This window comes from Bufo bufo, chromosome 1 (genome assembly GCF_905171765.1).
Source record: "Bufo bufo chromosome 1, aBufBuf1.1, whole genome shotgun sequence".
Lineage (NCBI taxonomy): Eukaryota > Metazoa > Chordata > Amphibia > Anura > Bufonidae > Bufo > Bufo bufo.
The window spans coordinates 445,609,084-446,111,833 of record NC_053389.1 but is presented as its reverse complement, the minus strand read 5'-3'; the positions used below and the strand labels follow the sequence as shown (position 1 = coordinate 446,111,833).

Below are 502,750 nucleotides of genomic sequence, written 5' to 3'. Positions count from 1 at the left end.
GCATACGGACGTCTGAATGAAGCCTTACAGGGGCGTGATCAATGACTGTGGTGATCACCCCATATAGACTCCCTGATCACCCCCCTGTCATTGATTACCCCCCTGTCATTGATTACCCCCCCTGTAAAGCTCTATTCAGACGTCCGCATGATTTTTACGGATCCACTGATAGATGGATCGTATCCGCAAAACGCATACGGACGTCTGAATGAAGCCTTACACGGGCGTGATCAATGACTGTGGTTATCACCCCATATAGACTCCCTGATCACCCCCCTGTCATTGATCACCCCCCCTGTCATTGATCACCCCACTGTCATTGATCACTCCCCCTGTCATTGATCACCCCTCTGTAAGGCTCCATTCAGACATTTTTTTGGCCCAAGTTAGCGGAATTTTTTTATTTTTTTCTTACAAAGTCTCATATTCCACTAACTTGTGTCAAAAAATAAAATCTCACATGAACTCACCATACCCCTCACGGAAACCAAATGCGTAAAATCTTTTAGACATTTATATTCCAGACTTCTTCTCACGCTTTAGGGCCCCTAGAATGCCAGGGCAGTATAAATACCCCACATGTGACCCCATTTCGGAAAGAAGACACCCCCAGGTATTCCGTGAGGGGCATATTGAGTCCATGAAAGATTGAAATTTTTGTCCCAAGTTAGCGGAACGGGAGACTTTGTGAGAAAAAAATTGAAAATATCAATTTCCGCTAACTTGTGCCAAAAAAAAAAAATTTCTATGAACTCGCCATGCCCCTCATTGAATACCTTGGGGTGTCTTCTTTCCAAAATGGGGTCACATGTGGGGTATTTATACTGCCCTGGCATTCTAGGGGCCCCAAAGCGTGAGAAGAAGTCTGGTATCCAAATGTCTAAAAATGCCCTCCTAAAAGGAATTTGGGCCCCTTTGCGCATCTAGGCTGCAAAAAAGTGTCACACATCTGGTATCGCCGTACTCAGGAGAAGGTGGGGAATGTGTTTTGGGGTGTCATTTTACATATACCCATGCTGGGTGAGAGAAATATCTTGGTCAAATGCCAACTTTGTATAAAAAAATGGGAAAAGTTGTCTTTTGCCAAGATATTTCTCTCACCCAGCAAGGGTATATGTAAAATGACACCCCAAAACACATTCCCCAACTTCTCCTGAATACGGCGATACCACATGTGTGACACTTTTTTGCAGCCTAGGTGGGCAAAGGGGCCCACATTCCAAAGAGCACCTTTAGGATTTCACAGGTCATTTACCTACTTACCACACATTAGGGCCCCTGGAAAATGCCAGGGCAGTATAACTACCCCACAAGTGACCCCATTTTGGAAAGAAGACACCCCAAGGTATTCCGTGAGGGGCATGGCGAGTTCCTAGAATTTTTTATTTTTTGTCACAAGTTAGTGGAAAATGCTGATTTTTTTTTTTTTTTTTTCATACAAAGTCTCATATTCCACTAACTTGTGACAAAAAATAAAAACTTCCATGAACTCACTATGCCCATCAGCGAATACCTTGGGGTCTCTTCTTTCCAAAATGGGGTCACTTGTGGGGTAGTTATACTGCCCTGGCATTCTAGGGGCCCAAATGTGTGGTAAGGAGTTTGAAATCAAATTCTGTAAAAAATGACCTGTGAAATCCGAAAGGTGCTCTTTGGAATATGGGCCCCTTTGCCCACCTAGGCTGCAAAAAAGTGTCACACATCTGGTATTGCCGTACTCAGGAGAAGGTGGGGAATCTGTTTTGGGGTGTCATTTTACATATACCCATGCTGGGTGAGAGAAATATCTTGGCAAAAGACAACTTTTCCCATTTTTTTATACAAAGTTGGCATTTGACCAAGATATTTATCTCACCCAGCATGGGTATATGTAAAAAGACACCCCAAAACACATTCCTCACCTTCTCCTGAGTACGGAGATACCAGATGTGTGACACTTTTTTGCAGCCTAGGTGGGCAAAGGGGCCCATATTCCAAAGAGCACCTTTCGGATTTCACAGGTCATTTTTTACAGAATTTGATTTCAAACTCCTTACCACACATTTGGGCCCCTAAAATGCCAGGGCAGTATAACTACCCCACAAGTGACCCCATTTTGGAAAGAAGAGACCCCCAAGGTATTTCGTGATGGGCATAGTGAGTTCATAGAAGTTTTTATTTTTTGTCACAAGTTAGTGGAATATGAGACTTTGTAAGAAAAAAAAAAAAAAAAAAAAATCATCATTTTCCGCTAACTTGTGACAAAAAATAAAAATTTCTATGAACTCACTATGCCCATCAGCGAATACCTTAGGGTGTGTACTTTCCGAAATGGGGTCATTTGTGGGGTGTTTGTACTGTCTGGGCATTGTAGAACCTCAGGAAACATGACAGGTGCTCAGAAAGTCAGAGCTGCTTCAAAAAGCGGAAATTCACATTTTTGTACCATAGTTTGTAAACGCTATAACTTTTACCCAAACCATTTTTTTTTTACCCAAACATTTTTTTTTTATCAAAGACATGTAGAACTATAAATTTAGAGCAAAATTTCTATATGGATCTCGTTTTTTTTTGCAAAATTTTACAACTGAAAGTGAAAAATGTCATTGTTTTGCAAAAAAATCGTTAAATTTCGATTAATAACAAAAAAAGTAAAAATGTCAGCAGCAATGAAATACCACCAAATGAAAGCTCTATTAGTGAGAAGAAAAGGAGGTAAAATTCATTTGGGTGGTAAGTTGCATGACCGAGCAATAAACGGTGAAAGTAGTGTAGGTCAGAAGTGTAAAAAGTGGCCTGGTCTTTCAGGGTGTTTAAGCACTGGGGGCTGAGGTGGTTAAAATCAATGGGTGCAGTTTGTAGAAAATGTGAATAGCACACGTCTGTGATAAAAGGAAATGTGAACGAGGCCTATGAGTACCAGCACATGGGTGTAAGTTTACTAGCGGGAAATCTACACCGATTTCTTCTGCACCAAAAATTGCATGTTACTTGCGGTTTTTGTTGCGGATTCAATGCGATTCTGCCGCACTTCTCGCCCTTGCATTGCAAACGGCATTCAAAATCCACACAGCAGAAGGCTTATTTTTTTGAGAGACAAGTTGTACTTTCTAATGGCATTTACGATTGCATACAATATAGTGGGAAGCGGAGAAAAAATGTAACATTTCTGCCATAATTTTTTTTTTTTACAGTGTTCACTATGAGGTAAAATTAAGCTGTTACCTTCATTCTCCAGCTCGGTACAATTACAACAATACCACACTTGTATCGTTTGTCTTGGAGGGAAAAAAAACGCCCCTCTGGGCACCTTGGAGCTTCATTAGCATATCCGAAAAAGAGCTTTTTTTAAAATCAAAATGACAAAACGAAATAAAGTAAGACCACTGCAGGAAAGAGGGTACTTTATTGAACATGGCAAAGTTGAAAGAAAGCAGGTGACAGATTCCCTTTAATTACTTCTCTACTGTAAGAATAAAGGCCAATGCATGCAGTGCGTCGCGTTACCGCAAAACGAACACGTTAAGTGACCGTGAAGAAGCATGCTTTTCATATGCTTCACTATATGGCACGCAACGCACAGTTAAGGAGCGGCAATACTTATACTTTCCATTGTGTTGTGTTCCGCTGTTACAGGGAACGCAACGCCCATGGTTAACCTAGCCTCTCACTGATAACTGATTAAGTAAATATGTTTTTTGCAGGACTAGAGACACTTGTATAAGTGAAGGGAGTGGATAGTCAATAGTTCAAGACTGTAAACCATTTGAAAGACTGCTGTCATTCAGCTAAGGCTATAAAAACTTGTAAACTCAGATTGTTAGCTTAAACTTTAAACATGACTATGGGATTCTACTAGGGAAATCATGTTTTACAATAAATGCCCCTTCCTGGATCCTCCCACTGCCCTATCATCAGCAGAAGATCCGCACACAAAGCAGAGGGCAGCAGCTTCCTAGCCAGTGGTTCTGTGGTAATGACATGTATGTTGCCTTTCTTTCCTTCAAGGAATGTATAAAATACATTCGCATATTAAATACAGAGGAGTCGGAGCATTTATCTACCGACTCCACAGCCCTGCTAAAATGTTCTTCAATTATATAAATGGTAAAAAGTTTAAACCTGAAAGTGTTAACCCTTTACAGAGTGATGAGGGGGGAGTTGCAGAGAGCGACGAGCAGAAAGCAAAGCTATTAAATATTAATTTTTATGGGGAGGGAGTTTTTTTTTTTTGCTTTATATGTTTTGTACTAAAGGCAAATGAAAACAATCTGATTTAAAGAAAAACTCCCTGTTAAAAGTGGCCTGTCTCACCCAGGAAGAAGTGCAGCGGTGTCTTAAAAAGATTGAAATAGACAAATTGTCAGGACCGAATGGCATACACCCCCGTATCCTAAGAGAATTAAAAAGGACCTTTCATCAGTTTAGCCCTAGTCTAATTATGGTCTTACCTTTATAGGGCGGCCCCCACTGATCGCACTTTTTTTTCCCCTCTCTTCTCCCTGGCTTTGAGCGGATCCAATCGGAGCACACCGCTTATAGCCAGGGAGAATGAGCTCTGATTGGATGCGCTCACAGCCAGGGAGAAGAAAACCGCTCCATCTCCGCCTAGTATAACCGAGTCGGCTCATTATAATATAAGGCGCTGAAATCAACAGCGGACGGACGGGGTCTTTGGAAAAAAAATATATAAAGTGCCATGGCATCAGTGGGGGCCGCCCTATAAGGTAAGACCATAATTAGACTAGGGCTAAACTGATGAAAGGTCCTAATTAAGTAATGTCATAGACCAGGGGTGCCCAACCTGCGGCCCTCCAGCTGTTTCATCACTACAACTCCCAGCATGCCCAGCCAGCCTAAAGCTATCAGTCTACAGTAGGGCATGATGGGAGTTGTAGTTTTTCAACCGGAGGGCCGCAGGTTGAGCATCCCTGTCATAGACAGACCCTTATTTCTGACCTTTTATGTGACACTGTACCACATAAAAGGTTAGTATATGAAATGAGAATGCTCGGACTGGGAGAAAACGTCTGTAAGTGGGTAAGTAACTGGCTCAGTGATAGAAAACAGAGGGTGGTTATTAACGGTACACACTCAGATTGGGTCACTGTCACTAGTGGGGTACCTCAGGGGTCAGTATTGGGCCCTATTCTCTTCAATATATTTATTAATGATCTTGTAGAAGGCTTGCATAGTAAAATAACAATTTTCGCAGATGACACTAAACTGTGTAAAGTAATTACCACTGAAGAGGACAGTATACTACTACAGAGCGATCTGGATAGATTGGAGGCTTGGGCAGCTAAGTGGCAGATGAGGTTTAACACTGACAAATGTAAAGTTATGCACATGGGAAGGAATAATGCAAGTCACCCGTACATACTAAATGGTAAAACACTCGGCTACACTAACATGGAAAAGGATCTAGGAATTTTAATAAACAGCAAACTAAGCTGCAAAAACCAGTGTCAGGCAGCAGCTGCCAAGGCCAATAAGATAATGGGCTGCATCAAAAGGGGCATAGATGCCCGTGATGAGAACATAGTTCTACCACTCATGGAGTACTGTGTACAGTTCTGGGCTCCTGTGAACAAGGCAGACATAGCAGAGCTGGGAAGGGTACAGAGGAGGGCAACTAAAGTAATAACTGGAATGGGGCAACTGCAGTAAGATTATAGAAAGAGTGTCCATATGTTACTATGTTAAATTTAACGTAATTTATACAACTGAGAATATACTGTAAAAAATCCAAAATGAGATTTACTATTGCTCTTTACAAAAAAATATTAAAATCTATTAAAGGGTTTCTACCACCTCATTTGGACCTAATTAGCTGTCAGACACTAGCGATCTGCTAGTGTCTGCTCTACCTAACCATGCTATTCTAAGACCTTTGTGTGCAGCCGTTACACTAAAAAAACAACTTTTATTGCTATGCAAATGAGCCTCTAGGTGCTATGGGGGCGTCTTTTCAGCACCTAGAGGCTCCGTCTACTCACCCTGTATTCCGCCCCGCTCGTCCGTCAAGCCCGCCCATCTCTAGATTGCCAGGCTCCATCTCATCCATCGGCCTTATTCTCGCGCCTTATTCTCGTGCCTGCGCCAGGACTCCTTTAGGGGACATTTACTAATGCTTGTATTGCCACTATTGTGGTGTAAAAAAAGTTGCAAAATATGGTGCACCATAATATGAAACTTGTCGCGATTTTTTCAAAGTGGCAAAAAAAGGGGGTGGGGCTTTGTGCTACCCGCCGGATTTACTATAACTTTTGCATCAACTTCTCTATAGGGGAAAAATGCCATGAAGAAAATGCTTGTGGTAAGATTCTGCGGGTCATTTACTTACAGGGCTACTCCAGTTTTGGCTTAAAAAAAAGTCACAACACACTGTTTTGCAACTTTTTAACCCCTTAAGGACACAGCCTTTTTACACCTTAGGACCAGGCCATTTTTTGAAAATCTGACCAGAGTCCCTTTAAGTGCTGATAACTTTAAAACGCTTTGATTTATCCAGGCCGTTCTGAGATTGTTTTTTCGTCACATATTGTACTTCATGACACTGGTAAAATGAAGTCAAAAAAATTATTTTTTTTGCACCAAAAAATACCTAATTTAACAAAAAATTTGGAAAAATTTGCAAATTTCAAAGTTTCAGTTTCTCTACTTCTGTAATACATAGTAATACCCCCAAAAATTGTGATGACTTTACATTCCCCATATGTCTACTTCATGTTAGAATTGATTTGGGAATGATATTTTATTTTTTGGGGATGTTATAAGGCTTAGAAGTTTAGAAGCAAATCTTGAAATTTTTCAGAAATTTACAAAAACTCAATTTTTAGGGACCAGTTCAGGTCTCAAGTCACTTTGCGAGGCTTACATTATAGAAACCACCCAAAAATGACCCCATCTAAGAAACTACACCCCTCAAGGTATTCAAAACTGATTTTGCATACGTTGTTAACCCTTTAGGTGTTGCACAAGAGTTATTGGCAAATGGGGAGGAAATTTGAGAATTTCCTTTTATTGTCTAATTTTTCATTTTAACCCATTTTTTCCACTAACAAATCAAGGGTTAACAGCCAAACAAGACTGTATCTTTATTGCCCCGACTCTGCCGTTTACAGAAACACCCAATATGTGGCCGTAAACTACTGTACGGCCACACAGCGGGGCGTAGAGTGAAAGGTGCGCCGTATGGTTTTTGGAGGGCTGATTTTTATGGACTGGTTTATTTACACCATGTCCCATTTGAAGCCCCCCTGATGCACCCCTAGAGGAGAAACTCCCTAAAAGTGACCCCATCTAAGAAACTACACCCCTCAAGCTATTCAAAACCGATTTTACATACATTGTTAACCCTTTAGGTGTTGCACAGGAGTTATTGGCAAATGGCGATGAAATTTGAGAATTTCATTTTTTTGCCTAATTTTCCATTTTAACCCATTTTTTCCACTAACAAAGCAAGGGTTAACAGCCAAACAAGACTGTATCTTTATTGCCCTGACTCTGCTGTTTACAGAAACACCCCATATGTGGCCGTAAACTACTGTACGGGCACACAGTAGGGCGTAGAGTGAAAGGTGCGCCGTTTGGTTTTTGGAGGGCTGATTTTGCTGGACTGTTTTTTTGGCACCATGTCCCATTTGAAGCCCCCCTGATGCACCCCTGGAGTAGAAACTCCATAAAAGTGACCCCATCTAAGAAACTACACCCCTCAAGGTATTCAAAACTGATTTTACAAACTTTGTTAACCCTTTAGGTGTTGCACAAGATTTAATGGAAAATAGAGATACAATTTCAAAATTTCACTTTTTTGGCAGATTTTCCATTTTAATATTTTTTTTCCAGTTACAAAGCAAGGGTTAACAGCCAAACAAAACTCATTATTTATGGCCCTGATTCTGTAGTTTACAGAAACACCCCATATGTGGTCGTAAACTGCTGTACGGGCACACGGCAGGGCGCAGAAGGAAAGGAACGCCATACGGTTTTTGGAAGGCAGATTTTGCTGGACAGTTTTTTTTTACACCATGTCCCATTTGAAGCCCCCCTGATGCACCCCTAGAGTAGAAACTCCAAAAAAGTGACCCCATTTTAGAAACTACGGGATAGGGTGGCAGTTTTGTTGGTACTAGTTTAGGGTACATATGATTTTTGGTTGCTCTATATTACACTTTTTGTGCGGCAAGGTAACAAGAAATAGATTTTTTGGCACGTTTTTATTTTTTGTTATTGACAACATTCATCTGACAGGTTAGATCATGTGGTAATTTTATAGAGCAGGTTGTCACGGACGCGGCGATACCTAATATGTATACTATTTTTTTTATTTATGTAAGTTTTACACAATGATTTCATTTTTAAAACAAAAAAAATGTTTTAGTGTCTCCATAGTCTAAGAGCCATAGTTTTTTCAGTTTGTGGGCGATTATCTTAAGTAGGGTCTCATTTTTTGCGGGATGAAATGACGGTTTGATTGGCATCTATTGGGGTGCATATGACTTTTTGATTGCTTGCTATTACACTTTTTGTGACGTAAGATGACAAAAAAATGGCTTTTTTTACACCGTTTTTATTTTAATTTTTTTACGGTGGTCATCTGAGGGGTTAGATCATGTGATATTTTTATAGAGCCGGTCGATACGGACGCGGCGATACCTAATATGTATACTTTTTTTTTTATTTATGTAAGTTTTACACAATGATTTCATTTTTGAAACAAAAAAAATCATGTTTTAGTGTTTCCATAGTCTAAGAGCCATAGTTTTTTCAGTTTTTGGGCGATTATCTTGGGTAGGGTATGATTTTTGCGGGATGAGATGACGGTTTGATTGGTACTATTTTGGCGTACATGCGACTTTTTTGATCACTTTTATTACCTTTTTTGGGAAGTAAGGTGGGCAAAATTTCAATTTCATCATAGTTTTTTATTTTTTATTTTTATGGCGTTCACCGTTCGGGTAAAGTAACATAACCGTTTTATAGATCAGGTCGTTACGGACGCGGCGATACCAAACATGTGTAGGGAATTTTATTTTTTTCATTTTTAATCAGTGATAAATGTGTTTTTTGATTTTTACTTTTTTTTCACTTTTTTTCACTTTTTTTTTGACCCAGACCCACTTGGTTCTTGAAGATCCAGTGGGTCTGATGTCTGTATAATACAGTACAGTACAATATATATTGTTCTGTACTGTATTTTACTTACACTGAACAGATCTATGCTTTTAGCACAGATCTGTTCAGCACCATGGACAGCAGGACGCCTGAGCAGGCGTCCTGTTGCCATGGGAACCTTCCCCGTCTGCTCAGAACTGCGCAGACGGGGAAGGGTAAGCACAGGGCTGAGGGGGGCTCTCTGGGGGCTCTCTCCCTCTCCCATCGGGGGGCTGCAAAGGCACAGCAGCCCCCCGATGGGAGAGGGAGGGAGCTCCCTGCGCTGTTAACCTTTTCCATACAGCGGTCCGTACGGACCGCTGTATGGAAAGGGTTAACGGCTGACATCGCATCGCAGATGTCAGCCGTTTATACCAGGGTGCCAGCAATGTGCTGGCACCCTGGTATACCCACTAGAAACCAACGATTATACAAGGGGAGGCGGGCGGGGGATCGCTATCCCGCCTGCCGCACCGCCCGCCTCCCGCACCGCCCGCAACCCTCCCCCTGCACCTCCCACCGGGCTAAAATCACTCGGGGGGTGCAGGGGGAGGGATACAGATCTATTTTAGGAATACTAAAGTTTCTGATCCCCGCGGTCAGGGACCGCAGGGATCAGAAACTGCAGAAATCGCAGCAAACCGCAGGTCTGAATTGACCTGCGGTTTGCCGCGATCGCCGACATGGGGGGGTCACGGGACCCCCCCGCGCATTTAGCCTAGGTGCCTGCTCGATGATTTGAGCAGGCAGAGGGTTCCGATCACTGCCGGCCGGGCGGCAGTGATCGGAACAACACATGACGTACCGGTACGTCATGTGTCCTTGAGTACCAGGACATCATGACGTACCGGTACGTCATGTGTCCTTAAGGCCTATTGCACACGACCGTATGGCTTTTTCAGTGTTTTGCGATCCGTTTTAAACGGATCCGTTGTTCCGTTTTTTGTTTCCGTTTTGTTTCCGTTTCTGTTCCGTTTTTCCGTTCCGTTTTCCCGTATGGCAAATACAGTATACAGTTATTTCATAGAAAAAATTGGGCTGGGCATAACATTTTCAATAGATGGATCCGCAAAAAACGGAACGGATACGGAAGACATACGGATGCACTTCCGTATGCATTCCGTTTTTTTGCGGACCCATAGACTTTAATGGAGCCACGGAACGTGATTTGCGGCCAAATATAGGACATGTTCTATGTTAAAACGGAACGGAAAAACGGAAACGGAATGCATACGGAGTACATTCCGGTTTTTTTGCGGACCCATTGAAATCAATGGCTCCGTATACGGACCGTATACGGACCGCAAAAAACGGCCAGTAAACGGGAAAAAAAAACGGCCGTGTGAAAGAGGCCTAAGAGGTTAAACGCCCATGGTACAATATTTTGTCACACAGGTGTTTTTGTGCCATGTGGATTCCAAATATGCTTAACTGATTCACAGGATCCATTTTTTTTTTTTTTACAGGATCAGCCAATCAGATTCCACCTTTTATTTTTCAGAGCTTCTTTGGAAAATGAAAAGTGGAATCTGGTTGCTATGGGCAACTAAGCTATTTTCCTTTACACCAGTTGGATAAATCTCCTCCTCTTTCTTTGCATAAATGCCACATTTTTAGCTGTGTTTGTGAGCTTTTTTGTGTTTTTTTTTTTTTTTTGCAATGAAAAACACCAAAACCAATTTTACTTTCGTTTTCTTCTGTTGTGTTTTATAACTGTCCTTTCCTGTCATTTTTTGTGTGTACATTTTTTTTTTTAAGGCATGTTCCCATAGTCTTCTCTAACCACATGAATTTCATGGGTTTTTAATGCCTTTTTTTCCATGTCTAGTGTTGTTTTTTCTGTAGGACAGTATGTGCCACAATGTGATTTCACTTTCTCTGGAGAACTGCATAAGAACAAAAAATCATTGGTTAAAGAAAAAAACTTTAACCCTTTCCCGACATATGACGTAATAGTACGTCATGGCTAGAGATGAGCGAATTTAATATTTTGAAATTCGTTTGCGATTCGTTTACTGGTAAAAGCAGAACTGCATTATGGATTCCGTTACCAATTCTATGATGGATCCGTTATGCAGCCCATAGACTTCTATTATGACGGAATGAATAATGCAATGCCTCTAAAGGCATTCCGTCATAGAATTGCGTTATGGTCCGTGGTAACGGAATTCATAACACAATTCTGCTTTTACCAGTAAACAAATCGCAAACGAATTTCACTTATCTCTATTCATGGCAGCAAGTGACTTGCCGCATTTTGACGTACTATTACATCATGGTGATCGGGCGGGCGCCCCATCACTGCAGGGGCCCGGCAGTTCCTAATAGCTGAGCCCCTGCTGTATCCGCCGGCATCGCTGTAAAAGCCGATGCCGGCGGATTAACCCCTTCTATGCCGCGGTCAGCATAGAAGGTGCATGCAGCGGATGAGGGAGCCCAAAAGGTCCCCGCGCTGCTATGGCAGGGACCCGATGGGTGACAAGGCAGCCCGATGCCATGCACAGGCTGCCTAATGCCTTGCACGGCATCGGGACCTGCCTTCTACGGGTGCTGAGGAGATCCAGGCTGGGTCTCCTAGGGCGCAACCTGTTGGTACTTTCACACTTGTGTTAAACTTTTCCTGTATTGCGTTCTGTTCTAGGGGCTCAATACCGGAAAAGAACTGATCAGTTTTATCCTAATGCATTCTGAATGGAGAGCAATCCGTTCAGTTTGCATCAGGATGTCTTCAGTTAAGTCACTGTATAGTTTTTAGACGGAGAAAATACCGCAGCATGCTGCAGTATTTTCTCCGTCCAAAATTTCGGAACACATACCGGATCCGGCATTATTTTCCATTGAAATGCTTTAATGCCGGATCCGACCCCAAGTGTTTCGGAAAAATGGATCCGGTTTTGCGGTCTGCGGTCTTAAAAATGTGACAAAAATAAATACCGGATCCGTTTTCCAGATGACAACCGGAGAGACGGATCCGGTATTGCAATGCATTTTTTAGATGGATTCGGCAGGCAGTTCCGGCGACGGAACTGCCTGCCGGAATCCAACAACGCAAGTGTGAAAGTACCCATAGTATATTACTCTGTGTAATACACTAACAGGCAATGCATTACAATACAGATGTATTATAATGCATTGCAGACGGGATCAAATCTTCAAAAGTTGAACTCCCAGAGTGGGACAGAAATAAAGTTTAAAAAAAAAAGTGTTTTTAATAAAAAATAAATAAAGTTTCAAGTAAAAAAACTGATTTTATAATAAAAAAAGGGAAAAAACACACATGTTAGGTATCACCACGTCCGTAACGACCAGCTCTATAAATATATTACATGATCCACCCCGTCCAATAAACACCATAAAAAATGTTAAAAAATTAAAAAAAAAAAACATTTTTGTCACCTTACATCACAAAAAGTGAAACACCAAGAGATCAAAAAGGCATATGCCCCCCAAAATAGTACCAATCAAACCATCACCTCATCCTGCAAAAAATGAAACCCTACTTAAGACAATCGGTCAAAAAAAAATAAAAAAAGCTATGGCTCTTAGACCATGGAGACACTAAGGTTGGTTTCACACGGGCGTTGCGGGAAAAGGTGCGGGTGCGTTGTGGGAACATGTGCAATTTTTCCGCGCGTGTGAAAAACACTGTAATGCGTTTTGCACTCGCGTGAGAAAAATCGCGCATGTTTGGTACCCAAACCCGAACTTCTTCACAGAAGTTCAGGCTTGGGATCGGTGTTATGTAGATTGTATTACTTTCCCTTATAACATGGTTGTAAAATGCATAGTAAAATAGGGCTGGAGGGGTTAAAAAATAAAAAAATTAACTCACCTTAATCCACTTGCTCGCGCAGCCCGGCATCTCTTCTGTCTTTAACTGTGAGCAATAGGACCTTTGATGACGTCACTGCGTTCATCACATGGTCCATCACCATGGTGATGGATCATGTGATGAGCGTAGTGACGTCATCAAAGGTCCTATTGCTCACAGCACAGATGAAGACAGAAGAGATGCCGGGCTGCGCGAGCAAGTGGATTAAGGTGAGTTAAATTTTTTTTTTTTTAACCCCTCCAGCGCTGTTTTACTTAGCATTCTGTATTCAGAATGCTATTATTTTCCATTATAACCATGTTATAAGGGGAAATAATAATGATCGGGTCTCCATCCCGATCGTCTCCTAGCAAACGTGCATGAAAATCGCACCGCATCCGCATTTGCTTGCGATTTTCACGCAGCCCCATTCACTTCTATGGGGCCTGCGTTGCGTGAAAAACGCAGAATATAGAACATGCTGCGATTTTCACGCAACGCACAAGTGATGCGTGAAAATCACCGCTCATGTGCACAGCCCCATAGAAATGAATGGGTCAGGATTCAGTGCGGGTGCAATGCGTTCAACTCACGCATCGCATCCGCGCGGAATACTCGTCCGTGTGAAAGGGGCCTAAGGGTACTTCCGTCAAAAGGGCTCAATGCCGGAAAATAACTGATCAGGCATATCCCCATGCATTCTGAATGGAGAGTAATCCATTCAGGATGCATAAGGATGTCTTCAGTTCAGTCATTTTGACTGATCAGGCAAAAGATAAAACCGCAGCATGCTACGGTTTTATCTCCGGCGAAAAAACTGAAGACTTGCCTGAATGCCGGATCATGTTATAAGGGAAAATATTAAAATCTACACAACACCTGGTGATGCGTGAAAATCACCGCTCATGTGCACAGCCCCATAGAAATGAACGGGTCTGGATTCAGTGCGGGTGCAATGCGTTCACCTCATGCATTGCACCCGTCCGGAAATCTCGCCCGTGTGAAAGGGGTGGAAAAAAAAAATCAAATTTACAAAATGATGCCCACATAAAGTAGACATATGGCAGGGGTGGCCAACCTGTGGCTCTTGAGCCGCATGCGGCTCTTTGCTTCTTCAAGTGCGGCTCTAGCTGTGGAGCCGGGAAGCAGTCAGGCGGCTCACTCTCCGCCTCATGTTCAGATCTCTTTTCCTGATCGGGCACCAGATCCAGCTCACTCTCCACTATGTCCTGATGCACACGTGGAAACACGCACTATGACCTGACGTTGTGCTCATTGGGTCACAGTGGAGAGCATGTCAGACCTGCACAGTAGCAGGAGCCCAGTGCCTGACTAGGAGATTGAAGAGATTTTTTTAAATTATAGAACTGAGCTTGGGGGTCTGTTCTAAGCATGGGAGGTCCTTATCTGGGCAATGGGGGTCTGATCTGAGCATGGGGAGTCCTGATCTGAGCAATGGGGGTCTGATCTGAGCATGGGGGGGTCAGATCTGAGCAGGGGGGGGGGGGGGGGAGATCTGACACTGGGAGTCTGATTTGTGTTGTCTGATCCGAGCATTGGGGGTCTGATGAGGTTTGGGGATCTTATTTTAGGTCAGATGAGGATTGGGGATCTGATTTAGGAGTCTAATCTGAGGTCTGATGAAAAATATATTTTTTGTTTTGTTCTCTGCTAATGAAAAATAAGAAAAAAATATTTTTATCAGACCTCAGATCAGATGAAAAATATTTTTTTCTCTTATTTGTCTTTGTTAAAACCTAGGTGCATCTTGTAGGGCAAAAAATACGGTGTGTGTAAATGTATAGCTTGTGGCTCCTGGTAGTAATACGTTTTTATTTTTATTTTGATGAGGTATCACTTTCTATTTTAAAAGCAGAGAAATTGAAGTTTTTGGGGTAAATTTGGGATTTTTTTCATAAATAAAGGTAAAATATATTGACTCAAATTTATAACTGTCATGAAGTACAATGTGTCATGAGAAAACAATCTCAGAATGGCTTGGATAAGTAAGTGTTCCAAAGTTATTACCACATAAAGTGACATGTCAGATTTGCAAAAAATGGCCTGGGCAGGAAGGTGAAAACTGGAAGGGGGTTAAAAACAACACACCCTGAAGCAGGGCCGTCTTTGCCGCAGGGCAAAAGGGGCAGCTGCCCCGGGCCAAGTTGCTCCTGGGTGCCCAAGGGAGCTCCGTTTCCCGACTCCCAGGGTGTGAAGGCTACCAACGAACCACTCTGCAACTCCCAATGTATTCAGAATACCGCAATAGTTCTCTTTTTAAAGCACATCATTAACTCACTGTCTCTTCTGCATCCCTTTTGTGGCTTCTAAGGGGCGTCGCTAGGTTAAAACATTCGGGGCCTGGGCCCCTGATGTTTTGTCCCAGGCCCCGAATGTCATGCCTGCCTGCTAGATACAACTGTATTGCCGTACACAGAACGGCAATACAATTGAATCTAATACACTGGGAAGAGGTGAAGGACCTGTGGTGACATCACAGGTCATGTGATCAGCAAAACAGGCTGTGATAGGATGACCTGGATGATGTCACCATCATGTGACCAGTGCAGGATTGGACGAGTGAAGAAGGAGAAGGAGCCTAATGCTGATGTCTGTACATGAGGAGAGGTAAGTTAAGGGAGAGGCAGAGCAATGCTGGGGGTTGTAGTTATTAAACTAAGATGTATGTTAGGGCTGAAGGGAGGGATGTTATTGACATGGAACTGTGTGCTTGAGGGGGCTGGGGGAGGGAGTGATGTTATTTACATGGGACTGTATGTTGAAAGTGGATGGTGGGGGGAATGATGTTTATGTACATGGGACTTAATGTTTAGGCCACGTTCACACTTGCGTTTGGGGATCCGCTTGTGAGATCCATTTCAGGGCTCTCACAAGCAGCCCCAAATGCATCAGTTTAACCCCAATGCATTCTGAATGGATGCGGATCCATTCAGAATACATTCGTTCGGCTCCATACGGCCCCCCGTTCCCTTTTGGAGGCGGACCCCAAAATGCTGCAAGCAGCGTTTTTGTGTCCGCATGGCCTTGCGGAGCCAAACGGATCCGTCCTGACTTACAATGTAAGTAAATGGGGACGGATCCCTTTGCATTGACACAAAATGGTGCAATTGTAAACGGATCCGTCCCCCATTGACTTTCAATGTAAGTCAGGACGGATCCGTATTGGGACTTAGAAATTCAAATCTAAGGGTACTTTCACACTTGCTGCAGGACGGATCCGACATGCTGTTCACCATGTCGGATCCGTCCTGCGGCTATTTCGCCGTGCCCCCGGGCCGCCGCTCTGTCCCCATTGACTATAATGGGGACGGGGGAGGAGCTACGGCGCAGCACGGCGGTGCACGGCGAAAGCAGCCGGACTAAAATTACTGCATGTCAGGTTTTTTAGTCCGGCGGCTTTCTCCGTGCACCGCCGTGCTGCGCCGGAGCTCCGCCCCCGTCCCCATTATAGTCAATGGGGACGGAGCAACGGCCCGGGGGCACGGCGAAATAGCCGCAGGACGGATCCGACATGGTGAACAGCATGTCGGACCCGTCCTGCCGCAAGTGTGAAACTAGCCTAATACAAACGAATCGGTCCTGAACGGATGCATTCGTTTGTATTATCAGTGCGGATCCGTCCTGTACAAGTACAGGACAGATCCGCACGAACGCAAGTGTGAAAGTAGCCTTAGGGGGTGATGTTTACATGGGATTGTGGGTTGGAGGCGGCTGGGGAGGAGGTGATGTTATTTACATGGGACTGTATGGTGGAGGGAGGATTATAACTGCAGGGGGCACTGCAGATACAGGGGACATTATAGGTGGTCTTATTACTACTGGGGGCTCTATAGGAGGGTCTTATAGATCCGCCTTATTTCTACTAAGTGCACTATGGGAGCCTTATTACTACTGAGGGGTCTGTAGGGAGCTTTATTACCACTGGGGGAACAATAGGGGGCCTTATTTCTACTGGGGACTCTGTGAGGGTATTATTAATATGGGAGGGCTCTTCTAATAATGGGGGCATTGTTGAGCAGCATTATCACGGTTGGGGCAGTGTTACTAATGAGGGCATTCTAGAAGGGAATTACTATTGGTGGGACTATGAGGAGCACTATTACTATGGGGGGCAGTAATGTTTCTTCAGGATAGTATTGGGGGGGGGCAGGGACGTAACTAAAGGCTCATGGGCCCGGGTGCAAGAGTTCAGCTTGGGCCCCCCTTCCCTCAGTGCTTTGTGTGTCTTATGTGGCACAAGGGTTTTTGGGCCCCTTCATGCTCCTGGGCCCGGTAGCGACTGCTACCTCTGCACCCCCTATAGCTACACCCCTGGGGGGGGGACATCAAGCAGCAGGATAACACTGTGGGGACACCAGTTGGGGGATAATGATAGAATGTGAGGAAGCTAAGATGTCTGTGTGTCACACTCTGCAGAGACGAGGCGGCTGAGAGAAGTTGTCCAGACCGAGTGGAGAAGATGATGAGAGAGAAGATCTACAGAGATGATGATGACAGAGACGAGACGTCACCTGGAGGCCCTGGACGTGACAGGTAAGTGCTGCTGTATAGCAAGTACATCAAAGTGCGGGGGGATGGGGGGGGGGGGGATCCAGGGGGCCCAAGTAAATTCTTGCCCAGGGTCCAATCAATATTAAAGACTGCCCTGCCCTGAAGTAGAAATGAATAGAGGTTTACTGGGAGAAAACACCAGGCAGCGGAGGTAAAAGGTTCTAAATCTCCTCCGATGCCCTGACTGCCCGCTATCTCGCTACATAGATTTCTACAGGAATCTGCCCCTAGCGGCAATACCAGGCTAAACACAGCAGGGGGCGCTAGAGCGCTACAGTCTCTGCCTACTCCGCCTCGCTGTATCGCCAGGCAGGGGGCGGAGCTGCTGTTGCTGGGCTCACAAAAAAATCGAGATCAAGCAGGATCTTGTCCGGGTAGTGTAATCCGCCGGATACGTCAGTCTTCTCGGCCAGGGAACCGGAGGGGCGTCTGACACGGCTCTTCCGCCCGTACAGCAGGACTGTTGCTTTAGTCGGGAGGCGGAGGACTACACGTATTTCGCCCCTACCTGTGTGAGAATTAGCCCCGGGCTCGGGAGCCATGTTGCGTGCGGAGCCCGGTGATGTCCTGGGGTCATGACTTGACAACGACTGCACCCGTAGCGGACACCGCGGAGAGCCAGGAGGAGGAGCAGCTGCCGGACACACAGGCAGGAAGACCACACGCAGGTTCGGCTGTATCCGGCCTTCGGCGGAGGGCACATCCGTGTGTGCGGTGAGTGGTAGCAGCACCACATTCACACAGTGCGTTTCTGGCATGGCAGGCCTGTTCTTCATCCTATCCCCTAATACCTGCACAAGCTATGTGATCAGAAACGTTAGCATAGCTCTAACATAGTCCACAGCGCAGTACAGAGATTGTCCTGGCAGATGATCCTATGTCTGATAGTGTGGGAGGCAGATGTGAACCACTGAGCCATTCCTATACGGATCTGTTACTGAATGCTATTGCTAGGAGCCAATATTAGTATGCTGCGGGTTGTTGTGGTTACTCCATGGGCTTTACTGGGGTTGTCAAAATCCACTAAAAATGCATAAAACGGGCCGCTTTCTATTATTATTATTTTTTATGCGGATGCATGCACATTCCGACTCCATTGAAAATTAATGGGTCCGCACCAAAATTGCGGAACAGATGCGGACCCATTTTGCGGACGTGTGAATGGACCCTTATGTGCAGGTTTGCGGCGTACTTTGTGCAGCTACCCTGAGCGTAGGAATCGCTATGATGTTGATAGGGGCTCCCCACTATAGTGACGTATCCCTGGACTCCTCCTTACATGACCCATTGAAGTGAATGGACCTGTGTTCTGATTGCCGGATCGGGAGTCGAGCTATGCAGAGGAGAGATCACAGGGGTACTAGTGCTATACCCAGCAGTGAGAGCATTCAGTAGTAATTAGGGCATATCCTAATGAAATAGCCATTTCCCTGTTCATTATCTCAGCGGTGGCATCCCTTTTAGATGATGGTGGCAATGCCATCCCCAGTATAGGGGTGCCAGTTTCGACAGAGCCTACTTTCCCCTTTTTAAAGTCTCGTGCACACGACCCTATTTTTCCATCTATGTATTTTTCGTGGATCCTTTCACAAAGTATAGGACATGTCCTGTTCTCCATATTGTGGAAGAGAATAGTCCTTTTCTATTGATGAGTGCACAGAAGGTATCCGTATTTTTGCTGTCCGAAATACTGATGCGGCCGTGTGCATGAGGCCTTAATAAAAGTGAACGTTTTGGTTTATTCCATATTACACACCTGGTACCACAAGGGTTTCCTTCTCACTGATGGCAATGGCATTATACCAGGTGACTCGGCCCGGTTGACGTGATGGCACTGATACAGAATGAAGGATAATCCAAGCGGGAGTGACCGATGGATCACCCTGAATCAATGAGGAATGCACAGCTTGTTGTGTATCTGTCCTGGCACTGCCCCTGGCTGGACGGTATGTGACCAGCAGCGTGGGTTATCTAAGCCCATCGCCCTATGCCTGGGTAAACCCTAAAGGAAAACCCCGGTGACTCCTTCTCTATAGATGGCAGGGAAGCCTCAGCAGCACGGCAGGCATTATTCATCCGCACGGATCTTCCTGTAGGGGGGATGGGAACGTGTTTGAAAGCAAACAATGTAAGGAATTGGGGAACAATGGTTATGAGCGGTTCTCTTCCATGTGATGTAATGCTTCTGTCACGTCTCGTATGAATGAAGTGCTGCTATATACTGGTACAGCGGTGGAAGGACTGGGTGACCGCTACACAGTCCTACAATCAGCTTTTCATAGACTGGTGCTTCCCAAATTCATTACTGCAGGCGGACCCCCTGGAAGATGCTTCCACTCCTGGGGAACCCCTAATGCCTGTGATGTAGTGTCGGGTTTTCTGCGTAGCACAGCATCTTTTCAGCAGGGTGAAATCAGTTTCCCTATATAAGTGACAGGTCTTGTGCCTCTGATCAGTTCCTGAGGACCCCATCATGTAGTCAAGTCTGTTAACGTGGACACGTTTATTAAAATCTATTGTAAATATCATAATTTTTTGTAATGTACAATATGTATTTTTTCTGTTTTACTTATGAAATGGGCACCTGAAGTTCAGGCGTCTATGGCGGTTTGGAATCCGTACCCTCGTACATGTTCCTCTCTGCTAAAGTGTGGCAATGTGTTATGCAAGGTTTTACCGGAGTGGGCACAGGTAAACTGAAGGGGCTGAGGATGGGAAAGGGGCAGCACATCCCGAGACCCCAAACTTGGGCCAGTCATCTAATGCAGGGGTGCTCAACCTACCGCCCTCCAGCTACTCTAAAACTACAACTCCCACCATGCCCTGCTGTAGGCTGTCCAGGCATGCTGCGAGTTATAGTTTTGCAACAGCTGGAGGGCTGCAGGTTGGGCATCCCTAATCTAATGTATATAGGCTTTTCTCCGACTGCAGCTTTCTGGGGGAAGAAGCATTGGGCATGTTAAATGTCAAACTGTCCCACCCTTTTGTTCTTAGAGGACATAGTCCCTGCTAGGCACCTTTGGTGGTTGAGTTTCTCTCCATTCTGAACACGTGCATGCTTGGCTATGTGTCAATGGAGAATGTACCTATGGGCTTGCTTAGAGTTCTTGTCCCTCACCTTTTGTCTTCCCTCCACTTTCTTCAGAGCTATTTGTTGCACTAGCTATTGTATTAAAGGGTTTATCTGATGAGAAATAAAAAGAAAGTTGAAGGATGGAACTGAGCATGTGCGTCCACAGGAGATGGGCAGAGAAATTAGAAAAATGGCAAACAGCAGGTGGCGCTATGCAGATTCATTTTAATGACGTGCAATAACCAAAGTATTCAGATCCAGCTGCTGGTTTGAAAATGGTTGGCTATTTATTGTGGGACTACCCCTTTAACTCCTGTTGGTCTTATTCCTACTTTGTGGTCCGTCTAGGCGGGAGAATATACTATTAAAGATTTGATGGTTGATGTGGAAAATAATTCTGGTTATTCCAAGTATTATTCATGTCTATTGTCAGGATTGTCTCCACACAGGGATATAGCCCACATGTCGTATGGATGCCATGCAAGCTAGAGTCTATTCTGGGAGTACTGTCCTTGGAGCTGTAGTAAGTGCTCTTCCGCCTGTATCCAAAGTGGAAACTGATGTGCCTGTCATAAATGTTTCCATGCTGTCCACAACTAGAGGTTGCTGCCCCGGGGTATTGTGAGTCGCCCTCCGTCATGCCAGACTCGTATAATTTATTTTCCGTCCAACTAATGTGCCTTTCTTCTACCACTCTGGATGACTGAATACAGCTTCTTTCAGATGTGGCTTCCTTATCCTTAAAGGGTTTCTGTCACTAGAGTTTTCAGTATTAAGCTGGCTAACATTAGCGATGTGCTAATGTCAGCTGCACCTAACTCTGCTATTCTAATGATTATCCGTGCCCCCGTTACTGTAGAATTCTTACTTTTATAATATGTAAATGTGCCTCTAGGAGCAAGGGGGCGTTGCTCCTGCACCTAGAGGCTCCCGTCTCCCACCTCAAGTCATGCCTTCCAAGTGTTGATTGACAGGGCCAGGCATCGTTCGCATCCTTCTGCCTGCCCTGTGCCCTGGGGAAATCTCGCTCCGTTCGGTATTCTACACAGGCGCCGCACAGAATACTGAACGGCGCGAGCTATAAGCTTTGTGGCCGTGTGGTCAAATTGTTTTACAGGCAGAAGGTAAAGGTCCTTTCCACTGCCTTAGTGCAGGAACGCTCGGTAGTGATTATCTGCCGGTGTAAAGGAGCCACCGATTGCATCGGGTAATATGATAGCTTGGTGGACACCTAAATCATAGTTGGCCGGCAGTAGGTTGTGCCAGCACTCTGCTGCCGGCAAACAATGATTCTGTATGGGAGAAGTGATGGCATTAGTGATCACTCCTCCCCATACTGTGGAGGAGATTACTGCATGTAAATGAACAGTCTCCTGACAAATTGTCCCGTCTAAAGGATGTTAGTGTTTGTGCTTTTTGGTGGTTGTTGCTAAAGTGTATGAGGCCTACAGCTAGTGGTCCGTGTGACAGCCCCCTCTCCTGGAGGACCGTGGCTCATCTGACCCCAATTTATGGCATCATTAGTGATCCATGGTCAGTAGGAAAACGAGGATGTGTGATTAAACACATTTAAAATTGATGGATGTGTGTGCTGCCCTTGGCGAACATGGACAGTACACGTCTGTGATGCACTGAGGCCTCTTTCGAATGAATCTGGGTCTTTCCAGTTGTCTGTTGTGTTCAGTGCTTCCGTTTTTTTTCCATCAGGATTGCATTTGTTCTACATCCGTTTTTCACGTGCGCGAAGAAAGCTGAAGAATAACACATCATCTACTAGCCAGCATCTGTGAAAAAAGGACTGCATCTGGATTCCATGCATGTGCCTAAGGGTCCATTCACACGTCCGTTGTTTCTTTCCTGATCTGTTTCGTTTTTTGCGGAACAGATCTGGACCAGATCTGGACCCATTCATTTTCAATGGGTCCTGAAAAAAAATCAGACATTGAGCTGTCCGTTTTTTTTTCAGGACCCATTGAAAATGAATGGGTCCAGATCTGTTCCGCAAAAAACGGAACAGATCAGGAAAGAAACAACGGACGTGTGAATGGAGCCTTAAAGGGAGTCTGTCACCTCCATATGGCCATATACAGCGCTTACATTGCCCTATAGCACACCTATACAGGATTGTAACGGTACCTTTGTCTTTTTCTTTACACTTGCAGAAGCTGGAAAAACTAAGTTTAGTTCATATGCAAATGAGCACTCGCAAGTGTCCAGGGTCGGCGTTCACTGTGTTGGTGCCTTTTTTTCATTGTTCCCCAGCCGCAGCCTCTGCATATGCCCGCCCTCCTATTCGCTTTAACTACTGCGCTTGCGCCGGAAAAACGCCACATTGGTTTTGTGCCATTCGCCGGAGCATGCGCAGTAGTTAAAGCGATGCCGTGCCAACAATGGGCATCACAGTACGCATGCTCCGGCCCGGCAAGGGAGTGCACAGTCGCGGGATCTGGCCTGGACCTTAGGATAACTCAAAAGAATAGGAGGGCGGGCAGAGGCTGGGAAACAATGAAAAAGGGCAGAGCAGCCTGGGCACCAACACAGTGAACGCCGCCCCTGGGCACTTGCGAGTGCTTATTTGCATATCAATCAAAGTTAGTTTTTCCAGCTTTTGCAAGTGTAAAGACAAAGGTACTATTACAATCCTGTATAGGTGTGCTATAGGGCAATGTAAGCACTGTATATGGCCATATGGAGGTGACAGACTCCTTAAGTTTTTTTTTTTTTTTTTTTTTTTTTTTTTTTTTCACTGAACCATTACTTGAATGGACCTGCGTGAGAAACAGAAGAAGAATAATATACTGTGATTATGGAGGTTTTTTTTTCTCGATCCCTGGGTCGGGGGTCCAGTCCAGGTTCTGTCCATTCACAAACGGAACGCATCCGGATGGAAAACTAATGTGAAATTAGCCTAAGAGAAGCCTCTCATGCCGGTTTGTTAATGAGCCCCGATAAATCCACAGTCTATTCCAATTCAGTCACATCCTTATTTTCCTAATTTCAAGGCCTCATGCACATGACTATATGTATTCTGCAGTCGGGAACCACGGTTCTGCAAGATACGGATACCGGCTGTGTGCACGCCGCATTTTCCTAACCACTTCCTATTCTTGTCACCAAAACGGACAAGCATAGAACATCTATAGTTTGGTTTTCGTGGACGCATAGACCTGAATGGGTCGACATGGACCCAAAGTATGGTCGTGTGCATGAGAGCTAACTGAAAACAGGGAAAATAGTCCGCCCCAGGTTTAGACCGTTAAGTAAAGTGTGGAGAATCTGGATGGGAAAATGGAACAAAAGCTGCCGAAAACCCGGTATCAAGAACGGATTGTGACAGAAGGGAAAGCGGATTAGACCTGATATTGTGATACGGCGGCCGGTGTCTGCTGCTCTCTAGCCAGATTTATCGAGTAATGGAGGAGAGTCCACATTCCTCACATCCCTGCTAAGCCGTTACCACCTCAGCTTGTAATATGCAGGAGGAAGTCTGGAAGGAGTCGGCCTGAAATGTAGATTGGATATCAAGAGACCACTCATTGTATAGTGGGCACCCTTGAAAGTGTCACGGCTAGTGACAAAGGTTGTCCTTCAACTCCCTGTACCTCCTCATGCATGAAGGGATGAGTGACTCTACATGGAGACCTGCGGGGCAGCAGCGTCATTTCCGCCCAGTCTCGCCCATGTGGGTGGCGATCTGCTGATCTTTTCTGGTACTCGTATGTTATTACCACCAGCTGACACTACTTCCATCTCCTGTGGGTACGGCTAGATGTTGCCGCGTGTCCATCATCCATAGGTTTTGTGGACTGGGGGTTTTGTTGAACAGTATTGGGTTTGGATGAAATCCATTCATTAACTCCCCGGTTCTTTTATATCTTTAGGATAGCGGTGCCTAAGCCTGGGTTGCTATGGTTACCACATTCATTATGTCAGGGAGAAGCTAAAATGTAGCTTGCGATGTGTAGGTGTTAATAAAGTGACTCCCCCATCCCCTTCGCAGTGGGAATTCTGTGTAAATCTCTTATTACCTGCCTAATCTCCACATAAGGGGCAATTGATTCCTATGTGGTCAGCAGGGAAACTGTTTGTTGTCACACATGGCAGAAGTGGAGCTTGTCGTGTATGTGGTTTTAGAGGGAGTAGTTATTTAAGTTGTTTTTTACACGTCTGTTCACTTTTAACGCATGGTAAAGCAAGCCGGAGGCTTCTCTCTTGATTTCTCAGCAATTGGTTTTATGCTGAATTCTCTAGTTTGGGATATGCTGCTCCTTCCTATATAGATTTGCAAAAAGGGTTGTTGTTGTTGTTGTTGTTGTTGTTTTTTTTCAGGCAATCTATTTCACATTTTTGGATGGGTGAGGCTTATGTCTAGACATGTGCGATCAGTATTTACAGTGAAACTTTCTTAGTGGTTTTCCTTTCCCCAGAACAGTGTAAGAAATGAATGAGGCCCATCGTATCCTCTCCTGCTAGTCGAGCGCTCCTCTTTGCAGAGGGCACTCGTGTTGTACATGAGTGTGGCCAATAGAGGCCTATGTGCACATATGTCCTATGTCCTTTCAGAGAAACGCAGGACTATTTTTTGCTGGTGAGCTTCCGACTCTTCTTATTCCAGCAAAAAACTGTATACATGCTCTGGTGCAGAAGTGACACAACGCAGAATTCATGGCTGATGTGCTTAGACATCCGGATGGTTGAGAAGTCTGAGGAAATCTCTGTGATTATACCAGGCGCACGTCAGAAGAACAACCTGTACTCATGGTCCATCGTGGATATTGGTGACCACAACTATAGACAAGAGGGGGACAGCTAGGGAGAAGGAGACACGGCATCATGTAGCAGGAAGGATAACAGGAGAGCGCCCACTATTGGGCTGCAAGCTGTTTTACTGCTATTACATGATGGAGCTGGGGTTTGGTACTTGTTCACATGACTGGCTATGTCACTTCATGTTGCATTTAGTGATGTGTGGCAACCAGAATAGTTTTTACTAGCCTATTCTGCGTGATCAGTTCAGTTCGCCTTGCAGTCATGCTTTGCCTCTTGTATTAAAAGGCACCTGTCGGCAGGATCAATCCTGTTTAAATGAGGCATACTGTCTGGTAGGGTGGATCCTGCTGTTTAAAATGATACCTGTCCTGTGAAATTCACTTGACCCGACAACAAACTGGATATTGGGGGGGACCTGCGTAGATGGTGGGGCAGTGACTGAGCCAGGTCCCAGCAATAGGGAGCAGGTAAGGCTACTTTCACACTCGCGTTTTGGGCGGATCCGTCATGAATCTGCAAAAACGGATCCGTTACAATAATACAACCGCATACATCCGTCGTAAACGGATCCAGTTGTATTATCTGTAGCCAATTGAAATTCAATGGAGGATGGATCCGTTTTCTATTGTGCCAGATTGTGTCAGTGAAAAAAGGATCCATCCCCATTGACTTACATTGGGTCCCAGGACGGATCCGTTTTGTTCAGTTTCGTCAGATGGACACACTGCAAGCAGCGTTTTGGTGTCCGCCTCCAGAGCGGATTGGAGACTGATCGGAGGCAAACTGATGCATTCTGAGCGGATCCTTTTCCTTTCAGAATGCATTAGGGCAGAACCGTTTTGGACCGCTTGTGAGAGCCCTGAACGGATCTGACAAAAGGAAAGCCAAAACGCGAGTGTGAAAGTAGCCTGAGTATAATTACTACTGTAGGGTCTGCCCATGCTGAGAGTTCTGTAGAAAAGAATTTAAGATGGTTCTGAGCAGAATTGATGCAGATGTATTATTCTTGCTCTGTTTCACAGGGACATGATGACTAATAAGGCGACATTAGTATCATGGGTACAGTTCCAATTAAACTTGACGCAAGCATGACTGACTGACCTGGCGGACTCTTCCTTGGTGCTGCCTTCTGCCCTGGGCTCATCTGTTTTGCTTGTGTGCTAATAGTGGCCAGTGTTTAAAGATTAAGGTCTCCCAGAAATGGCCCCATTATATAACCCATTTCACTTAAGGCTCTCCCCTACAAAGCACCATCCTATATTGTCAGCATTTCATCTGCTCTGCACATTCACATGAACTCCTCTGACCTGGATGTTGTCACTTTCTTGCTCTGCATTCTCTCTCCTTCTGGAATTCTGAAGTTCTTTCTCTGCTGTATGTTACAGTGGGATAGCAGACACACTGCAGAAAACGTGGCACCTCCTCACACCCGGCAATATCAACTCTGTAAATGGTGTGGGAATAGAGTTCCTTCTGTGTTCGTATCCTTCCCCCTGCTGGTTAATCAAAATTGTTCAGTGGTGACATTAAATAAAGTAAAAGATATATACGGTATTATTTGTGGCAGTGTCTGAAGTATTATCTACTTTGGGTTGTGACGCAGATGCAATAACTTGCGTACGATTTGACAAAATTTGATAGTTCATTACCATAGTCCCAGTGTGAAATCGTGACCACAAACCTTCAAGTAACATCTGCAAATCGCTGTGTAAATGCAGTCAATTGGTTGTGTTGCTACATGAAACTTTGACATTGACTTGACGAAAAATCCTCACTAGTAAATACACGTAACCAGGGCTGTCTTTAATATTGATTGGACCCTGGGCAAGAATTTACTTGGGCCCCCTGGATCCCGCCTTCCCACACCCTAGCATGTGGCCACTAGAGGTGTTCCTTGGTAGTAATGTAAATGCTGGCTTTTTTTCTGAAAAGGCAGTGTTTACATTAAAAAGCTTGCGGAGACATGTTATAGACACCAGAACTACTACGTTTAGCTGTTGTGGTTCTGGTGACTATAGTGTCCCTTACTATAGAGAAAAAAAATGAATCGGCACAAAAGTATCAAATAAAATGGCTGTATCATTATTCTAAAAATTTATGAAAGCACAACTTGTGACACAAATATATAGTATTTTGCAGATTACTTTTATTTATTTTTTTACAATGTGCAGATAGTACTGTACTACTAACTTTTCCAACCACCCAGCACCCTTACTTACATAAAACAAGTAATAGAGAGAGAGAGAGAGATATCTATATCATATTTTCTTAGTGAATTACTGTAAGTACTTAGTTCTGAAGACTCCAGCAGGCTCAGTGCTCTGGGCTCAGGGCTGGAAGTGGGCACCACTCTGCAGTTCAGGAAGGAGATGGGGCTCGGCTCACCCTAGCGCTGCAGTGCCTCTGCGTGAAGTCACGGCGTACGCAAAGGGCAGGGGAGGTTGGGAGGAGAAGCAAGCAAGTACCGTATTTTTCGCCCTATAAGACTCACTGGCCCATAAGACGCACCTAGGTTTTAGAGGGGGACAATAAGAAATTTTTTTTTTTCATTATACCTCAGGTCAGACCCCCAATGTTAATCAGACCTCAGCTAACAGCCCCAATAAGATCCCCGATGTTAATAAGACCCCAGCTCAGACCCCAATATGAATGACCCCCAATCAGACCTGAAATACGAGCCCTATGCCTCTCAGCAGCCCCCAGTAGTCTTGTAGCAGCCCCCAGAAGTGTCCATCAGCCTCATAAATATAAAATTAAAAAACCCACTTACCTCTCCTGCTCCTGGACGCCGCCGCTCCTCTCCTCCGGCTGTGCTGTGAAGGCTGCGCACAGTGTGACGTCACAGAGTGTCTCGTGCTGTGCGCAGCCCTGCACAGCTGACAGCCGAGGACCAGGAAGCGGTGAGTACAAAGAATTCACCGCTTCCTGGTCCTCCGGACAATGTCATTGAATTTGTGAGCAGAGGCAGGGCCCCCCAGGAGCGACTGGGCCCGGGGCAGCTGCCCCTTTTGCCTTGGGTTAAAGACTGCCCTGCATGTAGCATGTTCTATTCGAATTCAGGAATCCTATGTATTATTGAAGGGTGTGAAGCTACCCTTATGTTATGGAGGTCCCTTTTATTATGGTTTGATTTTTGTTTTGTTTTCCTTTCTTGGCTCATTTTGTTATGCTATTTCTCAAATATTTACAAGGCAAGTTAAAATCTTAGCAGCTCTTTATATTGGATGCTGCTCAGTGTAGGTACCGTAGGATAGGTCATCCCTATGTGATCAGTGGGGGTCTGACTCCCAGTACCTCGCCACTCAGCTAAGGAGGACACTGCTGCTGCAGCCTTCTGACAGCATACCAATCAGAGTGCTGTACATCTGTATGGGACCGAGCTGCCCTTAGGCCATGCCGTAAAAGGATATTGATGACCTATCTTGAGGCTCGGTCATTAATAGTTTACTCCCAGAAAAATCTCTAACATGTAGCGGTTGAGGTGTGGTTAACGCTTATTTTTTATTATTAATAATAAAAATATTATTTTTATTATTATTTAGCATGTGTCATCTGCAGAAACTACAACCACATCTAAAGGTATTGCAGCTTGAACATTTTTTTTAACTGTGTGTATAGATACTTGTTTGTAGTATATGTAGCTTGTTCATTTCTTGTAGTTGAGAGCAGATAATGTGATCACCTATAAAGCATTGTTTTTGTCACAGGTTCTTCCTAGAAAAGCATAGTCCCTTTAAAACCTGCAGTGCCTGATATGTGACCCTAGATAGGCCTGGAAAGAGCTTACTGCTGTAATAAGCCTCCTTTGCATTAATAAATCCAGCAATCACTGTAGACGTGCGCCGATTGTGCAGTACACGGCACTACCTGATGATTATGTGAACCCGGCGCTTACTATTTCACAAGCGCCCAATCTTTTCTGCGTTTGACTCATCACTGGCTTTCAAAGTACAAATCCATTTCTGTGAGTGCGCATAACTGGTATGTCAAGAATGCGAGACTGCGGCTTGTTTGGACAGGCAGGTAGCATTAGGTGAAGGCAGAGTTCATCCTGCCCATGTTTACTTGAGGAATGACCTCCTTCTGTAGAGGAATGTAATGTAAATGACCCACATTCACATTACATACGAGACCAAATGCTGGCTTTTGTCATCTGGCCATTATCTAGGAGTCGGCAGACTGGAGGCTCATGGCTACATCTGTCCACTGACTGTGTCTGGTATTGCAGCTCCTCTTCATGGGCTAAACTACAAAACCAAATAGCCTGTTGACAAAAATGGTGCTGTTCCTGGAGGAATAGGAATATATATTTTTTTCCCTTATCCTAGACAACCCTTTTAAAAGGATTTTCCGTCCCGTCTAGAGGATATGCCATAAAGGTCTGATTTGCTATGGGGTTTGTGGCGCTCGCCTGAGCCAAGCTTAGTTGCACTCTATCTCAGGGGTCTGCAACCTTTGACACTCCAGCTGTTGTGAAACTATAATTCCCAGCATGCTCCATTCATTTCTATGGGAGGTCTGAGCAGAGCAAGTCAGCATGCTGGGAGTTGTAGTTTCACAACAGCTGGAGTGCCTGAGATTGCCTACTCCTGCTCTTCCTATGCGTTCTCTTCAACGAGCTGATCGGCCAGGGGTGCCTGGTGTCAGACCCCCGCCTATCTGATATTGATGGTCTGCCCTAAGGATAGGCCATCAATATAGGAAAGTGCAAATCCCAGCTGAAGGCATTGTGAGCCGAGAGGTCATACAATGGAGTGTGTATACTTAGAGAGCTACTAAACCAGAAAGACAGGTTGTAGATAACCTTCTAGTGCAGGGATGGCCAACCTGCGGCTCTCCAGCAAACTGCGATTCCCACCAAGCCCTGCGGTAGGCAGTCTGGGCATGCTGGGGGTTGTAGTTTTGCAACAGCTGGAGAGCCACAGGTTGGCCATCCCTGTACTAGTGACTTGGACGGGATTGTCCATTTCTTCCTACGCACTGCATTTTACTAGGCAGTGAAACTTTTCTTTTTTGGCATCTCCATTTTTTTTAAAATATATAAAGATTAGCTATTGATGGCATTTGCTGCACACTTGATTTTTGGACCTGATATCATGAAATGTCATTTCTATAAATTATTCGGCTCCTAATCACTGTCCATGCATTGAACGGTCTGAAAAATGTGCTCTAGAAGAGCAGATTGGGCAGACACAATCCCTCATTGTGCGGCGTCCTCTGTGGATTCCTTTTTCACACTGCTACTTTTCTTTTGCCTTGGCTGTGTCTTAGTCTGCCTTCTAGGGTTTCCTTTGGTTTTGTACGGCGGGCAAGCAGTGGTCCAGATTTCCATCTCCTGCAGGAACATTTCTAACAAGGTATCTTTATCATGAGCTGTCAGATTGCTGCCAGACTTCAGCAGAGATGTTTACCCTTCTTGCCTGGCACTGTGCGAGCCTGACCAGTACAAGAATGCGGGCCAACGTGTGTAACGCCATGCGAAGGACAGCACCTTAATTCTTCCTGGAAACAAGGCTCTGCTCTGTGCAGCTACATAGAAGGATGTTATGTGTGCTCCGGCTTGGGATCGTACAGAATAACCTACTGGACAGTAATGCAGCAGTTCCTGTTGTCATGCAAATGTTAGGAATAAAGTCAAATATTTCATTAGCTGACATAATAGTAATTACTCCTGGTCCATATTTCATGGTATTCAACATGGGAGGTTGTGGATTGTTTTCCTGAATGCATCTGATGATCTCTTCTCGCCCTCTTTAGCATATGTCCAGCATATGTTACCAGTGATCCTCAGAAGATACGGCAGAAAACTGGTGTACAAAAGTCACAAATTTTGCCATAAGTCCATCGCCTCTTTTTTACAAAAAAAAAGTTGGTGGCAGGAGATGAGGCCTCTACACCCCAACTCTGCTCCCTTGCTGATGTAAATTTTCTTCTGGCACACGGACCTCCCGAGGATGCACAAAAATTGTAGTTATGGTAGATCGTACACCAGCAAGCTTTCATATTAACCCTGTCGTCAGAGATGCAAAGTCTTTTCTGCTTAGGCTTCATGTACACAACTTTTTTTTTTTTGTTCCACATCAATTTTTTACAGATGTGATGCGGACCCATTCATTTCAATGAGGCTGCAAAAAATGTGGCCAGCACACCGCGTGCTTTCCGCATCCATCTGTCTGATCCACTGTCCCACAAAAAAATAGAATGTGTCCGTTTTGCGGACAAGGATAGAGGATAGTTGTGGTGGAAAAATATGGCATAAGATGGTCCCAACCATGGGGAAATTCACATGCAGATGTCCAGGATCCGTGTTTTGTGGACAGCAAAACACATACGGTCGTGTGCATAAAGCCTTATGCCCAATTCAGACAAACGTATGGCCTCCGTGCCAGTGTTGCAGACCATGATCCGCAACATACGGCGAAAGATAGGACATGTCCTATCTTTTGCCGTATAATGTGGATTGTGGACCCATTCAAGTCAATGGGAACGCACAGCCAGTGCCCATGTATTGTGGAACCGATGTTTGCGGTCCACGACACGGGCACAGAGTACATACATTTGTAGTCTAATTTCTGCCATGTACTGACTGTTTGAGCATGTGAGGTCCGGAGCAGTAGGAGTGTTGCAGCCAGGGTTATGTGGCTATCCACTGCATTTCTGCTTGGCATGATGTCATTGTTTTGGCGTAGAAAGGGTGTCTACACTGGAGAAACTAACCTTTCTCCCTCTGAGTCATACTGACCTGCACATAGTGTTATCTGTGATAGGGCTAGTACGCCTACAAGGTAGGGCAGGAAAAACTTCAACAACCTTGACAGTTTCATGAAAATAACTGAGGTTTGTAAATGTCCCAAGCACCAAAATATTGAGTTCTGTAAAGTCAAATGAGTTATTGAAGGCATTCTAGAGGAAGTCCGAGCACACAAGACAGCAGGGGTTGCTTTTGGTACAACTTCCTATCCAGTGACAGGATGGTGAGCACGTCTGAGTCAGATTTCCAGGTGTGGTAGACCAGAAGAGACATGTAAGTTGGGGATGACTGCAGTGCTTCCTGTTACTTGACTGTCTGGTCCTGGTGTCATGTTTAGACTTTGGCCCCTTTCACACGGGCGAGTATTCCGCGCGGATGTGATGCATGAGTTGAACGCATTGCACCCGCACTTAATCCCGACCCATTCATTTATATGGGGCTGTTCACATGAGCGGTGATTTTCACGCATCACTTGTGCGTTGCGTGAAAATCGCAGCATGCTCTATATTTGTTTTTCACGCAACACAGGCCCCATAGAAGTGAATGGGGTTGCGTGAAAATCGCAAGCAAGTGCGGATGCGGTGAGATTTTCACGCACGGTTGCTAGGAGACCATCGGGATGGAGACCCGATCATTATTATTTCCCCTTATAACATGGTTATAAGGGAAAATAATAGCATTCTGAATACAGAATGCATAGTAAAATAGCGCTGGAGGGGTTAAAAAAAAATAAAAAATAATTTAACTCTCCTTAATCCACTTGATAGCGCAGCCCGACATCTCCTTCTGTCTTCATCTTTGCTGATTGTAGGAACAGGACCTGTGGTGACATCACTCCGGTCATCACATGGTCCATCACATGATCCATCACCATGGTAAAAGATCATGTTATGGACCATGTGATGACCAGAGTGACGTCACAACAGGTCCTGTTCCTACAATCAGTAAATAAGTAGACAGAAGAGATACCGGCTGCGCGAGCAAGTGGATTAAGGGGAGTTAAATTATTATTTATTTTTTTTTAACCCCTCCAGCCCTATTTTACCATGCATTCTGTATTTAGAATGTATTATTTTCCCTTATAACATGGTTATAAGGGAAAATAATAGCAATCTACAGAACACCGATCCCAAGCCTGAACTTCTGTGAAGAAGTTCGGGTTTGGGTACCAAACATGCGCGATTTTTCTCATGCAAGTGCAAAACGCATTACAATGTTTTGCACTCGCGTGGAAAAATCGTGCGTGTTCCCGCCAGTGTGAAACCAGCCTTTATCAGGGCTTCACAACGATGGTCATGGTCATTGTGTGCGTTTTTTTTTTTTTTTTGTGTTTTGCTCTCAATGTGTCATTTGTATTTAATGGACACTGCTAGGCTGAAAATAGGTTTCCAGAACATCTCCTAGCAAGGCTCTACGTGAAAATCATGGACCAAACATGGATGGCATCTGTGTTGTGTACGTGGTTTTTATGGACCCCATAGACTATTGTGTGGGAGGCATCTGTAATCACAGACTAAATAGGGCATACGTCGGTGTATAACCACAGACGTATGGTCCATGACAAGCCACTGATATGTGAACACACATGTTAAGGTCAATGGATACATGTGTTATCCGTGGAGACCAAGGACAGCATACATCCATGATTCACCGTGTGAATACAGTTGATGCGTTTGCACAGGCAATTAGCCCAGTTCCTTAATCCCTGAGTCAAGCTGTCTTATTGTTTGACAGCCTAAGAATTGAGATGTTTCTCATACCACCAGCACTTTTGTTAGGGAAACTTTGCTTTTATCACGTCCATTCTTGTTTCTCATAGTATATTGATGTTCCTAGCGCTATGACGTCACCCAATCCATTTCTGAAGGGTTTTCTCTCCGAGTCTAGCTCATTATGCTAGGAAGACACTTGGAAATTGCAGCAGTTGTTTCATTGAATAAGAATTTTACCCACTTTGCCTTCTTCACACCCACAAACATGGAAAGATCGTCAAGCACGCTTCTGTTCGCTTCTCCAGTATGAAACCCTATGTCTTGTCTTCCAGCAAAGAGAATGTGTTGGCTACTTAGATCCGAGCCAGTAACAATGCCTGTTTTATGTTGTACTAGTCATAAATAGTTAATATAGCATATTCAGTTCTGGCAGCTGGTCCTGGCATCGCTTCAAAGAACGCGCAAGGTTTGCTCATCTCCTGCTTTTGTCTCTTCTGTTCCTCAATATATGTGGTGGGCATCTGGGTTCAAATGCAAGTACTATGGAAGGTAATGGTGTAAAAACAGGGCTGAAAACAGTCCTAGATACTTATGGCTGTGGGCTGTGCGTTAGGTGATGGAGAAGCTAAGGCTAAGAGTACATTGAGCCCTCTTTCAGACATCTGATGGAGCATACATGGATGGAGTATGTGTGGTCAGTTTTTTATGCAGACCCTTTCATTTGAATGAACCTTACGGGAAAAATAGACAAAGCTAGAACATGCTGGGATTTTCTCTGCACGGTGCAGAAAATCACTGATGTGAAGATGCCCTTTCAATAGAATGGGTCAGTGGTCTCTCCAGGTGCTGTCAGTTCCAAACTCGGAAATATTGTCTGTTCGAAACCGGCCTTACAGCAGATCCCAGAAACACAAACCTTCACTGTCCGTGCTTGGACACTCCCCCGATAGTAAGCCGATCGCATGGTGTCACCCTCCGGGGGTACACAGCCATCAGCTGTATTATATGGTGGTATCTGGCAGCTCTTCCTCAGGAGAAATGAAGCGTTCTCATTTGTGTAATGCATGGCCAGGTGTTATTTGTAACCACTCGCCCTCTGGCTGAGAAATGAGACCCCCACTATTAATTCAGATTTCCCTATTAGCTTTTTTATAAACTGGACAACCCCTTTGACCCTTAGAGGAACGGGTGATTTTTATTTATTTTTTTTCTTCCTTTTTTTGCGTTTTCGTTTTTCACTCCCTGTCTTCCCTTTTTTTTTGTTTTTCTGTTCACATAGCCTTATGAGAACTTATTTTTGTGTGGGAGAAGTTGTACTTTCTAATGGCACCATTTACGGTTACATACAATGTAGTGAGAAGCGGGGGGGGGGGATCCAAATGGGGTGGAATTGGGAAAAAGAACGCAAAAAGTTCAGAGAGGAAGAAAGCAGGGGGGTTGTGGTGACAGTATTGCTATGGAAATTACATAAGCTTTTACAGTTTTGGAGCATGAACCACCAGCGTTATTTTGATATACCTGTGGTTAAAATCTCAGGGAGAGCAGCTGAGAAAGCATGCACATGTTTCATCTCGGATCAACTGCGATCCTGAGATTGCCTATTCGGGCCTGTCCCACAAAAAACTCTATTTTCAAACCAGCAACTGGATCTGAATTCCTTTGCTTGTAATTATAAATTTAGTATAGCCACTGAGTTATTCAGTACACTGTATAGCGCCACCTGCTGATTGTTCTTTTATGTATTTCTCTGCCCACCTCAGTAACACTGAGGTGGTCGCACATGCTCAGTTATATTCTTCAACTGCAACCCTCGGTATCCAGGGGCGGACTAGGAACTTAGTGATCGTGGAAAAAATACTAAACGTGGCCCCATTTTGTAGTCTGGTCCAAATTGATGGAAGGCAGGGCCAGCAATACCATATTGTAGCACATTATTCCACCCCAACAGAGCCAAATACCACAGTCCAGCACAAAATGCATCCCCACCGGGAAATTTCCCTGTAAGGTTTATGGCCAATCTGCCCCTGCCTGTAACTACTGTTAGAAACTGTGACCGAGAGAGATCTGCAGCAGAAAGGACATACCCTATGAGCTACTAGCCTTAATTAAATCTAGCAGAACAATTGGAGCAATGAATGGGGAGATCTCTGGATCCATGTGAGGTACAGGGCTGGTTCTAGCTTTGTTAGACACGAGATTGTCTTGTACTATATTTCTGATTTCCATATTTTTTTTTGTTTTACATTAGTAATGGGGTAATAAGTATATGCTGCATTGTACTTGTTTTTTTTTCTACACCATGAACGTGTATTTCCCCTGTGAAGAAGCAGTGGACATTTGTGTGTATTCTTAATATTTATTAATATTTGCTTTCACATTAATATTTGCTTTCACATACATATATTCAATCCAGGTTAGTCTACAAACACACGGACTATGAGTAAACACCGGACAGTGCGCTCATTCACCAGATGCTTTGCCTTTTTTAATTTTTTAATTTTAGTATTTTTCAGCAGAGAAACCTCAGTGGCTAAATCTTGCCTCATGCTTCACACAGTATTATGCCAGGCATGTTTTTGTTGCTGTTTGCCATAGCAATACTTCTGGGGACATAACCTGTAACTGCTTCTTAGCACACATGTATTGAGTGATGGGATTTATTTTAGGGGAAATGTTCTGTTTTTTTCGTTCTTATATTTGTATCAGTCATCATGAGATTTTCTTGAAACGGGGGCATACAGCATTTGTTGAAGGTGCGTTTTTTTTTTGTTTTGTTTTTTTAGGCTGTGCTAGCAAACACATTAAAGGGATTTGATGAGCAATGCCTGCAAATTAATACCGTGGTTTCTTATACTTACCGTAGCTTAAAATGTCTTCTGACGGGGGCGCTATAAATGCCTTTTGTTACATTTAAAAACGTGTGAGTCCTCTATTAGTGTTGAGCGAACTTGTGTTTTAAGTTCTGCGTCCAAAGTTCGGGTTATCTAAGAATCCTGTTATGGATTCCAAATTTCGTTCTGGTCCGTGGTAGCGGATTCCATAACTGGATCCTTCTATAACCAGAACTTTGGACGCAGAACTTAAAACACAACTTCGCTCAACACTACTTTTATAATGTAAAAATGCAAGAAAAAGAACGGGATCGCACATCCTCAATGCTATGCTTTTATCTAACTGCTTCTCAGTGCAATTAACATCGCTTCTCAGCGCAACTTCTCTCTATATATTATCACTGAACAGTCAGTTGGGAGCCAAGAACACGCAAGCTGCAGAGAACTTTAATTCCCTGCAGTTACCCTTAGGGTACCTGCAAATATTGCAGAAAATCCACATAAAATCCGCACAAATAAAACACGCATAAATTTGTGGATTTGTTGTGGATTTTCTACAGATCTCCCCCTTCCATTGAAAAGGGTGCAATGCAATTTTCTAAATCCGCACTACAGGTCAGTTTCCGCACCTGAGAAAAAAAAAAGCTAAGTGTACATGAGATTTGTCTAATCTTGTACACTTTTCTGGTTCTGTGTTACGCTGTGGGTTTTCTGCGCTTAATCCACACCGTGTACAGGCACCCTTAGGCTGCTTTCACACTCGCGTTTGGTGCAGAACCCTCATGGATCTGCACAAATGCATCTGTTCAGATAATACAACCGCTTGCATCCGTTCAGAACGGATCAGTTTGTATTATCTTTAACATAGCCAAAACGGGTCCGTCTTAAACACCATTGAAAGTCAATAGAGGATGGATCCGTTTTCTATTGTGCCAGATTGTGTCAGTGAAAACGGATCCGTCCCCATTGACTTACATTGTGTGCCAGGATGGATCAGTTTGGCTCAGTTTCGTCAGACGGACACCAAAACGCTGCAAGCAGTGTTCTGGTGTCCGCCTCCAAAGCGGAACGGAGACAAACTGATGCATTCTCTGCGGATCCTTTTCCATTCAGAATGCATTAGGGCAAAACTGATCCGTTTTGGACCGCTTGTGAGAGCCCTGAACGGATCTCACAAACTGAAAGCCAAAACGCCAGTGTGAAAGTAGCCTTAGTTGTGGAGTACTATTATGGGCCATGGACTGGACAATCTATAGCCTAAGGACCGGCCAAACTAAATTCCATAGCTTCTAAGCTTAGGTTTAATTCCTGCAGGCAAGATCAATTTGGGAGTTTCAGATCTGCTACCTCCAAATTGGGGGTATGCTGTAAATTTGCTCAGTGAAGGCTACTTGTAAGTATGGCATCAGGCACACAGCCGTGTCCATATTTCTGTCTGCAAAACGAATCCGCAAAATACAGAAAAGCTTTTGTGCAATCCTTTCTTTTCCCACTCCCATCTGCAAATAAAGATCTGCGCTGAGATTTGCAGACTGGACAACAAGCAAAAGGGAGCACCTCCTAGAAATGATTGAGTACGGCCATGTACATGAATCCTTGGGGTATATTGTGCAGCTTAAAGTAACTGAGAATGCACTCCTTAAAGAGTTGATGCACTCTGCACCTAGCTTGAAAAAAGATCCTAAACATTTGAGAAAATACTATTTATTCCATTCATTCCCCCCCCCCCCCCCCCCCATCATTTTTTCGCTGTTTTAGGGTATAACAACCCTCAATTGTCTGAGCAGAATGAGACCGCCGGTGGCTGTATCCCCTCACTAAAGACCCCTGGTTGGGGGCCCGAGAGGCGCTCCTTTCTGAGGGAGGCAGAAGCAGTGTAGCCAAGTATCACTGGCATTCCTATGTGATGTCCATGGGTTACCAAGGCAACCGCTGTGCCTGAGCACCCTGCATTCTTCATGCTTATGTCTTGTCACATCCAGTTCTTCATAGCCAGATTGGAACCCGCATTGGAATGACTAATAGTGTCAGTCAGTAGACAATCGCCATTCCCTTGTTCACTTCAAATCTATTGAGTTCCTTTTGAAAAATATGGAAATGGCTATTGATGCCTACTGTTGTATGATCTCTTATATTTAATAACGGACCTCACAGGGTTTGTAACTGTGTGTACATTAGTGTGTGTACTGTAACTGAACTCCAAGGGCCCCCTGAAAATGCACTAGAAGGCCGCTTTCATACAGTCTGTGTCAGTCATAACCAGGTGCAGGTCAGAAACGCAGAACAGGTGCAGGTCTTTCCATTCTACCTTAACCCTGTGTAGGCTTCTCTACGGGTTTTAGCTCACAAGCATGGACCGTGTGAGAGCTGCCTTATGCCCCATTTACACGACCCATTCATTTCAATAGGGCGGCAAAAAATGCTGACAGATGTCTGCATCCGTATGTCCGTTCCACAACCCCGGAAAAAAGAGAACATGTCCTATAATTGTCCATTTTGCAGACAAGAATAGGCATTGTTGCCACTTAACACATACGGTCATGTAAATGCACCCTTGGTGTGAAGCTTTAACAGTCTGACTGTCACTTGTGTATATTGAAACTAGCTGGGGTGGCAGAATACAGCATGGCACCTCTGTACTATGGATGGGAAGAACACCTGTAGTCTGCTGTGGCGTGGAGCCATAAGATGCTGCAATGAGGACCTGTGCGAGAGATATATATTCAGTGTGTCCCGTCAGGACAAAATAGTGAAGCCTTTCCTAATGGTTATGGGGTCCGTAGGCTCCGTTCCGCTCAGTTATGTGCCAAATCCGTCCTTTCCTATAATGGAACAGAAAGGAGAACGCAGATGTGAAAGCAGCTGAAGGGCTGTTTCACATGAGCGGATCCTGTGCGGGTAATCCGCTGTGTGAAAGAGAGCCAAGCCCCGCTCCGGACAGCAGAGACACGGAGCAGTAACATGACTGATAATGCTCCATGCCTCTGTGATCTTTTTACTACAAAATCAGCGAGATAAAGTTGTCCCCGTGATTTTGTAGTAAAAAGATCACAGAGAGGCACAGAGCATTATCAGTCATGTTACTGCTCCGTGTCTCTGCTGTCCGGAGCGGGGCTTGGCTCTCTTTCACACAGCGGATCCCATGCACTGCATCCACTTCTGTGAAAGAGCCCTAAGGGTGCAGCGTCCAATGTTGGGCTTCATGCACACAACCCCATTTCTCATCCGTGCGGGGTCTGCCTTTTTTTACAGGTAGCACACTGACCCACTCATTTCTATTGGGCTATACACATTGGTGTATTTGCAGATCTGTGTGGCTATCCTGCAGATTATAGAACATGTCCTATACTTGTCCATTTTGTGTAAGAGAATAGTCCTTTCTATTGATGAGTGAGAAAATGTCGAATGCACTCGGGAGGTGTCCGTATTTTGCGGTTCTCTTGTTTGTGGACTGAAATACAGGCACGGCCGTGTGCATGAAACCTGCAAACGTTCTGGGGGAGGTTTAGACATTGTGAATTCATTACAAATGTTGTTTTCAGACCCATAGCCTACCATTTTTCAGAGATGAGCGACCTGCTGTGGAACTACAACACACATAGAGGTGAATGGTGGATTCCAGGAGATGAGTAGTTTCAGAACAGCTGGAGTGGTGGAGGTTGCTGATCCCTGCCGTATTTGTGCAGATTATCTTCTGCTTTTGACTTGAATGGAAAGAAAATGTGCAATATTCTTTTAGATTTTGTAATTGAAATCCACAGGCAGCCCCTTGTAAATCACATAACGTAAGAGATGAAGTCGCATGCAAGTTGTCATAAAGCTGTTACACACCATTCTCATAGACGGCCCCAGACCCATCTGGGTGTCACTTGACTTTCAAAGAACTGGCTGAATAGGATGCATTAGCAACTGGACTGAAGGAAATCTGGACTTTATTGTGCAGGTTGCTTCCATCTGCACATATGGCAGTGCTTTCTGAATGTCTGAGTTAGGGCTCATGCACACAAATGTATTTTGTTCCGTGTCCGTTTCATTTTGCGACCTACGGTTTTCTTTGTCATGGGATGTGGCGCAAAACCCACAATGCAAGTCAATGGGAGACTGATCCGTTTTCTCTGCCACAAAAGAAAACTGATCCGTCTCTCGCACTGCCGTGTCTCTCTTCCTGCTCACCGCTGCTGTCTATGGTAAAACAGCAGACAGGAAGGGAGACGGCATGTGTGCACTGCACGCACCGTCTCCTCATACAGCTGATCGGTGGGGGTGACGGACCCCCTCCGATCTGATAATATTTTTATAAGCTGGAGTTAGTGCGTTAATTCCGCTCCCGGCTCCACAGCCCTGCTGAGCAGTAAGGTTTGTACTTAGAAGGTGCTTCTGTTTTAATCATTTGATTGAAAAGTAGTCATTTGTATTTGACGGGTTTTCTTGAAATATCCAGGAAATAGTGGCCATATTTGTGCACACTTTCCTACGTGATTTGTGCTTTAAATGTCAGCCTTCCTACTTCTGTACATGTCTTATAGCTTATCTCTCGCAAATTACATATGTGGTAATATTTCTGTAATTTTCCATGGTACTTTTCTTTCAAGAAAGCACAGAATACAAAAAACTTGAACTCTGGAATACAAAGAAATCCACCCACACCCCTGCATGAAGCATAGTCCAGGTGAGTCATTCGCAACGCTATAGAAAGAGATTGCAAGACCCAACAGAATGGAAATGCCGTTTCCGAATAGGAAGGGCACAAAACGGAGTATTCCGACTACAGCCTTATTAGCCTCTGGTAACTTGGGATCCCATCAGTGCGATTTCCCCTAAAATAAGAACAAATCACCTGTAAGTCTAAGGTATTGTATTCTGTTTGGCCACTTCTGAGGAAGCTGGATGCCAGCCAGAGCTGCCACAGAGCTTGTCGCAGCATTTGTCTGACTCATACTTTGTTTTTCGGTGCGTTCCCCGCCCCCCCCCCCCCCCCCCCCCTTCCCCTTGAAAATGCTAGCTCCAAACGTTATGTGTTGGACAATAATAAAATAGGAAGCAACCTAAAAACATAGGCTCCGATTTTATCAAGACTGACATGTGCTACGTCTGTCTTGATCTCCCTGCACCGCTGGAGGATGCATTTCATTTATGACGCGGAGCACGTCTCATCATACATTAGATGCATCCTCCATGGGCCGGGGGGGGAGCGAGAAAAACACCATGAACATTATGACTTGACTCTAGTAGTGCACAGGTAGGATAAATGAATTTAATACCAATTTTTGTCTTGGACCTTAGACGCGATACTGAAGTAGAAACCAGTCAAGTTGTGGTTTATATTCTACCCTTGAATCAGATTTGTCCCACTTTTGGCCAATAATAGTTATATATTCTGTTCTAGCACCATGCTTACGGCAGTACTGTGTGTTGTTTGGAGTGTGACGCAGTAGGTGAATTCTGTAGGAAATCGGACATTTATAGGTACAAAGGGGCAACACGGAGTGCCGAGTGTGCGCAATTACCACTTCGTGTATATGGAAGTGGAACTGTATGATTGTTTCCATCCTCCGTTCTTAATGGAGCCGTGTGCAGTGATGAAGATGCTGGACAGTAATTAGTAAATTTATGTGAAATACATGAACCGTGGTATATAGTTCCCAACCAGTGCTTCGGCTTCCAAAGATTACCACCTACAAAGAAAATTAAAAATGCCATATGTTTATTGACTGTACAGTTAGGGAAACCTTGAGGATGCCCACTGTTTATCTGACATTGAAGTTGACGTTAGAATGCTAGTTAAAACCAGATAGTGGCACGTATCCTTTTTTTTTTCTTAGTGTTTTTATTTTCTGATTGTGGAATTCTTATTTTATTCCCTGAACATGATTTTGGGGGCTGTCCTCTTGCCTGACCTACTCTGAACAGCATTTACAGATATGCTATGAGAGCATTTTCTGAGCATGCTTATACGGTCATTTTGTGATGACACGTTCCCTTTAAGGTGGTCATACACACTCTCTATAGCTGTTTTTTGACAAACAGTTCTCTCTCCAGGCTCCCCCATACACACAACCATTAGGGAGCAAGTAATTGGAACTGGAGTGGCCGGGGACTCTGTGAGGTATCCATTTTTACTTTTTTTTTTTTTTTTCTTTTGTTATGTCATTCCGACCCTTGAAAAAAAATATACTGTATATCATCTGGACATCCTCCTTAACGCTTGTCATGCCATGGTCACGCTGACATTTTACATCTATAGGGCTTTGAATGTCAGTCATTTTCCATCACTTTGACATGTACTTTAGGACAATTATGTCACAGTAAGCAGAGAAACACCACAGGCAAGAATAAGATCGAGATCAGTAGACTGTCCTAATTCAGAGGCGGCCATAACCTTTGTGAATATTTGGATGCCCATATCTGCATGGAGGGCTAATGTAATCCTGGATTTTGGGGGAAAAATACAACTTGTTTCCCACAAAATTAGTAATTCTAATGAAGGTTATCAATGCCAAGTATTCTTCCAGACATCCAACATTCGCTTTGGCAGGATATAAATAAAGGACAGCCATGCTTAATAAATAAGTGAACAGTCCAGCTCTCTCCGGCTTTCTCAGTTTTACGTTGGTCTCCCAATTTGTTTATATTTTATACTTTTTTTGTATAGTTAACTGTTCTTAGGATCCTGAATATGGCCATGACCTCAGTTATCCAGTTAGATAGTGAGGGCGATTTTAGCAAGACTGGCGTTTCCTACGACACGTGTGTGTGTGTGTGTGTGTGAGAGTGAAGGGAGACGTATCTAGTTTAATAAGTGGTGCATGCCTCTTAAAGGGGTTGTCTCATCATAGACAATGGGGGCATATCGCTAGGATATGCCCCCATTGTCTTATAGGTGTGGGTCCCACCACTGGGACCCGCACCTATATAGAAAACGGAGTCCCGAAAGTGAAGGAGGGCACACTGCGCATGCACAGCCGCCCTACATTAATTTTATATGGGGCCGGCAAAAAATAGCCGAGCGCTGGCTCTGCTATTTCCATCGAGCCCATAGAAGTGAATGGGAGCGGTGGTCGGTCATGAGCAGTGCGCTCCCATTTACTTCTATGGGGAGCCGGCTTGGTGGTGGCCGTACCAGAGTCCTCCAGCCACCACCTTGCGGGGCTCTGTTCCCGATTATAGGTGGGCTCCTGGGGGCTACGCTCCTCCTGCTAAGCCCCACCCCTTTTCTTGCCACTTTAGAATAAAAGTGTCTGAATGCAAAAAGTCACAAGGAATGGCTGCAATATGGCGAGGCCCATAATTGGCGACTCTTTCAAGCCACAAAAGTGGTGAAAAAGGCTTAATAAATCTTCCACAGTAATTAGCCATTTCATCACAGTACCATGTTAATTAATTGCCTAATGGACTGGTCCCTATGCTTGCAGCTAGTTAAAGGGGTTGTCTCGCCTTCCCTCTTTCAGCTTCTTACTAGCCAGGTTTTCCTTTTCTCTGCCTCTTCAGTGGGCGGAAACCTTGTGTGTAAGTGACAGACCAGGCAAGTAGCACTCTGATGACATTGTTCCACTTGCCTGACTGTGCGTGCTCCCGATGCTGCTGATAGTTATTCATTAGCGTTACTTGAGCCGTCCCAATGAAAGATGAGATATTGCAGAGTGGTGGCCCGATTGGGAGTTGCCTTGCATGCTGCGGCCTCAAGAGCGGGCAGAGAAGAGGATTGCACTGCTAGATTACAGCAGTGGCCATAAACCCTGTCAACAAGCAATAAACTAAGAGGGCAAAAGGAGCCCAAACAGGAAAAGCTGGCACTTCAGGACAAAAAAGAATGTAATGGGTAAGTGCCGACCTTCTGTTTTTCTGCAGTTAGTGAGATGGAATGACCCCTTTTATCTATGTGCTGTGTTTCATGCACTGCATCCCTACAGCTCCCAATGTTAAAGACAAGTGAATGGCATAATGGAAGCAATAATTTTCCCTGGGAGTTTGCAGTAATGATAGTATAGTAGATGTCATAATAAGGATGCTTGGTGCTCCTCTTCCCATCTGTCGGCCCTTTTAGCCATGGAGTACAGCTTGGAAGGGGTCAGGGGTCTTAATTTGATTAAGGTCTGGAGAATTTGGAGGCCAAGTCAACACTTTGAACTCTTTGTCATGTTCCTCAAACTGTTCCTGAACAATTTTGCAGTGTGGCAGGACATATCCTTCTGAAAGACTTCTGTTGGGGAATACAGTTGCCATGAAAGGGTGCACTTGGTCTTTGTGTAGATAAGTGATATGTATCAAAGTAACATACACCTGAATGCCAGGATCCAAGGTTTCCCAGAACATCATACTGCATCTACCGCCATGGTAGATGTCATAATAAGGATGCTTTGTGCTCCTCTTTCCATCTGTCGGCCCTTTTAGCCATTGAGTACAGCTTGGAAGGGGTCAGGGGTCTTCAGATTTTTTTTATTTTATTTTTTAAGGGACAGCTGGTGGGGAGCTATTTTGCTTGGTTGGTTGATGCCTCTTCATCCCGAAGACCTGATCTTTAGATATCTGTCCTGGTACAATTCTGGAGCTGTAAGAATCTAAAGTCCTTATTTCACTTGTGTCTTAGTAGGGTACACAATTCCCATCCGATACCCTAGATTATCCCAATCTGTCTAATTCATATGTATGAAATAAATGACTGTTTATTAGACCCTCTCATGCCAATGCTAAACTCAAGGCATGCTGTTATGTGACCGCTGCTATCTAATATAAGAGGCCTTGACTTTTCCCTTCTTTGTGATTAGTTACCATTGATCAACCTGAAGGAAAGTTTCCTTGTTCTTTTCCATCTGCAAGGATGAGTCATTCCCCGGTGGATTACAAGTGGGAGCGCAGTACCAGCGGAGCTGATGACACTGAATCCTGCAATCCCTTTCAGTCATAGTTTATCCTCTTAAACACATGCAGTGTTTAGTGACTGTTTTCTCACCACAGCTCTGTAGCCTTTGTGCTGCTGAGATTAGAGCTTCAGAATAGTTAGATTTTTACTGAATGCACAGTGAATGGCAACCTTTGTGTATGCAGATTGCAGTCCTTTTGCTGTCGTCTAGAGATTAATGCGATGGACTACGTTACTCTCAATTCCACATATTTATATTGTATAGCCGCATCGCCGAGGTCCTGTTCTATGAGTGAGCAGGTTGTCACATTTACATGCTTGTGAAATGCCGATGTTCTCCAAAGCATTGAAAAATGAGGATTTTCACCCTGTAGCCTTGTATTACATAAACTGCACATAGCCTGCAGGTTAGGAACTATGCCATTTATTAAACTCTGGCTTGCTCACATAGCAGGTTTTTCTTCTCCACTGCATATACAGTATATATAATGCAGGTTATACAGCCAGTTTGACATCTTGCTTTTTACTACGCTGTGCGGATTGCTTAAAGGTAGACTCCCTGCAATACCTCACTAATGATTCAGCCATTTTAGTCAGTACATACAATAACCAGCTGTAACACTAAAAACCACCAGCCACAACTCAGACCTGTTGAGGTTTGGACTCTATAAGTCCTGTGCAAGTGTCCTATGCGCGGTCTGGTGCCAAGCCCTTAGCATCAGATCCTTAAATTTCTGTAAGTTTCAAGGTGGAGCTCCATGTATTGGACATGTTTTTTTCAGGACACCCTTCAGGTTCTCAATTTCATTAAGGTCTGGAGAATTTGGAGGCCAAGTCAACACTTTGAACTCTGTCATGTTCCTCAAACCATTCCTGAATAATTTTGCAGTGTGGCAGGACATATCCTGCTGAAAGATTTTATTTTGGGGAATACAGTTTCCATTAAATAGTGCAATTGGTCTTTGTGTAGATTAGTATTATGTATTTCACCTGAATGCCATTATCCCAGAAGAGCCTTGGCCAGAATATCACACTGCATCTGCTGGCTTGGTCCCGCCATGAGTCGTTGTGCCATCTCTTCCTCAAATTGGGCACATGGGGGATAATTTATCTTTTCACCTCTCTGCTTTTCAGCTTCCTGGTCCAATTCTGATGCTCATGTGTCCATGGTAGACACTTCTGGCAATGGACAGGGGTCATCGTGAACTATGCAGCTGCATCCATGGCAAGGTGTGATGCCCTGTTTGTTGTGCCTCTTTATCATGGGCAACATTGACTTTCTTATTCTTGTTTGTTCTCCAATAAGACAGGTTAAACTTTGCCCAATGTGTATAAATAAGCTTTGATCCCCATGAACCTATTGACTGTCCACTGATTTGTCCTTCTTTAGTCCACTTTTGGTAGGTACTGACCACTTCATACAGGGAAAATCTTACAAGACCTGCTATTTTGGTGATCCTTTGACTTGTCAAAGCTGTGAAGGTCTGTGCTTGGCTGTTTTTCCTGATTTGCAACGCATCAACTCCAAGAGTTGACTGTTCATTTACTGCCTAACGTGTCCTACTACTTGACATGTCATTTTCGAAAGATAACATTTCACTGGTCAGTGGTTTTAATGTTCTGGCTGATCATCGTACACCGGTATAAAGGAAAATGGCATGCACTATGACCTGATGCTGTGTGACGTCAGGTCCCAGTGCAGCGCGTGAAGAGGATGGCAGATCTCTAGAGTGTCAGCAGTGCTCCTACAGGAAAGGTAAGTACTTTAGTCACAGCCGCTGTGGCTGGGCACTGATGGCTAGGAGGGGCATGGGGGTAGCTGATGGCACTGGGGGGAGGAACTGATGGCACTGAGGGGGGGGGACTGATGGCAGGGGAGCTGATGAGTTGTTGTTTTTTTGTTTTTTTTAATAGAAAACGTTCTTTGAATTAGCTTTTTCTTATTAGAGTACTCAATTAATCGGTAGAATACTTGATTACTAAAATAATCGATAGCTGCAGCCATAGTTCAGACAGAAAGCTGCGAGCAGAGTTCTGCTGGATTCCTGATGCCAGGGAGCAGTATGTTGTGGGGCCTTGGATGACAGTTGCTCAGTTAGAACTAAGCTGCTAGGTCACATGCCTGACAGTGGAATGTAGTTAAACCTTTGGTCTGGTACGACCGCAGACAGCAAAACCTTCAAATCTCCCATGTATGTGATTGGAAAAAATGTATGTTGTTTACTAAATGAGTAGTTGAACATTTACACTGTGAAATTTTGTTTGCAGTTGGAATTGGACATCGCAAAATCTATTGAAGTATACAATAGTACGTTAACATCTCTGTTAAAGGGGTATTTCCATCTCACACATTGGTATATTGCTAGGATAGGCCACCAATGTCTGATAGGAGCGGGTCCCACCTCTGGGAGCTGCACCTGTCTCTAGAACAGGGGCACACCGCTCAAGCATGGCCACCATCCATTCACTTCTATGGGAGAAAACAAAAATGACAGAGCCAATGCTCGGGTATTTTTGGTACTTCCATAGAGGTTAACGGAGAGGTGGCTGCGCTTGTGTGGTGTGCTCTCCATTCACTTCTATGGGAAATAGCTGAGCATGCTCACTTGGCTCTTTTCAGAACCGCCATAGAAGTGAAAGGAGAGCATTCGCAATGCACTTTCCCTCGCTTTCGGGGCCAGTTCTAGAGATGGAGATGACATTAGTGGCATAATCTAGCGATATTCCACCAATTTGTGAGATGGTACAACCCCTTTAAGGCATTCCAGTAGTCTGTTCCGGCAGGGGAACAGACTACCGCAATTACAGTATCCAGCATTGCCAGGGACAGGGGTTTCTGGACAGAAAGCCGGCATTTATGTCGGTAACCCATCGGATGTTATTATAGTCAAGGTGGATCTGGCAGTGTGTGGCGGTGTCTGTCTATGCTGGATCCAGTATTCAGTCCCTCTGCCGGAACAGACTACCAGAATCCCTAAATGCAGACGTGATCGTAGCCTAGGAAAATCAGACAATGACAATGAATAATGTGTGGTCTACTCGGCTTGACTGTGACAGCCTGTGTAAGTGACACTTCATGGTATCACCCACTCCTGTCTGCTGCATGCCCTGCTTCGTCCCCTCATCACGCTAAGTAATGATGCAATGTCTTCAGTGGCGGTACGCCTGTTCTGTCCACCCATTAGTGAATTTGGATGTGTTTTGTCTCTGGCCCTGCTGTGGTGGAAGTCTTCTGTGATTTCTCCTGTATACCTAGCAACAGGAGGCGTTCGCTGCTCCCTGCCCACTTCACCGCTCATTGTGCGTCTTCTGAAGGAACATGTGTCCCCTGAGCTGCTGAAGCTGCATGCACTCACAGCTTCATTCTGATAACGTTCCCGTTCATACTATGTTGTGGGTGTATTTCACACCCACTCTGTGGGCGAGCGCTGTGTACAGACCTGGTTTTCTATGGACTTCAGTAGTATTGCAGTGCTATTGTTACACTGTGTTCATAGCAATAGAATAAAACTCCTCCATGTACACCGCACACCGGAAACTAGGAATATTGTTCAGTGATATTTTTGGATAGTTTAAGAACAGAAGTAAAAAAAAAAAAATCTGCTCAACAGGAGAACTGCGATCGAGCTATAGCTTTATTCAGTACCATTTCTGGTGGATGTCAAACAGTATAATTTCATGAAATATTAATTAGACATTTGCTGGGACCTCCATCGATGCCTAGAAGAAAATGGCCATAACCCCTTTAGCTTTTTTCTGAAATTTGAATTGTTCAAGTTGTAGCACAGTCTCGTTCACTTAAGTGTTCTCCACATGTTTTCTTCCAGTTAGAAGGGTCCTTTAAGAATAATCTGATCACAGAGTACCCCAGTTGAATGGGTTCCCCTGGAAAAAGAAAAGAAAATGAGCATGGGGGCATAAATTCACATTTACTAACATTGTAGTTGGTAAATTCGGACACGTAAGCTCTGTCCTAAGTTTGCTAGAACTGTCTCTGAAAATTACGGCTAGTCCCTGCAAGTTTGGGATGGTTGGCAACTGTGTAAACAATGTTAATACATTTTCACTTTTGTAAATAACGCTGGGCGGTATCCTGTTACTGTGAGAAGCCCTTTCTAGAACGGACAGGTTGCCTGCCACTCGAGACCTGTGAGGGGTGTTTGGCATGATACTGTATATCGCTCCTCTTCAGGCTGTCCAACATCAAACCTGTTCAGTTTCTCTGCAGCGCCACCACAGGGGAAATTAAGCATTACATACTGCCATTCAAATGAATGAGCTGACTGTATAATACAGGGCAGATCTTCCAGGTTAAGAGACAGTCTTCATAACTACTCTGCACTCAGGCCAAGGTATGAGAAGCCTAAGAACAGGAACACCTCCCCGCTCCCTCCAGTTCACATTCCTAACTGGGCAACCCCATTTACTAGAGTTGTGATACACAAGCCCACCGCCTGGTGAGGAAAAGTGCAGTTTCAGAAAAGCCCTGCGCCGCTAGGGGTACGAACAGTTATGTAATTGATGGCGGATCTATTGAATACAACATTAATGCTTATCCAGGTAAATTTCAGAATGTTTTATTAGTAATTATTATTATTATTAGGTCTTTCTTTTTCCCATTAGGGGCAATTGAGTAATTCTGAATATGATTTTTACCGTATATGACTAAAATGAGTGTAATAGTAAGTGTTTTCTAATTCAGTTGGATCTAGGTCTGCGTTCACTATGCATTGTAGGAATACACACTGGGGATGGAAGAAGGTTAAGGGAGAAATGCTTCAAGCTCCTTGTCCACAGGGAAGTGCAGATGGAGGCTCAGTATCTGTAACATTTGAATAATACATGGATGCCAGGGGAATCGGATCTGTAGCTGAAACGGATAGGGGAAGGTGAAAGAATGCTGCAGTAGATTCTGATTGTTTCTGGGGAACTCAACCTTCAGGAAACATTATTTTTTATGGGTGTTAGGAATACGTGTAAGCCTTTAATTATTTTGAATATTTCATTACGTTGGATGGAAGTAAATCTACTGAAATAAAAAAAGATCTGTCCACAGTAATGGTGGATCCGGAGACCACAAATTCATCCTTCACTTAATTCATTCCAAATTGCTAATGGACCAGAAAGGTTGCCCTAGTAATATATGTTTATAGTCGAGAATAGCGATAAGCAAAATGATATTTTCAGGCATAATGACCTGCTCAAGTGCTAGCAGCCTCATGCAGGATGCGGATAGCACACTGATCCATCCATTTTTATGGGGCCATGCACAAATCCGTACTCTTTGTGAATCCGTGTAGCCATTCCGCAAATTATTGATTCTATAGCATGTTCTACTCTGGTCTGTGGCGCACGAGAGTAGTTTCTATTGATGGGAGTGAAATTGTGTACATAGAATGAATCCATATTTAGCGGACCCATGCATTTGGATTGAAATCTGGATACGGTTGTGTCCATGTGGCCTTAAGAAAAGGAAAATCACTGGCACATGAATGGTCTCTTCATGGACTCTGGAAACTGAGTTTATCACACTCTGCACTCTAAGTCAAGCTTTAAAAAAGTCTTAAAATAGCTCTTTGTGTTACTTTCGACTTGCTTGACGTTTTTACACCACCCTTTTTGAAAAGTAGATGGGAAAGTTGGCATGGTTACCCTGTCAAGCTGGTTTAGAGGGGCTTGCAGATTTACAATAGCATTTCTGAAAATGACGTGTGATCCATACAAGCATACATAATTTTGTCCTGTGCCCCAGCTGTCATACTGAAAGCCCCCATCTGCCCTTGTGTCAGCAAAGTAAACATACTCAACTGGGATGTAGGATGGATGATCTCTGCCCGAGGTGTCAAGATCTGCAGGCTAACTTAAAGGGGTTCTGCAGTTTGTTTAAACTGATGATCTATTCTCTGGATAGATTATCAGCATCTGATCGGCGGGGGTCTGACACCTGGGACCCTCGCCGATCGGCTGTTTGAAAAGGCAGCGGCGCTCCAGTAGCCTTCTCGCTGTTTACCGCAGGCCCAGTGACGTCACCACTAGTATCAACTGGCTTGGGCGCGGCTAAGCTCCATTCAAGTGAACAGAGCTTAGCCGCGCCCAGGCCAGTTGATACTAGTCGTGACGTCACTGGGCCAGCGGTAAACAGTGAGAAGGCCGCGGCGCTGCCTTCTCAAACACCTGATTGGGGGGGGGGGGGGGCCCGGGTGTTTAAACTGAGGTAAGATTATCAGTTTAAACAAACTGCAGAACCCCTTTTAATCCATCGAATGTGGAATTCTTCAAGACTAAGGAGATATTTGAATTATGTTATGGATCTATTGGGTAATGTGTTTGAGACGCAATTGGATAGTAATTCTTTATTTTGCGGAACTGAATCGGACAGATTATTTTTACTGTGTGCCGTCCACATCCGTACTTCTGTTCCGTGGCCCCGCAAAAAAGATTGCAGACAAGAATAGTAATTTCTATCATAGGGCTGTCAGTTCCATTCCTCAAAATGCGGAACACACACTACCAGTATCCGTGTTTTGCAGACCGCAAAATGGATATGGTGATTTGAATGAGCCCTTAACTGTATGCACCGTAGGAATGACTTACAGGGGTATTCCCATCCAGGATATGTTATCATCAGATAGGAGAGGGTCCCAAACATGGGACCCTCTCCTATCTCCAGAACGGGATTGTGAAGTGAACAGAGCAGCCGCGCATGAGTAGCCACTCCACTCACCTCTATAAGCATTCTGAAAATAGCTGAGTGCTGGCTTGGCTAATTCCAGCAGTCCCATAGCAGTGAATGGAGAGGTGGCTGTGCTTGCACTGTGTGGTCTCCATTCACTGCTATGGAACCTCAGAAAATAACAGAGCACACTCTCTTAGCTATTGTTGGAACTTCCAGCGCAATGAATGGAGAGCACACTGTGCATATGCTGTATGAGCTCCTTTACATTTGGGACCCTCATCCCTAGATAGATGCTGGTCCCACCTCTGGGACCCACTCCTATCTGACATTGATGGCATATCCTAGCAGTGCGCCATCATTGTCCTAAATGGGTTAACCCCTGTAAGTGGCTCAATAGATGCTGACTTTCCTGATGTGTATAAATGTGCTGTTTTGAATCGGCCACGCATGCATGTGTGTGTAAATGGGTAGAAGGGAATAAACTGCTGCCAAATGCTTCTCCTGTGGCAGTAATCCAGCATGCCCCATCCTTCCTTCTCACTGACATATTCCACTGGGAGGCCCTCATGCACATTGTTAAAAAATCCCACATGGCCAACTTTGATCTAATTTGTATGGCCAGTTTTATCAAAGGAGAAAGATGATGCCACTGGATTGTTTCTCAGCATCACTCATGGTCCTTATTGGCCGGAGCTGAGACGTGTAGGGATGTGAGCAAAACAGAACAAATGGACTGTTGGTTGTCTTACACTGTAATATACACCTACCACTTTCTAACAGACTTAGACTACATGCACACGACCGTTGTGTGTTTTGCGGTCCGCAAACTGCGGATCTGCAAAACGCGGATGGCATCCGTGTGCGTTCCGCAAATTGCGGAACGGCATGGACAGCCTTTAATATAACTGCCTATTCTTGTCCGCAAAGCACGGACAAGAATAGGACATGTTGTTTTTTTTTTTGCAGACCACGGAACGGAGCAACTGATGTGGACAGCACACGGAGTGCTGTCTGCATCTTTTGCGGTCTCATTGAAGTGAACGAATGTCGTGTGCATGAGGCCTTATACTGATCATGTTACTGTTTGCATCCTCTACATCGCACTGAGCTTTACTTCCCCTTTCTGCTATTTGATGATCTATTCTCCTTCTGGCTATTGGCTGAGCTGTCAACAGTATCTTCAATGTGCAGACGCTTGCAAATTAAATAGGCTTAATGGTCTGAAACCTCTGCTTGGGGACGGGTTGAAATAGTTGCGGAGATTTTAACATGTATACCCTGATCACATACACACAGGACTGATCAATAATGGATGCATTTATCAAAAATCTTGTGGTTTCCTAGCACTATTATCTGTGCTATAAACTGCTCTGACCAATCTGAATAGAATTCGGAATACACAAGTAACTGCATTTAATCTATAGATTGCCATTTTGCAGTTTGTGACCTTGAAACCTTTACGAGTATAGATCGAAACCATTAAACATTTTGGGGCGGAATAATACTGTCTAAAAATAAGACGGCGTAAACTTGGCGTTAAAGGAAATGTATCGTCAGAAAATAGTTTTTTATTAAACTTTTTCTTACTTTTTTTTTATTTTCCACGTCTGTATGTATATTTAAAAAAGAAAAAATCGAAAAAACATGCAGTTTTCATTGGAAGTAGACTTCAATGGGACAGGCGTGCTCTGTGACCTGTGCAGAGGTCAGGAGGGAGTAGATAAGCTGTGATATCACCTATAGTGAATGGTGGATCCTATACAGAGATGATATTGGTCATTGTAATTATGCCTTTGATAATGCAATGGCTTCTGAAAAGTTAACTGATCAAGAAGTCTCAACATCTTATTAGGCCTAGTGTTCATTGTAAAAACTGCAGTTTTAGATTATTTTTTTTCTTAAATGTAGAGACATAGAAAATGAAAACCTAACTCGCCAAAAATTCTAATAATGTGTTTAACATAAAAACCTGATTTAAGCAATAGGTCATTTTCTGATGACACATTCCCTTTAGGGTACATTCACACTACTATATGCATTTTGCGGTTTGGTTGGCATCCGCATATTTTGCAGACCCATTGACTTTATTAGGTCCATGGTCCACATCTTGCCGCAAAGTATAGGACATGTTCTATCCTTTGCGGAACTGACATACGGATGTCTTCTATGTGCTTTCTGCATATGTATGTCCATTCTGCAAAAGGTAGAAAGTATCCTATTCTTGGCCACAAATGCTGACCAAGTTTATGGAGCAAATTGTGCCAAAAAATGGCACATTTCAGTGATCTGCCTTTTTGTATTTAGTAGAATAAAAGGTAATAAAGCAAACAAAAGCTATGGGTCGGTGTCTACGAGAGAATCCTAGCTGTGCGCGCTGGAGAGAAGTAACACTTCAACCACACTATTGATCACTGTCATGGTGCCTTCTCAGGTTTTCCAAGACTGACCTCTGCCTGGGCTTCTTTATAGGACATGTATATTCAAGACCTCTCAAACGCTTACTCAAGAATAAGGTGTGGTTGATTTTTCTTAGCGTCATGACTCAGATCTTGCTTCCACTTGTACAGGAAACAAAGGTTTGGGTACTTCAATGCAAATTTCAGTGTGTTTCCTGAGCTCATTCAGCCATGTATTTCCTGAAACCGCACACGTCATATTGTGTGCTGGAAAATGAACGTTAAAATTGCATACCTAACCAATACATATGTAGAAGTAATGAAAGATCAAGGTATTGTAGTATTAAAGTTCTGAAAAAATGCTGTGACTTGTCATTATTGTATTTGCTCCAGTGTGTCGCGCTAAAAAGGACCGAGTAACCCTACAGGGTCTCCCTTACAAATACTGGCCATACACATAAGGCTACTTTCACACTCGCGTTTAATGTGGATCCGACATGGATCTGCACAAACGCATCCGTTCAGATAATACAACCGCAACTGGCCTCGTCAGTGAAGAGGTAGAGGAGAGTCTCTGGAGCAGTGGGACCAGCCCTTCGCTGCTCGAGAAGGCTGATGTTTAGATGAATTTGACTACAGTGAATTTGCCCATCTTTACTTGTATGCTTAGCCAGAGCTGCATTCACAGTTCTACAAGCTTCAGTCTTTTTGCAGCCCCACATACGGGCCGCCGGTAAAAAAATATGTTTGTGTGCATGAGCCCTAACAGGATACGGAATGTCCTCTTAACCTGTCTGCAATGTTAATGGCTGCTCCAGAGCTGTGCCAAGATGAAGTTGTCCTTTAACCTGGCTGTCATGGATGTAGATAAGTATGAAGGCCTTTCTTTATTTTATTTTTGCGCAGTTTACTGTATAGGCTGAATAAAAAGTCAGTACAGGGAAACTTGATTCTGCTTCTTACAAACTTTCACAAAAAAATGTTTGTTTTTCTTGAATGTAATCTTTAACCTTGGAGTTCACATTGGGCTACAATATGGCACGGCGCTGGAGAATGTCTCTGTATTTTTTGGTTATTGTGCAGCAGAAGCCCATTCCTTGTGTTTGAATTGTGGCCTTTGAAGCAGTTCACATTATTCTGCTTATGACGCCTAAAAGGGCAGCTGCGTGTCGCTGCCAGATGGCGTTTTTGCTTTCTTTGCTACTAATTAAATTCTTTAAAGCTCTTGCCTGCCAGGGAACTGAAGAAAGCCTAGCCACTCATTCTTAAAAAGTGACAGTCTATGGACCTGTGCTGTATGCATGCAGTCATGTGAAAACGGCCCACGTGTATATGTGTGTGTGTATGTGTGTGTATATATATATATATATATATATATCTATCTATCTATATCTGGTCTTCTTTCATACCATATATAAAGGTGATCTGAATTATATCTAAGAAGGTTGTCAGTCATACAGGTCATGATATATCAGTAGTAATAAGTCAGAGCAACTGGATATGTATTTTCTTCTTGAAGACATTTTACTAATCATCTGACTTACTAGTTAGAATGGCTTGTGCGAGAATTTTCCTGGGTTAAATACTGGTGGCTTGTGCTTCAGTCATGGTGGTAAGTGTGGTTAAACTGCCTTTAGGAGAGATGTTCCCTCTTTCCTCGATCAGCTCTCTGAAGAGTTGTGACCTCCTTACAGCATACCAAGCACAGTGCCATACATTGTATAGCAGCTGTACTTAGTATTGCAGCCCAGGCCCCTTCACTGGAATAGGACTGAGCTGCACATAGGCAATGTGACTGATGAACGAGACATCACTAGCCTAGGAAGAGGCTGCAGAGCTCACCAGTGTGATGTGGCCTCTTAACCCACACAGATCAGATATTGATGGCCTATCCTGAGGATAGATCCTCACTAACTTACTCCTGCAAAACCCATTTAAAGGACATCTGTCAGCAGATTTGACCCCTTTGCATGTGCATTTGGTAGCTGAAGACATCTGTGTTCCCATGTTCATATGTGCCCGCATTACTGAGAAAAATATTAATAGATGCAGATGAGCTCTAGGAGCAATGGGGGCATAGTCATTACACCTAGAGGCTTAGCTCTCTGCAACTGTTGCGCCCTCTCCACTTTGACCAGAGCCAGGCGTTGTGATGTTTTCACTGCCTGACCCGATCAATCAAAATGCAGAGAGCACAGAAGTTGCGGAGAGCAGAGCCTGTAGGTGTAACGGCCATGCCCCTTGTTGCTCCTAGACAGGGGTGGACTGGCTATATACCCTACCTTGTTGGCCGCTTAAGCCCTCCTCCCGGCTGCCAGTCAGGTACATGGCGATCTATTGCTCTCAGCATTAATTAAAGCTTGGAAAATCTGGTACTTGCGCACCTGGCTGGCAGAAGAAAGTGCCCTCCTGCATTCAACTGTATTGCCGTCCTCAGGATGCTTTGGCACTGTGTATTTGGTTTTGCTGGGGCACTATTTTGTACTTAGTTGGTCCTGCCTCCTTCTGTCAGTTTGGACCCCCATACACCCCCCCCCCCCCCCATTTTTTTATTTTATTTTTTTCCGAACCAATTTAAAGTTCTCAGTTCTCACCTGCTCCTAGAGGCTCAGTTTCATATATTAAAACATATATTTTTTTTCTCAGCAACACAGACACACGTGAACATGGGACTAACGGGGATACCACTGCCACAGGTCAGCCAGTTTCATATGTACAAATCTGCTGACAGATGCCCTTTAACGATTATTTGTCCTTATGCTAACTAAAGATGCCTATAAACTGCATGAGCGCCTTAACATGCTATAATGTCTCTAAGTGCTCATTAGCGGGCAGAAAATCTGCCGAGTAAAAGGGCTAGGACTACACAGTTGACATATATATTTTTTGCAGAAATTTTAGCCTCTGGAAGTAATGGGTATATGGGTGAGCTTTTCATAGGATTGGATACCCCGTTTAAGTAATCAGGCTCTGCACTGTGCCATTTTTCTGGCAGTATTAGACTTTAAAGGAGCACATGCTATTGAACCTCAGTTATCAATTAATTCATACATTTCCAGGAGGAATAATACTTTTCTCCAGTGCACTGACTACTTGTCTTGTGTTGGGGTACTTTCACACTTGTGGCAGGGGACTCCGTCAGGCTGTTCCGGCATCTGAACAGCCTGTTGGCTCCGTCCTGCCGCTAGTTCACGTGTGCCCCCAGACTTCCGCTCCGTCCCCATTGACTATAATGGCGGGGGCGAAGTTCCGGCGGCAGCGCACGCCGAGAGGCAGCCGGACTAAAAGTACCGCATGCAGTACTTTTATTCTGGCTGCCTCTCGGCATGCGCTGCCGTGCTGCCGCCGTAACTTCGCCCCCGCCATTAATAACTTTAATGACTATTCAGAAATGTTTTCTCTAAATTTGCCTTGAATGATCCGCTAGATCCCTTTCTAGACTCTTGGGGATATAATGGGAGATATTTAGGCAGTGCTCGTCACGTGTCTAAGTTCAAATGGCTCATGAGTATGTACATTATAGCTCATGTATGTCCCTGTCAGTCACTGCCCACGCTGTATAATGGTGGTGATAATGGAGCGTAAATTTCTGTTATCCAGGATGGCGGTTGTGTCTGAGCAGGAGGGCAGTCCTTATGGTTCATTCTCTCCCCGCTCTGTTACTCTGCCGTCTTTCATAATGTGGAAAATATACCCAGCGAGCGTTTCTAATGGTCTCAAACACGTAGTAAACAAAGCAGGGAAATGTGCCTTCTCTGTAATGATGGCAATAACACCGATGTAGCGCCTGGTAAGCCATGCTACCTGCCCACAACGCACTGCTGCAGGTAGACCTTTGCTGTAGTGTTTGCTTTACTGTCGTCTTGGCGTTTGTTTCCATTTTTTTATATGCCTCTATAAAGTTGTATCTGCGGTGTCTGGTTAAGCTTGCTTTGTAGACTCGTGAACCTTTCACACTGAGCCACTCCCAATAAGGTGAGATTTTCACCTTGTGACTCGCGGTAGGTGACGCAATTATGGAGCAGTCAGGTGAATGTTTAGACGTCTTTACGAAAATGAAACCAGTCATTGACATAAATTGTGCTGACACCACTTGCAAAATCGTTTCCAAAATGAATATAATCGTGAGAGACTGCTAATATTTATCGGTTTCCCACCTAAAAAAACATTCATTAAATGGTTTTCATCAAGTTTCTCTGTTTTTGAGCCTCTTTTAGAATGCACTTGATGATGGTGATTTTAAAAGGTATGGGTTAACCAAGGCACACCAACTATGGGGGAAGAACTGGAACTAGAGAGCCATATGGACCCCTAAGGGCAGATGATTTACTAATATGATCCGCTTCAAAGGCACGGTTGCTTGATTATGCCTAGATGACGTTCCCAGAGGTTTGCTTCTGCTGCCCCTCAGATTGGTTTCTATTTGCTATCTCTAATAAGTTAAAATTTAGCAAATCCTTGTTTCCAGCCACTTTGAATGGCTTTCTGTGCATCAGCATCTCCATTACTTTTTTTTTTTTATACAGCCCATGCCTGTGCCTGTTGTGCTGTGAGAGATGGCAACATGAGTGTGATAGTACAGAATAGATATGTGGACCCGATGCCAAAAAATTAAGAATATTTTCACAAGTTGTACTGAGAGTTGCATAGCACTTCAGTACACAGTGGTTGAGCTTTATTTACTTGCGCCCAGCCATTTTAGTATTGCTCATTTTCAAAGGTTAAAGTGCCCTGTATTTGATATTGGGTATTAAAGGGGCTTTTTGGCTTAGGAGTAGACAAGCCCAATACACTTAATCTCTGCCCCAATCTGGCCGCGCCTGCACAAATGCTCCTTTCCTGGCTGCTTCCAGTCTCCTCTGGACAAGGAAGTGGCTTGGTCCTCTGACCACTGCAGCCAGTCGCAGGCCTCAGCAGTCACATCTCCTTGAACGGTACATCACAGCAGTTGCACATCTGAAGTAGTAGGTTTATAAGTGACTAAAGTAGCAAGTTTCTGCTGTTGTGTTATCTAATCTATTACTTATCATCCATAATCTAACAATCACTTAAATTCTCCGTTCCTTTCTTCTCTGGGGGAAAAAGCCTGAAACCATTAAATCTAAGATGCTTAAACTTTACATTTTTCAGAATTTCAAAGTTATTTCTTCTACCTTAGGCCTCCCCAAAGTGCATGAAATGCAACTGTTGACAAACTACATAGAGATGCCTTCTGATTCTCTAGTGGAAAGATATTTTGGTTGAAGATATAGGAGAATGAGGCAGATTTGAGAAGCTACTGTCAAGAACTTAGTGGATAAAACATGTTGATGAGGTGGTAACCGTTTCTTCCTTTGTGGCTTTTCATCTTTCTGTTAGCCGATCCTTAGGTGACTTGAATGGCATCTTTTCTCTGTGCCATCCAATCATTTACTAGATGTTTGCGGTGTGCATGATTTGCTGCTTCCTCTCTCAAATACAGTAACCTGTAACATGGATTTGCAGAAGCTTTGGAAAAGCTGTGAAGTATTTAGCCATTAATGAAAACGGTGTTTTCTCTACAAGAAAAGGTGGCTGTTGTAAGAAGTCACTTATTTAAAATGAACTTGGAACGTGAAAGTTTCTTGCTTTTTAGGGGTACAAAATATACCACAGGGTCCATTTTATATCTGCTCATCTTAAGCTCCTATATTGGCATCTTCCTATACACTAATGCTTTAGAAAGTCCTCATTCAAGCTGTTTAGAAGACCTGTGGCTGCTATTCGAACCGTACTGTGATCGTCCTATGAGTTTGTTTTGGGTTTGTGTCCAGCTTGTTCATCTGTCATGGTCAGGAAGCAGATGTCCCACCTAGCACTGATGCATTGTGCTTTCTGATCTCCTCCCTGGAAATGTTCCTCTTTCTTGCGTCACATATTCCTGCTGTTATTTTGTAACACTTTCCACAATTATATATATATATATATATATATGTGTGTGTGTGTGTGTGTGTGTGTGTATATGTGTGTGTGTGTATGTGTGTGTGTATATGTATATGTATATGTATGTGTGTATATATATATATATATATATATATATATATATATAATTTCTTGTAAAATAAACCCTTTATCTATATTGGTCTTCAGCACTTGAAAACAAGCATGGTAAACTTCGACCTCCATAATCCTGGTCACTGGTTGTTTGCTGGATACGTGGTGTCGCTGGTGCTTTGCTGGATACGCGGTGTCGCTGGTGCTTTGCTGGATACGTGGTGTCGCTGGTGATTTGCTGGATACGCGGTGTCGCTGGTGATTTGCTGGATACGCGGTGTCGCTGGTGCTTTGCTGGATACGCGGTGTCGCTGGTGCTTTGCTGGATACGCGGTGTCGCTGGTGCTTTGCTGGATACGCGGTGTCGCTGGTGCTTTGCTGGATACGCGGTGTCGCTGGTGCTTTGCTGGATACGCGGTGTCGCTGGTGATTTGCTGGATACGCGGTGTCGCTGGTGCTTTGCTGGATACGCGGTGTCGCTGGTGCTTTGCTGGATACGCGGTGTCGCTGGTGCTTTGCTGGATACGCGGTGTCGCTGGTGCTTTGCTGGATACGCGGTGTCGCTGGTGCTTTGCTGGATACGCGGTGTCGCTGGTGATTTGCTGGATACGCGGTGTCGCTGGTGCTTTGCTGGATACGCGGTGTCGCTGGTGCTTTGCTGGATACGCGGTGTCGCTGGTGATTTGCTGGATACGCGGTGTCGCTGGTGATTTGCTGGATACGTGGTGTCGCTGGTGATTTGCTGGATACGTGGTGTCGCTGGTGATTTGCTGGATACGTGGTGTCGCTGGTGATTTGCTGGATACGTGGTGTCGCTGGTGATTTGCTGGATACGTGGTGTCTTCTTCCGGGTGTAAAGCTGTTTACATGTGCTAGAGTTGTTATATTGCCATGAGCAAATGAATTAGCATTTAATTTGCTTAATCCTCACTGCCAATATGTTGCTGTACGTTTTGGCACGCATGTCCTGTAATCACTTCCGTTTCAAGTCACGTTCTTCTTTATTATTGCCAGGGAATTTTATTAGCCAGATCTACAAGGAAATGGATTTTGAGTTGGTGGATAAGCTCTGGCAATCTGGAAAATCCACCTTCAGACTGAAATCACACAAGGCACATTTTTTAGCCAAACCCAGGAATGGATTCAAGAGGAATTAGAAATATAAGAGAAGGACTTGTACTACTTGTTGCTGAATTCCCTTCAGTATTTGGCTCAAAAACTGCACTTTTTTCCACCCTTAGGATGCTACTACACATTTGCAGCAGAGCCATGAACACATGCATTACCACTAATTGCTATGATGTACCTGTGTTCACAGTGAATTCAGTTTTGACCGTGTTAGTTCTAGGAAATGAACCATTCCAATTGTCCAGTACATTGGGGTCTTCTACAAACGCTGTATGCCAGTTTTCTGGCGTACAAAAGTGGAACATTTTTGAAAAAAAAAAGTATATATATTTTTTGCTACTTTTTGCCTTTCCCTACTGTTCTTTCCACTTTGAAAAGTGGGTGGAGCCTAGCTGAAGCAGGCCTGACAATTACAGTAACTTACAACTGGCATCTCTACCATTCAGCTGGCTTAGGTTTCTGGTTCTGGTGCATGGACATCACAGATGTGGCAAATGTATTATAGAAGCCTGCACCCCCCTAATAAATAAGCTGTGTTTTACTCCTGCAGGGTTTTTACCGGCACCTGAAACACCAGTCTTTAGTAAATGAGTCCTACCATATCCTATATTCCTGTATGGACAGCGTGCAGAATAGGATGCATCCTTACCTGCTGAATGATGCGTAAATTGGTTTTTCTTTCATGGATAATTAGTGTTTTCAAGTACATAATTGGAAAACTAATGTCTGCCATAAATGGTGGCATTAAGGAATGAAAGTGCAGGTGAATTAATGTAAGTCAATGAGCCTCTCAGGATGAATTGGCAAATTTGCATGACATCAAAGGAAATATTGAGTGTGCTCACAGAGGGAGTGATCAGAGCGGACTTCAGTAACCAGACTCCCTGTATGCCACGGGCAGAGTCTTGGAGGAGACTATCATTTACTCATCAGTTTTATAAAATTGCATCTCTATTTGTACAACCATGTTAAATATGCACATTTTGAAAATACTAATAAATAAAAAAAAAAAAAAAATAGATATATATATATATATATATATCACTGCTCAAAAAAATAAAGGGAACACTTAAAAAACACAATGTAACTCCAAGTCAATCACACTTCTGTGAAATCAAACTGTCCACTTAGGAAGCAACACTGAGTGACAATCAATTTCACATGCTGTTGTGCAAATGGGATAGACAACAGGTGGAAATTATAGGCAATTAGCAAGACACCCCCAATAAACGAGTGGTTCTGCAGGTGGTGACCACAGACCGCCTCTCAGTTCCTATGCTTCCTGGCTGATGTTTTGGTCACTTTTGAATGCTGGCGGTGCTTTCACTCTAGTGGTAGCATGAGACGGAGTCTACAACCCACACAAGTGGCTCAGGTAGTGCAGCTTATCCAGGATGGCACATCAATGCGAGCTGTGGCAAGAAGGTTTGCTGTGTCTGTCAGCGTAGTGTCTAGAGCATGGAGGCGCTACCAGGAGACAGGCCAGTACATCAAGAGACGTGGAGGAGGCCGTAGGAGGGCAACAACCCAGCAGCAGGACCGCTACCTCCGCCTTTGTGCAAGGAGGAACAGGAGGAGCACTGCCAGAGCCCTGCAAAATTACCTCCAGCATGCCACAAATGTACATGTGTCTGCTCAAACGGTCAGAAACAGACTCCATGAGGGTGATATGAGGGCCCGACGTCCACAGGTGGGGGTTGTGCTTACAGCCCAACACCGTGCAGGACGTTTGGCATTTGCCAGAGAACACCAAGATTGGCAAATTCGCCACTGGCGCCCTGTGCTCTTCACAGATGAAAGCAGTTCACACTGAGCACATGTGACAGACGTGACAGAGTCTTGAGACGCCGTGGAGAACGTTCTGCTGCCTGCAACATCCTCCAGCATGACCGGTTTGGCATTGGGTCAGTAATGGTGTGGGATTGCATTTCTTTGGAGGGCCGCACAGTCCTCCATGTGCTCGCCAGAGGTAGCCTGACTGCCATTAGGTACCGAGATGAGATCCTCAGACCCCTTGTGAGACCATATGCTGGTGCGGTTGGCCCTGGGTTCCTCCTAATGCAAGACAATGCTAGACCTCATGTGGCTGGAGTGTGTCAAGACGAAGGCATTGATGCTATGGACTGGCCCGCCCGTTCCCTAGACCTGAATCCAATTGAGCACATCTGGGACATCATGTCTCGCTCTATCCACCAACGTCACGTTGCACCACAGACTGTCCAGGAGTTGGCAGATGCTTTAGTCCAGGTCTGGGAGGAGATCCCTCAGGAGACCATCCGCCACCTCATCAGGAGCATGCACAGGCGTTGTAGGGAGGTCATACAGGCACGTGGAGGCCACACACACTACTGAGCCTCATTTTGACTTGTTTTAAGGACATTACATCAAAGTTGGATCAGCCTGTAGTGTGTTTTTTCCACTTTAATTTTGAGTGTGACTCCAAATCCAGACCTCCATGGGTTGAAAAATTTGATTTTCCATTTTTTTTTTTTTTTGTGATTTTGTTGTCAGCACCTTCAACTATATGTAAAGAACAAAGTATTTCAGAAGTATATTTAATTAACTCAGATCTAGGATGTTATTTTTGTGTTCCCTTTATTTTTTTGAGCAGTGTGTGTGTGTGTATGTATGTATATGTAATATACACATACATACATACATACATACATACATACATGTCACTAGTCTGTTAGTTCCTAGCATTGCTAACCCTAAATGCCCCGCTCAGTCACACAACATAGAGGCCCATTCATTCTCTAATGGTAGACCCAACTACTAAACTCCAACCAATACCATCTTCTAACATGTTTATTCATGTATCACAAAACAGACGCCTTCCCTTTTTAAAGGTGCAAGCTGTGTTTTGTTTCTGTAAGGAATTTTGTTGTTTTGTGTGTGTGTGTTGTTGTTGTATTTTTTGAGGGGGTTGCTGCTGTTTTGGGTTGGGGGGGATGTTTCTTTCTTCTCTAGCTCCCCAGGGTTTGGATTTACTGACCCAGTGTATGCCTGCTGGAATTTATGGTATGAAGCAAGATCCTAGATAGAATCTCTACTAAGCTCATGATGAGACCAGAAAGCTATTCTTCCTTTACAAACAAAAGTCATGGCTGTCTTTAGTATCAGGGGTCTTCGTAGTGCAGTTATGCCTGAAAGCTGTGATAGCTGCAAGGAGAAAGTCTCCCTCTGTATTTTAATTCTTCACTGTTTTAGAGAAATGTGATTGCAGTCAGTCAATGTAATCAGTGTTTGTTAGAGGGTGAAAACATGCAGGGCTGTTTACTCACGCAGTTTCCATAGATAGGGAGCAAGCTAAGAGCTGAAGGACCAAGAAACCTCATCCATTTCTCAGTTCAAGAATTATTATACAAAAGGTGTAATATTTAATAACTATAAAATTAGGCACACAGAGAAAATGAGCATTGGCTGCCTAAGGGTACTTTCACACTAGCTCTTAAGTTTTCCGATATTGAGTTCCATTATAGGGGCTCAATACCGGAAAAAAAACGCTTCAGTTTTTCCCCCACAAAACTGAAAAGAACTTAATGCTCTGAAATTCCGTTCCATTTAGTTGCGTTTCCAGACCGGAGAGCAAACCGCAACGTGTTGTATTTTGCTTTACGTCCTGGGATGCGGAGCAAGACGGATCCGGCATGACCCCCAATGTAGGGGTGGGCGATATGCGATATAAATTTGGGCCACGATATGGATTTTCGCCATATTGCCTATATCGCCGGACCGCGATATGATCGCGCTCTCTGCGCGCACCATTTTCTCCTGAGCCGGCCGGCACAGTGGAGGGAGAAGGAGGGAGTCCGTCCCTCCCTCCCCACTGTGTGCGGCTGCCGCTGAACACCAATGAGGACAGCGTAGGAGGAGGAGGGGAGGGACTGTGGCCACTGCGCCACCAATGAATGTGCCGGCCATATCCCACAGGGTCCCCCTCCTCCCCCCCCCCCCCCCCCATCATGTGGCAGTGGGCAGTTCCGATCGGAGTCCCAGCAGTGTAATGCTGGGGCTCCGATTGGTTACCATGGCAGCCAGGAGTCACGCTACTGAAGTCCTGGCTGTCATGGTATGTTAGTGAGCAGCATTATACTCACGTGCGCCGTGGCCGCCGGGCGCTCCTTCTTCTGTCTGTGCGGCGGATTGCTAATGCTTATAGCATTAGCAATGCGCTGCACAGACCTATGAGAAGAAGGAGCGACCGGCGGCCACGGCGCACGTGAGTATAATGCTGCTCACTAACATACCATCGCAGCCAGGACTTCAGTAGCGTCCTGGCTGCCATGGTAACCGATCGGAGCCCCAGCATTACACTGCTGGGACTCCGATCGGAACTGCCCACTGCCACCAATGATGGGGGGAGGGGGACCCTGTGGCCGCTGCCACCAATGATTAATACTAGGGAGGGAGGGAGGGGGTGTCGGTTTGAATTACCATAGTGGACGGATCAGAGGCTGGGGGGATCAGATCAGAGGCTGGGGGGCACATGAGAGGCTGGCTGCCATGGTCAGCTCCCTGCTGTTGTGTGCACAAAGCATAGGGCAGCAGGGAGAGTGTAAAGTCCTATTCACCCTAATAGAGCTCTTTTAGGGTGAATATGACAAGGGTTCTAGCCCTTAAGGAGGCTAATAGTTATTAAATAAAAAGTAAAAAAAAAAAAAAGTTTAAATGCCCCCTTCCCCCCAATATAGAAAACAATATATCGCAATATATATCGCATATCGCACATGCTTAAAATTATATCACAATATAAATTTTAGGCCGTATCGCCCACCCCTACCCCAATGCAAGTCAATGGGGACTCATCCGTTTTGTCTGACACAATAGAAAACTGATCCGTTCTCCATTGACTTTCAGTGGCTTTAATGATGGATCCGTCTTGGCTATGTTAAAGATAATCCAAGGCTCCCCTATACATGTCATCCCATGAACATGTCCAGTAAAGGTTAACTATCATGGGTGGCATGTTATAAAGCAGATGGGTGGTTCTAGTCCGTGATTGACAGCTATCTTCATATAGAATAACCTTGAGGAAAGGCTGTCAATCACTGAGAGAACCATCCACTGGACTCAGAGATATGAATTAATAAAATACAAGTTATACTGAATTTTTTCCCAAAACTATATATAAATCTTCTCAGCTCCTGCTGCTCCATACCACGCTGCCCACAGATCGAACTGCACGTTCAGTGTGACAGGATATACTTTGAACTAAGCATGTCTGTTTGGTTAGGGGGAAGCGCATAAGTGGCCTCCAAAGACATCTGTTGCCACTTATCTCTATAGTAAAAAAAGAGAATAAATAGGACAAAATTTGTTTAAAATCCATCCTGTTCAGCACTTGTTTCCTCCTCCTGGGTGACATCAGGGACGCTTGGATTTTCCCACATTAGGCTGTTGGTGAATTTTGTGCAAATTGTCTTGATTTTAAGTGTTTTGATCAGCTTTACTTTCAGTAGTGTGCTCAGTCTGTTGAGGAGTCTGACGTACAGCACTATTGGGTGCTCCTAAGCGCCGACAGAATGTGGAGAAAGGCCAGGGAAACGGTTGCTTTCCTCTGTTCATGATACCATAACCAACTAAATTGGGCCTCGTGTATGTATATTGCGTTCTGCAAATTGTGGATCCATAAAATATGGATACCGTCTGTGTTGCATAAACATTTTTTGCGGACCCGTTGACTTTAATAGGTCTGTGGTCTGCATATTGTGGCCATCTATAGGACATGTTCAATCGCGTTGAGGAACAGACATACGATGTGGAAAGAATGTGGCTCATCCGTGTGCTTTCTACATCTTTGTAAAATAGAACAGGTTTAGTTGCCCATAGCAACCAGATTCCACTTTAAAAGGTTTTTAACAGCAGAAATTAATTTCTGAAGTTATTACCCAAAGTCTCACGAGACTTCGCAAAGTAATAACTTCGGCTCATCTGACAAAGTTTTGTGCGAATTGACTTTGGATGTTTCATCCGAAGCGGATTCGCTCATCCCTAGTAGCCATACAGCTTTCCATTCACACATCTGTAGAATGGGTCCGCAAATTGCGGAATGGGTGCGGACCCATTCATTCTCTATGGGGTAGGAATGGATGCGGAGAGCACACAGTGTGCTGTCCGCATCCGCATTTCCGGAGTGCCCCCCGATGTTCCAGTGTCCGGCTCCAGAAAAAAATAGAACATGTCCTATTCTTGTCCGCAGTTGCGGAGAAGAATAGGCAGTTCTATGGGGGTGCCAGCCGGGTGTATTGCGGATCGGCAATACACTACGCACGTGTGAATGGACCCTTAGGCTACTTTCACACAAGCGTTTTGGGTTTCTGTTTGTGAGATCCGTTCAGGGCTCTCACAAACGGTCCAAAACGGATCAGTTTCGGCCTCATGCATTCTGAATGGAAAAGGATCCGCTCAGAATGTATCAGTTTGTCTCCGATCAGTCTCCATTCCACTCTGGAAGCGGACACCAAAATGCTGCTTGCAGCGTTTTGCTGTCCACTTGACGAAACTGAGCCAAACGGATCCGTCCTGGCACACAATGTAAGTCAATGGGGATGGATCAATTTTCTCTGGCACAATAGAAAACTGATCCGTCTCCCACTGACTTTCAATGGTGTCCATGACGGATCTGTCTTGGCTATGTTACAGATAATACAAACGGATCCGTTCATGACGGATGCAGATGGTTGTATTATTGTAACGGATCCGTTTTTGCCGATCCATGACTGATCCGCCCAAAACTCGAGTGTGAAAGTAGCCTAAGATTTGTGTCAGCCAAACCCACCCATCTAATGTGTATGGGGTCTCCCAATCCTGCCACATTCATTGATGACAGGGGGTTAAGGATCATACATGTTGCATTTTAATGCCTAAACTTTGTTTCGTGGGGGGAGATAAGCCCCTGTCACTGGCTTTCTCCCCATTCACTACATGCACCCCCTCAGCTGAGCTAAGCATGCATATGTATGGGGGAATTGGGGGAGATAGCAGTCAGCTGAACAAGCTTTTGGCCCACAGTTATTTCCTATGGCCAGCTTAAAGGAAATGAGTCACCTCCCAATTAAAACCAGATGCCAATAAATATCCTTTTTAAAAAAAATTTTTATCTGGTTTTTATTTTCTGGGCGCAGATTTTTATTTAATTTTATTCTGTAATTCCAGGTATTTTTTTATTCTATTCCTTGAACATGATTAACTTGCCGACCAGACATCTGGTAAATGCAATGATGAAGGATTCTCCAGGGCATTTGGATGTTCACATGGTAGATTTTTCCACCATCCGCCTCAGGTTAATGCCACGGTTTTGCATGTCCCATTCGGTGGGGCTAATCCATGTGCAAAATGTCCACTGTGGTTTGTGCGCCAATAAGGGACCTTGATGCGTCTTTGAGATTTGTGTGGAAATCATCCGCGGCTATATGGACTGTAATGTGGAGAGCGTCTGTGCAGATTTGACGTCTGTGTACAACACCCATCATGTGAATAAATTGGTTTACTTTGTTACTGCTGGCATAGGAGACTGGTTCCAGAACCAGGACACTTCTGATGTGTTGCGGCTCGGCCTCCTTTGGGCAGGGAGCTTTGCCTCTCTCTCTGCAGACATCCACTGTATTTTGACATGTGGGTAAAGGTCGTAGGTTTTTTGTTCTTGGTAGCATTCTCTCTGGCCAGACTGAGCTGCCCCCGCGTTCTTGCCAGTGAAGGTCAAGGTATTATATTCTGGATTTCGCTATCGGACTGCTCGCTTTTGCAAATGTTGTGCCGTGTTTAGCTTTTTTTTTCTCTAATGCTCTTTGATATTGGATCATGCTCAATTTATGCCGGTAAACCTTGAAGCTGTGTGTATATAGTGGACGAGGCTTGCTTTTTATGAGCGGGTTGGTTATGACTTCACTGACTGCGTCTGCTGAAGGTTATTGACTTGTAAAATGTGAAAAACAAAAGTATCTTGTAGAATAATTTTTCTGCATACATTGCTTGTGTACTAACATCTTGTTTCAGCAGAGGAGTACAATAATCTAGAGTTTTCTTCTAACCCTGCATCACAGCTAAGGTTGGAATGGTTGTCTTAGTTTGTCCGGCTAAACAGTTGCCATCCTTTGTTTTACAGGCTCATTTTATAACTGAACCATGAAGAAGTTTAAGAGACGCCTTTCACTGACTTTGAGAGGCAGCCAGACAATAGACGAATCTCTATCGGAACTGGCAGAGCAAATGACTATAGAGGAGAACAGCAGCAAAGACAACGGTACGTGGCATTTTGTGTAGCATGTATGTGGTTTGGGGTTTTTATGCTCTTGTCTATCACCTCTGATACTTCTTAGAACTTCTGGGTCCTGTAGTTTCTTTTCTCCTCTACCTTCTTCGGTCTACGGTTCTGAGGTGCATTTCCAAAACAGACTTCACGTTGAGTTAAATGGCATTGGTTGTGGCAATAGACGGCCTTTGCACTGGCCAGAAAATGTGTGGGGGGAAAAATCTACTTTCTTCTAGGGGTTATCCACGAAAATGATCACCTATCCACGGTTTGATCATGGAGGGAGGGGGGGGTGGCAACCACTGGCACCTCCTGCCATCCTGAGAACTAGGGGTCCCTGAGTCGCCTCCCTGAATGGAGTGGTGGGGCACATGTCAGTCCACCACAGTATTCACATCTGTGGAACTAGCAGAGTGCTGTCTATTCAGCTTCATAGATGTAAATGAAATCGTGGACTCTGGGCCCCCTCCATTCTGAGGATTCACTGGATAGGTGATAAATATATTCGTGGGATAACCCCTTTAGATTCTAACCTGTGCATCCAGGAGTCATATTATTTGTGCAGAAATGGCACACATTTACAAAGCACTTTACCATAAGGCTTTGGTGCAACCTGCAAATGATCACGTGCAGTATTTTAGCAGTTTTTCTTGTCTGCCGAATTTCGAGTGGACTCAAGCGAGACAATGTTTAGACCAACCAGAATACATGAAAATGCCACATACGCTGGCAACAAACTCCTTTTTTCTCATACCATTTGGAGGTTTTATTTCCTAAAGCTGGATTTACACTGCCTGTTGGACAGATTATTGGGAACAAGCGTTCCGACGAGCACTAATTCCCGATAATCCACCTGTGGAAAGTTGCCGCTGATCACTCTATGAATGAGCAAAACGCTTGTCCATTGGGTTATACATCTCTCATGCAGACACCTAAATTATCGTTTCTGGGCAGCAGATTGTGCTAGTAAACAGCGATCCGCTACCCAGAATCAATGCATCTGTTTGGGGACAATCAATGGCAGTAGTGGTCATCGTCCCCATACAGTTGAGGTGATCACTGCATGTAAATGGATCTCTTCACTTCCACTGCAGAGCAAGCACTTATCGGCTGCGTAAATCCAGCATTATCTTGAAGAGTGAAAATGTCATTTAAAAGAAACCTATCATCACTTTCCCTATTTATCCACTCACTTTTCTAAAAAATACTTTTTAGTACAATTAATAATTATATTAAAATCAATTCTGAACAAACTATCAATTCAGAGAAATGCCTAAAATAAATGTTCCCGCCATATATGTAAATGAACCTTAGACCAGGGCTCGACAAATCCCGGTCGCCATGGCGACCAGGAATTTGGTCCTGGCGCTTGGGTATTTGTCAGCCCGTTTTCAAAGATGCGCTCTCGGCGCGCGCCATGGTTTCCTGAGCTGTCACAGTGGAGAAGGAGAGGAGTCCCTCCCTCCCCACTGTGCGCGGCTGCCGCTGACCACCAATGAGAACAGAGTAGGAGGAGGGGAGGGACTGTGGCCTCTGCGCCACCAATGAATGCCTGAATACCAATGTGCCGGCCATATCCCGGCCCCTATGACTGCACGCTGTGATCCGCGCGATTAACCCCTCAGTTGAGGGGTTAATCGCGCGGATCACAGCGTCCTGTCAGAGGTCGGGTGCCGGGAATGTTTGTCTGCATTGGTGGCAGTGGGCAGTTCCGATCGGAGTCCCAGCAGTGTAATGCTGGGGCTCTGATCGGTTACCATGGCAGCCAGGAGTCGCGGTACTGAAGTCCTGGCTGCGATGGTATGTTAGAGAGCAGCATTATACTCACGTGCGCCGTGGCCGCCCGGCGCTCCTTCTGTCTGTGCGGCTCATTGCTAATGCTTATAGCATTAGCAATGCGCCGCACAGACCTATGAGAAGGAGCTCCTGGCGATCACGGCGCACTTGAGTATAATGCTGCTCACTAACATACCATCGCAGCCAGGACTTCAGTAGCGTCCTGGCTGCCATGGTAACCGATCGGAGCCCCAGCATTACACTGCTGGGACTCCGATCGGAACTGCCCACTGCCACCAATGATGGGGGGGGGGGGGGGGGACCCTGTGGCCACTGCCACCAATGATTAATACTGGGGAGGGAGGGGGGGTGGGTTTGTTACCAGAGGGGGCTGATAAGAGGGAGAGGCTGGAGGGGCTGATCAGAGGCTGGGGGGCACATGATAGGCTGGCTGCCATGGTCAGCTCCCTGCTGTTGTGTGCACAGGGCAGCAGGGAGAGTGTAAAGTCCTATTCACCCTAATAGAGCTCTATTAGGGTGAATATGACAAGGGTTCTAGCCCTTAAAGAGGCTAATAGTTATTAAATAAAAAGTAAGAGAAAAAAAAAGTTTAAACACCCCCCCCCCCCCCCCCCCCCCCCCAATATAGAAAACAATATATCGCGATATATATCGCATATCGCACATGCTTAAAATTATATCGCAATATAGATTTTATGACGCGGCTCCGCCTGGCTCCTAACTTTTTTAGCTGGCTCCTAGATTCCAAGGAAATTTGTCAAGCCCTGCCTTAGACGAGTCCTGTCTCCTCCATGCTTAAGAGATGAGTCCAGCGTTCTCTGACTCTGAGCCCAGTACCGCCTGCATCCTCCGAATCTCCTCCTTGCTCACAGTTAGATTGCCGTAATCTCGCAATGCTAGAGCATGCGCAGTTCGTTCCCTGAGGCTGATGCCAGCACAGGGAAGAAACACTATGCCGACACTGCGCGTGAGCTAGCTCACGCATCGTGAGATTACAGCGCTCTAGCTTTGTGACGTCGGGGAGCAAGGAGGAGATTCATAGGATGTGGGGTGATGCTGGGCTCCTTCACAGTGGGCATGGCTGGGCTCCGGAAACGTTAGTAACAGCTCCTTGGGCTTCTTACTTGCCTCATTTATTTATATATATAGATAGATAGATAGAGATAGATATATATAGATAGATAGATAGATAGAGATCGTGTTTTTTTTACACAATAAAAGCACACAGAGCTATGGGGACTGGGTATTGCAGATGTGCTAGCGGCCATCTAGCAGCCCATGTCCTCAGCTTTATACACAAAATCCAGGTGACAGGTTCCCTTTAATGGATTTGGTGCAAATCACTAGAAGTTCTTACTTCGCTTTTTATTTTATTTTTTGCACTAGTCTATTTGGGGAATGAGTTTTTTTTGTCTAACAATAAAATTGTTTATATGCTTCAAAAATGAAAACTTAAAATTGTAGTCACCAGTAGCAAACATCTTGTCACAATGGCTACCTGACTTTGCTGCAGTGCTGCATTTGTATCCAACAGCCTGACAAACTCAAAAATGCTGAGGTTTAACCTTAACATGAAGCTCCGAACTAGACTCTTAACAGGATGCAAACTGCATAGTTTGGGAGACACGAGCTGTGATATACTTATTGAGCTTGCCACAACAATTGATCACAGTATTGTTTGTTCAGTGCTAAGGGTACTTACTGTTGTCAGGAGACCTCTCTGTATCTTGTGACACTGGAGATGTCGGTGCCATCTGTAAATGGAACAATAATTATTCTGTTGGATAAGGATAAATGTCTACTGTAGATGTAGCTGAGAACACTTTCTGTATAGCTTTTAAAAGTACGGTAGGCTGTTAGAGCAGTGGCTAGATGATCGAAAGGAAACGTAAAAACACTTCACTAAGGGCAACTATCACTGTACTGGGTGCAAACCTTAAACCAGACCTCCAAAAGTAAAGCTAAATTTAGAAAAACTTGTGATCAGTATACAATAAAATCATTAACAAATAACCATATACAGTACACAGAAGGCCAATGCCAAAACGACACTGGCTCCATTATAACACCAGGGCTATACACCATCAAAAGCAAGTGATGCAACAGGAATAATTGTAGTGCCAGCTACATTATGGTCTAAGGAGACACCACCACTGTCCCAAAAGGTATCTGTGATGGCCAAACTGCCGGCTCTCCAGCTGTTGTAAAACTACAACTTCCAGTATGCCCAGTCTGCCTACAGCTATCAGCCTACAGCAGGGCATGATGGGATTTGTAGTTTTACAACAGCTGGAGAGCCTACCTATTAGACCCTTGAAGATACCCTTTCTAGTTCCATTGAGTTTCTTTACAAGTCTGCGTCTATCAGGGAATACAATAAGGGTTCAAATACAACAGGTAGAAAAATAGATGAAAAAACACCTCCATGTAGAATAATTGCCTGTCTCAGAGCGGAGCCATTTACTATGACCCCTTTTCATCCTGTGGCCCTACAATTATACATGTTGCATCACTTGGTTATGTTGGTGTATCTTATCAGCGTTGCTGTGCACCCAGTGTTGATTTGTGTGTATAGTGTTTTTAGTGGATTGATGGCCTAAGGTTTGGTTGACCCATAATGGGTGTTTGATCTAATAGGGCCTTTACTAATTTCACTGATGTTTTCCCAGATGGCCCTTTAAATGGGTTGGTCAAGTTGTAAACATAACTTGGCCAAAACTCAGGGACAGAAGACTAAGGACCCCTGTGATCATTGTAGTTCCAGTGCTGGGGACCATCAATGGTCAGACATTTATGACCTACCTTATTGGATAGGGGATAAATGTGGTTTGTGGGAAAACCTCTATGGCCCCTCAGGCAAGGTCAATAGACCTTCTCAGGCCATCTGATTGCCCAGACAATAATACATGAGGAAAGCATGGCAATGTATAGTGCAGTGCAGATCTAGGTGTCCATCTGGTTTTGAATCTTATCCCCCTGTATAAATCAAGCCTTTCCAAATTATTCAGATTGTACATTTATTATAGTTGATATTTTGGAGATAGAGGAAACTTTTTTTATTTTTTTATTACTGAAGTTTCAGAGATCAAGAATGACAGAATGAGTCTGCTGGCTCGCTTGCCATCGCACAAATGAGGGCATATCAAAGGAATGTTGTACTTGAGCCAACTTTTATTATTTTAATGAACACGGTTGATTGACAGTCAAAGGCAGTGTCACATCTGTGTGAGCGGCTCTCTGGAGATGTGCAAGGGTTTTGATCATGCTTGGAATGATCTGGTTATGTGTAAGAGATGATTGTCAAATCCCAGCAGAGATACTGGGAGGATGAACTGGTCTACATATGACGGCACAGTCAGGTACTAGGCATGTTTGTGTCATTCGGTGACTCATTGACCGGTGTATTACTGTTTTCCATACGCGCCGACAGCTTTATTACAAATCGAGCATGATACAGGGAATTCCAATGGTGACGCTGAGAAACCTGCTAGATCCCTGCTGAGATGAATATTTTAACGTTTCCTATCACTTTACTAAAGCATTTGCCGACTGCTATTGTAATGTAATGAAAAGAAGTCATTCTCAGAGTGGCTTTTATGCTCCCATTCCCTCTTATCCAAATGACAGTAAGGCCTCATGTACACGACCGTTCCGTTTTTTTGCGGTCCGCAAAACACGGAAGCTGCCTGTGTGCCTTCCGCAATTTACGGAACAGGCGGCCCATTGTAGAAATGCCTATTCTTCTCCGCAAAACGGACAAGAATAGGACGTTATATATATTTTGCGGGGCCACTGAACAGGGCAACAGATGCGGACAGCACACGGAGTGTCTATCCTGCTGCTCACATTGTTTTGATAAAGGCATTTGCCGAAACGCGCGTCACCTCTTCCATGAGTGGCGAATAAACCTGATATAATTGCAGTATAAAGAAGTGCCGGTTCCTTCCTTCCTTTAAGCACACGGAGTGCTGTCCGCATCTTTTGCGACCCCATTGAAGTGAATGGGTCCTTTTTGCAGCTCGGATGTGGACCACAACAACGGTCGTGTGCATGAGTCCTTACGGTGAAGAGCACATGGCTTTACCTTTTTCATATGCATTATGGCCCACATTTACTTTTGTGGTTATGCCTGAATTCTGGGGTGAATTGCAGTTTGCTGCATCTCATTTTAGAGGCTAGAATAACCTCCTGACCCTTGTTTGGCAAGGGGGCATGGCCTCATTGGAAAGGGGTGTGGCTTCGAGAGGAAGATGAGATGGCTGCGCTGATGGTGGATCTACCTCTGCTTCCCCACTAGTATATAGTTACTAGTCTGTTTGTGTAGTATTCCTATGGTATGTTTTATATTGGGGCATGTAGAGGAATAGAAGCCTTTTAGCACTTCACTTTCCTCCAAAAATACAAGCTAGCCGTGCCGTGATCTATTTTCTGAGGCTCAAGGTCAGAGCATGCTTCTTAGATTCACTTGCTCACTATTCCTTTGGGTACTTTCTCTATAAGTGGCATTGACATGGATCTCAAAGCAGCTGAGAGGCTATTATTGTTAAGCTGACTTTCAGGAATCTGGTCTTCCCTTTCTATAAAGACGCCATTGAATAACTAACTAACTCACTGTATATTGGCTGCCATTGAAAACCTAAGTCTGTCCTTTCCGTTGAAGTTGTTTTTCACCCACAAGGCCTATGGACTGTGTAGTCCTTGCAATCAGTAAGTTAGAATTCCTCATTTTATAATGCCCTTATATTTCCCTCACCCTTGGCATGTAGTGTCAAAATAACAGTGGCAGAACGTTTGGAAATTTATACCACCACAGACTGCCAAGGAGTACTGTTCGGCAGGAGCACAACTGCTAGAGAGGGCAATTAATATCACAATACAGTGCACAAGAGGAGAATACACTCCTATGTCGCCCAAAAAGAATAGGCTCCTTTAAAATGAAGAAATGCCTATCTGTAAACAGTTGTTTTGGGTTTCCTTTCCCTCAGGTCTCATGCACCTGACTCTGTCCGTTTTTGCAGATCGGCATGTTCTCTCCCCTTCATTAGAAATGCCTATTCTTGTCTGCAAAACGAACAGCAATAGGACGTGTTCAACTTTTTTGCAGTGCCGCTATACAGATGCGGACAGCATATTGAAATGAATGGGTCGGCATCTGACCCGCAAAAAATGTGGTTTGGATGCGGACTGTAACCACGGTTGTGTGAATGAGGCCTCAGGCCGCTTTCACACAGTCGGTGTTAGATCAGTGATTTCCATCAGTGATTGGCTTCATGCACACGACCTTGCTGTTTTTTGCAGACCGCAAACCGCGGATTCACAAAAAATGGAAGCTGCAATTTACGGAACGGGTGACCCATTGTAGACCTGCCTATTCTTGTCCGCAAAACGGACAAGAATAGGACATGCTATTTTTTATTATTTTTTTTGCGGGGCCTCGGAACGGAGCAACGGATGCGGACAGCACACGGAGTGCTGTCCGCATCTTTTGCGGCCCCTTTGAAGTAAATGGGTCCGCACCCGAGCCGCAAAAACTGCGGTTTGGATGCAGAAACGAAAAACGGTTGTGTGCATGAGGCCATTGTGAGTCAAAACCAGGAATGGAGCCTGCACAGGTTGTCTCACTTCAGCAAGTAAGATTTATCCTGTAGAGGAAGTTAATACAAGGCACTTACTAATGTATTGTGATTGTCCATATTGTCTCCTTCAACTTCATTTTTCCATCACATTATACACTGCTCGTATCCATGGTTACGCTCATGCTGAAATCCAAAAGCAGTGGTCATGATTGCACACTAGTTCTTTGCTTTTGACCCACATCTGGTTTTGGTTCACAATTACTGATGGAAATCTACACTGATCAAACACTGTCACTTAGCCTTTAGATGCTGGTCAGGGTGGGGACGGGGCTTCCGGTTCTTATTGAGGAGACCTCAGTTGGTGCATGGAGACTTATTTTCAGCATTTCAATGCTTTATGGGAAACCAGGAATATAGATTAGCTCATCAGCCAAACCAGATGAAGAGAATGACCCTTCTGAGAACCATTTCTCTCCTGAATTGCATCTAAGGCTGGGTTCACATCACGTTTTTCCTATCCGTTTAATGTATCCAAAAAACGTATACGTTAAACGGATGCCTCAGAAAGATGCCCAAGTTTTTTGTGATGTGAACCTAGCCAGCAAGTACGTTGATCTCTACTGATGAGGGGCAATAACCCTGAAACAGCTGTCTATGGGTACTTTCACACTTGCGTTTTTCTTTTCCGGCATAGAGTTCCGTCACAGGGGCTCTATACCGGAAAAGAACAGATCAGTTTTATCCCCATGCATTCTGAATGGAGAGTAATCCGTTCAGGATGTCTTCAGTTCAATCGTTTTGACTGATCAGGCAAAAGAGAAAACCGCAGCATGCTACGGTTTTATCTCCGGCGAAAAAAACTGTATTAGTGCCGGATCCGGCATTCAGAATACCGGAATGCCGGATCTGTCCTTCCGGTCTGCGCATGCGCAGACTGAAAAAAAAGGGGGAAAAAAATAAATGCCGCATCCGTTTTTGCCGGATGACACCGGCATTTCAATGCAGTTTTTCGACTGATCAGGCATTTTTAAGACCGATCAGGATCCTGATCAGTCTTACTAATGCCATCAGTTGGCATACGTTTTGCCTGATCCGGCAGGCAGTTCCGGCGACAGAGCTGCTTGCCGGATCTCTCTGCCGCAAGTGTGAAAGTAGCCTTAAGATGTCACCCTTTCCTTTCAATCAGTATCTGATTTTGCTGACACGAGCTAATCTGCATAATGTAATGGACAGTAAATAAGAAATCATGGAGGAGAGGGTTGCAGCTGGAGATAGTCTCACCTTGTTTCAGGGAAGAGGGGAGCAAGAGGTAGTCATTACCTTTTGGCTTTTAGGGACCATTGCTCTTGCATCACACCAGGGAAAGCTTGACCACTCTACACGCATGGAGAGCAAAAATGTACATTTCCAGAAATCAGCAGAAGGAAGTGAAAAAAGACCTATAATATGCAGGTTGACCCAGTGGGGCAGAACTATAGATACATAATGTTTTCTGGTGTATAATACATTGAACAATATCACATCTAAACACCATGTTTATGAAGTCCCTGGTCCATTTGGTCCAAGCCCTCCGTGGCTATGCTTCAGAGCCGCACACGTTTTCAGTTGCCTCTGTAACCATAGGTTTCTGATATATGTAACGAATGTTTGTCAGTGATGTCCATCTACGGCTTCTGTGGCGGTATTACAGAAGCTATTTGTTCGTATGTGTACAAACTAAGTAAACATACTTTTCAGCCACCTTGACTCTGAACTAATAATAGACTTGTCACAATTGGTTAGGTGCTAATTTTCACATGCAAACACCACGGCTTCACCGCTAGAGAATTTCTATTTCTGCTGCTGTCTCATATTAGTTTTATGATGATTCGCTTAAAGTGTAACCGTCATTTTAGTTTATTTTTAATATAGTGTAGGAACAGGGATGTTAAACATTTTTGTAATATACTTCATTAGGGAAAGGGGCTTATTTGTACTAGAAAACAGGATATAAAGAGTCTTCATAGCAAAGCTCTGACTCTCTTTAGTCTTCAGCATTGTACTGAGCGCTGAAGAACACATCAGATGGGCAGGACGATGGGCAGTGATAAGTTAGGGCATAATCTGGAATTGGGCTAGTGATGAGAGGCAGCCGAGAGCATCTGCATGTTGCACACAGGAGGCTGTGCTGGTTGTCCTATACGATTTATATTGGGAAACGGTAGCCCAGCTTCACGTCCTCAGTTTCCCTCTGGCTTGGTATAGAAAATGCCTGAGGGAAGCAGAAGCTAGAACAGATCCATAGTTTTCTGTGGGCTGCTTCATACACATCCGGTGCATCAGTTGTGATCCCGGATGTCAAATAGCGCTGGACAGAAAAACAACGCATGCAGCATTTTTCTGGCTGGTGCCATCAGTCTGTAGACGCCTATAGCAGTTGTGTCCAGCTGACCGGACATAACTGAGATATGTGCATCCAGCCTTACACACACTGGATGGAACTAGTCCACATCATTGGACTGTAAATAATCCTATCTTTATTGACCCAGGCGACACACTGTGAAGGTAGGTGAAGTCTGAAGGGTCTACCTGCCTTAAGCTGTACTTAGAACATACTGATTTATTCATGTTTGGAGCTTATAACTTGATCGTTGAAAAAGCAGGCAGCATGTCCGTCTCCGCCAAATGGGTGAAACAGTCAGACTTTCTCTACCTTTTGTGGGCCACCTGCATTATGGCACACTCTAGACGCAGTGGTTATAGTCCTCTTCACTTGTTGTTTGCTGACAAAAAAAAATCATAATCTGTACAAATTCTAAATGTCACATATGACCAATATGGCTCCTTCCTCTAATGGTGCTGGGACTAGCTGAAAAAAATGCCATTTTCCTCCCCTTTATTACAGCTGGGATGCAGCATGCACTGACTAACACAGAGTGACTCCCAATAATTGCAGCTTTAATCACTATAACAATGTTTGTCTATGGATGATTATAAGATGGTGTGGACAGTAATCAATTCTTTTCTTCCTCCTTTCTTTTTCCTTGGGTCTCTACCTATTCTACAACCTTTCTTTTTGTGATGGATTGGATCTGTGTTGCCTTTTGGGATTACTAGAACCTATTGTGAAGAATGGCAGGCCTCCAACATCTCATAGTATGCACTCCTTCCTCCACCAATACACAGGATCCTTCAAGAAGCCACCACTGAGAAGACCACACAGTGTTATAGGTGGAAGTCTTGGCTCATTCATGGCAATGCCCAGGAATGGAAGCAGACTAGGTAACATGTTTTCTTTAATTGTGTCACATACAACTCGTTGCATGTCACCTACATGAGTGAATCTGACAGCAGGAATATTGGAAGTGTATGTCATTGTTTTGCACATATGTTAGTCATTTAAAGGGGTTTTCTGGGGGTACAACATTGATGATCTATCCTGAGGATCTGATTTGTCGGTGTCCAACTTCATACATCCACGCTGATCAGCTATTTGAAGAGTCCCTGGCACTGGGGTCTCTTAGGCCAGTGACGTCACCTTCATCCCTTTGCCTATGTACAGCTTACTAACGTTCAAGTGAATGGACTTGGGCTGCAATACCAATCATATCCACTATACAGTGTACGGTGCTGTGCTTAGTATGTCTCTTCAAACAGCTGATTGGCGAGACGTGCCAGGACCTCCACCAATCAGATATTTATTACCTATCCTGAGCATAGGTCATTGGTATTGTACTTCTGGAAAACCCATTTAATGGAAGGGTCACAAGAAGCGGCAATGCAGTCGCCAATAACTACAGAAATATATGTTTGATGTGGTTTTCCAAGCAATTGTTAAAGGAGTTGTCCAGGTTCAGAAGTGAACCTGGATATAACATCATCTTTACCAATTTACTATGTATGAGTTGAACATCAGAGCATTTCTCCAATGTCCCCCCTTGACTTGCGCTGCATCGTGCAGGGCAAGGTCAATTTGTTTACTGCCGGTAACGTACCGGGCTTCTCCTCACTATGCTAGGCGGAGACTTCCACCTAGCAATCAGCCCGGTGATGTCTCTGGCACAGATGGGCAGTTTATAGCGCTTTCCTAGACTGTTTTAGAAGCGGGTTCCTCTAAAGTAGCATAGTGAGGAGAAGCCCAGTATGTCACCAGGAGTAAAAAAACAAACAAGGAAGGGGGAGCATCAGAGCAAGGAAATGCTCCGATGCTCCACTCATGCATAGTAAACTAGTAAATATGAGGTTATATCCGGGTTCAGCTCTGAACCCAGACATCCTCTTTAAGCGACTGCATTATTTTGCCTGGAAACAACTGTATCTCCTGCAAAACATCACAGTTGTTATGGGCCACGTGGTTCTGTGGGCGAAAATAATTTGTAAAACATGCTAAACATGTCTAGTTGTGGTTCTCAGCTGCTCCATTTGGACCGTGAAGGGCCTCAGAATAATGCTAATCTTAAAAAAAAAAAAAAGTGACTATATGAAATATTTGAATATTTTCTTATGTCTTTTTTTAATGTGCGGAATTTGATAAGTATGCATAAGGTGCACATTGTTAGTAAAAATAATATAACAAAGACAGGGGCACTCTCCGGTCTTACTAACCCTCATACTGATGTAAAATTGAGAGATTAGCCAACATATCCTACTGTGGAGGACATGTCTGAGCCTGAGCACGCTAAACCTACCTGTGCCATATGGGCAATACCAGGAGCCAGTGGGCAAATTACAGGAGCGCAGGGTCTGACTCACAGCAATGTCCCAGTTCCCTCCAGCATGAGACCATGCATACAGTGGGAGGAGGCAGAGAGCTCTGAGCCCCACCCAAGACTGGCTGATATAACTCGGGCCTCACATGTGCACCAGAATCCTGCCTGTAGATGGAAATATAGGCACATTCAGACTAGGAGTTTATACACCTCCAAAAATTTCAATATACAAACTACAGATTGGCGTGGTATTAAAAAGCAGGAAGTGCTCAACCCCATATGCAGTGGTGTATCTATACCGGGTTGAGCACTTCCTGCTTTTAAATACCATGCCAATTTGTAGTTTGCACACTGTTAGTAAGGCTACTTTCACACTTGCGGCAGGACGGATCCGACAGGCTGTTCACCCTGTCGGATCCGTCCTTCCTCTATTTCGCTGTGCTGCCGGACCGCCGCTCCGGAGCGGCACGGCGAAATAGCGGAAGAACGGATCCGACAGGGTGAACAGCCTGTCGGATCCGTCCTGCGGCAAGTGTGAAAGTACCCTAAGCAACAATTTTGGATCACTTTACATCAAACCTGTCTTTCCCCTGATCACCAGATTTATCTGAGGAAAGGGATTTAGGGGTCATTATTTCAGAAGACTTAAAGGTAGGCAGACAATGTCATAGAGCAGCAGGAAATGCTAGCAGAATTCTTGGGTGTATAGGGAGAGGAATTACCAGTAGAAAGAGGGAGGTGCTCATGCCGCTCTACAGAGCACTAGTGAGACCTCATTTGGAGTATTGTGCTCAGTACTGGAGACCATATCTTCAGAAGGATATTGATACTTTGGAGAGAGTTCAGAGAAGAGCTACTAAACTGGTACATGGATTGCAGGATAAAACTTACCAGGAAAGATTAAAGGACCTTAACATGTATAGCTTGGAAGAAAGAAGAGACAGAGGGGATATGATAGAAACTTTTAAATACATAAAGGGAATCAACACGGTAAAAGAGGAGAGAATATTTAAAAGAAGAAAAACTGCTACAAGAGGACATAGTTTTAAATTAGAGGGGCAAAGGTTTAAAAGTAATATCAGGAAGTATTACTTTACTGAGAGAGTAGTGGATGCATGGAATAGCCTTCCTGCAGAAGTGGTAGCAGCAAATACAGTGAAGGAGTTTAAGCATGCATGGGATAGTCATAAGGCCATCCTTCATATAAGATAGGGCCAGGGGCTATCCATAGTATTCAGTATATCGGGCAGACTAGATGGGCCAAATCTGCCGACACATTCTATGTTTGACACTTGCGACAGTGTGATCCGGCGGGCAGTTCCATCGTCGGAACTGCCCGCCGATCTGCCGCTGACTGAAAGCATTTGTAAGACTGATCCGGATCACGAGTTTTAAAGATTAATAAGTAAAAGTTATGTTTTATTAGTCTGGGGCAAGAGTGGTTAGTAGCCGGTTAGGCGTTAGTGGTTGTTTAATAAATAAACCCTTCCCAGATAGGGTCCTTTATAGTAAGTAGGTTCACATTATGTGGAGCCCTTAGGGTTCAAGGAGAAAAGTAACTTGGACCAGTCTCCTGTTGGACATAAGAGGTATATGCGAGGGGGGTGGGGGGGAGTAGAGAAGACTGTTTGTTGCAGTGTAAATCCTGTAGGTGATCTAAAAAAATTGGAGCAGTGCTCTAAGTTAGCGGGTACGGTGCGATAGGCCTTGTGAGGCCTGTAGCAGTGGTGAAGTCGGATAGACCTTGCAGTTGGAGCCCAGTTGGCAATTGGGCCTGGCAAGTGATACAGTCTCTGCCCTGTATTCGGGCTGGGTGTCTCTCCTACCTCCCCTGAGGTTTTATGTATCGGGGGACCATTGCTTTAAGGTCTGCTGCCTGCCTGGAAGCTGTGGCGCGCTCTCCCACCCACAAGTGCCGCAGTATTGTTATGACGTGGGGGGTCTGCGGCTTAATACATTCCTCAGCGCCCGACTTGCAGGGCTGCTGGTGCAGTGGACGGGGGGAGCGGGTGCTGTATCGTAGGCTCCGGCACCTTGTGCGGTTGGTCAGTCTAACTTTGGATCCGGCTGGCGTGTCGGCGCTTGTAAAAGACTGGGTCCTGGCGCTGCAAACTCAGTAGGGCCTCGCTGCCGCCGTGGTGGTCTTAACCCCCCCCCGGCGGCACGTCTGCAGCGTCGGGATGGGACCGAATTGAGTGGACAGCTCCACAACGTGAGAGCGCCTGAGCTCCGCTGAGGCCTCAGCTGGGTGATAGGTCTCTAGAGCACTGCATTAACATGTACTTGGAAGAGCTGGGTCTCCAGCATCCATTTACTAGCCTGCCACACAGACAGTGTGTGATATATAATAATTTTAAGTGGTTGAAGAATGTTACATTATGTGACACTGCTGTCATTGTCAGAACTTGTCATGTACAATATTGTCTTACTCTGAGGCATTGAGATGATTTTCATTCAGTACACAATATCCCAGCGGAAGCACGCATGCTATTCCTTTCTAGATGTCGTTCTGGCCTTCAGACATTACCGAGCAGTACTACGTGACCAAGCAGTGTTTGCATTCCTTTAGAGTGGAAGTAATTTAATGTATTGCCTCAGCTTTCTATTGAACACACATACTTGTGAACTCGTCAGGACTTGATTTTTTTTCTAGAAAGTTGTGTTTTTAGAGTCTTCCAAAAGGGTGAAAAATGTATGCAGTGTGCACATCCATTCTTTGCCTTTTAAGGGTAGCCCTTTCCATTTTTTATTTTTGCAGCCCGTATGCAGAATTATTCACTTCAATGGGGCCACAAGAAAAAAAAACTGAAATGACTGTGCATTCCGTGTCCATATGGCCGTTCCACAAAATAATAGAACATGTCTTATTATTGTCAGCATCACAGTCAAAGATAGGACTGTTCTATTAGGGGCCGGCTGTTACGTTCCGCAAAATGCGGAATATACTCTGCCGGTATCAGTGTTTTGCGGTTCTGCAATTTGCGGACTGCAAAACAACAACTTTTTTGTGCATGAACCCTAACACGGTTGTGATTGCTTCCTGTCTAGCTCTGGCACTGGTTATCTGCTGGCACATGTTGCCTTCCTATGTCCCTCATCATCAGTACTGTGGTGATGTTTCTAGTTCAGTGTTACTCAACTCTAGTCCTCAGGGCCCACCTACCCCTCATTTTTTTTTCAGGATATCCTTTAGTATTAAGTAGGTGATATAATTAGTGTTAATAAGAGAGATATATTTATTTGCTGTGGGATATTCTCAAATCATGACCGGCAGTTAGGAACGGAGGACTTGAGTTGAGGAACACTGTTCTAGAGGGAAGAACATCATGCTCGTCTATCAGTCATTGAAGAAATTTCAGTGAAGCACACACATTTGTCTGCTCGTGCAGTGCTTCCCAGTATGTAGGCAGCCTATGATATGCTTGCCAGCTTCCTGGCCCCATAGAACACAATTCCAAATGACTTCTAAAGGATTTGGTATTTTTACAAGATTCTAACAAGCATTTTTTCCCACAGGATATAGTTATTAAAGGTATTTTCCTGAGACATGCAATCAATGTGAGATCTGAGCCCCTACTGATCCCTATAATAAATGTCACCGTTTTTATTAATATCTGTGGGATCTACAGAAACGCCCAAGTGAGCGCACTCTCTTCTTTTTCTGGGTACAGAAGTCGTGGCATTCCTGTTCTTCATATTGGCTGGACACCAACTGATATGGTCAGATATGTCATTTATAAAAAAAAAAGCTCAAGTCACAGGGCCCTACTCAATATCTATTCCAAGTAGCATCTGCCTGAAGTATTATACACGTTGTCCAAGCAAACTCTCCAATGTGATCTGACTTGGCGCTTGAAGAGATGGAGCATGCTGGGTGAGGTGCACTGGTTGGAATTCAAATTGAGACCCATGCACAGTACACTCGGATTGTCAGATGGTTGCCTCTCGGACACTTGCACCTCAGTTTGCAGTTGCGTCTCTCAATATCTGATGCTTGGACAACCCCTTTAACAGCCATACTCCATTAGGTATGTGCTGTAGTCTAGGTTGCACATGCTTTGACACGTGTGCCCTTATCCATACAGGCAGGTTTGACTAAAGTTTCCATAAAATATTCTTTGTTGCTGTCCATGCATGGAGCTTGAGTTTACATCTAGATAATGTGCAGGTTACTAAAGAAGAAATTCTAGGAAAAGTTTCTTGTCCGTGGAACAGGGAATGTAACCATTGTCTGATACAGATATAACTAGATGTAAACTGTAATATGGTCTTCGATGGTGAATCTGCCTTTTAAGGCCTGGTTCATATGTTTTACAGGAGACCTAAGTATTCATATGATGGTGGGTGTCAGACTGGAGGGCTACAAAGATGTAAACATATAGTGGAGAAGCTGTGTCTGTTATAGTGTGCCCTACCCCTACTTCTGTATTTTTCTCATTGCCCATCGATTTCAGATGTTTTTAGCCAGTTAACATTCACCAGAGATGTGCTTGGTGAATAACATCTCCTGAATTGACAATGTTTATGTGAGGAGCTTGATGCAGAGCTAGTTGGCATCATCTGATACAAATCATTGAATGTTTCATTGTAAGCTTATGAATGCCAGACTGTTTGGAGTGTTTATAGGATATTGTGGCGTGAGCCATCTCCTAGTTTACCTTCTGAAAGCCACTGCGCAGTCTTAAAGGGGTTGTCTACTTTTTTATATTGAAGACCTATCCTCAGGAAAGGTTATTAATATCAGATCAGCAGGGGCCCAACTGCCAAAAACCTGCCAGTCAGCTGTTTAAAGAGAACGCAGTGCTCATACAAGCACTGTGTTCTCCTCTCAGTTTACCTGCTCGCTGTCAACATTGCAGTGGTGAGCAGTGCAATTACTGTGACGCCGTCCCATTCGCTTAAATTCAAGTGAATAGGAGGGAACTATCCCAGCTGATAGGCGGGGGTGACGGCAGTTCGCCCCCCGCTGACCTGATGTTGATGACCTATCCTGCTTAATAAGAAATCCCTTAAAGGGGTTCTCCGGGAATTAAGAAAATGAAAATACGCAAATATTACTTTATTAAATTTATTAATATATTCCCAAATACCTTTCATTAGTTATAATGGCTCGTTTTGTCTAGGGAGCAATGATTAGGAGAAACAAAATGGCCGCCGTCCTGTTAGTACACATAAAACCTGACCTAATCACACAGGATGACAAGTTACTTCACAACACTGAAGTAAAGAGTTGCCTCATCATTCTCTCTGCTCTGCTTGTCAGGGATTATGATCCTGACTAGAGTTTAATATGATATTTAGCTGAATCTTTGTGGGAACGGAGTTCATTAGGAGTCATGAAGTACAGAGAGGACAGGCTGTGCTAATGAAGACTGCACACAAGTGCTGCTGCTTATTAGCCGCATCTGCTCAGGAACTTCCTTCCTATAGAGATTCCGCTAAAGATCTTATCTGTATTCAGGATCACAATCGCTGACAAGTAGGAGAGCAGGATGAGGCAGCTCTTAAGCTCAGTGTTGTAAAGTAACTTGTCCTGCTGTGTGATTAGGACAGGTTTTATGTGTACTAATAGTATGGCGGCCATTTTATTTCTGCTAATGATTACTCCCTAGACAAACAAGCCATTATAACTAATGTAAGGTATTTGGGTTTCGGAATATATTTATAATGGAGTAATATTTAAGTATTTTCATTTTCTTAATTCCCGGAGAACCTATTTAATTTATGGAGAATGTAAATTTAAAAACCTATACTGTAAACATAGCAGTTACTTGGTAGTGTCCTAAAATATGCTCATTATTTGTATTAATATTAACGAAGGGGTGCTGTTGTATTAAAAACCAAAATCTGACACCAAAAATGTATTCATAATTTTTTTTTGCGGAGAAAATCCTTCTGCCTTGACGAGCATAAAGATTCATGGCATCAGTATGTTCTTGGTAATGTGTGATAAATTGATAATGTCCTTTTGATCCAACATGCCTGTTTTTGTTTTGTTAATTTAGAGAAAACCTCAGAAATTACATTGTACTGATGACCATCTTGTAGGATGTAAACCGGTCATACATTGAGAACTGTGGAGCAAGATTATTTTTTTTTTTAAATATACTCTTTATTGGAGTTTATACATTTAGGTATAGACAATATAGCAATATAGTACAATTCAGTACACGTTATTTAGTACATACGTTAAGGACCATAAAGAGATTAACAATCAAACAAGTTATCCCCTTGAATAGAAAATCTTCCCTCCCTCTCTCCCTTAGGTGCCTATCCTGTCTGCTCATTCTCTAAAATCCATTAGTCAACCTGTAGCCTTCCTAGCTGATTTGCGATCTTTCTCTTTAGGTACCATTCTGAATGTACAGTCCTGATCAAAAGTTTAAGACCACTTGAAAAATGGCAAAAAATCATATTTAGCATGGCTGGATCTTAACAAGGTTCCAAGTAGAGCTTCAACATGCAACAAGAAGAAATGGGAGTGAGACAAAACATTTTTTGAGCATTCAAATTAATGAAAACCACGAATAAACTGAAACTGGCTGTTTTTCAGCTGATCAAAAGTTTAGGACCACACCTCCAAAAAAAACTAACCCCCCCCCCCCAAAACAGAAATACAACTTCCAAACAAGAACTCGGTAATGAGTAGCTCTGCCGTTACTGTTTATCACTTCCAAAATTTGTTTCGGCATGCTTGATGCAAGCGTTTCCATGAGGTGAGTGGGAACATTTCTCCAAGTGGTGAAGATGGCCGCACGAAGGCCATCTACTGTCTGGAACTGTTGTCCATTTTTGTAAACTTCCCTTGCCATCCTTCCCCAAAGGTTCTCAATTGGATTTAGATCAGGGGAACACGGAGGATAGGCCAAAAGAGTGATGTTAATCTCCTGGAAGAAGTCCCATGTCCTGCGGGCATTGTGTACTGTAGCGTTGTCCTGTTGATAAACCCAGTCTTTACCACACAGACAAGGGCCCTCAGTCATGAGGAATGCTCTCTGCAACATCTGGACATGGCCAGTGGCCTTTTTTTTCGCCCCTGCACTTCCTGAAGCTTCATTGTTCCACTAAAGGAAAAAGCACCCCCTCCACTGTGGCGCGTCGAAAACATCTCAGGTGGGATCTGCTTGTCATGCCCGTAACATTGGAAACCATCAGGACCATCAAGGTTTAAATTTTTTCTCATCAGAGAATAAAACTTTCTTCCACCTTTGAATGTCCCATGTTTGGTGCTCTCTTGCAAAGTCCAAACGAGCAGTTCTGTGGCGTTCAAGGAGACGAGGTCTTTGAAGACTTTTTTTGTTTTTGAAGTCCTTCAGTCTCAGATGCCGTCTGATGGTTATGGGGCTGCAGTCAGCACCAGTAAGGGCCTTAATTTGGGTCGAGGATCGTCCAGTGTCTTGACGGACAGCCAATTGGATCCTCCGGCTCAGTGCTGGTGACATTTTTTTGGGTCTTCCACTTGACTTTTTTGTTCCATAACCCTCAGGATCATTTAAGAAATTCCAAATGACTGTCTTACTGCGTCCCACCTCAGCAGTGATGGCGCGCTGTGAGAGACCCTGCTTATGCAGTTCAACAACCCGACCACTTTCAAAAAGGGAGAGGTTTTTTTTTGCCTTTGCCATCACAACGTGTGACTACCTGACAGAAAATGACAATGAATCCACATCTTTGCACAGATTTGGCCTTTTAAAGATATGTGGTCCTAAACTTTTGATCAGCTGAAAAACAGCCTGTTTCAGTTTATTCGTTGTGTTCATTAAATTGAATGCTCAAAAAATGTTTTGTCTCACTCCCATTTCTTCTTGTTGCATGTTGAAGCTCTACTTGGAACCTTGTTAAGATCCAGCCATGCTAAATATGATTTTTTTAACTTTTGATCAGGACTGTATAAATGGCGTCATCACTTCCCTCATTTCATTGTCTGCAAAAACAATACTAATAAAAACTTCCCACCTACGAAAGAATGTATTAATGTCATTTCCTTTGAATCGCTCTGCTTCTGTTTTTTCCATCTCAAAAAATACTTTAACATGAGTGAATACATTGGTTGGTGAAGGGACTCTAGAATGTAACCATTCTCTGAAGAGGCACCTCTTGGCTGTCAGAATCAGTAGATGTATTAGAGGAGAAATTCTGGAGCCACATGAAACAAAAGTAAATCTGGGTTCAATGCTACTGACACCTTAAGGTGATGTCTAATTTGGTGCCTGATCATCCTCCACTACTTCTCCATCTCCGGACAAGACCATATGCCGTGGAATAAATCAGACCCCTTTAGGTGACACTCGTTTAATCTGCCCTGTGATGAGGTGTGTGTAGTAAATTGGAACCCATAAATAGCTTTGTGTATCATCCTAAAATGAGTTTCCCTCCACGTCTTGTTAGGAGTTACTTGTCTTATTTTATTCCACCCTTGTAGAATTATTTGCCTTATGTCTATGGATTGTAAATCTTTCTTCCATTGGGAAAATAAGAGCTCTGCCAAAGGTTTTTTTTTTTTTTTTTTTTTTTTTTTTGTTTTTTTCCCCCCCCTCACACCATGGCCTATTAGGGAGTCAAAATTATTGCTCTTCATCTCTTCGGAAAGGTTCAAAACCATCTGTTTAAGAAACCCCTGTACCTGAAGTTGAGCCGTCCCCATATGGTATTTTTCCGTGACCTCTGTGAAAGAGTAATATCTTTTGTCCTGTGTGTTCCACATGTCCCTCACAGTTTTAATATTCATGTTTTTCCATTGTGTAAAGTGCTTAGTGTCTATGCCTGATGGGAATTCCGGGTGTCCCCAAATATCCATGTACTAAGAGTAAGAATTTTAAGAGAAATATAGAAGTTTCTGGTTTTCTAATGTATTATCACATATTTTTCAACCTGAGCAGAGCTTGAAGCCTGAAAAATACACAATCTGTATAGCAGTGAAGTGACAATCATGTTGTGCTTATTTTAGGCTAAACAGACTGTCCAAAATCTAATAAGAAAAAGGCAGATAAATAGTGTAGTAACATCTGGGGAAAGGTGAGTGCTATCTAAAAGGGGTTGTCCACGATTTATTGGTAAAATCGGTGCATGTATTGGGGCTGTGCTAAACCACCCAGGGCAATGTTTTTTTCATTAGTTCTGGTGATGTATCCGCTCTCTGCTAGGCAGGCTAGGGCAGCGCTAAAGCCCGTCAATAAGTGTCAGTGACATTAACAGGAACACTGCTAGGCAGAAGCCTAGTGCCTAGCATTGTAAGTTTGTAAACAAAAAAGCCCTTGCCCTGCGCGATGCAGCACAAGGGAGAGCGTCGGAGCATGAAATGCTCATCTCAGAGGGGCTGCCTGGGTGAAGAAGGGGATGTGCTCTCCACCACTCTGTTATGGCTGTACATGTAAAGTCTCTGCACTGATGGGATCACTTGCGTTGCTGCAGCTTATGACTGGCATGGGCACTGTAGTGTCCTCAAGCAGCCCATCACTGCTGGGCGACATGCTGCTTGGGGACATGTCACCATTACGGCCATTCATTAGCTGCAGCAGAGCACGTGGCCCCATCCATCCAGGAACTTTACATGCAGTAATTCAACAATGTTATGGAGTGGGCTTAGGAGCTGTGCTTGCCCTTGTTCCGCTCCTGGCAGTTAAACACGTTAGATTCTGCGATAAATACTGACCTTGGCATTTAAGTGGTTACAGAAACTGCAAAGTGGTTGGCCAAGGCTGAACATTGGGCCCCAGGCTTGCCAGGTACATATGCAAATGCAGGGCCGATTGGGCTTTATGTAAGTTTTTACAGTGACTGACAATACATATATATGGCATTGTAATATATTAGTGTTCAGAAGATGGGAATCCATTGCATCCCCCTCACTGGAATTCTATATGCAACTGGTGTCGCTAGGGGAATGATTATAGCGAGTTCACTATTTTTGATTGCTTGTACAAGAGATTACCACTCACGCTCATTAGAGACTTCTCTCACATACATCGGTAGCAGAATACAGAGCAGCGATCAGCAACCTTCGGCACCCCAGCTGTTGTGAAACTCCCAGCATGCTCACTTCACTTCTGTGGGGGTTCAGAGAACAGCCAAGCAAGTGTGCATGATGGGAGATGTTGTTTTGCAACACCTGGAGTGCCGGAGTTTGCTGACCCCTGATACAGAGCAATGAATGGGGAGATCTCTGGATTCATGTGAGGTACATGGGTGGTTCTATCTTTGTTAGAAAGCGATTGTTATATAGTACATGATGTCTGATTTTCATTTTTTAAATCAGTCATGGCATAACCACTTTAAGTGGTTAAATACGTAGAACTTATCAACTTGATGAGGTTGGTGTGCTTACTTTGAAAACCCATGTCAGAATGGTTGTATAATCCTTTTTGAACAGTTGCCCACTTGATATTGAAATTAACATGTTATGAGGTCAGCTTAAAAACTTGTTCAGATTAGCATAAAACAATAAAATAAGGGAAACTCTCCCTGTTACCTTGCTGGTCCAATTTTGACACCCTCCTGGTATCCATGCTTCCACCTTGATTTACCAGAAGTCTCTATGATTGGTTAAGAGGTCATTTCCTGCACGAAGAGAAGAACAGGAAAAGAGCTATTATTAGGGACCCAGTAAGGTGAGTATCCATTGTTTTATGCAGGTTTAAAACCAATTTAAAACAGCTGAGAATTTTGAGGCCAGCTAGAGACTGGCATTAAAATGAGCATTTTATTAGGCCAGCTAGAGCTGGATTTATTTTAATATCTGAAAGGAAATCTTTCAAAAAGGATTATACCATTCTGATGTAAGTTTTCTTAAAGTTAGTACACCAGCCTCATCAGGTCTAAGACAGGGCTCGACAAATCCCAGGCGCCAGGTCGCCATGGCGACCAGGAATTTAGTCCTGGCGCTTGGGTATTTGTCAGCCCGTTTTCAAAGGTGCCCGGGCGATGGGTGCGGAGCTGCCGTTCCGTCCGGAGGCAGCACCGTTTGAAACCGCTCCGTCACAGCACACAATAGCAGAGACGCTGGCAGCAGGGAGGGGAGGGGCTCGGGAGGAGTGTAATCTGATCCTAGAGTGGAAGCTGCTTCTGCCAGCCCCTCCCCTCCCCACCCACCAACCAATCAGAGCTCAGGCAAGGCAAGCACTAGCAGCTCTGAGCCGAGTCACTGACACAAGTACAGGAGGGAGTCTAAGTAAGAAAGAATCGAATGAGTCACAGGTTCAAAGAATCTAAAGATCCTACAGTTAGTGACTCATTCGATTCTTTGAGTTAAAAGAACAGTCAGTCAGACTCTAGAACAGTTTCCACTGAGGCTGTGGCTGATGCTTTTGCAGCAGTGATAAGATTAAGGGACAGGAGCAGAGAGATAAGAGAAGTGACAGGACAGTTTAGATTACAGTTTGAATTAACCCTTTAGGATCAAATTGGCTTCTCAAGGAGATATATATGTTAAAGGCATCCCTTCTTCTGTCTCATTCAGTAGCTATATAACTAAGGCCTTATTCACACGTCCGTTGTTTCTTTCCTGATCTGTTCCGTTTTTTGCGGAACAGATCTGGACCCATTAATTTTCAATGGGTCCTGAAAAAAAACGGACAGCTCAATGTCTGATTTTTTTTTTTTCAGGACCCATTGAAAATGAATGGGACCAGATCTGGTTCAGATCTGTTCCGCAAAAAACGGAACAGATCAGGAAAGAAACAACGGACGTGTGAATAAGGCCTAAGGGTACTTTCACACTTGCGGCAGGATGGATCCGGCAGGTTGTTCACCCTGTCGGATCCGTCCTTCCGCTGTTTCGCCGGACCACCGCTCCGTCCCCATTGACTATAATGGGGGTGGAGCTCCGGCGCAGCACGGCAGTGCATGGTGAAAGGCCGCCGGACTAAAAGTACTGCATGTCCAACTTTTTAGTCCGGCGGCCTCTCACCGCGAACTGCCATGCTGCGCCGGAGCTCCACCCCCATCCCCATTATAGTCAATAGGGTCCGGGGACGGAGCGGCGGTATATGTAACATGGTATACAGCATTATTGGGGGGGGGGGCTCTATGGAGAAGTGGGGGGGGGGCACCTACTAGGGGCTTTATGACGCGGCTCCGCCTGGCTCCTAACTTTTTTAGCTGGCTCCTAGATTCCAAGGAAATTTGTCAAGCCCTGGTCTAAGAGATCTCTTTAATAATATATGCGATTTGTGTTTGTGACATTTGGTGACAGATCTAAGTCTTTAAACTAGCCAAGTGAAGTGAAACTTTGTTTCAAGGATCCTTTCTAAACATGTTGAATAAGAGTACTTTCACACTAGCGTTTTTCTTTTCCGGAACGGAGTTCCCTCAAAAGGGCTCAATACCGGAAAAGAACTGATCAGTTATATCCCCATGCATTCTGAATGGAGAGGAATCCGTTCAGGATGTCTTCAGCATGAACGGTTTTATCTTCGGCCCAAAAAACGGAACACTTGCCTGAATGCCAGATTCAGCATTTATTTTTCCATAGGAATGTATTAGTTCCGGATCCGGCATTCAAAATACCGGAATGCCGGATCTGTCCTTCTGGTCTGTTCATGCGCAGACCGAAAAAAAGGTGAAAACAATAAACGCCGGATCCATTTTGCCGGATGACACCGGAAAGGCGGATCCGGCATTTCAATGCATTTTTATGACTGATCAGGCATTTTTCAGACTGATCAGGATTCTGATCAGACTTACAAATGCCATTAGTTGGCATACGTTTTGCCGGATCCGGCAGGCAGTTCCAGCGACGGAACTGCTTGCTGGATCACTCTGCCGCAAGTGTGAAAGTAGCCTAAGTTAAAGTATCACTGAAATGCCAGGAAGGAGCTAAACTGTATTGTTGGGATGCCCTGTGTATTTTTGCAGTGTCTATTGCTAAGAATGGATTGACTGTGGCTTGTTTTACAGCGCCGACAAACCATTTCATTACTTCATTATTTTTGTAACAAGAGGCACTTGTCTGTCTTGTGCTTTAATTCTTTTCTTTAAACTAATTTAGCAATTTTATGAAAAGGCTTTTGCAAACACAAGCAGAATCTTTGGTGCATACAAGAGCAATCATTATATAAAACAAGCGCTCAATGGGAAGCCTCAGTGCTGTAATTGCAAAAAATTGGAATGCCATTACTGACAGAAGGCTCATTTATACAGCGAGATGAATGCTACAGCCTTCTGTTGCTTGCTGTACAAAGTGAAGGTTTCTCTGCTGTTTGCAGAATATTCCCCTGTAACTAGAATGTTTATTCATATCCGCATAAGGGGCCATAGATGCTTTCCATTGAAGACTTCTCTGGTGAAGACGACCCCTTTCCATATGACCTATTACGGCACATTGTCATCATAGAAGAGTCTATTGTACTAGAGGGGAGAGCTTCTAATTTACAGTGGCTTCAGCTCTAGTAGACCTGGCCTGACCATGTATTGGGGCCCGGCTATAAATGTGAGTGGCCAGCATGTAGGTCTTCCCATCCGCTTCTGAAAAATACTCAGTTGCATCCTTTCCCGGCGAAAATAGTTGAATACCCTTTGGTTTCTTGAAGCTGTCTTTGTGATGACCATCTGATCACCTGGAAGGCTTCAGGCTAAAATGGTGAGTCAAGCACCTAAATTAAATCGTGGAAGTTATGAAGTTGTAGTACTGTGCTATGCTTCTACTAAATTGAAAATAACTTGTAAATTGGTGAAGATTTTGGAAAGCATTAAAACTGCTAGATCCATTGCAGTACTGTTGTGGTGCCCTGTCCCCATTCAACTGTCCCTGGTGGATAAAGCATTATGTAACGGTAAGATCTATGCACAATACAGAGCCCTTGGAGGCCGTACAGCTTCTTAATTCTGACGTACCATACTCTATCGGAGACTGTATGTAAACCTCAGTCTATATTGCATAAAGTGCCATTGTTTTTTTTTTTTGTTTTTTTTGTACTGAATCCCACAAAATCAAGCCTCCAGTGGAAATGTGAGGTATACAGAAGTAAAGGAAGGGCCTATATGCAGCTATAATCTAGCTGTGTACATAAGATCTTGGGGCACAACTTTGGGATCTTATCCTGCTTGATCGCCTACATGTGTGATGAGAGCAATTCTATTCTGTGATAATTACTGTGTGTCTGATCCACACCCCTCATATGAAGGCATACCCTTATTCCCATTCTAGTCTTTACCTATTTGTGCCTTTACCTTGTAAATCCATCAAAATGGCTGTATTATATCAATGGAACAGGTCATTGGTCATATTCTAAAATGTCTTCTTTGTTTCAGACATTGTACATGAAAATCTAAAAATGGGATCAGATGGTGAAAGTGACCAAGCATCTGGGACCTCATCAGATGAAGTCCAGTCCCCCACAGGTGTTTGCCTCAGGAACAGAATGCACAGGAGAATATCAATGGAGGTAATATGATGTAATGAATTCCTGTACACACACTTGGGTTGTTTTTTTTTTTTTTCAGATACATGACTTGGGGAATATTAAGCACATCCGCCAGGACACGGGCTGTTCACTGCAGCTAAACTCCCATCCTGTTTACCGCAGCAGCAACAATCCCCTAGTGGTGCACTTTACCTGTCCTTTTAAAGGGTCAGCACCAAATTAAAATGGTGCTCAACCTGGATACTCAAGGCTGCCTGCCACTCTACTTTCTTGCTGAGCAACTTTTAGTCCTTATGATCTGTGTAGGTGTTCTGTGCTCTTACCTGGTTACTGGTTGCCAGGCTTTGTACGACTATGTCTTGAAGCCTTATTAAATATGAAGTATGGTTCTACCATCCTGTCTACAGATCCCTAGCCTGCTTGCACGTCGGCTGTTGCTAATGTAGACTATTCTTTTGTGATTTCCTGTGGGAAAGGCTATGCCTTGTGAGAGACTTCACGGTAGAGTGCATAATCCCTCAAATTCCCCTACCAGATCTAGCTTTACACCAAATTCTTTAATAACCCATCGGGTCCATAATCTACCAAATGGAAAAAAAAAATTACAATACACAGATTACATACAGTCCTGATCAAAAGTTTAAGACCACTTGAAAAATGGCAAAAAATAATATTTAGCATGGCTGGATCTTAACAAGGTTCCAAGTAGAGCTTCAACATGCAACAAGAAGAAATGGGAGTGAGACAAAACATTTTTTGAGCATTCAATTTAATGAAAACAACGAATAAACTGAAACAGGCTGTTTTTCAGCTGATCAAAAGTTTAGGACCACATGCCTTTTTAAAAGGCCAAATCTTGGGCGCAGAAGGGTATATCAAAGGTCAATGTCATGTGGAAGCAAGAAGAACGAAAACTATATAAATTTGAAGAGGTACAATCCACATATGGAATACCTCCGAACCATTTTTTAGCATACTACCAGGTTAAGGCCTTCATACAAGCAAAAGCGAGAGATTTGACTAAAGAGTTCCTACCTGGCCCTTTTGATACATTACTGGGTGGCGCGGGGAGCCGGAAAGACTTATCGTTCATTTAAACTGTTTGAGAGAGGTGGATTCTAACCAGCTCCCGACCACCTAGACCACCTAACGCAGGGATGCGTCCTGCGGGCGGCCGGGTTATTCCTCCTTGGCGCGTCATCTCGCGAGACGCGAGATTTCCTGTGAGCGCGCGCACACGGGAGCGCGCGTTCACAGGATCGCAAGGTAAACGAGTTGATCTACAGCCCGCCAGCGGCGATCATTCGCTGGCAGGCTGTAGATGCGATTTTATTTTTATTTTTTTTAACCCCAGAAAGGTATATCAGATGCTGTTTTGTTAACAGCGTCTGATATACGTGCTACCTGGTCCTCTGGTGGTCCCTTTTGCTTGGATCGACCACCAGAGGACATAGGCAGCTCTGTAAGTAGCACCAAGCACCACACTACACTACACCCCCCCCCCCCCCCTGTCACTTATTTATCCCTGATCACCCCCCTGTCATTGATCACCCCCCTGTAAGGCTCCATTCAGACGTCCGTATGTGTTTTGCGGATCCGCAAAACACTGACAACGGCAATGTGCTTTCCGCATTATGCTTCCTTGCTGATGTTTTGGTCACTTTTGAATGCTGACGGTGCTTTCACTCTAGTGGTAGCATGAGACAGAGTCTACAAACCACACAAGTGGCTCAGGTAGTGCAGCTTATCCAGGATGGCACATCAATGCGAGCTGTGGCAAGAAAGTTTGCAGTGTCTGTCAGCGTAGTGTCCAGAGCATGGAGGCGCTACCAGGAGACAGGCCAGTACATCAGGAGACGTGGAGGAGGCTGTAGGAGGGCAACAACCCAGCAGCAGGACCGCTACCTCCGCCTTTGTGCAAGGAGGAACAGGAGGAGCATTGCCAGAGCCCTGCAAAATGACCTCCAGCAGGGCACAAATGTGCATGTGTCTGCTCAAACAGTCAGAAACAGACTCCATGAGGGTGATATGAGGGCCCGACGTCCACAGGTGGGGGTTGTGCTTACAGCCCAACACCGTGCAGGATGTTTGGCATTTGCCAGAGAACACCAAGATTGGCAAATTCGCCACTGGCGCCCTGTGCTCTTCACAGATGAAAGCAGGTTCACACTGAGCACATGTGACAGACGTGACAGAGTCTTGAGACGCTGTGGAGAACGTTCTGCTGCCTGCAACATCCTCCAGCATGACCGGTTTGGCATTGGGTCAGTAATGGTGTGGGGTGGCATTTCTTTGGAGGGCTGCACAGCCCTCCATGTGCTCGCCAGAGGTAGCCTGACTGCCATTAGGTACCGAGATGAGATCCTCAGACCCCTTGTGAGACCATATGCTGGTGCGGTTGGCCCTGGGTTCCTCCTAATGCAAGACAATGCTAGACCTCATGTGGCTGGAGTGTGTCAGCAGTTCCTGCAAGACGAAGGCATTGATGCTATGGACTGGCCCGCCGGTTCCCCAGACCTGAATCCAATTGAGCACATCTGGGACATCATGTCTCGCTCTATCCACCAACGTCCCGTTGCACCACAGACTGTCCAGGAGTTGGCAGATGCTTTAGTCCAGATCTGGGAGGAGATCCCTCAGGAGACCGTCCGCCACCTCATCAGGAGCATGCACAGGCGTTGTAGGGAGGTCATACAGGCACGGCGAGGCCACACACACTACTGAGCCTCATTTTGACTTGTTTTAAGTTGGATCAGCCTGTTGGATCAGCCTGTAGTGTGTTTTTCCACTTTAATTTTGAGTGTGACTCCAAATCCAGACCTCAGTGGGTTGAAAAATTTGATTTCCATTTTTTAATTTTTGTGTGATTTTGTTGTCAGCACATTCAACTATGTAAAGAACAAAGTATTTCAGAAGAATATTTAATTAATTCAGATCTAGGATGTTATTTTTGTGTTCCCTTTATTTTTTTGAGCAGTGTAGTATCTGTAAGTGATCAAGACTGATCACAATCAGATCTAGATCAGTACATTAGGGTCACCTTAGGCTCTACAAAAAACGCAGTGTTCGCCTGATCAGGCCTGATCAGGCCTGATCTTGTGCGCACACTTGCGTTCAGTCCGCCCCACCGCAGTGACTGAAATGTTTTTTTTTCTGATCACTGCAAAAACACAGTAAAATCGCTGCGGCGCTATAAAGATCACTTTTGAGCTTTTTGGATCTTTATTAGCGATAGCAGCTATTTATTTTTTTTGCACATTTTTTGGCAGAGATTTTTTCATCCACATTGATCGATGCGAATGAAGAAATCTGTGCCGTTCATTTTATCTTTATGCCCAGAGGCTGAATAAAAAAAAAAAAATCTCATTACCCGTATGCTCAATATAAGGCCTCATGCACACGACCGTGCAGTTTTTTGCGGTCCGCGGATGCGCAAAAAACGGAAGGCGCCTGTGTTGACTTCCGCAACGGCGGCTCGGATGCGGACCCAAACAGTCGTGTGCATGAGGCCTAAGGAGAATAGCAGAAACTCCTAATGCTGGCCATACATGTAATGATTGCGGAGACCCTCAAATGCCAGTGCAGTACAAACACCCCACAAATGACCTCATTTTGGAAAGAAGACACCCCAAGGTATTCGCTGAGGGGCATATTGAATCCATGAAAGAGACTTTGTGAGAAAAAAAATAAAAAATCCGCAAACTTGTACCAAAAATAAAAAATCTTCTATCAACTCTCCATGCCCCTCACGGAATACCTTGGGGTGTCTTCTTTCCAAAATGGGGTCACGTGGGGTATTTATACTGCCCTGGCATTTTAGGGGTCCTAAAGCGTGAGAAGAAGTCTGGAATCCAAACGCCTAAAAATGCCCTCCTAAAAGGTACTCGTTGGACTTTCGGCCCCTTTGCGCATCTTGGCTGCAAAAAAGTGTCACATGTGGTATCGCCGTTCTCGGGAGAAGTAGGGCAATGTGTTTTGGGGTGTCTTTTTACATATACTCATGCTGGGTGAGAGAAATATCTCTGTAAATTGACAACTTTGTATAAAAACATTGGAAAAGTTGTCATTTACAGAGATATTTCTCTCACCCAGCATGGGTATATGTAAAAATACACCCCAAAACACATTGCCCTACTTCTTCTGAGTACGGCGATACCACATGTGGGACACTTTTTTGCAGCCTAGGTGCGCAAAGGGGCCCAAATTCCAATGAGTACTTTTAGGATTTCACAGGGCATTTTTTACGCATTTTGATTCCAAACTACTTCTTACGCTTTAGGGCCCCTAAAATGCCAGGGCAGTATAAATACCCCAGAAGTGACCCCATTTTGGAAAGCAGACACCCCAAGGTATTTTGTGAGGGGCATGGCGAGTTCATGTAAAATTTTATTAGTGGAATACGAGACTTTGTAAGAAAAAAATAAATAAAATATAAATCATTTTACGCTAACTTGTGACAAAAAATAAAAACTTCCATGAACTCACTATGCCCATCAGCGAATACCTTAGGGTGTCTACTTTCCGAAATGGGGTCATTTGAGGGGTGTTTCTACTGTCTGGGCATTGTAGAACCTCAGGAAACATGACAGGTGCTCAGAAAGTCAAAGTGCGTAAATACATTTTTTTGCACCATAGTTTGTAAACGCTATAACTTTTACCCAAACCAATAAATATACACTTTTTTTTTTTATCAAAGACTTGTAGAACAATAAATTTAGAGAAATTTATATAGAAATTTAGTTTTATTTGAAAAATTTTACAACAGAAAGTGAAAAATGTCTTTTTTTTTTTGCAAAAATTCCCGTCAATTTTGATTAATATCAAAAAAAGTAAAAATGTCAGCAGCAATGAAATATGACCAAATTAAAGCTCTATTAGTGAGAAGAAAAGGAGGTAAAATTCATTTGGGTGGTAAGTTGTATGACCGAGCAATAAACCGTGAAAGTAGTGTAGTGCAGAATTGTAAAAAGTGGTCTGGTCATTAAGGGGGTTTAAGCTAGGGAAACTGAGGTGGCTGAGAAAGGAGATCTATTTTTATTTAAGAACTTGCTGAAAGATTTTCCTGACTTGAACCTCTCTGATCAGCTACTGGAGGGATGGGACAAGATTAGGAAAATAGTTAGCAATGAGATATGGAGAGAAACATATTTTAAAATTATACATAGAGCTATATATGGCTTCCACTTACCGAGGGGTGCAGCTCCTGTTCCACCTGAAAGAATAACACATTGCCCTAAATGTAATCTTCCGAATACAGATATCACACATGGACTATGGTCTTGTGTGAAAATTCAAGCATTCTGGAGATCCTTTATTGATAGAATTAATGCCAAATGCCAGGCGAAGATCCCAATGGATCCAGAATTAATTTTATTCCATGTGGGGAGATCGGAAACTCTATCACTACTAGCAGCTGCAATACATGTGACTCTATTAGCGGCCAAAAGAAGTATACTATCTCATTGGCTTCGTCCCAAAGTACCGAGTATAGATGAAGCCCTTCGACAAACCACGCACTGTTTGATGCTAGAACTCATTGATGCGGAAAGCTGTAAATCGGAGCTGGCAACGCCTTTTTTTAAAAAGTGGAGACCATATATGGAGGCTTTGTCCACACAGATTGGTTCTTGAAATTAGGGACCTCAGACCCATGGTACATACTACACACTGGTCCAAAAATAGGACTCCATCAATTGATGGATGACATTGTATGCATTATTGAAAACTTTTCCTTAAGAGTTGAGATGAGAGGGTGGGGGAGGGAGGGAAATTGGGAAAGTTATAGTTTGTTATGCAAATGTAATCAGAAAAAAAATATATGAATATAATGTAAAAGAAAATGCATATCTTTGAAGTATTCTGCAATATATCAATGCAATTTTCTTTCAATAAAGAAAAGTAAAAAAAAAAAAAAAGGCCAAATCTGTGCACAGATGTGGATTCATTGTCATTTTCTGTCAGGTAGTCACACGTTGTGATGGCAAAGGCAAAAAAACTCTCCCTTTTTGAACGTGGTCGGGTTGTTTAACTGCATAAGCAGGGTCTCTCACAGCGTGCCATCGCTGCTGAGGTGGGACGCAGTAAGACAGTCATTTGGAATTTCTTAAATGATCCTGAGGGTTATTGAACAAAAAAGTCAAGTGGAAGACCCAAAAGAATTTCATCAGCACTGAGCCGGAGGATCCAATTGGCTGTCCGTCAAGACACTGGACGATCCTCGACCCAAATTAAGGCCTTTACTAGTGCTAACTGCAGCCCCATAACCATCAGACGGCATCTGAGAATGAAGGGCTTCAAAAACAAAAAACGTCTTCAAAGACCTCCTTGAATGCCACTGAACTGTTCGTTTGGATTTTGCAAGAGAGCACCAAACATGGGACATTCAAAGGTGGAAGAAAGTTTTTTATTCTCTGATGAGAAAAAAATGTAACCTTGATGGTTTCCAACGTTACTGGCATTACAAGCAGATCCCACCTGAGAGGTTTTCTACGCGCCACAGTACACAATGCCCGCAGGACAAGGGACCTCTTCCAGGAGAATAACACTCTTTTGGCCCATCCTGCGTGTTTCCCTGATCTAAATCCAATTGAGAACCTTTGGGGATGGATGGCAAGGGAAGTTTACAAAAATGAACAACAGTTCCAGACAGTAGATGTCCTTCGTCCGACCGTCTTCACCACTTGGAGAAATGTTCCCACTCACCTTATGGAAACGCTTGCATCAAGCATGCCAAAACGAATTTTTGAAGTGATAAACAATAACGGCGGAGCTACTCATTACTGAGTTCATGTTTGGAAGATGGATTTCTGTTTTGGAGGGGGGGGGTTAGTTTTTTTTTGGAGGTGTGGTCCTAAACTCTTGATCAGCTGAAAAACAGCCTGTTTCAGTTTATTTGTTGTTTTCATTAAATTGAATGCTCAAAAAATGTTTTGTCTCACTCCCATCTCTTCTTGTTGCATGTTGAAGCTCTACTTGGAACCTTGTTAAGATCCAGCCATGCTAAATATGATTTTTTTGGCCATTTTTCAAGTGGTCTTAAACTTTTGATCAGGACTGTACCCTACCTGGGGTTCTGCCATGCAGAGACCACCTCTGTTCTCTCTGCACGGTTAAGTGGGTGATGACACCACTGGTGCTTGCACTCGTATCATGGATTGCTGTCTGCCACCAGAAATGGGTTGTACAGGACTATAATCGTCCAGGTTATGCAAAAAGGTCTTAGAATCTCTGAACCGGAGGTAAGTGACATTGCGGGGAGTGGGAGGTCACTCCATTTCTGGGCAAAAACAATATGTACTGCGTGCCCAAGAAATAAGTGCCACATAAAGACCTATAGGCGACTCACTCATAACACATGAGATACCGGTATATGGTATTCTGCTCCTATATTTGCATAGTGACTATACTCTTTCTCAGAGCTCAGAAGTCCTCATCAGTCAGTAATGCTTTGCACAGATGCCACAAATAATAATTTGGATGCTGAAATTAGGGCTCCAGTCATGATCATCAAGCGGATTGTTAATGATAGTAATTTGCCAGATGTTTGTGACACCTCTTACTGTTTAATCTAATAGCTAAGTTGACATCACCCAATCCAAGAGTGCTGGAAGTCAAAATTTCTGATAATTTAAGATGACTACATCTTTTCGATTTTTTTATTTTTTTTTTCTTACTATAATTTATATTACTATAACAAAGAAATTGTGAAAAAATTACCTAAAAATAACTTCCTATTAACTATCAGATATTTGGTTGTTTGCCAAAAAATCTAAGGTTATATAGGGATATTCAGACATTGTCTTTCTGCATGAAACTTTTAACATGTCCAAACATTTTTCTTAGTTTACCGGCCTTATTTTTAATTGTTTGCTGCACAAAACTTCACTGTAAGATCATTTGATTTATCAAATTAGGTACAGGAAGAGAATGTAAAACCTAATTATAATGCTTGGGATAAGACGCTATAGGCAAAGTTTATTTCCACGTCATTGGAAACAAAATTTTCACTTTCCTTTTGATTCAGATGTAAAATAAGCTTCTAGTGAAGTTCAGACATCTCCTATGTTTACCGTCAAACACAAGTATGGTTTGGCCCTGAATCAGGCTGTGTTGGACACCAGGATTGGAAAAATGCTGCTCTCTATTGGAATTCTAGGAGTACTGCAAGTACCATTATAAAAGATGAGCTCCAGTTATCTGTTGGCAATCAATATTTGCTAAATTGAGCTTTTTGTTTCCTTAGAAACTGATCTCAGTCCTGCATGTCAATAGTGCGAAGAGTTGAAAGATGTAGTATGTCTGGAGATTGTGTGATCTGATGACTGCAGCTCAGTACATAGACTGTGATCTAATAGAGCTAGTTATATACTTTGATTTAAAGCCTTATTAAATATCATAAATATGAGTTCCTTAGTTGTAATTATCAAAAGGCTTCTCTTGAAATCAGGATACAGAGTACAAGGCTCCTCAAATTTGGCTGATAGGACAAATTAAAATCCAGACTGAATTCTTTCACCCTACTGCAGGCTGTTGTAATCTATTGGTGTATTCTGAAAACTGGTCTTACATGGCAAACACGATGAGTCCTGCAAGTTATTAGTCATTATCACATTTTGTTATGTTTCTATCAAATTATCATTTTTAAGAATTATTATTTTGGGGGAAGAGTTTGAGGAAATATGTTTACAGCTGGATAATATTTTTTTTCTATAAATTTTTGGTTAGGAATTGGGTTCAATTAGACTTTATTCTCTTGATGCATAATGTACTGTATATATGTGTATGTATATAATATATATATATATATAATTATTTTTTTCCATTCTCGTCATCCTTAAAGCTGGCAGCAGCTCCTGCCTGAAGCACATATAGACTCGGAGCCACTGATTTGATTTGATGGTATACGGATCTGCACTTGAGTGTAAATCAGTACTACTTAGCCTGTGAGGCAGAACATGAATTATTGAGCTGGCATTCTCAGCCCTGATAAAACCATGGGTTCCCTTATGTTGAAGAAGCAAACATGAAAACTGACATTAGAAATTATATCTCATCAACACATTTCTGGAGTCTGCAAAAAGAGGACTCTAAGAGTACATGCACACGTTCAGGATTCATGTGCGGAGCATCCGCACTGAAATCCGCAGGTGTTCGCAGGCAAATCTGTGCGGTCAATCCGCATCAATTGGTGCAGATTTGCAGGCAGATTTGGTGCGGATATTACTAAGTGCATGAAGAAAATCCGGTCAGGAAAAATAAAATAAATTGACATGCTGCGGATTTAAAATCCGCACCGCAGGTCAAAATTCGTGCGGAAAAAATCTGCATCGTGTGCACTGAGAATTTCAAATTCTCATAGAATAAAATGTACATGACCTTGCGTGCGGATTTTCCGCGCAGAAAATCCGCACGCAGTCCTGATCGTGTGCATTTAGCCTAAAAGTAGCTGACAATTTAGTTTCCTCTGGTTAAAAAAAGTAATTTTGTTAGAAGGCTAGTCGCCCAAAACTTTTAATAGTGAGATATTCCATTAAAGGATTAAGGGGGAGGGTGAAGTCCAATTTAATATTGAAATATTTGAAATAATTTCTTACTTTGTTGTATGTAAAGATTCTGCCTTTCTCTCCTTCCTACAGAAATTACATATGGATCGGATGGATTGATAAACTAATCTTCACTGTAGTCTCTCAATTTCAAGTTATATTTAAGCAAATAGCTGCTAGAAGCAAAAAAATGCCCCCGAGGCCTCTGTTACGGAGCAGCCAGCTCTACGATCAAAATTAGTCTGGTTTCCGCCAACTGCGAAACTGCAAGCTGTTTAAATGCCTCAGAACGTCCATACTTATTATTGGTGCACTCATGCTTAAAAAAACTGAACTTTTCTATATTAACCACCTGACAGTCACATTAAAATTGGAAAAACCTCACAAAAATGTCACTTTTTTTGTAGATTTTTAATGTGTGTATGCAGTAAATCTTGTTGGTGCACAACTCGGGGGACACAATTGCATTTTTAAGTGCTTAGTGACTTAATTAATTTTAGCCTTAACCCCTTAGTGACCAGCCTGTTTTGGGCCTTACTGACCAAACGTTTTTTTTTTTTTCCTTTTTTCATAGTCGTCATCATCACGTTTTCCTTTTTTATTTTTTCCGTCTATATAACTTTGAGGGCTTGTTTTTTGAGGGACAAGTTGTAGTTTTTAATGGTGTCATTTTTGGGTGCACATAACTTTCTGATTTGACTTTTATTAACTCTGGGAGGGAGATAGGGAAAAACAGCAATACTGGCACTGCATTTTTACATTATAAATTTTACGGCGTTAATTTTTCGGTATAATTACCATATTTTTGTTCTGACTCAGTCCGATTACAGTGATACCAAATACATATAGTTTTTTTTACGTTTTACTACTTTTTTTTATAAAAAAAAAAAAAAGTTTTTGCAATGCCGCTTCCCAAGACCCATAACTTTATTTTATTTTTTTATTTTATTTTATATGGAGTTGTGTGAGGGCTTGATTTTTGGGGGACAACTTGGCATCATTTTGGAGTAAATGGCGCTTTTTGATCACTTGTTACGTTTTTTTCGGTGGCAACTGAGAATAAATTAGCAATTCATCTTTTTTTTTTTTTTTTTTTTTTTTTTTTTTTACGGCATTCACCGTAGGGGATAATTTACATGATATTTATGTAGTCCGGGTCTTTACGGCAATACCAAACATATGGGGAAGAATTTTTAGTTTAATTTTTGCAATTTTTTTTATTGAAAAGCGTATTTTCAATGGAAAAAAAGCGTAATTTTTTTTTAGAATTTTATTTTATTTTTTATGTGGTTCGCTGCACGGGGGACCCGTGCAGTGCTTAGACTGGGCCACCGCTTTTTTTAACCCCTAAGGCCCCTTAGTGACCGGCCGCCGTAAAAAGGGGTTAAGGACCAGTGATGGGCAGTTCGCTGTGTTCGCCCGCGAACACGTGGGCTGCCATCTTAACTCACAAGTCCGGCGAGGCACAGGTAAGCCCTTGCCTGTGCCTGTGCCGAGAGCAGGCAGTTTTGAGAACAGCCCGATGAAGGCCCCCGGCGACTGTTCTCGGAACTGCCTGCTCCCGCTGACCGCATTTGTTTCAGACCGGCTCGCGGCACAGGTAAGGGCTTACCTGTGCCTCGCCGGACTTGTGTGTTAAGATGGCAGCCGCATGTGTTCGCGGGCGAACCCAGCGAACTGGCCATCACTGTTAAGGGCCAATAATATTTTCCCCTTTTGTGTTCCAGCACTTATAACGTTTTTTTCTTCTAAATTCTTCTTTTTTTTTTTTTTTTTTTTTGCAGGATTAGTTGTAGGTTTTTTTGGAACCATTTTGGAGTGTATATATAGTATAGTAAATGACTTATTTTTAGAGGGAAATATTAATATTTTGTGGAATTTATTTACGGCGTTTACTGGGTGGTAAAAATAACATAACTTTATTATGTGATTCAGTACATTGATGCCACATTTTTATATTTATTATTATAAATTTTTTTATTACTGTTTTTCCTTTCTTCCTGCACGCTGTCAGCACTGCAACTGCTCCCCCTCCTCCTCCAGATTGAAGCGGCTCATATCTCTGGTTTGGTAGCAGCTAAAGATATGAGCTTTGTAATGTTTGAAAGCTGGCATTCCAAGTTTTCAAACAATACCAGAATTACAGCATTGTCTTCGCTACTTGGGAAAATATCACTGATGGAAATCAGAATGCAGCTGAAAGTTAATTTTATTATGAAGTTAAAATGATGTTGGGCTAATGTATGGAAACCTTGAATGCCAGCTTTCAAACATAACCAGGCCTGTTCTGCTAGCTGCTACTAATCAGGAGTTAAAAGCAGCCCCCCTCTCCTCCTTCCACTTCTGCCAGAGCCCAGATTAGAACAGTTAGGTGGTTAACATGGTTTTAGGAAATTGCCTGTTTCTTTCCATGCTCCATTAATCTACTTCTCAACAATACATTAATGCAGTTTACTGCCAATGTTGTGGACTACCAAGGGGCCACACACCATAGATAAAATGTGTCTCAAAGGAAGCCATTGAATAGTTGGTATAGAGTTAGGGACGTGTCTATTCCTGCCCCGGATTTATCATCCAACCTGATCCACTGTCTGGCACAGGTCTAGACGTCATCTTTAGTATTCGTAAATCTGGGCATATGTTGTATCCTAGGACGGTTTATGGCTAAAACAGAGGGAAGCCGGAAAAATGTAGTAAGGGTTCATTGAACATGTGTAAGACAATTCATTAATGTTATTTGCCTAGCAAACAAGCATCTAATCTCCAGCTGTCTGCAATCTCTAGGGAACGGCCCAGGTTTTATAGATCTGCCCTAGGAGTTTTTGTACTAGCCAAAGGATTTCAAGTGCCAACAAAATGTCGTCTTGTTTTGGAAGTTCCAGCTTTATCTAGACCATGTTCCATATAGTGTGTATATATAGTGGAGCAGATTTACTAATACAAATTTTTACACAGTATAAATTTAGACCACACTGGATGATAAATCTGGTTCCCTTTTAGACTGTCTAGTCTAAGTTTATACCACAAATGTATCTTCCCCCCCCCCCCCCCATCCCCCCCGCAATGGCAGCTACTGAAAGAACAAGCGGTTTCCCAGCCAGCTGGTGGTCGGGACTTTAAGTACAGTGTGCCTGATCCTTATTGCTGTCTGGGAAGAGTTGGGAGGCTACCATTCACATTAGATGTTCAGCTGAATCCATCAAAATCGGCAGGTTCAACCAATGCACATCTAATGTGTGTGGTCAGCTTTACTTTTAAAGTGATTATCCAACCCCTAAAATGCCTCCCCCATATGCCCAGACCCTTCAGAGGTTGTACTTACCGGGCTCCCTGGCACCCGCTTTGCTTCTGATGCCCGCATGGCCGCCGCTGCATCTCCTCGTTGTGCGGATGAAAACAGAGGTCTGAGCCAATAGCAGGCCGCAATGGGAACGAGCCTCCCAGAATTCTGGTGTAAATCCACTCAGAATCTACTAGAGTACTTTTAATTAGCAGCAGCGCATGTATTTGCAGTGTGCACAGGTAAGACTTGCAGGGCGGCTAGGAATTCTATTATCTAGGAACATTATTGGCTATTGGGTCTGAATTAGCAAACATTTGCTTGTTGCTAAAACGCGGCTGATGTGTTTGATTTGGTGTTATTGAATATACATAGCTCAGTTTGATTAATTCGAATACAGAAGGTTATATTGCCTATGTTTCTGCCTTTCTGGGAAGAGCCACATCCCCATTTTGTGTCCGTATTTTTCACGTGTACTACATTGGTAGGTATTGTTTCACATGTTGCATTCTACAAACCCTCTGACCTCCTGTATGAACATGTTAATAAAATATCACTTAGCAATGATAACACCTCTTTCATGGGACATTGTTATAATATGTATATAACTTTAAGAAAAAACAAAAAGTCCAGTGGCACTCACCATTAGTTGCGGTTCTTCTTTATTGTATATTCCAACATGAGGATACATGTAAAAGAATGTTAGGTTATATATAATATGTATATACATAGCAGTCTTTAGTGAGTGCAGAGTTCTAGGCATAGCGATTTGCTAATGTTTTATAGACTATTGCATATACCCCCTATATTTAATTATTATTTTTTCTTCCTCTTCTGTTAGGACTTAAATAAGCGCCTCTCACTTCCAGCTGATATCAGGATACCTGATGGATACTTGGAGAAACTGCAGATTAATAGCCCACCGTTTGATCAACCGATGAGCAGGCGATCACGAAGAGCATCACTGGTAAAACATCACAGAACTATGGCGAAAAAAAATACTATGTTGTAAATATGGAAAAACAACATTACAATGTAAATATATTATACAGCACTATCAGTGGTTTGAAGGACCAGCAGACCAGTGCTGCAGGGTAAAGAATGGAGCTCAGTTGGTAATAGTATAGTAGAAGAACACTAAAGGTTATATATAGAGATGAGACAATTATTCAAAATTTGATTTGGCTAAATTGGTGAAAGGAATCTATTTTATTTAAATCAGAATTTCTGCAATTAGCCTGAAAAGTAGTGTTTGGCGCTTTGAGGTCTTCTAGGACTCCTTTTAGTCTTTCTCATTCTTTATTTAGATGCAATTTGTTTGATAAGTTTACAATTGATTTGTTTGTCTCTAGCTATCTATACTTTGTGGTTTCATTTTTTCTCTAGCCTATACTGGTCGGTCAGTCAGATATACGGTAATATTTTACTGTATGAAAAAAAATAATGATTCTGCACTACTTCAATGACTTTATAGATGTGAGGGCTTAATAAGGTATACATGTCACTTGGTTTGTAAATACTGCTCTAATACAGCATTTTTCCCCTTTTACTCTGTTTTCTTTATATGATCACAGTCAGAAATTGGGTTTGGGAAGATGGAGACGTATGTCAAGTTGGAGAAGCTTGGAGAGGTTAGTAAACCATTTTAATTGTATAATTAATGGGTTAACCTAGATGTGTCACACTGACGTTTTGCACAAACCACTTTTTGTCTGGGTAAAGCAAAACATTTATTTAAATTTTTTTTTGTTTGTTTTTTACAGCTGTTTCTTTCCCCAAATCTATAATGGTTGTCACAACTTGCATAAAACCTAATTTCAGGAGAAGTTTAAAGGGGCATTCCAAAAATAGTTTAATCATGGCATGATGGAAAGTCCTGAAACAAATGCAGTCTTGGGGTCCATTCAGACGTCCGAAGTCCATTGCGGATCCGCAATACACCCGGCCGGCACCCCCATAGAACTGCATATTCTTGTCCGCAATTGCGGACAAGAATAGGACATGTTCTATTTTTTTTTCCTGAGCTGCAGACCGGAAGATCGGGGCGGAAGGGGCGCTCCGGAAATGCGGCTGCGGTGAGCACATAGTGTGCTCTCCGCATCCATTCCGTCCCCATAGAGAATAAATGGGTCCGCACCTGTAAAGCAATTTGCTGACATGTGAATGGAGTCTTATAAGGGCTTTCAGTGACTTTGATATTGATGACCTACCTACCCTTAGGATTGTGCTGTCAGTATCAAGTCAAAGTGGGGTTCTGACTTTGTTTCCAAGACACAGTGCTCTACCTTTTTTTACTACTTTGTCAAGTAATCACATCAGCACTGATCTGAGAAGTATTTGGACTGTTTAGGGTTTTTCATTTCCAGAATTTATAATTTTTCCAGAACTTATAATGTTCTCATTTGCTGACAGCAGACAGATCTTAAAATTGGTGGTGGCCCGAAAGAAATTTTATCAAAGTTCAAATGAAACAGTCGTTAAAGGCTATGTCTTGCTTGGTGAACACATTTTTTAATTGTCCTAATACATCTAAAATAAAACAACTTTGCAATAGGTCTTAAACGGGGCCTGTCAGCAGGAAGTATACTGTTAAACCAGGCACAAAGCTGAATGTAATGTTACCTTTCTCTTAAGGCCCCTTTACACTGGCTGAACATTGGGGAGATTATTGCTAACAAGAATTCGTAGGTACCATCTTTATTGATGATCTGTCAGTGTAAAGGTGCTGCCAATTATCCTATGAATCGGGTTATAGGATTGTTCGTCTGGACACTTAAATAATCGTTTGCCGGCAGCAGATCTTGCTATCTAAACAGCGTCTGCTGCGCGCAAACAATGATTTAATATGGGTCCAAGAGATGGCATTAGAGATCACTCCTCCCCATACTGAGGAGGAGATCGCTGCATATAACTGCAGTGGTCTCCTTCATTGTTAAGCAGGCGTTTGTCCCAAATGAACGCTTAGTCCAGCATAAGGCCAGATACCCGACAAACCCCATTATAGTTATTGGGGCAGGAGGTGTCTGGCCTATTATTTATTTTTCTTGTATAGTGCCAACATATTCTGAGGCGCTTTACAGACATTATCACTGAAGAGCCCTTTACATGGGACGACAGAGCAGCAGATTTTTGGGAAGGAAGCGTTCTTTCACAACAATCTGCTGCTCACTGGTGGAGGAGATGCATTTACATGCAGCGATCTCCTCCCTAGAGTATAGGGAGGAGCAGTTGCTAATGCCATCACTCTTCCCCATGCTGACGCATGGTTTACCAGCAGCAGATCGTGTTCACACAGCACGATCTGCTGCCAGCAGGATCCATTTTTGTGTACACATGATCAGATTACTCGAACGAGTGTTTCGCTCATTCATTAGGTGTTCGGCGGTACATTTACAGTGCCAGCTAATCCCTAACAAGCATTCCTATCAACGCTCGTTAGCAATTATCTTTAGGATTCTCGGCCTGTGTACAGGACCCTTTACTGTCCCCAGTGGAGCTCACAATCTAGATTTACTATCTGTATGTCTTTGGGGTGTGGGTGGAAACCCATGCAAACAAGGGGTTGAATAGTCAAACTCCATTCAGATGATGTCTTTAGTCAGATTTGAACCTAGAACCCCAAGGTTGCAAGGCACCAGTGCTAAACACTAATCCGCTGTGTTGCCATATGCCAGATCTGGCAATTCCGGTTTTCTCTTCCTATGGCCGAACAGAAAAACAGAATTGCAACGCAGTTGTGAACTGAGCCTTAACTGAAATAGCTGTTAGTTTCTGTGCCAGGCCGAGTGCTTCTTCCAGGTGTGTTATCTATGTAAATGCTTAAAGTAGGAAATCTTTGTTTCCAGGGGACTTATGCCACAGTATTTAAAGGACGGAGCAAGTTAACGGAAAACCTTGTAGCCCTGAAAGAAATTCGATTGGAACACGAAGAAGGGGCTCCGTGCACGGCCATTAGAGAAGGTAAGCTTACTACACTATTGGTTGAAACTTTTATTCTTGCCAACAACTGTTATTACAATGAACAAACTTATCTGACAATATAAAAAGTGTCTTTTCTCCTTCGAAAATATTTATCATAATGGCTATGCTTTTTACATCAAGAAATAACCTTCATTCTGAGTGCCAATGAGTGAGTTGCACAGTACTGTAGAACCAAGCATGCCCCATAAACTCAAATTTATTCATATCGATGATAATAAGAGCATGTTCCTAATGTTACATGTGTAATATCTGGAGGAAATTTTTCCCAGAACCACCTCAGTGGTATACGGGGTCATAATATCACATGTAAAGACTGGTGCGATTTAAAAGCCCAACAAAGGATTTTGTAAATGGCACTTCTGGGGCCATTTGTGATGAAAGAGATGCATGTGATTGTCTCCTTACCAGCATGTTTTTAAGAACAGGTATCAAAATGTTATAGTGGGAGGTGAAATATCTGAGACCTTTGGCCAAACATTTCTGCTTAGGTAAAGCCAAGGATAAGCATTGCAAGCAGTAAATACCAGGATTAGGCCAGGTTTTAAAGAAAATGTCCATTACTAGGATATCAGTATTCTGAGTGTATGTACGATGATTTGTAGTGTTGTAAAAGATTTCACTGGCTTGATACACTCTGATGTTCACTAGAAGGCCACTCATCTCTTTCCTCTTTTTCCTAGTCTCGTTATTGAAGGACCTGAAGCATGCAAACATTGTCACCTTACATGATATTATTCATACAGAAAAATCATTAACACTCGTCTTTGAATACCTGGTATGTATAGAATAGTTTGCCTGCTTTGTGAAATGAGGGGGTGTAAATGTAGATTTTGTTCAGATAACCAGTATCATGCATCACACTGCTCGATCTGTACCCATGGGGTCCTGTCTGTTATTTACTTAGCTGCAGCACAGTTCTCCCCCTTGCCCAATGACCAACAAAAAAGGTGATAAGATGGCAGCTATACATTTTAATTCTTCTATTGTGCCTCACATTTAAAGATACAACTTTGGTGTCTAATAAGTGTCTACGAGGTTGCTGAACACATCCTGTGTGTGTATATATAGGTTTATTTCAGGTACCCTAAAAGTATGGATAGGCCTCACAAGAATAGTAAAAGAGAGTAAACATGACTACGTAGTCTACACTTCGGGAAATGCCACCTATGTTTAGTGTGTTAATGTTAAATGCCCAGCACACTAGCATGGTTAGGTGGTAAGATGTACTTGATGTCTGCTTAGTCGGCAAGGGAGATGTAATCAAATAAAGGCAGTGCTTTACCAAAAGCGGTTCGCGATTACAATTTTATAAACTGTGACTTTCCTGTAAAACAATAGAGGGAGTGGTCTCCGAACCTCGCACTCTACTTTTCAGGTGGGGTTCACACTAGCATTAGCAGTTTGTTGGTCTGCTCCATCACGGAAGCAGAGCAAAATACAAGGGCTGGATTCAGCATATAACTGAACTATTGTGGGGTAATTGACTATAATGGGGGCCATTTTGAATGCTGCCTAATTTTTACCTGCCCAAAAAATTCTGCATGCGCACTGTGAGTTAGCGACGGCACGTCAGGCAAAGAACAGGCATACTTTACTGATATAGGCATAAATCACATCGCACTTGCGCCAAATTTATTACTGTGCACTAGAGATGAGCAAATTTCATGTTATGAATTTTGTTCACGCTTCGTTTGGTGGTAAAAGCAGAATTGTGTTATGGATTACGTTACCACGGACCATAATGCAATTCTCTGAGAGAATGCCTTTAGAGGCATTCCATTATTCATTCCGTCATAATAGAAGTCTATGGCCTGCATAATTGATCCGTCCCTTTTCTGTTATGCAGGAGAGGACTCCCCTGAAAAACGGAAATGGGACGGATACGTTTTGCAGCCCATAGACTTCTATTATGACGGAATGAATAACTGAATGCCTCTAAAGGCATTCCGTTATGCATTCCATCATATAATTGCGTTATGGTCCGTGGTAACGGAATCCATAACGCAATTCTGCTTTTATCACCAAACGAAGCGTGGACGAATTTCAAAATATAAAATTCGCTCATCTCTACTGTGCACCAATCTCATAAATATGGTGCAATTGCAGCAACACCAGTCTCAAAACTGACCTCCGATACACCTACAATGATAAATTCTCCCATTAGTCTTTTTTTCTAAACTGTGTGGTGTTTGTATAATGTAGTAATGGTGTCTTATGGAATTCTAAATCCTATGAGCCAAATATTTTTTGCAGTGACAGATATTTTTCTTCCTAGGACAAAGATTTGAAGCAATATATGGATGACTGTGGGAACATTATGAGCATACACAATGTAAAGGTACATAACCCCTGAAGTGGTATTTTAACAGAAGCTCTCATGAGCAGAGTAAGGCTTTGCCTGATTATAGATCGAGCCAATTGCAATCAATTGTATGTCCTTCCTGAACACCCCATCAGAGAGCCATCTCTTAGCTTTTGGTCTTTGAACTTTGTGAATAAAAGCCATCGCTCCTTTTGTAAAAATGTGTCCACGATATGGAGATCTAAGATGTACAGTGGCTATAAAAAGTCTACACACCCCTGTTAAAATGGCAGGTTTCTGTGATGTAAAAAAATGAGACAAAGATGAATCATTTCAGAACTTTTTCCACCTTTTAATGTGACCTATAAACTGTACAACTCAATTGAAAAACAAACTGAAATCTTTTAGGTAGAGGGAGGAAAAAATATAAAAATAAAATAATATGGCTGCATAAGTGTGCACACCCTTAAACTAATACTTTGTTGAAGCAACTTTTGATTTTATTACAGCACTGAGTCTTTTTGAGTATGAGTCTATCAGCATGGAACATTTTGACTTGGCATGATTTGCCCACTCTTCTTTGCAAAAACACTCCAAATTATTAATCTGATTCAGCTCTGGGCTCTGGCTGGGCCATTCCAAAACTTTAATCTTCTTCTGGTGAAGCCATACATTTGTTGATTTGGATGTATGCTGTGCGTCGTTGTCATGCTGAAAGATGAAGTTCCTCTTCATGTTCAGCTTTCTAGCAGAGGCCTGAAGGTTTTGTGCCAATATTGACTGGTATTTGGAACTGTTCATAATTCCCTCTAGCTTAACTAAGGCCCCAGTGCCAGCTGAAGAAAAACAGCCCCAAAGCATGATGCTGCCACCACCATGCTTCACTGTGGGTATGGTGTTGTTTTGGTGATGTGCAGTGTTGTTTTTGGGCCAAACATATCTTTAGGAATTATGGCCCAAAAGTTCAACCTTGGTTTCATCAGACCATAACACTTTTTCCCACATGCTTTTGGGAGACTTCAGATGTGTTTTTGCAAAATGTAGCCTGGCTTGGATGTTTTTCTTCATAAGAAAAGGCTTTCGTCTTGCCACTCTACCCCATAGCCCAGACATATGAAGAATACGGAAGATTGTTGTCACATGTACCACACAGCCAGTACTTGCCAGATATTCCTGCAGCTCCTTTAATGTTGCTGTAGACCTCTTGGTAGCCTCCCAGACCAGTTTTCTTCTCGTCTTTTCATCAATTTTGGAGGGACGTCCAGTTCTTGGTAATGTCATTGTTGTGCCATATTTTCTCCACTTGATGATGTCTTCACTGTGTTCCATGGTATATCTAATGCCTTGGAAATTCTTTTGTACTCTTCTCCTGACTGATACCTTTTAACAATGAGATCCCTCTGATGCTTTGGAAGCTCTCTGTGGACCATGGCTTTTGCTGTGGGATGCGACTAAGAAAATTTCAGGAAAGACCAACTAGAGCAGCTGAACTTTATTTGGGGTTAATCAGAGGCACTTTAAATGATGGCAGGTGTATGCTGACTCCTATTTAACTTGATTTTGTATGTGATTGCCTAATTCTGAACACAGCTACATCCCCAGTTATAAGAGGGTGTGCACACTTATGCAACCACATTATTTTTGTTATTTTTGTTTTCTTCCCTCCACCTAAAAGATTTCAGTATGTTTTTCAATTGAGTTGTACAGTTTATAGGTCACATTAAAGGTGGAAAAAGTTCTGAAATGATTTATCTTTGTCTCATTTTTATACATCACGGAAACCTGACATTTTAACAGGGGTGTGTAGACTTTTTATATCCACTGTACCTTCTAGTTGTATTATGTATTTAGACATTTTAAGAAATGTTCCTTCCTGTCCATTTTAAAGCAATTATCTTGACAGTTTAAATACACTGCTCAAAAAAATAAAGGGAACACAAAAATAACACATCCTAGATCTGAATTAATTAAATATTCTTCTGAAATACTTTGTTCTTTACATAGTTGAATGTGCTGACAACAAAATCACACAAAAGTAAAAAAAAATGGAAATCAAATTTTTCAACCCATGGAGGTCTGGATTTGGAGTCACCCTCAAAATTAAAGTGGAAAAACACACTACAGGCTGATCCAACTTTGATGTAATGTCCTTAAAACAAGTCAAAATGAGGCTCAGTAGTGTGTGTGGCCTCCACGTGCCTGTATGACCTCCCTACAACGCCTGTGCATGCTCCTGATAAGGTGGCGGACGGTCTCCTGAGGGATCTCCTCCCAGACCTGGACTAAAGCATCTGCCAACTCCTGGACAGTCTGTGGTGCAACGTGACGTTGGTGGATAGAGTGAGACATGATGTCCCAGATGTGCTCAATTGGATTCAGGTCTGGGGAACGGGCGGGCCAGTCCACAGCATCAATGCCTTCGTCTTGCAGGAACTGCTGACACACTCCAGCCACATGAGGTCTAGCATTGTCTTCCATTAGGAGGAACCCAGGGCCATCCGCACCAGCATATGGTCTCACAAGGGGTCTGAGGATCTCATCTCGGTACCTAATGGCAGTCAGGCTACCTCTGGCGAGCACATGGAGGGCTGTGCGGCCCTCCAAAGAAATGCCACCCCACACCATTACTGACCCAATGCCAAACCGGTCATGCTGGAGGATGTTGCAGGCAGCAGTACATTCTCCACGGTGTCTCAAGACTCTGTCACGTCTGTCACATGTGCTCAGTGTGAACCTGCTTTCATCTGTGAAGAGCACAGGGCGCCAGTGGCGAATTTGCCAATATTGGTGTTCTCTGGCAAATGCCAAGCGTCCTGCACGGTGTTGGGCTGTAAGCACAACCCCCACCTGTGGACGTCGGGCCCTCATATCACCCTCATGGAGTCTGTTTCTGACCGTTTGAGCAGACACATGCACATTTGTGGCCTGCTGGAGGTCATTTTGCAGGGCTCTGGCAGTGCTCCTCCTGTTCCTCCTTGCACAAAGGCGGAGGTAGCAGTCCTGCTGCTGGGTTGTTGCCCTCCTACGGCCTCCTCCACGTCTCCTGGTAGCGCCTCCATGCTCTGGACAATACGCTGACAGACACAGCAAACCTTGCCACAGCTCGCATTGATGTGCCATCCTGGATAAGCTGCACTACCTGAGCCACTTGTGTGGGTTGTAGACTCCGTCTCATGCTACCACTAGAGTGAAAGCACCGCCAGTATTCAAAAGTGACCAAAACATCAGCCAGGAAGCATAGGAACTGAGAAGTGGTCTGTGGTCACCACCTGCAGAACCACTCCTTTATTGGGGGTGTCTTGCTAATTGACTATAATTTCCACCTGTTGTCTATCCCATTTGCACAACAGCATGTGAAATTGATTGTCACTCAGTGTTGCTTCCTAAGTGGACAGTTTGATTTCACAGAAGTGTGATTGACTTGGAGTTACATTGTGTTGTTTAAGTGTTCCCTTTATTTTTTTGGAGCAGTGTATATTGATCCTTGGTGGCATCTAGCATCCGATCATTCTCCCCCCTTTCAGCTTTGTACTATATAAAGGCATTGTCCCATCAGTGCTGTCAGTGTCACTGTGTAATACTGTATGTGTCACACCATCAACTGGTAACACCTATCTGAATTTTCATTGCAAATTGCTAGCAATTTATTCATAACTTTTAGCAGGAATAATAAAGGAATGGCACAACATAGTCACAAGAAAAGGTGCATGGGAATGCAAGTAGATGGTACAACAGACCTGGCAGGAGAGGTGACAGGTCCTCTTTAAATAGTTCTGACTAGAAGCATAGGGTACAGAGTACAGCAGGTTGTGCCATACATATTGTTAAGTCCTTACAATGCAGGAAATAAAACCTAATCAGACTTGCTTCTGTTTTCCTACAGATATTCTTATATCAGATTTTAAGAGGCTTAGCTTATTGTCACAAAAGGAAAGTTCTTCACCGGGACTTGAAGCCACAGAACCTCCTCATTAATGAAAAGGGGGAGTTGAAGCTTGCAGATTTTGGTAAGTTGGTTACATGGCTCTCTGTCATGTCTGTACACACTTGACAGTATAGCTGAGAAGACTCTTTCAGGGATAGTAAGTAAATAAGAGGGGGCTATATTGTCATCTGCCAGAGGGGGAAGGAGACTGATTCCACCCCTCGCAAAACAGATTAGCAGCAGTACCAAGGGAGGACACATGGAAGCAAGTGACCATACATACACCAGGTGTAGGTTTAAGAATTGTAATTTTTTTTTTCTTCTGCTAGAAACGGCTTCTAATATCAGACTTCCTTTTGTGAGTTGATTGCAATGCCTGGCCCTTACTCCCTCGACTCAGTTTCAAGATTAGTTTTTCTTTGTCCTTTTCTTTTGCTCTAAGTCCAGTCATTATCTGAACATCTGTGAACAGAAGATGCTTAAGATGCTCATTTAATGTATTCTTTGGTCTAGCGTGCGAGTCAGTAAGCTTTCAGGCAAGCTTCATTTTAACATACACCGATGCTGGGGGGGTGCTTACTGTCTAAACAATGAGTATGAAATGGACTGTGATCATACATATTATCGCAGTTGATTGACTTGAACATGGATAATTTTAAATTGCAGACAAAAAGCTTTGGTTACATAACACTAATGACAGTTGTTGAAAATGATTTGCTGAAATGAAGCGTGCACTATCCTTTGCTCTATGGAAAGTGAATGACTTTGAAAAAGGGCAGCAAGTTAGTATAAATTGACAAATACCTTCCATCTGTGGCAAAGTCTTGACAATGTAAAGGGTATTCCACTTTGTCTAATAAGGAATCGTACAGATTTCTAATGTACATGAATTAAAAATACCCCTCACAAAGCTTTTTCCAAAAATAGACCCCTGCACGTTTAAATTCTATTTCAAAAGGATAAAATATGTCTAATTATCAAGATCTTGCTATCCCTTCCACCCTACACCATTCCCTCTCCTCATTGGGGGGGAAAAAAAATTACGAACCAGGCTAACATAATTAGACTGACATTTGATCTAAACATATTTCCCAAAACTCCTGGAACTCCTGGATTTTATATTAAGTATTCTTACCACACTAATTGCTTTTTTTGAATATTGATTCCATGATCTCCTCTTAGGTGGTTCGCACTAGATCCATTTAAACACGTGTACGTTGGGCTACAATAACCAGACGCGCTGCTGGATGCTGCACCTGATTTATGAGGCGGAGTACCTAATCATAAACTAGGAGCAGTATCTGACAGTCCGTGTGCCTGAACTGAAATCTTTGCCAGAAAGTGCCATTGAAAAGTTGCAAACGTGCAGTTTGCAACTTTTTTTCACACCACAAAAGTGGTGTACCTTTACGATAAATATGGCCCATGCGACTTCTGCAGCTGTCTGCCCTGAGAGCAGTTTGGAGGGAGAGAAGCTGAGCTCTGGGATATTATAGGTTTATATGATTTGGAGTAGAAAGCAGAGTAAGGCTGGTTTCACACGGGCGTTGCGGATTGGGGCCGGATGCGTTCAGAGTGCGTTCAGTGAAACTCGCACCATTTTGCAAGCAAGTTCAGTCAGTTTTGTCTGCGGTTGCGTTTAGTTGTTCCGTTTTTTCCGCGCGGGTGCAATGCGTTTTTCAACCATCAGTGAAAAACGCATCGCACCCGCACTTGCTTGCGGATGCAATGAGTTTTTCACGCAGTCCCATTCACTTCTATGGGGCCAGAGCTGCGTGAAAAACACAGAATATAGAACATGCTGCGATTTTCACGCAACGCAGAACTGATGCATGAAAAACAACGCTCATGTACAAAGCACCATAGAAATGAATTGGTCAGGATTCAGTGCGGGTGCTATGCGTTCACGTCACGCATTGCACCCGCGCGGAAAACTCGCTCGTGTGAAAGGGACCTAAGGCTACCTGCAGACGGGTGCAGAAACGCCGCACAAATTTGCGTGCGGATTTCTATTAGTTTCTGCACCAAATTCGCATTAAAATCCGCATGTGTAACTTGCGAATTTTGATGCGATTTTTATCTCCGATCCCCACCGAAAAGAGTGGAAACTGTTGACATGCTGTGGATTTCCAAATCCACATGGCAGCTTAATCTCCACATAGAAGACAAAAAGGCAAAGTGTACATGTGTATCTCATACAGTTTGCTGATATTGTGATACACTGCAGTTTTCCGCTCAAGAGTCTGCACGGAAAAAACAAGCGTAATCCACATAAATATGCAGGTAGCCTAAATCCCGACAGGACCACATCTACAGCAGTGATCTGTACTCTGAAGCTTGTCAATCACTGTATGTGGGCTGGGTAATCAGGACTCTTTCTGTCTCTCCTAGGCGTCTTGTCAGAATTTACTCAGATATCCTGCTCCAAATCATATAACTGTATTATCCCAGAGCTCAGCTTCTCTCTTTGAGCTTCTTTCTGTCTACCATACCCTGAAGCCAGGTGGGGCAGCAAATATCACTTGATGGGTTCTCTTTAATATAATATGGTCTCCCAATATATGAACAATGTCATCTGGGAATTCTGATATTGTGTACATTTTATCTTGTGCCAGAAGGCTTTTCGATGTATACATTTCTACAACATATGCTTAAGATCTGCTCCTAATTTATAACATAGATATTAGACAGATATTGTCATACTTTCCTAAAATTTAGACCGTTTTTCTGCAGAATAGTACAACCTATGTATCAAGAAATGTGGGATATCCTCATAGCTGGACTTTGACAGTCCCCACGTAAATCTATATTCTGGACCACTGAAGGTTGGAGAAGTGCTCGACCACATGTGAATTCAATTTGACTCTGTTTCTAAGGGAAATGCAGAGATCACATGATATGGGGGTGTCACCAACGCCACATAGCAGATACTCATAAAAGTGGTAGAAATGGTTCTGCCCGTGTTTACCATCTGTGATTATGGGTTCTCTATAATACGAATAGTACTTCTACTATATCCACCCACTCCTGAAAACTGCACAAGTTTCTGCTAAGTCCTCTTTCGGACTAGCGTGTCCTGTGCAGAAATCGTGCTGTGTTGGCGTGATTCCCCGTTATGGACACTTCTCATTTCTCAGGAGTGTATGGCAATATAATGATTTATAATGCTGTGGGTCTCTGCATGACCTTACTTCTACAGTATTACACTTACAGCATTAGGTCAATATAAAGTAAGGTCAGGCAGAGACACACAGCATTATAAATCATTATAATGCCATGCACTACTGAGAAATGAGCAGTGTCCATAAGGGGAAACCCCGCTGACACACTGAACGTGATTTCTGAAGAGGACACACTTGTCTGAAATTAGCCTAATGGATTTTGTTGCAGACATGAAAGCTATTAACTGACTTTTGCTAACCTGCTACATCTTTCTAAAACTAAAAGAGAAAAGTTGAAGCCGGCAAGGCAATGAGAGTACATTGACTAAAATGGGTCCCATAATGTACACCTTCGCAACCAATTTCTATTGTCCCAGTGCATCTAAAGTTTTCTCACTTCACCAATGCCATTTCTCATGTAGACAAGTTAATACAAGGCACTTACTAATGTATTGTTGTTGTCCATATTGTCTCATTTTCTGGCTTCATTCATTTTTTCATTTCATTATACACTTTTTGTTTCCATGGTTACGACCACCCTACAGTCCATCAGTGGTGGCCGTGCTTGCACACTATAGGAAAAGTGACGGTCTGTGTTGTGTGTCGCTTTTTTCCTATAGTGTACAGGGTGGTCATAGCCCTTGGATACAAGCAGTGTATAATGTGATGGAAAAATGAATCCAGCCAGCAAAGGAGACAATATGGACAATTACAATACATTAGTAAGGGCCTTATATTGAATTTGTCTAAGTGATGAATGCCATTTGCTGAAGTAAGCCAACCCTTTTAATGAAAATGTTCCTATCATTTTGTTTTTACAGCACCTATGCAGACCTGTGTCTCCATGGCAACAGGCAGAGACCCCCTGGGTAATTTATTTCTGCAGTCACCCACTCGTCCGTCTGTCCTCTAAATCTTCCTAATTCACCATATGTATCGTAACATAAAGTTGGAAGGGGAGTATGACGGCAGAGCACACTATACAGGGTTTTTTTGTTGTCTGTTACCATGGAGACATGTATGTCTGCATAGGATCTGTACAAGCAAAGCAAAATACGTTTTTATAACTAAGTACTTTGGCAAAGTTGCTTCATTTTTTATTTTAAATGCATCGGGGCACTAAAATAAAACTATGTGATAAAGGTGTAGAGGGTGCTATAAGGGAATAGACATTGGTGGATGTCAGCCTTATTATTCATCGGCTTGACAAGATTCTACGTGTGTTGTTGTACTAAATGCAAAAAATTCTCCTCACTCCCACATTGCAACTAAGGCAAGAATCCTCCTCAGCATTGGAGTTAGCCACCAGTAGTGACCAGCATCTGTCACTCTAAAATAAGTCTACTTTCACATTAGCGTTTTGGCATGTAGCCTGCTTATGAAAGGTCCTCTTTAACTTTTAATACTGGAGGCAGGTGCCGGCAGCAGAATCGCATAGCCGGCACTCTGCCTCTGACGGGGAGCTGTGATCAGCGGCAGTTAACCCCTCAGGTGCGGCACCTGAGGGGTTAACTGCCGCTGATCTGCTGCCAGTATCCGCTTCCTGTATTAAAGGTTAATTATCATTGGTGGCGCAGTGCGCCCGCCCCCCTCAACCCCCCCAGTATTAAAATCATTGGTGGCAGTGGCCACAGGGTCCCCTCCCCTTTTTCTCATTGGTGACAGTGGCAGCTTCTGAACGGAGCCCCAGTAGTGTAATCCTGGGGCTCCGATCGGTTACCATGGCAGCCAGGACGCTACTGAAGCCCTGGCTGCCATAGTCTGCTCCCTGCTGCTGTGTGCACTATGCACAGGGCAGCAGGGAGAGTATCAAGTCCGGGATCAAAAGATCCCAGGTTTTAGCCCCTAGGGGGGGGGAAATAGTTATTAAATAAACTGTAAAAAAAAAAACAGTATAAATCACCCCCTTTCCCAATTTTACATATAAAATATATAAACAATAAATATCACATATCGCCACGTCCGAAAAGTCCAAACTATTAAAATAAAATAAAAAATCTATGCGTGGAACGCCGGAACAGGTGTTTTTTTTTTTTTTTTTTTGGTTTTGTTTTTTTCGCGTGGTGTAGAGTATCGCAATACTTTTTTTATTGTATTGAAATGGAATCAAAAATTTGGTATCGCAACAACTCTAAATGGAGTAGTAAACAGGTTTACACCAGAGGACCGCTACTGCTGAATGATTCTCGAGTCTTTCTGATTATTTTGTAGAAATTGCTTTTTTTTTTTTTTTTTGCTCTTTCTGTTAACTTTCTTTTCCCTTCAAATAAAGGTTTAGCGAGAGCCAAGTCTGTTCCAACAAAAACCTACTCAAATGAAGTGGTAACGTTATGGTACAGGCCTCCCGATGTCCTCCTTGGATCTTCTGAATATTCAACACAAATTGACATGTGGTAAGTATGGTTATTCATGCTGACTTGCGTGAATTAACCCTTTTACTGCACAGGGTTTATGGAGAATTGTAAATGCTTTTGACACACAAAAACCTGAAGAATGCATAGATTTTATCAGAATTGTCTTGTGCCAACTAGCGTTTTACAGTCATGGATTCCTTTATGCTAAATGTTCCTTAAGCTTTAAAGAGGACCTTTCATCTGGCAAAAAAATGTGAACGAAGTATCATGATCTGTACAGTGGCGCCCAGGGATGTCACTGCACTTACTATTATCCCTGGGCGCCGCTCCGTTTTCCTGCAATGCCCTCCAGTATGTTCGGTCACTTGGTTATAGTAGGAGGAGACTGCCCTTGTTCTCCTGGGCGTCTCCTTCTCCTAGGCTGTAGCGCTGGCCAATCGCAGCACAGAGCTCACAGAATGGGAGAAAAAACCTCCCAGTCTGTGAGCTCTGCGCTGTGATTGGCCAGTGCTACAGCCTAGGAGAAGGAGACGCCCAGCAGAACAAGGGCAGTCTCCTCCTACTATAACCCAGTGACCGAACATACCGGAGGGCATAATGGGAGAACGGAGCGGCGCCCAGGGATAATAGTAAGTGCAGTGACGTCCCTGGATGCCGCTGTACAGATCATGACACTTAGTTCAGAATTTTTTGCTAGATGAAAGGTCCTCTTTTAAGATTTTGTAAAATACATTTTAAAATTGTTTTGTGACCCAAGCAGGGCATGATACGTACAAAAGTCCTATATAGCGCGATATTGGGCTAACACATGGTAACTAATACAAAAGACCGTGTAGGCAGGAACCCTGATTAGTCTATGATCCTACTTGTGGTAGTCTGCCCTCGTCCTACAGGAGGGATGAAACCTGGATGGATGTTTTCTGGGGAGAACATGCTTTTAGATAGGGAATTCTTTTAGTAGAAGCTGATACTGTAAGGAGAAAAGTGAAAATGTACAGACTGTATGTGCACATGGTTGTGAGTCTGGACTATAGAGCAAGTGTGTAACTGGTCCTGGAAGTCTAAATAAGGATGAATGTTCTTCAGTAGTATAGTTAGCACATACGTTGCAGCACTATATATGACGTTGATATATTGGCACTGTACAGATGCAACCAACGATTATTGACTTGCGCACACTACGTTAATGGTGTGGCATGCTGTTTCTCAGATTAATAATTGGTAGATCTGTCATTTTTCGTCTTTCTATATTATCTTTTTATATACAGTATATACTATGCTGAGCTTTTATTTGTGTATGACAGAATTATTTTTGTTTTAGTTTGGATGTTTTCTCACTGTATGATTCTGACTAATCTAGGAGTCTAGTATCTGTGCTCTAGGATCTACAATTTGATACACTTGTTATCATATTTACTGCTTTACTCTACGTGTGCCCCATGGCAATATTGTGTGCGACACTTATTTGTGCACTCTTTACGCTACTATTTAGAATACAGGAGTGTGTTCTATTTTTTAAGCGAGTTGCTTGCAAATGGTAACAGTAGGTGTTGCTTTAAGCAATTATACATTGTGTCTGCTTAAACATAACCACTTCCTTTTGTTTGATCTGGTTAGTTATCCTAAAGTATCAGACAGTATGCGGTCATATTTTCCTGTAACAGTTCTGCAACTGTGTACTTCTTAGTATTTGTATCTTTTTGGCCTCTATTGGGTGAATTGGGAGCCTGTAGATACATTTGACGTATGCATCTAGAACTTTCCCAGGGCATACGGCAGATGTACACTGGAAAACGCAATGTGAAAGCTTCCTGAGTGAATTGATTTTACACATGAAGTTGGGGGGCACAATTTGTCTAATTTGCCAATAGCTGCCTAGTTTACATGTAGAATCTGAGTTAGGTCTCATGCACACGACCGTTGTTTTGGTCCGCATCCGAGCCGCAGTTTTTGCGGCTTGGAGGCAAACCCATTCAGTTCAATGGGGCCGCAAAAGATGCGGACAGCACTCCGTGTGCTGTCCGCATCCGTTGCTCCGTTCCGTGGTCCGCAAAAAAAATATAACCTGTCCTATTCTTATCTGTTTTGCTGACAAGAATAGGTAGTTATATTAATGGCTGTCCTTGCCGTTCTGCAAATCGCGGAACGCACACGGACGCCATCCGTGTTTTGCTCATCTGCAATTTGCGGACCGCAAAACACACAACAGTCGTGTGCATGAGGCCTTAGCAGTATCTTAATTTCTGTCATTCACAAAGACTTTTAATTATTTGCTTTGATGTATATTTTGTCTTTAAATGCTTTGGATAAATATTTGTGTGGCTTCTTTCTTACAAGGGGTGTTGGCTGTATATTTTTCGAAATGGCTTCAGGAAGACCTCTTTTTCCAGGTTCTACAGTAGAAGATGAGCTTCACTTAATTTTCAGACTACTAGGTAAATATCACCATTCTTAAGAGGGGAAAGTGCATTTACTTATCTTCCTCCTCCTCAGAGTTCTTCTCTTGTCATTGCATGGGGTTAAATGCATTTTATAATGTGTTCCTTGCCAAGAATAGTTAATGGTCTTCATTTCAAAGTTGGCCTTTAAGGATCAATCATCAGAAAAAAGACCTTTTATCCAAGAGGATATTTTCAGTAATTGCTGAAAGATGAAGGCAGGCCATATGCCATCAGATGCTCATACTGAAATAGTGTCTAGTGTCTCCATACATTCTTCCTGCAGCCTTCTCATGCCATCATAGATTCCCCAGTCTGAGACATGGGTGTTAATCTTTACATAAATGCCATCTTTTCATCTTAATCTTGTTGCTGAAAAGGTGGTTTGAGTCCATACCTATTTGTTGTGGAGCTGAGGGCTGTTCATTTCTCTTCATTTATCAGCTGCAGTATTATATCATGTATGGCTACCTTAAAGGGGTTCTGCAAGACTAGCAAACCGCATTTAAGGGGCCGGGCCAGGTGCCAAAGTTTAAAGCAAAAAAAAAACTCTCGCCTGTCATCTCAGCCACTTCCAGTCCTCGAAGCACCAGAAGTGTGACATGTCGTCTTTATGCCTGTCAGTTCTGCTGGTCAATCAGATCTCCGTCACATGCTAGTAGTGGGCACCCAAGAGACGGAGCTCTGGGCTGAACCAGTAGCACTCATGACAGACGAGTCCTTTGGCACCATGCCTGCTCCCCTAACCTTCTCAGTCTTACGTAGGTTAGGGGGACATTTGCAGGAGTCTAATATTTAAGATCCTTTTCAGTATAAGAGTCTAGTGACTCCTTATTTGGGCTTAAAAATGCTATATTTGTAATTTCTTCCTATTAGTACTGCTTCCCTGTTAGCAGCTTGTCGCAGCTATGACCTGCGAATATACTTATATTGTAGGAGCCTAAGGTACTCTTCCTTCCCAATCTTTTTCACTGCAGCTCAGCCTGATTGTACCTACCGCAGTCTCTCTAGGACTTCAGTGCATGGAAGTTGGAATTTTTAGAATAATTAAGTACAAAGACTGAAAAAGAAGATTGTCAGTTAATTGCTACATACGTACTGAAGAAAATGAGACTTGATGCAGCAGAGTTCTGGAGGTCTCTTTATGGTTACTAGTAGAATTGCATCATAGTGACCATATAGTATGTTGACCTTGCACCATAGTGAAATCTAAATGTAATCACTATGGGGGTCGTTTATCAAACTAGTGTAAAGTAGAACTGGGTTAGTTGCTCATAGCAACCAATCAGATTCCTCCTTTTATTTTCCAAAAGAGTTGTCCAAAATGAAAGATGGAATCTGGATGGTTGCTCTGAGCAACTAAGCCGGTTCTAATTTACCCTTGGTGCCTTGCAGCGATGGGGTCCTAGGTTTGAATCCAACCAAGGACAACATCTGCATGGAGTTTGTATGTTCTCCCCGTGTTTACGTGGGTTTCCTCCAACACTCCAAAGATATACTGATAGGGAACTTAGATTGTGAGGGATGCAGAGTATTCATGATGAAAAGTCTACAGGTATTTTGACACCAGTTTGACAATATAGAAGAAATAAGAATAGTAATAAAGATGAGGGGCACTCCGTATAAGGGAACAGGAGACGGTAGTGTAGGATAAAAATTTAATTAAAATTTAAATAAAAATGGCACACTATACATCAGATGGTCATAAATACAAACGTAATATCATATCACAATAGAATAAATGAGAGCAGGGCCCTAAAATAACCAAATGGTGATAAAGGTTCAAAGGTTCATGGGACACTCCCCACAATGTAAATCAGTCCCAGCAAGTTGATTCAACCGAGATGAGGCTCCAAAAGCGCATAGCTCAGACGGAGGGTATGAATATCCAACACTGTCCAACTTCACACCTCCACAGGAGGAGTATGAACAATTGTGTCAAGTCCAGAAAAGGTATAATTATTCGGCTGTTATAGCGAATAAGTAGCAAAACGTCTCTTACCCTGTGTCCTCACTCAGCTTACTGCGGTGAATCCAGGAAACAGCCGATCAAACGCGGCGTCCCACGTGATGTAGAGTCTGAACGTGACGTCTCACGTGACTCATCGCCTGGAGCTGTAATAACGTAACCAGTTGAATTAGAAAACTGGGCCACGCCTCCTTCCGCTCAGTTGCCAATCGTGTTCGTCGCTCACATCCGGGCCACGCTGCGCTGTGAGCGACGAACACGATTGGCAACTGAGCGGAAGGAGGCGTGGCCCAGTTTTCAAATTCAACTGGTTACGTTATTACAGCTCCAGCCGATGAGTCACGTTCAGACTCTACATCACGTGGGACGCCGCGTTTCATCGGCTGTTTCCTGGATTCACCGCAGTAAGCTGAGTGAGGACACAGGGTAAGAGACGTTTTGCTACTTATTCGCTATAACAGCCGAATAATTATACCTTTTCTGGACTTGACACAATTGTTCATACTCCTACTGTGGAGGTGTGAAGTTGGACAGTGTTGGATATTCATACCCTCAGTCTGAGCTATGCGCTTTTGGAGCCTCATCTCGGTTGAATCAACTTGCTGGGACTGATTTACATTGTGGGGAGTGTCCCATGAACCTTTGAACCTTTATCACCATTTGGTTATTTTAGGGCCCTGCTCTCATTTATTCTATTGTGATATGATATTACGTTTGTATTTATGACCATCTGATGTATAGTGTGCCATTTTTATTTAAATTTTAATTAAATTTTTATCCTACACTACCGTCTCCTGTTCCCTTATACGGAGTGCCCCTCATCTTTATTACCATTTTTTGTCTACCGTGCGGTCTGGGTGGACCGAGAGGTGAGCACCTACTTCCGTTCGGCCTATAGGTTGAGCCGCTGGTTTGTACTACAAGAAATAAGAATAGCTTATCTTGGCTTTTTACCTTTTTTTACTTGCTATGTTTTTCAGGCACTCCAACTGAAGAAACCTGGTCTGGAGTTTCTTCTAATGATGAGTTTCGGAACTACAATTTCCCCAAGTACAAGCCTCAGCCTCTAATCAATAATGCTCCGAGGTATTGAATCATTCTTTGTAGCAGTAGGTTGCAGTTGTGAAATCAATACTTTTCTGTCCAAAAACCCGCAAAACAAACCATGCATTTTAGGTGATCAATTTCTCATAGCAGAACAACAAGATTATGAAACGGACCTTATACAGTGCTTACATTTTACATCACATTACATGGCCGTCAGACTAGGAAAAAATGATCACAGAAATATTTAACAGCTTCTCTGTTTTTTGGTAACTAAAGCTTAAAGGGTGGAATCCACATGAAAGGTTGGTTGGATGTTTTCGCAAGTGGACTATAATTTTGAAACTGCACCTCCTCTGTCCCAGTCCAGGAAGCTCCACGTCTTTGTGTTGGTGATGTATAAGAAGGGGGCTGACTGGCTCAGTTCATTGACTAAGCTATGAGCCAGTCTTCAGCTAGGGAGGAGAGACAATGGTTGGCAAACCACTTATGCCACCTGTCAAAAATTACACAACTGCCAACGGGGACTTTTAATGGAACCTCAAATGGCAGTGTGAACATAGCCTAGTCTGAATTATTTATCTATTTACAAGTGCATTGCCTGTACGAAAAGCATCATTTCATATGTCATTTTGACATGGCAGAAAAATCTTATATAAAGGGGTTGTTCCCCCTTGCCCCTTCTAGGCACAGAAGACCATGGATATCTGCATGGGTAAATATAGCCATGCAGAATCTGTGGCCCATTACTATTCAGCTATAGGCAATAACAAGCAACTGCAAAACATTTTTACCAGTCTGATTTTCATTCAAGTGGCAGAAGGTTAAGAAAATAATTTGTCTCTTTCCACATCTTTAATAATGCTTCTATTACACTGAATTGATATCCACTATGTGTCATGAAATCATACTGTATAGCTGCTGGCAATGTGACAGTGATCAGCCCAATATTCCTGAAGTGACATGAAGCTCTGTCACAAGACGTATTTGCAGGAGTCATTTCAATTTTTTTTTCCAGTATTATAACATTATGGGGGTCTTTTATGAAGACCAGCGTTTAAGACACTGGTGTTAATAACCCCTATATTTGGCTGTTTATCAGCTGGAGTTATGGAGAGGCGCCGGCATCTACATAACTTCGGCGCATTCAGCGCTAGTCTAAATGTAAGGCAGCTTCCAAGCTCTCTTACATTTAGGCAATTTTCTATGCCTAAACCAGGCTTGAATGCCCACCCATGCCGTGCCCACTTTTTTTTAGACCTGTGGGCAGGGAATAGTTGCAGATTGCGGCTCAATGGCGTATTTCAGTCTAATAAATGACCCCCTATGTTCTTATGTTGTGTACATTATATTCTAACAAGCTCAATGTATCTATTTCAGGTTAGACTCTGAAGGAATTGAGCTGTTAACCAAGTTTCTTCAGGTGAGTAATTTTCTGTTTGCGTGCACATGCATATTGTATGACATTACTGAATAACGTACAGTAAAAAAAAACGGTACTGTGCAGAACTCAGTGGTGCAGTGTGCATAGTACCATATTTTTCATAGTCACAAGTCTTGCACAAACTTGTTAGGCTAGTCTCACACAGGGAACAGCCTGCCGGATCTCTTTGTATTCTGGCATTGCCAGAAGCTACAGCGTTGCCGTCCAGCCCCAATAGCTACAACAACTGGGACCCTCGCCAATCAGCTTTTCAAGAAGGCAGCGGCTCTTGCAGTGTCGAATGACAACACATTCATCGGTCACATGGCCTAGGCGCAGCTCTGCCCTATAGAAGTGAATGAGCTAAGCTGCAATACCAAGCACAGCCACTATACAATATAGAGCACTATGTTTGGTGAGGATGGAGAACCCTGCGGCGCTCACAGGAGTGTTGGTGCTGATTGGCAGGGGTACCAAGTGTGAGACCCCCAGAGCAGAGCTTAGGTCATCAGTATTTACATCTTGGAAAACCCTTTTAAGGGTAAGTTCACATCAACGTTTATTTTTCAGTTCTGCATGCAAATAACTGCTTCTCAGGATATGTTTTTCTTTACAGGATCCATTTTTTTTCCTTTTATTTTTCTGTTCTTCTGGCAGATCAAAAGAACAGAAAAGTAAACGGTCATGTGAACTGAGCCCATCTCCTCCAGACAGGGTGCTAGGGCTCCTTGAAGTATGGATACTTATAAGCAATGCTCCATTGGAAATGAATATGCAGAGAGGTTTCTCGCTAACACTACCTCGTGGAGCTGGTTCTCATAGTCAGTCATATGGCAAGGGAAAATAAAGCCAGCTTAATATCCATCAATCAGCACTCAACCAGCCAGAATCCTACTCTGTACTAACAAGGGCAAGCACCCTGTGAAACGGCTATTTTCCCTGGCTATGTCCCATGGCTTTTTAAAATGTCTGACTTTTAGAGAGCCACTTCTACAAGGTGGCACCAGCAATATGGTTCTCTTTTCTTGAGAGATACCTCTTTGCAAGCCCTCCAGATGTACAGTTCTGACAGAAGGCTCAAAAAGTCATGTGAACCCAGCCGAAGGTGCTGACTGTTTGCTAGATATGTGAAAGCTGCAAAATGAACATGAATATGGTTTACTGTAAAGACTTTATGGATGCTTAATTAGGTCGCAATATTGGTCCTGAGAGAGAGCAGTCCTGAATGTTGTTTCACTTTGCAGGTATATCACTGTCAGTGATGTATTGTACTGCCACCTGTCCCTGTATATTCAGTGTGCAATGCGAGGTCCTAACATAACATTGTTCTTTATCTTACAGTATGAGTCTAAGAAGAGGATTTCAGCAGAAGACGCTATGAAACATGCTTACTTCCGAAGTCTGGGAACAAAAATACATAGCTTACTAGAAAGTAATTATCCCAACGTTTCTAATTTACGTTCTACCAAAGTTACAACTAGCTAGAAAAATGTGTAATCTACCTGTATTTGTGTTATAGCTACATAGTTGGTAAGGCAGGAAAAAGAGCAAGTCCAATCTGTAATCCTGCAATACTGATCCAGAGGGGGGGGGGGGGGAAAAACTATGATCCTGTGATGAAGATGCCAATTGCCCCATATTAAAGGGCTCCAGCAATGGTATAACCATGGACTCTAGCAACATGTATAGCAAGTATGTTCCACATCCCTAAGCAGCTGTAGAAGTGAAGACAACTCATCTTAGTCACTTCTAGGACAGGTTGATGGATGACATAATTATCCCATTCCTGCAGAACCCCTTTAAGGACGAAAAATTCCTTCCCTACTTCAATTGTGAAAATCAGAGTAAATCCGTAGGTTAATGCCCCATCTTTACAAATCTAGTGCCTGTAACCTGCAATAATTTTACCGTCAAGAAAGGCATCTGAGCCCTACAAAGAATCAGCCATCACAACATACTCTGGCAGAGTTCCGGAACCTCACTGCTCTTACAGTAAACCATTAATGTCCTTGTTGATGTGAAAGAGGACCTTTCATGGATTTTTATTAATTGAGATAAATACCTTTACTTGCAGGGTACACCCCGCTGATGCTGCCACCCTGCCTGATTATTTAAAATATCGCGCCCGCTGTATTCCCCCGTATTTTTCCCGCTCAGTATGCTAATACTGAGCATCGGTACAGGGAGGAGACGACGCCAGGGTTTCTCAATGGGCGTATCCTTCTCCCTGGCTGTGCCGCGGCCCAATCACAGCGGAGAGCGTCACAGCCAGGAAAACACTCAACAGAAGTTAACGCCAGAGTTACACAGCACCACCAGCATTCTAGTGACGGGACCCTTTTGGCACCCCACTGTTGACTGTGACCCAGTCTGAGGCTGTACCGTCACCAACTACTGTAACCTCTGTATCCTGATGTTAAGCCATGTAATACATTGCCCCCTAGTACCAACCTTTTATGTGATACAGCATCAAATACACATCCATATCATTACTCTGGTCCAGTCTAGAACTTGCCTCCTCACACAGATATAATTCTGAGTTACATTTAGAGGTTTTCATAATGCCTCACAAATACCTACCAAGTGGTGCCACTTTGTAGATGCATGTCACTGTAATTCAGGCTAAGGACAGCAGTAGTGCCGGTACGGTAATAACATCCTTACATTTTACAGCCATTGCAGACTATCCATAAAATTGTCCCACAGTAGATTATTTCCATTCATCTGCAGTGTTCATAGAGCGCTTACTGCCTGAGAAATACACATACGATACTGCCAAGGAGTGCCCTGTAAAGCCAGTGGTAAAAACTTCATTCCGCAATGAAGCTTAAAATGGACTGTAATATATTCGGCTGCAGGTTACAAGATAGTACAATTGTTTATTTCATATTTTTTGAGCACCTGTTTTATTTTTTTTTCACCATTCAGACATATCAATATTCAGTCTTAAGGATATCCAGCTGCAGAAGGATCCTGGTTTTCGGAATTCTTCCTATCCAGAAGCAGGTATGTGGCTTAGCATGCATTGCATTCGGAAAGACTTCAGACCCTTTCACTTTTTTCACATTTTATTTTTTGGCCTTGTGCTAAAATTAAAATGAAAAAAAAAAGTTTTTCCTCCATCATTCTGCACTCAATACCCCATAATCAGAAAGTGAAAACAAAATGTTTGGAAAATTTGCTAAGTTATTGAAAAGGAAAAACTAAAATCTTGCATTAGTATTCAGACTCTTTACTCAGACTCAGTTGAAGCACCTTTGGCAGCGATTACCGCCTCCAGTCTTCTAGGGTATGATGACACAAGATTTGCACACCTGGATTTGGGATTTCTGCCATTCTTCTCTGTAGATGCTCCCAAGCTCTGTCAGGTTGCAGACATGCTTGGCTGTTCTCTGAACTTTCACAGAATTGAATGGAACATGCTGGGAGTTGTAGTTTCACAACAGTTGGCGTGCTGAAGGTTGCCGATCCCAGATATATAGGAATGGGAGGAGCCCAGAGCTAAATTTCAAGCGTCATAGTAAAGGGTCTGAATACTTAACCTTTAAGCCCCTTTCACACGAGTGAGTTTTCCCGCACTGGTGCAATGTGTGACGTGAACCCATAGCACCCGCACTGAATCCTGACACATTCGTTTCAATCGGTCTGTGTACATGAGCGTTTTTTTTATTTTTTTTTCACACATCAGTTCTGCGTTGTGTGAAAAACACATTGTTCTATATTCGGCGTTTTTCACTGATGGTTGGTAGGAGATGTTGTTTGTAAACCTTCAGTTTTTTATCACGCACGTGAAAAACGCATCAAAACACATCGTGCTCGCACAGAAAAAACTGAACGCGATTGCAGACAAAACTGACTGAACTTGCTTGCAAAATGGTGCGAGTTTCACTGAACGCATCCGGACCTAATCCGTCACACTGGTGTGAAAGTGGCCTTAGGCCTCTTTCACATAAACTATATAGATTAGGTCCAGGTGCGTTCAGTGACACTCGCACCATTTTGCAAGCAAGTTCAGTCAGTTTTGTGGTGCGATTGCATTCAGTTGTTCAGTTTATTCCGCACGGGTGCAATGCGTTTTGATGCTTTTTTCACGAGCGTGATAAAAAACTGGAGATTTACAAACAACATCTCTTAGCAACCATCAGTAGAAAACGCATTGCAACCGCACCGCAGAATATAGAACATGCAGCATTTTTCACGCAACGCAAAACTGATGCGTGAAAAAAAAAAAAATAACTCATGTACACAGACCCATTGAAATGAATGGGTCAGGATTCAGTGCGGGTGCTATGCATTCACGTCACGCTATGCACCCGCGTGGAAAACTTGCTCGTATGAAAGGGGCCTTAGAGGTGCTGAGAGGGTCTTTAAACATGGCCTCCACTCGCACGTGCAGCGGGCGCCATAGCCGGCGGGTATCTGCTGTTTCAAACCACAGAGGCCTGCAGGTTAAGTCTGTGACCGGCACTAATGCCGATCGCAGTCATTTAATCCTTTAGATGGCGTGGTCAAGTGCGACGATCAGGGATGCTAGTCATTCATTCTAATACACTGGGTCTCTTCAGAGAGACTCAGCATATTAGAACTGCGGTTCTTATGTTTGCCAGCAGGTGGCAGGCCAACATAGGTTATCTGCAAAATCAACTTAGGCTACTTTCACACCTGCGTTCAGGTGTCCGCTCGTGAGCTCCGTTTGAAGGGGCTCACAAGCGGCCCTGAACGCAGCCGTCCGGCCCTACTGCATTCTCAGTGGAGGCGGATCCACTGAGAATGCATCAGTCTGCCAGCGTTCAGCCTCCGCTCCGCTCAGTGAGCGGACACCTGAACGATGCTTGCAGCGTTCGGGTGTCCGCCTGGCCGTGCGGAGGCGAGCGGATCCGTCCAGACTTACAATGTAAGTCAATGGGGACGGATCCGTTTGAAGATGACACTATATGGCTCAATCTTCAAACAGATCCGCCCCCATTGACTTTCAATGTAAAGTCTGGACGGATCCGCTCAGGCTACTTTCACACTTAGAAATTTTTCTAAGTTATAATGCAGGTGGATCCGTTCTGAACGGATGCAAACGTCTGCATTATAGGAGCGGATCCGTCTGATGAAACATCAGACGGACCCGCTCCGAACGCTAGTGTGAAAGTAGCCTTATACTGTTATTAAATGGGAATACAGAAATATGTAGAAGATTGAGGGGGCACTCACACAAGGGATCACTAGATAAATGTGGTACAGATATTTATTAATAATATTAAGAACATCCCCTAAAAATCATTAAAACATAAATAAAATATATATGCACTGACAGTATTCACTGAAATAGTTCACTGACAATATTCACTGACACCAGACTCTAAGGATGAATATGGGATTGCCGACAATGTAATATAATGACACGGTAATTGTCCCAATATAAGTTCTGTTCCACCCAGGTGCAGGGATGAAGTCAATGATAATGCAATAAATACCGGCCTATTTGGAGCGGTGATAGTGCTAGTGTCCCTTTGTCCGTTTAGGACATACAGAGGTAGGTGGCAAGTTTGGAGACTGAACTCCAGTACTTACAGTCTCTTTGTCGCTTGCAGTACTCCGGTCTAACCCTTCCTGGCTGGCTCTATGCAGCGCTGATATCCCAGGCGGCCGTGCACTCACCGCGTCCTGCGTTGTGCACTCGGCCAAGACGTGGCGTCCCACGTGACCTGGTTCTTTAGGGTGCCGGCTGGACGCTGCGCTGACGTCACTGGTGTGCGACGTTAGCCTCCGATACTGTGCTGGAGCGCAATTTCATATGCCAATATCTTTAAAGTGAAGAGCTTGTTTCTTCTTTTCCAGAATCCACGCTCACTCTGTCTATGCCAGACGCGTTTCAGGGTCATACACCCCTTCCTCAGTGGCCAACTGAGTGAGTGGATTCTCACTCCTTATATGTGGGTTGTTGAATTTCCCACAATCCCACTTTTCTGGGCTTCACCTAATAGGTGGGGTGGATCACATTGTTGCTTAATTGTATCACTATTCACAGCACACTATAGCTTATTTAAGACATAATTAAATGAATTTTATAACCATAAATACCATTTCATATATTTATTAACAATGAAAATAAACATAAAAACAGGTTCATGGAGAGGGCTCAACGGTCAGAATGACATTTTGGAGAAAATCGCACATAAAACGCATCCAAACCGCATTCAGTGTGAACTGCGCCATATGTGCGGTTTCACTATTTTGCTACTTTGCAGGGTATTAGAATGGAGCCTATCCATGTATATTGTTTTGGCATACATTGATTGTTGATTTAGTTGCCAGATTTATTAATTGTGTTTCAGAGGAGCCTTCCAGTGAGGAGGGGAGATCACAGCGCTGATAGTCAGCGTGCTGCGATTTCCCATCCCCACCGGACGACCCCCCGATATTCATAGAAACCCAAATACCTCCATCTCGGCATTGAGACCTCTGGGAACGATAGTGTCAAATTCAAAGATTCTGCGGGATTCTTGCCTAGACATGTGGGCAATGTGGTTGCCCCCTCTCCATAGAAATATCAAAAAAGGCCTAGAGACACACTCCCTATCAAAGCACTTCAAAGTTCAACACAATTGTGACCCAATCAGCCTTAGATTCACAGCTATAGAAAGGGTCAAAAAACTATGGAGAGGGGGCAACCACATTGCCCACATGTCTAGGCAAGAATCCCGCAGAATCTTTGAATTTGACACTATCGTTCCCAGAGGTCTCAATGCCGAGATGGAGGTATTTGGGTTTCTATGAATATCGGGGGGTCGTCCGGTGGGGATGGGAAATCGCAGCACGCTGACTATCAGCGCTGTGATCTCCCCTCCTCACTGGAAGGCTCCTCTGAAACACAATTAATAAATCTGGCAACTAAATCAACAATCAATGTATGCCAAAACAATATACATGGATAGGCTCCATTCTAATACCCTGCAAAGTAGCAAAATAGTGAAACCGCACATATGGCGCAGTTCACACTGAATGCGGTTTGGATGCGTTTTATGTGCGATTTTCTCCAAAATGTCATTCTGACCGTTGAGCCCTCTCCATGAACCTGTTTTTATGTTTATTTTCATTGTTAATAAATATATGAAATGGTATTTATGGTTATAAAATTCATTTAATTATGTCTTAAATAAGCTATAGTGTGCTGTGAATAGTGATACAATTAAGCAACAATGTGATCCACCCCACCTATTAGGTGAAGCCCAGAAAAGTGGGATTGTGGGAAATTCAACAACCCACATATAAGGAGTGAGAATCCACTCACTCAGTTGGCCACTGAGGAAGGGGTGTATGACCCTGAAACGCGTCTGGCATAGACAGAGTGAGCGTGGATTCTGGAAAAGAAGAAACAAGCTCTTCACTTTAAAGATATTGGCATATGAAATTGCGCTCCAGCACAGTATCGGAGGCTAACGTCGCACACCAGTGACGTCAGCGCAGCGTCCAGCCGGCACCCTAAAGAACCAGGTCACGTGGGACGCCACGTCTTGGCCGAGTGCACAACGCAGGACGCGGTGAGTGCACGGCCGCCTGGGATATCAGCGCTGCATAGAGCCAGCCAGGAAGGGTTAGACCGGAGTACTGCAAGCGACAAAGAGACTGTAAGTACTGGAGTTCAGTCTCCAAACTTGCCACCTACCTCTGTATGTCCTAAACGGACAAAGGGACACTAGCACTATCACCGCTCCAAATAGGCCGGTATTTATTGCATTATCATTGACTTCATCCCTGCACCTGGGTGGAACAGAACTTATATTGGGACAATTACCGTGTCATTATATTACATTGTCGGCAATCCCATATTCATCCTTAGAGTCTGGTGTCAGTGAATATTGTCAGTGAACTATTTCAGTGAATACTGTCAGTGCATATATATTTTATTTATGTTTTAATGATTTTTAGGGGATGTTCTTAATATTATTAATAAATATCTGTACCACATTTATCTAGTGATCCCTTGTGTGAGTGCCCCCTCAATCTTCTACATATTTCTTTATCCTTTGAGTCCTGAGGGTAGGACTAGAGGGTGAGCACCTATCCGTACGTAGCGAGGGTGAGCCGCTGTATATTACACGCTTTTTTTCTAAATGGGAATACAGTTGAAGTTGTCATCAATCTTGTACTATATTTTGTAGCCTCCTAGAGGGGCTATAAAAAAAAGTTACAATTTAAAAAAAAAAAAAACTAGTAAAACCACACTAAGGCCTCTTTCACACGGCCGTTTTTTTTTTCCGTTTTGCGGGCCGTTTTTTGCGGTCCGTATAAGGAACCATTCATTTCAATGGTTCCGCAAAAAAAACGGAATGTGTTCCGTATGCATTCTGTTTCCGTATTTCCGTTTTTTCCGTTCCGTTTAAAGATAGAACATGTCCTATATTTGGCCGCAAATCACGTTCCGTTGCTCCATTAAAGTCTATGGGTCCGCAAAAAACGGAATGCATACGGAAATGCATCCGTATGTCTTCCGTATCCGTTCCGTTTTTTGCGGAACCATCTATTGAAAATGTTATGCCCAGCCCAATTTTTTCTATGAAATTACTGTACACTGTATATGCCATACGGAAAAACGGAACGGAAAAACAGAACGGAAACAAAAAACGGAACAACGGATCCGTTTAAAACGGACCGCAAAACAGTGAAAAAGACATACTGTCGTGTGAAAGAGGCCTAAGGGGGAGATTTCTCAACCCCCTGCACCAGAAACTGGCAAACAGTACTGAACATGAGGGTTTAGCGATGAAAAACGTGCTTAATCTTTCAAAAAAGTTACTCCGTGTGCATTCCATTTCCGTTCCGCAAAAAAATAGAACATGTCCTATTATTGTCCGCATTACAGACAAGGATAATACTGTTCTATTAGGGGCCAGCTGTTCTGTTCCACAAAATACGCAATGCACATGGATGTCATCCGTATTATTATTTTTTTTCAGATCCGTTTTTTGCGGACCGCAAAATACATACAGTCGTGTGCATGAGCCCTTGGCCTGAGTTCACACGGGTCAGTTATTTCCATCAGTTATTGTGAACCAAAACCAGTAGTGAAGCCTACTCCGAGACCAGGTGTAATGATTTGATTGGTACCTATTCCGTGTTTTTGGCCCACACCTGATTTTGGCTCACAATAACTGATCCAAATAACCGAAGTGCGAACTCGGCTTTAATTTTACCGTTTACCATACTGAAATAAACACACATGTAGAAAAAGGCGGAATGTACAGGTTTAGGGCTCATGCACATGAATGTATATTTTTTTTCTGCGTCCGTTCTGTTTTTTATGAGGCTGCAAAATTCGGAAATTACTCTGTGTGCATTCAGTGTCCATTCCACAAAAAATAGAAAATATCCCATTATAGGATATGACTAGTCTATTAGGGGCCGGCCGTTTTCGGCTGTGGTGATACCCCCATGATGTGTATTTTTTAATATTGGAAACTGATTTTGGAAAAAAATTCAAATAATTGTGTGTATGTATGTATATATGTATGTGTGTGTATATATGTATATGTATATATATATATATATATATATATATTTATTTATTTATTTTACACTTTGCTTGTTATAGGGAACTATAACAAGCAAAGTGTATAATAAATAAATAAAAAATATATATAAGTGAGAAGAAGGCAGAGCAGCCTGGGCACCTACACACTGAAGGCCACCCCCGGGCACTTGCGAGTGCTCATTTGCATATGAATTAAACTTCGTTTTTCCTGCTGGTGCAAGTTTAAAGAAAAGAACAAAGGTACCATTACAATCCTGTATAGGTGTGCTAAAGAGCCATGTAAGCACTGTATATGGCCATATGGAGGTGACCGACTCCCTTTTTAAGGCTAGTTTCACACTAGCGTTAATGAGATCCTGCACAAAACAGCCAGCTGGGTGTCTATGGTTCGGACATTGCCAGAAATTACACGATTGCAGTCTGGCCCCATTAACTATAATGAGGCTAGCGGAGAGATCCGTCCGCTATGCGGCAAATATGCTGAGAATCGGCCAGACTTAAACTGCTGCGCAGAACGGCCTGCCAGGTCTCACTAATAGTAGTGTGGAACTAGACTAACAATGAAGAAAAATAATGGAAGGCAATAATGTTTAGCTAAGATAAAACCCTCAACATATTGTGATAAGTGTGAGAGAGTATGTGGCGCACAGGAATGACGCACAATCAAGGTAGAGGTGCTCACAGTAAAGAGGAATCACCCTTCCTCTGGGCGGATAGTCACCTTAAATAAAAATAAAAATGCTGGGCACACTCAATATATGGGAACCATACAATTTATTATTAATTATGCTATAAAACCTTAGTATATGACAATAGATAGATAAATCTAAGACGTTATTGTCCTAAAATCACATACATATGCATTATCCTAAAATCAGTGCTAAAAAGATTCTAAACTTATATCAAATCTACCTTGGTACAGATTATAAAATATATATGATGTGTTATATAAAATATATATGATCTGGGATGGTACAAAATTGAAATGGTGCAAAATTGAACCTCCGTAATCGATGACGCAGCAATAGTCTTGAATTATAAGTCTGCGTTTCTAATGGTGTCTTATACGGGTTCTCTGAACAGTAACATTATTCGCATCTCCTCCGAATGCAGTGGTGATACAATAGATATGTATTAGATCTCAGTAATTGTTTAGCGGCGTCCCGCTGTACTCACTGGTCAGCGGCGTCCCGCTGAGCTGTTTCAATAGTTGGCTTTACACTGTTGATATTCCGGTTGGTATACTGCTGGGAAACTTCTTAGGTGCCTCTACCGTATCCGTCGATAGCTCTGGATGCCGCTCCGGTATGACGAGGAGCCAGTGTCTTACGAGCTCGAACCCACCTTCTCCCGCGCTGATGTTTGTTTGTTTTATATTTACAAAATCTAGTACGGATTTTCAGAAAAATAATTTATTTTGTGTTTATCTTGCAATTCCGAGAATGTAATATACGTTATAGAGTGTCCTTGTGGGAGACAATACGTGGGAAGGGTTCGGCCCTTTACGGTGGGCCTCCATCTTTCCGCGAACCTCCATCAAGCTCATCCGTCTGTACATTTTGCCCCACCTCTATCTTAGTATATAAAGAAAAATATTTTATAGGTAATTTATGAACAAATATTACAACCTCAACTATGGATCGCTTAGGGATACAAGAATTTTAAAATCATAATGCTATGTATGAACCTTTAATAATTAACAGCATAAATATGTATGGTTAATGGGTTAATGGTAATGTGGGTCTGTATGTCCTCTATAATAGAGGATTATTTTATCCTATTTTATAAAGATTTTACGTCATACCTGTTTTATATATAAAAAAAGAAATATATTTAAAATTATAAGAAACTGCACTGAAACCGCAGCAATACCGCAAGAGGGTTGCAGCATTTTTTAGTGCTACGTCAAATAGAGACCACTTATATGGAAGTCTATATGAAATAATGGACTTTAAAGACTGCCTGTATTATGGATCTAATAGTATAGGTTTTTAACTGTGTGGCAATATTATAAGTATCGTTTATGGGATGGTACACAGGAAGAAAACAATTGCAGTAAGTAGAAATAGACCATTTTAATGAATCCAGATATTTTGAAAATCCGTACCAGATTTTGTAAATATAAAAAATCCACACCGGATTTTAGATAAACTGTAACCCCTATATAAAGGGAGATTTCATGGGGAACTTAATACCACTGAGGAAGGGGTGATTTTAAGCCCCGAAACGCATTTGGTTCAAGACCCCTCCTGATGGATCGGAATATCATCTGCTGAATAACTCGATGCCAAACCAATCCTGAAAACTAAAAATCCGACGCGCTACTAACAGAAATCGCTGCACGGCTATACAGCAAATTAACACGTGCAAACAAACATCAGCGTGGGAGAAGGTGGGTTCGAGCTCGTAAGACACTGGCTCCTCGTCATACCGGAGCGGCATCCAGAGCTATCGAGGGATACGGTAGAGGCACCTAAGAAGTTTCCCAGCAGTATACCAACCGGAATATCAACAGTGTAAAGCCAACTATTGAAACAGCTCAGCGGGACGCCGCTGACCAGTGAGTACAGCGGGACGCCGCTAAACAATTACTGAGATCTAATACATATCTATTGTATCACCACTGCATTCGGAGGAGATGCGAATAATGTTACTGTTCAGAGAACCCGTATAAGACACCATTAGAAACGCAGACTTATAATTCAAGACTATTGCTGCGTCATCGTTTACGGAGGTTCAATTTTGCACCATTTCAATTTTGTACCATCCCAGATCATATATATTTTATATAACACATCATATATATTTTATAATCTGTACCAAGGTAGATTTGATATAAGTTTAGAATCTTTCTAGCACTGATTTTAGGATAATGCATATGTATGTGATTTTAGGACAATAACGTCTTAGATTTATCTATCTATTGTCATATACTAAGGTTTTATAGCATAATTAATAATAAATTGTATGGTTCCCATATATTGAGTGTGCCCAGCATTTTTATTTTTATATTGTGATAAGTGTGTGTGTGTGTGTGTGTGTGTGTATATGTGTGTGTGTGTGTGTGTGTGTGTGTGTGTGTGTGTGTATATATATATGTATGTGTATATGTATGTATGTATAATTATATATTATAATTATAATTTTATTATTATTCATAAACACATTACAGATTTGGCTTCTGGGAATAGGATAACCAGCCTACATCAAAATGTATACAAGAACCACTACCAGTCATAAAGTGACAAACCCCCCTGCTTAACCCTCACTTAACAAGAGTTCTTTTAGTCCTTTTGAGTCCATCCTTTGGACTTCCTCTCTGGCATTGTGAAAAATGATCTCCATGTCATTGTACACAATTCTAAGCTTAGCTGGATAAAATAGCTAATATATTGAATTTTTTTTCCTTCATACACAGTCTGGTTACAATGTGTTTTCCGTCTTGTTTGTAGGGCACGGCAAGAACAGAAGACAGAGCATGCTCTTTTAAGCTGTTTTTACGATCTGTTTCATACCAAGATCAGAAGCTTTGGTGGCAACTCTTACTTCTGGTGGACTATGGACTGTTTGTCAACTTTGACCTACTGACAGTGGAGTTGTTTATTTCAGGCCTGCAGATTTCCTTTCCCCCACCTCTTTTTTAATATATATATATATGTATATGTATATATATATATTTGTTGTCACAGTGTGACGAAGCTTGTACAGTCGGTTTTGAGGTCTCCTCTGCTGTTAGAGCCAGTAGGTTACAGCTGTCGATGTGACTGTAGCTGCAATTCTCGTGCAGGACTGAGACACAACGCGTCGTTATTTATTGCCGAATCATTGCTGCTAAATGACTACTGTCTGAATATTTACCACAACAACAGTTGAATGCCTGAAGAAGTTGCAGTGGCTTTACAATCTGTGAATGCATCGTTTTTGTTTATTTTTTAAGCCCAATGTTTTTGTTTTATCCCTTTTTTTTTTTTCTCTCTTTTTATTAAATTGTATTGTTTTCTTTAATACTATTTTGCTTTGCTTGGCCTTGAATATATTGGACCACATTTGACGTTTCAGCCGACCATCAGTTTCTTCCATTCAAATTCTAATTGGCCACAATATTTTGTGAGTACACTACAAATATCAGAAATCAATATTTTCCTGAGGTAGCAGATAATCTGTTTACTAGAAAATCACGTATACCTTATGATGAAAAATGACTCTCCCTTGTAATGTAGTAATTTGTGTTGTAAAATTACCAAAATGTGCCTCTAGCACGATTAGTAAGGAGCAAGAGAAGTTTTCTATGGCAGTTTTATTAAGAAAAGTCAGATAATGTCTTTGTTCATAAAGTGGGGAGCGCCAGAGACCTATTGTAAGGGAATTTTTTAAACAATTTAAGCCAATTTCTCTGATACATAACAATTGTAAATTGGAGCATGCCACATTTGCGCTAATATTTGCAAATTTTTACTTCTTTTATAGCTGTTGAAAAATGTGCGTGGATTTAGGCAGAAGGGGCTGGGGGAATTATTGGCCCTATCATTTACATCACAAATTGGTGTAAATAGCACAAATCTATACCTGCCATATTGACAGGCAAAGATGTGGCAAATTTATAAAAAGCGTGCACCACTTGATAAATTTGGCACATCTTTTTCCAATGTACTTTGGTTTAAGACTGGTGTATGAAACGTTAGACTTCTGATTTTTTTTTTTCTGGAACAGAATATGCAAAAACAGGTCTAAGATATTTTTGCTTTTCATTTATTTTTTTTCTCCCAGCGTTTTCTAGGTTCGGTTGAATCTGTTGTACATGTAGTAGCAGAACTGAATCTGTTTTTTAAAGGGATATTTCTAGGTTCTAGTTTTATGGCATATCACTATAGCAGGACCCCTCCAATCCTTTAAACAAAAAGACAGTAAGGGCTCAGGCACACGAACGTTTGCCGCCCGTGCCGTGCATTGGGGACCGCAAAATGCACGGGCACCGTCTGTGTGGCCTGTGCTGATAGATGCGGACCCATACTCGTCTGCACCGCAGAAAAATAAAGCATGTTCTATTTTATTTTTTTTGTGGTGCAGAGGCACGCACCAAACGCCACAGAAGCGCTCCGTAGTGCTTCCGCGCTGTGCCTTCGCTCTGTATCTTCCGGATAGCGGACCTATTCAAGTGAATGAGTCTGCATCCCTGATATGGTGCGCACACTGTCCGTCCTCGTTTATTGCGGACTTGCTGTTTGCAGGCCGCAATACGGGAACGGCTGGAACATGTTTGTGTGCATGAGCCCTAATATTGTTCAGGGCAAGTAATTGAAGGATTTGCAGCACTTCACTACAGCTGCTGCCCCTTTATTATGAAGAAAATGTATTGTAGATGTTGCATAAATATTCCCACTGACATGATATAGTTCTATAAGAATGCCTTAAGTGTTCTAGTGCTCTTGATTTCTTACTGCAGCACCAGAGTTCAAGGACCCCCTCCCCCGCCTGTGGATTCCTTGTGCCGGCGCCTGCCACTTCCATAGAAATAAAGATTGTATGGAAATAAAGATTGTGCCTGATACATGACCACTTTCTGTGCATAATTCTCTTCTTGCACCAGTGCTTAAAGCTTTCAGCGCATGTGCAGATAGAGGAGATTTCTTATGAACGTATCTGCACATTTCCTGAATTTTTTTTCATGTCGGTGCAGAAGAGGACACTGCTGGAAAAGTGGTTTCCTGGGTAAATCATGGGACCGCTGCCATCCTGATGGCTATGGATGCAGAGGCTGCCAGCATCCACCATTTACACATGGATTCTGTAGGCAGTGGGGTCTTGTATTTGGGGTGCTGCAGTACCCACCAGTTTGACCTTTTTACAGATCTCTTCAGAAAGTGGACAGCCCCTTTTAAGAATAAATATAGCAGCTAATGAGTCCTTGCAGCTACATGTGTATCAAAAGATTCCGATGCTCACACATGGATAACTCTGGTGCGAATTGGTTGATACAAACCGCCAGAATGACTAAATAGTAAAAATAATTGGGTTAATTTTTCAAACTGGTGAAAAATAGAATTCTTAGTTGCCCATAGCAACCAATCAGATTCCTCCTGTCATTTTCCAAAGGAGCTGTCAAAAATGAAAGGTGGAATCTGATTGGTTGCTATGGGCAAACTAAGCCAGTTCTACTTCACACCAGTTTGATAAATGATCCCAGATGTTCTTACTGTGTGTATAGTATTCAAAGGTAAAACATGCCACATACCATCATATGCTGGATAGCAGAAGATGTCAGATAAGGTTTTGTAGCATTAATGTACCATACAGTATTATACTGCCGGGAAGATACATAAGTGATCTTTGTATGTCCATTAAACCTCATACTGTTCATAGAGGTTGAAATGATATACCAAATACTTTAAATAATATATGACTAAATCCCTCAAACCACAGAATAAAAAAATAAAGATGCTCTGCGGAGAGGGATGGTTTTATTACTGAAAAACGAAATCATTTTGGAGAAAATAATTAAAATGATTCTAAACTTGATGGGCCCTCAGTTTGGATTGTTGGAGCTCAATGAAGTGTGTATGTCACATGCTACTATGTTTCCCTGCCCTCTGATCAGATTATACACTTGTTCTACTATAGCTGTTAGAGACAACTCTGCATTCCAGAGGGCTCCTAATGACTAAGAAATTTACAATTGAAAACTTATGAAACCTGTCTGGCCCCCAGAACAGGTTAAATGTCTAAGCCATTGCAGAATTGGGTTCTCCTAACCAGCAGGCCTAAAAGTGCAACATGAAAATTGCTCTGTCTCCAAAAGTAAAAAAGGTGGTCTAAGTTCATACAAAATGTAGGCAAAAGAAGAAACACTCACCTGTTAGAACCGCCACCACTCTGGTGCTGTGCGCATCTACACACCGAGGGCTGCAGCCTGCAATCACTGGCCTCGAGCCCCATGCCCAAATATTTTATCCCCTTAGACAACCCCTCTAATCTTCTTTTTTTTTTTTTTTTTTTTTTTTATGACATCACTTGTCACACATCGTCCTGAATTTGGGGTCAGTGTGTTTATTATCTGAAGTACTGCGCGCACCTTTATCATGAACACATTATTATGACTGTAAATCTTCAGAAACTAGCTGGTATATCCTGAATGGACTGTATGGCGGTTCTTTGATCTAACTCTGTAGAGCGTTCAGGGATCTGCTATTTCTGTTTTGATAAAAAAAAAATAGACTTTTAGGCAATTTAACAGTATTACGTGACCTTCTCCCCCTTTATTTTATTCGTGAATAGTGATTGTGGAGCACGTGGGTTGTTTTGTCAATATAACCAATAGGATATGGGATTTGATTTTGGTAGAGAACAGCAAGTTCACGTCCAATAACAGTGAATATTGGACCACTACTACTTTTCATAAATTTCTGAAACCAATCCGTAGAGCTAACAATATGTTTATTATGAACTGACAAACCTGTATTAATATTGTACTTTTTGAAGTATGAATATTCAGTGGTATACAATAGTCTTGTTTTCAATCTCATGGGGGACAAATATATTTCTTCGTTGTAAGGCACTTTCCTTCCATCTGAATTTCTTGTACAACACAGGAATATGTTCAATTTGGGTTTTTTTGTTTTGTTTTTTTTTGCTTGATACTTCCCATCCCCTGGTGCTGATTTCTACGGTGTTTTATAAAATTGTCCAGGTTGAAAAAATAAAAATAAACTGATTCTTAATATTTGACATTTACTGTTTGTGGTAATAGTTCAGTAGGTAACCTCAGCAATAATAAATCCTGTTTTGAGTTTACAGTACTCTCACATAACCATATGCTCACTACAATGGCTCTTCATTCAACATGCATTTTCGAATGCCACACAATATATTGGCAGAATCTTCAGTGTTTTCCCATTTAATTTGTCAATTAGTTAGTTTATTATAACAATGTCCTTATAAATGCTTATTAACCACTGCTCTCATACAACTCTTAGGGCTGATTCTCACGACCGTGCTTGTTCTGCGAAACGTGTCAGCCACATAATCCGGACCGACCGTCCTGACTGCATCATAGTCAGTTCCTATCGAATAGTGGGTCTAATATACTGTACTCGCATGATTTGAGTACAGTATGTTACACCCGAGATCAGCTCAGACTGACTGTATCAATACACTATGATGCAGTCAGTATGGGTCAGGGGAGTTATGGTCATTCTGTGAGATGGGTCAAGCACATGGGCCAGGTTTCCCAGACCGAGCACGTCCGTGTGAATCGGCCCTTTATATAAAAGCCTCTGCACTGATGGTGCAGCTTATAGATGTTACCTGTGGAGAACATCTATTAACAGTTGGTCTCATTTTGCAATATTTTCCCTTTACAGTGATGGGGAACTGCTGTCTTATGCTGACTAAATGGACATATCCATAAAACAGCATATCGGTTATGTTCCAAGACATTTTTTCTTTTTTTGCAGGTTTCATGTGAGCAGCTACCATAGTTGCTCCAGGGGTTCTGCACTCTTGTCCTCCACCATTAAGGATATAGTGTGAAATAGAGTTCATCATCTGTATGGAGTTTATCTGTTTTTCCTTATTCTTGTGTGATTTTTCCTTCCAAACCTATACTTGAGGAGCATGCCTTATTTGTTGGCCTTATATTTCAAACACAGCCAGCCCTACAAATTCAGGTTTAAATTGTGTGACTGGGATTTTAACATTTTCATGTTGTGCTTCTATAATTTAGTTCAGATATTGTTACTGAACCATTAATGTATCTGAAACCTCAACAATGTCGGGTAGAGGCCACTCTGCAGTGTCAAGATCTGGGACGAAATTTTTGGTACTTTATATTTTCTTACATACTGAGGACTCGGGTATCTTGTGTATAAAAACAGTGCCAGGGAAAGTGTCCTTGATGTCTGTAGCAACCAGAGTTCAGTTTTCAAGTTATTCAATGTGATGCCAGGTTGCTATGGGTAGAAAAGTAACTTAATTCACTGTGAGCACCCCCACAGCTTCCCCACCGATAAAATAAGATCACTGGAGTATGACATAACACCATACATTTCTTATGCTGCAATATTATAAATATACTCTCATAGTATATTTTGGGCTTACTTGGAGTCTGATAAAAGTAATTTTTGGAATCTTACATTTACATACAGTATTTTATTTTTATTCCCTACAATGGAAACAGTGTATGTCCATAATTACATGTACATTAAAAAAAGCACTAAATATAAACATTGCTGAGTACATATTTGGGGAAACTGGCACAGAAATTCTATCAGAGGTATTTCTTCCTAAAGGTTTCCCCTAATGCAGGAAAAAAAAATATATATAAAACATTTACAAAAAAAATGATGCAAAAGAAGGCACAGCCGGTTATAGTTTCTATAAGCTGAAGTGCATAACATAGAATTGGGGTGAGGAGCTTTCCATCCTTCTCTGCTGCAATACGCATTGACCTTTAAAATTGGAATACAAAACCTGTAATACATGATAAATCCTTTGTCCTGCTAGTAAATATTCTAGCAGTTTGGTCTGGGTCATAGGAACAATGCTGTACTTGTTCGTGATGCGCCACACATACATGGGATACCATTCAGAGTCTTTTGTATCGAGGCAGGACGAGGAATATACGAGTATACCACCTTCTATCAGACTTTTATCAAGGAGCTAGCTACCAACCAGTCCAGGTACAGTTTATATATGCGGGACATCTTGGTTAACACAGTGTACAGGCCAGTTTCAGGTATCCACCCTGTGACGTACATACTGAAATCCAGGATGACAGGAGACCATGTTTAACCTGAAATTTCTTAAGAATGGGAATACTATGAGGTGATCAGTCTTGCGCACTTCAGACCTGCCCGCTGTTTTTGTGACATCCAGGAGTGCTTATGGAATTGAACATGTCCATTATGCCTTGAGATAACATCAGGACTTTTGAGAGTTTGATGACAGCAGCACTGGAGATGATGACCTATCAAGCCCTGGAAGCTGCAATGGCAAGTGACTGTTCAGCAGGTTTGGAAACTGGAGACAAAAATAAAAACGCTTAGATCTGTTTAAAACACATGGATACTTCAAGGGGTTGTCTCATCTTGCTATGACTAAGGCCACTTTCACACTTCCATTTTGTGCGGATCAGTCATGGACGGATCCGTTCAGATAATACAACCATCTGCATCCTTTCAGAATGGCTCTGTTTGGATTATCTTTAACATAGCCAAGACAGATCTGTCTTGAACACCATTGAAATTCAATGGGGGACGGATCCATTTTCGATTGTGTTAAAGAAAACTGATCCGTCCCTATTGACTTACATTGTGTGCCAGGACGGATCTGTTTGGCTCAGTTTCATCAGACGGACACCAAAACGCTGCTTGGTATCCTCCAAAGCGGAATGGAGACTGAACTGATCCTTTTCCATTCAGAATGCATACTGATCCGTTTTGGACCGCTTGTGAGAGCCCTGAACGGATCTTACAAACGGAAAGCCAAAATGCGAGTGTGAAAGGAGACTAAGCCCTGACCACAAAGTGGCCAGCGCTCGCAGTTTCAGTAGCTCCTATTCCAGTGCTCGGGCGCTACAGAAACAGCACAGCAAGCTATGCGTTTTCGGAGTTAGAGCATAAGCATAGCTTGCTGTGCAACAATGTTTCTGTAGCTTACATGCAATGCAATGAGAGCTATTGAAACAGAGAGCGTTGGCCCACTTCGCTGTTTCCCGGCCACCTGGTGGTGGAGGCTGTCCCATCTTGCCTTAGTAACATTGAGATGAGATGTATTTATTTGCACTTACCTGGAATAGGGTGTTTGGTCCTTGCAACCTGGCAGGACTTAATGGAGCTACTGGGCTGAGGCTGCTCCAGAAGTGGATGCTGGACAAGAGTGGACTTGGAGTTAACAACAGTCCATTAGGCGTCTGCAAGACAAAATGTATATTTAAGCAGATTTATAAAGGACATAATATTTCTTCATTTAGCAATAGACCAAACTTTGTCATAGGGCTTAATGTTACATCCATGTAACAGCACTGAAATCCGCAAGTGTGTATTTTTAGGTTTATTGTAGATGTTGATGTAGATTTCACATTGACGTCTAAGGGGGAAATTGGGCCTCACAAAATCCATAACATGCCAGGTCTAACAAAGTAGACATGACGGGTAAGGGGATGGGCCAGCAGGCCTGTCTCATTCGTCATTTTCTACGCCTGTTTTAGGTATAGAAAATGGTCTAAATTTAAGACCGCAACGAAGCTGGCTTACATTTAGAAGAGGCGGTAGATCTGCCCAAGTTATGTAGAGGTCTGCACCTGTTCAAAAAATCAGCGGTTCCACCACCATCTATAGGGACTATTAAGACTGGCGTCTAAAACGCCAGTCTTAGTAAATGACCCCCTAATGTTTTCTGCGGCACACATGCAAATAGTAGACAACTTTAAACACCATAGGAATACATGGGGAACTATTTATTGTACATATTGTTTTCGCAAATACATTCCGCCCACATGTCAAGGCATCCTTATAACCCATATCAGTACAGGCTCTTGTGACACGTGTAGCGCTCCATTTTCAGATATTGCCAACAGTCATTCCGGTGTCATTCATCCACCTGATAACATGTCAGCAGTTCAGGTGTCCATGTTTCTGTGACATGGTTACCCAGCCTCAAACATCAAAAACAAACTGTTGCCTGAATCGGACATGTATATTTTAAAAGGGCTGTCACAGGAAGCGATAGCATATTGCAAATACGTGATATCGCTTTCTGATTGGTGGGGACCTGACTTCAGGGACTCCCTACACTCATATGATCTTATGAGTGCAGGACAACAGCCTTGCGGGCGGCCCGACATGCATAGCATCATAGTAACCTGTGCTTTCGTGTGCACGATCAATACCGTACCAGGACAAATGGCCCGCTCAAGGACCGTATGTCACGGAGGGCATACGGTCGTGTGCAAGAGGCCTAAAGGAGCAGCAGTTCCCTGCAAATCCAGGGGCATTGCTGAGTAGGGAAAACTTGTGGCATTCTGACACCTACCGATTAGGATATGCAATTAATTTCTATGATAGGAAAGCCCCTTCATAATTTTCATACATGGATATAATGACAGCGACAAAATATGTTCAAGTGTAGTATTTGAATAGTAGGAATAAGTAAAAAGAAGAGAATAAAGCAAGCAAGCACTGTACCACTGATCTGACATATACCAGAATGGGGAATTTAAAAGAATACAGATAGTTTCCCCAAGATATTATGATCACCTCATTGCCAGTTTAGAAATGGGCAAAGAGAAATCACATATGTAAAATCGCTATGTGTGATTACTATTTGAGTCTGTCATGTGCATGGTCCTGTTACTGAATTGTGTTGAATGGATCCGTAATAAGATGCTCAAACTGCACGCAGGACTTTTTAGTGTGGTCTTTTTGACAAAATCTGCAACAGCGGCCCCAAACGGATCTTCCAACAAAGGTGTGAACAAGCCCTAATCTGTAAAACAGAGATGTCCCCTACACATTCCATAGGTTAGAAACTTTGTGAAAGTGTTATATGGTGGCACGTCGAATCCCTACAGAACTGTGGAGACCCTGCGTGCTGCTGTACAGAGTCAATGCATGTGACTTTGCTGTGTATACGGCAGGGCTTGACAAATTTCCTTGGAATCTAGGAGCCAGCTAAAAAAGGTAGGAGCCAGGCGGAGCCGCGTCATAAAATCTATATTGCGATATAATTTTAAGCATGTATATCGCAATATATTGTTTTCTATATTGGGGGGGGGGGGGGGGGGTGTTTAAACTTTTTTTTTTTTTTTTACTTTATTTAATAACTATTAGCCTCAGGGGCTAGAACCCTTGTCATATTCACACACACAGATCTCTATTAGGGTGAATAGGACTTTACACTCTCCCTGCTGCCCTGTGCTTTGTGCACACAACAGCAGGGAGATGACCATGGCAGCCAGCCTCTCATGTGCCCCCCAGCCTCTGATCAGCCCCTCCAGCCTCTGATCAGCCCCTCCAGCCTCTGATCAGCCTCTGATAAGCCCCCCCCAGCCTCTGATCAGTCCCTCCAGCCTCTGATCAGTCCCTCCAGCCTCTGATCAGCCACCCCCAGCCTCTGATCAGCCCCTCCCTCTTATCAGCCCCTCCAGCCTCTGATCAGCCCCTACCCCCCTCACTCTTATCAGCCCCCTCTGGTAACAAACCCACCCCCCCTCCCTCCCCAGTATTAATCATTGGTGGCAGTGGCCACAGGGTCCCCCTCCTCCTCCTCCCCCCATCATTGGTGGCAGTGGGCAGTTCCGATCTGAGTCCCAGCAGTGTAATGCTGGGGCTCCGATCAGTTACCATGGCATCCAGGACGCTACTGAAGTCCTGGCTGCGATGGTATGTTAGTAAGCAGCATTATACTCACGTGCGCCGTGATCGCCGGGAGCTCCTTCTTCTCATAGGTCTGTGCGGCGCATTGCTAATGCTATAAGCCTTAGCAATGAGCCGCACAGACAGAAGAAGGAGCGCCCGGCGGCCACGGCGCACGTGAGTATAATGCTGCTTACTAACATACCATCGCAGCCAGGACTTCAGTAGCGTCCTGGCTGCCATGGTAACCGATCGGAGCCCCAGCATTACACTGCTGGGACTCCGATCGGAACTGCCCACTGCCACCAATGCAGAGAGTCGAGATTGAAGAACATTCCCGGCACCCGACCTCTGACAGGACGCTGTGATCCGCGCGAATAACCCCTCAACTGAGGGGTTAATCGCGCGGATCACAGCGTGCAGTCATAGGGGCCGGGATATTGGTGGCGCAGTGGCCACAGTCCCTCCCCTGCTCCTCCTCCTACTCTGTTCTTAGTGGCCAGCGGCAGCCGCGCACAGTGGGGAGGGAGGGACTCCTCCTCCACTGTGCCGGCTCAGGAAACCATGGTGCGCGCCGAAAGCGCATCTTTGAAAATGGGCTGACAAATACCCAAGCGCCAGGACCAAATTCCTGGTCGCCATGGCGACCTGGTGCCCGGGATTTGTCGAGCCCTGGTATACGGAGCCTTATTTATCATTTGCATGCAGAGCTGTTTTTCTTTGCCTTCTGGTGAACAGATTGGGACACAAAAGAATAATTCAGTGCTCCTGTGTGCGCCAGGGCCTCCTTGAACTTACCAAGCACAGCTCCATCCGTTGGATAGTGGCTGTGTTTGATACTCAACGGGATTGATGAACATCAGTGGAAGGGGAACAGCCTCTTCAAACAGCTCACCGGTGGGGTGCCAAGGGTCGCACCCCTGCCAATCTGATATTAATGACCTGTCCAATCAAAATCTCAGATAATACTTTTAAGAGCATAGATTCTGAAGGGAAATGAATGGAAGGCAAATCAAGACAACCATCACTAAACTATTTTCCTCGCTGATCTCATGGAGCAGTTAAGAGTGGATTTCCCTCTGGGCCAAAACCCTCCCAGGTAACACCTGACACTCTGGAAACCTTTTACTACTTTTCGTTTGCTCTTCATTACATTTCAATATGATGATTAGTGAATTTCACTTCTTTAACTACCTTTGTTTTTTAATTATTTTACATGGCTTTAAATTGTAGAGGTCTTTTGTTAAGTCATGCTTTGTTGCACTGTTGACAGCATTTTACCTGAGCAGTAAAAAAGGCTGGTGTCAAAGATCCTGAAGGAAGTGCTGGGCTGTTTAGGGCAATTGAGCCAATATCAGTACTGGAAAGGAGAAGAGGTGGAGAACATATTTCCAGGCCTTTCGGCTTCTTGGCTTTTGGGGGATAACAGGAAAGCTTTGATTTAGACCCTGATGAGAGGTTTAATGGTTCCATGGTATCAGGATAATCTACAAAGAAGCTCCTTTGCTCTATTGGCAGATTAGGGGACAGAGAAGGGGATCGTGATGAATGTGGTGAAGAAGAAACACTAGCTGCATTTGGTGACACATGAGGAGACCCTTTAGCAGACCAGGTTGATGATAAAAAGGCTGAGGCAGCTGCCGATTCTGAAGTAGAAGGCAGTGAAATTACAGGCCGGACAGTTTCTTTGTCCATTTTGTTTGTAACAAATCTTATAACAGTCCTGACTTCCTCGATAGGACTTTTGGCTTCTGGTCTTTCTTCTTCTTCTTCCTCATCATCTTCCTCTTGAAGCTCCTCCTCTTCCTCTTCAATCATTTCACGTTTAATAATCTTGTAGTTGTCAGTTTGGTGTTGCAATGAATTTATGGTGAAGGAGGAATATAATCCTGAGTTTATATACTCATTGCGGCTAGCACTCTTCAGGGCTGATAAGGTTTGCTTGTGCCTCTCATGGAGATCACTTGGGATCTTGCAATCACTGTCCTGCAGCAAAAGGCTATCCCTGCTCATCTCTACAGTGTGAGGGTCCATTTTCAAGATTTCTGGAAAGGACACAAACTTATAGACAAACTTCTGGCCAATAACTTTTTTGATAATGTTCTGGAAGAAAGATACAAATAATGAATTGTTAATTAGGTTAAAAAAAAAAAATTATGCATTTTCACTCGCACAATCAAATCAAGCTCAAGGAAACAAGAGGCACCTGCCAAGAGATATATTTGACACATGGCTAGACATTTTTTTTTCTAACTTTACACAAACTATTGGTTGGCTTACTCTGCAGAAATTTTGGTGGACACTTGCATCCTAAGCCATGCCTTGTTGAGCTAGGAAACCAAAACCAGGTGAGCTAGGGCGCGCTAGACTATTCTTTGTGTTGCATTCTTTAATTTAATAAATTTGTCTTAAATGAGATGAGGGGGAATGTGACATTCTTGTATGCTAGTTTACTGGCATGTGCCGTTTTGTGCCAAAATTTGCAATTTTCAGCCATCACCATTTTAACAAATAGTTGGCACAGGCAAGTCATCCATTGCCCAATACATTTGCCAATCTGCTTACCATGATGAAAAATCACCTGCGTACCTGTGTAATCTTCAATTACCGCTTTAAGGCACCATGATGTACAGGTATGTCATGAATGAGTGGCAAGGCACAGGAGCTGCAACAGACTGTCTGTAAATGATAGCTGGGCACCTGCTGTAATGGCCAGTGTCAGAGAAAACCGATCCTGGTCAATAGTGACCATGGCATCTATCGACAGTCGGAGGGCTCCCTCTCTCTGCCCATCAGCACTCTGTGAGGTGCTGATGCATTACACTGACAGATTATATGTATTCAAAAACATTATGGGGGTCATTAATTATCCAGAAATACGCCTATATTAGGTGTATTTCTGGAGCAGATTGCGGCGCAAAGGTTAGTTGCGGTGCAATCTTACTTTTCCCCCCTCATGCCAGGTCTACTCCTGTTTTAGACGTAGACGGCTATTTCATACTATAGTTTTAGGAATCCATCAGACCAATTGGGATGGGGAGAGAATTTCTTATATTAATCAATGAGTATTATGGTATACCGTACTCATTAGCTAATGTATATGCCAGACTATTCTCAACGTGTTTACAATGTCCATAATCATTTACATCCAGCACAAGAAAGATACCAGAAGTACATGAGAAGAAAAGTAAGTTCACAGGTTTGCTAAAATAATATGCAGGATTACTGTATTTTCTACTGTCTTGCTGGCATACAATAAGTTATTAAAGCAATTTATATGATGTTTCCCAACACATGCTCATACCTTATCATAATAGTATCTGAGAGCACGGCTTAGCTTGTCATAGTTCATGTTTGTTTTATTCTTCCGCAGTCCCCATAGCTTGGCCACCTCCTCAGCCTTGAGCAGCTTGAATTCACCATCATTGGATGTCCAGCAGATAAGATGCTCGTGTTTTTGATCAAGGAGCAATTGCAACAGAAACTGCCACAGAGTGATTGCACTCTCCATACCTACAAGAAGGAAATGGGACACTTATTCTCTAAGCAGACCACCGTTAAATGAACTACTATATGGGGAGGGAACACTAATAACATTTTCAGTTCCAACCTAACATGATCCACCCTGTAAGTCCAATAGACATTCTTTAGTTTGTATGAAAAATAATGGTTGCAATTAAACCATATTCATTATAACCAATATGAAACCATGCAAAGTCTCCCTGGTCATACTTGTCATAGGCCTGTTCTGACTACATACATCCTTGCAGTGCACAAGTAGAATGCTGTCTGCCATTCCAACACTTGGTGGCAGGCTCGTGCAGCATGCTATGCAGATTGACCAAACCTGTCATTGTTCTGATCAGATTTTGCTATGTGTTCAGTAACATCGATGTGAAGGGACAGCGTGCAGCTCAGTCTTGCTGATGTAATCATAAAGCTGAATATCTGGTTATCTGGTCAGCTGTCATGGTAAATGTGAAACAAAGTGTGGTTGCTGAAATTTAAAATACTTAGACGATTACAGTGTTGTATTTGGAGCCGCTGCTGCATTAAGGTTTATGAGTAACAACCCTGATTAGTAACACAGCAAGTCTATAGCTGCAGGTTTTCACATCACACCCAAAAAAATGGGTGAAGAACATTGGACCCCCTGCTTTGTGGCCGAATGCTCATGCACATTCAGCTCTGACTAACAGCATTACTCAAGCGTGCAATAGATCTGGTGATGTGTGTAATGAACCAGACGGCTCATCCTATGCTGATTTTTGTCAGGAGTAGCTAAAAAAAAATGTATGTGGTTTCAGGTTGATACCCCATTCTCATACAGCATACATACAACGGCAGTATGGGATGCCTGCTTCTGTGACTGGAAGGGAGTTCTTATGGCCCTTACAAGCTATATGCAATAACACCACCTACAGTCCTGTATCTTGCATAATGAAATACACAATAATACTGGGGTTTTCCAAGACTTTAGAACTGATGACGTACACAAACTTACAGGACAGGTCATCGGTTCTAAAGTCTGGGAAAACCCCTTTAGGGCTAGGTTTACATGTATACTTAAAGGGGTTTTCCGAGATTTTGATACTGATGACCTATCCTCAGGATAGTAGACAAAAGTGTTTGTAGAGCAGCACCCACGGACATAAATGGCCACACCGGTAATGCAACACCCGAGCCAAGACCGCAGATCCTCAGCAGTCGACCGTATAGTAAATGAAGAGAGGTAACGGCAGCATCTCCAGTGAATCCTTTATTGGACGGACTTTACAGAAAGTGTGCCATAAAGTCAAGCAGCAACTTTTGGCTGTATCCCAGCCTTTGTCAAGCCTGTTACCTCTCTTCATTTACTATCCTCAGGATAGGCCCTCAGTATCTGATCGGTGGGGTCTGACACCTGGGACCCCCACAGATCAGCTGTTTGAGAAGGCACTGGTGCTCCTGTGAATGCCGCAGTTTTCTCTCTGCTTCTCGTAGCCCAGTTACATCATGGGTATCGTTGACGTGGCCTAGGAGCAGTTCAGCCCCATTCAAGTGAATGCAGCTGAACTGCAATTCCAAGCACAGCCGCTATACAATGTACGGCGCTGTGCTTGGTAAGCTGCGAGAAAGCGGTGCTCACAGGAGTGCCAGTGCCTTCTCAAGACAGTTGATCAGTGGGTGTCAGACCCCCGCCGATCAGATACTGATGACCTATCCAGAGGTCATCAGTAATAGAGGACCTTTCACTGGTCCTAACATTACTGACCCAATCGCAGCTGAGCACATCACAGCTATGGAGAAAAAAAAAAACTAACCTTCTCACCAGCTGTGACGCTCTCCGCGATGATTGGACCGCTCACAGCCAGGGAGAAGAAGACGCCCATTGAGAAACCCAGCCGTCTCCTCCTCCCTGTACCGATGCAAAAGTGAATGGGTCACACAGTGGGGTAACGGAGCAGCCAAGCAGCCTGACATCTCCTAATAAAGCCCTATACTGCCAGGTAATAATATTGTAATGTTAGGACCAGTGAAAGGTCCTCTTTAAGTTTGTGTACGTCTGCTATTGACTCCCATAATTTGCAATGCTAAAAAGAAACATACACCTGACATTTTGCACAAAACATCAGACATGTAGATTTAAACGTGGTTTTGGAAGGCAAAAAATGTCACCCTTATTCTTAAAAAAGGAGCAGGGGGGTATGCAGGGGCTTAAATTGTTGTAGTTCAAGTAAAAAGGTATTCGGTTCATATATACGATGGCCATTGAAGCATTCTTTGTTCAGACCCCGGGCCAATTGTTTATCTTTGGTGATTTAAAGCTATTAGACAGGAACAGACTATGTGATAAAGCCTTGGTTTTGCTTTTACTTCTAGTTCCGGTTTTTCTGTAAGTTGCAGGCAGGAAACTGGAAAACACCCCACAGGATATCTGGACTCTTACATTTGCCCCAGTCCTAGCTGCGCACTTCCTTATCTCTGTATGTTTCTTCTGTGACACCTCTCTCGCTAAAACTGATTATTGTCTTTTGAGCCAATATATGTGTGAGATGGAAAGCTCTGTCCTCCGTAGTACATTCGTTTTGATGTGTTCATCAGAACTAACCTCTATGCCTCAAGCATATGTACAGTAGCCATAGTTCCCTATTACAGTACTGCACAAAGGCTGCTAATAACTGTTGGGTCACTTTATCCGTATGGGACTGCACCATTGGAAAACATTCCTGCATGACTGCTTTCTATATCTAAGCAGTTTTTATGTAAGGTTTTTATTAGCTTCAAGTCTTAAAAAAATATGCTGGCACAAGGGTGTTGCTAGGTCAAAACATTCGGGGCCTGGGCCCCTGATGTTTTGTCCCAGGCCCTGAATGTCCTGCCTGCCTGTTAGATATATAACTGTATTTTGAATCTAATGCACTGCAAGAGCTGAAGGACCTGTGATAAGTTCTAAATGCAGTAGCTGAAAAGGACCTGCTATGATATCACCATCATGTGACCAGTGCAGGAGAGGAGGGTTCAGCAGTAAAGAGAAGTCTGGGGAAGAAGCCGAGGTGAGGTCTGCTACATGAGGAGAGGTAAGTGAAGGGAGAGGCAGAGCAACGTTGGGAGTTGTAGTTATTTAACTGGGACTGTATGTTAGGGCTGAAGGGAGGGATGTTATTTACATGGGACAGTGGGGTGGAGTGATGTTATTGACATGGCAATGCATGTTGGAGGTGACGGGCAGGGTTATGTTATTTACATGGGACTGTATGTTGAGGGGTAATGTTATTTATATGGGACTGCATGTTGAAGGCAGCTGTGGGAGGGAGTGATATTATTTACATGGGATTAAGTGTTAAAGGCTAATGTTATTTACATGGGACTGTATGTTTAAGGTGTCTGGGGGAGGGAGTGATGTTATTTATATGGGATTGAAAATTGAGGAGGTGATGTTATTTACATGGGACTGCATGTTGAAGGCGGCTGGGGAGGGGGTGATGTTATTTACATGGGACTGTATGTTGGAAAGGGCAGGAGAGATGGTGTGATGTTATTTACATGGGACTGTATTTGGGAGGGGGCTGTAGATAGAGAGGGATGTTATTTACATGGGACTGTAAATTGGAGGGGGCTGGAGAGATGGTGTGATGGTATTTATATGGGACTCTATGGCTGAGGGAGGGAAATAGTGTTATTTACATGGGACTGTATAGCGGAGGTATTATCATTTCTGAGGATACTAAACCGAGGAATATAACTACAGGGGGAACTACAGGCGGCATTATAAATACTTGGGGCGCTTTAGGGCGAGCATTATAAAAGTAGGGGGTGATATAACTACAGGGGGCACTGCAGGTGGCATTATAAATACTTAGGGCACTTCAGGGCAAGCATTATAACAGTAGGGGGCAGTATAAATACTGGGGGAACTGTGGGGGCATTTTAAATCCAGGGGACATTAGGCGTTCTTATTACTACTGGGGGCTCTATAGGAGGGATCCGCGTTATTTCTACTAAGAGCACTATGGGGGTCTTATTACTACTGAGGGGTCAGTAGAGAGCTTTATTACCACTGGGGGAATAATATGGGGCTTTATTTCTACTGGGGGGCTCTGTGAGGGTATTATTAATACTGGAGGGCTCTTCTTTTCACTGTTGGGTCACGTAGGGGGGCAGTATTACTAATGAGAGCATTCTAGAAGGGAATTACCATTGGTGGGACTATGCAGAGTACTGTTACTATGGGGGGGCACTCATTTTTCTTCAGGATAGTATTTGGGGGTACAGAAAAGTAGGGAAGCTAAGATGTCTGTGCGTCACACTCTGCAGAGACGAGGCATGGCTGAGAGAAGTGTCCGGACCGAATGGAGAAGATGATGACAGAGAAGATCTATATCAGAGGAGACGTCACCTGGGAGGCCCTGCATGTGAGAGGTATAGCAAGTACAGTAAAATGTCTTCCATGCCAGTGTTTGCTGGGGGGGGGGAATGCGGTTGTTCAACTAAGGCTAGTTTCACACTTGCGGCAGGACAGATCCGACATGCTGTTTACCATGTCGGATCCGTCCTGTGGCTGTTCGCCGTGCCCCCGCTGCGTCCCCATTGACTATAATGGGGATGGGGGCGGAGCTCCGGCGGTGCACGGAGAAAGCCGCCGGACTAAAAAACCTGACATGCAGTAATTTTAGTCCGGCGGCCTTAAGCCGTGCACCGCCGTGCTGCGCCGGAGCTCCGCCCCCATCCCCATTATAGTCAATGGGGACGGAGCGGCGGCCCGGGGGCACGGCGAAACAGCCGCAGGACGGATCCGACATGGTGAACAGCCTGTCGGATCCGTCCTGCCGCAAGTGTGAAAATACCCTTAAAGAATTGAGCCATATGCATTGGTGCTTGGGCCCCGGATCTTTTGAGACCCTAGCAACGCCCCTGTGCTGGCATAAGATGCATCAAAGTGATTAAGAGGTGCAACAGAAATGTGAATAAAGCCATTTAAATGTGTTTTCAGTGGGAAAAAAAAATTAAGAATATGATGTTTTAAGTGTATTGTGTTGAGGAGACAGATTTGCTTTAATGAAAGGCATACACAATCTGTCTACAAGACAATAAAACATTTTCAGTCTGCACATATATGCAGGATGTGGTACGTGTAGACACGAAAATAACTGCACCATCCGAATGACAGTTCCTGTTGAGAAATGCTTGAGATGACTGTCACACTGCTGCAGATGCTCTTCACTCCTGTATAGCTTCAGCAGCGGGCACTAATAACACTGATAATAAACCCACAAAACGCAGGCAATACACCAGAATAACAACATAGTCAGGCTGATCTTTCCATATGCAGTTCTGGTAATGTTTCCGTCCAGAGCATCCTCAGTGTTTCTATTGTGCTCAAGCTGTAAAAATGTTCTATATCAGGACTTCCTCCTATTATATTTGTGAGGCGTCGTGCTGGGAAATCAACACAAGGTAGGAATTCCTGCAGCACCACCCAGTGGAAAATATAGGAAAGACTAAGGGTACGTCTACATCGTGATTTTGGCCGCGACCATGTCCGCTGGATTTTTAGCAATTAGCGGTTTGCGGACGCAGAAAACCCTGTGACCCCATTCATTCCTATGGCAGACCCGCTACACTGTGATACTTGGCCACAACATAAAATTGCCGTACAGATGTACCCTAAGCCTACAGCCAATCAAACATCTTATGTAATAATATACAGGAAGGAGTACACATAAATCAGAGCTGACAATATACACATTGGAGGAGATTTATCAAAATTGGTGTAAAGGAAAACCAGATTCCACCTTTCATTTTTCAAAGGAGCTCTAAAAAAATGAATAGATGGGCAACTAAGCCAGTTTTCCTTTAAACCACTTTTGGTACATCTCCCTCATTATGCTCTATTCTATCTAGTCATTGTGGTATTTATTTGATGTAGGTATCAGCAACTGTATACCGTACTGCTGAACACTTCAAATATACCTGTCACTATGAAATAGAACATACACTCACCTAAAGAATTATTAGGAACACCTGTTCTATTTCTCATTAATGCAATTATCTAGTCAACCAATCACATGGCAGTTGCTTCAATGCATTTAGGGGGGTGGTCCTGGTCAAGACAATCTCCTGAACTCCAAACTGAATGTCAGAATGGGAAAGAAAGGTGATTTAAGCAATTTTGAGCGTGGCATGGCTGTTGGTGCCAGACGGGCCGGTCTGAGTATTTCACAATCTACTCAGTTACTGGGATTTTCACGCACAACCATTTCTAGGGTTTACAAAGAATGGTGTGAAAAGGGAAAAACATCCAGTATGCGGCAGTCCTGTGGGCAAAGATGCCTTGTGGATGCTAGAGGTCAGAGGAGAATGGGCCGACTGATTCAAGCTGATAGAAGAGCAATATTGACTGAAATAACCACTCGTTACAACGAAGGTATGCAGCAAAGCATTTGTGAAGCCACAACACGCACAACCTTGAGGCGGATGGGCTACAACAGCAGAAGACCCCACCGGGTACCACTCATCTCCACTACAAATTGGAAAAAGAGGCTGTTGAAGACTGGAAAAATGTTGCCTGGTCTGATGAGTCTCGATTTCTGTTGAGACATTCAAATGGTAGAGTCCGAATTTGGCGCAAACAGAATGAGAACATGTATCCATCCTCTGATGGCTACTTCCAGCAGGATAATGCACCATGTCACAAAGCTCCAATCATTTCAAATGGTTTCTTGAACATGACAATGAGTTCACTGTACTAAAATGGCCCCCACAGTCACCAGATCTCAACCCAATAGAGCATCTTTGGGATGTGGTGGAACGGGAGCTTCGTGCCCTGGATGTGCATCCCTCAAATCTCCATCAACTGCAAGATGCTATCCTATCAATATGGGCCAACATTTCTAAAGAATGCTATCAGCACCTTGTTGAATCAATGTCACGTAGAATTAAGGCAGTTCTGAAGGCAAAAGGGGGTCCAACACCGTATTAGTATGGTGTTCCTAATAATTCTTTAGGTGAGTGTATATCTAGCAGTATACATTTTTTGCAGTGTCCAGTGGCATGGAAAAGCACAGTTCCTGGTCAACACACTGCAAACCCAGCTGAATACCCCAAGTACACTATACATGTGATAAGGTGGCCCCCACTGTAAATAAGAAATTTACTAGAATAGATAGGGATTCATTGTGCACTCCTAAAACTACACCAGATTTTCAGTAGATAACGATAACCTGATCACACAAATGAGTCTGAATATTAGAACTGGTCATTTATTTATTGAGGAAAATGATCCAATATCACATGTTCTTGAATTCCAAAAGTATGTGAACCTTTCAGATTAGTAGATAATTTGAAGATGAAACTGGAGTTTTGAGTCATTTGGATGACAAGTAGATTTGAGTGGGCAACCTGCTTTATTTAAAGAACGGGGATATACTGTATCAAAGTCTGATCTTCACAACATGTTTGTGGAAGTATATCATGGCACAAACAAAGGACATTTCTGTGGACTTCAGATGAAGATTTGTTGTTGCTCACCAGACTGAAAAAGTTACAAAACCATGTCAGAGCCCATTGAGATAGACTTATCTATCAGATGTGGGCTTAGCTTAGCGTATGATTGTATGGTCAATATCAGTATATGCTGTGATTGCTACAACAAGGTCACTCGCCTAATACATGCCAGGGACATAAGGAAAGATGTAAACTTCGAAACACAAGGGCATGAGTGAGTTGAAACCCACATAGTGGTGAACTATACAGTAATCCAAGAATGAGAAATCCCTCTGGGAGGGAAGAATGTTGTGTTTGTTTGTTTTTTTGCTGCCTGAAGGAATAGCCCCCCATCGCACCACCTATTAGAGGTGCGTGGATGGTAGCATATCTGCCAAAATGCTGCCAGCATCAAAGGGTTCTCCCACATCATCTCTGGACATCATGTCTAAAGCATGCACTTGAGTGCACTCCATTGCAAGTGATTGGAATTCAATAGATTGCAAACAATCATCTCCGAAATATGTGTATTGGTCCTCATGCTACAATTTATGATGCAACTGTATTATTAAACATCAAAAACAATAAACTGAAGGAGAAGTTTGATAAAAAATATAGATCAGCATGAAAGTAGAAAGATAGAGGAGAACCAAAGTGGAGCAGGAGGAACAATTAGAAAATATAGGCATCAACGATGCTGTGAGTTCAGGTCACCTAACCTACAGTGCAGATAACATAGCCCATGTGTTACATGCAGAGATCTCCTTCACAGTATGAGGACAAGTAATTGCTATAGTGATCCCTCGTCCTCATACAGAATCATTCTTTCTGGGCAGCAGATCACTGTTTAGACAGCATGATCTACTGCCCAGAAATGATGACTGGTGTGCCTGCACGAACGACAGGATCACACGATGAACGAGCAAAACGCTCGTTCATCGGGTGAACAGCGGCACATTTACACAGGCAGATTGTAGGGAACGAGAATTCCTGATAATCTGCCCGATAATTAGCTCGTCTAAATCCACCTTTTAATTTGGCCTTAAAGAACAGAGATAAGGACTCTAGCCTGACCCATCAGGAAGCTCATCTGATTTCACCCTGAGCCAGACTGAGCAGCTAGCATTCTATGTGAAAACATACAGGCTACAAAAGGTAAATGCTTTAAATGGTTGAGAATTTTTACAGAAACAAATTTGAAAAATGATCTTTTATCACATTCAATAAAAAATTATTGATACAAATGTGTCCATAGCCTTTGAAGGTGGCTTACAATGTTAAGCGATCCCTGTGATAATAATTCATGAAGCAGCCGCCGGCTCACAGTGCTTCTACTTCCGGCTGCTGATTCATAAATTATTATCACAGCGATCGCAGGTCAGTGAATGTGACGGAGCATTAGATTGCATAGAAAGGGGGAATATAAATGTAATTTTAACTCCTAAGACTCCTGTGCCCAGCCTTCTGTCTCCCAGGGAAGCACGAGGCAGAAGCACAGCGTCTGCACAGCCCGTCTCCCCTTGTCTTATCGGAGACGGATGGCCCTTAGCAACGCTCTTTTGCAGAGTGCTGCTAAGGGCCATTTTAGCCCGTTTTATACCAAAAATAAACGTTTTGGCTAAATAAAGTCTATTGCAAAATTGTTAACTATCACTTGCCCTACACTTTAGCAAAAAAATAAATAATGACAGTTATCCTTTAAATGAAAAATTTCTAATATACATTACTTGGAAGGGACTGAGCTGCACCTAGGCCATGAGACCAATGAACATGACATTCCTGGCCTAGGAAGAGGTCTCTTCGAGCAAATGATTGGCATGGGTGCCAGGAGTTGGACCCCAACCGTTCATTTACTGATGACTTATCCTGAGGATAGGTTATCAGTATTAAACACTCTGACAACCCCTTTAATAAACAACTATTTTGTTCAACCGCAAAGGTCTATGTCAGGGATCAGCAACCTTCAGCACTCCAGCTGCTGTGAAACTACAACTCCCAGCATGCAAACTTACTTGTCTGTTCTTATAACTCCCACAGAAGTAAAAGGAGGATTCTGGGAGCCGTAGTTTCAGAACAGCTCAAGTCCTGGGGTTGCTGATCCCTGCTCTGTGTCATTCTGAGCGGGTGCCCCTCTTACGAGAAGCCTATACAGATATTCATCCCTCTACTTATGGGGATGGAGCACCCAAACTAAATGTATGCATGGTATGAAGCGGCATGGTTACCCTTGCAACTGAATTTTCAGGCTCAAGAGTATATACTGTGACTATTTCCAATTTTCAATTGTTCCACTATTTACTTTCACATGGAACATTCTTCTCATCTATCTGATATAGGGAGACTGTACATGATCATTCAATGAAAGCAAACAAGACTTCAGTGTTTCCCATAAAATATCCGATTATGTCATTGAGTTTCTAGGTAAGGACTCAGGAAATAATGAAAACTCTACACCTGTGCTACAATGACCTCAATATTTTGGAAAACAGTTTCATCTGATTTTATAGAGTGCTGGATTAAGAGGATTTTGGCCATATGCATTGCTGAGGTGTGGCTACCTCTCCAGAACAGGAACGAGGATAGCTTATGGTGGCCTCACAGGAGTAGTGGGATACCTATGTACTCTCTGGTGAAATGACAAGGCTGCTTCTTCTAGACATTTCAAAGAATAAAAAGAACATTGAAACATCGTAAAAATGAATGAAAAGCTTGCTACTTTACTAACATGACAATGTACTGGTCAATGCATGGTTTCTGAGAAGTAGACTGCTGCCTTAGGGTACTTTCACACTTGCCTTTTTCTTTTCCGGCGCTGAGTTCCGTCCTAGGGGCTCTATACCGGAAAAGAACAGATCAGTTTTACCCTAATGCATTCTGAATGGAGAGGAATCTGTTCAGGATGCATCGGGATGTCTTCAGTGCAGTCGTTTTGGCTTTTCAGGACGGAGATAATACCGCAGCATGCCACGGTTTTATCTCCGGCCAAAATTCAGGAACACTTGCCGGAATGCCGGATCCGGCATTAATGTATTAGTGCCGGATCCGGCATTAAAAACACTGCAATGCCGAATCCGCCCTTCTGGTCTGCGCAACAGAAACGGATCCGTTTGTCCGTGTGACAAACGGAGTGACGGATCCGTTCTTGCAATGCATTGGAATCCAGATCCATCTACAAATGTTGTCCGTTTGCATGCAGATTTCCTGATCTGGCAGGCAGTTCCGGCGATGGAACTGCCTGCCGGATCACTCTGCCGCAAGTGTGAAAGTATCCTTAAGGGCTAATCAAAGTGGAGAATATTTTTGAAGGGGGTTCTATCACAAGAAACATTCATTACCTATCCACAGGATATCTGATAAATGTTAGGAGCCCGACTGCTGCTCCATACAAACTCGTCCTTAACGCAGCCATAGCTGGAAATGGAAAAGACCGTTATGAGGAGTTTTCCTGTAACCTACCTTGGTACCCATAAAAGCAAATTTTGGGATATCAATAAACCCAGGTTTTTCTCATAGCAGAGTGAATTAACTAAAGGCTGGGTGAACCTGAAACCAACTGGGGTAATGCTTCAATGTGGTCTCACTTACACTAATGATTTCAAGCACAAAAGTAACAATTCCAGTGTGTCCCCTTCCGCCTGGACATGGGATTTCTGGACACTGTATACTTTATGGAAAGTGAGATTGACTTTTTTCTTGGCTTTAGGTTTGGTAACACAGAAAGTCTATTCCCATCAAAAGTCTTTACACTAAAATGTATCTATAAAGCCTCATGCACACGTCCGTGGAACACGGACCGTGAGATACCGGCCTGGATTCCTGCTGAGTGCAGGAGCGCACGGCGTCATTGGTTGCTATGACGCCGTGCGCTTTGTGCCCCCGCTGCTGTACAGTAATACACTCGTATAGATAATACGAGTGTATACTGTACAGCAGCTGGCGCACGGCGTCATAGCAACCAATGACGCCGTGCGCTCCTGCACTCAGCAGGAATCCAGGCCGGTATCTCACGGTCCGTGTTCCACGGACGTGTGCATGAGGCTTAAGTACGAACATGATGTGCATGTTCTGTGCTCCCTTATTTTTTATATTAATAATAATTGAACATTAAAGTATGTGACTCAAGTCTAGCAATAATGTCATCACAAAGAAAATGGGCCCTGTCACTGAGTCACCAACCTCTTTCCCAGCAGCATGCTCTTACATTCTCATTCAATGGTCATTACTATCTGATCATTTTTTAAATATATTGTTGATTTAGGTCTTATGTACACGAGCGTGTGCACCCAGGCTACGGACTGCAAATAGCAGTCCGCAATGCATGGTTACTGGTCAAGTGCACGCCATTTGAGGATGCGGACCCATTCACTTCCAATCCGTGCCTCCACTCCGTATCTTGCGGATTGCATCCAGCCAGTGCCAGTATATTATGGACCTGCTGTTTGCGGTCTGCAATACGGACACGGAGCACACACGCTCGTGTGCATGAGCACTTACCAAGAACCAAATGAATGAATGGGTGACAGATCAGAAGCAGATTGCAAGTTGTAGCAGTGTGCATAGAATAATATTTTGATGATATTCTAGTCCTGATATTACCACTTGATATAGTTTGGATTTTATCGGTCAGTCTGGGTATTACTTCACTGTGTGTAAATCAATAAGGTCCAGATCTCGGTTGCACAGTGAACACAGCGAGAATATAGTCTGTTACAACGGTTTGCTCCGGTATATTACACTGACACTGTAGGGTCAGACTTGGACTCCCGCAGATGAAGTGAATTGAATTAGATCATTATACAATCCTGCGGTGATCTCAGCCCGAGCCATGGGAGCTACAGGTGTTGCAGCTGTAATATGGATGAAAGAATGTGCCTCTATTACAGCCACATAAAAACAACCATAAAGGCAATTTTATGAAAAAGCCTGCAGAATCCCTGAAAACTAAACTCTTTTTACTAGAGGGTCGTTGATGACGATAAAGCCTCAAATACAAAAAGATCAGCGGAACAAGATGAACCTGAAGTTAAAGGGATTGTCTGACTAATGTGAAAATCTCTCCAAAGCCCCTAAATATGTTAAAATAAGAAAATAACATATATTCACTACTTTCCCCATCCTTTCCTGCGCTGGTGCTCCGGTTCTCTACTGTGTTTTTTCTGTAAATACAGCACATGACTGCTGCAGCCAATCACTGACCTCAGTGGTATATGGCACTATATATAATGCAGTCATGGCTGCAGCCTGTAAACACATAGGCGTGAGCTGGAGTGGCAGCACTGGATAAATACATAAAATGACAATTCTTTAGCATATTTTCTTAGAACTCTGCATTGTACTATTCCTCCTGAAGATTTATCAATAAATTGAGAACTGGACTTTAAAATTCCCCTTGAAAACAGGGTGTGCTGCCGTCAGCACTGGCTGGACAGTGTTAGACCTCGTTCACACGTCAGTGTTTGGTCAGTGATTTCCATCAGTGATTTTGAGCCAAAACCAGGTGCGGCTCTAAACACAGAGCAGGTGCAGATCTTTCCCTTATACCTTATCTCTGGGAAGGCTTCACTTCTGGCTTTGGCTCACAAATCACTGATGGAAATCACTGACCAAACACTGCAGTGTGAACGAGGTCTTAGGCTCCATTCACACGTCCGTGTGGTGTGTTGCGGACCCGAAAATTGCGGATCCGCAACACACCCGCCCGGCACCCCTATGGAAATGCCTATTCTTGTCCGCAAGCTGCAGACAAGAATAGGACATGTTCTATCTTTTGCGGAGCTGCGGACCTGAAGATCGGGGCCGCGCTCCGCAAATGCGGATGCTGACAGCACACTGTGTGCTGTCCGCATCCATTCCGTCCCAACCGTTCCGCAAAATTGCGGAACGGATGCGGACCCATTTGCGGACGTGTGAATGGAGCCTTAGGCCTCTTTCACACGGGCGTTGCTGAAAAATGCGCGGGTGCGTTGCGGGAACACCCGCGATTTTTCCACGCGAGTGCAAAACATTGTAATGCGTTTTGCACTCGCGTGAGAAAAATCGCGCGTGTTTGGTACCCAAACCCGAACTTCTTCACAGAAGTTCGGGCTTGGGATCGGTGTTCTGTAAATAGTATTATTTTCCCTTATAACATGGTTATAAGGGAAAATAATAGCATTCTGAATACAGAATGCATAGTAAAACAGGGCTGGAGGGGGTTAAAAAAAATAAAAAATCATTTAACTCACCTTTATCCACTTGCTCGCGTAGCCGGCATCTCCGTCTGACTCTTTTACTGTATAGAACCTGTGGAGAGCATTAACTATAGTTTAAGGACCTGGGATGACGTCACTCTGGTCATCACATGGTACGTCACATGATCTTTTACCATGGTGAATCACCATGGTAAAAGATCATGTGACGTACCATGTGATGACCGGAGTGACGTCATCCCAGGTCCTTAAACTATAGTTAATGCTCTCCACAGGTCCTATACAGTAAAAGAGTCAGACGGAGATGCCGGCTACGCGAGCAAGTGGATAAAGGTGAGTTAAATGACTTTTTATTTTTTTTTAACCCCTCCAGCCCTGTTTTACTATGTATTCTGTATTCAGAATGCTATTATTTTCCCTTATAACCATGTTATAAGGGAAAATAATAAGGTTCGGGTCTCCATCCCGATCGTCTCCTAGCAACCGTGCGTGAAAATCTCACCGCATCCGCACTTGCTTGCGGATGCTTGCGATTTTCACGCAACCCCATTCATTTCTATGGGGCCTGCGTTACGTGAAAAACGCACAAAGAGGAGCATGCTGCGATTTTCACGCAACGCAAAAGTGATGCGTGAAAATCACCGCTCGTGTGCACAGCCCCATAGAAATGAATGGGTCAGTATTCAGTGCGGGTGCAATGCGTTCACCTCCCGCATCGCATCCGCGTGGAATACTCGCTCGTGTGAAAGGGGCCTTAGAGTGTGTAAGGATATGCCTCATTGACAAGAGGTGTGGTAACAACCAGTTGCCAATTTATTTGTAGATTTCCAGGAGGATTAACTGAAGAATTGCGTAACACAGGAGAAAAGTTGCTTCAGAGTATTTATATACGTCAGTAATGCTGACTGACTCCATGACAACCTGGTGCAATCATATGATGACATATGTTTATACTAAAACAATACTACTGACACCTTCCAAAAATCTGTAACCTGTTATGTGACTTCATAGTTACTACTGTACCTGCCTGACAAAATTATTCGGGCCTCTTCTCCCTACCTGTCCTCTGCTCTAGGCCTCATTCCCGGCCGTGCACCTATTATAATCTACGGGCCCTGGCCATTTGTGCACCGCATCATGGATGCGGACCCATTTGCGTGAATGGGTCCGCAATCTGGACGGTTGGTGCAGAACGGAGGCGCAGAACCCCACGGAAGCACTACGGATCGCTTCCATGGTGTTTCTCTCTGTGCCTCCACACCGCAAAAAAATAGAACATGGACGGATCACAGACCCATTTAAGTTTAAAGGGTCTGGATCCGTCTGTGGAAACCACACGGATGGTGCCTGTCTATTGCGGACCGCAAATTGCCTTAGGATAACCCTTGAGTCTGTCCTGTCTTTCAAACTGCACAACCAATCCAGAACTCCAGGCCTGAGGGACCACCTGCCGGTCATGTTTTCAGGATTTCTTTAGTACTGAGCAGGTGATTAGTGTCCATGCATCAGGACTTACCGCAGGTATTCATTCTGTGGGATATTCTCAAATCATGACCGGTAGGTAGGCCCTGAGGACTGGCGTTGAGGAACACTGCTATAACACCTGCTGCCTCCAAATCAAAAACATTTCTCAATTCTGAGACATCAAGTCAACAAAAATGCTAGTACAAGTCCTCATTACTGACTACTACAATATCCTCCTCTGTGGCCTCCCACCCCTTGGGCCCCCCAATCCATTCTCTACTCTGCCCAGTTATTTGCCCTCACTACTCCTCCACCTCTCCACTCTTTTGGTTCCTTCACTGGTTACCCATTGTCCAGCTAATTCAGTCTAAAATATAAACAATAATGTACAAGTCCATCCACACCCTGTCTCCTCCGTCTCTCCCCTGCATCCCCAAATTCTTAGACTCGCTGCCCCAACACATAAGACTCAAAAGCAACCTGAATACCCTGCCTCCACTACACAGCCATATAAGCAGCTCCTACCCTCCCCTACTGTCTCCTTCCCTCTTTCCTTGTAGATTGTAACCCTGGTGGCAACCCTCCCCCTCCCCCCTCCCTTCTGTACCAGTCTGCCACTCAGTTCAGCTTTTTTTTGTCATACATGATATATTCAAACCATTTTTCTCATGTACAGTGCACTGGGAATAACATATACAGTATACATATAAAACGGCGTAAATGTTATCAATCATTCTAAAACACAAGCATAATGACGGGAGGAGGCTTTCACAAAGTCTAAATCAATTTCAAAAAAATTAAGGAAACTAAATCAATAAGTATCAAACAATTCTTTTATAGATTTTGAATAGGGTGTCTTAAAGGGGTTGTCCCACAAAAATAGTCTACAGTCTCAAAACCAGCATGTGGATCTGAATATTTTTGTAATTGCATGTAATAAAAAATGTATTATAGCTACTGAGTTATTCAATTAAATTAAATTTCACCCGCTGTTTGCTCATTTTCTAATTTCTCTGCCCTGCTCAGGTGGAAGCACATGCTCAGTCCCATCCTTCAACTGCCAATAGCTGCAGCAGAAAGGACACGGCCCCTGATCTGCAGCAGAAAGGACACGCCCCCTGATCTGCAGCAGAAAGGACACACCCCTGAGCTGCCAGCTTGATATTAATCTAACAGAGCAATGAATGAGGAGATCTCTGGATCCATGTGAGGTACAGGGCTGGTTCTAGCTTTGTTAGAAAGAGGCTGTCATGTCCTATGTGATGTCTGATTATCATTTTTTTACATTATTCATGGGATAACCCCTTTAATGCTGTATAGGAGGAAAAATTAACTGGACAGAGTTAACTTTATTTCTTTTAGGATGGATTTACACAGGTTTTACCTTTGTTTGTTACTTTTATTATTTTTTTGGCTGAAAAAGCACCAGCTCCAGATGTTAGCTGAAGGTCTATGGCAGGAATGCTCAACCTGCGGCCCTCCAGATGTTGTAAAACTACAACTCCCACCATGCTCTGCTGTAGGCTGATAGGTGTAGGCTGCCCAGGAATGATGGGAGTTGTAGTTTTGCAACAGCTGGAGGGCCGCAGGTTAAGCATGACTGGTCTATAGGGATTATGAAATGCAGGACATACAAGTGTTTTTTTTTTGTTTTGTTTTTTTATTTAGAGGTGTCTGGCATTTAAAAAAAAGCTGCATTTTTAAGTCATCCACACGTTTGGAAAAAACGCAGAGCAAAAAACACCAGAGCTAATCTGTGTGTGAATGAACCCTTATATTATAGCAGGACTGGAGGATTTCTGCATAATATAAAAGTGAATGTGCCCATTAAATTCATATTCTGTTAAAAGTTACTGCATCCAGATTTTGTACATTTTCATTGCACAGAAGGCACATTGCTATTTGTCTAACCACGCTCCATTTCATTTCATAATATGCTATAATATTCTCTTTTACGTTTTACATATCTGTTCGTCTGTAATGAGGGGACTGTTTTCAATCAGAAACTTGTGCAAAATGTATGTAGACTTCCATCTGCCCCCTCTTACCACACATGAATTAAATCCTGCAAAGAGCAATACTTTGTTTCCCGGTATGAACTGGGAGCTATTCAAGGGTTTCTTGGTGATTTAAAAGGGTTATCCAACCCCTATAATGATCCTCAATGCCCGGGCACCTCATATAGATTATACTTACCTTGCTCCCCAGTACCCGCTTCTCTCCTAATGCCCGCACGGCCACCGCTGCAGGTGAAATTAGGGAGGCTCTGCTATTGACTGCAGCGGTGGCCGTGTAGGTATCAGGAGCGACGTGGGTTCCGGGGAACAGGGTGAGTATAACCTATATAAGGTGCCTGAGCATTGGGTGGGGGGGGTCATTATAGGGGTTATCCTTTAATAACATGGCCTCTGTCTTGTAGTAACAGCACCACTTGTCCCTGGGTTGTGTGTGCTGTTTTAGCTCAGCCCCTAAGTTAAAAGGGCTGAGCTGCAATAGAGCACAGCTCTTGTAGCACTGCTTATGGAAGCCAAGTTATTTTTTATCTAATGCAGCCCTTCAGAAGCGATCCATCCATAACCTTCTCAGGACCCCCATATCCTAATATATCGCCCCTAAAGCTTTCCCGCCGTTATGCTCATCAGCATATTTAATTCCTTCCCCTCACACCATCAGCGCCTATTTCCCTCCCCCTAGACTTTGATTGACAGCAAATATTCGGCATCTTTGCTCGAAATCGCATCTGAAATCGCGCGCATGCGCAACTGCCCTTTCTTTCTTGGAGCAATCAGATAGCTCAGTGTATGTCCCCTCACGCCACAACGTGCTGAAATTTTCCCAACTATCCGGTCCCCCAGCGATAGTAGATAGCGGAGCGTTAGTTCCTGCTTCACAGCAACGCAACCTCGTTTTCAATGATAAGAATAATGCGCGAGATTACATCGCTATGGGGCGTTTCTGAGGCGGGGCTGAGGAGCTTGACCCGGGAAGATATGACTCTTCTCTGCTGAGAGATGTAAGATATGGCTCTTTTATGCACATTTGCACAGATGGCAGGAAGTAAAGGAAAGATTGTTAGTTAGTTAAATCGGTTCTAATTGTGATTTATATGACTGGGGAAACACAATAAAGATTTAGAAAGGATAAGTTTAATAGCTAAATTGAAGATGACAGGTTCCCTTTAAGGGCTCATGCACACAAACATATTTTTTTTGTCCGTTTCCATTCGGTTTTTTAGGCAGCTCACATGCAGAATCATTCACATCAATGGGGCTGCAAAAAGATGACTTTCTCCCAGCCTGCACCCTCCACTAGGGGGAGACTCGAAGCTTAGTGCAGACATGTTTATGGCTGAGCTCAACTGCATCTAAATAAACCTCTTTTCAGAGAATCTTATCTGCTGGAAGAGCCTACTGGATTGCTTCAGTGCTAGTGTAAACTAGAATAACTATGGGATATGGAGCTCACAAAGCATAGCTCCATCCACTAATAACATAGATATAGAAAAAGGCAACTTTAAACTACAGAAAATTTAAGGGACATTCCCACGGCGGCTTTTTGAGCAGAATTTTGTTGTGGACAGCCGCAATGAAATTTCGCCGAAAATCCGCCTAGTGCCCCGTCCTCTCTGTCTCCCATACATCTCAATGGTAGGCAGTGCTGAGGATCGCAGAGTAGCAGCTTAAAGCCACACTGAGAAGGGACAGGCACTGCCTCCCATTGAGATGTGTCTCACTCTCCTTAGAGTTACTAATCGCTTGCAGTAAAACTCTCAGTAAAATTCTGCAGCTTTGTGTGACCATACACAATAAAGAGGTTTTCCAAGGTGAGAAATAGATTTTTTAAGAATGGGTTCAAAATAAGAAATCATATAAACTTTCCAGTGCTCACCGATCCACTAGCTGCGATGCTGCTCTAGCTCTAGTTGTTCTCTGCTTCCGATGGCTGGACAGGCCCACTCAGCCAATCACTAGTCACTGCTGAGGCCTTTCCAGCCATTTCCTGTGTGTCAAGCCAAAATAAAGAGCAGCGGGAGAGCAGCATCAAAAAGGGAGGAGTAGGGATTTGGTCATGTAATGTTTTTTTAACCTATTCTGGACCTTTTTAAAACACATTTTGTCCCCCTGGAAAACACTTTTAAAGGGGTTGTGTCACTTCAGCAAATGGCAATTATCATGTAGAGAAAGTGCATGCAAGGCATTTACTAATGTACTGTGATCATCACATTATATACTGCTTGTATCCATGGTTACGGTCACCTGGCAACCCAGCAGCGGTGGCACTGCTTACACTATAGGTGTTTTTGCCACGATCACCGCTGCTGGACTGTAGGGTGGTCATAACCCCTGGAAACAAGCAGTGTAGAAAGTGATGGAGAAATGAATCCAGACAGCAAAGGACACAGTATGGACAATCACAATACATTAGTAAGTGCCTTGTATTAACTTATCTACATGATAAATGTAATTTGCTGAGGTGAGACAACGTCTTTAATGTTGACCCAAACTGCCGATTTCAGCTGATCCTCTGTATAGTGGTGTCTCGACTTCTTTTTGGAAGAAGAAAGGATCAGACTGTTGGATTTCAACATGTCTGATCCTTTTCTTCTCAGGAGAGAAATGCAGCCGCCAGAGGTGCCTGGTCATGATTTACTCTCCCTGTGTTATCCTATGGGGTAGAAAAGTGTCAATCCCTGTCCTGTGTTCCACCGTGAAATAACATTCTGCAGCGTTAATAATGATGTGTTACAGCTTTTCCGAAGCACAATGTCTCCATTCATTTCAATGGGGTATGTAATGTGCACAGAAATCTGCACCCTAGTCCCTAAAAATACACACCTGCTTATTTCTTGGCAGATTTTTCTACCACGTGTGAACCTGGACATACCCAGAATTTCACCCATATGTCCCGGAGAGCCATTGACCGTGCGCACGGGAGCGCACAGCATCATAGGTTACAATGATACTGTGCGCATCGGGCCGCCTGCGGGACTATTGTCCTGCACTCATATGATCATATAAGTACAGGACAATAGTCCCACGGGCAGCCCGATGCGCACAGTATCACAGTAACCTGCGTGCAAAAAGAAAAACCCGACTATTTCTCTTGGTTAACAACTGAACGCTGCTTTATCACCTAAATGTAAAAGATGTTGTGTGAGCACAGTTTAAAAGCAAGGTATATTTGGCCACTAATCCCTGCTCAGCCAATCAGAAGCTGCTACAGTGAGCCGGCTCCGCCTGTGATTGGCTTAGTGGACATTTGCAGCCATTTTTTGTTAGTTGAGCTGGGCCATTAAAGGGGTTATCCAACCCCTGAAATGCTGCACCATACACCCGGGCCCCTCACACACAATATACTTACCTTGCTCCCCAACACCCGCGTTGCTCCTGGTCCCCACACAGCCACCGCTGCTTCTCCTCATGCGCAGATGAAAACATCTGGTGTCGGGGACAGCCAATGGCAGACAGGGATGAGCCTCCTTAGCATTGCGGGTGACGCTAGGGAGGCTCGTACCCATTGCTGTCTGCCATTGGCTATCCGCCGCCAAACCATCTCCCCCTTCCCCGACACCAGCACCGGATGTTTTCATCCGCACACGGGGAGAAGCAGCAGCGGCCGTGTGGGGACCAGGAGTCACACGGGTGTCGGGGAGCAAGGTAAGTATTTTGTGTGTGAGGGGCCTGGGCATATGGGGGGGGGCATTTCAGGAATCGGATAACCCCTTTAAGTAAAGTGCTGCGGGGTCGAGCATTGTCGGACTGTCAGCAGAAAGGGATTGGTGAGGTGAGTAATGATTATTTTTTATTTTACCCATCCCCCACAAAAACTGTTTAATAACTTTTTCTGTGCTATCCACATTGCAGTGTCTACTACAGCAGTGCACATATACTGTAACTGCACTATACACGACTCTTAGGCCTGTTTCACATCTGCACCGGGCAAGCTGTCTGTCACTGCGCTGCCGCAACACCGTCCAGTCCTATTAACTAGTCCTCCGATGGGGACTTTTGGAGATCCGGCATGAACGCATTGCACCCGCACTGAATACGGACCCATTCATTTCAATGGGTTTGTGTACATGAGCGTTGGTTTTCACGCATCACTTCTGCGTTGCGTGAATATCGCAGCATGTTCTATATTCTGCGATTTTCACGCAGCCCTGGCCCGATAGAAGTAAATGGGGCTGCGTGAAAAACGCATCGCATCCAGAAGCAAGTGCGGATGCGATGCATTTTTCACTGATGGTTGCTAAGAGATGTTGTTTGTAAACCGTCAGTTTTTTATCACGCACATGAAAAACGCATCAATGCACATTGCACCCGCGTGGAAAAGACTGAACAAATGAACGCAATCGCAGACAAAACTGACTTATTCTGGGAGCAAAATCGCGCGTTTTTAACTGAACGCATCCGAACCAAATCCGTCACGCCTGTGTGAAAGGGGCCTAAGGGGTTAAAGCGATTGTAGGCTGCCTTTATTGGTTCTGATCAGTGACCCAATGTCAAAGGTTCTTAGCAACAGCCTGGGTATTGAGACTGCAGAGCGAACAGAGTTAAAATCTTCTTCTGAACGCTGCTTGTGGATCAGAAGAAGTCCCCTGAACGTCTCCCATAAAAATACTAAGTTATTAAAGAGGACCTTTCACCTGAAAATGAAAGTTAAACTAAAGATATAGCCTTACATACATGCCCCCGGTATTGCTTATTCAGTCATTCATTTTTCAATCAGTGCCCCCGTTTGCCGCCTTGTATGCTAATGAGCCATTCGGCTCAACTGGGTGGGCCTTCAAAAGTTCTCCCGGGCGTGTCATTCTTCTCCCTGGCACAGAGCGCATCCAATCAGCGATGAAGACGCTCCAGTTCTCGCGAGATTCGCGAGAACTGGAGCGATTTTATCCATCCGGAGCCGGCGCCATCTCGCAAGAACTGGAGCGTCTTCTCCCTGGCTAAGAGCGGAGCGTGCTGATTGGATGTGCTCCATGCCAGGGAGAAGAATGACACGCCCGGGAGAACTTTTGAAGGCCCGACCAGTTGAGCCGAATGGCTCATTAGCATAGAAGGCGGGAAATATTCCAGGGGGCAGCGCGGACAAACGGGGGCACTGATTAAAAAATGAATGACTGAATAAGCAATACCGGGGGCATGTTAGTAAGGCTATATCTTTAGTTTAACTTTCATTTTCAGGTGAAAGGTCCTCTTTAAGGAGTTAAAGGGAACCCCATAGCTCTGTGTGCTTTTATTGTGTAAAAAAAACGATTTGATACATATGCAAATTAACATAAAAGAGTCATATCTTACTTGTGTGACCAGAGAAGAGTCATATTTTCAAGTTCTGACTCATCTCAGGTTAATTTACATATGTATTAAATCGTTTTTTTATACACAATAAAAGCACACAGAGCTATGGGGACTGGATATTGCGGATGTGCTAGCGGCCATCTAGCAACCCATGTCCTCAGCTCTATACCCAAAATACCGGTGACAGGTTCCCTTTAAGTCACAATTCAGTCATTTATTCTGAGAAAGTGACTATTTGGAATAGAAACAGCTGTCCAGGTGGCACATGAACTGTGTCAGGTCAAATATAGCACTCACACACAATATACTTGCCTTGGTCCCCGTCACCCATGTCGCTCCTAGTCCCCGCACGGCCGTCGCTGCTTCTCCCCGTGCGCGGATGAAAACATCCAGTGTCGGGGGGCAGCCAATTGCAGACGGGAATGAGCATCGCGGGTGACGCTAGGGAGGCTCGTACCCGTTGCTACCTGCCATTGGCTATCCGCCGCAATTAGGTAGGAATTAGGTAAACTCCCTATCAAGTGCTGGTGCTATACTACAATAGTAGTTTCATTGTCCATTATAAGTTATGCATATAGAAACCAGGATATCCACAGGATAGAGGATAACTATTAAATCATGGGGGTCCTACTGCTGGCACCTGACTAATCACGAGAATTGGGACCTAATACCCATCAGAGCCCCTCAAAATGAATAGAGCGTCAGATTGGGTATGCACACTGCTTCTCTACTGTTCTCTCCTGGAGTTCTGGAGACAGCCAAGTACAGTGTACAGCTATTTCCAGAACTCCCATAGAGCTGAATGGAGTGGCAGTGCACATGCCTGACCTCGTAGGGTACTGAGTCCCTGTTCTTGTGATTGGTGGGAGTGTCAGCAGTAGGATTTTTAAAGATTTTTTTTACCAAGAAGACGCCCAGAGTCCACAATCGACGATTACACCGATCAAGACTTTTAACCCCTCAGATGCCATGATCAATTGTGACCATGGCATTTGAGAGGTCTTTTCCTGGGCGTGCTGTGCTTCCAGGTCCCGAACAGCTCCTCCTTGCTGAGATCAAGGGAGCCATTCAGTTGCTATGGCCTTGGGTCTTTTAAAGACTCCGAAACCTGCCATAGTGAAGTTCCTATGGAGCCCCCGCTTGTGGCAGGGCTCCATAGGAACATGGCAAGTCTCCCATAGACTGCAATAGTAATTCATTGCAGTCTATGGGAGAAGCAATCAGATGATCACATGTTCAAGTCTACCCATCAAGTAATAACCACAAAAAAATAACCATCATAGGCATCGCCACATCCCAAAATGCCTAAACTATTAAAATATAAACGTATTTAAAGGGGTTGTCTCAGTTCAGCAAATGGCATTTATCATGTAGAGAAAGTTAATACAAGCCACTTACTAATGTATTGTGATTCTCCATTTTGCTTCCTTTGTTGGCTGGATTCATTTTTCCATTACATTATACACTGCTTGTTTCCATAGTTACGACCACCCTGCAATCCATCAGCGGTGGTTGTGCTTGCACACTATAGGAAAAAGCACCGGCCTCTCTGGTGTCTGGGACCATGGGAGTGCACATAGGCTGGTGCTTTTTCCTATACTGTGCAAGCACGGGCACCACTGCTGGATTACAGGATGGTCGTAACCATGTGATGGAAAAATTAATCCAACCAGAAAGGAAGCAATATGGATAATAACATTACATTAGTAAGTGCCTTGTATTCACTTTCTCTACATGATAAATGCCATTTGATGAAGTGAAACAACTCCTTTAATCCCTTACAGTGAATGGAGCAACAGAAAATCACCGGTTTTTCATCAATTCACCTCCCCAAGAAAATTGAATAAAAACTGGTCAAAAAGTTATGCACACTGAAAGATGGTATAAACAAAAACTATAGGTTGCCCTGCAAAAAATAAGCCCTACACAACTCTATAGACCAAAATTTGAAAAAGTTATGCGGTTCAGAGAATGGTGATGCAAAGAATTTTTTGGGCGTAAATGCCATTTCTTTGCCAGACTCACCACTTTCCACAAAAAAGGGGCGTGGCAAGGGTGTGGAGTGGCGTAGCCTCTGGCCCTGCCACCCTTATTATCTTCTATGCCAGTTTTATGGTGTAGAAAAACACTGAAATCTACGCCAGCCAGGAGCCTCGTTATAATTCAGTCGCAGCATCCGGCAGATAAATCTGCTCCATAGTTTTTAGGCTTCCTTCACACACAAATTTGGTCTAGCAATTTTTTATTTATTTTTTTGCAGGTACAACACATGCTTATTTTCATGTTACATGTTTTTTATCATGTTATTTTAGCTGGAGACAATGGGAAAACGCCTTAGCATTGACACAAAAGAATGAAAAAAAGTGAAAAAAGAATGTATGTACAGTGTTTCAACTAATATCTAAAAGTGGTGCTTTTTTTTTTTTTAAAAAAGCACCAAAACAGAATAAAAAAAAATAAATGCAAATGTCGGCAAAAACGCCAGGAAAAGAAAAGTGTGAATTGACACTTAAAGCTTTCATTTGGCATCAGGATCCACATTTCAAAAATGAAAATAAAGTTTATTAATATAAATTAATTGAAAACCTGATCGGTCGTATCCGTCGTCCGTTCACATTAATGGAAAACCTGCCTGATTGTGGTTACTGTGTAAGCAGGACAAAATGCTCCACAAGCGAAAAGGATGTACAATGAATAAAAGAAAGGTATTCATTTGGAGGATTTGCTTTGCAGTTTCATATTATGACCTGTCTTTGGTAAATCATCCAGTTTGCTCTGAGCGACAGTGAACTTTCTCATTACAATTACGAGAAACTCTCAATTACTATCCTACAAACGTTTGTTCTCATTGCAGTATTTTTAATGGAGTGCGCAGATGGAGAATATACAGCATATTTCATGTGCTGAAGAATAGTACTCAACATCTCAGTATCATATCAGTAAAAACCACATTGCATCCAGATGCCTTCAGTTTTTCTCGCAAGCCACATTCACTTCTATGGGGCCAGAGCTGCGTGAAAAAGTACATGTGATTTTTACCTGAAGCGTCAGCCTTTAGACACCCAGGTGGTGATTGCTGGCCAGGCTATTTGTGACCTGTGATACATTGTTACCAGTATCTAAGGCCACTTTCACACTTGTGTTGTTGTTTTCTGGTATTAAGATCCGGCAGAAGATCTCAATGCCGGAAAAAAACGTTTCAGTTTATTCCTCATGCATTCTGGAAAGAGATCCGTTCAGGATGTCTTCCACAAAACTGCTGCAAGCTTTGGTTGCAGAGCCACACAAGCCATGTTATAATTAGCAAGTATGACAAGAGCGCCTGTAACAGACAGTGGGAGTGGACCCACTGTGCCAACTAACCGATGCCATATATACACAAAAACAGCCAACCATAGGATGAGGAAGAATTGGGGTTTACTCTGGCCGCACTCACCCCATGGTTGGGAAGAACTGGCAGGAGAAGCATGAGACCCAGCCAAGACCTATTGCTCCTTCTCTTCCTCACCCCCAGAAGGCTTGGCCCCCGGGCCGGAGGGAGAAGTTGAGTAAGGCAGTGCCCATGCCCACCTAAGAGAGAGGCACAACGGCCCACCACACTAACATTGTCAAGTGGTGCAAAATATTTAAGCAAGTAGACAGTCAGTTCTTAATGTAGATGTGTTGAAAGCAAAAAAAACAACAACAAAAACAGAGCCTAAGGATCTGAGCAACTTTGACAAGAGCCAAACTGTGATGGTTAGACAACTGGGTCAGAGCATTTTCAAAATGGCAGGTCTTGTGGGGTGTTCATGGTATTCAGAGGTTAGCATCTACCAAAAATGGTCCAGTGAACGACAACTGGTGAACTGGTGATGCACATAGATGGCGAACGCTACCCTTTCCAATCCCAAAGAACTACAATAGCGCTAATGTGGATGGCAAGCACCAGGATGCACTATGTGCAGAAGGCAAGCCGGCGGTGTCCGTTTTATACTTTGGGCACGGTTCTGCTGGTAAACCTTGGGTCAATGCATTCATGTGGTATTGTAAATACAATTATATGAACAAAACTATTGGGACACACATCTTATTCACTAAATGCATGTGTATCATTCAGTCCCATTGGCACAGGTGTATAAAATCCAGCACCTAGCCATGCAGTCTGCCTTTAGAAACATTTGTGACAGCTTGGCTTATTCTAAAGAGCTCTCTGAATTCCAGCGTGGTACTGGAATAGGATGTCACCACTGTAACAAGTCTTTGTGAAATGTCTTCCCGCCTAGATATTCCACGATTAACAGTGAGTGATATTATTACAGAGTGGAAGCATGTAGGAATCACAGCTCCAGACCACATAAAATTACTGTGTTGGGGTCGTCAAGTGCCGAGGACATAAAACTTGACAACACTCAATGACTCAATAACTGCAGAGTTCCGAACCTCCACTGGCATTAAAAGAGTTTTCCGAGATATTTTTAGTCTACTTTCACACTAGCGTTTTAGCTTTCAGTCTGTGAGATCCGTTCAGGGCTCTAACAAGCGGTCCAAAACTGATCAGTTTTGCCCTAATGCATTCTGAATAGAAAAAGATCCGCTCAGAATGCATCAGTTTGTCTCCGATCCGTCTCCATTCTGCGTCTGAGGCGGACACCAAAACACTGCTTGCAGCGTTTTGGTGTCCGTCTGACGAAACTAAGCCAAACGGATCCGTTCTGACACACAATGTAAGTCACTGACACAATCTGGCACAATAGAAAACGGATTTGTCCTCCATTGAGTTTCAATAGTGTTCAAGACGAATCTGTCTTGGCTATGTTAAAGATAATACAAACGGATCCGTTCTGAACGGATGCATGCGGTTGTATTATCTGAACGGATCCATCTGTGCAGATCCATGACGGATCCGCACCAAACGCGAGTGTGAAAGTAGCCTAACTGAAGAGATGTCCTCATCAGTATCTGATCGGTGGGGGTCCTTCTATCAGCTCACCAAGCACAGTGCTGTCCATTTGATAGCTGCTGTTCTTGGTATCACAGCTCAGTCCTATTCACTTCAATGAGGTTCAGCTGCACCTAGGTCATGTGACCAATGAACATGATGTCACTCGGCCTAGGGAAGACTGCGAGAAGGCTGCTGCACTACTGCGGGCGCCGATGGCTTCTCAAACTGCTGATCCATGGCGGTAAAAACATCTCTGAGAACCTTTAATATTTCAGCACACCATGACATTTTAGACAATCGTATGCTTTTAAAGAGGACCTTTCACCGATCCTGACATTGTGAACTAAGTATCATGACATATACAGCGGCGCCCAGGGATCTCACTGCACTTACTATTATCCCTGGGCGCCGCTCCGTTCTCCCGTTATGTCCTCCGGTATGTTCGGGGGACTTGGTTATAGTAGGCGGAGACTTAGGGGACTTGGTTATAGTAGGCGGAGTCTGCCCTTGTTCTGCTGGGCATCTGGGAGGTTTTTTTCTCCCAGGCTGTGAGCTCTGCGCTGCGATTGGCCAGCGCTACAGCCTAGGAGAAGGAGACGCCCAGCAGAACAAGGGCAGACTCCGCCTACTATAACCAAGTCCCCGAACATACCGGAGGACATAACGGGAGAACGGAGCGGCGCCCAGGGATAATAGTAAGTGCAGTGAGATCCCTGGGCGCCGCTTTATATGTCATGATACTTAGTTCACAATGTCAGGATCGGAGAAAGGTCCTCTTTAACCTTGTGGGAACATTTTGGAGGAGGCCCATTCCTGTTCTGGCAATACTAGTCTGTGCCCCAAAGCAAGGTCTATAAAGAAATGGCTGGGTGAGTCTGGTGTGGAAGAACTTGACTTGCCCTCATAGAACCCCAACCTTAACCCATTAAACACCTTTGGGATGAACCAGAACAAAGAATGCAAACCAGGCCCACTAGCAGATACAGATGCAGATACTTGCAACATAAGTATCTGACCTCACAAATGTTCTTCTGGATGAATGAGCAATATTACCACACACATCTAAAATCTTAAAGAAAGCCTTCAAGTAGACTGAAAGCTTTCTTAGCTGCAAAAGGGAACCAATTCCATATTAATAGCTATGGAATTAAAATGGTATGTCACAAAAGCTCCTGTAGAAAGTGTTGAGCGAACTTGTGTTTTGAAGTTCGGCATTCGGATTATCTACGAATCCCGTTATGGATTCCAGTACCACGAACTATAATGGAATTCTATGACTGCATGCACCACGGAAGCCTATAAGAGGCATTCCGTATTGCATTCTGTCATAATAAGAAATCTATAGAGGAGAAAGATCTGTGGTTATTCTCCAATAACGTTCCTGCCGATTTCCGAAGAAACCTTTATAAAAGTGTACCCAGAAGAACTGATGCTGTGTTAAAAGGGTGGTTACACCAAATATTTATTTGATTTAGATTTTTTTTTCATTTAGTTTGCATTTTATTAACTGATAAAATAATAAGCTATTAACACTTCTACTATTAAAACCATATTTACTTTACAGCATTTTCCCCCACACTGGGACTAAATAAATAGTAGGGTGTGTGCATGTTGGTGGCAGGGAATGTACATACAGTTGCATGCAAAGGTTTGTGCACCCCTGGTCAAAATTACAGCTACTGTGAACAGATAAGCAAGTTGAAGATGCAATGATCTCCAAAAGGCATACAGTTAAAGATGACACATTTCCTTTGTATTTTAAGCAAATATTTATTTTTATTTTCATATTTTAAATTTTCAAAATAACATAAGAGGAAAAGGGCCCGAAGCAAAACTTGGGGCACCCTGCATGGTTAGTACCTAGTAGCACCCAGTTTGGCAAGTGTCACAGCTTGTAATAACTTTTTTAGACAGGCAAGGGTCTTTCTTGCAAAAGTCTTCTGTGAGATTCCTGGGTTTTCTTGCATGCACTGTTCTTTTGAGGCCTATCGTATTTTGAGGTGTGTTTAGGATCATTATCCATTTGTAGAGCATCCACTTTTCACTGCAGCTTTTTTTACAGTTGGTGTTATGTTTGCTTCCAGAATTTGCTGGGATTTCCTTGAATCCATTCTTCCCTCTACCCATGAAATATTCCCTGTGCTATTGGCTACAACACAACCCCAAAGCATGATTGATCCACCCCCATGCTTAATGATTGGAGAGGTGTTCTTTTCAAGAAATTCTGTGCCCTTTTTTCTCCAAACATACTTTTGCTCATTGTGGCCAAAAAGTTATATTTTAACCTCATCCGTCCACAGGAGTTTTTTTTTAATCAAAATTCATCAGGCTTGTTAAAATGTTCCTTTGCAAACTTCTGACACTGGATTTTGTGGTAAGGACACAGGAGAGGTTTTCTTCTGATGGCTCTTTCATGAAGGCCATATATGAGGAGGTGTCACTAAAAAGTAGAACAATTTACCACAACTCTAGAGTCTGCTAAATTTTCCTGAAGGTCTTTTGCAAACAAGAGGGGGTTCTGATTTGCCTTTCTAGCAATCCTACGAGCAGCTGTTTTGTAACGGTCACGTACACACACACACAGGGGGGAGGATAGTGACCACTGCGCTCCACCCTCACCCCTGGCCCTGCCTACTTGCCTCACGAGTCCTGATGACAGGGGACAACTGGACGGCAGTCCCTAACTTAGGATACGTGCGGGAAGGACAGACAAGACAAATAACGGATAGTGAACGGACCGGGTCAAAACCAAGAGGACAACTCAGTACAGAGGGATAAGCAAAGAATGGTAAGGAGAAGCCGGGGTCATAAATACCAGGAGAGTTGAGAAGTACCAAAGGAGTCCGCAAAGAATAGTCAGGTGGAAGCCGAGGTCAAAATACCAGGAGGAGTGCGCAGTACAGGAGGAGCAGGCAAAGGATCGTCAGGGAACAGGATGAGGTAAGTATACAGGTATCCAACAAACGCCAGGAACCTAAATTAACAAGCAACCTGTGGCCAGCAGGCTGCCTGTATTTATAGTTAAGAGTGAGGGTCATGTGACGTGGCCAGCATCACATGACCGACACACCGACCAGTCGAGCACTGAGTGATCAGCTCGGCGCTCAAGGCAGGCCTAGGAGCAGGGAGCCTCCCAGCTAGCAAAGCCGCCCTGGGAACGAGGTCAAACACAGATCCTCGCTCCTGAAGCTAAGCAGCAGGTCTGCGGCTGATGGGAGACCGAGTGTGCCTTCGGCACCCTGTTACATGTTTCTTAGTTTTCCAGACTCTTTCTTGACCTCCACTGTTCTTGCTAACTGCTCTTTCTTAAAGGGAACCTGTCACCAGGATTTTGTGTATAGAGATGAGGACATGGGTTGCTAGATGGCCACTAGCACATCCGCAATACCCAGTCCCCATAGCTGTGTGCTTTTATTGTGTAAAAAAACTGATTTGATACATATGCAAATTAACATAAAAGAGTCATATCTTACTTGTGTGACCAGAGAAGAGTCATATTTTCAAGCTCTGACTCATCTTAGGTTAATTTGCATATGTAACAAATCGGTTTTTATACACAATAAAAGCACACAGAGCTATGGGGACTGGATATTGCGGATGTGCTAGCGGCGATCTAGCAACCCATGTCCTCAGCTCTATACCCAAAATCCAGGTGACAGGTTCCCTTTAACTACATTTCAAACTGAAGAAATAGCAACCTGGAACTACCTCAAAAGGCACAAGCTGAAGGTTTTAACATGGACCTTACAGGCCCCTGATCTGAACATCATTGGAAATCTGTGGCTAGACCTCAAAAGAGAAGAGCATACAAGACGGCCCAGAAATCTCACAGAACTGGAAGACTTTTGAAAGGAAGAATGGATGAAAATCCCTCTTTTGGCTGGCTACAAAAAGCGATTTCAAGCAGTGACACTTGCCAAAGGGGGTTCTACTAGGTACTAACCATGCAGGGTACCCAAAGATTTGCTTCAAGCCCTTTTCCTTTTATGTTCTTTTGAAAAAAACAAAAGATGAAAATAAAGAATTGTTTTGCTTAAAAAAAGGGAGTGTCATCTTTATGCCCTTTGGCAGCTGTCATCTTCAACTTGCTTAAAGGGTTTCTACCACTTAGTTTTCACATAATTAGCTTTCAGACACTAGCGATCCGCTAGTGTCTGCTCTACCAAACAATCCTAATATAATAGCTTTTGGTGCAGCCGTTTCGCTAAAAAAAGAACTTATATTGATATGCTAATGAGCCTCTAGGTGCTATGGGGGCATCATTAGCACCTAGAGGCTCGGTCTACCTTCACAAAATGCCGCCGCCCAGCGCGTCCCTCCAGCCCGCCCATCTCCTCCGGAATGCGATCCTCCCTGTGAGCCAGCGGACGAATTCTCGCGCATGCGCCGTGCGCGTCTGTATTCGGCGCATGCGCAGTGAATGTCTGACCGCTTCCCTGCTCAGACATCTCCACTGCGCCTGTTCTTCGGAGCCCTATGACGTCATCGGCGCAGGCGCAGTGGAGATGTCTGAGCAACAGGGAAGCGGTCAGACATTCAATGCGCATGCGCCGAATACAGACGCGCACGGCGCATGCGCGAGAATTCGTCCGCTGGCTCACAGGGAGGATCGCATTCCGGAGGAGATGGGCGGGCTGGAGGGACGCGCTGGGCGGCGGCATTTTGTGAAGGTAGACCGAGCCTCTAGGTGCTAATGACGCCCCCATAGCACCTAGAGGCTCATTAGCATATCAATATAAGTTCTTTTTTTAGCGAAACGGCTGCACCAAAAGCTATTATATTAGGATTGTTTGGTAGAGCAGACACTAAGGGATCGCTAGTGTCTGAAAGCTAATTATGTGAAAACAAAGTGGTAGAAACCCTTTAACTGTTCACAGTAATTGTGACCAGGGGGGCCCAGACATTTGCATGCCACTCTATATGTATATAGGAAATATAAGCAGGGTATATAGCTGGTATAGTGGGTACTAGGAGTAAATAAATAGGAGTAGAGGGTGTGCATGCTGGTGGCAGGAAATCATATATTTGTATGTATGAGATGCCAGTGGCAGAACTAGGGGGTGTGCATGCTGGTGGTAGGGGATGATATGTACAGTCATGTGAAAAAATTAGGACACCCTTTGAAAGCATGTGGTTTTTTGTAACATTTTTAATAAATGGTTATTTCATCTCCGTTTCAACAATACAGAGAGATTAAAGTAATCCAACTAAACAAAGAAAACTGAAGAAAAGTCTTTTCAAGATCTTCTGTAAATGTCATTCTACAAAAATGCCTATTCTAACTGAGGAAAAAGATAGGACACCCTCACATGTATTCCCTCTTAAATTGGCTCAGATCTCACACAGGTATATCACACCAGGTGCACATAATTAGTAGATCGTTACTCTGCATGTTGAATGAGGCTTGCCCTATTTAAACCTCAGACATTTAGTTTGGTGTGCTCCTGACTGTTGAAGTGAGAGTGAGCACCATGGTGAGAGCAAAAGAGCTGTCAGAGGACTTCAGAAAAAAGATTGTAGCAGCCTATGAGTCTGGGAAGGGATTTAAAAAGATCTCAAAAGATTTTGAAATCAGCCATTCCACTGTCCGGAAGATAGTCTACAAGTGGAGGGCTTTCAAAACAACTGCCAACATGCCCAGGACTGGTCGCCCCAGCAAGTTCACCCCAAGAGCAGACCGCAAGATGCTAAAAGAGGTATCCAAAAACCCTAAAGTGTCATCTCGAGAACTACAGCAGGCTCTGGCTACTGTTGATGTAGAAGTACATGCCTCTACAATCAGAAAGAGACTGTACAAGTTTAACTTGCATGGGAGGTGTGCAAGGAGGAAACCTTTGCTTTCCAAGAGAAACATCGAGGCCAGACTGACATTTGCCAGCGATAAAGTTGACAAAGACCAGGACTTCTGGAATAATGTTCTTTGGACAGATGAGTCCAAAATTGAATTATTTGGACACAACAGCAGAGGACATGTTTGGCGTAAACCAAACACGGCATTCAAAGAAAAGAACCTCATACCAACTGTGAAGCATGGAGGTGGAAGTGTCATGGTTTGGGGCTGCTTTGCTGCAGCAGGACCTGGTCAGCTCACCATCATAGAATCCTCGATGAATTCTACTGTGTATCAGAAGGTGCTTGAAGAACATGTGAGACCATCAGTTAGAAAATTAAAGCTGAAGCGGAACTGGACCATGCAACATGACAATGACCCAAAACATACTAGTAAATCAACCAAAGATTGGCTGAAAAAGAAGAAATGGAGAGTCCTGGAATGGCCAAGTCAAAGTCCAGATTTGAATCCCATTGAGATGCTGTGGGGTGACTTGAAAAGGGCTGTACGTGCAAGAAACCCCTCAAACATCTCACAGCTGAAAAAGTTCTGCATTGAGGAGTGGGGTAAAATTTCCTCAGACCGATGTCGAAGACTGGTAGATGGCTACAAGAACCGTCTCACTGCAGTTATTTCAGCCAAAGGAGGTAACACTCGCTATTAGGGGCAAGGGTGTCCTATCTTTTTCCTCAGTTAGAATAGGCATTTTTGTAGAATGACATTTACAGAAGATCTTGAAAAGACTTTTCTTCAGTTTTCTTTGTTTAGTCGGATTACTTTAATCTCTCTGTATTGTTGAAACGGAGATGAAATAACCATTTATTAAAAATGTTACAAAAAACCACATGCTTTCAAAGGGTGTCCTAATTTTTTCACAAGACTGTATGTATATAGGAGATGCCAGTGGTATGCTGGTGGCAGGGGGTAATATATATAGGAGTAGGGGGTGTGCATGCTGGTGGCAGAGGATTATATATATGTATATAGGAGATGCCAGTGGCAGGAGTAGGGGGTGTGAATTCTGGTGGCAAGTAGCTATATATATATATATATATGTATGTATGTATATAGGAGATGCCAGTGGCAGGAGTAGGGGGTGTGCATGCTGGTGGCAGGGGGTTATATATATGTATATAGGAGATGCCAGTGGTATGCTGGTGGCAGGGGGTAATATATATAGGAGTAGGGGGTGTGCATGCTGGTGGCAGAGGATTATATATATGTATATAGGAGATGCCAGTGGCAGGAGTAGGGGGTGTGAATTCTGGTGGCAAGTAGCTATATATATATATATATATATATATATATATATAGGAGATGCCAGTGGCAGGAGTAGGGGGTGTGCATGCTGGTGGCAGGGGGTTATATATATGTATATAGGAGATGCCAGTGGCAGGAGTAGGGGGTGTGCATGCTGGTGGCAGGGGGTATATATATGGATATAGGAGTAGGGGGTGTGCATGCTGGTGGCAGGGGGTATATATATGGATATAGGAGTAGAGGGTGTGCATGCTGGTGGCAGGGGGTTATATATATGGATATAGGAGTAGGGGTTGTGCATGCTGGTGGCAGGGGGTTATATATATGGATATAGGAGTAGGGGGTGTGCATGCTGGTGGCAGGGGGTTATATATATGGATATTGGAGTAGGCGGTGTGCATGCTGGTGGCAGGTGGTATATATATGTATATAGGAGTAGGGGGTGTACATGCTGGTGGCAGGGGGTTATATATATGGATATAGGAGTAGGGGGTGTGCATGCTGGTGGCAGGGGGGTATATATATGGATATAGGAGTAGGGGGTGTGCATGCTGGTGGCAGGTGGTATATATATGTATATAGGAGTAGGGGGTGTACATGCTGGTGGCAGGGGGTTATATATATGGATATAGGAGTAGGGGGTGTGCATGCTGGTGGCAGGGGGGTATATATATGGATATAGGAGTAGGGGGTGTGCATGCTGGTGGCAGGGGGTATATATATGGATATAGGAGTAGGGGGTGTGCATGCTGGTGGCAGGGGGTTATATATATATATATGGATATAGGAGTAGGGGGTGTGCATGCTGGTGGCAGGGGGTTATATATATATATATGGATATAGGAGTAGGGGGTGTGCATGCTGGTGGCAGGGGGTTATATATATGGATATAGGAGTAGGAGGTGTGCATGCTGGTGGCAGGGGGTATATATATGGATATAGGAGTAGGGGGTGTGCATGCTGGTGGCAGGGGGTATATATATGGATATAGGAGTAGGGGGTGTGCATGCTGGTGGCAGGGGTGTATATATATGGATATAGGAGTAGGGGGTGTGCATGCTGGTGGCAGGGGGTATATATATGGATATAGGAGTAGGGGGTGTGCATGCTGGTGGCAGGGGGTTATATATATATATGGATATAGGAGTAGGGGGTGTGCATGCTGGTGGCAGGGGGTTATATATATGGATATAGGAGTAGGAGGTGTGCATGCTGGTGGCAGGGGGTATATATATGGATATAGGAGTAGGGGGTGTGCATGCTGGTGGCAGGGGGTATATATATAGATATAGGAGTAGGGGGTGTGCATGCTGGTGGCAGGGGGTATATATATGGATATAGGAGTAGGGGGTGTGCATGCTGGTGGCAGGGGGTATATATATATATGGATATAGGAGTAGGGGGTGTGCATGCTAGTGGCAGGGGGTATATATATGGATATAGGAGTAGGGGGTGTGCATGCTGGTGGCAGGGGGTATATATATGGATATAGGAGTATGGGGTGTGCATGCTGGTGGCAGGGGGTTATATATATGGATATAGGAGTAGGGGGTGTGCATGCTGGTGGCAGGGGGTATATATATGGATATAGGAGAAGGGGGTGTGCATGCTGGTGGCAGGGGGTTATATATATGGATATAGGAGTAGGGGTTGTGCATGCTGGTGGCAGGGGGGTATATATATGGATATAGGAGTAGGGGGTGTGCATGCTGGTGGCAGGGGGTTATATATATGGATATAGGAGTAGGGGGTGTACATGCTGGTGGAAGGGGGTATATATATAGGAGTAGGGGGTGTGCATGCTGGTGGCAGGGGGGTATATATATAGGAGTAGGGTGTACATGCTGGTGGCAGGGGGTTATATATATGGATATAGGAGTAGGGGGTGTGCATGCTGGTGGCAGGGGGTATATATATAGGAGTAGGGGGTGTGCATGCTGGTGGCAGGGGGGTATATATATGGATATAGGAGTAGGGGGTGTACATGCTGGTGGCAGGGGGGTATATATATGGATATAGGAGTAGGGGGTGTGCATGCTGGTGGAAGGGGGTATATATATATGGATATAGGAGTAGGGGGGTATATATATAGGAGTAGGGGGTGTGCATGCTGGTGGCAGGGGGGTATATATATAGGAGTAGGGGGTGTACATGCTGGTGGCAGGGGGGTATATATATGGATATAGGAGTAGGGGGTGTGCATGCTGGTGGCAGGGGGTATATATATGGATATAGGAGTAGGGGGTGTGCATGCTGGTGGCAGGGGGTTATATATATGGATATAGGAGTAGGGGGTGTGCATGCTGGTGGCAGGGGGTATATATATGGATATAGGAGTAGGGGGTGTGCATGCTAGTGGCAGGGGGTATATATATGGATATAGGAGTAGGGGGTGTGCATGCTGGTGGCAGGGGGTATATATATATGGATATAGGAGTAGGGGGTGTGCATGCTGGTGGAAGGGGGTATATATATATAGGAGTAGGGGGTGTGCATGCTGGTGGCAGGGGGTTATATATATGGATATAGGAGTAGGGGGTGTGCATGCTGGTGGCAGGGGGTTATTTATATGGATATAGGAGTAGGGGGTGTGCATGCTGGTGGCAGGGGGGTATATATATGGATATAGGAGTAGGGGGTGTGCATGCTGGTGGCAGGGGGGTATATATATGGATATAGGAGTAGGGGGTGTACATGCTGGTGGCAGGGGGGTATATATATGGATATAGGAGTAGGGGGTGTGCATGCTGGTGGCAGGGGGGTATATATATAGGAGTAGGGGGTGTACATGCTGGTGGCAGGGGGGTATATATATAGGAGTAGGGGGTGTACATGCTGGTGGCAGGGGGGTATATATATGGATATAGGAGTAGGGGGTGTGCATGCTGGTGGCAGGGGGGTATATATATATGGATATAGGAGTAGGGGGTGTACATGCTGGTGGCAGGGGGGTATATATATGGATATAGGAGTAGGGGGTGTGCATGCTGGTGGCAGGGGGTGTATATATATACAGGGAGTGCAGAATTATTAGGCAAGTTGTATTTTTGAGGATTAATTTTATTATTGAACAACAACCATGTTCTCAATGAACCCAAAAAACTCATTAATATCAAAGCTGAATATTTTTGGAAGTAGTTTTTAGTTTGTTTTTAGTTTTAGCTATTTTAGGGGGATATCTGTGTGTGCAGGTGACTATTACTGTGCATAATTATTAGGCAACTTAACAAAAAACAAATATATACCCATTTCAATTATTTATTTTTACCAGTGAAACCAATATAACATCTCAACATTCACAAATATACATTTCTGACATTCAAAAACAAAACAAAAACAAATCAGTGACCAATATAGCCACCTTTCTTTGCAAGGACACTCAAAAGCCTGCCATCCATGGATTCTGTCAGTGTTTTGATCTGTTCACCATCAACATTGCGTGCAGCAGCAACCACAGCCTCCCAGACACTGTTCAGAGAGGTGTACTGTTTTCCCTCCTTGTAAATCTCACATTTGATGATGGACCACAGGTTCTCAATGGGGTTCAGATCAGGTGAACAAGGAGGCCATGTCATTAGATTTTCTTCTTTTATACCCTTTCTTGCCAGCCACGCTGTAGAGTACTTGGACGCGTGTGATGGAGCATTGTCCTGCATGAAAATCATGTTTTTCTTGAAGGATGCAGACTTCTTCCTGTACCACTGCTTGAAGAAGGTGTCTTCCAGAAACTGGCAGTAGGACTGGGAGTTGAGCTTGACTCCATCCTCAACCCGAAAAGGCCCCACAAGCTCATCTTTGATGATACCAGCCCAAACCAGTACTCCACCTCCACCTTGCTGGCGTCTGAGTCGGACTGGAGCTCTCTGCCCTTTACCAATCCAGCCACGGGCCCATCCATCTGGCCCATCAAGACTCACTCTCATTTCATCAGTCCATAAAACCTTAGAAAAATCAGTCTTGAGATATTTCTTGGCCCAGTCTTGACGTTTCAGCTTGTGTGTCTTGTTCAGTGGTGGTCGTCTTTCAGCCTTTCTTACCTTGGCCATGTCTCTGAGTATTGCACACCTTGTGCTTTTGGGCACTCCAGTGATGTTGCAGCTCTGAAATATGGCCAAACTGGTGGCAAGTGGCATCTTGGCAGCTGCACGCTTGACTTTTCTCAGTTCATGGGCAGTTATTTTGCGCCTTGGTTTTTCCACACGCTTCTTGCGACCCTGTTGACTATTTTGAATGAAACGCTTGATTGTTCGATGATCACGCTTCAGAAGCTTTGCAATTTTAAGAGTGCTGCATCCCTCTGCAAGATATCTCACTATTTTTGACTTTTCTGAGCCTGTCAAGTCCTTCTTTTGACCCATTTTGCCAAAGGAAAGGAAGTTGCCTAATAATTATGCACACCTGATATAGGGTGTTGATGTCATTAGACCACACCCCTTCTCATTACAGAGATGCACATCACCTAATATGCTTAATTGGTAGTAGGCTTTCGAGCCTATACAGCTTGGAGTAAGACAACATGCATAAAGAGGATGATGTGGTCAAAATACTAATTTGCCTAATAATTCTGCACGCAGTGTATATATATATATGGATATAGGAGTAGGGGGTGTGCATGCTGGTGGCAGGGGGTATATATATGGATATAGGAGTAGGGGGTGTGCATGCTGGTGGCAGGGGGTTATATATATGGATATAGGAGTAGGGGGTGTACATGCTGGTGGCAGGGGGGTATATATATGGATATAGGAGTAGGGGGTGTATATATATATATGGATATAGGAGTAGGGGGTGTGCATGCTGGTGGCAGGGGGTATATATATGGATATAGGAGTAGGGGGTGTGCATGCTGGTGGCAGGGGGTATATATATGGATATAGGAGTAGGGGGTGTGCATGCTGGTGGCAGGGGGTATATATATGGATATAGGAGTAGGGGGTGTGCATGCTGGTGGCAGGAGGTTATATATATGGATATAGGAGTAGGGGGTGTGCATGCTGGTGGCAGGAGGGTATATATATGGATATAGGAGTAGGGGGTGTGCATGCTGGTGGCAGGAGGGTATATATATGGATATAGGAGTAGGGGGTGTGCATGCTGGTGGCAGGGGGTTATATATATGGATATAGGAGTAGGGGGTGTGCATGCTGGTGGCAGGGGGTATATATATGGATATAGGAGTAGGGGGTGTGCATGCTGGTGGCAGGAGGTATATATATGGATATAGGAGTAGGGGGTGTGCATGCTGGTGGCAGGGGGTATATATATGGATATAGGAGTAGGGGGTGTGCATGCTGGTGGCAGGGGGTATATATATGGATATAGGAGTAGGGGGTGTGCATGCTGGTGGCAGGGGGTATATATATATGGATATAGGAGTAGGGGGTGTGCATGCTGGTGGCAGGAGGGTATATATATGGATATTGGAGTAGGGGGTGTGCATGCTGGTGGCAGGAGGGTATATATATGGATATAGGAGTAGGAGGTGTGCATGCTGGTGGCAGGAGGGTATATATATGGATATAGGAGTAGGGGGTGTGCATGCTGGTGGCAGGGGGGTATATATATGGATATAGGAGTAGGGGGTGTGCATGCTGGTGGCAGGGGGTATATATATGGATATAGGAGTAGGGGGTGTGCATGCTGGTGGCAGGAGGGTATATATATGGATATTGGAGTAGGGGGTGTGCATGCTGGTGGCAGGGGGTTATATATATGGATATAGGAGTAGGGGTTGTACATGCTGGTGGCAGGGGGTTATATATATGGATATAGGAGTAGGGGGTGTGCATGCTGGTGGCAGGAGGGTATATATATGGATATAGGAGTAGGGGGTGTGCATGCTGGTGGCAGGAGGTGTATATATATGGATATAGGAGTAGGAGGTGTGCATGCTGGTGGCAGGAGGGTATATATATGGATATAGGAGTAGGGGGTGTGCATGCTGGTGGCAGGAGGGTATATATATGGATATAGGAGTAGGGGGTGTGCATTCTGGTGGCAGGAGAGTATATATATGGATATAGGAGTAGGGTGTGTGCATGCTGGTGGCAGGGGGGTGTATATATATAGGAGTAGGGGGTGTACATGCTGGTGGCAGGGGGGTATATATATATAGGAGTAGGGGGTGTACATGCTGGTGGCAGGGGGGTATATATATAGGAGTAGGGGGTGTACATGCTGGTGGCAGGGGGGTATATATATGGATATAGGAGTAGGGGGTGTGCATGCTGGTGGCAGGGGGTATATATATGGATATAGGAGTAGGGGGTGTACATGCTGGTGGCAGGGGGTATATATATGGATATAGGAGTAGGGGGTGTGCATGCTGGTGGCAGGGGGTATATATATGGATATAGGAGTAGGGGGTGTACATGCTGGTGGCAGGGGGTATATATATGGATATAGGAGTAGGGGGTGTACATGCTGGTGGCAGGGGGGTATATATATAGGAGTAGGGGGTGTACATGCTGGTGGCAGGGGGGTATATATATAGGAGTAGGGGGTGTACATGCTGGTGGCAGGGGGTATATATATGGATATAGGAGTAGGGGGTGTACATGCTGGTGGCAGGGGGGTATATATATAGGAGTAGGGGGTGTACATGCTGGTGGCAGGGGGGTATATATATAGGAGTAGGGGGTGTACATGCTGGTGGCAGGGGGGTATATATATAGGAGTAGGGGGTGTACATGCTGGTGGCAGGGGGTATATATATGGATATAGGAGTAGGGGGTGTACATGCTGGTGGCAGGGGGGTATATATATAGGAGTAGGGGGTGTACATGCTGGTGGCAGGGTCCTCTATAAGCCACACAAAACCCTCCAGTGTTTGGGAGCGGAAACTCCTAATGAGATTAGTCGGTATAGGCAGACATTACTGAGCCATGACTAAATGCGCTCTCTTCCTGCAGCCAGTGGAAAATTGAAGGGAACTTTTTCCCCGGCAGCACCAGGTCCTGTAACCTTATAAAACAGAAAACCTCCCCTCCAAAAACAACACGGCAGCTTTCTCCTCTACCTCTCTGGCTCAAGCGCCTTGTGAAATGGCCGGAGCCTAGAGAAATCCTCGGAAGACTACAAAGGAAGCTGCACATGCATGAACCTGAGGAGAAGGAAACCACAGAGTCTCTTTGTGCGCTCACTGACTCATTCTCAAGATGTTGTCTGCTGCCAGCTCCCAACCGGAAGCGCATGGCAATTAGTCTTGTGTTTCCAGACAGGACGGGCTCGCACAACTTTCTGGAGGAAAATACTCCAGTGATGCTCGCTCAGTAATGGGTTCTACGTGCCAGGGGGTCACTAGCCCGGCTCTCCCTGACATTCGTGCCCATGGTGCCAGCAGAAGTGGCCCTACTACACGTAATAGTGTGCGTGCCCAGTCCTCTCAGATACACTATGGCCTGTCACCAGTGCATGGATGTGGTGCCACCGTCCCGCTGGCACTGGTGCTCTTGCTGCTCCTTATCACACAGACATGCCAGTCACCACTCAGTTACACTCCCTGTCACTAATACTGATGCTGCCACAGTCGGTATTACAATGACACAATTACAGGTGATGCCAAGGCAGTATTATAACAGTCTGTCAGAAATAGACAAGTACCTGACTGATACCCATAACCATTGCTCCTGTGAGGTGGGCACACGCGTTGATGCCCATAAAGCAATGTGGCACACTGATGCCCGCTCAGTACTATACTCATTGTAACCACTGCCAGTGCTCCTGTGAGGTAATAATATGAAGGGCACAGGCGTTGATGCCCATAAAGCAATGTGGCACACTGATGCCCGCTCAGTAATATACTCATTGTAACCACTGCCAGTGCTCCTGTGAGGTAATAATATGAAGGGCACAGGCGTTGATGCCCATAAAGCAATGTGGCACACTGACCGATGCCCGGTAGGAATATACACAGTGTAGACTAAGTCTATGCCAGTGCCACCGAGGTAATGATATGAAGAACTTTCCCCGTGCCACTTGCTGGGCACTTGCCACAAGCAGCCATGCATTTGCACAGCATTACTATATTCCTGCCAGGAGCTGCCCGTCTTCTGTCATGCCAGTCACACCCATATTAAACTCATCAGGGCAATAAAAGGCTCTTCAGCTCCCGCCCAGTGCAATGTAAAGGGCGTTGGGATGAAGGCGGCTGCTGACTCGCTAATTACATGCCATTTCTTAATACTAATGAAGGCAAACTTCGTGTAGAACACAGCAGCCCCTCCCCCCTCCATCCACGAAGAACAGTAGGAATAAGTGCATCCAACGGTACAGGGTGCACCTAGTGCCACATACCATGCCCAGCAGTACCTACCCAGACTGGCGCTGCACCCTGGCAACTCTCTCCTGGGGTGATTGTCTAGGAAGGCTGTGGCACAGTCCCTGGCTTGTCCATGCTGTCAGTCGCCTCACTGTTGTAATGAGATCCTGATTTTTCTCTCCGCTGTGTGTTAATGTGAGTGTGTGTGTGTGTGTGTGTGTGTGAGCAGGAAGTTGGAGCAGTCAGACAGAGAGCCGGCTCACTTCCTTTCCTGCATTATTCCCCAGGCGGTTTGCAGTCTGTGTAAACAGGCTTTTCCTCCCTCTCCTCTCTCCGGCCACTGATGTTCAGCATGGTTGTAATATAAGACGTACACATAGTAAAACAGCAACAACACAAAAGCTACAAGTGCTCCATCTGGCTGCTGCTCTCCTCTGCCTCAGGGAGGAGTCCGCTCAGCCCTCTCAGGACGATGCCTGGCCATAGGTACAGGCAGGAGAACATGTCCAGAAACAGGGCAGAGGTGGGACCCTCACCTGGGGCCCTACAGCCCTTCTGTCTACAAACAGGGGCAGAGGTGGGACCTACAGCTGGAGCCCTATAGACCTTCTGTCTAGAAACAGGGGCAGAGGTTGTACCTACAGCCCTTCAGTCTAGAAACAGGGGCAGAGGTTGTACCTACAGCTCTTCAGTCGAGAAACAGGGGCAGAGGTTGTACCCACACCTTAAGCCCTACAGCTCTTCAGTCTAGAAACAGGGGCAGAGGTTGTACCTACAGCTCTTCAGTCTACAAACAGGGGAAGAGGTTGTAGCTACAGCCATTTTGTCTAGAAACAGGAGCAGAGGTTGTACCTACAGCTCTTCAGTCTAGAAACAGGGGCAGAGGTTGTACCTACAGCCCTTCAGTCTAGAAACAGGGGCAGAGGTTGTACCCACAGCTCTTCGGTCTAGAAACAGGGGCAGAGGTTGTACCCACAGCTCTTCAGTCTAGAAACAGGGGCAGAGGTTGTACCTACAGCTCTTCAGTCTAGAAACAGGGGCAGAGGTTGTACCCACACCTTAAGCCCTACAGCTCTTCAGTCTAGAAACAGGGGCAGAGGTTGTACCTACAGCTCTTCAGTCTACAAACAGGGGAAGAGGTTGTAGCTACAGCCATTTTGTCTAGAAACAGGAGCAGAGGTTGTACCTACAGCCCTTCAGTCTAGAAACAGGGGCAGAGGTTGTACCTACAGCCCTTCAGTCTAGAAACAGGGGCAGAGGTTGTACCTACAGCTCTTCAGTCTAGAAACAGGGGCAGAGGTTGTACCCACACCTTAAGCCCTACAGCCCTTCAGTCTAGAAACAGGGGCAGAGGTTGTACCTACAGCTCTTCAGTCTACAAACAGGGGAAGAGGTTGTAGCTACAGCCATTTTGTCTAGAAACAGGAGCAGAGGTTGTACCTACAGCTCTTCAGTCTAGAAACAGGGGCAGAGGTTGTACCTACAGCCCTTCAGTCTAGAAACAGGGGCAGAGGTTATACCCACACCTTAAGCCCTACAGCTCTTCAGTCTAGAAACAGGGTCAGAGGTTGTACCCACAGCTGGAGCCCTATAGACCTTCTGTCTAGAAACAGGGGCAGAGGTTGTACCTACAGCCCTTCTGTCTAGAAACAGGGGCAGAGGTTGTACCCACACCTGCTAGAGCCCTCTAGCCTTTCTGTCTAGAAACAGGGGCAGGGGTTGTACCTACATCTGGTGCCCTATAGCCCTTCTGTCTAGAAACAGGGACAGAGGTTGTACCCACACCTGGGGCCAAGGGTGTATTGACCATAGACCTTACAGGGAAACTTCCAGGTGGGCCGATGCCCAAGGGGCCACCGAAGCCCTCCTCTCTGCTATTGGCAGGATATATAATGAGCTCTCAGTGATAATTAACTCTGAGAATCATGTACTTCAACTGCAGTAACCTCCATCTCACCTCTTCAGCGCTCCACATCTTAATCAGAGAGAACTGGAAGAGGAGGACAGAAAATGGCAGCTATTGATAGCCACCACAGAGGGACAGCTTTTGGGGCAATATTTTGTTCTGCACTGTGGTATATGGTTCTGAAGGAACTGTATTTGACACTATGGTATTGCTGACCCGCCTATTTGAGTTACCCCATCTTCTGTCAATTTGGACCCCCCTACAACATGGGACCACTTTCAGGACTTTTTCCAGGGTTGCTTTAAATTCCCAGTCCGCCTCAGCCTGGGGCCCTATAGGCCTTCTGTGTAGAAACAGGGGCAGAGGTTGTACCCACACCTGGAGCCCTACAGCTCTTCAGTCTAGAAACAGGGGCAGAGGTTGTACCCACACCTTAAGCCCTACAGCTCTTCAGTCTAGAAACAGGGGCAGAGGTTGTACCCACACCTGGGACCCTACAGCCCTTCTGTCTAGAAACAGGGGCAGAGGTTGTACCCACAGCTGGGGCTCCACAGCCCTTTTGTCTAGAAATAAGGGCAGAGGTTGTACCCACACCTGGAGCCCTACAGCTCTTCAGTCTAGAAACAGGGGCAGAGGTTGTACCCACAGCTGGAGCCCTACAGCCCTTCTGTCTAGAAACAGGGGCAGAGGTTGTACCCACAGCTGGGGCTCCACAGCCCTTCTGTCTAGAAATAGGGGCAGAGGTTGTACCCACACCTGGAGCCCTACAGCTCTTCAGTCTAGAAACAGGTTCAGAGGTTGTACCCACACCTTAAGCCCTACAGCTCTTCAGTCGAGAAACAGGGGCAGAGGTTGTACCCTCACCTGGAGCCCTACAGCCCTTCTGTCTAGAAACAGGGGCAGAGGTTGTACCCACAGCTGGGGCTCCACAGCCCTTCTGTCTAGAAATAGGGGCAGAGGTTGTACCCACACCTGGTGCCCTTCTGCTTCATGAGAACAAATAGCACTTGTGGAGCGGTTGGTCCAACTACTGGATGAGGTGCCAAGAGCTGCTGGCTACGTCTCTGCTTAAGGGCTCATGCGCACAAACATATTTTCCTTCCGTTTCCATTCTATTTTATACAGGTCCGTATGCAGATCCATTCATTTCAATGGGGCTTGAAAAAAAACGGAAATGACTCCATGTGCATTCCGCATTGAAATAAATGGTTTCGCATATGGTCCGCAAAACAAACGGAACAGACATAGAAAGAAAATATACGTGCATGAGCCCTTACAATGGATCTGCAAAAAAAGATGGATGCAACACGGACGTCACACGGATGTCATCCGTATATGTGCTGTCCATGGAAAATGCAGATAGCACACAAAAAACAGAAATGTGACCGAGCCCTAAGATCTCTTTTGCATGTCTGTATCCATGATGACATCTGTAACAAGATAGTCCATCCATGAAGATGTCCATGAAGAATCCGAGTTTGGTCGTATTCCATGAACACTGCCAGGCTGATAATGTGTTTCCAGAGTATCTCCTACCAATGGTCCATGAAATCCACAGACCAAACACGGATCCATAGTCTCAGACAAAATAGAGCATGCTTCCATAGTCACCAACAGTCCATGGAAAACCATTGAGGTGTGAATACACACATTAAAATCAGTGGGCACATAAGTGGACAGAGGCAGGGGCGGACTGAGCGAGAGGCGTCTCCCGTCCCTGTTCCTCTGATAGGCTGCGGGCCTTGTGCCGGCAGCCTATAAGAGGCCGATGCAGGCGGCGCGATGACATCATCGCTCCGCCTGAGCCGTACAGCTCGGGACACAGGCCGGAAGAAGCCTGCATCGCATCGCTGACATGGAGGTAAGTAAAAGTTTTTTTTTGTTTTTTTTTATATACCGGACTCTGTGTTACTGGCACATGGGAGGGGGGAGAGGAGAGAGGCACTTGTTACTGGCACATGGGGGGAAGGAGAGAGGCACTTGTTACTGGCACATGGGGGGGAAGGAGATAGGCACTTGTTACTGGAACATGGGGGGGAAGGAGATAGGCACTTGTTACTGGAACATGGGGGGGAAGGAGATAGGCACTTGTTATTGGCACATGGGGGGAGAGAGGCACTTGTTACTGGCATATGGGGGGAAGAGAGGCACTTGTTACTGGCATATGGGGGGGGAGAGAGGCACTTGTTACTGGCACATGGGGGGTAGAGAGGCACTTGTTACTGGCACATGGGGGGAAGCACTTGTTACTGGCACATGGGGGAAAAAGAGGCACATGGGTGGGAAGAGAGGCATTTGATACTGGCACATAGGGGGGAGGCACTTGTTACTGGCATATGGGGGGAGAGAGAGGCACTTGTTACTGGCATAAGAGGGGAGAGAGGCACTTGTTACTGGCACATGGGGGGGAGGCTCTTGTTACTGGCACATGGGGGGAAGAGAGGCACTTGTTATTGGCACATGGGAGGAGAGGCACTAGTTACTGGCACATGGGAGGGGCAGGCACTTGTTACTGGCACATGGGGGGGGAGAGAGGCACTTGTTACTGGCACATGGGGGGGAAGAGAGGCACTTGTTACTGGCACATGGGGGGGAAGACAGGCACTTGTTACTGGCACATGGGGGGGAAGAGAGGCACTTGTTACTGGCACATGGGGGGGAGGCACTTGTTACTGGCATATGGGGCGGGAGAGGCACTTGTTACTGGCACATGGGGGGGCATTTGTTACTGGCATATCGGGGGGAGAGAGGCACTTGCTACTGCAGCACGCCAGACCTGCAGGGTATAGCGAAGCGAGGTCACGGTTATGGGCAATCGAGGGTTGCTCACTGTATTGGAGAACCCTGGGCAGGCATGCGGCAGTGAAGGAGAGGTAGACACAGTTCCTCTGGGGCACACTCTGTATGTAGGGACCAGGCCTGATGGTGGATGAGGTGCCCTGGATGTTACAGGTATTTTGAGTGCCTGGGGCAAGGTCCCTTTTGGATTCGTGACGCCAGTGCCTGTGACGGTGGCACACCGATTTGTAGTGGGAATAATTGAGGTACACAGATGGTATAGTGAACCAAACGTTTCTTTACTGAACAGTCCAACTTTATACAGTAAGGTAGTTATACAGTCCTTTGTATTACAGCTTGCAAGCAGGCTTTTTCCACAAGATGGCAGGTATAAGTTATGCAAGATACTCAGAGGGTAAATCCACAATGCACTCAGAATCAGGTTGTACCTTTCCTCAGAAATAGCGTACACTGTTCCTTTCTAGAACTCCTGTCTGGTTTCAATCCCAAGGCCCGGATGCCTAAATGGTGGCTTAAATCCTTGGTATATATATATCTTCCTCTCGTATTAAATCCTTGCTTTTCTTCCTAAAGCATCTGCCTATCAGGGTTACTTATCTTTGCCTGTAGTATGTTGGCTTTATTGCTGCAGGGCTGTGGTTTCTCCCAGGAGGTGACGTCCTGCAACCGGGGTGTCTTCAGAGCTAACTACGGCTCTCTTGATCCGCAGGTAGGCTAGGATCCCTCTACTAGCCTCCTGGTAACAACTAGTAGCCTGGGCTGTCTAGCTGCATGTCAGGAGGAGGCCCTCAGCTTGTCCCTGGCTGATGCCTTCTAACTTCTGTCTCTGCAGACTCCTGACTCTGAACTCACAACTCCCTGTCTGGGCCTGGACGTTTATACTAGGGGCTCCCTATCTCCCTCTAGTGTCTGGGATGTCTAACTACACCCAGCTAGGCCTGCTATTGCATCATACAGGGGAACATTGCATATAAAACACATTAGAAAATACATAAAATGCATAATAAAATATAACATTTCTGTCCCTTGTGAGTAGGAGTAACGCGCGCACCAATTGACCCTTGTGTAGTGCCCACCTTTACCTAGTGGGACACTACATACCACCACGCTATAACGTTGCCCGTCCTCGGCGCAACATGGAGGGGCCCTGCCCTGCTGGATACTGCACCTGAAAAAGAGAAAATAGTGCAAAGCAGGAAAATTTCATCTACATTTGCAAGAATACATTATATGCATAAAATCAGGCAGTTCCACTGGCTTAGGAACAAGTAACGGTGAAAAGGGGCGTCGTTCTCTTCTCTCAGGATAGTGTGAGGGAACAGGGGCGCTGACCTGGTGCAGCGTATCATTATAACCAGGATAGTCCATAAGTGCAAAACGTCCATAATAGAACAGCAGAAAAATGTAAACAATTTAAAAGTTCTTGGAGGCTCAAGGAACAAATATGAGTCAGTACCCAGGTTTCTTTCTTATTTTGAGTAAGTGTCTTTCATCAGCAAAGCAAGATACAGGCAAGGTAGACGATCACAGAGGCTCACCTACAGTGGAGTCCATCTCTGGGCACATTTCTTTAAAAGAGCAAAAATCTCAGAGGCTCAGGTACTTTTGAGTCTATCACTGGGCACGTTTCCTTGGAATTAAGTTGCACAATAAAATGACAGCACATAAAAATAGCCCACATTATTCAATTGGCATATATATAAAAACAAGTGCTGTAATACCCTTACTCAACCTGAAAAGGGGGTTAAAGGGTTAAAGGTGCAACATAGAAACAGGCACAACTTGGTGTAGTAGAGTAGAAGCAGGCAGGAGGTCCTGTAAACAAGATGGCTTTGCAGCATTTGGTATTTCAGTGGGTGACCACCACCACTGAGCCGTGGGTAACTGGCAGCAGCAACAAAGGACCAAAACAAAGGACTCCTGTCCTGAAAGGGTTAAATCCTCTTGAAGTAATCCCTTGGCAAAACAAATAAATCAAGGGCCTAGCAGGCCAATTCACAGGGGTATGTCATAATCGCTTTGCATTTCAGCGGTGCTCCCTGGCTCTGCTTGTAGATGAGGCCTGTAGTAAGCTTCCACAGGCGGATGTGCCCACAACACGGTATTAGGGGGCAGCTGCAGCATAAAGGGACCCCTAATAGGTATTGGCCCCATAGGCCTAGGGGTAATGACAGTTGCTGACCGCACCGGTGCAGGGATAACAATTGTAGGCTGTGCTGGCCTAGGTACCGCCGCCGCAAGCGGTCCGGTGGGCTCTGGAACAACTGGCTCTGCGCAGCAAGTCACAGTGTGAGAGGGCCTTCTTGGGGGCCTCAACGCAGCCGTGGTAGCAGAAGGTGGCCGACTGGTAGGGACAGGTACCCTTACCTCTTCCTTCCTCGGTGGCGTCTGGATCCTGGCAGTGGCAATTCTGCGTAACTCCCGCAACTTTTCCTCCAGACGGACGATCTGGTCATCCAGGCTCTCGGTCTCAGGATCGCTGTCCTCCGCTGTCGCCGCCGGCACTTGTACCATAGAAGGTGCATCCTGCGCAGCCGCTGCAGGCTCAGGTGGCGCATCAGGTCTTTTACCCTTCCGGATATTGTCCAGGGTAACGTGGAGTCTTTTCAGATTCTCCATCTCTTGCATCGTTTTCTCCCGGCGAGGCAGCTCGGGGGATGGATAGGGGCTCACCCATTTTTCCAATACTGTGGGCTGCCAGAAAACATTCGGGCCAATGAAAGAGATCCGCTCTTGGAATGCGTGATGGGCCGGTTCTGGAGAGCGCGCTGGTTCGCGCTCGCAGCCAGAGTAGTCCTCATCTGCCTCCCAGTCCTCCGGTTCTTTCTTGGGACGGGTCACGGCAGTGGCATATGGGCCTCGAAGGCCCTCGGCAGGGGTGAATTCCACTTCCTCTCCCTCGCGGAGGTTATGCATATATTCGGAGAGGTAACTCCGCTTGACGGATCTCCGATTCACATATAAGTCTCTGCCGGTGGTATAGTCCTGTATGAAACCGTAGCCACGGTTCTTGTCGAAGGCCACAACCAACCCCTTTCTCCTTTCCAGGCGGGGTTGGGTGTCAGCGTGGCGCTCGTGAACGGTCTTTGCCAGTTCTTCGTAGAATATCTTTGACTTTGTATTTTTCTTTATGGCGGCCTCCCGGATCTCTGCCATCAACGCTGACCACTTGAACGAGGGCTGGAAGAAGTCTCTCCAGGAGCCATAGTAGGTCTCCGGTTGCGTCCTCGGTGGCGGGCAGGCGGGTTTCTCCGGTCCCGGAGAGTAGGCCGGTGGAGCGTCCTCTGGCTCTACACCAACACAATCCATCTTTATCAAATCAGGCGCGGACATCCCAACAGAGCAGTCTTCACTCTTCAACATGCTCGATCCTTCTCTGGAGAGCGACAGGGTGGCGCCAATAAGTTCAGACAGATCCTCCCATTGCACTGGGAGGCCGCCCCCCAGGTACTCCAATATGGGGGAGGCGGAGTCCATTTCTGCAGACATGAAAATGTCCAGACAGGGCGGTGGCGCCGACATGGAGCCTTTCCTGCTCTTTTCAGCAAAAAGGCGCCAACTTTTACCGCCAATTCAGGACGAAGATGACGCAGCAGTAAATCAAGCAAGCTAAGCGGCCATCTTTAGCAAAACGCTGTCTATTCACTGACAGCAAGCGGTGGCTTAAACAAGCAGCAAACAGTCCAGAAAACACTATCTTCACACCGCTAATTATGACAGTTCTTTGGCCCAGCAATTTTGAATAAAACAATAGGGCTTGGTCACTTTAAGGCAATTTTTAGCACACAGTTTTATATCCGCAATGGCGCAGGAATGTTCCGTAAATCCTGTTCGTGACACCAATTTATGCAGCACGCCAGACCTGCAGGGTATAGCGAAGCGAGGTCACGGTTATGGGCAATCGAGGGTTGCTCACTGTATTGGAGAACCCTGGGCAGGCATGCGGCAGTGAAGGAGAGGTAGACACAGTTCCTCTGGGGCACACTCTGTATGTAGGGACCAGGCCTGATGGTGGATGAGGTGCCCTGGATGTTACAGGTATTTTGAGTGCCTGGGGCAAGGTCCCTTTTGGATTCGTGACGCCAGTGCCTGTGACGGTGGCACACCGATTTGTAGTGGGAATAATTGAGGTACACAGATGGTATAGTGAACCAAACGTTTCTTTACTGAACAGTCCAACTTTATACAGTAAGGTAGTTATACAGTCCTTTGTATTACAGCTTGCAAGCAGGCTTATTCCACAAGATGGCAGGTATAAGTTATGCAAGATACTCAGAGGGTAAATCCACAATGCACTCAGAATCAGGTTGTACCTTTCCTCAGAAATAGCGTACACTGTTCATTTCTAGAACTCCTGTTTGGTTTCAATCCCAAAGCCCGGATGCCTAAATGGTGGCTTAAATCCTTGGTATATATATATCTTCCTCTCGTATTAAATCCTTGCTTTTCTTCCTAAAGCATCTGCCTATCAGGGTTACTTATCTTTGCCTGTAGTATGTTGGCTTTATTGCTGCAGGGCTGTGGTTTCTCCCAGGAGGTGACGTCCTGCAACCGGGGTGTCTTCAGAGCTAACTACGGCTCTCTTGACCCGTGTAAGGAAAATTTACTCTCTTCCCTAACGGTGTGTCCCTAACACATGATTTCAGTGGCCAGCTTGAATTAAGCCTTACCGGTACCGGGAGAATGAAGAAGATAGACCACATGAACACATGTCTATTTCCAATCCATTCTGGTTTATTCACAGCTGGCAAACAGTTTTAATAGAGGGGGTTGAGCTTCCTTACATCCAATCATATGTTAGCATTAGTATTTGACCAATAGTATGGTCACACATAAGCTCTGCATTAACATCATAGCTGACTCCTAGTAACAGCATTTGACCAATCAGGTATATACACATAGGCTAGCAGACACTTGAGTCAGATGTCCTTTTATGGCTAGAAGGCTGTTCATACTTTCAACATGTATGGATTTCATGAAACAGTTTAAGGAAGTGTCTCACATTCCATAGGGGGGAGGGAGGTTTTGTAGTGCACTAACCAAATGTAATACACGTGGCTAAATGAGACTAAATGGAGTCACATATATCCCATCAAATCCCCTCTTAGAACCTTATATATATACTATATGGTTCTTTCTCCGCTCTTCCTTGGTTTGCTTATAAGCCTTTAGGTATTCCATATACCCTTCAGGAGTATAATCCTGAGGCTTTGTTGAGGTTGTGTTTACCTCTTCTACCTCTACCGGTGTATAGAGGAATGTTAAGTGTACCCCTCTTTCGGCCACATTTTTTACATATGACAAGAAGGGAGGGCACACACTGCAGACAACAGCAGAGACCCACTATTGCAGCGACCACGGCGAGTACCACTCCTAAAACATATCTTATTTGACCAAAGTCAGGTATTCAGCCAAAAAGCCAGTCCCACCAACCTTGGTCAACATCCTGTTTTATATGTTTCCTCATCTCCTCTAATTGGCCTATTTTATCTTTTATTCCACGGGAGTGATCTAATAAATTGAAACAACACATCCCTGCGAACGCTGAGCATCCTACACCATGCTGGAGCAATAAATAGTCAATAGTTGCCCTATTCTGCAAGATAGCCTTTTCATACGATTGTATATCCAGCAGCATATCTTGCAGAACTGCACTAGTGACATTTATCTGTTTTATCATAAAACAGGCAAGTTTTGATATTGTCCTGTGGTTATATATGGCCAACCCTGGTACTCCTATCAAAGATACCCCTAAACTCATATATTCTGATCTAGAGAGGAGATTCACATTATAATCACAATTTTCCGGTAACTGTAGGGAAGTGTCTCTCGTGTGTCGTGTCTGCACTGCTGGAAATAGTGGTATCATTGCTAATGTCAGCCTGGCTATTGTACAGGGTCCCTCTGTAATATTGGCCGGTATGTATGTGTAACTAGTATTCCCACAGGCCAATACCCATCCTGTTGGTAGAGGTACATGTTTGTCTAGGGATGGTACTGTTTTTTTAATATTACATTGCATATTCTTTCCTGATATTATCTTTTTACAACTACCTAAATCTCTATCACAAATATTTGGCTTAATCTTATTCTGCATTTTGCTTGTATGCAGAGAGGCAATAGTGTCTCATCACAGGTGAAGTTATAACATATTTCTGCTGCTGTGACAAGACCTGTAATTACTTCTATCATATTACTCTGCAGATTCTCATATGTAGGACAGTCATAACAAGCATGATAAGGATTTACATATCCATATTTAACATCATGATCCTCCAAGTCTGTGTCGTTCCATTGGGAACGTAGGAGCTCCGTCCATACGTCTAGTGGGGTGGGGATTGCTACCAGACATGTCTCCAAAATGTTAGATGCCGATAAAGTGGTTTGGAGACAAAAGTCAGTTAAGTTCAGAGTTTTGGCCAGGTACAGCCATAAGTTCTCCTTTGTCTTGCATAGACTGTCTTCCCCTCTGCATTCTGTTTCCAGGTATATCTGTCTGTTCCACAGCCATGGGACAGTAAGTAGGAGACACAAAATTACAATTATTAAGGCACTACATCTCAGCCATCTCGAGGAATTTCCCGACTGCGTCATCTCGTTGGGGGTCAAGGCTGTCTGCCTCCGTTAGTACCCCTTCTGTATCTTCTTCGAGGTCAAGGCTGTCTGCCTCCGTTAGTACCTCTGGGCCTCGTTGGAGGTCAGGGCTGTCTGCCCCCGTTAGTACCTCTCTTTTTCTTCACCAACTTAATCCTTGTGGCGTGGATCCACGTGGGCGATTGTTCAGTGAGGACCGCTGTTCTGGTGATCGCGACTACCTCGGTGGGTTGTCCGTAGGTGAAACTTCCTGGTTCCTTTCCCTTCTTAAGATCTTGATCATCACCTGGTTGCCTATCCGGAATGGACGGGTTGATTCCTGTGAAAGAGAAGGAGACTTACAAGCAACTTTTTCTTCAGTTTTACTGAGGACTTTGATCAGATTAGTACTTCTCTCTGATCAGGTCCAAGTCTCCTTCCTGCACCACCAGGGGGCGTCTTGCCCATGGTGTGGGGAAAGGCCTACCCATGAGTATCTCAATGCTGTTTATGTCCTACTCTGTGGAATGTCCTACTCTGTGGAAATGTGCTACTTAAGATGGAAGCACTGTGTTGGGGAATGCATAACTTCCCCTCTTCGCAGACTAATCCTATCTCAGGATTTTTCTGCAATACTGGATAACACCAGTCCTGCTGTTCCTGTTCAGTGACATACCACTGAAGATCAGTAAGTATTTGCAGCATCTCAGGGGTTGGAGATGCCAAACATGGCATCTCCCAATGGTTATACAAACCTGTGAGGTTGCTTTTGGCAACTCATTTCGCCATCTTAACTGCCAGCGCATTGCCCTGTGAGACATGTTCCTTACCATCTGCTGCCGTAAATCCTCTCCTCTGCCAGATCATACCATGGTCCCACACTACCCCATGTGTGTACCTACTCTCAGTATGAATGGTGACAGGTCTATCAGCATGTAGAATACATGTCCTAGTGAGTGCAATAAGCTCAGCTGCCTGCTGTGTTGAGTGCGGATGTCCTTGAGTAGGCCTACAACATCATGAGTGGTGTGCAAAATGGTGTAATGTCACATTGTGAAAGAATTTGCCGACTCTACCATCATAGCACAGGCTGCAAGAGAACGCAGACATGCCGGCATCCCCTGGACAGAGGTGGGCATTACCTTTGAGAAAAAACACACAAGGACGCAACTTGCCTCCGTTTTCTTGTGTCAGTACACCCGCCATGGTTTTACAATTTTGGCGTGCAAACATGTGGAAGGGCATATTATAGTCAGGGAGGCCCAGCCCTGGACTCGACATGAGTGAACATTTCAGATAATCAAATGCATTGTACATTTCAGAAGACCATTTAATCAAATCTGGATTTCCATCCAGAGTGGCTTGCCTCAAAACATTGTCAATAGTGGGAGCAACCAGTAATCCATTGTCTACCGTTTATCATACCAAGGAAAGATAACATTTCTTTCTTGGTGTGCGGGGCGACCAAACCCGCAATAGACTGGACTCTTTCTGCGCTGATTCTCCGTTCACCTTTTGTGAGGACAAAGCCCAAGTATTCAACCTGCATTTTACACCATTGCATTTGCTTAAGTGTCACTTTGTGACCACATCCTGACAACCATTATAACAGTGATAAACCATCCTGAATGCTGGCCTCCGCTGACATGCTACACAGTAATAAATCATCGACATATTGCAGCAGCACAGAACCTTGGGGGGATGTACCATGACTCTAACATCGCTCGGAGGACTATGCTGTACACTACAGGTGAGTCAGCATATCCCTGGGGCATCTCTGCACCAGGTCAGTTGGCGTCTGTCAAAGGAAAAAGCAAAAAGTAGTCTGGTTATCTTATCAACTGGGATAGAAAAGAAAGCATTTTCAGATCTATCACACTGAACCAAACAGCGTCTGCTGGAATGGCAGATAATAATTAAGTGACATCAGGTACAACAGGGGCTATAGGCACAATGATGTTGTTGATGGCCCTTAAATCCTGTACAAAGCGGGCAGCACCATCTGCCTTTGTCACTGGATTCACGGGCGTGCTGTAGGGTGAAATCACCTCTTCCAGGATTCCCTTTTGTAGGAATTCTTCTATCATTGGCCTAAGCCCATCAAGTTTCTCTTTTAACAGCAGGTATTGTTTCTGGAACACTGAGATGACACCTGGTTTCACAGTAGCTGTGTAATGTGTGCAATCTATGAATCCTGTGTCATATTCATTTGAGGACCATAATGCAGGGTTAATATTATTCTGGGTGGTCCTGTATGTTTGCAAGAATCAGTGGCACTGGTGTAGAGACTGGAATGAGACCTGAGTGTACTCTTATGTCCTGATTCTTTGCTGATACCTGCAAGTTAAGCCTAATGAACAAATCTCTCCCTAATAGGCTGACTGGGCAATCTAGTATAATGCTAAATACATGACATGATGTATTCCCTGTCCATGGTTTCTACTGGTAAGGAATCTGTTCTGTATGTCCTTGTCAGTACCCCATTTATTCCCATAGAGGGCTCACATTTCCTTCCTGACACTCTGAGTCACCTAAGTCCGCCCCTTTGGTGGACGCTTTGGTCTGTCTTCTGTTCTGCCATTAGTATCTTAGCTGTCCATACGAGCAGAGCTCTGATGTTAAGCACAACACTGAACATGTAACATGTAACTGCAAACATTGAAACAAACAGATCTGACAATACAGACATGAACACACAAAGGGCCCATAAAAACTTTTCATTGAAATAAAAATGTACAGCTTGATCAATGCTGTTGGTACCAATAAAAAACCCAAAAAAACTTCCAATAAAATAAAATTCTTAATGCGCATATTTAAAAACAAATACCGTATTCCATACGCATTCATATACATTTTCATGTACTCATCTTCACAAACCAGCTCATAACCACGCCCTTATACATAAAATATGAATTACACACCCAGCTCTGCTACGTACATATAACTCAGAGCCACACCCATTCACATTCCACTGAATCATGTATCTTTCACCCAATCACACAATCTCTTTGTTACATCCCAAAACTTGCAGCACAGACAAACACAGCAATTGCTGATGGTCTGTCGCTGTAAAACAATATACATGTTAATCATACAGTCATTTTGTTAAAATTAACAAATCATCTTATATGCCATGTCGTTTTTTTTTTTTTTTTGTTTTTTTTTTTTTTTTTTTTTTTTAGTGTTACACACATCGCCACTTATTGTATATAACTAACACTTCCCCCATTTCCTCTGCCTTGCGTCTCCTATTTCAGGAGTGTTCGAACAGGGGAAGTAAAGCAATACATCAAGGACATTCAGCTGTACCACATGTTCCTCAAACTTTTACTCACATCTGAATAAGAACTTATTGGGTGCAACCTTAGATTGATACGAGTGGACACTTCTAATTAGCATCATCACTGCAGGCACATTTTAAACCATCGGAACATGCAATTTGGAAAGATACAATTAATACTGGAGCCCTGTCTGGAATATCTTATAGATAACACAGGTTAGTATCTTCACATTGCTGCTTATGCATTACCAATTAGCAGCCCCCCCTCCCCCCTCAACCCCCATATGAAATTCCTGAGCAGAGGAGAGGGGTGAGATGGGAGGGGGCTCTCTCTGAAAACACATCTCAAACAGGACAGGAAGAAGTTTTTTTGTAGTACTACAAGTGACATTTTGGAATGTGGTGGGGGGGAGGGATGCCTCATGGCAACCTTTGTTCTCTATAGGATTCAAAATCCTCCATCTTGAAATAAGAAATGCTGCTCATTTCATTTCTCTAACTTCAAGTTCTCTCAGTCACTTCCCTATACACTTTTTCACCATAACTCAGCTTGCACCAGGCTATTATTATCCTTTAACAACTTCTCTCTTCAACTATCAATACACTTATGCATTAACTGTCCATCTTTTAGTGCTGTAATCTCTAATTCCAGGGACTATAAATCGTCACTATTTAAACACACAAAGATCATTAGGGCAACAAAACTTAACCAGTTCATTTCTGAACGTTTAACACAAGCCCTTTCTAATTGCAAACACTGAGACACTTTTTCCCTTGCCATGAATTAACTTCCTGACTCTGCTGTGTCTTGTCACTCACTATAGCCCCCCTTCACAATCACAGGAGCTCTGATGTAACCAGTCTGTAAGCTTCTAACAGATTTTTGCAGCTTTTCAATCCTGCCAGCCTAGCATAACATTCTGTTTCACATTTTAACTGTCAATTCTCAAATCTTGCCCAATTGTCTACTCATGTGTTAACTAGGAAATAATTTGTGGGACTAGACCGTGCAACAAAGTTTACATGTTGGCAGTGATAGAAACAGAATGATTTCAAAGCGGGATGCGACCGTAAACTTACCACCCCGGCCAACATCTCACACAGACAGATAATCTTAATACTTCTAAAATACTTATACTATATATACATAAGAGTTAATTCAAGCTTGTATCCTTCTGTTCCCGGAACAGATATCCTTATATAGTGCACTATCTCTTAACGATACGGACTCAAATGAGCCGCTTACAATCAACATTTTATAACGATATGGACTCTGATATGAGCCGCTTACAATCAACATTTTATAACGATATGGACTCAATGATATGAGCCGCTTACAATCAACATTTGCGTGTCCCAGACATCGCAATCCACTGAAATCATAAATAGATGGTTCGACTTACTTGAATGGGATTTTTGGTCATTGCTCCCAGGTCCAAGGCGGACAAAAATTGATGTCTTTCACGGTAGACCTGAAGAGTTGACCCTCCCAATCCCGGACTGAGTCCCCAGATCTGTAAGGAAAATTTACTCTCTTCCCTAACGGTGTGTCCCTAACACATGATTTCAGTGGCCAGCTTGAATTAAGCCTTACCGGTACCGGGAGAATGAAGAAGATAGACCACATGAACACATGTCTATTTCCAATCCATTCTGGTTTATTCACAGCTGGCAAACAGTTTTAATAGAGGGGGTTGAGCTTCCTTTACATCCAATCATATGTTAGCATTAGTATTTGACCAATAGTATGGTCACACATAAGCTCTGCATTAACATCATAGCTGACTCCTAGTAACAGCATTTGACCAATCAGGTATATACACATAGGCTAGCAGACACTTGAGTCAGATGTCCTTTTATGGCTAGAAGGCTGTTCATACTTTCAACATGTATGGATTTCATGAAACAGTTTAAGGAAGTGTCTCACATTCCATAGGGGGGAGGGAGGTTTTGTAGTGCACTAACCAAATGTAATACACGTGGCTAAATGAGACTAAATGGAGTCACATATATCCCATCAACCCGCAGGTAGGCTAGGATCCCTCTACTAGCCTCCTGGTAACAACTAGTAGCCTGGGCTATCTAGCTGCATGTCAGGAGGACATGGCTGATGCCTTCTAACTTCTGTCTCTGCAGACTCCTGACTCTGAACTCACAACTCCCTGTCTGGGCCTGGACATTTATACTAGGGGCTCCCTATCTCCCTCTAGTGTCTGGGATGTCTAACTACACCCAGCTAGGCCTGCTATTGCATCATACAGGGGAACATTGCATATAAAACACATTAGAAAATACATAAAATACATAATAAAATATAACATTTCTGTCCCTTGTGAGTAGGAGTAACACGCGCACCAATTGACCCTTGTGTAGTGCCCACCTTTACCTAGTGGGACACTACACTACTGACATATGGGGGGGAGAGGCACTTGCTACTCGCATATGGGGGAGAGAGGCACTTGTTACTGGCACTTGGGGGGGAGGCACTTGTTACTGGCACATGGGGGGGAGGCACTTGTTACTGGCACATGACGTCATCGCTCCGCCTGAGCCATACAGCGCGGGACACAGGCCGGAAGAGGCCTACATCGCATTGCTGACATGGAGGTAAGTAAAAGTGTTTTTTTGTTTTTTGTTTTTTTTATATACCGGACTCTGTGTTACTGGCACATGGGGGGGGGGGAGAGGCACTTGTTACTGGCACATGGGGGGAAGGAGAGAGGCACTTGTTACTGGCACATGGGGGGGAAGGAGAGAGGCACTTGTTACTGGCACATGGGGGAAGGAGTGAGGCACTTGTTACTGGCACATGGGGGGGGGGGGAGGCACTTGTTACTGGCATATGGGGGGAAGAGAGGCACTTGTTACTGGCATATGGGGGAGAGAGGCACTTGTTACTGGCACATGGGGGGAAGCACTTGTTACTGGCACATGGGTGGGAAGAGAGGCATTTGATACTGGCATGTGGGGGGAGGCACTGTTACTGGCATATGGGGGGGAGAGGCACTTGTTACTGGCACATGGGGGGAGAGGCACTTGTTACTGGCACAGGGGGGGGGAGAGGCACTTGTTACTGGTATATGGGGGGGAGAGGCACTTGTTACTGGCACATGGGGTGGAGAGAGGCACTTGTTACTGGCACATGGGGGGGATAGGCACTTGTTACTGGCACATGAGGGGAGAGGCACTTGTTACTGGCTCATGGGGGGGAGGCACTTGTTACTGGCATATGGGGGGAGTAGCACTTGTTACTGGCACATAGGGGGGAAGAGAGGCACTTGTTACTGGCACATGGGGGGAAGAGAGGCACTTGTTACTGGCACATGGGGGGAGGCACTAGTTACTGGCATATGGGGGGGAGAGGCACTTGTTACTGGAATATGGGGGGGAGGCACTTGTTACTGGCATATCGGGGGGAGAGAGGCACTTGTTACTGGCATATGGGGAGGAGAGGCACTTGCTACTGGCATATGGGGGGGGGAGAGGCACTTGTTACTGGCACATGGGGGAGAGGCACTTGTTACTGGCATATCGGGGGGAGAGAGGCACTTGTTACTGGCATATGGGGGGGGAGGCACTTGCTACTGGCATATGGGGGGGGGGAGAGGCACTTGTTACTGGCATATGGGAGGGAGAGAGACACTTGTTACTGGCACACGGGGGGGAGAGGCACTTGTTACTGGCACATGGGGGGAAGAGAGGCACTTGTTATTGGCACATGGGGGGGAGGCACTTGTTACTGGCACATGGGGGGGGTGGCACTTGTTACTGGCATATGTAGGGGAAGAGAGGAACTTGTTACTGGTATATGGGGGGAGAGGCACTTGTTACTGGCATATGGGGGGAGAGGCACTTGCTACTGGCACATGGGGGGGAAGAGAGGCACTTATTACTGGCACATGGGGGGGAAGCGAGGCACTTTTTACTGGCACATGGGGGAGAGAGGCACTTGATACTGGCACATGGGGGGGAGGCACTTGATACTGGCATATGGGGCGGGAAAGGGCACTTGTTACTGGCACATGAGGGGCACTTGTTACTGGCACATGGGGGGCACTTGTTACTGGCACATGGGGGGGAGAGAGGCACTTGTTACTGGCATATGGGGGGGAGAGGCACTTGCTACTGGCATATGGGGGAGAGAGGCACTTGTTACTGGCATATGAGGGGAGAGAGGCACTTGTTACTGGCACATGGGAAGGAGGCACTTGTTACTGGCACATGGGGGGGAGGCACTTGTTACTGGCACATGGGGGGAGAGGTACTTGCTACTGGCACATGGGGGGAGAGGTACTTGCTACTGGCACATGGGGGAGAGAGGCACTTGCTACTGGCATATGGGGGAGAGAGGCACTTGTTACTGGCATATGGGGGGAGAGAGGCACTTGTTACTGGCACATGGGGGGGAGGCACTTGTCACTGGCACATGGGGGAGGCACTTGTTACTGGCACATGGGGGGAGGCACTTGTTACTGGCACATGGGGGGAGAGGCACTTGTTACTGGCACATGGGGGGAGGCACTTGTTACTGGCATATGGGGGGAAGACATGCACTTGTTGCTGGCACATGGGGGGAAGAGAGGCACTTGTTACGGGCACATGGGGAGGAATAGAGGCACTTGTTACTGGCACATAGGGGGAGGCACTTGTTACTGGCACATGGGGGGGAGAGGTACTTGTTACTGGCACATGGGGGGAGGCACTTGTTACTGGCATATGGGGGGGAGAGGCACTTGTTACTGGCATATGGGGGGGAGAGACACTTGTTACTGGAATATGGGGGGAGGCACTTGTTACTGGTATATAGCGGGAGAGGCCCTTGTTACTAGCACATGGGGTGGAGAGAGGCACTTGTTACTGGCACATGGGGGGAGAGGCACTTGTTACTGGCACATGGGGGGGAGACATGCACTTGTTACTGGCACATGGGGGGGGGAAGAGAGACACTTGTTACTGGCACATGGGGGGGAAGAGAGGCACTTGTTACTGGCATATGGGGGGAAGAGAGGCACTTGTTACTGGCATATGGGGGAGAGAGGCACTTGTTACTGGAATATGGGGGGGAGGCACTTGTTACTGGTATATAGCGGGAGAGGCCCTTGTTACTAGCACATGGGGTGGAGAGAGGCACTTGTTACTGGCACATGGGGGGAGAGGCACTTGTTACTGGCACATGGGGGGGAGACATGCACTTGTTACTGGCACATGGGGGGGGAAGAGAGATACTTGTTACTGGCACATGGGGGGGAAGAGAGGCACTTGTTACTGGCATATGGGGGGAAGAGAGGCACTTGTTACTGGCATATGGGGGAGAGAGGCACTTGTTACTGGCACATGGGTGGGAAGAGAGGCATTTGATACTGGCATGTGGGGGGGAGGCACTTGTTACTGGCATATGGGGGGGAGAGGCACTTGTTACTGGCACATGGGGGGGAGGCACTTGTTACTGGTATATGGGGGGGAGAGGCACTTGTTACTGGCACATGGGGTGGAGAGAGGCACTTGTTACTGGCACATGGGGGGATAGGCACTTGTTACTGGCACATGGGGGGAGAGGCACTTGTTACTGGCTCATGAGGGGGGAGGCACTTGTTACTGGCATATGGGGGGGAGTAGCACTTGTTACTGGCACATGGGGGGGGGAGACATGCACTTGTTACTGGCACATGGGGGGGGGGAAGAGAGGCACTTGTTACTGGCACATGGGGGGGAAGAGAGGCACTTGTTACTGGCACAGGGGGGGGCACTTGTTACTGGCATATGGGGGGAAGACATGCACTTGTTACTGGCACATGGGGGGGAAGAGAGGCACTTGTTACGGGCACATGGGAAGGAATAGAGGCACTTGTTACTGGCACATGGGGGGAGGCACTTGTTACTGGCACATGGGGGGGGGGAGGTACTTGTTACTGGCACATGGGGGGGAGAGGCACTTGTTACTGGCATATGGGGGGGAGAGGCACTTGTTACTGGCATATGGGGGGGGGGGGACACTTGTTACTGGAATATGGGGGGGGAGGCACTTGTTACTTGTATATAGTGGGGAGAGGCCCTTGTTACTAGCACATGGGGTGGAGAGAGGCACTTGTTACTGGCACATGGGGGGAGAGGCACTTGTTACTGGCACATGGGGGGGAGACATGCACTTGTTACTGGCACATGGGGGGGGGAAGAGAGGCACTTGTTACTGGCACATGGGGGGGGAAGAGAGGCACTTGTTACTGGCACATGGGGGGGAGAGGCACTTGTTACTGGCACATGGGGGGGGAGGCACTTGTTACTGGCACATTGGGGAAGAGAGGCACTTGTTACTGGCACAAGGGAGGGAAGAGAGGCACTTGGTACTGGCACATGGGGGAGGCACTTGTTACTGGCACATGGGGGGGGAGAGGCACTTATTACTGGCACATGGGGGGAAGAGAGGCACTTGTTACTGGCATATGGGGGGGGAGAGGCACTTGTTACTGGCACATGGGGGAGGCACTTGTTACTGGCACATGGTAGGGCAGGCACTTGTTACTGGCACATAGGGTGGAGAGAGGCACTTGTTACTGGCACATGGGGGGGCACTTGTTACTGGCATATCGGGGGGAGAGTGGCACTTGTTACTGGCATATGGGGGGGGGGAGGCACTTGCTACTGGCATATGGGGAAGGGAGGCACTTGTTACTGGCATATGGGGGGAGAGAGGCACTTGTTACTGGCATATGGGGGAGAGAGGCACTTGTTACTGGCACATGGGGGGAGGCACTTGTTACTGGCACATGGGGGGAGAGGCACTTGTTACTGGCATATCGGCGGGAGAGAGGCACTTGTTACTGGCATATGGGGGGGAGAGAGGCACTTGTTACTGGCATATCGGCGGGAGAGAGGCACTTGTTACTGGCATATGGGGGGGAGAGAGGCACTTGTTACTGGCACATGGGGGGAGGCACTTGTTACTGGCACATGGGGGGAGGCACTTGTTACTGGCACATGGGGGGAGAGGCACTTGTTACTGGCACATGGGGGGGAGACATGCACTTGTTACTGGCACATGGGGGAGGCACTTGTTACTGGCACATGGGGGAGGCACTTGTTACTGGCACATGGGGGGAGGCACTTGTTACTGGCACATGGGGTGAGGCACTTGTTACTGGCCACATGGGGGGAGACGGCACTTGTACTGGCACATGGGGGGAGGCACTTGTTACTGGCATATGGGGGGGAGACATGCACTTGTTACTGGCACATGGGGGGAGACATGCACTTGTTACTGGCACATGGGGGGGAGAGAGGCACTTGTTACTGGCACATGGGGGGAGGCACTTGTTACTGGCACATGGGGGAGAGGTACTTGTTACTGCCATATGGGGGGAAGAGAGGCACTTGTTACTGGCATATGGGGGGGAGAGGCACTTGTTACTGGCACATGGGGGGAAGAGAGGCACTTGTTACTGGCATATCGGGGGGAGACATGCACTTGTTACTGGCACATGGGGGGAAGAGAGGCACCTGTTACTGGCATATGGGGGGAGAGGCACTTGTTACTGGCACATGGGGGGGAGAGGCACTTGTTACTGGCACATGGGGGGAGAGGCACTTGTTACTGGCACATGGGGGGAGAGAGGCACTTGTTACTGGCACATGGGGGGGGGAGAGGCACTTGGTACTGGCACATGGGGGGAGGCACTTGTTACTGGCACAGGGGGGGGAGAGGCACTTGTTACTGGCACATGGGGGGGAAGAGAGGCACTTGGTACTGGCACATGGGGGGGGGGGGAGAGGCACTTGGTACTGGCATATCGGGGGAAGAGAGGCACTTGTTACTGGCATATGGGGGAGGGGCACTTGTTTCTGGCATATGGGGGGGAGAGGCACTTGTTACTGGCACATGGGGGGGAAGAGAGGCACTTGTTACTAGCACATGGGGGGGAGAGGCACTTTTTACTGGCACATGGTGGGGCAGGTACTTGTTACTGGCACATGGGGTGGAGAGAGTCACTTGTTACTGGCACATGGGGGGAGAGGCACTTGTTACTGGCACATGGGTGGGCACTTATTACTGGCATATCGGGGGGGAGAGGCACTTGTTACTGGCATATCGGGGGGAGAGAGGCACTTGTTACTGGCATATGGGGGGGGAGGCACTTGTTACTGGCATATGGGGGAGAGAGGCACTTGTTACTGGCACATGGGGGGAGGCACTTGTTGCTGGCACATGGTGGAGGCACTTGTTACTGGCATATGGGGGGGGAAGAGAGGCACTTGTTACTAGCATATGGGGGGGAGAGAGGCACTTGTTCCTGGCACATGGGGGGAAGAGAGGCACTTTTTACTCGCACATGGGGGGGAAGAGAGGCACTTGTTACTTGTACATGGGGGGAGGCACTTGTTACTGGCACATGGGGGGGAGAGGTACTTGTTACTGGCACATGGGGGAATACACTTGTTACTGACATATGGGGGGAAGAGAGGCACTTGTTACTGGCATATGGGGGAGAGGCACTTGTTACTGGCATATGGGGGGGAGAGGCACTTGTTACTGGCACATGGGGGGGAAGAGAGGCACTTGTTACTGGCAAATGAAGGGGCACTTGTTACTGGCACATGGGGGGGAGTGGCACTTGTTTCTGGCACATGGGGGTCAGGCACTTGTTACTGGCATATGGGGGGGGGGAGAGGCACTTGTTACTGGCATATGGGGGGTAAAGGCACTTGTTTCTGGCACATGGGGGGGAAGAGAGGCACTTGTTACTGGCACATGGGGGGAGGCACTTGTTACTGGCATATCGGGGGAGAGAGGCACTTGTTGCTGGCATATGGGGGGAGGCACTTGTTTCTGGCATATGGGGGAGGCGCTTTTTACTGGCACATGGGGGATAGGCACTTGTTACTGGCACATGGGGGGAGAGGCACTTGTTACTGGCATATGGGGGGGAAGAGCGACACTTGTTACTGGCACATGGGGGGCATGGAGAGGCACTTGTTACTGGCACATAGATGGGGGCACTTTTTACTGGCACATTATTATGGGGCACTATGTGGGCTTCTACTGAGGCCACAAAGAAGGGGTATTTTATATGGGGGGCTCTGTGTGGTACTAGTATTATCAGGGTTATTTTCTGTTTTTACAGTATAGTATTGGGTAGCACAGCGGCACAGTATTGGGGGTAGTAGGATGATTTGTCCAGAAGATGGGAGGATGATGGAAAAGTAGTAAACTAAGATTTTTTTTTTTGTTGTCAAACTGCAGAGACGGAAAATGGTGGTCTGGTCTGAAAGGAGAAGATGAGGACAGAGAACATCTACATCAAAGGAGACGTCACTGGATGTAAGAGGTATGGGGCGTTGTATTTCTGTAGTGATGGGATCAGTGGCGTAACAATCGCGGTGCGACCGTGTCCGGGGGGTGGAGGTGGGATATGGGGGTGGCTGGAGGCGGAACAAAGGCGTGGCTGGAGGCGGAACATGGGTGGGGCCTGGAAGGGGGCTCTTGATCTATTTTGCCAGGGGGCCCTGAGGGTTCTCAGTCCGCCCCTGGACAGAGGCCAGCATACGTCCATGATTCACTGACATGTGAAAGAGGCCTAAGGATGGGATTACCCAGCGACATGTTGTACAACAGCAGGTGTTGGAAAAGTTGAAAGACAAGAAAACCATAAGTCTACAACGTGCTGTCACATGACTATTTTAGAGCAGTGAGTTGGCTCTAAAAACTAAACCAAAGACTTTCATTGTGATTTATACTAGCACAGACCAGAAATTGTGGCGTTGCAGTCACTGTATGTCATGGGTCGCCTTGCAACAGCATTGCCAATCATCAGATGCAATGTTCTGTATGACTCTTGTAGCTCCAGCCTAAATAGCAATGACCTGATATACATTAGGACCAAGTTCACAATTGCACGATCTGCAACATAGTACAATACAAAGCAATACAAAACCCTACTCATAAAACAGTGAAGAAAATCTGTGGATTTTAGACTCCTCCATCATAGGCTAAATTTTTATTTTAAAAAAGGCCATATTATTTGGCAGCAAAAAAATATTCGGAAATATGGCTTTATTATTGCAGTTATTCCGTTTTGCAGGAGGCTATAAAAAAAATTCTGTACCTAATACTACGTAGCGATATTGTTATTTGCACCTATTTAGTAACATGCTGTCAGATACTTTGTTGCAGCCTGAACCAGCCTAGCATATTTAAAGGCTATGTACATCTTTGGGGGCAATTCTTTTAAATTATTGCATTGTACTCATTTTGAGCTAAAAATCATTTTGATTGTTCTTTATTAAAAATATGGAGCCCTTTTTTCTGTACATAGCTGAGATGCTCTACTAGCAGCCTCTGAATTTTCTCTGTCTTCTGCTAGCTAGCTCAGCCAGCTCAGGCTCCTTATCTTTGCTCTCTGGCATTATAATTACTCATTGTTGCTCAGTTCTTATCTTATCTTACTGATAAGAATGTGGCTTAAATGTTTATGACTTCTTAGTAGTTTAGAGATAAGGTTTATTACACTGGCACAAAGGAAAAGTGAAAGTAGGATACACACAGCTAAAAAAAAAATGTTAACCCTTTGTGGCAGAACGGCTCAATATTTTTAATAAAGAACAATTGAAAAAATTATTTTTAGCCCAAAATGAGTAAAATGCAATCATAAAAAAAATTGCCATAGCCTTTAAGGGTCCTTTATGAATTTGGCACTGGCACTTTTTAACCACAAAAAAAAAGTCAGAATAACTGCTTGCAGTTTTATTGGTCACCTGTTGCTTTTGTTGCTTTTTTTGCAAACAGTGGAGGGAATTTATCCTTCCTTTTTCCCTAGTTTTCTGGAGTAAAATATGTACAGACACTGTGTTTGCGACTTTTTGAATGTCATTTGCAAAATATTTTTTGCGCAGATGACTTTTCTCAAAAAGAGGAAGTGACGAGGCCGGGGCCAGCGACCCCCAGCATATTTTTTATCCTTTTACGACATTTTTCTGGCATAAAAGAAGACTGAAATTTAGGGGCACAGACTGCTGAAGCTGTGCCTATTGTATAACAAGGTATGAGCCTCATCATAACTTAGGCACAACCTGCAGCAGCGCTCAGGGAGACTATAGACCAGCGTAAAAAACGCTATGTGTGAATCCCACCTCAGTAATACATTGGTTGATGAGGTATATTTCCTGATGTATCTAGACCATATAGTTATTATATGATGCTTGATGCAGGGTGTCCTTTCCATTTGGGGTACATGTCCGATGTATCTAGTCCATTCAATTATTATATGATGCTTGATACAGGGTGGTCTTACCATTTGGGGTTACATGTCCTGATTTATCTTGTCCATTTAGTTGTTATATTATGCTTGTTACAGGTGACCTTGCATTTGTGTTACAATCCCTATTGTTAGTCCATTTCGTTATTATATAATTCTTGATACAGGGTGTTGGCCTTACCATTTTGTGGTACAAGTCCTGATTTATCTCTTCTATAAGTTATTATATGATGCTTGATACATGGAGACCCTTACCATTTGTGGTACATTTTCCTGATGTATCGTGTGCATTTAGTTATTATATGATGCTCGATACAGGGTGACCTTGCCATTTGTGTTACAATGCCTGATGTATCTTGTCCATTTAGTTATTATATGATGCTCGATACAGGGTGACCTTGCCATTTGTGTTACAATGCCTGATGTATCTTGTCCATTTAGTTATTATATGATGCTTGATACAGGGTGACCTTGCCATTTGTGTTACTATGCCTGATGTATCTTGTCCATTTAGTTATTATATGATGCTTAGTACAGGGTGGCCTTACCATTTGGTGTACACTTCCTGATGTATATACAGTAGTCCTTTTAGTTATTATATAATGCTTGAACACGGTGGTCTTACCATTTGTGGTACATTTCTTAATGTATTTAGTCCATTTAGTTATATGATGCTTGATACAGGGGAGCCTTACCATTTGCGCAATCTATGCGGCTACCCAGGGGCTCTGGAGGCAAGTGGCCTTACCGCCGTCTTGGAAATATTTCCTGTCTGTTAGATTGCATACAAAAAACTTTTCTAATTGTTTCCGTGGCTCACAATTACTGGTGGACTGGCACGCCACTAAAGAGTTTTATACAATGCTGTATTGCAAGCACCTCACACCTAAGCATTCAATACATTTTTTTACTTCATAAAATGATGTGTCCCTTTAACTATGAAGACAATTTTCACAATTCTGACAAACTTTCAGAAAGTAGATACTTGGCACATTTATGAAAATGATACCCTGCACGTTACCCTCATGGGTGCCTTCACCCATGTAGAGTCTGAGATGTACAGCATCTCAAGACAATACAATTTCAAGTTGTGCCTAGTTAATACATGTCCCTTATGCCTACGTCTACATATTTTCACATACTGTATTCACCAAAAATAAAAATATAAAAAATCTCAAATTTAGGAGCAAAATTAGGACCCAGGGTGATTATAAGTGCAACTGTTTATTCAGTGGGAAAAAGACCTGCTCTGGCAGAGTATTAAGGTACTGCCACAAGTGGTTTAAATGTTGTCCCTGCAGCAGAATTCTGTGCGGAAAATCTGCAGCTTTTCCAGTAGCAGTAAAATGGATGAGATTTCAGAAAAAAAATCATAATGTAAACTGATTGTACTGTAGCTCTAGATGTTTTTTCAGGAGTTATGACATTACCTACTCTGGGAGAAAACGCCATGCGGAAAATTCTAGTGGGAAAACACAGTGTTTGCAAAAAACACCTGAAAAAAATGGCACAAATGTGGCAAAAACACAAGTGCCCCCCCCCCTTCAAGACTGACATTATATACACTAGTCTTAGTATAAACTCTGCTGCCGTAAAATGCACCAAATTTAATGAGGCACATGCCTCTTGATTTTGGCGCATTGCGGGAGATCCCTGCACCAAAAGTCTCCATGAGATAGGAGCTGGCATAGATTTGAGGTTTAACTTACACCAGATGTCTGGTGTAAATAATCTTTTAAGCCCCACAACCTTCTGCCCACACTCCACCCTCTTTTATATAATTAAAGTTTATGGATGGGTTCACACATAGGTTTTTAGTGGTGGTTTTGTTCACTTTTGCATTTAACAGCCTTTTTTGCAGCTGTGTTTTTAGTGTTTTTTTTTTTTAGTTTAAAATGCTAGCTCCAAATGTGAGCAGAAGGTCTATGTGGAATATGAAATGCAGCACACAAGTATTTTTTTCTTCTAGTATTTGTGTTAATTGGGTGATGTTTTTTGGGTCTCGGGCATTTCTTTAAAAATGCACTGGGTTGAAATTTTCTCTATAGGGAATAAAAAGGCAGAAAGAACGGCGTTTACACAGTTGGCCCCCCAAAAAAATGGCACCAAAAGTATGGCATAAAAAACTGAAAAAACCACAAGCAGTTCCTATGGAATTCTTTTTGTTAAAAATACCAGAGAAATTTAGAAAACATTTGTGTGTTGGGGCCCTATTAGGAATTGCAGTATATGCAGCTCTTATATAGGCACATATAGATTCAGACCATCTTGATCTGATGAAGGGGCCAGTGCGGCCCCGAAACATGACACCTATTAAAAGAATAATTCAATAAACTACATTGTTCACCATATTGAATTCTGGTTGCACCTCCGACAATCCCAATTCTTCACATTTGCTGTTCCTGACCTTGTTGGAAAGAGAAGCCTGGCAGCACCAGTGATTCTTCTGTGTACATACCGTTTCGGGTGTTGTACTCTGAGCGCAACCCCATCAGGTGAGCCTCACCAGCTTGTGTTTTTACCTGCTCGCCGTCAACATTGCAGTGGCTAGCAGTGTTATTACAGCAACCCTGTTCTATTCAAGTGAATAGGAAGGAGCCATCCCATTGAAGTGAATGACATGTAATTACACTGCTTGCCACTGCAATGTCAACAGCAAGCAGGTAAGCAGTGAAGAGAACACAGCTCTCGTACGAGCGCTGCGTTCTCTCCATATAGCTGATTGCCGGGGGCATCAATATAGGAAAAACAGAGAACCCCTTTAACTTATCCCTCTATTCACAGGATAGGGAATAAGCAGGTGACATTCGATTGCTGGGACCCACACCATTTAGGAGAATGAGGGTCCCATGGGCCAGAAATAGTAATTCAATTGATCGAGCAAGTGGGCTGCCGCCCCATTCCTCTTCTATGGGACTGCCAGAGGCGATACTTGTTACACAGATTTTTTGGGGACCATTTTTTGTGGCATTTTGTGTATTTTTGGTGCATTTATTTGCTGGAATCTCTTTGCCATGTTTTATAGGCAAAAAAAACCTCCAGATCCTGATATTGCATGAAAATATAGGGGGATTATTAAAAATCCATCAAGTAGCAGCACATCCTTATTCCACCTCCGTGGATTTAAATATTCATTCAATATGGTGCTCGCAGTATAGGGCCTTGGCTCATTGGTTCCGGATACCAATAGTAAATAGAGAAACCCGCAGCACTCTTCCTTTGCAATTCCTTTGTGTGCTTTATTTCAACCGAACATAGCAACGTTTCAACTCATTACAAGTCTTTATCAAGGTTTGATATAGACTTGTAATGAGTCAAAATGTCTTTCTCTATTTACTATGGGGATTATGAAAAGCAGGACAAACATGCGTTTTTTGAGTAAAATTTTTTTCACCTTGGAGGTATGTTTTTTGCAGGCTGGCTTTTTTCCTTCATTCCTGGTGTTTTCTGCCATAGACCTCCATTGTTTATTTTTTTCTGCTTAAAAAAAATTGCATTTTTAAAGGCATTTTTTTACAATATTTTTTTTCCCCATACAGTTGTACAGACAACTTAACATTACAGGAGGGACATACATGCTATGCATGCAAAAAATGTCTGTATGGCAGGTAGCATAAACATGCACAAAAGCCTCAAAAATGCTACAAAATACATTGATCAAGTTAGGCATTTTTTGGTGTTTGTTTTTTACAAAAAAAAAAAACAGACAAAACATGGTGCGAAGGAATCCCAAAGGAGTTTTTCCAACCATATCCATTTCCCAACTGTATGATTTCTGAGACACTGCTGGGACTCTCTCCAAACACTAGAAAATCTGGGCACTGGATCCCCGTTCTTGAGATCATGGGAATCACAGTGGTGGGTCTTCCAGCAATGAGCTCCAGTGGGGAGGTAAGCAATGTATGTGATGTGAAAACTCTATTTAGGGTACAGTTACACAGAGATGAAATCATTACCACACAATGGGAAACCGCATGTAATTTATATACAATTTGCTGCAGCATGCCCTGTGTAAAGATACCATAACCCTCTTGCTTCTGGGGTTACAAACACATGCAGTGAGGAACAGAAGTATTTGAACACCCTGTGATTTTGCAAGTTCTCCCACTATAGAAATCATAAAGGGGTCTGAAAATTCACATTGTAGGTGCATTCCCACACTGAGAGACAGAATTTTAAAAAAATAATTCAGGAAACCACATTGTATGATTTTTAAAGAATTTATTTGTCTTGCACTGCTGAACATAAGTATTTGAACACCTGAGAAACAGCAAGAATTCTGGCTCTCAAAGACCTGTTACTGTGCCTTTAAAAAGTCCACCTCTACTCCGCTCATTAATCTAACTTAGTAGCACCTGTCTGAGCTCTTTAAAGACCCCTGTCTACCCCACAGTCAGTCAGACACCAACTACTACCATGGGCAAGACCAAAGAGCTGTCAAAAGACATCAGAGACAAAATTGTGCACCTCCACAAGGCTGGAAAGGGCTACGGGGCAATTACCAAGCAGCTTGGTGAAAATAGGTCAACTGTTAGCAATTGTTAGAAAATGGAAGAGGCTAAGACGACTGTCAGTCTCCTTGGACTGAGGCTCAATGCAAGATCTCTCACTCATGGAGTATCACTGATGATAAGAAAGTGGAGGAATCAACCCAGAACTACAAGGGAGGAGCTGGTCAATGACATGGAAGAGAGCTGGGACCACAGTTTCAAAGGTCACTGTCGATAGATCACTACGCCGTCATGGTTTCAAATCATGCATTGCACGGAAGGTTCCCCTGCTCAAGTCATCACATGTCCAGGCCCGTCTGACGTTTGCCAATGACCATCTGGATGATCCAGAGGAGGGCATGGGAGAAAGTCTGTGGTCAGATGACTTTTTGGTCTAAACTTCACTCATCGTGTTTGGAGGATGAGTTGGATCCAAGAACACCATCCCTACTGTGAAGCATGGGGGTGGTAACATCATGCTTTGGGGGTTGCTTTCTGCGAAGGGGACAGGATGACTGCACTGTATTAAGGAGAGGATGAATGGGGCCATTTATTGTGAGATTTTGAGCAACAACCTCCTTCCCTCAGTCAGAGCATTGAAGATGGGTCGTGGCTGGGTCTTCCAACATGACAAAGACCCGAAGCACACAGCCAGGATAACCAAGTAGTGGCTCGCGTAAGAAGAAGCATATCAAGGTTCTGGGGGAGTTGCCTAGCCAGTCTCCAGACCTAAATCCAATAGAACATCTTTGGAGGGAGCTGAAACTCTGTGTTGCTCAGCGACAGCCCCGAAACCTGACAGATCTAGAGGAGATCTGTGTGGAGGAGTGGGCCAAAATCCCTGTTGCAGTGTGTGCAAACCTGGTCAAGAACTACAGGAAACGTTTGACCTCTGTAATTGCAAACAAAGACTTCTGTACCAAATATTAACACTGATTTTCTCAGGTGTTCAAATACTTATGTTCAGCAGTGCAAGACAAATAATTATTAAAAATCATACAATGTGATTCCAGAATTTTTGAAAAAAAAATTCTGTCTCTGGGAATGAGAAGTGGGAATGCACCTACAATGTGAGTTTAGACCCCTCCATGATTTCTAAGTGGGAGAACTTGCAAAATCGCAGGGTGTTCAAATACCGTATTTTTCGCCCTATAAGACACATCCCCCCCCCCCAAAAGTGGGAGGAAAATGACAGTGCGTCTTATGGGGCAAATGCTGCCTTTACACTGATACACCGCCGACCGCATGCTGCACAGCGCGATCTAAGGTGTACCAGCGAGGAGGGGCTGGGGGCCGGCATCTTGTTTTGTAATGATAGCAAGGCCTAGTGCAGTCACTGTATTCTATTGCACCGGGCCCCGCTCACTGTACTAATCGTATCTAACTGCAGGCAATGTTTAACTATAGAATATCTTCAATCCAGCAAGCCTGTACTTACGTCCGTAGCGAGGCAGGAGGCTGGGCGGGTGGGAAGGCACTGGCAGCGTAACCTCACTCCGCCCCACTTTATGAATGAAGCCCAGCCTCCTGCCTCCTGCCTGCTATGGACGTAAGTACAGGCTGCTGGATTGAAGATATTCTATAGTTAAACATTGCCTGCAGTTAGATACGATTAGTACAGTGAGCGGGGCCCGATGCAATAGAATACAATGACTGCACTAGGCCTTGCTGTCATTACAAAACTACTGTAGATGCCAGCCCCCACTCCCTGTATTGGGGGTCATTCACAATACACAAGGACACTGTTATGGGGGGGATCTGTGGATGACACATAGCATAAGATGCTATTTATCTGTCATCCACAGATCCCCCCCATAGCAGTGTCATGCCATCCACAGATGCCCCCATAACAGTGCCATCCACAGACGCCCCCATAACAGTGCCATCCACAGATGCCCCCATAACAGTGCCATCCACAGACGCCCCCATAACAGTGCCATCCACAGACGCCCATAACAGTGTCCGCCACAGATCCCCCATTACAGTGTCCGCCACAGATCCCCCATTACAGTGCCCGCCACAGATCCCCCATTACAGTGTCTGCCACAGATCCCCCATTACAGTGTCCGCCACAGATCCCCCATTACAGTGTCCGCCACAGATCCCCCATTACAGTGTCCGCCACAGATCCCCCATTACAGTGTCCGCCACAGATCCCCCATTACAGTGTCCGCCACAGATCCCCCATTACAGTGTCCGCCACAGATCCCCCATTACAGTGTCCGCCACAGATCCCCCATTACAGTGTCCGCCACAGATCCCCCATTACAGTGTCCGCCACAGATCCCCCATTACAGTGTCCGCCACAGATCCCCCATTACAGTGTCCGCCACAGATCCCCCATAACAGTGTCCGCCACAGACCACCATTAGTTCAAAACCCACCAAAAGCACAACTTTTGGTTCAAAATATTTTTTTTCTGGGGCGGAGCCTAGCTGAGCGCCAATACGGACGCCTGAGCTGCAGCTCCCGTCGCACAGACCAGCTTCTAGCTTGCTATTTAGCTTCAAGACACACCAACATGGTGAAAATCGGCAGAGACCGACCCAGGGATCGTCCAGAACCCAGTGGGGTAAAGAAAACCCAGGTGGAGATGGCACAGTTCCTAAAAAAGAAACCGCTAACCTCTGCAGCGCCTGAAACCAAGATGGCGCCGAGTCCTAAGCGAGCAGCGGAGATGACAACAGAGGCGTATGAATCAGATAGCGCTGCCAATTCGGAAGAGGAAGGAACACCATCGGACACAGCCACTTTCTCTAAGAGGTACCTTAAAAAGACTCTTGAGGGGGCTCTGACTCCAGTTATGAAGAAGCTGGCAGACATAAAAGCGGAAATGCGACATGTTGGCCATAAAGTTGAACTGTTAGAAGAGAATCAGCTTCTACATGTGGCTAACAGCTCAGCCTTGGCGGAAAACCTTGCGGCACATAACGTTGCTTTAGACACCGCTTTCGGTCTGATAGAGGACCAAGAGAATAGGAACCGCTGTAAAAGGCTTACCGGAGACGGTCCCTCATGATGACCTACCAGCGGCCATGTCCAATCCCACTATACTGGGTGCGGAGAGAGCTCAAACTATTACAATCGAGAGGGTTCATAGATCCCTGAGGCCACCTCCCAAGGAGGGAGAACCGCCAAGAGATGTGGTTTGCGGTCTGTTGAGTTACCTGGACACCGCAGCTATCCTGAAAGGAGCCAGAGATCTCCCTAACTTGTCCCATTATGGCCACCTAGTATCCTTCTTTCAGGACATCGCGCCATCCACGCTACAGAAAAGGCGGATTCTCAAGCCCTTATCACCTCAGGTCGCTGAAAATCGCTTATCGCTGGCTGTTTCCCTTTGGCCTACAAACGACCGTAGCGGGCAAGCGGTGTGTCATCAAATCCCCAGCGGATCTCGACAAAATCTGGCAGCGGCTTAACATGGAGTCGCCGGACATTCCATCATGGCTACCTCAAGCCCTTCAACTAACCCAGCTACCCCCTCTGCCTAAAACGGCCGCTTGGTCTGAAGTTAGAAGAATCAAGCATCCAGGCCAGAGGAAACTACTGGGCTGACCTGCAGAACTGTCCTGGTAGTCGTATTTCCACCCTTCTTACTAGACCCATGGCTCGCAAGTGATATACTGGGTCTCCTGGACTCCTCTTTTCTTTCCAGCCGCACTACCCTCCAGTTCATATCTGTTGTTCCTTATGTTTGGGTAACTGCGCCTGCCATCACCAGCCTCCGGTTAATTGGCAGTTTCTATAACGGCCTCAAAATTACCAAGTTATAGTTTTCTGTAGCACTGGGTCTGGGCAGTATAAACGGGTCTTTTGTCTACAACCTGTTACATATGGAGCTGGTCTGTGGAACCAGGTTAGGAATGACTTGCCTAAGTCCTCCTGCTCCCCCCCCCCGATGCCATCGGTAGGGGGGGCTCTATCTATGTTCATGTTCACATTTGTTTTTCGCATGTATATTGCGTTTTTTCATTGTTTTGTATTGTACATTTACTCATCTCATATAAGTATAGCCAGACATCAGGGGTCGCTAGATACAATGAGATTAGAAAATCAGTTTATATATGGCTGACATCACGTTCACCTCATTCAATGTAAAGGGAATGAATACCCCCCAGAAAAGGTCGCAAATCCTTACTATGCTTAAGAAATCAGGAGCGGGGATATGCTTCCTACAGGAGACACACTTGCGGGGTGATAGAATTCTAAATTCCCACAGAGGCAATATTCACAATGGTTTCACAGCACCTATATTTCCTCCTCCAGGGGAGTGAGTATAGGCGTAGGCAAAAACATCCCATTCACTTCTACGACTGTCATACCTGATGCGGAAGGGCGATACCTAATTTGTTAAAGGTACACTTGGTAACCTTAAACTCACCCTAGCCAGCCTTTACGCCCCTAATAAAGGCCAGACTAAGTAGATTAAGAACACCCTTATCAAGCTTAGGCAACTAGCGGAAGGTGTCATCATGGTGGGGGGCGACCTTAACATTGCCTTAAACCCTCTCTTGGATTCCTCCACGAGTAGCTCTGTACACTCTCAGAAATCCCTTAGTAGGATACACAAATCCCTTAATGAAATGCATCTGACGGACTCTTGGAGACTCCTCAACCCGTCCTCCAGGGATTATTCGTTCCGGTCTCTAGCTCACTCCTCGTTCCAGAGATTAGATTACATTCTAGTTCCGACTAGTCTAGCAGGTGCACTTAAGAAGGTAGATATAGGTGCAATAACTGTGTCGGACCATGCACCAATTTCTGCTACAGTCTCCTTCAAAGAACTACCTGAACGGGAGTGGGTCTGGAGACTGAATGAAACGTTGCTTGAAAGACCATCAGATGTCTCAACTATTTCTCAAAAACTAAACAATTACTTTAACCCCTTAAAGGTCTTGGCCATTTTTTGCAAATCTGACCAGTGTCACTTTAAGTGCTGATAACTTTAAAACGCTTTTACTTATCCCGGCCGTTCTGAGATAGTTTTTTCATCACATATTGTACTCCATGACACTGCTAAAATTGGGTCAAAAAAGTAAATTTTTTTTGCATAAAAAATACAAAATTTACCAAAAATTTTGAAAAATTAGCAAATTTCAAAGTTTCAGTTTCTCTACTTCTGTAATACATAGTAATACCCCCAAAAATTGTGATGACTTTACACTCCCCATATGTCTACTTTATGTTTGTATCATTTTGGGAATGATATTTTATTTTTTGGGGATGTTACATAGCTTAGAAGTTTAGAAGCAAATTTTGAAATTTTTCAGAAATTTTCCAAATCCCACTTTTTATGGACCAGTTCAGGTCTGAAGTCACTTTGTGAGGCTTACGTAATAGAAACCACCCAAAAATGACCCCATTTTAGAAACTACACCCCTCAAGGTATTCAAAACTGATTTTACAAACTTTGTTAACCCTTTAGGTCTTCCACAAGACTTCATGGCAAATGGACATAAAATTTAAGAATTTCGATTTTTTTTTTTTAATTTTCCAATATAATCCATTTTTTCCAGGAACAAAGCAAGGGTTAACTGCCAAACAAAACTCAATATGGGTTGCCCTGATTCTGTAGTTTGCAGAAACACCCCATATGTGGTCGTAAACTACTGTTTGGCCAAACGGAAGGACATAGAAGGAGGGGAACGCCATATGGTTTTTGCAAGGCAGATTTTGCAGGACTGGTTTTGTTTATACCATGTCCCATTTCAAGCCCCCCGTTGCACCCCTAGAATCGAAATTTCAAAAAAGTGACTCCATCTAAGAATGTACACCCATCAAGGTATTCAAAACTGGGTTTAAAAACTTTGTTAACCCTTTAGGTGTTCCACAAGAGTTAATGGCAGATGGAGAAACAATTTAGGAATTTCTTTTTTTTGGAAAATTTTCCATTTTAACCCATTTTTTCCAGTAATAAAGTAAGGATTAACTGCCAAACAAAAGTTAATATGGGTTGCCCTGATTCTGTAGTTTGCAAAAACACCCCATATGTGGTCGTAAACTACTGTTTGGCCAAACGGGAGGACATAGAAGGAGGGGAACGCCATATGGGTTTTGGAAGGCAGATTTTGCTGGACTGGTTTTGTTTATACCATGTCCCATTTCAAGCCCCCCGTTGCACCCCTAGAATAGAAATTTCAAAAAAGTAACTCCATCTAAGAAATTACACCGCTCAAGGTATTTAAAACTGGGTTTACAAACTTTGTTAACCCTTTAGGTGTTCCACAAGAGTTAATGGCAGATGGAGAAACAATTTTGAAATTAAAATTTTGGGGAAAATTTTCCATTTTAAACGCCATATGGGTTTTGGAAGGCAGATTTTGCTGGACTGGTTTATTTACATGTACCCTTTCAAGCCCCCTGATGCACCCCTAGAGTAGAAACTCCATAAAAGTGACCCCATCTAGGAAACTACGGGATAAGGTGGTTGTTGTTTTGGGACTATATTAGGGTAAATATGATTTTTGGTTGCTCTATATATTACACTTTTTTGAGGCAAGTGTCACGAGTTGGAGGTCCCAGGAGAGACCACCGCGTCGTCAAGCAATAAACGGAAATCAGGTACAGACACATAAGAGTTTATTGCACAAACAAAAACATGAAAGGCAGCACAGAGAAAACATGAGCTCTATGTACCGTCAGCACAGTGGGAGAAACCCCCACTGCGCCACTGTCTAGTAATACTCCAGAGGGGCATGACTAAGCAACTCCTGGTTTTCACTAGAGCCCTAGATGGTAGGGATAGACTTTGCCGGCGGAAGTTGCCAGGGTCCACTCTGGAGCGTGAACTAGACAGTGACAGCAGGAACGAATGGATAACAGGTACCAGAAGGTACCGACGGCACATAGGCAAACATAACAGACAGGTAAATACAAAAACAGGGCAAATAATAACACAAGCAGGAGTTCATGCAAGGGAGCAGGAGTGGCAATGAGCAGAGAAGGACTTGCTCCACCAGTAGTAAACTGCATGGCCTTGTCATGCCACTCTGCTGCAAAGGCTTGCTGAACACAGACATCAGAATAAACACAAAGTAACTAAAACATAACTAGCAGAACAGATAACAGAAAGACAGGAAAGAAGACGGGAAAGGACGTAAATGAACAAGTAGGGAAACCCACAGAGCACAGGCAGACAGACAGACACGGATCCCATGGGTCAGCAGCATGGGAGAGAGAGTACAAACCAGGAGCAGGACAGGACAAGACAACACACACCAGGAGAGCTGACCCAGAACTGAGGAAACCTCAGCCTTAGGCCTCTTTCACACGACCGTTGTGTGCACCCGTGGCCGTTGTGCCGTTTTCCGTTTTTTTTCGCGGACCCCATGACTTTCAATGGGTCCGTGGAAAAAACGGAAAATGCACCGTTTTGCAGCCGCATCCGAGATCCGTGTTTCCTGGCCGTGAAAAAAATATGACCTGTCCTATTTTTTTCACGGCCAACGGTTCACGGACCCATTCAAGTCAATGGGTCCGTGAAAGAACACGGATGCACACAAGATTGGCATCCGTCTCCGTTATCCGTGGCCGTAGGTTACTTTTTATACAGACGGATCCGAAGATCCGTCTGCATAAAAGCTTTTTCATAGCTGAGTTTTCACTTCGTGAAAACTCAGAACCGACAGTATATTCTAACACAGAGGCTTCTAGTTAGAATACACTACAAACTGTGTACAAGACTGCCCCTTGCTGCCTGGCAGCACCCGATCTCTTACAGGGGGCCGTGATCAGCACAATTAACCCCTTCAGGTGCGGCACCTGAAGGGGTTAATTGTACTATCATATCCCCCTGTAAGAGATCAGGGCTGCCAGGCAGCAGGGGGCAGACCCTCCCCCCTCCCCAGTTTGAATATCATTGGTGGCCAGTGCGGCCCCCCCCCCTCTATTGTAATAATAGGTTGGTGGCCAGTGCGGCCCCCCCCTCCCTCTATTGTAATTATTCGTTGGTGGCACAGTGTGCGCCCCCCCCCCCCTCCCTCCCTCTATTGTAATAATTCGTTGGTGGCACAGTGTGCGCCCCCCATCGGCCCCCCCTCCCTCTATAGCATTAACAACATTGGTGGCCAGTGTGCGGCCTCCCATCTCCCCCCCCCCGATCATTGGTGGCAGCGGAGTTCCGATCGGAGTCCCAGTTTAATCGCTGGGGCTCCGATCGGTAACCATGGCAACCAGGACGCTACTACAGTCCTGGTTGGCATGGTTACTTAGCAATAGTACAATAGTAGAAGATTCATACTTACCTGCTGGTGGCTGCTGCGATGTTCGTGTCCGGCCGGGAGCTCCACCTACTGGTAAGTGACAGGTCTGTGCGGCGCATTGCTAAATGAACTGCCACTTACCAGTAGGAGGAGCTCCCGGCCGGACACAGACATCGCAGCTCCCAGGTAAGTATGAATCTTTTACTATTGTACTATTGCTAGTAACCCGCTGCCACCAATGATCGGGGGGGGGGGGGGGATGGGAGGCCGCACACTGGCCACCAATGTTGTTAATGCTATAGAGGGAGGGGGGCCGATGGGTGGCGCACACTGTGCCACCAACGATCTAGTACAATAGAGGGAGGAAGGGGGGGGGCGCACACTGTGCCACCAACGATTTATTACAATAGAGGGAGGAAGGGGGGGGGGGGGCGCACACTGTGCCACCAACGATTTATTACAATAGAGGGAGGAAGGGGGGGGGGCGCACACTGTGCCACCAACGATTTATTACAATAGAGGGAGGAAGGGGGGGGGCGCACACTGTGCCACCAACGATTTATTACAATAGAGGGAGGAAGGGGGGGGGCGCACACTGTGACACCAACGAATTATTACAATAGAGGGAGGAAGGGGGGGGGGCCGCACTGGCCACCAATGATATTCAAACTGGGGAGGGGGGGGGTCTGCCCCCTGCTGCCTGGCAGCCCTGATCTCTTACAGGGGGATATGATAGTACAATTAACCCCTTCAGGTGCGGCACCTGAGGGGTTAATTGTGCTGATCACGGCCCCCTGTAAGAGATCGGATGCTGCTAGGCAGCAGGGGGCAGTCATGTACACAGTTTGTAGTATATTCTAACTTGAAGCGTCCCCATCACCATGGGAACGCCTCTGTGTTAGAATATACTGTCGGAAATGAGGTTTCACGATCTAACTCATATCCGACAGTATATTCTAACATAGAGGCGTTCCCATGGTGATGGGGACGCTTCAAGTTAAAATATACCATCGGATTGGAGAAAACTCCGATCCGATGGTATAAAAGGGACTCCAGACTTTACATTGAAAGTCAATAGGGACGGATCCGTTTGAAATGGCACCATATTGTGTCAACGTCAAACGGATCCGTCCCCATTGACTTGCATTGTAATTCAGGACAGATCCGTTTGGCTCCGCACGGCCAGGCGGACACCAAAACGACTTTTTTTTCATGTCCGTGGATCCTCCAAAAATCAAGGAAGACCCACGGACGAAAAAACGGTCACGGATCACGGAAAAACGGGACCCCGTTTTGCGGACCGTGAAAATATACTGTCGTGTGCAATAAGCCTTATATACAGGTTCCATGGGTGCAGCAGAGAGACCACACCCATGGAGCAGACAGAGGATTAACTCCTAGTAGGGACACAGGGGAGTTAACCCATAAAGAACCACAAACACACAGAAACGAAACTTCAGCGAGGCGTGCCGAACGAGCAAGGACGGAAGGTCACAGCCAGAGATAGTGTCTGTGACAGCAAGGTAACAAAAAATTTAAATTCAAAAATTGTTTCTACATTCGCTATTTAGTTTTGTGGAACACCTAAAGGGTTAACAAAGTTTGTAAAGTAACTTTTGAATACCTTGAGGGGTGTAATTTCTTAGATGGGGTCACTTTTTTGGAGTTTCTAGTCTAGGCTACATCAGGGGGGCTTCTAATGGGACATGGTGTAAATAAACCAGTCCATCAAAATCTGCCTTCCAGAAACCATATGGAGTTCCCTTCGTTCTATGCCCTGCCGTGTGGCTATATAGCCATTTAAGACCACATATGGGGTGTTTCTGCAGACTACAGAATCAGGGCAATAAATATTTAATTTTGTTTGGCTGTTAACCCTTGCTTTATTACCGGAAAAAAAGGATTCAAACGGAAATTTTGCCCAAAAATTGGTGTTTTGGCACCATTTTTATTTTATATTTTTAACGCTGTTCATCCGAGGGGTTTGGTCAAATGTTATTTTTATAGGGCAGATTCTTATGGACGCGGCGATACCTAATATGTCTACATTTTTTAATTTATTTAGATTTTACACTATATTATCATTTTAGGAACCCCAAAAAATTATTTTAGTATCTCCATAGCCTGGGAGCTACAGTTTTTTTTTTTGTTGGGCGACTATCTAATGTAGGGGCTCATTTTTTGCGGGATGAGATGGCGGTTTTATTGGCACTAATTGGGGGTGCATATGACATTTTGATCGCTCGCTATTACACTTTTTGTGATGTTAGGTGACAAAAAATTGCTAGAGAAAAGATTTTTACGGACGCGGCGATGCCCAATATGTATGGCTCTCAGAATTTGAAGACACTAAGCAGGCATCCTCAAACTGCGGCCCTCCAGATGTTGTAAAACTACAATTCCCACCATGCCCTGCTGATGGCTGTAGGTTGTCTGGGCATGCTGGGAGTTATAGTTTTACAACATCTGGAGGGCCGCAGTTTATAAAAATTTAGTACTCCATGGTAGTGTGATACTCCCTGAAGAAATCGATAACGCAGAGGCCCGGATGATCGGGGCAAGCGTCACATTGAGTGGTGGTGTCCTTCCGTATCCCCCTCCTGCGACACACTCTGCACTTTTTTGGGGTTCGTCCCTTTACAGTATGGGGGACCACACCTGGAAAATGTTGGCCAGGGACGATTCGGGCACCTCCAATTCCCGAGGTACTCCGGCCTGCTCTTTCCCGGTCCGAAAAGATCAGGTCCTTGAGGACTGCCTCATAGAATTGGAGGAATGTCCCTGTGCTGCCAGCGCTTCGGGATAGTACAAAAGAGTTGTACATGGCAACCTGCACCAAGTAGACCGCAACTTTTTTGTACCATGCCCGGGTTTTTGCGCATGGCACTATATGGCTTGAGGACTTGATCAGAGAGATCAACTCCTCCCATATACCGATTGTAGTTGACGATACAATCGGGCTTGAGGACCGTTGCCGCGGTACCTCGAACAGAGACGGGGGTGATGCCATTACCGTGGATTGTGGACAGTATAAGGACATCCCTCTTGTCCTTATACCTGACCAGCAACAGGTTTCCACTGGTAAGGGCACGGGTCTCACCCCTGGGGATAGGTACCTGGAGGGGGTAGGTAGGGAGGCCGCGTTGATTTTTCTGCACGGTCCCACAAGCGAACGTGGATCTGGCGGCAAGGGACCTGAACAAGGGAATGCTAGTATAAAAGTTATCCACGTACATGTGGTAACCCTTATCTAGCAGTGGGTACATAAGGTCCCACACGAGTTTCCCGTTAACACACAGAGTGGGGGGACACTCTGGGGGTTCAATACGGGAATATCGCCCCTCGTACACACGAAATCTGTAAGTATACCCTGAGGTACTCTCACAAATTTTGTACATTTTCACGCCATACCTCGCCCGCTTAGTGGGAATGTATTGGCGGAAACTGAGTCTCCCCTTGAACGCAACGAGAGACTCATCAACCGCGACCTCCCTTCCAGGTACGTAGGCCTGCGCAAATTTGGCCCCGAAGTGATCGATGACCGGCCGTATCTTATACAGATGGTCATGGGTAGGATCACCTCGGGGGGGACATGCTGCATTATCTGAATAATGCAGACATTTCCGGATGGCCTCAAACCGGGGACATGTCATGGCCATACTGTAGAGGGGGGTCTGGTAGAGGACGTCCCCACTCCAGTATTGCCTGACACTGGGTTTTTGCACTAGACCCATGTGCAGCACGAGGCCCTAAAATGTCCTCATCCCGGCTGCACTGACCGGCGTCCAGCCACAGGGTCTAGCCAAAAAGGAGCCCGGAGCCCGGGTGCTGAGCAACGAACTGTTGGGCGGACAGGTTCGTCTGCTCCACCATCAGATTCACTGAAAAAATAAATAAAAAAGTCAATTTCAGTAAACCCCACTGTGGGAATCTGGATTCCTGGATTGCCAACAAAATCCAGAATCTCGGGCTCAAAATCCACTGGGGGACACCAGCTAAGTTCACCGGCAGGGGGCTCCGGTGGGCTTATTTGGTGGGCCGGGAAACCAGGGTGGCTCGTACTAGGGTGGGCCACAGGGTCCCTAGCATGTGGGGCCCCTGGCTCCGCCTGACGGCGTCTCCGCCGCCTTGGGGGCTCATCGTCATCAGATGATGATGAGGAGGATGCGGATGACAAGAGGAATGTGTGGTCATCCTCATCCTCACTGGGGCTCTCGGAGTCGGAGGCAATCTGGGCGTATGCCTCCTCCACCGAGAACATCCGGCGGGCCATGGGTATGTGTGTGTGCGTGTGTATGTGCGTGCGTGTAAAACTTTATTGTATGTGCGTGTGTGTGGGGGCACGGGTGTTCGCATACTAAAAAGTAAAAAAAATGGAGAAGTGTTAGGAAAAAAAAAAAAAAGTTCAAACTTGCTGATCAGCGGTACAACGCTGATCAGCGGTGGGACGGGCGATGCGCTAACAGTGGCCAGACGCTAAGAGTGTCGGCCAGTCAGCACACGCAAAAAAATATAAAAAAAGTGGGAGGGGGGAGTTATGGTTTGGTGGTGGGAGGGGGGCGCTGGTGGTGGGAGGGGCAGGGGGGGTCTAGGGTCTCAAAGCTGGAAAACAGTAAATTAGGAAATTTAGATAAAAGTTATTTTTTTCCTAACTAACTTTTCCTTTCTATCCCTGCCTAACGGTGCCTCTCCCTCACTGACCCTAACTTACCTGGAGGGTGATGGGTGCAGGAGGGTGATGGGTGCCGATTGGAGGATCCCTGGAGCCTGGTGAGGACGGTGCTGCAGGGTGCAGGTGCTGAACAGGAAGAGGAGGGGAGAGAGGAGCGCTGGAAGTTTGAATTCGCGCCTCTCTCCCTGCCTGCACCAATCAGCACCCTGGACAGCAGGCATCAGCACCACGGCCAGCACCGCCTCTCCCAAATCCACGGACTGTGATTGGTGGTTTGTAATCACACCAGTCTGTATAAGATACGGCCTGGTAATCACACCACCGATCACAGTCTTTTTCCGGTTCATCGGGGCACCGGAGACCCGAATGGACCGGAAACGCAGCAAACCGCAGGTCTCAATTGACCTGCGGTTTTCTGCGATCGCCAATGCGGGGGGGGTCACATGACCCCCCCGGGCGTTGTGACAGGATGCCCGCTGAATGATTTCAGCGGACATCCTGTTCGGATTAACCCCCGCCGCAATCGCGATTTAAACTTAGGACGTACCATTACGCCCTGAGTCCTTAAGGACTCGGGAAATAGGGCGTACCGGTACGCCCTAAGTCCTTAAGGGGTTAAAGAGAATCCTCCAGGGGATACATCTGTGTCAAACACCTGGGAGGCTTACAAGGCCTTCATAAGGGGGGAACTCATAAGCCTAGGGGTAAGACTCAAAAGGGAACGCCAAAAGATTCTAGACTCTCTCATAGCGCAAATCTCCACTATTGAAAAGATCCAGAAACTGTCCCATTTCACCCAAGCTCAGGCAGATCTGGTGTCCCTGCGTCAACAACTGAAGGACCTCTTGAATGTCCAATATGCTAAACAATACCAATATGCCAAATATAAGTTCTACGCCTACGGGGATAGAGGCAACAAAATGATGTCTCATCTGATTAAAAAACACAGGGAATCGGGGTATATACATTCCATTACAACTAGCTCGGGCCGCAAGACGGTAGAAACAAAAGAAATTGCCAAAGAGTTTGAGACCTTTTATAGCCAACTTTATAACTTATCCGATAACACAGTAGTTGAAGGAGACCCACCTAAATCGGCTGCCATAAACAAGTTTTTGGCCAAACTCACGTTACCCAGTCTCTCAGATGAAGCAAGAACACAACTAGTGTGTCCGATATTGGAGGAGGAGATTTCAGAAACCCTGAAATCTATGCCTCTGGGGAAGGCCCCAGGTCCTGATGGCCTCCCCATAGGCTACTACAAAAAATTCTCCCCAATTATGATTCCCAGATTGACAGCCTGGTGCAATGCACTCCTCTTAGGAGATATGCTCCCCAAGCAAGTTCTCAATGCCACAATTACCATTTTGCCAAAAGATGGGAAAGACCCTAGTTTATGTGCTTCATACCGTCCTATATCCTTGATAAACGTGGATGTTAAGATCTGGGCAAAGGTGTTAGCTAGTAGACTTAGTCCTCTAGTTCCTGGCCTGGTTCACCCTGAACAGACCGGGTTTGTTAAAGGTAGGGAGGGTAATCATAACTCCGTACGGCTCATACATGCCATAAAGCACGCAGTGTCAAAAAAAATACCTTTGGTCTTACTCAGCACTGATGCTGAGAAGGCCTTTGATAGAGTGTGCTGGGCTTACCTCCAATCTGTCTTACTTCATTTTGGAATACCGAACAAATTTGCACAAGCAATCATGTCCCTTTACAAGCAACCTAGTGCCAGGATCAGGGTTAATGGCACCTTGTCTGCTCCCTTTGAGATTTTGAATGGGACCAGACAGGGGTGCCCTCTGTCTCCAACCTTATTCATATTAGTCATGGAAACGTTACTCCAAGCCATAAGAGAACACGAGCATATACAAGGATTACAGGTTGGAGGAGTATGCCATCAAAATGCTGCATTCGCTGATGACTTGCTAATCCTCATCACTAATCCTGACACAGCATTCCCACATATACTGGAATTTTTCAAGGAGTTTGAGACTGCCTCCAACTTCAAAGTAAACTACACTAAATCGGAAGTATTCAATATATCAGCGCCTTCAGAGTTAATCAGCAAACTGAAAAAGGCACTTCCTTTTCTATGGCAGCTGTCCAAATTGAAATACTTAGGCATATACTTGACCAGGGACATTTCAGATCTGTATGGGGTGAATTACACCCCTTTGATGGGGGACATCAAAAGTTGCTGTCATCTCTCTCAATACCCTATGTCTCCTCGATGGGTAGAAAGAACCTGTTGAGCACCTATGTTATGCCCAAACTTCTGTATCTCATGCAAATCGTCCCCATTTTCCTGACTCAAAACTTCTTCCGCATGGTGAGATCCATCTTTTGCTCTTTCCTATGGGGAACTAAGAAACCTCGAATATCTTACACTCATCTGACCCTCCCTCTCTCTTGGAGGCTTTGGGATGCCAGATGCTCTTATGTACTACAAAGCGATTCAACTGAGGAGATGGATCTCGCTATGTGTGGACGGCCATCCCCCATTAGGCTCTGACATCGAAAAGGCCTCACTAAAGCCCAGCAGTGGGCTAAACTGTGGGGAATTGCGATGCCACACTCACCATTTACCGGTCTCACGAAAGGCGTATTTTCAGTCATGGGCTCCTTACAAAGAGAGACCCAGATTTTGTCGGATCCCCCTGTCTACTTACCAGCTCACCTGATTCCATATTACGTTTTACCATCTAGGGCCAGTGCCCCCCGCTTCTGGTCCAATTTTATGGGGAAGTCCCTTAAGGACGTCCTTTCAGGGGTAGGTCTAAAGGGCAATGTCTCGAGCTATTGCTCTGGGGAGTTATCTACAGGAAATTTCCTGGATGTCCATGAACTATCGTGCTCCTTGAAGAGGATTATTCCTCAGAGCAATGTGTCTAAAGACCCCACATGGTTGGAGAGAGCTTTGAACCCACAAGCCAAACGTCCCAGGTGGATCTCATTCCTATACCACTCCTTGCTTTCGAAAACCTTATCAAACCGACCAGCATTCATTGGGAGTTGGCAACGGGAGCTGGAAAGGTCCTTTACGGATGCAGAACTGATCACAATAAAGCTTAAATCACATGGGTTTTCCAAATGTGTACTCATACAGGAACACTCCTTCAAAGTTTTGACCAGGTGGTATAATTACCTGACCAAATTATTCATAGCTGGCCTATCTCAAAGTGACAAATGCTGGAGGTGTGGACTGAGTTCGGGCTCCCTCCTCCATATCTTCTGGGAATGCCCTCTCATCCAGAGATTCTGGAAAATGGTGGAAGGCGAGGTGAATTGTTTGTGTGCGACACAAATCAAGTTGTCCCCAGAATCAGTCCTGCTGTGGTTACCTAATGAGACGTGGAACCCAGTCAAGTCAAATTTGCCTACTCTTCTTCTGCAAGCTACTCGCTTGCTTATTCCCCTCAACTGGCACAGCGTAGACACTCCCTCTAAGGAGCAATGGTTTGATAAGGTTAATCAAATATACAGGTTAGAGGAGTTGGTTGGTTGGGTGGCTAGGAAACACGATCGCTTTGCCAATCTGTGGCTACCCTGGAAAAAATTTCTGGATGCCCAGAGAGCCAAAAGCTGAGATTATAGTCTACAATTAGTCCACTCTCTTCCTGTCCATGCCGCCTCACCCTTGTGGGCGTGGTGGATGGTGAGGGGGTGGGTCTCCTGGCCAGGTGTCCTCCTTTTAGTCGCTTTCACTCCATACGTCATTGAATGGCTCTTTATGATTTTGGGTGCTAGTAGTAGATTTTTCCTTAGCTTTGTATTGAAGGTCCCATATTTGTGCTCATATCACTACTTTTCTTGATGCAGCCTGTCTTCTGCAACAGTAATTACGGATTTATTTGTCTCTACCTCATTGTAACTCTGACTTTCCAAGATTATGATTGTCTGACAATGTACTATATGTTTAAATTGTCTAAACATTTAATAAAAAGATTTATTTAAAAAATATATTTTTTTCCTTATTTTCCTCCTCAAAAACCTAGGTGCGTCTTATGGGCGGGTGCGTCTTATAGGGTGAAAAATACGGTACTTCTATTCCTCACTGTATATACAGCTATGGTGCAATATCTTGTTCTAACCATCCCCATGATCTGTTCTTTCTGTACTTTCTGCATTAGACCTCCACTGCATTTCTTTTGATATTTGGCATTACACTGGTATTCCTCAATATTATACAGTTACTCAATGACTATTAAAATTGCAGTGTGTTCAATAAAAAGATAATTGAAAAGAAATATGTACAGTAATACACTGAGTTCTTAAAATACTGACAAACACTTGGAATGGCATAGTGGTCATACGTTTAATATTAGCTGGTGCCAGTAATCTGAGTTCACAAGTGATCTGTGTTTCTAACAAACCGTTCAGCTGTGCACTGGATATTTCATGGCAGACTCCCCTGCATTTACAGTATATTCTATTTTAAGGTGAAAAAATGGCAGGACCTAAAATAACATTTTCACTTTTCAAATATTTGTTAGATACTGTTTTTGAATATATATAGCTTACTAACATGTTTGATATCCTTCTATATGATTCACTACTGGAAAAACTGGCTAAGTTCCTGTTTTATTAAACAGTCATTTCCTATGGCCACATCCACACTTGTGCTTTAGCTTCTGAATGAATGCTGTAATAAAAGCATACAGACCCTTAGGTTTATATTAGCTTTATTTGCAATATTACAATGTTATAGGAAAAAAGTAATTCGCTTCTTTAGGGGACAGCCACACGGTTTCTTCATGCAGTTTTGGAAGCCAAAACCAGGAGTGAATAAAAAAAAAAGAGGAGAAGCTGTATCTGTCCTTTCTACTTTATCTCCTTTTGGCCTCCTGCACACGACAGTATTTTTTAATGTCCCGCAAAACGTGGTTCCGTTGTACCGTGATCCGTGCCCGTTTTTTCTTCCGTGGGTCTTCCGTGATTTTTGGAGGATCCACGGACATGAAAAATGAAAAAAAAATCTAAGTCCAAGTTCCATTGAAATGATAGGAAAAAACGGACATGGATCACGGACACGGATGACAATCTTGTGTGCATCCGTGATTTTTCACGGACCCATTGACTTGAATGGGTCCGTGAACCGTTGGCAGTGAAAAAAATAGGACAGGTCATATTTTTTTCACGGCCAGGAAACACGGATCACGGATGCGGCTGCAAAACGGTGCATTTTCCGATTTTTCCATGGACCCATTGAAAGTCAATGGGTCCGCGAAAAAAAAACGGAAAACGGCACAACGGCCACGGGTGCACACAACGGTGGTGTGCAGGAGGCCTTTATCATCCACTCCTGATTTTGGCTGCCAAAACGGCATCAGGAAACCTGACTGTGTGGCCGTACCATTAAAGATATGTATAGGAAAAGGAGCCACAGGAGCGCACAAAGGCTGGCGCTTTTTCCTATAATGTGCAAGCATGGCCAGCGCTGCTGGATTTCCGGGTGGTCATAATCCCTGGAAACGAGCAGTGTATAATGTGATGGAAAAATGAATCAAGCCAGCAAAGGAGGCAATATGGATAATCACAATACATTAGTATTGTCACCAGTAGTGTCTTGTCACCATAAATGTCACCATGTGTCATGAAATCATACTGTATAGCTGCTGGAAATGTGACAGTGATCAGCCCAATATTTTTGAAGTGACATGAAGCTCTGTCACAAGACGTATTTGCAGGAGTCATTTCTTTCCAGTATTATAATATTATGGGGGTAATTTATTAAGAACGGCATTTTATACTCCTATATTTGGCGATGGATCCGATGAAGTTATGAAGAGGCGCCTCCCTCTACTTAACTTCGGCACATCCAGCGCCAGTCTAAGGCAGCTTCCTAGCTGTACGGCCATTCCATACATTGGGGACCGCAATTTTCTACGCCTAAAACAGGTGCAGAAAATGAATTAGACTGGCCACGCCCACTTTTTTTTAGACCTGGCGTGGGCAGGGAATAGTTGCAGATTGCGGCTCAATGGCGTATTTCAGTCTAATAAATGACCCCCTATGTTCTTATGTTGTGTACATTATATTCTAACAAGCTCAATGTATCTATTTCAGGTTAGACTCTGAAGGAATTGAGCTGTTAACCAAGTTTCTTCAGGTCGGTAATTTTCTGTTTGCGTGCACATGCATATTGTATGACATTACTGAATAACGTACAGTAAAAAAAAAAGTCTTGCACAAACTTGTTAGGCTAGTCTCACACAGGGAACAGCCTGCTGGAACTCTTTGTATTCTGGCATTGCCAGAAGCTACAGCGTTGCCGTCCAGCCCCAATAGCTACTATGATGACCTATCCAGTATCTGATCAGCTTTTTGAGAAGGCAGCGGCTCTTTTATAGTGACGAATGAGAACACCTTCATCGGTCACATGGCCTAGGCGCAGCTCAGCCCTATAGAAGTGAATGAGCTAAGCTGCGATACCAACACAGCCACTATACAGTGTACAGCGCTGTGCTTGGTAAGCTGTGAGAAGGCCGCAGGGCTTACAGGAGCGCCGATGCCTTCTCAAACAGCTGATCGTCGGGGGTCCTAGGTGTCGGACCCCCAGCGATCAGATACTGATGACCTATTCTGAGGATAGTTTATCAGTTATAAAATTTTGAAAAACCCCTTTAATTTCCAAAGTATCTCCTATCAGAAATCAGTGAAAAACGGATCTAACAGGGCAAACACAGATGCCATTCATGTTGTTTCTGTGATTTTCATGGACCTATAGAATACAATGGGTGTGTTTGGTCTACATCATGGACCAAAGTCATGTATGTGTCAGTGATTTTTTCACCGACTTAAGCCCCTTTCACACGAGAAAGTTTTCCGCACGGGTGCAATGCGTGACGTGAACACATTGCACCCGCACTGAATCCTGACCCATTCATTTCAATGGGTCTGTGTACATGAGCGTTGGTTTTCACGCATCAGTTCTGCATTGCGTGAAAATCGCAGCATGTTCTATATTCTATTTTCATGCAACGCTGGCCCCATAGAAGTGAATGGGGCTGCGTGAAAAAAAGGAATCGCATCCGCAAGCAAGTGCGGATGCAATGCGTTTTTTCACTGGTTGCTAAGAGATGTTGTTTGTAAACATTCCGTTTTCTATCACACGCATGCAAAACGCATTAAATCGCATTTACCCGCGCGACAAAAACTGAACAACCGATCGCAGACAAAACTGACTGAACTTGCTTGCGAAATGGTGCAAGTTTTCCTGAACGCATCCGGACCTAATCCGTATCGTTCGTGTGCAAGAGGCCTTACTGATCCACGGTCAGTAAAAAAATACTGATGTGTGAACAAACATATTAAAATTAATGGATACGCATGCTGTCCCTGGAAAATGTGGACAGCATACGTCAGTGGCAAAAATCAGAAGCCTGGGTGGAAACCTGAAACCCCATTATAACTTTTACTTAACCCCTTAATGAACAGGCTTGAAAAGGCCTTAATGACCAACAAAATGTTTTCTTCAGGAGAATTTTTTTTTTTTTCAGGAGTACATATAAATTATGGTGTCATTTATATAATTTTTTGCTGGTGGAGATATAGAAAAAAGCTAGATTTGGCAATGTTTTGTCAACGTACTTTTTATGCTGTTCATGTTTCATGTTAAATAACCTGATAATTACATTCTTCAGTTTATTACAGTCATGTGGATATATGTTTTTTATTTTTATTTTATTTTAAGGGGCTGTCTCACTTCAGCAAATAGCATTTATTATGTAGAGGAAGTTAATACAAGGCACTTACTAATGTATTGTGATTGTCCATATTGCTTCCACTGCTTACGTAATTCATTTTTCCATAACATTATACACTGCTCGTTTCCATGGCTACGACCACCCTGCAATCCAGCAGCGTGGCTATGCTTTCACACTATAGGAAAAAGCACTAGCCTATGTGCGCATCCACGGTCGTGGCCACTCGAGAGGAAGGCACTTTTTCCAATAGTGTGCAAGCAGAACCACCACTGTTGGTTTGCAGAGTGGCCATAACCATGGAAACAGGCAGTGTAAAATGTGATAGAAAAATGAATTACGCAAGCAAAAGAGACAATATGGACAATCACAATACATTAGTAAGTGCCTTGTATTAACTTCCTCTACATGATAAATGTCATTTGCTGAAGTGACAAAACCCCTTTAATGTGTGCAGAATAAAATGTATTTTACAGTAAATACAGTAATGTTAATGTTAATTTTTTATTACATTATTTATAACTTTTTAAAATCCGATTTTGGGATTACCATTTTATGGCTTTAGTTCACACATAATGTATTAGAACACTCCTGTATGCTAATGCATTTCCTTGCTCCGATGCTCCCCTTGCCTTGCGCTACATTGTCTGTCTGTTGTGAGCTGGTGACGTACCGGGCTTCACATCAGTATGCTAGGTGGAGACTTCCACCTAGCAGGGATCCCAGTGATGTCACCGGCACAAATAGGCAGTTTATAGCGCTGTTCTGGGCGGTTTTAGAGGCGGGTAGCATTCTCCGCCTAGCATACTGATGTAAAGCCCTGTACGTCACCGACTCACAACAAACAGACCTTGCCCTGTTCAATGCAGCGCAAGGCAAGGGGAGCATCGGAAAAAGGAAATGCACCAATGCTCCACTTGTACATGGTAAAGTAGTGAAGGGGAACTTATATCCGGGTTCAGCCCTGAACCTGGACAAACCCTTTAAAAAGGACCTGTCATCCTGAAATGTATTGCAATCTGCAGGCAGCAGGTTATAGAGCAGAAGGAGTTGAGCATATTGTTTTCAGTGATTCAGTAAAACGTCCAATTTATACACATAAATCACTCTGAGCTCAGTTGTACACGGGGGCCTTCTTATCCTTGACTGACCGCTATCTCTGTATATGCACTGAGAATGCTATCATTCACTGATAATAGCTAAATTGAGCTCAGAAACAGCAGAGATATAAATGTTTACAATTGACCTTTTATTGAATCTTTACCGATAAAACTATACCTCCTGCTCTATAACATGCTGCCTGCAGATTTCACTGCCCTTCATGGTGACAGTTTCACTTTAAAGGGAATCTATCACTAATATCATACTGCTCTTCTTCTCAACACACATTACATGAATACAGCACCAGAATCAAGCTCATTACATGAATACAGCACCAGAATCAAGCTCATTACATGAATACAGCACCAGAATCAAGCTCATTACAAGAATACAGCACCAGAACCAAGCTCATTACATGAATACAGCACCAGAACCAAGCTCATTACATGAATACAGCACCAGAATCAAGCTCATTAAATGAATACAACACCAGAACCAAGCTCATTACATGAATACATCACCAGAACCAAGCTCATTACATGAACACATCACCAGAACCAAGCTCATTACATGAATACAGCACCAGAATCAAGCTCATTACATGAATACAGCACCAGAATCAAGCTCATTACATGAATACAACACCAGAACCAAGCTCATTACATGAACACATAACCAGAACCAAGCTCATTACATGACTACAGCACCAGAATCAAGCTCATTACATGACTACAGCACCAGAATCAAGCTCATTACATGAATACAGCACCAGAACCAAGCTCATTACATGACTACAGCACCGGAACCAAGCTCATTACATGACTACAGCACCGGAACCAAGCTCATTACATGACTACAGCACCGGAACCAAGCTCATTACATGACTACAGAACCAGAACCAAGCTCATTACATGAATACAGCACCAGAACCAAGCTCATTACATGAATACATCACCAGAACCAAGCTCATTACATGAATACAGCACCAGAACCAAGCTCATTACATGAATACAGCACCAGAATCAAGCTTATTACATGAATACAGCACCAGAATCAAGCTCATTACATGAATACAGCACCAGAACCAAGCTCATTACATGAATACAGCACCAGAACCAAGCTCATTACATGAATACAGCACCAGAATCAAGCTCATTACATGAATACAGCACCAGAATCAAGCTCATTACATGAATACAGCACCAGAATCAAGCTCATTACATGAATACAGCACCAGAATCAAGCTCATTTCATGAATACAGCACCAGAACCAAGCTCATTACATGAATACTGCACCAGAATCAAGCTCATTACATGAATACAGCACCAGAATCAAGCTCATTACATGAATACAGCACCAGAACCAAGCTCATTACATGAATACATCACCAGAACCAAGCTCATTACATGAATACAGCACCAGAACCAAGCTCATTACATGAATACAGCACCAGAATCAAGCTCATTACATGAATACAGCACCGGAACCAAGCTCATTACATCACTAAAACACCAGAACCAAGCTCATTACATGAATACAGCACCAGAACCAAGCTCATTACATGAATACAGCACCAGAACCAAGCTCATTACATGAATACAGCACCAGAACCAAGCTCATTACATGAATACAGCACCAAAATCAAGCTCATTACATGAATACAGCACCAGAATCAAGCTCATTACATGAATACATCACCAGAACCAAGCTCATTACATGAATACAGCACCAGAACCAAGCTCATTACATGAATACAGCACCAGAATCAAGCTCATTACATGAATACAGCACCGGAACCAAGCTCATTACATCACTAAAACACCAGAACCAAGCTCATTACATGAATACAGCACCAGAATCAAGCTCATTACATGAATACAGCACCAGAACCAAGCTCATTACATGAATACAGCACCAGAACCAAGCTCATTACATGAATACAGCACCAGAATCAAGCTCATTACATGAATACAGCACCAGAATCAAGCTCATTACATGAATACAGCACCAGAATCAAGCTCATTTCATCACTAAAACACCAGAACCAAGCTCATTACATGAATACAGCACCAGAGCCAAGCTCATTAAATGAATACAGCACCAGAACCAAGCTCATCACATAAATACAGCACCAGAATCAAGCTCATTACATGAATACAGAACCAGAATCAAGCTCATTACATCACTAAAACACCAGAACCAAGCTCATTACATGAATACAGCACCAGAATCAAGCTCATTTCATCACTAAAACACCAGAACCAAGCTCATTACATGAATACAGCACCAGAATCAAGCTCATTACATGAATACAGCACCAGAATCAAGTTCATTACATGAATACAACACCAGAACCAAGCTCATTACATGAACACATCACCAGAACCAAGCTCATTACATGAATACAGCACCAGAGCCAAGCTCATTAAATGAATACAGCACCAGAACCAAGCTCATCACATAAATACAGCACCAGAACCAAGCTCATTACATGAATACAGCACCAGAACCAAGCTCATTACATGAATACTGCACCAGAATCAAGCTCATTACATGAATACAGCACCAGAATCAAGCTCATTACATGAATATAGCACCAGAATCAAGCTCATTACATGAATACAGCACCAGAATCAAGCTCATTACATCACTAAAACACCAGAATCAAGCTCATTACATGACTACAGCACCAGAACCAAGCTCATTACATCACTAAAACACCAGAACCAAGCTCATTACATGAATACAGCACCAGAATCAAGCTCATTACATGAATACATCACCAGAACCAAGCTCATTACATGAACACATCACCAGAACCAAGCTCATTACATGAACACATCACCAGAACCAAGCTCATTACATGAATACATCACCAGAACCAAGCTCATTACATGAATACAGCACCAGAACCAAGCTCATTACATGAACACATCACCAGAACCAAGCTCATTACATGAATACATCACCAGAACCAAGCTCATTACATGAATACAGCACCAGAGCCAAGCTCATTAAATGAATACAGCACCAGAACCAAGCTCATTACATGAATACAGCACCAGAATCAAGCTCATTACATCACTAAAACACCAGAACTAAGCTCATTACATGAATACAGCACTAGAACCAAGCTCATTACATGAATACAGCACCAGAATCAAGCTCATTACATGAATACAGCACCAGAATCAAGCTCATTACATGAATACAGCACCAGAATCAAGCTCATTACATGAATACAGCACCAGAATCAAGCTCATTACATGAATACAGCACCAGAATCAAGCTCATTTCATCACTAAAACACCAGAACCAAGCTCATTACATGAATACAGCACCAGAATCAAGCTCATTACATGACTACAGCACCAGAACCAAGCTCAATACATGAATACATCACCAGAACCAAGCTCATTACATGAACACATCACCAGAATCAAGCTCATTACATGAATACAGCACCAGAGCCAAGCTCATTAAATGAATACAGCACCAGAACCAAGCTCATTACATGAATACAGCACCAGAACCAAGCTCATTACATGACTACAGCACCAGAACCAAGCTCATTACATGAATACAGCACCAGAATCAAGCTCATTACATGACTACAGCACCAGAACCAAGCTCATTACATGAATACAGCACCAGAACCAAGCTCATTACATGAATACAGCACCAGAACCAAGCTCATTACATGAATACAGCACCAGAACCAAGCTCATTACATGAATACAGCACCAGAACCAAGCTCATTACATGACTACAGCACCAGAACCAAGCTCATTACATCACTAAAACACCAGAACTAAGCTCATTACATGAATACAGCACCAGAACCAAGCTCATTACATGAATACAGCACCAGAATCAAGCTCATTACATGAATACAGCACCAGAATCAAGCTCATTACATGAATACAGCACCAGAATCAAGCTCATTACATGAATACAGCACCAGAATCAAGCTCATTTCATCACTAAAACACCAGAACCAAGCTCATTACATGAATACAGCACCAGAGCCAAGCTCATTACATGAATACAGCACCAGAATCAAGCTCATTATATCACTAAAACACCAGAATCAAGCTCATTACATGACTACAGCACCAGAACCAAGCTCACTACATAAATAAAGCACTAGAACCAATTTCATCAAATAAATACAACACCAGAACCAAGCTCATTACATAAATACAACACCAGAACCAAGCTCATTACATAAATATAACACCAGAACCAAGCTGATCAAATAAATACAGCACCAGAACCAAACTCCTTACATACATACAGCACCAGAACCAATACAGTGTATATAATACAGATATAATTTGCATATTCAGGTTAGCCCTTGACAAATAAATATGTGAAACTACAGGTCCCAGCATGACCTGACCATGTGTAAAGGTATGCTGGGAGTGGTAGATTCACAAAAGAGAATACTACCACCTATCATCATCATGTAGATCATACAAGTGACTACAGCACTGATTCAGTGGTGGAATAAACATTTACATTAACATTTAATGACTTACAGGTCACTAAAGGTCTTTCCATCCAGTTCAGACACCATGATGACTTCTCTGGGCCACAACTTGTCACTCCAGAGTTTGCCACTGAGATGTCTTCATGTTTTACCAACACATCAGCAACCTATATACTAACACAAAATCATCTTCTTTTAAATCAGATAATTTTTATCAAACATTTTTCTTGAAAAACAACGGGATACAAGCACTCAGGCCCTATCCCAGAAGCCCCTCTCTTCTGGTATACGAATCTCTCCAATTGTATCAAATTATGGATCTTATCTACAAGTTCCTGCACCTTTGGGGGGTTTGAAGCAATCCAATAGTATGCGATAAGTTTCCTTGCCTCGTATAGAATACGTATAATAGCTACTTTCCTCCCTGGTGTCATGGGCAGTGTTTTCATACAACCCGTAATACATATCAGTGCTGACGGATCTATTTTCATGCGGAATACTGTGGTCAATAATCCCACGACGTCTGTCCAGTAGCGTCTTAGCCGTGGACAGTTCCACATGAGGTGTATTAAATAAGCATTTGGCACCCCACATCTCGGACACAAGTCATCTTCTCAATATCCCATTTTCTTCATCACTACCGGGGTTCTATATACTCTATGGCGCAAATATAATTGAGAGACCCTGTGAGCCTCACTTACTGCTACCTCAGGGAAATCCTGTAACACTTCCTCCCACATCTGCTCGGTCAAGTCTGCAACGTCTACATTCCATTTCTCATATAGCTGCATGAGATGTTTCTTAGGGTACTTTTACACTGGCGTTTTGGTTTCCGTTTGTGAGATCCGTTTCAGCCCTAATGCATTCTGAATAGATAAGGATCCGTTCAGAATGCATCAGTTTGCCTCCATTACGCCTCCGTCCGACTGACACAATGCAAAACGGATCTGCCCCCATTGACTTTCAATAGTGTTCAAGACAGATCCATTGGCCAATGTTAAAGATAATACAAACTGATCCGTTCTGAACGGATGCATGCGGCTGTATTATCGGTGCGGATCCGTCTGTGCAGATACATGACGGATCCGCACCAAACGCGAGTGTGAAAGTAGCCTAATATTGCATTTCCATAAGACTTCTATAATGGGGTATTTATATGGGGTATTCCCCTCTTCCAGATGAGATCCCTGAAGATTGCAGTTATATTATAGAAAAATTGGAGTGGTATCCAAATCGGGGCATTATGCAATACATAGGGAAGCTGGGGCATGAGAATCATTTTTAATAGATTTGTGTGGCCGACTAGAGTGAGGGGCAATCGGGTCCAGGCCTGTACCTTGTGTCTGAATTTATCCAGCAAAGGGACAAGATTCAACTCACCAGCTTTCCTGGGTCCTGGCCGACACCTGAATTCCCAGGTATTTAAAAGATGTGACTACCTGTAGCCCTGCAGTAGGGTTAACATCACTGTTTGTACTATTAGACAATAGCACCAATACCGACTTTGTCCAGTTAATGACCAAGCTAGACAGCTTACCAAAGTGGTTTATTATCGACATGGCCTCTGGAAGAGAAGAAGCCCATTCATCCAAAAACAGTAGTAGATCATCTGCGTATAAGGCAACCTTTTCGGATAAGGTTCCATATTAGAAGCCTCTAACTGCTGCTGCTGTTCTAAGCGCCGCCGCCAGAGGTTCCACCGCCACTGCAAATAGTAGCAGCAAGAGAGGACAGCCCTGTCTAGTCGCCCTGTGCAAGGGAAAAGAAATGGGGTAAAAGGATTGAGGAATAGGTTTTATATATCTCCTTTGGCAATCCTTCTCCCACCGCCTCCTCCATTTCTTTTAGAGTAATAGGGGCATTTAGCATATTTCACTGTTCCGTAGTAAGGTTATGAAGTCTCAGCGGGTCGAGAAACACCTGGGTCTCCACTTCAGATGCAGAAGTTTTAGACTCATACAGGGAGGGATAAAACAAGTTCATAATCTCAAGTACCTTTTCAGAAGCTGTATAGAGTTCTCCTTCAGGAGAGCAACTATATAGGCTGATTGTTACTGAGCCTTAGAAACCGTAGCCAGTAATCTACCCACCCTTCCCACCCTTTCTCCTTCCTCATAATAAGTCTGTTTCTGAAAGAAACTTTATTTCTTGCGTTCAGTAGCAAGCGTTAATTTTGCCTCTGTTGTGCTCCTCGCCATTCTTCCTCTTGTTCAATAGATGGGTTTACAATATACCTGGCTTCAGCCCTCTCTACATCTAGTAGGAGGCCTTTTACTTTGGCCCTAGTCTAGTTTTTTTGTTTTTGTTTACCTCTGCAATTAGTATCCCCCGTAGTAAAGCCTTCATAGTGTCCCAATCTACGGGGTGCCGAGGGGAGATTATACATAAAAGAACTACTTCAGTTGGTCTCCTATACCCGCCACATCCACCAGCACATTAAGCCAGCATGGGTTAAATTTCCACACCATGCATCCCCGCAATACAGGAGGAAGGAAGTTGGCCGTAACAAGCACAGGGGAATGGTCTGATATTCTACGGGGAAGATATTGTATGTCCTAAATTAGCTGACCCATCGCAGTGTTGCCCAGGATTAAATCTATTCTGGATAGTGACCCATAGGTTCTAGAGTAGCAGGAGTATTGTTTTATCTGCGGGTTCCTCAACCTCCAATAATCCAGCAGGAGGGCCTCCTACAATACTCTCCGCCGTTGGTTGGATATTAGGGCAGAATCTATATAAAGCCGGGTGAATTACATTGTTAAAGTCCCCAAGTAATATTACCGGGATGTCTGGTGCCTCAGCCAGAAAAAGAAAGAACCCTCCTAATCACCAGTGGTGAATATAGCGGCGGGATCAGGGGCGTACATAGAAATCATTGGGCCCCATAGCAAGAATCTGAATGGGGCCCCCATGCCTACATAGTTGGCAATTGTCATGAATTTGCTGGGATTGTCCCTGATATTCAAAGACAGTCCCGACAAAGTTTCAACATTTCGGGCTGAAAATAGATGGGGATAACACAAACCCCACCCATATTGGGGCTAATATGCCCCAATTTCACAAACAGAAACATTGTTAATATGTTTCTAGCCCCTCTCACTACCCGTATATATAAAAAATTGGCCCCCCTACCAGTGTAAAGATCTAAAATGATCTGCAAGGATAGCCCATCCTGAGGACATGCCATCTTGATCTCATTGGTGGGAGTCTGACATTCCCACTGATCAGCTGTTCTGCAGGAGCTCGGGTGCCAGAAGTCGGCACAGGAACTATTCTAACGAAAGTTACAGGAATTACACAGCTCTATCCATCCACTGTACTGTAATGAGCTCTGTCCACTAAACACTGGAGAGGTGTAGTTTAGACACCTACTTCTGGCACTGGAGGTTCTACAGAACATATTATCGGTGAGACTGCAGTGGACTAGAAAGTGATGCTGGTCTGTCCTCGGGATAGACCATCATTTTAAAAAGATGGTCAAACCCTTTAATGTATAGCTATGGTTACAGAAACAATGTTACTGGAAATATGCCATAACAGCACCATGTTATCTACAAAGATATGGTATGAGAATCAAATGTAGTACATAAATATGGTACCATAAATAAGTTTACAGCATTTTATGGACAGGTTTTTGCTTCTGTTACAGCGAAGAATCCTGACCTGAACGCAGACCAACTGACCCAAGCTTATATAGATATATATAGATATACAATGTAAATAGAAAAAATTGGCAGCACCGACAATAAATGAAAAAAAGGGAGGATGGGTGCTAAGTCCTAGGGTATAGGCTAATAACCCAGGAAAATATCAAAGAAAAATGGACAGCACTCCAAAGGCTATAAAATTGTAAAAAGTTTATTTACCCATGTGGAACAATTCAACAGCAATGTTTCGGGTCATCCATAGAGCCTTTCTCAAGCCTTTGGAGTGCTGTCCATTTTTCTTTGATAGATAGATATATAAAGTCTACACATCCCTGTTAAAATGTCAGGTTTCTGTGATGTAAAAAAATAGACAAAGATAAATCATTTCAGAACTTTTTCCACCTTTTTAATGTGACCTACAAACTGTACCACTCAATTGAAAAACAAACTGAAATCTTTTAGATAGAGGGAAGAAAAAATATAAAAATAAAATAATATGGTTGCATAAGTGTGCACACCCTTAAACTAATACTATGTTGAAGCACCTTTTGATTTTATTACAGCAGTCAGTCTTTTTGGGTATGAGTCTATCAGCATGGCACATTTTGAATTGGCAAGATTTGCCCACTCTTCTTTGCAAAAACACTCCAAATTTGTCAGATTGTGATGGCATCTCCTGTGCACCCCTCAGATCACCCCACAGATTTTCAATCGGATTCAGGTCTGGGCTCTGGCTGAGCCATTCCAAAACTTGAATCTTCTTCTGGTGAAGCCATTCCTTTGTTGATTTGGATGTATGCTTTGGGTTGTTGTCATGCTGAAAGATGAAGTTCCTCTTCATGTTCAGCTTTCTAGCAGAAGCCTGAAGGTTTTGTGCCAATATTGACTGGTATTTGGAACTGTTCATAATTCCCTCTAGCTTAACTAAGGCCCCAGTTCTAGCTGAAGAAAAACAGCCCCAAAGTATGATGCTGCCAGCACCATGCTTCACTGTGGGTATGGTGTTCTTTTGGTGATGTGCAGTGTTGTTTTTGCGCCAAACATATCTTTTGGAATTAGACCAGTTTTCTTCTCGTCTTTTTATCAATTTTGGAGGGACATCCAGTTCTTGGTAATGTCACTGTTGTGCCATATTTTCTCCACTTGATGATGACTGTCTTCACTGTGTTCCATGGTATATATAATGCCTTGGAAATTCTTTTTTGCCCTTCTCCTGACTGATACCTTTTAACAATGAGATCCCTCTAATGCTTTGGAAGCTCTCTGTAGACCATGGCTTTTGCTGTGGGATGCCACTAAGAAAATTTCAGGAAAGACCAACTAGAGCAGCTGAACTTTATTTGGGGTTAATCAGAGGCACTTTAAATGATGGCAGGTGTGCACACTTATGCAACCACAATATTTTAGTTTTTTTTGTTTTCTTCCCTCCTCCTAAAAGATTTAAGTTTGTTTTTCAATTGAGTTGTACAGTTTATAGGTCACATTAAAGGTGGATATAAACAGGGGTGTGTAGACTGTTTATATCCACTATATATAGTATATACAAACACTGTTAGGGCTGTTTCACACGAGCGGATGCCGTGCGTGACATCCGCTCCGTGAATGACAGCCAAGACCCGATGCAGACTGCAGAAGCACGGAGCATTAACATGATTGATAATGCTCTTTGCCTCTCTGTGATCTCTTTACTACGAAATCACAGGGAGATAAAGTTGTCACTGTGATTTCGTAGTAAAGAGATCACAGAGAGGCACGGAGCATTATCAGTCATGTTAATGCTCCGTGCTTCTGCAGTCTGCATCAGGTCTTGGCTGTCATTCACGGAGCGGATGTCACGCACGGCATCCGCTCGTGTGAAACAGCCCTTAGGGTACTTTCACACTTGCGGCAGAGGATTCCAGCAGGCAGTTCCGTGCCGGATCCGGCAATCCGGACGCAAACTGATGGCATTTGTCAGACGGATCCGGATGCGGATCCGTTTACAAATGCATTGAAATACTGTATCCGTCTCTCCGGTGTAATCCGGAAAAACAGATCCGGTATTATTATTTTTAGCATTTTTAAAGGTTTGCACATGCGCAGACTGGAAAGCCGGATCCGTTTTGCCGGAACACTTAATGCCGGATCCGGCACTAATACACTTCAATGTAAATTAATGCCGGATCCAGCATTCCGGCAAGTGTTCAGTATTTTTGGCCGGAGAGAAAACTGCAGCATGCTGCGGTATTTTCTCTGTCCAAAAAATGTAAGAGGGACTGAACTGATGCATCCTGAACAGAATTCTCTCCATTCAGAATGCATTAGGATAAAACTGATCAGTTTTTTTCCGGTATTGAGCTCCTGTGATGGAACTCAATACCGAAAAACAAAAACTCTAGTGTGAAAGTACCCTTAATTAGGTTGTCTTATGCCATGGCTACCTCTCCTTCCTTGGGCCAAAAATAGACACAGATGTATATGCAGTATATATACAGTACAGACCAAAAGTTTGGACACACCTTCTTATTCAAAGAGTTTTCTTTATTTTCATGACTATGATGCATCAAAACTATGAATTAACACATGGGGAATTATATACATAACAAACAAGTGTGAAACAACTGAAAATATGTCATATTCTAGGTTCTTCAAAGTAGCCACCTTTTGCTTTGATTACTGCTTTGCACACTCTTGGCATTCTCTTGATGAGCTTCAAGAGGTAGTCCCCTGAAATGGTCTTCCAACAGTCTTGAAGGAGTTCACAGAGATGCTTAGCACTTGTTGGCCCTTTTGCCTTCACTCTGCGGTCCAGCTCACCCCAAACCATCTCGATTGGGTTCAGGTCCGGTGACTGTGGAGGCCAGGTCATCTGGCGCAGCACCCCATCACTCTCCTTCATGGTCAAATAGCCCTTACTTTCAAAGTTTTCCCAATTTTTCGGCTGACTGACTGACCTTCATTTCTTAAAGTAATGATGGCCACTCGTTTTTCTTTACTTAGCTGCTTTTTTCTTGCCATAATACAAATTCTAACAGTCTATTCAGTAGGACTATCAGCTGTGTATCCACCTGACTTCTCCTCAACGCAACTGATGGTCCCAACCCCATTTATAAGGCAAGAAATCCCACTTATTAAACCTGACAGGGCACACCTGTGAAGTGAAAACCATTTCAGGGGACTACCTCTTGAAGCTCATCAAGAGAATGCCAAGAGTGTGCAAAGCAGTAATCAAAGCAAAAGGTGGCTACTTTGAAGAACCTAGAATATGACATGTTTTCAGTTATTTCACACTTGTTTGTTATGTATATAATTCCACATGTGTTAATTCATAGTTTTGATGCCTTCAGTGTGAATCTACAATTTTCATAGTCATGAAAATAAAGAAAACTCTTTGAATGAGCAGGTGTGTCCAAACTTTTGGTCTGTACTATATATATACTGTACCTATAGTTGACAAAGTATTTGCAAGCATAAATGCTGGATAACCTTGAGGCCAGAATAGCAGGGGTTAACCTGCTCAGCTAAGGACTATCAGATGGCAGTAGAGATTTCAGCAAGCAGACCATGGCTGTTACTCCTTGTAGTGTCACGGGTCACGGTGAAGTCATCACTCACTGGCCTGCAGTTTGAAATGAGGGGCTGATGTAGAGCGGGGGATACATTTAGCTAAAGATCAAGTGCGGGCTCTGCACTTACTTGTGGAGGAGCTGTCTGGCGCCTGGATGGCCTAGGCTAGAGTGCGTCATTAGAGCACAGCTACTGCCTCAGTTATTTGCTCCATGCTCGCAGATAAATTCAAGTAACTAAAATGTCTCTGCTGGGTGCTAGGCCAGCCAACAAACAGCAGGCTCTGCTAGCACTGCTCATGCTCATTGGCCAACCCAGCAGGGAGTAGAGAAGAAAGAATGCTCATTAGGACCTGCAGGCAGGGTAGCCGGGAACCAGAAGGCGGGCCCCACCCAGTGGTAGGGACTCGAGATGGAAGCCCAGATGGTGTAATTAGCGGAGCCTTTACTCTACTGCCGGGCCCCCTTCCCTCTCGGGCCCCATAGCAGCTGCGTGGTCCGCCACTGGGCGGGATATAGATGCCTACTGATTTCCAGCCAGGTGAGATCAAATACTGGACCGGAGTTTAAGTGACGGTCCAGGTTTTGGCAGCACCTGGCTGTCCTTTAAATAGGCAGCTGGGCTCAGCAGCTGAGTCTCTGTTTTGGGATCTGAAGCAGGGTGCTGTGCTGGAGGGTTCAGAGCCGCATGAGGGCTGCACGCTGGCAAACAGGCCCCCTAAAGCCTGCTGTGGACTGCCGGGGATAAAACTGCTAGCAAGGTGACGTGTCTTTTCTGTGGACTTTTCATTGTGTGAATTAACACCAAGACTGTAAGGAGTCGTTTCTCTTTTGCCTTTTGTGTGAATAAAACACTGACATTTTGATTTACGAACTCGTTTTGCCTCTGTATTGCGTCCGCTTACCCTGCCTACCAGAGCAAATCCTCACACATGATAGCAGTGCCCTGCCCACTGGGGAGCGAGTAAGTGGGTCTGGTCCTCCATTAGGTGTGTTTCTTGAAGGCAACATATCAGAGGTTGGTATTGTTTCATACTATCCATAATAGCCCTCCTTTTATTGGCTTCCTTTAACCCCCTGACATTCCAGCTCAAAAGTCTCAGCGAACTAGCCATATACATCCCATAGTAACATAAATGAACCCCTCGTGTAACTCCAGAGTCAGAGGCAGGTATACGTCATGCTCTCGGGTTATAGCACAAACCCTTATTCTACTTCTCAAAACCTCATATCTCCCCCAGGTTGTAAACCAATAATGTCCCTAAACCGTGCATCTAGAAAGGCAATTTAAAGTGCTGATCTTCCCAGCAGGCCCCCTGTTCTGTCCCCAGATGCAGATCCAGTTGTTTTCTGTGTGTTTATCAGTTTGACATTGCATTTACCTGTGTTGTAATTCATTTGCATTATATTGTGTGGTAACGGCACCATTTACTGATGAGTTCATGTATTTCATCCAGCCTGTTTTTCCTATGCATTATGGGAGTCCAGGGCCGGACTGGCCTGCCGGGATACCTGGAAGTTTCCCGGTAGGCCGGTAGGCCTGAGTGCCACAAGGCCGCGGCCCTGGTGGCAAGTGGGGGGCGGCCGGTGGCAGGGCACAGCAGCAGGAGATGAGCGCTTCCACAATGGTCCTCAGGGCGGCGATGTCTATGCTGCGGCAGGGGAGGGAGAGGTGTGTCCCCTCCTGTTCTTCTGATAGGCTGCCGGCCTAGTGCTGGCAGCCTATCAGAGGCCTATCAGAGGCCTATCATCGCGCCGCCTTTTTTGCCTAAAAAAAATACTTAATTTACCAAAAATTTGGAAAAATTAGCAAATTTCAAAGTTTCAGTTTCTCTACTTCTGTAATACATAGTAATACCCCCAAAAATTGTGATGACTTTACATTCCCCATATGTCTACTTCATGTTTGAATTATTTTGGGAATGATATTTTATTTTTTGGGGATGTTACAAGGCTTAGAAGTTTAGAAGCAAATCTTGAAATTTTTCAGAAATTTACAAAAACCCAATTTTTAGGGACCAGTTCAGGTCTGAAGTCACTTTGCGAGGCTTACATAATAGAAACCACCCAAAAATGACCCCATTATATAAACTACACCCCTCAAGGTATTCAAAACTGATTTTAGAAACGTCGTTAACCCTTTAAGTGTTGCACAAGAGTTAGTGGCAAATGGGGATGAAATTTGAGAATTTCATTTTTTTGCCTAATTTTCCATTTTAACCCATTTTTTCCACTAACAAAGCAAGGGTTAACAGCCAAACAAGACTGTATCTTTATTGCCCTGACTCTGCCGTTTACAGAAACACCCCATATGTGGCCATAAACTACTGTACGGCCACACAGCGGGGCGTAGAGTGAAATGTGCGCCGTTTGGTTTTTGGAAGGCAGATTTTGCTGGACTGTTTTTTTGACACCATGTCCCATTTGAAGCCCCCCTGATGCACCCCTAGAGTAGAAACTCCATAAAAGTGACCCCATCTAAGAAACTACACCCCTCAAGGTATTCAAAACTGATTTTACAAACTTTGTTAACCCTTTAGGTGTTGCACAAGATTTAATGGAAAATAGAGATACAATTTAAAAATTTCACTTTTTTGGCAGATTTTCCATTTTAATATTTTTTTTCCAGTTACAAAGCAAGGGTTAACAGCCAAACAAAACTCATTATTTATGGCCCTGATTCTGTAGTTTACAGAAACACCCCATATGTGGTCGTAAACTGCTGTACGGGCACACGGCATGGCGCAGAAGGAAAGGAATGCCATACGGTTTTTGGAAGGCAGATTTTGCTGGGCTGGTTTTTTGACACCATGTCCCATTTGAAGCCCCCCTGATGCACCCCTTTTTAGAAACTACAGGATAGGGTGGCAGTTTTTTTGGCACTAGTTTAGGGTACATATGATTTTTGGTTGCTCTATATTACACTTTTTGTGCGGCAAGGTAACAAGAAATAGCTTTTTTGGCACCGTTTTTTTTTTGTTATTGACAAAATTCATCTGACAGGTTAGATCATGTGGTAATTTTATAGAGCAGGTTGTCATGGTCACGGCGATACCTAATATGTATACAATTTTTTTTATTTATGTAAGTTTTACACAATGATTTCATTTTTAAAACAAAAAAAAAGTTTTAGTGTCTCCATAATCTAAGAGCCATAGTTTTTCTCAGTTTTTGGGTGATTATCTTAAGTAGGGTCTCATTTTTTGCGGGATGAGATGATGGTTTGATTGGCACTATTTTGGGGTGCATATGATTTTTTGTGACGTAAGATGACAAAAAATTGCTTTTTTTACACCGTTTTTATTTTAATTTCTTTACGGTGGTCATCTGAGGGGTTCGGTCATGTGATATTTTTATAGAGCCGGTCGATACGGACGCGGCGATACCTAATATGTATACCTTTTTTTTATTTATGTAAGTTTTACACAATGATTTCATTTTTGAAACAAAAAAAATCATGTTTTAGTGTTTCTATAGTCTAAGAGCCATAGTTTTTTCAGTTTTTGGGCGATTATCTTGGGTAGGGTATGATTTTTGCGGGATGAGATGACGGTTTGATTGTTACAATTTTGGCGTACATGCGACTTTTTTGATCACTTTTATTACCTTTTTTGGGAAGTAAGGTGGGCAAAATTTATTTTTATGGCGTTCACCATGACCGTTTTATAGATCAGGTCGCTACGGACGCGGCGATACCAAACATGTGTAGGGAATTTTATTTTTTTCATTTTTAATCAGTGATAAATGTGTTTTTTGATTTTTACTTTTTTTTTCACTTTATTTTTACCCAGACCCACTTGGTTCTTGAAGATCCAGTGGGTCTGATGTCTGTATAATACAGTACAGTACACCATATAGTGTTTTGTACTGTATTTTACTTACACTTTGTCTGAACAGATCTATGCCTTTAGCACAGATCTGTTCAGCACCATGGACAGCAGGATGCCTGAGACGGCGTCCTGTTGCCATGGGAACCTTCTCCGTCTGCTCAGTAGTGGCCAGAACTGCGCAGACGGGGAAGGGTAAGGTGGGGGGCTGTCTGGGGGCTCTCTCCCTCTCCATCGGGGGGCTGCAAAGGCACAGCAGCCCCCCGATGGGAGAGGGAGGGAGCTCCCTGAGCTGTTAACCTTTTCCATACAGCGGTATGGAAAGGGTTAAACGGCTGACATAACATCACAGATGTCAGCCGTTTATACCAGGGTGTCAGCAATGTGCTGACACCCTGGTATACCCACTGTACACCAACGATTATTCAAGGGGAGGTGGGCGGGGATCGCGATCCCGCCTGCCGCACCGCCCGCCTCCCGCACCGCCCGCAACACCCCCCCTGCACCCCCCACTGGGATAAAATCATTCAGGGGTGCAGGGGGGGTGAAACATATATATTTTAGGAATACAAAAGTTTCTGATCGGGATCAGAAACTGCAGAAAGCGCAACAAACCGCAGGTCTGAATTGACCTGCGGTTTGTTGTGATCGCCGACATGGGGGGGTCACGGGACCCCCCCACGCATTTAGCCGAGGTGCCTGCTCAATGATTTGAGCAGGGACCTTGTTCCAATCACAGCCGGCCGGGCGGCAGTGATCGGAACAACACATGACGTATCGGTACGTCATGTGTCCTTAAGGACTCGGGAAACATGCCGTACCGATACGTCATGTGTCCTTAAGGGGTTAAGAAATGGTGGTGGTGGTACCCAGGTGTAGGAATGCCCGAGTGGTATAGAGTGGCCTAAAATGTCCCTTACTGTTTTGTATGTGTCACGGTGCTCCTACCTGGATACGCTGGACCCCAGGCATTGTCTTCCGAAGCAGCAAATAAGGGGTAGTTGAATTGGGGATGAAGAATAAATTGAGTCCAGAAATTGCAATGAAGTTCAATAACAGCTTTACTTGGCATAAACATTTCTCCAAACGGGTTACAGACTTTGTCTTGGTTCCAGCAGGCTTTAGCATTAAAACTCTGGCAGGTAAACTCCTCTCTGCTACATCTGTTGCTCTCTGTCTCTGCTGTACTAACAGACTTAAATGCAATCTTTGCTTCTTCTTTAGGCTGTACTTCACTTTGTAGTCTGGTCTGTCTCTGGATTTGTCCAGGGAAAACTCCTCCTGGCTTCTGAGGCTTTAAGCTGTGGCCTCTATATCCAGCAGAGCTGAAGGTGCTCTAGCTGAGTTGTTGGGCTTAACTGGGGCACGTCCAACTGCGACATGCCCTTGCTTCCTTCCCCTAGCTGGGGGTAAGCTAGACTGCATCTAGAAACTTGTCCCCACTCTTCCTGCAGGAAGTGGGATTAGTCCACTTCTCCACAGAGGGGGGTTAGAATGGAATGGAAATCTCCATTCTGTGTACCTGTAGCTCTGCCATGTTTGCTGCCACCTGCTGGTGAACCAGGCACATTACACGTGAACATAAACAGTTACAAAATAGGAAAAGCACAGTGTTTGGACCTGAAATAAATACATATGATGTCATGAGGTTAACTAGTAAAGACAGTAGCGGGGTGCAGAAGTGGTAATGCCACTCTGGGCCGTTACAAATGTCCTTATCAGCACCTTTCGTATCCTTTTTCTTAGTCATGGCGAGGAGGTATTGTTCCTGCCAGGTACCAGAGGGATCCTTAAGAGGTCAGGAGCTAGGTAAGTACTTTTGCAGCTAGGGGATTCAGAAATTTCAGGATAAACAGCCAAGAGTGCACAGGAGCTCCGCAGACAAGCGGCTGCTCACATCCCTGGCTAGCCACACCCCTAACACAAAATCATCTTAGTGCCACATACTGTACCCTCAATATAATAGCAGCATACAGTGTGCTTCTAAATACAGTCATGGACTCATGTCACATGCTATGCCCCATGAAAATAAAGCACCACACACAGTGCTCTTAATAGTACTGCTACACACTATGTGCCCCATGTATATATAGCCTCATGATCCGTGTCCTCTGTATATAGTGCCACATGTGTTGTGCCTACTGTATATAGTGTCCCCTTTCTTTAATGCCAGGATCTATGCCCCCTTTATATAATGCCTCTTCCTCTTTGGTGCCTCATATTCTGTGCCCCCCAATAGTGTGCCTCATGTTATAACCACTTCTGCACAAGCCTGGCTCTGCGGAACGTTACCACTGGCATCAGAAAGAAAGGCTCCAAATAGCGCAGCAGGGAACTACTTGTTACCTGCCTCGCCATTTGGCACTTCTGTGTGATGTAAGCGGCGCAAAAACATTGCGCCACCTTCAACGTTCTGCAGATTCAAGCCCATCCAGAAGAGACCATATAGACATCTGCAGAATGTTGCAGCTGCAGCATGTGCCTGCCCTTTCACAAAAGTTATGCCCCCTTAGTGCCCCTATCTAGTAGTGCTGCCCCTTTAGTGCTCTATCCAGTAATGCTGCCTCCTTAGTGCCCCCAATCCAGTAACGCAGATCCTTAGTGTCCCATCCAGTAGGTTTGCTCCCTTTAGTGCCCCATCCAGTAGTTTTGCCCTCTTAATGCCCCATCCAGTAGTTTTGCCCCTTTAGTGCCCCAATTTAGTAGTAAAAAAAAAAAATCTAATACCTTGCAGCCTCTCCAGCAGCAGGCACCCCGCTCTCTCCAGCAGCATGCATGATGTGATGACGTCATCTCATCGTGCCTGCTATGCTGCAGAGAGTGCAGTTAGATTCCAGTCCTGTGCACTATTTGCACAGAGCTCAGCAGGCGTGATGTGTAACTACATTGAGCCTGCTGCTGGAGAGCACAGGCTGCTTCACTATGGCATTCAGCTAGGCACCCGGAAGCCAGATGAATCGTTCTGGTGACTGGGTGCCTGGATAAGGGGGGTCATCTGGGGCCCCCTTCAGGAGTGCAGTGGCACAGGCCACATGCAGCAGACCGGACCACAGGGGCAGTATGTGAGTGCATGGTGGGCTAATGGGGGTAGTAGTCGTACTCACGGTTTTGCAGCTCCCTGGGCCGGTGTGCAGTGATGAGGAAGACAGCACTAAATCCTCTGGGGCACTCTCTATTGCATGGAACACCAGCCAGATGGAAGTTGAGGTGCCCTTGATGGTAATGGGTATGCTTAGGGTGCTTTGGTGGCTGGGTCCCTGTGTTCGTCATGCCAGCACCGTGAGGTGCAATTAGGAGATGATGTGGAATAAGGAGACCAAGTTTCTTAACAAACTCCCAGTACTTTACTGAAGCTGATCCAAAGGTCATCAATGTATGCAATAGTCATTTACAGCAAGGCAGCTATTACAGTGATTCAGACTAGTTCCCAGAAGTTGCATAAGGGGCAGTTTTCTATGACAATCAATCTTTCTCCCTTGTTTCTCCAGGCTGGAGGGATGTACTATCTCTGCTGTACTGTATAATCATATACTTCTGTATCCTCTCTAGGAATACTATTTCCTGACAGGTGGCATTTCTGACCTTTTTTATGGTAGGCAGCTGGTATCTTAGAATCCCTCTACCTAATGCAAAGGAGACTAGAGCCTGATAAACGACAGTTACCTTCCTTTGACAATATTATCACTCCCTCTCTGAGTTGCCTGGTTCTTCTGTAATCTTTCCCTTCTATGGGCTGGTACATGGAACTAACTTTGGAGTTTTTATAACTCTCCAAGATGGCGGCTGAGGTGCAGCTTTGTCCTCAGACATCACACACTGACCTCCTTCTCCTCTGTATTGTGTGTAGGGTGGAGTCAGCCCTGGGAGGCTTGTTAGAACCTCCCCCTCCCTATGCAACTTTATTGGAACTCATAAACAAACACAATTTACATGAAACACAATCACAGTATTAAGCAGTGTGTTTCAGGACACTGCAGCCCCCCCCCCCCCTTTAATGTAAGTCGTCCACGGCGCACTCTTGCCACGATGATGCATCACCTGAAAAATATAAAAAGAGCATGCATGCATATACACAGTACCATTTCCCCATTCTTGTAGTTTCTCTTCTTTGGCTATAAGAGAAATGGGTTAGGCATATACATCAGGAGCATCACAATATAGAATCAGTGACAAGGGACGTAGTTTCTCTTGTAACTGGGCATCTGCGGGCGCTGACCTGGCACAGCAGATAGTAAAAACCAGGATAATACATAATGTAAACAAAAAGGAAGCTTCTCAGGAGGCTCACAGGGTATGAGTCCGTTCCCTGGGCATGAAGCATGATGGTTGTAGAACATCAAAGAGGGCTTTAGTACTTGAAAGTCCATCTCCGGGCACATGACTTGAACGGTGAAAAACATTGGTAAAGGAGTCTTTAGAGAGTCCTTAGAGCAAGGCAAATAATTAAGGCAATGAGTTTCTTACCCGGGCTCTATAGCTCCAAATGATACAGGAATGCAATAACAGTTAATACCGATATCGGGCAGGTAGTTTTCCCTTGGTAGGCTGGTCGGATATTCAAAGGTGCTGTGACTCTAAAGGCCTTGGTTCAAGGTAACTTGGTACATCTTGAGCTTCTGAGGATCCTTCACGAGGTAATTCTTCTGGCTGAAGTGGGGCTGTATTAGTCTTTGAGGGTACAAAAATGTTAAGCCATGGTGTCAAGAACCACTGCAGGGGATCTGAGTCTAATAGTAATTTTCCAATAGATGGTGTTGGTTCCAATGGATCAGGTGACTTTTCAGACGATTGTTCTGTGGATAGAGTTTCTTCTTGGACAATCTCTTCAAACACAACTTGAGACGGTTGCGATGCACTATTTTTGGTGCTCTGTTCTTTTTGGTGATGTTGTAGAGATCAGTCTCAGGATTAGGAATAGCTGTGATGACGTAGGGTTCTCTTTCCCATTTACTATCCAGCTTACTAGTGCGATGATTATTTTTCAGCCACACATGGTTACCAATTCTTAGGGGTTCCGCTTTTGCAGACTGATCATAGTCTTTCTGTTTCTTTTGGCGTGCATTCACCATGCGGATCTGGACAATCTCTTGGGCATTAGCCAAGCGTTTTTGATGTTCACTCACCCAATCTGTTTGTGGTAAAGGATTGATAAATCACGGAAAGTGTGGGATACGCTAAAATGTAACTTTTATTGGTATATCAATAAAACAGGGGGAAGAACATCACCTAAAAAATGCTCAAACAAATTTGTGACATGTGAACCCACCAAGTGTGTAGTGTCGCCACCTCCACTCTGTAGCCAAAGGGATATGAGACTGTGTCCCAATATCAAACCGCCTCCCTGAGCCTGGAAAGCTATCCAGGTACAACAATGGAGAGGTGTGATAGGAATCACATACAAAGCTAATCACCAACAACTGATGCTATAGTGGTAGCATGAGAGCCAGGAGACAAGAGTGTACTTGTGTAATAGACACTACAATGTCCCAGCGCTCTCAGACCAGCTGTGGTGATAGAATTGGGAAGAACAGGGTTGGGTGCAGATCAGGGTGCCCTGGTGATACGGCGTCCTGATATACTGTATCAAGCATGGATCACCTCTGTGCTGTATGATTCAGGTTATAACAACACAGCCAAATGTATCCTGCAGGATCGCAAGCAATCCTACTTCCCAAAGAAAAAACTGTCATCTAGCTCATGCTATCGCAGTAATACTAGCTCACTGCGTTTCTTCTATGTAAGAATCCTCATGAGCCAAAATAACCTGCCTATCTTAAGCTGAGCTATCTCATTCATTCAGAGCAGCAGCATGACAGCATATCCGGCGCTAGTACCGCCGTGGAGCGGCGGACGAAAGCGCTCTGATTTAAGGAGGAAAGCCCTCCCCCATTGATGACGCAGGGATTGCATGTTAGCCAATCATGTGTGGAAGGGGCGGGATGCCTGTAAGCCTCCCACATCGCGCTGGCTAGACCAAAGTAAGCGATGCCTGCATCTAGGTATAGTGTATGTGTATAGAGGAATACTTGGCAAAACATTTAATAATGCTGGATGGAATATCGAGAAGGGATATGTGAAGGAAACGACGAAAAACAGCAGTAACCGTCTATGTAGATGTCATTATCCATAGGGAGCACACTACAAGCTGAAACTATCTGCATCACAAAAACAGTAAACAATCGCTGTTGGCTACCATTGGTTACCACGGGAGGAAGAACGAAACAACGTTCAAAAAGTGCCATCTACAGTCAGGTCCAGAAATATTGGGACATTGACACAATTCCAACATTTTTGGCTCTATACACCACCACAATAGATTTGAAATTAAATTACCAGGATGTGCTTTAACTGCAGACTGTCAGCTTTAATTTGAGGGTATTTACATCCAAATCAGGTAAACGGTGTAGGAATTACAACAGTTTGCATATGTGCCTCCCACTTGTTGAGGAACCAAAAGTAATGGGACAGAATAATAATCATAAATCAAACTTTCACTTTTTAATACTTGGTTGCAAATCCTTTGCAGTCAATTACAGCCTGAAGTCTGGAACGCATAGGCATCACCAAACGCTGGGTTTCCTCCCTGGTGATGCTCTGCCAGGCCTTTACCGCAACTGTCTTCAGTTCCTGCTTGTTCTTGGGGCATTTTCCCTTCAGTTTTGTCTTCAGCAAGTGAAATGCATGCTCAATCGGATTCAGGTCAGGTGATTGACTTGGCCATTGCATAACATTCCATTTCTTTCCCTTAGAAAACTCTTTGGTTGGTTTTGCAGTATGCTTTGGGTCATTGTCCATCTGCACTGTGAAGCGCCGTCCAATGAGTTCTGAAGCATTTGGCTGAAAATGAGCAGATAATATTGCCCGAAAGACTTCCGAATTCATTCTGCTGTCACATCATCAATAAATACAAGAGAGCCAGTTCCATTGACAGCCATACATCCCATGCCATGATACTACCACCACCATGCTTCACTGATGAGGTGGTATGCTTAGGATGATGAGCAGTTCCTTTCCTTCTCCATACTCTTCTCTTCCCATCACTCTGGTACAAGTTGATCTTGTTCTCATCTGTCCATAGGATGTTGTTCAAGAACTGTGAAGGCTTTTTCAGATGTCGTTTGGCAAACTCTAATCTGGCCTTCCTGTTTTTGAGGCTCACCAATGGTTTACATCTTGTGGCGAACCCTCTGTATTCACTCTGGTGAAGTCTTCTCTTGATTGTTGACTTTGACACACGTACACCTACCTCCTGGAGTGTTCTTGATCTGGCCAACTGTTGTGAAGGGTATTTTCTTCACCAGGGAAAGAATTCTTCAGTCATCCATCACAGTTGTTTTCAGTGGTCTTCCGGGTCTTTTGGTGTTGCTGAGCTCTCCGGTGCGTTCCTTCTTTTTAAGAATGTTCCAAACAGTTGTTTTGGCCACGCCTAATGTTTTTGCTATCTCTCTGATGTTTTTAATTTTTTTTTCAGCCTAATGATGGCTTGCTTCACTGATAGTTACAGCTCTTTGGATCTTATCTTGAGAGTTGACAGCAACAGATTCCAAATGCAAATAGCACACTTGAAATGAACTCTGGACCTTTTATCTGCTCATTGTAATTGGGATAGTGAGGGAATAACACACACCTGGCCATGGAACAGCTGAGAAGCCAATTGTCCCATTACATTTGGTCTCTTAACAAGTGGGAGGCACATATGCAAACTGTTGCAATTCCTACACCGTTCACCTGATTTGGATGTAAATACCCTCAAATTAAAGCTGACGGTCTGCAGTTAAAGCACATCTTGTTTGTTTCATTTCAAATCCATTGTGGTGGTGCATAGAGCCAAAAATGTTAGAATTGTGTCGATGTCCCAATATTTATGGACCTGATTGTATGTATGAAATCTGATTTTGATACATAGATTGATAGAATCTGGAATTTGTACATCCAAAGTGAGATCTGTAGGTAATCTGCCTTGACGGCCAAACATAAGGTAATATGGGGTGTATCCAGTAGAATAATGGATGGTATTGTTGTAAAGATACATCCGTTGAGGTAGTAGAGTTGGCCAATCAGTTCTTTTAGCAGGTGGTACAGCTCTCAACACTTTAATCAAGGTTTGGTTCATTTTATCGCAAAGTCCGTTACCTTGAGGATGGTAAGCTGTTGTTCTCATCTTCTGACAATTGTGAAGTGAACATAGTTCATGGAAGAGTTGGGATTCAAAGGCAGATCCTTGATCTGTGAGAATCTTTTTAGGGCATCCATAGGGCAACAGGAAATTCTTCCAAAAAACGTTTGCAGCAGTTTTGGCTGTCAAGTCTTTAACAGGTACAGCTACTACAAATTTTGTGTAGTGATCAATTATTGTCATGGCGTAGGTATATCAAGAACGACTTGGTTCTAGCTTTACATGATCAATGGCCACTATTTCTAGAGGTGTTCGACTTACAATGGGATTTAGTGGTGCTCTTTGGTCATGTCTTTCACTTCTTCCAATGGCACAAGTAAAACATTCTCGACACCACTTTTCAATATCTTCTCTCATTCCACCTTCGGCGGATGGTAGCTTCTGTTTTATGCACACCAAAGTGTCCTGACCTATCATGGTACATTTCGAGGATGATTCTGGCATCTCGGCATGGTACTATAATTTGATGCAGACGATCATTGGTGATGGGATCTAGGATTCTTCTTAACATTAGTCCCTTTTGCATAAACAGTTGCTTTCTGTGTCTCCATAGCTTGTGCAGCTCTGGATCTGCATTATTTCTGGTGTTCTGCCACTAGTGAAGAAATCTTGTAGCTCACCTAATACTTTGCTCTCTGCTTGCAACTTGATCCACCTTTCTTTCTCAACTTGGGGTTCTGGATTTCTCTGCTGTTGGAAGTTGAGGGCTTCTTTCCCTTTGTCTTGGATGGTGATAACATCTTGTTGGGCAAAATGTTTGTAGAAAACCGGCATCTCTACTTCTATCCAAATGTCTTCCTGTTCAGTAGGGCCTTCTCTGGTAGGCAGATGGGATAAGCCATCTGCATTTTCATTTGACTTGCCTGTTCTATACTTGACCACGTAGTTGTAGTTGGCAAGATGTGAGGCCCATCTTTGTTCTAAGGCTCCTAACTTATCTGTGTTGAGGTGCGCCAGCGAGTTGTTATCAGTATAGGCCACAAACTGTTGCTGCGAGGTAGTCTTAAAATTTTTCAGTGACAGCCCACAAGAGTGCAAGGAATTCCAGCTTGAAGTAGTTCTGGTATTTGTCTCGGCACCTTTAAGAGATCTGCTGGCATAAGCAATTACTCTCTCCTTACCTTCTTGCAGTTGAGACAGGACAGCTCCCAGGCCTTTCTTACTGGCATCAATGTAGAGATGGAATGGCTGTTGGTATTCTGGATAGCCTAAGACAGGTGGTTCGGTCAACTTCTTCTTCAGGATATGAAAGCGATGTCTTCATTCTTCTCGATTGGTATCTGGGTTTTCTGGTACTTCTTGGGATGTCCTCTCAGGAGTTTTTGTATCGGCTCAGCAATCTGGGCGAAGTGAGGGATGAAACGTCTGTAGTATTCTGCAAAACTAAGAAAACTTCTCACTTCTTTTACTGTGGTAGGAGTAGGCCAATTCTCGACTGCAGCTATCTTCTGGGTCTGGCTTGACACCTTCAGAACTGACAATATGCCCCAGGTACTTGACTTCTGGTTTAAGCAGGTAGAACTTAGAGGGTTTGATCTTGAGTCCATGCTTGATGAGGACTTGAAAAACTTCTGCATGATGTTTTAAGTGGTCTTCATAGGATTTAGATTAGATGATGACATCATTTAGATATAACAAGACAGTTTCAAAGTTCTTGTGGCCTAAACAGCGTTCCATTAGTCTTTGTAAAGGTCTAGGTGCATTGCAAAGTCCAAACGGCATATAGTTAAATTCAAATAGGCCCATAGGGGTAGTAAATACTGTTTTTTCACGATCTTCAGGAGCCATGGGTACCTGCCTGTACCCACTGGTTAAATCCAGAGTTGAAAAGTAAGCTGAGGACCCTAATGCTGTCAATGACTCCTCGATTCTTGGTAAAGGATAGGCATCCTTGTGGGTAATTTAATTAATCTTCCTGTAGTCCACACAGAATCAAATGTTACCATCTTTCTTTTGGACAAGGACTAGAGGTGCAGCCCATGGACGATGGCTGTCTTTGATGATTTTTGAATATTTAATCTTCTGGATCATCTTTTTCACATATTTGTACATAGTTGGTGGTATAGGCTGGTACCTTTCTTTGATTGGAGGGTGTGAAGCGGTAGGGATGGTGTGCTTGATTACACTGACCTCTCCATAATCTGAAGGATGTTTACTGAAGGCTTGATGATGTTCCTTCACGACTTTTAAGACTCCTTCAATTTGTTCCTCAGGTGTAGAAGTATCTCCCACATTGAGTTCTTTCCACCATAATGTATTTGGAGTATGATCTTGAGTATTCAGCTTCCAAGTAGACTGTTCAGTCGTAGCTGCAGGTGCACTGATAACATCTTGAAAAGTGACTTGTATCAACTGAGCAACAGGGTAGTGCTTGGTCAAGGTTATACTGCTACTACTTAAGTTCAGGAGACGAATTGGCACTTTACCTCAGTATCACTGGTTGTTTACCTTTGATGCGAGCACAGCAAATCTCTCCTTGCTCATTAGCAAATTTCTGTTGCGCACTGAATACACAGATGGTCTGTTGTATCACCTTTTTGGAGGCCTCTGAAGCGGTAGGCATGGACTTGTGTAAAGCTTAAAGCATTTCAGTATAACAGTTCCTAAGGACGTTCATTCCTAGGACTACTGGAGGGTTGTTATCTTCCCTGACTTGCACAACAATGATACTGTCACGACCATGGTCATGGTCGCGACTCCTGGACCCGCATGCAGTTGCCTGCGGTTTGGTCTGTTGTCAACCACATGGTGAGGGCTGCTGGCATGTTGCCTCACATGTGGTTGCCGCTGGCAACATGTTTGTACTTGGCAGTATAGCAGCCTGAGCTGTTGCTAGGCAGCTTGCTGTCAAGTGCATGCGGTTACACCTGGCAACCTGTCTTTGTAGGTGTGCCTTTTGTTTGTATGGTGTGCACTTTCTATGTCTGGTGTGCACGAGGTTTATGTATGTGTGCACTGTGACACTTCCCTTCACTTGTGGCTGCCCCTGGCAATGTGTGGTCTTGTGTACATGTGGTGGCAGTGTCTCGGCCTTCTGGCTCTTTCCCAGGACATGGTTGCCACGCATGTCGTTGCCTGCGGTAACAGCTGCAGTGTAATAGTTGACTTCCCCTTTAAGTGGCTTTTTCCCTTGCCTGGTGTAGGAAGGGTTAACTCCCTTCTTAGTGTGTGAACACTGGGTGTGTGTGTGTGGGTGTGGCCACTTGGGGCTATTTAGCTCCTGCTGGATGCCGGACTCTGAGGGGTACTTCAGCCATGGTTTGCTGGAGTCATCCTCCTGGTTATTTACCATCTTCCAGTGAGGGCCACCCTTGTGGTCATAAAACCAATGTATGATGTCAAGTTGATGTGTTATCCTTTCCTTGTTTTATTACAGCTATGGATGTCCTGGTTTCCTGTGTGTTTTGTGGTGTGCTGTCTCCTTGGTGTTTGTGTGGATAGCAATACTGGTGCATGGGTTCCAGTCAGCAAGGCTGTGGCAGGTAGGTTTGGAACTAGTGTTGTTCACCTGCCATATCCATATGTCTGTATGTGTTTCCCCTTCCTTGCAGCTTGGCCAGTGAGACCCCTGTTCCTCCGTATCCAGGAGGATCAGGTCGTCTTACCCATCTCCTAGTTCAGGGCCACCCTGAGGGCTAGTAGGGACTCCAAGGTTCCGGAGTATGAGCCCTCCTACCATCAGGGTCGGCTCATACAGCTAGGAGTCAGGGCCAGATTAGGGACGTGATAGGAGGTGACCTGCTTCCTATTTCTGTCGTCCTGGTCGAGCAGCGACCAAACATCTTCTGGCATCGCATGGCTGAGGGTTTCCCCCATCCTCAGCCGCGACAGATACCTTGTTGGGGTAGGGTGGTTCCTCCCACTTGAAGAGTTGGCTCCCAGTACCCATGCACTGACACAGGTTTGCCGTTGCTGGCTATAATGCTCAGCCAGGATTCGGGTAGCTGTGTCAGCTGGTTGTGGTCGACGTATTTCTCGATTGCAGTCTGTTGGATAGTTGTGACTTGAGACCCGGTGTCCAATAAGGCAACAAAGGGAACCCTATTGATTCGGGGAACCACTTCTGGACGAGGTCCTACATATCTGGGCATCCAGCTGGGATCTTCTGGACCTACTGCTCTACCTCCCGAGGGGTGGTCCTTAGCCACGGAGATCAACCTTTTATACTGTCAGCACATCCTTTCTGTATGGCTTGGCTTGTGACAGTATCTACAAATGGGTCGCTTTTGCTCATTAAAGCAGGTTAGTGGGGCGTCTACAACGGTTTCTGTCCTAACACCTTCAATGAATTGTTCTCTAAGTGTTCTATCTTGATCCTCTGCTTCATGGGGGTCTACCTGTATAACAGCTCGCAGGGCTTCCTGTAGGGATGATACAAAGTCTCTGAGTGACTCACCGGGCTGCTGTCTCTTGCTGAAGAATGTCATCTTGACCTCTGACACAGTCCTGGGTTCAAAAGTGGTGTAGAGTCGTTCAAATATCTGCTCCACTGTTCTTTTCTCTGAGCTTGGCCAGGATTTCAATGTGCATTGAGGATTTCCATTTGCTGTTCTGCTGACACAGGGTAGAATCTAAATATAGACAACATTTTTTCTTTAAATTCTCCAGCATATCGTGGGAACCAGGTTGCTCCTAGAAAATAAGGCATTGTTAAGGGCATGATGCTTGGTGCTGCAGCGGCTGGTGCTGTGCCGGAACTAGCTGTGGCTGCTGCAGGGAACCTGCTAGGGTCAGGCTGCTTACTATGTCCTTGTTCAGACATAGCAGTGACAGTCTTTCAATATAATGCAAGTTAAATACAGTTTAACACACTTTTTGTGTTGCGTTGCTATGGGCAACCGCTACTTTGTAGGTGACTGGCCCTTTAAGAGTTGCTGTGACAGCTTAAAATAGAGGAGTATGGTGCTCTGTAAGGCAGATTGTGATCCCAAACAGTCCTTATTAAGGTTAATTTTCCCCAACTGCACTCACTCTGACATTCATGAATGAGTCTCAGGCTTCAGGGGAGTTGAAACTCTATTGTCACACACACCGGGAGTGGGGAAGTGACCACTGAACTCCACCCGCACCCCTGTCCCTGCCTACTTGCCTCGCAAGTCCTAGCGACAAGGGACAACTGGTCGACAAACCTTCAGCTAGGAACGTGCAGGGAGGACAAACAACACATGCAGCAGGAAAGTCAAACAAGCCGAGTCTATAACTAGGAGAACAGTACAGTACCAGAGGAGCAAGCAAAGGATCGTCAGGAGAAGCCGGAGTCAAAACCAGGAGGGAATGCCAAGACCAGAGGATGAGACGGACAGGTATCAGAAGCCAAGCAGGAACAATAAACCAGGTAAGTATAACGCAGAAAGGACATCAATAACAGGCAATCTGTGGCCAGCAGATTGCCTGTACACTGCGTGCAGAATTATTAGGCAAATGAGTATTTTGACCACATCATCCTCTTACTCCAAGGTGTATAGGCTCGAAATCCTACTACCAATTAAGCATATTAGGTGATGTGCATCTCTGTAATGAGAAGGGGTGTGGTCTAATGACATCAACACCCTATATCAGGTGTGCATAATTATTAGGCAACTTCCTTTCCTTTGGCAAAATGGGTCAAAAGAAGGACTTGACACGCTCAGAAAAGTCAAAAATAGTGAGATAACTTGCAGAGGGATGCATCACTCTTAAAATTGCAAAGCTTCTGAAGCGTGATCATCGAACAATCAAGCGTTTCATTCAAAATAGTCAACAGGGTCGCAAGAAGCGTGTGGAAAAACCAAGAAGCGTGTGGAAAAACTGAGAAAAGTCAAGCGTGCAGCTGCCAAGATGCCACTTGCCACCAGTTTGGCCATATTTCAGAGCTGCAACATCACTGGAGTGCCCAAAAGCACAAGGTGTGCAATACTCAGAGACATGGCCAAGGTAAGAAAGGCTGAAAGACGACCACCACTGAACAAGACACACAAGCTGAAACGTCAAGACTGGGCCAAGAAATATCTCAAGACTGATTTTTCTAAGGTTTTATGGACTGATGAAATGAGAGTGAGTCTTGATGGGCCAGATGGATGGGCCCGTGGCTGGATTGGTAAAGGGCAGAGAGCTCCAGTCCGACTCAGACGCCAGAAAGGTGGAGGTGGAGTACTGGTTTGGGCTGGTATCATCAAAGATGAGCTTGTGGGGCCTTTTCGGGTTGAGGATGGAGTCAAGCTCAACTCCCAGTCCTACTGCCAGTTTCTGGAAGACACCTTCTTCAAGCAGTGGTACAGGAAGAAGTCTGCATCCTTCAAGAAAAACATGATTTTCATGCAGGACAATGCTCCATCACACGCGTCCAAGTACTCCACAGCGTGGCTGGCAAGAAAGGGTATAAAAGAAGAAAATCTAATGACATGGCCTCCTTGTTCACCTGATCTGAACCCCATTGAGAACCTGTGGTCCATCATCAAATGTGAGATTTACAAGGAGGGAAAACAGTACACCTCTCTGAACAGTGTCTGGGAGGCTGTGGTTGCTGCTGCACGCAATGTTGATGGTGAACAGATCAAAACACTGACAGAATCCATGGATGGCAGGCTTTTGAGTGTCCTTGCAAAGAAAGGTGGCTATATTGGTCACCGAATTATTTTTGTTTTGTTTTTGAATGTCAGAAATGTATATTTGTGAATGTTGAGATGTTATATTGGTTTCACTGGTAAAAATAAATAATTGAAATGGGTATATATTTGTTTTTTGTTAAGTTGCCTAATAATTATGCACAGTAATAGTCACCGGCACACACAGATATCCCCCTAAAATAGCTAAAACTAAAAACAAACTAAAAACTACTTCCAAAAATATTCAGCTTTGATATTAATGAGTTTTTTGGGTTCATTGAGAACATGGTTGTTGTTCAAAAATAAAATTAATCCTCAAAAATACAACTTGCCTAATAATTCTGCACTCCCTGTATAAATAGGGCGCTGGTGGAGTCATGTGAAGTGGCAATGCAGCCGAGTGAGCCGCTCGGCGCTCAGCCCTGATGTGGTTAGCATGGAAGTGGCGACACCAGGCGCGCTGATGACGCGAGCGCGCCCCGGCCGTCCCCGCTTCCGCACATAGCGCCTCGTGACAGTAGCCCCCCTTCCACGCGGGGCCACCGGACCCAAGGCCCCAGGTAACAGCTTCTCAGGATGTTCCACATGACATTTTTTGAGAAGTCTAGCAGCATGAACATCCTTAGCTGGTACCCAGGACCTTTCCTCCAGTCCATAGCCTTTCCAGTGCACCAGGTACTGCAAGGAGTTACGGACTTTTCGAACATCCAAGATTTTGGAGACCACAAACTTCTCAGAATTATTAACCAGCACTGGCGGCGGAGCAGACTGCGAAGGAACGACAGGAGTAACATATTTTTACATAGTAACATATCACCTCTGGGACCCACACCTACAATGAGAACGGAGGAAATGAATGGAGGGCGCACTGCGCATGCGCAACCGCCCTCCATTCATTTCTATGGGGCCGCTGAAAATAGCTGAGCGCTGGCTCGGCTATTTCAGTCTGCCCCATAGAAATGTGTGCGAGCAGGGGCCGGGGTGCGCTCCCATTCACTTCTATGGGAGCAGCGGGGAGTATTGCTTGGTGGTGGATGGACCCTGAGAAATCCAGGGTCCTCCAGCCACAGCTCTCCCCGCTCCGTTCTCGTTGCACCTATTAGACAATGGAGAAATCCCCGTTTAAGCTTCATTCACACATCAGTGTTTTGGTAAGTGATTTCCATCAGTGATTGTGAGCCAAAAACAGGATTGGAGCCTCTACAGACATAAGGTGTAAGGGAAAGATCTGCTCCTGGTTTTGGCTCACAGTCACTGTGTGCCGGGATTTGACTACCGCATAGGCCTCAGGCCTACTAGGCCTGAAGGCTATGGCGGTGATCGGCGGCAGGGCAGGGAACTATGCGCTCCCGTGCCCCGCCACAATATGTGGGTGTCAGTGCTCCAGCAATGAGCGCTTCTATCTGTATTGATGGAAGCGCTCATTGCTTCTGGCAACCCCCTGAGAGCCGGCACCTAGGGCGGACCCCCTTCCCCCGCCACCCCCCTAGGCACGCCACTGTCTGGCGGGATTCCCTGGACAAACAGAGTGCCCTGAAGGAACTGGTGCTGTCCTTCCCTTCACTGCACTCTGGCCTAGGGAGCTACAGAACAGTGAGTAATACTCCTACCCCCATCGGCCCACCGGCGGACCCGGTCGCTGCACATTGTTGAGGGTAATACTGGAGGCGCTACAGAGTGGCATGTTTTCTATTACTGGGGGCACAATAAGGCCTTTTTAATACTGAAGGAGGCACCCTAGGTGCATTGTTATTGCTGAAGGCACAATAGGGGGCATTATTACAATTGGGGGCACAGTAGGGAGGCATTATTATTGCTCGAGGCACGGAAGGGGGCATTATTAATACTGATGGCACTACCTGGGCACATTAGGGGGTTATTATTAATACTGGGGCACTATGGGTGCATTATTATTATTACAGTGACCACTGTAATAGGGCATTATTATTACTTGGGGCACTATATGGGGCATTAGTATTGCTGGAGGCACTATAAGGTACATTATTAATACTGTGAGCACTATAGGGATTATTGTTATTCCTGGGGCACTATAGGGAATATCATTATTACTAGGGCACTATATGGAGCTTTATTACTACTGGTTGCTCTATAGGGGGCTTTATGACTAATCGGAGCACTACAGATGGCTTATGTCTACTGGAGCCACTTTAGGGGAGCCAAATACTACTGGTTGCACTATAACTACTTTAGTACAATAAGGGATCACTCTGCTTGACACAATTATTTTTGCAGTATAGTGTTTGGGGGCATTGGGAATCACAGTGGAAACAGTAGTGGTGGTGGCAGGAGGATGATATAGTTGAGGCATGGCAAACTCTGTCGGCAGAGACGAGATGTGGTTGAAAGAAGTCATCATGTTGGTCTAGGGAAATGGAGAAGATGAGGAAAGACAACATTTACAATCATACGAGTTCATGTAATAGTTATGTAGTACTGTATTCTCCTGTATGTTTGGTAGTTCTATGAGACCAGGAAGCATGCTGAAGGTAGGGCTGGGATGTTTCTCATCTCATTAGCCCTTTCTCCATATCTTAATTAGAGACTACTGGCAGCAGTATTTTGTTGCTGCTAGGTCAGTACTTTGTGCTGCACTGTGGTATTCAGGTCTGCTGGGGCAGTATTTTTTGCTGCATTATGGTATTGCTGACCCTGACAACTTGCTCACATAATTGATATGCCACACTCTACACTTGCAGTAGTTGACTGGTCTATTACTCCTGAACTAACCACAGGACCACTGACACTCAAGTGTAGAAGGGCTTGGAAATTCAAGTTAGCTACCCCTGTTTTAGACTACCCTTCTGCTGTGGCTGTAAATGCTACTACTGAGCTAGTGCACCTGTTTGCAAGTGCTACTTACATCCACTTTCTAGTTCACTACCACCTAGTATGCACAGTTTTTTTCTCCACCAGTGGCTGCGGCATCTGAACTCTCTATGCTGACATACTACAGTACATCTGACCACAAGGTCCTCTAGGGCAGCGGTCCCCAACCACCGGGCCGCGGCCTAGGACCGAGCCCTGGAAGATTGTTTGCCGGGCCGCGGCAATACAGAGGAGCGGAGACGCCAGGCGCATGCGCGCCCAACACGCGCATCACACACAACGCGCTTCCGTACAGCAGGAAGGAAGGAGTGTTCCTTTCTTCCTTCCAACTGTGATGCCGGCCAGCCACTGCCACTGCCACTGCCACCAATGAAAATTCTTGAAAAGGGCTAGTGAGGCAGGGATTGGTTAGGTCTCACTGCCCCACCAATGGAAATAAACATGTCAGTCCGAGGGGGGAGGGGGGTTGTTGGCATCCAGTTTCAGCTAGTATCTGAGGGAGTGAGCGGAAGATTGACCTGCAGTTCCTCTTCCATGTCACCTTGAAAATATCAGCAGTGCAGCAGAGACCAGTGCAGCAGAGACCAGTGCAGAAGAGACCAGTGACCACTAGACCCTAGTCAGTTTTGTGCAGCCAATTCAGGTATAGTTACCATGTCAGCCTGAAATAAAGGCAGGGAAATATCAATATAATAGTAAGACCTATTTCACACTGATTCTGCATTATGGTCAGTTGAGTCACATTTAAATAATACATTTTAGCTTCGGAAGGTACCAGAATGGTATATTGCACATGTGAACAGAGCTCACGACAATAATGGCGTGATTTGTGCCAAATTCTGCTCTAAAATTGCATGCCAACACTAATTGGACATAAAAAACGTGGGATGATGTACCTTTTTAGGATCTAAATAATATGTATAAATACAAGACTTAAATGGAAGATTTAATGGACAGAGTTCCAAGAAAGACAATACAGTTTATTCATCAGAATGGATGAAAGGGAAGGACCTCCTGCAAATTAAAAATACACTGCTCAAAAAAATAAAGGGAACACAAAAATAACACATCCTAGATCTGAATTAATTTAATATTCTTCTGAAATACTTTGTTCTTTACATAGTTGAATGTGCTGACAACAAAATCACACAAAAATAAAAAAATGGAAATCAAATTTTTCAACCCATGGAGGTCTGGATTTGGAGTCACCCTCAAAATTAAAGTGGAAAAACACACTACAGGCTGATCCAACTTTGATGTAATGTCCTTAAAACAAGTCAAAATGAGGCTCAGTAGTGTGTGTGGCCTCCACGTGCCTGTATGACCTCCCTACAACGCCTGTGCATGCTCCTGATGAGGTGGCGGACGGTCTCCTGAGGGATCTCCTCCCAGACCTGGACTAAAGCATCTGCCAACTCCTGGACAGTCTGTGGTGCAACGTGACGTTGGTGGATAGAGCGAGACATGATGTCCCAAATGTGCTCAATTGGATTCAGGTCTGGAAAACGGGCGGGCCAGTCCATAGCATCAATGCCTTCGTCTTGCAGGAACTGCTGACACACTCCAGCCACATGAGGTCTAGAATTGTCTTGCATTAGGAGGAACCCAGGGCCAATCGCACCAGCATATGGTCTCACAATTGGGGTCTAAGGATCTCATCTCGGTACCTAATGGCAGTCAGGCTACCTCTGGCGAGCACATGGAGGGCTGTGGGGCCCTCCAAAGAAATGCCACCCCACACCATTACTGACCCAATGCCAAACCGGTCATGCTGGAGGATGTTGCAGGCAGCAGAACGTTCTCCACGGCGTCTCCAGACTCTGTCACGTCTGTCACATGTGCTCAGTGTGAACCTGCTTTCATCTGTGAAGAGCACAGGGCGCCAGTGGCGAATTTGCCAATCTTGGTGTTCTGTGGCAAATGCCAAACGTTCTGCACGGTGTTGGGCTGTAAGCACAACCCCCACCTGTGGACGTCGGTCCCTCATATCACCCTCATGGAGTCTGTTTCTGACCATTTGAGCAGACACATGCACATTTGTGGCCTGCTGGAGGTCATTTTGCAGGGCTCTGGCAGTGCTCCTCCTGTTCCTCCTTGCACAAAGGCGGAGGTAGTGGTCCTGCTGCTGGGTTGTTGCCCTCCTACAGCCTCCTCCACGTCTCCTGATGTACTGGCCTGTCTCCTGGTAGCGCCTCCATTCTTTGGACACTACGCTGACAGACACAGCAAACCTTCTTGCCACAGCTCACATTGATGTGCCATCCTGGATAAGCTGCACTACCTGAGCCACTTGTGTGGGTTGTAAACTCCGTCTCATGCTACCACTAGAGTGAAAGCACCGCCAGCATTTAAAAGTGACCAAAACATCAGCCAGGAAGCATAGGAACTGAGAAGTGGTCTGTGGTCACCACCTGCAGAACCACTCCTTTATTGGGGGTGTCTTGCTAATTGCCTATCATTTCCACCTGTTGTCTATCCCATTTGCACAACAGCATGTGAAATTGATTGTCACTCAGTGTTGCTTCCTAAGTGGACAGTTTGATTTCACAGAAGTGTGATTGACTTGGAGTTACATTGTGGTGAACACAGACCACTTCTCAATTCCTATGCTTCCTGGCTGATGTTTTGGTCACTTTTGAATGCTGACGGTGCTTTCACTCTAGTGGTAACATGAGACGGAGTCTACAACCCACACAAGTTGCTCAGGTAGTGCAGCTTATCCAGGATGGCACATCAATGCGAGCTGTGGCAAGAAGGTTTGCTGTGTCTGTCAGCGTAGTATCCAGAGAATGGAGGCGCTACCAGGAGACAGGCCAGTACATCAGGAGACGTGGAGGAGGCCGTAGGAGGGCAACAACCCAGCAGCAGGACCGCTACCTCCGCCTTTGTGCAAGGAGGAACAGGAGGAGCACTGCCCTGCAAAATGACCTCCAGCAGGCCACAAATGTGCATGTGTCTGCTCAAACGGTCAGAAACAGACTCCATGAGGGTGATATGAGGGCCCGACGTCCACAGGTGGGGGTTGTGCTTACAGCCCAACACCGTGCAGGACGTTTGGCATTTGCCAGAGAACACCAAGATTGGCAAATTCGCCACTGGCGCCCTGTGCTCTTCACAGATGAAAGCAGGTTCACACTGAGCACATGTGACAGACGTGACAGAGTCTGGAGACGCTGTGGAGAATGTTCTGCTGCCTGCAACATCCTCCAACATGACCGGTTTTTGCATTGGGTCATTAATGGTGTGGGGTGGCATTTCTTTGGAGGGCTGCACAGCCCTCCATGTGCTCGCCAGAGGTAGCCTGACTGCCATTAGGTACCGAGATGAGATCCTCAGACCCCTTGTGAGACCATATGCTGGTGAGGTTGGCCCTGGGTTCCTCCTAATGCAAGACAATGCTAGACCTCATGTGGCTGGAGTGTGTCAGCAGTTCCTGCAAGACGAAGGCATTGATGCTATGGACTGGCCTGCCCGTTCCCCAGACCTGAATCCAATTGAGCACATCTGGGACATCATGTCTCGCTCTATCCACCAACGTCACGTTGCACCACAGACTGTCCAGGAGTTGGCAGATGCTTTAGTCCAGGTCTGGGAGGAGATCCCTCAGGAGACCGTCCGCCACCTCATCAGGAGCATGCACAGGCGTTGTAGGGAGGTCATACAGGCACATGGAGGCCACACACACTACTGAGCCTCATTTTGACTTGTTTTAAGGACATTACATCAAAGTTGGATCAGCCTGCAGTGTGTTTTTCCACTTTAGTTTTGAGGGTGACTCCAAATCCAGACCTCCATGGGTTGAAAAATTTGATTTCCATTTTTTAATTTTTGTGTGATTTTGTTGTCAGCACATTCAACTATGTATGGAACAAAATATTTCAGAAGAATATTTAATTAATTTAGATCTAGGATGTGTTATTTTTGTGTTCCCTTTATTTTTTTGAGCAGTGTATATATACACTCACCTAAAGAATTATTAGGAACACCTGTTCTATTTCTCATTTGCCTTCAGAACTGCCTTAATTCTACGTGGCATTGATTCAACAAGGTGCTGATAGCATTCTTTAGAAATGTTGGCCCATATTGATAGGATAGCATCTTGCAGTTGATGGAGATTTGAGGGATGCACATCCAGGGCACGAAGCTCCCGTTCCACCACATCCCAAAGATGCTCTATTGGGTTGAGATCTGGTGACTGTGGGGGCCATTTTAGTACAGTGAACTCATTGTCATGTTCAAGAAACCAATTTGAAATGATTCGAGCTTTGTGACATGGTGCATTATCCTGCTGGAAGTAGCAATCAGATGATGGGTACATGGTGGTCATGAAGGGATGGACATGGTCAGAAACAATGCTCAGGTAGCCCGTGGCATTTAAACGATGCCCAATTGGCACTAAGGGGCCTAAAGTGTGCCCAGAAAACATCCCCCACACCATTACACCACCACCACCAGCCTGCACAGTGGTAACAAGGGATGATGGATACATGTTCTCATTCTGTTTACGCCAAATTCGGACTCTACCATTTGAATGTCTCAACAGAAATCGAGACTCATCAGACCAGCAACATTTTTCCAGTCTTCAACAGTCCAATTTTGGTGAGCTCGTGCAAATTGTAGCCTCTTTTTCCTATTTGTAGTGGAGATGAGTGGTACCCGGTGGGGTCTTCTGCTGTTGTAGCCCATCCGCCTCAAGGTTGTGCATGTTGTGGCTTCACAAATGCTTTGCTGCATACCTCGGTTGTAACGAGTGGTTATTTCAGTCAACGTTGCTCTTCTATCAGCTTGAATCAGTCGGCCCATTCTCCTCTGACCTCTAGCATCCACAAGGCATTTTCGCCCACAGAACTGCCGCATACTGGATGTTTTTCCCTTTTCACACCATTCTTTGTAAACCCTAGAAATGGTTGTGCGTGAAAATCCCAGTAACTGAGCAGATTGTGAAATACTCAGACCGGCCTGTCTGGAACCAACAACCATGCCACACTCAAAATTGCTTAAATCACCTTTCTTTCCCATTCTGACATTCAGTTTGGAGTTCAGGAGATTGTCTTGACCAGGACCACACCCCTAAATGCATTGAAGCAACTGCCATGTGATTGGTTGACTAGATAATTGCATTAATAAGAAATAGAACAGGTGTGCCTAATAATTCTTTAGGTGAGTGTATATATACAGTACAGACCAAAAGTTTGGACACACCATCTCATTCAAAGAGTTTTCTTTATTTTCATGTCTATGAAAATTGTAGATTCACACTGAAGGCATCAAAACTATGAATTAACACATGTGGAATTATATACATAACAAACAAGTGTGAAACAACAGAAAATATGTCATATTCTAGGTTCTTCAAAGTAGCCACCTTTTGCTTTGATTACTGCTTTGCACACTCTTGGCATTCTATTGATGAGCTTCAAGAGGTAGTCCCCTGAAATGGTTTTCACTTCACAGGTGTGCCCTGTCAGGTTTAATAAGTGGGATTTCTTGCCTTATAAATGGGGTTGGGACCATCAGTTGCGTTGAGGAGAAGTCAGGTGGATACACAGCTGATAGTCCTACTGAATAGACTGTTAGAATTTGTATTATGGCAAGAAAAAAGCAGCTAAGTAAAGAAAAACGAGTGGCCATCATTACTTTAAGAAATGAAGGTCAGTCAGTCAGCTGAAAAATTGGGAAAACTTTGAAAGTAAGGGCTATTTGACCATGAAGGAGAGTGATGGGGTGCTGCACCAGATAACCTGGCCTCCACAGTCACCGGACCTGAACCCAATCAAGATAGTTTGGGGTGAGCTGGACCGCAGAGTGAAGGCAAAAGAGCCAACAATACTGCTGGATCGCAACTTTGTGCAATATAGTACATTGATGAACTGTGCCGACCGAATAGTGCTATATTAAGCTGATTCTTAGGAGACCTATGGTATAACAGGAAGATCGCTTTTTAGGAATAGAACCATCAGTGAGACCTACTGCCCTCTTATATTGCCGAGTCTCCAGTGACACTTTATGTTTTATTTATTACGCGACTATTTTGAGCACTGCTATATTTAATCACATAATCATTGTATTTTACCTTACAGGTTTTTTCACTCTACACAATTGTTTTATATCACTATTGGTTTATATTGCACTATATGTTTATATGCACACACGTCGATATATAATTATTTTTACGTTTTATCTGGAGAAATTCCCGGCACTGGCCACTGCTATAATTAATATCGGACACTCAGTCTGCTTATTCCCATGCAGCCTGGTCAACTCCGGCCATCCCCATCTAGTAGTTATATCAGTGGACTGATCAATGTATAATTTTTATCTGATATTGTATTTGGTGTTTTAATTGCAGCATTTTTTAGGGTAATATTCTGTTTAGGATACATATATATTCATTCATGTATGGTGACGATCTGTGTAATAATTGTCATTAATAAATAGTGTCACTTTGCTAACTTTGTGAACCAGGTATAAGAGTGCCCATTCTTTTTATTTTACATTTCAGGGGACTATCTCTTGAAGCTCATCAAGAGAATGCCAAGAGTGTGCAAAGCAGTAATCAAAGCAAAAGGTGGCTACTTTGAAGAACCTAGAATATGACATATTTTCAGTTGTTTCACACTTGTTTGTTATGTATATAATTCCACATGTGTTAATTCATAGTTTTGATGCCTTCATAGTCATGAAAATAAAGAAAACTCTTTGAATGAGAAGGTGTGTCCAAACTTTTGGTCTGTACTGTATATATATATTCATTTTATTAACCATATTTTGGGTGTAGAATCTGTTTTGGAATAAGGCTGGTTTGTAACTGCAGTATCATTCTAACTTTTTCCAATTCAGGAAGATTTATACATACTGTTGAAAATTATTCCTATATCACAGTATCATCTCCAAGGAACTGAGTGTATGGTTGATTATGTATATATATATATATATATATATATATATATATATATAATGATATAAATCTGAATTGAGTTCAATCTGAGACATCTGTCGGCTAAGAAAAAAACAGGTATCAAAGTAATTTAAAATATATTGTAGGGTATTATCACAATAAGGGATTTTGAGTTCAATCTGAGACATCTGTCGGCTGAGAAAAAAACAGGTATCAAAGTAATTAAAAATATATTGTAAGGTATTATCACAATAAGGAATTGTAAGGAATATATGTATATCCTATAGGTTATTTTGGCTTTCTAAAAAGGTTGCATATCATAAATTTTTATAATTTTATTGTCACCAATTTTATATTTGATTAATTTGCACTGTATTATTATTATTTTAATAAATATATATTTTGATTTACCACTGCCTTCTTTTTGTCGTCAAACTTAGCGCAGATCTCAAGCTCTTATTGGCTTGGTATTTATGGTAATAAGTTAGAATCTCCTCCCTTACAGATTCTAATTTATTTACATAAAGAATATAGACTGTTAATCACAAGCATTATAAATATACTGACAATTGTCAAAGTTGTCAGACAATTCAAAGCTACATAGTTGGTCAATCTGAAGTTTTGAGAAGATACAGTAAGATGGTTTATGTTTGTAAGCAGATGTAGCTGTGTAGCAGAGTGTGTGTCGTATCAGTTACAAACATTCGGTAGACAGTATGGCTGACCTCCAAGAATGGTGGGGACCGTAAGGTGGGTATTGTGTTTAAGGTGTTTGATAGGCAAGATGGGTCGACCACATAAGTTAAAAAAATAAAAAATACTGGTAGGCTTTCCACCAGTCACCTTTATTTCCAAAGATTACTTTAGGATCACAAACTGATTTACCACTTCTAACTCTTTCCAAAGGAGATCATCTACCTGCTTTCCTTTTTTCCACCTCCACAGTTTTTGAACCATGTCCCACCTCTTTTTAACAGCAGCCAATTTGCAAATTTGCAAATTTGCTAACATCAACATGCCATTCATTTTCTCTAATGCAGTGTACAGTCGTGGCCAAAAGTTTTGAGAATTACATAAATATTGGAAATTGGAAAAGTTGCTGCTTAAGTTTTTATAATAGCAATTTGCATATACTCCAGAATGTTATGAAGAGTGATCAGATGAATTGCATAGTCCTTCTTTGCCATGAAAATTAACTTAATCCCAAAAAAAACTTTCCACTGCATTTCATTACTGTCATTAAAGGACCTGCTGAGATCATTTCAGTAATCGTCTTGTTAACTCAGGTGAGAATGTTGACGAGCACAAGGCTGGAGATCATTATGTCAGGCTGATTGGGTTAAAATGGCAGACTTCACATGTTAAAAGGAGGGTGAAATCATTGTCTTCCATTGTTAACCATGGTGACCTGCAAAGAAATGCGTGCAGCCATCATTGCGTTGCATAAAAATGGCTTCACAGGCAAGGATATTGTGGCTACTAAGATTGCACCTCAATCAACAATTTATAGGATCATCAAGAACTTCAAGGAAAGAGGTTCAATTCTTGTTAAGAAGGCTTCAGGGCATCCAAGAAAGTCCAGCAAGCGCCAGGATCGTCTCCTAAAGAGGATTCAGCTGCGGGATCGGAGTGCCACCAGTGCAGAGCTTGCTCAGGAATGGCAGCAGGCAGGTGTGAGCGCATCTGCACGCACAGTGAGGCGAAGACTTTTGGAAGATGGCCTGGTGTCAAGAAGGGCAGCAAAAAAGCCACTTCTCTCCAAAAAAAAACATCAGGGACAGATTGATCTTCTGCAGAAAGTTTGGTGAATGGACTGCTGAGGACTGGGGCAAAGTCATATTCTCCGATGAAGCCTCTTTCCGATTGTTTGGGGCATCTGGAAAAAGGCTTGTCCGGAGAAGAAAAGGTTAGCGCTACCATCAGTCCTGTGTCATGCCAACAGTAAAGCATCCTGAGACCATTCATGTGTGGGGTTGCTTCTCATCCAAGGGAGTGGGCTCACTCACAATTTTGCCCAAAAACACAGCCATGAATAAAGAATGGTACCAAAACACCCTCCAACAGCAACTTCTTCCAACAATCCAACAACAGTTTGGTGAAGAACAATGCATTTTCCAGCACGATGGAGCACTGTGCCATAAGGCAAAAGTGATAACTAAATGGCTCGGGGACCAAAACGTTGACATTTTGGGTCCATGGCCTGGAAACTCCCCAGATCTTAATCCCATTGAGAACTTGTGGTCAATCCTCAAGAGGCGGGTGGACAAACAAAAACCCACTAATTCTGACAAACTCCAAGAAGTGATTATGAAAGAATGGGTTGCTATCAGTCAGGAATTGGCCCAGAAGTTGATTGAGAGCATGCCCAGTCGAATTGCAGAGGTCCTGAAAAAGAAGGGCCAACACTGCAAATACTGACTCTTTGCATAAATGTCATGTAATTGTCGATAAAAGCCTTTGAAACGTATGAAGTGCGTGTAATTATATTTCACTACATCACAGAAACAACTGAAACAAAGATCTAAAAGCAGTTTAGCAGCAAACTTTGTGAAAACTAATATTTGTGTCATTCTCAAAACTTTTGGCCACGACTGTACAGCATCCAGTCTTCCATTCATGGTGGAGTAGCTTTTGCTATAGGTCACTCACTATATGGGAGAAACTGGTTTCTGGTGGAAAAGAATTGTTAATCACATGAAGTGGGCAGAGTATGATGTAAGGCATTCTCTGTGCTGTGTGTGTCAAGGATGAAACAGAGGAGAATATGGTACAAAGCATCCCTTTAGAGCAGTGCAGACAGAATGTAGGTTGTATCACCCCCAGACCAGTCAGGTCACTAAAGAAAATTGGAGATCCAAAGACTGCAGGTAGCAGCCAGTCAGTGTGATAAGCAACAAAGCTACTGTTTACACATGAATTCAAAGGAGTTCAGCAAAAAGCAGGAGGCATCAGGGGTACCAACAATAAGACATTAGAGACTGTGTTGTTATAATTGAGTACAAAGACTGTGTTGTGTAAAGACTTCTATTAAAGAAGCCTTGCACCCCACCAACGTGGTGCATATGTAAGAGTGATGGATCTGTGTTTTACACCTGTGCCAGATCAGTTATTTTACCTTTCCTATTCTATCGTAATCTGTAAAACAGTTGTGCAGTTTACCATTCTTTTTTTTACAAGTCTTGTGTCCCTGACATTACCTATGACATCCTCAGCCAGTGCCACCACATTTGCTCTCCCATCTCGCTGTTTTCATGGTGAAATGGGACTCTGTGCTGGCCATCTAGGGTCAGCACTTAGTCCCATCTTGTCGTGGATGCCAGCAATAAGTGAAGGCATCCCATACTATATAATTAAAAGGGTTGTCTACTTTAGCATATGTGCAGCAGCTCCCTTCCTGGCTGCCTCGTTTCTGCGCTGCAGTAGTGGCCCCTGGAAACTAACAGTGTATAATGAAATCAAGCCAGCAAAGGAGGCAATATGGATAATCACAATACATTAGTAAGTGCCTTGTACAACTCCTTTAAATATATATGTAATGTATAATATATATCTGTGTGAAATACAAGTAGCAATAAATACAATAGTGCTAATTAAAATACTGCATTAATCTACAATTTTAAGTTGATAAATTGTAGTATATTATATGCAATAAATATTTAATGCAATGTTAATACATTAATAATTAAAAAGGGTCTGGTACCCATACATTAAAGGAGTTATGCTAAGTCTGAAAGTTATCTCCTATTCACATGATAAGAGATAACTTGCTAACTGCTGGGACCCCCACTGTTCATGTGAATGGGGGTCCCATGTTCCTGTCCTGGTGGAGTGGTAGGCCAAACTACCAGTAAAACGATAGGAATCAAAAGGTTAACTGCACCGCTAAACCAGTGCACAACCATTCGTGTTTGGTAAACAATTTTATGTACTGTATTTACAGTATATACCAAAAAAAAAAACTAAATAAATTCTTTCATAGATAAGTGCTAAGTCCGCTTCTTAATCCAGAATGATCTGCGATAAATGACAAAAATAAAGAATTAGTAATTTCCAATATTATAAAAAAGCAATGCAATGTGTGAAATCCAAACAATCACACTAAGACCTCATGCACATGACCGTAGGCTGTCTGTGCTCGTATTGCAGACTGCAAACGGCTAGTCCGCAATATACAGGCACTGGCTGTGTGCACCCCGTATAACGGATGTGAACCCATTGACTTGAATGGGTCTGCAATCCGCAAGATACGGAGCGGAGGCACGGATTGGAAGCACTTCCGTGGGATTTCCGTCCGTGCCTCCGCAGTGCTGACTGAATCTTGTGGATCGTGGACCCATTCAAGTAAATGGGGTCCGCATCCGCAAACAGCAGGCACATGGCTGATGCACGTGCATTAAAGACCGTTAGGCTAGGTCTACATGACGACATTTGTCGCGCAACATTTTGTTGCACCAATGTCGCGCGACAATTTTTATAATGGCAGTCTATGGTGTCGCACTGCAACATGCTGGGACTACGACGCAACAGTCGCAGAAAATCTTTTCGAGATGGATTTTTCTGCGACTGTCGCGTCGCAGCATGTCGCATGTTGCAGTGCGACACCATAGACTGCCATTATAAAAATTGTCGCGCGACATTGGTGCAACAAAATGTTGCGCAACAATTGTTGCAGTGTAGTTGTGCCCTATCTGTTGCGCGACTTATTGTCGCACGACAAATGTCGTCGTGTAGACCTAGCCTTATTTGCGGCCCACAGCACGAGCAGCAGGTGCACACGTTTGTGTGCATGAGCTCTAAATAAGAATAAATCCAACCCTACTACACTGAAAGAGACATTTCAAGAGGAAATATCAAATAGAATTTTTAAGGCAAGTCTCATAAAATAGCATTCAGTGTGTCTGAGTGTCTAATCTCACAATCTATTCTGCCTCTCTCTAAAATTCCTTGCCTACCCCCCCCCCCCTCCTCAATGAGGGAATATAATCAATAATGGCAAATTTGAAATGGTTCACTGAGTATTCTGCCTCCTGGAAATATCTAGGAGCCAGTAGTCCCAATTAGGCTACTTTCACACTCGCGTTTGATGCGGATCCGTTATGGATCAGCACAGACGGATCCGTTCAGATAATGCAACTGTCTGCATCCGTTCAGAACGGATCCGTTTGTATTATCTTTAACATAGCCAAGACGGATCCGTCTTGAACACCATTGAAAGTCAATGGAGGACGGATCCGTTTTCTATTGTGTCAGATTGTGTCAGTGAAAACGGATACGTCCCAATTGACTTACATTGTGTGTTAGGACGGAACCGTTTGGCTCAGCTTCGTCAGACGGACACACTGCAAGCAGCATTTTGATGTCCGCCTCCAAAGCGGAAAGAAGACGGAACGGAGACAAACTGATGCATTCTGAGCGGACCCTTTTCCATTCAGAATGCATTAGGCTACTTTCACACTGCCGTTTCAAGGCTCTCACAAGCGGCCCCAAACGGATCAGTTTAGCCCCAATGCATTCTGAATGGATAAGGATCCATTCAGAATGCATCAGTTTGGCTCCGTTCCGCCTCCATTCCGCTCTGGAGGCGGACACCAAAACGCTGCTTGCAGCGTTTTGGTGTCTGCCTGGCGTTGCGGAGCCAAACGGATCAGTCCTGACTTACAATGTAAGTCAATGGGGACGGATCCGTTTACATTGACACAATATTGGTGCAATTGTAAACGGATCCGTCCCCTATTGACTTTCAATGTAAGTCAAGATGGATCCGTTTGACTTGCATGAGGCCTTACACTTACACTTTGACTTTTTTTTTACTTAGTTATGCATACAGATCCGTACTGAACGGATACCAGCGTTTGCATTTATAGATGCGGATCCGTCTGTGCAGATACCAGACGGATCCGCACCAAACACAGGTGTGAAAGTAGCCTTAAGGGCAAAACTGATCAGTTTTGGACCGCTTGTGAGATTCCTGAATGGATCTCACAAACTGAAACCAAAACGCCAGTGTGAAAGTAGCCTTACCTGTGTGTATAGATGAATCAAATACAAACCGGATTCCAAAAAAGTTGGGACACTAAACAAATTGTGAATAAAAACTGAATGCAATGATGTGGAGATGGCAAATGTCAATATTTTATTTGTAATAGAACGTAGATGACAGATCAAACGTTTAATCCAAGTAAATGTATCATTTTAAAGGAAAAATACGTTGATTCCAATTTTCACGGTGTCAACAAATCCCAAAAAAGTTGGGACAAGTAGCAATAAGAGGCTGGAAAAAGTAAATTTGAGCATAACGAAGAGCTGGAAGACCAATTAACACTAATTAGGTCAATTGGCAACATGATTGGGTATAAAAAGAGCTTCTCAGAGTGGCAGTGTCTCTCAGAAGCCAAGATGGGTAGAGGATCACCAATTCGCACAATGTTGCGCAGAAAGATAGTGGAGCAATATCAGAAAGGTGTTACCCAGCGAAAAATTGCAAAGACTTTGCATCTATCATCATCAACTGTGCATAACATCATCCGAAGATTCAGAGAATCTGGAACAATCTCTGTGCGTAAGGGTCAAGGCCGTAAAACCATACTGGATGCCCGTGATCTCCGGCCCCTTAAACGACACTGCACCACATACAGGAATACTACTGTAAAGGAAATCACAGAATGGGCTCAGGAATACTTCCAGAAACCATTGTCAGTGAACACAATCCACCGTGCCATCCGCCGTTGCCAGCTGAAACTCTACAGTGCAAAGAAGAAGCCATTTCTAAGCAAGATCCACAAGCTCAGGCGTTTTCACTGGGCCAGGGATCATTTAAAATGGAGTGTGGCAAAATGGAAGACTGTTCTGTGGTCAGACGAGTCACGATTTAAAGTTCTTTTTGGAAATCTGGGACGCCATGTCATCCGGACCAAAGAGGACAAGGACAACCCAAGTTGTTATCAACGCTCAGTTCAGAAGCCTGCATCTCTGATGGTATGGGGTTGCATGAGTGCGTGTGGCATGGGCAGCTTGCATGTCTGGAAAGGTACCATCAATGCAGAAAAATATATTCAGGTTCTAGAACAACATATGCTCCCATCCAGACGTCATCTCTTTCAGGGAAGACCCTGCATTTTTCAACAAGATAATGCCAGACCACATTCTGCATCAATCACAACATCATGGCTGCGTAGGAGAAGGATCCGGGTACTGAAATGGCCAGTCTGCAGTCCAGATGTTTCACCTATAGAGAACATTTGGGGCATCATAATGAGGAAGGTGCAACAAAGAAGGCCCAAGACGATTGAACAGTTAGAGGCCTGTATTAGACAAGAATGTGAGAGCATTCCTATTTCTAAACTTGAGAAACTGGTCTCCTCGGTCCCCAGACGTCTGTTGAGTGTTGTAAGAAGAAGGGGAGATGCCACACAGTGGTGAAAATGGCCTTGTCCCAACTTTTTGGGGATTTGTTGACACCATGAAATTCTGATTCACCATATTTTTCCCTTAAAATGGTACATTTTCTCAGTTTAAACTTTTGTTCCGTGATTTATGTTCTATTCTGAATAAAATATTAGAAGTTGGCACCTCCACATCATTGCATTCAGTTTTTATTCACGATTTGTATAGTGTCCCAACTTTTTTGGATTCCGGTTTGTACTACATTCAGTAGTCATCTTACCCACGTAGATGACAAGCTCTTTTGGGTCATAGGATGAAGAAAATGGTATCAGTATCAGTGAGCAGTTGTTGAAATTCAAACAGCGAAAAAATCCTGGTCTTTATTCTGAGTCCAGAATAGAAATAGTACTCCTTGGACCAATATCTGTTTAACAAGTTAATCATGTAAATTGTGTAACCTCCAACAGAGAAACAGTGATCAGTGTAAAATCTTTAGGGTCCATTCACACATCCGTGTGTGTTTTGCGGATACGCGGATCCACAAAACACGGACAGCATTTTGCAGACCGCACATTGCCGGCACTAAGAGAATATGCCTATTCTTGGCCGCTATTGCGGACAAGAATAGGACATGTTCTATTTTTTTCAGGATCGGAATTGCGGACTCGGAAGCGCGGAACCTGTCCTTGTACAGCATGAAGTATGGGGGGCTGTACACTTAAATATAGCGCTGAGAAGCAAGTTTAATTAGATCAAAGCATAGCATTGTGGATGTGCGATCCAGTTCTGTTTTCTCCCCCTGAAAATGGGGATTTTTAGGAAACAAAGGTGCTGAGGGTGCTGTTCAAACATAAAAAAGCAGTACTCACCTCACAGATACCCTGCCTGAGCCCATGTCGCTTTTTGTTCCCTGGTCCACTGATAATGTGCCAACTCAGGGATATATGACCGCTGCAGCCAATCACTTGCCACAGCAAAAACCTGCTACACCTTACAGATTGACTCTGAAAGGTAAAATACTGGTGGGACAATCCGGTTGAGACATCATGAGGCCAGACACCCCAAAATTCGATCCAGTAGCTTAGCATTCTGGGCCTGACAATATGGCTCTTCTTCCATACAGATATTATATTAATTATACTCAATAGTAATAAGATCGGGCACAGTCTGCGTACAAGACACAACCTCTGCCTGATGACAAAATATAATCATGCTCCTCCTCCTACATATAGGGTGCTACGCACTACTATAATGTTACATGTGTAATTATACATAACAGACTGTACATAAAATGAAGGTGATCCATATTTTAGCTGGTCGGAGAGTTTTGACCTATTTTCTTAAAAGGATATTTCATTTCATTTTTGAACTGAGCCCACCTAACATTAATGTGACTTCCTCCGACAATTCGCTCAGCCAGCTTACTTGGAGTGTTGGCTCCACCTGCTACCAATTTAAATTCCTAACCCACCCAAGACAGCTGGCTTGGTACTTAAGTGGTTGCTAAAAATGTTGTTGTACATTTGGTTTGTGTATACCTAATTGTTTTTTCTCCTTGCTTTAATGCTCTCACTTTGCATGTTTTCCCTAATGCATACTGTGCGATGTGAGCCTCAGCCTCCGTAGATGTTGGTTACTGTGTTAATGTGTGTATTGATCCGCAGTGTAATAATAACTGCTTTATAATGCTTAACTACTCTTCATTATTTGTTTTATGTATTTTCTAAAATAATAGCTATAACATTTGTGCAGATTTATATTGTTAACCTTTGACCAAAGTCATGTAATACTTGTAACTAGACACTATTTTCAGTAAGGAGCGTGTATATGCTAACCTCCCTCTACATACTATAGCTTTACACCGGCCGAACTACCACAACTGAAACTAGGTTTCTGAGTTAGGGTACTTTCACATTTGCATTGTTGGATTCCGGCAGGCAGTTCCGTCGCCGGAACTGCCTGCCGTATCCGGAAATCTGTATGCAAACGGATAGCATTTGTAGACGATCCAGATGCGGATCCGTCTCACAAATATATTGCAATACTGGATCCGTCTCTCCCAAATTTTGTACGGAGAGAATACAGCAGCGGCCAAATACCGTAAGAGTGACTGAACTGAAGCATATTAGGTATCGCCGCGTCCGTAATGACTAGCTCTATAAATATATCACATGATCCACTCTGTACGATAAACACCATAAAAAAATTAAAAAATTAAACAGTGTAAAAAAAACCCCCATTTTTGTCACCTTACATCTCAAAAAGTGCAATACTGAGCGATAAAAAAGGCATATGTCCCACAAAATGGTATCAATAAAACCATCACCTCATCCCGCAAAAAATTTGCCTTTACCTAAGACAATCGCCCAAAAAATAAAAAAACTGTAGCTCTCAGAACATGGAGACACTAAAACATCATTTTTTTTTGTTTAAAAACTGCTATTATTGTGCTAAAGTGAAATAAAATAAAAAAAGTATACATATTAGGTATCGCCACGTCCGTAACAACCAGCTCTATAAAAATATCACATGACCTAACCCCTTAGGTGAACACCGTAAAAAAAAAAAAAGTGTTAAAAAAAATAAAACATTTTTGTCACCTTACATCACGGAAATTGCAACACCAAGCGATCAAAAAGGCATATACCCCCTAAAATAGTACCAATCACACCGTCACCTCATCCCGCAAAAAATTTGTTCTTACCTAAGACAATTGGTCAAAAAAATAAAAAAGCTATGGCTCCCAGACTATGGATACACTAAAATATCATTATTTTGGTTTCAAAAATTCTATTATTGTTTAAAACTTAAATAAATAAGAAAAAGTATACATATTAGGTATTGCCACGTCCGTAACGATCTGATCTATAAAAAAAGTTACATGACCTTATCCCTCAGGTAAACGCTCTAAAAATAAATAAATAAAAACTGCGCCAAAACAACCAATTTTTTGGTAACCTTGCCCCATAAAGTGTAATAATGAATGATCAAAAAATCATATGTACCCAAAAATGGTACCAATAAAAACATCAACTTTTCCTGCAAAAAACTAGGCCATACACAAGACGATCGGTTAACAAAGTTTGTAAAATCAGTTTTGTATACCTTGGGGGGGGGGGGGGGGGGGTGTAGTTTCTAAAATGGGGTCATTTTTGGGTGGTTTCTATTATGTAAGCCTCACAAAGTGACTTCAGACCTGAACTGGTCCTTAAAAAGTGGGTTTCAAGATTTGCTTCCAAACTTCTAAGCCTTCTAACATCCTCAAAAAATACAATGTCATTTTCAAAATGATCCAAACATGAAGTAGACATATGGGAAATGTAAAGTAATAACTATTATATGAGGTATTACTATCTATTATAAAAGTAAAGAAATTGAAATTAAAAAATTTGGGAATTAAAAAAAATAAAAAAATTATTTGGGATTTTTTCTCAAATAAAGGTGAAATATATTGATTCAAATTTATGACTTTCATGAACTACAATGTGTCACGGGAAAACAATCTCAGAATGGCTTAGATAAGTAAAAGTGTTCCAAAGCTATTACCACATAAAGTGACACATGTCAGATTTGCAAAAAATGGCCTGGGCAGAAGAGCGAAAACTGGCCCTGGCGTAGAAGGGGTTAAGATGTGATTCTTTTTGCATTGATACTGATATTGTTGATATCCTGACCTGGTTAAACTGAACTGGCTAAACATGTTTTTTGATTTCTAATTATTGAAAATATAAAATAAAGAATTAAAAAAAATTCTTACAGCTTGTCAAGCCCAAGAGAAGAATTTTAAAATCATGTCTTGCTGGTATTGTGTCCTGAAACACTGTATAAAATCCACCCCTCCGTTCTTGGTGCTTGCTGGCAGTGCAACACAGAGGTTGGTACAATGACACATACAGTCAGGTCCATAAATATTGGGACGTCAACACAATTCTAACATTTTTGGCTGTATACACCACCACAATGGATTTGAAATGAAATGAAGATGATGTGCTTTGACTGCAGACTGTCAGCTTTAATTTGAGGTTATTTACATCCAAATCAGGTGAACGGTGCAGGAATTACAACAGTTTGCATATGTGCCTCCCACTTGTTAAGGGACCAAAAGTAATGGGACAATTGGCTTCTCATCTGTTCCATGGTCAGGTGTGTGTTATTCCCTCATTATCCCAATTACAATGAGCAGATAAAAGGTTCAGAGTTCATTTAAAGTGTGCTATTTGCATTTGGAATCTGTTGCTGTCAACTCTCAAGATGAGATCCAAAGAGCTGTCACTATCAGTGAAGCAAGCCATCATTAGGCGGAAAAAACACAACAAACCCATCAGAGAGATAGCAAAAACATTAGGCCTGGCCAAAACAACTGTTTGGAACATTCTTAAAAAGAAGGAACGCACCTGTGAGCTCAGCAACACCAAAAGACCTGGAAGACCACGGAAAACAACTGTGGTGGATGACCGAAGAATTCTTTCCCTGGTGAAGAAAACACCCTTCACAACAGTTGGCCAGATCAAGAACACTCTCCAGGAGGTAGGTGTATGTGTGTCAAAGTCAACAATCAAGAGAAGACTTCACCAGAGTGAATACAGAGGGTTCACCATAAGATGTAAACCATTGGTGAGCCTCAAAAACAGGAAGGCCAGATTAGAGTTTGCCAAACGACATCTAAAAAAGCCTTCACAGTTCTGGAACAACATCCTATGGACAGATGAGACCAAGATCAACTTGTACCAGAGTGATGGGAAGAGAAGAGTATGGAGAAGGAAATAAACTGCTCATGTTCCTAAGCATACCACCTCATCAGTGAAGCATGGTTGTGGTAGTGTCATGGCGTGGGCATGTATGGCTGCCAATGGAACTGGTTCTCTTGTATTTATTGAAGATGTGACTGCTGACAAAAGCAGCAGGATGAATTCTGAAGTGTTTCGGGCAATATTATCTGCTCATATGCACATATTCAGCCAAATGCTTCAGAACTCATTGGACGGCGCTTCACAGTGCAGATGGACAATGACCCAAAGCATACTGCAAAAGCAACCAAAGAGTTTTTTAAGGGAAAGAAGTGGAATGTTATGCAATGGCCGAGTCAATCACCTGACCTGAATCCGATGGAGCATGCATTTCACTTGCTGAAGACAAAACTGAAGGAAAAATGCCACAAGAACAAGCAGGAACTGAAGACAGTTGCAGTAGAGGCCTGGCAGAGCATCACTATGGATGAAACCCAGCGTCTGCTGATGTCTATGCGTTCCAGACTTCAGGCTGTAATTGACTGCAAAGGATTTGCAACCAAGTATTAAAAAGTGAACGTTTGATTTGTGATTATTATTATGTCCCATTACTTTTGGTCCCTTAGCAAGTGGGAGGCACATATGCAAACTGTTGTAATTCCTACACCGTTCACCTGATTTGGATGTAAATACCCTCAAATTAAAGCTGACAGTCTGCAGGTAAAGCACATCTTGTTCGTTTCATTTCAAATGCATTGTGGTGGTGTATAGAGCCAAAAATGTTAGAATTGTGTCAACGTCCCAATATTTATGGACCTGACTGTATAGTATCTGGTGGTCATGCCTGGCTATTTAGCATTTCTGGAATACCATTTTTGATATCTACAAGTAGGTGATAGATAATTACCTGACTCTGACTCCTAAAACAGCCCTCCCCTCCCCTCCCCAATATCTGGAACTCTCTCTCTGATTAAGAAGGGCCTAGTATGTTATTTTTTGATAGCGGCTTGCTCGGTCATTCCTAGACAATGGAGGTTGACTCTTCAGAAAAAGGAGATCTACACTCAATGTCCTGTATTGAGTGCCTTTGAAGAACTTTGGCAATCTAAAGTAATGTAGGAAATTCAAAGCACTCCATATTAATCTTTGCAATTTAATTCAGAATTTTATTAGTGTGAAAACATATCCAGCTTGAAGTACATCCGTTTTGTTTTATCGCCACATGTAAAAAATACCTTGGGTATTTGGCGTTGACTGTGACCCCTTGGATTGAAGAACAGATCACTAACATGGATCTCCTGAATCGAATTAAGACACTTCAGATGCAGTTTTGTGCACTTGACTCCCCTGGACTGCCTTTAACCGCTTTACGTCCGCCCATAGGATATAAACGTCCTATGGGTGGACGTCTATTTCTGAAAGCACGTTTTAAAACGTCTTTTCAGAAATAGCAGCTGCACGCTAATCGTGCAGCTGCTGATCGGGTTGCCCGCTGTCAGTGACAGCAGGGCAACCCTAAGACAAGGCAGGGACAGTGCCCAGGTGTCCCTGCCTTCCGGATCGCTGCAGACACAGCGCTCACCGAGCGCTGTGTATGCAGAGAAGGAAGCGCTATGCGCTTCCTGTTCCGGCCCGGCGGTCATGTGACCGCCGGGACCGGAGAGTGCAGGGGCTGTGTGAGGTCTCTCAGAGACCTCGATCAGCCCTGCTCTGAGGCTGTACAGCGCTGGATTGCTGCTGTACAGCCTCTCTAGGGGTGTATTTGTGTCAGCCCCAGTTACAGGAGAAATCAACAGTGAGAAAAAAAAAAAAAAAAAGTGAAGTAAATGTCCCCCAGAGGTCTTGTATGACCTTATGGGGGACGAAAAGTGTAAAATAAAAAAAATAAAAATAAAAGGTTGAAAATAAAAAAATAAAAAAAAGTTTCACATGTAAAAAAAAAAAGTCCCCAAGTAAGGAATGAAAAAAAAAGGTTAAAAATAGAAAAAATAAAAAAAAGTATACATATTAGGTATTGCCGCGTCCGTAAAAACCAGCTCTATAAAAATATCACATGACCTAACCCCTCTGGTGAACACCGTAAAAAAAAAAAAAAAAAAACTGTGTCAAAACAAGCAATTTTTGTCACCTTGCATCACAAAAGGTGCAACACCAAGTGATCAAAAACGCGTATGTCCCACAAAATAGTACCAATAAAACCGTCACCTCATCCCGCAAAAAATGAGCCCCTACATAAGAAAATCTCTCAAAAAATAAAAAAAACTATAGCTCTCAGAACATGGACAGATTAAAACATAATTTTTTTGTTTCAAAAATGCTATTATTGTGCAAAACTTTAATAAATGAGAAAAAGTATACATATTAGGTATCGCCACGTCCGTAAAAATCTGCTCTATAAAAATGTCACTTGACTGAACCCCTCAGGTGAACGCTGTAAAAATAAATAAATCGAAACTGTGCTAAAACAACCAATTTTTTGGTCACCTTGCCCCATAAAGTGTTATAATGAATGATCAAAAAATCATATGTACCCAAAAATAGTACTAATAAAACTGGCACCTTATCCCCTAGTTTCCAAAATGGGGTCACTTCTTGGGAGTTTCTACTGTAAGGGTGCATCAGAGGGCTTCAAATGGGACATGGCATCTAAAAACTATGTGGAGTTCCTTTTCTTCTGCGCCCTGCCGTGTGCCCATACAGCAGTTTATGACCACATGTGGGGTGTTTCTGTAAACCGCAGAATCTGGGTAATAAATATTGAGTTTTGTTTGGCTGTTAACCATCGATGTGTTAAAGAAAAAAATTGATTAAAATGGAAAATCTGCCAAAAAAGTGAAATTTAAAAATTTGATCTCCATTTTCCTTTAATTCTTGTGGAACGCCTAAAGGGTTAACAAAGTTTGTAAAATCGGTTTTGAATACCTTGAGGGGTGTAGTTTCTACAATGGGGTCATTTATGGGGGTATCCACTATGTAGGCCCCACAACGTGACTTCAGACCTGAACTGGTCCTTAAAAAGTGGGTTTTGGCAATTTTCTTAAAAATTTGAAGAATTGCTTCTAAACTTCTAAGCCTTCTAACGTCCTAAAAAAATAAAATGACATTTCCAAAATGATGCCAACATAAAGTAGACATATGGGGAATGTTAAGTAATAAATATTTTATGAGGTATCACTTTCTGTTTTAAAAGCAGAGAAATTGAAATTTAGAAAATTGCAAATTTTTCTAATTTTTGGGTAAATTTGGGATTTTTTCATAAATAAAAGTGAAATATTTTGACTCAAATTTATGACTATCATGAAGTACAATGTGTCACGAGAAAACAATCTCTGAATGACTTGGATAAATAAAGGCGTTCCAAAGTTATTACCACATAAAGTGAGATATGTCAGTTTTGCAAAATTTGGCCTGGTCAGGAAGAGGGCAAATGGCCCAGATGGCAGGTGGTTAAAGGGGTTGTGCAGCCTGTTTGTATTAATGACCTACCCTCAGGATAGGTCACCAATATCTGATTGGTGGGGGTCTGACACCCGGTATTCTGGCCCATCAGCTGATTCAAGAGTAGGTCTCGCTCCATGTGAGCACTACTTCCTCCTTATTACACTGCCCGTCGTCTGGGAAGCGCAGTGTAATTACAAGTACTCGGCCCATTCACTGCGCTGCTTCTGCAAGGGAGATGATGCATAGTGTAATGAAGAGGAAGCAGTGCTTGCTAGTGTTGAGCACGAATATTCGAAAAGCTAATTTTTATCTCGAATATCGCCACCTCGTGAATTCCCGAATATAGTGCTATATATTCGTTATATCGAATATTCGTCATTTTTTCCATCTGAACACATGATTCCTCCATGCTTCTTGCTTGTGGGCCAATGAGTCATTATTCTAAAATATTTGAATATTCTAAAATACAAATATATAGCACTATATTCAATATAGTGCTATATATTCGTATTTTAGAATATTTGTCATTTTTTTCCATCTGAAGTCATGATTCCTCCCTGCTTAAGTTGCTTGTGGGCCAATAACTCAATGACAATTAAAAGGTAATCGGGGACCTGAAAGGTTAATTGCATCGGAAACATGTATCTGGGTACATAAGAGTGATATTCATAATATTCGGATTCTTTCGAAAGTTCTTACGGAAATATCTTCAACGTTCAAAAATAAATTTGTATGGTTAAAAGAAGTTACTCTAGATATACAAGTGGTGTCCTAATTTCCAGGTACTCTTACTTAACAGATTCCATTTGCTGGTTTCATTCTCATATAATATCGAAAATACTCTTGAATAAAATGGCATGCGATATATGTTGGTTTCGTGAGAGATATATAACACACTTCAGTGCACTCGTTTAACTCAAGGTTTGGCGTCCTCGCTACTTCTATTTCCCACGCTTAGCTAGCACTGCATTCTGACCTTTGTTCGTGTTCCGGTGCCGGTTCACTTAGGACCGAAGCTTTCTTGCACGTAGGTAGGTCTATATTGAAGAAGTAAGGAAGCTTTTTTCGATGATTTTTTTCAATCGCAAAGAGTTCTTAATGAATAAAACCGGCAATGCTTAAAGAGCGAGTCTTCTTAATCTTTCATGGGGGATGTACCAACTGCGTTTCGGGACTACGGTCCCTTCCTCAGTGGATTTTTTGGGAGTGTTGTATGCTGCTAACGATTTTGCACTTTATAGACTTTCTTCTAAAGTATGATACAGGATTGCTGCTACCTATTGTACCCCATTCACTTATTTTTTATCTTAATTGTTTAGATGTGTTTTAGATGGTGAGTGCTGGTTTAACAAATATTTGATTACTTATTTGTTTAGTGTTTAAATAAATTGCTCTTAATTTTTCTCCATTGTCAGTGAGTGCCCAGTTTTTACTTTGTAATTTTTAAAGGGTTTCTGTCACCCCACAAAACTCATTTTTTTTTTTTGGATACTTAGATTCCTTATAGCGCGATATAGGAGAATATAATAGTCTTACTTACTTTCATGCGGCCGATTCTTTAGAAAACGAAGTTTTATAATATGTAAATCAGGGCTCTACCAGCAAGTAGGGCGTCTACTTGCTGGTAGCCGCAGCAGAAAACCGCCCCCTCGCCGTGTTGATTGATAGGGCCAGCCGTGATCTCCTCCTCCGGCCGGCCCTGTCAGTATTTCAAAAATCGCGCGCCTCTGGTCCTTCGGCGCAGGCGCTCTGAGATGAGGAGGCTCGTCTCCTCAGCACTCCCTCAGTGCGCCTGCGCCGATGACATCACCGAAAGAGAAGACGTCATCGGCGCAGGCGCACTGAGGGAGTGCTGAGGAGGCGAGCCTCCTCATCTCAGAGCGCCTGCGCCGAATGACCAGAGGCGCGCGATTTTTGAAATACTGACAGGGCCGGCCGGAGGAGGAGATCACGGCTGGCCCTGTCAATCAACACGGCGAGGGGGCGGATTTCTGCTGCGGCTACCAGCAAGTAGACGCCCTACTTGCTGGTAGAGCCCTCATTTACATATTATAAAACTTCGTTTTCTAAAGAATCGGCCGAATGAAAGTAAGTAAGACCATTATATTCTCCTATATCGCGCTATAAGGAATCTAACTATCCAAAAAAAAAAAGAAGAGTTTTGTGGGGTGACAGAAACCCTTTAACTTATATAGAAGGGGTAATTCTATCTGACTGTGAGCACAACATCGTGATTCTTGACACATTGGTGCAGCTTTATCCCTCTTTCCAATTCTAAAAAATATTCGCGAAATATCACGAATTCGAATATGACCCCTGACGCTCATCACTAGTGCTCGCATGGAGCACTTCCTGGAGCTAAAATGACCTTGAAGGGGGAAGTTATCATTATGGGAGACTTCAATCTTCCTGATGTAAACTGGAAAACCAAAATAGCTAGTTCTGCCAGGAGTACAGATATTCTAAATTCCCTACTGGGATTATCTCTACAGCAAGTAGTTGAGGAGCCAACCCGGAAGGAGGCCATTTTAGATTTAGTATTCACAAATGGGAATTTTGTATCTGATATTACTGTAGGGCAGTGGTGGCGAACCTTTGGCACTGGTGCCAGAGGCGGCACTCGGAGCCCTCTCTGTGGGCACCCGCACCATGGAAAAAGTCTAAGGTGTACCAATATGCCATAGACTTTTCCTGCCATTTATCAGCACAGGGCGCACTATGAACAGCACAGGCAGCGCAGGGCGCACTATGAACAGCACAGGCAGTGCATTGAATGTAGGCAGGATATTATAACTAAATTATAAAAGTACATGGAAGATATACTATATTGGTATTCATATTCAGGCTCGGACTGGCCCACAGGGGTACAGGTGAATCCCCCGGTGGGCGCCTGAGCAAGGTAGGCCCCTAGTCTCCCACCCCCTGCACAAGTGGCTCATAGCACAGTAGACTTACTGCACTACATACATATATTCAATGTACAGCACCTCAACCAGCCGATGCATATAAAAAAAACTTGTTAGATTATTTATTATATTTGAATATATCCGTATGGTGGGCCCCCAAAATAAATTTTACTGGTGGGCCCTAGGGACCCCAGTCTGACACTGTTCATATTAAATTGCAGTGTTGACACTTTGCGATAAATAAGTGGGTTTTGGGTTACAGTTTGGGCACTCTGTCTGTAAAAGGTTCGCCACCACTGCTGTAGGGGAAGCTTGGGATCTAGTGATCACCAGTCAGTGTGGTTTACTATAAGTACAGTGACTGAGTCACACCACACAAAAACAAAAGTTTTAGATTTTAGAAAAACTGACTTTTCTAAAATTAGATTAGTGGTATACGAGTCCCTATCAGATTGGAACAGTTTCATTGGAGTTCAGGAGAAATGGGACTACTTAAAAGTGGCACTATTGAAGGCAACAGAAAATTGCATTAGGCTTGTCAGTAAAAGCAAAAAAAGGAAGAGACCACTGTGGTACTCAGCAGAAGTGGCCAAAATCATTAAAAACAAAAAGATAGCATTTAGGAATTATAAAAAATAACAAAACAAGGATGACAGGCAAATTTATAAGATTATGCAGAGAGAGGCCAAAAAAGTTATAAGAGCTTCTAAAGCACAGGCAGAAGAGAAATTAGCTCAGTCAGGGGAAAAAGGCGATAAGGCATTCTTCAGATACATAAATGAAAAAAGGAAACTAAAACAGATTTATTTAACCAATCACTGGCAACAGGAGTCGTCCCAGAAGATTGAAAATTAGCAAATGTTGTGCCCATTCACAAGAAAGGTAGTAGGGAGGAATCGGGCAACTATAGGCCAGTAAGCCTGACATCAATAGTGGGGAAATTAATGGAAACCATACTTAAGGAGAGGATTGTGGAACATCTAAAATCCCATGGATTGAAAGATGAAAAACAGCATGGGTTTACTTCAGGGAGATCATGTCAAACTAATCTTATTGATTTTTTTGATTGGGTGACTAAAATAATAGATGGTGGAGGTGCAGTAGACATCGCTTATCTAAACTTTAGTAAGGCTTTTGATACTGTCCCACATAGAAGGCTTATCAATAAATTGCAGTCTTTGGGATTGGACTCCCATATTGTTGAATGGATTAGGCAGTGGCTGAGGGACAGACAACAGAGGGTCGTAGTCAATGGAGTATATTCAGACCATGGTATTGTCACCAGTGGGGTACCTCAGGGATCTGTTCTGGGACCCATATTGTTTAATATCTATATCAGCAAAATTGCAGAAGGCCTCGATGGTAAGGTGTGTCTTTTTGCTGATGACACAAAGATTTGTAACAGGGTTGATGTTCCTGGAGGGATACACCAAATGGAAAAGGATTTAGGAAAACTAGAGTAATGGTCAAAAATCTGGCAACTAAAATTTAATGTTGATAAGTGCAAGATAATGCACCTGGGGCATAAAAAACCAAGATCAGAATATAAAATCAGTGATACAGTCCTAACCTCAGTATCTGAGGAAAGGGATTTAGGGATCATTATTTCAGAAGACTTAAAGGTAGGCAGACAATGTCATAGAGCAGCAGGAAATGCTAGCAGAATGCTTGGGTGGATAGGGAGAGGCATTACCAGTAGAAAGAGGGAGGTGCTTATGCCGCTCTACAGAGCACTAGTGAGACCTCATTTGGAGTATTGTGCGCAGTACTGGAGACCAGGGCCGGATTAAGAGCATCATGGGCCTGGTGCAGAAGATTTTAATGCAGAAGATTTTAATGGGCCTTTTTATAGAAAATTAAAACGCAACGCAGAGCAACTTTTTATAGCACAAATAAAGTGTGAATTTACGCAAAATTACACATGTGAAAATATGCATGCATAAAGTTGAAGTGTGAACGGGTCTGCGTAATCCCATTCAAGTCTATTGGACTAAAGTTCATGCGTAATTTTGAAGCAGATTTACGCACGGGTTTGCGTGTGAAAAATCTGCTGTGTGAACTTAGCCTAAGTGTACATCTCTGGCCACAGTTTAAATATACAGCCATCTATATAGATGGCTGTATTATGTATAGCCACCCCCCAAGGAGTTAACTAGTGCTGCTGGATATGTCATTCAGGAGCATGAAAAAGCTATTCACGTCTAGCTTTTCCATGCTCCTGAATGGCATATGTGTTTATAAAAGCTAATCTATTATAAGCAGATATGCCATTGAGGAGCTTGGAAAACATAGGTAGGCAAGAAATAGCTTTTCCATGCTCCTGAATGGCATATCTGCTTATATGCATACATGATTATAATAGCCAAGCTATTATATGCAGATCTGCCATTCAGGAGCATGGAAAAGCTAGGTGAGTCACCTAGCTTTTCCATGCTCCTGAATGGCAGATCTGCCTTTAGGCATATCTGTCTGTAATAGCTGAACTATTATAAGCAGATATATCATTCAGGAGCATGGAAAAGCTAGGTGACAATTTCTCACCTAGCTTTTCCATGCTCCTGAATTGCAAATCTGCCTTTAGGCATATCTGTTTATAATAGCTGATCTATTATAAGCAGATATACCACTCAGGAGCATTGAAGAGCTAGGTGACTATTTCTCACTTAGCTTTTCCATGCTCCTGAATGGCATATCTGTTTATAATAGATCAGGCTCAGCTATTATAAAGATATATATGCCTATAAGCAGATATGCAATTCAGGAGCATGGAAAAGCTAGGTGAAAAAAATCATCACCCAGCTTTTCCATGCTCCTGAATGACATGTATAAATTATACAGTATACAGTATAATAGGTGAGGTGAGCCAATGCTGATTTACTTACCGCCTATGAGTTAATTTCTGGGCAGTACACACTGAAGGCTGCTGAACGCGACTCACCACTGGCAGCACCCCTGACTCCACGCAGGAAGAATTTTGAACTTCCCGCGCGCAGCAGCCGTCACGGTCTTTCACTTTACGGCATTGCCTAGGCCCCAGGGGAGGAGTCTGACGTGACGACGCAGCGCGGCGTGCACAGCTGACCTGTCACCTGACCTGATCTGTCAGCTGTCACTGTCCTGGTGAGTTCTGTAAAGGGCCGGCCTGGGAGATTTCTCCTTGCGCGCCGGCCCTGTCATCATCTGACAGTCGGCACGGTTCGGTCAGTGGCGTCTCTAGCTTTCAAATTTTGGGGGGGCACACTGGGGGCCAGGACAAAAGTAGGGGGGGCAGCTATAACAACGATACATTTACACAAGTATGCTTAGAAATGCTGCAATACTTTACCCAATACCTAAAACCGCAACAGGGAAGAAAAGTCCAGCTGTCTGTGGATGACACTTTTATAGAGAGGGGGATCTGTGGATGACACTGTTATGGGAAGGATCTGTGGATGCCACATACCGTATATAGCATCTTATGCTATATGTGTCATCCACAGATCCACCCCATGACAGTGTCATCCCCATTTCCCCCTCCATAACAGTGTCATCCACAGATCTCCCTCCCCGCCTCTCACAGGAGTGTACATATATAAAATAAACATATTTCACATGAACACTTACAGTTACTTGGCTTGGCCCTTGGGGATCTCAGACGCCACTTCAACACTTTGGCCGGCGGCTCGGCGGAGCTGATGTTGTGCTTTATCCTAATGAGAAAGATTTCATAATAAGGATTTGGAGAAGGGGCAGAGGGATAGCAGAGCAGAGAGAGGCTGGTGCTGCTACTAGGGGGTCATACCATGGGGGAGTAATAAATCACACCATAATGCCCCCCAGTAGAAATAATTCTCCTTATAATGTGCAAAACATACCCCCTTATGCCCCCAGTTGAGCTAATGTCCCCATAATGTGCCAGTATAAAAAAAAACTATATAGTGCCCCAGTAAATGCCTCCATAGTGCTCCTCTCCCCCCTTCCTGCTAGTGCCCCCCATAATGTACCAGTATAAAATGCCCCATATATCGTGCCCCAGTAGATGCCCTCAGTGTCCCCCATAATTTACAAGTATAAAATACCCCTTCTTAGTGCCCCCCGTAGATGACTCCATAGTACTCCTGTCTCCCCTTCTCCATAGTACCCACCATAATGTGTCCCAGTATAAAATGCTACTGTACAGAGCCCCCCATATAAAACACCCCTTCTTTGTGGCCTCAGTAGATGCCTCTATAGTGCCCACCAATAATGTGCCAGTAATAAGTGCCCTCAATAACGTGCCACTGCCAGTAACAAGAGCCCCCCAATGTGCCAGTAATAAGCCCCCATCACGTGCCAGTAACAAGAGCCCCCATCACGTGCCAGTAATAAGCCCCCCATCACATGCCAGTAATAAGCCCCCCATCACGTGCCAGTAATAAGCCCCCCAATGTGCCAGTAATAAGCCCCCATTACGTGCTAGTAATAAGCCCCCCCCATTACGTGCCAGTAATAAGCCCCCCCATTACATGCCAGTATTAAGCCCCCCCCCATCATGTGCCAGTATTAAGCCCCCCATGTTCCAGTATAAAGCCCCCCCATCATGTGCCAGTATTAAGCCCCCCATCGTGCCAGTATTAAGCCCCCCCATCATGTGCCAGTATTAAGCCCCCCATCATGTGCCAGTATTAAGTCCCCCCCATCATGTGCCAGTATTAAGTCCCCCCCATCATCATGTGCCAGTATTAAGTCCCCCCCATATCATGTGCCAGTATTAAGTCCCCCCATCATCATGTGCCAGTCAGTATTAAGTCCCCACCATCATGTGCCAGTATTAAGTCCCCCCATCATCATGTGCCAGTATTAAGTCCCCCCATCATGTGCCAGTATTAAGTCCCCATCATCATGTGCCAGTATTAAATCCCCCCCATCATCATGTGCCAGTATTAAGTCCCCCCATCATGTGCCAGTATTAAGTCCCCCCCCCCATTGTATTAAGCCCCCATAATGTGCCAGTAACACTATTGTAAAAAAAACAAAAAAAACAAAACACTTATACTTACCTCAGTGTCAGCGATGCGATGCAGACTCTTTCTGTGTCCCGCGCTGTAAGGCTCAGGCTGCGCGATGACGTCATCGCGCCGCCTGCGCCGGCCTCTGATAGGCTGCCGGCCTAGTGCCTGCAGCCTATCAGAGGAAGGGGAAGGGACACGCCTCTCCCTCCCCCAGTGGCGTAGCGTGGGTTGCCAGCACCCGGGGCAAGCCAAAAATTGCGCCCCCCCCTACCCCAGGCACGCCCTTTTTAGGCTACTTTCACACTAGCGTTTGGAGCGGATCCGTCTGATGTTTCATCAGACGGATCCGCTCCGATAATGCAGACGTTCGCATCCGTTCAGAACGGATCCGTCTGCATTAAAACCTAGAATATTTTCTAAGTGTGAAAGTTGTCCGAGCGGATCCGTTCAGACTTTACATTGAAAGTCAATGGGGAACGGATCCGCTTGAAGATTGAGCCATATTGTGTCATCTTCAAGCGGATCCGTCCCCATTGACTTACATTGTAAGTCTGGACGGATCTGCTCGCCTCCGCACGGCCAGGCGGACACCCGAACGCTGCAAGCAGCGTTCAGTTGTCCGCTCACTGAGCGGAGCGGAGGCTGAGCGCTGGCAGGCGGATGCATTCTCAGTGGATCCGCCTCCACTGAAAATGCATTGGGGCCAGACGGATGCGTTCGGGGCCGCTCGTGAGCCCCTTCAAACGGAGCGCACGAGCGGACACCCGAACGCTAGTGTGAAAGTAGCCTAACAGATACTGTAGTAGATCACCTGCAGTCCTATGTAACACCACAGATAACACAGTGATAACTCTGAGTACAGATAATGTAGTAGATGGGTGTAAGCCCCCAGAATTCAGAACACACACAGTGTGACGTGTGACCTGAAGTCTGGGGCCGAATGCGGCAGGGTGGGCCATATTCTCAATCTCCTCCCCCAACCCTACTGTGAAACAGATATGTGCATGGACATTATTATTACAGTATAATACCGCCCCATACCGGTTACATCCAGTGACGTCTCCTGTGATGTAGACTCTCCTCGACGTCTTCATTCAGAGATAAGACCGCCATGATACTTTCTTTCTGCCGCTTCTCGTCTCTGCAGAGTTTCACAGAATTTTTTTAGGTTCCTCACTTTACTCTCATCCTCTCCTTCCTGGTGTCTGAACACTGTCATCCTGCTGCCCCCCAATACTGTGCTAGAGCCAGACAGATAGTCCCCCATTCCTCATAATATTATTTTCCCTGTATATTATAATGTCCCCCTCTTTGTTAATAATACAATAGCCCCCTCTTTGTTATTAATATAATGTCCCCCTCTTTGTTATTAATATAATGTCCCCCTCTTTATTATTAATATAATGGCCCCCTCTTTGTTATTAAAGAGGGGGCCATTACATTAATAATAAAGAGGGGGTCATTACATTAATAATAAAGAGGGGGCCATTACATTAATAATAAAGAGGGGGTCATTACATTAATAATAAAGAGGGGGCCATTATATTAATAATAAAGAGGGGGCCATTATATTAATAATAAAGAGGGGGCCATTATATTAATAATAAAGAGGCGGCCATTATATTAATAATAAAGAGGCGGCCATTATATTAATAATAAAGAGGCGGCCATTATATTAATAATAAAGAGGCGGCCATTATATTAATAATAAAGAGGCGGCCATTATATTAATAATAAAGAGGGGGTCATTACATTAATAATAAAGAGGGGCCATTACATTAATAATAAAGAGGGGGCCATTATATTAATAATAAAGAGGGGGCCATTATATTAATAATAAAGAGGGGGTCATTACATTAATAATAAAGAGGGGGTCATTACATTAATAATAAAGAGGGGGACATTATATTAATAATAATAAAGAGGGGGCCATTACATTAATAATAAAGAGGGGGTCATTACATTAATAATAAAGAGGGGGCCATTATATTAATAATAAAGAGGGGGCCATTACATTAATACTAATGTATTGGCCCCCTATTTATTATTAATATAATGTCCCCCTCTTTGTTATTAATATAATGGCCGCCTCTCCCCTAATTACACAGGGTGGGACTCTGCACTCAGGGACAGTCACTGACTCAGACTGTCACTCACTCTGGGTCGCTTGAATCACTGCCTGGCCTGGAGTCTGGACTTCAGTTCTGCATCTTCATTCATGCTCCGGCTACTGGCTCTGCACTCACTGCCTTTCCTGCCTGGAAGGTGGGCGGAACCTATCGGGAACTGCCGTGCATGCCCCGCCCCCTCTCCCCTCCTCACTCTGCTCTGCAGCTGGACGCTGTGTGAAGACGCTGGCGGCTCACTTCACTTGGGGGGGGCATTTTAGTTGGGGGGCACATGGGTGGGCACAGCATGATGTAGGGGGGGCCGTGGCCCCCTCTGGCCCCCCCCCTGGCGACGCCACTGGGTTCGGTCCTACTAAAGTGTTGCGGGGCGGCCGCCAGGCAACCGCAGCGAGGCGGCCTATGCAGGCCTAGCTCCGGTTGGCCTATGCGGGCTGCTGGGCCTAATTTCATGCAGGGGCCTGGAGCTGCAGCTCCATCCGCCCCTACGTTAATCCGGCCCTGCTGGAGACCATATCTCCAGAAGGATATTGATACTTTGGAGAGAGTTCAGAGAAGAGCTACTAAACTAGTACATGGATTGCAGGATAAAACTTACCAGGAAAGATTAAAGGACCTTAACATGTATAGCTTGGAAGAAAGACGAGACAGGGGGGATATGATAGAAACTTTTAAATACATAAAGGGAATCAACAAGGTAAAAGAGGAGAGAATATTTAAAAGAAGAAAAACTGCTACAAGAGGACATAGTTTTAAATTAGAGGGGCAAAGGTTTAAAAGTAATATCCGAAAGTATTACTTTACTGAGAGAGTAGTGGATGCATGGAATGGCCTTCCTGCAGAAGTGACAGCTGCAAATACAGTGAAGGAGTTTAAGCATGCATGGGACAGGCATAAGGCCATCCTTCATATAAGATAGGGCCAGGGGCTATCCATAGTATTAAGTATATTGGGCAGACTAGATGGGCCAAATGGTTCTTATCTGCCGACACATTCTATGTTTCTATGTTTCCTACTGTTCAAACAGCTGATTGGCAGGGGTTCCTGGTGTCAGAACCCTGCCGATCAGATATTAACAATACAAACAGGCTACACAACCCCTTTAAAAGCAGGCCACTGCTGTATCCCTGCCAAGATTTGTATGCCTCCTTCCTTCTGCACCTCTATTCCTCCTTCTTTCTCTCTTTTACTTCTGCTCCTGCATGTTCCAGCCACTTTCTTGGTTGCCTAAATGATTATGTAATTATCATTTCTTGACTGCTTTATGTACAATACATGTATTGCACTTCGGACTGGGCCACATGGGAACTGGTGGATCACCTGGTGGGCTCCTGAGCAAGGGTGGGCCCCCAGTCCAGCACCCCCTGCAAAAGTGGCACATAGCACAATAGATTGACTGCACTACATAGAGATAGGCAGCATCTCAACCAGGCTATGCCCATATAAAAAAAAAATTGGGTAGATTATTTAACAAACTACCCAGTTTATTATTACATTGGGTGGCTGAGATTACTTCTACATATAGAGGCACGCAGGGCTGGACTGCCCATCTGGCAATTCTGGCAAATGCCAAGGGGTCTGATGCTGAGGTGGGCTGTCCCGGGCCCCGAAAGTAGTTTCCACCGCAGATACAATGTATGGCCAGGATGCGGGGAAGTTGGAACTCATGCTGCAGGCCAAAAGATACCATTATCTCAGTGGCAGCAGGGGAAGGGGCACAAACATACAAACCGGATTCCAAAAAAGTTGGGACACTATACAAATCGTGAATAAAAACTGAATGCAATGATGTGGAGGTGCCAACTTCTAATATTTTATTCAGAATAGAACATAAATCACGGAACAAAAGTTTAAACTGAGAAAATGTACCATTTTAAGGGAAAAATATGTTGAATCAGAATTTCATGGTGTCAACAAATCCCCAAAAAGTTGGGACAAGGACATTTTCACCACTGTGTGGCATCTCCCCTTCTTCTTACAACACTCAACAGACGTCTGGGGACCGAGGAGACCAGTTTCTCAAGTTTAAAAATAGGAATGCTCTCCCATTCTTGTCTAATACAGGCCTCTAACTGTTCAATTGTCTTGGGCCTTCTTTGTTGCACCTTCCTCTTTATGATGCGCCAAATGTTCTCTATAGGTGAAAGATCTGGACTGCAGACTGGCCATTTCAGTACCTGGATCCTTCTCCTACGCAGCCATGATGTTGTGATTGATGCAGAATGTGGTCTGGCATTATCTTGTTGAAAAATGCAGGGTCTTCCCTGAAAGAGATGACGTCTGGATGGGAGCATATGTTGTTCTAGAACCTGAATATATTTTTCTGCATTGATGGTGCCTTTCCAGACATGCAAGCTGCCCATGCCACACGCACTCATGCAACCCCATACCATCAGAGATGCAGGCTTCTGAACTGAGCGTTGATAACAACTTGGGTTGTCCTTGTCCTCTTTGGTCCGGATGACATGGCGTCCCAGATTTCCAAAAAGAACTTCAAATCGTGACTCGTCTGACCACAGAACAGTCTTCCATTTTGCCACACTCCATTTTAAATGATCCCTGGCCCAGTGAAAACGCCTGAGCTTGTGGATCTTGCTTAGAAATGGCTTCTTCTTTGCACTGTAGAGTTTCAGCTGGCAACGGCATGTGGCACGGTGGATTGTGTTCACTGACAATGGTTTCTGGAAGTATTCCTGAGACAATTCTGTGATTTCCTTTACAGTAGCATTCCTGTTTGTGGTGCAGTGTCGTTTAAGGGCCCGGAGATCACGGGCATCCAGTATGGTTTTACGGCCTTGACCCTTACGCACAGAGATTGTTCCAGATTCTCTGAATCTTCGGATGATGTTATGCACAGTTGATGATGATAGATGCAAAGTCTTTGCAATTTTTCGCTGGGTAACACCTTTCTGATATTGCTCCACTATCTTTCTGCGCAACATTGTGGGAATTGGTGATCTTCTACCCATCTTGGCTTCTGAGAGACACTGCCACTCTGAGAAGCTCTTTTTATACCCAATCATGTTGCCAATTGACCTAATTAGTGTTAATTGGTCTTCCAGCTCTTCGTTATGCTCAAATTTACTTTTTCCAGCCTCTTATTGCTACTTGTCCCAACTTTTTGGGGATTTGTTGACACCGGGAAATTTTGAATCAACGTATTTTTCCATTAAAATGATACATTTACTCGGATTAAACGTTTGATCTGTCATCTACGTTCTATTACAAATAAAATATTGACATTTGCCATCTCCACATCATTGCATTCAGTTTTTATTCACAATTTGTTTAGTGTCCCAACTTTTTTGGAATCCGGTTTGTATTTCACATTCACCACACAAGTGGACCTATCTGTTTTAAAATGCCAGGACTGAATTTCAGTCCCAGTCCAGCCCTGGAGGCAGGGCATCCAGCCACCTCTTTCCTTAGGGATCCACCTCAAAGTCACAACAGGAACCCCCATTATTAATCACCTTGAGCATCTTCCTGCTGCTGCCACTGTGTGAGCAGGAAATATTTGTATATAGCTGTATAGTGGGCCTCCAGAATGAATTTTACTGGTGGGCCCTAAGCACCCCAATCCAACACTGTTGTACTTTCAGAAAAAAAAAAGTTTTTTCTAAATTTGTATCTACTATTATATGCAGTTGTACAGCTTCAAAACACTGCTCCTGATTCCCTTCTCCTTTATTTTTCACTTCTTTAACAAAAAATCTCTTCATAAGCACAGATTGTCAAAATCATAGAACTTTAATATTTTATACAGAAAAGTGAAAATGTCTTTCATACCTGTGTATTGCTTGTCCTTATTTTGCATCAGTATTTAAAACCAGATCCAGGAGTGGAAACTACACAGAATAAATGATATCAGAAAGATGTGGAACCATTCATTGTTTTGGACCCGCTAATGGTTTTGGAGTCACTAACACAATACAGCCACTATTAAAGTTCTTTTTGATATCCCCAATATTAATCTTAAGCATTTTCATGTATAGCGTTCTTCTAAGTGCTTTTTTAGCTGCATTATCTACAGTACTATTAGCTGGTCTGGTTCCCTCCCAAGTTGTATTGTGAGGCCAGTCGGCATTTGTACTATACTCTCATAAGGTTATGACATGGACTAAAGTGATGGTGCCATTTATTACAACTGAGAAACAGTGCACAGAAGACTAATTAGTCATGTAACACTCTATTACCATATCTTATCATTCAGAAGACGCACACTTCCTTAACTTACAGAAGCTTCCTTTGTTAAAGCCTGTTCACAAAATGACTGTAGCACTGAGAGATCACACAGCAAATACTGTGTGGGCTTTATAGTGACAATGAAGATTCAGTGATGTTGGTAGCACCAGAATTAAAACAAAACCACAATTTTTTGTAACTTGTTAGTAACTTATTATTGCATGCAGCCGCATACACAGGATATTTTCAAGGTGGGAATAAAAAAAATTAATTAAAGGGGTTATCCCATCTTAGACAATGGGGGCATATTGCTAGGATATGCCCCCATTGTCTGATAGGTGCGGGTCGGACCTGCACCTACAAGGAGAACGGAGCGGAGAAAGTGGAGGATGGCGCACTGCGCATGCGCAGCCGCCCTCCATTCATTTCTATGGAGCCACCGAAAATAGTCGAGCGGTGGCCACGCATGCGCGGTGCGCTCCCATTCACTTCAATGGGAGAGGCGGGGAGCTGCGCCTGGTGGTGGACGGACCCCGGGAAACCTGGGGTCCTTCAGCCACAACTCTCTCCGTCTCTGTTCTCCTTGTAGGTGCGGGTCCCAGAGGTGGGACCTGCACCTACCAAACAATGGGGGCATATCCTAGCGATATGCCCCCATTGTCTAAGATGGGATAACACCTTTAAGAAGGTTTGGCCAGTCTCAGAGTGTTGTGCCCACTGCCTATCCCCCCTTTTTCATACATTCTACTACAAGTACTGCGGGCTCAGCAGAGGCTGCGCTACTGTAGTGCCCTGGAACAAGGATACTTTGGGGTATGGATGTTGGTGGATATTTGGCCTATTGCTGCTATGTATGTATGTATGTACTTTTTTGTACTTTGAAGGGTTAACTTGCACTATGATTTATGCTGTTGTGTGCACTTTGTTTTGTATTGTTGAACTGGTTTTTATATGTTTATTGTGAGATATACTGTTCCTTTGTAATATTATTGCACTATATCTGCACTGTGGAAAGGGTTAATGCACTGCCAGCTAATACTGAGACTTTCTATCTATACACTGAGAAGTTAGAAATCTTCCACTTTTAGGGGGAGTTCACACCTTCGTTTCATTTTCTGTTCTTCTGATCCGTCAGAAAAAGAGAGAGAAAAACAGGACGCTGTAAAAAACTGATCCTGTTGCATCAGTTAGGCCTTATGCACACGACCGTATGTATTTTGAGGTCCGCAAAAAATATGGATGACATCCGTGTGCATTCTGTATTTTGTGGAACAGAACAGCTGACATGGAAAGAAAATACGCTCGTGTGCATAAGGCCTTATACATAGGATCTGTTTTTTTTTTTAACAGGATCCTGTAAAAAACAGATTCTTTTGCATCAATGGCTATATATCTGACATACTTTTTTTAAGCCAAGTTCACACTTCAGTTATTTGGTCTGTTATTTCCATCAGTTATTGGGAGCCAGAACCATGACTGAGTCAGAAACACCAAAAAGGTACAAATCTTTCCATAATACCTTATCTCTGAGCATGGGCATCACTAGGTTAAAGAGGACCTAAGTGTCATGATCTGTACAGCGGCGCCCAGGGATCTCACTGCACTTACTATTATCCCTGGGCGCCGCTCTCCTGCTATGCCCTCCGGTAAGTTCGGTCACTTTGTTATAGTAGGCGGAGTCTTAGGGGACTTGGTTATAGTAGGAGGAGACTTCCCTTGTTCTCCTGGGCGGTTTTTTTCTCCTAGGCTGTGAGCTCTGCGCTGCGATTGGCCAGCGCTACAGCCTAGGAGAAGGAGACGCCCAGGAAAACAAGGGCAGTCTCCTCCTACTATAACCAAGTGACCGAACATACCGGAGGGCATAGCAGGAAAACGGAGCGGTGCCCAGGGATAATAGTAAGTGCAGTGAGATCGCTGGATCCGCAAAACACACACGGACGTGTAAATGGACCCTTATGCTGGGAGTTGTAGTTCTCCTCTCTTACACCACCTCCCTGCTTGGTTGAGGGAGTGATGTTATTTACATGGCACTGTATGTTAGGGCTGAAGGGGGGTTCGTGTTATTTACATGTGGAGGGATGTTATTTACATGGGACTGTATGTTAGGGCTGAAGGGAGGGTGTTATTTACATGTGGAGGGATGTTATTTCCATGGGACTGTATATTGGAGGGGCTGAAGGGAGGGTGGTGATGTTATTTAGGCTACACACTGTGTGACAGCAGTTGAAGTAGTGTCCATCACACAGCCATTTTTATAACCAATTGCAGTCTATGTAGCTGTTCCTTAAACAGGAGTGCACCCGTGTACGGCCGATAAAAACAGGCACAGTGGGGATAAATGATATTTCAGGAGTTAAAATAATTAAAAAAATACTCACCTCATCCAACGCGCAGGGACACTGACTCCTCATTGGATGCAGCAGGACCTGCGCTCCCAGCATGATGACATCACATGATCATGTCAGGTCCTGCTGCATCAAATGAGGAGGTTTTTTTTGTTGTTGTTTTTTGGCAGTCAAAAGAAAATGCTAGGGGCCACATTATTAGTGCTGGGGGCCACTATGGGGGACATTATTAATGCTGGGGGTCACTATGAGGGACATTATTAATGCTGGGGGCCACTATGAGGGACATTATTAATGCTGGGATCCACTGTGATGGACATTATTAATGCTGGGAGCCACTATGGGGGACATTATTAATGCCAGGGGCCACTATGGGGGACATTATTAATGCTGGGGGTCACTATGGGGGGTATTACTACTGCTGGAGGCCACTATGAGGGACATTATTAATTCTTGGGGCCACTATGGGGGACATTATTAATGCTGGGTGCCACTATGGGGAACATTACTACTGCTGGGGGCAACTATGGGGAACATTACTACTGCTCGGGGCCACTATGGTTAACATTATTAATGCTGGGGGCCAGTATGCGGGACATTATTACTGCTGGGGCCATTATGTGGAGCATTACTACTCCTGGGGGCAACTATGGGGAACATTATTATTGCTGGGGGCCACTCTGGGGGACATCATTATTGTTGCGGGCCACTATGGAGGGCATTACTACTGCTGGGGGCAACTATGGGGACATTATTACTGCTGGGGGCCAATATAGGGAACATTATTATTGCTGGGGGCCACTATGGGGGACATTATTACTGCTGGGGCCATTATGTGGGGCATTACTACTCCTGGGGGCAACTATGGGAAACATTATTATTGCTGGGGGCCACTATAGTGGACATCATTAATGTTGTGGGCCACTATGGAGGGCATTACTACTGCTGGGGGCAACTATGGGGACATTATTACTGCTGGGGGCCAATATAGGGAACATTATTATTTCTGGGGGCCACTATAGGGAACATTATTAATGCCGGGGGCCACTATGGGGAACATTATTAATTCTGGGGCCACTATGGGGGTATTACAACTGCTGGGGGCCAGTATGGGGAACATTATTAATGGGGGCTACTATGGGAGACATTACTTATGCTGGGCCCAATATTGGGGCATTACTTACAATTGGGGCAATTATGGGGGGGTTGGGATAAGCCAATGAAATTAATCCATTTTTAACAGCCAGATGGCGAGAAAATGGACGAACAAAAGGTTGAAAATGGTCATAAAAAAGCTGACAGTGTGTCTGCTTTTAATGACCTATTATTTTTTTTACATTCGTGTACATGTAGCCTTACATGGGACTGTATGATGGAGGCAGTTTGGGAGGGTTTGATGTTATTTACATTGGACTATATGTTGGATGGGGCTGAAGACAGGGGATTGATGTTATTTACATGGAACTGTATGTTGGAGGAGGCAGGAGAGATGGTGTGATGTTATTTACATGGGCCTGTATCTTGGAATGGCTAGGGCATTATCAGGGCCGTCTTTAATATTGATTGAACTCTGGGCAAGAATTTACTTGAGCCCCCTGGATTCCGCTTTCTCACACCCTAGCATGCAATCACGCCCTCCACCACAACACACACACACACAAAAAAAATCCACACACCTCGTAGAGTAGTAAACTTTAATAATGATGAGTGGCCACTAGAGGTGTTCCTTGGCATAATGTAAACACTGCCTTTTTTTCTGAAAAGGCAGTGTTTACATTAAAAAGCTTGCAGAGACATGTTATAGACACCAGAACTACTAACGTTTAGCTGTTGTGGTTCTGGTGACTATAGTGTCCCTTAGGGTCCATTCACACGTCCGTTTTTTCTTTCCTGATCTGTTCCGTTTTATGCGGAACAGATCTGGACCAGTTCTGTACCCATTCATTTTCAATGGGTCCTGGAAAAAATCGCACAGCACAATGTGTGCTGTCCATTTCCGTTGTTCCGTTCCGCATGTCCGAAAAAATTTAAAACTTGTCCTATTCTTTTCCGCAAAAATCGGATCCTGGACCAATACAAAGTCAATGGATCCGCAAAAAACGGAAGACATTCGTATGTCATTACGTATGTCATCCGTTTTATGCGGATTCCGTTCCTGGAAATTAAATGGCACCTGAGGTAACACATAACTAGACTTTTATTCACTTTTTTTTTTTCAATTTTTTTTCAAAGAAATCCAAACAACTTTATTTGCTTATTGAAATTTATACATGTTTCCATTTTTTGCGGATCCGCAAAAAACGGATGACATACGGATGACATACGAAAACATTTTCAGGAACAACGGATCCGCAAAAAACGGACCGAAAATCGGGATATAGCAAAATACTGACGTGTGAATGTAGCCTTACTATAGAGAAAAAAAATACGAATCAGCACAAAAGTATCAAATAAAATGGCTGTATCATTATTCTAAAAATTAAAAAAGCACAACTTCGGACACAAATATATAGTATTGCAGATACTGCAGATAGTACTGTACTACTAACTCCTCCATCCACCCCTACACATAATACAGCACCACATACCTCTTACATCCAGTGACGTCTCTTTGATGTAGATGTTCTCTTTCCTCATCTTCTCCTTTCAGACCTTCAGACCAGACCACAATTTTTCTGCCATTTCTCGTCTCTGCAGTTTGACAAACAAAATCTTAGTTTACAACTTTTCCATCATCCTCCCATCTTCTGGACAAATCATCCTACCACCCCAATACTGTGCCGCTGTGCTCCCCAATACTATACTGCAGAAACAGATAAACCCCCTGATAATAGTAGTACCATGCAGATAGTGCCATGCAGATAGTGCCCTTCAATAATTATTGGCACACAGTGCCCTAAAATAACTGCACCCAGCAAATAGTGCACCTGACACTAATAGTGTAAACATAACGTCCCCCAAAAATAATTGTGGTAAGCTGATACTGTGCCAAGGTGCCCCCACAGTAATAGTGCTCCCAAAAGTCCCACCAATAGGAATAATTCTCTGCTAGAGCAAACATGGTAGTAATAGTGCTCCTACAGTGCCCCCAACATGTCCCCACCAGAAGTAATAATGCTCCCATAGTGCCCATACTAGTAATCATGTTCCCCATAGACCCCCAGTTGTAATAAAGCCCATCATAATGCCCCCCCGTAGTAATAATTCTCCTTATAATTTGCCAGTGCAAAAAATACCCCCTTTTAATGCCCCCAGTTGAGCTAATGTCCCCATAGTGCCCCCATAATGTGCCAGTATAAAATACCCCTATATAGTGCCCCCAGTAAATGCCCCATAGTGCTCCTCTCCCCTTCTTCCTAGTGCCCCCCATAATGTACCAATATAAAATGCCCCATACAGTATATAGTGCCCCAGTAGATGCACTTAGTGTCCCCTATCATTTCAAGTATAAAATACCCCTTCTTAGTGCCCCCCATAGATGAGCCCATAGTACTCCTCTCTCCCCTTCCCCATAGTACCCACCATAATGTGCCCCAGTATAAAATACCCTATACAGTGCCCCCCATATAAAATACCCCTTCTTTGTGGCCTCAGTAGAAGCCCCCATAGTGTTACTCTCCCCCTACCCCTATATAAAATACCCCTTCTTTGTGGCCTCAGTAGATGCCCCCATAGTGCCCCCAATAATGTGCCAGTAAGAAGTGCCCCCATAGATGCCCCCACAGTGCCCGACAATAATGTGCCAGTAAGATGTGCCCCCATAGATGCCCCCCCATAATGTGCCAGTAACAAGTGCCCCCATAGATGCCCCCCAATCATGTGCCAGTAACAAGTGCCCCATAGATGCCCCAATCATGTGCCAGTAACAAGTGCCCCATAGGTGCCCCCAAATCATGTGCCAGTAACAAGTGCCCCCATAGATGCCCCCCAATCATGTGCCAGTAACAGGTGCCCCTATAGATGCCCCCCAATCTTGTGCCAGTAACAGGTGCCCCCATAGATGCCCCCAATCATGTACCAGTAGTAGTACCATATAAAAAAAATAAACACTTATACTTACCTCCATCAGGCTGGCAGAGATGCGATGCAGGCCTCTTCTGGCCTGTGTCCCGCGCCGTACGGCTCAGGCAGCGCGATGATGTTATCGCGCCGCCAGCACCGGCCTCTGATAGGCAGCAGGCCTAGTGCCTGCAGCCTATCAGAGGAACGGGGAAGGAAGACGCCTCTCCCTCCCCTGCCCAGCCACAGCACTTCCATCTGTATAGCTGTCCTGAGGGCGGCGATACAGATGACTATGGAGATGAGCACTTCCACAATGGAAGCACTAATTTGCCTGTGCCCTGCCGCCACCACCCACGTCACCAGTGACCAGCGGGGCTCAAGAGGCAGTTGCCTCGGGCCCCCCAGGAGCAACTGGGCACGGAGCAGCTGTCCGTTTTGCCCCGTGTTAAAGACTGCCCTGGGCATTATAATTTCTGAGGACACTACAGGGAGGATTATAACTATAGGTGGCACTGCAGGGGGCATTATAAATAATGGGGACATTATCGGGGTCCTGATTGCTACTGGGGGCTCTATAGGAGTGCATATACATTGGGGTCTGTAGAGAGCTTTATTACCACTGGGGGAACAATATTATTACTACTAGGGGCTCTGTGAGGGCATTATTAATACTGGAGGGCTCTTCAACTAATGGAGGCACTCTTGGGGAGCATCATCAATGTTGGGGTCCCTGTATGGGGCAGTATTACTAATGAGGGCATTCTAGAAGGGAATTACTATTGGTGGGACTTGGAGCACTATTACTATGGGGGGCACTATTATTTCTTCAGGATAGTATTTGGGGGTATTGGGGAACACAGCGAGCAGCAGGATAACACTGTTGGGACTCCAGGTTGGGGGATGATGATAGAAAAATCAAGAAGCTAAGATGTCTGCGTGTCAAACTCTGCAGAGACGAGGTATGGCTGAAACAAGTTGTCCAGACCGAATGGAGAAGATGATGACAGAGAAGATCTACATCAATGGAGACAACACCTGGGAGGCCTGGATGTGAGAGGTAAGTGCTACTGCCTAGTCCTGTATGTTTGATAGTGGCCATGTAGCAGGTAAAATGTCTTTAGTGCTAGAGTGGGAGGGGGGCGTCGACTGCGGCCATATGCATTGGGGCTTGGGCCCCGGATATTTTGAGACCCTAGTAATGCCCCTGTCTCTGAGTAGGCTTCACTACTGGTTTTGACAGCAACTGATGGAAATACTGAAACTGACCAAATAACTGAAGTGTGAACTTGACCTTAGACGAAAGAAATGTACTGCATACAGGACTTTTTTTTCCCTGTCTAAGAAAACTGATCTCAGATGGAAATAGCTCAAATTGATACCAACTGATGCAACAGCATCCATTTTTTTAATGGGGTTGGCAGGCATTCCATCTGCATCCAGCAGTGCCGGATCTGGTGAATTCCAGCAGGCTGTTCTCTGCTGGAACTGTCTGCTGGAATCACTAACACAGATGTGAAAGTAGTCTAATACAGTGCCACATGCTTATTAATTCCAGTGATGTCTCCTTTGATGTAGATGTTATCTTTCCTCATCTTCTCCATTCGGACCAGACCGCCATGATGATTTTTTTCAGCCATCTCTCATCTCTGCAGAGTTTGACAGACAGACATCTTAGTTTCCTACTTTTCCATCATCCTCCTACAATGTGAACACCTCATCCAGCCACCCCCAATTCTGTTTCCGATGTGCTCTCCAATGCTATACTGCAGAAACAGTCCCCCTGAAAATACTAGTACCACACAGATATTGCCCCTTCAATAATTATTGGACACATTGACCTAAAAAATAACTGCACCAAGCAAATAGTGCCCTTGACACTAATAGTGTAACCATAATGTTCACCAAAAATAATTATGCTAAGCTGATACTCAGCCAGTGTGCCCACCACAGTAATAGTGCTCTCCAAAGTCCCACCAATAGAAATAATTATATGCCAGAGTGCACTTAGTAAAAGTACCCCTACAGTGCCCCAACAGTAGTAATGTCCCCACTGTGCCACAGAAGTAATAAGACTCCCATAGTGCTCATATTAGTATTCATGTTCCTTATAGTCCCCCAATTGTAATAAAGCCCACCATAATGCCTCTGGTACTAATAATTCTGTGAGCAGTACAAAAATGCCCACTTATAATGTGTCCCAGTGCAACAAATACCCCTTATAATGTGTGCCAGTACAAAAAAATGCCCTGTTGTGTGGTAGTAAAAAAAAAACCTCCTTTAAGTGCCCCCAGTAGAACCAATGTTCCCATAGTGCCCTCATAATGTGTGCCCAAAAAAAAACCTTTCTTAGTGCCCCAGTTGAGCTAACGTTCCCATAGTGCCCCCATAATTTGTGTCAGTATAAAATGCTCCTATATAATGCCCCTAATAGATGCCCCCATAGTGCTCCTCCCCCATCCCCATCGTGCACCCATAATGTGCCAGTACAAAATGCCCCTATAGAGTGCCCTAAGTAGATGTCCCCATAATGCTCCCCTACTTCCCCATAGTTCCCCCATAATGTGTGCCAGAATAAAATGCCCCTATCATGCTCATCCCCACCCCCATAGTGCACATATAGTTTGTGCCAGTATAAAATGTCCCTATATAATGCCCCCCAGTAGATAATTCCGCCTGCACCGGCCTTTGATAGACTGCAGGCCTAGGACGATGATACAGATGAATATAGGGATGAGCGCTTCCACAATTGAAGTGCTCATTTATCTTAGCCCTGCCGCTGAAGCTTGTAATGGGCCCCCCTCCCACACTGGTCCTCTGTGCAACTGAACTAGAGCACTAGAGTATGTCCGCCCCTGAAACACACCTGTCACTAAGTAGGGCCGTGCCTACAGTGGAATAATCACTCCACTCAGGAACCTAAACTGGCAATCCCTGCTGTTTGTATGGAATACTAAGTTGTTTCCACGGGGTAGCTGCTAGCAGGTGGAGTGAATAGGTAGAGTGGTCATACTAGCTGGGGTCAGAATAAGAGGGGAAAAACGTAAACGATAAATCAGTAACCAGTGTTCACAACAGAGACAAGTCGGGTCAAATCAAGAGAGACAAACAGCATGGTGATGAAAGGCAGAAGAAAATTCAGGAAACAGTTTCAGGCCATACATGGTAGTAAATATTAGAGAGGTGGCCCGACAATAAAATCTTCCTCGGTGGCCCCTTCTGAGTTTGGGCCCTATAGTTATGCCCCTTCCCCAGGCAGAAGTTGCTATAAAATAATTCAATAAAATATTTACTCACCTATTCCACCCCCATTCCTCCTGCTGTTTTCAGTGCTGCCGGTCCTACCTGCTGGTCTAAAGCAATGACATGCCTGTATATTGCATCTCAATGTTCATATGTCATATACCACTGAGGCCAGTGACTGGCTGCAGCAGTGTCCAGGTATATACAGGCATGTCATTTTATTATATTATGACAATCCCTGCATGGTGGAACAACCCATTTATATAAGAGTATGTGATGTGCAGAGAACTACTGTGAAACAGATCCCTGGCATTGCGGAAGACTATCCTTTATTGGTAGCTTTAGTTTTCTCATTTCACAGGCAAACATGCTAAAAGGGTTAATTACAAATGGGATCCAAACCTATAATAAGGACAGGTAAAATGACTAGTATGTGCATATATACTGTAAGGTCTATTGTCTGTCATTGTGTATGTTTTATATGTATCCTTCTTATACTATATTTTAGTATGAAATGTTTTATATTTTTATTTATTTCAGTCATTAGTTTTTAAAGTAAGCTAATCCAAAGCAAGCTGATAACTGTATCCCCATGTATCTATAAAATAGAACTATGTCATCCAGCTATGAAAGGGTTCAGAATGGTGAGAAAAGAAAAATATCCTCTAATGAAATTTTTTGGAAGCTGTTTATGTTTGAACTTTCCTCCTTCATCCGGTAGAAACTTCCGCATCCTTTTCCTGTGTCCCTCCAAAGATTTTGACAATAGAGAACCAGAAATGCTACACAGTCTTTACCCCACCTTTCTCCTTCCTGAATGGATATCCTTTCCATAGGAAAGCTGATAGAACACAGCCCCATGTTCTTGTCTACTATCTGGCAAGGAACATTTCTAACTAGATCTCACCCACTATACCCTGCATCAGTTCTAATATGTCCCGTATTGTGTCATACTATCATTATCTGCTGCTCTTTACTAAGAAAGGTTGTGAATAAAGAATTCTATACATTTTGGTAGTTACTAAAAGGGAAGAACAAAGATGGAACAAAGTTGAAAATAAAGTTAAATTATTGTATTATTATTGTATTATCTGTATAATAAAACTATTTCTAGATTTTGTAATAAACAATTTCCTTACAACCTGTACAAGCATCCCACAGTTTCAAAAAAATCATGGACTCTGGGCAGAGGTATCCTATCATTATCCCAGCCAAACAGAGTTCTAGTGGTCAGAATATGAAAATAGCACCTAAGGAAGCTGACACCATTAGAATGATTTGCTTGTGTTTTTTTGCCTTTTTATACTATTCATACTAAATTTAATTGCAATTTGTCATATATCTTGATTATTAGTGTTATTGTTAATACAAGTATGAGATGCACAAGCCAGGGGTATACCTGGAAGGGGGGGGGGGGGGGGGAACTGTAGTCTGCTACTCACATGGTCTGCTGCTGAAGCCTAGCCCATTCTTACTGCACCAAGGAGGAACACATACGGAGCAACAGGGTGAAAAAAGGTAATTATACATGTTTAGGCCTCTTGCACACGAACGTATTTTCATTCCGTTTCTTTTGCGGACCTTATACGGAACCATTCATTTCAATGGGTCCGCAAAAAAACGGAAGTTACTCAGTGTGCATTCCGTTTCCGTATTTCCGTTCTGCAAAAAAATAGAACATGTCCTATTATTGTCCGCATTACGGACAAGGATAGAACTGTTCTATTAGGGGCCAGCTGTTCCATTCCGCAAAATACAGATGCACAGAATGCACACGGACGTCATCCGTATTTTTTTCGGATCCGTTGTTTTTGCGGACCGCAAAATACATACGGTCATGTGCAAGAGGCCTTAGGATGTAGTATTAGCATAAGGCCTCCTGCACCGTATGGCTTTTTCTGTATTTTGCGGTCCGTTTTTAACGGATCCGTTGTTCAGTTTTTTGTTTTCGTCCTGTTCCCGTTTCCGTTCCGTTTTGCCATTCCGTTTTACCGTTTAGTTTCCGTTTGTGACCCGTTTTTGCGGATCGCAAACTAAAACGGAAGCATATAATAATGTTTAAACAGTAAGTACATAAAAAAATTGGGCTGGGCATAACATTTTCAATAGATGGTTCTGCAAAAAAGGGACAGATACGGAAGACATACGGATGCATTCCGTTTTTTTTACAGCCCCATTGACTTGAATGGAGCCACGGAACGTGATTTACGGGCAATAATAGGACATGGTCTATCTTTGAACGGAACGGAAAAATGGAAATACGGAAACGGAATGCATACGGAGTACATTCCTTTTTTTTTTGTGGACCCATTGAAATGAATGGTTCCGTATACTGAACGCAAAAAATGGAACGTAAACGGAAAAAAATAAAGTTCGTGTGCAGGAGGTCTCATACTGTTTCTCTGTGTATGATGACTCCACAGTCTTCTTTCAAGTTTTAAATTTGAATGCTAAAACACACTTTAACCAATCAGATCCCTTAGCCACGCACCTCAGAGTAGTTACCAGTTGGCAGTGGGACACAGCAGCAATCACAGAACGGAAGAATAGACTGACCATGGGTGAGAAACCAGAAACGCAATCAAGTGTAAAAATTTGGAAGGAGCAAAAAAGGCAAAGTCATATAACTCAGACCAGATGTCAAAAAGAGCAAATACTTGAAATGGTCAAACATAGGCAGTCACTAAGGCCTCTTTCACATGGGCGTCGCTTGTGAGGGCCGGATAGGATGCGGGTGCGTTGCGGGAAAATGCGCAATTTTTCCGCTCGAGTGCAAAGTGTTTTAATGCGTTTTGCACACTCGTGAGAAAAATTGGCATGTTTGGTACCCAGACCCAAACCCGGACTTCTTCACAGAAGTTCGGGTTTGGGTTAGGTGTTCTGTAGATTTTATTATTTTCCCTTATAACATGGTTATAAGGGAAAATAATAGCATTCTTAATACAGAAGGTTAAGTAAATGAGGGATGGAGGGGTTAAAAAAAAATAAAAAAATTAAACTCACCTCATCCACTTGTTTGTGAAGCCCGGCTCGTCTTCATTCTTCTTCTTTGAGGACCTGGGAGGAAAAGGACCTTTGGTGACGTCACTGCGCTAATCACATGGTCCATCACATGATCCATCATGGTAATGGGTCATGTGATGGACCATGTGATGTGCGCAGTGATGTCACCAAAGGTCTTTTTCCTCCCATGTCATCAAAGAAGAAGAAAGAAGAGTAGCGGGGCAGCGCGAACAAGTGGATAAGGTGAGTTTAATTATTTTTATTTATTTTTTTAACCCCTCTATCCCCAATTTACTTAGCATTCTGTATTAAGAATGCTATTATTTTCCCTTATAACCATGTACAAATACAGGAGGCGGGTGCCAGCTGCAGAATCACATAGCCAGCATCCGACCTCTATGACAGGGCGCTGCGATCCGCTGCAGGTAACCCCTCAGGTTTCGCACTTGAGGAGTTAACTGCCGCGGATCGCAGCGCCTTGTCATAGAGGTTGGGTGTCGGCTATGTGATTCTGCCGCTGGCACTCGCCTCCTGTATTTGTAATAAATATTAGTTCACTTCATTGGTGGTGCAGTGCGCCCCCTCCAACTCCCCCGTATTTAAAAACATTTGGGGAGCAGTGCGCCCCCCAACCCCCCCAGTATTAAAAACATTGGTGGCAGTGGCCGCAGGGTCCCCTCCCCTCCTCATTGGTGGTGCAGTGCTAGCTTCTGATCGGAGCCCCAACAGTGTAATCGCGGGGCTCTGATCAGTTACCATGGCGGCCAGGATGCTACTGAAGCCCTGGCTGCCATGGTAAGCTCTCTGCTGCCGTGTGCACAAAGCACAGAGCAGCAGGGACAGTGTGAAGTCCTATTCACCCGAATAGAGCTCTATTAGGGTGAATAGGACAAGGGTTCTAGCACCTAAGGGGGCTAATAGTTATTATATAAAAAGTGGGGGGAAAAAAGGTTAAAAAAAATAAATAAATATTAAGTAACCCGTTCCCTACCATTGCCGTACATGTACGCTGCTGGAGCGATGTGTAAACATGGCGCCTGCTCGCACGTGCAGCGGGCACCATGGTGCAGCGGGCACCATGGCCGGCATATCTCTGCTGTTTCAAACAGCAGAGACCTGAGGCTACTTACCGTGACCGGCAATAATGCAGATCGCGGTAATTAACGGCTTTAGATCACGGCATCTAAATGTGCAAAAACCCTGAAGCTCGCGCTTCCGGGCTTCCTACAGGTGCCCCGTGCGGCCAATGTGGGCATTGGTAGTTGCGCTGAACATTGTAAGCCTGTAACGCTGACGAGCTTTAAGTGTTCATGCTGTAATTCTTATTTTGCCCAATTTCTAGTGTAAATCTAATTTTAAAAATTAAAAAAACATTTTTAATTTTAAAAATTAAAAAAATTAAAAAAACATATATGAGCTTCAAAATCATCACAAAAAAAAATGTTAAAAAATATAAAAATAAAATAAAAATCACCCTCCTTTCCGTATAATTAAAAAATAAATACCTAAATAACAATAAATATAAACATCATTGGTATAATCACGACTTAAAACACCCATGCTATTAAAATATTTTTAAAAATTTCCAATACAGTGAATGGCATAACGGAAAAAAGGATCAAAATGGCCGATTTGCCATTTTTTCATTGCTTCTCTTACCCCAAAAATTTAATAAAATGTGATCAAAAAGTCACGCACACTCCAAAATGGTATCAATAAAAACTACAGATTGCCCCGCAAAAAATGAGCCCCTAAACAGCTCAGTAGACATAAGTATTAAAAAGTCATGGGGGTCAGAATATGGTGGTGTAAAATTTTTACACTGTTTAGACATAAAAAACCTATACATATGGGGTATCGTTGTAATCATACTGACCTAGAAAATGAAGGGCATGAGTAAGTTTTGCTGCAAACGAAACGCCGTGGGAGCAAAACCCGTAAAACAGTGGAGGAATTGCGTTTTTTTTCCAATTCAACCCCATTTGGAATTTTTTTTACCGCTTCCCACTACATTTTATGCCATAATTAATGGTGGCATTAGAAATTAAAACTTGTCCCGCAAATAATAAGCCCTCATATAGCTATGTGATCGGAAATATAAGAAAGTTATGGCTGAAGGAAAATAGGGAAGAAAAATGAAAACGCAAAAACAAAAAAACCTCCAGTATCCAGGTTAAATCTACCCCTTTCCCAATTTTACATATCAAATATATAAACAATAAATAAATAAACATATTACATATCGCCATGTCCGAAACTATTAAAATATAAAAAAAATATCTCCTATGTGATGAACGCCGTAACAGGAAAAAAAAAAGCGCTTGATTCGCCATTTTTTTGTCACCTTGTCCCCCCAAAAAATTGGATCGGACTGTTCGCACGTGGCTTTTTTGGTGTTTTGTTTTTTTCGCGTCGTATCGCAATACTTTTTTCTAGTATTGAAATCAAATAAAAATGTTGGTATCGTGACAACCCTAGAACACATACAGACTGTATTAGAAAGGCAATGCAGTACAGGAATTAAGCAGTATTAGTTCACGAGAACTAGTGAAGTTAACAGCATTCTGGATTCACAGAACACATATCCAGTATGTAGTACTGGGAAGGACACACCTACGTAAACCAAGTTTCAAACTTGGAGGAGGCTGCAAAGGCGTTTTTAGGGGTCCTGAAAGTAATGGAGTTTAAAGTATGAGACTTAGTGCAAGTTAACACTAACATATGCAATTACTAATTTTTCATGTTATTTCTGCAAAGTATCTTAAAATAAGATCCTTAACGGGGTTGTCCAAGTTATTTTTATTGATGACCTATCCTCATGATAGGTTATCAATATCAGATCGACGGGGGGCCGATACCCGCCGATCAGCTGTTTGAAAAGCAGGTACTCGGTACTCATTGTTTACTTGCTCGCCGTCACAACAGCAGCAGTGAGTAGTGTAATTGCACTTGTTACTATACAAGTGTATAGGAATGAGCCGTCCCATTTAAATTAATGGGACGAATTCTTGTAATTACACCTGCTCACCACTGCTGTTGTGACGGCGAGCTGGTAAACAATGAAGAGAAGGCTGCACTGGTACTGCGAGTTCCTGCTTTTTAAACAGCTGATCGGCGGTGGTGGCGGGTATCAGAGTCATCAATAAAAATAACTTGGACATCCCTTTTAAGTGATATCATAGAGCATACATTAGACTACTTTCACACTAGTGTTTTGGCTTTCCTTTTGTGAGATCCGTTTTGTGCTCTCACAAGCAGTCCAAAACTGATCAGTTCTACCCTAATGCATTCTGAATGGAAAAGGATCCGCTCAGAATGCATCAGTTTGCCTCTGTTCTGTCACCATTCCGCTTTTGAGGCGGACACCGTGGATGGATCCACCATCCAAAATAATAGTTGTCAATGGGTAGCGGATCCGTTTGTAATGGTTCCGTTGGAGATGGATCTGTTTCAACCAATTTTAATCACTGAGCATGTTCCACATTTGTCCACTCTCCCAGCAGCCATTTTAACAGCAGCCATTTTGGAAGACACATTTGGCACAGAAGTTGGTAAGTAAAAGAAAGTTTTAATGGCTATTTATCTATCTTTCTCTCTATCTTTTTCTCTATCTGTGTGTGTCAATCTATATATCTGTCTGTGTATATACAGGTGAAACTGGAAAAATTTGAATATTGTGCAAAAGTCCATTTATTTCAGTAATGCAAATTAAAAGGAATTTCATTAATGCAGCTTAAAATTAGAATATTGTGAAAAGGTTCAATATTCTAGGCTCAAAGTGTCACCCTCTAGTCAGGTAATTAATCCATACCCCCTGAGCAAAGGGGACCTGAGATTGTGACTTTGGGGTTTCATAAGCTGTAAGCCTTGATCATCCAAATTATAACAAATAAAGGCTTGAAATATCTCACTTTGCATGTAATGAGTCTCATATGTCAGTTTCACCTTTTAAGTTGCATTACTGAAATAAATGAACTTTACACGATATTCTAATTTTTCGAGTTTCACCTGTATATTGTGACACAGTAAAGGGAGTAGTAGGGGGAGGCAGGTATTTTCCTCCCAGTGTGTGCTGCTGGACTGATTAGCGGCCAGGTGGGGTCAAACACCGGACTGGACTAATGTGCCAGTCCGGGTTTTGACAACACCTAGCTCCCTTTAAAAGACAGCTAGGTTTAGCAGAAAGGATCTCTGTATTGGGATCTGAGGCTTGTGCTGGGCTTGGAGGTCTGAGACCAGTGTGAGGGGAAGCAGGCCGCCTAAAGTCTGTTCATGGACTCTATGAGACAGAACTGCCAGCTGGGTGTAAACTTTTTGTGTTGAATGTGACTTTTTGATTATGAACTTGCCAAGAGTGTGAATAAACACTAAACTGTTTGATTTAACCACCTCCCGTCCGCCCGTTGACTATAAACGTCCGGGAGGTGGTTCTCTATCTCTGAATGGACTTTTCTGAACGTCCATTCAGAGATCGCAGCTGCACGCTATTCGTGCAGCTGCAGATCGGGTTGCCCGCTGTCAGTGACAGCAGGGCAACCCAGAGAGAAGGCAGGGACAGTGCCCAGGTGTCTCTGCCTTCTAGATCGCTGTATACACAGCGCTCACCGAGCGCTGCGTATACAGAGCAGAAAGCGCTATGCACTTCCTGTTCCGGCCCGGCGGTCATGTGACCGCCGGGGCCGGGAGAGTGCAGGAGCTGTTGGGTCTTTCACAGACCTCTATCAGCCCTGCACTGAGGCTGTACAGTGCAGTATACTGCTGTACAGCCTCTCTGGGGGGGGAGGGGGGGGTATTTCCCCTGTAACTGGGGCTACTATGTCAGTCCCAGTTACAGGAGAAATCAATAGTGGGGGAAAAAAATAGACATATTTGGTATTCCCACATTCGTGACGGTCGGCTCTATAAATATATCACATGATCCACCCAGTCCGATAAACACCATAAAAATAAAAACTGTGTCAAAAAAAGCCATTTTTGTCACCTTACATCACAAAAAGTGCAACACCAAGTGATCAAAAAGGCGTATGTCCCACAAAATGGTACCAATAAAACCGTCCCCTCATCCCGCAAAAAATGAGCCCCTACATAAGAAAATCATTTTTAAAAAAAACTATAGCTCTCAGAACATGAACACATTAAAACATTTTTTTGTTTCAAAAATGTTATTAATGTAAACAAAAATAGTACCAATAAAATTGGCACCTTATCCCCTAGTTTCCAAAATGGGGTCACTTTTTGGAAGTTTTTACTGTAAGGGTGCATCAGGGGGGCTTCAAATGGGCCTCTAAAAACTAGTTCAGCAAAATCTGCCTTCCAAAAACCACGTGGCGCTCCTTTTCTTTTGCGCCCTGCCGTGTGCCCTTACATCAGTTTACGACCACATGTGGGGTGTTTCTGTAAACCGCAGAATCAGGGTAATAAATATTGGCTGTTAACCCTCGATCTGTTAAAGAATTTTTTTTATTAAAACGGTAAAATCTGCCAAAAAAGTGAAATTAAAAAATTTGATCTCCATTTTCCTTTAATTCTTGTGGAACACCTAAAGGGTTAACAAAGTTTGTAAAATCAGTTTTAGGCCCCCTGCACACAAATGTGTGTTTCCTGTTGCCGTATTGCGGACCGCATTTGTGCATCCGCAATACACGGGTGCCGTTCCATGGGCATTCCGCATCACAGATGCGGACGCATTCACTTGAATGGGTCCGCAAATCCGGAGATGCGGAACGGAAGCATGGAACGGAACCCTACGGAAGCACTACGGAGTGCTTCCGTGGGGTTTCGTCCCATACTTCCGTTCCGCATAAAGATAGGACATGTTATATCCTTTTGCGGAACGGCCGGATCGCGGACCTATTACAGTGAATTGGTCCGCGATCCGCTGCGGCTGCCCCATTGCACGACCATGGGGTTCGTGTGCAGGGGGCCTTAAATAACTTGAGGGGTGTAGTTTCTACAATGGGGTCATTTATAGGGGTAGCCACTATGTAAGCCCCACAAAGTGACTTCAGACCTGAAATGGTCCTTAAAAAGTGGGTTTTAGCAAATTGCTTCTAAAATTCTAAGCCTTCTAACGTAGACATATGGGGAATGTTAAGTAATAAATATTTTATGAGGTATCACTTTCTGTTTTAAAAGCAGAGAAATCTAAATTTTGAAAATTGAGAATTTTTCAAAATTTTTGATAAATTTGGGATTTTTTTCATAACTAAAGGTAAATTATATATTGACTTAAATTTATGACTATCATGAAGTACAATGTGTCACGAGAAAATAATCTCTGAATGGCTTGGATAAGTAAAAGCGTTCCAAAGCTATTACCACATAAAGTGAGATCTCAGATTTGCAAAATTAGGCCTGGTCAGGAAGGGGGCAAATGGCCCGGATATGAAGTGGTTAAGAACTGGTTGGTGCCTCTATACTGCGTCCACTTATCCTGTCCACCTGAGCGAATCCTCACAATATATAGATGTATAAAGATATAATATATATTAATTATATACTAGCTGAAGGACCCGGCTTCACTCGGGTATATTTAATCTATTTAAATTAATGTTTGTGTGTCGTTAAAAGATATAGACAGTATCCACTATAACAGTGATATCTACAGCACCCTGTCCCCTTCAGACTCCCCCGTCCTCAATCTGGCGCAGGGCCTGGACGGACACAAGGATGTCCTTTTGAACAGCTCACTCTCAGACAGCAGCACTGTGCTGTCAGAGGGTGAGCTGCAGGAAGAAAGTCACCGTCCCTCCCACTCCTGCAGCTGACAGAAGTAGATTTTTAACTTTATTTTTTCAATCCCTGTCGGCTAAGGAGTGGGAGGGGCGTGGCCTAACTGAATCTGGGGGTGTGGCTTATTAGGATCTGGGGGCGGGGTTTTAACGTTGTATTTTGAGGGTGGACACATTGTGGCAGGGGGCATGTCTGGGCTCCTTCCTGCAAGAGTGACGCCCCTCTGGGCACCTTACTGGATCATTTGCATACCAAATAAACTGGATTTTCAGAGGATAAAAACATCTATTGCTGGAACAAAGGCAAATCTTGATATAAGGTACTAAGTGCTATTAGGCCATGGCTTTACTTCAATAGCAATTATCTTTGTGACAAATTTCTTTTAAAGCTGACCTGCAGCAGTGAAGATAAATGGCTGGGTTGTTATGGAAACCTGGTGTAAAGCTGTGTGTGTGTGTGGAGACTGGCCTGTGAGCTTCTATTGGCTGATAAGGGTCATGTGACCAAGCTTCTATTGGCTAATGCATTTTGTTGGGAATATCTCAGGAACTGTATGTCCTTGAGAGCTGAGACCTGGTCTAAAACCTTCCCGGACACCTGATGTACCTGTGTGCCAAACTTCATGATTGTAAATGCGACAATGCAGATTCCTTTAGTGGACATGCATACATACGCACACACACTCAGCTTTATATAATATATACACATATAGATAACCACCGTATTTTTTTCCCAAGATGCCCCGGCCCAGAATCGGAACTCTGATAAAATCCACAATCCAACCCCCAATAAGACCCCAACAAGACTTCAGATCAGACCCACAATCAGACCTCAGCGACCCCAGTGTGAATGACCCCCATTCAGATCTCATTTTAGAGCCGCCGTATGCCTCCCCTCAGCTGCCATGCCTGTAATCAGCCACAATATACTTCTCTTCTACCGCCATATGCCTCCCCTCAGCCACCATGCCTGTAATCAGCCGCCATATGCCTCCCCTCAGCCACCATGGCTGTAATAAGCTACAAAATGCTTCTCTTCTGCCGTCATATCAGCCACCATGCCTCATATTGCAACAGGCGCCTCCCCCTAGGGCCCTCTATATATAAAACGCGTCCCAAGTGTAGGAATACCGAGTGGAATAGTGCAGCCTAAAATGTCCCTTTATGTGTCACGGTGCTCCTACCTGGATATGGCTAGACTCTAATTGAGGAATTTAAAAGAAAGATTGAGTCCAGACCTTATATGTAGTTGAACAGCAGCTTTACTTTCCATAAACGTTCTCCAAAATGCTGTTGCCAGTCACCAAAGGGAGGTGGACCGAGCACGGATCAGGGCTGGCTAAAAGTTTGTATATATATCTATATTCACTGTAAAAAAAAAATAAGATTTAACTTTTTTTTGTGTGGTAGGAACCTGCACCTAGAGCCGCCAGGCAGGATCCCCCAGTCTCATCCAGAGCTCGTGGGAGAGCCCGTGGTGGTTGGGGACGTGTAAGTACTAAAAACAGTAATAATTTTGTATGTTTCTTTTTTGGACTTTTTCTAAATTATTGTTTTTCTGTTTATTCCAGGGTTCTACAGTCTCCACCAGGGAAGATGAGCAGTTTGTTGTCCCCCACATAGATAATGAACTCCTCATCCAACTGGTGGAGGCGCGTCCCGCCTTATGGGACCACACCGACCGCCACCATGCTGACCATTAACAGACCCAGGTGCTCTTGAGGGAGATATGTTCAGAAATTTTCACCACCGGGGGGATCTCACCGCAGCGGCTCAAAAGAAATGTGGTAAGTACAGCAATTTGTATTTTATTTAAAGTTATTGTGTAGTAAATATAAACTGCATACTAAATTTTTTTTTTTTCCACAGTTCAAAAGATTCTGATTCGGTGGTGGTCAATGCGAGACCGCTTCAAGAGGGATTAAAACTGGGAGGTTCAGGCCCGAGTGGATCCGCAGCAACCTGAAGGCCGCCATACAGATAACATGCAGCTTTGGGGTTTCTGAGATGGACGCTGGCATTAAGAAGGTAACTTTTTTTTCTTTGGATTGGAAAAGGTGTTTGTTGTCCTCTCCCTCTGTCTGCTATGCGCTGTCTGAGACAGAGGAGTGTTTGGCCGCTCTGTTTCGGGCAGCCCCCCACAGTAGAAGGTAGGAATAGCATAGAACCTGGACGCAGTAATTGAAGGCCAATCTTTTTTTCTTTCTTTTTTTTTTACACAGAACTCTCTACAGCACTCGGGTGCCTGACCCACCTCTTGAAGCGGACCCGGAAGTGACCGCCACCCCCAGCCCTCCTGTCCATCATGTCCCTGCTTAGGACAATCCTGGTCCCCTACCAGGTCCCTCTATTGAACAGAGGCTTTCTAATTTCCGACAAAATGCGAGAGCCCTGTTGAATAGTTGGAGATCCGGTAGGAGCCGTCATGAGGATTTTGGGAACCTTGTAGAGATCATTTCTGATGCTCTAGAAGGTTTTGCAGAGGAAATAAGGGATGACTTGGCACATTTCTTGGAGGGGACGGAGGCAGCGAGTCAACTCAGCCCTCACCATTTCGTGCTAACCATAATCCCCAGGATGGACCAAATGACGCCCGAGCAGGTGCATGATTTAAAAAATTTGGTTGAGAACAGTTCGTAGGAAATTTTGCACTAGTGTGATTAGCACAAGAGACATGCTGCTGTTAAAGGTGTTTTCCGGGTTCAGAGCTGAAGCTGGACCTACACAGAACGTCACCCGGGCAGCCGCCCGGATGTTAGCAACGGAACATTTCAAGCTTCAATGCTCCTCCTTGCCCTGCGCAGGATCGGGCAGGGCAAGGGCTTACAATAACACACTAATAATAAATAATAATAATAGGCGGAGGATTCCGCCAAACAGTGTGTTTGGTGACGTCACCGGCTCTGAAGGTGTTGTGGAAATTTTATTATGCGGACATTTTACTTTAGGATGTGGGTGTGTTTTTATAGATTGTCATCTGTCTCCCTGTGTCTGATTTAGCCAAAGAGCGCTCTAGCAGAGGGTACTTTGGCTGAATCGGGACCAGTGGTAAAACAGTCAGTATGAAAACCTTCTCATGGGCTTGGAGACATATCTGCTTTTAAGACATGCATATCTGCCTTGTCAGTATACTAGTACCGTATACTGACAATAGCCGTAGCAATGTCTCGCAGATAATTTCAAATCTATGGGAACCAGTAGAATGATCTTTATTAGATACTGATCACCTTTGAGCAGTATTGAATGAGGTACATGCTGACAGTGATGGGGGGTGGGCGGCCACCTGGCTGATCGGACAATGGACATGACTCATCCTTCCTTATACAGGGATGTGGCGTGTGCATTGTCTGCCCAGCCACATTGATTGCCCCGCCCTGTCCTTTGACATCACTTCCTGCATGTTATCACTTCCTGTATCCTTGTCTTGGGCCAGCCCCTTTTACACCTTTTGTTAGTAAATAAAGGTGAGCAGACTGAGCAGGGAGGAGGAGTTGCTCAGAATTTTCAATCAAGATGGTAACACCTGGGTTTGTCTCTGACTGGGGCGGAGAGAAGGGATTCACCTTTTTCCTTACACAAACTTTGATGCGAGCGGATTACAACTATTAATATTTTCCACAACAGAAGGATTGGCTTTATTGTAGTCCTAGCCATTTTACAGGCTAGGGCAGCGCTAAAGCCCGCCCATCAGTGCTGGTGATGTAACCGGGCTCACTGATGGGCGCAAGCCTCCGCCTAGCAGCATTATGGAGAGCCCAGTATGTCACTGGATCTCCATAAAATGCTTTTGACCTGCGCGATTCAGCTCAGCTTAGTGGGGCAGTCTGGGTGAAAATATGGGTATGTCCGGGTTCAGCTCTGAACCCGGATAAACCCCTTCAACAAGCATTATTTTTCATGACAAGGCAAATTGTGTGATGTTGTCAAACAACAAAAACACAATGGTGCCTTGCAATATTGGGGAAGGGTGCACTACCATTCACTTCTATTGAAAAAGCGCTCGGTGGTGGCCAGACCGGACTCCTCTAGCAAACACCTTGTGTGGCTATGTCACTGATATAGGTGCGGGTCCCAGCGTTGGGACCAGCACCTATAAGGAGGGAATATCCACCCAATGTTTAAGAGGAGACACCCCCTTTAATAACCATATGTGTGGCTACTACCCTTCACGTTTCCCAAAACCTAATGCCACCCATGAGGATCTGGACCGTGTGCATGTTCAGAAGAGTGATGCTGCAACGTGAACTATACCATACACAAAATCCAGAAATCATGGGTTGCATTAGCGTGTGTGAAAAAAAATATATATATTACCAGTGTAGCAGAACCATTCTTGGGGCTGAGTAAAAAAAAGAAGATGACAAAAGGTGTATACCAAAAAAACTTTGATTTAATAGAAGATCAAACAGATTAAACAACATTATCCTGTCAACTCACTCTGCCCGCTTCAGAAACAAAGTAATCGGCGAAACTGTCCCTCATTCGAGCGACGGCAAGAGTTGACTAATATGACAAATGTTGCAGCCTGGTGAGTGTGCAATCAACCTCTTGCGGGTCCAGGTGCAGCGGTTCCTCCATTAACAGTTAGTTATGTAGAACTACACAAGCTTTGACTATATCGTCAATGGTTTCAACCTTAAGATTTATAGCTTTGGTGAGAATATGCCATTTAGCAACTAAAATGCCAAAGGCGCACTCCACCATTCGTCTAGCTCGTGCCAGTCTATAGTTAAACACTCGCTTAGCAGGGTTCAAGTCATGGCTAGAGTACGGCTTGATGAGGTTCTCACACATCTGGAACGCCTCGTCCCCTACTACCACAAATGGCATTGGAGGTCCACCAGTACCTGGCAAAGGTCTCGGAGGTGGCAATCCAAAGTCCTTTAAATACAGGAGGCATCCCATTGCTGAGTTTTTGAAAGCCATCGAGTCATTTGTCCGCCCATAAGCTCCAATTTCAACGGCGATAAACTGATAATCAGCATCCGCAATGGCCATCAAGATAATTGAGAAATATTTTATGTAGTTGAAGAATTCTGAGCCACTTGCGGAAGGTTTTACAATCCTTATGTGTTTCCCATCCACAGCTCCGACACAATTAGGGAATTGGCAGGTTTCCAGGAACTTGTCTGCAATCTGAAGCCACTGTTCTGTAGTTGGATGTAATCCTCACGCAATACCTCCCACAAGGCACGACAAGTATCGCGGACTATATTGGAGATCGTCGATACTGGTAATGCAGCGATGGCAGATTTTCTCCCGTAGCAAGAAACCTGTGAAAAAATATTAATAAATTATAAAAAGAAAATCATATATAGAGCTATACCAAAAAAACATTAGGACAATGCTTTCCTTACTGCCACCATTAGCCGCTCTGCAGGAGAAATTGCCCTTCTGAAGCGGGTATCTTGTCTTTCGATGCGTGTCGAAATGTGCTGCAGTAGCTGGTCATAACTCTCGACATTCATGCGCATATAGTTGAAAAAAATTCAGGATACGCATGAAGCTCCAAATACAGGATGGAAAAAACACCCCTGGTCATCCGTTTGGAAGTTATCGGGTGAACCCAATACCGGCGTCTTCTTTCCTGAGCACGTTTTCTTCATCTCGCTTTCAGGATTAGAAACCTCAATCGCAGACGTAAGTGTGCAGGCAACATGGTCCCAAAACACAGAGACTAAATAGAAGTTTCCCTGCTTAAATACACTGTAAAAGTGGGTGTACACTTTGAGACACACCTCCTCCTTAAAAATGGATCCGCTAAACGAAAGCCAAAACGGTAACAAACGTGACGAACTGATCCGCTTTACAGATGGATCCGTTTAAATGGTTTCTGTTCGCCTCTGTTAACTCATTTGCGTAACGGATCCGTAAAACACTAGTGTGAAAGTAGCCTTACACGTGTGCCTTCGGTTTTAAGAAACAAACAAAAGAAGTCTTGCCTGCAGGTCTCATTTAGAGAAATCAGTCCCTTCTCCAACAAGGATAAAATAAGTACTGAGATGTGCGCTGCTCTTAATAAAATGTCTTAGGGCTCATGCACACGACAGTATTTTGCGTTCAGTATACTAGTTGTTTTTTGAGTTCACTATGCGGTACATATACTGAACCATTTATTTCAATGGTTCAGCAAAAAAAAACTGAAGTGTCTCAGTGTGCATTCTGTTTCAGTATTTCCGTACCGTGAAAAGATAGAACAGGTCCTATTCTTATCCACAAATCACGGTGCTTGGCTCCATTCAAGTCAATGGGTCCGCAAAAAAAGCGGAAAACATACGGAAATGCATCCGTATGTCTTCTGTATCCGTTCCGTTTTTGCTGAACCATCTATTGAAAATGTTATGCCCAGCCCAATTTTTTCTATGTAATTACTGTATACTGTATATGGCATACGGAAAAACGGAAACAAAAAACGGAACAATGGATCCGTAAAAAACGCACCGCAAAACACTGAAAAAGCCATACGCTGAGCCCTTAATCAAGATGGTAACTTATCGTCTCCAATTGCAAGATTCACCCACAAAGATCTTCACTCCTCTGGGTTATACAGGGAGTGCAGAATTATTAGGCAAGTTGTATTTTTGAGGATTAATTTTATTATCGAACAACAACCATGTTCTCAATGAACCCAAAAAACTCATTAATATCAAAGCTGAATATTTTTGGAAGTAGTTTTTAGTTTGTTTTTAGTTTTAGCTATTTTAGGGGGATATCTGTGTGTGCAGGTGACTATTGCTGTGCATAATTATTAGGCAACTTAACAAAAAACAAATATATACCCATTTCAATTATTTATTTTTACCAGTGAAACCAATATAACATCTCAACATTCACAAATATACGATTCTGACATTCAAAAACAAATCAAAAACAAATCAGTGACCAATATAGCCACCTTTCTTTGCAAGGACACTCAAAAGCCTGCCATCCATGGATTCTGTCAGTGTTTTGATCTGTTCACCATCAACATTGCGTGCAGCAGCAACCACAGCCTCCCAGACACTGTTCAGAGAGGTGTACTGTTTTCCCTCCTTGTAAATCTCACATTTGATGATGGACCACAGGTTCTCAATGGGGCTCAGATCAGGTGAACAAGGAGGCCATGTCATTAGATTTTCTTCTTTTATACCCTTTCTTGACAGCCACGCTGTGGAGTACTTGGACGCGTGTGATGGAGCATTGTCCTGCATGAAAATCATGTTTTTCTTGAAGGATGCAGACTTCTTCCTATACCACTGCTTGAAGAAGGTGTCTTCCAGAAACTGGCAGTAGGACTGGGAGTTGAGCTTGACTCCATCCTAAACCCGAAGCTCAAAAGCTCATCTTTGATGATACCAGCCCAAACCAGTACTCCACCTCCACCTTGCTGGCGTCTGAGTCGAACTGGAGCTCTCTGCCCTTTACCAATCCAGCCACGGGCCCATCCATCTGGCCCATCAAGACTCACTCTCATTTCATCAGTCCATAAAACCTTAGAAAAATCAGTCTTGAGATATTTCTTGGCCCAGTCTTGACGTTTCAGCTTGTGTGTCTTGTTCAGTGGTGGTCGTCTTTCAGCCTTTCTTACCTTGGCCATGTCTCTGAGTATTGCACACCTTGTGCTTTTGGGCACTCCAGTGATGTTGCAGCTCTGAAATATGGCCAAACTGGTGGCAAGTGGCATCTTGGCAGCTGCACGCTTGACTTTTGTCAGTTCATGGGCAGTTCTTTTGCGCCTTGGTTTTTCCACACGCTTCTTGCGACCCTGTTGACTATTTTGAATGAAACGCTTGATTGTTCGATGATCACGCTTCAGAAGCTTTGCAATTTTAAGAGTGCTGCATCCCTCTGCAAGATATCTCACTATTTTTGACTTTTCTGAGCCTGTCAAGTCTTTCTTTTGACCCATTTTGCCAAAGGAAAGGAAGTTGCCTAATAATTATGCACACCTAATATAGGGTGTTGATGTCATTAGACCACACCCCTTCTCATTACAGAGATGCACATCACCTAATATGCTTAATTGGTAGTAGGCTTTCGAGCCTATACAGCTTGGAGTAAGACAACATGCATAAAGAGGATGATGTGGTCAAAATACTCATTTGCCTAATAATTCTGCACGCAGTGTATTGTTCTCAACTGATGCATTATCTCAGCCATCATGAACTCCTATTAGAAAGAAACAAGATCGCAAGTCGCACTAATGATACACCGTATTGTAACCACACTTCGAGGTTTTACAAAATAAATAAAAAATGTTGCATATAAAATCACAGAGCCCTCTCTTGAGCCGCTCCACGTCAGCTTCTTCCAGGGCATCTTGGGTCAGTTGGTTTTAAAATGACCCCATTAAGTATCCTGAATTCAAGCGTATACATTAAAAGTTTTATTTTTTTATAACTATAAACCTTCAGGGCTCAGTTTCTGCTCTTTTGTTGACTACAATCCTCAGCTTGATTTATGGTCCTAAATGCTGTAAAATTGAAGGGGTATAGAAATATAGTTACTGCAAGATTAAACATTTTCGTTCCAAAACATATAGCAGTGGTTTTTCAGGCAGGTTTTCAGTACCTCGCCATTTTCAAGACCCTTACTTGCAGTCAATGAATGAAATGAATGAATACATGTTTTCATTCAGAGGATCAGTACTGACAACATAGCACTCAGACAGCTGCAGTTTGTTAATGTGTAAGTGTAGGTAAGAGCACGCCAGGCTCTGAGTAAAGCCTAATTTCCGAAAAGGCAGATTTTGTGCTTATACTGTAGCTGGTCTTAATGGATTTTTAATAAAAGGGATACAAAGATTTTATCTATACAAGTGCTGACTTCATTCATCATTTCAACGTTTCCTTAAAATGGTGTCTCTGGAATTGTGCACTGGATGGTGGCTGACAACACTTCTTCTATGGGTAAACTAATTTCACTTTAAGACCTCATGTACACGACCGTATTTTGTATCTGTGTCCAATAATTTTTTTTTGCGGATTGCACAAAGACCAATTCATTTCTATGGGTCTGCCAAAAAAACGGACAACACCAAGCTGTTATCAGTGTGCTGTCTGCATCTGTGTGTCAGTTCCACAAATTATAGAACGTGTCCTATTCTTGTCCGCATCATGGACAAGAACAGTAATTTCTAGTAGTGGGAGTGAAAAAAATGCAGATGGATGGTCTTCGTATTTTTTGGATCCCTGGTTGGCGGACCGCAATACAGACACTCAGCAGATTTGTAGCTATGAAACTGGCCGACCTGTTGCATGTGCACTTGGCAGTAGGAAGGCATCTGTGTTGGTCCCATGTTTATAGTTCATCACATTGCTGAGAAAAATGTTTAAATGTATGCAAATCAGCGTATAGGAGCAACTGGGGGGATGACAGTACACCTAGAGGCTCTGCTCTCTCTGCAACTGCTGTGCCTTCTCCAGTCTAACAGTGCCACACATGATCACATTTTCACTTCCTGACCCTATCAAAGTGGAGAGGGCGCAGCAGTTGCAGAGTTGAGCCTCTAAGGCCCCTTTCACACAGGTGAGTTTTTCACGCGGGTGCAATGCGTGAGGTGAACACATTGCACCCGCACTGAATCCGGACCCGTTTATTTCTATGGGGCTGTGCACATAAGCGGTGATTTTCACACATTACTTGTGCGTTGCGTGAAAATCGCAGCATGCTCTATTTTGTGCGTTTTTCAAGCAACGCAGGCCCCATAGAAGTGAATGGGGCTGCGTGAAAATCGCAAGCATCCGCAAGCAAGTGCGGATACGGTGCGATTTTCACACATGGTTGCGAGGAGACGATCGGGATGGTGATGGATCATGTGACGGACCGTGTAATGAGCGCAGTGACGTCACCACAGGTCCTTTTCCTCAAAGAAGAAGAAAGAGAAGCCGGGCTGCGCGAACAAGTGGATTAAGGTGAGTAAAATTATTTATTTATTTTTTAACCCCTCCATCCCTATTTTACTAAGCATTCTGTATTAAGAATGCTATTATTTTCCCTTATAACCATGTTATAAGGGGAAAATAATAAAATCTACAGAACACCGATCCAAACCCGAACTTCTCTGAAGAAGTCTGGGTTCGGGTCTGGGTACCAAACATGCCGTTTTTTTGCGCATTTTCCCACGATGCACCCGGATCTTATCTGGCCCAAATTTGTGACGCCCGTGTGAAAGAGGCCTAAGAGTAACGTAACTTTTCTCCTAGAGGCTCATTTGAATATATTAAAACAATGCGGGCGCATATGAACATGGGACCAACACAGATGCCTTTAGCTGAACAAGAAAACTGCTAAAATAGACTGGACATAAAAGCACAGGATATGTGCAGTATTAAAACCCCCTGGCTTGGCTGGACCTACAGAGAGAATCATTTCTGATTCTCACCGCTGGGTTCCAGCTACTTTGCTCCACATGTGTGTCTCCTCATGCCATTGGGTCATGTAACACATGGGGGACACATCACCACTGCAGCGGCCACATAATCTGTGTCAAACCAGATGTTTACGTGGGGAGACCTGAGAGCTGCAGTGGCCTGGAGGGAAGAGAAGGAGCTGGAATCCAGCAGCGGGCATCCAGTAAGTATGATTCCCTCTGCCCCAGGTGTGAACAATCCCTTTAAGGCCATGCTTTCATTTTGGCAACACTGGTGAGCTTAGCAGCCAATCTTTAAACTTGTCACTCTCTGGTATTGGTCTATACATGTATGTGTGTGTGCGACTTGACTCCTATTTATTTTAGCCTCCATAAAGCACGCATTCACTGCTGTATGCAGTTTGTGTCTTTTATGGACCTGCCTTTTAAACAAATAAATACATATAAAAAAATCATTATAAATATATAAATAGAAACTAAATAGTTACAACATGGAATTAGAAAAAATAAAAATAAACACTTTGGGGAAGATCAAGACTGGCATTATAAATGCCAGTCAGTATAAAGCCGTCCACAGGCCTCTTGATAAATTTGGCATATCTCCAGTCAGTGCGCCAGAATTTGTGACTTTTTACACCATAATAGTGGTGTAACGCATTTGATAAATATCCCTAATTATTTTCTTCCAGACATCCAAGTAATTAAACTAAAATCAAATAGGTTCCCTATAACAAATATGAAATTGATGGCACTTTTGCACTTATGTCTCTAACTGGGAACAATATATGACTAATAGAATGAGGGTGACCAGAAATCTAAAGCTACCTTTATCTTGTTATATTGGCATTTTCCATTTCCTTTTTCTGAAGCACACTGTCTTCAGACATAGCTTGACTGTAATCATGTCATGAGTAATTTCAAAAGTTAAAGCATTTTTAGGATTTAAGAAAGCCACATTATGGAAAACAGATGTGTTTCAAGACTACAGAGTTGATTTACAGGTCACGCACAATTTATCACAGAAGTATTATCAATTCAGATTTGAGCCACATGAAACCTTCTAATGTTATCAAATATGAAATATTATGCTGAACACTTCCATGACTGCCATGCGTCTATACCCCATGCAGTTAGAATAAATATATATCAGGAGCAGGTCAAGCCCCCCCCCCCCAACTGTCAGTGACAACCAAGGACCTTGTGGTGCTGGCACAAAGTGCAGTTTTGACATGCATTCAGGATGCAGTTTTTATATTGCAGCAAGCTGAAATTATCCTGGATTTTTGGTATAGAGCTGAGGACATGGGCTGCTAGATCCACAATATCCATTCCCCATAGCTCTCTGTGCTTTATTGTGTAAAAAAATGAGTAAATGTGTAAATGAGGCTACTAACGTTTCCGGAGCCCAGCCACGCCCACTGTGAAGGAGCCCAGCACCGCCCCGCATCCTCCGAATCTCCTCCTTGCTACTCGACGTCACAAAGCTAGGGCGCCGTAATCTCGCGATGCGCGAGCTAGCGCATGCGCAGTGTCGGCATAGTGTTTCTTCCCTGTGCTGGCATCAGGGAACGCACTGCGCATGCTCTAGCTCGCGCATTGCGAGATTATGGCGCTCTAGCTTTGTGACATCGGGGAGCAAGGAGGAGATTCGGAGGATGCGGGGAGGTGCTGGGCTCCTTCACAGTGGGCGTGGCTGGACTCAGAGTCAGAGAACGCTGGACTCATCTCTCAAGCATGGAGGAGACAGGACTCATCTCAGGTTCATTTACATATATATTAAATCTTTTTTTTTACACAATAAAAGCACAGAGAGCTATGGGGACTGGATATTGCGGATGTTCTAGCAGCGATCAAGCAGCTCATGTCCTCAGCTCTATACCCAAAATCCAGGTGACAGGTTCCCTTTAATTAGATCATTCCCACTATGCAGAACACCAGGGGTTAATGAGGCTGCTAAACTGGCTAAATTAAAAAACTGCATCCTGAATGCATTGCAGAACTGCACTGTGTGTTCCAGCACCCTTCAGGAGAAGAAAGAAGCAGTTTATTACTGCTTCTGTCTTCTTCTCTGCTCCTAGGTGGTATGCTGCTCCTCTATTGGACCTAGCGATCATGTGATCGCTGTGTGTCTCGTGGGCAGAGCAAATATGCAGGGTCTTAGCAGACCAGTATCAGCTCTGGCTGTGTACAGCTTCTTTTATGTCTGCCATGACCATGTTGTAGAAGGTTTCGATGTGGAGGCCCCTACTTTCAAGAGGGTAAAAAGTGGTTTTAGGTTTGACATTGGGTGGAATCCTCTTCTGAGCTGGAAGTAGATCATGTGTACTATTAATAATCGAAGAAATAGGGGGTAAAGAGATGGTAGTACCCACTTGAGTATATGTATGTGGAGTTATATTACTCTCAGGGAGGCTGGAGTTTTTTATAGTGAAATGTCTGTGTAGAGTGAGTTTTCTAACGAATTGGTTTAAATCCACAAAGAGTTCAAAGGGGTCAGGTCCGTTAGTTGGACAAAAGGACAATCCTTTCCCTAAAAGTTCTATTTTGATGGGTGTAAGGGGATGTTTTGAAAGATTAAATATGCGTTTTTCTTTTTCATTATCCTTATGGGTGGAATATATTGGTATTGTCATTTTTTGGGATTTTGTCATTTGTTTAGTGGTGCGGTTTTTTTTTTTGGCCTCCTCTGCATCCTCTAAATCTGTGTTTGGTCGTTTTTTCTTTATGCTCGATAATGGGGTGTAAAAATGAGTGATTTTGAGTGATCGGGAAGTGGACAGAGTACTGAGGTGAGGTCTTTCCAGAGGCTTGATGAGAGGACTGAGGGGATGGGATGCTGGTGAGGATCTTTCTGGAAGGTGGAGTGGGGTTTGGTGTCCGCACCGTGGGGGAAACCCGATCTAAAAAATAATCCTTTGTCAGATTAGATGTGGAAGGGAAGATTGATCTGAGTTGGTAGAGGATGTAGAATAGGTGAATATATTAAGGTCAATTTCGTCCAATTCATTGGCAGGCAAGGTGGTGGATGGATCCATGGGTGATATGATAGGAGTATCCCCTGGTATGGAAATATGAATATCTGCGTTGGGAGAAAGAGCAGGTGGTATATTAGTGGGATGATCAGTCGGGGTCAGTTCTTTGGTATGTATCTCGTTGTTCAGTATAGTGTTAATGACGGCAGATTTAGCTATATAGGTGTTATGGCTAGATGTACCTCTTCGGAGATGATTATTATATGCAAATTAGGGGGACGGCCATGGGGACGAATGTGGCCCCCACGTACGCCAACATGGTCGTCTCCTATTTGGAGGAGAAATACGTCTATGTGTCCCACCACTTCAGCCATGTGCTGAGGTGGTGGAGATACATAGACGATATTTTTGTCATCTGGACGGGTTCAGCAAATGAGCTACAATTGTTTCACAACTTTTTAAACAGTTTGATCCCCGATATTCAATTCACGCTGGAGTATTCTGAAAATACAATACATTTTTTGGATGTCAATGTTCGACACACGGGTAATGTGTTGAGCACTGAGGTCTTCACTAAATCTACTGACCGCAACACCGTCCTAAGGTTTGACAGTGCTCACCCTCGGACGATGGTGCGGTCATTACCATATAGTCAGTTTACTAGAGCAAAAAGAATTGTTAGTGATCCCTCCTCATTAGACAAAACCTTAGACAGCATGACAAAATGCTTCAAACAAAGGCACTACCCGACCAACATACTACAACAACAACTAAATCGTATTAATCAAAAAGAAAGAAGGGAATTGCTTCAGGGTACTAAAAGGGACCAAGTCCATAAAATACCTTTTGTATCCACTTTTAGTGAAGCAAGCCCTTATATAAGCAAGATTGTCAACAAACACTGGCCGATTCTAAGCACAGAACATAGAAATATTTCAGAATTTTCCACTCGACCAATTATGTCTTATAAGAGAGCTTGCAACCTAAAAGATAAGCTTGTAAAAAACGACATAGGCCCACAAAAAAGCACACGCCAATTACTTCTGGCTCCTAAAAAAACTGGTAGCTATCCGTGCCTTCACTGTGTAAACTGTAAATACATGGTGAAGGGGCGTGACTTCACTCATCCCCGTACAGGGGTTATTTATCCCATTAAATTTTATTTGACCTGTGATTCAAGCTTTATAATATATGTTCTGTGGTGCCCATGCAAGTTATTGTATGTGGGCGAAACCACTTGTGATTTCAAGTCCCGTTTTAATCAACACCGTTTCTCGATACGTAAGAAACGAAAGGATCTGCCTGTCTCGCATCACTTTGCGGACATGGGCCATGCTGAAGGTGACCTAAAATTTATGATCCTTGATCATGTCCCATTACCGCGAACTGGCGGAAACCGCATAAAAATGTTAAAAAAGCGGGAATCCGAATGGATTTTTAAACTACAAACGGTTAAACCCGGGGGTTTGAATGTTGAATATAAACCATGGCTATTCATATGATCTCCGACTGTCTAGTCCTTATCGACCCATATTGAAAAATTTGTCCTTTTTTATTAATACATTTGGATAATGTATTTTTTACCTTTTATCACTTACAGGACCCATGGATGACATGGTTCGCTCAACAGGAGGGTGGATACTCTAGAAAATGCACGACTTATCCCGTGAAAGCCACATATTTGTTAGATTGTGTCTTTGTTTCTGTTTTCCTTAAATATACGCCAGCAAGCGCTACTTTATGGCTGTATAGGATGTTTTTCACCTGATAGGGTTATTACATAATGAGAGTTATGGGAGGATAACGGCTGTAGCTGCTCTCCACCATTTCTTTTCATAATTTTCGGACGACAGTGCATCGCAAGATAGCACGTCATCCGATAGTTTACCCGGGGTGTTACATCCGGATCTTATAGCCTATACTGTTTACAAATATTGAATGAATATGCTTACGTTGGCATTAGATGTTTTACTACAATAGACTGCTATGCGGCCTGTCAGGTGACGCCTCCGTATGGGATCATGTGATGTCTCGGTTCGAGATCATGTGATTGCTCTAGGGATGACCTCACAGACATGCGCAAACACAGTTTTACTCTCTTACAAGGGATCACGTGATTATCCCTGGAATGACATCACGGACATGCGCAGCTTTAGTTCCGGGACGCCGTATCCATGCGGTGATGCCGCAACTTTGTATCCGCCAGCCATTGAGCCCACCTGATTCCATGTTGGTCCTGCCTACACTTGTACTCTCACAGGTGATGAATATAACATATGTTGATTATCACTTATGAATTTTATTATGTTTTTGATAGAGCACAACATTGGATTTACTCTATATGAATATCTGGATTGACTACACGGCTCTCCAGACACTATGTGTTTTTCTCATTTATGTATGAGATGCTCCACTGTATATTTTTTCACATATGTTGTTAAATACCACTTATGTATATTAATTGATTTGTTCGCATAAATACCCACACTGCTGTATGACGCATTGCTTGATAATAGTCCCAGTAAGTGGACTGAAACGTCGCAAGGGTGAATAAAGATCCACTATTTTTCACCTACGGATGTGCTGCGGTGTCCTTTCTTGTTTTATGTATATATATATATATATATATATATATATATATATATATATATATGTATGTGTGTGTTTCTTACCCCGTTTATAACTCCTTATATTTACAGCAGCAGTCACAGTAATTCTGTGTAACTGCAGGGTGTCTATATAGAAATATACATATATATGTATAGGTTCTTACAATATATTTACATCTTTGCAATTTATTGTGCCTATATTGGGCAATTTTTGAATATTGTGCCACCATCTATTATTATCTATTTGCTATTTATTATTTTTTATACACAGCCATCTCTTCTTAATCCTAACTTTAATTTGATAGAACCAGCCTATTTGTCTTAGATATAGCCTTATTATCAATCAATTCCCCTATGAATCCACATATTGGCTCCCTTGGCCGCTACATAGGAGCCAGACCCAGGAACTAAAGCCGCTATACATTAGCCAAACGACTCTGGAGTTTGTCCTGCCGTGTTGGAACGCATTCTTGCGTTCCATCTGCAGGATATGAGGTCCCAATACAACTCCAGCCCCTCCTACACGTCCGACCGCCGTGGAGCGCAGGATGCGTTCCACAGGCGTGCAGATGTGGTGCCGGATTACTTCCGGTTCCTGACCAGTGAGTCCGATCGCCGTGGAGTGCAGAGTGCGTTCCACAGGCGAACGGATGTGACGCCGGGTCACTTCCGGTTCCGGCTAGCGAGGCCGTCCCTCCATCACACCCGGAAGTAAGCCTGTATGCCGTTCTCCACCCCCTTGTTTTCCCGCAATTTCTGTTGGTATTTATACACATATTAGCCTGCTGTACCTGTTAGTTTGTATTTGCTCCTGAGGAAGGGGAACTGTGGTCCCCGAAACGCGTTGAGCCCGTCTACCTATTAAAGTGATTGATCTGAAGCCTTCCTGACTGTGCTGCAATCTATAACTGACATTCTTCATGCGATTCTGGCCAGGGGGGTTTTACGTCACAGGTGTTATGTGCTTATCCTGATGACTACCCCCCAGTGAAGTGAGTACACACATGTTTTGGTACTGTTTTTAAATTAATCTATTCCTTTTGTAATAACAGCTTAACTCCATTTTATGGACATTCTCTGTACCTTTATGGCTTTCAATAGCACATATCTGGGGGTACTGGCCTATGACCCTGCACTGTAAGATCAGTATCTTATATAATTATCTACTATCCTGACTACACGGGAGAGCTGGCGCTTAACTACTACCCGCCCCCTTCTTTTGTGTCCTGAGAGGATATGTGTGCACTATAGGAAACCCCCTTTATGAGCACCGCCCCTTCATCACACTCCATTTTGGCCTCATACCTTTGCTAACTACCACGAATCCCTACAATCAATATACCCAGCTGATGTACCAAAGACCCAAGTAAATTTTAGTCACAGATTTGATGAATATATATCCATCTATCAAAAAGGTCTTCTGGGCAGAATCCCTACAATCAATATACCCAGCTGATGTATCAAAGATCTGAGTAACTTTGACAGACTGAATTGATGAATGAATATCCATCTATCATAAAGGTCTTCTGGGCAGTGAGTCGCCACATTTGTGGTAACATTTGAGTATATTTGACCACAATTGTGGTAATATTCAGTTGTTTCTGATATTATGCGTATGTCCCATGCACCGATTATTATATATCTTTCTTCTAAGGACATGATCATATTATCCAAAGGCATGAGGGTAGCTTTTTCCAAGTTTACATCCAGACCTGAGACCTCTCCAAAATGATGTATTATTTGAATGATGTTCAAAAAAGTAGATTGTGTCTGTTGAACATAAAATAAAATATTGTCTGCATAGAGAGAAATTCGGTCTTCGATTCCTAGTACCCCAAACCCCAGAATCCTAGGGTCCTGTCTAACTCTAGCGGCCAAGGGCTCAATATAGATATCAAATAAAAGAGGAGAAAGTGGACATCCCTGGCGAGTGCCTCTAGTCATAGGAAAACTTCTTGTAAGATAACCATTTATATTCAATCTTGCGGTGGGAGATCTATACAGAAGTTTTATCATATTAGTAAACCTAGGGCCAAAGCCCATCTTATGAAGCACTCTCCACAGGAACCTCCATTCAACTCTATCGAAAGCTTTAGAGGCGTCTATAGACAAAATAGATCGTGAATCCCCTCCAGACGTCTGTAAATTAGTAAAGAGACGGCATAAAACCAGTTTGATCTGGATGTATAATTGATGTCATAACACTAGTTAACCTCATAGCCAGAATCTTAGAGAAAAGTTTGACATCTGTATTGAGAAGATAGATAGGTCTATATGACCCCAAATCATTAGGGTCTTTACCCTTCTTTAATACCAGTGTAATGACGGCCTCTGTCATTGTTTCTGGAAGGGATCCCTCCTTTATTGAATTAGAGAGTGTTCTCCACAGATAAGGAAAAACAGTCTCCCTATATTTACGATAAAACTCATACGGGAGTCCATCCAATCCAGGAGAGGAATTACCTGAACAGGCTTTAATTACTTTGTCTATCTCTTGAGGATATAAGTCCCTCTCCAGACGTTCTTTTTGCAAGAACTGGAAGGGAAATAGAATCCAAGTACGAGTCAATCGCATCCTCTAAGAAAACACTCTCTGATTCATATAAATCACAAAAGTAATTTGTAAATGTTTCCATTATTCCCTCCTGATCCTCAGTAATGGTCCCATCCAACTGCCTCTGAAAAATATTTTTGTCCTCTAAAGAACAGCCTCTGTTGAGCTTTATCCAGAAGAAAGTTGCAGAAAACCCGACCTGTCCTCTGCATAATCTCTCTAGCTTCCTCTGATTTTAACTTGGCGTATCCATCCATTCCAGCTGCAGCTGCTTCCTCTAGTTCTTTCTCCTTCATAGCATAGCGTTTACTTAAATTAGAAATTGTACTGATAAAAATCCCTCTTATGACCGCTTTAAATGCATCCCAAACAAGTTGAGGTTTAGCTGAAGCGGTATTTTTATCCCAGAAGGAAGTAATCTCTTTTTCTATCTGGTTATGATTATCAATTATTAATAGCCAATGGGGATTCAATCTAAATGGGGGTTTCTGTCTGAGGTTATTCCTGATCGTACACAGCTCTATTAAAAAAGGAACATGATCTGAAATGGATCTGGTCTCATATTTCATCCGTTTGATACAGTTTAAATATCCTTTATTTATCAGGGCCCAGATCAATTCTAGACATAGATCTTCCAGATTTACTTACACAGGAATAAGCTCTTTTTTTCCTTTGAATAGGTATTCCCAAACATCCACGAGGCCAACCTCCTGGCAAAACCGAGCCAAGGGGGACCCCTGGACCGGGGAATAAATATTCCCTCCCATAGTAATCCTATCCATCTCTGGATTAATCACACAATTAAAATCCCCCTTGACTATAAGCAGACAGTCAGGCCATTGATCCACAAACGCCATTAGACAGATCAATATTTGTATAGAGAAAGGAGGAGGAATATAAATAAAGGCCAAAATACATAACTTCCCATCCTGCCTACCATGGAGAAAGACGTATCTCCCCTGTCTATCAATAGACGATGCCAAACATACAAAATTAATCCGGTTATGAATTAAGACTGTAACTCCTCTGGAATATGTAGCTAGTATATGTAGAGTTGTAAACCTGTGTGGCCCATCTCCCCTCAAGTCGAACAATCGTATCCTGTGTGAAATGGGTTTCTATTAGAGTTGAGCGAACCCAAACTTTAGGTTTTTCGGCACCCGGACCCGAAGCCGAACATTTACATAAAAGTTCGGTGTTCGGCGATTTTTATGGCGCTTTTTGAAAGGCTGCAAAGCAGCCAATCAACAAGCGTCATACTACTTGCCCCAAAATGCCATCACAGCCATGCCTACTATTGGCATGGCTGTGATTGGCCAACTGCAGCATGTGACCCAGCCTCTATTTAAGCTGGAGTCACTTAGCGCCGCCCGTCACTCTGCTCGGATTAGTGTAGGGAGAGGCTGCAGCTGCTGTGAGGGAGAGATCAGGGAGAAATCTTATCAAGAACTGGTTTATGTACTCAGCGATCTACAGAAAAAGTGTTTTGTGGGTGCAGTGCACAATTTTTTTAAGCCTGCCCTGAGCCAACTACTGCTGAAAACGAACTTTTTTTTCTTCATTTCATCAATATCAATACCTGATCGGCAGCCATTTTATGCAATGATAGTGCACCAGCATAGGCTATCTGCAAGTCCAGAAATACAGCTTTGGCATACTGGGGTGAAAAAACCCTCTAATATACTGCACATCTGGGATTAGACAAGCATAAGTGACTGTCACATTTAGGACAGAAATACAGCTTTTTGGTTAGGGTGAAAAAAGCCTCTAATATACTGCACATCTGTGATAACACGTGCATAAGTCACTGTCACATTTAGGACAGAAATACAGCTTTTTGGTTAGGGTGAAAAAACCCTCTGATATACTGCACATCTGGGATTAGACAAGCATGAGTGATTGTCACATTAAGGCCAGAAATACAGCTTTTTTCTTACTGGGGTGAAAAAACCCTCTGATATACTGCACATCTGTGATTACACGTGCATAAGTGAGTGTCACATTTAGGCCAGAAATACGCCTTTTTGGTTAGTGGGGTGAAAAAACCCTCTGATATACTGCACATCTGGGATTAGACAAGCATGAGTGATTGTCACATTAAGGCCAGAAATACAGCTTTTTTCTTACTGGGGTGAAAAAACCCTCTGATATACTGCACATCTGTGATTACACGTGCATAAGTGAGTGTCACATTTAGGCCACAAATACAGCTGTCATATAGAGTTAAAAAAAAAAAAATTGAGTGCAATACCCTACATCAGGGTTTTTATTGGCGGTTAAATTTTTTTAACAGACTTAACCACTTTTTACTTTGCTTTGTAAACGCTAACTATGAGGCAAACATCTAATAAGGGACGCGGTCATGGTCGTGGTGGTGGTGTTGGTGGAGCCTCTGGTGCAGGGAGAGGACGTGGCCGTTCTGCCACAGCTACACGTCCTACTGAACCTACTACCTCAGGTCCCAGTAGCCGCCAGAATCTACAGCGATATTTGGTCGGGCCTAATGCCGTTCTAAGGATGGTAAGGCCTGAGCAAGTACAGGCGCTAGTCAATTGGGTGGCCGACAGTGGATCCAGCATGTTCACATTATCTCCCACCCAGTCTTCTGCAGAAAGCGCACAGGTGGCGCCTGAAACCCATGCCCATCAGTCTGTCACATCACCCCCGTGCATATCGGGGAACCTGTCTGAGCCTCAAGTCATGCAGCAGTCTGTTATGCTGTTTGAATACTCTGCTGGCAGGGTTTCCCAAGGGCATCCACCTAGCCCTTCCCCAGAGGTGGAAGACATAGAATGCACTGAAGAACAACCACTTATGTTTCCTGATGAGGACATGGGAATACCACCTCAGCACGTCTCTGATGATGACGAAACACAGGTGCCAACTGCTGCGTCTTTCTGCAGTGTGCAGACCGAAAAGGAAGTCAGGGAGGAAGACTGGGTGGAAGACGATGCAGGGGACGATGAGGTTCTAGACCCCACATGGAATGAAGGTCGTGCCACTGACTCTCAGAGTTCGGAGAAAGAGGCAGTGGTGAGACCGAGCCAACAGCGTAGCAAAAGTGGGAGCAGGGTGCAAAAGCAGAGCAGCCGTCGCCAAAACAGTTTGCCTGCTACTGGCCACCGTCACCAGGGACCGAGCACACCAAAGGCAGCTTCAAGGAGTTCCCTGGCATGGCACTTCTTCACACAATGTGCTGACAACAAGACCCGAGTGGTTTGCACGCTGTGCCATCAGAGCCTGAAGCGAGGCATTAATATTCTGAACCTTAGCACAACCTGCATGACCAGGCATCTACATGCGAGACACGGGCTGCAGTAAGCACCTTCAAAACCAAGAAAGGGCTCAGGCCCCTCCTGCTCCCTCTTCTGCTGCTGCCTCGGCCTCTTCCTCCGCCTCTGGAGGAACGTTGGCACCTGCTGCCCAGCAAACAGCGGATGTGCCACCAACAACACCACCTCCATCACCAAGCATCTCCACCATGTCACATGGAAGCGTTCAGCTCTCCATCTCAAAAACCTTTGAGAGAAAGCGTAAATTCCCACCTAGCCACCCTCGATCCCTGGCCCTGAATGCCAGCATTTCTAAACTGCTGGCCTTTGAAATGCTGTCATTCAGGCTGGTGGAGACGGACAGCTTCAAACAGCTCATGTCGCTTGCTATCCCACAGTACGTCGTTCCCAGCCGCCGCTACTTCTCCAGGAGAGCCGTGCCCTCCCTGCACAACCAAGTATCAGATAAAATCAAGTGTGCACTGTGCAACGCCATCTGTGGCAAGGTCCACCTAACCACATATACGTGGACCAGTAAGCACAGCCAGGGATGCTAGATCTCCCTAACTGCACACTGGGTAAATGTAGTGGCGGCTGGGCCCCAGACAGAGAGCTGTTTGGCGCACGTCCTTCTGCCGCCAAGGATCGCAGGGCATCATTCTTTGCCTCCTGTTGCCTCCTCTTCCTACTCGGCTTCCTCCTCCTTCTTCCACCTCCTCATCCGGTCAGCGACAGACCTTCACCACCAACTTCAGCACAGCCAGGGGTAAACGTCAGCAGGCCGTTCTGAAACTGATGTGTTTGGGGGACAGGCCTCACACTGTGCAGGAGTTGTGGCGGGGTATAGAACAACAGACCGACACGTGGTTGCTGCCAGTGGGCCTCAAGCCCGGCCTGGTGGTGTGCGATAATGGGCGAAATCTCGTTGCAGCTCCTCTGGGACTAGCCGGTTTGACGCACATCCCTTGCCTGGCGCATGTGCTGAATTTGGTGGTGCAGAAATTCATTCACAACTACCCCGACATGTCTGAGCTGCTGCATAAAGTGCGGGCCGTCTGTGCGCGCTTTCGGCGTTCTCACCCTGCTGCTGCTCGCCTGTCAGCGCTGCAACGTAACTTCGGCCTTCCCGCCCACCGCCTCATATGCGACGTGCCCACCAGATGGAACTTCACCTTGCACATGCTAGAGAGACTGTGCGAGCAGCAGCAGGCCATAGTGGAGTTTCAGCTGCAGCATGCACGGGTGAGTCGCACTGCGGAACAGCACCACTTCACCACCAATGACTGGGCCTCCATGCGAGACCTGTGTGCCCGGTGCGCTGTTTCGAGTACTCCACCAACATGGCCAAGGCGATGACGCCGTTATCAGCGTTACAATACCACTTCTATGTCTCCTTGAGAAAACACTTAGGGCGATGATGGAAGAGGATGTGGCCCAGGATGAGGAGGAGGAAGAGGGGTCATCTCTAACACTTTCAGGCCAGTCTTTTAGAAGTGGCTCAGAAAGAGGATTTTTGCAACAGCAGAGGCCAGGTACAAATTTGGCCAGCCAGGGCCCACTACTGGAGGAGGAGGAGGAGGATGGGGATGAAGCATGTTCACAGCGGGGTGGCATCCAACGCAGTTCGGGCCCATCACTGGTGCGTGGCTGGCGGGATACGGAGGACGCAGACGATACGCCTCCCACAGAGGAAAGCTTGTCCTTACCTCTGGGCAGCCTGGCACACATGAGCGACTACATGCTGCAGTGCCTGCGCAACGACTGCAGAGTTGCCCACATTTTAACGTGTGCTGACTACTGGGTGGCCACCCTGCTGGATCCTCATTACAAAGACTGTGCCGTCCTTAATTCCCTCACTAGAGCGTGATCGGAAGATGCGCGACTACAGGCGCACGCTGGTAGACGCTGGTGGAACAGTACCTGTGCACACAACTACACGTACTGACTGATGGTTCTGCCCCATTCAACTTCTGGGTCTCCAAATTGTCCACATGGCCAGAGCTTGCCCTGTATGCCTTGGAGGTGCTGGCCTGCCCAGCAGCCAGTGTACTCTCTGAACGTGTATTTAGCACGGCAGGAGGCGTCATTACAGACAGACGCAGCCTCCTGTCCACAGCCAACGTGGACAAGCTCACATTCATTAAAATGAACCAGGCTTGGATCCCACAAGACTTGTCTGTACCTTGTGCAGAATAGACATTTATACCACCATCAAACATACATTCTTGTACTCAAGTCAAGTGCAATGATTCTTTGTTTTCTTTTTTTTCATTTGTCCCAATATTTTGGGGGCTACCTACCCAATAAAAAATAAAAAAAAACATTGTTGGCTACCTGTTCCTCCTTCATTGCTGCCTCCACCTGCAACACCACATTCACCGCCTCCTCAACCTCCGACTCCATATCCACCTCCTTCTCTGAGTTGCAGGTTAATAATTTGTAATTTTTAGTAATTTAATTTAAGTTATTTCCCTATCCACATTTGTTTGCAGAGCAGTTGCCATGCTCTTAAGCACATTTTACTGCCTTTTACATCCCTCTAGTGTTCTCAAGGACTATTTTAGAGCCATTTTAATTTAAAAAAATGGCAATTTTAGTGCCCTAAATTGAAAAAATTCTTATTTTCAATTGTCGGGTGATATTTTACAATTTTTGGCGTATACAAACCCCTGCTGTGCCTGGGTGACAGGGGCCTCAATCTCTCAAAATCCTCTGTTGTATTGCTGGGTGACATGAACCCCCTTTTGCCGTGAATGAACCCCTGCTGTGCCTGGGTGATAGGGGCCTAAATCTCTCAAAATCCTCTGTTGTATTGCTGGGTGACATGAACCCCCTTTTGCCGTAAATGAACCCCTGCTGTGCCTGGGTGACAGGGGCCTAAATCTCTCAAAATCCTCTGTTCTATTGCTGGGTGACATGAACCCCCTTTTGCCGTGAATGAACCCCTGCTCTGCATTGCTGACAGGGGCCTAAATCTCTCAAAATCCTCTGTTCTATTGCTGGGTGACATGTACCCCCTTTTGCCACGAATGAACCCCTGCTCTGCATTGCTGACAGGTGCCTAAATCTCTCAAAATCCTCTGTTCTACTGCTGGGTGACATGTACCCCCTTTTGCCGTGAATGAACCCCTGCTGTGCCTGGGTGACAGGGGCCTAAATCTCTCCAAATCCTCTGTTCTATTGCTGGGTGACATGTACCCCCTTTTGCCGTGAATGAACCCCTGCTCTGCATTGCTGACAGGGGCCTAAATCTCTCAAAATCCTCTGTTGTATTGCTGGGTGACATGAACTCCCTTTTGCCGTGAATGAACCCCTGCTGTGCCTGGGTGACAGGGGCCTAAATCTCTCAAAATCCTCTGTTCTATTGCTGGGTGACATGAACCCCCTTTTGCCGTGAATGAACCCCTGCTCTGCATTGCTTACAGGGGCCTAAATCTCTCAAAATCCTCTGTTCTATTGCTGGGTGACATGTACCCCCTTTTGCCGCGAATGAACCCCTGCTCTGCATTGCTGACAGGTGCCTAAATCTCTCAAAATCCTCTGTTGTATTGCTGGGTGACATGAACTCCCTTTTGCCGTGAATGAACCCCTGCTGTGCCTGGGTGACAGGGGCCTAAATCTCTCAAAATCCTCTGTTCTATTGCTGGGTGACATGAACCCCCTTTTGCCGTGAATGAACCCCTGCTCTGCATTGCTGACAGGGGCCTAAATCTCTCAAAATCCTCTGTTCTATTGCTGGGTGACATGTACCCCCTTTTGCCGCGAATGAACCCCTGCTCTGCATTGCTGACAGGTGCCTAAATCTCTCAAAATCCTCTGTTCTACTGCTGGGTGACATGTACCCCCTTTTGCCGTGAATGAACCCCTGCTGTGCCTGGGTGACAGGGGCCTAAATCTCTCCAAATCCTCTGTTCTATTGCTGGGTGACATGTACCCCCTTTTGCCGTGAATGAACCCCTGCTCTGCATTGCTGACAGGGGCCTAAATCTCTCAAAATCCTCTGTTGTATTGCTGGGTGACATGAACTCCCTTTTGCCGTGAATGAACCCCTGCTGTGCCTGGGTGACAGGGGCCTAAATCTCTACAAATCCTCTGTTGTATTGCTGGGTGACATGTACCCCCTTTTGCCGTGAAGGAACCCCTGCTCTGCATTGCTGACAGGGAACTAAATTTAGTGAAAACATCTGTTACTGATCGGAAGATGTCCCGAACCCGAACTTTTTTTTCAAGTTCGGCCGAACCTGCCGAACCCGAACATCCAGGTGTCCGCTCAACTCTAGTTTCTATCAAGCAGACGATAGCTGGTAAATGTCTCCGTATCAAATCTAAGACTGCCTGCCTTTTTATCTTCTTCCCCAAGCCCCGAACATTCCACGAGAGTATTCTTGTTGCCTTTAATTAATCTTAAAGTATCCAATTAATAAACTCCCCAAACTTCGCTCCGCTCCCCACCTCGAATAGAGACACATCATAGCCCACCCTCCCCTCTGAACCCCCCTCCCCCCACCCACGAACCCGTGTCCCCCTTGCTCCATCACTAAAAGTGACAGACCTCTTAACTAGGACCATCCCTCCCCCACTCCCTCAACCAAACCTCCAAAAAACAAAAACAAAAAGAAAACAAACATTGTTCCGATCTAACCAGTCAGTGGCCGCATCTGGAGTATCAAAAAAGAGCACAATATCGTTAAACACAATCCTTAACTTGGCCGGATATAGAAAGGAGTACTTAATATCCTTGCTCTGAAGGCGTTTTTTAACATCCAAAAAAGTACGCCTCTTATCTTGAACTTCTTTTGAGAAATCAGGAAAAAAAGAAAGTTTACATCCATTATAAATAATCGGAGGGAAATCTCATGCTCGCCTCAAAATCATATCTCTATCAGAAGCGACTAGCATATTTATTATTACCGTCCTTGGCAGCCGCCCCGGAAGATGTTTACCACCAGGAATTCTATGGGCTCTTTTAATTAAAAACAAGGATGAAAAATGTTCCTTCCCAAAATTATCAAAAATAATAGATTGTATCATTCCTGCTAGATTTTTATCATCAGCAGTTTCTGTTAAACCAATAATTCGTACATTACATCTTCTTGACCGATCTTCTAGATCCACCGTTTTTTCCCCCCAGATAATTATAATCTATTTTTACTGTAGTGTTCTCTGCTTTTAATGCTTTCACTTCTTGCTCCAAATTAGTCACTGTGTTTTCTAATTCTTTAATTCTATCATGGATCTATGTCAAGTCATCTTTTATAATCAGGACATCTGTCTGTATTGACCCCAATTGAACAGCCATATTTTGTATCGCTTTTCCATTGTTTTTAACAATGGATAGAATTTCCTCTAATGGAGAGGAGTTGTCCATAGGCATCTCCCCATCTCCAATATGGGGGGCCCCCTCAAGTGCCTCCTCCGATCTAAATTCAGAAGTGTTTTTTCTTATATTAGTATCCAGCTTCCCTTTTAGTCCCAACCTGGTACTTAAATTTGGAGAGCTCAAAAATGTATCAATTCTAGAGGACTCTATTTGTTTCTGTCCTGCCTTAACCACGTTCAAGTCTGTTGAGCGTCTATTCTGTTTAGGGGCCATCTTTTTCTTTCTCTTTCTCGTCCCCCTAATATATATATATATAAATTTATTTATTTTTTTCCTCCTTTTCTTCTTCCTTTGTTTCCTTTTCTTCTTCTCCCCCTCTGACCCCTTTTTTTTAAAATATTTTTTCCCCTCTTCTTAAATTCTCTTTTTTATTCTCTCTTCAGTCTCTCTCTCCTCACCGCCCTTTTTTTTTCTCTCCCTTTTTCCTTTTTTTTTCCTTCCTTCCTCCCTTTTTTTTTTTTTTTTTTTTCCTATTCCAGTAAAGCTTTTGTATCTCCTCCCCCCCCCCCCCCCCCACAAACGTCAATAAGGGGAGTTAATAATTACTTGACAATACTGGGGAATAAAGGTTAAAGACTTAAACTGTCACAAGGGGTTAGATGAAATCAAATGAGGTTAGGTGAGGCCGAGAAATAAACACAGAACACGAAGAAGAGAGGGAGAACAAGGAGTCCAGGCCAGGGGGAACAGCCAGGATAGATCTCACCAGTCCGGAGTCTTCTCAGGGTCTTCCAATCTGGTTCAACCCCCAGCACAAGTCCAGGAGAGCCCTGCAGGACAACCACAGAGGGAGGGGAAGGAAATCAGAGGGTCAGAGGAGAAGAAAGCGGCCCACCGATACCGCAATCAAAAAGACTGAGGACAAAAAAAAGACAAAAAAAAAAAACAGGTGGGACCAGCGCCACTGCGGGGGAGCAGCACGAGGAGACCAGAAAACGTCAGGGTCTCTGCAGGGAGGCAGCAGGGCAGACAAAGCAAACACCAGCTTGACAGACGTAGAAGAAATGAGGGCGCAGCAGCCAGACCGGCCGCACTTTCACCTCCCAAACACAGGGGCGAGCAAACAATCCTTCAGTCCCGATGCGATCATACGCCGGAAAGCACAGCAAGGGAAACGGCGTCACCAGGACCGCCATCTATCACGGAGTCAACCACACACCACGGAGGTAAGCCGTGGTTGAGGGAGGAGGGAAAGCGCAACGCTACAATTACATCATTACGTCCTCCTCGCATACCTTTGGATAATATGATCATGTCTATAGATAACCTCTTACTCCCTAATGAGGCCCCTATGAACACTCTGAAAATTTCTGACTCTTTTGAGTATTTAGGTATTATAATCTCTCCTAGGGTGGAAGATTTTATCCCGCTTAACTTGATTCCATTGATAAATAAGCTAAGGTCAAAAATAACAACATGGCTTCGCTTATCTCTATCGAAGGCTGATAGAGTATCCCTAATTAACCACCTCCGGACCGCTGTACGCACAGACGCGTCCTGGAGGTGGTTGATTCATTCCGAGTGGACGCATATACGCGTCATCTCGCGAGACGCGAGATTTCCTGTGAACGCGCGCACACAGGCGCGCGCGCTCACAGGAACGGAAGGTAAGAGAGTTGATCTCCAGCCTGCCAGCGGCGATCGTTCGCTGGCAGGCTGGAGATGTGTTTTTTTTAACCCCTAACAGGTATATTAGACGCTGTTTTGATAACAGCGTCTAATATACCTGCTACCTGGTCCTCTGGTGGTCCCCTTTGTTTGGATCGACCACCAGAGGACACAGGTAGCTCAGTAAAGTCCCACCAAGCACCACTACACTACACTACACCCCCCCCCCCCCGTCACTTATTAACCCCTTATTAGCCCCTGATCACCCCTGATCACCCCATATAGACTCCCTGATCACCCCCCTGTCATTGATTACCCCCCTGTCATTGATCAACCCCCTGTAAAGCTCCATTCAGATGTCCGCATGATTTTTACGGATCCACTGATAGATGGATCGGATCCGCAAAACGCATCCGGACGTCTGAATGAAGCCTTACAGGGGCATGATCAATGACTGTGGTTATCACCCCATATAGACTCCCTGATCACCCCCCTGTCATTGATCACCCCCCTGTCATTGATTACCCCCCTGTAAAGCTCCATTCAGACGTCCGCATGATTTTTACAGATCCACTGATAGATGGATCGGATCCGCAAAACGCATCCGGACGTCTGAATGAAGCCTTACAGGGGCATGATCAATGACTGTGGCGATCACCCCATATAGACTCCCTGATCACCCCCCTGTAAAGCTCCATTCAGATGTCCGCATGATTTTTACGGATCCACTGATAGATGGATCGGATCCGCAAAACGCATCCGGACGTCTGAATGAAGCCTTACAGGGGCATGATCAATGACTGTGGTTATCACCCCATATAGACTCCCTGATCACCCCCCTGTCATTGATCACCCCCCTGTCATTGATTACCCCCCTGTAAAGCTCCATTCAGACGTCCGCATGATTTTTACAGATCCACTGATAGATGGATCGGATCCGCAAAACGCATCCGGACGTCTGAATGAAGCCTTACAGGGGCATGATCAATGACTGTGGTGATCACCCCATATAGACTCCCTGATCACCCCCCTGTAAAGCTCCATTCAGATGTCCGCATGATTTTTACGGATCCACTGATAGATGGATCGGATCCGCAAAACGCATCCGGACGTCTGAATGAAGCCTTACAGGGGCATGATCAATGACTGTGGTTATCACCCCATATAGACTCCCTGATCACCCCCCTGTCATTGATTACCCCCCTGTAAAGCTCCATTCAGACGTCCGCATGATTTTTACGGATCCACTGATAGATGGATCGGATCCGCAAAACGCATCCGGACGTCTGAATGAAGCCTTACAGGGGCATGATCAATGACTGTGGTGATCACCCCATATAGACTCCCTGATCACCCCCCTGTCATTGATTACCCCCCTGTCATTGATCACCCCCCTGTAAAGCTCCATTCAGACGTCCGCATGATTTTTACGGATCCACTGATAGATGGATCGGATCCGCAAAACGCATCCGGACGTCTGAATGAAGCCTTACACGGGCGTGATCAATGACTGTGGTTATCACCCCATATAGACTCCCTGATCACCCCCCTGTCATTGATCACCCCCCTGTCATTGATCACCCCCCTGTCATTGATCACCCCCCTGTCATTGATCACCCCCCTGTAAGGCTCCATTCAGACATTTTTTTGGCCCAAGTTAGCGGAATTATTATTTTTTTTTCTTACAAAGTCTCATATTCCACTAACTTGTGACAAAAAATTAAATCTCACATGAACTCACCATACCCCTCACGGAATCCAAATGCGTAAAATTTTTTAGACATTTATATTCCAGACTTCTTCTCACGCTTTAGGGCCCCTAGAATGCCAGGGCAGTATAAATACCCCACATGTGACCCCATTTCGGAAAGAAGACACCCCCAGGTATTCCGTGAGGGGCATATTGAGTCCATGAAAGATTGAAATTTTTGTCCCAAGTTAGCGGAACGGGAGACTTTGTGAGAAAAAAATAAAAAATATCAATTTCCGCTAACTTGTGCCAAAAAAAAAAAATTTCTATGAACTCGCCATGCCCCTCATTGAATACCTTGGGGTGTCTTCTTTCCAAAATGGGGTCACATGTGGGGTATTTATACTGCCCTGGCATTCTAGGGGCCCCAAAGCGTGAGAAGAAGTCTGGTATCCAAATGTCTAAAAATGCCCTCCTAAAAGGAATTTGGGCCCCTTTGCGCATCTAGGCTGCAAAAAAGTGTCACACATCTGGTATCGCCGTACTCAGGAGAAGTTGGGGAATGTGTTTTGGGGTGTCATTTTACATATACCCATGCTGGGTGAGATAAATATCTTGGTCAAATGCCAACTTTGTATAAAAAAATGGGAAAAGTTGTCTTTTGCCAAGATATTTCTCTCACCCAGCATGGGTATATGTAAAAAGACACCCCAAAACACATTCCCCAACTTCTCCCGAGTACGGAGATACCAGATGTGTGACACTTTTTTGCAGCCTAGGTGGGCAAAGGGGCCCATATTCCAAAGAGCACCTTTCGGATTTCACTGGTCATTTACCTACTTACCACACATTAGGGCCCCTGGAAAATGCCAGGGCAGTATAACTACCCCACAAGTGACCCCATTTTGGAAAGAAGACACCCCAAGGTATTCCGTTAGGGGCATGGCGAGTTCCTAGAATTTTTTATTTTTTGTCACAAGTTAGTGGAAAATGATGATTTTTTTTTTTTCATACAAAGTCTCATATTCCACTAACTTGTGACAAAAAATAAAAACTTCCATGAACTCACTATGCCCATCAGCGAATACCTTGGGGTCTATTCTTTCCAAAATGGGGTCACTTGTGGGGTAGGTATAATGCCCTGGTATTTTAGGGGCCCAAATGTGTGGTAAGGAGTTTGAAATCAAATTCTGTAAAAAATGACGAGTGAAATCCGAAAGGTGCTCTTTGGAATATGGGCCCCTTTGCCCACCTAGGCTGCAAAAAAGTGTCACACATCTGGTATCTCCGTACTCAGGAGAAGGTGGGGAATGTGTTTTGGGGTGTCATTTTACATATACCCATGCTGGGTGAGATAAATATCTTGGTCAAATGCCAACTTTGTATAAAAAAATGGGAAAAGTTGTCTTTTGCCAAGATATTTCTCTCACCCAGCATGGGTATATGTAAAAAGACACCCCAAAACACATTCCCCAACTTCTCCTGAGTACGGAGATACCACATGTGTGGCACTTTTTTGCAGCCTAGGTGGGCAAAGGGGCCCATATTCCAAAGAGCACCTTTTGGATTTCACTGGTCATTTACCTACTTACCACACATTAGGGCCCCTGGAAAATGCCAGGGCAGTATAACTACCCCACAAGTGACCCCATTTTGGAAAGAAGACACCCCAAGGTATTCCGTGAGGGGCATGGCGAGTTCCTAGAATTTTTTATTTTTTGTCACAAGTTAGTGGAAAATGATGATTTTTTTTTTTTTTTTTTTTTTTCATACAAAGTCTCATATTCCACTAACTTGTGACAAAAAATAAAAACTTCCATGAACTCACTATGCCCATCAGCGAATACCTTGGGGTCTCTTCTTTCCAAAATGGGGTCACTTGTGGGGTAGTTATACTGCCCTGGCATTCTAGGGGCCCAAATGTGTGGTAAGGAGTTTGAAATCAAATTCTGTAAAAAATGACGAGTGAAATCCGAAAGGTGCTCTTTGGAATATGGGCCCCTTTGCCCACCTAGGCTGCAAAAAAGTGTCACACATCTGGTATCTCCGTACTCAGGAGAAGGTGGGGAATGTGTTTTGGGGTGTCATTTTACATATACCCATGCTGGGTGAGATAAATATCTTGGTCAAATGCCAACTTTGTATAAAAAAATGGGAAAAGTTGTCTTTTGCCAAGATATTTCTCTCACCCAGCATGGGTATATGTAAAAAGACACCCCAAAACACATTCCCCAACTTCTCCTGAGTACGGAGATACCACATGTGTGGCACTTTTTTGCAGCCTAGGTGGGCAAAGGGGCCCATATTCCAAAGAGCACCTTTTGGATTTCACTGGTCATTTACCTACTTACCACACATTAGGGCCCCTGGAAAATGCCAGGGCAGTATAACTACCCCACAAGTGACCCCATTTTGGAAAGAAGACACCCCAAGGTATTCCGTGAGGGGCATGGCGAGTTCCTAGAATTTTTTATTTTTTGTCACAAGTTAGTGGAAAATGATGATTTTTTTTTTTTTTTTCATACAAAGTCTCATATTCCACTAACTTGTGACAAAAAATAAAAACTTCCATGAACTCACTATGCCCATCAGCGAATACCTTGGGGTCTCTTCTTTCCAAAATGGGGTCACTTGTGGGGTAGTTATACTGCCCTGGCATTCTAGGGGCCCAAATGTGTGGTAAGGAGTTTGAAATCAAATTCTGTAAAAAATGACGAGTGAAATCCGAAAGGTGCTCTTTGGAATATGGGCCCCTTTGCCCACCTAGGCTGCAAAAAAGTGTCACACATCTGGTATCTCCGTATTCAAGAGAAGTTGGGGAATGTGTTTTGGGGTGTCTTTTTACATATACCCATGCTGGGTGAGAGAAATATCTTGGCAAAAGACAACTTTTCCCATTTTTTTATACAAAGTTGGCATTTGACCAAGATATTTATCTCACCCAGCATGGGTATATGTAAAATGACACCCCAAAACACATTCCCCAACTTCTACTGAATACGGAGATACCAGATGTGTGACACTTTTTTGCAGCCTAGGTGGGCAAAGGGGCCCATATTCCAAAGAGCACCTTTCGGATTTCACTGGTCAGTTTTTACAGAATTTGATTTCAAACTCCTTACCACACATTTGGGCCCCTAGAATGCCAGGGCAGTATAACTACCCCACAAGTGACCCCATTTTGGAAAGAAGAGACCCCAAGGTATTTCGTGATGGGCATAGTGAGTTCATGGAAGTTTTTATTTTTTGTCACAAGTTAGTGGAATATGAGACTTTGTAAGAAAAAAAAAAAAAAAAATAAATCATCATTTTCCGCTAACTTGTGACAAAAAATAAAAAGTTCTATGAACTCACTATGCCCATCAGCGAATACCTTAGGGTGTGTACTTTCCGAAATGGGGTCATTTGTGGGGTGTTTGTACTGTCTGGGCATTGTAGAACCTCAGGAAACATGACAGGTGCTCAGAAAGTCAGAGCTGCTTCAAAAAGCGGAAATTCACATTTTTGTACCATAGTTTGTAAACGCTATAACTTTTACCCAAACCATTTTTTTTTTACCCAAACATTTTTTTTTTATCAAAGACATGTAGAACAATTAATTTAGAGCAAAATTTATATATGGATGTCATTTTTTTTGCAAAATTTTACAACTGAAAGTGAAAAATGTCATTTTTTTGCAAAAAAATCGTTAAATTTCGATTAATAACAAAAAAAGTAAAAATGTCAGCAGCAATGAAATACCACCAAATGAAAGCTCTATTAGTGAGAAGAAAAGGAGGTAAAATTCATTTGGGTGGTAAGTTGCATGACCGAGCAATAAATGGTGAAAGTAGTGTAGGTCAGAAGTGTAAAAAGTGGTCTGGTCTTTCAGGGTGTTTAAGCACTGGGGGCTGAGGTGGTTAAGATGGTGATTCTCCCCCAGTTATTGTATGTCTTTAAGAATTCTCCAGTTTGGATTAGGGATAGATTTTTTTAATTAATAGAAAGAATTATTAGGGACTTACTTTGGGGGCGGAAACGCGTACGACTTAAATTAGACTATTGGTATAAGCCCTTGGAGAGAGGAGGAGTTAATCTCCCTTGCTTCAAGGGTTATTTTTTTGCCACGCAGTTCTGTTTTTTCCGTGAGTAGATCGATAGCCCACTTTGCAAGTATTTAGTGAATAGATCTCCATATGACAATTTTTTTACGCTATTGGAGTCTGATCAACTGACCGACTCTGACAGAGAATTTAAATCCGCCAGGAATCTTTTTATGAAGTCATGACATTCGATTAGACTTTGGTGTTGAGTGAAAGGTTCAATTGGATGCACTCCTTTGTGGTATAACAAGCACTTGCAAACTTTAGTTGAATTAAGTAGAGATTTATATTGGCAAAAGGGTAATGTTTAGTATGTGACACAGGTAGTAGGAAGCGGGGATATTGTTTCATTCACACTATTATCACAAAGACAAAAACCACTCAAATTATTTTGGTTTCGGTACTAACAGCTAAGATCGGCACTTTTAAGTATTAAAGGAAAAAATAGGCTTGAAATTCACACCTGTAAGCAATTTAATGAATTGATAGAGAACTTGGGGAAAAGGATGAAGATTTCTCAACTTTATAAAAGCTTACTTACAGCACGATTTGGTGATATTTGGTCCCCTGGACAGAGGGCTTGGCAAAATGAATGTTTAATGACTCACCTGGAGGATCAGGAGAAGTTAGCTCAGGATCTAAAAGTGGTTTCACATACTTTTAATCACGTTTTGGTGCAGTTTAATATCCTACATAGACTTTATGTTGCTCCTCTCTGGCTTAATAGATGTGGGATTAGGAATCATTCAATTGTCCTAGGTGTGATGTTCCTGATGCGGATTATTTGCATATGTTCTGGTCCTGCCCAGATTTGAAACAATATTGGGAGACTATTCATGACTACATAGAGAGAAAACTGAATGTGCGGATTCCTTTTACTGCTAAATGTTGGGTATTAGGGGATCTTGCCAATGTGGGCTGTCACCAATATAAAAAAAATCTTCTGTTAAAAATAATGTTTCTGGCAAGCAGGGCCAGTGCAAGGATTTTTGCCGACCTAGGCAAGAAAAAAATTGCCGCCCCCCCCCCCCCCTTATCAGATGATCTGCCCATATCATGACATCACATATGTTCCACCCCTTTCTCAGCATTTAAATTAAAAGAACTGCTATGTTTCCCTTAGGGTTAATCAAGCTTCTTGTAGATGTCTCCCTGACAGCCGCTAGAGGTGCTTCCGCGATTCTCACTGTGAAAATTACAGTGGGAAGATGCGGAACATAGTTTTGAATGCGTGCGCATGCGCATTTGCAGCTGAGAGGAGGATCGGGGAGAAGAGTTCCCAGTGCAGACGCTGGAGAAAGGTAAGTGGCTGAAGGGGTTTTAACCCCTTCAGCCCAGTGGGAGGGGGACACGAGGGTGCCCCACTCCTAACAACTATATAGTGCCAGGAAAATGAGTTTGTTTTCCTGGCACTATAGTGCTCCTTTAACACCAGTACTGCACCGTGTCTTTTCTCTGCAGGAACAGGCTATAGACACCAGTACCACTACATTAAACTGTACTGGTTCTGGGACTATAGTGTCCTTTTAATGTGAGGTAAATTAGTTTCCAATGTAGTATTAATAACTAAACAATTAAATAATAAACATATTGCATTGTCTACTTACCACCAGGACAATAAGATGATCTGGTCTCTGGCTGCAGTCTGGCTCTTGGTCTGGCTCTGGGGACTCCCTTGTCACTCTCCTCTCTCCCCCCCCTCCCTTGTCACTCTCTTCTCCCCCTCCCTCCCTTGTCACTCTCTTCCCCCCCCTCCCTCCCTTGTCACTCTCTTCTCCCCCCTCCCTCCCTTGTCACTCTCTTCTCCCCCCTCCCTCCCTTGTCACTCTCTTCTCCCCCCTCCCTCCCTTGTCACTCTCTTCTCCCCCCGTCACTCTCTTCTCCCCCCCTCCCTCCCTTGTCACTCTCTTCTCCCCCCCTCCCTTGTCACTCTCTTTTCCTTCCCCCCCTCCCTTGTCACTCTCTTTTCCTCCCCCCTCCCTTGTCACTCTCTTTTCCTTCCCCCCCTCCCTTGTCACTCTCCTTCCCCCCTCCCTTGTCCCTCTCATTCCCCCCCCTCCCTTGTCACTCTCATTCCCCCCCTCCCTTGTCACTCTCATTCCCCCCCTCCCTTGTCACTCTCATTTCCCCCCTCCCTTGTCACTCTCATTCATCCCCCCCTCCTTTGTCACTCTCTTTCCCTCCCTCCCTTGTCACTCTCATTCCCTCCCTCCCTTGTCACTCTCATTCCCTCCCTCCCTTGTCACTCTCATTCCCCCCCACTCCCTTGTCGCTCTCATTTCCTCCCCCCCTCCCTTGTCACTCTCATTCCCCCCACCTCTAGTGTAGCGTGGCCGAGCTCTGTTCGGTCCGCGGTACAGGAGCATTTGTTTCCTGTACCCGGCCAGACTGAAAGGAAGTGCACACTAAGTGAGCACTTCCTGTCAGTCCGGCCGGGTACAGGAAACAAAAGCTCCTGTACCGCGGACCGAACAGAGCTCGGCCACGCTACATTAGAGGCGCTTCCCTCCTGTCAGTCCCTCTCTTCAGGCTGCGCCTGGGCAGTGCACAATCATAGACGCGCCAGCCCGGGCAGTGCGGCAGCCGCCTGGTGCGGGGGAGGGCCCGCCGCCGTACTTTAAAAAAAAACTTGCGGCAGGACCGGCACGGCCGCCACTCAACCAACGCTTTTTTTTAAACCGCACGGAGCCCGCGCCCCCTGCTAAATTGCGCCCTAGGTGGCTGCCTACGTCGCCTTACAGGTGGTGCCGGCCCTGCTGGCAAGACTCCTAATAGCATGCTCTTGGTTTGCACGAGATGTTCCTAATATCAATACATGGTTAAATTTGGTAAATACCAACAAGAGATATGAACACATTTTGTATAAGCAAAGAGACACTGAGATAAAATGGAGTAGAATTTGGGGAGATTGGAATCTATAGAGCTTCCTCCGCTCTCCATCCTTCTCCATCTTTCCTCGGTCGTGTTACGGAGGGCTGGTGGCAAAGGAGGACACATCATGGGATGGGAGGGGGAGGGAATCGGGGGGGTACTTGGGTTGGAAAATGATGTTAATATTGATATGTGTTTAAAAAATTGTTTGTTAATATTGGAACAATAATAAAGAAAGCTAAATAAAAAAAATAAAAATAAAATTCAAGAGATCAAATTGGCTCAAAAACTATTGCATTAAATATTTAAATGAGGGGGGGGGGGAATATCTACATATATATCTTTCTTAAGTACAATTTTATTTTTGTGGGGATACATTTACACATATTTTTTAGAGTTATTAATAAATGTTATGTTTTAAAGGGAATATTTTTAATGCAGTGAATCCGCCATGTAAATAGCCCCATTGATTTATATTGGATTTAAAAACAACCCTCACTCAGCCGTTTTTTAACTGTTGTGTGAATGTAACCTAAAAGTAAGGCTCCTTGCACTTGGACGTCACGGATTTGGTCCGGATGCATTGCAGGTGCATTGAGGGAAGCCCGTGCGAGTGCGCACGCAATTTCAGTCAGTTTTGTCTGCGATTGCGTTGCGTTGTTCAGTTTTTTCAGCGCGAGTGCAAAGCGTTTTAATGCGTTTTGCACGCGCGTGATAAAAAGCTGAATGTGGTACTTCTTCACTGAAGTTCGGGTTTGGGTTCGGTGTTCTGTAGATTTTATTATTTTCCTTAATAACATGGTTATAATGGAAAATAATAGCATTCTTAATACAGAATGCTAAGTATAATGTCCATTGAAGTTTAAAAATAATAAAAAAATTACTCACCTCATCCAATTGATCGCGCAGCCGTTACTGTTTTCTTTCTTCTTCTTGCAGGACCTGCAAAAGGACCTGCGCTGACCATGTGTCTGTCTCATTCAGCAGGACCTGCGCTGAGGTCACCGCGCTCACCACGTGGTAAGCATGATGACATCAGCGCAGGTCCTTTTACAGGTCCTGCAAGAAGAAGAAAGACTACGATAACGGCTGTGTGATCAAGTGGATGAGGTGAGTAATTTTTTTTTATTATTTTTTAACTTCAAGGGACATTTTACTTGTATTTTCTGTATTAAGAATGCTATTATTTTCCATTATAACCATGCGCTTCTCCCGTCCTTCAGGCCAGCGGTGCACAGAATGGTAAAGCGGGAAGACTTCTCCCCACTCCACCATTCAGCCTGCAGACACAGATCGCGTGCTGCCAGCCTGTGTGGGCGGAGCCGGCACCCCAGAAATCTGCATAAGCTGGGCCCACAGAGGTATGTGAGCTTCAGGAACGGGACAAGGTGAATCGTTACTGTGTTGTTTTTGTTTTGCTTTGTTTTTTAATACAAAGGGGGCACAGAGGGCTTTATTACTATGGAGGGGGCACAGAGGACTTTATTACTATGGAGGGGTACAGAGGACTTTGTTACTATAGAGGGGCACAGCGGACTTTATTACTATGGAGGGGGTACAGAGGGCATTACTACTATGGAGGGGGCACAGAGAGCATTACTAATGTGAAAGGGGCACAATGGGCATTTCTACTATAGAGGTGGCACAGAGCCAGAGGGCATTACTACAATGAAGGGGGCACAGAGGGCATTATTATTGTGAAGGGGCACAGTGTGCATTATTACTGTGAAGGGGGCACAATGGGGATTTCTAATATGGAGGGGGCACAGAGGGCATTACTAGCACAGTGGGCATTACTACTATTAAGGGGGTACACTGGGCATTACTGTGAAGGGGCACAGTGGGCATTATTACTATGAAGGGGGCACAATGGGCATTATTACTATGAAGGGGGCACAGTGGGCATTATTACTGTGAAGGGGGCACAATGGGCATTATTACTATGAAGGGGGCAGAATGGGCATTATTACTATGAAGGGGGCACAATGGGGATTATTACTGTAAAGGGGGCACAAAGAAGAAATTACAACTGTGAAAGGAGCACAGAGAGGGCATAACTACTGTGAGGGGGCACAATGTGGGTATAACTACTGTGAGAGAGCACAATGTGGGCATAACTACTGTGAAGGTTGTACAATGAGAGCAATACTGTGAGGGGGTACAATTTTTTACAAGTATTGGGGGGGGGGGGGCAGAGAAAGGACCCACCCCGGGTGCCAAACACCCTATAGAGTCTTTGCAATAACTATAAGGGTACTTTCACACTAGCGTTTTTCTTTTCCGGCATAGAGTTCCGTCCTAGGGGCTCTATACCGGAAAAGAACTGATCAGTTTTATCCCCATGCATTCTGAATGGAGAGTAAGGGCTCTTTCACACCTGCGTTATTGTCTTCCGGCATAGAGTTCCGTCGTCGGGGCTCTATGCCGGAAGAATCCTGATCAGGATTATCCTAATGCATTCTGAATGGAGAGAAATCCGTTCAGGATGCATCAGGATGTCTTCAGTTCCGGAACGGAACGTTTTTTGGCCTGAGAAAATACCGCAGCATGCTGCGCTTTTTGCTCCGGCCAAAAATCCGGAACACTTGCCGCAAGGCCGGATCCGGAATTAATGCCCATTGGAAGGCATTGATCCGGATCCGGCCTTAAGCTAAACGTCGTTTCGGCGCATTGCCGGAGCCGACATTTAGCTTTTTCTGAATGGTTACCATGGCTGCCGGGACGCTAAAGTCCTGGCAGCCATGGTAAAGTGCAGTGGGGAGCGGGGGAGCAGTATACTTACCGTCCGTGCGGCTCCCCGGGCGCTCCAGAGTGACGTCAGGGCGCCCCACGCACATGGATGACGTGATCGCATGAACCACGTCATCCATGCGCATGGGGCGCTCTGACGTCATTCTGGAGCGCCCCGGGAGCCGCACGGACTGTAAGTATACCGCTCCCCCACTCCCCGCTCCTACTATGGCAACCAGGACTTTAATAGCATCCTGGGTGCCATAGTAACACTGAAAGCATTTGGAAGACGGTTCCGTCTTCAAATGCTTTCAGTACACTTGCGTTTTTCCGGATCCGGCGGGCACCTCCGGCAACGGAAGTGCATGCCGGATCCCAACAACGCAAGTGTGAAAGAGGCCTAATCCGTTTAGGATGCATCAGGATGTCTTCAGTTTAGTCATTTTGACTGATCAGGCAAAAGAGAAAACCGTAGCATGCTACGGTTTTATCTCCGGCGAAAAAAACTGAAGACTTGCCTGAATGCCGGATCCTGCATTTTTTCCAATAGGAATGTATTAGTGCCGGATCCGGCATTCAGAATACCAGAATGCTGGATTCGTCCTTCCGGTCTGCGGAAAAAAATAAATAAATGCCGGATCCGTTTTGCCGGATGACACCGGAAAGACGGATCCGGCATTTCAATGCATTTTTTCGACTGATCAGGCATTTTTAAGACTGATAAGGATCCTGATCAGTCTTACTAATGCCATCAGTTGGCATACGTTTTGCCTGATTCGGCAGGCAGTTCCGGCGACGGAACTGCTTGCCGGATCTCTCTGCCGCAAGTGTGAAAGTACCCTAACTAGACTTTGGACTTGTAAATTCATAACTATTTCATGCAACAAATTAAAAAAATGACATGCCACATTTAGTAAATTTGTGGCCATAAACTAGCTTCCAAGCCACTGACACTCCAAAAAAAAAAAGAGCAAAAAGTAACATATTGATACATTATGCTCCTTAGACCAGACAGGCTTAAATTGTGCCAGATTTGCTGGATGATAAATCAGTTGCATTTTTTGACTGCCTAGTCTGACTTTACACAACCTATCTATATGTTGGATTAGTTTAGACAAAAAATGTGCAAAGCCCCCCACCTTTACCCCCACAAATTGCACCACAATTCTGCAGCATTTTCAATAATCTGCCCCATTATTTTAACATTTTTCTTACATGGAAACATGTCCGCATCATGTGGATGAGTTGAGAATTGTGAAAATCAGACTTCTGTGGACTGCTTTTCTTTTTTGTTTTGTATAACCGGTGGGTCCACTGTGAGGTACAGAATAAACTTTGTATGACCATACATATACAGAATGTCATTGACAGCTGATGGGATTTCTGAAGATTTGACTGGTAAAAACATTGTGCCATATGTTGTTGTTAGGGATTGTTAGGTACCTTGGAACCGAACCCAAGTTCGGTAAAAGGTTTTTAACAGTAGAAATTAATTTCTGAAGTTATTACCCGTAGTCTTGCGAGACTTCGTGAAGTAATAACTTCGGCTCAATGGAGCCAATATATTCTAAGGCCTCTTGCACATGAACGTATTTTCTTTCCGTGTCCGTTCAATTTTTTTTGCGGATCGTATACGGAACCATTCATTTCAATGGGTCCTCAAAAAAACGGAAGGTATTTCGTTTCCGTATGTCCGTATTTCCGTTCCGCCAAAAAATAGATCATGTCCTATTATTGCACGCATTACGGACAAGGTTATACTGTTCTATTAAGGACCAGCTGTTCCGTTCCGCAAAATATGGAATGCACACGGACGCCGTCCATATTTCTGCGGATCCAATTTTCGTGGACCGCAAAATACATACGGTCGTGTGCAAGAGGCCTAATACTGTATGGAGCACTCGTTTCATACAGTATTCTAACAAGTTTTAAGAGAATTGACTTCGGATATTTCATATATCCCTAGTTGTAATTGGAATACAGATTAAAGTCTCATTCACACGTCAGTGTTTTGGTCAGTGATTGTGAGCAAAAACCAAGATTGGAGCCTCTACAGAGATAAGGTATAAGGCAAGGGTCAGCAACCTTTGGCACTCCATCTGTTGTGAAACTACAATTCCCAGCATGCTCCATTCATTTCTATGGGAGTCCTGAGAAGAGCAGAGAAATTATGCATGTAGTTTGAGAATAACTGTAGCGCCGGAGGTTGCCCACCCCTGGTATAAGGGAAAGATCTGCACCTGTTCTGTGTTTAGAGCCGCACCTGGTTTTGGCTCAAAAATAACTGATGGAAATCACTGACCGAACACTGATGAGGCATAAGGGTTCTGTTTTCTTGGCCAGATTTGGAAACCAAAATCAGGAGTGAATGCATAGAAGTCATATCTCTCCTTAAGGGCTCATGCACACAAACGTATTTTTCTTCCGTTTCCATTCCGTTTTTTTACAGGTCCGTATGCGGAACTATTCATTTCAATAGGGCTTGAAAAAAAATTACTCCGTGTGCATTCCATCTCCGTTTGTCTGCATGTCCATTCTGCAAAAAAAGAAAAAAATGAACATGTCCTATTCTTGTCCATCTTGTGGACAAGGGCATGCATTGTTACAATGGATCCGCAAAAAAAGTCCGGATGCAACACGTCACACGGATGTCATCTTCTTTTTTTTTTTGAGGATCTGTATTTTGCGGACCGCAAAATACATACACACGGTCGTGTGCATGAGCCCTAAATGGAATCTGTCAGCTCCAAAACACCCTCCAAACTAGAGTAAGTGGTATAAGTGATGCCGAGTCCGGGTACGAAATTTTTATCTTCATACTCACTTGCATTCTGACAAAACTCTGACAAACCAGCAGTAAAATGTATTGAGAGGACTCACCAGCTCATGCACATAACAGAGAGGGCTGAAAGAGGATTCCTCTCAATGCATTTTACGCTGGCTGGTGGAAGCACTTACTCTAGTCTGAGGGGGTGTTTTGGAGCTGACAGATTCCCTTTAATACGCTTTCTCTTTTTATATTCCACTCCAAAAACCGGACAGCGTGGCCATATCCTTACTAGTTTTACAAGTGAAAATAGGCTTTATACGCTTTGACACGTGCAAAGTTTTTCAATCATTTCAGAGGTTATCTTTGGTCAAAAAATAAAACACCACACAGCAACAAAATATGGGTGGGTAGGCAATGGCAAAAAAGAATAGGAAGTATGTAGAAGTAAAACAATCATCACTATAGCTAGTTTTTGGGTGGAGGAGCACTTTCCAACCCTTCTTTAACCTTTGCAAGAAGAAAAGGAAGTCCATGTTCACATATCTGTCACAGTCTCTAAAACCGTGGTACACTTCTCTGACGTAATATGCTGTTCTGTAAACTTGGACTCAATTTTCACTGCGCTAGCTTAGCTATAGCACCATTTTCTCTCCACTGCAAATGTGTAGTCTATCCGCAAAACAGAATGAGTGTGAAATTAAAGGGGTTGTCCGGCTTAAGAGCTGAACCCGGACATACCCATAATTTCACCCAGGCAGCCCCCCTGATGTTAGCGTTGGAACATCTCATGCTCCGATGCGCTCCCTTGCCATGCGCTGGATCGCGCAGGGCAAGGGCTCTTTTATTTACAATAACACACTGCCGGGCGGTGACGTTACCGGCTCTGATAGGCGGGCTTTAGCGCTGCCCTAACTGTTTTACAGGCTAGGGAGGCGCTAAAGCCCGCCCATCAGTGCCGGTGATGTCACCGGGCTTACTGCTGGGCAGCCCTATGGAGAGCCGGGTTCGTCACCGGAACTCCAGAAAATGCCTTTGACCTGCGCAGGGCAAAGGAGAGCATCGGAGCATAAACTGCTCCGATGCTCAAGTCAGGGGGGCTGCCTGGGTGAAAATGGGCATATGTGTGGGTTCAGCTCTGAACCCCGACAACCCCTTTAAGAAGGTAGTCAGAAGAATCATGATACGGCTTGCAATACTGTACAGCATTTTCGGAGTTTGGCCTCCCAACATTTCAATTCACATTATCAAGACATTTCCAAAGGGAGCCTGTCACCAGGAAATTTCACTGTTAAAGGGAACCAGTCACCTGTACTATGCTTCCCTCCGATGAGGCTCGCTGTCCTTCCCTTCACCGCCTTGGGACGATGACTGACAGGTTTCTTTTCTGCTGTGCATAAGAAACAAACCTGCCAGTCATTATCCCAAGGTGGTGGAGGCAGGGACAGCGAGCCTCGTCGGACTCATCTCCTTCACAGCACTAGCCCACACTGTAAAAATACTGATTGCTAGCCCAGAAGTGATAGACCACTGAAATCAGCAGGTCTGTCACTACACTATGTGAGGGCAGCATAGTACAGGTGACAGGTTCCCTCTAAACAAGGCACAATGACTTGTAGGGCTAGCGCTCCCGAATTTAATGATACCTTCTATTTAGCAATCTATTTCTTAATTCTGGAGATAAAGTACTTTTAATCCATATGCAAATGAGCAGTTAAGTGCACTAGGGGTGGATCCAAGTCTTTCTGTGCACTCTCTCAGCCCTGCCTTCTCGATCGACAGGGTCAGATTCCTGCATAGTCATCTCTCCTTGCACAGTCAATCAAAAAGTAGAGGCGTGCAAAGGAAGCAGGAGGAACAAGGGTTGAAATTGGCTTGGTTCTGTCGTTTGTGCATATGGATTAAAAGTACCTTTTCTCCAGAATGAAGAAAAGTATCGCCAACGCCATGTGAAAGGTATAATTACATTCAGCTGATGTTTCGGCCACACTCTGGCCTTTATCAAACTGGTGCCGCTTGGTAGATGGATGTCCTGGGAAATAGGCGTGCAGGAAAGAGTGCAACAGCACTGAGGGAAAAGGCGCCTTTTCCCTCAGTGCTGTTGCACTCTTTCCTGCACGCCTATTTCCCAGGATATCCATCTACCAAGCGGCACCAGTTTGATGAAGGTCAGAGTGTGGCCGAAACGTCACATGTATCATACAGCCGCACTATCGAACAAATACCTATTCTTTTGCATCATAAACGCTGGAGTATTTATCGTTACTTTAAGACTGGGTAGGAACCCGACTTCCAGCAGCAAGCAGACGGCAGAGTGCCATGAAGTTTTATTAATAAACATTCAGCTGAGTTAGCCCTACAAGGCTTTTTGCTTCCTGATTAAAGACTTCCTTAAGCTCCACCCAAATCAATAATACCTCTCACAGATGCCCATTTTTCCACTTTGAGGCCTATGTCACTGGACAATCTTGTGCAAAACATGTTGGTTGAGAGTTATGAAACTGTTATAATTTTGAGCTGTAGACCGGAATGTGATTACAGTGTAGTCATATATCTCAAGGTGGTGCACATCTCTTGAGAAATATGTCCTAGCTATGGAACTATTTCACGTTGTCAAGAAAAGTGTTGAAAAACGTGCTGAAAAAAGTGTTGAAAAAGTGTTGGGGTGCTTTACATACAATGCAATTATGCCAGAAAACTGACATAATTGAATAAATGTTCCCCAATGTGTTTTAGTGGCTTGACAAAAATCATAGCATTTGTATCTGCTTTCACAGGAAAGAAGTAACTCTGAACGTCTGAGATGCAAAAAAGTAACATGCAGAACAACTGCATATTGAGTACACATTACTGATATTTGATTTATCTGATATGTGGATGTTACTGCATTATAAGAATATCCAGATGGTGCTCATTTCCATAGCATTCTTGGTAGTAAATGCTTTGCTCCACAGTTTACTTGGGGCCATTTGAGTTATATCAATATCCTTAAAGCACTTCTGTAATTTCAGGTGACTTTTCAGTATAAGCCATCATCTGTGTACATGAGAAGTAGCACTATATCTGGTCATTATATGACTTATATTGTGAATTCTTACCAGTACTCCTCTTTGCAGATTCCATCTCTATTTGTCAATTTTCCCTGAGTTGGTGGGTGGAGACTAGCTGTTATGATGTCTTCCATACACTGCACGCAGAGAAGAGGAAATCCTGCTCTCCTGTCACTCTGTAGCACACCCTCAAAAGCGCCAGCAGCATGGAGATCGATATATACAACACTAATGAGCAGTGTGGCTGCAAATCCAGCACTGGAGTGAAATAGAAAATCTACTAGAACTAGCAACAGCATCTCTATATGTCAGTCTGCGTCTGTCTCTCACTGCAGGTGATCCCTCCTCCCCCTCCTGATAGACTACTGTGGGCAGAAAGTTAACTGACCCCTCATTTGCTGATTGTCTATCTCCTCCCTCTCAATATAAATTGGGAGCATGAGCAGAAGACTAGCTATTATGATGTTTCCCATACATAACACCTATTTCTCTCTCACATACATATACAGAATCAGCAGCAGCAGCCTGGAGAACATTATACAGCAGTACTGAGCAGTGTAGTTGTTAATCCAGCACTGTGGTGAGGTAGTATAAGACTTACTGGGGCCAACCGCATCCATGTGTGTCTGTATCTCTAGTTCTGCAGCTGCTCACTCTTCTCTCGGTATATTTCTATGGGTAGCTGATCTCTCTGTGAAGCTGAAAATCAGGCTCTGCTTCTGTGTACTGATTTTGTTCAGAGAGAGTGATCAGTGCAGGAAGCAGAAAGGAGGTGGGGAGTCTGATAAGTGGAGATATACTGCATTACAATGTTTCTTACCAACACTATTGTTTAATGGAAAGTTATTCACATTTGAAGTGAATGTTAAAATAAATACTTTTTTAAGTATATCTTAATTGAACAGACTAGATTAAAAAATGTTAATTAAAGCTGCAGTTGCTATGAATAAGATATACGGTAAGTAAAGAGTCTGCCATAGGGTGAGAGCACTGAGAAGTACATAAAAATATGACTTTCTTATCACTGTGACTGTATGTCTCCCCCTGCTGCAAGAACAGAAAAGTGACAGATGGTTAGCATGTGACATCATCACTTTGTCTACATTTACTTTACCTGCAAAATTATTGAAACTCCAGTGGAATATGATAAAACAATAAGATTTTATTCCATCACGTTAGATGCTATATTGGCATGTATGTAAATAAGCCTCTAGGAGCAACAGGGATGTTGCTGTACAATGTTCATTTTAGGACATGGTCAGATATTATAGTCAAATATCAGAATAATGCCAGTGTGACACCTGACTCTTACACCAGACTCTGATACCTGACCCTGACTTTGATATTTGACTCTGACATCTTCAGGGTCAAAGTGAGAATGAGTTATAGATATACTGTGTATTTTTATGCTACTGTAAATCACATTTCTATCCCAAAATCCTTCTGGCTGCCGTCTGAACCTATAACTCAGTGGTTTAGACCAGCGGTCCCCAACCGCCGGGCCGCGGCCCAGGACCGGGCTCTGGAAGATTGTTTGCCGGACTGCGGCAATCAGAGCCGCAGTGCCGTCTTTAACGCGGTACTATTGAAGCGCTTCCATTATGGAAGCGCTTCATTAGTACCGGAGGACCAGGAAGCGGTGAAAGATCTGTACTCACCGCTTCCTGTTCCTCGGCTTAGCTATCGGCTGTGCAGGGCTGCGCACAGCGTGAGGGCGCTCTGTGACCTCACACTGTGCGCCGCGCCCGCGATATACAGCCGACAGCAGGATGAAGAGGATTGCAATGTTGAGGAGCGGTGGCATCCAGGAGCAGGAGAGGTAAGTGTTTTTATTTTTATTTTATTTGCGCTGATGGCTGGGGGCTGATGGCTGACATGAGGGCTGATAGCTGGCTGACATGGGGGTCTGATAGCTGGCTGACATGGGGGGCTGATGGCTGGCTGACATGGGGGGCTGATGGCTGGCTGACATGGGGGGCTAATAGCTCGCTGACATGGGGGCTGATGCCTGGCTGACATGGGGGCTGATGCCTGGCTGACATGGGGGCTGATGCCTGGCTGACATGGGGCCTGATGCCTGGCTGACATGGGGCCTGATGCCTGGCTGACATGGGGCCTGATGCCTGGCTGACATGGGGCCTGATGCCTGGCTGACATGGGGCCTGACATGGGGGTCTGATTGCTGGTCTGACCTGAGGTGTAATGGAAAATATTTTTTTATTATTGTTCTCCTCTAAAACCTAGGTGCGTCTTATGGGCAGGTGCGTCTTATAGGGCGAAAAATATGGTACAGTGCAGAAGAGACCAGTGCAGAAGAGACCAGTGCAGCAGAGACCCTAGTCAGTTTATATAGTCGTTACATAGTGTTATATATTTTAATATGCACCTTGTGTTTTGTTATGCGCGTGAATCAGTCAGCGCCGACCAGCACCCCCTAAGCCCCGCCCACCCCCCTAAGCCCTGTCCCAGAACCCCGTACCCCACCCAGTTCCTGGGAAAATTGTCTTGCATGAAACTGGTCCTTGGTGCAAAAAAGGTTGGGGAGCACTGGTTTAGAAGCTTGCCCTACATGCAGTGTTCTTGGGATTAAAGCTCCTATTAGTCTTTAAAAAGTTAACATTTTATTGAGCCCTAGAAAAGAGACAAATTCAAGTGATGTGTGACCCAGATGTGTGACTCTTCTCACTAGTCAAGCGTCAGCGTCACAAGGGCTTTTATCTTCCTTGTACTTTTAATGTTCTCAATCACATAGATGAAGAAAATCTTTTAGACTGCTGTCTGAGCCTATAGCTCAGTGGTTTAGATGCTTGCCCTACATGCAGTGTTCTTGGGTTCAAAACCCCTATCAGTCTTTAATAATAATTTACATTTTATTGATCTCTAGAAAATAGACAAATTCAAGTGATGTGTGACCCTGATGTGTGACTCTTCTCACTAGTCAAGCGTCAGCGTTGCAAGGACTTTTAACTTCATTGTAATTTTAATATGCTCAATCACATAGATGAAGAAAATCCCTCAGGCTGCTGTCTGAATCTATAGCTCAGTGGTTTAGATGCTTATCAGTCTTTTAAAAAAACAACAACATTTTATTGAGCCCTAGAAAAGAGACTTTTAGGTTTACTGTGTATTTGCATTCTGAATCACATAGCTAGAGAAAATCACCATCACCACCTGACAATAGGTAGCTTACTTGTGGGTTGTCTGACTATCATGCAGTGTCCTAGGGTTTAAAACCCACTAATGGACGAAAGAAAAAAATACATAAAACAGATGACAAAGAGTATTGTAAGTAGCCCTTTTTAATTTTATTAATGAGTACATGGGCAGCACTATAGTAAGGGGGGCACTAATTTACTGTATCTTCATCTAGTTCCAGGTGACTGAAGGCTATTTTGTTTTCTGTTGTCTTGAAAGTCACTGTACAATACAATAATGTATTCTTATTTCTTAGGAAGGAGTCTAATTATCAGATCTGTAAATCACTTTATTGAAATTATTTGTCGGCATCCACCCAAACATAAGCAGCAAAGATATGACTACTAGGGGTCTCACTAGTCCACTGTGGTTAGGCATGGTCCAGCTCTCCCAGCAAATACAAGCAGGAGGAAGTGTGGGAGTGTTCTGGAGTATCTGATGCTGTAGGAGACTTGCCACATTCACTGCCTATTCACAGATCTGCAAACCAACTTATCTTACTGTAAGGCCCCTTTCACATGAGCGAGTATTCTGCGTGAGTGCAATGCGTGATGCGAACGCATTGCGCCCGCACGGAATCCGGACCTATTCATTTCAATGGGTCTGTGTAAATGAACGTTGGTTTTCACGCATCGCTTGTGCGTTGCATGAAAATCGCAGCATGTTCTATATTGTGCGAGTTTCACGCAACACTGGCCCCATAGAAGTGAATGGGGCTGAGTTAAAATCGCAAGTGCGGATGCGATGCATTTTTCACGGATGGTTGCTAAGAGATTTTACTTGTAAACATTCTGTTTTTTATCACGCGCGTTCAAAATGCATTAAATCGCATTGCACCCATGCGATAAAAACTGAACAACTAAACGCGATCGCATACAAAACTGAATGAAGTTGCTTGCAAAATCGCGCATTTTTCACTGAAGGCATCCGCAACGCATCCGGACCTCTTCCGCACACGCTCGTCTGCAAGGGGCCTAAGTTTGCTCTCCCTCCGCTATGTTACATGGCTTATTCATTGATTCACCTCTCTCAAGTGTGTATGCCGTTCCATATTAGCAAGAATCACTATTTTTCTGGTAGTTTTGAAAACTGTCTAGTCATGCTGTTTTTACTGTATAGCTTCCTCTGATTTGTTGTGCAGTTGCAATAATAGGCATTTTAGGCATCATATAAGCCAGTTTACCAGTTTTACCAGTTAGGAGATATAGCATGCCTACCCACTGTCCCTCTTTTCGACCAAAGTTCCTCTATCACTTTTTGCAACGTAAAAAAGTTGTCCCAGTTCAGCTCTGAGCCCCTGTATTCACTCATATAGCCTGTATAAGTGGAGCATCAGAGCTCCCCCTTGCCCCGCACTGCATGACAAGGGCTTTTTCTTTACTACCGGTGACGTACTAGCAGTGATCCCAGTGATGTCACTGTCACAAATGGGCGATCTACAGCGCTGCTCTAGGCTGTTTTAGAGCCTAGGGCAGTACTGTAGACCGCCCATTTGTGCCAGTGATGTCACCGGGCTCACTGCTAGGCGGAAGTCTCTACCTAGCGTACTCATTTGAAGCCCTTTAAGACCTGTGTGTAAAATGGCAGTAAATATCCCTTATTTTTTTTTTTGTAGTTGTGAAGAAGCATTGATGTGATGTGTAGCAACACCCTAAGGCCCCTTTCACACGGGCGAGTTTTCCGTGGGTGCAATGTGTGAGTTGAACGCATTGCCCCCGCACTGAATCAGGACCCATTCATTTCTATGGGGCTGTTCACATGAGCGGTGATTTTCACGCATCACTTGTGCTTTGCGTGAAAATCGCAGCATGCTCTATTCTGCGTTTTTCACGCAATGCAGGCCCCATAGAAGTGAATGGGGCTGCGTGAAAATCGCAAGCAAGTGCGGATGCGGTGCGATTTTCACGCACGGTTGCTAGATGACTATCGGGATGGGGACCCGATCTTTATTATTTTCCCTTATAACATGGTTATAGGGGAAAATAATAGCATTCTGAATACAGAATGCATAGTAAAATAGCGCTGGAGGGGTTAAAAAAAAGAATAATAATAATTTAACTCACCTTAATCCACTTGCTCGCGCAGCCGGCATCGCTTCTGTCTTCTTCTTTGCTGTGTACAGGAAAAGGACCTGTGGTGACGTCACTCCGGTCATCACATGGTCCATCACATGATCCATCACCATGGTAAAAGATCATGTGATGACCGGAGTGACGTCACCACAGGTCCTTTTTCTGTACACAGCAAAGAAGAGAAGCCGGGCTGCGCGAGCAAGTGGATTAAGGTGAGTTAAATTATTTTTTTTTAACCCCTCCAGCGCTATTGTACTATGCATTCTGTATTCAGAATGCTATTATTTTCCCTTATAACCATGTTATAAGGGAAAATAATACAATCTACAGAACACCGATCCCAAGCCCGAACTTCTGTGAAGAAGTTCGTGTTTGGGTACCAAACATGCCGATTTTTCTCACGCGCGTGCAAAACGCATTACAATGTTTTGCACTCACGTGGAAAAATCGCGCATGTTCCCGCAACGCACCCGCACCTTTTCCTGCAACGCCCTTGTGAAAGAGGCCTAAGGGTAAATGCACACGATCAGGTTTGTGTGAGGATTTTCTGTGCCGATTTGCGTGCGCAAAATCTGCACCGTAGGTCGTGTATATTGTATTCTATGAGAATTTGAAATTCTCATCCACACGATGAGGATTTTTTTCTGTGCGGATTTTGACCTGCGGTGCGGCTTTTAAAATCCGTAGCATGTCAATTTAGTTTATTTTTCTGACCGGATTTTATCCATTCACTTCAACGGGAAGCGTAAAATCTGCACGTAAATCCGCACCAATTGATGCGGATTGACCGCATAGATTTCCCTGCGAACATCTGCGGATTTCAGTGCGGATTGTCCGCATATAAATCCTGAATGTGTGAATTTACACATAGTATTTTAAGAGCTTTTGGAGTTCTTTTTTTGCTGATGATCTATTCTCTGGATAGATCATCTGTTTGAGAAGGCAGTGGAGCTCCAGGAGCGCCGCAGCCTCCTCTCTGTTTCCCAGCTAGTATCGTTGGCTTGGGCGTGGCTAAGCTCCATTCCAGTGAACCTGGCGTAGCTGCGACCAGGCCAGTGATATTAGTTATGGGTCTGCGGTAAACAGTAAGAAGGCCGTGGCTCTCCTGGAGCATTTCCTTGCTTCGATGCTCCCCTTTGTCATGCTGCATTGCACTGCGCTAGCCTGTGTGTGTTTGAGCTGGTGATGCACTGAGCTTAACATCACTATGCTAGTCGAAATGCATTAAAGGCCCTAAGGCTGCGTTCACACGGGCGAGTATTCCGCGCGGGTGCAATGCGGTAGGTGAACGCATTGCACCCGCACTTAATCCTGACCCATTCATTTCTATGGGGCTGTTCAGATGAGCGGTGATTTTCACGCATCACTTGTGCGTTGCGTGAAAATCGCAGCATGCTCTATATTCTGTGTTTTTCACGCAATTCAGGCCCCATAGAAGTGAATGGGGTTGCGTGAAAATCGCAAGCATCCGCAAGCAAGTGCGGATGCGGTGCGATTTTCACGCATGGTTGCTAGGTGACAGTCTATTCACTATATTATTTTCCCTTATAACATGGTTATAAGGGAAAATAATAGCATTCTGAAAACAGAATGCTTAGTACAAGGTCAATTGAGGGTTAAAAATAATTTTAAAAAAATTAACTCACCTTCTCCTCTTGTTCTCGTAGTTCTCCCGGTCTTTAGTTCTTTAAAAGATAAATTATGGGCTAAAGGACCTTTGGTGACGTCAGATCACATGCTCCAATCACATGGTCCATCACCGCGGTGATGGACCATGTAATTGGAGCATGTGATCTGACGTCACCAAAGGTCCTTTAGCCCATAGTTTATCTTTTAAAGAACTAAAGACCGGGAGAACTACGCGAACAAGAGGAGAAGGTGAGTTAATTTTTTTTATTATTTTTAACCCTCAATTGACCTTGTACTAAGCATTCTGTTTTCAGAATGCTATTATTTTCCCTTATAACCATGTTATAAGGGAAAATGATAACATCTACACAACCCCGATCCCAAACCTGAACTTCTGTGAAGAAGTTCGGGTCTGGGTACCACAGTCGGTTTTTTATCACGCGCGTGCAAAACACATTGCACCCGCGCGATAAAAACTGAACATCGGAACGCAATCGCAGTCAAAACTGACTGCAATTGCATTCCTACTCGCGCGGGTTTGCCGCAACACACCGGGACGCATCCGGAACTAATCCGGACACGCTCGTGTGAACCCAGCCTAAGTGTTCCGGAAAAACGGATCTGGATCCAGTTTTGCGGTCTACGCATGCGCAGACTTTTAAAAATTTGAAAAAGACAAATACCGGATCCGTTTTTTCCGGGTGACAACTGGAGAGACGGATCCGGTATTGCAATATATTTGTGAGACGGATCCGCATCCGGATCCGTCCACAAATGGTATCCGTTTGCATACAGATTGCCAGATATCCGACAGGCAGTTCCGGCGACGGAACTGCCTGCCGGAATCCAGCGACGCTAGTGTGAAAGTAGCCTTGTTAAGAAATAAGAATACATTATTGTATTGTACAGTGACTCTTTCAAGACAACAGAAAGCAAAATAGCCTTCAGTCACCTGGAACTAGATGAAGATACAGTAAATTAGTGCCCCCCTTAGGGCTCTTTCACACTTGCGTTGTCCGGATCCGGCGTGTACTCCATTTGCCGGAATTACACGCCGGATCCGGAAAAACGCAAGTGAACTGAAAGCATTTGAAGACGGATCCGTCTTCAAAATGCGTTCAGTGTTACTATGGCACCCAGGACGCTATTAAAGTCCTGGTTGCCATAGTAGTAGTGGGGAGCGGGGGAGCAGTATACTTACCGTCCGTGCGGCTCCCGGGGCGCTCCAGAATGCCGTCAGAGCGCCCCATGCGCATGGATGACGTGTCCATGCGATCATGTCATCCATGCGCGTGGGGCGCCCTGACGTCACTCTGGAGCGCCCGGGGAGGCGCACGGACGGTAAGTATACTGCTCCCCCGCTCCCCACTACACTTTACCATGGCTGCCAGGACTTTAGCGTCTTGCAGCCATGGTAACCATTCAGAAAAAGCTAAACGTCGGATCCGGCAATGCGCCGAAACGACGTTTAGCTTAAGGCCGGATCCGGATTAATGCCTTTCAATGGGCATTAATTCCGGATCCGGCCTTGCGGCAAGTGTTCCGGATTTTTGGCCGGAGCAAAAACCGCAGCATGCTGCGGTATTTTCTCCGGCCAAAAAACGTTCCGTTCCGGAACTGAAGGCATCCTGATGCATCCTGAACGGATTTCTCTCCATTCAGAATTCATGGGGATAATCCTGATCAGGATTCTTCCGGCATAGAGCCCCGACGACGGAACTCTATGCCGGAAGAAAAGAACGCAAGTGTGAAAGGGCCCTTACTATAGTGCTGCCCATGTACTCTTTAATAAAATTACTAAGTACTCTTTGTCATCTGTTTTATATAAAAAATAAATAAACCCATTAGTGGGTTTTAAACCCTAGGCCACTGCATGAGTCAGACAACCCACAAGTAAGCTACAGGTCTACCTATTGTCAGGTGGTGATTTTCTCTAGCTATGTGATTCAGAAGACAAATACACAGTAAACCTAAAAGTCTCTTTTCTAGGGCTCAATAAAATGTTAATTTATTTTTAAAAACTGATAGGGGTTTTGATCCCAAGAACACTGCATGTGAGGCAAATATCTAAACCACTGAGCTATAGGTTGAGACAGCAGCCTAAAGGATTTTCTTCATCTATGTGATTGAGCATATTAAAAGTACAATGAAGCTAAAAGTCCTTGCAGTGCTGACGCTTGACTAGTGAGAAGAGTCACACATCAGGGTCACACATCACTTGAAAAGTCCTTGCAGTGCTGATGCTTGACTAGTGAGAAGAGTCACACATCACTTGAATTTGTCCCTTTTTCTAGAGATCAATAAAATGTTTTTTTGTTTTTTTGTTTTTTTAAATGAAAGCCAACCAAAGGTAATGGGTTAATTAGGTACAAAAACACATATAGTACTGAAGTAATCACAAAATAGCATAATTTTATTGAGAATCACAAAAAGACATAATTGGCACAAGTCGCAAAAAATATTTAACACAGGTCACAATACATTTAAAATATTAAAAACCAAGAGGACCGATGGTGGGCTGTTGGTATCTGTGTGAAAAGTGCAAGTGCAATAATTATGATTGGTCACTAGTAAAAAGGTTTGTTCAACCAAACCACTATGGCTCAAAAATACATGGTAACAAAAACTCATATGCATATCTATACAGTACAGACCAAAAGTTTGGACACACCTTCTCATTCAAAGAGTTTTCTTTATTTTCATGACTATGAAAATAGTAGATTCACACTGAAGGCATCAAAACTATGAATTAACACATGTGGAATTATATACATAACAAACAAATGTGAAACAACTGAAAATATGTCATATTCTAGGTTCTTCAAAGTGGCCACCTTTTGCTTTGATTACTGCTTTGCACACTCTTGGCATTCTCTTGATGAGCTTCAAGAGGTAGTCCCCTGAATTGGTTTTGACTTCACAGGTGTGCCCTGTCAGGTTTAATAAGTGGGATTTCTTGCCTTATAAATGGGGTTGGGACCATCAGTTGCGTTGAGGAGAAGTCAGGTGGATACACAGCTGATAGTCCTACTGAATAGACTGTTAGAATTTGTATTATGGCAAGAAAAAAGCAGCTAAGTAAAGAAAAACGAGTGGCCATTATTACTTTAAGAAATGAAGGTCAGTCAGTCAGCCGAAAAATTGGGAAAACTTTGAAAGTAAGGGCTATTTGACCATGAAGAAGAGTGATGGGGTGCTGCGCCAGATGACCTGGCCTCCACAGTCACCGGACCTGAACCCAATCGAGATGGTTTGGGGTGAGCTGGACCGCAGAGTGAAGGCAAAAGGGCCAACAAGTGCTAAGCATCTCTGGGAACTCCTTCAAGACTGTTGGAAGACCATTTCAGGGGACTACCTCTTGAAGCTCATCAAGAGAATGCCAAGAGTGTGCAAAGCAGGAATCAAAGCAAAAGGTGGCTACTTTGAAGAACCTAGAATATGACATATTTTCAGTTGTTTCACACTTGTTTGTTATGTATATAATTCCACATGTGTTAATTCATAGTTTTGATGCCTTCATAGTCACGAAAATAAAGAAAACTCTTTGAATGAGAAGGTGTGTCCAAACTTTTGGTCTGTACTGTATATACAGCCGACACTTAAACATGTGGGTGATAATGCACACCACAAGAAGTGACTGAAGCAAAATATAGTAGGCACATAGAAAATACTGACCAACCAGCCTTGTATACCACACACGACCACCACCAGTCCACTCCCCGACGCACATTTCGCGTTAGCTTTTTTTTAAAGACTGATAGGGGTTTTAAACCCAAGAACAACACATGTGAGGAAAGCATTTAAGGCTCCATTCAGACGTCTGTAACGTGTTTTGCGGATCCGGACAGCGACAATGTGTGTTCCGCATTTTGCGGACCACACATTGCCGGCACTAATAGAATATGCCTATTCTTATCCGCAATTGTGGACAAGAATAGGACATGTTCTATTTTTTTTTTGGGAACGGAATTGCGGACCCGGGTCCGCAATTCCGTGTCCGGGCAGCACATCGTGCTGCCCCATAGAAATAAATGGGTCCGATTTTGCGGAACGAAATTGCGGACGTTTGAATGGACCCTAAACCACTGATCTATAGGTTCAGACAGCAGCCTGAAGGCTTTTCGCATAGAAATGTGATTTAGCATATAAATACACAGTATATCTAGAACTCATTCTCACTTTGACCCTGACCTATGAAGATGTCAGTCAAATATAAAAGTCAGGAACAAGTGTCAGGGTCAAATGTCAGGGTCAGGTGTCACACTGGCATTATTCTGATACTTGTAGTAATAGAGTAATGAGCGAGCACTCATACACTTGGCAACCAAATTGACATGTGCAGAAAATATTTATTAAATCCCCATAAAATACAAGTAATAAAATTTATAAGAACAATGTAGCAATAATATACAACATTACAGTCACATATATTGTGGTAGATATGATCAACACTATATTCATATGACTCAATAGTGTCGATAAATTCAATAATATATATCACACCAAGAAACTTCAAGTATATGCCGTTATTTGGGAAAGAGGGGGTATTATCTTCTAGCGCTCTATCCCAATTTGGGAAACTGAATGTCACTGAAAATGCTGTAGGTGTATTCACTGGGAGTGCAATATGTTCATAAAGTGTCCACAGGAATCCTGATAATGTGAAAAGTCTCTTATAGCATATCCTTTTATGGTCGATATGAGCTTTGGATTGAAGAAAACTTTAAATCGATATTTGGCTTACCGTCTAGCGTCTGCTTTCTCCCTATTGCTTCAATGGAGCTTTAAATATTTGCCGACTTATTCAGTCGCTCCATACAGCAAGCTGGTTTAAATTTCGCGGGAGTTCCAAAGATCGCGGGAGTTGCCACTCTGTTCCGCAATTTCCTTTGGTGCAGCTTTCGACGATAAGAATAGTTAATCCTTTACTGTAGAGATTTTCTTCTGTATGGCCATACAGTATTATCGGAGGCTTTTCAATACAGGTACATCACTTGTTTCACCATACGCGTTACGGGTAGATTCACTCTCCCTTCCACTGAGGAAGGGAGAGTGAATCTATCCACTAAGGAAGGGAGAGTGAATCTACCCGTAACGCGTATGGTGAAACAAGTGATGTACCTGTATTGAAAAGCCTCCGATAATACTGTATGGCCATACAGAAGAAAATCTCTACAGTAAAGGATTAACTATTCTTATCGTCGAAAGCTGCACCAAAGGAAATTGCGGAACAGAGTGGCAACTCCCGCGATCTTTGGAACTCCCGCGAAATTTAAACCAGCTTGCTGTATGGAGCGACTGAATAAGCCGGCAAACATTTAAAGCTCCATTGAAGCAATAGGGAGAAAGCAGACGCTAGACGGTAAGCCAAATATCGATTTAAAGTTTTCTTCAATCCAAAGCTCATATCGACCATAAAAGGATCAGCTATAAGAGACTTTTCACATTATCAGGATTCCTGTGGACACTTTATGAACATATTGCACTCCCAGTGAATACACCTACAGCATTTTCAGTGACATTCAGTTTCCCAAATTGGGATAGAGCGCTAGAAGATAATACCCCCTCTTTCCCAAATAACGGCATATACTTGAAGTTTCTTGGTGTGATATATATTATTGAATTTATCGACACTATTGAGTCATATGAATATAGTGTTGATCATATCTACCACAATATATGTGACTGTAATGTTGTATATTATTGCTACATTGTTCTTATAAATTTTATTACTTGTATTTTATGGGGATTTAATAAATATTTTCTGCACATGTCAATTTGGTTGCCAAGTGTATGAGTGCTCGCTCATTACTCTATTACTACATTTGCCTTTAAGAGAGGGTGGGGTGATTCCCTCTATATGAGCTTGCAGCACCATACCTTAACTACTTGCTAGTGAGCCACCACAACCGACCACTATTATTCTGATACTTGACTATGATATCTGACCATGTCCAAAATGAACACTGTATTGCTGTTACACCTAGAGGCTCAGCTCTCTCTGCAACTGCTGCGCCCTCTGCACTTTGATTGACAGGGCCAGACAGTGAAAATTTTATCACACCTGACTTGTCAATCAAAGTGCAGGAGGCGCAGCAGTTGCAGAGAGAGCTCAGCCTCTAGGTGTAAGGAAACTCCCCCATTGCTCCTAGAAGCTCATTTGTATATATTAAAACCTAATTGTTCTCAGTAATGCGGGCACATATGGACATGGGACCAACACAGATGCCTTCAGCTGCCAAGGGCCCATGTAACAGGTCAGCCAGTGTAATAGGTACAAATCTGCTGAGAGATGCCCCTTAAGGGGCTTTTCTTTCACTCAAGTTATTTAAATAGAAATACAGGACTATGAGGCTAAATTTTAGTGGCTCTTTCAAATGTGGGGGATTAAATTCTCCAACAATATTAAAAGCTAGTGACCATGCTTTTGGGCATACAAATTAAATATTACATTAATTGTGACAGCACAGGTGGCGTTTATATTATAGAATGTCTATCTTACAGAGATTTGTAGGCTGCACCAGAAGAAAAATAAAGGCTCATTTGCATACATTAAAAACATAATTTTCCTCAGTAATGCTGGCACATATGAACATGGCTCCAACACAGATGTCTTCAGCTGCCAACCGCACATGTAACAGATCAGCCAGTTTCATAGGTACAAATCTGCTGACAGAGGCCCTTTAATAACACACTTAGCTACAAAGTGACAACTATTATTTAGTTGTCTCTGGTACCTTGGAACCGAACCCAAGTTTGGTACCAAGGTTTTTTACAGTAATAATTAATTACCAAAGTTATTACACAAAGTCTTGCGCCACTTCGCAAAGTAATAACTTCGGCTCATCGGAGCCAATACATTCTAATACTGTACGGAGAATACTGTACCATCCGAAGTCGATTCACTCATCCCTAATTATTAGGGTTGAGCGAATATATGTATCCTTGCAGGATAACAGGCTAAGGCCTCATGCACATGGCCGTTGCCCGGCCGTGGCCGTATTGTGTCCCGCAAACAGCGGGTCCTCAATATGCTTGAATGGGTCCGCAATCCCGAGCTGCGGTGCGGAACGGAGATACGGTAAACCCTCTCCATAGTGTTTCCGTGGTGTTTCTATCCATGCCTCCGCACCGCAAAAAAATAGGACATGTTCTATTTTTTTGCGGTGCGGACGGATCACGGACCCATTTAAGTTGAACGTTGCTCGTGCATGAGGCCTTATAAAGTATTTTGCTATGCTACTATGTATTCGAAGTGGAATTCGATCCGAATTTTGCTGAAAATTCTATTCACCACGAAGCCGAATTTCATCGTGCTTCGTGGTAACGAATCAATTTTCACTGAAATAGCGTTAAAAAAGGGAAAACATACTCACCTCATCCGTTTGAGCGCATCCTGATTGAAGATCCCATGCAAAATCTTGTGAGCAGTGACTTATGATGTCACTATGCCAGCTAGCGTGATGATGTCATCATGTACTGCGCAAGATTTTGCGTGGGATCTTCAATAAAGATGGCCACTGCGGCCTCTTCATACTCAATGGATAAGATGAGTATTATTTTTTATAAACCCCTGAAAGTCCTAATTTTTTATCTCAGATGCCACAATCAGCACTGAATGCGGCATCTGAGGGGTTCAATACTGGAGGATGGCGCAATCACTGTCCCCCGTCATTGCACCCGCTACTTACAAAGAAATGCACGGACAAAGCAAATTTCTTTGTAAAACTCGGCGAAGCAGCTGAATCAAATTTTTGGAAACTTCGCTCATCACATCATTTTTTTAATCATGTACTGTAATATAAATTAGGGTTTATCTGCCACTAATTAACTGCATGGTGTAGTCCCTTTTGAATAGCCCCTCTAAAATTTTCTACTTCCTCTGATGGAGATTTAAATGGCTCCTGTTTGGAGGATGCCCTTTTAGTCCACATGAGTTCCAAATGGGATGGACTTAAAGGGCTTCTGTCACCCCACTAAACTGTTTTTTTTTTTTTGGGTTACTTATAATCCCTATACTGCGATTTATGCATACTTACTGTAATTATTAATTTTGGTTAAGCAGATTATGTTAAAAACGTACTTTTAAAATATGCAAATTACCTTGCTACCAGCAAGTAGGGCGCTACTTGCTGGTAGCAGCCGCATCCTCCTATCCTAAAGACGCCCCCTCCGCATGTTGATTGACAGGGCCAGCGGACGGGATCGTTCTCTGCTGGCCCTGTTTGCATTCAAAATCTGGCGTCTGCGCCGTACCTGTCTTCAGTCGGCACAGGCGCACTTAGAGGCGGACGCTCGCTCGGCCGCTCCATCCTCAATGCGCCTGCGCCGATGATGTCACATCTACACCCGGCGCAGGTGCATTGAGGAAGGAGTGGCCGAGTGAGCGTCCCCCTTCTCAATGCGCCTGCGCCGGGTGTAGATGTGACATCATCGGCGCAGGAGCATTGAGGATGGAGCGGCCGAGCGAGCGTCCGCCTCTCAGTGCGCCTGCGCCGGGTGTAGATGTGACGTCATCGGCGCAGGCACATTGAGGATGGACGCCCTACTTGCTGGTAGCAAGGTAATTTGCATATTTTAAAAGTATGTTTTTAACATAATCTGCTGAACCAAAATGATTAATTACAGTATGTATGCATAAATCGCAGTATAGGGATTAAAAGTAACCAAAAAAAAAAAAAAAACTGTTTAGTGGGGTGACAGAAGCCCTTTAAAGGGGTTGTCCAGGATTTTTAAATTGATAGCCTATCCTCAGGATATAGCTTATTGGTTGGGGTCTTTATGGGGCTTCTCCTCTGAATTTCAGATTTTTCAGATGTCTGCCTTTTTGCATCCAGATTTCTCCATCCAATTAAAAATCCACATTCAGTAAGACATGCAAAGCATTAACAATAGGTCATAAAATCTGCCTAGTTTATTTTTCTATAAAGTGATATATAAAATCAGCCTGAAGCAGGGTCATTCCCAGTACGATTCTATACCTGGTTTATCCACTAGATGTCATTATTGTAGAAAGTAAAAATTATCTCTTGACTAATGCACATTTCAAGTTTCACTGAAACCTTAAGGCCTCTTTCACACGGGCGTTGCGGAAAAATGTGCGGGTGCGTTGCGGGAACACCCGCGATTTTTCCGCGCGAGTGCAAAACCTTGTAATGCGTTTTGCACTCGCGTGAGAAAAATCGCGCGTGTTTGGTACCCAAACCCGAACTTCTTCACAGAAGTTCGGGCTTGGGATCGGTGTTCTGTAAATAGTATTATTTTCCCTTATAACATGGTTATAAGGGAAAATAATAGCATTCTGAATACAGAATGCTAAGTAAAACAGGGCTGGAGGGGGTTAAAAAAAATAAAAAATCATTTAACTCACCTTAATCCACTTGCTCGCGATGCCGGGCATCTCCGTCTGACTCTTTTACTGTCTAGGACCTGTGGAGAGCATTAACTATAGTTTAAGGACCTGGGATGACATCACTCTGGTCATCACATGGTACGTCACATGATCTTTTACCATGGTGAATCACCATGGTAAAAGATCATGTGACGTACCATGTGATGACAGGAGTGACGTCATCCCAGGTCCTTAAACTATAGTTAATGCTCTCCACAGGTCCTAGACAGTAAAAGAGTCAGACGGAGATGCCGGCTACGCGAGCAAGTGGATAAAGGTGAGTTAAATGACTTTTTATTTTTTTTTAACCCCTCCAGCCCTGTTTTACTATGCATTCTGTATTCAGAATGCTATTATTTTCCCTTTATAACCATGTTATAAGGGAAAATAATAAGGTTCGGGTCTCCATCCCGATCGTCTCCTAGCAACCGTGCGTGAAAATCGCACCGCATCCGCACTTGCTTGCGGATGCTTGCGATTTTCACGCAACCCCATTCATTTCTATGGGGCCTGCGTTACGTGAAAAACGCACAAAGAGGAGCATGCTGCGATTTTCACGCAACGCAAAAGTGATGCGTGAAAATCACCGCTCGTGTGCACAGCCCCATAGAAATGAATGGGTCGGTATTCAGTGCGGGTGCAATGCGTTCACCTCCCGCATCGCATCCGCGCGGAATACTCGCTCGTGTGAAAGGGGCCTAAGGCCTATTGCACACGGACGTTTTTTTTTCCTGTTTACTGGACGTTTTTTGCGTTCCGTATACGGTCCGTATACGGAACCATTCATTTCAATGGGTCCGCAAAAAAAACGGAATGTACTCCGTATGCATTCCGTTTCCGTATTTCCGTTTTTCCGTTCCGTTTTAACATAGAACATGTCCTATTATTGCCCGCAAATCACAGTCCGTGGCTCCATTCAAGTCAATGGGTCCGCAAAAAAACGGAACACATACGGAAATGCATCCGTATGTCTTCCGTTTCCGTTCCGTTTTTTGCTGAACCATCTATTGAAAATGTTATGCCCAGCCCAATTTTATCTATGTAATTACTGTATACTGTATATGCCATACGGAAAAACGGAACGGAAAAACGGAACAGAAACGGAAACACAACGGAAACAAAAAACGGAACAACGGATCCGTGAAAAACGGATCGCAAAACACTGAAAAAGCCATACGGTCGTGTGCAATAGGCCTAAATGGAAGGAACACTGTTATATATATTATTATACTGTTATACTTATACTGTTATACATATTGCCCCTAACCACCTCCTCTACTTTTCTCTTCCCCACCACTGCAGCCATAATGTAATATTTTGCCTGGAGCATTGACGTGCTCATATGCCGCATATCACCACAGCAGCCAATCAGTGGCTTTAGCAGTATACGGCATAAGCAGTGATAGTTGGCTGCAGCTGTCACATATGGGTATGGGCATTGCAGCATTGGAGGAGTACCTTGTGTAACTTTATGAATAACTATGCCTCAAAATGGGTTATCCTGAAGACTACAGATTACCATGGTATATGTTAATATTTGATTTATGCATAAATATAGCTAAATTATGAATATTAAGGAGTAATTTATCTGACTGTCTTGTAACTTACTTAGAAAAAGTGCAAGAGAGCTAAAAGTGCAGGGTATCTAAGGCTACTTTCACACTAGCGTTCGGGTGTCCGCTCGTGCGCACCGTTTGAAGGGGCTCACGAGCGGCCCCGAACGCATCCGTCTGGCCCCAATGCATTCTCAGTGGAGGCGGATCCACTGAGAATGCATCCGCCTGCCAGCGTTCAGCCTCCGCTCCGCTCAGTGAGCGGACACCTGAACGCTGCTTGCAGCGTTCGGGTGTCCGCCTGGCCGTGCGGAGGCGAGCGGATCCGTCCACACTTACAATGTAAGTCAATGGGGACGGATCCGCTTGAAGATGACACAATATGGCTCAATCTTCAAGCGGATCCGTTCCCCATTGACTTTCAATGTAAAGTCTGAACGGATCCGCTCAGACAACTTTCACACTTAGAAAATTTTCTAAGTTTTAATGCAGACGCATCCGTTCTGAACGGATGCGAACGTCTGCATTATCGGAGCGGATCCGTCTGATGAAACATCAGACGGATCCGCTCCGAACGCTAGTGTGAAAGTAGCCTAAGCCTGCTGGGAACTTAGGGATACGTTTGTCAGTGTTGGAGTTCCTATATTATCCCTGGCAATCCCATAGAAGTTAATGGAGTGATGATCACGCATGCACAACACTGCTCCATTCTCATGTGTGTAAGAATACTGGTGGTTTGAAAGACTGCAGTAACTGGCTTCACCTACAAAAGTCGCTTTTCCCAAGTCCTAAACAACGGTACTATCATGGTATAGTCAGATACCCCCAGGGACTTGAGTAAAGCAGAATTACGTAACAACCAGATAGTCACAAGACAAAATATATGAAGCATGTATCAGACTGGCAGACAACAAATACAGAAAAATAAAATCACCAATAGATGACAGAAAATTGGATGAGGATGGCAGTGGCAATGGCATACTGCTGGAGAGCGATGAATGTAGGTAAGAGAAATATAACCTAGCAGTAACTGACCCTGAACTGCTGAGTCCAACACGATGGTAAGAAAATTACAAAACCTAAACATAGAAAACAAAATAGAAACCTGAAACCACAACAAACACAACTACAACACAGAAAACAATAAGGCTGTGGAACCACAAATCCCACAATGCACTCAAACAAAGCTAATGGACTAGGATTTAAGACTCTGGAAACATCTGCACATAGCATACACTATACCCCAGCAAGAGGCACAGAAGCTAATGGTATTTTAAAGGCATAATGAATTCATAGCTGCTGCCTGCAAACACCAGACTAAGCAAGTTGTTCACAGAACCAGATTCAGATAAAAGTAAGTGCTCATAACAATGAATGGGGTACTCCAGGAGCTCCGTTCTCGTGATCACTATGGATAGGGGACAAGTATTAGAGGGAAAACCGCATTAAGAGCCATATAATATTGACAACATATATGTTATGGCAACATATTAGTGAACAGTCAGTTATATCCATACAGTAGAAGATGCCTATAATGAGGTGCCCAAAAATTAATTTAGGACTAGACATTAAAGTGCTGATGTTTAGCTACTGTATTTCCATCAGTGCCATAGATTTTGAATGGAGTGCAACTTAAAATGACCCTGAAAAAAAAAAAAGTGGCCTCCATGTTGTAGGCGGGTCCAAACTGACAGAAGGCAGGGCAACACAAATAGATGGGGCCAACACAAACAGGCAGGTGGCAACAGTACCAAAGTGAAGCATAAAATACTACCTCAGCAGAACCAAATACCACACTGCAGCACAAAATACCTCCCCAGAACCTACCCATTGGTGGTGGCCAGCACTCAGCTGCCACGTTCTGTCGTCCTCCTCCAGCAGTTGTCTATAATTAAGATATGGAGTTGAAGGCTTAGGAGGTGAGATTCAGGCCACAGCAACAAGCCAGCCCTACCTTCAGCATGCTTCCTGGACTGCCCCCTAGTGCCCCCAGTAGTATGCTCCCCAAGTGGCCAAGGAAAAAGAAAGAAAAACTCAGTCCTGTTCCAAGCCACTGTTTGTGGCAAAGGCCACAGGCTTCTTCCAGCCTGCAGCCTGGGATGCCTGCATACTTCTGCCTCACATATTGGCCTATGAGGGTGAATAGCTGCAGTGTTCACTTGTATCACTGTCCTGAAAGCCTGATTCTCCCAGCATAAATTAACACAGATAGTGCCAGATAGTGACAGTAAGAAGAGCTCAGGTGGCCCCGCTGGGCATCAGCCCATCAGGAAATCTTCTTGTGGGGTCTTTGGCCAGTTGATAGTTAGAGTACATGTTCAACGACCAGTCGACCCAAACTCCTACCACCAATTTAGAATTTATCACCAATTATTATGGTCCATGCCAACCGCCAGTTGTCTTCTGCTGGTGGGTACAGCTGCTGCCTTGCTCACCCCCTCTTAAGCTACAGGCTCCAGAAGCTCTGTCCCACGTTTTCCTCTTCCTGCCATGTGGTCCCAGTAATGCTCCTTCCACGCAGACTGAGACCTGCTTCCTGCCAGCAATGCTTCTCTCTGCCCACAGTGCATGCACTCCCTGCGGCCCTTAAAGGGACAGAAAACATGTATCCTCTGGCTTATAAAGGTCCAGCATGCATCCTAATCTTCCTCAGCCAATGGTTAGTTACCTTGAGGTACTTGTGACACCTTGCTCTGTGGGAAATTGACTGAGCATTGCAATAGATTCTCGTTTGCTAGTTTCCTGCTAAGGTGTGTTGTGTTTCTTATCCTGTTTTGTGTACCTGACCTCCACTTAATCTCTACTATGAGCCTGAGATGCCCACCCGACCTCAGCCTATTTATCATATTGCACATACTGTACTCTGTCTGCCTAGACCTCGGCTTGACCCTTGCTATGGTTGTTGCCTGATCCCTCGGGGGCGCTCTGCACTGGTGTCTCTTGATCCCCATGGCTCAGCAGCTACTTGAACTGAGACTACTCCAAGAGGTAGCAGGTGAAGTTCAAATCTCTATATAGGGTTTAAAGGGTAAACAACTGGGGAGCCACTTACATAATGCTCTTGGCACAGATAGTTCTAGATCAAAATACATTTGCTAAGAACCTCATATTTATCATATAAAATGTGGTATTATTTTATATATAGATGGGGCTTTTACTGTCTTGAGAGTGCTGTTATGTTCTATGTGTTTCTCTTTAATTATGGCCATGTACATCTGCATATCTACTTATCATATGGTGCCGGATGTGTTTATCATTTTTGTGCTTTTTGTTTGTTTTTATAGTACATACTTGGAGGTGTGGCTGCCTCCAAGTCTGAACGCATTCTTATCATCCCATCCATTCCACAAGTGATTTTAATAAGTGTGACACATATAGCTGAGTTTGTTCTTCCTCTCATTGGATGCCTATGGCACACAGAGGTAACAGTTGTAGCAAAACAGTATATGTGTGGGATATGCTTGCCTGAATTTAGCCCCTTCAGGACCCTACCATTTTTCACCTTAAGGACCAGGCCATTTTTTGCAAATCTGACATGTCACTTTATGTGGTGATAACTTTAAAACAGTTTACTTATCCAAGCCATTCTGAGTTTATTTTCTGGTCACATATTGTACTTCATAACAGTGGTAAATTTGAGTCAAAATATTTCATTTTTAATTATAAAAAAATACCAAATTTACCAAAAATTTGGAACAATTTGCAATTTTCTAAATTTCTATTTATCTGCTTTTAAGGGCTGTTTCACACGAGCGGATGCCGTGCGTGACATCCGCTCCGTGAATGACAGCCAAGACCCGATGCAGACTGCAGAAGCACGGAGCATTAACATGACTGATAATGCTCCGTGCCTCTCTGTGATCTCTTTACTACGAAATCACAGTGACAACTTTATCTCACTGTGATTTCGTAGTAAAGAGATCACAGAGAGGCACGGAGCATTATCAGTCATGTTAATGCTCCGTGCTTCGGCAGTCTGCATCGGGTCTTGGCTGTCATTCACGGAGCGGATGTCACGCACGGCATCCGCTCGTGTGAAACAGCCCTAAAACAGATAGTGATACCTCCTACAATAGTTATTACTTTACATTCCCCATATGTCTACTTCATGTTTGGATAATTTTGTAAATGGCATTTTCTTTTTTTGGGATGTTAGAAGGCTTAGAAGTTTAGAAGCAAATCTTAAAATGTTTAAGAAAATTTCCAAAACCCAATTTTTAAGTACCAGTTCAGGTCTGAAATCACTTTGTGGGGCTTACATAATAGAAACCATCCATAAATGGCCCCATTTTAGAAACTACACCCCTCAAGGTATTCAACATTGATTTTACAAACTTTGTTAACCCTTTAGGTGTTCCACAAGAATTAAAGGAAAATATAGATGATATTTTTTTGGCAGATTTTCCATTTTAATCCATTTTTTCCAGTAACAAAGCAAGGGTTAACAGCCAAACAAAACTCAATATTTATTATCCTGATTCTGTAGTTTACAGAAACACCCCATATGTGGTCGTAAACTGCTGTACGGGCACACGGCAGGGAGCAGAAGGAAAGGAATGCCATATGGTTTTTGGAAGGCAGGTGTCACGGCTGAGAGTGGGGGAAACCCTCAACCATGCAGTGTCGTAGATAAGGGTACCTGCTAGGCCAGGACGACAGGATCGGGGAGCAGGTCACCTCCTAACGCGTCCCTAATTCTGACCCTGACTCCTAACTGTATGAGCCAACCCTGATGGTAGGAGGGCTCATACTCCGGAACCTGGGGTCCCTACTAGCCCTGAGGAAATCCCTGGACTAGGAGCAGAGTAAGACGACCTGTTCCTCCTAGACACGGACGAACAGGAGTCTCACTGGCCAAGCTGCAAGGCGAAGGGAAACATATACAGACATATGGCAATGGCAGGTAGTGAAACTAGTACCACACCTACCTGCCACAGAAACAGAGACTGGAACCTGTGCACAAGTGCTAATGTCCACACCAAACACAAAAGGACACAGCACACACACAAAGCACACAGGACCCCAGACAACCATAAGCTGCAATAAACATAGAGACACCACTAGACATACTCACCTAAAGAATTATTAGGAACACCATACTAATACGGTGTTGGACCCCTTTTTGCCTTCAGAACTGCCTTAATTCTATGTGGCATTGATTCAACAAGGTGCTGATAGCATTCTTTAGAAATGTTGGCCCATATTGATAGGATAGCATCTTGCAGTTGATGGAGATTTGAGGGATGCACATCCAGGGCACGAAGCTCCCGTTCCACCACATACCAAAGATGCTCTATTGGGTTGAGATCTGGTGACTGTGGGGGCCATTTTAGTACAGTGAACTCATTGTCATGTTCAAGAAACCAATTTGAAATGATTCAAGCTTTGTGACATGGTTCATTATCCTGCTGGAAGTAGCCATCAGAGGATGGATACATGTTCTCATTCTGTTTACGCCAAATTCGGACTCTACCATTTGAATGTCTCAACAGAAATCGAGACTCATCAGACCAGGCAACATTTTTCCAGTCTTCAACAGTCCAATTTTGGTGAAATCGTGCAAATTGTAGCTTCTTTTTCCTATTTGTAGTGGAGATGAGTGGTACCCGGTGGAGTCTTCTGCTGTTGTAGCCCATCCGCCTCAAGGTTGTGCGTGTTGTGGCTTCACAAATGCTTTGCTGCATACCTCGGTTGTAACGAGTGGTTATTTCAGTCAACGTTGCTCTTCTATCAGCTAGAATCAGTCGGCCCATTCTCCTCTGACCTCTAGCATCCACAAGGCATTTCCCTTTTCACACCATTCTTTGTAAACCCTAGAAATGGTTGTGCGTGAAAATCCCAGTAACTGAGCAGATTGTGAAATACTCAGACCGGCCCGTCTGGCACCAACAACCATGCCACGCTCAAAATTGCTTAAATCACCTTTCTTTCCCATTCTGAAATTCAGTTTGGAGTTCAGGAGATTGTCTTGACCAGGACCACACCCCTAAATGCATTGAAGCAACTGCCATGTGATTGGTTGACTAGATAATTGCATTAATGAGAAATAGAACAGGTGTTCCTAATAATTCTTTAGGTGAGTGTATAATAACAAAACAACAATGTCTAAACATATCTTATGACCACAAGGGTGGCCCTCACTGGATAGATGTATAATACCAGGAGGATGACTCCAGCATAAACATGGCTGAAGTACCTCACAGCTACAGACATCCAGCAGAGGCTAAATAGCCCAAGTAGCCACACCCACACAGACACACCCAGTGTTCACACACTAAGAAAGAGTTAACCCTTCCTACACCAGGCAAAGAACGGAAACCACTAAGGGAAATACACACATAAACACCACACTCCACCTGTTACCGCCGGCAACGGCATGCGTGGCAACCATGTCCTGGAAATCAGCCAGAAGGCCGAGACTCTGCCACACATATACACAACACCACACGTTACCGCGAGCAACCACAAGTGAAGGGAAAATGTCACAGTGCACACCATACAGACAAAAGGCACACCTACAAAGACAGGTTGTCAGGTGCAACCGCATGCCCTTAACAGCAAGCTGCCCAGCAACAGCTCAGGCCGATATACTGCGAAACATCATGTTGCCAGCGGCAACCACACGTGAGGCCACATACTTCAGCCCTCACCTGTGATTGATAAGAAGAACAGACCGCGGCAACAGCATGCGGGTCCAGGAGTCACGACCATGAGCATGGTCGTGACAGCAGGTTTCACTGGATAATTTTTAGTTGCTATGTCACATTTGAAGACCCCCTGATTCACACCTTCAGTAGAAACTCCAAAAAAGTGACCCCATTTTGGAAACTATGGGATAAGGTGGCAGTTTTGTTGGTGCTATTTTAGGGTACATATGATTTTTGGTTGCTATATATTACACTTTTTGTGAGGCAAGGTGACAAAAAATAGCTGTTTTGGCACTGTTTTTAGTTTTTGTTTTTTACAATGTTCATCTGACAGGTTAGATCATGTACTATTTTTATAGAGCAGGTTGTTACGGATGCGACAATACCAAATATGACTACTTTTTTTGGTTGTTTGTTTTACATAATAAAGCATTTTTGAAAAGAAAAGATTTTTTTTGTGTCTCCATATTCTGAAAGCCATAGTTTTTATTATTTTCTGGGCAACTGTCTTATGTAGGGACAAATTTTTTGCAGGATGAGATGACGGTTTGATTGGTATGATTTTAGGGTGCATATGACTTTTTGATCACTTGGTATTACACTTTTTGTGATGTAAGGTGACAAAAATTGCTTTTTTTTTACACTGTTTTTATTTTTTATGGTGTTCACCTAAGGCGTTAGGTCATGTGATATTTTTATACCGCAGGTTGTTATGGACACAGTAATACCTAATATGTATACTTTTTTTATTTATTTAAGTTTTACACAATAAATGCATTTTTGAAACAAAAAAATAAATAAAGTTTTAGTGTCTCTATATTCAGAGAGCCATAGTTTATTTTTATTTTTTGCACGATTGTTTTATGTAGGGGCTCATTTTTTGCAAAAATAATTTTGTGCCAGTGCCCAGTCCCCCAGGGCCCGGGGGCCATAATTAGTAGGAAGTAAAGTAGACAAGCCCTACAAGTGTGAGAAGGCTTTGGTATAGGGGTGCTGTATTACTCAAGTTGGGTGACCAATTAGTCTTTAAGGGAGTTGGAGGTAGACCCTATGATTGAGTGCCCTTATGAAAGGCTGGGTCATGCTACAGATAAACACTACAGCAGAACAGAGACCATCAGTGGGGGAAATTACCTAGGAGCCTCACTGCATGGTCTTGATAGTGAGTGGGATGTGCCCTTTCCATAGATCAGAGATTAGAGTCTGAGAGGTGGATGAAGTTGTCAGGGAACAGCCCCACAACCTGTGTGTGTACCTTTGTGTGGATAGAGGAACAACAGACAGTGCAGGCCTGTGGAAAGGTCATTCAAAAAGTGACAAAGGGTACCCTTGCACCAGAGAGTCATAGAGACTGTAAAGGGAAGGAAGAAGAGGGACCATAGCTTTAATTGCCACCATACTAATGCCTCCTAATAGTGCATAGCAATAGATTGATAATAGTGCTGTATAGCCATGTTTTATCATGCTGAAATTTAAAACAGTTGTTATATCAAAAGCATTGTAATGAGGATGTGCGATTTAGATTCTCTCTCACATATTAAATATGTTGTATAGACTTTTCTTCCCTTCCCCTATACCCATGCTGGGTGAGATATATCTCTGTAAATTGACAACTTTGTATAATTTTTTTTTAAAAGTTGTTATTTACAGAGATATTTCTCACACACAGTATGGGTATATGTAAAAATACACCCCAAAACACATTTCCCTACTTCTTCTGAGTACGGCGATACCACATGTGTGACACTTTTTTGCAGCCTAGGTGCGCAAAGGGGCCCAAATTCCAATCAGTACTTTTAGGATTTCACAGGGCATTTTTACGCATTTGGATTCCAAACTACTTCTCACGCTTTAGGGCCCCTAAAATGCCAGGGCAGTATAAATACCCCACAAGTGACCCCATTTTAGAAAGAAGACAACCCAAGGTATTCCGTGAGGGCTATAGTGAGTTCATGTAAAATAAAAAAAATTGTCACAAGTTAGTGGAATATGAGACTTTGTAAGAAAAAAATAAATAAATAAATTTCCGCTAACTTGTGCCAAAAAAAATAACTTCTATGAACTCATGGAATACCTTGGGGTGTCTTCTTTCCAAAATGGGGTCACTTGTGGGGTATTTATACTGCCCTAAAGCGTGAGAAGTAGTTTGGAATCCAAATGCGTAAAAATGCCCTGTGAAATCCTAAAGGTACTTATTGGAATTTGGGCCCCTTTGCGCACCTAGGCTGCAAAAAAGTGTCACACATGTGGTATCTCCGTACTCAGAAGAAGTAGGGAAATGTGTTTTGGGGTGTATTTTTACATATACCCATACTGTATGTGAGAAATATCTCTGTAAATGACAACTTTAAAAAAAAAATTATACAAAGTTGTCAATTTACAGAGATATTTATCTCACCCAGCATAGGTATATGTAAAAACACATTGCCCTACTTCTTCTGAGTACGGTGATACCACATGTGTGACACTTTTTTGCAGCCTAGGTGCGTAAAGGGGCCGAAAGTCCAACGAGTACCTTTAGGCTTTACAGGGTTGCTCACAATTTAGCCCCACCCAAAATGTCAGAACAGTAAACACACCCCACAAATGACCCCATTTCGGAAAGTAGACACCCCAAGGTATTCACTGAGGGGCATAGTGAGTCCGTTGGAGATTTTTTATTTTTTGCCAGAAGTTAGCAGAAATGGAAACTTATTTTTTTTTCTCAGAAAGTGTCATTTTCCGCTAACTTGTGAAAAAAAATTAAATCATACATGAACTCACCATGCCCCTCCGCGAATACTTTGGGGTGTCTTCTTTCTAAAATGGGGTCATTTGGGGGGTATTTATACTATCCTGGCATTCTAGCACCTCAAGAAACATGACAGGTGCTCAGAAAGTCAGAGCTGCTTCAAAATGCGGAAATTCACATTTTTGTACCATAGTTTGTAAACGCTATAACTTTTGCGATTTTTTTTTTTATCAAAGACATGTAGCACAATAAATTCTGACACAAACTTGTATAGAAATGTAATTATATTTGAACAATTTTACCAGAAAAAGTTAAAAATACACATTTTTTGAGAAAATTGCAGTCTATTTTGATTAATAACAGAAAAACGAAAAATGTCAGCAGCAATCAAATACCACCAAAAGAAAGCTGTATTTGTGAGAAGAAAAGGAGGTAAAATTCTTTGGGGTGCCAAGTTGCATGACTGAGCAATAAACCGTTAAATTTGTGAAGTGCCGATTTGTAAAAAAGGGCCTAGTCACTAGGGGGGTATAAACCTGTGCTCCTTAAGTGGTTAAGTAACACTGTGTGTATCCCTCTGGAGCCATACAGCTATACTGTGACATCACAAACTGGTTTTCTGCTGAACCTGAGCTGTGGCTGTAACTAGAGATGAGCGAATCAAAATTGATGAAGTGGAATTCGATCCGAATTTCAGGAAAAATTTGATTTGCACCGAGTCCGAATTTTTTCATACTTCGTGGTTACGAATCACATTTTTTCCCTAAAATGGCTGCTGCACGTGTGAGGACATGGAGCAAGAAACTGTGGGAAGGCGGGATCACCCATAATGCCATGCATGCAGCCAATTAGCAGCCAGCCAGCGCTGTGATGTCTCAACCCTATAAATAGCCTCTGCCATCTTGGATTCTGCCATTTTCCAGTGTACTTAGTGCAGGGAGAGACGTCAGCAGGCGCTAGGGACAGTGCTAGAAAAAACGTCATGGTGCTAAAAAAAAAATATTTACAAGTGCAGGGAAAGATTATTCAAGATGTAGGGAAAAGATAGGGAGGAATCATTCAACAGCATTTATGTTGAACAAGGTTTAGTAGGGGAGGTTACAGCCTGGTTAAAAGGAACAATTCTATTACACCTTGCTGCACTGACTGGGCAGCCAAAGTGCCATTATACAGCTCTGTAATTCCAGCAAACCGTTGTTGTTATTGGGGTGCAAGTGCTGTTTGATACAGCCATTAATAGGGTTTATTACAAGGAAATATTTCTACGTCTTATTTGCCCTTGTGCGGTGCAGTTGTATGTTCTAAAGCATTTTTGGGCTTGTATTAGTGCGGAAAAAAAGGACTTATTAGCTGTTGTGTGGTGAAGTGCTAAAATGACAGCACTTTTTGTTGTGTATTAATGGCAAAAGAAAAATATATTTGCTGTTCAGTGGTACAGTTATATGTTCCAAAGCCCTTTTTGCCGTGTATTAGTGGCAAAAGAAAAATATATTTGCCGTTCAGCTGTGCAGTTATATGTTCTAAAGCCATTTTTGTCATGTATTAGTGGCAAAAGTAATATTTATTTGCTGTTCAGCGGTGCAGTTATATGTTCTAAAGCCCTTTTTGTCGTGTATTAGTGGAAAAAAGAAAAATATATTTGCCGTTCAGCGGTGCAGTTATATGTTCTAAAGCCCTTTTTGCCGTGTATTAGTGGCAAAAGAAAAATATATTTGCCATTCAGCTGTGCAGTTATGTGTTCTAAAGCTTTTTGTGGAGTGTATTAGTGGCAAAAGTAAAATATATTTGCAGTTCAGTGGTGCAGTTATATGTTCTAAAGCCCTTTTTGTCGTGTAATAGTGGCAAAAGAAAAAAATATTTGCAGTTCAGCGGTGCAGTTATATGTTCTAAAGCCCTTTTTTGTGTGTATTAGTGTGAAAAAAAAGGGATTATTAGCCGTTGTGTGGGGAAGTGAGAAAATTACAGACTTTTTTGGGGTGTTTTAATTTCCTTTTTATTTATTAATTTATTTATTTGATCTAACAGCATATCAGACAGAGAAGTGCCAGGCCCTGAACAGAGGAGTGGCAGAGGCCTAAATGTTTCTGGCGCAGGCAGAGGTCGCAGCAGAGTAAGAGGCCATGGCAGCAGGGGTCACTTCGAGAGGCCTGAGCACCCTGTGTGAGATAGCAGTTGTGTCTTGACCAGCAACCCAGCGGTTCTTGAATGGTTAACTCAATCTTCGACACACCCCCAGCCAAAAGTCGGTGGGTTCGTCAGACACAACCCTTAGTTGGCATGGCAGCAGGCCCTGTGCCCTCACCTGTCCTCAACCTGCCTCTGTCCTTTTCTGTTCCCTCAGCCAGAGAAGTATTGTATGCTGTGGGCTCAGCTCCACTATACAGTGAGGACGAGCTACTAGAAGACAGTCAGCAGCTACTGGCAAGCAAAGATGTGGAGGATACATCCGCCGAGGAGATGAGGAGAGTGGCGTGTGAGCTGGAGACGGTTGAGGAGGACATCAGTCACATGCAGACAGTACTCAATGATGATGATGTAGCTGATCGCACTTGGGAGACGGGTGACGAAGGGGCTTCATCATCATCAGGAGAAGAGGGTGGCAGCTTGCCCGTGAGGCAGCAGCAGAGCCAGCAAGTCGCTAGCGTGGCCGGGAGTCTGCAGGGTGGCAGCAGTGGGAGGTCAGGAGCTAAACGTGCCCGGGATAGACCACCCGCTTCGCAAGAGCCTACCTGCCCGGGAAGTAGCGGTGCACAGGTTCACAGAGGCAGCGGTAGTAGCAGTCAGTGCGTAGTGTTGAGGGTAAAATCAACTACTCAAGGGTGTGTCAGTTTTTTGTTAAGCCGCCGGAGGAGGTGAACATGGCCATATGTAGAATCTGTGGGCAGAAGGTGAAGCGTGGCCAGGTTGTCAATGTTGGCACCACGGCTCTGCCTCAACATATGCAGCGTCACCATAAAGTGGTCTGGGAGAGCCGTGGCTCTAATGTGGTTGTCCAGCCTGCCACAGCAACCGTTGCATTACCCAGTGGCACGCACCCAGTTTAAGGCACTCAAGGCTCCACCACCTCAGCCGAAGGGAGCTGTCTGTCCTTCCCATCATCTGCTGGTCCTGATGCTCCTGCTCCTTGCCCTCCTACTCCTTGTCAGTCATTCCGTCAGCCATCGATCACTGAAGCGATTGCCAAGAGACAACAGTATGCGTGCACTCATCCAACGGCTGAACGTGCTCCTGTCCAAGTTGCTGGTGCTGCAGTCCCTCCCTTTCCAAATTGTGGAGTCTGCACTTTTCAGAGAACTGACGGCTTGTGCCGAGCCGAGGTGGAGAGTCACAAGCTATATCTTCTTTGCCAAAAAGGCAGTACCAGCCCTGCATACACATGTAGAACAGAAGGTGGGTCAGTCCTTGAGCCTGTCCGTGTCTGCCAAAGTACATGGCAGAGCCGATGTGGGGAGCTGTAACTGAGGTCAGGGACAATACATGTCCTTTACGGCCCACTGGGTGAATGTGGTTCTTGCACAGCCATACCAGAAACTTGGCCAGGTGACGCCACTTCCACCTCCACGTTCTCACACTGTTGGTCCTGCAACAATGTCCCCCTCTGCCTCCTCATCCTCCACCGTGTCTTCAGCCTCCACTGCAGGGACAAGTCACAGTGCCCCTCCAGCATACCACATGTGCAGGGCACAGGGACGAACTGCTCCGTGTCCTTCATGAATAAATCGAATCCTGGCCGCGACAACTGAAAATCGGAAGCATGGAGACCGACAACAGGAAGAACATGGTGTCGGCGCTGCATCATGGAGGGCTGAGACATGCCCCCTGCATGGCACACGTGTTCAATCTGGTTGTCAAGCGGTTCCTGAAGTCTTCTACCCATCTGCAAGACATCCTAAAAATGGCCAGGAAACTTTGCATGCACTTCAGCCATTCGTACACCTCAAAGCACGCCCTCCTTGAGCTGCAGCGGCAGAATGGCCCCCAACATAGGCTGATATGCAACGTTTCCACCCATTGGAATTCTACCCTCCATATGTTGGACCGACTATACGAACAGAGAAAGGCCATAAACGATTTCTTGATGATTCAAGCGGACAGGAGTACCCCCTGTGTAACTTTGATGTCAGCCAGTGGCAGCTCATGGTGACACCTGCCATTTGCCCAGACCCTTTGAGGAGGCCACGTTATTTGTCAGTCGCCAGGACTATGAGATGAACGTCATTCCACTGCTTCATGTCCTGGAACAGATGCTTGTAAATCTGGCTGGTCAGGGGACTGGAGATGTGGCGCCTAGATCTCACGGCCACATGAGCCCTGTGGGGGCTGTACTAGAAGAGGAGGAGGACATTGAAGCACAAGCAATGTATAGTGAAATGTATGGTTTTTCTACATAGGTGACAGGAGAGAAGGAGCAGGAGCAGCCGAAGGAGCAAGAGGGAGATGAGGAAGACGAGGCAGATGACCCAGGCACACCGTGGAAGTATGCAGTGGAGATGGAGTCAGGGAGTCCCTCCGAGTCACTTACACAAATGGCCCGATGCATGCTCACTTGCTTGCGTAGTGACAGCTGAATTGTCACCATGTTGGACTGTAACGGACCGTTCAGCACACAACTCCGTTCAGACGATATAACCCTTTCCAATGCACAAGCTGCTACTGCAAGCACCAGTCTGCCGAACGGCAAACTACATGAACACTGGAAACCGCGGAACAGGAAAAGCATACAATCTGCTTACACTCCTGGCCATCAGCATACAATCCAATTCACCCAAGAACGAGACGACACTTCGCTTGAGGGTTAAGCAGAACTGACTGTACTTGCACGTACAGCCTCTTTTATTCACAATTCACAAACATAGTACTGCCCACAGGGTTTTGAAATACAACCAATCAATATATTACAACACATACAATGTAAGTACAGCAGCAAATCGGACACAATGGGACAATGGCACAATGGAACAATAGAAACACACCCAGCATATTCCTCCCCTCTGTCTAGGAGATAATTGAGTCAATTTCTGTATCCACACAACTATCTCCTAAGCTGAAAAGTTACACTTCTTATAAATTGTTACAACTTTGTGAGTTTACATTGTACATACATATAACTTATATCAATTTAACCAGTATAACTTGGGGACAAACCTATCCAAAATTCACTTGAATAGGTTCAAGGGGTTTAAAAGTTAGTAAAAGTATCTTAAAGGGCCGTAATCCAGGGGCAGGAGGCTGGCAAACAGCCCCCTCCAAAACACCGTGGCGAAGTGGCTTTCGCCACATGGACCCTCGCTACAGGTCCAAAATGGGGGGCCTTTTTTACACCCGCTGAGAGGGAGGACAAACTGAACTACTATAGAGACATCCTATGTAGTCGGGTAGCCTCTGCCTATCTGCGCCATCGTCTATCCTCTCGCAGGTCTGACCCCCCCCCCCCCCTCTGCGCTCTACAGTCGCTGATGAGAAGCTTTTTTCCCGCGCCTAGTGAAGAAACTACTCACCAGCAGCAGCAACATCTAGACCTGGAGCAGAACCTGAACCAGCAGGTGGTGGCATACTTGGAGTGCACCCTTCCAGTCGTCATTGAAGATCTGCTAGACTTACTGGGCAGCCAAACTGGAGTTGTGGCCACAACTGGCCGAGTTTGCCCTGGAAAAGCTGTCCTGCCCGGCCAGTAATGTGGCATCATAGCAGATGTTTAGTGCGGCGGGGGCCATAGTTACCCCAAGAAGAACTCACCTGTCCACCCAACATGTGGAAAGACCTTTGTCAGGATGAATCAGGCGTGGATCAATCAGGATTTTCACCCACCAATGCCTGATGCATCAGACTAGATCATCTATGGTGCCGCACCAACACTTTGACAAAAGAGACCGGTTTCTTCTGGCTACCTTCCTTAGTTACTATTCTGATGCTGCCACCCGCCTGATGCCACTCATCTGATGCCAAGTGCTCCTTCTTACACCCACCATAGTCAGTGGGTACTGCTATTGCCACCCACCTCCCCACTCTGTCACTGGGTCACTCTGTGGTCTCCTCATGCTGCTGCCACCTCCACACTATATCACCTTTCCACTCTGTGGCCTTCTGATGCTGCTGCCACCTCCACACTGTCATTGTGCCACTCTGTGGCCTCCTCCTGATGTTGCCGCCACCTTCAGACTCTGTCAATGGGCCGCTCTGTGGCCTCCTCATGCTGCTTCCACCTCACCACTATGTCATAGGGCCACTCTGTGGACTTCTCATGCTGTTCTCACCCTCCCCACTTCATGACTGGGCCACTATTTTGGCTTTCAGCCTGGCTGACATCATCATTTATTTGACCCTTCTTCTGATCTGTCAGAAGGGAGGAAAAATGAGACGCACAACGGATCCTGTCTGTGTAGCAGCTGTAAGGCCTGTATGGTCCCATCAGAATTGGCTTATGATTTGGTAGCCAAAAGCAGGAGTGGGTACAAAACACAGAAGACATGCAAATATTCCATTCACGTGTCATCTATGTTTTGGATCCACTCCTGTTTTTTTTTTTGCATTAGCAATACTGATGGATTACTGACCAAATGCTGACTAAGTGAAGGCGGGTGCTGCACAGACAGGATCCGTTTTTTGTGCGTTATTGTTCTGACAGATTAGAGGAAGGGCAAAATAATCAGTGACGTCAACACAAACTTACTGCTGACACCCTCTCCACTCTGTCGGGGGCTCTACTTGCATAAGCGTTTAATAGAACAGGTTCTGTAGACATCTATGTGGAATCAGCTGACGACGATGTAAAAGAAGCGCGCTTTTTCTAGGAGCTAACATCGACCTGTAAGGCTGAGTTCATATTTGAGTTATTTGGTCAGTTTTGGCCCCATGACTGCCCAAATAAGTGAAGTGTGTAGTGAATCTAAGAGCGACGCCTGTCATCTGCATGTCATACTGGATTATTTAACTACCAGAGCAGACTCCCTATGCGTGTTACTGCAAGGCAGTGTTCTACACCACTAGAAAGGCTCTCTGCAGCCAGAAAATAACTGTTTTTTCTTTATTAGGTGAAGCGGCCAAATCAAATTTTAGAAAAATTCGCTCATCTCTAGCTGTGACTTTTGATTTGTGACCCAAATTTACTTGCCTTTCACTTGGCTTATATTACAAAGGATACCACTGGAACTGCTAAGTTATGGTTTCCAACATTGCCGGCTGTTGGTTCAATGTCAAACATGATGTAATCTGTGACTGGATCCTCTGATACAGATGCGAACAGAACTTAATTCTGTCATTATTAGCTTTTTCACAGGATGTGTCATATTCAATTTTAGTTTTTGATAAGATAATGGTTAAAAAAACAATGTTGACAAATGATATCAGTTTTCATCAGCTTCCAACAGTTACCGTACTTTGTTTAGTCCACTTTCTCTAAGGGTCTATTCAAACGTCTGCAATTCTGTTCCACATTTTGCGGAACGGAATTGCGGACCCATTCATTTCTATGGGGCCGCACGATGTGCTGCCCGGATCCGGAAATGCGGACCCGCTCTTCCGGGTCCGCAATTCCGTTCCCGAAAAAAATAGAACATGTCCTAATCTTGTCCGCAATTGCGGACAAGATTAGGAATATTCTATTATAGTGCCGGCGATGTGCGGTCCGCAAAATGCCAGATGCACATTGCCGTGTACATGTTTTGCGGATCCGTGGATCCGCAAAACACATATGGATGTGTGAATGGACCCTAACTGATTGATTGGAAATTGTGAACACTATAACACATTGCTATATGATGACTGCAATTTTTATACCCATGTTATGCAGTATTTTAAAGTCAGTGGAAAAGGAGCTTACCTTTAAAAGGTTTTAATAGCGTTTTAACCATTCTTGATTAAGGCAAAAAAAACACACAACAAAATTGAACAAATACATTTTCAAACATGTTGTGTAATCATGTTAAATATCATTTATTTCCCTATTTTTTATAGTGTGGCAAATTTTGCATATGTTCATTTCACAACACAGTGCTGAGTAAGGACAATTTACCAAATACTTCCCAAAACAATTTCCCTTTTGTGGTGAGTATATAATGTCATGTTCGTTTGAGCCTCCTAATGGCTTATGTTTTTTAAATTTTTAATAAGTAATATTATCAGTAGTTAGACAATACTACTCAGTGCTAACTACTCTGTCTCTGTAGTGCCCAGGAGCAAGGGTACTTTGGGATTTATGCTGTTGTTTGCACTTATACAGGGAGTGCAGAATTATTAGGCAAATGAGTATTTTGACCACATCATCCTCTTTATGCATGTTGTCTTACTCCAAGCTGTATAGGCTCGAAAGCCTACTACCAATTAAGCATATTAGGTGATGTGCATCTCTGTAATGAGAAGGGGTGTGGTCTAATGACATCAACACCCTATATTAGGTGTGCATAATTATTAGGCAACTTCCTTTCCTTTGGCAAAATAGGTCAAAAGAAGGACTTGACAGGCTCAGAAAAGTCAAAAATAGTGAGATATCTTGCAGAGGGATGCAGCACTCTTAAAATTGCAAAGCTTCTGAAGCATGATCATCGAACAATCAAGCGTTTCATTCAAAATAGTCAACAGGGTCGCAAGAAGCGTGTGGAAAAACCAAGGCGCAAAATAACTGCCCATGAACTGAGAAAAGTCAAGCGTGCAGCTGCCAAGATGCCACTTGCCACCAGTTTGGCCATATTTCAGAGCTGCAACATCACTGGAGTGCCCAAAAGCACAAGGTGTGCAATACTCAGAGACATGGCCAAGGTAAGAAAGGCTGAAAGACGACCACCACTGAACAAGACACACAAGCTGAAACGTCAAGACTGGGCCAAGAAATATCTCAAGACTGATTTTTCTAAGGTTTTATGGACTGATGAAATGAGAGTGAGTCTTGATGGGCCAGATGGATGGGCCCGTGGCTGGATTGGTAAAGGGCAGAGAGCTCCAGTCCGACTCAGACGCCAGCAAGGTGGAGGTGGAGTACTGGTTTGGGCTGGTATTATCAAAGATGAGCTTGTGGGGCCTTTTCGGGTTGAGGATGGAGTCCAGCTCAACTCCCAGTCCTACTGCCAGTTTCTGGAAGACACCTTCTTCAAGCAGTGGTACAGGAAGAAGTCTGCATCCTTCAAGAAAAACATGATTTTCATGCAGGACAATGCTCCATCACACGCGTCCAAGTACTCCACAGCGTGGCTGGCAAGAAAGGGTATAAAAGAAGAAAATCTAATGACATGGCCTCCTTGTTCACCTGATCTGAACCCCATTGAGAACCTGTGGTCCATCATCAAATGTGAGATTTACAAGGAGGGAAAACAGTACACCTCTCTGAACAGTGTCTGGGAGGCTGTGGTTGCTGCTGCACGCAATGTTGATGGTGAACAGATCAAAACACTGACAGAGTGTCCTTGCAAAGAAAGGTGGCTATATTGGTCACTGATTTGTTTTTGTTTTGTTTTTGAATGTCAGAAATGTATATTTGTGAATGTTGAGATGTTATATTGGTTTCACTGGTAAAAATAAATAATTTAAATGGGTATATATTTGTTTTTGGTTAAGTTGCCTAATAATTATGCACAGTAATAGTCACCTGCACACACAGATATCCCCCTAAAATAGCTAAAACTAAAAACAAACTAAAAACTACTTCCAAAAATATTCAGCTTTGATATTAATGAGTTTTTTGGGTTCATTGAGAACATGGTTGTTGTTCAATAATAAAATTGATCCTCAAAAATACAACTTGCCTAATAATTCTGCACTCCCTGTACTGTTTTATTTTGTTGAACTGCATTTTATATGTTTATTGTAATATATCATATTCATTTGCACTGTTATTGCACTGTATTTGCACTAACTTGTTTAAAGGGTTAATGGGGAGGAATTCTAAGAGGGCTTTAGTAATACTGGGGCAATATAGAACAAAATGTATTACTACTGTGGAAGACTATGGGAGATTTATTACCACTGGGAACACTATGGGGACATTATTACAATTAGGGTCACTATTGCTAGTGAGGTAGAAAATTGTTACTATTGCTGGGGCTTTTGAGGGACTATCTCTGTGGTGGTCATGCAGGCGAGGTATCAGCTTGACACAATTATTTTTGGGGTACATTATGTGGCACTGTTACTTTTGAAGGCACTGTGTGGCAATAATTATTGAAGGTGGCTCTATTTGTGTGGTACTGTTATCTTCAGCACTAGTGAGACTAGGGGGCACAGAACTGAGAGTGGCAGTGAAATGACACTGTGGGGGCACTAGGATGGAGAGTTTGTATTTAGAAAGTGAGGAGGATAATAGAAAAGTGAGGAACCTAAGATGTATGTGTGGCAAACTCTGCAGAGATGAGGCATGGATGTAAAAAAAGTCATCATGGTGGTCTGGGCTGAATAGAGAAGAGGAAAGAATACATCTACATCATAGGAGACGTCACTGGATGTATGTAGTGCTGCATTCTCCTGTATGTTTAGTAGTGTAGAATATCAATTAAAAAGTAATAGCCATACATCCAAATTTGGTTAATAATTTTGACAGGAAGATTAGCGCTGTATGCTGCGCTATTCTTTCTGTCAAATCTGAAGGAGCTGCAGACAGAGGCTCGTTCTGAGCCTCTGTCTGCAGCTCCTTCAGATTTGACAGAAAGAATAGCGCAGCATACAGCGCTAATCTTCCTGTCAAAATTATTAACCAAATTTGGATGTATGGCTATTACTTTTTAATTGATATTCTACACTACTAAACATACAGGAGAATGCAGCACTACATACAGGAGAATGCAGCACTACATACATCCAGTGACGTCTCCTATGATGTAGATGTATTCTTTCCTGAGGCTCTGACAGCGGCATGAGAGTAGCCTTGAACGTTATCACTGATCGCTTCCTTGGGGGTACTTGTTTGGAATGTTTTGTCCCTAGGGAGTATTTGGAGTGAAAAGACTGAGAAACACTCCATTACAGAATTTCTATTACAGTATATTACTAGGAGAATACTGTATCTATTAGAATAAAATTAGCAAAAGCGGCGGTGCATAAAGGAAGTCAGTGAGGTCATTTTTATGCTGTGCAAATTACTCTAAGCATAAGTCACAGATACGAAGCATGGGTGGTATACATATGGTTTATGGTTTATCTAATTTGCTGTGGGTTTGCAGATTTAATCTGCATGTGATTTTTTTTTTCTGCCATGTGAACATCTACATGACGAGCCCTATATGGTGTCGCTGCGAATGCCACTGCACAGGAGTGGTCCTCTGCTTAAGTAGTGAAAAAAATGTTTTTGTGCAAAGTCTATGGGTCTAATTTATCATCTAATGTATGCTAGTTTCCTGGTGTGAAAAGTCACAGACTGCTGTACTTTTTTCAACACTACTTGAGCAAAAAATGTTGGGCAAGTGGGGTTTCTCAGCCACTTTCACCATTTTACCCAAAAGAGGGTGTGGTGAGGGTGGGGACTGGGCAGAGCCACTGGCCTTGCCACATTTGTCATCTTTTACGCCAGTTTTCTTGTAATGCTATTTGTATAAGCACACTACTGCCATATGCAGTGCCTAATTTATGAAGAAGTGTATGCCTTGTCATTAATTAAGCACAACTTCTGGCAGCATGTCTGTATATGTATGCTGCACAAGGTGCTAAGAGGAAATATTGCTAGGTAGGGTTGTTCCACCATCCCCATAGGGAAGAGTAGAGCTAGACAGTGAAGTTTGAGGAAACAGAACAGTCCTGGAAAGCTGAGAAGAGCAAAAGATGTAAGAAGAAATTATTACAATCCGCTTCTGAGAGAGAAAAGAGCAAAAAAGAATATTGTGGAGCATTCCAGCATTCAGAGGAGGTGCATGCAAAACAGACTGTGGAGATAATCTGTCTAAAAGACTTATTGACTCCACAGCAAATTTGTCCAGGAGATGAAAGGCTTAGGGAGCCTGGACATACTTTAGAGGCAGACTGGGGATCTGCAAAGGCCCACATCCTACATATGCGAATAAAGAGCAAAGTGAGAGAAAGTGAGACAGAGCAGAAAACTGCAGGATATATTGCACCTCTATTTTCTGGATGCTAAAGCTACAGAATGTAGTACAGTGTTAGAAAGATTGCTTCAGAGAAACATCTTGATGTGCGAACTGCAATATCAATGAAGTTGCAACACTGTGCAAGATCTGCCTGTCCATGAAAAGTCTGAACTGTGAAATCTGCTGTGAGTACTGTACTGGAATTTAAAACTGTTAGTAAATAACTTTTCTACTCTTAAACCTGCCTCATAATTGCTTCAAACTTCAGGGAACCCTGCCTTGCACCTCAGAATTCATCACCACCAGGGGCACCTCACCTAATACCTGGAAGGAGAGCCCAAAAGTCAGGGAGTGCCCCAAAGGGAAGAAAAGATGTACCCTTCCATCATTGCATGACCCAGGGGAGTACCAGAGTGAGTAATAACTACCCTTGCTACTATCACTCCCATTCTCTCCTCTGCTCTACCCTTTTACCTCCATTATTGATACAACCTCTCCTATCATCTCCCCTCCTCTGGGCTCATTGCACCACTGCTATAAACCATCCATCATGTACTGGAATCGTGGAAAAGCATTGGCTCACGTTTACTAACATAAGTGCACCTAGATGTTGTCTGAACCCTATTTAGATGTAGGGAATTTGATGCAGATTTTGCTGTGTTTTCACAAAATCTACATTTGTTACATGCAGATTTCGTCATGGATTTTGTTGCAGATTAGCCAGAGATTTCATCCTAAGCATTGCAAAACCATTTCAAAATCCACTCAGGTCAATTTACAGGCAGAAAAATTTCTACAATGTGTTGACGAGATTTTTAGAGTCTACTTAGAGTCTCATCTACTGTATTTCGTTGCAGTTTTCTCCAGATTCATATCTGTCTAACAAATCCCCACTTAATAAGTAAAACGGGTGGGGTTGGGGGGGGTGAGTATGCTGCCATTTAGTAGTAAATAGATAAGCAAATTATGGAACATAAGGTGCGTTAAAAAGGTACCTCTAGTTAAAAAAATAAATAATGAGTCTCGGTCTGCATATGCTAAACCATTACATTGAGTTATATGCTCACACTCTATAACCTATAGAGTGTCCGAGAAATCCCTATAATTTTTCCAAGGTTTCCAAATATCTTCAAAGCGTTGTGGTGTTCGGGACTCCCAGTGTGCAATTTGTTCTAGGCGGTACAATTGGTCACACCTTTGACTCCAGTGTTGTAATGGGGGTGCCTCTGGTTTCTTCTAGTACACTGCGATGAGTAGTCTGGATGAGGCTAGCAAAATTTGACCCAGTGTTTGTGTATCTCTGGGGCACCTGAGACTCCCGAACACCCCAAATAGACATACTTTCGGTGAGACTGGTATGGATATTATACAAACAACAGAAATGACAATCTTTTGCCAATAGGGTGTAATTTCAGAACACTTCCACCATATATGGCTGTGAGTGCCTATTTCTAGACCACATCTCCAACAGACTGGGCTACATTCAGAGAACATACGGTTAAGGTGTTGTGGTGTGTAATACCATTGGGTTAATATTTTATAGCTGTTTTCTTGTAGTTTGACACACCTGGACACCTTATGGGGGGCCTCCAGAACACTATTTAACTCTTTAGCTGAGAATAGGATATTCAGTTCAGTTTCCCATTTTGAGATGAAGGGATATTTGTCTGGGGATGTTAGGGCCAATAGAAGGCTGTATAATTTGGATAACTTTCCCTGTGGTTCTTTTGTTTGAAGGGCTAGTTTCTCAAAAGCAGATTGTTCGTTTGTCCCAGTGAGATTTTTAAGGTGAGACTTCATAAATTGAATAAAGTGAGCTATTTGGAAAGTGGAAAGGCTGGCTATCATACGGTGTTTTTTCAATTTGCCGTAAGTAGGGGTGTCATTATCCAGACATAGGGATAGTACCGGGGTGGAGATAGATTTTGCTTGTTCAGACAGGGTCTCCCAGAACTGGATATAGGAGTGGCAGAGGACATCACGAACCTGCATCAGGGTGAGGTAGTTTGATAGTAAATGATCTGTCCATTTAGAGTCCCTCCACATGCCTAAAGTGTACTTAGTGATGGAGTTATATGTTTGTAGTTTAGTATTCTTTTGGGACTGGTCTAGGAAGATTAGAGAATGAAGTGGGAGGTTTGACATATTGTCTTCAGTGATTAGGTCTAGTCGGCCCGAGTACGGTCTTAGCCATTCTAGGCATCTAAGACCAATCACAGCTTTGTGGTAGATATATAGTTCTGGGATACCGAGCCCACCGTTCATGGGATGTTGTGACATGAATGTAAGAGGTAGTCTAGATCTCTTACCACCCCAGAGGAATTTTGATAGAATCCCTTGCATTTTTGCAAAATAAGCTTTGGGGATTGGTATAGGCAGTGCTTGAAGGTGGTAAAGAACAGTGGGTAGGAGTATCGTTTTGATAAGTGTCCTGCGACCGAACCATGATGTAAATGGAATATCCCAGGAACTTATCAAGTCTTCTAATTGTTTTGGTAGTGTTTGAAAGTTTTCCCGAAACAAATTAGAAAATTCAGGTGTAAGTGTTATCCATAAGAATACTACCGATTCAGTAGTCCATTGAAAAGGGGTGTTTTTTTTGCAAAGTGGCCATGACCTGTGGGCTCAGAGTCACATTCAGGACTGTGGATTTAGATAAGTTCACTGAAAAATTGGATAGAGAGTGATAAGTCTGAAGTGTTGACATAATTGCTGGAAAGGCTAAGTTTGGGTTAGTGATAAGTAGGAGTACATCATCCACAAATGCAGCTGTTTGGTGAGTATAGACCCTACCGTTATTCCCTTGATTTCAACATGTTGCCTGAATGATTGAAGAAGCATTTCTATAACCAATACAAACAGTAAGGGAGAGAGGGGGCAGCCTTGGCGAGTACCATTCGATATTGTAAATACCGGGGAGAGAGTGCCATTCACCAGGATGCGCGCTGTAGGTTTATGATACATTGCCATAACCCCGGCTATGAAGGTACTCGGGATTCCAAATTTTGCCAATGCTTGTGTCATAAAGAGCCAATCCACTCTGTCAAAAGCTTTCTCCGCATCCATACTGAGGATAGCTAATGGTGATTTTGTCTTGGTAGCTAGTTGTATAAGGTTTATGACCCTGATAATGTTGTTTTTCCCTTCCAGGTATAAAGCCAACCTGCTCCGCTGAAATAAGGTCTGGTAAGTAAAGCTTTAGTCTGTTGGCAAGCATTTTTGCATAGAGTTTAAGGTCGTTATTAAGGAGCGAGATTGGCCTATAGTTTAAGTAGAGTGAGTAGTCTTTATTAGGTTTGGGGATAATGGAGATTTGCGCAGACAACATATCTCTGGTGAATGGTTTGCCCTCTCTTGCTTTGTTACATACTGCCAATACCCGGGGTAGTAAGGTCTCTTTAAACGAGGAGTAATAAAAGACTGGTAGGCCGTCTGGCCCCGGACTTTTGTTCACCGGAGAATTTTTAAAGCTATTTGCAGTTCAGAAAGAGTATATGGAGAGCATAGCTTTTCGGCTTGCGCTGTGGTTAGAGAAGGGAGTCTCATTGTATCTAGCCAGTTTTGTATTTGTTGTTTTTTCCCCACTAGTTTGGGACGGGGTTGGGTTGACCTGCAAATTATATAGTTGACTATAGTAGTTGCAGAATTGTTCAGCAATTATTTCAGTTTTGTAGACTACTTGCAAGTTTTGGGATTTTATGTGGGAGATGTAGGACGCTACTTTTCGTCTTTTAATTTGGGATAAGAGTACTTTCGTAGATTTATTGCCGTGAGCGTAGTATTTATATTGAGTGGATAGAAACAGTTTAGCTGTGTTGGCATTTAAAATATTTTTTTGTTCTGATCTTAGGGTGTCCAGGCGTGCCAAAGTATCTACCTTCAGTGATCTCCTGTGCTGCGTCTCCAGCATAGAGATTGCTGAGGTGAGTTCTTCTATTTTCTTTAGTTTCTGTTTTTTAACATAAGAGCCCAAGGCAATTAGATGGCCTCTTATGACAGTTTTGTGGGAGTCCCAAAGTACAGATTGAGATAGGTCTGCTGATTCATTCAAACTGAAATATTCCTCAATCAGTTCAGCTAATTTTGGGATACGACAGCTATTCAACAGTGTTTTGTTTAACCTCCATCTGTATTCCGTTTTAGGCATATTGGGAATAGTACATGTGAGGAAAACTTGAGCATGATCTGAATAATGAAGAATATTCCCAATTTTGGATGAGATACAATACTGGAGAGCTTGCATATTTAGGAAGATATAATCCAGTCTTTGATAGGAGTGGTGTGCAGAAGAGAAGTAGGTATAGTCTTTTTCGTTGGAGTGCAATGCCCTCCAAGCGTCTACAAGACCCTGTTGGGAAAGTGCCTTTTTTATTTTGCATAGTGATATTTTTGACATTGGCGAGGATCCAGTATATGAGTCAAGGCTAGGGACTAGTAAACGTTAAAGTCTCCGCCTAGAATAATGATGCCCTCTGCAAAGTTCCCAAGTTTATTAGTTTTTTCTAAAAGCCATGTGGTTTGCGCCGTGTTAGGTACATATATATTGCAGAAAGTGAATAACTGGGGGCCTATCGTTCCTTTTACAAAGATAAATCGACCGTCTTTGTCTTTTAGTGTGTCTTGAAGTATAAACAGGGTATTTTTATGGATGGCTATGCTGACCCCTTTTGTGTCCGATAGAGGAGAGGTGCTATGAAACCATTGGTTATATAGCATGTGTCATAGTTTTGGCATATGGTTTATGCGAAAGTGGGTTTCTTGTATTAGAGCAATTTGCACTTTCATCTTATGTAAGTTTTGACAGACTTGACTCCGTTTTGATGGTGCGTTTAGACCTCTAACATTGTATGTACATATATGTAAGCTAGCCATGCACATAAAAGCATTGTTTGCGGACAGTCATCCCTACCTGATTCCAGTACCAGTAAGATGCGCAGAAATAGGGGGGTAGGAAAGGAGTAGGGTTGAGGGGGAAAGACCTGATGCAAAAATGAAGAGAAGAACAGTAGTAACAAATAATTACAATGCGATACTTAACGGAGAGTCTCCAAATAAGTAACATGTGAACTGGGGAGGGGGTCTACAATGGGTGGACCGAGGCCCCATTTGAGCCAGCTATTGTGGGATATAAAGACATTCAATTAGGAAGGCATGAGGAAAATTAGAAGAGAAGTGGAAAATGTGTGAAGTGTCTGGCCAGGAATAACTGTAATATTTGCATTCGCCACTGGGTGTCTCTATTCAACTAGAAATCAACTTATCACAACATTGAACCAATGTGACCCAGTATATATAGGACTATCACATTCTGTTAAAGAGATAGCAGTACATAAAGAGGGTGAATATAGAAGTAGGAGCAGGAAAGGATAATTACAAAAATAGGAGCAAGAAAGGAGAAATAAAGGAAATTAGTGTAGAAACGCCAAGTAGTAAAGCCTGCGAAAAAACAGGTCAGTGGTTTCTGTTAATAGGTAACAGGAATTAGTGTGACCCATCACTTGTAGATCATCAGGATAAATAGATACGGACGGTAGTCAGGTTCCGCCCTGTGTTGTCCCGTTGTCAGTTGGGTAGTATGGGTAGTTGTCCATGTGCATTCCTGGATTTCTGCCGCTTGGGTGACCTTTCTTGCCAGGAATTCCTTATGGGTAGTGGAGGTAGCGATTCTGTGCAGGGCACCAGTCCGGAATACCGAGGTCTTTAATGTCCAGGACGTCACAAACCGGAGTGGTGTGTTAATTAGCAAACCGAATGGGTGAAGCCATCGGTATGTTAGTTTCTTTTGCTGCAGGATATCCAGGAGGGGTTTCAGGTACCGTCTCTTTTTCAGAGTCATGGGCGATAAGTCCTGATATAGCGTTAAGATAGAACCTTCAATATCCGCCGTTTTGTTGTTTCTCGCCGCCGCCAGGATTTGTTCCTTTACTGAAAAGCTGGTCATGCGGCAAATGACATCCCTAGGGGGAGCTTGTGGGTTTGGCATCGGCTGCAGTCCTCTATGAATTCTGTCCATCTCAAGCTTTTCTGGCAGACAGTCTGGTACAAGGCGGGGGAAAAACAGTTCCATCTCCTGTTTCAGGGACTCCATCGTAACTGACTCAGGGACCCCTTTAAGCCTTATATTATTTCTCCGTCCCCTGTTATCTTGATCCTCTACTAGGGCATATAAGTAGTTTATGTGACACTTGCTCCCCAAATTCAAGGAACGTTTGCTGCACATACTCTAGTGCGTCTACTCTGGCACTTAACTGACGCACATCCTGCTTTATTTCAGACAGATCCTGCCTGAGGGGCTCTAAAGCGTCATGTAAGAGGTCTCTCATGAAGACTCTGGAGAGAGGTAAATCGTCTGCCGCTGCGGTCACCTCTGGATCGCTATCTCCTTCTCCATCCGAGTCAGCGTCTTTACCTGCTATCAGAGCCACCCGGCGCGCGGTCGCCATCTTGGATTCTGACCTCGCTTCAGGTTTCCTCACAAATCTGTCCAGATCGCTTTGGTTTGAAGCGGTTTTCAGCCTCCCTGGTGTTTCTTTAGGCTTGTCATTGCTGACTTTTCCCATTTTTCGCCGTTATTGTCGCTTTAATAAGCTCAAAAGGGCTCGGTCTGCAGCAGAGCTCTTCACTCAGCCTGCATCCGGCTCGGCCGCTAGACTCCGCCCCCTTGTTGGAAACATTTTGGAAGCAAAGTTGCCACATATAAACATACTCTAAAAAAAGAATCTATGTAAATGATTAATAAGGTATATCCTACTGTTTTGTGTCTATATTTCTTATGCAGAAATATGGTCACTTAGGGAAAAGCAGGAAAGGAAGAATGGATGACTGCAGGATCTGACTATATAATGACTTGGAGCTGTTCTTTACAGCTATGAATATGGCAGAGGAGAGCGCATGCACAGGCAATCAGTGGGTGTGATTACATAAGTCATGACTGAACTGAAACTGCACAGCTAGGAAGCCACTCCAGAGCTGACTAGGCAGTAGGGATGAGCGAATTGACTTCGGATGAAACATCTGAAGTCGATTTGCCTAAAACTTTGTTTCAATACTGAACGGAGCGAGCACTCCATACAGTATTAGAATGTATTGGCTCCGGTGATCCGAAGTTGTTGCTCCATAAATTGATTTCTACTGTAAAAAAAAACATTTCCCGAACTCGGGATTAGGAGTTCTGGCAGCGGTGGCCATGGTTGTGCAGCGTGCTCTCTTCATTTTCTGACTCTGTTGACCAGGAGCATGCATACCTGTGTAATCCTGATTGGCCATAGCTTTCAAAAGGACAGCTCCAGATCATGTGCAGAAGCCCTGGAGCTGTTCAGGAGAGTGCAAAGCATCAGCTCAACAGCTCCCACTCAAGTTATATCTTGGCTGAGTTGACTGTTTGGAAATATGTGATTCCCAAACTAATAAGAGGTAGGTTTTGGTCTATTATGTTTTACAGATTTTGGACTCCAAAGATCTCATTATAAAGAAAGCTAAGGCAATAGTCAAAAGGCAAACTTTTCCTTTGGAAACTGTTTTAAGGGCACTCTTAATAAATCACTCTGCACTTTTTAAGAGTACCTTCTTTTCTTAAATTGAAAAAAAACAACACAATTTTGCCAAGGTTTTGGGGGGTTTTCCATCACACACAGAGTTCACTGTGTGCTAAAATTCACATGATGTCGTTATTCTGCAGCTCACTATGAATACAGTGATAACAAACTTGTATTTTTTTTTTTTTACCACATTAAGCCAAAACTTTTTTTAGATTTCCATCCAAAGAGCTGTATGAGGTCTTTTTTTGTGGTACGTACGACCTTTGATCACTGCTATTAATTTTTTTTTTTTGGAGGGGGGGGACGACGACAAAAAAATGGCAAATCGTGTGCTTTCATTTTTTCTGTTACGGCGTTCAAAGCACAGGAATTTTTAAAAATATTTTAATACTTCAAATATTTTCAGACACAGCGATACCTGATATGTATATTTTTTATTGTTAATATATTTTTATATATAAAATTGGGAAAGGGGAGTGATTTAAACGTAAATTTTTTTTTTTTTTACTTTTTTCACTTTTTATTTGATAACTATTAGCCCCCTTAGGGGCTTTTGACTCCTTGTCCTATTCAACCTAATAGGGTGCATGCACAGAGCAGCAGGGAACTTACCATGGCAACTCTGGAAGGCTTCAGCAGCGTCCACGCTGCCATGGTAACCAACCGCAGCTCCCCTGACCCAAACTGACTGTATCATAGTGATTTATGGTACAGTCAGTTCCTATCTGATCGCGGGTCTATTGCACTGTATACATATCATCCATGTGAGCACTGTACAATAGACCCCCGATCAGATAGGAACTGACTGTATCAATAATCACTATGATGCAGTCAGTTCGGGTCAAGGGAGCTGAGGTTGGTTCAGGAGATGCGGCCGACACACAAAAATGGTTTACCAGACCAATCGTGGTTGTGTCTTGAGGTGTGAGGGGCATTATAGGTCTTGGATAACCCTTTTAATATTACACAAGCAATTTAACTTGTTTCATGAAATGAATATTTAGCAAGTTTTTTTTTCTTGCAAATCCTCAAAACATAACTTGTAGTCATACCTTCTGGACTTCACTGCAAACACCAATGTAGAGCATAGCTGTTGCTTAATTTTAGTTTATTGCATATGAGATTACACACAGTTAGAAAGGGAACATCGTAACTAACACAAATTGGGAACATGTTTGGTAAATCCAGAATACAAAAAAAATTTAAAGCAACACACAGAACCAGACTTTGTCGATTTGTTCTTTTGTCTTTTTTCAGTTTGTACTTTTATTAGAAGTAAAAGAACCATAACAAATACATGAAATAGAAAACTGATGCAATAAACTGTGCAGTAAAAAATGTAAAGAGGGTCTGTCTGCAGTTTTGACCATGAATATAGCACTACATACTGCACTTCTTACATCAAGTGATGTCTCCTCTAATGTAGACATTCTCTTTCCTCATCTTCTCCATTTGGACCAGACCGCCATGATGACTTCTTTTAGCTATGTCTTATGTCTGCATAGTTTGTCACACAGGCATTTTAGATTCCTCACTTTTCCATCACACTCCCAACCTTCTCAACACAAACACCCCAACACTGTGCCTGCTGTGCTCCCTAAGGCCCCTAAATACTATATTCCAAAAAATTATTGCCCCCAGTAATAATAATGCCCCTTATTGTGTGCCCAGTAATCATAATGCCACCTATATCCTATTGGTCCCCCCAGTAATAATAATACTCCCATAGTGCCCCCGATAATAATGCTGCCTATAGTGCCTCCACCAATAATAATGTCTCCTATTTTGCCCTCAGTTATAATAAAGCCCCCAGTATTAGGCCCCACTATGTCCCCATAGTGAACCCAGTAATTGACATGTCCCCATAGTGCCCACTATGGTCCTCAAGTAGCCTGGTAAAAAATGTAATACTCACCCCAACGCTTTCTCTAGAGTAGGCAACAGGCCTCTTCCGGGCTAGTAGCCTGAGATGCCAGCATCCTGGCACAGGAATCACGATAACGTCAATGTGGCGCCTGCATCACAATGCAGGAAGTCTCGATGTCATTGCTCTTCTTGAAACCCAGTTCAAGCCTTCACGATGATGTCATTCCTCCGCATGAGACCCAGCGCAGGCTGTCACAATGATGTCATCGTTTTGCGACTGCCTGACCCTCCTGTGGATGGCGATGCATTCGATTTCAGGAGGGGGACCTGTGGCCACAGGGCGGGTATATAAGTACCTGACACTCCAAGCATTAATACTTGTGGCCAGGACTCAGCAATGACTGCACCAGGCGCCAGGCTGACCCTCAAGCTAAGGAATCTCATTGAGCTTATTGGCAGCCTATACCTTTTGTTTAGCTTTTATCATCAGAAGTAGTGAGAATATGAACTTCTATTCTGCCAGATGCTGCTCGTTCACTGGATCTTTAGTGTGAATACAACTCTGGCAGCCCCACTGCCCCAGTATATGACAGCAGTATATAACGCTTGAATTTCACACGCATAGATGCAGCAAGGGCCGTAAAATTGTGTATTTTGCCCAAAAAGGGTGTTTTTTAAAACCCAGAAAATTATAGCTGTATTTCTAGCTTAAATTGCACACTGACTAATGCGGCAGAGGCCCCAGATGGAGGGTATTGCCAAAAATTTGTGTTTTTTCAAAGCCAGAAAATTATTGAAGTATTTCAAGCTTGTTTTTAACAATCACAGATGCAGCAAAGGCTGTAATATTAAGTATTTTGCCCAAAATGGGTGTTTTTTTTACTAACAGAATATGACAGCAGTATATAGCGCTTGAATTTCACATGCATAGATGCAGAAAGGGCTGTAAAATTGTGTATTTTGCCCAAAAAGGGTGTTTTTTAAAACCCAGAAAATTATAGCTGTATTTCTACCTTAAATTGCACACTGACTAATGCGGCAGAGGCCCCAGATGGAGGGTATTGCCAAAAATTTGTATTTTTTCAAAGCCAGAAAATTATTGAAGTATTTAAAGCTTGTTTTAACAATAACAGATGCAACAAAGGCTACAATATTAAGTACTTTGCCCAAAAAGGGTGTTTATTTAAATAACAGAATATGACAGCAGTATATAACGCTTGAATTTCACACTGACAGATGCAGACAAGGCTGCAAATTAAGTATTTTGCCCAAAATGGGTGTTTTTTTACTAACAGAATATGACAGCAGTATATAACGCTTACATTTCACACGTACAGATGCAGCAAGGGCTGTAAAATTGTGTATTTTGCCCAAAAAGGGTGTTTTTTAAAACCCAGAAAATTATAGCTGTATTTCGAGCTTAAATTGCACACTGACTAATGCTGCAAAGGCACCAGATGTAGGATATTGCCAAAAATGTTTTTTAAACCCAGATTATTATTGCAGTATTTCAAGCTTGGATTTGAATGTCACAAAAGCACAGATGCAGTGCTGGTGCACTGAGCTTGCATAAAATGGCCGCCGCCGCCCACCTAACTAACAGATGGATAAAAGTTATTTTTCTCTGTCACTGGGCTCAGGGCAGGGTAAAAAGATTGTGCACTGCACCCACAAAACTAAATCTAAAGCACTTCTGATTAAATATTCTTTCCTATTCTCTCCCTCACAGCAGCATCCTCCTCTCCATACATTAGTAACGGCAGAGTGACGTGCAGCGCTACATGACTCCAGCTTATATAGAGGCTGGGTCACATGCTGCTCTGGCCAATCACAGCCATGCCATTAGTAGGCATGGCTGTGATGGCTTCTAAGGGCACAGAGTTAAACGCTTGTTGATTGGCTGTTCTGCCGCCTTTCAAAAAGCGCCAAGAAATCGCCGAACACCGAACCCGAACTTTTACTGAAATGTTTGGGTTCAGGTCCAGGGTTCAAAAATTCTAAAGTTCGGTATGAACCCGAACTTTACAGTTCGGGTTCGCTCAACCCTAGTCTGGATGCTAAAGCTACAGAATGTAGTACAGTGTTAGAAAGATTGCTTCAGAGAAATATCTTGGTCTGTTAACTAACTTTGCATCTGTGCGAACTGCAATATCAATGAAGTTGCAACACTGTGCAAGATCTTCCTGTCCATGCAAAGTACTGTACTGGAATTTAGAATTTTTCTATTATTAAACCTGCCTCATAATTGTCTCAAACTTCAGGGAACCCTGCCTTGCACCTCAGAATTCATCACCACCAGGGGCCCCTCACCTAATACCTGGAAGGAGAGCCCAAAAGTCAGGGAGTGCCCCAAAGGGAAGAAAGGATGTACCCTTCCATCATTGCATGACCCCGGGGAGTATCAGATTGAGTAATAACTACCCTTGCTACTATCACTCCCATTCTCTCCTCTGCTCTACCCTTTTACCTCCATTATTAATACAACCTCTCCTATCATCTCCCCTCCTCTGGGCTCATTGCACCACTGCTACAAACCATCCATCAGGCACTGGAATCGTGGAAAAGCATTGGCTCACGTTTACTAACATAAGTGCACCTAGATGTTGTCTGAACCCTATTTAGAGGTAGGGAATTTGATGCAGATTTTGCTGTGTTTTCACAAAATCTATATTTGTTACATGCAGATTTCGTCATGGATTTTGTTGCAGATTAGCCAGAGATTTCATCCTAAGCATTGCAAAACCATTTCAAAATCCACTCAGGTCAATTTACAGGCAGAAAAATTTCTACAATGTGTAGACGAGATTTTTATAGTCTACTTAGAGTCTCATCTACTGCATTTCGTTGCAGTTTTCTCCAGATTCATATCTGTCTAACAAATCCCCACGTAATAAGTAACATGTGCATGTTATCTAATCAATTTTTAGCTGGAAAAATTTTGGAAGCAAAGTTGCCACATATAAACATACTCTAAAAAAAGAATCTATGTAAATGATTAATAAGGTATATCCTACTGTTTTGTGTCTATATTTCTTATGCAGAAATATGGTCACTTAGGGAAAAGCAGGAAAGGAAGAATGGATGACTGCAGGATCTGACTATACAATGACTTGGAGCTGTTCTTTACAGCTATGAATATGGCAGAGGAGAGCGCATGCACAGGCAATCAGTGGGTGTGATTACATAAGTCATGACTGAACTGAAACTGCACAGCTAGGAAGCCACTCCAGAGCTGACTAGGCAGTAGGGATGAGCGAATCGACTTCGGATGAAACATCTGAAGTCGATTTGCCTAAAACTTTGTTTCAATACTGTACGGAGCGAGCACTCCATACAGTATTAGAATGTATTGGCTCCGGTGATCCGAAGTTGTTGCTCCATAAATTGATTTCTACTGTAAAAAAAAACATTTCCCGATCTCGGGATTAGGAGTTCTGGCAGCAGTGGCCATGGTTGTGCAGCGTGCTCTCTTCATTTTCTGACTCTGTTGACCAGGAGCATGCATACCTGTGTAATCCTGATTGGCCATAGCTTTCAAAAGGACAGCTCCAGATCATGTGCAGAAGCCCTGGAGCTGTTCAGGAGAGTGCAAAGCATCAGCCCAACAGCTCCCACTCAAGTTATATCTTGGCTGAGTTGACTGTTTGGAAATGTGTGATTCCCAAACTAATAAGAGGTAGGTTTTGGTCTATTCTGTTTTACAGATTTTGGACTCCAAAGATCTCATTATAAAGAAAGTCAATAGTCAAAAGGCAAACTTTTCCTTTGGAAACTGTTTTAAGGGCACTCTTTATAAATCACTTTACACTTTTTAAGAGTACCTTCTTTTCTTAAATTGAAAAAAAACAACACAATTTTGCCAAGGTTTTGGGCTTTTTTACATCACACACAGAGTTCACTGTGTGCTAAAATTCACATGACGTTGTTATTCTGCAGCTCACTATGAATACAGTGATAACAAACTTGTGTAGTTTTATTTTTACTACTTTAAAAAAATTGAAAACATTTTCTGACAGCCCAAACTTTTTTTTATATTTCTATCCAAAGAGCTGTATGAGGGCTTGTTTTTGTGGTACGTACGACTTTTGATCACTTCTATTTCATTTATTTTTTTGAAGGGGGGGGACTAAAAAATGGCAAATCGTGTGTTTTTCATTTTTTCTGTTACGGCGTTCACCGCACAGGAATTTTTAAAAATATTTTAATACTTCAAATATTTTCAGACACAGCGATACCTGATATGTATATTTTTTTATGTTAATATATTTGTATATATAAAATTGGGAAAGGGGAGTGATTTAAATGTTTAATTTTTTTTTTTTACTTTTTTCACTTTGTATTTGATAACTATTAGCCCACTTAGGGGCTTTTGATTCCTTGTCCTATTCAGCCTAATAAGGTGCATGCACAGAGCAGCAGGGAACTTACCATGGCAAGCCTGGAAGGCTTCAGCAGCGTCCAGGCTGCCATGGTAACCAACCGCAGCTCCCCTGACCCAAACTGACTGCATCATAGTGATTTATGGTACAGTCAGTTCCTATCTGATCGTGGGTCTATTGCACTATATACATATCATCCATGTGAGCACTGTACAATAGACCCCCGATCAGATAGGAACTGACTGTATCAATAATCACTATGATGCAGTCAGTTCGGGTCAAGGGAGCTGAGGTTTCCTAGACCAATCGTGGTTGTGTGAATCAGCCCTATGCCTAAAACTTCTGACTTGAGGCCCCGGGCATATTGGGGGGGGGGGGGGGGGGGGGCATTATAGGTCTTGGATAACCCTTTTTATATTATACAAGCAATTTAACTTGTTTCATGAAATGAATATTTAGCACAGTTTTTCTTGCAAATCCTCAAAACATAACTTGTGGTCATACCTTCTGGACTTCACTGCAAACACCAATGTAGAGCATAGCTGTTGCTTAATTTTAGGTTATTGCATATGAGATTACACACAGTTAGAAAGGGAACATCGTAACTAACACAAATTGGGAACATGTTTGGTAAATCCAGAATACAAGAAAAATTTAAAGCAACACACAGAACCAGAGTTTGTAGATTTGTTCTTTGGTCTTTTTTCAGTTTGTACTTTTTTTTTAGAAGTAAAAGAACCATAACAAATACATGAAATAGCAAACTGATGCAATAAACTGTGCAGTAAAAAATATAAGGAGGGTCTGTCTGCAGTTTTGACCATGAATATAGCACTACATACTGCACTTCTTACATCAAGTGATGTCTCCTCTAATGTAGACATTCTCTTTCCTCATCTTCTCCATTTGGACCAGACCGCCATGATGACTTCTTTTAGCTATGTCTTATGTCTGCATAGTTTGTCACACAGGCATTTTAGATTCCTCACTTTTCCATCATACTCCCCACCTTCTCAACACAAACTCCCCATCCTGGTGCCACGCCAACACTGTGCCTGCTGTGCTCCCTAAGGCCCCTAAATACTATATTCCAGAAAATTATTGCCCCCATTAATAATAATGCCCCTTATTGTGTGCCCAGTAATCATAATGCCACCTATAACCTATTGGTCCCCCTGTAATAATAATACTCCCATAGTGCCCCCGATAATAATGCTGCCTATAGTGCCTTCACCAATAATAATGTCTCCCATTTTGCCATCAGTTATAATAAAGCCCCCAGTATTAGGCCCCACTATGTCCCCATAGTGAACCCAGTAATGGACATACGGTTTCAATAGTCATGGGACTATAATTCCTGTTTCTGGCCGTTTCTCTATTTTTTAAAATATAACTTTTATTTCTCTTTTAATAAACAATATAGCCACAAAAAACATATAAATTTAAAACAACATATGGAGGGCAAATGCTGTTAGGGGACTGTAGGTTTAGCAACCACTGCTTATCTATAGGTGAGCTAAGATTTTTATTTATCTCTTGCAATAGAATGCAAAGTGCGTGTCTGTAATGTCAGCCAACATCAGACACCTTGCAGCTGACGCTCTTAAGATTATTACCCTACCTACAGTGCTATATTTGTCCAAGTCCGATATATTTTATCAGGCACTCATAGCGGCTCCTACCGCCCGCACTTGTACCTATTATCTGCCCCTATAATATACGTATATAAGCGGCGTCTGCAGATCGCCGTTCAATTAATCATTCTTTTGCCCTGCCATAATCATTAAAAAACTAATGGTGCAGCTCCCCCGACATGTTTCACCGCGAGATGTGGCTTCTTCAGGGGGGGGGTAAGGAGCTACTGACAACACGAGTGTTTCGTTTGTAAGAACTTCTATATCCATGGGGCGGGTTTCCGCTCCATGATGTCCAGTAGGATTATGTCTCGTGTTGAAGAGCATGCAGGGGGGCCAATCCAGGTGCGGTTTCGTCAGTCACGATGGTCTGGTTATCAGCTAATCACATTGTTTCTTATGCGCTTGCGTTCGATACTTAGTATATTTTTTGTTGTGGCTGTTATGTGCGCTTGCGTCGGGACTTCGGGTTTCTACTTAGTTTTAGTGGCATCAGTGCGCATGCCTAGCCACTTAGAGTTTTTTTCGTCGATGTTTTAATGCGCATGTGTAGAGACTTAAACTTTTTTATTTTTCTCTTCTCCTTTAGGGATCTGTTTGCACTTAGGTGAGTAAACATGAAGTTTTCTCCCGATCCGCAAGGTCTATATTTATACTAAAGGAATCTTCTTGGTATTATCGAGAGGGTTATATCCTTACATCCTTAGGCCTCTTTCACACTTGCGTTGTCCGGATCCGGCGTGTACTCCACTTGCCGGAATTACACTCCGGATCCGGAAAAACGAAAGTGTACTGAAAGCATTTGAAGACGGAACCGTCTTCCAAATGCTTTCAGTGTTACTATGGCACCCAGGACGCTATTAAAGTCCTGGTTGCCATAGTAGGAGCGGGGAGCGGGGGAGCGGTATACTTACAGTCCGTGCGGCTCCCGGGGCGCTCCAGAATGACGTCAGAGCGCCCCATGCGCATGGATGACGTGATCCATGCGATCACGTGATCCATGCGCTTGGGGCGCCCTGACGTCACTCTGGAGCGCCCGGGGAGCCGCACGGACGGTAAGTACACTGCTCCCCGCTACACTTACCATGGCTGTCAGGACTTTAGCGTCCCGGCAGCCATGGTAACCACTCTGAAAAAGCTAAATGTCGGCTCCGGCAATGCGCCGAAACGACGTTTAGCTTAAGGCCGGATCCGGATCAATGCCTTCCAATGGGCATTAATTCCGGATCCGGCCTTGCGGCAAGTGTTCCGGATTTTTGGCCGGAGCAAAAAGCGCAGCATGCTGCGGTATTTTCTCCGGCCAACAAACGTTCCGTACCGGAACTGAAGACATCCTGATGCATCCTGAACGGATTACTCTCCATTCAGAATGCATTAGGATAATCCTGATCAGGATTCTTCCGGCATAGAGCCCCGACGACGGAACTCTATGCCGGAAGACAATAACGCAGGTGTGAAAGAGCCCTAATATCATTGCAATCCAGGCTGTATAAATATAATTGATTTAAGTATCGTGCCCATGTCTCAAAATATATTCTGTACTTCTAACCATACTCATTACCTCAAATATAATTAAGACACCTTACATACAGACTCTGACTGGACTTGCCAACTTGATTCTGATTATTTTAAAATATAACCGCATATTTTTTATAATCTGGATAGGCATGCTCTATTGTATTTTTGCTTCTACGTATTTGTTTATTAATTATTATTTTCATTGTTATCCTTTTATAGAATTATTTTTGGTAACAAGAGTGATAATTTATCTTTATACTGGTTATTTCTTTTCTTATAATCATTCAGTTTTTATTTATATGAACGCTGTGAAGGTGAATCCTTCATTCAATCCATTGGGACTCATGGTATTCAGCCTCTGAATCCATCTTGCTTCACTCTGTAGGAGTTTTCTATCCAGGTTGCCTCCTCTGGGACCCATGCTTAGTCTTTCTATCCCCCAGAAACGTAGGACTTTTATATTGTTGCCATGCATATATTTGACATGCCTGGCAATTGGTGTATCTTTCCCTGTTTCTATAGAGCTCATATGACCTGAGATACGGCGCCTCAATTCCTGGATAGTTTTGCCCACGTACAATTTGGGACATGGGCACGATGCTATGTATATCACTCCTTTGGTCTTACAGGTGATCAACTGTCTAATTGTATATTCCTTTCCATCTGATGGATTTATGAATTTTTTAATGCGTGGGATATATCTACAAAAGGAGCAATCCCCACACGGTGTAGATCCACAATATTTCTCTCTAATTAGATTTTTTCCAATTCCTTTTTCTTTTAGATGGCTATGTACTAGATGATCTTTTAGATTGGAGCTCCTTCTATATGTCACACTTGGATTGACGTTAAGTACTTCTCTAAGATCTCTCTCTGTCTGTATGATATACCAGTATTTTTAAAGTATAATGTATATTTCCCTATTATATCCGTCGAAGGTTCCAATACACCGAATAGTCTCATTTTTCTTGGGAGGGATAGTTGTAAGTAGTTCATCCCTACTTATAGCTTTCGCTCTGTTATAAGCTCTTTTTAAGGGGGCTGCTGGGTAGCCTCTTTTTTTGAAACTGGTATAGAGGTGTCTGCTCTCTTTTTCAAAAGTTGTTACATCAGAGCAATTTCTACGGGCCCTCAAATATTGGCCCGTAGGTATTCCTCTCTTGAGTGGCAGAGGATGCCAACTCTCCCAATGTAGATAACTATTTGTGGAGGTTGGTTTTCTGTATACCTCAGTACCAAGATGTCCATTGTCCATAATCTTAATTTTCAGATCTAAAAACACAATTACTCTATCCTGTAGTTTGTACGTAAATCTCATTCCTATATTATTATCGTTTAGCACCTGGGCGAATTCCCTGAAAAGTGTTTGTGCACCATCCCAAAGGATAAAGATGTCGTCGATATACCTGCCCCAAAACAGAATGTGGCAGGTATATCGTGACATCCCCTCCATAAATACAGTGTCATTTTCCCACCACCCTAAAAATAAATTAGCATAAGTAGAGGCGCAAGATGTCCCCATAGCGGTACCATTAATCTGTTTATAATATTTCCCTTGAAATATAAAATAATTGTGCTCTAAAACAAATTTTAACATAGATATTACAAAGTGATTGTGCTGGTGAAAAATACTACTTTTAGTACTAAGGAATTGGTGAACTGCGTTTATTCCTAGTGAGTGTTGTATATTACTATACAGGGATTCAACATCCAAGCTAGCTAATATGGTGTTTGGTGTCATCATCATATCGTTGATTTTTAGGAGGAGATCTTTTGTGTCTTTAATATAGGACGGTAGGGTGGTTACAAAAGGCCTCAGTATTTGATCAACATACTGGCTTGCCCCCTGTGTCAGGTTATCATTCCCGGAAACTATCGGTCTCCCTGGGATTGGAGTTTTCCCTTTGTGCACTTTTGGAAGTGCATAAAAGGTAGAGATAGTAGGATCTTTTTTAAGGAGATACGTAAATTCGTCTTTTGTTATTATATCTCTGGACTTTGCCTCTTGCAGGAGATCCTTCAATTCAGTAGTGTATTCACTGGTCGGGTCCTTGGGGAGTATTTTATAGGTCTTTCTATCTTTTAGGAGTCTCTGCACCATGTCTACATAGTCATCTCTGTCCTGAATGACTATGTTCCCCCCCCTTGTCACTGGGCTTGATATCCTCATTGTTCTTAAGTTCTTCCAGAGCTTTTAACTCCTGGATATTCATATTTTGGTCTATATGGTCTTTTCTCATTTTTAGTGCTTTTATATCCTGTGTAACCAGGCTAACAAAGGTATCAATCTCTTTAAATTGTGCAAATGGCGGAGTGATCTTTGATTTTGGCTTTAAAGTGGAGAACGGGGGGTCTGGGATAACGCATTGTCCTTCATTCTCCCTCAGGAGATCCTCTAAGGTCTGAATACATTTTTCCTCATTCTCCTGCGTTTTTCTCAGATCCAATTCTGCTTGTTTATGTACTTTGTGTAAAGCTAATTTGCGCACAAAGAGATTGATATCCTTTATCCACAAGAACTTATCACTCTGTGGAACTGGAGAGAAAGTAAGACCTCTATCCAGGAGTGTTCTCTGTGCTGTTGTTAGGGTGTATGTGGACAGATTAATAATCCGTCTATCATTATCTTCCTCTATTCGTGCATTTGCTCCTATTTGCTGTATCCCCATTTCTCCCGATCCCGTAGTTGTATCCCTGCCTGTCCTAAAAAAAGGGGGGCTATAGGTGTATTCATCTGGGTATTCATCTGCGTTGATGTTATTTGGGAAGTGGGAGGATTTGGATTCACATTGGTTATCCCATTCACTGTCTGCCCAAAGGCAAACGGTTGTGCAGAGGTAGAGGTGGAATAAGATCCAGTAAATGGACCAGTGGTTATATTGGTCATTGTTGTATTTAGACCTGTGTGGTACTGTTTTCCCATTGTTGATGGACATATTTTTGGCGTTTGTCTGGCGTCTTGAGTGACTTTTTTTGGGGGCTGATATCTCCCTTTCTTGATTTTTCGTTTTGTCCCTGTTCTTGAGTTGGAATAATTACCACTGTATGTTGAACCCTCTGCTCCAGAGGTATCAGTATCAGAGTTCTCTGTATTTCTCTGATAGGTATTCCTAATGGTATTTCTATTTTTCCAGATGTATACCCTATCTGTCTCAAAATCCTGACGATCTCTGATGTATTTTTTGTGCTTGCGTTCCTTGATTTCGTTTTGTAAAAGATCTATGTTTTTCTTAATTTGCTGTTCCAGATTATTAAATTCTGGATGTTGGTTAAAGTCCTGTATCTCTTTTATTTCCTTCTCCAGCTGTTGGTCTAATTTAGTAAAGGAGCTCTTCTCGTATTCTAGTAGATAGCTTATTAATCTTTGTGAGCATTCAGTTAATAGTTGCTCCCAGCCTTTAGTAAATACGGTGTCTTCCAAGTGTGTATTTGGTCGTAGGGGGATGCATAACCCTCTGTATACTATTCCCTGCTGTAGATATGTATCCAGGCTCGCTATTTCCCACCAAGCTCTAATATGCTGACTGTATGTTTTGTTCAAATTCTTGAACGCAATGTTTATGTAAGTTTGATTTAGTGGAATATTAGTATTAGAAAATACTTGGCTAGCCTCTAGAGTCAGGTTTTCCAGACTAGGTTTCTGCTTGAGAAATCCTGCCATTACAGTACATTAGAAAGGGACTATTTAATGGATTGAGAAATCTATACAAATCTATAATCATAGAGTGATTTTTTCAGCTGCTTATTCTATGCCAATTATTATATAGATTTGTATAGATTTCTCAATCGATTAAATAGTCCCTTTCTAATGTACTGTAATGGCAGGATTTCTCAAGCAGAAACCTAGTCTGGAAAACCTGACTCTAGAGGCTAGCCAAGTATTTTCTAATACTAATATTCCACTAAATAAAACTTACATAAACATTGCATTCAAGAATTTGAACAAAACATACAGTCAGCATATTAGAGCTTGGTGGGAAATAGCGAGCCTGGATACATATCTACAGCAGGGAATAGTATACAGAGGGTTACGCATCCCCCTACGACCAAATACACACTTGGAAGACACAGTATTTACTAAAGGCTGGGAGCAACTATTAACTGAATGCTCACAAAGATTAATAAGCTATCTACTAGAATACGAAAAGAGCTCCTTTACTAAATTAGACCAACAGCTGGAGAAGGAAATAAAAGAGATACAGGACTTTAACCAACATCCAGAATTTAATAATCTGGAACAGCAAATTAAGAAAAACATAGATCTTTTACAAAACGAAATCAAGGAACGTAAACACAAAAAATACATCAGAGATCGTCAGGATTTTGAGACAGATAGGGTATACATCTGGAAAAATAGAAATACCATTAGGAATACCTATCAGAGAAATACAGAGAACTCTGATACTGATACCTCTGGAGCAGAGGGTTCAACATACAGTGGTAATTATTCCAACTCAAGAACAGGGACAAAACGAAAAATCAAGAAAGGGAGATATCAGCCCCCAAAAAAAGTCACTCAAGACGCCAGACAAACGCCAAAAATATGTCCATCAACAATGGGAAAACAGTACCACACAGGTCTAAATACAACAATGACCAATATAACCACTGGTCCATTTACTGGATCTTATTCCACCTCTACCTCTGTACAACCGTTTGCCTTTGGGCAGACAGTGAATGGGATAACCAATGTGAATCCAAATCCTCCCACTTCCCAAATAACATCAACGCAGATGAATACCCAGATGAATACACCTATAGCCCCCCTTTTTTTAGGACAGGCAGGGATACAACTACGAGATCGGGAGAAATGGGGATACAGTAAATAGGAGCAAATGCACGAATAGAGGAAGATAATGATAGACGGATTATTAATCTGTCCACATACCCCCTAACAACAGCACAGAGAACACTCCTGGATAGAGGTCTTACTTTCTCTCCAGTTCCACAGAGCGATAAGTTCTTGTGGATAAAGGATATCAATCTCTTTGCGCGCAAATTAGCTTTACACAAAGTACATAAACAAGCAGAATGGGATCTGAGAAAAACGCAGGAGAATGAGGAAAAATGTATTCAGACCTTAGAGGATCTCCTGAGGGAGAATGAAGGACAATGCGTTATCCCAGACCCCCCGTTCTCCACTTTAAAGCCAAAATCAAAGATCACTCCGCCATTTGCACAATTTAAAGAGATTGATACCTTTGTTAGCCTGGTTACACAGGATATAAAAGCACTAAAAATGAGAAAAGACCATATAGACCAAAATATGAATATCAGGAGTTAAAAGCTCTGGAAGAACCTAAGAACAATGAGGATATCAAGCCCAGTGACAAGGGGGGAAACATAGTCATTCAGGACAGAGATGACTATGTAGACATGGTGCAGAGACTCCTAAAAGATAGAAAGACCTATAAAATACTCCCCAAGGACCCGACCAGTGAATACACTACTGAATTGAAGGATCTCCTGCAAGAGGCAAAGTCCAGAGATATAATAACAAAAGACGAATTTACGTATCTCCTTAAAAAAGATCCTACTATCTCTACCTTTTATGCACTTCCAAAAGTGCACAAAGGGAAAACTCCAATCCCAGGGAGACCGATAGTTTCCGGGAATGATAACCTGACACAGGGGGCAAGCCAGTATGTTGATCAAATACTGAGGCCTTTTGTAACCACCCTACCGTCCTATATTAAAGACACAAAAGATCTCCTCCTAAAAATCAACGATATGATGATGACACCAAACACCATATTAGCTAGCTTGGATGTTGAATCCCTGTATAGTAATATACAACACTCACTAGGAATAAACGCAGTTCACCAATTCCTTAGTACTAAAAGTAGTATTTTTCACCAGCACAATCACTTTGTAATATCTATGTTAAAATTTGTTTTAGAGCACAATTATTTTATATTTCAAGGGAAATATTATAAACAGATTAATGGTACCGCTATGGGGACATCTTGCGCCCCTACTTATGCTAATTTATTTTTAGGGTGGTGGGAAAATGACACTGTATTTATGGAGGGGATGTCGCGATATACCTGCCACATTCTGTTTTGGGGCAGGTTTATCGACGACATCCTTATCCTTTGGGACAGTGCACAAACACTTTTCAGGGAATTCGCCCAGGTGCTAAACGATAATAACATAGGAATGAGATTTACGTACGAACTACAGGATAGAGAAATTGTGTTTTTAGATCTGAAAATTAAGATTATGGACAATGGACATCTTGGTACTGAGGTATACAGAAAACCAACCTCCACAAATAGTTATCTACATTGGGAGAGTTGGCATCCTCTGCCACTCAAGAGAGGAATACCTACGGGCCAATATTTGAGGGCCCGTAGAAATTGCTCTGATGTAACAACTTTTGAAAAAGAGAGCAGACACCTCTATACCAGTTTCAAAAAAAGAGGCTACCCAGCAGCCCCCTTAAAAAGAGCTTATAACAGAGCGAAAGCTATAAGTAGGGATGAACTACTTACAACTATCCCTCCCAAGAAAAATGAGACTATTCGGTGTATTGGAACCTTCGACGGATATAATAGGGAAATATACATTATACTTCAAAAATACTGGTATATCATACAGACAGAGAGAGATCTTAGAGAAGTACTTAACGTCAATCCAAGTGTGACATATAGAAGGAGCTCCAATCTAAAAGATCATCTAGTACATAGCCATCTTAAAGAAAAAGGAATTGAAAAAAATCTAATTAGAGAGAAATATTGTGGATCTACACCGTGTGGGGATTGCTCCTTTTGTAGATATATCCCACGCATTAAAAAATTCATAAATCCATCAGATGGAAAGGAATATACAATTAGACAATTGATCACCTGTAAGACCAAAGGAGTGATATACATAGCATCGTGCCCATGTCCCAAATTGTACGTGGGCAAAACTATCCAGGAATTGAGGCGCCGTATCTCAGGTCATATGAGCTCTATAGAAACAGGGAAAAATACACCAATTGCCAGGCATGTCAAATATATGCATGGCAACAATATAAAAGTCCTACGTTTCTGGGGTATAGAAAGACTAAGCATGGGTCCCAGAGGAGGCAACCTGGATAGAAAACTCCTACAGAGTGAAGCAAGATGGATTCAGAGGCTGAATACCATGAGTCCCAATGGATTGAATGAAGGATTCACCTTCACAGCGTTCATATAAATAAAAACTGAATGATTATAAGAAAAGAAATAACCAGTATAAAGATAAATTATCACTCTTGTTACCAAAAATAATTCTATATAAGATAACAATGAAAATAATAATTAATAAACAAATACGTAGAAGCAAAAATATAATAGAGCATGCCTATCCAGATTATAAAAAATATGCGGTTATATTTTAAAATAATCAGAATCAAGTTGGCAAGTCCAGTCAGAGTCTGTATGTATATGTGTCTTAATTATATTTGAGGTAATGAGTATGGTTAGAAGTACAGAATATATTTTGAGACATGGGCACGATACTTAAATCAATTATATTTATACAGCCTGGATTGCAATGATATAAGGATGTAAGGATATAACCCTCTCGATAATACCAAGAAGATTCCTTTAGTATAAATATAAACAGAAACATTCTTTTAGTAGACTAAGTGTCAGGATGACTCATAGTAGTGTAATCGACAGAATAAACCTCCTAATTAGATCAAGTACTTAGTAGGAAATTTAAGGAATGATACTATAAAGACATAAGACAGAATGGCTAAAAATCTAAGTCTGGACATATGCGACTTATACCTTGCGGATCGGGAGAAAACTTCATGTTTACTCACCTAAGTGCAAACAGATCCCTAAAGGAGAAGAGAAAAATAAAAAAGTTTAAGTCTCTACACATGCGCATTAAAACATCTAAGTGGCTAGGCATGCGCACTGATGCCACTAAAACTAAGTAGAAACCCAAAGTCCCGACGCAAGCGCACATAACAGCCACAACAAAAAAGATACTAAGTATCGAACGCAAGCGCATAAGAAACAATGTGATTAGCTGATAACCAGACCATCGTGACTGACGAAACCGCACCTGGATTGGCCCCCCTGCATGCTCTTCAACACGAGACATAATCCTACTGGACATCATGGAGCGGAAACCCGCCCCATGGATATAGAAGTTCTTACAAACGAAACACTCGTGTTGTCAGTAGCTCCTTACCCCCCCCTGAAGAAGCCACATCTCGCGGTGAAACATGTCGGGGGAGCTGCACCATTAGTTTTTTAATGATTATGGCAGGGCAAAAGAATGATTAATTGAACGGCGATCTGCAGACGCCGCTTATATATGTATATTATAGGGGCAGATAATAGGTACAAGTGCGGGCGGTAGGAGCCGCTATGAGTGCCTGATAAAATATATCGGACTTGGACAAATATAGCACTGTAGGTAGGGTAATAATCCTAAGAGCGTCAGCTGCAAGGTGTCTGATGTCGGCTGACATTACAGACACGCACTTTGCATTCTATTGCAAGAGATAAATAAAAATCTTGGCTCACCTATAGATAAGCAGTGGTTGCTAAACCTACAGTCCCCTAACAGCATTTGCCCTCCATATGTTTTAAATTTATATGTTTTTTGTGGCTATATTGTTTATTAAAAGAGAAATAAAAGTTATATTTTAACCACCTCAGCCCCCAGTGCTTAAACACCCTGAAAGACCAGGCCACTTTTTACACTTCTGACCTACACTACTTTCACCGTTTATTGCTCGGTCATGCAACTTACCACCCAAATGAATTTTACCTCCTTTTCTTCTCACTAATAGAGCTTTCATTTGGTGGTATTTCATTGCTGCTGACATTTTTACTTTTTTTGTTATTAATCGAAATTTAACGATTTTTTTGCAAAAAAATGACATTTTTCACTTTCAGTAGTAAAATTTTGCAAAAAAAACGACATCCATATAGAAATTTTGCTCTAAATTTATAGTTCTACATGTCTTTGATAAAAAAAAAATGTTTGGGTAAAAAAAAAATGGTTTGGGTAAAAGTTATAGCGTTTACAAACTATGGTACAAAAATGTGAATTTCCGCTTTTTGAAGCAGCTCTGACTTTCTGAGCACCTGTCATGTTTCCTGAGGTTCTACAATGCCCAGACAGTACAAACACCCCACAAATGACCCCATTTCTGAAAGTACACACCCTAAGGTATTCGCTGATGGGCATAGTGAGTTCATAGAACTTTTTATTTTTTGTCACAAGTTAGCGGAAAATTATGATTTTTTTTTTTTTTTTTTTTTTCTTACAAAGTCTCATATTCCACTAACTTGTGACAAAAAATAAAAAGTTTTATGAACTCACTATGCCCATCAGCGAATACCTTGGGGTCTCTTCTTTCCAAAATGGGGTCACTTGTGGGGTAGTTATACTGCCCTGGCATTCTAGGGGCCCAAATGTGTGGTAAGGAGTTTGAAATCAAATTCTGTAAAAAATGACCTGTGAAATCCGAAAGGTGCTCTTTGGAATATGGGCCCCTTTGCCCACCTAGGCTGCAAAAAAGTGTCACACATCTGGTATCTCCGTACTCAGGAGAAGGTGGGGAATGTGTTTTGGGGTGTCATTTTATATATACCCATGCTGGGTGAGAGAAATATCTTGGCAAAAGACAACTTTTCCCATTTTTTTATACAAAGTTGTCATTTGACCAAGATATTTATCTCACCCAGCATGGGTATATGTAAAAAGACACCCCAAAACACATTCCTCAACTTCTCCTGAGTACGGGGATACCAGATGTGTGACACTTTTTTGCAGCCTAGGTGGGCAAAGGGGCCCATATTCCAAAGAGCACCTTTCGGATTTCACTCCTCATTTTTTCCTGAATTTGATTTCAAACTCCTTACCACACATTTGGGCCCCTAGAATACCAGGGCAGTATAACTACCCCACAAGTGACCCCATTTTGGAAAGAAGACACCCCAAGGTATTCCGTGAGGGGCATGGCGAGTTCCTAGAATTTTTTATTTTTTGTCACAAGTTAGTGGAAAATGATGATTTGTTTTTTAATTTTTTTTTTCATACAAAGTCTCATATTCCACAAACTTGTGACAAAAAATAAAAACTTCCATGAACTCACTATGCCCATCAGCGAATACCTTGGGGTCTCTTCTTTCCAAAATGGGGTCACTTGTGGGGTAGTTATACTGCCCTGGCATTCTAGGGGCCCAAATGTGTGGTAAGTAGGTAAATGACCTGTGAAATCCGAAAGGTGCTCTTTGGAATGTGGGCCCCTTTGCCCACCTAGGCTGCAAAAAAGTGTCACACATCTGGTATCTCTGTATTCAGGAGAAGTTGAGGAATGTGTTTTGGGGTGTCTTTTTACATATACCCATGCTGGGTGAGATAAATATCTTGGTCAAATGCCAACTTTGTATAAAAAAAATGGGAAAAGTTGTCTTTTGCCAAGATATTTCTCTCACCCAGCATGGGTATATGTAAAATGACACCCCAAAACACATTCCCCAACTTCTCCCGATTACGGAGATACCAGATGTGTGACACTTTTTTGCAGCCTAGGTGGGCAAAGGGGCCCATATTCAAAAGAGCACCTTTCGGATTTCACAGGTCATTTTTTACAGAATTTGATTTCAAACTCCTTACCACACATTTGGGCCCCTAGAATGCCAGGGCAGTATAACTACCCCACAAGTGACCCCATTTTGGAAAGAAGAGACCCCAAGGTATTCGCTGATGGGCATAGTGAGTTCATGGAACTTTTTATTTTTTGTCACAAGTTAGTGGAATATGAGACTTTGTATGAAAAAAAAAATAAAAAAAAAAATAAGCATTTTCCACTAACTTGTGACAAAAAATAAAAAATTCTAGGAACTCGCCATGCCCCTCACGGAATACCTTGGGGTGTCTTCTTTCCAAAATGGGGTCACTTGTGGGGTAGTTATACTGCCCTGGCATTTTCCAGGGGCCCTAATGTGTGGTAAGTAGGTAAATGACCTGTGAAATCCTAAAGGTGCTCTTTGGAATATGGGCCCCTTTGCCCACCTAGGCTGCAAAAAAGTGTCACACATGTGGTATCGCCGTATTCAGGAGAAGTTGGGGAATGTGTTTTGGGGTGTCATTTTACATATACCCATGCTGGGTGAGAGAAATATCTTGGCAAAAGACAACTTTTCCCATTTTTTTATACAAAGTTGGCATTTGACCAAGATATTTCTCTCACCCAGCATGGGTATATGTAAAATGACACCCCAAAACACATTCCCCAACTTCTCCTGAGTACGGCGATACCAGATGTGTGACACTTTTTTGCAGCCTAGATGCGCAAAGGTGCCCAAATTCCTTTTAGGAGGGCATTTTTAGACATTTGGATACCAGACTTCTTCTCACGCTTTGGGGCCCCTAGAATGCCAGAGCAGTATAAATACCCCACATGTGACCCCATTTTGGAAAGAAGACACCCCAAGGTATTCAATGAGGGGCATGGCGAGTTCATAGAAATTTTTTTTTTTTGGCACAAGTTAGCGGAAATTGATATTTTTAATTTTTTTCTCACAAAGTCTCCCGTTCCGCTAACTTGGGACAAAAAATTCAATCTTTCATGGACTCAATATGCCCCTCACGGAATACCTGGGGGTGTCTTCTTTCCGAAATGGGGTCACATGTGGGGTATTTATACTGCCCTGGCATTCTAGGGGCCCTAAAGCGTGAGAAGAAGTCTGAAATATAAATGTCTAAAAAATTTTACGCATTTGGATTCCGTGAGGGGTATGGTGAGTTCATGTGAGATTTTATTTTTTGACACAAGTTAGTGGAATATGAGACTTTGTAAGAAAAAAAAAAAAAAATTCTGCTAACTTGGGCCAAAAAAATATCTGAATGGAGCCTTACAGAGGGGGGGATCAATGACAGGGGGGTGATCAATGACAGGGGGGGTGATCAATGACAGGGGGGTGATCAGGGAGTCTATATGGGGTGATAACCACAGTCATTGATCATGCCCCTGTAAGGCTTCATTCAGACGTCCGGATGCGTTTTGCGGATCCGATCCATCTATCAGTGCATCCGTAAAAATCATGCGGACATCTGAATGGAGCTTTACAGGGGGGTAATCAATGACAGGGGGGTGATCAGGGAGTCTATATGGGGTGATCACCACAGTCATTGATCATGCCCCTGTAAGGCTTCATTCAGACGTCCGGATGCGTTTTGCGGATCGGATCCATCTATCAGTGCATCCGTAAAAATCATGCGGACATCTGAATGGAGCTTTACAGGGGGGTGATCAATGACAGGGGGGTGATCAGGGAGTCTATATGGGGTGATCACCACAGTCATTGATCATGCCCCTGTAAGGCTTCATTCAGACGTCCGGATGCGTTTTGCGGATCGGATCCATCTATCAGTGCATCCGTAAAAATCATGCGGACATCTGAATGGAGCTTTACAGGGGGGTGATCAGGGAGTCTATATGGGGTGATCACCACAGTCATTGATCATGCCCCTGTAAGGCTTCATTCAGACGTCCGGATGCGTTTTGAGGATCGGATCCATCTATCAGTGCATCCGTAAAAATCATGCGGACATCTGAATGGAGCTTTACAGGGGGGTGATCAGGGAGTCTATATGGGGTGATCACCACAGTCATTGATCATGCCCCTGTAAGGCTTCATTCAGACGTCCGGATGCGTTTTGCGGATCCATCTATCAGTGCATCCGTAAAAATCATGCGGACATCTGAATGGAGCTTTACAGCGGGGTGATCAATGACAGGGGGGTGATCAGGGAGTCTATATGGGGTGATCACCACAGTCATTGATCATGCCCCTGTAAGGCTTCATTCAGACGTCCGGATGCGTTTTGCGGATCGGATCCATCTATCAGTGCATCCGTAAAAATCATGCGGACATCTGAATGGAGCTTTACAGGGGGGTGATCAGGGAGTCTATATGGGGTGATCACCACAGTCATTGATCATGCCCCTGTAAGGCTTCATTCAGACGTCCGGATGCGTTTTGAGGATCGGATCCATCTATCAGTGCATCCGTAAAAATCATGCGGACATCTGAATGGAGCTTTACAGGGGGGTGATCAGGGAGTCTATATGGGGTGATCACCACAGTCATTGATCATGCCCCTGTAAGGCTTCATTCAGACGTCCGGATGCGTTTTGAGGATCGGATCCATCTATCAGTGCATCCGTAAAAATCATGCGGACGTCTGAATGGAGCTTTACAGGGGGTTGATCAATGACAGGGGTGTAATCAATGACAGGGGGGGTGATCAGGGAGTCTATATGGGGTGATAACCACAGTCATTGATCACGCCCCTGTAAGGCTTCATTCAGACGTCCGGATGCGTTTTGCGGATCTGATCCATCTATCAGTGGATCCGTAAAAATCATGCGGACATCTGAATGGAGCTTTACAGGGGGGTAATCAATGACAGGGGGGTGATCAATGACAGGGGGGTGATCAGGGAGTCTATATGGGGTGATCAGGGGTGATCAGGGGCTAATAAGGGGTTAATAAGTGACGGGGGGGGGGTGTAGTGTAGTGTAGTGGTGCTTGGTGGGACTTTACTGAGCTACCTGTGTCCTCTGGTGGTCGATCCAAACAAAGGGGACCACCAGAGGACCAGGTAGCAGGTATATTAGACGCTGTTATCAAAACAGCGTCTAATATACCTGTTAGGGGTTAAAAAAAACACATCTCCAGCCTGCCAGCGAACGATCGCCGCTGGCAGGCTGGAGATCAACTCTCTTACCTTCCGTTCCTGTGAGCGCGCGCGCCTGTGTGCGCGCGTTCACAGGAAATCTCGCCCATCGCGAGATGACGCATATATGCGTGACTCTGCGCAGGGCTGCCACCTCCGGAACGCGATCCTGCGTTAGGCGGTCCGGAGGTGGTTAAAAAATAGAGAAACGGCCAGAAACAGGAATTATAGACCCATGACTAGTGAAACCGTACTTCTTGACCTCCTGGGTCCAGTGGATCATTTGTAAATATTACAGTAATGGACATGTCCCCATAGTGCCCACTATGGTCCCCAAGTGGGCTGGTAAAAATTCTAATACTCACCCCAACGCTTTCTCTAGAGTAGGCAACAGGCCTCTTCCGGGCCAACAGCCTGAGATGCCTGCATCCTGGCACAGGAAGTCATGATGACATCAATGTGGCGCCTGCATCACAATGCAGGCAGTCTCGATGATGTCATTGCTCTGCTTGAAACCCAGTTCAAGCAGTCAAGATGATGTCATTCCTCCGCTTGAGACCCAGCACAGGCTCTCACAATGATGTCATTATTTTGCGACTGCCTGACCCTCGTGTGGATGGCGATACATTCGATTTCAGGAGGGGACCTGTGGCCACAGGGCGGGTACATAAGTACCTGACACTCCAAGCATTAACACTTGTGGCCACGACTCAGCAATGACTGCACCAGCCGCCAGGCTGACCCTCAAGCTAAGGAATCTCATTGAACTCATTGGCAGCCTATACCTTTTGTTTAGCTATTATCATCAGAAGTAGTGAGAATATGAACTTCTATTCTGCCAGATTCTGCTCGTTCACTGGAGCTTTAGTGTGAATACAACTCTGGCAGCCCCACTGCCCCAGTATTGTGAGAGAATAAAATATTTTTTTGTTTTTATTACGTTTTTCTACTGTCTAAATTTTTCTCCCACCTTATCACAATATTGTAAGAGAATAGTTTTCCTATAGTCTAATTTTTTCTCTCTCATTTACTACAATAGCATGAGACATACTTAAATGTCTCCCCATGGGGGTGTGTGGCCTGGCCGGCACCTAAGATGGCCGCTTAGTGTGTGAGCTCCGGATCCCATACCCATTCTCCCTCGCCTAGCAACTCTCTCAGCTACTCACAGCATCCTTACCAGACCCGCTAAGGCAGCGAAACAAACGGGGAAGAGGAAGGTGCCGAAAACGAAAGGCTCAATGCCTCTGGAGCACTTTTTCTACAGTGAAGAGGTGAGCAGAAATGACGTGACGGAGGGAGCGCGGACTCGCAGACCGAACCAAGATGATCCCTTACTCCAGCTTACAACCCCTGGTGTGGCCCAGACCCCCGCTGCTGCCCAGCAATTATCGCGGAATAGTGATTGGGAATCGCCTGTTTCCTCTGGAGCTGAAGTAGACGACAATATTAGCAGCAGACAGGCAGCTTTACATAGGCCTCTGCAATCCTCGGCTCCCAGGGAGAAGGGCAGCCTCACTTCCACTCCGATTGGAGACTATGATGCGGCCCTGGCAAGCCCTAAGATGCAGAGGTAGCGTATGCAAACCAAAGAACGCTGTGGCTCATCACCACTCTCCAACAGCTCCATAGAAGATTCAGATATCTTCTCTAAGTTTCAAACATCAGATAAAGCAGCCTCTGAAAACACATAAAAGAATATGCTGCTGACCATGCGATCTTCCTTACACAAGGACTTTTCCAAACTCCTGTCACCTCTTCACAATGTACTCAATGATCTAGGAGATAGTCTCCCACATGAAATCCAAAATGGCGTCCTTTGCTGAAGCACATAACGAGCTGGTGGACTTCCACAACACCATAGATGATAAAGTACACACTCTAAAAGCAAAACTAGTGGATAATGAAGATTGTAATCGCAGGAATAATATCAAGTTCCGCAATATCCCAGAATCAATACCGGGTTTAGAACTCAGATTATACTTACAACATTTCACCAAAGCACTACTCCCTGACTATGCGGAATACAAATTGTGCATAGGTCGAGCACACAGAGTCCCCAAACCACCTAATCTTCCGGACTCGGTGCCTAGAGACGTGCTAGCTAGATACACATTTTACCACATCAAGGAGAAATTTATGGAAATGGCCAGAAAACAGCAGCCACTACCTGAACTGTATGCTTCTCTAAAGCTATTCACAGACCTATCAGCTGCTACTCTACAAGCTCGCAGAAGCCTTGCACCACTCACATCTCACATCCATCTTGAGACAGCATGCCTTACCATACCGATTGGGCTTCCTCACAAAAATCCTTATCAACAGAAAAGTAACATTCCACGCAGTTGCATCAGTGGAAGAAGGGAAAGCTCTCCTGTCCAAGTGGAGCATACCTATAGAGGAAGATCTTCCACCTACAAAGAAGACCCCCCCCCCCTAGCAAAGATGGATGCGGAGTGGCATGTGGTACCTATAACCTGAGATGCAGCCCTCTCATAACTTTACTTCTTTTTTCACCTTGTCCTCCTTTCTCTCTTTCCCACCCATAGCTCTTTATTTTGGGCGAGGGAGACGGTGGAATCCTTCTTGATCTGAATGACATGTTAAATGTTTTTACCCCCAGTTCATACCGTACCCATAGAACTATGCGCAAAATCACGGTCTGGGTACAATTACTGTCCAATAGTAATATGTTGTATATTAACCTATGTTACTTCACTTTAACAGCAGTTTTTCTTGTTCATTGTCCAGCTGAATACCTTTTTTATGCTGCACCTGTGGAGGTGGCTGGACAATCCCCTCGGCTTCTGAGAATGAGTACCAGCCTAGGCATCCATCTCTTCTACGCAATTCAAAGTTTTTATCTTTGAACGTGAGGGGGTTGAACAGCCCCTTTAAGAGGTTAGTAATATGGCGAGAACTTAAATCCCAAAAATGTGATATTGCTTGCTTGCAGGAGACACATATCTCATCTTCCAAACCCAGAATTCACCACAAAGACTTCCCACATATTATTCACACTTCCTCCCCCCCCCCAAAAAAAGAGGGGTACTCATAGCATTTAAAGCGTCGGTGGCAGTTCAGATACAACAAACTTGGACTGACCCACATAGCAGATATATTATAGTTCATTGTCTTCTCACAATGTGGAGTATATTATACTGAATGTTTATGCGCCTAAGGCTACTTTCACACTGGCGTTTCAGGGCTCCCACAAGCGGCCCAAAACGGATCAGTTCGGCCCCAATGCATTCTGAATGGATAAGGATCCGTTCAGAATGCATAAATTTGGCTGCGTTTGGTCTCCGTTGCGCTTTTGAGGCGGACACTAAAACGCAGCTTGCAGCGTTTTGGTGTCCGCCTGATGATGCGGAGCCAAACGGATCCGTCCTGACTTACAATGTAAGTCAATGGGGACGGATCCGTTTTCACTGACACAATATGGTGCAATTGAAAACGGATCCGTCCCCCATTCACTTTCAATGTAAGTCAAGACGGATCCGTTTTGACTTAGACTTTTTTTTTATGAATAATGGAAATGGAGGGGGGGGCATGGCCAACTGCCATTATGGCTGGACACATCTAAGAGTAGCTCCGGCTCCCATCAGCAATCCTGAGCCATCCTGATCTGTATACTTGCCGAATCTTGACCTGAAAGGTGTCCCTGGGTCTACAGAAGCGCCAGAACAGAATCATGAGCCCCAGCAAAGCGCAGATGGCGGCGGAGCGTCTTAAAGAATTTGCCAGACTGGACACTTAACATGGCGCTGCAGCTCCCTCACCAACACGTGCGTCTGGCACCAGAAGTCAGGCGGCACAGCAGCCACACTCCGATGCAGTGCCTGAACCTGAGTTTACCCTGCAAACCTCACACCAACAACTAATGGCGGCCATAACCGGGTGCCAGGTCTCCCTGACAGGGAAGATAGAAGAGGTCAGGGTAGACCTAGGCCTCCTGCGCCAGGACGTGCAACAACTGCGCGAAAGAGTCAGACTCACCGAGACGCGAGTATCTGAGGATCCTGGAGGATCTGACCAGCCCCTTACCGGCAAGGCTTGCCGCCGTGGAGGCGTCTGTACAACTGTACCGTCAAAAATGCGACGATCTTGAAAACCGCTCATGGCGCAACAATGTGCGCATCATCGGCATGCCAGAGCGAGCGGAGGGCCCAGATCCTGCAGCTTTCCTGAAAGGATGGTTCAAGGCGATGTTCCCTAACGCTGTTTTCTCATCCGCATACACAGTTGAAAGGGCGCACCATGTTCCAGCCAGACCACTTCCTCCTGGTGCTCCTTCAAGGCCCCTTCTAGCCCGCATGCTAAATTGGCGCGACAGAGATCTTATTTTAGCGCCAGCTAGAGTCACACAAACCATTTCGCTAAGATAGGCGAATATTTCGTATCCGGCATGCTTACGTGTCATAGATGGTGACAAATCACTTTTCTTCTCCAACCCTGCTGAGGCGGAGGGCTGGCTATCTGGGAGATCCCGCCGTTCCCCTCCCAAGTGATCGAGCTTGAAGATGAGGCCTCCATTGATATGCATAAGGGAGATGAAAAGGTTTCCGCAAGGACTACACTATGACCACCTTTCTTACGTTCACCCCGGTCCATGGCGCGGTAACGTACAGTGGGATGCGAAAGTTTGGGCAACCTTGTTAATCGTCATGATTTTCCTGTATAAATCGTTGGTTGTTACGATAAAAAATGTCAGTTAAATATATCATATAGGAGACACACACAGTGATATTTGAGAAGCCAAATAAAGTTTATTGGATTTACAGAAAGTGTGCTATAATTGTTTAAACAAAATTAGGCAGGTGCATAAATTTGGGCGACATAAAAAAGAAATGAAATCAATATTTAGTAGATCCTCCTTTTGCAGAAATTACAGCCTCTAAACGCTTCCTGTAGGTTCCAATGAGAGTCTGGATTCTGGTTGAAGGTATTTTGGACCATTCCTCTTTACAAAACATCTTTAGTTAATTCAGGTTTGATGGCTTCCGAGCATGGACCATCCTCTGGTCCAGCTGGTCCATCCTCTTTATATTCAGGTCTGGGGACTGAGATGGCCTGTCACGGGGTTCCGAAGGTGCACTCGGTCCCCCCATTGCCCGCAGAACTGTTGCTTAGCTTTTGGAATGAGGTTCTGTGTTTGACCTCATTCCCAGGGCGGCTTTACTAGCTGGGTGGCTCCTTGCTCCTAAGTCTGCCTTGAGCGCCGAGCTGATCACTCAGTGCTCGACTGGTTGTTCTGTCGGTCATGTGACGCTGGCCACGTCACATGACCCTCACTCCCCACTATAAATACAGGCAGCCTGCTGGCTACAGGTTGCCTGTTAATTTCTAGGTTCCTGGCTAATTGTTGGACTGCTGAATACTTACCTGATCCTGTTCCTTGACCATCCTTTTGCCTGATCCTCCTGTACTGCGCATCCGTCCTGGTATTGTGACCTCGGCTCCCACCTGACTACTCTCTTAGGACTCCTCTTGTACTTCTCTGCTCTCCTGGTATTTATGACCCCGGCTTCTCCTGACAATTCTCTGCTTGCTCCATTTGTACTTTGCAGCTTTCCTGGTATTGACTCGGTCCGTTCTGTTGTTTGTCTGTCTGTCATCCCTGCACTTACTCCAAGTTAGGGATTGCCGTCCAGTTGTCCCCTGTCATTAGGACTCGCGAGGCAAGTAGGCAGGGCCAGGGGTAAGGGTGGAGCGCAGTGGTCACTTCCCTCCCCCCTGTGTGTGTGTGTACGCGACCGTTACAGATTGACAGGCCCAATAACCACTGTATTATGAATCCTCTGGTGACCCTGACTGACTATGTCTCTAATCTGACGCAGATGGTGCAGGAGTTAGGGGAAAAACTCAGCTCTTTTGAGTTAGGGCAAGGCTCTTCCACCCCTCAGGCCTCCAGTCCGCATTTTGAGCCCCAGATTAAGCTCCCAGAAACCTTTTCTGGAGACCGGAAGAAGTTTCTCTCTTTTAAGGAGAGTTGAAAACTTTACTTCCGTTTGCGCCCCGTGTCCTCTGGCCCCGAGAGTCAACGCGTGGGCATTATCATTTCCCGATTACAGGGTGATCCCCAGGACTGGGCGTTCTCTTTACCTGCTGGCGCCAGTTGTTTATATTCTGTGGAGGGGTTCTTTCAGGCCCTAGGTACCCTCTATGATGAACCAGACAGGGCTCTAGTAGCCGAGACGGCTCTAAAGGCACTGGTTCAGGGCAATTTACCAGCGGAGGATTATTGCACCCAATTCAGAAGGTGGTGTGTCCCCTCAGGATGGAACGAACCAGCCCTGAAGAGTCAGTTCAGGTCAGGTCTGTCTGATAAATTAAAGGATCTTCTGGTCAGTTATCAACTTCCAGAGACCTTAGAGGAGATGATGACCCTTGTTGTCCGACTTGACCGACGGGTTAGAGAGAGACGACAGGAACAACAGTTCTCTTCCCAGATGGTGGTCCAGCCAGAGGCCTATCCCAGAGACAATGCTGAGGTCTCCACCGAGGAACCCATGCAGGTTGGCATGACCCGAGGGAATCTTCGCCGCAGACGTGGAGAATGCTTTTACTGTGGAGATTCTGACCATTGGATCAACCAGTGTCCTAAGAAGGTCCTCTCTGTCAAGTCTCCTAAGGCAAGGCAACCTAAAGACCAGGTACACCCTGAATTTTGTAAATGTAAGCTTTCGGTACCCATTACGATTTCTCTGGGAGTAGATAAATGGCCGGGTAAGGCCTTTATTGATCCTGGCTCAGCGGCTAGCTTTATTGACTCTGAGTATGCTGTTAGATTGGGTATTCCTATGTTTGCCTTACCAACTCCTATCCATGTCATGGCTATTGATGCTACTCCTCTTATTAGTGGTACGGTGAGCTTATGTACCTCGGAGATTTCTCTAACCGTGGGTGTGTGCCACTCAGAGAGATGTTCGCTTCTAGTCCTGGAGAACCTACCTGCTGAGGTGGTACTAGGGTTGCCTTGGCTCCGACTACATAACCCCACTATAGATTGGTCCAATGGGGAGTTGGTGAGATGGGGGCCTAAGTGTGACTCGTGCCTGTCCGTGGTACAGGCTGGGGTCTCAGTAAAGTCTGATACTTTACTCTCTGTTGTTAGAGAATATTCTGATGTATTCTCATCACCAACTCCGGAGGTTCTACCCCCCCATAGACCTTATGATTGTACCATAGAGCTAGTAGAGGGGGCCAAGTTTCCTAAAGGACGAATTTATAATCTTTCTATGCCCGAACGCAAGGCCATGGAAGATTATATTAAGGAGAGCCTTGGTAAAGGGCATATTAGACCTTCTGTCTCTCCTATGGGGGCGGGGTTTTTCTTCGTTAAGAAAAAAGATGGTGGTAGATACTCCCTCCCATTGATTCCGGATTTATTTAACCAGGTCCTGGGGGCAACCTGGTTTTCCAAAATTGACCTGAAAGGGGCATACAATCTAATCCGAATCAAGGAGGGAGACGAATGGAAGACGGCGTTCAATACTCCGGTAGGACACTTTGAATATCAGGTGATGCCTTTTGGACTCAGCAATGCCCCAGCTGTGTTCCAAAACTTCATGAATGACATTCTTAGGGAGTTCTTAGGTAAATTTGTTATTGTCTATCTTGACGACATTTTGATATTCTCTCCTGACTTCGAATCCCATGTGTCTCATGTTAGACAAGTATTAGAGGTGTTGAGGGAGAATCAGCTATCCGCTAAACAAGAGAAATGTGTCTTTGGTGTGCAGGAGATTCTGTTTCTAGGGCATGTTCTGACTCCTCACGCCTTCAAGATGGATCCTGGTAAGGTACTAGCAATTAAGGAATGGGTAAGACCTTCATCCTTAAAGGCCTTACAATGGTTCTTAGGTTTCGCCAATTACTATCGTAAATTTATTATGAATTTTTCCGTAATTGCTAAACCGTTGACCGACCTTACTAAGAAAGGGGCGGATTTGGAGAATTGGTCTACTGAGGCCATTTCTTCATTTGAAAAATTAAAAAAGGCATTCAGTAGCGCTCCCATTCTGATCCAGCCTGATCAGGAGAGACCTTTTATTGTGGAGGTGGATGCGTTCGAGGACGGCGCAGGAGCAGTCCTTTCACAAGGTCCTGCCAGCCTCACTAATCTGAGACCATGTGCCTTCTTCTCCAGGAAATTCTCTCCCACGGAGAGAAACTACGACATAGGGAATAGGGAGCTGCTGGCCATTAAATGGGCATTTGAGGAGTGGAGGCATTTTCTGGAGGGGGCAAGGCATTGTGTAACTGTTGTCACTGACCATAAAAACCTTATGTTTCTCGAGTCTGCTAAGAGGTTGAATCCCCGTCAAGCCAGATGGGCTCTGTTTTTTACTCGTTTTGATTTTTCCATCACGTTCAGGCTGGGAAGTAAAAATGTGAAGGCGGACGCATTATCTCGAAGCTTCCAGGCTTTTCAACCTACTGAGGTACCACCTGAATCCATCCTACCAGCAAAAATCTTCTTAGCAGCTCTTACCCAGGATATCTCGGCTCGCATTAGGTCGGAACAACATCTGGCACCGGTATCCACCCCAACAGATAAGTTGTTTGTTCCCGTACAATTTCGTCTCCAGCTGTTGGGTGAGTGTCACGATTCTGCCTTTTGTGGACATCCGGGTGTTGAGGGCACTAAGGATCTGGTTTCTAGATCTTATTGGTGGCCCACTCTAACTAGGGATGTCAAGTCCTATGTGTCAGCCTGTGAGGTTTGTGCCAGGTCCAAGACACCTAGGACTCGCCCTGCTGGTAACCTACGACCCCTACCCATTCCCAGTAGACCCTGGTCCCATATCTCGATGGACTTTATAACTGACCTACCGCTGGCGGAGGGTAAGACTGTAGTGTGGGTAGTGGTGGATAGGTTTAGCAAGATGGTCCATTTCATTCCCCTGTCTAAACTCCCGAATGCCAAAACCCTGGCGTCTATTTTTGTGAAAGAAATTGTTCGATTGCATGGTATCCCGGAAAATATTGTTTCGGACAGGGGTGTGCAGTTTGTGTCCAAATTCTGGAGGGCCTTCTGTCAAAGATGTAAAATTTCGTTGTCTTTTTCTTCTGCCTACCATCCTGAGAGTAATGGGCAGACTGAACGCCTTAATCAGTCTGTGGAACAATTCCTGAGGTTGTATGTTGCTGATGACCAGCAATTATGGGTCAAATTCCTTCCGTTGGCTGAATTTGCTCTGAATAACCGTGTCAATTCTTCTGCTGGGGTCTCCCCTTTCTTTTGTAACCATGGTTTTCATCCCCGTTTTCATTCTGGGTCGTCCGTCTCCTCCTCTAACCCTGAAGCTGATAAACTCTCCTCCGAACTGTGCACAGTTTGGGCCCGGGTTCAATCGAACCTAGAAAAGGCTCAATGTTCTCAAAAACTCAAGGCCGATAGGAGACGTTCAAGGGGGGTAAACTTTCAGGTTGGGGATAAAGTATGGTTGTCCTCCAAGAATCTATCTCTCAAGGTAACTTCTAAAAAATTTGCTCCTCGTTTTATTGGACCATATAAGATCACGGAAGTGATTAACCCGGTATCTTTTAGTTTGGAGCTGCCTGAGTCATTCCACATTCATAATGTGTTCCATAAATCTCTGCTTAAAAAATATTTTGAACCGGTAGTACCATCAAAAGCCTCGCCTCCGCCAGTTCTTGTTAATGATGCTGTCGAGTATGTGGTGTCTAAAATAGTGGATGTCAGGAAGGTGCGTAATTCCTTGCAGTACCTAATTCACTGGAAGGGGTATGGACCTGAAGAGAGATCTTGGGTACCTGCCAGGGAGGTTCATGCTCCTAGACTTGTTCGTAAATTTCATTTAGAACACCCTGAAAAGCCATCGCCTGAAGTCTTGGGTCCGGTGGCCCCTCGTAAAAGGGGGGGTACTGTCACGGGGTTCCAAAGGTGCACTCGGTCCCCCATTGCCTGCAGAACTGTTGCTTAGCTTTTGGAATGAGGTTCTGTGTTTGACCTCATTCCCAGGGCGGCTTTACTAGCTGGGTGGCTCCTTGCTCCTAAGTCTGCCTTGAGCGCCGAGCTGATCACTCGGTGCTCGACTGGTTGGTCTGTCGGTCATGTGACGCTGGCCACGTCACATGACCCTCACTCCCCACTATAAATACAGGCAGCCTGCTGGCTACAGGTTGCCTGTTAATTTCTAGGTTCCTGGCTAATTGTTGGACTGCTGAATACTTACCTGATCCTGTTCCTTGACCATCCTTTTGCCTGATCCTCCTGTACTGCGCATCCGTCCTGGTATTGTGACCTCGGCTCCCATCTGACTACTCTCTTAGGACTCCTCTTGTACTTCTCTGCTCTCCTGGTATTTATGACCCCGGCTTCTCCTGACAATTCTCTGCTTGCTCCATTTGTACTTTGCAGCTTTCCTGGTATTGACTCGGTCCGTTCACGTCCTGTTGTTTGTCTGTCTGTCATCCCTGCACTTACTCCAAGTTAGGGATTGCCGTCCAGTTGTCCCCTGTCATTAGGACTCGCGAGGCAAGTAGGCAGGGCCAGGGGTAAGGGTGGAGCGCAGTGGTCACTTCCCTCCCCCCTGTGTGTGTGTACGCGACCGTTACATGGCCATTCCAGAACGTTGTAATTGTTCCTCTGCATAAATGCCTTAGTGGATTTTGAGCAGTGTTTAGGGTCGTTGTCTTGTTGAAAGATCCAGCCCCGGCGCAGCTTCAGCTTTGTCACTGATTCCTGGACATTGGTCTCCAGAATCTGCTGATACTGAGTGGAATCCATGCGTTACTCAACTTTGACAAGATTCCCAGTCCCTGCACTGGCCACACAGCCCCACAGCATGATGGAACCACCACCATATTTTACTGTTGGTAGCAGGTGTTTTTCTTGGAATGCTGTGTTCTTTTTCCTCCATGCATAACGCCCCTTGTTATGGCCAAATAACTCAATTTTAGTTTCATCAGTCCACAGCACCTTATTCCAAAATGAAGCTGTCTTGTCCAAATGTGCTTTAGCCCACCTCAAGCGGCACTTTTTGTGCTGTGGGCGGAGAAAAGGCTTCCTCTGCATCACTCTCGCATATAGCATCTCCTTGTGTAAAGTGCGCCGAATGGTTGAACGATTCACAGTGACTCCATCTGCAGCAAGATGATGTTGTAGGTCTTTGGTGCTGGTCTGTGGGTTGACTCTGACTGTTTTCACCATTCGTCGCTTCTGTCTATCCAAGATTTTTCTTGGTCTGCCACTTCGAGCCTTAACTTGAACTGAGCCTGTGGTCTTCCATTTCCTCAATATGTTCCCAACTGTGGAAACAGACAGCTAAAAATCTCTGAGACAGCTTTCTGTATCCTTCCCCTAAACCATGATGGTGAACAATCTTTGTCTTCAGGTCATTTGAGAGTTGTTTTGAGACCCCATGTTGCTACTCTTCAGCGAAAATTAAAAGAGGAGGGAAACTTACAATTGACCCCCTTAAATACTCTCTCATAATTGGATTCACCTGTGTATGTAGGTCAGGGGTCACTGAGCTTACCTAGCCAATTTGAGTTCCAATAATTAGTTCTAAAGGTTTTGGAATCAATAAAATGACAACAGTGCCCAAATTTATGCACCTGCCTAATTTTGTTTAAACAATTCTAGCACACTTTCTGTAAATCCAATAAACTTCATTTCACTTCTCAAATATCACTGTGTGTGTCTCCTATATGATATATTTAACTGACATTTTTTATCGTAACAACCAACGATTTATACAGGAAAATCATGACTATTAACAAGGTTGCCCAAACTTTCGCATCCCACTGTATTGTATTGCATCTGTATGCGGACTCAGGGACACTGAGGGTTAATTATTTGACGTTCAATTTTGAAGGTACCCATGAAACCGGCGGGTATAACTGTGAAATGGGGGATCCAGCCACTCCACCTGCACTGGGATTCCACCTGTATACACCGTGCAGGTCCCCCATGCACATGGCCATTTGCTATTCTAGCCATGCTTATGTTCTAACAGTTAACCCAATGTTTGGGTGGTTGAGAGTATATCTTATGTTACACGCTTTTATTGAAATGTCTAGTAATCAAGTAATGAGTGTTCAAGATAACATGCACCTTCCTCGCCATGGTGAGCCCCAGTGGCTGGGTGTCTATCCTTATTACTTTGCCTGGATTTCACTATGGCGGATCTTAAAGTGATGTCCTGGAATATAAGAGGTTTGGGAGGGCCCAGGAAGCGAATGGCTGTGTTTACACATATCCGTAGTTATGCTCCACATATCCTAGGGCTGCAGGAAACACACCTTACCGCGGAAACGGGAGGGAGAGTCAGGAAGCCCTGGGCTCAGTGGGTGAAAAGTACCTATGGCAATTCATACTCTAAAGGGGTGTCATTATTGATACACCGGGCAGTTCGGTAGGAACCACACCACACGAGTATTGACCCAGAGGGAAAATATGTTTTTGTATATGCTCGTATTAATGGAATACCGTATGTGATACTAAATATGTATAATCCTCCTCCGGCTAATCTCTCACTGCTTCAGACAGCGGCGGGGTTTGCGGCACAATTCCCATCAGCTGGGATTCTCGGCATGGGAAATCTTAACCTGCCCCTGGACGGATCAAGGGACAGATTCTGCAACCCGTCCAATAGTTCTATCCGCCGGGCATCTAAAACAGCTCTGGCGCGCCTACTGTCGGAGCTGGGATGGATTGACATATGGAGGGAGAGGTATCCGGATCGAATCGAATTCTCTTTCTTCACTTCCTCTAGGGGAGCTCTATCTAGGATTGATTACCTCCTAAGGTCCGTCTGACCATGCACCTATAATGGCCTTGATCAATAACCCCTACATGGTTGCTCGCATTCCCAAGCAACGCATACACCCATTATGGCTATCTTTAATGTCTCTAAGTGATCGTGTACCTGACCAGCTCCATACCTTTCTTGCAACTAACTTAGCTGACACCGACCCGGCCTTTGCTGTGGGAGACCCTGAAGGCCTTCCTGCTGGGGTGCCTTAAATCTTCCATTTCTTATATTAAGAAATTCTCCCGTCGTAGGGAGGAGGATCTGGGTACGCAGTGCAGGAATGCAGAACAAGTGTTTGTCACTAATCCTACAGAGGTGAATAGGATGGACTGGATGCTGAAGGGTAGAAATTATATGAACCACTTCCAGGAAAAAAGTGATCGCAAGATGCTATTCTTGCAGCAGCAAACGTTTGAGCAGGGTAGCAGAGTGGGTAGAGTGCTGGCGCAGGTAGTCTGTAGGAACAATATGGCTCCATCGATATTACGTATTGCAAACAATAGTGCTGTAGTGATATCTGAACTGGAAGGTATATTAGACCGGTTTAGGGAATTTTATCAAGATTTATATAGTTCTCGGGCTCAGTATTCCACTCATGCATTGGAGGAATACCTCCAGGAGGTTTCCTATCCGCAGTTATCTGCACCGGATAGAGAGCTGTTGGATGGGGAGATTACATTGGAAGAGGTAAACGAGGCGATCACGGGGTTAAAATTGGGCAAGGCCCCGGGACTGGATGGGATCCCGCTGGAGTTATATTCCAGATATGTGGACATCCTGGGACCGCAGCTCCTGCGCATGTACAAAGCGTCCCTAGGTGGTGGTGCGCTTCCAGAATCATTGTATGAGGCATCCATTGTAGTCCTGCTAAAGCCCGATAAGGACCCCTTAGAGTGCGGGTCATATCGCCCTATATCACTGCTAAACCTAGGCTATAAAATTCTCACCAAATTATTAGCGAACAGACTGAATAGAGTAATATAATCTATTATACACGAAAACCAGTCCGGCTTTATCCCTGGCCGTTCCACTTCCAGTAACATACGAAGGGCACAGGTTATTGCTCAGCTTGGATGTGCGGACCGGAAATTATGGGCTTTGGCTGCGTTAGACACTGCCAAGGCGTTTGATTCGGTAGAATGGCTTTACCTAGTACAGGTCCTCAGGTACTTTGGCTTCGGTCCCACGTTCATCAGCTGGGTTAGTATCCTTTACAGTTCCCCATCAGCGAATATTATGATTAATGGATCCCTATCATCAACATTTAAACTATACAGAGGAACCAGGCAGGGTTGCCCTCTGTCTCCCCTTTTATTTGCGGTAGCTATTGAGCATTTGGCACTGAGGATCCGTCAGGATGTTACTTTCCAAGGTATAGCTCTGGGAAATAGGGAGGATCGGTTAGGCTTATATGCTGATGACCTCATTTTATACATGGACTCAGTGGAATCTACATTGCCCAGGGCAATAACCCTTATTGAGCAGTTCGGTTCTTTCTCTGGACTATGTATAAATTGGGCAAAATCGGCCATCATGCCTCTTTGGGCCTTGGACTGGCCGTCAGTTTATTATAATTTGATGGTTGTAGATAGATTTAAGTATTTAGGGGTCATTATCACGAAAGACCCAGCTATCTCACATGAACTAAACACGATCCGCTTGGTGTCATATTTTGTGGATAAATTTAAATCCTGGAACACCTTACCGCTATCCACCATTGGTCGGATAAACCTAATCAAAATGATTCTCCAACCTAAAGCTCTATTTGCTGGAACATGCCTGTGTACCCATCCCACACACATTTTTTGACAGATTGCACTCGATCATGGCGACATTCATATGGGGCAGGAGCAGGCGGAAACTAGCCATTAAGTCCCTACAGAGGAGCTGGGATGGAGGTGGGTCGGCATTGCCGGACCTATTTTTGTATTTCCTTGCTGGTCAACTGCGATATTTGGTGCCATTGGTCACCGGGGATGTGCTTCCTAATTCGGAATATTATTTGCAGGAGTACTTGCGGCTCTCCACTCTATGGCCCGTTCTGGTAGGCCTTACATCCGTATCAGGTTCGCTTTTACAGATCCATAGACTTGCGTGCGAGGTGTGGAGAGCTGCAAAGATGCAGCAATATAATGAGATACCGGATGATATTCCACTGTGGAATAATCCTCTACTTCCTCATCTGTTACATTGTGAAGGGGAAATTGTGTGGAAGGGATATGGGGTGCATTATTTGAAAGATTTATATGAAAATGGTATTCTATTTTCCTTCTCGCAGTTACAGACCAAAGTTGGAATTTTGAGATCACATTTCTTCAGATATCTGCAATTGAGACATGCCATCCAGGCCCAGATACGGGCTCCTAAAGGGCCGGTCTCGGCATATCCACTCATTGGGGTTTTTAGAACGCAGGGACCAAGGGGACTGATATCTTTCCTATATACATATTTGCTTAATCTCCAATTCTCAGCTTCTCCCTTGGGTGCGGAGTGCAAATGGAGAGGAAACATACCTACCTTATCGGATGAAGAATGGAGTGAGGCCTTAGAGGCTCCGGTGGTTGTATCTCCATCCCTCACTAACAGACTGATACAACTTTTTATATTACATAGAAGTTACCTCACCTCACTTACCTTACCTCACTTTTTAAAATGGGTAGGAGGCCCCATACGGGATGCCACAGGTGTGCGCAGTTGGGCGCGGATTTTTGGCATCTCGTTTGGGACTGTAGTCACATTCGCCCATTCTGGAGGGCTGTAGTTGATGTCATATCCACCTTGATCCCAGATACCCTAGAGGTGTGCCCCAAAGCTTGTCTCCTAGGAATTCTTGAAGATGATCTGCGCTCACGTTACACACTCACTTTTATCAGGGAGGCTCTTTTCCTAGCTAGAAAGGCTATTGCTCTCAGATGGATGGCGGACAGGCCCCCCACGGTTGGCCAATGGAAGATCCTAGTCAATAACATCATTCCCTTTGAAAGGATTATCTATTCCCGCAGGGGATGCCCTCAGAAATTCCAAAAGATATGGGGACCGTGGTGTGCTTCTCCACTGACTGTCACGTCGGCCCACTTATTCTCTATGGTTTAGCAACCCTGTATACCATTCCACTCAGTATTCCAATATATAGGAGGGTGTTCATTTAAAGGAGCCACAACACAATGTGGGACTGTTAACATGGAAGTTTTATTGACATATTGTGTTATTGTTGTATCTTTGCTCTTACTTGTCATGATATTGTAAAATTCTGATCTGTACAATAAGATGTGTAATTTACTGAACACTTTTCTGAATGATCTATTACATAACTTGATTGCAATTCTTCAATAAAGCGAGTTTAAAAAAATAATGGAAACGGATCCGTTATGAACGGATACAAGCGTTTGCATTATTGGTGCGGATCTGTCTGTGCAGATACAAGATGGATCCGCACTGAACGCCAGTGTGAAAGTAGCCTTACTCACATACAGAGCACTTTCTCAGGCGTCTGATGGGAAAATTGCAGAGGGTGCAAAAGGGAAATGTTGTGATATGCGGAGACTTTAAAGGGACACTGACAGGCGAAATCAGCATATATAGTTAGATATATCACATTACAGGTCTTATAGAGTCTTTTAAAAGCATATAACTATCCCCCCTGTCCACCTTATAAAGAGCGAAATATAAAGTTTTATAACCTGCATCTGCGGTCAGCAATCTGCCCAAGGGGCGGCGTTTCATGTGAAAATGCGCCCAGCCAGCCTTCCCAACTGCCGTTCTTAAGCCCCGCCCAGCTCATCATTATTCACTTCGCTGGGCGGGGCTAGACTTCGCTGAACGATGCCGGGAGGATTGAATTGCGCAGGCGCAGGATCGGGACTGGGGAGAGTTCTAGCCCCGCCCAGCGAAGTGAATAATGATGAGCTGGGCCGGGGTTAAGAACGGCAGTTGGGAAGGCTGGCTGGGCGCATTTTCACATGAAACGCCGCCCCTTGGGCAGATTGCTGACCGCAGATGCAGGTTATAAAACTTTATATTTCGCTCTTTATAAGGTGGACAGGCGGGATAGTTATATGCTTTTAAAAGACTCTATAAGACCTGTAATGTGATATATCTAACTATATATGCTGATTTCGCCTGTCAGTGTCCCTTTAACGCCATCTGTAATTTCTCCCTTGATACAACCGCAAACCCCTCATCCCGCAAAATATCGCTTGCGAAACTGGCATGGACATATGACTTGTATGATATATGGCCTCTCCTGCATGTAAATAAAAAAGATTACACTTACTATTCTGTAGTTCATAAAACCTATTCCCGAATTGACATGTTTTGGATAGGTAGATCTCTCATAGACAAAACCTCTGCAGTAGAAATAGGCCCCATCCAATGGTCAGATCATGCTCCAGTAACACTATCACTATCAGAAGCTCCCTCTAGAATTTTAGATTATGTTTGAAGATTAAACACTTACCTCTTGTCCATGCCGTCTGTTAGTGAGAAGGTGGAGTCAGCCCTTAAAGAATTTTTTGTTGCAAATGACACCCCAGACGTTCGACCCCACACCCTATGGAGTTGCCACAAGGCATTTATGAGGGGAGTCCTTATTAAGCAGAGCAGCATATGGCGCAAACAAAGAGACAAAGAAATCCAAATTACGATGCAAACAATCCATAGACTCAAGACATTGAACAAAAAATCAGTCTCCGAGACTCATTTAACAGAGCTCTCTAAAGCTAGACTGCATCTACGGAGTCTCCTCATATAAGTCTATAAAAAAATCCCTCAGATGTCTTAAGTTTCAATACTACGCCCAGGATAATAAATCTGGGGCGCTCTTAGTGAAACGACTCAAAGCCCTCACATCAAAATCGAGAATACACTGTCTCCACCACCCCACAACGGGTAATCCAGGTTCCGCCCCTAGAGATATAGCAAATGCCTTTCAAGATTATTACTCTCTCTTGTATAACCTAAATGATGATAAGAAAACTATCCAGCCCACTGAACAGGACATAGACTCTTTTCTGGGGCGAATCAGCCTTCCAAAACTAACCCCAGGTCAATTGGAGACTCTCAATAAACCAATATCCCCTGATGAGATAGCTGCAGTGATACGCTCACTCCCTCTAAATAAGGCTCCGGGTCCCGATGGATTCTCCTCCTTATATTATAAAAAATATGGCTCTTTCCTCATTAAATATCTCCTTCCAGTGTGCACCTCAGCAATGGAAACTGTCTCCTTGCCGTCAGAAATGTTAAAGGCACTTATAGTAACTATTGCAAAAGCAGGGATGTCTCCCTTGCAAACCACTAGCTATCGACCAATCTCCCTACTGAATAGTGATATGAAAATCTATGCCAAGATATTAGCCAACAGACTTTTATCCATCATTCCCTATTTAATCTCAATAGATCAGACTGGGTTCGTCTCAGGAAGACAAGCCCCAGATAACACCAGAAGACTCCTATCACTGCTGCAAATGACAGAATCCCTGGGCACCCCAACTGCATTTCTTACATTAGATGCTGAGAAGGCATTTGATCGCGTTAATTGGCCCTATGCCTTCTCGGTACTAAAAACGTTTGGATTCACTGGCCCAATATACTCAGCTATTGCCGCTCTATATTCAAACCCCTGTGCCAAAGTCTTTGCCAATGGAGCATTGTCTACTGCTTTCCGCCTGACGAATGGCACTAGACAAGGATGTTCGCTGTCCCCACTATTTTTTGTATTATCTATTGAGCCCTTAGCGGAGCTGATCCGTAGAGATCCGGACATATCGGGCCTCACAATAGGACCCACGGAATATAAAATTGCGCTTTTTTCAGATGACATTTTTGTAGTCTGCTCTAATCGCAAGACCTCTCTCCAAAAAGTATTTCACTTATTAGAGATATTTGGCCGAGTTTCATATTTCAAGTTGAATATAGAAAAATCTCACTCGATCAACTACTGCAACTCAAAAGCTTGTTCCCCTTAGACTGGCAAAAAGAAAGCGTGACATACCTAGGCATCCAACTAACCCACCCCTTATCAAAGACATTCCACGACAATTTCCCCCCCATTGTTAGACAAATTACAAAAATATATTGCAGGCATGAAATCATGCTTGATCTCCTGGTTTGGCAGGGTGGCAACATATAAAATGCTGCTCCTACCCAAGCTTCTCGACCTCTTTAGAACCCTCCCTATCGCAATCCCAGAATCTTTTTTTGGAGAGGCCCGGAAACAGATGATGGATTTCATTTAGAACTCCAGACATCCTAGGGTAGCATACTCGATTCTGACGATGCATAAAAACAAGGGAGGTCTGGGGGTTCCAAATTTGAAACACTATCATACAGCATGATTACTAGACCAACTTGTACATTGGTGGAAATATTCTAGAGACAAACATTGGGTATTCATGGAAAGGACTTCGCTTAACCTCTCTAACCTTCGTTTCCCATTAGTAGGAACGGCATGGAAAATGGGTCCGTACGTATCCTCCCTATTCGCAGTCCAGACATCCATTAAAGCCTGGAAGAAATACTTAGAGATATTGAATGACCAAGGGACCATACCTGCCCCTACCATATCTGTTGCCTGCCTTACAGATCACATCCCGGATTTGGACCTCCAGACATGGATTACCCAAGGTCTAGTAAATGTACGGGACATGATGGATCAAGACAACATATTGTCCTTTTCCCATATACATGATAACTATCAAATCCCACACAGGGAATTTTATAAATTCCTACAGGTTATATCTTTACTGAAGAAGGTAGAGGGAACCTCACTACTTATTCCAAAAGTAGCATTAAGATACTTACATGAGGGATTCTCCAAAAGAGGAGGCATATCCCTTTTCTATGGCCTCCTAGTTCAGGGCAAAGAATGGAACAAACCACCCCCCTTGATAAAGTGCGAGAATGACCTTCAACAATCCTTTTCAGTGGAACAATGTCACGATGCCTTCCGAACTGTTACTACTGCGTTCCGGTGTGTAACTCATCAGGAAGCGATATTCAAAACCAGCTTATGATGGTATTACACACCTACTAGATTAAATATCATGTTTCCCACCTCATCGCCCTGCGGCTGGAGAGATTGTGGCAATAGGGTATCTCTCCTTCACACTTTATGGTCATGCCCCAAGGTATCCCCGCTATGGAGCAGCATCCAAAACTTGATAGCTGAATGTGTTCCTAACAGTCCAGTGCTAACCCCAGAGACAGCACTTCTTTTTATTGGTATTAATACTTTAGCACACCCATATAGAACAGTGATCACTCATATACAGTCAGGTCCATAAATATTGGGACATCGACACAATTCTAACATTTTTGGCTCTATACACCACCACAATGGATTTGAAATGAAACTAACAAGATGTGCTATAACTGCAGACTGTCAGCTTTAATTTGAGGGTATTTACATCCAAATCAGGTGAATGGTGCAGGAATTACAACAGTTTGCATATGTGCCTCCAACTTGTTAAGGGACCAAAAGTAATGGTACAGAATAATAATCATAAATCAAACTTTCACTTTTTAATACTTGGTTGCAAATCCTTTGCAGTCAATAACAGCCTGAAGTCTGGAACGCTTAGACATCACCAGACGCTGGGTTTCATCCCTGGTGATGCTCTGCCAGGCCTCTACTGCAACTGTCTTCAGTTCCTGCTTGTTCTTGGGGCATTTTCCCTTCAGTTTTGTCTTCAGCAAGTGAAATGCATGCTCAATCGGATTCAGGTCAGGTGATTGACATGGCCATTGCATAACATTTCACTTCTTTCCCTTAAAACTCTTTGGTTGCTTTTGCAGTGTGCTTTGGGTCATTGTCCATCTGCACTGTGAAGCGCCGTCCAATGAGTTCTGAAGCATTTGGCTGAATATGAGCAGATAATATTACCCGAAACACTTCAGAATTCATCCTGCTGCTTTTGTCAGCAGTCACATCATCAATAAATACAAGAGAACCAGTGCCATTGGCAGCCATACATGCCCACGCCATTACACTACCACCACCATGCTTCACTGATGAGGTGGTATGCTTAGGATCATGAGCAGTTCCTTTCCTTCTCCATACTCTTCTCTTCCCATCACTGGTACAAGTTGATCTTGGTCTCATCTGTTCATAGGATTTTGTTCCAGAACTGTGAAGGCTTTTTTAGATGTCGTTTGGCAAACTCTAATCTGGCTTTCCTGTTTTTGAGGCTCACCAATGGTTTACATCTTGGGGGTGAACCCTCTGTATTCACTCTGGTGAAGTCTTCTCTTGATTGTTGACTTTGACACACATACACCTACCTCCTGGAGAGTGTTTTTGATCTGGCCAACTGTTGTGAAGGGTGTTTTCTTCACCAGGGAAAGAATTCTTCGGTCATCCACCACAGTTGTTTTCCGTGGTCTTCCGGGTCTTTTAGTGTTGCTGAGCTCACAGGTGCGTTCCTTCTTTTTAAGAATGTTCCAAACAGTTGTTTTGGCCACGCCTAATGTTTTTGCTATCTCTCTGATGGGTTTGTTGTGTTTTTTCAGCCTAATGATGGCTTGCTTCACTGATAGTGACAGCTCTTTGGATCTCATATTGAGAGTTGACAGCAACAGATTCCAAATGCAAATAGCACACTTGAAATGAACTCTGGACCTTTTATCTGCTCATTGTAATTGGGATAATGAGGGAAAAACACACACCTAGCCATGGAACAGCTGAGAAGCCAATTGTCCCATTACTTTTGGTTCCTTAACAAGTGGGAGGCACATATGCAAACTGTTGTAATTCCTACTCTGTTCACCTGATATGGATGTAAATACCCTCAAATTAAAGCTGACAGTCTGCTGTTAAAGGACATCTTGTTTGTTTAATTTCAAATCCATTGTGGTGTTCTATAGAGCCAAAAATCTTAGAATTGTGTTGATGTCCCAATATTTATGGACCTGACTGTACTTATGGCAACCAAATTGGTCATCACCAAACACTGGAAAACTCCCCATACTCCGGCTTTGTCTGAAGTGACTGCCCTGGTTAATTTCACCTGTATGGCAATATTCTACACTAGATGGTCGGCATGGATATCTAGCCGCTGGTATGTGACATAACATACCCACTAACGTGTAAAACCAAACCTTTGAAAGCCCCTAAATTGACTCCCCATATGAGCTTAATCACTGGTGCTCTATTTCAGTAATGTACTGATATTATTCACCCGGACACCTTATGTCTTTCTGTTAATGTGTTCACTTGTGCTTCTGTTTAGCTTAAATTGGCTAGTCTAACAGAACTCACATCGTGGGTCAGTTTTCTCTACTGTCCCAGTTTGATTTGGTATATTTCTAACTGATATTGGAATACAGACATCAATGTAACCCCACTCAGCAATGTACCAGTCATGTACTCTGGAATACTCTGTAGATGCAATGATTTGAAACCGATGTTTGTTTGTTGTTGCTTTATTAGAAAACAATAAAAATCTTTGAAATAGAAACGTCTCCCCATTTTATATGAGGATGATATTTTACATACTGAAAGATGGTTGTAGGATAGTATCAAGACGTTCACGGACACAAGCTAAGGCTACTTTCACACTTGCGGTAGAGTGATCCGGATCAGGCAATCTGCATGCATACAGATGCGGATCCGTCTCACAAATGCATTGCAAGAACGGATCTGTCTCTCCGTTTTTCATACGGACAAACAGATCCGTTTCTATTTTTTTTCACATTCTTACCGGTCTGCGCATTCTGGTATTTTAAATGCCAGATCCGGCACTAATACATTTTAATGTAAATTAATGCGGGATCCGGCATTCCAGCAACTGATCCGGAATTTTGGACGGAGATAATACCGCAGCATGCTCCTGTATTTCCTCTGTCCAAAACGCCGTTCAGTGACTGAACTGAAGACATCCTGATGCATCCTGAATGGATTTCTCTCCATTCAGAATGCATGGGGATGAAACTGATCAGTTCTTTTCCGGTATTGAGCCCCTAGGACGGAACTCAATGCAGGAAAAGAATAACGCTAGTGTGAAAGTACCCTAACTCTCTTTCCCCTTCAATTTTTTCAACTATGGCCAAAACTGCATCTAATACCTGGCTTAAATACACGGGGTTTTCAAAATGTGCTAGTCATCCATGTAAAACTTATAAATATGCTGTACCTACTAAAAATTTCCATGATTCGAGTCACAATCTGCCATTTCCTATAAAAAGTTACATTAATTGTAATACAGTGGGTATAGTGTATATTATACAGTGCACTGACTGTGATTTGATGTGCGTAGACAGTTCTTCTAGAAAATTAGAACATATTAACTATATAACAGATCCATCCTGCCAGGATGGATCTGTTTTATATAGGATGATCCTGCCTGGGTACATCAAATGCAGGCAAACATTTCATATCCTTACATGATCACAGTCTAAGAAGTTTTCAAACCTTTGCAATAGAAAAAGTTGTGGTCCCTCCTAGAGGTGGAGATATCAAAAAAATAATTTTACAAAGATAGGCATTTTGGATCTTCAGGCGATACCAGGTCTCCCATGGGATTAAATATGAGAAAGGAGTTAACGCATTATTATTGAACATCGAATTTAGTTGATATTTATTATCAATTATAAAATAATTTAAAAAATTCTCCTTCCTTATATTTCCCATGTACAAGCATCAAGCAAGCTTCATTATACACTCACCTAAAGAAGTATTAGGAACACCTGTTCTATTTCTCATTAATGCAATTATCTAGTCAACCAATCACATGGCAGTTGCTTCAATGCATTTAGGGGTGTGGTCCTGGTCAAGACAATCTCCTGAACTCCAAACTGAATGTCAGAATGGGAAAGAAAGGTGATTTAAGCAATTTTGAGCGTGGCATGGTTGTTGGTGCCAGACGGGCCGGTCTGAGTATTTCACAATCTGCTCAGTTACTGGGATTTTCACGCACAACCATTTCTAGGGTTTACAAAGAATGGTGTGAAAAGGGAAATACATCCAGTATGCGGCAGTCCTGTGGGCAAAAATGCCTTGTGGATGCTAGAGGTCAGAGGAGAATGGGCCGACTGATTCAAGCTGATAGAAGAGCAACGTTGACTGAAATAACCACTCGTTACAACCAAGGTATGCAGCAAAGCATTTGTGAAGCCACGCACAACCTTGAGGCGGATGGGCTACAACAGCAGAAGACCCCACCGGGTACCACTCATCTCCACTACAAATAGGAAAAAGAGGCTACAATTTGCACGAGCTCACAAAAATTGGACTGTTGAAGACTGGAAAAATGTTGCCTGGTCTGATGAGTCTCGATTTCTGTTGAGACATTCAAATGGTAGAGTCCGAATTTGGCATAAACAGAATGAGAACATGTATCCATCCTCTGATGGCTACTTTCAGCAGGATAATGCACTATGTCACAAAGCTCGAATCATTTCAAATTGGTTTCTTGAACATGACAATGAGTTCACTGTACTAAAATGGCCCCCACAATCACCAGATCTCAACCCAATAGAGCATCTTTGGGATGTGGTGGAACGGGAGCTTCGTGCCCTGGATGTGCATCCCTCAAATCTCCATCAACTGCAAGATGCTATCCTATCAATATGGGCCAACATTTCTAAAGAATGCTATCAGCACCTTGTTGAATCAATGCCACGTAGAATTAAGGCAGTTCTGAAGGCAAAATGGGGTCCAACACCGTGTTAGTATGGTGTTCCTGATAATTCTTTAGGTGAGTGTATATTGTCGAAAGGATATTGATATAATTTATGATATTGTCCTGACAATGTGATTTTAGAAAATCAACAGAATGGTTGTTTTTTCTTTATTCCCTACTTTTTATTCTGTTCACATTTTGCGTTTTTCATGTTTGCAAACTTATTTTGAGGTCTGGATTATATATTGATTGTTAATTTAAAACATGAGGGGACGCATTCTTATATAATTTTATATGTGGGTTTTTTGTGTATTATACAGTGGGATGCAAAAGTTTGGGCAACCTTGTTAATCGTCATGATTTTCCTGTATAAATCGTTGGTTGTTACGATAAAAAATGTCAGTTAAATATATCATATAGGAGACACACACAGTGATATTTGAGAAGTGAAAGGAAGTTTATTGGATTTACAGAAAGTGTGCTATAATTGTTTAAACAAAATTTGGCAGGTGCATAAATTTGGGCACTGTTGTCATTTTATTGATTCCAAAACCTTTAGAACTAATTATTGGAACTCAAATTTGCTTGGTAAGCTCAGTGACCCCTGACCTACATACACAGGTGAATCCAATTATGAGAAAGAGTATTTAAGGGGGTCAATTGTAAGTTTCCCTCCTCTTTTAATTTTCTCTGAAGAGTAGCAACATGGAGGTCTCAAAACAACCCTCAAATGACCTGAAGACAAAGATTGTTCACCATCATGGTTTAGGGGAAGGATACAGAAAGCTGTCTCAGAGATTTCAGCTGTCTGTTTCCACAGTTAGGAACATATTGAGGAAATGGAAGACCACAGGCTCAGTTCAAGTTAAGGCTCGAAGTGGCAGACCACGAAAAATCTCGGATAGACAGAAGCGACGAATGGTGAGAACAGTCAGAGTTAACCCACAGACCAGCACCAAAGGCCTACAACATCATCTTGCTGCAGATGGAGTCACTGTGCATCGTTCAACCATTCGGCACACTTTACACAAGGAGATGCTGTATGCGAGAGTGATGCAGAGGAAGCCTTTTCTCCGCCCACAGCACAAAAAGTGCCGCTTGAGGTGGGCTAAAGCACATTTGGACAAGCCAGCTTCATTTTGGAATAAGGTGCTGTGGACTGATGAAACTAAAATTTAGTTATTTAGCCATAACAAGGGGCGTTATGCATGGAGGAAAAAGAACACAGCATTCCAAGAAAAACACCTGCTACCTACAGTAAAATATGGTGGTGGTTCCATCATGCTGTGGGGCTGTGTGGCCAGTGCAGGGACTGGGAATCTTGTCAAAGTTGAGGGACGCATGGATTCCACTCAGTATCAGCAGATTCTGGAGACTAATGTCCAGGAATCAGTAACAAAGCTGAACCTGTGCCGGGGCTGGATCTTTCAACAAGACAACGACCCTAAACACTGCTCAAAATCCACTAAGGCATTTATGCAGAGGAACAAGTACAACGTTCTGGAATGGCCATCTCAGTCCGCAGACCTAAATATAATTGAAAATCTGTGGTGTGACTTAACCACCTCCGGACCGCTGTACGCAGATTCGCGTTCCGGAGGTGGCAGCGCTGCGCACAGTCACGCATATACGCGTCATCTCGCGAGACGCGAGATTTCGCTCCAAGCCGGCCCGCGCATGCGCATCGCGGGCCGGCAAAAGTTAAAGAACAAGTTCGTCACCAGCCTGCCAGCAATGATCATTGGCTGGCAGGCTGGCGATTTTTAAAAAATCCAATCACAAGCCATATAACAGATCATATTAGTAAATATGATCTGTTATATGGCTTCTCTGCTCCTCTGCTGGTTCTTTTCGTCGGTTGGATCCAGCAGAGAAGCAGACATCACTGTGAGTACACCAAACACTTCACTGTAGCCCCTGATCACCCCCCTGCACCCCAATTAACCCTTTGATCACCCCTTTGATCGCCCCTGTCAATCACCAGTGAAAGGAAAAAAAGTGATCAGTGTAAACTGTCACTTTTTTTTTTTCACTAGTATTGGCTGTTAGGTTTTAGGGATAGTTTAGGCCCCTTGGTTAGGTAGTTAGCGTCAGTTAGCGCCCACCCCACCGCACCGCAGTCACTTTTATTCGCTGAATAGCGTATCGCTAATCAGCATTTGTACTTTTATAGTATCTGTAAGTGATCAAAACTGATCACGGTCAGATCTATAATAGTATTAGTGTCACTTTAGTTCGCCCTCCACCCAAAACGCAGTGTTTGCCCGATCAGGCCTGATCGGTCGCCCACACGTGCGTTCACCCACGCCCGCCCCACCGCAGTGACAAAAAATATATATTTTTTGATCACTGCACATTCATTTTACACGCACTGCGGCGATAAAAAAATCAGTTTTGATATTTTTTATCAACCGCAGCGGCCTCCGGTACTTCGCTAGCCTCCCCTTTGTAAGACAGGCTTGCTTTTTTTCTTGGGTAGTCTCAGGGAATACCCCTAAATTTAGTAGTCCAAAATGTCAAACAGGGGGTATTCTTCTGAAGAGGCCTACAGGATTCTGACCCAGTCGGATGAGGAGTGGCAACCCTCATCTGATGAATCTAGCGGGTCAGAATATGAACCTGTGGAAAGCAGTGGCTCTCTGACCCAAAGTTCGGACGAGGAGGTGGAGGTCCCTGGCAGCACCAGGCGTACCCGGCCCCGTGTCGCTAGACCACAGGTTATGCAGGATCCGCTTCAAGAGCAGCAGAGTGGGGCTGTCGCTGCCGGATCACGTGGTGAGGCATACACCAGCAGCGCAGCCCTCCCTGGACCTAGTACCAGCACTGCCGTACAACATGGTGACGTGGCGAGCACCAGAAGGGCAGTTGAAGCTGGTACGGTGGCACGTGCAGTAGTTACCCCGTCGCAGCCACCGCACAGACAGGCCCGTAGAGCCCCTAGAATCCCTGAGGTGCTGGCAAACCCTGATTGGCAGTCACCAACTTCAGCCGCACCTGTAGTTCCCCCTTTCACCGCCCAGTCTGGAGTTCGGGTTGAGACGGCTCAAATCGGTTCGGCCCTGGGATTTTTTGAGCTGTTCTTGACTGCGGAGCTCTTGGACTTAGTCGTGGCAGAGACCAACCAGTATGCCACACAATTTATATCCGCCAACCCGGGAAGCTTTTATGCCCAGCCTTTCCGGTGGAAACCAGTCCAAGTTTCCGAAATTAAATTTTTTTTGGGCCTTCTCCTCAACATGGGCCTGACAAAAAAGCATGAATTGCGGTCATATTGGTCAACGCACCCGATTCATCACATGCCCTTGTTCTCTGCTGCTATGTCCAGGGCACGATTTGAGGCCATCCTCCGTTTCCTGCATTTTAGCGACAACACCACCTCCCGTCCCAGAGGCCACCCAGCTTTTGACCGGCTCCACAAAATTCGGCCCCTCATAGACCATTTCAACCAGAAATTTGCAGATTTGTATACCCCCGAGCAAAACATCTGCGTAGACGAGTCCCTAATACATTTTACCGGGCGCCTTGGCTTCAAACAGTACATCCCAAGCAAGCGTGCCCGGTATGGGGTCAAATTGTATAAGCTCTGTGAAAGGGCCACAGGCTATACCCACAAATTTCGGATCTATGAGGGAAAAGATCAGACCCTGGAGCCGGTCGGTTGCCCTGACTACCTGGGGAGCAGTGGGAAGACAGTCTGGGACTTGGTGTCACCCTTATTCGGCAAGGGGTACCATCTTTATGTGGACAATTTTTACACAAGTGTGGCCCTCTTTAGGCATTTGTTTCTAGAACGGATTTGCGCCTGTGGCACCGCGCGAACTAGTCGCGTGGGCTTCCCCCAACGGCTTGTAACCACCCATCTTGCAAGGGGGGAGAGGGCTGCCTTGTGTAACGAAGAACTGCTCGCGGTGAAATGGAGAGACAAGCGTGACGTTTACATGCTCTCCTCCATTCACGCAGACACGACAATCCAAATTGAGCGAGCAACCCGTGTCATTGAAAAGCCCCTCTGTGTCCACGACTATAATGCGCTCATGGGAGGGGTGGACTTCAATGACCAGATGTTGTCTCCGTATTTAGTTTCCCGCAGAACCAGACGCTGGTATAAGAAGGTGTCTGTATATTTAATTCAATTGGCGCTCTACAATAGTTTTGTTCTCTACAGTAAGGCTGGGAGAACACGATCTTTCCTCAAATTCCAGGAAGAGATCATCGAGAACCTCCTTTACCCAGGAGGTTCCGTGGCCCCATCCCCCAGTGTAGTTAGCCGTCTACACGAGCGACATTTCCCCAGTGTCGTTCCTGATACCTCAACCCAACCGTCACCCCGAAAAAGATGTCGTGTCTGTAGCAGGAGTGGAATAAGGCGTGACACCCGCTATTTCTGTCCTGACTGTCCGGACCACCCTGCCCTATGCTATGGAGAGTGTTTCCAGAAGTACCACACACAGGTACACCTAGCATAGGGATTGCATCTCACAGGACAGGCACACAGGGCTATTAGGGCCCTTTTACTCTCAGCTGCTGCAAACCTCTCCTTTCACCTGGGATAAAGTGCATAACGTACTTCGCCACATCTTTGGGCGATTTGCGCTTTGCACATTGTCCCATGGGGAAGGAGAGGTTTGTTCTATAAAGGTAAAAAAAACTAAACAAAAAAAAAATTACCGGTAAGTAAAAAAGTTAAAAAAGTTTAAAAAAGTTAATATGTTCTGTTCTAAAGTTAATAAAGTTATTGCTTTGCGGCCTGGTTTTTTCTTTTTTGTTTTGTTTTTTTTACCTTCCAGGTGGACCAACCGATCGACCAGCTGCAGCACTGATGTGCATTCGGACAGAAGCATTGCGCTGCAAGTCGGTGTATGCGGCGCTGCAAGACGAGATTTCTCCTCTGCAGTAAAAGATATGTTTGCCGAGGCATATGAGCTGAGGAGGTGGCGGTGTTCATATACTTTGGCAAACACTTTGTATATATAAAAAAAAAAAATCCCGGCAATGATTTATTCATCCACATCGATTGATGTGAATGGAGAAATCGGGTTTGCCAGGGCATACGAGCTGAAGTGGGTATGGATGTTGGGCGGAGCTCCTATGTCCTGGCAGACGCCTTTCCCCTCCTTTTTCTTTTTTTGGCAGAGATTTTTTCATCCACATTGATCGATGCGAATGAAGAAATCTGTGCCGTTCATTTTTTTCTTTCAGCCCAGAGGCTGAACGGAAAAAAAAAATCTCATTACCTGTATGCTCAATATAAGGAGAATAGCAGAAACTCCTAATGCTGGGCATACATGTAATGATTGCGGAGACCCTCAAATGCCAGGGCAGTACAAACACCCCACAAATAACACCATTTTGGAAAGAAGACACCCCAAGGTATTCGCTGAGGGGCATATTGAGTCCATGAAAGATTGAAATTTTTGTCCCAAGTTAGCGGAAAGGGAGACTTTGTGAGAACAAAATCCAAAAAATCCATTTCCGCTAACTTGTGCCCAAATTTTTTTTTTTCAATGAACTCGCCATGCCCCTCATTGAAATACCTTGGGGTGTCTTCTTTCCAAAATGAGGTCACATGTGGGGTATTTATACTGCCCTGGCATTTTAGGGGCCCCAAAGCGTGAGAAGAAGTCTGGTATCCAAATGTCTAAAAATGCCCTCCTAAAAGGAATTTGGGCACCTTTGCCCACCTAGGCTGCAAAAAAGTGTCACACATGTGGTATCTCCGTATTCAGCAGAAGTTGGGGAATATGTTTTGGGGTGTCATTTTACATATACCCATGCTGGGTGAGATAAATATCTTGGTCAAATGCCAACTTTGTATAAAAAAAATGGGAAAAGTTGTCTTTTGCCAAGATATTTCTCTCACCCAGCATGGGTATATGTAAAATGACACCCCAAAACACATTCCCCACCTTCTCCTGAGTACGGAGATACCAGATGTGTGACACTTTTATGCAGCCTAGGTGGGCAAAGGGGCCCACATTCCAAAGAGCACCTTTCGGATTTCACAGGTCATTTACCTACTTACCACACATTAGGGCCCCTGGAAAATGCCAGGGCAGTATAACTACCCCACAAGTGACCCCATTTTGGAAAGAAGACACCCCAAGGTATTCCGTGAGGGGCATGGCAAGTTCCTAGAATTTTTTATTTTTTGTCACAAGTTAGTGGAAAATGATGATTTTTTTTTTTTTTTTTTTTTTCATACAAAGTCTCCTATTCCACTAACTTGTGACAAAATTTTTTTTTTTCCATGAACTCACTATGCCCATCAGCGAATACCTTGGGGTCTCTTCTTTCCAATATGGGGTCACTTGTGGGGTAGTTATACTGCCCTGGCATTCTAGGGGCCCAAATGTGTGGTAAGGAGTTTGAAATCAAATTCTGTAAAAAATGACCTGTGAAATCCGAAAGGTGCTCTTTGGAATATGGGCCCCTTTGCCCACCTAGGCTGCAAAAAAGTGTCACACATCTGGTATCTCCGTACTCAGGAGAAGGTGGGGAATGTGTTTTGGGGTGTCATTTTATATATACCCATGCTGGGTGAGAGAAATATCTTGGCAAAAGACAACTTTTCCCATTTTTTTATACAAAGTTGTCATTTGACCAAGATATTTATCTCACCCAGCATGGGTATATGTAAAAAGACACCCCAAAACACATTCCTCAACTTCTCCTGAGTACGGGGATACCAGATGTGTGACACTTTTTTGCAGCCTAGGTGGGCAAAGGGGCCCATATTCCAAAGAGCACCTTTCGGATTTCACAGGTCATTTTTTACAGAATTTGATTTCAAACTCCTTACCACACATTTGGGCCCCTAGAATGCCAGGGCAGTATAACTACCCCACAAGTTACCCCATTTTGGAAAGAAGAGACCCCAAGGTATTCGCTGATGGGCATAGTGAGTTCATGGAAGTTTTTATTTTTTGTCACAAGTTTGTGGAATATGAGACTTTGTATGAAAAAAAAAAAAAAAAAAAATCATCATTTTCCACTAACTTGTGACAAAAAATAAAAAATTCTAGGAACTCGCCATGCCCCTCACGGAATACCTTGGGGTGTCTTCTTTCCAAAATGGGGTCACTTGTGGGGTGGTTATACTGCCCTGGCATTCTAGGGGCCCAAATGTGTGGTAAGGAGTTTGAAATCAAATTCTGTAAAAAATGACCTGTGAAATCCGAAAGGTGCTCTTTGGAATATGGGCCCCTTTGCCCACCTAGGCTGCAAAAAAGTGTCACACATCTGGTATCTCCGTACTCAGGAGAAGGTGGGGAATGTGTTTTGGGGTGTCATTTTATATATACCCATGCTGGGTGAGAGAAATATCTTGGCAAAAGACAACTTTTCCCATTTTTTTATACAAAGTTGTCATTTGACCAAGATATTTATCTCACCCAGCATGGGTATATGTAAAAAGACACCCCAAAACACATTCCTCAACTTCTCCTGAGTACGGGGATACCAGATGTGTGACACTTTTTTGCAGCCTAGGTGGGCAAAGGGGCCCATATTCCAAAGAGCACCTTTCGGATTTCACTGGTCATTTTTTACTGAATTTGATTTCAAACTCCTTACCACACATTTGGGCCCCTAGAATACCAGGGCAGTATAACTACCCCACAAGTGACCCCATTTTGGAAAGAAGACACCCCAAGGTATTCCGTGAGGGGCATGGCGAGTTCCTAGAATTTTTTATTTTTTGTCACAAGTTAGTGGAAAATGATGATTTTTTTTTTTTTTTTTCCATACAAAGTCTCATATTCCACAAACTTGTGACAAAAAATAAAAACTTCCATGAACTCACTATGCCCATCAGCGAATACCTTGGGGTCTCTTCTTTCCAAAATGGGGTCACTTGTGGGGTAGTTATACTGCCCTGGCATTCTAGGGGCCCAAATGTGTGGTAAGGAGTTTGAAATCAAATTCTGTAAAAAATGACCTGTGAAATCCGAAAGGTGCTCTTTGGAATATGGGCCCCTTTGCCCACCTAGGCTGCAAAAAAGTGTCACACATCTGGTATCCCCGTACTCAGGAGAAGTTGAGGAATGTGTTTTGGGGTGTCTTTTTACATATACCCATGCTGGGTGAGATAAATATATTGGTCAAATGACAACTTTGTATAAAAAAATGGGAAAAGTTGTCTTTTGCCAAGATATTTCTCTCACCCAGCATGGGTATATATAAAATGACACCCCAAAACACATTCCCCACCTTCTCCTGAGTACGGAGATACCAGATGTGTGACACTTTTTTGCAGCCTAGGTGGGCAAAGGGGCCCATATTCCAAAGAGCACCTTTCGGATTTCACAGGTCATTTTTTACAGAATTTGATTTCAAACTCCTTACCACACATTTGGGCCCCTAGAATGCCAGGGCAGTATAACTACCCCACAAGTGACCCCATTTTGGAAAGAAGAGACCCCAAGGTATTTGCTGATGGGCATAGTGAGTTCATAGAACTTTTTATTTTTTGTCACAAGTTAGTGGAATATGAGACTTTGTAAGAAAAAGAAATCAAAAAAAAAAATCATCATTTTCCGCTAACTTGTGAGAAAAAATAAAAAGTTCTATGAACTCACTATGCCCATCAGTGAATACCTTAGGGTGTCTACTTTCAGAAATGGGGTCATTTGTGGGGTGTTTGTACTGTCTGGGCATTGTAGAACCTCAGGAAACATGACAGGTGCTCAGAAAGTCAGAGCTGCTTCAAAAAGCGGAAATTCACATTTTTGTACCATAGTTTGTAAACGCTATAACTTTTACCCAAACCATTTTTTTTTTACCCAAACATTTTTTTTTTATCAAAGACATGTAGAACTATAAATTTAGAGCAAAATTTCTATATGGATCTCGTTTTTTTTGCAAAATTTTACAACTGAAAGTGAAAAATGTCATTTTTTTGCAAAAAAATCGTTAAATTTCGATTAATAACAAAAAAAGTAAAAATGTCAGCAGCAATGAAATACCACCAAATGAAAGCTCTATTAGTGAGGAGAAAAGGAGGTAAAATTCATTTGGGTGGTAAGTTGCATGACCGAGCAATAAACTGTGAAAGTAGTGTAGGTCAGAAGTGTAAAAAGTGGCCTGGTCTTTCAAGGTGTTTAAGCACTGGGGGCTGAGGTGGTTAAAGAGAGCTGTCCTTGTAAAGAGGAATGGTCCAAAATACCTTCAACCAGAATCCAGACTCTCATTGGAACCTTCAGGAAGCGTTTAGAGGCTGTAATTTCTGCAAAAGGAGGATCTACTAAATATTGATTTCATTTATTTTTTGTGGTGCCCAAATTTATGCACCTGCCTAATTTTGTTTAAACAATTATAGCACACTTTCTGTAAATCCAATAAAGTTCATTTCACTTCTCAAATATCACTGTGTGTGTCTCCTATATGATATATTTAACTGACATTTTTTATCCTAACAACCAACGATTTATACAGGAAAATCATGACGATTAACAAGGTTGCCCAAACTTTAGCATCCCACTGTATGTGGCAAGTTAAAGAGGACCTTTTACCGATTATTACACTATGAACTAAGTATACAGACATGTAGAGCGGCACCCGGGGATCTCACTGCACTTACTATTATCCCCGGGCGCCGCTCCGTTCTCCTGCTATGCCCTCCGGTATCTCCGTTCACTAAGTTATGGTAGGCGGAGTCTGCCCTTGTTCTTCTGTAGTGCTGGCCAATCGCATTGCAGAGCTCACAGCCTGGGAGAAAATAACCTCCCAGGCTGTGAGCTCTGCGCTGCGATTGGCCAGCGCTAGAGCAGAACAAGGGCAGACTCCGCCTACCATAACTTAGTGACTGAAATCTCCGCCTACTATAACTTAGTGAGCGGAGATACCGGAGGGCATAGCAGGAGAACGGAGCGGCGCCCGGGGATAATAGTAAGTGCAGTGAGACCCCCGGGCGCCGCTCTACATGTCTGTATACTTAGTTCATAGTGTAATAATCGGTGAAAGGTCCTCTTTAATGAGTTCCTCCAGTGCTGGATTTGTGTACTCCCACCCCTAATTTAATTGGAGGTGGGATATGTATTTAAAGCCTAATGCTGGGTTTTATTTTCAACCATAAGCTAATATGTTGTTGAAAATGGTTTTGACTATCTATAATGTTATTGAGGGCAGCACGTCTCCTCTTCTTCTTTTTTTACAGCTTTTAGGCTAGTTTCAATGAGGCTGTATTTTACGGTATGTTCTGTTGTTTTGCAATAAACCATTTCATGTTCTGCTGCCAAAAAACACTGTACCAGAGATCTAACAGTTTTATGCAGCCGCAGAATTTCAGAATGGCTTTAATTAAAATCAATCCATGTATTATTGCCTTATAAAGTGCAAGTTTCATAAAATGTTTAGTTCTTTTTATATTAAAATTTTATAGGAAAATAAAGGTAATATGGTAACATTAAAGGGGTATTCTGGTAATTTGAATTTATCCTTAATCCTCAGGAAGGGAATTAAATTGTTGGGGACCCTCTCCGATCCAGAGAACAGCGGCTCTGTACCCCGCAGGGACCCCTGGAGGTTGAGCATGTGGGGTATGTGTGTCCCCCTATTTAATAAAATAGGTGTATCCTGTCTACAAACCCAGATCAAAACTGTGCATTCTCCTGTTTTCTTCCTGCGGGCCAATTGCCTGCAGAAAAAAACTGACATCTGGAAACACATAAAATTCAATATGTAGTCCATGAAGAACACGGGCAGCACACAGGCGCAAATCACTGACTGTATGTATGGCTCAGTGTGATATCAGAGGCATATTGTATGGGCACCATATTACAGAATCATAATATGGCTGTATGCATCAGTCCTTAAAGGGGGTTTCTGCGATTTTAATAGTGATGACTTATCCTCAGGATAGGTCATCAATATCAGATTGGTGGTAGTCCGACACCCAGCACCCCTGTAAATCAGCTGGTTAAAGGGAAGGCTGGGCTCTGTGCGAGTGTAGCCTTCCCTTGTTTGTTTACCTGCTCGCCGTTGACAGCGCAGCGGTGTTGTGGAAATTTTTATTAGGATGTGTTTCTAATATATTGTGTATTGTCATCATGTCTCTCAGTGTCAGGGTAAACCATTGGAGTGGATATCTTCCCGTGTATGTCCTATCACAGCTGCTGGGCGCAGAGGTCTCCGTTGGCGAATGGTCCATGTGCTATGCGCTAGGCTGTGGGCCGGGGGAGACTGATGTGTTCAGCAGAGCAGTGTTTTGTTGGCTGATGTATAGACGCCGGCTAGGGCCCCCGCGCAAGACGCAGATTTATTGGTTTGGCATGGATGCATTTGTTAAGAGAACAATATATGAAAGAAACGTGCGTTTGTTGTCTCTAGTGCGTCTGATCAGCCGCTGGAGATAATGACGTTGTCCTGTAAATAAACATGCATGAGGATCATAGTAACTTGATCTGGCATTGATCACTGAGCAAGGCTGGATAAGGTTCGCTCCAGTGGTTATAGGATACATGTGTTTGTTAGCTGGCTATGTTATTCTAAATGATGGTGTCTTGTCTTCCTATGTCATCACTTCCTGTATGTCATCACTTCCTGCATCCTTGTTACATGAAGTAAGTGGTCGGGTGATGGGCCAACCCCTTTTCTATTGTTACTGTGACTAAATAAAAGGTGAGCAGACTGTGGAGGAGGGGGAGTGCTCAGCAAGAATTCAACATGGTAACACCTGTGTCTGACTCTGACTGCGGTTGAGAGATTTGCCTGTCCTTACACAAAATCTGATGAGAGCGGATTTCTACTATTAATATTTCTATTTCAGCGGTGAGCAGGTGTAACTACAAGCTGTCTCATTCATTTCAATGGGACGGCTTGTTCCTATTCAAGTGTATACTACTAGAGATGAGCGAATTAAAAAAAAATTCGATTCGCCATTTTTTTGGGGGAAAAATTTGGTTCGATCCAAATAAATTTGCGTCAAATTACTTTAAAAACGGCTATTTTCTGGCTGCAGAGAGACTTTATAGGGATGTAGAACACTGTGCCTTGCAGTAACACGCATAGGGAGTCTGCTGTGGTAGTGAAATAATACTGTGAGTCAGTATGACATGCGGATGACAGGCGTCGCTCTTAGAATCACTGCACACTTCAATTATTTGGGCAGTCACAGGACCAAAACTGACCAAATAACTCCAGTATGAACTCAGCCTTACAGGTCGATGTTAGCGCCAAGAAGGGCACTCCTTTTACACCGTCGTCAGCTGATTCCACATAGATGTCAACAGATCCTGTACTATTAAATGCTTATACAAGTAGAGCCCCCCTGACAGAGTGAAGAGGGTGTCAGCAGTAAGTTTGTGTTGACGTCACTGGTTAATTTGCCCTTCCTCTGATCCGTCAGAACAATAACCCACAAAAAACGGATCCTGTCTGTGGAGCACACGCCTTCACTCAGTCAGCATTTGGTCAGTAATCCATCAGTATTGCTAATGCCAAAAAAAACAGGAGTAGATCTAAAACAGAGATGACACGTGAATGGAATATTTGCATGTCTTCTGTGTTTTGTACCCACTCCTGCTTTTGGCTACCAAATCATAAGCCAAATTTGATTGGACCATGCAGGCCTTACAGCTGCTACACAGACAGGATCCGTTGTGCGTCTCATTTTTCCTTTCTTATGGCAGATCAGAAGAAAGGTGAAATAAATTATGATGTCAGCCAGGCCGAAAGCCAAAATAGTGTACCAGTCATGAAGTGGGGAGGATGGGAACAGCATGAGAAGTCCACAGAGTGGACCTATGACATAGTGGTGAGGTGGAAACAGCATGAGGAGACCACAGAGTGGCCCAATGACAGGGTCTAGAGGTGGAAGCAGTATGAGGAGGCCACCGAGTGGCACAATTACAGAGTCTGGAGGTGGCAGCAGTATGAGGAGGCCACCGAGTGGCACAATGACACAGTCTGGAGTTGGCAGCATCAGGAAAAGGCCACGGAGTGGCACAATTACAGAGTCTAGAGTTGGCAGCAGTATCAGGAGGCCACCGAGTGGCACAATGACAGAGTCTGGAGGTGGCAGCATCAAGAGAAGGCCACCGAGTGGCAAGGTGACATAGCCTGGAGTTGGTAGCAGTATGAGGAGGCCACTGAGTGGCACAATGAGAGTCTGGAGTTGGCAGCATCAGGAGAAGGCCACTGAGTGGCACAATGACACAGTCTGGAGTTGGCAGCATCAGGAAAAGGCCACGCAGTGGCACAATGACAGAGTCTAGAGTTGGCAGCAGTATCAGGAGGCCACCGAGTGGCACAATGACAGAGTCTGGAGGTGGCAGCATCAGGAGAAGGCCACCGAGTGGCAAGGTGACAAAGCCTGGAGTTGGTAGCAGTATGAGGAGGCCACTGAGTGGCACAATGACAGTCTGGAGTTGGCAGCATCAGGAGAAGGCCACTGAGTGGCACAATGACACAGTCTGAAGTTGGCAGCAGTATGAGGAGGCCTCCGAGTGGCACAATGACAGAGTCTGAAGGTGGCGGCAGCAGCATCAGGAGAAGGCCACCGAGTGGCACAATGACAGAGTCTGGAGTTGGCAGCAGTATGAGGAGGCCATTGAGTGGCAAAATGACATAGTCTGGAGGTAGCGGCCGCAGCATCAGGATGATACCACAGAGTGGCAAGGTGATATAATGTGGAGATGGAAGCAGCAGCATCAGGAGGATACCAAAGAGTGGCAAGGTGACATAGTGTGGATAGGACAGCAGCAGCATCAGGATACCACAGAGTGGCAAGGTGACATAGTGTGGAGATGGCGGCAGCAGCAGCAGCATCAGTATACCGCAGAGTGGCAAGGTGACATAGTGTGGAGATGGCAGCAGGATACCACAGAGTGTGAAGGTGACATAGTGTGGAGATGGCAGCAGCAGCATCAGGAGAAGGCCACCAAGTGGCACAATGACAGAATCTGGAGTTGGCAGCATCAGGAGAAGGCCACCAAGTGGCATAATGACAGAGTCTGGAGTTGGCAGCAGTATGAGGAGGCCACCGAGTGGCACAATGACAGAGTCTGGAGTTGGCAGCAGTATGAGCAGGCCATCGAGTGGCACAATGACAGAGTCTGGAGGTAGTGGCAGCAGCAGCATCAGGAGGATACCACAGAGTGGCAAGGTGATATAATGTGGAGATGGCAGCAGCATCAGGAGGATACCACAGAGTGGCAAGGTGACATAGTGTGGATATGACTGAAGCAGCAGCATCAGTATACCACAGAGTGGCAAGGTGACATAGCGTGGAGATGGCAGCAGCAGGATACCATAGAGTGTAAAGGTGACATAGTGTGGAGATGGCGGCAGCAGCAGCATCAGGAGACCACAAAGTGACCCGGTGACAGTGTGGAGCGGTGGGTGACAATACCAGTACCTGCTGATGAAGGTGGGTGAAAGAAGGAGCACTGTTATGGACTATTGATACAAAATGGATACTTGCTTGTTGAGGACTATGTTTAGCTAAGATGGCAGCCAGGCATTCAGCCAACACCTATAAACTAGAATCTTACTTTGTGTTTTATCATGTGTTTCTTTGTGGTTTCCGTTCAGCTCAAGCAAACAGTTACAAAGAAAGAAGAAGTAACGGTTTCACCCACTAGCAAGGGGGGAGGGGGGAGGAATTTCTTCTGGCCGTCAAGGTTACAGAAAAGTATAGAGTTCATAGCCAATAGAAAAGATATACTTTATCTTTTCACCCCCCCTCCCACTTCTCCCTGTCATAAAACCTATGAATTGTCTGCTGTTTTCAGAAATAAACCAGAGATACTGTTTAACTCCGAAGCTGTGGGTTGTCTCAGTTTGATCTCTCCGTGCACGTACATTAATTAATTTGGAGCAGTACATCAATCGAACTGGCAGCTTGGCCAGAACCAGAACAATTTTGGCGCCCAACGTGGGGCTCGAGGATTGGACCCTCTGTTCCCGTACCCCAGAGACCAGACGAGGAGAGGCGCACTAACGGACACCGGGATCGTAACCCGTGATATGAGGTAAGAAAATTGAGTCATCTTGCCCATAAAGTGTCCCCTGGTGTAGCCTCTTGGTGTTCGTCTGAGGGAGGGGTGCGGAAGCAGTCTGGGACGTCCTCGAGGGCATAAAAGTAAGAACCCCATATGTTTTTCTTAAAGTCTTGATGTACTGTGTTGTGCCTATAAGTTGTGAAGACCCTGTTGACAAGTATCACTGACTGAGACACGGAGTTCTCCTGTGTGCCTGTATCGGAGTTCAGCCCGGTGTCTGACTCGAATCTCCATAAAGGGGACGATCACAGATGGGTGGAGAGCGGTTCGCGGTAGCCCAGAGTGTGCTGACCGGGACTCAAAGGTCTTCACATCCAGTGATTACTCTATACAGAGGTCTTTAGGCGGCTCCAGTAGGTACGAGAGATAATGGGAAATGAGGAAAGTGTCCCGAAGGGCTACTGTTCACCTGAACAGTACGTGGCGGACAGGAGAGGCAAACGTTTCATAAAAGGATTAACTAAGTTGGAGAAGAGTTATAGTGTCTGTAAAGGAGGCATCCTATGTAGTGCCACCTGGCAAGTGTTGTTAAACGAGAAGAGGGGGAAGTTAGAAGATGATAAATTGACAGACATGGTCCGTGTGTGGTTGGACTGTAGTAAAGAATTTGAACAGACCAGGGGGGAACTAAATTTTGATGAGAAAAGACAGAGATATTTCTGTAAGCCTGGTGTTACATTGATACATGACTTGCCACCACCCTATAATGGCGCCGGGAAGAAAGCAGGTGGGTGGACCTGCAAAACATGTGGTCAACAGAATCCCTCCTCCCGTTATACGTGCCTTCCCTGTGGGGTTCCCCACCCACAAAAGCACACCTTGGTAACTACTCCCCGGCACGTCCCATCACTTCCCGTGTTAGCTACAGCGCCATCTTGTCCCCAAGCAACGCCCATGAACGGACCTTTAATATCATTCGGTCCGGACCCCCCCGTCACTCCTATGTCACCCTTGCCCCTTCCTACTACCTTGTACCCCATGGTTAACCCGGACGGTACATTCATGCTACCCCACTCACCTGCCACCCTTACTCCTATAATGGTAGGGGGGCAACCTGATGAAGCAGAACAGGGGGATGCAGGCGGTGCTGCAGAATCCACTATGGGCATACAAAATGCATCGGGTAATATGCAGACTCCTTCGCGGGGTACCCCGACGGACTACGGTGATCCGCCAACTTTATCCCTGGCACCACAGTGGACTGTGCCCATGGTCGTGCGCCCATCACGACGTTCACAAGATCAAATACTGCAGGGTCAGATTACAGAGTTACAAAAGAACTTACAGAAAATTGAGCAGGGAAACCTTGAGACACTGAAAGAAGCCCTAGCACTTAACCGGCCACAGGGACCACCAAAATATGTGTCTTTCACCCCACAACAGTTATTCACCATAGTGAATTTACTGCCTGACCCTGAGACCCATCCCATGCCCTTTTTCAGGAAACTGTCCCAAGTGCATCAAACCTATGGGTGCACATGGTCGGACCTGCAAAGTATAGTGGAAAACAAGACAGGTGAATACTCCACACTGATAATGGATCAAATCCACATCCCTGAACTTAAAGGTGCTAACTTTGACCCCCGGGATCATGAGTCTGGAGAATTCTTTATAGAACAACTACAGAAATGGGCGAAAGCAAGATTAGCAGACCAATCCACGACAATACAGGATATGACACAGGAAAAAGTTGAAACTGTCGAGAAATTTGCTCAGAGGATTAAACAAAATTACAAAGACATGGGTTTTAGTCAGAATGAGCCTGTTCATCTCAGACTCTTGGCCCGCTCGTTTGTCGATGGTCTACGACCAGAGATAAACAAAGCCCTTGTGACCTGTCGCCCCGAGTGGAAATCCTTGACACTAGATATGTTGGAGCAGATTGCAAAGGGTCTAGAGAGTAACACAAAGAAAACCCGTGCTGCTGTGATAGCCGTAATGTCAGGAGAAGATGGTGGAGAACACCCACCCCCTTATGTCTGTTATGGGTGCGGCAAGCCCGGACACATAAAACAACACTGCCGTAGCAAACATCTGTGGCCAACCAATCAACGGCGACAGGGGGGCACTCAGCCCCCTTCATCGCAATAGGACGCTGGCAAACCAGTGCAGGGAGGGGACATTCCATATATGACAGTCTCTACCCCTTCTACCGGTCCCACCCCTCGAGTGACTCTCGAGGTTGCAGGGAAGGAACTTTCATTTCTTGTGGACACTGGTGCAGCCCGCAGTGTATTATGTGAGACTGCCGTACCTCATTCTTGGCTCACTGACATTCAATTACCTTGTTCTGGACTAGAGGGGGTTGTGCAACATAACTCCGTGACCAAGCCACTCACAGTCACTTCCCCTAGATTCTCCCGGACTAAAACCCCCCAACTCCACCTCCCTGCAGGAGTCATGTCGCAGTTTGTTGTCAGCCAAACATGCCCCTTCAATCTGTTAGGCTCTGATTTTCTTCAGAAAATCCAGGCTAACATACAGTTCAAAGAGGATGGAACAGTCACCCTCGGTACAGCCCTACACCCGGAAGATACTTGACTCCTTATGGCATTAACCACACTTCAGGACGCTGACTCATATGAACAAGGGGATTCGCTGCAAACCATTTTGCACCTCATCCCCGATACTCTCTGGACCAAAGGACCCCAGGATATCGGACGCCTCAATGTCCCACCGGTCACTGTGACCCTGAAGGATCCCAAGGTTCTGCCATACAAAGCGCAATATCCGCTTTCTATCTCACAACAGGATGCTATTACCCTCCAGGTGCAGGCCCTCCTGCAGAATGGGACAATCAAGATCACTACTTCTCCCTGTAACTCACCCCTTTACCCAGTACGGAAGAAAAGGGAGAAAGGACAGCCTCCAACGTACCGCATGGTGCAGGACCTCCGAGCTGTCAATGAGGCTACTGTTCTTGAGACACCTATTGTCCCCAATCCACACACACTCCTTGCTGGCATTCCACCCACTGCCACTACTTTCACTGTCATTGATCTGGCCAATGCATTCTTTTCTGTTCCCTTACATGAGAAATGTCAGTTTCTTTTTGCTTTCACACATGCAGGCAAACAGTACACCTGGACTGTTATGCCTCAAGGGGCTCAAAACAGCCCTTCCTGCTTCAGCAAGGCTATGTCCTCTGTTCTGCAACCCTGGCAAGCAGATCACCCGGATGTGGAACTCCTCCAGTATGTGGATGACCTTCTCCTCTGTGCGGTCTCTCCCCAAATCTGCATGACAAAATCTGTCTCACTTCTCCAGTTTTTAGCCTCTGCTGGATGTCGAGTCTCACAAGCCAAACTACAACTGTGTCTCCCCAAAGTTGTCTTCCTAGGTCATTGCATCTCTCAAGGTCACAAGCACCTAACTGAGGCGAGGAAGAAGGCTATCTCTGACATCCAACTCCCGGACACTCCTCATCAGCTGCAAACCTTTCTGGGACTCATCTCCTACTGCAGGCCTTGGATATCTGATGCTTCTGTCCTCATGCAGCCCTTATATGACTGTATACCTCGCAATGCTGCTACTCCTTTCCAGATGACAATGGAGGCCGGAGAAGCTTTTCAGTCATTGAAGGCCGCCATTGCATCTGCCCCTGCTCTTGGCATCCCCAACTACAACCTTCCTTTCCGGCTGTATGTCATGGAACGCCAAGGTCACGCCACTGGAGTCCTCACTCAAACTCATGGTGGCCGCAATCGGCCCTTGGGTTACTATTCTAAGCATCTTGATCCGGTAGCCAGAGCGGCCCCTTCCTGTGTCAGAGCTATCCATGCTGCCAGCTCTCTTCTAAACATCACATCTGACGTTGTGCTGGGTCATCCCCTCACTATTCTGGCTCCCCATGACATTTCTGCCATCCTCCAGCAGACTCAACCTAAACACCTCACTGCACAGCGCCACCTCCGGCTTCAGTGTAGTTTGCTTCTGCCAGATAATGTCACCATTCAGAGGTGCCACATCCTCAATCCTGCTGCACTCCTTCCTCTTCCAAGGGGGAAGTATAATGGAGATTCTGAAGATTTTATTGATCTACATGCTGAAGAGGATCTTCAGGAAGAAGAACTATGGGCCTCAACCGACTCTCTTTACAAGGAACAAGAACATGATTGCATCACAATGATGGAAGCTGAAGTAGGGACACCACCATCAGTCCAAGACACTCCTCTGACAAACCCTCATTGGATTCTCTTTGTGGACGGCTCAAGGTACGCCGATGACAAGGGGAAGTTCCATACAGGCATGGCAGTCACAAGTGAGCATGAAGTGCTGTGTGCAAGACAATTGCGCCAGACCAGTCAGCACAAGAAGCTGAACTCATTGCCCTCACTGAAGCCTGCCTCATGGCAAAAGACTCTACCGCCAATATCTACACAGATTCTAGATATGCCTTTGGAGTGGTTCATGACTTTGGAATAAGATGGAAGGCCTGGGATTACATCACAGCTGCAGGAACCCCGATTAAGAATGCTGCAGCAGTAGCAGCCCTGATGGCAGCAGTACTCCTGCCCAACCAAGTGGCAGTGATCAAAGTAAAGGCCCATACTCGAGCTGACACCCCTGAGGCCAGAGGAAACGCCCTAGCTGACCAAGCGGCCAAGGAAGCAGCAGTGAAAGAGGAAAGAGTCCAGTCAGACCAGATTATGGTAACACAGGAAGACCTGGAACAAGAAGAAATCACATGGGACCTACTGAAACAAATGCAGAAACAGGCCACTCCCAGGGAAATGGAAATCTGGCTGAAAGAATCAGCCCTCGAAGAAGAATCGGGACTCTGGACACAAGGAAAGAGAGTCTGCCTACCTAGAGAGCTCTTTATCCCCTAATAGCCTCAGTGGCCCATGGGCCCACCCACCAATCCAAAACCATCATGAAAGAACTAATTGACAAAATATGGGTGGCCCCAGGGATAACCCCTGTCCTGGTGAGACATACTCAAGCGTGTCTCATCTGTGCAGAGTGTAACCCCGGCAGAACCGAGCCCACTCCCAGAAAATGTCTCCCGAAAGCCTTATATCCCTTTCAGAGGATACAAATCGATCATATCCAGATGCCAATGTGCCAAGGGTTTTAATATGTGCTAGTAGTGATAGACTTGTTCTCTGGGTGGCCAGAAGCCTACCCCGTCCGAAACCAGACAGCAACCACTACTGCAAAAAAACTGATGCAGGAGCTTGTCTGTAGGTTCGGAGTACCTGAGGTCATTGAGAGTGATCAGGGCCCAGCATTCACTGCTAGTCTAACCCAAGAGGTCTGGAAGATGGTAGGGTCACACCTGGCGTATCATACCCCATACAGGCCCCAAAGCAGCGGCAAAGTCGAAAGATTGAACGGGGTGTTAAAATCTAAAATGCTGAAGATGACCAGGGAGACAGGGCTTAATTGGGTTCAGTGTTTGCCTATAACCCTCTTTTCAGTTAGGCATACACCAAGGCCCCCACACAAACTAACCCCATATGAGATCTTATTTGGAACAGGGCCAAGAATGGGACAGTATTTCCCACAACAGTTACAAATGCATTATGAATCTGTTGCAAAATATGTGATAGCCTTGAGCAAGCAATTGTCTAATATACATGCACAAGTTTTCTCTTCCATTCCAGATCCTAACTCCCTGGAGGGAAGCC

The 502,750-nt window shown here is 44.0% G+C and overlaps 2 protein-coding genes across 7 annotated transcripts; one reads left to right on the top strand and one right to left on the bottom strand.

Annotated features, from left to right (window-relative positions):
- Positions 1-17,844: 17,844 nt before the first annotated feature.
- Positions 17,845-149,733, top strand: CDK17 (cyclin dependent kinase 17). 5 transcript variants are annotated; one of them, XM_040408193.1, is made up of 18 exons: positions 17,845-18,214; positions 57,237-57,286; positions 69,838-69,975; positions 80,454-80,618; positions 96,293-96,426; positions 110,069-110,194; positions 110,802-110,858; positions 113,073-113,187; positions 113,889-113,983; positions 115,484-115,546; positions 119,394-119,517; positions 124,869-124,989; positions 127,288-127,385; positions 130,338-130,443; positions 131,782-131,824; positions 133,166-133,256; positions 134,753-134,830; positions 144,800-149,731. In XM_040408193.1, exons 3-18 carry the CDS (start codon positions 69,858-69,860, stop codon positions 144,835-144,837), a joined length of 1,572 nt encoding a protein of 523 aa, XP_040264127.1. In that variant the 5' UTR covers positions 17,845-18,214; positions 57,237-57,286; positions 69,838-69,857; the 3' UTR covers positions 144,838-149,731. The 5 variants fall into 5 exon arrangements, with proteins under 5 accessions (XP_040264127.1, XP_040264143.1, XP_040264118.1 ...); XM_040408209.1 differs by lacking the exon at positions 57,237-57,286 and having other exon boundaries at positions 80,523-80,618; positions 144,800-149,732; XM_040408184.1 differs by lacking the exon at positions 57,237-57,286.
- A 725-nt stretch (positions 149,734-150,458) lies between these two features.
- Positions 150,459-257,521, bottom strand: ELK3 (ETS transcription factor ELK3). 2 transcript variants are annotated; one of them, XM_040408162.1, is made up of 5 exons: positions 257,405-257,521; positions 158,001-158,209; positions 155,978-156,799; positions 152,131-152,253; positions 150,459-151,361 (listed from the first exon to the last, which is right to left on the bottom strand). In XM_040408162.1, the coding sequence occupies exons 1-5, from the start codon at positions 257,424-257,426 to the stop codon at positions 151,263-151,265; spliced, it is 1,275 nt and encodes a 424-aa protein (XP_040264096.1). In that variant the 5' UTR covers positions 257,427-257,521; the 3' UTR covers positions 150,459-151,262. The 2 variants fall into 2 exon arrangements, with proteins under 2 accessions (XP_040264096.1, XP_040264105.1); XM_040408171.1 differs by lacking the exon at positions 257,405-257,521 and adding an exon at positions 200,940-200,993.
- Between the last annotated feature and the right edge of the window lie 245,229 nt (positions 257,522-502,750).

What these genes read in the sequence shown, in the direction of transcription:
- ELK3 (XM_040408162.1), bottom strand. Translation starts at nt 257,426, where the DNA reads ATGGAAAGACCTTTAGTGACCT. An exon ending in GGAAAGACCTTTAGTGACCT is followed by an intron (nt 158,210 to 257,404) that starts GTAAGTCATTAA and finishes TCCTTCTTGTAG; the next exon opens with GTATGGAGAGTGCAATCACT. An exon ending in CAGCCTTTTTTACTGCTCAG is followed by an intron (nt 152,254 to 155,977) that starts GTAAAATGCTGT and finishes TTTGTCTTGCAG; the next exon opens with ACGCCTAATGGACTGTTGTT.
- CDK17 (XM_040408184.1), top strand. Translation starts at nt 69,858, where the DNA reads ATGAAGAAGTTTAAGAGACGCCTTTCACTGACTTTGAGAGGCAGCCAG. An exon ending in ACAGGAGAATATCAATGGAG is followed by an intron (nt 96,427 to 110,068) that starts GTAATATGATGT and finishes CTCTTCTGTTAG; the next exon opens with GACTTAAATAAGCGCCTCTC. An exon ending in GTGCACGGCCATTAGAGAAG is followed by an intron (nt 113,188 to 113,888) that starts GTAAGCTTACTA and finishes TCTTTTTCCTAG; the next exon opens with TCTCGTTATTGAAGGACCTG.